General features: G+C 36.9%; 1 protein-coding gene across 7 annotated transcripts; it reads left to right on the top strand.

The window, feature by feature from the left end:
• The first annotated feature begins 250520 nt into the window (after window positions 1-250520).
• TRPS1 (transcriptional repressor GATA binding 1) lies at window positions 250521-512514 on the top strand. 7 transcript variants are annotated; one of them, XM_060115920.1, is made up of 8 exons: window positions 250521-250937; window positions 293317-293385; window positions 301333-301492; window positions 304562-305490; window positions 318770-319896; window positions 335405-336008; window positions 502434-502556; window positions 505759-512514. In XM_060115920.1, exons 3-8 carry the CDS (start codon window positions 301456-301458, stop codon window positions 506818-506820), a joined length of 3882 nt encoding a protein of 1293 aa, XP_059971903.1. In that variant the 5' UTR covers window positions 250521-250937; window positions 293317-293385; window positions 301333-301455; the 3' UTR covers window positions 506821-512514. The 7 variants fall into 7 exon arrangements, with proteins under 7 accessions (XP_059971903.1, XP_059971904.1, XP_059971907.1 ...); XM_060115921.1 differs by lacking the exon at window positions 293317-293385 and adding an exon at window positions 252380-252496; XM_060115924.1 differs by lacking the exon at window positions 293317-293385 and having other exon boundaries at window positions 301333-301478.
• The last annotated feature ends 64202 nt before the right edge of the window (window positions 512515-576716 follow it).

Here is a 576716-nt window from a genome sequence, read left to right as displayed (position 1 = left end):
GAAGTAAATAAATAAAATAAAATTGTAAAGTAACATGTGTGAGCAATTTCAGCAAACTCTCAGGAATGTCTTTCTCTCCCTGGGGGACAAATATCCTACAACAAATATGCCTGTGTATCCACCACATAACCTCATAAGGATATTTCCAAGATGACAGTACCTAGAACTACTTGACTTTCTCATGTTCTCTCTGTAAAAGGACATTCAAAAGAGTTCTAGGAAATATCTAATCCTGACAATGCCATCGTTAGTAACCTCAGGGTCTGTAAGGATCTTCCCTAATGAGAATCTTGGCAAATATTTGGTCTGATTTAAACCAGCCAAAGAGCAGTATAAAAGAGTCAGAAAACTAAGTCACAGTCAGAGAACTTAAAAGCATCAGAACATTTCTTGAAATTAATTCCTAATTTATTTTTAATCCAGCTTTCCTCAAATTAGCTCATGTCCAATAACCACAAACAGGGCAAAGAATGTTTTTAACCTAATACAAATCAACATGTTTACTTCTTTCAGAATATCATGGTTAAAAAGATGAAATTACTATTTTCTTACAGTGTGCATGATAACTGAATTTGAGCCTGAATAGAAGCATTAAACTGAGTATGCTATTCTATTCCAGAATAGAATTTGTTTAAGAAATTATGAATGCTGCAAAAACTGAAGTTTGTTCGAGGATAAAATTACTGAAATGGATTCCATCTTTAAAGTTTAGGACAGGTTTTCAGCATGTTTCAACTGTTTGAAATCCTTGTCAGTAGATGCAGAGCCATTTTTTAGGAAATCTTAGTGAGAAACGTGGCTAATTTAAAATGCAACCATATCTCTGTTATCTTTAATTTAGACTAAGGTTTCATTTTCACATAAGACAAAAGTTTATGTAACTACATTTTTTAAATCCCAAGGTATTTGTTTAACTGATAAAGTCAGAAAACATCTACATGCAAAAATCTCCTTAATATTTTGTCTTGATTATGATATAATGATGAGTTAATCTCAATTGATTCACTGTAAATCCTTTCTAAGACAATGTGATCTAGCAATAAATAAACAAATCGCCTGCTTGAAAAAAATAATCCTACATTTAGGTTCATTTTTAGCACATTAATTGTATTCTTAAACAGAACAACACATACTTTAAGGAGTGACATACATAAAGTAAAAATATGTCTTGGGCATTTAATTTTAAAGCAATCCTGAATTATTTCCAGCCCAGAGCTAGAATGAAGATTAGCTTAAGACTGCGGTATGATCTAAGGTCTTACTTAACATGGTTTTCTGTGTTTATTGTTGATTAAACATACTCTCAAGGCACAATTTTCTAATAATAATAATCACAATTACAATTAAAATTGTATATAATTAATTAGGAATTAATTTGTTTAATGACAACCTCCTAAGCAGTAAGATCTATGAGAAATGACCATAAATATGTGTTGAATGAATGATTGCTTGAATGAATATTTATTCTTGTGTTTTCAGGTTTTTCACGAGAGATAAAAATCTCTAACTTGTTGGACTTATTAGATATGTCTATTAATTTAGTAGATAGAAACTAAATCATGAAGAAAGCAATTCAAATTCTAAACATGAAGTTAAATTCAGTTTTTATTTCACTGCTACATTCATAAAATTAAAAAGCTTTTGTCAATTTATTTGATAATTTTCTTACTGATCAAAACTAAGGTATTTTTTTCAGATAATTTGGTTCATTGATTATTTTTGTTTTCTTGAATATTCCTGACCCCATACTCTTCTAAGCCTTGTAGGTTTTCAGTGAGTATCTAACATTATACATGAAACGTTCCTCAGCTATAACTACCAAATTTTTTAAATTATTCTCTTTTTCAAAAAAAGATATCTAGTGTATACATTATAAAGTACTTTTCTTACTTGTAAAACATAGAATTAATATTTAATTCCTAGATATTATCATCAATTACAAAGTCATTTTTTACACAGTATTTGTTTTGCTAAATACAGTAATGACTTTACTAATTTAATTACTATACTTTGCTATCAAATATTAAGTACTTCCATAAATGACTTATGAAGGTACCACTTATTATGCAACTGGTAAATATAATTAGTAACGTAAAAAGGAATTTGTTTTTACCTGTTTGAGTTTATATTTCAGATAAAAGGAGTTTCGAGGGACATATAATTCATGGAGTTATAAAAAACAATATTTGTAGAAATTTTATGAAAATTACTTTTGATCATATATTTTTACTAATTTTTAGAACATATTTGTAAATTCTCTAATAACCTTTTAGCTGTAGAGACAAAGTAAATTTTAATATTTATATAATCATTACAAATATAGTATGGTCTTCATAAACATCTTATTTTCTGGATTTTTTCATCATCAATACTGCTTTTGATATGCAAATTACAGAAATACTGAAACAATTTTTTATCTTATTGTATTGAACATGACACCACAAGAGCAATAAAGTAAAGGCTTTGGATGAAGAAACAGTATGGCTTTCTATCTGAGTGCAGGATGACAGACTGTGGAAAATTTTATCATTTTGTTTAGTAATCACTTTTAAATTTATAATAAGTATATGTTGCTGTGATCAGTTGTCTACTAAAGACAGTTGCAATGAAAACTCCATCCACAATACGATTTTTTTAACAATTAGAAACTTCCAGTCCCAAGAAATATAATACTTTTCAAATTAAAAATACATTTAAAATTAAAAGTGCGTTAATAAAATATTTCAAGAATTAGGTTACTTAAAATTTTCTCTAAGGAGAGTGGAATGGGAGTATGAATTCAAAGGGAAAAATAAACAATGTAAAATTTCTGACTGTTAAAAATGAACTTTAAAAAAAACCCGAACTTTTTAATGTGATATTCAAAAATGCATTATAGTGGGTATCAGATGGCCATGGTAATTAGATTCTATTGGATACCTTTTAAAGTGTGACATAGCCGTTTTATTTAAGGATGTCAATATTATAAAATGGTGGAAACTGCAACTTTCATAACTATTTAAATCTGTAGATGAACAATTTTAGATACCAATTTTAAGACTTTAAGAAGAGTTCAATTTAGTATATGTAAATATTCCCCCATCTAGTAATTAGAACTAAATCTCCCTTAGCCCCATTGAGGGTGGGCTACACTTCGAACTTGCTTCAAAAGAATAAAGTATAGAAAGGGAAAAATAATAACTTTACAGTGGAGAAATCTAGCAAACACTATCTCAACCAAGTGATGAAGTTTAACATTATCAGTGATGTTGTGTGGATATCATGTACCATGTAATTTGATAAGAAGTGTATCTCACTCTTGTTTTAGTCTTTTCAAAAACCCATAAACTCTGGCTAATCATGAGAGAAAGATCAGACAAATATGAGTTTTACACAATACTTAGCTAATATTCCTCAATACTTTCAAGGTCATGAAAAATAGGAAAGACTGAGAAGCTATCACAGACCAGAGGAGACTGGGGCAACATGAAAACTAAATGCAGTGTGGAAGCCTGGATATGATCCTGGCCCACAAAAATACACAAAAGATAGGACTAATGGAAAAATAGGTAAAATCCAAAGTCTTGAGTTTAGTTTTTTTAAATGTATAAGTGATTCAAAAAGATTAAAAGTTCTTATAGGATGAGGGGCTCAAAGTCAAAAAGCTTACAGACAACAGATCACTTGAAAAATCTTACACGTATGCAAGTAGATATGAGTTTTTTTTTTAAATTTGAGTGTGACTTTTAATAGAGATACTTTGGAAATGGCTTAAATACTTACCAATATTATAATGGACAAAAAAATAATAGTAAAATTGGGTAATCAGTACTACACATCAACTAACAAGAATTAAATAGAATTGCACCATCAACAGAATTAAATTTGAAAAAAAAAACGGTCCATAAATAAAGCAAGTTGTCAAATGATACATGCAGTGTGATGCTATTTATTTGAAGCCAAAACATACCTCAAATAGTTCTAAGAATTTTTTTGTGTGGATACACCCACATTTAAGGAAAAAAATACATGCATGGGAATATTATACATCTACTTCAAGTTAGTGGTTGATTCTCAGTAGGGAGGGAAGAGAATACAGTTAGAGAAAAATATGCAGAGGGTTCCAATTTTTAAAAAATTTATTTGTACATTTATTTATTTTTGGCTGCATTGGGTCTTTGTTGCCACACACGGGCTTTCTCTAGTTGTGGCAAACGGGGACTACTCTTTGTTGTGGTGCATGGGCTTCTCATTGCAGTGGCTTCTTTTATTGTGGAGCACGGGCTCTAGGCGCATGGGCTCAGTAGTTGTGGTGCACAGGCTTAGTTGCTCTGTGGCATGTGGTATCTTCCCAGACCAGGGCTCAAACCCATGTCCCCTGCATTGGCAGGTGGATTCTTAACCACTGTGCCACCAGAGAAGACCCGAGGGTTCCAATTTTATCTGTAACAATTTGTTTATTTTAAAATAACCTTAATCAAATAGAGCAAAATGTTAAATATCTGTTATATTGTAACTTACATTACTCTGAGTAATTGCAATTTTAATAATTAAATCTAAAGAAAGAAAGATGGGAGCTTTGGTAAACCATCAAGGTGGAAGTCTAACAGGAAGTTGCAGATGAGAAGTCTTCAAGGACAGGTAGTACTTTTAAGTGATGGGCTGGAGAGGGAAGACAGCAGAAGAAAGAAGAACTTCAGTCCTGCAACCTGTGGAAGAAAAACCACATTCACAGAAAGATAGACAGGATGCAAAAGGAGAGGGCTATGTACCAGATGAAGGAACAAGATAAAACCCCAGAAAAAAAACTAAATGAAGTGGAGATAGGCGACCTTCCAGAAAGACAATTCAGAATAATGATAGTGAAGATGATCTAGGACCTCAGAAAAAGAATAGAGGCAAAAATTGAGAAGATGCAAGAAATGTTTAACAAAGACCTAGAAGAATTAAAGAACAAACAAACAGAGATGAACAATACAATAACAGAACTGAAAAATACGGTAGAAAGAATCAGTAGCAGAATAACTGAAGCAGAAGAACAGATAAGTGACCTGGAAGACAGAATGGTGGAATTCACTGCCATGGAACAGAATAAAGAAGAAAGAATGAAAAGAAATGAAGGCAGCCTAGGAGACCTCTGGGACAACATTAAACGCAACAACATTCACAATATGGAGGTACCAGAAGGAGAAGAGAGAGAGAAAGGACCCGAGAAAATATTTGAAGAGATTATAGTTGAAAACTTCCCTAACATGGGAAAGGAAATAGCCACCCAAGCTCAGGAAGCACAGAGAGTCCCAGGCAGGATAAACCCAAGGAGAAACACGCTGAGACACATAGTACTCAAACTGAAAAAAATTAAAGACAAAGAAAAATTATTGAAAGCAACAAGGGAAAAATGAAAAATAACATACAGGGGAACTCCCATAAGGTTAACAGCTGGTTTCTCAGCAGAAACTCTACAAGCCAGAAGGGAGTGGCATGATATATTTAAAGTGATGAAAGGGAAGAACCTACAGCCAAGATTACTCTACCTGGGAAGGATCTCATTCAGATTCGACAGAGAAATCAAAAGCTTTACAGACAAGCATCCAAGATTCAACATACTTTTGGAAGTTTTAACCACAGCAATCAGAGAAGGAAAAGAAATAAAAGGAATCCAAATTGGAAAAGAAGAAGTAAAGCTGTCACTGTTTGCAGATGACATGATACTATACATAGAGAATCCTAAAGATACCACCAGAAAACTACTAGAGCTAATCAGTGACTCTAAAAATAGTATTGCCATATGACCCAGCAATCCCACTACTGGGCATATACCTAGAGAAACCCATAATTCAAAAAGACACATGCACCCCAATGTTCATTGCAGTGCTATTTACAATAGCCAGGTCATGGAAGCAACCTCAATGCCCATCAACAGATGAATGGATAAAGAAGATGTGGTACATATATATAATAGAATATTACTTAGCCATAAAAAGGAGCAAGATTGGGTCAGTTCTAGAGACATGGAAGGATCTAGAGACTGTCATACAGAGTGAAGTAAGTCAGAAAGAGCAAAACAAATATCGTATATTAACACATATGTGGAACCTAGAATGATGGTACAGATGAACCGGTTTTCAGGGCAGAAATAGAGACACAGATGTACAGAACAAACGTATGGACACCAAGGGGGGAAAGTGGGGGGGAGTGGGGGTGGTGGTGTGATGAATTGGGCAATTGGGATTGACATGTATACACTGATATGTATAAAATGGGTAATTAATAAGAACCTGCTGTATAAAAAAATAAATAAAATTCAAAAATTATAAAAAGGAAGTGATGGGCTGGAATGACCAAACCAGTCATCCATCATGTACTTGACCTTTCACTGAGTCTAGGTCAGGAGTAGAAATCCAGTTTTATTGATGGTGGCAATGGACCTAATGTGAAAGGACTTTAGCCCAGCAGAAACCAAAGTACTAGAAATTTAGACATAAGGACACAAGCCAAAATTTAGCTGTTATTGCTGAGGTTCAACATTAGGAACAAAAGACAGGCAGAAAGTAGGAACTAAAACTGAGTTCCATTAGGTTTGGCCAAGGAAGTACTCGAGAGTATTTTCCAAAGCAGATGTCATTGTTAATAGTGTCACTTTGGTCAAGATACTTACCCTTTCAGTGCCTTAGTTCTTCCACCTATAAGATGGAGATTAAAAACAATATCTACTACATAGAGTAGTTATGAGTATTGAGTGACTTATTGTGTGTAAGGCATTTAGAACAATGCCCAGTACCTAGTCAAGTGTGATGTAAGTGCTTATAAAAATAAAAAGAAATATCACCACCTCTAATAGAAGTGCTTTTCTTTAGCAGTGTTGATGTATTCCACTCAAATAAATTAATTGTCTAATTTGGCAGAAACAACATGATCGTAAGCCAAAGCTTGAGTTGACCTTTTCTCTAAATAATCCAAATTGTATCTCTTTTACATATGTTGACAAGCACTGAAAAGGGGAAAGCTTTTGTTTTCCTTGTCTCTCATGGCAACACCCATTGACCTACATGCTCTGGGTAAGACAGTGTAAATAAGGATGGCAACAGAGAATGGTGGAAATTTCAGAGGAGGCAAGTGTCAGTCATCTGCAATTTATCAAGACGTGAAGACCTCAGGTTTTACATAAAAATGAAACCACCAAATGGTATAATAGAACAATTTGGTATATATATATATATATATATATATATATATATATATATATTCACCATGGTACAGCTTGAATCAGCTTCTATCTGTAAAAATATTATGAATGCTATATGACATATGATCTGGCCAAAATACAAATGCTATTTCCTTTTGAAATTTAATACTATTCCTTCACCAGCATTATTGCCTAAAATTTCATTAAAACAATTATTTCTCTTCACTGTGTCAAACAGAAGTCTATATCAGTTCAGAAAATGTTATGGTTCTTAAGGGATCTATCATTCTATAATTGAAGATTTACACATAGTTTCATATATTAAAATGCTGCTAGCCTTTAATGTACATAGCATGTCAAAAATACATAAAACCTGTCTTCTGAGATAGTGATAGAACATTCAGGCAGTTTCAAGCACTACTGAATGATGGTAGAGGGTTTGAATTTACTAAGGTTGTTGAAGGAAACCTAATAAAATAATGCATTATTTAAAACATATTGTTTTGTCTCTTTTTTTATCCCAATATCATGCAATGTAGATGTATATGCCACTATTGTCATTTATAACATTCACATCCAGCACAAACCCATGCCTGAAAGCACTGGGGAATGAGAATATTTGTTTCTGCCAACAAGTTGCCCTAAGAAAGACCTACCTTACTTGTGAATAAAATAGATATGTTACAGGGCTTCCCTGGTGGCGCAGTGGTTGAGAGTCCGCCTGGCAATGCAGGGGACACGGGTTCGTTCCCCAGTCCTGGAAGATCCCACATGCCACGGAGTAGCTGGGCCCGTGAGCCATGGCTGCTGAGCCTGCGCATCCGGAGCCTGTGCTCCACAACGGGAGAGGCCACAACAGTGAGAGGGCTGCCTACCGCAAAAAAAAAAAAAAAAAAAAAAAGATATGTTACAGAAAACATATCAGTGTCTAAAATTTCAGGAAACCACTTGCTTTGCTTGATATAGTACATATAGTTATTTCATTTTTATTATTACAATAATAAAGTGCTAAGCAGTAGATTAAATTATTAAATGATTGCTCTTACATTGCTGTTAGGGGAGAGAAAGAGAGAAAAAAAAAAGAAGCCTTGGTGCAAGGTTCTTTGATTATTTGCAGTGATCAAATAACAATAATACTTATTCACATAGTTCTATTACTCATCACTTAATCTTCACTAATCATTGAATTAACAAGTGACTCATCATCAAACCAACAATCATTTTAATCTAATTAATGTATTCTTTTCACCAAAAAAACTGTCACACATTTAATGGTGACAACATCACAACACACATGGAACATATAAAAAATATACCTATATACCCAACAAGATGATAAATATGTATCAGGTTAGCCTGATGAAATTGCCCTATTATTAGGCCAAAAATAGTCAAATATCAGCAACTTCAGTTGGTTCAATCTAATATTTATGGGTTTTAAATGGAAAATATCAGTTTTGCCTTCCAAATGATTTAAAATATGTAGTTGTACAACTTGAAATTAGAAATCTCAATTTTCATGAATAAAATGGAATGATATACCAATAGAATTAAATAAAGACACAATCTGACATGACCTTTCTAAAGTCCCCAAATGAAAGGTAGGTTGAATGATGCATCAGAACTAGATTGTTCTCTGATTTTTGTTACATTTGACTTATCCTTGACTAAAATATCATGTCCAATATATGACTCTACAAACTAAGAGCAAAATAAGACATAAAGGATCCCCCCAAATCAAGAAAGATAACCAAGATTGCACAAAATAGGACTGATAAATTTTTTTATTCCCTTATGTTAACCTTTACCACTTATTTTGGTGACGGAAGTCGATTTTTATTGTAAAACTTTTTCTGTATACTTCAGGTGAGTCTACCACTATACTCTACCCACTCCCTGGTAGGGGAATGGCTCATGACTTTGGGTCAACCAACCAGGGTCCTCTGATCCCCTGAGCAGTGAAATTTATTTGGAGATGGGTATGTTGCAGACATTAGGTTAACTTGACATATAGCCTCTTCTAAAGAGAGCATCTCCTTTCTGCTGGGGTAGCAGGCAATAGGTACAATGTTAGTCTGAACCTGCTGGTGGTGAAATTTCTTACATGACAATCCCTTTTCCTGAGAGTGAAGCCAACAAGAAAAAGAGAGTACCCAGAAAAACATTAATGTGGGGATGAGGTTGGGAGAAAGGAGACCAAAGGTGAGTCTGTATCAAGCATCTCAAGCATTAAGCATTGGTCATTGGGTTGGGAAGAATAGAAATGGAGCTGAAATGGATCATGGACAAGGATGCTGAGAAAATGGCTGGGTGGGGATAGAATTGAAGTTGACCTACTTTATTATCTTTCTCAGGCCAACCCTACTTATGCTGCAGACAGGCATTTCCCTGAAAAATATTTATAATCTGAGATGCTGTGACTTAAGCATGTTTCACAGGGAAATAAAAAAGTAGACAGAAAAGCTGGAGGTGTAGCTATCAGGAGCAGGCTGATTATTCTTAACCAAAGGCTCTGAGCTTTATTGCCACAGTTTCTATGTCCTAGTGATTTAATTGTCCATGACACACCTATCCTACCCAGCTGAGTTGCATTTCAAATATGGAATACTGATAAGGCCAAAATGGTTGATTCAATGGCCAGGTTCTAGTCTTGGTATTTGAGATGGGAATGTGAAAAATAAACATTAGGTGCTATAAAAAAGCAAAACAAAACTGGAATTACAGAGTGAAGCTGAGCATGGACATGGGGTAGGAAAAGAGTTGATTGTGAAATAGTTTTTTAAAATTATGTTTCAAAATTAAACTCTGACATCTTTCAATATGGAGGTTCAGTGTTATAGTGAGAGTACATTTATGCTTAATGGTTAAAAATTTAAGGTTAGGACCAAGTGATCTGTGCTCAAGTTTCAGCTCCATCCTCTGATATATCGGGCAACTTATTCAACCTCTCTGAAAAGTAAGGCTAGTGATATTAACCTCCTAGGATTGTGCTGAGAATTGAATGAGATAATGAATCTAAAGTACTTGGCACCTGGAAAGGGCTCAATACTTTGTGGTTATGACTTTTACTACAGAATTAGAGAAACACCAAGAAAATGCATGATGTGGTCTCTTGCCATCTTACCTTATATATGTAATGTCCAGTGTAGAAAGTTGTTTCAGTATATCTGGAGATCAAGAGCCCATGACCATCAGTTAGAATTCAGTTTCTCTGAAGTGAAGAAATTCTTCCATATGTCAACCCACATTCTTACTAAAATATAAACATTTTCTTCAAGTTTTATCTTTTCTGGGGAAAACAGGAAAAGAAACTGGTTATCTTCAATCTGATATATTTAAGCATTATTATCATTTTCTCTCTCCAAGTTAAGCAATCTTGATTTTTTAAAATGTTCTTATAGCTGCCATTTCTTTTTGTTTTGTCATTGTTTTTACAAAGCCTGGTCCCCTGAATCAAATTGTGATAATGCTTTCTGTCCACCAAAAGCCTAGACAGTTTGTCAACCACTTACTGAAGCTGGCTAAAATTGAGGGAATATATTCTAGTGGCATCTATAATGGTTTTGTTATTTCAATACAGTAGAAGTAGTGAATATATACATTTACCCCACTTTTTTTTCTGTTCGGAAGAAGTAGCTTTCACAAAACCATAAACTGATAAATCAAGCTTCCATCAATGAGAAAGTTTTGTGTTGGAAGGAAGAATATTTGGGCATTAAAGAAAATAAACAGAGAGCACAAGACCAGAAAAAATACAGAAACTAAAATTAGTATAAAAGGGAACCCTCAAGATTTATCCAACTGAACCACAATGCCATAATCCTCAATAAAAAATTGAGCTAAGTAAACCCTTCAAACTATCAATTCCTGATTCAGCAACACTGAAAAATTTATTGATGGCTCTTCTTGGCTTTGTTTCTTTTTTCCCTGCCACAGAGATCCTATTAATGGAAATTGCACATAAGTTTTCTTGACTTTGTTTCTATAGATTTATTCCTATGTCAGCAGATAAGAATTGCAACTTCTTTCAAAAAAAAAAAAAAAAAAACAGCATTAAGAAGATACCATTCCCTGTTCCATAGAGTCTAACAGAATTAGTGTATTGCTGCTTTGAAACTTCAATGCCTAAGAAATGAGGCAGTGACTTGTGTCTGGTGCACTGGTAGGAATAGTGATCTAGCCAGTGTATCTATTGCTTTTGGCTAAACATGAGAAAGGCAAGTATGTCTGGAGATAAAATTTTATTGGAAAATATGAAGAAATGGTACATGACTCTTCTCTCTGTCCTTCTTCAGATATCACTAGGAAGCACATAGGACTGAATAATAGTTAGAAGAGGGTACTGTTTTCAAGAAACTTTGGCAAAGCATACCTTTAGCTCATCATTACCACTATTTCTCCATTCAGAACCCCATAAGTATAAGTAAGCTTCAGATGTCAACTCTAGGCTATCCTCCTTCCTCCATTCTAAGGCCTAATCTCTTCCATTCTTAAGCTCTTACTGGGCCAGACCACATTAGTTACAGTAGAATGAGAAGGCACTGAAGAGGAGGAGTCTAGACCTGACCTAAATACAGAAGTGTCAATTCTAAAAGGAAGTAAAATGTGGGAGAAAGAACATGGTTCATGAGGGAAAATAGCAACATAACAACGTCTAACATAATCAAATACTTAAATACAAACAAAATTTTAGATCCATTTATAACGTGATTTCTAAAGAGAAACAAACAATGACCATTTATTGAAAATATATTGAATAATGCATGTACTTCGACTACATTAATTTATTAATCACAACAGCTTTATGAGATGGGCACTATTATTATTACCCTCATTTTTTTTGGCTAAAGATACTGAGTCAAAGAAAGGAAACGAACTGCCCAAGTCACCTGTCAGGTAATGGGGGAGCTACAAGCCCAGAAAGTCTGAATCCAGAACCTGTGCTATTACCCACAGACACCTGTGCAGTAAGGCAAGCGATATTTAGAGAGGTAGGGAGTGGTATCCAGAACTGAGTGGGTTTACAGCTCTAGTCAGGCAGGTGGGAGATGTTGACAAATGATTAGCAGACAACAGGCCCACAGTACCTAATGGTATTTAAGAGCCTAACTCCAGTGTCAGAAAATTCAAGGGAGTTCCTAGGCTTATAGATCTTAAGGGATTGGAGAAGCTATTAAATGTGAGACTCAGGCACAGAAGATACTCAGATCTCATCACCTGAATTGGATGACAAGGTGGATGGAGATTGAGATTCAGAAACAAAGGAGAAACCTCTGTCCCAAGGTCAAGGCTGAAGTGACAGTGAGAGTGACCTGATGTTAAGTTTGACAATGTTAGAATGATGTCTGTTAATTCCAACCTGCCCAGGGTAAAAATCGGGCCAGAGATGGGTGCAATGAGAGGGTCTATTTCAGTCTGCAGATGCTGGTTTTGACCACTGTCTCACTATCCAGGGTGAGCTGGGCAGGGCTTGGCAGTGCGAGCCATATCATTTCAGGATGGGCAAGTTATCACAGACGAGGCCAGAATCTAAGCCGAGATTAGAGTAAAGCCCAAACTCGATCTCAGGCTGCTTTGAGGTTCATTATCTCATTTTCCGCATCAAGCAAAGTCTCCATGGGATGGCCCAGAACTGCTTGTGAATCACTGAGATAAGGTGACTCAGAACACTCTATTTGACACTGATGGCCAGTTCAAACAACACACCCACTTGTGGGAACTTGGATTCTTTTTTTTTTTTAATTTTTTAATTGGAGTATAGTTGCTTTACAATACTGTGTTAGTTTCTACTGTACAGAAAAGTGAATCAGCCATACATATACGTATATCCCCTCTTTTTTGCATTTCCTTCCCACTTAGGTCACCACAGAACATTGAGTAGAGTTCCCTGTGCTATACAGTAGGTGCTCATTAGTTACTAACTCTTCACTTCACCTGGAGGCTCCTGTCATGTTGGGGCTCTGCTTGATTTCCTAGATTTTGTGGGCCTTCCTGATTGACACTCTGTATCTCCATTTCTACCATTTAATCCTTTGCCTTTTTAGAGCTTAGATCACCATAGTCATTGGTGGGTTTTAGCTTTTGGTAAATGATAAACATCTTGAAACTTTTGCTATAACTCACCATATGGCTTCCATCTTCATCAAGCTACATAGAGTTGGAAAAATACTTCATAACTTTCCACATTTCTTCTTACATTTGTATTTGTGGGAGCAGAGTGTATCAGTAAGAGTGTATCAGAATGAGTGTCTGAAAACAGTTGATACCATAAAAAATGATTCTACTTATCTGGACATTGCAGATTCAGTGGTGAGGCGAATATAATTTTCTCATCCCTAACCAATGCCATAGTATAAGATCGTGAAAGCAGTTTGTGCTAAAACCAGTTCAGCACCAAGCATATTACTGAAGCAGAAGAGATAATACTGCCTTTCAGCAGTACTGTGAAAATGGTATTTGAACAGTAAAAGGATAATAAAAATCCATTATTATTGTAACTACCACTGACTGTTGGGGGAAAGTTGCTATGGTTGTTAGACGTCTAAAGAGAGAAGTGTGTATTATTTACATTAAAGTTTCAGTGTGACCTTTCTGAAGGTGAGGGTTGGTGTGTGAAAATTTCCATGAATTATCAAAAGAGGTTGTAAATTTTTTTTTTTTTTACATAGTTTCATGGTTCGATTAGTTGCTCATGGATGTGGGATTGCAGGGGTCTCCTCTGCCCTACCGGCATTATGTAATAGGTAAAGGAGAACTGGCACCAGTCAGACCAGTGCTGAAGTCTCCTCTCTGGTCTTTGGAACCTACCTCTTGTCTTCTCCAAACTTTATGTAGGAAAAAACCCCCAGTGACTGAGGAATATCCTTTCAACTGAAAAATGAATATAATGAAAACTGATAAAAGGGATACATAAGGTTAAGAAATTACACATGAAAACTCCCAGTGGAATGTCAGATTCAATGTGTATGCTCAGTAAATGGATCTGTTTATGTTTGTGTCCTTTGTGTGAAGGCAATTCAGTGCTACATTCAAGAGCATGGAATTTGGAATCAGGCGGGCATCAATTCTGTTTCTTGTTCCACCCCTTACCATGTGCCTCTGAGCAAATCACACAATTTCTTTAACCCCAAACCACCACATACTCAAAATGGAAATAACAACACCTGACTGATAGAGTTGTGAGAGGATTAAGATGAGAACATTTCGGTAAAGCACTTAGCGTACTACCTAGGATGTGGTAAACACTCATTAAACGATACCTCCTTTATTGTTATCCTCATTTAAGAAAGATTCTTTCTCTGTAGGATTATGCAGGGAATACGTTCCAAGACCCCCTAGTGGATGCCTAAAATGACAAATAGTACCAAAGCCTATACATACTATGTTTTTTTCCTATACATACTTCCTATGATAAATTTATCTTGTGAATTAGGCACAGGAAGAGATTAACAACAATAAATAATAGAATAGAACAATATACTGTGTTAAAAGTTATGTGAATGTGGTATCTTTCTCTCTCAGAATATCTTGTTGTACTGTAGTTACCCTTCTTCTTGTGATGACATGAGATGATAAAATGCCTACGTGCATGATGAGATGAAGACAGGGGAATGACGTAGGCATTGCGGCATAGCATTAGGCTATTATTGACCTTCTGACAATATAGCAGGAGGAGGATCATCTGCTTCAGGGGACCCTGAATCATCCAGCCATGACTGTGTCCCTGGATGTCGGGAGAAGACGATGTCGAAGGTTGGGGCTCCCGGGCTGGACAGAGCAGAACAGCACAAAATTTCATCATGTTACTTAGAACAGCACACAATTTAAAACTTAAGCATTGGTTACTTCTGGAATTTTCCATCTAATAGTTTCAGACCATGGTTGAGCACAGGTAACTGAAACCACAGGAAGCAAAACTGCAGATAATGTGGGGGACCACTGGAAGTCAGTTCTGATAGGTCACTGTGAGAGCACACTTTGGGGGGATATTTTTTAGGTTGGACACCACCAAAAATCCGTAGAGGTAGTTTGCAGTTTTTGCATTCTGTACTTTTCAAAGCCACTTAAACGATTATCCCCAAATAAGAAATATTTGTGAGAGCATAGCATAAGCGTTACAGGCACAAGTGATGAAGTCTCACTGTCTGGTTTCCAAACCTATTTATGTAGCATTCCAGCTGTGTGATTCTGGGCAACTTTCTCAATCTATGTGTACTTCAGATTCTTCATATGTAAAATGAGATAATACTAGTAACTCTATAGGTTAATTGAAAAGATTACATGAGCTTACCTGTAAAAAGAGTTTAGCACAGTGCCTGGCACAAGACTGTGTAAGCTGTTATAATTATTGACAGACATGACTTCATTCTTGGAAGCTGCTATCTTGAAGAAGCTTTCAAAAAATGTAATTGTTAGAGTTTAAAAAAAGATGGTTAAAAATAGAACATAGGGCTTCCCTGGTGGCGCAGTGGTTGAGAGTCCGCCTGCCGATGCAGGGGACACGGGTTCGTGCCCCGGTCCGGGAAGATCCCACATGCCACGGAGCAGCTGGGCCCGTGAGCCATGGCTGCTGAGCCTGCGCTTCCAGAGCCTGTGCTCTGCAACGGGAGAGGCCACAACAGTGAGAGGCTTGCATACCGCAAAAAAAAGAAAGAAAGAAAGAACATATTTTTCTCTCAAACTGCTACTGTCTTAAAGTATGTTACATGTTTTTTTGGATCATCACATTTTAAACTTATATTTCTAGATCCTCTCTTCTATTGGATGTCACTTTACTTTCGACTCTCAGCAACTAAAAACTGAAACTCAGTCTCAATATGAAGTTTACCTTCTAATCAAAGTGCCAATTCTCTTTAAAAATCCTTTATGTGTGAGGTTTAAAATCACAGAAGCTTGGAATCCTTTCTGCCTTTAGATAGTAAAGGAGCACGCTACGTAAGTATTTTTTTAAGACAATATTGAGATTTTCATTATCAAAAATTCAAAGATGCTCTTTTCAAAAGCCAAAACCACCAAAGCCTCAGGCCAATCTTGACGTGGGAAGATGCAACCAACCAAGCTAGCCAGTGGTATTACCGTGGATGAGTGAGAGGAGGAATCACCCCCAAGCAATGGTAGCTCTCAGAAGGGGGCCTGCCCTCCACAATTTAAGCTGTTTGAAGCTGCATTTCCTTCAAGCAATGAGAAGCCTTTGTGGTGATGGGAAACATACATTTATAATTATAGAAGAACATAGTGTACACTAGACATGGTAGAAAAGAATGCAAGGGTTTCAAGGGCAGTCTTGATACACACAACTCACTCACGCAGCATCTTTCCTGAAACGTTGGGTATTTCAACTTGTACCTAATTAAAAGAGCCAGGAAGCAGCATTCCCGTGTGGCTTCTTCCCTTACCAGCACCCCATTTGGCACTCACTCAACCATGCTAAGATGGTGAACCATCTTAGCATGGCTACATGCTCAGTGTGCTACAGTGTCTTCTTTGTAAATCCAATTGACAAAATAAGATGTATAGAAGTCATGAAATTATTTCAAAATGATGTAAATATATTCATTAATACAACATCTGAGCAAAGTGAACAATATGGAATTGAATGGTGCCTATGACATTTTAACTCCCTGAAGCAAAGTTTGAGCTGATGAGCCCGTCCTACCTGAATCATTGCTCTTTACTACACATAGAAATTAACCCCAATATTCCTATTTTACACATCCAAACATCCTACAATACAGAGTAAGAGATAATCATATTTGACTGATGGGAGAAAAAAAAAGACAAAACGAGCACAGGTATCAGAAGAAATGATACTAGTGAATTTATTAAAGCATCAAATTAGCTCTACATTTCTATATTCCTTTAGTAATTATCATAAATAATTTTATATTTTGAAGTCTCAGTGGAGAATATACAAAAAGATAAACTAAATAATAAAGTGTATTAATAAAGTTTCCACAATGGACTTTAAACATAAAATAGATGGAAAAAAGAAGCCCACGATTCGTTCCACAGTGGGAAAGCCAAAGGTGAAAAAAAAGTCCCAGAAAAAATTCTCAAAGAATTTTCCTTTGGATTCCATGTTGTAGATAAACTACTAGAGATAAAACGTAAGATATTTCTAAACCATCAGTTTCTAAGCCAATAGTCACCCCCCACCTATTTAAAAAGTACAGAAACCAAACCCTGCAATTTTATCCTAATAGTTGATCATCATTACACAAGATGGTAGAAAAAGGAAAGCATGGGCTTTGGAGTCAGTTAGACTTCAGGTATGCATTCCGAATAATTACTCACTAGCTGCATGAATTTTAGAAACTACCTAATAATCTTCCTGAGTTTTGTAAACACGTATGTACACAATGAATATGAGAGCTACCTCAGAATATCTGAGAGGTTAAAATATGATGATACATATAACAAGCCTACCTCAAGTACTGGAATAGAGTTGGCACTTCAGTGTTAGTCCTTTCTTTTTTTTTCTCTGTCTCTCAAGCCATTGTTCTTCCAAAATGTAAATACACTCTGAAGAGAAAGGGCATTCTTTTCACCAGCAGAGCCAGTTTAGGTCCTTTGAAAGACTATTTTTTTAGCCATCTGCTTGTTAATCTTTTCTCTTCTTTCATGTGCACGTATGCATTTATGCATGTGTGTACGTGTGTGTGTGTGTGTGTGTGTGTGTGTATGCAGGTGGATAGCTGCCTGTCTCTGTGTTTGTTCTTGCTGGATATGAGTAAAGTAAGTTTGGGGCGAAGCAGAGTCTATTTTATGCCTAAATTGTTCTAAAGTTCAGTAGGTGACTCATTATTTAATCCTGGTTTAATAGCCTGTGTAGGTCCTGAGAGGCAGAACTCAACAATAATGAAGCAAGTGATTCATTGAATTGACATTATTGTATTCATATATTTCAATTTCATTATGATGAAATAAATGGCATGTTTGACTAGAAATCTTGACCAGAGTCCCTCCTTGAAAACACTACTGATTTGTCATATGACTATAACTGGCGTGTGTCCATTTCTTATCTTGGAAATAGAAATCAGAATAGTTGCTCTTTTAACCACAGCAAGGTTTCATGTATAAATTCCAGTTATACTGTAAGTAAGTTGGAGATCCCTGATACCAATTCAAAATAACATTTTTGAGCATTTCAAATGTACTACAAAAACCACCCATCTCGGGCTTCCCTGGTGGCGCAGTGGTTGAGAGTCCGCCTGCTGATGCAGGGGAGGCGGGTTTGTGCCCCGTCTGGGAAGATCCCACATGCCGCGGAGCGGCTGGGCCCGTGAGCCGTGGCCACTGAGCCTGCGCGTCCGGAGCCTGTGCTCCGCAACGGGAGAGGCCACAATAGTGAGAGGCCCGCGTACCGCAAAAACGACAAAAACAACAACAACAACAACAACAACAACAAAAAACCACCCGTCTCTCTTTCTGTGTACTGCCTCCCTCTAATATGTTATTCTAGAAATATGGTGAACATGTCTTTTTTGAAAAAAGAAAAATAAGAATAAAAAGACAAAAAAATGGTGCTGATAGATAGCCAGAAGCTTGAGGGGGAAAAAGTACAAAAACAGTATTTTGGGAGATGATATTCTTTGATTTAGTCACTCCTGAGCTTGGTGCCAAACCACTGAAAATAAGTGACAGTGTCACATGGTGTTTGGAAGAGTTGACAGCAAAAGCAGACATCCAAAGCAGCATCATAAAAGCACCAGGCCATTTTCCAGGTTATTACCAAGGCTGGTGAAGAAAAATAGAGCAGAAATGGCTCACATCAGAAATGATTTCTCCATTGTAGTCAACCTGTGATGATACAAATACAGCCAGCCAGTATCCAATTACACAGTGTATTCTTTGGGGAAAAATTAATCATAAAATAGTTATAGGGTTCATGGATGGGAACCCCCTAGAAATGAGGATCAGTCCTAACAAAAGAAACAGATTTTAAAAACTGATTAAAGAAACAGACTTGACTGGAAGCTGTATGAAGGCAGAGGATCTTAATTCTTCTTTTCATCATGGTGCCCAGGACAAGGTCTGACCCATAATAAGGGATCAATGAATACTTGTTGAATAAATAAGCAACATTAAACAGGAGGTAAATTTCAGACTCTCACTATGAAGGAGCTGGTGTTCCTACTTAAAATTACAATACACATAAATTGAAAGACATTAATTTAGAAGGCTTCACTCTAACATAGTTACCCCACTCTTATAACCAGAGGAGTTGACAAATCAAAGTCTGATGAATTCATTTCAAACACCTCCCTTCCTCTCTGGCCTGTGTTCTCCCCAGAACCACCCCATTGTGGTCTCACGTTAGGTGACTTCAGTTATAGCACTCTCCCTGAAGGACTTAGTTTAACTGACAGCTACTCCTCGCTTCAGCCAGAGGGAGCCCACAGGATCTTAAACTGTATCTGTTCATCGCGTCACTGAAGAGAGTGAAACTGACCAGAGAAACTTTCCCTTGCATAGCTCTCTCAGAAACGTTCATCAATAACAATGACTACGATTTATTTAGCATCTACTATGCATCACATACTCTCCTGAGAGCTGTATATAAGTGGCGATTTTAACCCTAAAATAACTTTACAATTTGGGTTGTATTTTTGTCTCATTTTAAAAATCAAAACATAGAAATACAAAGATCAAGTAACTTGCCCAAAGTTGATCAATTTTTAAAAGACAGAATCGGAATTTGGACCAAAGTCTATCTGAACCAGATTAATTCAAGGTTTAAAAGCAACCTGTCTTTTCTTTGAGAATCTCTGACAGGCACATCTCTTGAGACAATGAAATCTTCTTCATCTCAACAAATTGCAGCTTTTCTCTTAGACATAGCACCCTCTTGAACTCTCTGTCCTTCAATTTTTATTTTATTCGGGATGCTTTCATTATAACAGCAACCCTACTGAACTAATTAAACTGAAAAAAGAATTAAATTTAAGTGCTCCAGACTCTGCTCAGTCATGACTTGGATTATTGCTGACTCTTCATGAATGTCCCATAAGTTTCCAGAGTCGAGTGTGGTAAGTTAGTGCTTCTACTCTGTCTTGGGTGCAGTTCAAAGCAAGACCACTAATAGCATCAGGACCCTCTCCTCCACTTTCATCCCCCCTTTTCTGTGGATAGTTGACTTCATTCTCAGACCTGCTCCCTCCCTATTGCAAGGAACATAGCCACTGGAAAGGGACTGCCTCTCTTCCTTTAGGTTCATTTGAAAAACATGACATAACTAGCCATCTCTGCCTGGGTCTACATCTGGACCTATCAGCTGTGGCCTACATAGCAATTTCATCAGAACCACATGGAGCATGGGGGAAAGAAACAGGCTCCTAACGGAGGAAGGGGACTAGGCAGGCAAACAGTACATCTTCAGTTACAGTCTCATCAGGAAGGATGCTTTGGTAATAAAATTTTTTAGATACTCCAATGAAAGAAAAAGGAAAGGGATACAAAATATTTCATTCTAAAGTCAAATCAGAAAGATGCAGGATGAGTCTTTGCTTTTGTCTTCTGCAGTCCCTCCATTCAATAGCTGCTGACATACTTCCTGGGATCAAAGAAGGGGTCTTATAATACTCCCCTAGCTTTTCTAGCAGAGTACTGTGCATTCAGCCCTTCCTTCATATGTAAGGAAAAAAAGAAAAAAACGAGGAGAGAGAAGTAAAGGAAAAGAAGAGAAAACAAGAAAAGGAAGTATAGAAAAAATAGGGGAAAAAAGAATAAAAAGAGGGTAAAAAGAAAATCATATTGTCTTATGAAGCCACTGAAATTTGGCAGGAAGTAGAATAACAAGAAACATATAGGTACAGATGGGGAATTTTAATCTACACTTGCCCTTGTTGATTAGATATTATGTAATCATAGTTTTATTTTTTAAGATTAAATTCTATGTCATTTGATAGTGTTTTAGGCTCTTCCAGGGAGTCAGTAATGAGTGTTAAATTGGATCACCTACATTCATCCCTTGCATTCCCTCTTCATTCTAGCTCATCAGCTGGCAAGCAATTGCAAAAGCCCAGCCAGGATCCCAAGCACTGAACAGGAGTTGTCTTATACTCTATATTTACCCTGCTTATTCTTAGGGTACAAACTAAGAAGTGTCACTTTGAGAAAATGTTTTCTAAAAGTCCAAACTTATCTGAACCTATAAGAAACTAAAAAAAAGTATTGGGCTGGGCTTATGGTTTGAGGTTTGAATTAAAGCTTAGGTTATTCTTATTTTATCTGCACTAGTTTTCCATCAGTAATTATACTGTTTCTATATCTCTGTCTTTCAAAGGAGGACATTATCATGGGTTTGGATACAGTAAGAATAAACTAACCAAATGTTCTGCCCATATGTCAAAATGAACCTGGGCTAAACATGTCTACAGGTTCAAAACCCTTTAACTACACGTACTACATGTATATTTGGTTCACTTTGGTTGGTTTCCATTTCTTAGTTTTCACAGGCCATATTTATATGCCAGTAAAATACTAGTAAGATACCAGGATCTCTCAAATCCCAATATTACATAAATAGCTAATCATAGGATAAGGTCACCAATGCATTTACTTCAAAAAAGAGTATCTTCTGGATTCTTTCTTGGTGAATGAACTCAACATATCAATTAAAATCTGTTATTGGGGCTTCCCTGGTGGCGCAGTGGTTGAGAGTCCACCTGCCGATGCAGGGGACACGGCTTCGTGCCCCGGTCCGGGAAGATCCCACATGCCGCGGAGCGGCTGGACCCGTGAGCCATGGCCGCTGAGCCTGCGCGTCCGGAGCCTGTGCTCCGCAACGGGAGAGGCCACAACAGTGAGAGGCCCGCGTATCGCAAAAAAAAAAAAAAAAAAAAAAAAAAAAAAAAAAAATTCTGTTATATTCACAGCTCTTTCCAAGTGAAGCAGTCCTGTCTGGGGCTTCTACTAAAGGGGAAAATTTATGGGACTATATTTTGCATTAGTTATTACATCCTTACCTCTACCTCCTTTCTACAGCCATTAGGATGAGACTGGGTAACTGACCTTAGCCAATTTATAGGCTAGCTAGATACCTATGAAGTGTTTTGCTATGAGAGATGATAGTGAAGAGGTTATTTTCTTGGGAACTTAAATTGGGTAATGCAGAAATAATCAAAGAGTTAGCATGGAGTAATAAAATAATGGTCAACAGTACTGACCACTTCGAATAGAGTAGTTATTTTACTAGCATTATCTCATGTCATTAAATTTAAATTAGTTACTTTTTAATTTTATCCTATAGATCCTGAAACTGAAAATTTAATGAAATAAAGTCTATTACGTATCTCTGAGCTGTTGACTATTTGCAGAGCTTGCATTCAAATCCAGATCTATATCAGTACAGAACCCAGGATCCTTATTATGCTGTATTGTGAGCTGGAATTGTAAGCAAGCAGAAACAGTGAAGAAGCTGACATTTAAAAACAATACACAGCAAAGGATGAAAAATATGCCAATAGGTATTAAGAGAAAAATGAAGCTATAGGGTAGAAAGTTATGTTAATTTAATGATGGGTCACTATCTTAACAGTCTAGATTTAAAGCTCCTGTGCCTCCTGAAACTAAAATCTGTATCTTAGTCTCATGAGAAAGGATCCTTCTATGGCTTTCCTAGGTGATGGTAAGATTCTATCCCTTAGTTGTTCCTCTGAAGTATTTCTAAGGAAAGTCCCCCTATCTTTTTTTTTAATATTTTATTGAAGTATAGTTGATTTACAATGTTGTGTTAATCTCTGCTGTATAGCAAAGTGACTCAGTTATATATATATATATATATATATATATACTTTTTCATATTCTTTTCCATTCTGGTTTATCATAGGATATTAAATATAGTTCCCTGTGCTATACCATAGGACCTTGTTCCCTGTGCTATACCAAAGTCCAGTTATTCGTGGATTTTTTTTTCTATAAATACTATTACAATACTTCAGTGATCAAGCCTGGTTGTATCTGCCCACCAATCCAGAAGCACAGATATGGAGGGCAGACTATAAAGTTGTACTCAAATTTTCAGTTGCACAGAGGGTCAGTACCCCTAACTCCCACATTGCTCAAGGGTCAGCTGTCATAGAGATTCCATTGTTGTTGTGGGAAGAAAATGAACAGTGAGTTGATGGGGGAAGACCAGGAGGGAATATCAAGCATTTTGTCCCACAAATCGTGTGCTCCATCTCCCACCAGCCCAGCTGCCCAGCAGGGTCTACGCTTCCGAGGTCCGTCAGTGGGCCCACGCGAATGAGTAGAGAGACGGCTATGTGTCACTTTCACTGGCTGAGCCTCCTCTACCCTCTCAGCTCTGCCTCTGACCTAATGCAGGTGATTCTCATGACCTTGGGACCCTCCTGAGGAAGATGCAGGAGGCAAAAGTGGGGCCGGGCTTGGAGGAGAGCCACCTGCTGATTAGAAACAGACATTTGGACTTCACATAAGCAATAAATTAACTTTAATCCTACAGGTTGCTTTGGAAGAGTACCTAGCTCTACCCTAATCCATATCTGAAGCATCTTTTACTTGAAATTAGAGTTGGCTTGATTCAGGATTGAAAGCGAACATTCAAAATAAATTGCCCCTAAAACCGGAGAACATTCTGCCACCAGAATCCCTGCGACAGTGACATTTCTTGCCCTCTGTGGTCCCCGTTCCTAATTCTCTGAAGTTAGCAACACTATACTCTGCATTCCATGCAACAAAACAGGTAGGAGTTTTGTGTGGTTGAAATGTCAAAACACTGTTTACATTTTATATTTTTACTAATAGCAGTGTGTAATGTGCAGAGAAATCTTATGCTCCTAAGGTCTTGTTAGTGCATTTTCTTTATCTTTGATACTTTAACATTTTTGTTTTCTGTAAGTTTACTGTTTCTTTTGATTCTCCTACTCTAGTAAATTTATAATGAATTGTGAAAATCAAAAAAATAAGTAACAATGAATTTACTACTATCTACTAATAACTCATGACATCACCTATGTCAAACTATCAGATTAGTAATGATATAAAATTCTAGAGTTAGGAAGACAGTTACCTAAATGGTGCTTTCTATTAACATGCTGTTTTATTTCCACAAAGACTACAATGAGGATAATGTGATTCTCAACTAGAGAAGTACTACCCTTCCATGAAATTAGTACACTCTAATAGCCTAATTTGGGAATGGAAACTTCTGGGTTAGATGATGAATATTGGCCATATTGTGCATTTGTAAGTTAAACTAATAGGTCTCACTCCTGAATGCAGTATCGAAGTTTCAAATCAATTTGAGCTGATAATATCTCATTCCCTCATCTTTCCTTCCTTCCTGGCAGCATGTCTTCGTTTTCTCAGTGCAATCACTTCCCTTATTGCTCACTTTTAATGAACCAAAACCCTCAGCACAGCAACTGTCCAAGTCTACTGTCCTCTGGTCCAAGTTTAAATCACCTCACTTTTCTTCCCCCTCTTCCCAAATGGTCCTCCTTGTAAAAACTTGTATTACCTCAAAGCCAGACGTTAGGAGTACCACTATTTGATATGGAAGAGAGTTAAAATGGTGCAGTAGTTCAGAATCTGGGATTAGACCTCGATTTCCTCTTATTAGCTAGATAACATTGGGCTCAGTCTTGAGCCTCAAGGAAGGCTAAGGAAGTGTCCCAGGCAGATTGACCAGTTAACAACTACTCACACCTCAGCGTTTAGCATAAAGAAATTTCCTTCAGCAGACTTCCAGTGACCTCCCAAAACCAGATTAGGTGCTCTTCCTATGTCCTGCCATGGCTTCCTCACCGTTTTTCAGTTCTAGCACAAATCAGACTTTATTGTAATTGTTCTCCGTCTCACACTCTGGACTGTAAGGTCCTTGAGAACATGGGTTTTGTCCAACATTATATTCTTCATGCTTAGGGCAGTTCTTAAGACATAAGAGACACTTAAAATATTGTTGAATGAGTGAATAAATTAATTAAAATCTCCTAAGTGAGAGATTGAGAAAGACAGGCTACTGGTGGGGGGAGGGAGGGATGTTTAGGAGAATAGGTTGAAAGTAAAAATAAAAGTATGTTTAAAATACGTTGGCTCAGAGATGTGAAGACTACAGGGAACACCATCTCTGTCTTTAATATTTGGAAGGCTGCATATTCCTTGCCTTATATTTAATCAATTATCAAATGGTAGCCAAATGCTTCTTATAGGTTCTGAGGATACAAACGAAGAGAAACAAGGTTCCTGACCACACAGAGCTCAAAATATAGTAGAGGCAATACAGATGTTAACAAATAATAACAATAGGGTGTGGTCAGTGCCACAGGGTGCAGAGGATGTTCATCTAACTCAAGGTAGATAGACTCTAGAGAGTGTTCTCAGACAGCGTAATGCCTGAGTTAAATCTGAAAGGTGTGCACAAAGGGAAATAAAGAAGTAAACAGAGGTGACCTCTGGTAAACATGCTCAGTTTGTATCATGGGTCTCCAAGTCCGATGTAAACTGGCTGCAAAAGGAAGAGAAATGTACTGGCTCCCAGAACTGACTAGTTGAAGAGTCTGGTGGAGACTTCAAGAATGGTTAAGTCAGGAGGCTCAAATATTATCTTCATCTCTCTCTCTCTCTCTCTCCCTCTCTCTCCCTTCCTCCCTCCCTCTCCTGCCTCTGCTGTTCACTTGGTTGACATCCTCTTTCTCGAGTTTTACTCGTGGAGACGAGACAACCCCTGGTAGCTGCAGATCCCTCCTCCTGACTACCCTCTCACACATGCTAGTAGAATGAGAAAGCTCTGCCTTCCTAAGAGCACCAATAAAGCCCTAGAATCAAGTCACATTAATCTGGCTCATAATATGCCCATTTCCTTACAAGTCAGTATGACCACAGAGATAAACTGCTCTGCTGAGATGTCTTGAGTCATTCATCCACCTCTGGAATCTAGGGTGAGGTCAAACCCGTCAGTTCACGTGGCTCAAAAATGAGAGGTTGTATCAGTGACAAAACTGGGGGAGGAGCTGCTGCTAGAACAAGGCAGGGATAAACATCAGACAGGCAAAAACCTTGTGTTCATCACACACACACACACACACACACAAACAGAAAGAGAGAGAGAAAAGCATATGCCAGTGGGCCTCACACAAAATCTCTTCTATATGTGTCTGTCTCCTATAGCAAACTTATTATTAAATATTTTAGTAGTATTTCTATATACATATCCTCCACATTATACCACACATTCACGCACATAAACGCCAATATACATGGCAAATCACAAATTTTAAAACATGATGAAAAATGAACAACAATGAAGAGAAACTTGTGTACAATTCCATAAATGTCATCATACTTTTTGGTTGAATCTGCACTAGCCAAGGTGCTTTATACTTTGATTGTTCACTAGCTATAATATTGCTGGCTCCCTCCTGCACAGGCTATAACTATCCTTTATCAGGTATGATGTGAAGGGCTCATACTCTACATGGCTATGAGCATCCATTTGCAGGGGTCACTACTTTTTTTAAACTGGAAAAGACCTTAAAGTTCATATTATTTATCTTCTTATTCTATAAATAAGAAATTAAGTCCAGAAAGGTTCAATACCATGCAAAGTTTATAGATTTGATGGTGAACCGGTTTCCCTAAGTGAAACACCAAATGGTACTTCTCAAATAGAAAAATAATTCCAAACCAGACCATCTCCCTCACCACTTTCTGCACGTGAAAACCAGAGAAAAGTAATGAAAAACCAGGCACCCCCTTTTCTGCCAATATGAAAATTCTCCATTATGAAACACCTAAGATGCTATAGAACAAAAGAAAAATAATTCATTTTGTTATTTTAAAGCAAGAGGAGACTGTATTTTCTAGTTTTATCATGAGTTAGAAAAGGCTGTGGTTATTTTAGGTGTTCCATTCAATAATGATTTATAGGGAAACTTGACCATGTTGGAAAACAAAGACCAGTACCTAATTTGTCCCTGCAAATTCTTGAAGAAATATAACAAGATTTTTTATATGATAGATTTCTATCTCTACTTTAAATATCAGATAAAATATTTTTCTGATATTTAATGGGTGAATAATTAAAATGCAAAATTTGGTTTCTGTGTTTCAAATCCTAATCAGAACATTTCACGGGACTAACTCAAATAAGGCTCTACCCAGAACTATCATTGCCCATGTGTCCTTAGCCATGCGAAAGAAGATGCAGCAGCATGGTAATTTACATTCATTTATATTTATTCCAACATAAAGTGGGAAAATAATGGGGAAAAAAGTAAAAATCATTGTCAGATCATGTAAATGGAAACAATAATAGAAAGAATATCAGCAAGAGAAATCAAAATAATACACCAAGTATATATTTTTTGCTCTGTCAATTTATATAGGTGAAAGTTTTGCTATTTAACATGGGTATTATACTACCAATAATATTTTACTATTAAAAACTTAATGGGGCTTCCCTGGTGGCGTAGTGGTTGAGAGTCCGCCTGCCGATGCAGGGGACGCGGGTTCGTGCCCTGGCCCGGGAGGATCCCACATGCCACGGAGCGGCTGGGCCTGTGAGCCATGGCTGCTGGGCCTGCGCGTCCGGAGCCTGTGCTCCGCAATGGGAGAGGCCACAACAGTGAGAGGCCCGCGTATCACAAAAAAAAACCAAAAACCTTAATGATCTCTTTTTCTTTTCTCCTGAACACATTTTTGAGCTCGAGAAACTGTCAGTGAAAATATCAGACATCCCCTCTAACCCTAAAAATAGAATGAAATCTTAGATCTGTTTTATGCCTTGTGAATGCCTCTAATTCTTAAATCTCTGGATTATAATCTATCCTACTAATATTTGTCCCTCTTTCTGGAAGTCTTTTTAATGTTCATAATTAACACAGATGATAGGTGTAATGTGATGTAGTAAATAATCTGATATTTTTATTTGGGGGGTTACTTCATCCTTGTTCAGGAATGAACCATTACGCTTTGCATTGTGGTTTGAAGAGATTCTCATTCTTCAGTCATTTGTCCTTGACTTTAGTTTACATGCGATATCAAAAGAAAAAAATCCCTGTAGGCATTCACAGTTATATTTTACTCCAATTACAGAATTCTTCAGCAGTATACTCTGAAACTGTAACTTTCTGAAATGGATGTTTTTGGGGTAGATTAAGGTGACAGTTATAACGCTGGATAGGACTTTGAAGTGTTTAAAAATTCCTCCCCACAAGATAAGCCTGAAGCTGAATTTCAGCCAAGAGTCTGTAATTGCCTGAAAGTGTGATGTTTTCCATTTGTTTCTTCAAAGTTTCTTCCATTTTACCCACAGAGGCAGTGTTTTCCTGTTCCAAGCCTCATCTTTTCCGTAATGTTTTCATACCCTAAAGAGATTTTAGAGGGTCTGTCTCAGGGAAGACTGATATGTTATGACTGGGGATCAGCTAGCCAATCAGTATCTAATTACCTGTTCGATGTCTTCATAGAGCTTTTAGAGAAATATGATTGCTACAGGTAAGCCATCTCTAGACAAGATGAACTCCCATGAACTATTAGGAAACAGTACAAGCCGAATGTGTCCTTAAAAGCCAAATTGGAAGAAGTGAAACAAAAGATAATAATTGTGTCGAGAAAGTCAGTTGAAAGTCAGCTACAGTTTATAATAAGAATTTTGTAAACTGTTTTATTGAGGTATATTGTTCATATCATAAACACCACCCATTTCAAGTGTGTAATCTTTAGTAACTTTACTGAGTGGTACCACCATCACCAAAAATCAGTTTTAGAACATTTTCATCCCCTCAAGAAGATCCCTCAAGACCATTCACAGTTGATCCCCTTTCTCACCCCCAGGCAGCCATGAACCTACTTTCTGTAACCAGAAACTTGCTTTTTTCTGGACATGCTATATAAATGGAATCATACGGTATGTGGTCTCTTGTGTCTGGCTTCTGTCACTTAGTAATGTTTTTGAGATTCAACCATGATGCAGCATCTATCATTATTATCTTTTTAATTAATGAATAGTATTCCATTGTATACAATGGTTTTTAATGGCATTGATTTTAAAACTATATTTTTCACAGTGTCTTAAAAGCTGTTAAATCTTGGTGGATGAATTAACCCATTTCCCCAACAATCACTTAACGCAAGAGGACCTATGCCTAAAGAGGGCTTGAAACCACTGGGATGCTGCACATTTCATTCATGCAATAATTCAACCTATATTTACTGAGGTCCTATTATGTACCAGATACTGTGCTGCCCACAGTAGTAGGGAATAAGGAAGATATCGTCTCTATGCTTATGCTCCTCAAGTATGGTCCTTTAGGGGAGATGGGCTTTAAACAAATATATTTTGGTTAAAATTGAGGTAAGTGGTATTATATAAAAATAGAGGTCATTGCAGGAATGAGTAATGGAGGCATCCAGCCTAATCTGAGACTCAGAAAAGATTTCCCTGTGGGAGTTATATTTAAGCTGAGATTTGAAGGACAAAATATTTGGACAGGTTTACTAAAAATAAAAAAGAGGGTTTTTTTTCCTCAAAGAACAGACTTGGGAAAGATTGATGCATTCAGGGAGCTGAAAAGATGCCAAGGTGGCAGAAGTGCAGCAATAGAAGTAATAAGGGGATGAGCAGGATGCAGGAAGGGGCTGGAGAAGTGGCAAAAGCCAGGCTATGCAGGGCTTCAGAGCTCCTGTAAGGATCTGGGATTTTATTGAAGTGTTTGAAGCAAGAGAGTGACATGATTGCACTTGTGTTTTCAAAAAAAATTACTCTGGATGTTGTATGGAAAATGGATGTTTGAACAACCACAATATTGGAACAAATTGGTAGAATGAGCTCATTATTAAGGCTTTTGCATGTCATTTGTTCCTTGATAATTAATTTATCCCCACCCTCTAGAACTGGGCCTGCCACCTAATGGAACTCTCCTAGGTATTTATCCAAAAGACCTGAAATCAGGATCTTGCAGAGATATCTGCATTCCAATGTTCACTGTAGCACTATTCACATTAGCCAGTATTTGAAAATGATCTAAATATCTGTCAATGAATGAGGGCATAAAGAAAATGTGGCATATCCATATAGCGGAATATTATTCAGACTTCGTATAGAAGGAAATCCTGCCAAAGGTGAAATAAGCCAATTACAGAACAGATATTGCATGATTCTACTTATATGAGGGATCTAAAATAGTCGAACTCATAGAAGCAGAAAATAGAATGGTCGTTACCAGGAATGGGGGGTGGGTGGAGGGGGAAATGGGGAGATGCTATTCAAAGGCTACAAATTTTCAGTTATACAAGGTGAATTTGTTCTATTCCTTGTACATCATCTTGCCTATAGTTAACAATACCGTATGTACACTTAAAAATTTGTTAGGAGGGTAGATCTCATGTTAAATTGTTCTCATAACAATAAAGAATATTTGTTGAACAAACAAATGAATGATATAGGCAACATTTCTGAATTTGGGAACGGTCACTTTTCTTATAAATTAAAAGGGATCCTTGATGGCCTCAATAATTCTCGATCATTTGCTTGCAAATATGTTTTATTGCGTCAGAGAGAAATGCGAGCTAGCATGCCAAAAATAATGAATAACCCTGAGTTTGAGCAGAGAATGCCTCCCTCTTCCATCACGTGTCCCTCTTCCATCACGTGTCATGGCAAGAAAAACAGTGAGGATTCTGAGGTAGCTCATAGTAAATCTACCTCACACAGGATAATGCTATAACTTCTGTTCAATTAGAAGTTAGAATCCATTCTAACCACAAAACAAAACAAACCATTCATTATTTGAGGAAGAGTACACAGAATCAACCAGATTTTCCTCTTGTCAAAATTGTTCTGGACAAAGCTGGAGGGATAACCCTTCCAGACTTCAGACAATACCACAAAGCTACAGTAATCAAAACACAGTGGTAGTGGCACAAAAACAGACACATAGATCAATGGAACAGAACAGAGAGCCCAGAACTAAACCCACGCACCTATGGTCAATTAATCTACAACAAAGGAGGCAAGAATATACAATGGAGAAAAGATAGTCTCTTTAGCAAGTGGTGTTGGGAAAGCTGGACAGCTACATGTAAATCAGTGAAGTTAGAACACTCCCTCATACCATACACAAAAATAAATTCAAAATGGTTTAAAGACCTAAGTATAAGACATGACACCATAAAACTCTTAGAAGAGAACATCGGCAAAACATTCTCAGACATAAACTGTAGCAATATTTTCTCAGATCAGTTTCCCAAGGCAAAGAAATAAAAGCAAAAATAAACAAATGGGACCTAATCAAACCTAAAAGCTTTTGCACAGCAGAGGAAACCATCAACAAAACCAAAAGACAACCTGTGGAATGGGAGAAAATATTTGTAAACGATGTTACTGACAAGGGGTTAATCTCCAAAACATACAAACAGCTCATATAATGCAATATCAAAAAAACAAACAACCAAATCAAAAAATGGGCAAAAGACCTAAACAGACAGTTTGGTGTAGGTCTTCTTAGACCTAAGAAGATATCCAGATGGCCAAGGGGCACATGAAAAGATGTTCAACATCGCTAATTATTAGGGAAATGCAAATCAAAACTACAGTGAGATATCACCTCATACCAGTCAGAACGGCCATCATCAAAAAGTCTACGAACAATAAATGCTGGAGAGGGTGTGGAGAAAAGGGAACCCTCCTGCACTGTTGGTGGGAATGTAAATTGGTACAGCCACTATGGAGGACAGTATGGGAGGTTCCTTAAAAAACTAAAAATAGATCTACCATATGATCCAGCAATCTCACTCCTAGGCATATGTCTGGAAAAGTGAAAACTCCAATTTTAAAAGATACAAGCACCCCAATGTTCATAGCAGCACTGTTTACAAAAGGCAAGACATGGAAACAACCCAAGTACCATCAACAGATGATTGGTTTAAGAAGATGTGGCATACATACACATGGAATATTACTCAGCCATAGAAAAGAATGAAATATTGCCATTTGCAGCAACATGGATGGACCTAGAGAATATCATACTAAGTAATTCAGACAGAGAAAAGACAAATATTATATGTTATCACTTATATGCGGAATCTAAAAAAGAATACAAATGTATCTATATATAAAACAGAAACAGACTCACAGACATAGAAAACAAATTTATGGTTACCAAAGGGAAAAAGGAGGCAGGTAGAAATAAATTAAGCGTATGGGATTAACAGATACAAACTACTATACATAAAATAGATAGGCAACAAGGATTTACTGTACAGCACAGGGAACTATGTTCAATATCTTATAATAACCTGTAATGGAAAATAACCTAAAAAAATATATAAGTGAATCACTTTGCTGCACACCTGAAAGTAACAATATTATAAATCAACTATACTTCAATAAAAAATTTAAAAAAGAAATTAAAAAACACATAACTTCAATATATATATATATAAATTTCATATGATATTGCTTATATGTGGAATCTAAAAAAAAGGGTACAAATGAACTTATCTACAAAAGAGATATAGAGTTACAGATGTAGAAAACAAACTTATGGTTACCAGGGGATTGGGGGGAAAGGGATAAATTGGAAGACTGGGATTGACATATACACACTACTATGTATATTCAATAAAACAGACAACTAATAAGGACCTACAGTATAGCACAGGGAACTCTACTCAATACTTTGTGATGGCCTATATGGGAAAAGAATCTAAAAAAGAGTGGATATATATGTATATGTATAACTGATTCACTTTGCTGTACACCTGAAACTAACACAACATTGTAAAACAACTAAACTCCAATAAAAAATTTTTTAAAATTGTTCTGGGCTTCTGACTCTTGCTACTGGTGAAACCGTATGGAGGAATGTTATTACATCATGACTGCTCCACGCCTGCTGAGCGATGTCTTCCCTCATCAACCCTGAAATTGGTTCTTTCATCTCCAAACTCTGCAAAATGTAAAAACATTTCCCTCTGCTCTGGACTGTCTGCTTTCTGGAAACAGATTCTAAAACCCACTGCTGACATATTTACCGGGAACACTAGTTACCCTGTCTTCTCAAAGCAGTGAACTAACATCTTAGGACAGCAAACCTGCGACAACCTTCATTATTCATGCCAGTTTCTTTTTTATTTTAATTTTTTAAAAGTCTCTACTTTTGACACTTCTGTAAACTATTTTAGAATTTATTGTGTGAAAAATCTTGGCTACCTACTTGCTTCCATTCATCAAAAAGTTGGAATCAGTTCATCCCAGGCATGAAATGTCCCTTTGGATTTTGACTAATGGATTAATGATGTTAATAAACATTCAGGGCAAATCAAGGGAAAATGGTGGGCTGTTTATTAGACTCGCATCTAAGAACCTGTTAAAAATAAATGGAATCATTTAATAATTTAATGAGCTTGTTTACATTTCAAAGCTGATTAACTTAAATTTAATCTTTGTTTCCTTTCATTAGATGCGGTGGAAGTTCTCTGTCATTACTTTAATTAGATGCATTAATAAGGTTTTAAGACACCTATGCACAGAATTGTATGCAAATTCAGGAGGGTGAACCCAGATCTGGCAAGGTATAAGTCCCATTTCTAATGTGCTAACAGAAAGCCGGTTACATTTTTTTTAGTCCTTTTTATATTCTTTTTAATGCATGTATGTAAGTGTTTACTAGAATCAGTAAGAAATCTTAATCCCTTTTAGTTCTCATTTGGATCTCTAGAATGTACCAAAGCTCCCAAGAGAAACTTGAGATTTTATCTGCATTTCATATAATGAACCTAAACGCTGTGGTGCTGAAAATAAAGACAAAAAATTAAGCAAGGATGGATTTGCTCCTGCAGGAGAGAAAGAAGGCTGCATACATCTCACAAAATTTCTTTTTAAATAGACATTCATTTCTTATTTATCTCAAAGGAACATAAAAGAGAACTTGACATTCATTTTGGAATCAGCTGTCTCTTTAGAACTAGATGAATACTTAGAAGCTCTTGAATTGGAAACCATGGTTATCCCATCTGAGATTCAGAGAGGTGGTAGATTCTTTGGCTTAAAGTTTAAGATAGGTGTGAAAACTTTGCACAGCTACATTTGCTGTCTGAATTACATTATATTTGACCAAGCACTAATGCAAGAATTCATGTGTTTGCACGTGGAAATGATAGAGATAAGTGAAAAGCATTTCAGTATTCGATGTCTTAAGGCTTGTCTTGAGCCTTAAAGGAGCTTCTAACTTTCCTTTTTTTGGTGACAATTGTAGATGCATTGATGTAATTTTCTTCCATTTGAGAATTACCTTTTTCTTACACACCTGCATAACAGAAACTGAGCACATGAACTAAGATTTGTAAATATGTAATTGGTGGCATACATCAGCATGAACTATAAGGTTCTTTCTTAAGAAGCATTATATAATAAATGACTCCTATTAAAATGGTCTAATTCGTTTTAAGTATTTAACCAGCATTAACAGAGAGGTTCAAAACCCAGCCTACCTAGACTGCATATTAGCTTATAATGACTTAGGAGTAATCCGCTTTCCCAGATGGCTTCACAAGAAGAGAGGAAATAAAAATAAAACAGTTTTAGAACCGGTAACTAATTTTACACAGTTTATTTGTAAACAACTTCTCTCCTTTGAACAAAAGAAATAAGCTTAGCTGAACTGAACTGAAGCTCTCACTGCCAAACCCACAACAGCACCGTTTTCTTAGAAGCCAAGTCCTATGGATGTAGTGATGAGTAAGACACCATGCTGGGCACTGATCAAAAACAAACTGATATTTGCTCTAGCTAAGGGGCAGCTGGGAGGCAGTTTGTATCTTTTTATTTTGAAGAACAGAGGCCTTTGTCTGAATTCCGAGTGTGATGCTGGATCGCAAACAACTGCGTTCTTCCCCAGGTCCTTTGTAGTAGCTATTTCAAGGAGGTCTTTGCTTCTGTCATTGTTTCCTGATTTGAAAGGTTCTCGGAATCCATAATAAATGCAGTTGGAGAAATCGTCTGAAAATTTTGTGCCGCGTTTCATGGCTTCCTTGCCAATGATCTCCGTTTCAAAGTTATTTCTGGAGTAAAATCAGACCCGAGTTTGCTTTGAAACTAATTGTATATTCTGTGAGTTAGTTTTGTTTCTCATTATAATTATATTAATTGACGTTTTGGAGTGGTCAGTGGTGGCTATTGTCTGTCAGGTATGAGTTAGTACTTGACCCTGGCTTTTACTTATTCATCACAAAACCCCTATAGATATTATTATTCACATTTTAGAGATAAGAAGACTCAGACTTGCAGAGGTTAAGAATTTCACCAAGTTAAACAGCTAATAAGTAGGAAGGCAGTAATGGATCCCTGATTTCCCAACTCCTATGTATCCTTCTCTTAATCATTATACTACAGAAGAGAAAACATTTTCATGATCCTTACTTCTTATATGAAAAAAAAAATGGCTGCATACCAAACAGTTATAGCCATTCTCCCTTCACTGTGTCCGGAATCCACCCTATAATCAACAATCATGTTTGTCTTCCTCCAAAATTTGGTTCATGGAATTGCTTTGCAGTGATTATGGATTTGCTTATCCATATCTTGTTTCATAAGTGATGTTTTATTTACCCGAAATTCCTTCCAAAGGAAAACTTTTGAAATGCAGCCTTGGGAGAGGTCATCTTCCACATACAATTGATTCTGCTGGGCACTGAGACTAGCAAAGTACACTATGATGATCTAGAACAATAGAAGCCTTTCAGGCATATATGCCCGACTTTGAATCCCAGCTCTGCTACACAGAACAATGCGCTTAACTAAGATTCAGTTTACTCAGTCTGGAAAATTCTAAGTGGAAATTAGTGTGTGTACATAATTGGGCATAGGATGTTTATTTTCTTTCACCAACCCCATTTCTCTCCTTTGTTCTTCCCCCATACCATTGTTCCCTTGTTATTTTCCTTTTCTCTCATCTCTCCATTCTCAACCTCATTTTTTTTCCTTCTCATCTTTTATTTGATATGGGGGAAGGCAGGAAAAGTGGTTTCTGAATTCTCTGGAAGAAATTCTATTTTACTACTATCTATTTAACTACTTATGATGGTCTCATAGCATAACCCAACTTGGAATTTTCATCTCCATCGTCTTGAAAGATAATAGATACCTGAAAAATAGCCCCTAAATGGCATCTGTTGAAAACAGATTCCACATTTCAGGATAAATATTGAATTTTGTCATTATTTTTTCTTAACAAAATTGCATGAGAGCAATTTTCACTTCATTTGTGACTTTTGTGGAATGATCATAATGAGAATTAGAATGTTCTGTGGCCTCATTAATTTTCCCAAGGCATTCCTTAATGTCTTGCTGTACTAGTTGTATTCTTCTGAATTATCTAGCATGTGACTATCCTTTTTCCTGTTTTCTTTCTCAACTGATAACTGGTAGGGATGGATCCAAGTTTTGTGGAACACTTTAAGAAAAAGAATACAATATTACAAAAATAAAATGGTTAAAACATGAATATTTATTTAGAATGAGAAAAGGAATCACAATCATTTATAAATTATAAAAATCTGACAGGTATCTCAAACATCATAAAATACAGAAAGACAACAAAATATTTTAATTAACTTCTTGACATATATCTATAATAATTATTTTTAGAATTTTGGCTGCATACTTTTGATTGCCTCTTTATTTGACAATGATTTTATGTCTTCTGTAGTGAATATATTCGAGTCTTTCCTCTAGCATGACAGATTGTTTTCTATTATTGATAGTTTAGAAGATTTTGTTTCAACTCCATTACTTTATATTGCTAATGTCAAATACCTTTTAGGATATATGTTAAATTTTGTAAAAACTTCTAATAACGTTTTTATATATATATATATATAAGCTGTTTTTAATGATTTTCCATAGACTAGCTTCTGGCTCCAGTCAATTGTTTTTATTTGGGACTGTTTGCCCTGTGTTATCAAATATCTTAAGAAAACTCTGAGATGCACATTTTAAGTGAAATTTCCTGACTTTTAAATGTTTACATGGATAAACAAAATGTGTCTGTTTGTTTACACATAGGAAAATGAGATCACATTTTTTTAACATCTTTATTGGAGTCTAATTGCTTTACAATGGTGCATTAGTTTCTGCTTTATAACAAAGTGAATCAGCTATACATATACATATATCCCCATATTTCCTCCCTCTTGCGTCTCCCTCCCACCCTCCCTATCCCACCCCTCTAGGTGGTCACAAAGCACCGAGCTGATGTCCCTGTGCTATGCAGCTGCTTCCCACTAGCTATCTATTTTACATTTGGTAGTGTATATAAGACGTCACATTTTTATTTAATTTTTACTTTATATGATACTTATTTTTGATTTCATTTACTTTAATTATTATTCTTGGCATCTGGAGTCCTCTTGTTTTTTTTTTTACCTTGACACTAACAATTTTTTAAAAATTATATTACTTTGTACCAGTATATAATTTACAATGCTCACATTGTCACTTTATACATTTATAATGCTCATATTTTGATGTCAAAAAACAAATGAAGAGGGGATCTAAAGGGGTGAAATATTATTAAGTTGGAAGATGACCAATATAATCAGCCACAGGAAAGGATACAGCTGGAGAAGAGCAGAGTGAAGCCTTACAAAGCATGGAGCAAGAGCTAGGGTCCTATTTGCCTGTGTCTGAGAACAGTACTAGAATACCACACCCATTTATGAAAAATATTCTTAGCACACCAAAAGAAATGTCATTAACGTGATAAAGTGTATCTACCAAAAATTGAATACCGAACAGCATACTGAATGGTAAAATATTTAAAGCTTCTCCCTGATACTAAGAAGGAGGTAAGGATATTTTCTATCACCTTTTGTGGCCAACATAGTACGATGGATTTTCAAGTGCGAGGCCCATTCAATTCCCTTTTCCTCATTCTTTTCCAGTTTCTCTTCTGTTTATTCTGAAGCTACTAAAGGGACATATTGTCTATCTCAGCATTCCATAAAAGCTTTCAATTGAAAAAAGACTTTCTCAACACAAAACACAAAATTTTTCAAAACTACTGCTCTAACTGCCATTATTATAATGCATGCCTTTTCCACTGAGACTAATTTCTCCAGTTGTTTTTATTTCTTTTGCCTGAATCCTCTCCTCTTTTTCTATATCCCTGTTAAGTTTTAGTAATCAGATGCTCCATTAATGCCCCAAATAATTACATAAACCAACACAATTCAAAAACTATATATTTCAAAATTTCCTTGAAAATAATAATATTGTCTTAATATTATATGTAGTCCATCCACTGCAGGTTCCATCTCTCTTTTTCTTGGCTGTAATAAAGATGAAGAATATATAAATGATAAGTGAAATGTCTTCATTCCCTGCATTCTCCAGTTATCCGCTGCTGCATAACAAATTACCCAAAAATGTAGTGGCTGAAAACAACAAACACTTATTAGCTCACTGTTTCTGTGGGTTAGGAATTCAGAAGTGGCTTAGTTGGGTGGTTCTCATGAGACTGTAGTCTGGGTGTTGGTCTGGGCTGCGGTCACTGAAGGACTTGACTAAACCCAAAGGGTCTGCTTAGAGGATCACTCACGTGGCTGTTGGCTGGAGGCCTCAGTTCCTTGAGGGTCTTTTCAACACAGGGCAGCTGGTTTCCCCAAAGCCACTGATGCAAGAAAGAGAGCAAAACTGGAAAGCCAGAGAAAACCACAGAGCCCCTTATGACCTAGTCTTAGAAGTGATATGACATCATTGCTGCTGTTCCCTTTCAGTCACACAGCCCAACCCTGGTATGACTTAGAAGGAAACTACACAAAAGTCTGAATACAGGGTTGCCTACAGCACCTGACAAGGGGAATTCCCTTCATATTTCGTCTTAAATGTTCATTTTGTCTTGGAAACAGTCAAAACTAAAACAGATGAACCCCAAAAGTTCGTTACAATTTATGTCATAGTCAGTGAGAAATTTTCATAAATTTTTTACAGTGATTTTCCAGTTAATAAAATAGGGCAATATTACATTTAAATGTGTGTCTGAGTGTATCTAGCCAATTTTTTAAATCCTTTTTTTAATATGGAAGGATTTGATATCAGATTCCAAATTTATTTTTACTTTGACGTTAAAAGAGAAATAGATGAAAGTTTTATATTCTTTCAGAATAAGTAAAATCTGTAGTAGATGGTATGCAAAATTTTGTCACTTTGCAATCCAAGTGAAACAAACGAAACTCCAGACTTATTTTGAATGAGTTAATTCAACCTAAACCTATGGCCCAGCTACTGACTTGGGCATAATTAAGTGCTAATCACATGGGTGTTCTGTTTTATGAGGCAGTAAACCAGTTCCTGAATGGATAAACAAGGAGGTTGAAAGCCAAGGAGCTTAACCTATCAAGGAACTGTAATTTTCTTGTAGAAAAAGAACAGACCTACCTGTTTTTGCTATTAGAATAACAGTGGGAATTCCCTAAAAGTGAAAGAATGGGTCATTTTCAAAATTGGCTAAGGAGAGGGAGCATTGCTGAACGTAGAAAAGTGTTTCATATGCCCACAGTCTCTACTTTGAGTACCTTCTGTAGAATTCAACAATAAATATATTTGTCTACTTGCCAAGTATTTTCTACCTGTAAATCATCTTTTTTTTTTAACATCTTTATTGGAGTATAATTGCTTTACAATGGTGTGTTAGTTTGTGCTATATAGCAAAGTGAATCAGCTATACAAATACATATATCCCCATATCCTCTCCCTCTTGCATCTCCCTCCCACCCTCCCCATCCCACCCCTCTAGGTGGACACAAATCACCAAGCTGATCTCCCTGTGCTATGTGGCTGCTTCCCACTAGCTATCTACTTAACATTTGGTAGTGTATATATGTCCATGCCACTCTCTCACTTCATCCCAGCTTACCCTTCCCCCCTCCATGTCCTCAAGTCCATTCTGTACGTCTGCATCTTTATTCCTGTTCTGCCCCTAGGTTCTTCAGAACCTTTTTTTTTTTTTTTTTAGATTCCATATATATGTGTTAGCATACGGTATTTGTTTTTCTCTTTCTGACTTACTTCACCCTGTATGACAGACTCTAGGTCCATACACCTCACTACAAATAACAATTTCATTTCTTTTTATGACTGAGTAATATTCCATTGTATATCTGTGCCACATCTTCTTTATCCATTCATCTGTCAATGGACACTTAGGTTGCTTCCATGTCCTGGTTACTATAAATAGAGCTGCAGTGAACATTGTGGTACAGGACTCTTTCTGAATTATGGTTTTCTCAGTGTATATGCGCAGTAGTGGGATTGCAGGGTCATATGGTAGTTCTATTTTTAGCTTTTTAAGGAACCTCCATAGCCCATTTTAAAGCAATTATACTCCAATAAAGATGTTAAGAATAAATAAATAAATAGATAGATAGATAGATAAATAAATATGGGTCAGGCAGTGGGGATACCCTGACCTCAAAGTGTTCTTATCTATAAAGGAGATAAAGGCAAGTGCTATGAGAATACAGACCCCAAATCCAATTTGTCACAGGTAGTCCCATATGATCGCTGCATAGGAATGGGAGATAGTGGTTGAGGAGAGAGGACAGCATGCAAAGGTCTAGAGGTGACACTGAGCAAGCCATGGCAAGGGATGGCAACACTGAATGAGGATGGAATATAGATGGTGAGATGGGGAGTCATAAAGACTAACAGAAAATTAATATAAAGGGTTTAGCCTGGTGTCCAGCCTGTTATAAACAATTAGTAAATGATAGTTGCTGTCACTAATTTTAATATTGTTATTACAGTATTTAACATTAAAACTACACTTGGAATTCCAAATTCCCAGTTGCACTTACCTCTGATTTCCAGAGTCGTTTTTTTTTTTTTTTTTAATATATCAGTGATTTACCAGAGATGTTTTTCCAGTGACAAAAATCTATTGCTTGCCTGCTGTTTGCCAGGCCCTGTTCTGTTCGAATCACTGGGAATTCAGCAAAGAAAAAAGCAGAACTTATGTTATAATGAAGAGAAATGGAATTTTTTTAATGGAGAAATAGATAAATAAATGAAATTTCAGTCAGAAAAGTGCCACGGAGAGAATATAAGTAGAGGGATAATGAGAATGGGGTATGAGAAAGTGAGAGGGCACTGTGCAGAGACCATGGTTCTCCAGCTAAAGGAAATCAGAAAAAGGACTCTCTGGGAATGTGGCGTATGAACTGAGACCTGAAGGACGACATGAAGTCAGCCAGACAGAAACCTAGAAGAAGAGCATTTCAGGCAGAGGCCCTGGTTGAGATCTAGCCAGACTTGAGCAAAGAAGACCTGACCTGAAAGGGTGGGGGAGATTGAAGGGAATTAGGAGTCAGAGAGATAGAGTATAGAGTTTAGAGGATATGAAGGGGTAAGTGGTAAGGTGATTGGGTTTTATTTTATGTATATTGGAGAGCTTTAACCAGAGGCATACTGTGATCTGATTTATACTTTAAAGTCTTTCAACTGTGACACTATCTGCATTTGGGGCTAGATAGATAATTCTTTGTTGTGGAGCGGGGTTGGCATGTGGAATTATAGGATCTTTACAGCATCCCTGACCTCTACCCACTGGCTATCAATAGCAGCCCCCAAGTTGTGAAAATCAAAATTATCTGCAGAGATTGCTGAATGTCCCAAGACTGGTAAAATTTCTCCCAGTTGAGAACCACTGCCTTAACATTTTACTTTATATGTGGTCTCCATGTGGAGAATTGGCTGCGGAAGTGGGGCTGGGGAAGGACAGAGGTGTATACAGAGAATACCAGGATACCAGTGCAGCTATCCAGGGAGAAAAAGGGGCATGATGGTGGATCAGTAGAGATTGTGAGAGGGGGTGGGATGTGGGATATATATATATGTAAAATATATATATATATTATATATATGTAAAAAAATATATAATATATATGTAAAATATATTATTTATATATTATATATGTAAAAGATATATATTATTTATATAAATATATTATGTATAGTATATATATGTGTGTGTGTGTGTGTATATATATATATATATATATATATATATATATATATTTTTTTTTTTTTTTTTTTTTTTTTTTTTTTTGCTGCACCATGCAGCATGCAGAACTTCCCTGACCAGGGATCAAACCTGTGCCCCCTGCAGTGGAAGTGCAGAGTCTTAACCACTGGACCACTGGGGAAGTCCTGGGATATATTTTGGATATATTGTGGATAGTTAGAAAGTATTTGGAGGTTGAACCAACACAACTTGGGTGACAAGTCAGCCCTACATTTTGATTCGTCCAAGAGAGATCCAGTTTGACCTATTTTCCTGGAGTAATTATTAATAGTTCCTCCTTTCAATTCCAAAAGTGTCCTCATTCAGACAATAAATTACATGCTTATACTAGTAATAGTTGAGTGACAGGCCTGAGATGTCTACTGTAATTTCCATGTTACCTTGTCCATTTAAAGGCCTTTCATTTTCACAGTCTTTTCTCACCTGATGAAACAAAGAGAATGTAACAAATAAATATTTATAGAGAGGAAGGAATAGGGTAATTCAGAGGAGGATAAAGGGCAATATTGTACACACTAATCTAGTCATTTTCAATGTGTTAAATATAGCTTTATAGTTTAAATTGCCATTCTTTTCTGGGCTTTTTATAGATAGCATGAGGGTAAAAGAGAATGAGGTACATATAATAGTAATGTATGTATTTGTTCAATCCATTTAATGTATTGGAGAGGGTTTTTTTGTTATTTTTGGTTCCACAAGTTATGTAAGATACACATAGAGTTAGAGATTTTAATAAAATGTGGATTTGTAAAACATCTTTTAAAAATCTATCGATTAAGGGCTTCCCTGGTGGCGCAGTGGATGAGAGTCCGCCTGCCGATGCAGGGGACACGGGTTCGTGCTCCAGTTCGGGAAGATCCCACATGCTGTGGAGGAGCTGGGCCCGTGAGCCATGGCCACTGAGCCTGTGCGTCCGGAGCCTTGCTCCACAACGGGAGAGGCCACAACAGTGAGAGGCCCGCGTACCCCACCCCCCCAAAAATAAATAAAAAATAAAAAATAAAAAATAAAATAAAAATCTATCGATTAAAACCTGTGTAATCTTCTTAATCTTTCTGTCTGTAACTAATCAGCTGTTGGGGTCTCCATGCTATTTTTAATCATGTCAGGGAGGTGTTAATCCTTGTGTGGAATAAGAAGGACACCTTACCAGCAGTACTTTTACAGCGATGCATTTGGGGAGCCACGAAAGAAGAGAAGAGAAAGGAAAGTCAAGAGAAAGAAAATGAATGTCTAGGCACAAATCCACCTCCATTAGGGGAAACAAATGAATGAACAAACAAGACAACACATACTCCCAAGGGATCGTGTGTAGGAAATATGTCATTTCCAGGACAGAATGTTCCTGCCATGTTCAGAAACACTTCTGTTGATTTTTCCCCCATTGTTGTGTGTTGAAGTATTTTATGTGAGGAAAGATTCCTAATTTAATCTATACTTTTTAGCCCTATGAATTTGCTACTATTATCATCTTCATTTTTCAGACAAAGTACCTGAGATTTAAATTCTGAAGGAATTGGTGAAAAATAACATGACTCCTGAAAAAATGTCCATCCTGGCTCCTCTAGCTTCAAAGTCCTTCTTTCTTTTATTTACCTCCTTGCATTGTGATATTAGTGAGGCAAGGTCTGTTTTGTAGTTGGGAAACTGAAGTTCAGAGTAAATGAGATGATTTGCTTAAGGTCCCAAAGCAACTGGTGAAGCAAGGGCTTAATAGAAGTCATCTGATTCTTAGTCCGGTTTATACACAGTGTTTGGATGTTGAAAATGTTCAAATCCAGTGAGTTACTCTAGCATTTTCAACAGACTAGCATAAATTTATCAAAGATTCATTTCTCTCAAATAGTCTCAGTAAATTAAGAAAAATATTTTTATACAAGCCAAAGGAAGAGGAATCATTTCAATGCTGCAGCAGAAATACTGAAGGAGTGCTCATATGCAAATAGTGTGTGTTCTGTAGCTTGAAGCACAAGTCGAAGATTTATAGAAAACTTAGCTAACTGTATGATGATTAAACATACAAACTTTGGAGTCTGAGCAGCCAGAAGTGAAATGCTGGACTGCCTTTTAGAGCTACATCTATGGCTGTATCTCAGTTTGCTTATCTTCAAAATAATTATAAAATAATATTTATAGCAAAGGATTATATTGAGGACTAAATAAGATTTTAGACAGTAAGTACTCAACAGATATTAGCCTGTGTTATTTACTATGTGTTCCCACAAAAAACTATTTGACTACCTGCTTTTTGGTGGCTTTTGATGACAAGAGGTGTTTTTTGGAGACATCTTGACAATGTATTCCCTGGATCTTCCCTTTTAGGTGTAAGGGAAACAATTACTGTAGACCCTTTTGAAATAATTTATACACAAATCTTCCTTTCTCCCTTTAGAATCATAGATATTTTGGGATCTCAGGGAAACTTAAAAAAATAATCTATTGTTATTCTTTTATTTACAAGCAGCCTATGAAGTTTAGAGTGTAAAGTCTTGCCCGGAGTCACGTAGAGCGTGGCAGAGCTGGGACAGGAAACTGGCTCTTGCCCCCTTGTTCTGTGTTCTCTCCCAACAATGCCATATTATTCCTGTATAATGTGTCCAGCTTATTTATTTCTCCAGTCTATTCATTTGGTTTCAACAAAATGCAATAGAGCAGAAACATCTCTTTTTATTGCTGTGGTAAGTGGAGTTCAAAAGTAACTCAAATTTTAGAATTGTCACTTTTTTGATTTTGGCTAGCCAGCCTTTCCCAGGTTGCCTTTAAATATGTCAGGAAGCTAAATACATATATCGATAGTAGGTTTGCCTAGGGGAGATTTAGTTCATTTTCATTGGCCAAACACTTTCAATGTATTTCTACTAAACAGACCTTTGATATGGAGAGATTTATTTTTCCTCTTTTTTCCATCTAGAAGATAAACACAGTTTGAGATCAGAAGGGGCTTCTTATAAACCCAAGAAGGTTTCCAGATTGATGGGTTTTTATTTGTCCTCTCTTGTACTGGGCTTTATCTCTGACCCATTAAGTGTGTTTCAAATATGTTTTATTTATTTTATTTTTACATCTTTCTTTGGATGACTGACCTGTGTCTCTGTTTGTTTTTTCACTAATTTGTGTGAACTGCATATTGTTTAAACCAAAGGATTAAGTGGGGAGTCTGTATTGCTTAGCAAAATTTGCCAGAAACGGGGTAGGCCAGCTTGCCTCTGTTCACGGAAAGCATAAGTGTTTTACAATTCATTCTGGGAAAACTTCTGAACCCATACCAAAGAACTACTTGCTGTCTTGGACTTTGGACACCACAAAGGACTATTCAATTAGAGCTTCCATTCAGCCATAACTGAAAACAGTGTTGGGTGAGAATATGCTCATTTGCAAATGAGTAGTTGGGTAATATTCTCTTGATAATCCCTTCTTGATCAGTTCTGTATGTGCCCCATTTTAAAATTTCTTTCTTTATTATTTTGTTCTATTCAGAAAGTCTAATTATAATTCAGTCCCACACTAACAGTGATCTTTTGAAGAATCCCTTTCTCCCCAAGAGTCTTGACTAACTGGGTTTCCAGTGTCCTCAACACCAATTTCATGTTTAATGTTGCATTTCCATAGCTGCTCTTCACATCTCTCCATCTTCCCTTGAATGGTGTGGCCTGGAAAAGACTCCAAATAATGAGTTATTACCTCTCCCTCCCAAATACTTCAGTTCTAACTAATGTGAACTCTGGTGAAGACAAGCACAGCCACAAATACCCACCTCTATCTCTCCAACTCCACTTCTACTCCATATAAATTGGCATATACCTACTTCAGACCATGAGAGCCTGACTAAAGGTGTTATTCACCCATTCAACAAACCAAGCATTTGCTTTGTACATAGCATGATGAATGTAAAGATGAACAAAACGTTGTCCATTTAAGGGAGGAGACACATAGCTTACTGAGGATGGAGATAACGCTAGAGGAATCTGGAAGTCTACAGATATTCGGACACACATCGTAAGTGTAGTTGATTTGCATGTATCACCTACTTCTTTGAGAAATGTTATTTCTAGTCAATTCTGAATCCCTGCTGGGTGAAATGTGGAGAGTTATCCCTGATGTGACCTCTGACCAAAATGCTAACCCATATTCATTGCAAAATATTTCTACATTTATTCTGGGGAAATCATGTCAATAGAAATGTTTGTAAATTTGCCAAGCATTTTGCAAATGATACTTATTACTCTTTGTATGAAATGAGCTCTGATCAATATAAAAGAGGAGAAATATTTAAAGAACTATTGAAGCAACTGTGAACACTGAGCCTTCCAATTGGTGAGACCTAAAGAATTAAGTTAATGAGAATGTAATGTGCTTTCTTTTTCTCTGTTTATTTTTTTGTTTACTTTCTTAACAAATATGAGTTTGTATGTTCCAGGGAAGGTAAAGTAAGGTAGGGTTTTTCAAAGTCTCCCTGGAGGCTGAGTAGGGCTCAAAGGTTGACTAATAAATGAGTAAATTTAACTAAGCTTTAGATGTTTTTGTGAAACTGATAGTTGTTTTTACACATTAAGTTCTACAAGAGAATTTGAGTTATTATTTCTGAATGCAATTCCTTATTCTCTTTACTTAAGGTATTATTACATCAACCAGTAAGAATGTATTTTCCCAAGTGACATCAACCACCATGCTGGGAAATAGAGTTCAAATGTCAAACTGTTAGGCATAAATTGAATTAAATCTATCTCACAAAGACCAAGGTTATTTTTAAAGAGAGACAATGTTGCAACAACCCTTCAAATTTTCATTGGATGCTCCTTTTTGCCTTAGTATTACTTTAAAAAATTACATTTACTATAATTCTTAGATCCAAAATCCAAATTATAGGATGTTTTAGCAGGTTTAGACTAATCAAAGACTAAGGTGAGATAGAGACATATTTTCAGAAAGGAGTCTTGATAACAAAATTTTTTTTCACATTTCATTTCCTCCAATTTAGTTCTTACCCAAAATAAGATGACCATGTTTTAGAAATATGAAGATTGGGAAATGAGGCAATAAGCTTCTTATAATTTTTTTTTTTTTTTGGCCGTGCCATGCAGCATGTGAGATCTTAATTCCTGGACCAGGGATCAAACCTGCGCCCCCTACATTGGAAGCACAGAGTCTTAAGCACTGGACCACCAGGGAAGTCCCAGGCTTCTTATAATTTCTTATAGTTCTTCCCTTTCATATATATATGGCCCAGCCAAAGACTTCTACTTGTCAGGGGTCCAATGACCACAGAAAGATTTGCTATTTCACATCTTATAGCAAGAATATTTAGAGCAGAGGCAAGAAGAACTACAATCCTGCAGCCTGTGTACAAAAACCACATTCACAGAAAGATAGACAAGATGAAAAGGCAGAGGGCTATGTGCCAGATGAAGGAACAAGATCAAGTTCCAGAAAAACAACTAAGTGAAGTGGAGGAAGGCAACCTTACAGAAAAAGAATTCAGAATAATGATAGTGAAGATGATCGAGGACCTCAGAAGAAGAATGTAGGCAAAGATCAAGAAGGTGCAAGAAATGTTTAACAAATACCTAGAAGAATTAAAGAACAAACAAACAGAGACGAACAATACAATAACTGAAATGAAAAGTACACTAGAAGGAATCAATAGCAGAATAACTGAGGCAGAAGAATAGATAAGTGACCTGGAAGACAGATGGTGGAATTCACTGCCATGGAACAGAATAAAGAAAAAAGAATTAAGAGAAATGAAGACAGCCTAAGAGACCTCTGGGACAACATTAAACACAACAATATTCACCATATGGGGGTCCCAGAAGGAGAAGAGAGAGAGAGAAAGAACCCAGGAAAATATTTGAAGAGATTATACTCGAAAACTTCCCTAACATGGGAAAGGAAATAGCCACCCAAGTCCAGGAAGCGCAGAGAGTCACAAGCAGGATAAACCCAAGGAGAAACATGCCGAGACACATAGTAATCAAACTGACAAAAATTAAACACAAAGAAAAATTATTGAAAGCAACAAGGGAAAAATGACAAATAACATACAAGGGAACTCCCAAAAGGTTAACAGCTGATTTCTCAGCAGAAACTCTACAAGCCAGAAGGGAGTAGCATGATATACTTAAAGTGATGAAAGGGAAGAAGCTACAACCAACATTACTCTACCCAGCAAGGATGTCATTCAGATTCAGTGGAGAAAGCAAAAACTTTACAGACAAGCAAAAGCTAAGAGAATTCAGCACCACCAAACCAGCTCTACAACAAATGCTAAAGGAACTTCTCTAAGAGGGAAACACAAGAGAAGAAAAGGAGCTACCAAAAAACCCCATAACAATTAAGAAAATGGTAAGAGGAACATACATATCAATAATTACCTAAAACATGAATGCATTAAATGCTGCAACCAAAAGACACAGTCTAGCTGAATTGATACAAAAACAAATCCCATATATATGCTGTCTACAAGAGACCCACTTCAGACCTAGGGACACATACAGACTGAAAGTCAGGGGATAGAAAGAGATATCCCATGCAAATGGATATCAAAACAAAGCTGGAGTAGCAATACTCATATCAGATAAAATAGACTTTAAAATAAAGAATGTTACAAGAGACCAGGAAGGACACTACATAATGATCAAGGGATGAATCCAAGAAGATATAACAATTATACATATGTATGCACCCAACATAGCAGCACCTCAATACATAAGGCAACTGCTAACAGCTATAAAAGAGGAAATCAACAGTAACACAATACTAGTGGGGGACTTTAACACCTCACTTACACCAATGGACAGATCATCCAAACAGAAAATTAAGAAGGAAATATAAGCTTTAAATGACACAATAGATGAGATAGATTTAATTGATATTTATAGGACATCCCATTCAAAAACAGCAGATTACACTTTCTTCTCAAGTGCACATGGAACATTCTCCAGGATAGATCACATCTTGGGTCACAAATAAAGCCTCAGTAAATTTAAGAAAATTGAAATCATATCAAGCACCTTTTCTGACCACAATACTATGAGATTAGAAATCAATTATAGGGAAAAACAATGTAAAAAACACAAACACATGGAGGCTAAACAATACATTACTAAATAGCCAAGAGATCACTGAAGAAATCAAAGAGGAAATCAAAAAATACCTAGAGTAATATAACAATGAAAACACAACGATCCAAAACCTGTGGGATGCAGCAAAAAGCAGTTCTAAGAGAGAAGTTTATAACAATACGAGCCTACCTCAAGAAACAAGAAAAATCTCAAATAAACAATCTAACCTTACACTGAAAGAAACTAGAGAAAGAAGAACAAACAAAACCAAGTGTAGTAGTAGGAAAGAAATCATGAAGATCAAAGCAGAAATAAATGAAATAGAAATAAAGAAAACAATAACAAAGATCAATAATATTAAAAGCTGGTTTTTTGAGAAGATAAACGAAATTGATAAACCATTAGCCAGACTCATCAAGAAAAAGAGGGAAATGACTCGAATCAATAAAATTAGAAATGAAAAAAGGGAAGTTACAATAGACACTGCAGAAATACAAAGCATCCTAAGAGACTCTTATAAGCAACTCTATGCCAATAAAATGGACAACCTGAAGAAATGGACAAATTCTTAGAAAGGTATAACCTTCCAAGACTGAACCAGGAAGAAATAGAAAAAATGAACAGAACATTCACAAGTAATGAAATTGAAACTGTGATAAAAAATCTTCCAACAAACAAAAGTCCAGGACCAGATGGCTTCACAGGTGAATTCTATCAAACATTTAGAGAAGAGCTAACACCCATCCTTCTCAAACTCTTCCAAAAAATTGCAGGGGAAGGAACACTCCCAAACTCGTTCTATGAGGCCACCATCACCCTGATACCAAAACTAGACAAAGATACTACAAAAAAAGAAAATTACAGACCAATATCACTGATGAATATAGATGCAAAAATCCTCAACCAAATACCAGCAAACAGAATCCAACAACACATTAAAAGGATCATACACCACGATCAAGTGGGATTTATCCCAGGGATGCAAGGATTCTTCAATATGTGCAAATCAATCAATGTGATACACCATATTAACAAATTGAAGAATAAAAACCATATGATCATCTCATTAGATGCAGAAAAAGCTTCTGACAAAATTCAACACCCATTTATTATAAACACTCTCCAGAGAAAGTGGGCATAGAGGGAATCTACCTCAACATAATAAAGGCCATATACAAAAACCCACAGTAAGCATCATTCTCAATGGTGAAAAACAAAACATTTCCTCTAAGTTCAGGAAAGACAAGGGTGTCCACTCTCACCACTATTATTCAACATAGTTTTGGAAGTCCTACCCATGGCAATCAGAGAAGAAAAAGTAATAAAAGGAATACAAATTGGAAAAGAAGAAGTAAAACTGTACCTGTTTGCAGATGACATGATACTATACATGGAGAATCCTAAAGATGCTACCAGAAAACTACTAGAGCTAATCAATGAATTTCATAAAATTGCAGGATACAAAATTAAAGCACAGAAATCTCTTGCATTCCTATACACTAATGATGAAAATTCTGAAAGAGAAATTAAGGAAACACTCCCATTTACCATTGCAACAAAAAGAATAAAATACCTAGGAAAAAACCTACCTTGGGAGACAAAAGACCTTTATGCAGAAAACTATAAGACACTGATGAAAGAAATTAAAGATGATACCAACAGATGGAGAGATACACCATGTTCTTGGATTGGAAGAATCAATATTGTGAAAATGACTCTACTACCCAAAGCAGTCTACAGATTCAATGCAATCCCTATCAAATTACCAATGGCATTTTTCACAGAACTAGAACAAAAAATCTTAAAATTTGTATGGAGACACAAAAGACCCCGAATAGCCAAAGCACTCTTGTTGGAAAAAAACGGAGCTGGAGGAATCAGACACCCTGACTTCAGACTATACTACAAAACTACAGTAACCAAGACAGTATGGTACTGGCACAAAAACAGAAATAGAGATCAATGAAACAGGATAGAAAGCCCAGAGATAAACCCATGCACCTATGGTCAACTAATCTATGACAAAGGAGGCAAGGATATACAATGGAGAAAAGACAGTCTCTTCAATAAATGGTGCTGGGAAAACTGGACAGCTACATGTAAAAGAATGAAATTAGAACACTCCCTAACACCACACGCAAAAATAAACTCAAAATGGATTAGAGACCTACATGTAAGACTGGACACTTTAAAACTCTTAGATAAAAACATAGGAAGAACACTGTCTGACATAAATCACAGCAAGATATTTTTTGATCCACTTCCTAGAGTAATGGAAATAAAAACAAAAATAAACAGATGGGACCTAATGAAACTTCAAAGCTTTTGCCAAGCAAAGGAAACTAGATGAGAAGACAACCCTCAGAATGGGAGAAGATATTTGTAAACGAATCAACGGACAAAAGGTTAATCTCCAAATTATATAAACAGCTCATGCAGCTCAATATTAAAAAAACAAACAACCCAATCCAAAAATGCGCAGAAAACCTAAATAGACATTTTTCCAAAGTAGTCATACAGGTGGTCAAGAAGCACATGCAAAGCTGCTGAATGTCACTAATTATTAGAGAAATGCAAATCAAAACTACAATGAGGTATCACCTCACACTGGTTAGAATGGACATCATCAGAAAATCTACAAACAACAAATGCTGGAGAGGGTGTGGAGAAAAGGGAACCCTTTTGCACTGTTGGTGAGAATGTAAATTGATACAGCCACTATGGAGAACAGTATGGAGGTTCCTTAAAAAACTAAAAATGGAATTACCATATGACCCGGCAATCCCACTATTGGGCATATACCCAGAGAAAACCATATTTCAAAAAGACACATGCACCTCAATGTTCATTGCAGCACTATTTACAATAGCCAGGTCATGGAAGCAACCTAAATGCCCATTGACAGACGAATGGGTAAAGAAGATGTGGTACATATATACATTGGAATATTATTCAGCCATAAAAAGGAATGAAACTGTGTTATTTGTAGAGACGTGGATGGATCTAGAGACTGTCACACAGATTGAAATAAGTCAGAAAGAGAAAATCAAATATCGTTTATTAACGCATATATGTGAAACTTAGAAAAATGGTACAGATGAACCACTTTTCAGGGTAGAGACAGAGACACAGATGTAGAGAACAAATGTATGGACACCAAGGTGGGGAAGTGGCGGGGTCTGGTGGTGGTGGGATGAATTGGGAGATTGGGATTGACCTATATACACTAATATGTATAAAATGTAGAACTAATAAGAACCTGCTGTATAAATAAATAAATAAAATAAAATTCTAAAATTCAGAAAACAAAGAATATTTAAACAATTTGTATCTTTCAACATCTTTTAGCACAGTAGGTTTTTAAAAGCTATCATAGTTTACCAGAACTGATGAAGAACAGAAAAATGGAGTGTGGATTAAATCTTCTAAGTAACTTTCTGAGTCCTTTTCATACTAAAAGAAAAATTAGCAAATGGTTTTTGAATTACTTCTAATTCATCAAATATTGATGAGTACTTGTGATTAATTTTGTTGTACATTTTACTTACCATGAATAGGAATTTGAAAATTAGGTTGAGTTTTGCTTATAAAATGACTGCAAAAAGTGTTGCAGATGCGCTAGTAATCAGGATATTTATTGATGATTCTTATTAGTAAATGATGCTAACCCAACTTGATCCAGCTTAGGTGTAAGGATTTATTGACTCATCTAATCAAAATGCAGGCTGGGCCTATGTAGGTCTTAGAGACAATTAGGTCCACTGGCAAAATTTTCCTCCCAATTTCAGACTTCTTTTTTGAAAAGTAGTGCAGGAAATATTTGATATAATATGGTGATAATGATTTTCCAGGTGAATACATATTTCAAAAAGGATCAAATTACACACTTAAAAAATGTGCAGTTTAATGTACTGTGATTATATCTCAGTACATTTGTAAAAAGAAAGGAAGGGAGGAAGAAAGGGAGGAAGGAAGGAAGAAAAGAAGGAAGGAAGGAGGGAGGGAGGAAGGGAGGGAGGGAGGAAGGAAGGGAGGGAGGGAGGGAGGAAGGAAGGGAGGAAGGAAGGAAGAGTAGGAAGAAAGGAAAGAAGGGAAGGAGGGAAGAAGGAAAAGAAAGAAAAATAGGGGTGGTCCAAAACATTCCTTCCCAATTTTGCCCCCCAAAGGGACTGCGAGCTGCACCCTTTGGCCAAAATCCCAAGAGCTCTAACTGGTCCAGCTTTGATCAAGAACCTTTGCTAGCCCATCATTGTGACCAGCCAGGTGAAGTCTTTGAGAAGACAGCCACTCCAATTCCACCCTCATGGTTAGGAAAACATATCCCCCTCCTCGTCCCTCACCCCCCAAAATGGGAAGTGCTGTTAGGCCCAGAAAAAATAATATTTGTGCCCCATGTTTGAATCTATGATTTTCATGGGCAAAATATACAAGTAAATGTCAAGTCAGCAGCATTAAAGAGAGGTTTTACTTAGAGGAAGGTTAGCAAAAGTTATACCCTGTACTTTTTTTTCTTCGATTTTTTTGGTTTTGTTTTTTTAAATATCTATGTAAAAAATAACTAGTGATTTACAGATCTCTTTCTCTAATCAGAACCTCAAGTGTGTATATGAAGGTACTGTACAATATATAAACATTTACAACCAATACATCCATATTTTGCTTAGCATTCCAAGGTCACACTGCGAAGTCAGTAATCCTATACTTTTTTTTAATATCAAATGTTAAAAAACCTATGGTCAGGATTTTTTTAATTTAGGAAGGTTTTCCTGATAAAAAGCTGTCATCCATTTTCTCAGGGCAATGCAAGTTGTAGGAAGAGAAGGGGTCTGAGAGGAGGAAAAGCTAACACTGTGAAAACACATTCTTCTCAAGATTCAGATTTAAAGATTAGTTAATCGTTACTTCTTAAGGGTCTCGATAACAAATGAATATAGCTATTTAACTAATAGAAAAGTTTCCCTGGGAAATTAAGAAATGCAAAATGGCAGAACACATGCACGTATAGTGTTTCCATCTTTTCCTGACTTGATAAATAATAGTAAAATATTGTGAACACTGTGATTTTGGGGGTGGGTTGGGATAAGCATTCAATTAGCGCAATACCTTTTGGCTTCTTTCCATTGTCTTTTCCTTGAGAGTGTTCTGAGTCATTAGCTGCTAAAGTCAAGAGGAGAAAGAGAAGAAAGGTATAAGAGGAGAACTAATTTTTTTAAATCTCTTGTGAGTCAGACCCTTTAAGAATTTCTGTATATCATCTTATTTAATGTTGATAACCCTGAGTTTTATTATTTCCATTTTACAAACAGAAACTGAGGCTTGGAGAAATTAATCCAATTACCTATATTTAATCAATATAGTAAATGCTAAATCTCTCAAACTTCAAAGCCCATGTTCTTTACCTTATAACTAGCTGTTTACCATTTACAATTGGGCTGTGTAAGTAAAAGAAAGAGCAGCATTTAGGATCTACGTTTAGTTTTACAATTGAGTATGGGAAAACCAACTCTTCTTCTAGAGTCCTAGTCTTCTTTATAAATATTGGCATCTGTCCCTTTCCTCTCCCTTTTCCGTTTTTTTTTTTTTTTTAACATCTCCAGATAGCCAGAAGCTTTAGTAGGCAAACATCATCAGACTGGTGTGAAGTGGAACTCTTCTAGATTCTCTTTCTCACTCAACTCTAAGATTCCTAATTGTAAAGATTTTTTTGAACAAGGAAAAATCCACCTACTAAAATGTCAGTGTTGTGAGGTAAAGAAAATTAATATTTAGTGAATTTCTACTCTCTACATTACTATCACTGAGCAATTTATCTATATGATCACATTTCCTACAACCTCTGAGATAACTATTATTATCCCAATTTCATGTAAGAAACACAAGGCCTAGACAATTTATATGCTCATGGATTCAAATACAGGTTTATCACCAAAGCTCAGAATTGTTCCATCTAATAAACAGAGAATAATTGCATGTGTTCCATTCCATATATGAAGGATTGTATTGTCAGAGAGTTTGACCTGTAACCTACTTTAAAAGACTCAGTTTAACGAATATATAGCAAGGTTCTGATTTATGTCAGACACTGGGCTAGGTCCTTGGATAAAAAGAGGCATAAGACATTCTTCACCCTTTAGGAGCTCATAATCTTTTGCATGGGGCAGGTTGAGACTAATTTGAATATATCAGATAATAACACACTCTTCATGTAAGAGAGGCACAAACAAGTGAACACCAAAGTGTCTAATCTTGAGAAACTCTATTTTTATTGTAAAAATACATGTGTATATATCCACTTTCCATTTCTGTTTTGATTTTAACCTCCTACTAAATAAAATGTTTCTGAATGACGAGGGCCCTAGTTTAGCAAATATCTTTGTACTATTCATTTCAAGAATAAAGGGTTTTCTTATAAAATGTATAAAACATTTTGAAAACTTTTTTTTAATTCAAATCTTTCTCTTAAATGTTTTGTCACTTCAGAGAAACTTTTGCTTCTGAAGCACTAATGTTTCTTTAGTATTATATTAACTTACATATTTTTGTATAATTTTAAACAAAAGCTGTCTTAAATGAAAACACAAAAATATATGGATTTCAAACAAACAATTTTACCAGAAATGTCTACTCTATTAGACTTGTGACAAATCTGGTTAAGACCTTCTAAGAATTGTATAATTGGTTTCAGAAGGGGAACAATTTTTTATTAATATAAACTAGCAAAAATATTTTTATGATCTCTGCTTGCCCCAATGTAAAAATCAGTTGTCGGCAAAGCTCAGCTGGCTTTAGAAGGTCCACATGTAATTTAGGAAGTTCCTTTGACACTCAGAATATCTCCTTGGCAGTTTCATTCCACAATTAGAGAATTACTTTTATGGCTTAAGATTTTTAACTCTTATTAAAATGTGAATACAACAGAGAAAGTAATATCTTAAACTCTGCCATTCCGGTATTTACTTAAGCTAAACATATGCCTATTCTTTGATACTCAATTGCTTTCGTAGATGTACAACCAACAGAAATATTTATATATGCTCACAGAACTAAGATGTTCCAACCAGCACTACTTGTAAGAGCACCAAATGAAAACTACTTAAATAGTTATCAGTAGAACTGGTTTATTCCACAATGGAAAATATAACAATGAGCATGAACTGCAACTATTACAATATTGGTGAATCTCACAAACATAATGTTGAGGGGGAGAAGCTAGACAAAAAAGAGAATATACTCTATGGTTTCATATATATGAAGTTTAAAAAGAAGTCAAAGTAATCACGGATGTTAGAGGTCAGAAAAGTGGTTACTCTTTGTGGAGATGGATTAATTACTGGAAGTGGGTAAGTGGGAGCTGCTAGTGGCTGGTAGTGTCCTATTTCTTGATCTGAATTCTCATTATATATACGTGTTCAATTTGGGAAAAAAACATTGAGCCATACCTTTTTGATTTGTGTACTTGTATATATCAATAAAAATACAAAAAGAAAAACAAAAATACAAAGCTTTGCCAGTCGTTATAATTTAATACCAATGAGTTGAGCCTTTATTTTGGTTTTTACTAAGGTGCGTGCCAGAATCAGAATGCCTGAATACAAGGTCAGAATGCAGTACAAGAGAAAAGTGATCCAGAAAGGGAAGGTTATGAGATGCTGTATGTATACAGGCATACGGTTGAAGAAAGAAAATGGGGCTAGTGACTCAACAAAAGGGTTCATTTAACTGTGACTTAGCTTTGAGCTCTTAGAGGATGGAAATTTATTTTAAAATAGGCACTCTCCTTAAAAACACTCCAATCCAAAACCAGACAAGGATGTCACAAAGAAAGAAAACTACAGGCCAATATCACTGATGAACATAGATGCAAAAATCCTCAACAAAATACTAGCAAACAGAATCCAACAGCACATTAAAAGGATCATACACCATGATCAAGTGGGGTTTATTCCAGGAATGCAAGGATTCTTCAATATACGCAAATCAATCAACGTGATACACCATATTAACAAATTGAAGGAGAAAAACCATATGATCATCTCAATAGATGCAGAGAAAGCTTTTGACAAAATTCAACACCCATTTATGATAAAAACCCTGCAGAAAGTAGGCATAGAGGGAACTTTCCTCAACATAATAAAGGCCATATATGACAAACCCACAGCCAGCATCGTCCTCAATGGTGAAAAACTGAAACCATTTGCACTAAGATCAGGAACAAGACAAGGTTGCCCACTCTCACCACTCTTATTCAACCTAGTTTTGGAAGTTTTAGCCACAGCAATCAGAGAAGAAAAGGAAATAAAAGGAATCCAAATGGGAAAAGAAGAAGTAAAGCTGTCACTGTTTGCAGATGACATGATACTATACATAGAGAATCCTAAAGATGCTACCAGAAAACTACTAGAGCTAATCAATGAATTTGGTAAAGTTGCAGGATACAAAATTAATGCACAGAAATCTCTGGCATTCCTATATACTAATGATAAAAAATCTGAAAGTGAAATCAAGGAAACACTCCCATTTACCATTGCAACAAAAAGAATAAAATATCTAGGAATAAACCTACCTAAGGAGACAAAAGACCTGTATGCAGAAAATTATAAGACACTGATGAAAGAAATTAAAGATGATACAAATAGATGGAGAGATGTACCATGTTCTTGGATTGGGAGAATCAATATTGTGAAAATGACTCTACTACCCAAGGCAATCTACAGATTCAATGCAATCCCTATCAAACTACCACTGGCATTTTTCACAGAACTAGAACAAAAAATTTCAAAATTTGTATGGAAACAAAAAAGACCCCGAATAGCCAAAGCAATCTTGAGAACGAAAAATGGAGCTGGAGGAATCAGGCTCCCTGACTTCAGACTATACTACAAAGCTACAGTAATCAAGACAGTATGGTACTGGCACAAAAACAGAAAGATAGATCAATGGAACAGGATAGAAAGCCCAGAGATAAACCCACGGACATATGGTCACCTTATCTTTGATAAAGGAGGCAGGAATGTACAGTGGAGAAAGGACAGTCTCTTCAATAAGTGGTGCGGGAAAACTGGATAGGGACATGTAAAAGTATGAGATTAGATCACTCCCTAACACCATACACAAAAATAAGCTCAAAATGGATTAAAGACCTAAATGTAAGGCCAGACACTATCAAACTCTTAGAGGAAAACATAGGCAGAACACTCTATGACATAAATCATAGCAAGATCCTTTTTGACCCACCTCCTAGAGAAATGGAAATAAAGACAAAAATAAACACATGGGACCTAATGAAACTTCAAAGCTTTTGCACAGCAAAGGAAACCATAAACAAGACCAAAAGACAACCCTCAGAATGGGAGAAAATATTTGCAAATGAAGCAACTGACAAAGGATTAATCTCCAAACTTTATAAGCAGCTCATGCAGCTCAATAACAAAAAAACATACAACCCAATCCAAAAATGGGCAGAAGACCTAAATAGACATTTCTCCAAAGAAGATATACAGACAGCCAACAAACACATGAAAGGATGCTCAACATCTTTACTCATTAGAGAACTGCAAATCAAAACTACAATGAGATATCATCTCACACCAGTCAGAATGGCCATCATCAAAAAATCTAGAAACAATAAATGCTGGAGAGGGTGTGGAAAAAAGGGAACACTCTTGCACTGCTGGTGGGAATGTGAATTGGTACAGCCACTATGGAGAACGGTATGGAGGTTCCTTAAAAAACTACAAATAGAACTACCATATGACCCAGCAATCCCACTACTGGGCATATACCCTGAGAAAACCATAATTCAAAAAGAGACATGTACCAAAATGTTCATAGCAGCCCTATTTACAATAGCCCGGAGATGGAAACAACCTAAGTGTCCATCATCGGATGAATGGGTAAAGAAGATGTGGCACATATATACAATGGAATATTACTCAGCCATAAAAAGAAATGAAATTGAGCTATTTGTAATGAGGTGGATGGACCTAGAGTCTGTCATACAGAGTGAAGTAAGTCAGAAAGAGAAAGACAAATACTGTATGCTGACACATATATATGGAATTTAAGAAAAAAATGTCATGAAGAACATAGGAGTAAGACAGGAATAAAGACACAGACCTACTATAGAATGGACTTGAGGATATGGGGAGGGGGAAGGGTAAGCTGTGACAAAGTGAAAGAGTGGCATGGACATATATACACTACCAAACGTAAGGTAGATAGCTAGTGGGAAGCAGCCGCATAGCACAGGGAGATCAGCTCGGTGCTTTGTGACCGCCTGGAGGGGTGGGATAGGGAGGATGGGAGGGAGACGCAAAAGGGAGGGGATATGGGAACATATGTATATGTATAACTGATTAAATTTGTAAAAAAAAAAAAAAAAACACTCCAATGTTCTATTTCCTGTTTGCCTGTCCCCCCATCTCTCTGTGTGTCTCTCTGTTGTTGATGGGTAATAATCAATAAAGCAATCTATAATAAGAATAGAAAAGAGTTTTATCTGAGCCAAACTGATGACTATAGCCTGGGAGACACAGATTCAAGAAGTACTTGAAGTGTGTTCCACAGGACTACAATATAGGGGAAGCTTATAAAGGCAAAACCCACAAAATTACATAAACTGTTTGGCATGAATTAGGATTAGAGCTGGCAAGAAGTAAGAGTGCTTGTTAAGTAAGGATTGTTTGGAGTCTGAAATAGTTGCATAGTTTCAGGGGATCTTGGGACTGTAGCATTGCAGCTGTCAGCTAGCAGATATTGTTTTGAGAACAGCTGGTGGTGTCCTTGAGTCTGATACAGTTCAGAAGATTCAAGTTCTCATTAATACAGGAACATGTCTGAAACCACATCCACAATGACCACCCAGCTCCATTTTGAATGCCTGAACCAGGGTTACTCCATTTTGATTTTTATTTTTAATGGTTAAAGCAGTTGTACAATGCATGTTTAATAGGACATGAACAGGCTGTTTTGGCTAGCCTAAATTCAAGTCAAATCATGTATAAGCCAGAATGACTTCTCCACACCTTAATATGTGAAAAATTCTCCCATCACTCTTTGTGTGTGTGTGTGTGCGTGTGCATATATATGTGTGTGTGTGTATGAAAGAGAGAGAGAAAACAACTCTCTGACTAGGTGAAAAGTTCTTTGCCTCTAGTTCATTACATGGCAATCCCGTATTCTGTAGGCACTGCTTTAAAGTTGCTAATTGGCTGCTTCATGGTGCAGGTCTGTCTATCCAAACACAACTCTTTCCAGTATGGTAATTAATGTCTTAGTTTTGAACAACTTTACAACCCCAGAGTACCCTTAAATAATCCTCATGTGACTAACCTCAAAAAAAAAGAAGCTCAGGCTGTTCAAGCTTCATGCTTCAGGGCAGGCAGGGCATACCTAGGCTATAGAAACAATTGGGTCTAAAGGCAAAACTTCTCTCCCTTTTTACACTATTTCTTTTGAAAATCAAGGCAGAAAATGTTTCATATCATAATTGTGGTGATAATTCTTGTTTAGTTCTAATTCTTATTTTTTTAGTTGTATATTCCCCACTGTGTGTTTATATATGCAACACATATCCTAATTGTAGCCGATTCAACTCTTCTGTGGGCAGGGGACATTTGGTAGAAGCAAGATGCTATGCTTAGCCCACAGAATGATAAATTTGGCTCTCTTACTAATCAAAGATTTCTGTTGCTTCCACCCAACAGATTATAGCTAAAGGGTAGTAGAAAGAGATCTAGCTGCTTGTTCACTTAATACAAATATTTTTCCATGTCACTAAATAGCCTTAGAACTAGAACTATTTTTAATTAGTAAATTTTATTCCACCTCCCAGATTTGCCTTACTTCATTTAATTGAACCTCTATTGTTGTATCCAATTTTAATATCTAAAAGTATCTTCAGTTTTACTTCTATAAAAATCTACACAAGTAGAATTACTGAACCAAGAGTTATGTGCATCTTAAGGCACTTGATATGTACTACTAAATTGATCAGGGATATTTTTATTATTCCTCAAGTTTTCCAAAGGGATTCATTTGGCCTTAAAAGAGCATCATCGGTCATAATTGAATTCTCAAGTGCTTTTTTATATTGAATAGAAAAAGTTAACAAAAACTTTTTTTTAAAGATATAGACTGTGACATGGAAACATACTATAAAGTAAGAATCCTCAAAGATAAAATAGATAATAGTTCACCTAGGTGGATTCGTAAGTGATTGAATCACTGCAATCGATGTGTGCAGCTTAACAAGAATCAATATCGATCTGTAAGTAGACTATAGTGGCATGCCACAGGAGACTATTCAGTTCTGTCTTGTCCAAGGTTTTATTAATGATTTGGCAAAGAATGTCAGCTTGTGTGTTTGCATGTTTGGTTTACATTGTTTGGGGAGAGAAACCTAAACATTTGGGAGATCAAATTCTAGAGAGACTCAGCAGACTAGAACAGTGGATAAAACTTAATATGAAAGTCAACTATGATAAATTTGCAAATTATGATGAATAGGAATATATTAGCATATGTGAAAATTTATAAGGATCATCATTTTACCAAAGCTGAATAAGAGGTCATTATGAGATAGATAATAAAGGTTTTATGATTTGAGATTTTATTACTAGATGTATATTCTCTAGAATGCGGGAGGTGATATAGCATATCTATTCTATGCACCTCACACCAAGGACATTAGCAGTCTAGAATTTATTCAGAGATGAGCAACTGTCTTAGCATAAGTCCCTAGAAAACATGTTAATGTTTTATTGAGTGATTCAATCTCTGGGCAACAAGAGTTATGGAAAAGGAGAAGAGAGGCAGGGAAAGAGGGAAAACTTACCAAGCCATCCAGAGCCTCACAAAAAAACCCAGCCAGTTGTTCAGTCATATGGGATGTCTTTAGAGAGATACATAGAACAATCAGTAGGGGAGAGAAAGACGAACTTACCTGTGACTCCTTCCCATCTCTTGCCTGTAATGGATTAAAAATTGTTCACAGATTCACAGACATAGAGATCAGACTTGTGGTTGCTAAGGGAGTGGGGAGGTAGAGAGGTGGACTGGGAGTCTGGGGTTGGATGCAAACCATTACATATAGAATGGATAAATGACAAGGTCCTACTGTATAGCACAGGGAACTATATTCAGTATCCTGTGATAAACCATAATGGAAAAGAATATGAAAAAAGAATGTGTATAACTGAGTCACGTTGCTGTACAGCAGAGACTGGCACAACATAGTAAATCAACTATACTTCAATTAAAAAAAATTGTTCTAGATAGAGTTGGAAGTCTTAGGAGATAAGACAATAGTGACAGTGATGGGGGCTCTCCATTGAGCAAGTACCCAAGGCCCAGGGAACAGGCTTTTCAAAGTAAAAATGTGGAGGCACTGGATCCAACATAATCCACTACTTGATATAATTTACTACTTGAGCCACTCAGATGCATTTTCACCCTTTATTATATCCATATTCCATATAAGAACTAGATGTTCTTACTTCTTCCTAAAATGAGAGGTGCAAGAACATTCTAGGAAGATAGTGACTAGTGTCAGCCTCTTAAAATCTAGAGACTGTCATACAGAGTGAAGTAAGTCAGAAAGAGAAAAACAAATATCTACCACTGTTCTGTTTATCTAATTCTGTATAACTCATCACACAAGAACTTAGTGGCTTAAGAGAACAACAATCATTTTATTATCTCTCATGGTTTCTGTGGCTCAGAGATTCTGGCAGGTCTCTCATCTGGGCAGTTCTTACTCAAAGTTTCTCATGTGGTTACAGTCAGACAATGGCTGGAACTAGAATAGCAGAGGTGGAAGGGAGCAGAATATCTGGGAATTGTCTTGGCATCTCTCTTCTTGTAAGTTCAGGCCTTTTCATGTGGTCCCTTTGCATGTGGTAGTTTGGGCTTCCTTACAGCATGGAGGTCTGAGGATAGCTGGGTTGCCTACATTGCAGTTGAAGACTTCTGTGATGACTTAGCCTTAGAAGTCACAGAGGGTGGCTTCTGCCATAATCTACTGGTCAAAATAGTCACAAAAACCCACCCAGTTTCAAGAGCAGCAGGTTGATTCTACCTCCCGATAGGAGGAGTGTCAGAGTCACATTGTAAGAAGGGACTGTGAATGTTGTTGCAGCCATCTTTGGAAAATGCAATCTACTACAACCATGTTTAAATTATGAAAACTAAAAATTACCTGCTGAAAATTATCTGCTGAATCATTGGGATAATAATATATCTATGAAAGTTGCTTTACATTGTTGCATTCTGTAGAAAAACACTAATACTCCTTTAAAAATCAAAATAGTGGGGCTTCCCTGGTGGCGCAGTGGTTGAGAGTCCACCTGCCGATGCAGGGGACACGGGTTCGTGCCCCAGTCAGGGAAGATCCCATATGCCGCGGAGCGGCTGGGCCTGTGAGCCATGGCCGCTGAGCCTGCGCATCCGGAGCCTGTGCTCCGCAACGGGAGAGGCCACAACAGTGAGAGGCACGTGTACCGCAAAAAAAAAAAAAAAAAAAATCAAAATAGTGCCTTTAAAAATGTGACAATACTACCCAATTTAACCTACATATCCATTGTGCTCGTATAATTCCAGATGTTGGGGATTAAAAAGGCAAAGAATAATTAAGACCTGACACCCTTTTACTCCCTTTATGTTCCCAAGTAGAGAATCAGAGCTCCTTTTACAGAAAATGGAACTTAATCACATATTTTGTTCATGACAAGTGAATGTGAAAAGCAGCGAAGAACTCTTGGCAACCTTTCACATTATGTAGTCAGAGTGATGACAAGTACCTCCAAAACGGGTGTCCTATGAAATAAATTGTTCATGAGCAAAGAATCTGCACAACGCTGTCTCAGAAGGCTCTATGGGTTCCTCATAGCTGCTGGGTTACAAATGCACCGAAGCAATCTCAGAGATTCCTCTGGGGGTCCTTATATCTAAAAAAAGAAAAAAGAAAAAGACTACAAAGAGTTACACAAACTGTAGGTTATTTGGGAATAAAAACACCAGTAAGCATCCTTGGGTCTAACTGTCTCTAACTGTCTAACAAATCAGATCAGTATCTTGGTTTTAATATCTCATCTTTCATTGTAACGTGCCCAGCCCTTAAGACGGGTTTTCTTTCAGTTTCCCAAATTTGACTAGTATTTCAACTTTTTAGCTATTATGGATTTTTATGGATTCAAAAGTAATAGGAAAAAAGAATTTTCACTTCATTACGTTCCATTATTTTTGTGTTCACACATAACAGATTTTTAGGAATCGAAAGAGGGTTTCCTTTTCTTTTTCATCTATGAATAAGGCTGTAGTCTCTAGTTTGAGATCTTGTCAGTTTCCCCTTAGGATCAAAACATATAAACAAACATATTGCTTCATTTAAGGGGAAAAAGATGTAAATAAAGCACACAAAGAACTGGATGACTTGATGGACTCATTCTAGACTGCTTATTTCTGGGAGAAAGATAATGTTGACCATGTGCCAATTTTTTTTTTTTTTTTTTTTTTTTTTTGTATGCGGGCCTCTCACTGTTGTGGCCTCTCCCGTTGCGGAGCACAGGCTCCGGACGCGCAGGCTCAGCGGCCATGGCTCACGGGCCCAGCCGTTCCGCGGTATGTGGGATCTTCCCGGACCGGGGTACGAACCCGTGTTCCCTGCATCGGCAGGCGGACTCTCAAACCCTGCACCACCAGGGAAGCCTGCAAATATTTTTTGAAGGATATTTTTAAAAGCCTAGGTTGTTATTTGGGGCCATTTCTACCTGGTGAGAATCTTTAGAACATAGTTATTTTGAAAATTTTATCGTTTGTTCCGTTTCAGTAAAGGGAATCTCAGCCTTGGTATGAACCAGTAAGTAAAAAATTAATTCCTAACGTAGATTCCTAAAGTAAGCCACTGGAAATCCCAAATGTCAAAGTGGGAGAATTACGACTTTGTAATATAGCCATAGCATTAAGGAATGATTCCTAAGGCATTTTTCAATCTGCAACACCTTTTTAAAAAATTAGTAAGAAAAATGACCTCTCTTCTAATTCGTTTTCCCAACACTGATGTATTTGACTTAGCAGTGTCTGGATCTAAATTAAGATTAGTCTCTAAAGTACCTTTTGGCGAAGGAAAACTATAATGATTTTATTACTCTTTTACATGAACTAAGAAGGGGAATTTTACAAGCCTGAAGAGGTTCTTAAATAGAGTGGATAATGCAGGAAAAAAAAGAAAGAATGAAAAGAAAAGCTAAAATCAAGATCCTTTTCCATTGCATTGTATAGCTTCCCACATCACAGAAAGAAGGAAGGCTGTTTGCTCACTTGGTTAATCTCATTTTTCCATTATCAATGCACAGGGTGTGTTTTCCACCAGTTTGACGCTGAAGTTGTAAAATGGACTCTAGAGTAATGTGAGTGAGAACAAACAAAAGGGGCTGTTCTCTCCCCCCTGCTTGTGTGTCACTCCCATTAATGTCAGCAGGGATTATGTACTCACATGTAGGAAAACGTCTGTTTACAACTGGAGTGGATGCATTACTCTCCCCGTTACCACCATTTCAGTTCATTGAAAATGGAATGGATTCACACGGGGTGTGTTTGTGTTTGCTTCAAAAAGGCATTCTTTTCGAATAAGCCACTGATGTTGTAAACCTAATTATGTTCTTTTTTTCCTCTGACATACTAAAGTAATACAGCTGGCTTTCACTATTCATTCTTGCTTTTCTGTGCCCTACCACCTAAACTTAAAAAAAAAAAGAACAGGGCTTCCCTGGTGGCGCAGTGGTTGGGAGTCCGCCTGCCGATGCAGGGGACGCGGGTTCGTGCCCCGGTCCCGGAGGATCCCGCATGCCGCGGAGCGGCTGGGCCCGCGAGCCGTGGCCGCGGAGCCTGTGTGTCCGGAGCCTGTGCTCCGCGACGGGAGAGGCCACAGCAGTGAGAGGCCCGCGTACAGCAAAAAAAAAAAAAAAAAAAAAAAAAAAAAAAAAAAGAACAACAACAACAAAAAAAAAAACAGGCAAAGCAACTTTTCAACTTCTAGCTCATTTACATTATTTTTTGAAGGCAAACAATATAGTTGAGTGATGTTAAGTTCAACAGATTGTAAATGGAACCCAAAGTACCTTGTTAAGACAAGATGTGTTTGCTGTCCACTTGAGCACTTCTTGTAGCTGGTAGTTTTCCCCAAATGATCTGGGTGTAAGTGATATAGCTAGTGGTACTTACGCCATGGAAATAGCTGTGACCTATATTTTCATGCTTCAGAGTAATCCTTATTCTGCTTAGGGTGCTGATCTTCTCCCCTTACTCTTGCCTCATTCTTTCAAAATAAGTCCTCTTGGCATAAAACAAAGCAAGCTCTCTGCTAACACAGAAGCTGCAGATTTGTAAGCCTGCTGCAAAGATCTCTAACTTATCTTTGAGCCAGAAAAGTTGGTGTGATTAACGTAATGCCAAATCTGTTGGACCTCTTGCATGCTTCAGTTTCTATCAGTGCCCCAGTCAATAAGGCTAAAATTATACAGTCAGGGGTTTATTTGCTTTAAAGCTGCTTGCAAAATATCAGGAGACTTTTCAAAGCATTAGCAACCAATTTAAGAGAAAATGAGTGGTAGAGGGGTCAGGGGAAAATATTTACTCTGGAAGGTCAATTGAATATTTGAAGAGAGTAACGGGTTTGGCTTCTAGGGTCATGTTAATGTACCTAGCTGTCTATTTGATCCTAAATAATTAAGCTGTAGAAGCAGGAGGTCGCAAAGTTGTTGTAGATTAGGTCCCCAGCAGGGACCATGCCTTGACATGGTTTGAACAAAAGAAGGGCTGTGTCATGCATGTAAAGTATCGTTTGTTGCTGGGGCTGATCGATCCTGCTGTCCCCGATCCTTAGTCTGGGCAACTATACAAGAGATCAGAGCAATCACATTCTATTCTGTAAAGCCATATGGGCAACGTTTGTCCTGTGATCCGTATTTTAAGTTACTGCCACAAATGATACTGATTCTGTAGATGTGGCTGCTTCAGGGAGATGTACAAGCTGGTGGCTTTTGAAAGCTGAGTATCACCAATCTTTGAGTCACACACACATTTCAATGCGGTTGGCTTTCTTGAAATTGAAGTACAACCCTTAATTATTTTAGTTAATTGCAATTACTGCACTTGAATTATATCCATGATAAATGAGCACTGGCATCTATCAAATTAACTTCTTTTTTGGTAGAAGAATTTGTGTTTTTTAAAGTGATTGTGTTATCTGCAAGAACATTTATGTTATAAAAATAAGGGGGTGGGAAAGGTGTGGGAAGTGGAGAAGTGTTATACTTTTCCAGTGGTAATCTTACTATGTTTATGACAGGTATAATCCTCACAGATAGACGGCTGAGTTTTTCCTTTTACACATCACACTCTATGAACTGAGTGGTCACAAAGTTACTAATGATGAAAATAAGCAAAATGCTGTACTTTCTATTTTGATATTAATTTAATTAAGTTTTAAAATGTGACAGAGCCAAAATCTTCTTTTCTTGCATTATCCAATTTAAAAGTCAACTGTTCAGTTGGGAGTTAAATAATTTTTCAGTCTCTATCCTTTGATTAAAGTAAACTGAAACTAAAGGTTTGTTTAGTTCACAGATTTGACTTTTAAAATTAAAATCATATTTTCCGGGAGGGATTTTCCTTGCTGTTTCTATGCTCTGTACCTTACTGGTTCTTTCAAGAAAGTGCAGGAAGAAATTTAAGAGTGTTTTCAGATAGAAATCGTTCATGAACTCACCATGAATCTTGAAGGAAAAAAAAAGTACGTTTCTTTGCAAACTGATATTTCTGCTCAAATTTTATATATTATAGAGCTTCAAGTAAGAACTGGATTGACTCACCAGATTTTGAGTACTTTTTGGTTAGTAAAATCTAACCATGCAAAGTTCAAATTTGTATTAATGGGTATAAATCACGGTTAGATTGGGGTATTTGGTTTTATGTAAAATAGAAAACAAAAGCTCTACTGACCTCAACTGAATTCAGGTGAGCAAAAGGAATTATATGGGGTTGAATGGAACAATCTTAAAATGTTTCATTTTATACCTCCTAGGATTACGCTCAAAGGTGTTTCTGAGATGTTTGTATTTTAGGTATCATCCTCACCAAAAATGTTTTAAGTTTCGTAATAACAATTATTGTCATCACATAATGCAGAAAAAGAGAATCATCAGCTAGCCTGACTCTGGTATAATCATAATATAAAATATATTTTACATTTAATAAAGGTAAATTATGTGTGGAAAAGTAAAGCAACCTATAATTAATAGGAACGTGGCTTGCAATAGCCAAAACACATCAAAGCTCTCTGTTCCTTATTGACTAATATATGTACTCTGGGCAATCCCCACCCCCGTCGGTTGAAATCTTTTAAGTTTAATAGTATAAGATGTCCATGGAAAGATTTTTTTAAAAATAAAATATCTGCTTGTGGCTAAATTTTGTAGGCGCCCGATGATTATTCTAATAGGATTTTAACATACGAGAGAAGAGAGAAGTGTGTGTGTGTGTTTGTGTGTGCGTCTGTCGTAATTTCTCACTCTTTAATTGCAAGATGAAACGGGCACAGATGCCTTTTATTATCAGTGATTAAGAAAACATGCTTCTTGAAGGAATATTTTGTGTTTGTAAATGAGAATTAGCCCCTTGCACTCTGCATTTGGCACTCCTTATGCCAGATGGAGGGGGAAGAAAAAGATATATTTAAGATATTAAAAAGAACTATGTATTTATTACTCCTGAACATTCTCTCCTGTTAAATTATCAGGATAGAGTGCTTGTATAGCCTGAATTATTCCTGTTTGTTTTTAAAGCACTTTTGAACGGTTTTCATTAAGACGAGGTATTGAAAGCTTCAAAACTGGAAGAAAATTGTGTCCCTCTTATAGGAAGCCATAAGATTCAAAAAAAAAAAAAAAAAAGAAGAAGAAAAAATAACCTTTGCCTGCTTTGAAATATGTTCTAACAGAGATTGGAGAACCAGTCCAGAAGTTATTACAACCGTCTTTTTAAAAATGGAAATTAAGCTGAAACCGTTTATTTTATTGTTATTCTGGTGGTAGTTGCTGCTGTTGTTTTGAGAAAGTGGAATCTTCCTTTAACTTAACCCAATGGAGACCTGGGTTTGCTGAGTGTCCTTGTCACCTTTCAAAAACAGGAATTTGATGAGTTATGCTGCAAGCCGGGGGCTTGGAGGAGTCTCACAGCTGGCATATATTCCCTTTTTCAGAAACTGTGTGACTAAAAGTTTGCATAATTAAAGTTGCCCTGAAAGTGCTCACAGACCCCGGCTTCTTCCTTGCTTCCCTAACAGGCTTTGCTTCAGTTCTGCTCAAGTAATCTATTACAATTATTCTTACTAGAACCCCAAAACACTTTCCCCTATCTTCACTCTTATCGATCTATTCTAGACAGACCTGCTCCATCTTTTACTGTTAATTTTTTATTTTGTGTAACGTCTTTCTTAAGCTTTGCTTTATTTTTAGTATCACTTGAAGTCGACAGAACTAATACAATGAAATATGATGTGTAATACGATGTGTATGTGAAATCATCTACATAATCTCTAACAGAGTCATCACGTTTGGTCACAGAGCTATTTGATTTTTTTTTCTCCATGCTATTTTCTTCCAGATGATAATCTCTACACATATCTGAATAATGCCTTACTGCTTACTGAAGAACTTCAAAAAGCACTGAGAGAAAGCCTTCAATTTCTGTGAATCATCACAGAGCAAGAGATTATTGTAATCCCCACTTTATAGATGAACCATTTGAGGTTTAAGTAATTTGGCCATTGCCTGGGTGTAAGACACAAAGCCAGAGTAAAACTCCCAGTGTATGATTTTGATCTCCGATGAACTTCTCTGTCTCTGAGAAGCAAGTTTGTTTTTCAGTATTCTAACATGAAAGAACGAGGTTATTTGGTATGACTTCTATCTGTACAAGGCGGAACTGACCTCATAATGTTAGATCATTTCCTAACCCAGTTTTACTTCACCTATAGCTGCTGATATAATTGAAAGCTTCTCATCCAGGATGCACTTGAGTTTTCTTATTAATCAAAAAACAGCTTAAGTTAGACTGTTGCAAAGGCCAAATTTACCACTGCCAAAAATTCTACCAGTGGAAGAAGTGCGGACAATATAGCTTTTTTTTTCCTTGTTGTTTAATTAAATGTTTGGATAATAATATCTGCATTACCACTCTCCCTGAATGGTAATATGTATAGTGTAGACTGCACTTAGGAGTTTTCTTAAGTGATGGCTTCAGGATTTCTAGACTAATAATACAAGCACATCGTCCAGACGTCAGGGTCTCTATGCTGAAATCTGACTCTACTATTCTAGAAATATTCATTTTTAAAAACTAACTTTGTTTGCTATATTGCAGTAATAGCAGAATGTATAAGCCTGTGACATAAAAGTTGATTTTCATAACAAGAAAAAAAAACATGTAATTGAAAGGGTTGAACAGTTAGTTCAAGCTTTTAATGAAAAAAACAATAGTTTTGAAATTTTATAGGAAAATAGTCTGGGATTTCTGTCAGTTACAAGTTCCAAATCATAAAATGGTTTTCTAAACAGAAGAAAAATTAATCAAAATAGTAAAATTAAGCCAGTCTGGAAAAAATCAAACACCTTCATTTTAATCCACCTTGAAAGTGAAGATTAAGAGTAATAAACTAAATAAAAGCTTTCTCTTCTATGTGGGACTTAGGATGTTACATAATTGACCTAAAGATTCTCATTTATAACTCTTAACTGCTTTCAGTGTTCTGAATAATTTTCCTTTCAGTCTAAAACCTTCCATCGTTAATCTCAGGCCAATAGTAACTTTTTGTAATTTAAAAAATATTTAAGGAAGAAATTAATAACACTATTTTGGTGATTCTTAAAGGGGAATTGACAGATCCTCTTACATTTAAAATACTATCCAAATAATTCAAAATACACCCTCACATGTCCAGCTTTCCCAAGGTCTTTAATTCAACAAAGAATTATTGCCCTTTGAAACTTTAAACATATAACAAATACATTTAGGTGCTAGAAATGTTTTTATGCATCAAGTATACAATATTTCTAAGAATCTCTAATCTGTTGATTTTAGAAACATATACTTAAACACTGTACATTCCATAATTCCATAGTACCAGAACAGAGGATGTTACAAATCTAAAAGACAGCATTGCCTAAAGGTAATGTAATTGGAGAAAATCATAATTGTATTTTGCCAACTTGATTTTCTCTGATTAAAAAGAAAAACTTTAAAGTTGAAACAGTAAACATTAAAGGCAATTTTACATTGCTAGCTTTAAGTGAATAATATGTAAATCAGAGTTGGGAAAAAATCTTTAGTAATTCAGTCACATGTAATATTCTTTTAATATTATTGCAAGACAGCTAAATGAAAGACAGAAGGTAATAGATGCTAATGTATTTGAGATTCAAATAAATAGCTTAGTTGCTATATTCATATTCACATTTTATGCAAAACTACTTTGAAACAATGCATATGTCCTGTTTAAATAAAGCTCAATCAAAGTACCTTGATCTCTACATAGAAGTAAAGCAGAGAGAATAATCAGTAATTAAAATGCAAGTTCCAAGGGGAAATAACTTTCAGAAGAAAGTCACAGAATCACCTGATTCTAAAAATGCCAGGCAGTTTTCATAACCATGAGTGCCATTTCTTAGCAGGTGGAGGTACAGTTTTTCTCACAGCATGTGTCTGTCAATAGCTTCATTATAAAGCTGGTAATATAATGAAGAATTTAAAAAAACTATTAGAATAATCTCTCACTCATTCTGGTCGCCAGCATTTTAATCACTGCAAATTATATCCTTCTTCACGGATATAACTTTTTCAGTTCTTCAGCTTTCTTCAAAAATTAGCGACTTTCGAAATATGTTTCTGTGAAATCCTGAAGCTAGTAATCAGATAGACATCCTATATACTTCTTAAAATATAAGAAGACACTTCACATGAATGTATGTGTTACAGAGGGATCTAATAGGATTCGTAACAATAGGAATAGAACAAAATAGTTCAGTTTTCATAAAAGTGGCCCTTTTAGTCTATCTAGTAAATAGGAAAACAATTTAAGATTTGCATTTGAAGGCAGTAAAATGGCAGACAATAACATTCCCTTCATTATTATTGTAGAGCAATTAAAAAGATGAAATAAAACATCTACCTCTTGATTTATTTAGCCAGCATTTTATCTAAAATATTTTCTAAGCAGGTGAGTTTAAAATGGACTCTACCTACAATTTCCTTTTATGTTTAATCTTGCTTCCCTCGACTAATGACTTTATTATTGGAAAACTGCAGTTCGTTGTTAGCTTCTCCTAACCCAAAAATAAACCTTGAGAGCTTTGCCCATTTGCGTTAACATTCCCCTGGTTTGTTCTAGGGGACTTTGCCTTGCACTTATCTCAGTCACTTCCCCAAAGCCTTAACCCTTCTGGTGTATGAACGTATTTTTATATTCTCCCTTCCTAATGCTTCTAGTTCTCCTCATTTTAGCATTTTGGGAACTTCTATAAAGGCTCTGTAAGTACCAAGTACAGTTAGTTGTTGTTACCCATTGTTCATGGGGGCCAAGTGTAAACTTCTTCCCCCAAATCCTTGTTAAACAGCTATTGTAAGGACTTAAATGTATGAACCACTTTGCAGTTTACATTTGTGCTTCTGACTGTAAACCTATTATACAGATAGAACCAAGGCCATGTATTGGATGAAGAAATAACAATGTCCATGTTGAAATTTACATAAGAATTATCAGTCCTGGATCCCGCCCTCTGTACTAAGCACTGCACTCTGTGCTTTATGTACTGGTTCTCATATGTATGTCTTGCAATAAGCAAAGTCTTTGCAGCTTTCCTTGTGCCCTCTTTTTCTTCCCCATCTCACAGCTGATCCCTCAGCAAATGCTGTCTGTTCTACTTTCAAAGTATATCCAGAATATGACTGTTTCTTACCGCCTCCATGGCTACCATCCTGATTCAAGCCACCCTAGTCTCTTACCTGGAATATCACAACAGTCTCTAAGGGGTCTCCCTGCCTGTATTTTCTCCACCACAGTCCCTTCTAAACACAGCAGCCAGAGTGATCTTGTCAAAACACAGGTCGGATTATATCATTCATTTGCTCACTGCCCTCCGTTGTCTGTTCGTTTTACTCCTGAGTAAAAACCACAATGATGACTCTGCCTTAGTAGATCCTACAACACACTCCATTCCCCTGACCTTCTCCAATACACCAAGCTCTCTCTCAGCTCAGTCTCTGCCTCTGGTCTTCTCTTTTCCTTAAAGATCTTTCCTCAGGTGTCATCTTGTCAGTGATTCCTCAATTGGGTTCCCCACCTAAAAGGCAGTCATTTCCCCCATCTTGATTCTGCTTGTTGTTCTTAATGCTTTAGTTTCTTCTCCACAGCACTTAATACTATCTAACATACCATACATTTTGCTATACATTTTACCATATATTAATCATGGCTGAGCTCTGCCTCTCCCAATAGAATGTAAACTACATAAAGCAGTGGACGACACTCAAATATTTGTTGAATGAATGAATAAACACCTGCATGAGGTAAGTGATATTATTATTACCTGTATTTTAGCAATAGATAAATTCGATGTTTAGAGTGGTCAAATAAGTTGTCTGAGGCCACAAAATCAGGTGCTCTTAACCACTACTCTATTGAGCCTGTCAAACCAGAATGGTAATGCTGGAGTCTGTTGCTTTTCCCAGTTTACCATATAGTCTCCTACATGGCCGGTCCCTGTAAGACATGAGTCCAGACAAATATAATAGTGTGAGATAGCACTCTAGCTGTGCTGAATATAATGGCTTGCAGAGATGGGGTATGTCATGCATATTTGAGGGCCTGAGCTAAAAGGAAGGATTAAGAATGATCATCTGGGTGTTTGCAACTTCTGTGAAATTTAAGGGGTAGAGTATTTATCATTAAATGACTCCATTTCTTCCTAGCTTGGTGAATGGGGGAAGGTCCTTCATTTCCCTGTGCTTCACTTTCCCATTTATGAAGTAGGGATGGTGAGAATGAGTAGATGAGGTTACGGGTAGTATTAACGCAGTGCCCAGCACATAGCAACACTCAATGAGTTACCTCTTGCTATTAGCATCATTATGGTTATTGCTGTTATTTTAGGTTACATAAAACACAGACTCCTACTGTGGGCTGTGTATGATCTCACTTCTACCCAATGCTCAACTTCATTTCTTCTCCTCCCTCCCCACGTACTTGGCTGCAGCCAAGGCTTTCTTGCTCTTTCTTGAACCACTCATATCCAGCTCAAGGTCCCTCCACCGGCTGTTCCCCCAAGATTAAAAAACACCATTGCTGCCTTTTCACTCTTGAAGTCTCAACAAAATGTCACCTAGCTGCTGAGCATGGCTTCTTTGAACGACCCAAACTAAAGAAACTCATGTCTCCCACCGATCACTCTCTCCTGATTTTTCTTTCCATATTTGGTGTTTCTTAATTTTCTTTTCTTCTTTTTTTATTGTCCATCTGACCACCAGAATAGAAAATACAAGAGGAAAATCACCTTATTTCTCTTCTTTACTACATTTCCTTTGTACCTAAAGCAGTGCCTAGAACATATAGGTGTCCAGTAAACATTAGTGGAATAAATAAATGAGTGAGTAAATAAATAAATAGCATGCCTGGTTCAGTTTAGGACATTCAGACGTAGTAGAGCATGAAAACACATCTAACATAAAATAGCCTAGGAGGTAGAAATGAGGGCTCTAAGGGTAGGACTACCCTTGAACAAAGGTGTACATTTTGTTTAACGTCAGGTACAAATATTGTATGAAGCTCTTCAGATACAGCCCTTATATTTTCTCACAGCATTAAAGCATGGCATTTAGAAATGGTACAATTGCAGAACATTTTGAGGCTTGGTTCCCATCTGTCCTGAAGGGTATGATTCTGGTCTGTGGCCCAATTTAACAGGGCTCTTTTCCCTAATATAGCCAGCATATCATTTGACCCCTAATTACTGGAGATAATCTTAATCCCAATGCTTTTTAAGTACCTACAGGTAATGTGAATCATTAGAAGCACATGTCATAAAAACTGAAGACATTTTTCAAATCGCTTAAATTATAATAATTAATTTAATATGCTTCATATGTTTAAACTATATTTAGTTTCAAGCCATATGCTTTCTTACATGAAATGGAGTTCCAGATTTTTCTATTGCTTTTAAAGTACAGTACCCAAACTGGAATTTGCCCAGCACATCAAGAGTTAACATGCCCACACTAGAGAAATGTCTAAAATCTGTAATAACTATTAAGAATTAAAAAAAAAAACTTGTCTTAAAAAAAAGACCCACTTCTAGAGATACCACATCCCAAGTCGGTTACTGCTACACTGGTGAATGCTTACTGCATTCAGCAGCCTGAGCTTTCTGTTCAGAGTCCTGGGCAACCAACTCTGCTAAGAATATTGATGTCAAAGCCTAAGATATGCTGCTGTCACAGGTTCTTAGCTCTATTCTTCAGACATCTTTTTTTTTCTCCCAAAGAATCTCTTTTACAAAATAGCTTCCAATTTGTTTTGTTTCGTTGTCCTTAGATCTTTCTAGTTCTCCCCATCCTTTCGGAGATGAGTTAGTTGTTTTAATGCCTTTGTTTTTTATTTTGCTCGGTTTACTTTTCCACTGTCACCATGCCAAGGCCATGTAACAGTTAAATCATGCCATTTGTGGCTTTCAAGATGAACCAGATAAAAGGCAAAGATTGCTGACAATTTTCACAGCGGCAAATGAAAGATTTTATGACATACATGTAACTTGAAGTGGAAATATTCATCAACCAGTACTGACTTCTCTTCTTAGACTTGAAATGCTTTCTTTCTTTTAAGAGAGTATTTAATTTGTGGCTTATCTGGCAAATGCTAAGTAGATTCATTTTAATTTGCTCTCCCTACTGCTTTCAACAATTGTTGGGTAACTGGGCTGATGATGGGATGAAATGAAGAAAGACTCCTACTTTGTGAAATGGCAAATCATGATTACAGGTGTGATTAATTATTTAAATTCTACTGTATCAGTTCTTTGACTTTCATGGACTTATATGTAGAGAAACAATGACATCATTTTGGAAAACAATTTTGATAGAGATGGAATTTGTTTTCATCCTGATTCAGGACTTCCAGGGATTCTCTATTTTATTTAAGAGAAAAAACCCCTTTGTTTCAATTTGTATACTTGGGGTTACTTCACTGATGTAATAACCTGTTCCACTGTCTACTGTCAAACAGTTGTACATAAAATCACCCTGATATTAATCTAGGGAGACACTGATAACCAGAACTTACCACCACCTACATAGCTATATTTTGAAAGGTTCTTATTCCAAATACATGTGAATACTTGTGTGGGTTTTTTTGGGGGGAGGGGTTGTTTTTTGTTTTTTTTTATACAGACAAGTAGTTTTGCCACATGTGTAAATCCCAGGGAGTCTAGCTGACAACATATGATATTCCCTATTCGATGTTTGCAAACTCAAATTAGCTGCAGAAAGAGTGATTTCCAGGCCAGTGTGTAACTCTGCTAACCAGCTGCATGGACAGGGCTGGCTATCTACTTCTGGACTTGCTTTAGCTAATGTCCACTGGAACATGAGAAGAAACATAAATAATTTTTCTTTTTGTAAAGACTACTTCATTACAGGCCAGCTGTAACTGTAATGATCAACAGCTGTAAGTACACAGCAGCCAAAAGCAGAGAATTAAAGCATAATGGAGATTTAGAAAATAGATGAATTGACAGGTGTTGGAAGGATGAATTATTGCTTAAAGTAATATATGATTTAAAGTAGAATATTCTGGTAAAGTGTTTATAGGAAGAACATTCCTGGTAGTAAAAAAATACTAGTAACCAGTACTTCAGCATTAAGAATCAGTCCTTAGTCTTTAATTATTTATTCACACTTTTAACTCTTATGCCCTATTTTTTACAAATGCTATGCCAACTAGGTTGGTGACCGACAGTGGGTGAGTGTAGATTTTTATTTTGGTCTATGTGAATTTGGGGAAAATGTGTCCTACTCTTACCTTTGAATTATTGAGTACTTTTTGAAAAAAAATGTTTCTGATCCACTTTATTTTCAAAGTTTTATTGTCTAATTAATTACACATTTTTCTGCTCAGAATAATATTAGAGCTATAGCTTTAAAAGCTCTGATTTTTCTCAGATAAAAGTCAAATTAATAATTTTATGATATCCCTCAGGATATTTCAAATATTACTAAACACTTTTATGACACATTTAAAACTTTGTCGGCATTTCTACTGTACTATTTATTGAATTAAAGGAATTGGGTCCAGGATACCAAGTAATAAAAGCATTGTTTCCAAGAATTAATTTCAGCTCTACAAATGATTCTCTTTCTGATTTTAAAAATGTGATCTACCCACAGGTTCTCCAATTCATTAGATTTTTTAAAAGATGATTGTCTCTATGAAGTTTCAACATGCAATTTCGTGCACTCTTTAAATTGTTGCTAGTCAAATATTACTGGGGAGTTATTTTATGTAGAGTCTATTCAGGTTCATGCAATAAATTCTGCTCTGTAATTTTAAAGAGCCGTTTGTAAATAATTTTTTTAGATGATCACTTTAGGTATAAAGTATTAATATTTGGGGATAGTTAAGAAGTAGGACGGAGGATGGTAGGGAAACAGTCTTTGCTAATCAACTCACTGTTCATTTTTATTTTTGGAACTGCCAGGTGATGATTTATATGTATATTTTCTTGTAAAACCACAATTCATTAGCTTCCCTGAGACCTGTAGCTATGGAAATTTAAGTTACATTAAATCTGCAGCACCTGCTTGAACTTCAGTAGGTTCGTGGCTAGACTCTCAGTCTCTTTCTGCAAACCTTCCACCAGTAGAAATGCCAGCTCTGCCTTCTGGCACCCTAGTAATGCCATGCTACCATTTTACAGCATATTGAGACCATGGTAAACACTTGAACCTCCAAAGCAGCAATGGGATCAGACTGCATGGCTACTCTCTTTATGGTGAGGGTGCCAATGATAGCATTCTACAGAGCTTCCCCCTCCAAAAAATAGCATTCTCCTCCTCCTCACTGAAACTATGTTTTTCTTCTATTGAAAACCTTTTTCTCTTCACTTATTTTTGCTATCCAAATTTTACAATAAAAGAAATGACAGGAGGCACACTATACGTAAATTAACATAAGTTAAAACATATCCTTTTATCTCCCCTAACTCTTGTCTCTATAACAATGAGGCTTATAGTGTCCTCCTTGTTCTTTCTGTTAAAAGAAAGTTTACAATTCATGCCACAAAGTATTCTGGTAAAGCCTCTGGCAAATGCATACAGTACATCAGCCCCGCCCTGGCCGAACTTTTAATTTGCATGCCTGTGTCTCTGGGAACATTCCGGAGCCTTCTAAGACAGCATTCCAGTGTCTGCCTCCATAAGAGTCCATATGGCAAATGCCTCTGAGATCACAGAACTTTTCTTATTTGAGGGCAGACATACCCCCCTTTACGTTTGGAGTTCTCAGTAGGAGCCTAACAAAGATTCTGGAAATTATGGGGAGAATAAAGGCAAAGTGGAGTCAAGATAATGAAGGAAGTATATCGGAAGACAAAAACCTATATGTGCTGATTAAGCGACCCTCACGTAATGCACATCTTGGAACAAGACATCTCTTGCTCTTGGCTTCAGGAAATGAGAATGGAGAGGGCATATATCAGATGATGGAGTTTTTTAGGTTAGTAGTTCAATTAAAATGTTTAAATGTACCCTCCGATACATACTGATTTTGCATTTATTTTACTCGGGGGGTTACCTACCGTGAATGTCCTTTAAAATGAAAGAGGTAGAGATTTTCAGAGCATGTGATTTTTTGAATGTAGCACTTTTAAATGTCCTGAGTGTGCAAACAAAACTTTCACGTGTGTGCTTCCTCAGCTCAGCCCTAAATGTAAAAGGCAGTCATGCTTCTGGAAAAAATAAATCACAACATCAATTTGGTCTCTGAAATGAAAAATTACAACTTGGAAATCACGTTTAGGACCTTGTCCTAATGATGAAGGAACTTAAAAGGAATAATAAAAGGAAAGCTACTTCTAAGTGAGTCTTTTCCCCTGAAGACATTGGTGGTATCCATTCATTGCACAAGCATTCATCCAGTGTTTGCTCTGTGCTCTGCACTCCACGACGTGCTGGGGGGGAAAGGGAAAATTACACCATAGTTCATCCCTTTAAACAGTCTAGTGGGGAGACAGACATATAATAGATGACTGTGAAACCACGAAGGGAGAGCATGACAGAGACGGCTACAGAGTTAAATTCCTATTCCCACCACCACCGCTAACCTGATGGGGTCAAGGGTCTTATGAAAAATAATCACTGACTGAGTCTTAAGGTTAGGAGTTAGCCAAATAAATTGGTCTGGGATTGGGATGGCAAAGAAGAGGGAGTGTGAGCACGGGTCAAAGAGGGGTAAGAAAGAGCCTGGAATGTTCTCTTAACCACTCAGAGTTCTGCACAGCTAAGGTGTTAAAGGTCAGGAATGGAGTGATGAAGGGTGATGTTTAAGAGGTGAGCAGGCATGAACCAGGTGATGTAGGTTCTTGAATGCTTATTAAAGAGCTTGGATTTTTTTTTTTTTATTCTAAGTCTGGGTGTCCCAGAGTTCACGGTTTGTGTCATAGCTCTTCATCTCCTGAAATATATTCTTTCCATTTATCCTTCTTTTTACATCAGTAAACTTATTTTAAAAAGAAACTTTAAGTATGTTGGTCTCAGAATCCCGATTTTAAAGGAGAGTCACTGGAAGTGTGTTGGGTGACAGCCATGAGGAGGTTTGGGGGTGCGATGGAGCTGCAGAAATAAACATGCAGGGAAGTGAACAAGTTCTCCGTTAGCGATAGGGACCCAGGACAGTGCTAACCACACAGCTGGCCCTGAGCTCTGGCAGAAAGAGGAATCTCAACTGTATAAGCCACAGAGACAATATTTTCAGGGAAAACTAGGTTCCGCTTGAGGGCAAAGGAAAAAGAGTCCGCTGCTGACATTGGGAGGCTATAATAGAAGCTGGTAAATGAAACTTGTGTTCCAGAGGCAAGAAGCAAGGGAGGATGGTCTACAGTCAGGAGTTCCAGGGGAGGACATTTGTGACAAGAACAACAGGTGGGGACTAGAGACGATGACAGTCTTTGTGGGGAGTAGAAGGTGTCAGTGAGAGCCCTGGACAGTGAGTGAACTCGAATTGTCAAGTGTTTACCCAGTTGTGTCTATTGCAGAACTAGTTGAGCCACTGGAGGTCCAGGATGGTATCAGAGTAGATTTGTGATGGTGGTTTGTTTTTTTTTTAATTTTTATTGGAATCTAGTTGATTTTAACTGTTGTCTTATTTCCTGCTGTACAGCAAAGTGAATCAGTTATACATATACACATATCCACTCTTTTTTAGATTCTTTTCCCATATAGGTCATTACAGAGTATTGAGAAGAGTTCTCTGTGTGCTACAGTAGGTTCTTATTAGTTATCTATTTTATATATAGTAGTGTGTATATGTCAACCCCAATCTCCCAATTTATCCCTCCCCCCACTTTCCCCCTGGTAACCATAAGTTTGTTTTTTATATCTGTAACTCTATTTCTGTTTTTTAAATAAGTTAATTTATATCCTATTTTTAGAAGCCACATATAAATGATATCATATGATATTTGAGATAATGGTTTTTGATTGCCCTTTATTGACCCTCTCCTGGAGTCCAAGCTACAAGGGAACTGAATTCTATTACAGTAAGTCCCCTGCATACGAATTTTCAAGTTGTGAACTTTCAAAGATGCGAACATGCTACTACCCAGACATCACTGGATCGTATGTTCAAGAGGGTAGATAGAATTGAATCCAGCAAGGAACCAGAACCTGTGCCATCAGCGTCAGGCATGAGTGAAATTGCAGCTTGCCCTCCATCTCCTATTGCTGAGGATCCTTCAGCTCTACCATCTCCCACCTCCTCTCCCTCCTCCAGTCAGTAAGTCTTCTTTCCTGTTCACTCGGTGCCAGCCCCTGTATGCCAGCTGTTGTACTGTACTACTGTACTTTTCAAGGTACTGGACTGTAAGACTTATGTTTTCTTTATTTTTTGTGTTTGTTTTCATGTATTATTTGTGTGAAAAGTATTATAAACCTATTACAGTACAGTACTATATAGCCAGTTGTGTTAGTTGGGTACCTAGGCTAACTTTGTTGGACTTAGGAACAAATTGGACTTATGAAAGGACTCTCAGAATGGAACTCGTTCATATGTAGGGAACTTACTGTATTAGGACTGCAGTGTTGACTTGGCTTTGTACTTGTGTGATCCCGTAGCTCAGTTTCCTTAGCAAAAAAAATGGATATAATCACACATACTTCATAGAATTGAGGCACTTGTTAAATGAGATAATGCATATAAAGTGCTAATCAGAGTAAGTGTCCCCAAATTTTAACTAGTGTTATATGGAACTTGAATCACTTGGAATAGAATGCTTCATTCCATTTTCACTATTGCTTAATGAAGTTTCAGTGGAGTATCTTTATAGAGAAATACTTCAGGCATATATTACTCTTGGGTCATATACAGAATACTTAAAACATTCCAGCATTCCAGGAACATTCTGTTGTTGCTTTTTTTTTTTCTATTCCAGGCACTTAAAATTGTCTTTGAAAAATCAAAATCAATGGGACAAGCTATCTTCATGACAAATAATTTAGTCTAAGACACAAGATACGGTACTTTATAGCCGATATGTACACCCATGCCTGCTTGGTGAGAGCTCCTTTTGGTATGTCAAATACCCTTTTGCTACCACTGCAATATGACTACCATTTCACCTCTGGGGAAATACTCATTTTTTTACTGTTTGCACAGCTTCCTATACAAAGTCCCTCCCAAGACATGTTCTTGTATTACTTATATATATTAAAGGAATGCTTTCCATCACTCAGAAATACAGTAAAGCCCTCAATATTTTTCCAGGAGACAGCTCCTAAAGACTTCTTAATGGGAACAAACTATTGGAAAGGGAATGGATATTACAGACAGGGAGGATAAAAATTAGTGATGGCTGAATCCAAAGGGTAATATTAGGGGTGTTATGGGACCAAAAAATAGAAGGATGGATTCTCCAGGTTTCCTTGTCCTCATACCCTACATTTCCTTGCCTCTCCCAAGTTTCTCTGCTATCCTTATTCCCATTATAAACTTATTTGGCCAAATGTGGAGGGGTGAATAAAATAGAAAGCATTTTCCCAGAAGCTCAGGAAGCAATACCATTGGCTCCTGGATGGATTGCCAGGCTCTTAGCTACCTCCCTATGGATCAAGTCCAAGGAAAGATACAGGAATTGATGGAACAATGCAGTCAACTCATGCATGTTTCAGAACATGCCACGAAACAACCTGGATTTCCAGAAATTTTATCTATGCAGATTCTTACTATTCTCTGAATTGGCTCCTAAAAAATAGTAAGATTTATTTTCTTTGCTTCCATCCTTTTCTTTTCAAACTTCTGACACCAAATACTTAAAGCCTTCCCAGGATTTTCTGCCAGGAAGAAAAGTGATTTGATCAATTAATTCACATTGAAATGACTGTGACTGCATGAGTTTATTCTCCCTGGGGTATATTTAAGGTCTGTTTAAAATGAAAGAAAAAAATCATTAATAATAAACCTTTAGAGAAATTGTATTGAAAGGGAAATTTCAGCCATCCTTAATTTTCATCTTCTCTGCCTATCCATAATATCTATTTACTTTCCAATAGTCTTTTCCTACGTGGTCCTTCACCTATCTGTAGATAATCCTAAAGGCAATATTAAGTTTAATTTTTTTTCTTTTCGTCTGCTACTTGATTTATGTGAAAATTATACTTAAAAGCATTTTTCCTCATAGTTACATCATGAGAGCAGTTATGCCAGATTGTAAGCAAAAATGTAACTATTCATTTCACCCTGATTCATCTTCACCTCTTCTTTCTCTTAAATGCATTTCCTGCAATTTCCTCCTTGAAGTCTAATCTCATCTTACCTTCCAAGGTAATGAAGGGAAAACAAAAAACAGAAAAAGGGAAAAAGAATTCTCACCCGAAGTTATTTGTGTCTGAAAAATGAAACAGCAAAATATGTTTAATTTAATCTCAATATAAAAGTGAATATTTGTCCCACATATATATAATTGTAGCTGGGAGAGGCTCTGTGTGTGCTGGTCCCTCGTTAGCTCTCTGACCAAGTTTCCTATTTCCCTCCCCGACTTTTACTCAGCTACAACCACTCTGACCTCCTCATTGCTCCCTCTGTTGCTCTCCAATTCAGAGCCTTTGTATTGGCTTTTCCTTTTGTTGGGAGCAACACTGTCCACTAGAATCTTCTACAATGATGGACCTGTCCTACGTCTGTGCTGTCCAGAATGCTATCCACATGAGCCTGCGAGCCACGGTATTTGTACAGTATGTGTTTAGAGCCATTTTTCCCTTAGCTACGTTACTCATTCTTTTCCTCTTTGGGATCATTAATGTCACCTTACCTAAAATTTTAGCACCCCCTTTCTCAGCATTTTCTATCCCCTTCTTTGCTTTATTTTTTTCTTCTTTGCATTTATCACTATCTACTATACTCTACATGTATTGGTTATCTCTTTAGTGCTTGTTTGCCTCGCTACTATGTAAGCACCACAAAAGCAGGGAATTCTTTTTCTTCTTTTGTATTGGTTTTTGTTTGTTTTCATTCACTGTTGCATTCCCAAGAACCTAGAACAGTGTCTGGCACAGAGCAGGTTGCCCCAAATATTTGCTAATTGAATGAATAAATGACTATAAATTAATACTTTATAAAACACAGACATCATGACTTTTGTGTTGGGAGTGACACTTGCTGAGGGTATTGGGGGGAAATAATAGAATAATTCAATGCCTCTAAAATTCCCTGTGCTTCTGAGTTTTGCACTACCCAAGCTCAAGGAGGAACTGCTATAATTCCAGGCACTAGATGTTCCTGATGCTGTAAGTTACTGCACAGGCCTGTGTAATACTCCTGTGTAAATTTTGCTCAAGCTGGGAATCTGGGAATACACTTTTTTTCCTTTGTCCAACTATTTATTTGTCAATAAAAAAAACCTTTCAGGTTGGGTCAAAAAAAATTCCCATTACTAAAGACAAAAAAAATTCTTTAAATTTATTTTATTGAAGTATAGTTGATTTACAACTTTGTGTTAATAATAAAAAAAGAAACATTTAAACACAAAGAAAATGACTCCATGATCACTTACTATTTTAAAAAATCAAACCTACTCCTTCAGCTGCAGCCACCTGGAAGTCTGTTATCTAACAGTATTATGTTCCCTTATGCTGGGCTACATAGGAAGATAGAAATCTAATTGACAAAAGCATACTTCCCTCACAGAAGTGCACAGAATTTTACTATATCCAATTAAAGTGCCGAATAACTTCCCAAAAACCTGAAATAATACATAAATAAAAATTTCAAAATAATTCCTTTGGCCTTAACCATCTTAGCCCTCAGATGGCAGCTTTAAGAGGAATGGAAGAACACCAGTAACACACTGTAAATTTCATCTGATGCTAGAAATTATCTTGCTAAGGAAATATTAGGGAACCGAGCTTAAGTTTGATTTTACTTAACTGAGTATTGAACACAGTACCTTTATTTTTCTGGTTGGTTTTGGGAGAAGGTGCTTTAAAACTACTGAATGTGCCCTCCTAATAGAATGGGAGGGCAGATGTCTGTCTGCACGTTTAACCACTCCCATCCCACCCTGCCCCCACCCAAGAAAAAATAAAGTCTGACACACATCATCAAGCTATTTCCCCATGATTACCTGCAGGTTAAACACTACCTTCTGAAGCAGATGGTCAATTGCCAGTCTAATAGGAGGAATTGTTATCCTTCCTCTCATCCATTTGAATATGCTTTTGATACTCTCAGTGCCAGCAAATTGCTACAGGTTCAAATAGTGCCCTGTGTATCATCGAGAAACTGAATAATTGAGACTGTCAGATAGCCTCTCTTTCCCCATCCTTTTCCTTTGTACAGGAAAATTGTTCTACTTTTATATAATTAACGTTCAAGAACACAGCACAAGGGAATACCCTGATGGGATCTTACAACTCCATCAAAATTAAAATCATAACAGTATGTAAGATAAAGGATTAGCAATAAATGCAGAGTTCCCAGAGCAAAAAAAAAAAAAAAAAGTCTGTTTTCACAAGTGGGCATACTCTAGCATGAACCCAAATCCTTTTTGTTAGCCAGAAAAACAGGAAACAAAAAGTTAACTTGGATTTTTAGTTGAAGCTGTCACAAAGGTGAACTGTCCACCACGGTTCTATCACAGCACCGCAATTTTGTGTTGAAACTTATCTTTGGGAAATTTGTACTTATTAAAAGTGGGAAATTCTTGTAGATACAATGTCATTTATTTCTCATATTGAAACTTAAATATTCTCAGATTCCACAGACAGATGTAATGATGTGGAATGAGCATAGAAAGAAAAAAGTCCGTTCAAGTTCAGTTACGCCGTTGGCTGGCCATGTCATCTTTTTTTTTTTTTTTTTTTTTGCGGTATGCGGGCCTCTCACTGTTGTGGCCTCCCCCGTTGTGGAGCACAGGCTCCGGACGCGCAGGCTCCGGACGCGCAGGCTCAGCGGCCATGGCCCACGGGCCCAGCCGCTCCGCGGCATATGGGATCCTCCCAGACCGGGGCACGAACCCGTATCCCCTGCATCGGCAGGCGGACTCTCAACCACTTGCGCCACCAGGGAGGCCCTGGCCATGTCATCTTTGGCAAGTTTGAATTTCAGTTCCTTCATCTTCCTACTTTATGTGGTTAATTTAGGGGTTAAATGTAAAGTAGAGAATGTATCTGGGACGTTATGGATGCTAATAACTTATGGATATCATCATTATTATTATCATTATTAAATTGTGCAAGTGGTATAATTACAACTAAAACATTTAAGAGAATGAATTCATAGAGAAATAAAGAAAAGGATCCACATCAGAGTGTCAACAGCAGTTGTATTTATGTGATAAGAAGCCTTTTTTCTAGTTCCCCATATATTTCTGAATTTTATTTAATAAATTTAATTTCACTGTTAATGAAAACATTCGTTTCTGTTTTTATACTAAAAATTCCTTCTATGCTTATCAATATGTTCTACCAGGAAAAGATAATCCAAATTATACGTTGGGTTTATATAAAATATGGAAGTGCTTTTTTAAACATTTTATATTTGAGAAATATCCAACTTAATCTGCCAATATAATTATCTCCCTTAACACTTTTTAAATCTCTGTGAATCTGAAAGAAAACTAGTTTCAACTTATCAACTAACATTTTATTAAGAATTATTTCATGAAGAAATGTTCCGAAATTTTTATAAATTTTCTTCTTTGAAATAGAAGTTCCTTTTCACCAAGACTGAACAAACTTCTATTCTGAAAACCACAAGATCTGAATAGAAATTCTGGGCAAACCATTCTTCCTATTCTAGTTTCTGCCTCACATCATAGCAGTTTAAACTTTCCACTAACAGCAACTTTTCATTGAAACTGTATAGATTCACACATCTGAAAAAACTTCAGCGAGGGTTTAAGATCACTTCATTTTTGTAAGTTTAAGAACCAAGAGTAATAATTTTTGAGAAAACTTTCCATAGTGTGTGTATATACATATTCTTGAATGCATACCGTCTCATAACATAATGGTCCCAGGAAAACTTTCTGCATTGATTTCTTTGGGCTCTTTTTTTGGTCATTTATCCTTACTCATTTATCCACTCCTTCTCTTTTACTTGGTTTATTTTTCTTTGTTTGTTTGTCCTTTGTATAAGATATTACAGAGTGTCTTTGAGTTTGAAAGAAAAAAAAAAGAAAGAAATGATGGAAGGAAAAAAGGCAGAAAAAGGGAAAAGAAAAAAAAGAAAAAGAAACCTAGGACAAAAACTTTTCTTACTTCTTTCTGTTCGTAATTATCTCAGCCTTCAATGGCTGGTTAGCAAAGAGTCAAGTGCACAGCACAAAGATTCAGTGAAAATTTGCCAGGAGGTGAGGGACAATGACTTCTCTCATTCACCCATACAGCCAAAAGACAAACAGGACTTCTTCAAATGTAAATCTCAACTCCGCTATGAATATGAGGTAGCTGTCTTCTTTGGAAAGATGCCTCCCCCTGGAAGCATCATTCCTCTCTCTGTGGCTTTCAGCACATGACGAAGCCTTGTTTGGCCTATTGTTCAACCTTTACATCATTCTGAGACACCACGTAAGCATTCTTACCCCTTTCCCCCAGAAGGTGGCAGGTGCTTATTAAGCACATAGAAGGGGGTGTATTTTTCCTTTGTCACTCTATTTATCTTTCCTTAGAGAGAAATCTAAATGTCTCTTGTCACCTTGAGTCTTCCACGAAATAGAAAGAGCTTTGCAAATATCCTCCACAGAACCCTCTGATTTCATTCACAACCTGACACGGGAACTCAGAGCAGTACTTTATCTGTCATTAATCCCATGGCAGCATGTAGCAGTCATTAAGGGGGTTACTTACAGCTTTCTCACCAATGAATACACAGAAAGGAGTAGAAAGGAAAGTTGGCAGAGTCCATGACAAATGATCCCTGTGACTGGGAACTGAGACCCAGCTACTCCGACTGTTGGGGAGCTATTTCCCCTGTGTCAACACACAGCCCACAGGGCAGAGGTAATCTTACCATTTTATGATCTACTGTACTTGGCGTCTGTTCTGGCACTGGAGACTGTCTATTTTGGGGATCCGTTGTATATTCCCAGATTGCCATTTTCCTCTGCCTTGTACTCTGTTAAATATTCTACAGTATATTATCACTTCATTTGACTTCAGTTCTCTCCTCTGACAGTGGTGCAGGGCAGTCTGGACTCAGAGTCACTTCCTCTCTCAAACTCAATCTGTCTAAATGTCAAAAAAAAAAAAAAAAGTAGAACTCTTTACAATCCCAGCAATCTGGCATTTCTGAGGAAATATTTGATAGGTGTTGCATTTCTGAAGCTTTATTTGCTGGAGGCAGGGGCGGGGGGGGCACTTGGGGTTGAAAATACTGTTACTTTCAGAGTTCGCTTTTTAGGAAAAGTGATATTGTGTTCTTAAAAGCCCCAGTCACAAAAACAGAGGCTGTGTTGACATAAAGGGTTTTTGTTTGTTTGTTTGTTTAGGACAGTCCTTCCAACCTTTACTCACAGATCTCAGCTATCTGGCGACAACTTTGGGCAAATGACTTGGAACACAATTTGTAACACTCACGAAGCTGAGAATTTTCTGTGATTTCTTTCCTCTCTCCCCAACTCACCTCCTGGGTTCTCTCTTTATCCCCCTCCCCTTTTCCCTCTTTGTGTTCCCATGCTGAAAGATTGTCAAATCTACTGACATAAAATGACAAATCCCAGAAAAGACCTTACAGAAGGTTTTGCTTTTGGGCAAGAGTGTCGGCATTAAATATTTTCAGGCTATTTTGGACCATCCTAATTGAAGGCTATCAGAAATACAATTAGAGATGACTTCGCTAGGTCAGCAGAATTCAGTGATCACATATTACTCTGCAGTGGAGTAGCTGGGATTAATGAAATGTTTTACCTAAAAGGACTTCTACTGAGTAACTTTCAGGAATGCTCCTGTGCTTGGAAGTAGCGATGGATCGACGAATAATGCTGAATAACTCAAGCCACACAGGGACAGGATGTGCCTGTTGCACCACAGATTTCTTAACTTTTACAAGTCAGGGTAGCTTTTCATTCCTTTAGTTTCAGTTAAAAAAAAAAGAATGAGAAGGAGGAGTCAGTATAGTCAGAAAGCAAGAAAAAGCAAGAATAGTGTGAAGGAGAGAAGAGGGCAAGGGAAATAATTTTGGTTGAGAGTCCACAGCATGAGTCAGGCTCCAAGCTAGGTATTTAATAGACAATAACTCATTTAGCTGTCAGGCCCTCTCTGGGAGATGTTTCTTTCTCCATTTTCAAAATAGAGAAACTGAGGCTCAGCCAAAAATAGCCATTTGCCTAAGATTACAACATAAATAAATAGCGGAGCCAGGATCTTTGTTTTCCTCTTTATTACTAAAGTCCATGCACTTCCCATAACTCTAAACTGAGATCTCAAGTCTGTGTTGACCAGGCTTTTTTTTCCTTCTTCTTTCTTTAGAGACTTGCCTGCTTTCTAAGACTTGAAGCAGATTGTTAACCTTCAAAATCACTGCCCACTCATCTGGCTAGAATGCATGCAAGGCAAAAGGAAAATTTATTCTGGATTAGGAAAATCATCACTAATTTCATTTTCTAACTCCCAAGGACAAAGACATGTTGGTCAGAAAAAAGGAATAGTCTGATAAATATTTTCAATTCATTTTTAGTTTGAAAAAATATTGTGAAATACTTTTAAACTTTAAGCTATTTTGCATGGATGGACTTTATCATTACTGTAGTCGCGTATCTCTAGGCATTGAAGAAGAAAGAGGCTACGTGAAAATATTGGCCAAAATTATGTATTAGGTTTCAGGAGATTACAACCCTAGCTTTGAAAATAAATAAAACTATTTTTTTCTGTATTTTAAAAAATCTATTGCCATGAAAATACTCAGGATCACCTGAGTTCAATTCCTGACAAACATGACCCTGATTTTTTAAATGTCATCCAAGTATGTTTTTAAATCAATAAAATTTCCAAGACAGAATTTCCTATTTTTCAAGTTTGGCAGCGTTTTGGTAAGGAATTCTGGGCCTCTTCCCACCCTTCCAATGTGGGGTTATTTTCCAGAAGAATGGCCAATAGTTCAGTTATCTTCTTGGAAGAAACAGAGTTGTCTGGTTCCCCTGCTGCCTTGTGAGTTATTTCTTAACTCGACGGGAATAAACCCATTCCCTTAGACTCACATGGCAGAGGCTGGATATTTGAGCCTGATTTTTGGCTCTTTTGTCAGAATTCTTCCTCTGTTGACAAGCCTGTGTTCTGGATGGTTCCTCTTTTATCAGAGGCACTTTCCATCAACAGGTTCATGGTCCGTATCTAAGCTTAGGAATGGTGGAGGGAGACAGCCATGGGGAGATCTGATCCTCATATTCCACACACTCTGTGACAGCAAAAATTTCTTTTAAAAAGAGCTCCAGGGCTTCCCTGGTGGCGCAGTGGTTGAGAGTCCGCCTGCCAATGCAGGGGACACGGGTTCTTGCCCCGGTCTGGGAAGATCCCACATGTCACGGAGCAGCTGGGCCCGTGAGCCATGGCCGCTGAGCCTGCGCGTCCAGAGCCTGTGCTCTGCAACGGGAGAGGCCACAGCAGTGAGAGGCCCGCGTACTGCAAAAAAAAAAAATAAATAAAAAATAAAAAAAAATAAAAAGAGCTCCAGTACAAGAGACATTTAGTCCAGTCTGGCTACAACATGAAGGCTAAGCCTAGAGCAATTTACCCCATGTTACTCTTTCCTTTCACTCTGATTGAATGTGGTCTCTTTGAATACTCTTGAGTGGTAACTTCTAATACCACACCTAAACTTTTTTTTTTTTAATTAAAAGAAAAATAATGCCTGAAGGTACAAAAAGCCATATGGCTTCTGACAAAGTAATTTCAGAAGGCAAATGCTAGCTACAGACCCCAATCACTATCATATAGTTAGACTGTACAAACAGAAAAAGGATGACTCTAGAATGTTGAACTCTTCCTGATGACATGATGTGATAAGTTTTGGATAATCTTGGGAACAGGCTTGGGTTACAGTCATGGAAACTCATTATATACACACACAGACACTCATACATAAATACCATATATGTGTGTGTGTATTTGATGAATATAATGTGCTCCTGTTAAGACAATTCTATTTAGGAAGAGAATAGTAAATTTATTTAGGGAATATATGTACTCTGCAGTTAAGTGGGGATTATGTTTTTCTAAAGCCACTAGTAGGAACAATAAAGTTGCTTTATCAAACTATCAGTAAACAAAGAAGCTGCCTTCTTCATCTCTATGTCACTCAGCCCAAAAGTAGTAAAAAATTCCCTGTCTCTGTTGCATCTTAGCAGTTTACAAACACATGAAAGGGGCAGGCACACCCCAACATTTCCATTTTAAACCTTCATTTTTTTCAGTGTGCATGTTGAAATAAGGGGACTGATGAATAGAAATTTATATTCCTGGTATAAGCCTGATTGATATCATTCCAGTGGTATTTTTGTTTTATTTCCACCGATCACTCAGATTTCTCTAGAAAAGCCATACTGCATTCACTAAATAGCCTCTAGCAAGGAGAATAAGAAAAGGACCATAGTTTTCTATCAGATTCATAGAAGAGGGTTCCTTTCAGGGAAGAAAGAACCTTGAAGTGTTTGCCAAGAATGTGAAATTCCTGGTTTATCTAGAGTTCAAGTGTCTTCTTGGTGATTCTTACGTGGGGAAAGAATTTGAAGTAAAGAGAAAGTTTTTTTTTTTTTTAATATTATATATGGGGAAAGAATTTGAAGTAAAGAGAAAGATTTTTTAAAAAATATTATATATTCCAAGGGAGCTAAACTGAGAAACTGAACAGACTCAATGATCTATGGAAAACTTAGATGTACCTAAGAATTGTCACTGACCTCAGCTGTTCCTGAAACCTGGATTAAGCCATTTGTAGTGGAAATCTAATTGAGTTTATTCACTTCATTTATTTGCCAGTATCTACTAGCTGCCACAAACTGTGCTGCGTGCTAGGGATACAGGAACAGAGTCCTGCTCTCACAAAGTTCATAAGCTAGTGGAAGAGAAAGCAATTAAATACAATGCGATTAGAAGAGATAAGTAGTATGAGAGAGATGCAACGAAAGCACTAAGTCTGGTGGGCTTTGCAGGGGATGATCAAAGAACACTTTCTGAATAGCATGGCACTACCATTGATTGCTCTAGGATGAATGTAGAAGGGAGAGGGTGTTCCAACACTGACCAGGAGGAAAAATCAGAAAACCTCAAGCCATTTATTAGCTACTTGCTGGGAACAATGTGAGATCCTAAGCAGTAGAAAGGAATCACATCTACTCCTTTACATATTCCAGTATTTGGGTTTATCCTCAAAGGATTTTTATTGAAGGATTTTAAATAAGAGAGTGGCATGCTTAGATCCTTTTTCTTCCTTCTATGATTGGAGACAGGTTGCTAAGAGGCTTGGGGATAAGAGTTTGTACAATGGCACTAGTTGGTCATAACCGTTGTTCAAAGCAGATTCACCAAAGCGGTGGAGACCTGCACATGGTTTCTGTGTTGGGATCTGATTATCAGACAGAAAAAAAAAAAAAACCCAGTTCTGCTCAGGAATTATTCATGGGTGGCTGTGGAGGAATCACATGTGCTCTACACTATTTCAGCTTAGATAACTCTGCAGCCTCATTGAATATTTATCTCTGATTCTTTTTTTTGGCAACAAAGACCAGTTCCGTTTCCTCTGAGTCTGTATGACTCAAGAAAGATAGTTCATCTCTCATGACACTTAGGTAAAGCCAAAAGTTAAAATGATTTTTCAGGAAAAATAAACTTTTCATGTAAGCTTCTTTTCTAGTTATATTTATCATTTTGTTAACAGAGTGAACATAATGACTCATCTTTATCTATTTCTTTTCCTGTTTGGGGAAATAAAGGTGGGACACATCTTACTTAAAAAGGCTTCAGGCACTTTTGGCAGTAAGCCTGCTATTATTATTCCTTTATTAGGACACATTCATATTTCTTTCCTTATCACTACCATTCTAAGCAAGCATGAGTTGCTAATATAAATTCATATTTAAACTTTTCTTCAAGTATACTTATTTTTTATAAATCTGCGTGGTGGGCTGTGCTGGTTCTTAGAATGGAATCCTCCACATAATCATTTGCCAAAATAAACCAATTCTCTTTTACTTCACTAGAAAACTCGTTATCATTTTACATTTGTAAATTAATCCATGAGGTTGGAATACAGTGCTGACCTTTCAAAGGGCCCCTCTATTAAGAATATCACTTCTTGGGCTACCCTGGTGGCGCAGTGGTTGAGAATCTGCCTGCCAATGCAGGGGACACAGTTTCGAGCCCTGGTCCTGGAAGATCCCACATGCCGCAGAGCAACTAGGCCCGTGAGCCATGGCTGCTGAGCCTGCGCCTCCGGAGCCTGTGCTCCCAACAAGAGAGGCTGCTGCAATAGTGATGGGCCCACGCACCGTGATGAAGAGGGGCCCCCACTTGCCGCAACTAGAGAAAGCCCTTGCACAGAAACGAAGACCCAACACAGCCAAAAATAAAAAAATAATAAATTAATTAAAAAAAAAACAATATCACTTCTTATGTTTATTTTCTGCCCCAGAAAATATGTTCTCTTTGTTTTTTAAGAAAACTCCATAGGACTTCCCTGGTGGTGCAGCAGTTAAGAATCCGCCTGCCAATGCAGGGGATGTGGGTTCGAGCCCCGGTCCAGGAAGATCCCACATGCCTCAGAGAAACTAAGCCAACGCACCACAACTACTGAGTCCACGTGCTGCAATTACTGAAGCTTGCGCACCTAGAGCTCGTGCTCTGCAACAAGAGAAGCATCTGCAATGAGAAGCCCGCGTGCTGCCACCAAGAGTAGCCCCCCACTCACCGCAGCTAGAGAGAGCCCACGTGCAGCAACGAAACCCAACATGGTCAAAAAACAGAAAAAAGAAAACCCCATAAAGACTTTGCTGATCAAGTCAGAACCCTCTAAAAGATATTTAAGAAAGTAATTGGGAAAATATGATTATGTTTAAAGGTAGAAAGGTCCGTTCTAAAAGTCAGATCCTGTTGTTGTTTTTTTCCCTTTGAGTCTCTCTTACGCATTTACACTACCCTCACCCTGTTCCAGGCTGCCTTTACTTCCCTATTGATTTCCTCTTCCCTTTTTCAACTAGCTTATAATGTCATTGTCCAGCTAGTAAAAATAGCTAGAATTTATAAGACTCCATGCTAGGAACTAGGCACGTATTATTTCATTTAATCTTCACATTAATCCTAAAAGATGGGTGTTACCTCCCCATTTCTTTACAAAGAAAATGAAGTTCAGAAGAGCTTAGCAATTTGCCCATGGTCATAAAAACAGGCAGGCTCACCTGAATCCGAAGCTGATGTGCTCCCTGCTCCCACACTCAGTCTCCCAAAGCATGATCACTTAAACCTTGACATTTCTGTGATCAGGAAGTCTTCATTAATTCATCATATTGAATCTAAACTCCTCTGTTTGATTTTGAAAAACCTTTCCTAATTTGCTTCAGTTGAACTCAATAAACAGTAATTGAGGGCAGACTGTGTACCAGGCACTACTATTCAGGGTACCAAGGATGAAAAGAAGGATGATGTGTTTACTCTTCACATACAAAGTCATTGGCCATTCACTCCCTGACCTCTTCACCTCTTCAGTCAAATCAGTATCCTTCTTGTTCTTCATGGCAGCCATGTTCTTTCTCACTCTCACACATTTTTTTTTTTGCCTCGTTGAGCATTTTATTAACATGCCGTTTTAATATATAGGATAGGATTTCTCAGACTTTCCTCTTTAAGACATCAATAGGTGCTTTTAGAAAGAAAGAAAAAGAAGAAAATAAATTTGGATACATTTGGCAAATGCTGTCAAATATGAGCTACCCATTGGTTACTAACAATGATAACTAGCCTACAGAATTCTCTGAAATACCTGGAAGGAAAGAATTCCTAAGTTTGTTTAAGCCAGTCTTTTCCATACTTTTTTGCCCACAGGACACATTTTTCTTCCAAAATTCTTAAACTTCATTGCATTTAGAGGAGAAAATTCTTAGGATGCATTCTCTCATTCTTCTTAAAATTTAGTTTACTCTTTTGAGTAAATAATCCATATGATTCAAAAATCAGAACAATACAAAAACATTATATTTAGATTTTTCTTTTCCATCCTGTTTGTATCAATACTCTCATGATTAGCCACTTTTTAAGATTCTTGTGTTTCTTTCTTCAAACACGAGGAAATTAAAACACGTGTATATGTTATTTATCATTTTTTTAAAATAGCACAATATATTACATTTTATTCTCTATATCCTGTAGTGAGTTTTTGTGTGTGTGTGTGGTTTTTTCTGTTTTTTTTTGTTTTTTTTTTTTTTTTGTGGTACACGGGCCTCTCACTGTTGTGGCCTCTCCCATTGCGGAGCACAGGCTCCGGACGTGCAGGCCCAGCGGCCATGGCTCACGGGCCCAGCCGCTCCGTGGCATGTGGGATCTTCCCGGACCGGGGCACAGACCTGTGTCCCCTGCATCGGCAGGCGGACTCTCAACCACTGCGCCACCAGGGAAGCCCTTGAGTTTTCTTTTGTATTTTCAAAGTATAGTCTTCTTGCGAGGCCAGATTTAAATCTTACTTCTTCGAGGAGGCTTGCCCAATCCTTGCTGAAGTAGCTGATGCCTCATGGTTTCAACTCTCAGTATCTTATTGTTTCCTATCTCTTCTTTTGATCTCACCAGTGAGATGATAAGCTGTGTTGCACATGGGAATCAGAGGCACTGCTTTTTTCACTTCTTACATACCACCAAGCCTGCAGTAACTGCTGAGTTAATCATCCTGTCTACACATTAGCAGTCAGGAGAGAAAGCCACAGAGACCTGTTGGAATCAGACTCATTGCCTAGAATTACGGGAACTTTCTCTCCACATTGCTGCATACAGTCTTGTCCAGTATCATGAATCATAGAATATCACCAAATTAATTCTTCCCCAATATGAGAAAATAAAACATTGAAAATATTTAAAAGTATGGTAAATCATAAGAGTAGTCATCACGAAATATGGGCCATATTCCTAGCTGTAACATTTCCAACCCTTGTATAAGCCAATAAACATTGTCTGCACCTATAGAATGAAAATAATTACTTATAGCTATTGAAGTTGATACGTGTAAGGCCAAGAATTAAACTTCTTAAGATTTAGATTACTTAAAAAACAACAACAACTCTTGGAATCCTCATTATTACAATGTTTTGAACAAGCAGCTTTTTCAGAGAAATCCACTAAGGTGATGGCTGCTGAAATAAATAAAGCATATTGTGATAAGATTCAAGTTCAGCAAGCAATGAATGACTGCCCACCTTGGCAAAGCCACATGCAAAACTTGAGGAGGTAAAGCTTGAACAAGACAGACTCCCTGTCTTCTAAGAGTGACAGTCGCAGTGCCTCCAATTGACATTAGATATTTTGTGATGAGATGTAGAGTGGTAGAAATTGTTGTTGGCACTTGGACAGATGCCTGGGGGAGAGAAGTCTTCACATTTATTCCCATAGAACAGATCTCACGTAGAGGACTTGAGAAAGGTTTAGGAATATTAAAATTTTATGAAATAAATAATTGTAAAATGATGAGATGCATAACCTGGTTATAGACATGATTGTTTTCCTTTCCCTCTCTCCCTTTCAATGTTTTGAAACTCTGGTGCTTTTAAAGTGAAAGGTACTCCTTGATGGATACCCCTGTTGGCAAAAAATCAAGTTTCCAGGTAGACCAGGGAGCATGGTTTTCAGATTTTCTGATAACGCTATCAACTGAAATCTCAGTTCTAAGTACAGAATCAAACATCATTCCAATATCCTGCCAGGGTTGTCTTTCATAGAATAAGAGAGATGGCAATCACATAACTAAGCCTCAGGTTAGAGTTGGATCATATTCACCGCCAGGAGTTTCTATGTAGGATATGGGAAGACTGGCACGATAAGCCCTTCCTCTTTTGGCTACAGGGTTTCTGATGTACCCCTGAGGTTTCTCTGTGTTAAATGGCCAATATTTTCCATTGCCTTTAAAGACACACACGATGCCCATTCCTTGTTTCTTTGCACAGTACATTAAACACAGGAGGTTTTCTTCTGGTTCTAGATTGTCAAAAGAAATGAATTTAATTGACTCTAAAAAGGGCCAGAAATACGCCTTTTTGTGACTGAGTTCTGCCATTTTTACCTGGAAAGAGGGATTATATCCTTTCCTGTGGCTGCAAAGTAGATGTTATGCTTGAGAAGAAGTTTTAGCCATTTCGAAACATAGCTTTTCTTTCCCAGTGACCCATCTGCACTCTCCTGTTAAAATTCTGAAATAAGGAAGTTAACAGGCTCAGAGATCCCACTGTTTCCTATTTCTATTTCCAGTAATAGCTCTCAGGGCTACTTTGTCACCAAGACCCACAGAATTGAATGTGATTGCAGCAAAAGGTACTATGAGTAGAAAATGAATTCCTTATGTTGAAAAGAGAAAAATGTGTGAGTGCTTTAGGAATGAGGCTGTAGACAATGGTAGAGTTTTCAACAACATATTACAAAGGGATGGCTAAACTGACAGTTGATTAGATGATTGACACAATTTTTGAAAGTAATAAAACTGAATTTTCCAATTTATTATGGCTTTCATGCATTTTCCTTTTAAACTGCTGGTTATAATGCTTACCCCCAGTTTTTATGTGCAATCTATTTTGATGTGTTTTGTCAGCAAAAATCCATAAAGCAATATGAACTCACATAAAGCCGACTTACCTTGTCATTTTCTTCCAGGAAATAAAAGTCCTTGGCTGGAATCTTGACCAATGATTCTTACAAACAAAAGGCACCCAGACACCCATAGCTACTCAGTCAAAACTGAAATGGAGATGTCATTTGAGATTTGCATGCTTAGTGACCTTATGAATTCAGAGAAAACTATTGGGAATTTGAACAATTACCTATCATACTGTGCCCTATATTTTCGTCCATAACATATGTCAAGGCTGCCTTGTTTCACCCTTCTGCCATAACCAGTCTTTTTAAAATTTGAGGAGCATATTCAGTGCCGTTGCATCGTACACAATGATTAGGTTAGAAATTCAGCTTGTAAAATCAATAATTACCCAATAAAAATTACCAGTTAAAATCTCTTAAGTTACCCATCAGTTATAATAAAATGTGTATCATTTATATAAACAACCTCATACAATATGTGTACATATGTAATGTGTAAAGTACAGTATTTATTGGCAAATGCATTTTTTATAATTTGGTAAAATATACCGAACAAAATTTACCATTTTAACCATTTTTAAGTGTATAGGTCAGTGACATTAAGTGCGTTCACATATTTGTGTAACCATCACCACAACCCATCTCCAGAATTCTTTCCATCTTCCCAAACTGAAACTATGTACTCTTTAAACACTAACTCCCATCTCCCTAATGGCTGGCAACCGCCGTTCAACTTTCTGTCTCTGTGAATTCGATTATTCTAGGTGGCTCGTGTAAGTGGAATTGCACAATATTTGTCTTTTTGTGACTGGCTTATTTTACTTAGCATAATGTCTTTAAGATTCAACCATGTTATGGCAGATGTCAGAATTTCCTTCCTTCTTAAGGCTGAATAATATTCTGTTGTATGTGTATACCACATTTTGTTTATCCCTTTATTTATTGATGGATCCTTGGTTTACTTCTATCTTTTAGCTCTTGTGAATTATGCTGTTATAAATCTGTGTGTACAAATATCTGAGTCCCTGTTTTCAAATCTTTTGGGTATATACCCAGAACTGAAATTGCTGGATCATATAGTAATCCTGTTTTTAATTTGTTAAGATACCACCAGTTTGTTTTCCATAGCTGTACCATGTTACAGACCCACCAGCACTGCACAAGAGTTTCAGTTTCTCCACATCTTCATCAGCATTTGTTATTTTCTGGTTTTGTGTTGTTCGGTTTTTGTAATAGCCATCCTAATGGCTGTGAAGTGGTATCTCATTGTGGTTTTGATTTGCATTTCCCTAGTGATTAGTGATACTGACCATCTTTTTTTATGGACGAATTGGCCATTTGTATATCTTCTTTGGAGATATGTATCTTCAAGTCTTTTGCCCATTTTTTAATCAAGAGGTTTTTTTGTTGTTGAATTGTAGGAAAATTGATGCATTTTAAATTACATTATATACATTGGAACAAGTTGAATGCATGATATGATTCCATTACAATGCATTCTGGGGAATTCTGATTCAGGGGAACTTGAGATATAATGATGTACTATTACACAGCCAATGCCTTGACAACACACTGGATGTTATTAATAGTAGAGGAAAAAGAATGAGGAAAGAAGGTATTTAAGTAAAGAGAAGACAGGCAAAACCCACTGAATTGCTGTTCAGGCAAACTTGCTGATCACTGTGTTAGTTCTGATGGGTAAGTTACAGATTTGGAAGTGAGTGACTCATTTTTCCATTATGATTGTGTTACAGAAAGTATTGCGTGCACTCACCTGCTCACCGGCAGTGAGCACCCAAACACATCAGGTCGGCTGGGCGAGTGTCTCAAAGTTGTTGAGCAGGGCTGACTTCTCCGTTGCTAGGCTGTGCAGAAGGAGCCTCAGACCGTCTTCACCGAGCAGGTCACTGTGACCTCCAGTGTTCTGGTTCCACCTCTGAAATCCCTCCTCTAGCCCTGGAAGTTCTGCCAAATCCTCTTGACAGTAAATAGCCTCCAACAGGTTAGTCTGCCGCCGCCGCCACCGCCGCCGCCGCCGCCGCTGCTACCGGTGCTGCTGTGGTTTCCTAGCTGTGTCTTCCTCACCTCTGTCTGGCCCCAACTTGTCGGTTCGCATGTCTCTTCTGCTCACTCTGCCCATGCGCTCCTCGCTTCAGCATCCTTTACAGCAGTGCTTGCGAACCCCGCCGTCCTCCATCCCGAGCACGTGTCGCAAATCATGGGAACCTGTTGCAGCAAGCACTGTTGGGACCTGGGCTGTGTTCCAGAATCTGGTTGTCAGGGCTCCTTCTTACTGTTTAAGAAATGAGGATCGGGGATGATGCTGATGAAATTGTTCAGAAGGCTGAATGTAGTGCTTCTGGAGTAGGTCTAGGTCCTTTCATCATTAGAAGGATGGTGGGGGGGACTTGCCTTTCAAGTCTGGGTGGATGCACAATTGCAGGGATGCCCCGAGGACTTTCTACTTTAAATACATGCAGGGCAAATCCCATTTTGAAAACTCCAAGAGGTTGTTTACTTTGCCAACACTATGAAGGTTCTTCACTGATGCACAGACAGATTTTTTTTTTAACCACATGGAAGGAGGTCTTACAAGTTTTTTCATACTTCTCTCTATCGTACACTTGAAACACTCTTCTTCAGGCATTCCTTTCTTTATTCAACAGACAGTTCTTGAGCACTTAGCATGAACCAGGCACTGAGCTAGGGAAAAGGAAGCAAAGCATCTTGGTGGGTGAGATTGCATGCTTAGGAGCCATACTACATGCTACGTGGCACTCCAGCTCTGCCACTCAGTAAAGGAACTCAGGGCAAGTGTCCCCACTCCATTAGTACTCATTTATCTCATTTGTAAAACTGAGAAAGTGATAGTATTCTTCATAACATAGCAAGGATGGCAAGGATTATCGGATATTGATGGCTGTAAACTGCTTAGCACAATGCCTAGCTCAGAGTAGGCATTCAATAAATGAAATGATACTATTGCTGTTATTCTTGAATTGAGAGGTGGAATATCAGGTTTTTACCCTCAAGTAATGCATCAGCTAGTATCGAGACAAGCGTGTAATCAATTACAAGATAATCTAAGTACTATAAGGAAGAGAGTGAGATAGAAGCTCTAAGGGGGAGGCTAATTAATTCTGTCTGGAGGTTGGGGGTATGGAAGTTTTGTGCATGGCATCTCAAAGGAGATTTTACTTGGGCTGGAACTTAAACAGAAAAGATTTTGACAAATCTTTTAATGTTGTAAGATTTTTTTTTTGTATTTAATGTGTTTCTCAAAATGCCCCTTCAGCCCTCAATATCCTTTCTCTCTTCCATTCCCAAGCCCACATTTTATCAGTCCTCTCATCCTTCAAAGGCTCTGCTCAAATGTCAAATCTTTCTTGATTCCTTCCCTGATGAATGAATAAATTAAATATCACTTGAAAGTATGCTTGTATGCTGGGGCCTGAAAATAATTTTTCTTATAGAGAAATTTATTGTGTCAAGAGAATTGCTGTAATGCAATATAACCTGTATTAACATGAGTCCCATCAATCAGTCTCTGAGATGAGTATGATAAACATTTCCATTTTTGATCCAATTAAAGCTAGTGGAGCTAGAAAAAACCATATGGACTCCTTTTCTTTTTTTAAGTGGGGTATAAATTTTCAAGGCATAACTACCCAACTGATTCAGAGACAATAATATGCCAGTAGAGTTTGGATACAATCTGCTGATATAACGTAAAGGTCTTAGAACAATAAACGAAACCCATAATATAAGGAACTGATGGCATCGGGATAATTAGATCCATCAGGACATTCAGTAACAACCAAATGAAAGAAAACCACAACCCAGCAAGCTAGAGGCATATTCCTTGTCCCTTTCTGCTAAATAGCTCCAACTAGATAATATTCAGTGATAATAAGAATAATCAGTAAAGTTTACTGCATAAATAACCAAGGCAAATTATACCTATAATAATTCCAGAAAAATAAAACACAGTAGGCAGTACACAACATACACCCACGTTTTTATCTCCCACAAAGTATTGCCCAAGTCCTAGTGCTGAGAATGTAAATATCAGCTGCAACAGACACAGGACCATCATTCAGACATGAACTGCTAAGCAGATACCATAAGGGTTCTAGCAGAAAGGCATGAGAAACCGCTGTATCTCATGCAGCGAAGAGGAATATGTGAAGGGAAGATGGAGAGTGGGTTGCTGGGGTTAAATTAGCCGTAAGATGCAGAACTGACATTTTTGCATAGAAAATGAATAATAAATGGATGAAGGGTTGAATTTTACAGAAAACACAAATTGGATATCTTATGTATAAATTCAGTCTATTGACGTGTTTTGTTTGTTTGGCCCATCCAATATTTAAATTAATTTTTAATGAGAAGATTTCACATGAAAGTCCAGATTTCTCTTTTCATTTTAAAACTGGAAACTTGGATACTCCATGTGCAGATATTTGTAATGCTCTCACCCTCACCTCCTTTCACTCTTAACTCAAAATTCTAACTTCACAGATCACCTTATTTGCAGTCATCTCCTAACTATTCATTCAAAAATTGCACCCCACACACTCCCTATCACCCTCCTCTGTTTTGTTTTTCTCATAGCACTTGTGACCTTTAATATGGTGCTTAATTTACTTATTTATGAAAGCTCCAGGTGGGCATGGATTTTGTTGGGTTTGTCCATTGTCCATTTTCCTCTATTTTTCACAGGGTCTAAAATGTGAATATAGTATATACTCAATAAATATTTATTAAATAAGTCAAGCTGTTCTCATTGGACAGGTTCTACAGCCCCCAACTCAGCAACCCCCAATCCTCACACCTTAGCCCTCTCTCAACACATAGTTTAAAAATATCAGCTTCATTCTAATCACACAGTACTCCTACAAGATTAAATGAACGTACAAAATAAGTTTTAAAACACAATACACAATACGCTGTGTCAAATGCTTGTACATACATCAACATCTATTTTACAAAAGAGAAATCTGAGGTTCTGGTAGGTATGGTCAGTTGCCTAAAAAAGGAGACCTGAGATTTCAACCATGATTTATCTCATCTCAAAGCTATGCTCTTAACCCCTAAGGGTCTTGGAATTTATTAAGACATAATATGAGTATTTTTATCTGTGGCAAAGAGAGATTGAAATGTCTTTATAAAACCAAGGCTTTATTCATCCTAAATCTAAGAAAAGCAAAAATACTAGCTCTAAGAAAAAAAAAAAAAGAAATGTTTCAGGAGATTACTCAAAGATCCCTCAGTAAAATCAGAAATAATGTTTGAGGTGAGGAGTGGAACAAAGACATCAGATTTGTTCTCTGGTGGACAGTTCTCTGGAGGAATGGGCAGTCAATGGAAACACCTGTAGATTCTCCTAGTAAATTGTAAATCCTCCCACCAGCCCCAGTTCAAGACAGCACAGAAGTTTAGAAAACTTCTGCTTGATATCACTCAAGTCTATGCAAAACCTGTATAATCCCAGAATCCTGATTTTAACGTAAAAAAAAAAAAAAAGAGATCTGATGGAATTGGCGATTCTTATCTCCACCATGGAAAAAGACTTTGTGGGTGATTTGACTGTCAATCATGATCTGATTGGTGCTCTCACCTGATAAATGAGAAAATGTCAACTGTTGCATCCCTGTTTACTCTTCATGAGTTATGTGACTTTGGATGTATCTCCTCATTTTTTATTTTCCTTTGACATAAGCTTGGCTGCGGGAAAATTGCAGTTTCCCTATGGGCCTCATCAGTTGTGAAAAAAGACAAGGGGACAATAACACTTCCTGTCATCTTTGACTATAAATCCACAGAGGACAGTGCCTTGCCCCAAAACCTATAACAATACTTTCTGCTTCTGTTCACACTTGCTTTCCAAAATCCAACCCCAGGTAACATAGCTCTGATCACTCACAGGAAAATGTTGAGCCATAACTCCTTTCATTAAAGAATGGCCTTGGAGATTATGGATGAAAAACAAAAGAAACAAACAAAGTTATTTTGTTGTGTTGCTGCCATCATTAAAAAGCTTGGCTCAAGTCCATGCAAATATAGTAAGTTGATATTCAGAGAAAATAGCCACCCCTCGGGGCTCCCCGGTTTTCTTCCTCTCTATTTCTGTACTCACAGGGCCGGAGGAAAGAACCGTTGCCTCCCTCTCACTTTCTTGCTTGACTGTTGGACTTCACAATCCCATCTCAATTGCTTGTTCTGCTCTTGTGTGAGGGTAAAAATACTCATATTTCTGCATCCTCCCTTATATATATGATGTTGGTATGAAACGAAATTTAAAAAATCACCTTGCTGGTAACTCCTAAAGACCTGTTTTTGTTTTTTATTTGGTTGATGGATTGGTTAGGTGGGCGGGCCTACTTTTGTTGTTTTTTTAATTCTTTTTTTATTATACTTTTTTCAGTGTTTCTTAAGTACCATGATGGGGTATATGTTTTTGGCTTAAAGTGTTACACAAGTTTGATGAGATATAGAAAAATGTGAAGGGAGCCCCTTTGTTATTAAACAGTTCAGGTCCTGGCATGAAATGCCCCAGGCCTCAGCCCTAGGAAGCCTGGCATGACAGAACCTGTGGTCCCAGACAGCACAGCTCCAAAGGAAGTGCTCAGTGTGGTGTTTGTGCAAACAAGTGGCACCCCTTAGGTGGTGCTAAGATGCTAAAACACTTTAAGATGGAGTTTTAGAAAACTTCTGCTTGCTATCACTCAAGTCTATGCAGAAGCTGTATAATCCCAGAATCCTGATTTTAATGTCAAAAAAAAAAAAAAAAAAACAAGGAAGGGGAGGTGATTTACTATGATTTCTCAATCAAAATGAATAACTACTTGGTTGAATGGCACCAAAACCTGTCAAATTGAGGTCAAACATAAAAGGCCCTGATCTTAGGGTATTGAACTCTGATCCAAACAATTCAGAGGCGACATGAGAGAGAATCAAAAGTTAGCATCCACAGTATTAATATAAAACATATTTAAAGATGTTCTTCACCCCTCATGGTATGGAACGTTCATTAGTTCATTAATTGAACTTTTTTTTTCAAAGAGATGAACTGATTTTGATATGTACCTTTTTCTCGCGATGAATAGAAAAAAAGAGGCCTTTTCCATCAGAAATATTTTTACATGCAGTCTAAGTAGGTATCCTCATGAAAACTTTCCTCAATTCTGGAATGTCTAGGCCCTCACTGTGTTTGAAGATTGCCACCGAGTGTGGAATTTGTTTTTTGCCCATCTCCCAGCTGCCCTGCATACTGAGATCATGAGGTACACTGCTCTTTGGAAAGGAAAAGTAAATATTGGGTTGCTCTAACTGAGGTCATAGTTTCTCCATGTCTAGACATCACTAGTAACTGGTGCCTTCTGGACCTGCTGTGCTTTCCATGGATTTATAAATGTATGAATTGCTTTCTATTTGGTTGCATAAGATGTACTGCACTTCCCGACAAGTTTGAAAATTGTATTTCAGATCTTTCTGATAAGTCTCTGCTTGAGCTATTTTTTCCTCCACCTAAAGCAAGCGACTGTACATAATGAATTGGTGGACAATATGATGGCCATTTTCCAAATTTTCAAACTCACCAAATCATTTTTAATTTTTGTAAGCTAGCTATATTTTTATTCCATTGGTACGGTATCTTTCCTCAACAACTCTGAGTTTAAATGAAAAAGAGAGTAGAAAAAGAAATTTCTACTAAAAGTAGTATGAAAAAACAATTGCTTGTTGTAGAAAAAAAAATGAATGGAAATTATTTTTTCATTGTATACTTTTTTTCTCCTTGTAGATGGACCATTTGCTTTGGTTCTTTAATTGCCTTACTATGTCACAATATATAAGAAAAGTGAAGTATGAAAAAAGACACAGTCATACACATATGTTTTTAAAGATAGCCCAAGGAAATAAGTCTTTATGAACAGGCCTGAACAATTTTACAAATGGTATAACTTTCGAATTCTATATAGTTACTTTCTTAAACTCACCAAATAATCACAAGTGCAGATCTATATATGTACTTATGCAAACAAAAAATAATTTATTACTTGTTATGCCAATGTCCAAATAAAATTTAGGTTCTGTGTGTGTGCCTGCTAGAAAAAAAAATGTGTTCTAAAAGATATCCTGTGAGCCTCTGAATATTTCAAGACACAAAGTATTTTTTTCAGCTTCTTTCTATTCTGTGCATAGGATGTTCCATAATCTTTATGTCTCCAACTGATCCACATTATGTTATCTAGAGAAACACATTATAATGTATTCTTTGACACTTGATTCCTAGTGATGCTTCAGTTATTTGTGTTTTTAAACTGAAAATAAGATATTAGGAGACTACAAAACCATTACAAAATCTCCTCCGTATACTTGCTATCAAAAAATTTTTAATTATATTGATTTGTCTAAAGCTAATTGTTCTCTATAGTAATCTCTTAGCAATGATTCCACTTTGTTGGTTTTGCTTTGGGGGAAGAGCAAACCTACCTTCATGCCAGCAGCAGCAGCATCATCATCATCATAGTCTTGTCAAACTGTAGTATTATTTTATTAACCAAGCATTAATACAGAAGAGTATTACCCTTGCCTAAGTTTCAGGAAGGCCAAGCCGTAGTAATGAAGATACTTCCAGTTGGCTTTCTTCTCGATGTGTGCAGGGATTTTTGCTTTCTTGAAGGAACAAGGGGGTGTATTGATAATCCATACGTTGTTTCATTCACTTGCCCCACTTCTACTTCCCCTCAGTTTGTCACCTTATAAAGGCTTCCCATTGTCCCCCCATTTCTGTTAAGCAACCTCAGTGTTTCCTATAACATTTTTTACTCTCTATTAGAGTACTGGTCATATTTTATTATATCAAGTTATTTCTATGTCTTTTTCCTTCTCTGAGTTTTCTAAAAGCAGAGACCTCCAGGGCCTTACCCAGCTCATCAATAAGTGTGAATTAATTAACCAATTAATATGTATTAAGTGAATGTTTTTAAACTAGTTAGCATTTTGAAAGACAATGAATTTCACTCCATAAGTTATATAAAGTAAATTACAGCTGGAGCAAAGGATCAAATGTTAATAATAATACTATAATGAAAATATCAATGTAAGAATCAGGAAAAAAATGTGTTTTTCTTAGCAGTTGAATTTGCCCCTAAGAAATGACCATTTTTTGTTGATAGCTGCATGGGATAAGACCGTAAGAGCAAGACTGAGCAATAATAGTTATTTGCTGAGATTTAGGAAATCAAGTTCAGTTAAATTAAGAGCTTTTATTGTCCTAACTCAGAGTAAGTATGCAAAATTGGAGCAAGCACTGAATTGTTTCAGAAAATAGAAAGGATTTCAGATACTGAAAAAAATAAAAATAAAAAGAAGGAGAAAAAAAAGAAGAGATTTTTGACATACATAAAGGGAACTGGGGGGAAGAACAGCAATATCTATAGAAATACCATGTGAAAACCGTATGTATTTTGAGGGGTGAAATGCAATCATGAATCCAGTTTCAAGATTGGTATAAGACAAGACCACACCACATCCATATTTACACTGGTCAATCTAAGAAGCATGTTTATTGATTTTGTGGAAGCATAGAAATGCTTTAGAGTCTAAAAGTATAGGAAAAATAAAGAATAATATTAGCATATTCAATAGTAAAATATTTAAAATTTTATATCGTAGAAAAAAATATATAAAATTAATACTCACCAAGAAAATATTTGTAAGACAGGGTTAATTCATCTGTAGGAGCTCATAAAAATCCATAAGAAAACATCAAGACACCAATATGGTAAAAAAAAAAAGATGAAGAGACGGTTGATAATTAGTAAACAAACATATGGGAAAATGCTCAAACTCACTGGTTATTAAAAGCATGTAGGGCTTCCCTGGTGGTGCAGTGGTTGAGAGTCTGCCTGCCGATGCAGGGGACACGGGTTCGTGCCCCGGTCCGGGAAGATCCCACATGCCGCGGAGCGGCTGGGCCCGTGAGCCATGGCCGCTGAGCCTGCACATCCGGAGCCTGTGCTCCGCAACGGGAAAGGCCACAACAGTGAGAGGCCTGCGTACTGAAAAAAAAAAAAAAAAAAAGCATGTAAATTGAAAAAAATAAGCTACCTTTTTATATTATTAAATAAGTAAAAATTTTAAGTATCATTTTAACCTTGTATGAACGTAGATGTTTGAAAAGTAATATGCACACATTCTTTGCTATTGGCAGTTTAAATTGAGCAACTTTTTCAGGAAAAGAAAATGTTACTTTATGTTTCAAACCCATAAATATGTTCATATTCTTTTACCTAGTATTTCTGGAATTTATCCCAAAAAAACAATTGAAAAGGCAGAAAATGTCATACGGATAAAGTTGTTCATGACAGAGCAAATTAAAACTGTTGATTTTAAAGAGCAGTGATATTTTAAATGCTTTAAAAGTTTTACTTTACATTATTCTTGTGCTGTAAAGTTTTTTTTAAAAAAAACTTTATAGCTTAAGCTTTTTAAAACAAGATTCTTCATTTTCTTTTTCAAGATCATTTTATTTTATTATGCAAATTTTGCTCAAAAATAGAGTGAACAAATACTATACCAATTAAAATATAGCTTAGAAAATAGTACTTTGGTTTCAGAATTGTCATGATGTTGAAAAATACATTAATTGCTCTTTCTTCCACTTAATTCATATATAGTATTGTTCTGCTTTTAAACAAAACAAGGTTGGTTTTACAGTACAATGCTGAGACAATGTTACAGATTTCTAATAATATTTAGGATGGACATGGCTTGTTTTTTAAGAATCCCTTTTATTATGATCAAAGAGTAACACATAATCACTGCAGTAAATTTGGGGGAAAAAACAGAAATGAAGAAAAAAATAAAATCTTCAGCCTCCTATCACCCCAAGATAACCATTATAAATATTTTGGCCTCTACTCATTCTATAGCTATGAACAAAAATAGAATCATAACGTGCCAAAACGTTTTGTAAGCCTTTCTTTGCCTTTACATAACATGATGTATTTGTGTACTTTATTAAATATTCTACCACATCATAATTTTTAATCCCTGGGTTGTATCTAAACCTGCCTTTTTTTTTTTTACGGATATATATATATATATATATATATATATATTTAACATCTTTATTGGAGTATAATTGCTTTACAATCGTGTGTTAGTTTCTGTTTTATAACAAAGTGAATCAGCTATACATATACATATATCCCCATATCGCCTCCCTCTTGTGTCTTCCTCCCACCCTCCCTATCCCACCCCTCTAGGTGGTCACAAAGCACTGAGCTGATTTCCCTGTGCTATGTGGCTGCTTCCCACTAGTTATCTATTTTACATTTGGTAGCGTATATATGTCCATGCCACTCTCTCACTTCGTCCCAGCTTACCTTTCCCCCTCCCCATGTCCTCAAGTCCATTCTGTACGTCTGCGTCTTTATTCCTGTCCAGTCCCTTAGGTCCTTCAGAAACTTTTTTTTTTTTTTTTTTTTTTTAGATTCCATATATATGTGTTAGCATACGGTATTTGTTTTTCTCTTTCTGACTTACTTCACTCTGTATGACAGTCTCTATAAACCTGCCTTATTTAATTCAATATCAAGTGGTGAATTAGATCTGTTCTTCTAAAAGCAGAACGGAACAAGAAAAAGTCATTCAAATGCCTCATAAAGAAAGATAAAATAATAATACCAAAAAACCATTTTAATAAACAACACTTTTGTTCACTTGACCCCCTATAAGTCTGCTTTATGGAGCAGATGTCAAATGTTTTTGCTTTATTGTGATTTTTACCATAGCTCAAAGTCAATATTCTGCTGTCAGATGTGAGCTTATATGTGAAGAATAGGAAAGGAACTTAACTAGGAAGTATGAAGCTCAGGGGATTGAATTTGCATCTAATTCACTAAGCATACATGTTTACATGACCTTTAAAAAAAGGAATTAAACCAGTTTTTCACTAGCTCTAGGCAATCCAAGTTAAAAGAGGCGATTGAATCCAGAATCTGAAATACTCCTTACAAGATAGCCAGACTAACAGAAAATTACTTTAATTCAAATATATTTCACTATTAAATTCATAGTTGCATTAATGTAGTACTTTGAGCCTAGTAAGAAACTGGGTGTAACTTTTAGTTCTAGCTGAGTTGTTCCATGAACCATAGATTATTTTACAAAGCACCAAAACAATCCTACTTCTCCCCCCAAATTCAGAAGCAAGATTTTTAAAGTCCCATTTGGAAGCAACCAGATTTTCTTTTGGCACTATTTTAAGTCAGCTCCAGAACTGTGAATAGAGATATTGTCTATTATAAAATTGATATAAAATCAGGAAGCATAGGTTAGGGGCCGCTTTCATCATTAAATGTCTATATGATATAAAGAAGTAACATAATCTTTGTAGGACTTTTATCACCTATAAAAAGAATATTGGGTTATGTAATCTTTGAGATTCCATTTAGCTCTAATACTTTGGTGTTCTAGTCTGCATTCCCCACCCTTTCTGAAAAGATAGCAAAGTGGTATGAGTATCTTGCAAGGGACCTGCTGCACTTTGCCATTGCAAAGATGGGATAAAAGAGCTAAATCTGACCTTGTTCTCAGACTTCCTCACTAATGCTGAGCAACATATGACTAAATATTTACTGAATGAAATGAATGTATGAGTAAACTGCTATAAATATGTATGTAGGGCAAAAAGAGGATTGGATTAGTATGCCAATATAGTATTATCTATTGCCAGGGTTGTATAAAGCACAGCTCTATACATATTTTTTAATTTTATTGAAGTATAATTGATTTACAATGTTGTGTTAATTTCTGCAGCATATTGACTCAGTTATACATATATTCTTTTTCATATTCTTTTCCATTATGGTTTATCACAGGATATTGAATATAGTTCCCTGTGCTATACAATAGGACCTTGTTGTTTTTCCATTCTATATATAATAGCTTGCATTTGCTAATGCCAAACTCCCAATCCAATCTTCCCCAGCCCCCCATTCCCCTTGACAACCACAAGTCTGTTCTCTATGTCAAGCATACCTATACTGAGTAGGCATAGAGTTCTCTTTCCTTTACTATATACCAGCTCTTATATACAAAAGATTCTGACCTTATAGGAAAGGCAGTAAGAAGAGGACAGATTAGGGTCCAAATAGATGAGACAGGAATAAATATTCCAGTAGTTAAAAGTTATTTTAGTATTTGTCTTTTTTTTTTTAAATCTATTTTAATTTCCTCTAAACATTTTACTTAGGAGAGCTGAAGAGATATGATCCGTGAACAGGAAAGGATCACCAATTTGGAGAGAATTCAGAAAAGAAAAATTAAAAAAAAACAAGCTCCATGGATTTCAGAAAAAAATGATTAAAAGAATTACATATAGCCTGACCGAGCAGAGACTGAGAATTTAACGATATTTTTGTTACATAGAATTAAGTTCATACACTTGAGTAAGAGGGATGGGCAGGGAGGCAAAGGTAATGAAATTAATGTGAAAGTCCTGATATTTGAATCCAGAGAACTGGATGAGATCACCTAGTAACTGATTGTAGGTAGATACAGATACAGATCTGTCACCATCAATTGTTGCCCTTGGAGTGTGTGTGTGTGTGTGTGTGTGTGTGTGTATACATCTATATATGTATATATATAATTTTTAAATGCAGATGTTTATGGATTAAAAAGTGAAAAATCATTATTTATTTCCTACAGTTCTTCCACATCTAACTCTTCTCATCACTTCACCCTGCCAAGTCCTTCCTCCTTATTATTTTATAGAAATTTTAAAAGTTCACCCTTCAAATGTATCACTCTCTCCCCATGTAGCTTTTTTTGTTACTTAATTAAGACCTTTCCCACCTTGAGATCACAAAAAATATTCTCTAATATATTTTTTCCAAACTTCCAGCTTTGTTTTGTCCTTATTGTTGTCATTGTCTTACTGTTAGATACTGAATATATTTTTGTGTGTGCTATAAGGGTATGGGCTTAACTTTATTATTTTACAAAAACAACCAATTTTCCCAAAAAAGTTATTGTCCCTTTTTTCCCCACTAACTTAACCACTGTCTTTATCATTGTGTTGGAGAGCTGCTCTTTTTGTCACATCCAGCCATCTTCTACTAACAATACTTCTACTCCCTTCTTGGGGAGGTACTGTCAATCTTTGCTTCCACACAGTTCTCCCGGAGTTGTCAATGATATAATTCCATCTGCTGAGGCAAGAGGGATGGTCAAATCACCAATCCAGGTCAGTCCAATTGTGTCTGTCAGGAATTTGAATTCTAAGAGCTGACACACTATGACAAAAGACAATAAATAGAGCCAATGACCTACATTTTGCCAAAGTCAATGACCATCCTTAGCCTTTTCTCACTTGCTCTCTCGGCAGCACATCACCTATTTGACCACTGCTTCCTGAAATCCTTTTCCCTAGTCTTCCACATCACCACATCTAGCTGGACTGCCACCTGTCTCAGTGGCAGCCCTTTCTCAGTCTCCTGTGCTCACTTCCCATCCTCCTTCGTCTTCTACATGTTACCTGGGGCTCTGAACTTAGCCCTCATCCCTGATCTATCGCCTCTTTCTGAAATGATCTTACTTATATAATTGTTGAGGAATTTATTGTTTGCTTTCACTAAAATATAGTTTCTGGGAAGGCAGAATTTTGTCTGTTTTGTTCACTGCTCTATCTGCAGTACCTAATATAAGTACCTGACACATGGTAAGTGATCAATACATGTTTGCTGAATACCTGAAAAAGAATACGGCTCATTAAGAAGCTGTATTTTAAAGTATACATCTTTCAGCATACATATTCCTTGTGTGTCTTCTGAGTATCAGATACTATATTAGACACTGGCTATAAAATGACATAGAATAACATCTCTATACTTGAAGACATTATAGTCTAGTGAGTGGTTACCATAGAAAAAGAGATACCTTGTAATTGCAATCATTGTTGCTCTTGTTGTGGTCATCCATTTACAATGCTTGGTGTCAGTTTATTTATCTCTTGTAAAAATAAAATACACTGTGTGTATGTAAAAAAAAGAAAGAAAGAAAGAAAAAAAAAGAAAAAGAGATGCTTTGAACATTATGGGAAAACCTCAGAATCAGGTGGGAAAAATATAGGTGAGAAACTTTTCAGTAAAATAGAGCCAAGATATCCTCTGAGATTAGTATAGAAAGGAAAATATAGTATAGAAAGGAAAATAAGTTAAGTCCTTTGCACCAAGATAAAAGGCAATATCTGAGAGAAAAGCTTTATCTGGAAACATAGCCATAGATGGAAGCATCTGATGCTAAGTTCCATGACTATATTCTCACCATTTTGGCAGCCATTAGCTAGAATGCTCCAGATGATCTAACTGTGAGGGGAATAATCCATTTCTAAAAACACCCAAATCACATAACACTTCATTACTCAAAGATAACATCTTCAGTCATACTAGGTAATAAATCAGCAAAATTATAGCAACAGGCTTGCAATATATTCAAGAACTAGTGTACAATTTGTCTTGACTGAATTTTCATTATGGACTTCAACATTTAATATATGATAATATTCATATATAGAAGTTTGAACTCTTAGTCCTAATAAGTCATTTTAGGGGCAATGAGAAGAGAATACAAACTATGTGGTACACCAGATACCGACAAAGGGCTTTACTAAGTCCTTCTACCATTCTGCTTTCAGTGCCTTTTTCATGTCCAGACCAGTTCCCCTTTTCATGCTTACCTTCTCTTTAATCCAAAAGTCTCCAGAGACTCAGCCAACATCTCCCTCCTTTTTAAAACAGTTCCCATTATATGCCAAGTTGTGGGGGAATATCCCATTCACAATAGCAACAAGAGATCTACAATATCAAGAACTAAATATAACAAATATGGAAGGAAACCCAACCTGAAGGAAAAAAAACAGTTTAATAGAGAATATGAAAAAATATCTGAATCTATGGGAAGGCAAACAGGCTATGTTTACATGAAAGGATTTATGTAAGTATGTCAGTTCTTCCAAAATTAATTTATAGATTATTTGAAGTTATTTGAAATTCTAATCTAACTGCCAATGATATTTTTTGGAACTTGAAATTTTAAGTTCATATGGAAGACTAGGAAAAAAGAATGAAGATAATTTTGGAAGAAAATTTTAAAAAAAAGAACAAGAGAGCATTTGCTCTCCAACAAACAAAATTTTGTAGTAATATAAATTATATACAACTGGTTTTGGAGTAGATGAATGGATCTAAGTAATAAACTGGAGAATACAAAATATGACCCACATGTATAGAAAGTAGCATATGATTATGTACATTAAAGTTCATTGGTTGCATGCAACAGCCATGTGAAGTGATTAATTCAGAGATTTTCTGAGTAGCCCATGGAATGGAGAGTGTTTTAAATAAGAAATGCAGGAATAAGGGAAGCTCTGGGATTTTCAGTATTAAAAAAAAAAACACACACAGCAACAACAACAACAAAATCTCATGGGTTATCTCTGTTTGGTGCCAGTATAGGTCTTTGGTGACTGCAATAAGGTCAGTGAAGTGGTGAGAAAGAACTCTAGGTTGTTGTTGGTTGAAGAAAAAAATGGAAGGGGAGAAAAAGGGAGAAGATAAATGTATACAACCATTTGGAGGACTCCCGTTATGATGAGTTACAGAAAAAATGGGTAGTAGCCAAAGGAGACAGTGGGTCAAGGAAAGTTTTTTGTTTGTTTTGTTTTGTTTTTTAAGATGTGTAATATTAAGACATGTTTGTATGTCAAATTGAATGAGCCAGTTCAGAAATAGGCATTAATAATGCTAGAGAGACAGTGTTCCATTATAGGAACAAATTTCTTGGGCAGGCAAGGTGGAAGTCAAGGTTTTTAACAAGAGAGAGAACATTTATTTTAATAAGAAGAATGTAAAGTATATGGATTCCAATGCAAAACGATGGTAGAATCAACAGTGGGAAGGTAGGGCTTCCCTGGTGGCGCAGTGGTTGAGAGTCCGCCTGCCGATGCAGGGGACACGGGTTCGTGCCCCGGTCCGGGAAGATCCCACATGCCGTGGAGTGGCTGGGCCCGTGAGTCATGGCCGCTGAGCCTGCACGTCCGGAGCCTGTGCTCCGCAACGGGAGAGGCCACAATAGTGAGAGGTCTGCGTACCGCAAAAAAAAAAAAAAAAAAAAAAAAAAAAAAAGAGAAGGATGAAATAGTCACCCCAGATTGAAAACATGAAAGAAAGTGAAGGGAGTTAAATGCAGTAAGATCTCCAGACAGTGCAGTAATGTGCAAAGTGAGAGCAATCAGTACAGATGCCTGTTTGGGTTTTTTTCCCTTAGTGTTTAACTTCTCTGGTACAGTAATGAGAACAGGGATAGTTAGATTTAGCACATAAATAGCTAGGCTTGGATGTTTTCCAGACTAGATGAGAGGAGAGTGTTTAAAGGAAATCAAGGTTATTTGCAAAGAGACGTTGTATGCTGAATCACAGAATTTAGGCTGGGTAAAGTGGGGAATGAGGATGTGAGGAGAATGATGCAGTGAAAACACAGTACAGTCCATGGATTAGAAGTACTAACAAGGTATCAGACTTGCTCGAGGAAGACTAGAGAAAGTGAGATAGGAAGATTAGTAAAGAAAGCCAAAGGGTAGGATATTTGACTTAGAGATTTTGGATTTGCTCCAATTTTCCACGTTGTTAGGACAAGGGAAGGGCAACTTGAGTGGGTAGCTGAGACCATTGGAATTAAAAGGTCACTAATTAAAGAGGTCAGAGAGATGGGTGGGTCAGAGACTGTGAACCTTCAAGTCACCAATTATAGTACTAGCGGCAGTAGTGCTGAGGGAATCAGTGAGCTGGATGCTAATGAAACTCATCAATGAATGAGGATGACTTAGAAGGGGTCCGTGGTAACATACTTCAAAGAAGTTTTGAAGGAAGAAGAAAGAAGGAGAGTTTGGGAGCAGTAATATGAAGGAAGGAGGACACCCATGCACACGAAGCCTTGAGGACAAAAATCAAACTCTGCTTAAGAGAAAAATAGTGAAAAGAGCATCTTCAAAGCACAACCATGTTTCAGTTAAAGCAACAGGATGAAGGGAATGTCCATAAAATAAATAGAAGATTAAAGTGGTTTATTGATGATGGACCATGACTTCCAGAAGGCCAAGTGGAAGAGTCCTGGCAGGGGAGAGAGGTGTTCTAAATAATACACTACAGGGAAGTGTGAGGATGAGTGGTCATACCATGGCAAGGCACAGAGGGTGAGCTGAATGGCATGGGCCTAAAGCACCAAGCAATGAGCATCTCAGGATGGTCTTCCACTCCAGAGATAAAGAATTGAAGCAGAATGGAGCACGTAGAGACATTTTTCTTACATTTTTCACTAGGAATTCAGTTTGGGATTTTTAGATTCATCTTTGAATGAATTCACTGTAGGCGGCACTTACTAATCTATATAGAATCATCTTTTTAAGATGAAAATATTCATGGTTATTTTTATAACCGTGAAGTTTAAAAACTTCAAATCGCATGGAGGGTTGTAGGGTGAAATGTAAATGCCCCCTTTTATTCCAACTCACCATCAGATATATGCCCTTAAAGTAACTAGTGTTAACCATTTCTTACGTGTTTTTTCAGAAATAGTAAAACCAGAACCACAGATACAATTATGCATATTATCCTATACTTTCTTTTTTCCCTTTTGTTGAATAAGATGGAATTTCTTTAATTCCTCTAACAGTATAGATCTCCATGCCTCATCCATTTACAGCATGCATAGTATTCCACTCTGAGATACACCCTATAAAAGGGTATATGTAATGTTACCATACTGGCCACTGTTATTCCTGAAGACTTGGAAGCATCAGGGCTAATTCTGATTAAGACTGTCAATCAAGTATCTTAACAAAGACCTGACTCAGAGCAAATAAATGAATGGAAATGCTGCCTTTCAGCAAGCATCTCACCTGGATCAGTGACTTGCTAGATTTCCCTGCTACTGTTACATATTAAACAAGGAGTCAAAGCCATGATCAGGCTCAGTGGTACCACCATTCAGAAGGAAGCACTTGCACTGATGTCAATGAAACAATTTTTTTTCTGAATTACTGAGAATGGGAATGATGACTAATCTGTGAACTGGGATCATGTTATCTCCTGGTTTTTCTCCTAATGCCCTAGGAAATGGTACACTATTATCCTCTCCCTATGAATAATTTCTATGTGTTTTATTTAGCTAAATTTATATACTTTATTTATGTACTCATTGTGGGGAAAAGCAATAACGAAAATAAAAACAGACACATCACAGTGAAAGGCTTAGCATCTGGCACTTTCTAAAACCAACGTTTCTACAAACTAGTTTTTGCAGAGATACTCCCCATTTTATAGAATAGATATAGTCCTGGAAAATTGATTTAAACATGAAACGTTTTTCCCACTGAATTTTATACAAAATGAAAAATAGTTTGCCTCATAAAATCCATAATCTGTTGATTTTTTAAAAATATTTTTAGAGCAGTTTTAGGCTAAAACCAAAGTGAGAGGATGGCACAGAAGTTTCCCCTAAGCCCCTGCTCCAGCACATGCAAAATGTCCCCCATTATCAACATTATCCAGCACAGCGGTACATTTGCTGTAACCAATGAACATACATTGACATAATCACACAAGTTTAATCACCTCCCGAAGTTCCCACCTCCTAACTCCATCACGTTGGGCTTAGGATTTCAACCAATAAGTTGGGGGAGGTAAGGGAGCACAAACATTCTAACATGCAGCACCCCTCCTGAAGACTATATGGGTACTTTCTGTTACATTAGAAAAATAACTTCCTTTTTAAAAATTTTTATTGGAGTATAGTTGATTTACAATGTTGTGTTAGTTTCAGGTGTACAGCAAAGTGAATCTGTTATGTACATACATATATCCCCTCTTTTTTAATATTCTTTTCCCATATAGGCCATTACAGCATATTGATTAGTGTTCCCTGTGCTATACAGTAGGTCCTTGTTAGCTATCTATTTTATATATAGTAATGTGTATGTGTCAATCTCAGTATCCCAATTTATCCCTCCCCCCCTTACCCCCTGGTAACCATAAGTTTGTTTTCTACATCTGTGACTCTACTTCCATTTTGTAAATACGTTCATTTGTACCCTTTTTATAGATTCCACGTATAAGCAGTATCATGTGGTATTTGTCTTTCTCTGTCTAACTTACTTCATTCAGTATGACAGTCTTTAGGTCCATCCACATTGCTACAACATGGATGACATTACTTTGTTTTTTTATGGCTGAGTAATATTCCATTGTATATACGTACCACATCTTCTTTATCCATTCCTCCGTTGATGGATACGTAGGTTGCTTCCATGTCCTGGCTATTGTAAATAGTGCTGCAATGAACACTGAGATTCCTTTTTTTAAAAACTCATCATCAGCATGTTTATTGTTTGTTTTCAGCCACTTTGAACAGGGCTTTCTGTCACTTGTAACTTAAGTATTCATACTGATGAAAGAAAAGGAACATGTGGGGAATTTTTATCTTCCTTAGCACAAACCCATAGTGCCCAATGGTAAAGAAGCAATGTGGAGAAGCAGATTGAAACCAGGCTCCCAGGCCATGTTGGTGTTTAAGGTGTTTATTGTTAGTACAGTAAGAATTTGTCCAAAAGTTGGCAATTGGGAAGTGATGTAATTTGGTAGGGAGAGGCAATGTGGCTACAGGGAGACGACGCTCTAAATAATCCATGTGACAGATGACGAAGGCTTAAACCAAGTGGTGGTAATGGAGATGGGGAGAATTAGATGGACATGAAATATTCTGTAGAAAGATTTATAGGCCATAAATCATAGGCTTCTCCAGCTCTAATATTTCCCATTTATTTGACCAAATGGCACAATTGCTAATCTTCATTCGATATGCTTCCTTTATGTTCTAAAGATTTTTTTTTTCCATTTCAATTTTTATGAGTCTCTGGAGATAGCACTTGAATATCGTGGATCATTCTATTTTCCCCTCCCATTAGCATCCCCTGCTGCTTCCTCACCCTTCCTTTCTCCAAAGGAATAAGATACATAAAATAATAATCAATGAAATTTGGACTCATTCTCCTAATAGCCAGCCAATATTATTCCTTAATTGTGTTTTTTTTTCTTTTTAATTCAGCAGTGTGTTTAAGGAGGTAAGTTAATCCAGCTGCCAGGATGACATGAAGGGAGACATAAAAGTTATTGCTTTGGGGGCTGCTTCAGTCAACCCTCTTTCATTTTGCTTTACTGTCTCCCTATCTGTCGGAAAGGGGAAAAATATCTTTGCTTTTCGCTGATCTCTTGCACTGTCATACACAACTAACCGAGAAATAATATTTTTCTAGGTAATGTACTTTCATGTTTGATTTGATGGAATTTCATGAAGTCTTGACATAGTTTTGAAGTTCTCTTTAAAGATCCAGTGACTTTTGCATTTACTGAACTCCGTCTTATAGAAATGCATTCTTTCAAACCTCCAAAAAAATCTGCAGTAGCATTTATTACTTTACTCCTCCTAAATCCAAATAAGCCTACAGTGTACAAGTCAGCAGCTTGGTAAATTATAAAGTGTGGGAATATATAGATTTGCCTCACTTTACAGAAAGATGTGCTCCTGAAAAGTTAATCGGTTTTAAAATAAATCAATCCTATTTTTAAAACTCTGCGAAGTGGACTATTTAAGGGAACTCAGCAGCTAATCTTTTTGTGTGTGAAGCTGTATCCTTTTGTAATGCAAATGTTCATGACTGAATTTATCTGCTTTATTATCTAAAAGCTTTGTATTTGGTTTTGGTTTTTATGAATGGCATATATATACTATTACTTTTTAATGACCAGTAATTATAATGACAAGAATCTCTTTCTCAGTCAGGTGCACAAACTTAGTACCAAGGTATAAATTCCCAAGAAAAGAACATTTCATATATACTTCTGTTCTCTCTAAAAGAACATCTCTACACTAAATTATCAATGTGGTGAAAATATCAATAACATTAACATTGGTAATAAGCATAAAGAGCTAATTAGGGTCTTATTTAAATGACTATTGTCTAATGTAGCCACTTGCTTTTCACTCTTGTGATTCTCTTCATTAAGCTATTACTACCCCTAAACAAATGAACCATTTTAAAAAATTTGTGTGTTGTTCATTTTAAATTTCATATGCTATATATTTGAAAGCAGAAATCCAGACTCTAGACAACATATCCATGTATATACACCCATAATCAAGGTACCATGTCATTATTTAGATAACAAATGTCTGGAATGGAAAGAAAACAGACGTATGGGAGAAAAAAAAGTCTTGTGCAGTTACATGTTACAGGAATCTGTTTGTCATATCAAAGGTTTTGAAGCATCCCATAGTGAGAGGTACCAAGAAAGGGCTTCTTGTGCCAGAGGAGAGCTTCTGCTCTACCCCCCTTCCGAGCAAAGGATAAAGAGTGGTTATCATAGATCAAGGAAAAGAAAGTGTGTGATCAAGGGAACATGATGTGAACCCATAATTTTGGAATCACTTAGATGAAGTATGTGTTGGATAGCATGGGTCTTAAAAGAGAATAAGTGAAGGGCTAGAGAAACATTTACATGGGCATGTTGCTACCGTAATAAACATTCTCAAGACTTCTCCTGTAGTATGGGGGTGGGGTCCCTGAAAGGCTAAAATAAAACTTTAGAACATTAAAAGCATTGATTATTTAAGATAATTCTTCTGAATATTTTCCTTCAAGAGTGAAATTTCAGGATCTTGGGCTGAAATTAGCATAATAAAGAGAAATTCAAGCGATGATAAAATCACTCCAATAATATGTATCTAATGAGTCAACTAACAATGAGTCTACTACTCAGCCCTCATAAAATCATCATGTTTTCCTAACACAAATTATATGGATTTTCTTTCTAGAGAGAAGACACTGAGGAAATCTCAAGTATCCTCATCCCGAATCCCCTCTATCTTCTAATACATAATCAATTTCTTGAGCTGCACTGCAGTTGCCCCAGGAAACATTTCTTTTCCTTCCACTGAGCATTTCCAAACCCTCCAGCTCTTAGTTGGCTTCATCTCACTAAGTCTATGCAAGGCTTGTGGAAATTTAACATTTCATAAGTTGGAATGTAAAACAAGAAGGAAGATCTGTTTTCAAAAGTCATTTTAGTCATATTTATAATGTCGTATTTCAGTTAACTTAATGGATGCCCTCCAATAGCACCAGATATCTATCTATAAAATGCTTCTGTTAATTGTCTTGAGCAATATTTTTTTTACTCTACCCAAGTCAGTGCTTTAAGTTTTCTCTTATTCTTTGACCATATTCTTTAAGAGCTTAAGTAGTCATTCAATATATATTTATTAGAAGACACTGTTAATATGGTCAATAGACACGGAAGTACAGGATTCATAGAACATAAATCTTGCTTCCAGCAGCAAGATGGTCTGGTAGGAAAAATAGGAAAGCAAAACAAGCAAAGAGCAAGAACACAGACAATAAAATGGAATAAGTGTTATGATGGCCTTAAGTGCAGGGTGCAGATGGTCTACAAAAGCAACTGTAATTTTCTGTGGAAATTACTTTTAGACTTGCTAAGACTATAATGTATAATGTTGAGTGGCAATGATGTTCAGCTGTTAATTAGACTTTTCGTTTCCATTTGAGGGGGATAAAAAGTAAAACTGAAAAGAAAGAAGATGGGTGATTTAAAAGGTGAACCTATTAGAAAAATGTCCCTTCATTATTCTTACCCTGGCCAGTCCCTTCAATACTCAATTGGGATGGTTTGCAGAGATTGTGATGACACTCAATGACTTATAAGATGTAATAAGCGATATCCAGGGTTGCTTCTAAAGGATCATATTGAGATAAGAAAATAATAAACAGTGAATGTGGATAGGGATAAAAGTCTTACTTTCATGTAATTAAGTTATAATATGGAGCAAATAGAGATCAGATATTATACTTAGTACACTCATGTTCATACTTTTATGTATTTATACTATGCTTCTCTACAAATGACTTTTGAAATTTCATTAGCAGGGGGAAGGATATTGCCTACATGATGAAACTGATGTGGTTTTGGATTGGATATGCTTAAACAGATTCAATGTTTGAACATGATAGGGAAATTATCGATTATGATATAAGAGTAGACATAGAGCCAATCACCTTATTTATGCAAATAGATTAATAAGAAAATATTGGTTTAATTGGTTTGTACATACAACAAACAGAGGAAGATGATTTTCACATTTCTCATCTCAGTGACCTAAAACTCCAGAAAGTTAAATCTGACTAAATACAGAATATGTATAAAATATTCACCCTGGGAGTGGAAAAAAGTCTCTTATTTGTTGACTAGTAATATGAACTTCAGTGAGACTGAGAACTCTAATATAGGGAAAACTCTAGGAAAAAATTTTTTTAGTCATCTTAGGAAAATAGAATGCTTGTAAACCACATTTTTATTCCTCTTCACTCTTTTTTTCACTCCATCACCGGTCTTGATATGATGTAACACACTTTTTAATTGCTTTTTTTCTTCTATCTTCATCTGCCCTACTTACATTATCTGGATATTTAATTATTTTTCACTAGTGTGAACCACCTTTTAAGACAGGAGAATGAGCTGGTGATACCAGCTTTATGTATGGTTTGACTTGTTCTAGAATAATCCACTTACTTGATTTGTTAAAGCCATGATCCTTCCAGACTTAACTTTCAGATTTACTAGCCATGTAAAAGAGATGCTGTTCTCTCAGTGGGAAAGGATACCCTACAGAATGACTGCATCTCAGCACCCCTCCCCATGGAATGCTATAATGTTAACACACTTTCCTCAGAGGGAAAGCAATTCAAAGGTAAACAATCAGCTACCTCTCCCAGACATCTGACACATTATGTACAAAGTACCCTCAGTCCTGGAGGCTATTTTGTCAGCCTCAATCTTTAAAGTATATAGCATAAAGATTTAAAAGAGCCACCCGAAAAGGGCATGGACATGCCTCAACCTTCACTTGGCTACATTTCAAAGAAACTGCACTGGCCATCTGAGCAGCTCTGCTTTATATCGTACAGAAAAGACAAATCTTCTGAACAAGGGGGAAAAAAACCCTACCAGACTAGAAAACATTATGGCCAGCATGGTTGTGGAAGACACAGCATACCTGAGCAGTAATGAGCCTCATCCACATAATGTGAAAATGAAGTGATGTTTCTGGTTTGTTTTGTTTATTTCTTTTTTTGTTTGTTTGGGGTTTTTCTTAACCTGGTTTTTGCCTCTGTAGGAGCTGCGTCTGGTTGTGATCTCTTGGGGAGCATATGGTGATGTGCCATCAAGCAATGTAATCCTTTGGATAGTTTGATAAAAATCTGTCCTTAATAGGCTATCTCATTTTCTTACATCGAAATACAGTTTTGTATTTTAAAATTATCCTTACTTATGACAGTTGCATTTCGAGTGTTTATATCAGTTTGTGCCAATTTACACAACTCCCAAGAAACCAGTTAATGGTCTAAAAGCTGGTTTCTTCAGAATTTTAAAAACTTTTATTAGTGTGTCAGTAGCGTTTTTGGCGATCTTTATTATGTAATTATGAACAAATGTTCTATTATCAATTTGAATCCATTTGTCCACATGGGCATTTATGATCACGTCTATAGATTTTTACCTATGAAGAAACATTTTGGAGTAAATTGTTCTTGAATAGGAAGAATCACATTAAACTGCACAAGAGTCTGGCATTAGTCCGTAGCTCTCCGACAAAGGGAGCCTTGACAACCTCAGCAAGTATGGCCAAGCATGTTTTGGCCCACAAGGGTCCTCCTGTGTGTGTCCTACTAAGTTCCTGTTCCATGCTGTTTGATTCTGTGTTACAATGGCTGCTTCTTGCTTTAAGGCCTTATGTGTAAGTTCTGGTTTTAGCACATGTGCTTGCTTTAAAAGAGTCTTTAAATATGAAATCTTCGTCGACTGATGTCAATGGAAAGTTTAGCATTCTGCAGAGCATTTTGAAAGCCAGCCATTTGATGAGCACTTGCTTCCCTTTCTCTCTGTGCGATCAGAGATCCCCTCCTTCAGAGCTGTACAGTAATCTGCAGTGTAGGCAATGGAATAGATGCTTTGAACTCCTTTTGCCCAAAAGATTATTTCCTACTTAATGTCTACACTGAAAAGAGCCACTCTATAGGCCTAACACCCCACTGCAAGTCCACAAAACTAGCTGAAAGATGGCATTAAAAGAAATAATAACACAATTTCTACATTGGATGCAAAGAGGTACATTAAAAAAGATGTCAGGGGCTTCCCTGGTGGTGCAGTGGTTGAGAGTCTGCCTGCCGATGCAGAGAACACGGGTTCATGTCCCGGTCCGGGAAGATCCCACATGCCGTGGAGCGGCTGGGCCTGTGAGCCATGGCCACTGAGCCTGCGCGTACAGTGCCTGTGCTCCACAACGGGAGAGGCTGCAACAGTGAGAGGCCCGCGTACCGCAAAATAAATAGATAAATAAATAAATAAATAAAATAAAAAAGATGTCAGTTTTGAAGGCTGAGACTTGGTTCAAATTGCAGCTCCTCACTTCCTATCTGTGTTATCTTCAGCAATGCATGATTTAGATTTAGGGGCTCCTATTTAACAGGGATTGTGAAATATAATGCCAAAGCAGCTGGAACATTAAACAGTTTTGAAGTACATGGCATTTGTGGTAGTGACTTGAGAATTGGAAAATTGTCAGTAAGTGAAACATAAACTCTTAACTACCCAAGAATGAAAGAGGAGATGGAAACACTGCTTGGGTTTGCCATGTAGCTAAGGTGCCTCTCATGAAAGCACGTGTCCTAGACAAGTTTTGTCCCTCAAGGGCATTGGTCCTCAAATGCCTAAGGCTGGGTTGGAAGTAGCCATAATTCCTGACATGCATGATTCCCTTCTGTCATTGTGGTTCAGATAGCACTCCTTATCTGTTCTCCTGCCATCTGTGTTCAGATGGGGTCTAGTACTGTATGTCTAGGAAAAAAATTGGAAGAGTAGGTAGAATTTGTCTTTTGTCCACCCTGACTCAACCATTTCTATGCTTTTGCCTGATTAATCCTCTTGTCATGCCTCTCTGCCCTTTCCTTATCTCCCTAATCTATCCCCTTCAAATACTGTTTGGTTTTGTGAATCTTCATTTATGGACTTTTAAAAACTATTTTAGTTCAAAAGGAGAATTATCAACGATAGCTCATTGGTTCTTCACCCCATTCTCAACCCCTCTACTATTTCCTATGTCTGTCCTTTAGTCACAGTTTTTATTCACTTTCAATTTGCATTCTTAAACTTTTGTTGAACAGGCTTATATGCCAGTTACTAAGGCATACAGACCCAAATCACACCAGTGCCCTGCCCTCAGAAAGCTCATGTTAAATGTAACAGATGTAACAGCAAATGGTTAAAATCCATTCATGACTATTATAATGTATTTATTTATTCAGAAAACATATACGGAATGACTGCAAGCTGCCAGTCTCTCATTTTACCACTGGTAAGTGAAACGATTGCTTTCTATCTTAGATTTATAATATAGTGTTTCCATGATGGATTTATAATATACTGTGGGGGGGGGAAGATAGAAACTAATTATACAAATAATTATGTGATTGCAAATTCTGATTAAGTGATGTAAAGAAGTAACAAATGTATTACAGAGACTAACAAGAGACCAGAAATGCTAATTTTGCCTATCACGTGGTCTGGTAGGAATACATACAGGCAAATGGTCATACATACATATATACGGGAATACAGACAGGCAAATGAAGTTGGGAACTTCCACCTTTTCACTGAAAGGAAGCACTTTACAACTTCTTTGCAACATTGCCAGAAGCACTACTTCTATGCTTTGGGGCCATTATTAAGTAAAATAAGGGTTACCTGAAGCCAGGCACTGTCTTTCATAGCTGATTCTATTTTTTTATCCACTTTGATCACCTCTGCCTTAAAATGTAATAATTATATTCTGTTAACATTTAATATAATTTTTGATATAGTTAGATATTGATCAACTGTTTTATTAATAGTTTTCTGTTTGTTCCTCTGTGCTTTGGTACCCTTCTTCCCTTCTCATGTCTTATTTGAGATGATTTAAATATTTTTAAAAATTCCATTCTGATTTATCAATTGCCTTTTTATCATATGTTTCTTTGTATCTTTTTAATGACTGCTCCAGGGATTAAAATATACAACCTTAACTTTTCACAGTCTAACTACAATAAATACTGTATCACCCCAAATAAAATATAGGGAATTTGTTTATTCCCTCTACTTGAAACCTTCTATTCTAAGGCTGTCAAATGTAACCAATTTAATGTACTACAATCCCCAAAAGAAAATATAAATTTGGCTTTAAGTAATTCTATGAAATTTAACTGAACTTAGAATGAACAATTTTTTAAATATTTACACAGATATTTGCCACCCTCAAGGCATTTTGTTCTTCTATGAAGATCAAATGTTCCTTCTTGTTTCATTTTCCTCAGACTAAAGATCTTTTATCATCTCTTGTACTGTCAATCTGCTATTGACAACTTGTTTAATTTTCTGTTATCTGAAAATGTGTTTATTTTGCCTTAATTACTGATGGATATTTTTGGAAACTAAACATTTCTGAGTTGATAGATTTGTTTTTTTCTTTCAACTTTTAAAAATGTTGGTCCACTGTCTTCTGACTTACATAGTTTCAAATGAGAAGTCTTCAGCCATTTGAATCATTTTTCCTCCTATATATATGTTTGTTTTTTCCCTAGGTTCTTCTAAGAATTTCTTTTTATCTTTAATTTTTATCAGGTTGAATATAATGTGTTTATGTTGGCTTCCCTTTATTCATCCTGTTTGGGGTATGCTAAGTTTCTTGATGTTGTAAACGTATATCTACCATCAAATTTTGGTAGTTTTTGGCCATTATATATTTAACTGCTTTTTTCTGCTCTTTACTTTCTCTTCTCTTTCTAGGACTCCAATTACACACATGTTGTAACTTTTGATATTGTTCCACTGGCCCTTTAGACTCTGTTTACTTTTTCAATATTTTTATCCTTTTATTTCAAATTACATAACTTGTCAGGATCTCTTGTCAAGTTTACTGACTCTTCAGCACTTTAGTTATCTCATTAAGGCCATCCTATGAATTTTTAATGTTAGCATATATTTCATTTCTAAAGTTTCCATTGGGCTAATTTTTTCATAACTTCGATTTCTTTGCACAGAGTTTGTAATATTTCAGTCATTACCAACATACTTTTTGCATCCAACTGATGATAGTTCTACCAGCTGCCTTAAAGTCCTTGTCTGATAATTCCAACATATGATTCATCTTGCCTGTGGCCTCAGTCGATTGTCTCCTCCTTTCAGGACACCTTGCATTTTCCTGGTTCTTTGTGAGGAAAATAATATTATATTGTTTCCCAGACATTGTGAATGTTGTGCTGTGGAGACTCAAAATTTGCATTTTGTTAGATTCCTCTGAAGAGGGTCAGCATTTTGTTTCCACAGACAGTTTGCTTGCTTACACCTAAACTGCAAAGTCTCACTCTCACCTCCAGTGAGGCAATTCCTATCTCGGTTACTCCTGTTGTCCTAATTTGAGGTGTTTGAAGTCTGCCTTGTACAGGTGTGAGTCAGGATATACAGTGGAATATTAGCCATAAAAAAGCGAAATACTGCCATTTGCAGCAAATGGATAGACCTAGAAAATATTATGCTTAGTGAAATAATTCAGGCAGAGAAAGGAAAATACTGTATGTTATCACGTATATGCGGTAAATAATACAAATGAAAGTATATGCAAAAGAGAAGCAGACTCACAGTAATAGAAAACAAACTTGTGGTTACCAAAGGGGAGAGGGAAAGAGGGAGGAACAAAGTAGGGGTATGAGATTAAGAGATACAAACTACTACATATAAAATAGATAAGCAACAAGATATACTGTATAGCACAGGGAATTATACCCATTATATTATAACAACTTATAATGGAGTGTAATCTGCAAAAATACTGAATCACTATGCTGTATGCCAGAAACTAATGCAATATTGTAAATTAACTATACTTCAATTAAAGAAAACATATTTAAGGGGGAGGGATAAATGTGGAGTATCAGATTAACAGATACACACTACTGTATATAAAATAGGTAAACAACAAGGATTTACTGTATAGCATAGGGAACTATATCCAATATCTTGTAATAACCTATAATGAAAAAGTATCTGAAAAAGTATGTATAACTGAATCACTTTGCTGTACACCTGGAACTAACACAATATAGTAAATCAACAGTACTTCAATAAGAAAAAAACATATTCAGTAAATATCTCATTTGAGCTATTGTAATTTTCACTCTTAGACATTCCTCTTGTGTCTTTTCATGGCCTCCATATTTCTATTTCTATGTTTTCCTTTAAATACTACAATATATGATTACAATAGCTGTTTAATGCTTTTGTCTACTAATTTTTTCTTTGCTATTACTTTTATCTGTTTCTAATGACTGATTTTTGTCACCTAGTTATAGGTCACATTTTCCTGCTTCTGGAATGCTGATAATCTTTCATTGGATGCTGAGCACTGTGAATTTTTAATGTTACCTTTCTGGATTTTGTTGTCTTTCTTTAATGGCTGTTGGCTTTGTTCTGAGAGACAGTTAAGTACTCACATTTTGATTTGATCTTTTGAGGCTAATTTTAATTCCTAAGCTTTGTTTGTGTGGGTCTCAAATAGCCTTTACTCTTGGGATATTTTAGTCTCACTACAAGAACCAGCCCTTCTACAGTTTCCACTAAATTTTCCAGTTGACCATGAAGCAATTTCCATTCTGACTGGTAGGGACTTAAATGCTTCTCAGTCCTGTGTGAGCTCTGAGAACAATTCAGCTCACAGAACACCAGTTATAATGTTGCACAGTCTTATGGATTTCTGCCATACATACATGCATGTTTGTATGCCAGAGATTATAGAAATGTTTTTCATGATTCCCTCCTCCCCAGAACTATGCCACACAACTTCCCACTAGCTCAGACTTGATGATTTCTTCTCAGTTTTCAGACTTCTCTACTCAACAAGACCTCTACCTTCTACTTAGGATTCCAGCTTCCTGTTCCATAGCCCATAATGTGTCCCCAGTCAGTACAACATGGTCTTAAGTTTTACCTCATTTTTCCCTTTCTTTCAGGAATTAACACTGCATTGCCAGTGTTTCAAAGTCTGATAAAAGTTATTTTATAGATTTTGTCCAAGTTACTGTTTTTTAAAACCGGAGGTTAAATATGGTCCCCATTCCTCCATTATCCCTTTAGAGTTTTTAACAAATATTTACTGCAGAAGATAAAAGGTGTAGCAAACATGGTCATATAAAGAGGAGAGATGGTGTTTGTTGAGATGCTACAAACCCTATATTTGGTCATTAGTATCGCATCTCATTCAAATTGCAAAGCAGAAAAATAATTGCTTAAATACATTTATTGATTGATTTCCTGGTATATTTTACTTAAAATATTATTAGCAAAGAGCACAAACTCCAAGAATCTTCAAGTTTGGCTAGGAGGTCAGTTTTATATCCATATGATGCTAGAAGAAGAAACTTCAAGATATCAGTCATCATACCTAACAAATAAGATAGATGGCATCCCATACATATACTTGATTACCTGATGACTGTGGGGTCAATAATTAATTTATTTTATTTTCTGCTTTAATAACTTATTGTAGCTCCAGATACTAGACTTAATTTAATGAAGAAAAAGATAGAATTTTTATCTAATATCCAAATACAAGACTCCAGCTCCATCACACCCCTGCACACACCAGAAAAACAAAACAAAACAAATTCTTCAGGCCTTTTTCAAGAGTCTTAACAAGTTTTGTAAGATAAATGTCAACAAATGTGAACAGTTTCAATCACCCATACCATTATAAAGGTAACACCAGCTAACATACTACTGTGCCTTTATTTATTATAAAGGATCATATTATAAATTTATTGGACAACCCTACACTCCCATCAAACATAAAATGCATGACTTTAGAGTGTAATTAAACTATTTTAAGCTGTATATTTTACATGAACTTTGGAATTATTACCAGATATTTTTATTTTTCAAGGTCAACTTAGATGTTAGCAAACCATGGCTCACAGGCCAAATACAGTCCATTCCCTCTCTTTGTAAGTAAAGTCTTATTGGAACATATTCACTCCCATTTATTTCTGTATCTTCGGATGCTTTCATGCTACAACAGCAGAGTCCAATGGTTGTAGCAGAAGCTGTAAGGCCGACAAAGCCTAAAATATTTACTGAACAGGAAAATATAAATGTATGTGGTGGTAGAAAGAAGAGGTTAGAGAACAGGAAGGGAATGGTGGGAAATGAGTTGAAAGAGATGGAAGAGGAATATGAAGAGAATTGTGTCCACATGGTTACTGTACATATTACTCTTTGATCCTCTGCCTTACTTAAAGTTAAAAATTTAAAGATAATTTTTAGCATCTGGAAGAGAATCTAGAGAGCATTTAGACTTTTAGTAAACTCCCCTAAATCCTACTGATGTCTTTCCTCACTCATGTGAAATAGGTTTGTAATCATTTTTATACCAGATTTAACATAAGGCCAAGATGAAATAAAGAGTTTATGTGAAAATGTTTTCTAAACTGTAGAGTTGACCACCAGCAGGTACTCAATATATGTTTGTTGTATGCACAAGAGTTGTCTAGATGCCCTGGTTTTACAGAAGAGGAAATCAAGGCCGGGGAATTAGATGGATTGAGCAAGATCTCCCTGGTTATTTTGTGGTGTACGTAGAAATCGATCCAAGTCTTGTATTTCCTCTTTCAACACCATTTACACTGGAGCTCTAGGTCTCCTTCTTCTGGATTCCTCTCCCCATTGCCTAACTTCAGGCTAAAAAAGGTTTACTCAACCCTATTCAACCTCCCATCCAGCTCATAAGTATATAGGTATCTTTGTAAATATTTGGCTTGAAACACTCATGGCTTAGGGTTTTGTTTTTAATTTTTCTTTTTTTACATCTTTCCATCAGATTTGGGTTTTTTGTTTTATCTAGTTTTTTTTTTCATTTCTTTTTATTCTAGGGAATGAAATGGAAAGGAAAAACATATCCTGTGGTACCCACATCTTATATAATAACATATCATAATTAAAATTGAAACTGACACATAGTTACAGTGGATCTTAGCTGAAATAGAAACATATATGTATGTATGCATACACTTCCATGTTGGGATACATATATGCACAGATGGAAAATAGATGCTTAAATACTACTTTACTTCCTTGAAGTGCCTATAGATTAGTACTGCCCAAACGTCAGTATCAGATCTAAATACGATTTTTCTTAATGTATAAAAGAAAGGCATAAGAACACTTTCTGTTAAACTATACAGTGTATCCCCAGGTATACTTTTAACCATTAGAAGCATACAGAAAAATCCTACTGAAATACAATACCACCCACACCAAGGGCACTTGAAATGTTTCTCCCAGCGAAAAAGATATTTTAGTCATTGTATCCTCAGTATCCGTAATGTCTGTGATGTCTGGGACTCGTGGTAGACACTCAATTGTTTAGCAAATGAATATTTTCCTCCCTTGAATGATTCCTTCATTTCAATCTCTTACAAGAAAAAGAAATATTATATTAGTGAACAAAAGACTTTAAAAATTACGTCTTTCAAGCAAACTCTTTAAGTTCAAAAGCATTTTAATTTGTTTTGTTCTTTCTGTACTTGATGCCAAAGGCATGATGCTGCCTGCCTTTGATTGCTTACAGGTAGAGGCAACTTGAATCTGTTTCGTGGAGGATGCCAGGGGAGGTGAGAGGAAGCGTGAGATGGAGATATTTCAGAACCAGATTGTACTTGGACTTGTCACAAGTCTCCTTTGAAGGAGCATGGCAGCTCCAATTATGGGAGCAACAATAAAAGAGAGGAATGTTCTGACAGTCTGTGGGTGGGTGGACTCTGCCAGACCTGAAGAACCCACACTGTTCTCCACTAGAGCCCAATTGTGTCTGAATCACTTTTGTTCCCAGAGCAGCTGTCTTTCTCTTGGTAAAAGGTAGTCACATATCCATACTTAGTAAACAATAGAGGCTTGCTGGTCACTCAAAAATTATTTAGATTCCTATTATTGGCATTAGATGATAAGCACTTACCTCTGTAAAATGGTCCACATTGAGGGATCTGCATGTGTAGAATACTGTTGAAAAGAAAACCTGTATGAAAGAGGAAGGGCTAGCATTTGGCAGGATTATGCATGGTTTAATTTTTTTAAGTTTTTATCTTCTGAAATTTAGGGCAAAAATAAAAGGCACAGAGAAAAGTGAAGCTTGTGGGCAAGGCTTAGGTACCTTTAAAAAGTAAACAGGGACACATGGCAATACCACACCCATAAAATGGGATGTGTAAGCAAAAGAGTTATCTTTTCTAAGGAAAAGTAAGTTGATTTACTTCTCTCACTTTGGAAGTATTTATTACAAGAAAATTCATGTAACAACTTTATTATTGAATGAATAATATATATTAAATGTTAATTTTTTAGAAGAATGACAAAAATTTGGATTTTGGAAAAATATCAGCTATCAGCCATAATCCACCAACCAGATTTTATTTTTGGATATCATTTTAGAGTCCATGTCTGCAAGTAACCATATTCTTGTCAGTAACAATTATTAAATACACATATACTATATAAATTTTCCATAATTAATTTGGTATGAATTTAAATCTGAACAATTTTGATGAAGAAAACTCTCTATATGTCACTCTTTAGGGTATTGAAATGTCGGCTGTATTTTTCAAAATTTCATTGACAATGAATCCTCCCTACCTATCTGTACAGACATCAAAATGTCTTTACACAGTCATCATTTATTTTGACTTATCAAATATCAGAGGGGAAAATAAATGAGTGTGTTTCTTAAGGCCATCTCATCGGTAGGTGTGGCTGGTATTCCCTGACATGGATTTTCTAGTAGATGGCATGCCAAAGTCTTAAGGCTAAAAGTAATTATGTCCAATGTAAGTTAGTTATTCTTTGTCACTTAAAAGTGTCTTTTCAAAGAAGGATTTGAATCTACATATGTATAAACTATTTCAAGAACAGAAGTACAAGATGTACAAGTTAAATGACTTATTCAACTTTCAAACACAAAGTGAAAGTCAGAAAATATCGAGCGAGAGTAAGTGAAAAATACGTTAGAGTTACAAAGGCGTTTCTAGGTAAGGAATTTTACCTTGTTTACATTGAAAATAGGTTGGCAGCAGACTAGAAGTTATTGAGCACTGCCTTCTTCCTGTATTATGTTACTCTTTTCCTCTATTGTATTCATTATATCCTAAGGAAAAAAGTGTCATTGTATTGCAACTGTGTATTCAACGACACCTGTTATATAATATTACTTAATTTAGCTAAGTGATAATGTTTCCTAATGTTGACTAAAACATTTCTTAAACTCTGGTAGTCAGACTGGAACATTTCCTGGTAGCACAATGATAATATGCTTTCAGTTAAATTATATGAAGTTGGGTAATATAGAAATGTATTACTCTATATAATAAGACATAGAAACCTAATTATTTTAAATTAGTGTTACTTTGATAGCACTAAATTTCTTGCTAAGGACATCATGACCTTCTGAAGGGTTTTGGTTTAATCCAACTAAGATTTAATAACTCTTTGAACTTACATTTTTATTCATCTCCTTTCCAAGTATTTTGTTTTAAATACATTGGTAATATTCTTTAAATCATAACTGTAATATAGTTTCTGACATGTGCTAAGCCAGGGATGTTTTCCTCTCTGGACCTTTACAATTTGTGTAAGTTACATGTGTTATGCCCTTAATATGACAGAATTATCACTCTAATTAGAGGCAGATGTGACTGACAATTATGGATGTAGTTTCTCTTACTTTCCGATCTAGTTTTAACACATCTCCAAATAATATGCTCCCCCTCCAAAAAAAATGCCCCCCCAAAAACAAGCTGCAAACTTCTTTGTTAGGAAGTTTCTACCTAAATGTTGTAACACTATAAGATTCTCAGTCCCAATAGGATTAAAAATAAAGAGATGAACTAGATTTGTGAATCTGTCTTCTCTTTAAAGCCACCCAACATCCCCCTCGCCCCACTTCTTTGTGTTCACACCCCTGAAATATTTCCAGGCAGTTATCATATTCCCACTTAGTCCTTGCTTAGCCAAGCTATACATACTCTTTTAATCTTTTTTTCATGTAGTAAGTCAAACTCTTCCTTCTGATGTTGTCTGAACTCTTTCCAGTACATCCATATATTTTAAAATAGCATTCTAGTGTTGATGATATGTCCATTGTTTTCTATTTTAGAAAGCTTTTCATGGGACCAGAGCAACAAACTGAATTCTTTAGATAGAGTTTATTTCGGAGAGGACGTGTAAATAATAACATACTTATTACAAATTATCACTTGCCCACGTGACAATGGAGGGATGTCCCAATTTCACTTACTTTTCTACCTTTGTGGGTTATAGGGATAGATGATTTTTAAAGTCACATTTATTTTGTAAATTCTTTTTCTCCAAATGTATGTGAGGATGGGCTCTATAATATTTAATAATACCTTCCAAATGTCCCTTGGGTAAGTTTGTTTTTTCACCCAATTTTATAGATGAAGGTCTAGTTTATAAATTATACTTTCACGTCTACTTATCTTTGCCTCCTCTCATTTTATGCGGACTTGGCAATGGTATGGTTTTACAATGAAATCGACACACTGTACCTTGATCCATCAAGAGAATTTGAAATTCTTTATCTTGCTTTGCAGAGGAATAGGGGATTTTTATTTTACTCTACTTTACATTTTATGAAACAGAACATACACATTTCTCTTCTTTCTGCCTCCTTCCTTCCCCAGAGACGTCCAAGCTTCTCCGATAATGCCTATGTAACCCACCATCTCTAATACCATTTCAAATAATGGACTAAAGAGCTGTTGGTCCAGTTTTCATGTCTGTGTGTGTTAATCATCCTCAGTAATTTGGTGCGAAGGGAGATGAGTGAGGATGATAAGGAGATGGGAGTGGACTCTCTTATGTGAATATGGTATTCGTGAGTGGGAAACTGGGACTTTCCTGTTCCTAAAAGAACTAATTTCATGGATATAAGAGACAGGGGTTCTACAAGCCCTCTGCCTGAAGATATATGATTATTATCATCATTACTACTCCATATTTCCCCAGAAAGAAGGCTGAACCAAAGAACTGAAATCACTTGACAAAATCTCTGTTGATGAAAACCATTGTCCAAATCTCTGCAAAAGGCACAAATGCGTTAGAGACCTCATCTTACTAGCTCACTATCATTCAAATGTATTGATTGTTTAATACTATCAGAATAAGATGAGGGCTGCATTGCTAATCAAATGAGTTATAACCTAAGTAGGTTAGTAGGCAAACCTACTACTTATAACCTAAGTACGTTAGTAGAAAAGATAAGTAGGCAAAGTAGGATTGAATGGTAAGAGAAGAGTAAACGGTCTGAAACAATGTAATTGGAAACATTTAAAAGGGCCACATAGCTGGTGTGTGTTTCCTTGAGTGTGATGGTTTGGCCAGGGAGAAGTTACCTAATGATGGTTTCTATCAAACTTCTATATGCAGATTTTTGATATAGGAAAATAGGATATTCAATTTACTCTCTGAAATTTTCAGTTTTATCAAAATGTTTTGGTTATGTAGACATAGTCACAATCTTATTATTTTTCCATAACTGTAAAATGTATTAGAAGACTCTAAAAACATTTTATTGAATGAAATCCCACTTCTTCAGTGAGCTGAGCCATTGAACAAAACTTACTTAGAATGTTGGGATAATTACTCAGAGATATTCTCTCACTAGTCAACCTAAAACTTTCATATAAATGCATACAAATTTAACTAGGAAATTCCTAGTTTCCTCTTTCAGGAAGCATTTCCTCTTTCAGGTGGAATTTTTTTTTTCCCATAAGCAGATTATTTGGGAAAAGAGCCCACATAGTTTTCAGGGAGGAATATTCTTCATTTAATTCATTTCTTTCTCTTTCTTTCCTTCTTCTGTCCTCCCTTCCTTCTTTCCTTCTTTCTTTCCTTCCTTCCTTTTTTCTTTCTCCCTTCCTCCCTCCTTCTTTCTTCCCTCTCTCCAATTCTTCCTTCCTCCCTTTTTAAGGAAGAAAAGCATTATGTCCTACACCATTACAAACTTTACAAGATACTGATGCACAATGTACCTAAACATGAAATGGATGCACGTGAAAGTCACAAGTGTGGTTTCAAATTGGAGGAGAGGAGTCCTGCCAGGATTGTCTCTTATCCTGCAATTTGTTGATTTTTTTTCCTTTATCAAAGCACTTTTCTTGGCCAATTATAATCCATTTTGCAAGCATAACTACACATTAAGAAGTAAATATAGTAAAAAAAAAAGTAAATCTAGTAAAGATGTAAAGAGCAATGTAGGGGTCAGTTTTCAACCTAAGCAAGTAAATATAAGGAAATATGAAAACTCAGGTAGCAGAGTGTAACTTTTTAAATACTACGTGGACTAAAGTAGAATCTATGACTTTGGCAAGGGTTGAAAGAATTAAATTGTTCTCAAAAGTGAGCATGGATCCAATGATCATGTCGTTTCCTTGTTCACGTTCTTTTTCCTGAAAACAGACATTTTGGTGTCAACTTCTCTCTAAAAGTCAATGCATTGCTATTGAACTGGAAATAAACTCCAATCGTGTGTCTGAATTACGAAAAGATGTGGACCTTGTGGGTGAGAAAATGTTCGGTGGCTTTAATTTCCTGCTTGATCTCCATTCTAGAGTGAGCTTCTCTCTCCAACTCTTGTCTTCTTCTTTTGGAGCCATGGCTGAAGGCAAGCATGGGTCCTCCTGAGCCATGGAACAGAGAAGTGTTTTCCCTCAGCCTCCTTCCAGGTTCTCCGACCTCTCACAGGCCATACCCCTAAGAACTTTCACTGCCATTTCCACTCAGCTTGAGAGGACGCTTTCCCAAGGGGAAGAATTCCAACAACATCTTGGGGAAGCTGAGTGCAGATTTCGGTTGCTCTTCTCAGCCATTCTTTCTAATGGTCACCGGCCACCAGAGAGGCTAACCTTCTCTGACCCTTTAGCGGGGCCAGGCACTTGGCAACACTTTGCTCTCCCACACTCACAGGGGCAAATTGGACTCAATAATCTTTAATATTTAAAGGTATTAGATACTAATATAATAACACTGTCAAATGCAGTAAATGTCAACTTTATCTTTATTTATTTATTTATTTATTTTGGCCACCCTGCACATCATGTGGGATGTGGGAACTTAGTTCCCCAACCAGAGATGGAACCTATGCCCCCTGCATTGGACGTGCAAGGTCTTAACTACTGGACCACCAGGGAAGTCCCTTCAATTTTATATTTAGATGTCTTCTTTACTCAGATTTGCAAGGAACCAGAGAATGTAAATCCCTTTTAAGAGAACACTCTCTCTACTGTACAAGGAATCAAGTCACATTAACATTCACTGTAACTCTGCTGCTACCTGATAATAGAAGGAAAATGGTTTTAAAAGAATATTAGTAAAAAATACTTACGATTTCTTGCTCAGCTTAATTCTACATGCAGGATCTAACCTCTAAATCTATAATGGAAATGTTACTTTTATTTTGGTTTTCCTCCTTTAGAGAAAAAAATTTTAACACTGTTTGTTCTTTCAAAGATTCCCAAATGTAAAGCATATTGATTAAATGTTAACCTTTACCCATCATAAAATAGCACATACACCAAAAAAAAAAATAAGATGAGGTTTTCTCAGTTTTTAAGGATATGTTTATTCTTAACTATAGTAATTTCTCCTGTGGATCTTGCTTCTTGGTCTTAGAACAGTAGATTTCATAGAATTATAGGCTGGCAAAAACATCCTTTAGTTCATGTAGGCTTCTTAAAAAGATACCTGTCTAGTATATCCTTCACAACTGGCAGAGGATGAGACTCCACACCCTTTCTTAGAAATACAATTCATAAGTCTCTAATCAGCAAGTTTTATTAAGAGGCTTACCTAAAAAACACACTCATAAAAAGACCAGTCTATTCTCATTTGGCTATTTTGAGGGGAAATAATAAGGTTGTTTAGCTTTGTTCCTTGCAAGTATTTGAATATTATTAAATGTCAAGTACGGCCTTCTCCAGGTTACATGACCAACATTCTTTTTGCTCACTTTGCCATTCACAATTGCTTAGAGAGTCCAGGAACTGAAGCATCCTTAGAGCATAATATTGAATTTGAAAAAAAATACGTTATGAAATGATTTGTTGTTAGAAATTAGGCTGTTGCTGAGCTTATAGGATTTACTTATTCAGTAAACATGTCCAGAGTACTTAATATATATATGCCAGGCATTTCACAAGACTCTAGGCATAAAATGTCATAAGACAGTTGTACAGCAAAAAATCACACTAGAATCTGGTAAATACTATAACGGAAATTTATATAACATGCTATGAGAACATAGGGAGAGAGCTCAGTCCAGAAGAGCTGGAAATATTTTCACACAGCAAGTGACATTTGAAATCAAGTGGTAGCTCTCCACAAGAACTGAGCCTCATAGGCAAAGGCGGAGATTTCTAAAGTATCATAGTTAATAAGAAGTAATTCAATAAGGGTGAAACATAGGCCACGCATGTAGACGTTTTGGGAGTTGGGACCAAAAGTTTATAATGAAGCCTTGAGTTGAGGATTATATACATTGTAAAGCACTTGGACTTTTATCATGTTGGTTCAACAATGTATGTATTCATTCAAAAAAGTCTTTGAACACATATGTACTGAGTACATACTATGTGGTGGTAATATAGTAAACACTGGAGGCATAGAAGTGAATAAAATAAAAACCCGTGTTGTTTAAGTGTTTATATTTTATGGGTGAGGACAGTAACTAGTCAAGTAGACAATCGATATAATTTTAAAACAATAATATGAATATATTTGTAGTACTAATGTGTTTTTTAGATATTGTAAGTGTTATAAAGAAAATTAAAATGCTGTAAGGAGAAAGGAACTGATGTGAAATAGAAAGAGTGGATAGGGAAGTTTCTTAAGAAAGGTAACACCTAAAAGTTTATCAGTTTGAGGGGAAGTAGTGAGCCTTGTAAAGGTTCTGAATAAAAAGTATTGAGGGCAGGGCTTCCCTGGTGGCACAGTGGTTGGGAGTCCACCTGCCGATGCAGGGGATGCGGGTTCGTGCCCCGGTCTGGGAAGATCCCACATGCCGCGGAGCGGCTGGGCCAGTGAGCCATGGCCACTGAGCCTGCGTGTCCGGAGCCTGTGCTCCGCCACGGGAGAGGCCACAACAGTGAGAGGCCCGCGTACCGCAAAAAAAAAAAAAAAAAAAAAAAATCCCATCTCCCAATAATACTCTGTATTTTAGCATCAAGACTTAATAACAAATGCTTAGAACGACAGTGAGAGACGCAGCATTTTTTCATAGGGAAAACAGAAGAATGGGAACGCCCAGAATGTACTGAACTCTGAGTTGCCATCATTTACCTTATCAAGATTTCTTCTGCAGTTGTTCTCATTAACAATTTCAGTGAAAGCCTAGTTTTCCCAAGTCAAAATGGGGAACATTCTCCCATACTGGCCATGACCATTTATGAACTTTAAGATATGAAAAGGTAGACCAATGTTCAATATTTAAATTAGCCTTTTCTAAAATTACCCATATCCTAAAGTCTTCATTCCAGGTGAGAGGCAATGAGTATAAAAAGGAATTTAGAGTTAACAATTTGAAAGGATTTTAATTCTGGTATGTAAAGCTTTTTTTCCTAATAAAGAAGAATATATTTTCATTCATCTTCTTGTTAACGACAGGGTTTCTGAATGTGTGTTAGTGCCGTACCCTCCAAGGCTCATTCTATTTCAAGTTCAGTGATGGCCTCTCATCCTCTAAGAAATTCATTTCGCAGGCCCTGAACTCGTTCTTTCCTTTGCCCTCAATACTTTTTTTTTTTTTTTTTTGTGGTGAGCGGGCCTCTCACTGCTGTGGCCTCTCCCGTTGCAGAGCACAGGCTCCAGATGCGCAGGCTCAGCGGCCATGGCTCATGGGCCCAGCTGCTCCGCAGCATGTGGGATCTTCCCGGACCGGGGCACGAACCCGCATCCCCTGCATCAGCAGGCGGACTCCCAACCACTGTGCCACCAGGGAAGCCCGAGATGGGATTTTTAAGGGCTGTTTCTGACAGCAGCTTAAAGTTTGCCTCTGTGTTCTGAATTGGATTTAGTTTCAATTTATGCTCTTGCTCATGTACCATTGGAGACATGACAAAGACAAATAGATTGACTAAAGGGACATCAGAGGCCAAGATGAGTTACCAAAGGAAGCATCTTTAGTTTCCCAGGCTCACAGCAGATTTTCAAGGCAAAAGAGAGTTTCACTCGCTACGTTCTCAGAGCTTTCCTTTATAACAAGGACACTTGCTTTCTCCGTCCTGATTCTTTGTTGTTTTGAAATTCAGGTGCAGGGGACAATATTTACCATGTTAAATGTCCTCAGATTTGCACTGCATTTGATTCTGTGACTAACCTTCTCTTTTGTCACCTGACATTTGCCAATGGATTTCTGTTCATAACTAAAGCCTTAGACAAAGACTTGATAGATCTTCCCCACAAGAGCATCCTATCCTGAGTAGAACAAGCGACGGTTTCCCATATGTTTTATGAAGCGACACACAAGCTGTTTAATTACAGTGTGTCTTAAAAGAAGAGTTTGAAACTTCAGATTCAGGGAAAATGCCTTCCTTTTCTAGAGTAAAGCAACTCCCCAGAATTCCCATGGCCTCCCCCTATGCTCAATGCAGGGAAAGATGTACCCCTGCTTCCTTGTACCATCACAGGTATAAATAAGGAAAAGGAATAGTAGCAGGTGTGTTAAAAACCAATTCAGGAGTGAGCAAGGAGGCGACGGCGGCATGTCAACTCTTGCGTGTTGGTGTTTCACGTCAGTTTATGTTGAGTTCAGCCAAACTTCTTCTTCCTCTCTTCTCACTCCAAGGGCAAGCTATAAATCTCAACTCAGCACCTTAATTCTGGATAATGCTGCAAGCACTTTATCAATAAATGTAGACAAATCTATATTTGTGTTTTATGAGTTGGTTGAGTTTACACTGTCGTAGGAGAGTTATAGCCACTGAGGGTTTAAAATATTTGCTTTGGAAATAGCAGAGTTGGAAGAACTCAAGTTCTCACTGACAAGGAGCAGAGGAGGACGAATGGGGGATGAGTCAAGGAGAGCCGGTTTGCTCTGTTCCAGACACTTCGCTACTCTTTGTACTTCCCGTGGTCCTTCAGCCTGAAAATGAGATAGATGCCTGCCTGTCGGGGGAATGAACTTGAGGTTTAAGATAGAAAGTGTGGCATTATTTTTCTACTAAGAAAGTATTTTGAATTTGTCTTTAAAATTTTAATTAGATAAATAGAAAAACTAAGAGAGAGCTGGATTTAACCAGTCTGTGGGACAAAAGCATCCCATAAAGAACTGTTAACCTCCTTAACAACAATAGAGAAGAGAGGAAAACTGTGAAAGCACTCTTTTTTATATATATACAAATTTATTTTATTTTATTTTATTTATTTTTGGCTGCGTTGGGTCTTCGTTGCCACACGCAGGTTTTCTCTAGTTGCGGTGTGCAGGCCTCTCATTGCGGTGGCTTCTCTTGTTGCGGAGCATGGACTCTAGGTGCACGGGCTTCAGGAGTTGTGGCTCGTGGGCTCTAGAGTGCAGGCTCAGTAGTTGTGGCCCACGGGCTTAGTTGCTCCGCGGCACATGGGATCTTCCCGGACCAGGGCTCGAACCTGTGTCCCCTGCATTAGCATGCGGATTCTTAAACACTGCACCACCAGGGAAGCCCGAAAGTACTCTAATACCTTCTGCTTCCTTGTTCAATGCTGAGGTCATTTAAGGGCTTGTGATAATGAATGTGATATTTAGCTCCCTCTTTCTTCAAAGTGCATGTATTTAAACCACACTGTATACCCATTCATTCCACAAGTATGTACTGAGTATATAATATACCATGTGCCTAGCACTGTCCTAGACATTGGAAACATAAAGGTAATCCATATAGACATTTTCCCCACTGTTCCATAGCTTATAAGCAAACGGGTAATTATTTAAAATGATCAAATACTCTCCTCTTGGGTCTGGAAGGGAGGGATTCAGGAAAAAGGGGGAAAAATTTCTAGTATAATGGTGCATTTGAAAAAGTATTAAATAGGGAATCATGACAAATAGACCTAGAAGATAATAAAAGTGATTAAAAACTATTGGCAAAACAAGCAGCCGCTCAAGAAAGACGTATAAACGTAATATCTACATGACTTGAAGTAAATGGTACTTATGTGGTCATGTGCATGTAAACACTGATTATTAATCTAATTAAAATATTGCTATAAGTATAATAAGAATGGGAAGAAAGAAGAGGGTTGGTATAAGTGATCTAAATGTCCATTTATCAAAAAGAAGTAAAAAGTACCAAAATTTATATATCAAGAAATTATATTACTTAAAAATATGGAGATAAATTCCAGAAAATAACATCTAAAGAGTTAAATGATTTTTGTGTCTCAGAGACAGAACTAATAGAGAGAAGGCAGGGGGTAATACTTCTATAATAGATCTGTGGTAACAAATTGATTTTTAAAAATATGTTCATATATTGCTTTAGTTAAAATTAAAATAATATTAAAACTGTGCAATCTTCCTTTGACCTCTTTCATATCCTTTGTGAGTCTGTAAGCTTATTAATGTTGAGCAGAGATGTAGAATACAATTGATGAACTCTTCACAGAATAGTCCAAGTGATATTACCCTCATATATCCCGTGTTACCTATCAATTCAGTCATTTATAATAAAATTAGGAACAAGGTTATGGGCCTTCAATGGCCTTCTTATCTGTCAAGTGGTTTTCAATTATAAATTAGCATTTTGGAAGGAGAGGTAACAGGCAAAAGATCATAAATATCAGAGGTGATCTAACTATGTGTATGTCCTAATACTAGAGACACTTTGAGAAGGAAAATGGGGCGGTAACTCCTCCTACATAAATTGCAAATCACCTTGTACTTCCTAGGGAAATGGTTTTGGAATATAGGCAGCAGTTCCATTGCCCCTCACTATAACTTTGGTGATAATGTATGGTAATGAATGAATACTCAAAATTCTAGAAAAAATACATATACACCTAAGCAAATTTGAAAGCTATCCTGCATTTTCCTATTTAACCAAACTCACAAAATTGCTTCCTACCTCAAAAGCTGTTAAAAAAAATGCAGAAGGAAACAAACAAACAAAAAATCCTGGATACAGAATAAAAGATATACCTCAATACAGATAGTCATCTGTATCATTTCATTTATTGAAGAAGAAACTTAAACAGCAGATGAACAGTTCAGTTTCAGAATTAAGGCTTGTTGCTCAGACTTTGAAATCCAACACATCTAAATTCAAATCCTGTTTCCACCTGGAGCAAATTACTTTAGTTCATTTAGCCTCAGTTTCCATATCTGCAAAATGGGGAATAAAAAGACAGTATTACAGTTTTGTGAGACTTACATAAAACAATGCCTATAAATCACATGGTGACCAAACACAGAAAACCATCTCTAAGTACAGGCAGACCTCAGAGATATCGCGGCTTCTGTTCCAGACCACCGTAATAAAGCAAATATCGTGATATAGCAAGTCAAACCAATTTTTTGTTTTCCCAGTGCCTATAAAAGTTATGTTTCACTATACTGTAGTCTATTAAGTATGCAATAACATAATGTCTAAAAAACAACATACATACCCTAATTTAAAAGTATTTTATTGCTAAAAAATTCTAACCAGCATCTGAGCCTTTATTGAGTCATAATCTTTTTTACTGGTGTAGGGTTTGAAATATTGTGAGGACTACCAAAATGTGACACAGAAACACAAAGTGAGCAAATGCCGTTGGAAAAATGGTGCTGATAGACTTATCCGATGCAGGATGGCCACAAACCTTCAATTTGTAAAAAACACAATATCTACGAAGCACGATACAGCAAAGAACACTAAAATGAGCTATGCCTGTATAGTATTTTTCCTTAATTATTAATGCCAAATCACACTATTGCATGCATAGTGCAGTTTTTAGTAATAATGATAACTGCCAGTCAGTGACTATCCCATTTGTACTCAGTGTTTTACATGAAGGTCACTAATCCCCAGGAAACCCTGTGGGATTATCACTCATTTGACACAGAGAGAACATAGCAAGCCCACAGAGGGAAAAAGGAACTTGCGCTGGGTCACACAGTTAATGTGTAACAAAGATGGAATTTGAATCCAGAAATGTTTGACTCCCAAAACCCAGGCATTTTATGTTATTATTGTACATCACCAAGAATGCTGCATTTCTATCAGGAGGTCAGAATTATTAAATAAAAGTGCTACATTCAAAACAGGTAGAAGTCCCACGGAAATGAGAACAAGCTTCTACCTATGTTTAATATTAGTAACATTAATACAACAATGCTTTCTTACAGGGGCAATTTTAAATCTGTGTCCATTCAAATTAACTAAAGCAGCACCTGTCTCCTTAAAAAGAAAAATTAGGGCCAATACATTGAGCTGTATATGGGGATTACTTATTTGAGCATTAAGATAAAATTTAAAATCTAATATGAGTCTTTAACAATGTAATATATTACACAGGTATGCAGGGCTTCTGACAGCAAAGTAATTTACATATATTATTTTAATATTCCTCATAATTTTTCTGCTGGGAAGGTAAGTAGCAATTATTTCTCAGATTTTTCAGATAGTGAAACAAAAGCAAAGGGGAAGAAAATCTTTTATATGTATCTCTCAATAGATCTCAAATTTTATTTTTAACTTTGGGAGCATTTGCTGTATTTGAGGATGATTGTAATAAAGTATGTCTCTATTTTAAGTGGGAAATAGTAATGACTAACCTTGAGGTATACTCTGAGTTATAACAAAAATTGAGAAGTAAATCAATTTATGTGTTCTTCCTACAACTACAAAAAACATCCAGGGGTACTCTGGCAACTGTTTCAATCAAATTAACAACAACTCTATCAAATAAGTCATTTTTTGATATCAACATTTAAATTGACTTGAAATGCAAGTGATAGAACCACCCCCTGGAAAGCAATTAGCCATCAGATTCCACATCTACCTCATACTGTAATATGCAATGTAAGAATATTTCCTTGGGATGTTTGTTTGTGATACCAGGATCACAGCCCTCAAGTAAAAACTCAAACCATAGGGGGCAAAATGTCAGCATGGAACTACCACTAGTTTTATTTGAAAACTCATCATATGGTTTTTATGAGTTTTCAAACAAACTAGAAAGATGAAACCAAAATGGAAGTAAGGAAATCTGATATCCCTCATGAGTCAGATTCTGTTTGTCTGATTGTGCCAAGTTGGGCTTTACTGCATCTGTGATGAGTAAATGGCAATTTAAGCACACTAATTCGTTGCAGAATTCTCCTATCAGCAGTTTATTTAACAATAAGACTTAAATTAGTTGTCTCCGAATAGTGAATGATGTGACAATTTGATAGAGCAGTTGTCCTTTTGTTAATTTTGCTTTGGTGAGATACAGAAAGTTTTAATTTTATGGGAGAAAAGCTATAATAACTGGTACATTCCCTGTGAAAGAAAATATAGGAAATAATAAAACTGCACAAAAGATGAATTTGGAAGTAGTCTCATTTTGTTCACCTATCCTACAAATATTTGATGAGCACCTAGTATGTGCCAGGCACTGTGTTGGATAAAATGATAGGCAAAGACAGAGTCCCTATGCTTATTACAGTTTTGAGGAGGAAATAGACATGCATCAAATAGTTATATGTAAATGTAAAATTAGAAATGAGGTAAATGTTATGAAGATGTGTTATAAGATTATATAACAGGGAATCTGACAACTTAGGGAAGTCAGAGAACACTTCCACTGGAGAAGTGATGACTGCATGTAATCTGAAGGGTGAGTAGGAATTGAGTGGACAGCAGGAGGAAAAAGCAATTTGAGCAAAGGAAAGACTATGTACAAGGGCCCTTTTGGGAGTTAGTTCAGTATATATGAAGATTGAATGAAGTTCAGTGTGCCTGAAATAGAGGCAGAGTGGAAAGGTTATACTGTACAATTATATTACATATAATTCATGTCAAGAGCTGTAGCAGAAAATTCTGTTTCCAGCCACAATGGAGTAATGGGGACTAGATACACCCTCCTACCTTAAACAATGATAAAAAGAGATGAAAATTTATGAAACAGTGATTTTTCAGACATTGCTCAACAGGCAATGCAGCACAAGAATTACCACAGGAAGGGAAGCAAACTAGATGGGTGCTATGGGCCCCACCTACTGCCTAGAGAGAGTATCCAGGCTACAAGGCAGGGAGGGAAAAACAAAACAGAGCCTGCAGGATTCTGAGTTGAAGAGACCGAGTTGAGAAATTGGGGACAGCAGAGTAGAAAAGAAAAGAAAGATACACAGAAAGGGGAGAGCCACACAGAGAAATAATTTGAAAATCTACAGAAATCTGAAGAAAGCGCCTAACACCAAGAAAGAACCACCAGAAGAGACCAGGCTGAACCATACTGAAAGATCATACTGAAAGAGCCAGGAATACCACTTAAAATAGTATAAAATATTGAATCACTCATATAAAAATCTAAAGGAATATATTCAGAATCTCTGTGCTGTAAACTACAAAAAATGAGTAAAGACATTTTTAAAAGATCTAAATAAGTGGAGAGATGTATCTGTTTTGTGGATTGGAAGGACTCAATATTATTAAGATACCAACTTGATTTATTCAACACTATCCCAATCAAAATCCCAGGAAAGTTTTTTCTAGAGATCAATAAGATGATTTTAAATTTTATATGGAAAAAAGGAACTAGAATAGCCAAAAAAAAAAAAAAAAATCCTGAATAGGAAGGAAAAGTTGGAGAACTCATGCTCCTTGATATCAAGACATTATAAATCTACAATATGACAATGTGATATGGTGAAAGGATAGGTACAAAGGTCAATGGGACAAAATAGAAAGTTCAGAAATAAACCCACAAAAGTGTAGTCTAACTGAAATTTTACAAAGTTTCAAAAGTCATTATAATACAGAAAGAATAGTCTTTTCAACAAATAGTACTAGAATCATTGGGCATCCTTTTGTAGAAAAAGTAACTTCAACACCTGCCTCGTATATTATATCAAAATTAACTCAAAATGTATCAAAAACCTAACTGTAAAATAAAACTATAAAACTTTTTAGATACAACTCCAAAAGTCCGATCTAGAAAAGGAAGCATGACCCACGGGTTAAAGAAGAAATCAAAAAGGAAATTAAAAAGTATTTTGGACTGAATGAAATGAAAATGAGAGCATGATGTATAAAATTCACAGGATGTCACACTTAAAGAGAAATTTACAGCACTAAACCTCTATAACAGAAAGAAAAAATGTTTCTAATCAATGACCTAATATTCTATACTAAGAAACCAGAAAAATAAGAGGAAATTAAACAGAAAAAGGAAAGAGAGACATAAAGGGAAATAATAAAAGGTTGGAAAGCAAAGAAATAAAAAACATAAAACCAATAGGAAAAAAAAATCAGTGAAACCAAAAGCTATTCTTTGAGATCAATAAGATTGATAAGGTTCTAGCCAGACTGATCAAAAATAAGAGAATACACCAATAACCAATATCAGAAATGAGAGGAGGGGACATTATTATAAATACTACAGACATAAAAAGGATAATAAGAGAATATAGTGAATAATTTAGGTCAATACATTTGACAACTTAAATGAAATGAACAAATTGCTCAAAGACACGATTTATATATACTAAATAAATTGAATATATTGTCCAATTCCTTCCCCCCAACCTCCCCCAAAAAACTTCAAGCCCAAATGGCTTCCTAGATGGATTCAACCAACTATTTAAGGAATAAATAATGCCAATTCTACATAAACTCTTGTAAATATTGAAAAATAAGGAATAGGGAATATTTTTCAATGTATTCTGGGAGGTCAGCATTATACTGTCAAAATTAATGATATTACAAGGAAAGAAACCTACAAACCAATATCCTTCATGAACATAGATGTAAAATTTTCTAACATTTTAACAAATTGACTCTAGTAAGAATAATATATCAATGGGGTTTATTCCCCCCAAGAATACAAAGTTGGTTTAACAAAAATTCAGATCATGCCATATTAACAGACTAAAAAGAAAAAAGAAGCATAATTATTTCAATGGATGCAGAAAAAAAAATTTGATAGAATTCAGTGTCCCTCTATAATTAACACTTTTAAGAAAGAAAACTGAGAATAAAAGGGAACTTCCTCAACCTGATAAAGGGTATCATCAAAATCCTATAGCTAACATCACACTGAGTGATGAAAGATTAAATGCTTTCCCCTGAAGATCAAGAAGACCAGAGAGTATCCAATGTTACCATCTCTGTTCAACATTGTATCAGAAGTTCTAGCCAGTGACATAAGACAAATAGAAAAGTAAAATTGTCTTTATCTCAGAAGACATGATTGTGTAGAAAATCCTAAGGAATACAGCAAAAGCAAACAAAACAACGGCTGTTAGAACTAGTGAGTTTAGCAACTTTGCATGATACAAGATCAATATCCAAAATCAATTGTCTTTCTATCGTTCTTACAGTGAAACAGTTGCTATAATAGTAATTAAATCATAGACTCTAACACCGAAATTCATCCCACCTGAAGCCATGTTTTGCATGCACTGTATTTTGTAGACTTATTAAATGTCTGAGTTAGAGTAGGTGATTTGATTTTTTTTTTTACATCTCCATGACTTATTATTTTGTAGTTGGAAGTTTGTAAATGAGGTGATTTTAATACTGCCGTTAGACCTGGGTCAGAGACTTCTGCCCTGAACCCCATCTCCAGCTGTACTGCTTCCCACACTGGGGAACAAAGAGGACATGCCCTCCTGGAGCCCTTGCTCCCACTTCTAGACCACACTCTGGGTACAACACCCTGCCCCAAATGGTCACTGAGTGGGCCTCTTCCCTGGGCCTGTCTTTCTAAGGGTGGGCTGTACCGAAGTATGAATATTCCAAGGCCATTGGGTTGGCCCTGGGCTTCCCTTTGCTGTGGGCTGTTCCGATGTTGAACGTATAGGCTCAAGTGTCTATAAGCATGGGCATAAGACCCTGTGGTGTGGAAGGAAGATAAGGGTGAGATAAGGGTGGGTAGGATGAGAATGGGTGAGCCAGGGCCATAGGCCAGCTTTTCATATTGGGCCACAGGTCTCCAAGTCTTCCAAGAATCTGACATTCAAACCTGGCCTTCTGGATGTTGAGAAGTATATTTGTCAAGGGATGTGGATAGAACATATTTTACTTTAACCATTTCTTAAAACTTTTAAATGTTCAGATCCATGGCAAGTGGGCCACCATTTATACTCTTGTTCCAGGCTCTGCAGACATCCGAAGCAGGCCTGTCTTTAAACAGTAAAGCTTTAGTTGAGTAACTACTAGGTACTTAACACTCTAGTAGAAGTTCTTGATGATGTCTACTCTTCTGACATTTCTAAACTAACCATTTTGATTTCTCACCTACACCATAATCTCAGGTTAAGCAATTCATTGCCTCATAGTCAAACAGTTCATTCCTCTTCATCTCTTTCCATCAACAACTCTTGTTTTTCTAATCCATCTTCTTTCATTGTGGTTTATGTTACCATTGTTGATCTAGCAGACATTTATTTTTTCTCCGTATGTAGTTTTCCATTTTGTTTCTGAACAGGTGCTATTCTTTGCAGGAGAATTGTGAGGTATTTTTTCTCATTTCAATCCTGCCTCTAAACCATCAGTTCTTTCTAACTGAAACAAGAATATAGATTTTGTTATAAGGAATAAAAAATAATTCAGAATTTTAAAAGTACAGGCTGGGGGCTTCCCTGGTGGTGCAGTGGTTGAGAGTCCGCCTGCCGATGCAGGGGACACGGGTTCGTGCCCCTGTCTGGGAAGATACCACATGCCGCGGAGCGGCTGGGCCTGTGAGCCATGGCCGCTGAGCCTGCGCGTCCGGAGCCTGTGCTCTGGAACGGGAGAGGCCACAACAGTGAGAGGCCCGTGTACCGCATAAAAAAAAAAGTACAGGCTGATCATATTCTCTAAAATATTTACACCGGTTGCACTGATGAATCGTCTGGCTTCTAGCAAATCAATTATAATTTATTTTGTTTATTAAAAATGGCTTAACCAGGAATAAAAATATTTTAACACATTGAATCATTCATTCAAAATGTGTTCATTCATTGAATCATTCATTTCAAATGTCACTTTTTCCTTTGCTGTTCTCTGTCTTCGAAGTGATACTTTTGCTTACCTTTGGCTTTCTTTGGCATTGACAGCTGAAGAAAACCATCCTAATTAAAAAGTTTGGCTTTTGAGGTGAAATAGCCTATCTCATGTATTTCACTGAGCCTCTTTAATTGAAAAATGTAAATATTTTGAGATGATGTGCTCCATTTCTGTCTTTTTATTATTTGCTTTAATTTGTGTCTGTATGCACCATGGTTATGATAATAAATAATCTGGCTTTATAAGTTTGTATTAATGTCTCCATAAAGCTACAAAAAGCAGCTGCTACCTTCATCTTATTTTATCTTTTTAAATTCCTCTGTCGCTTAGCATTTGTTTAAATCAGTTTAACTTTCCTTACAAGTCATGCCTTGAATGTGATTCAGGGCTTCTTAGTGATTTAAAATTTGCCATTTAGGATCAATTACTTCTTCCTTTATTTTAACCTTGAAGCTAAAGTATATGTGTTAGAAAACGAACAAACAAACAAACATACATACATTTGGGCTTCCCTAGTGGTGCAGTGGTTGAGAGTCTGTCTGCCAATGCAGGGGACACGGGTTCGTGCCCCGGTCTGGGAGGATCCCACATGCCGCGGAGCGGCTGGGCCCGTGAGCCATGGCCGCTGAGCCTGCGTGTCCGGAGCCTGTGCTCCGCAACGGGAGAGGCCACAACAGTGAGAGGCCTGCGTACCACACACACACAAAAAAAACCCAAAAATCCCCCCCCAAAACAAAACCATACGTTTAAGAAATGTTAATAATCTTCTGCAGATTTTCTCCCACCAAGCTGCAGAAAGAACAAGGTATGCCTTAGCTATCATTGTCATCATCATTAGCATAACATTAGGTTTATTAAATTATTTGTAAAAGAAAATCATTTCTTAGAGCAAGAATCAGATAAGAATCAATAATGTGGAAGGGAGTGGAGAAAAAAGAATAAATAAATCAACCTGAAAGCTGTAGAATCTATAGTTTGTAAAATAGTCAGCCTCCAGACAGTTTTTTGGAAGTGGGGAGCCATCCAGTTTTAAGTATCTGAAAGCCAGAAGATTGTGTTTTTACCCATGAAAATCTGTACTGTTCCTCCTGGTTAGGGTATAGTTTTACTTAAACAGGCCAGCATTTATTTTCAGGAGAGAAAGTGATAGATGGTGGCTTCCTGCTTCCATGTGTGCTCTTCTGTGCCCAGGCACAATCCAGTTGACTGGAAAAGGAGAATGTGACCAATCCTCCCGTCCCACTATTCACCCACTGGCAGGGCTCAAGGCCTGGTGCCAAGGCTCTGGCAGGTTTGAGACTATTTCCTGGCAGCCATTGGCTTTGAGAGGCCACATGACTCTGCTTCTGTCCGCCTGGATTTTGTTCTGAATTTCTTAAGGGCTTACTTCTGAGCAGCATCTCCGCGGCAGCAGGAGCCCTGGGATTCAGTGAAGCCCTGTTAGCCAGGAACTTTGGAGCCCTGAACTGCCCCAGGCTGCTGCCAGCCGCTTGCTTCAGGGCTTCAAAGGAGGGCTGGGCTGGAGGACCCAGGATGCTTTGCAGCGGCTGCCACAGCCCCTCTTTAGAAGCACCATGGTAGCCAACAGAGAGGATTCTGTGTTACGTACAGTATGACCCTGGAGGTGCCAGCCAGCTGCTGTGACTCAGCTAAAAACAGGGAACTCGCTGTAAGAGAGAGGGAGTTAAAGGGGAGAGATTACTGAGGGGGAGGGAAGAGAGGAAAAGCAACAGGAGTTTATGATGCCCAGAGTGTGTCAAAGAGCTCAAAACACATTTCTGAAAGAGCTTTCTGGATGGGCCAAAGGAAGCCCATCTCTGTGAGTCTCAACTCTGCTTGGGCAACATAATGTTCAATGGCCTTGGTATCTAATGAAAACAGGCAGCAGAAGGATTAGGGGAAACCAAGAAAATAAATTCTCTGTCCTGACTCTCAGGTACCCTGAGGAAATGTGTACTAATTGGCCCTTCCAGATTTCATTTGTGATCAAACACACTGATGAAAAGAAACAGAATCACTCTGAGTGCAAACTTTTTTTCTTTTTTGTTTTTTGCTTTTTGCTTTTTCCTATGATGCCCTTAGAACAGGAGAAGTTACTGTCTGAACTGATAATCTCAGAAGCAACTCTGAATCCAAATTGTCAAGAACATAACACAATATGGAGGAAAGTTACTTATGAAATATTCTATTATGCCACTCCCCTTGGCTCTGGACAGTTGTTTAAGGAGAAAATTGATGCTCAGCTAAAGGTAGGTGTTAAACAGCAATCTCAGTTTTATTTTATTTTGTGAAACATTTGCTAGTGTACATTGCTTAGTTCGAAGACAGAAACTTATAGACGTATAGAATGTAAGATGCAAAATGCACCTTGGCTGAGAAAACAAAGACAGGCTTGGGAAAAGTGCTAGAGAGGAGACATCACAGGAAGAAAGAAACAAGATTTGATTCAGTCAGCATTTTAAAGCAAAGATCAAGGTACTCTGTCCTTAACATCCCATATGAAGAAGGCATCTCTGAGATGATGCAATGATCAGTCTGGATGGACAGAGAAGAAAATCAAGTTTGTGTCTTTTATCCATCAGACTGGAGGTTGTGAGTGAGAAGAAGCTTAGGGTTAAGACACCAGAATGATCAAGTTTGTTCATGACAAGCAAGAAGGCGCGTACAGCACATCAGCTCAGGCCTGGGTGTGTCCAATCCTGGCAGAGTTTCTAAGGTGAAAAAACCTTGAGCAAGTGGTGACAGCCATCCTCTGGGAAAAAAACTTGGTCTCCAGAATTTTCCCAACGATTTTTTTTTCTGGTCGGCTCAGCTCTCATGAAACATGTCAAATTGATAGCAAAGGAAAAGAGGCTGGATCCAGGTCTAAGGTTTGGATTTGCTGTTTTATTTTTTGCTTTGCCTGTCCGTGCCAGCTGGATAGGTAAGCAGATAGGTTTGATTCAAGAAGAGTAATTTTCCTCTTGGATGCAATTCACACATAAGCTTATGAAAACTGGATCCTCAAAAGAAACTTAATGGGATTTCTGACACATTATTTTTATTGTGGAGTATATGTTCTTGATAAGGGGCATATGCTAAGAAAAGGAGAAGAGAAACATATATTTTCTTTTTCACAGGGGCTCTCTTTTGAAATTCTGTTTCCGTGTGAGAAGGAACTAGTATCTCCTCTGTAGGCCTTCTGATGAGTGCTTGAAAGCAAACTGAGATTAAAAGAGGGCAAGTTAGAGGTAAGGACGGAAGCCTCATTTCTGCTTAATCCTAAAAGATTATAAGTAGCTTCAACAGGAAAATAATAGGAAAAGAAGGATATGATCAGAATATCAGAGAATGGTGTGGGGAAGGAACATAGACTCAGTAGAATTAGGAATTCCTCTAATGCAAAGAGTAAAAGAAAACATCAGGTGACATCTTCCCAAACGCCCACCATCTTGCCATTGAAATAAGAAAGCCATGAGAGGCAACAAAAATGAGGATGAAAGCCTGGATGATCTGCCTGACAAACTGGACTGGTTGTAGCCCCAGGTGAGATGGGGAGGATCAATTGGCTGGATTTCAGTACTTATTCACATGGTTTATGTGACTCATTTATTCCAAGTCCCATTTGACCACACAGTAGTCCTTGCCTGATTCTGGGTATTTGCTGTGTGGTTTACTAAGCAACTGCCACTCCTAGTAATTTACTTGGAAATTTTAGGACACTGTACTGGACTGAATGGCAGTCCTTCAAGAGAGTCATCTATAAGCTGTGACTGTGACCGTCTATGGAAAAAGGTCTTTGCAGATATAATTGTGAAGGATATTGAGATGAGCTCATCCTGGGTTAGAATGGGCACTAAATCCAACAACACATGTCCCTGTGAGAGAAGAAAAGGGGGAGAAAATGCACAGAGGGGAAGACCATGAGAAGACTGAGGCAGAGATTGGACTTACACAACTATAGGCCAAGGAATGCCAGCAGCTCCCAGAAACTAAGAGAGAGGCAGGAACAGACTCTCCTCAGAGCCTCCAGAAGAAACCAACCCTGCCGACACCTTGATTTCAGACTTCTGGAAATGGTGAGAGAATACATTGGTTGTTTCAAGTCAGCCAGTTGGTGGTCATCTGTTACAGCAGCCCTAGGACATTAAGATGGACTCTCTTGAAAGCCGGCATTGCAGGACTGGATGTGCTGAAGATGGGATGGAGCAAAAAAAGCAAAATGGATTGATTTGAGCTGATTATAATACATGTTTATATGAATTCCTCCAGAAATTATAAATGGTGCTTGGTAAATCAACTCAAGCCATGTGTGAACTGAGCCCTTATTATGTGCTGAGCACCATGCTAGGACAATAATCAGCTCTCCCGCCCTTAGGAAGTTGATAGTCTAGCTGTACACAGAAAGTTTCTACAGATCACCAAAATCCCCTGGGAGATGGAAGCTCATGTTTGGGGGATACGAGCACGTTGGGAATTACCAGTTCTGATTTTCAACATCGATGAACCCAAGTTACATCCTGAGTACCCCACATAGTGTCTGGAGTATTCTGGGTGGGGGAATGTGTTAATTGGATAAATGAATAAATGGATGCAATTCTTCTTGCTCGAAGGTAAGGGCCCCAGGTAAGATATCAACAGCAGATGGTAAATAGTAGCTGGGATCCATCAAGGCCACAAAGTGTGGAGGCGGTTTTGGGATCAGCCCCAGAATCGCTCTTCATAGGTCTCTTGATTCCTCAACTGCTCTATCAGTGCTTTAAAACTCCCCGATTTCTTTGACCCTCACTCAGTGAATTGCGTTCTGAATGAACATCTGCTCCAGGGTGCCGTGCAATTTCCGATGCTCAGTTTGGAAAGGACCCATGAGCACGATGGGGGAGGCATCTCTGGAGGCTCCAAGTCTGAGAAGTCTGCTCTTTTCACAGCCGGCACTGCTGTTGGTTTTGCCTTCTGGCTTACAGGAATTGGCTTTTACGTTTCTTAATTTAGACACTAGCAGTATGGAGACATATATGTATATACATATACGTTTTTTCCTGTCTGAGGAGAGCAATGTTTTCTGTTGCACAAATATGGACAACTGCCAGCAGCCAGCAGGCACACAGAGCAACACACAACCCACAGATGCATCACTTCCTGTCATGAGGCTGGGCCCTGGGGACTCAAGGTCTTTCCTGTGATTGGTTTAAACTGTTCCTTTGTCTGTTTGTTTGTTTTCAAATCTGATTAGGAACCAGGGTGTTTAAATAATAATTATGCTCATTCCATGGCAGGGGAGTGAATCTCTTCTTTCTGGTGTTTCCACATGTTTGAGAAGGCATCATGTTATCAGAATCCCCAATCCATGTAGCAAGTAATATAACAAATAGTATAGCTGATAATATAAATAGCTACACTGTGTGCCAGGTGTTATGTTAAGTGCTTCAAGAACACTTCATACCTACAACAAAATGATAAGGTCAGAGTTAGTAGCCACCTCATTTTAGCAGAGGAGAGACGAGAAGCAGAGAGGCTGTCACTTCCCAAATTCACCTAATGTCACAGGTCAGTTTCCCTAGAAGCAGAGCCAAAGTAGTCACTTATTTAGGGGAAGACTGGAGCCTCAGCTGGCATCCACCATCACTCTGATCCCACACGGAGTTCTGAAGTACAAGGCACACCATAGATTTGTTCCCACCTTGAGGCAAGAAGAGGTCTTCTGTACCAGGCTGACAGCCAGCCTCTGGCTCTCAGGAGGTCTTCGCATTTTCGCCAAAGGCAATTCTCTGAAGCATGGGGTGGTTTGAACACGGCTGGCAGCCAATATTCATAGCAGATGCCGTGCGTGCAAAGGTTGGGTAAAGGGAATCTTGATGTGGCGATCACAGCGTCCACTACCACTTAACAAGCAGAGGAACTTGGCTTTAAATCCCGTATGACTCTAAAACCCAGGCTCTTAATACTGTGCTAAATTGTAAACATGAAATTTCTTAACAGGGTTAAAAAGTGCCACGTTTTTTAATCCACCTCCAGCTTCCCAGGAATATGCAATCTCTTATACTGACTCCCAGAGAAAATGTCAGTAAAATCTCATACCTTTTCTTTCACAGTTGAAAATGACATGATCTCGGACCTCTTCTAGGTGCTGCAGAATACAGGACCCACTCCTGGCCCCAAGGCTACTCACCTTCCCCCCAGCTCACCCACAGCTTGTGCCTCCCACTTCCCTGGGGTCCCCAAGTTCATGATGAAGAACAGAGCCTGGGCAACAGCTGCATTTGGACATGTGTATCCCTGCTCCTTGCAGCCAGCAATAAACAAGAGAGAGTAAGGAGAGAGAAACTTGTTAACACCAAGCTGTATCTAAACAAGCAATCCCAGATGGCATCCTTCATGCCTTCTGCCTCTGATAAGAAAAGATTGAGCAAGGAAAATAAGCAGCAGCTGACAAGCCATACCCAGCATTAAGACCAACAGGAAGAACAGACCCCAGCTCTGTGTTCTGTCCTCAGTCATGGCTCAGCACCCAACCCAGAGGCCTGCCTGCCTTCAAACACCTTCAGCTGTGTGACTCTTTCATGGAACCAACAGTCATGGAAGGTTATGGGCCAAAAGGTTTTTCTTTCTGGTTCAACACTTAGTTTGCTGATGAAGACTGAGGCATGGAAGCAGTAAGGTGATTCACTTAAGGGTATTTTGTTGTTAAAAAGACAGAGAAGAACTGAAATTCACAAGCTCCTGACTCCTGGGCACTATTTTTCCTGGAACTCAAGGTTGACTTTTCTTTAAGTGTGTGTCATTCATATACATACATACATATGTATGCATATGTATATATATGTATGTATGTATATACATATATATGTGTGTGTGTGTGTGTGTGTGTATGTATTCCTTGAACAACATTCCTTGCACTTCAGTTTTTCCATTGGCAAACTGAAGATAATAATTGTACTATGGGGGTTTGGGAAGCATTAAGTGAGACGGTCCATATGCAAAGCTTAGCAAAATACCTAACACACAGTAAACATTCAAAGAAGTTAACACTTGCTAGCATTTGTCTATTGACTCAGGTAAAAATATTGAGTACCTTCTTTGTGCCAGGGACTGGGATAACTCCATACAATATGGTGTCCTTGCACAAAAACAACTCAGTCCAGTTGTTTTAAAATGCTGTCTTGGAATTAAATGTAGCTTATGACACTTCACTATTTCAACATGGACATTGTTTATGTAAAGTGCAATAGGACATAAGTTTTAACAAGCTCCTTCCGAAACCCAAGTCAGCAATAGTGTTTATTAGTGAGAGCGTGATGTTGAGATGAATTAATAGCCATGTTATAAAATGATGTGGAAGGAATACCTCCATGTTGCCACTAGACAACCCATTATATCCTAACCAACCAAGTATCAAGGATAGTTTTTATTTTCACCACTCGATAAATGTGAAGTAGTCAGAGATGGTGCTGAAATGATGCAAAACTTTTAATGAAAACCCTAGAACCAAAGGTCAAAGGCAATAGTGTGGCTTCTCACACAGACGTGAGACCCAACTGGATTTGACATTCTCCCCTTCCTTACAACTCCAGAAGATGGCTGAATGTCCCATCCCAGCAAGAGACACTGAGATTAGACAAAGGAAGAATTTTCTGATAGTCAAATTCCAGAAAGCAAAGGTTAGGTAGTCATAGATGACATAAATGCATCCTTTGAAAATGCAAAAATGCAGCAACTCTTTAAAAAGAGCTTAGATAATGGAATGGAAATGAGTCAGAAATATGCACATTAACTTCACTTGAAATATATATGTCTTTAAAAATTAAGTGATAAATTGCTTTGTCAAATGCTTCTTGTGTGTGATTTACCACCCTCACACCCCCATATTTAAATTTGAGTTTAAGATGGTTTTCTTAACTGCGAATGCGTGTTCAGGAGTGACTGAGAAGGTCAGAGGGGAGGTGTTCTTAAAAATGTGAGAAGAAATCGCAGAGTTCTTAGTTCAGCATAAAAGGAGAAAGAAAAATGAGGGTCGTATAGTGCAAGTAGAGGTAAACCAATACAATATCACAGGAGTTTTAGTAAATTGGTCGGAGACAACTGAAGGACTTACATGCTGTAATGAGCCCAATGTGAGATGTTCCTTAAGAAGAGGACTCGCCATCCAATACACTATTCTTAGTAATTAACATAGAGCTTAGCACATTGTCCATTCATGAATTGCTTATTGAATAAATCTGTGTGTATTTTCCTGAAATCCTCATGCACACCTTCGTTGGAAGCTGTCATCACAGATGAGCCTTAACTCTTCTAGGTACTGGGAGATGACAGTGCATTTGGTTGAGATGCTGTTCCCTTAAAAAAACCTACATCTGATTGTTTCCAGGAAGAGCTACAATCAGGCCGAGAACAGCAGTGGATTAGGGAAACTAAGGTGCAGCAAAAGATGGATAGAACTCAGGCTAAGAATGAAAATGGGAAAAAAGAAGTTGAGGAAGTCAAAGTTAAAAGTTACGCTTCCCACACTGGAAAAAAAAAAAAAACAGTGGCCCAAAGCTGACAGAAAGCGGAGAATGAAAAAGCCGGCACCTAGCCAGGGACAGGTATGGCCCGGAAAGCCCTCGTCAAATTGCATTCATTGTCTATGCCGGTTTTTGTATATCAATTATACCTCAACAAACTATTTTAAAAAGTGATGGAGGCCATGCAGTGAATGAAAGCAAGGTGCCCAGCTGAGAAAGCAGGTACAGAGTCATGGCTCCAGAAACATAGCCACCTTGAATTCAGCGAAGCCCTGACTCAGACAGAAAGACGTGGATGATATTCCTGCTGCAGTAGGCATGGATGATGACAAAAGCAGAGAACAGAAGAGTACCCAGAACCTCAAAATCTGCTGAAAGATGGCAACTGCCTTTACTGGGCAGCTTCTGACCCGGGCTATATTGAAAGCTATTGTGGAACCACAGTCAGCAGTGCTTAAAGGCTCCTTGAAAATTGATACATATTTTTCCAACTATCTGTAAATCCCCAGAACATTGATAATGCCCTACCGCTCATCTGAAATAAAAGTGACTAATGCAGGGCTTCCCAGTGTGTCTCCTTCCTCCCATTGATTTCCTTCTCTGCACCATGAATGTAGGAACAAATGAAATGTGTTCTCTTCTGCATAATTTCTCTCTGTTTGCTTAAGCAGTGATCACACATCTTTGATTTTTGTCACTGAACTTTCTAAGGTCTTAGCATACTCTGAGTTCACAATGGCAGTTACAAGAACCACTGACAAATGTATTTTCTCACACTTCTTGAACCAGTTTGCCAACGTAATTTCTAAAAAAAGGGGGGGGGGGCGATGTACAACAGATACTCAGCAGATATTTCAAAGAGTGTAAGACAGGAAGAACCTCTCCAGATGGCCAAACCAATTGCTTGCCCCATCTAAGGGCTCATGTGTAATTGCAATTCATAGGGGATTCATGTACAGTTTCCCCTAGACTTCCTCAAGAAAAATGGCAATTCATTGTACCTTGTTCCACGTGCTGTTCAAGGAAATTTGACTCTCTGGAGTTCATCATGTTTGATACTAGTTCTATCCTCTGTAAGAACAACGTTTTTATAAACATAAACCTTTAAAATATTTGAAGACACTTACCCAATCAGACAAACACAAATCTCCAACCCTGAATTATTTCTTTTGTGTGTTATAATACCCAAGTTTGCATATGTCATGATTTTCATGTCTCTCAATGTTCTGTTTACTCTCTTTGAGTATAATCAGTCTCTCAGCGTCCTTCTGAAAATGTGTTACCCAGAAATAAGCTCAATTTTCCAAGTATGACCTAACCTGTGCAGAGAGTTTTATATACTTTCCTACCTGACACCATCTTTGATGCAACTGTGATTGCATTACTTCTTCTGGCTGTGCATTACACACTTGACTCACTGAGTTTCCAATCAAGCTAAGTCTTGAGGTATTTTTTATATATGCTTCTGGGTAACTACAGTTGCTCTAAGTCCATCAACTTGAACAAATGAATGAATGAATACAAACAAAAACACAAAGATCTTGAAAATGATATATGTCTTTCTTACTAATAGCAGCTTAGCTATTAGAAGACATTCGAGCAGAAAGAGAATTGGGAAAGATTATTTTTATAGTTAAAGCTGATTTTTTAAAAACATAAGTCTAGGCTAAGCTTTTTATTTTATTTTATTTTATTATTTTATACAGTAGGTTCTTATTAGTTTCTATTTTATACATATTAGTGTATACATGTGAATCCCAGTTCATCCCACCACCACCACCCCCCACCACTTTCCCCCCTTAGTGTCCATATGTTTGTTCTCTACATCTTTGTCTCTATTTCTGCCCTATAAACCGGTTCATCTGTACCATTTTTCTAGGTTCCACATATATGGAACCAGATATGTAGAACCTAGTCTAGGCTAATCTTGAGTTTCAAGGTCATTAATGAAATTATCTGGTTCACATTTACATGTTTCATCTATAGTGGTTCTGACTTTTAATTTATACCTGACCTCATTTAGATAATTCTTTTAGACAAATCACTATCTTCAACTAGTAATGTATTGTTATCCAGGCCACAAAGTGTCTTTACAAACTAGATTTCCCATTTGTTGAATGGTTTTAAGAGTTTTTAAGCACCACTGGAAATCTATAAGTCATTTGAAATTTGGTTGTTAGTGTTAAACACCATATAAAGTTTGAACCAAATTAGTATAAAGCAAGGACTTTAAAAATGATCTGGAATTTTCTGATAGGCTTTTGCTTAAAAACAGATTTGTTGCTTTGCTTCCAAAAAAATCATTTTCTTGAAGCTTGAAGCACATTTCTTGATAAATGATGATTAGGAAATCAGTACCTTACATTATTATTTTATATCATATTACTTTTCCTATTTTTGCTCAAAAGAAGGTTGAGGAATCAAGATGGTGGTCTACTTTATTGTTTGTAGGTTAAGTGAAATGAATTCTCAAATAAAATTTGACTAAAAATACCAAGTCCAAGACTTAACCCCATAATGAGTTAAGAGAGATCTATAAAGCCCTGAACATGTGGAGGACAGTTGATACTCCCCCTGCCGGCCTGTCACGGGATGCATATTTGGATCTAGAGGAGAAAAGAAAGGGACATACAGAGGAGAGAGCATGGGACAAATCCTCACAACCGAACATGATAAGCCTCTAGGTATTTTTATTAACTCCTTCACAGTAAGGGTTGGGTGCAAAACAATTTGCTTAACCTCGGTATCAGAAATTTGGAAACCCCAGATGTCTCTGTCTTCCCTGGCCGTAGAACAATGCAAGTCACCTCCATGCCCTGACGAGGAATAAATATGTACGTTTCAACTAGAAGCCATCAATCCCTTGGAGCTCTGTCTGTCAGTCATGTGCAGATGACCAAGGAGAAGGGCCCTCAGGTGAGCACCCCTACGAAGGCCGCGAGAAACATTTTAGAACGACATCATTGTAGAAGCACATGTTAATAAATACATTCGTGTCCTTATATATGCATAAGCCAGTACACTCACATCTACGCATGCAGATAATTTTACATCCCTAGGTTCAGTTTGACAAAATAGGTCTATTGTGTGAGAACAAGCCATAGGGAATCTGCCGGACAGTTACAATTATCAGGAAAGGCCTAGTGCTACATAATGAATCACTGTTGTTGAAAGAAATAGCACAAAACAGCTATTATTTCTTAGATGAAGGTGAGGCTATTCTGGCTCTTTGGGTGATTGTAAATAAATCTTTTGCAATGTCCTGGAACCTGATCAGCCAACAAGAGAAAGAACAGTTGTGAAGCTTCTAGGCTGTTTGACCACAGTCTGAGCTGAGAAGGGAAAATATTCTCCTTGAAAATCTTCTTCCTTATACCTTCCGCATTTACAGGGCTTGAAACCAAAGTGCAACACCGCCCCTACTCCCTTTTTTTCTCCTTATAAATGGAACAGAAGTGTTGTCCTCTTTACTGGGAAAAGTTCACCAAAGTGTTCAAGTTTTTCTTTCATTTGATTGCCAGTAACAGCTTAACGTGGTGCCATTCGGCAGATGCAGTGTGATCCCAGGCTCAAACAGGAAAAGGTAGTGGGCCAAGTGGTACGAAGCCTTGGGGACACAAGAGAGCCACAAAACTGTTGAAACGGCCTTCTCTGATGAATGGGCAAGATACGTGGAGAAAGCATGAAGCCCAGCCACAGAAGCACATTCGTCTTGGGTGGAGTCTTTTGTAGTAAAAGACGAGGTAGACGCTGACTGTCCCTGGCACAAGATCTGAGTGGAAAGGTTGGAATGTCTGTTATTCCCTGTAACTTGTGGATCAAAACATCTGGAAAAGGAGGGGAAGGAAAACAGGCAGGAACAAATGCCCATGTTGGGATCTGCTATTAAAAAAAAAAAAAAGACAACTTAGAGCAACACTCATTGGGAAAGTAACTCTGTACTTGAAAAAGTTTGAATTCCCATGCCTGAGTCAACTCAAAAGTCCACTTCCCAACCCGGTGGATCACTGATCACTGCAAGGTTCAGGGCTCCATGGAAACATGCTAAGCCCCCTCTGGTATGTGTCATATTCTAGACCCATACTGTCCAGTATAGTAGCCACTAGACACATGTAGCTCCTTGAATTTAAATTAATTAAAAGTAAATATATTTTGGGGGGCTTCCCTGGTGGCGCAGTGGTTGAGAGTCCGCCTGCCGATGCAGGGCACACAGGTTTGCGCCCCAGTCCGGGAAGATCCTATGTGCCACGGAGCGGCTGGGCCCGTGGGCTGTGGCTGCTGAGCCTGCGCGTCCAGAGCCTGTGCTCTGCAACGGGAGAGGCCACAGCAGTGAGAGGCCCGCGTACCACAAAAAAAAAAAAAAAAAAAAAGTAAATATATATATTTTTAAATTAGTTCCTTAGCCACACTGACAACACTCACGTGTTCAGTAGCTACGTGAGGCTGTGGTTGTCATATTGGACAACACAGAATATTTCCTCAGAGCAGAAAATTCTATCTGACTGCATTCTTCTAGAATATTGACAGATTTGTGAATTTCTCACTGATTTCCTTGGCAAGGTATAAAAGGAGCAACACTGGCATGGAGCCACCTGAAATGGGGCTCTGCAGTTAATCCTGTGTGGAAAACCTGATGCCCCATGAGAAAAACATTCCCTTTAAAAAGTATACCATCTTCTATGCCCAGCTGAGAAAATAGGAATACCCGTGGCATGTTCTGAGAAGTCGCATAGTAAAAACCTCACTTGTCATTGATTAACCCAAGTCTTTCCAAGATAACTTAAACGTATGACCTCTATTTACAGGACATCTATTAACTTTTCACAGAACTTGGGTTCCGTGAAGCACATCTTGAAGACTTTTACCCTGAAAGGAGATCAAGCCGAGCCTCTACATTCACCTGCCCACCTAGGGTCACTGCAGACAATTAGACAGTCCGAACTAGAGTAAATTGAGCAGGGTCTGACCAGGTGGGATTTAGGCCTTCTGATTTTAGTGAAATCAAATTGGCAGGTATAAATTAGAAAAGCTCAATGGTGAACATGAAATCAGGTACTTCTTAAATGTCATTCCTGGAGATACTGACCAGTTACACACCGCCCTTTCTAAAACGGATTGCTGATTATCTACCTGAAATTGAGTCTATCACATCATCTATCCTGGCTTTATCTCCCATAATCCTGTGACATGGAGTCCTCTTATTTCATAAAATTTACTGAGCCAAGCTTGTCAAGTGGAATTCCTCATTGGATTTCTCTGTATACACGAGCTCCAAAATTTTTAATCTTCTCAGCTGACAGAGGCTTAAAATTTCTTAAGAAAAATAGAAACACAGTTTGTAAGCAAGCCATATATTCTCAGTTCACTGATCCAGCACCGGTGGCAGGGGCTGTGTGTGTGTGTGGGGGGGGGCTTGCTGGTAGGGGGTGGATCGTGAAGTCCCTGCCACTGAAATGCTTTGCTTTACTCCATGGAGCAGAACCGGGATTCCTTCAGATTCCCTCAAGTTTCTTTCCTCTTCTTTCCTCCTCTCCTCTTCTTTTCTCTCTTCTCTTCCCTTCTTTTCTTGGCTCACTTTCTTTTCCTCTTCCATTGAGTTGGTCTGATGGCGTCATTGCACTCCAAAGCCTCTTATTATCCAGGACAGCCTCCTGCAAGAGTACGTCAATGAAAATAAAGAGGTGCCTAGTATCTCTCTTCTAAAAAACATCAGCAGTTCCCCCTTAGAATTTTACACCCTGTTATGTGTGCTGTGCCATCTGAACAGAGAATTATAAAATGAATTAACTCCATACGGATTTCCGGGTTTTCCTCTCTGATATCTTCTCACCTGAGGGATTTATTCTTGCTCGAGGACCCTCAGGTATAGAGTGTTAATGCTAAAAATACAAAAAGAAAGGAAAGAAAAAAATCCTCTGTTGCTCATACTAATGCCACTAACATGAGGATTCCTGTTTAGAAGCATGTTCTTCAAGCCTGGGACTAAAAGGCTTATTCAAGATGACAGCAAGATTCAGGTTAATAATATATTTGAGCACTTTAACTTTAAAATGTAACGCGGATTATGTGGTCAAAAGTCAGTGATGTATAGTAAGAGAAAGCTAAGATAGAAGGTTTAGGTTCATTGGCTAAATTTATCTAGTGTTTATAGTTGCAGTACAAGTTGTGAGATTAAAAGGGTAATCATTTAACTTTTTATAAGGAATTTTTTATAACAATACAGAGTGTTTGTACATTACCTATTGCTATAAATCAGCCACAACCCAAGAGAAGATGTTTGAAAATACCCAGTTTCCCTCAGTGGAGAGGAATCAATGTTTACAAATAAAATCCCATCAAAAAATATCATTTTGGACAATATTATAATAAGGTCATCTCCCAAGTGTATTAAAAATATATTAGACAAGTCCAAATATACACTGACAGTATAGTTCCTGCATCATCACATCAGTGCTTTATTCTGGGGCACTAATTCAATAGAGCCTCTCTTCCATGAGTTGCAGAATTTTTTACTTTGGCAATATAAATAGCGCTACAATATAACTGGTTCACAAATCTGATTCATCTGTTGAAAACATGACCTGGATAGCTCTGAAATAAAAGCAAGCATAACAAAACTGTTTTGCTGAGAAAAAACCCCACGAGCCAGCAAATATAAAAGAAAGCTGAAGAAGTAAATATGGTGTTGGTGCTAATCCAAAATTATGTGAGTAAATGTCATCTAAGTGGATGTATTTTCTCCTTTTGAGGTTCTCCTGCTTGACAGTGAGTCCAAGCATCTTTTATCCACTTAGTAACTAGAAGCAGAATGAGTTTGCTGGATTCCTTAATGAACTAATTTCAAAATAGCCTTGCATTACACCCATATTTTTGCTTCTAGAGATTGCACCTGCCTTTGTTGTTTCAGTGACTCCAGGCATCGTTTTCTACCATACAAACCCCTGGAGGAGTGTTCTTGTGAGGGCAGATTTTCTGTAATCTCAAAGCGCCTAGATTCTAGGAAATATTCTCCCACTCTTGCCCGTCCTTCCCAAGAATCCTAACTTCAGATACCTTCATCTGAGCTTTATGTTCCATGAAAGGAATGAAACTGAAAGAAAGCAGGAAATGAGAATTAGATGTTATTTTTACCTTTCTAAAGTTGAAAGTACAATTTATTGAAAAGAGGTTTTTACTATTTCAACTACATATATCTCTATTTCTATCAATACTTTTAGGATCACACATATTCATTTCAGTGATTCCTCCTGTAAAAGCTTTGTTTAGATCATAGAACATTCACTCACTCTTGCACGGTCATCAATCTGGTTCTTTTTACCTGCTCCCCATTAGAATGTTAGGAAAACACAAAAGCATAGACCTGCAGCAAATAATTAGTATAATATAAATGCATGTACCTGTAATAGTAGCCAAAAGGAATAAAAGTAAGAGAAAACACATATCTTCTAGGCTTTGCTAATTTCCTACGTGTGGGCCATTTTCACTGGACTCTTCAAACAGTGTTTTTCTGTCAGTTCTAGATGAAGATATAGGACATCTAATTACTGAAAGGTCCCTGCTTTATTGCCCCCAGAGGACTATTTATTGTTCACCTTCTATGTCTTTTTGTTGTACTATGTTTACATGACTACAGAGCTTTCTTCACATGCTATTACGTTTGCTTGTCTTTCTCCAGATTGATGGCAAATTTAAAAGGCAGGGATCTTATTCATCTTTGTCTCTAGCTTCTAGAATAGTACCTGGTACATAGTAAACACTTATGTTAAATAAACATTAGGTTGCATTTAATTTTTCCCAGTAGAGGTGTGTGTGTATGCACACGTGTGTGTACAGTGTATGTGTATGATAGCAACATTCAGATGAGTGATAACTTATTTTGAGCACATATATGCACACACACATATATTGATCATAATATTTGTTTTGTACCCTCACACACATGAACACATGGCAAAGACAATGTGATGTTTCAACACCATGCACGTATGAAAATCGAACTTTGATTTCCAGCTACCAGGAGAAGTTATGTTTTATTTTCTCTAAGAAGCAGCATACTCTGCTTCCATATAAATTCTCCTAAATCATGACACTGTCTTGTTCCTCATCTGCTTAGAAATCTTCACTGAGTTCTCACTACCCACATATTAAAATCTAGATACCTTCACATTCTTTTTGCCTTAACTTTTCCCACTTCATTCCCCATTATTTCTGTCATTCAGTAATCAATGCCCTGACCTTGTTTACTCACAACTCCAACTCTGCACGTTTGATCCTGCAGGACCACCACACAGAATATTTTTTTCCGTCTTTGCATATCCAAATGTTACCTCTCCTGCATGGCTCAGGTGAAGTGTCATCACTACCTTCTGGAAAATTTCTTCATCCACTAGTGAAAAGTTAATTTCTCACCTGTCAACATCTGTAGCATTTGCATCTCCTCTGAACTCCAAGAGTATGTGTGTTTCCGGCTTATTGATCTTATTGAACCAGCATTTATTGAATATCCACAATAAAGGGTCAAGGGAGCGCTTGTGTAATCAACTCACTCAGGGTTCTCTTTAGGAGAGAAACAGCAAATGTTGGGTGGATGTACTCTAAAAGGATGTTTTTAGTTTACCGTTTAATATGACCAAAAGAACAACTGAGAAGAAAGTAAACTACATAACGAGGCTATGCACAAGGTTACCATCAACCCAATTTATACGTAATGTATGATCTTCATTTACTATCTATTAACTATTATATCTGTAGACATATACAAAATGTTTAGTGAATTATGAATAATATGCAGGCCCTGTGTGATTATAATTTAACATGGATACTGGTAACATCTTTAGCCAGAAGTCACTGGGCTAGACTTACCTCTTCACTCCATCCATCACCCTGATTTTTTTATTGCCAACCTCAGATATCTACTTGTGCACCTCAGAGGGATCTGCATTCTCCCAGACATTTCTTTGTTTCAGTGGCAATATTAGAATTTCCAAAATGCCCACTCTAACATTCTCCATCCGTTTCTCAATTTTTAAACCTGGAGGGTTTCCATTGTGCTAGCTACTCACAGTTTCCTTAAGCAGCTGCTACAGAAGTACAAGGTGAGGAAATGGTAGGTGTTCCATCTGAGTCTCTCAGCATTTTGGCCTCTCTGACACTCCCAGTCCTGGTCTTAGTGACGTTCCCCATCCTAGGTTAATATATTGAAATAACCCAGCTCCTAGGCATCCAGGTTCCCACTGTTGGCATGGGGGTCTATCTGTAAGAAAGGGAAGCTGCATTAGCTACCCAAGGAGTACACACATCTCAAGTCTAATTCAGGATCCACGTTTCCTATGTGACGAATGCCCTTGGACTGCACTGTTTCTTAGCCCAGGCTTCACAATACAGCAAGGGTTGACCAGAAAGTGACAGTGGTTTGACATGATCATAGATGAGCCTCACTAGGGGAAAGCATGAGATAACCACACTAAAGACATTCGTGTGAAGCAGATGGAGCTGTTAATTCCACAATCTTGATTTCTATGCCAGGGGAGAGGAAGGCTGCCCGGGAAGAGCTAGAGAGGGGTAACAATCAACTTTTGGTAGTTTTTTAAATGCCTGAGCTGAGGGAGGGCAGAAAAGAATGAGATAAAAGAACACACCTACTACATCCAAGCATTTATCCCCAAAACTGCAGGAAACTTTTTTCACCCCATAAGACTAACGAGGTGAACTTTTGTTAACAGTGTTGGTCCGTTTTCCGAAAGCAAAATGGGTGCTCAATAAACACTTGACACAAATTGCTTCTTCCTCCTTATGTCTTTTTTTTTTTTTTTTTTTCTTTTTGTGGTACGCGGGCCTCTCACTGTTGTGGCCTCTCCCGTTGCGGAGCACAGGCTCCGGATGCGCAGGCTCAGCGGCCATGGCTCATGGGCCCAGACGCTCCGCGGCCTGTGGGATCTTCCCGGACCGGGGCACGAACCCGTGTCCCCTGCATCGGCAGGCGGACTCTCAACCACTGAGCCACCAGGGAAGCCCTTTATGTCTTTATTATACCTACTCAAGATGGTATTTAATGAGAGACCCTTGCCTAGTTTTCTGAATTCTGGGAGGACTGCCTTTGACTGACATCATCTATACCTTTACATATAACAGTGGCTGTAAAAGATGTGGTCCACTTTGTGACCCCTCAGAATACACATTCACACACACACACATACACACACACACACACAAATATTGGATTACCTTCTGTGACAGTTGGAAGGAAGCTGTTGGTGCCTCCACTGGGATTAGAAGGGTGAAATAATATATTCCTGGCAAAAAGCTAACAAAAATCTTTTTCATCTATCATTGTGTTGTGTCTCCCACTACAAGTGCCCCCAAACATACCCTAGTCCTATGTTCAGTCTAGTGAGCATTTTAACTGCTGTATATTAACTAGTCTCACTTTAAGGCTGACTTCATACATTATTCATCCAACTGTATTACAAGAAACTTGAAGACAGTTCTGCCATCTTCATATCCCCTCATCATTCACCCTATACAGAGTAAGAACTTAATGAATAGTTTTTTATTTACAATTATAGCCATAGTCTAATTCCTTAAAATTCTTCTTATTTGGGAGTTTCTTACACTGTACTGTTTTATTTTGAGCTGGTGCATGTGCTCTTGTGTGCCAGCAGTACAAAAGATACCATACTGACAGAGTGTTTCTTTAAACAGTTCTTTCATCCCAGCTTTTTTGTGGTCACCTCATGGCAACTCATCATATTGAATGGTTATTTACAAACCTTGAGACTGCTTTCAACTTGGTCCAACCAGTAAAACTGTATTAGCATGAAACTAGTTTGCGTGTCAGTGGATTAGATATATACCATATTCTAATTAGTGATCTTTTATCATTTATGTCTTGGAGGTGTCTCCGGAAGGAAGGAAGGAAGGAAGGAAAGGAGGGAGAGAGGTAGGAAAAGAGAAAAAAAAGGAAGAAAGTGAGGAGGAGAGAAAGAGAAGGAAAAAATAGGATCTAGTAGTCCCATTATATTTCATAACCAAATTGATTATATACAGAAAGGCATACCTGAAGAAATAAAGAGAAACTTAAAGATCCTCAAAACTTGGTCAGTTAATTCTGCAGCCTGACCTACTTCGCCTCAAAGATGTTTACACGTTAGAGTGAGGAATTTGGTCATTGGTATTCAATCTACTGGGGCATGAACAGATTATTGCAAAAGATTTCTCTGAATTTTGATGCTGGTGTCAACTTGGAAATTAATAGTTAACAAAATTATGCCACTATTGCTATGAATTAACTTGTATCTTGTAGGATCTGAATAAGGTAGGTCCCTGGAAGGCAGCAGTCACTTTCATCCTTGAGTATTTATAACTGTTTTTAGTATCGGGCATTGAAAGTGTTGTCTTTGGCATCCCCCAGCACCTCTTAGGATAACAACTCTACCAAATATTTTAAAGCACAACGCAGGTTGTAAAGAATGCTTGTAAGTCCTAATTCTCCTTGTATGGCTCACATTCTAAATAGCAACTACACAGAAGTTTCCTTAATCCCTTTCTAAGAACTTCATTTTCCTTTTTTCTTAAGATTATTTGGCTTTGTATTCTGCTGTTTCTATTTCAGTGAAGAGAAACTTACCACAGTTTTCAGATTGGTTAGGGATGAAAGTTAAACATTCCTGTCTCTTAATGTTTCAGCAAACATGGGAGGGTCAGGAATTGAATTAGTCATCAAGTATTGATCAGCCATCTGCCATGTTAATAGTTCTTAGCACATGATTTAAATGATGTCCAAATTCTCCTCTTGACTTAAGGCTCAGGTCAAGTGCCACCTCTTCCGGGAAGCCTTCCTGACTTATTGGCTGCCTTCCATGTTCTTCTTCACCATCATGAAATCCCACAGCACTTTTTGTTTCTGCCATATTTGTTGGCCTTTGATTTTCATCTGCCATATGTTGTTGCCTGATTCCTTTTTTATGTCTAAGATTTTCTCCCCTGTGAGAGTATAAAGTCCCTGGGGGATATGTATAGATAATGTTTGACTATAAAACTATAGAAATGATTTGTCTCATAAAGAAACCTGAACTTAGTCATCCAAGTGAGAGCCCTCACCTTCCAAGCAGCCTCTGTGTTTTGGAATTCTTGTATTGCAAGGAAATTGCCACCACTCAGAAATATCTGGGGGCCTGCCCTAAGAATCTATGACCAAGCAGATTCTTTGGAATGTTCCCTAAGATGACAAATCTTTGACCTTTGAAGGTGGATTTGGGTTTTGGAAACGGCCAGGAGTCATTTGGGGCCTGGAATTATGAATCGTCCAGTGATTAAGAAGGCGTCACAGTTTCTAGTGAGGAATAAAGTACGACTCTAAGACATGGACACTGATTTTTTGTGTGTTATTTATAAACCAGCTATGATGGCAATGCCAGGGCTGTAGCGATACATGTTTTAAAGAACGACACTTCATTATTCTAAGTGTATTTCTTCCAAAGGTGAATCATTTGAAGGAGATGGTTCTAACTGTGAACAAAATTCCTGGTCATTTGGTTAAAAAAAGAAGTTGGTCCTATTGCTTCATACACATACATCCTAGTTCTTCTGTTTATGTTTCTAGCCCAGTGCTGAGGAGTAGGTTGTAAATAGAAACTTCTATACATTCTGAAGCCAGATCCTGGGCTTGAGGTATGCCTTTGCTGCTTCCCAACTGAGTGACCTTGGGCAGGTAACCTAACCTCTCTGTGTCTCAGTTTCCTCACCTGTAACATGGTATGGTTCATTGGTACCAGTTTTTTAGATTCCACATATAAGTGCTATCGTATATTTGTCTTTCTCTGTCTGACTTACTTCACTCAGTATGACAATCTCTGGGTCCCTCCATTTCACTACAATGGCATTATGTCTTCCTTTTTTATGGCTGAGTAATATCCCACTGTATATATGTACCACATCTTCTTTATCCATTCCTCCACTGATGACATTTAGGTTGCCTCCATGTCCCGGCTATAGTAAATAGTGCTGCAACTAACAAGAACCTCCTGTAGAGCATAGTGAACTCTACTCAGTACTCTGTAATGATCTATATGGGAATAGAATCTAAAAAAAGAGTGGATATATGTATATGTATAACTGATTCACTTTGCTGTACACCTGAAACTAACACAACATTGTAAATCAACTCTACTCCAATACAAATTAATTTAAAAATGAAATAATAAAGTAACATAAAATGGTATGGGTTTCTGTGAAAAATTAAATGAGTTTACATATGTGAAGTGCTTAGAAACGAGCCTGGCACATTGTATTCACTAGTATATTAGTTATTCAATTAGAATTGACTAATTAATGTTAACTATTATTATTTTATTGTTCTTTTAAAATTATAATCATCATCATTTTAACTCAAAGTTGAAATCACATTTTTAAAAGTCACCTTCTACAAATGTGATCTTTTTCAACTTAAATACGGGAAGACATTCAAATAATGCTCTCTCCATGGGGTCATTACTTACTACCTGTGCCACTGGGTCTACCCTAACATTCTACAGCATGGAGACCATCAGCCTGAAGATATCACGAGTCAGAAAATCTTCACATTTCACTGGGTGTTATCCGGTCTCGGCATAAAGCAACATGCTATACAAAATAGGAGGTAGAAAGGAACTTGGAAAGAGGCAAAAGAAAATATCTGGGTTCTGGACCAAGGCACCATACATGTCAAATGGCTTTGAAATATCTGGCTGCCTTCCAACATTCTACCCTTTAAGACCACTGCTCTTAGTTACTCCGCTATATAGAAGTGCAAGACACTTCTACTACCCATCTATCCCTTGGGTTACCCCAAGAATCACAAATGAATTAGAGGCCATATATCTCAGCTCTCCAGTGCAAGGGTAAATGTTCCTTTCCTCATGGATCATGAAACACCAAGGACAAGCAAACCCTCTTTCTCTTTTTCATGGCCTCAGATATCTGACCATGTGAGCAGGAAGACCCTGTGACTCTCCAGTGATGGGGCAGCTGCCCCTGCTTCCCGCCACCTGGAAGTGGGTGGCCTTAAGCTGACGACCCATTAGTGTTGCAAACATGTATTGTGTTGAGTCCATCATCCTGTTTAACTTGGCATCACCTACAACCACTCCAACATTTGTGAATGAGATGACTGCCAAATCAGTATGTTTCAGATTCAGTTACACTTAGCCCATTATCTCTAAGTGCTTTCATGGTGCTTATACTGATGATCAACCCTGCCTTCAATCTTCTTTTTTTAATAAGACTAAGTTTTCTCTTTCTGTCGAGGAGATTGAAAGCCATGAGACTCTTTCCAAAAACTTTTCAGGATCTGCAGTGGCACTTTCAGTGGGAAATTGGCAAGGGCTTATGTGTGAATGAAGACAAAGAAAGCCAGTGAGCAGTCGAAGCTATGCAACTGAGCGTCTGCTTGTCCACATGTCAGAGAAGAAATGTGCAAATCTTCCTTCAACTCCTAACAGAGTATGTCTGCCTGAAACTCATGAGGTCTGATGCATTTTAGGAACTTAAACAGAGGAGGAAGAGAAGGGGGAAAAAAAAAAAACACCTAAAGCATTAATGCAAGCTTGCCTGGAAATGTCATTCCTTTAACAACTGTGTGTAGTCACACCCTTCCTCTACTGCCTCCAGCAGAAAATGGAAGATATGACATAGGTTGTGTCTACATGGTGCCAAGCATCTGGGTTAAATTCGATCTTGGTGTTTTGATCTCATATGGACATAGGGTTATTTTTTTAACACATCTGCAAAGCTAACATAATCTATGTTAGCTAGGATAGTACAATCACCAGACTGCAGAGAGTTTCACCAGATCATAAAATTTTCACCAGCCTTTCTTTCAGTGACTACTGTTTTATCATCATTTTAAAAATAAAATTCAATTAATCACTTCCTTGTATAGGAAGCTGCTAATCGTTCTTGTTGAGATGGCTGTTTTACAAGCAAGATATATAATCATCTTTACCAGAAGAATCAGCTTCGGACAGTGTTTGAATGGCCAAATAGTAGATTCTGGAATGATTAGCCAAGTTTTCAGTTTTCAGCTCAGTTATTAGCCAAGTTTTCAGTTTCAGTTATCCAAGAACTTGGGAGTTCTTGACAAGCCTCAAAAAATACTAAGACATTAAAAGAGGTAATGATGTAAAGCAGAAAGAATATGAACTTTAGATTAAGATAAACTGGTATATGAATGCTAGCTCTGCTTTGTGACATCCTGAAAGTTATTTAATCTTCTAGGCCATAGTTTTCCCATCTGAAAAATTGGGTTATCATAATATTACATAACAAGTTAGAGTCATTGTATGACTATCAGATTAAATGGTAGGTGCTCAAAAACATAGTAGCCATTATTCTTTTATTTTTATTCTTATTAAAAATGACAATATTATAAGCAAAAAGAAAAATGTAACTATTCTTAAATTCCTTGATATGCTATTAGAGATGGGCTCAAAGATGTGAAAGAGACATGGAAGAAAGAGCACTAAGCTGGAGTGAATTTTCAGTCAGCCAGTGTTCCAGAACTTGTTGTGGTGACCTTGGACAAGTCAGTTTCCTTGTTTGGGCTTCATATTATTTATCCTCAATGGTGAACAGGTTAGATCTGCTGTCTAAGATCCCTTTAAGCTCTATTATCAATGTTTCAAAAGTTTCAAAAAAGCTAGAGCTAAAATGGGTATGTGAATACAATTCCTCCATTTTTGGATTTGATTGTGCTTAATCAGTATTAGTTACTGAAACAGGTAGAAGTAAAGGGCAATCGTGTTGAGACTTTGATATTAGTCACCATTACTACTATATTCAGTATTGCTCAGACACTTTAGGTTGTACTGGTGACTTTATTTTAAAATTCTTCACTATGACTTCCTGTCTTCACATTGGCTTTTACAATCTGATTTTAACTCAGCAACTTCACTGATATCCTGGTTGGAAAAGTCAACACTTCCACTCTTCTCCACATCTTACTTGACCCCTTGAAAAGATTGGGGGATCAGGTAGCAGCATCTAAAGTTTATGCTGATGTGTGTGAGAGTTTCATGGAATTTCATTCTTTTTCTCCACTCATGTGTGTTTTCCTAATGTCTTGTCTTGTGTGTGTCCACAGAGGGCAGAAATGATTAGCTTTCATCATTTTTTAACAAGGGAGGACACATCCAATGGGAATCTGTTCTGTTATTGAAGGCGGAGGATTTGCTACGTCTGAGTGGCAGAACTTCACATCGATTGTGTCTATTTCCTATCAACTGCTTCCATGACTTAAGTTGCCAAGTACTTGATTCTTGTATTTTGGTCCCAGCATCACTATGCTGGGATTGCTCCTCCCTCCAGCGAATTAGGGGTGTTTTTAAGTCTATGTTTAGAAATGTCCAAACATGTTTTCTCTGACTAATATTATAATAATTACCAGAAGAAAAGCAACATTTTTGGCTTTTTAACACTTTACTTGTTTTGATCCATCATGAAGAAACCATATTTCTTCCTTAACTTCATCAGCTTTTGAACATATATAAAATACCGGATTGAGTGAAATAATGTGAAATATGCCACAGAAATCTGGCTAATATTAGAGTGATCATTTTCTTAAGGATGGGTCTTATGTATGTAAACACGACTAGAACTGAATTTTCTAGGTGCCAATCCAGCATAAGTCATTTACAGGGATTAAGTAGTGAATGTTTGTAAAACCAAAGAATAAGTAACAATAAAATATAAAAACATATAAAATTAAATTTAAAGGTGAGAGGACTATCGCTAAGAGTATGAAAAATGATTCTTGAATATGTAAAGAATACCTGTCTACAATATGAAGTCCTAAACAAGACTCTTTAAAAAGTAATTATTGAAAAGAAAAAAGGAATATAAAGGCCACAGATGGAATTTAGAAGAATTCTCTACCTTAGAAACGAAGGCAGTCTATTACTCTAGAGGCAGGAAATAATGCAAAGTAGAGTCCTTCTCAAGAGACTAGAATTGAAGATGTTCAGCAACTTGAAGACTGACAAATTCCTAGAGTTAGCAAAATGTGTTGGTCCTATATTTCCCTTCCAAATGTTTAATATCAAATTTTTTACAATCATTGAAAGTTTACAGATATGAGTATAACCATTTGACTTATGTCTACATTAGTCAGAAGAGTAGATCTAGAATACATGTTATCATTGCACTGTACATTTTAATTCAAATTCATCATCACTAGTTTTCTTTTTCTTCAAACATGGCTAAAGGATTTAAAGGCATCTAATATTTTTCTGTGCTCTATTATGAACTGTGTGTTCATATTCAACTTTCTAATATCATATTTTTATCCTATGCCTTTTATGTTGATTTTCTCTAGACTAACAACATCAACTATTTTTGTTAGAGTAGACTAAGCTCCTGAGACAATTAAACCCCCAAGAATCAGTAAGGTAACAAATAGGAGTTTACTTTTTTCTTACAAGCCCAGACAGCAGCTTTAAGTCAGCAGCATCTCTGCTCCCTGCATAGTCTATCAGGGAAATTGACTAAGACGGACACTGCCATTTTTAACACATGGCTTCCATCATAGACTTCTCCATTATAGTCTTCAGGAGTCAGAAGGAGTATGGTAGCCCATATCACTTCTGCTCACATTCCATTGGGATGACCTCAATCATATGGCCACATCTGAATTCAAAGAAGGCTGGGAAATCTGTGCCCAGGAAGAAGGGTAAGGCTTACTTTGGTTCTCCATCTACCAGTATTTACCCACCATGTCATTCTCCTCCCCATACTTCTCTTTTATAGCATGAATAGTTATTCCTCTCCATCTTTCTTCACTTTTACATTATTTCTAGCTCTGATCCCATTTAATTTTGAGGGCTAAAACTGAGAAGAAATTCAACCCAAGAAATACTAAAAAGCCAATCTTGAGGTGGTTGTCTGGCTTCAAATGAATTTTTTTTTTTGTCGGCAATAAGTGGGATTAAAATAACAAACATCTGAATCAAATTGTATAGTTTGTATCCACAAAACTTATGTGAGAATAAGTGTAATATGGTTCTAATAATAATAAAGACTAAATCTTAATAGTTACTGAATTGATCACTCAAGAGAGGTAACAAGTAGAGCTATTGAAACAACTTCCATTTATATTTAGAGAGAAATCTAGATGTTATCCAATGTTCTTTTACATTTTATTTTGAAACCTTTAAATATAGTCAAATTCAGCAATAAAATGACATAATATTTCTTATATTTGATATATTTGTTAGGTGATTGTCACAACCTCTTATATTATAAAGGACCTTGGTGATGACACATCAAAAATGAAGTACAGAGTAAAGCATGTAGAAGCTGCACAGTATGCACTAAATGCTTAATAAACCTTAGACATTCTTTTTTTTTTATAATCAGGCAATTATTTTTCCTATCCTATTACTTGTTTTCTTTATAAATGGGCCCCAAATAGCTTAACTGAAATTAATATAGCAGGAGGGAAGCAGGCTTTAAAGCAAGAGGTAAGAACTTGCCTTTTCTGGAGGCGGGGGGAGCATCTCTGAGATTTAGTTATCTCACTTTTAAAATGGAAGAGAATGCTTCTTTCCAATGCCTGGCATGGATCCTTTGAAATCAAATGAGGTTTTGCATGTGAAAGGACTGTGAAAACCCAAACCTAGTGTCTCTCTGACTTTTATAAATTTAGTTATTTGCAACTGGCCCCAGAGGTCCTTAGGATGAATATGTTTCTAATTCTGTTTAAACACAAATTTGAATCCACACATTTCCTAAGTAAAAATGATTCTGCTATTTTAAAACATACATTTAGCTACTGCCAGGATGGTGTACCTAAATCGCATAGCTAGTAGATATTTTTGAAGATAGGATGTAATAGGAGTGAGGAGGAGAGGAGAAAGGGAACTAACCCAGTGTGTCCCTCTTGCATTCCAAATGCAATCACAGATATTAATATCCTTGCATGGGGATGATGAAGAGAGACCCCCAGGGGGACTGAAATCCTATGGTCCTGAGTAAGCACTGTCCTCTGTGGTTAGAGAGGCAGGAAAGCACAGTGATGGCATGAGTCAGTCAGAAAGGCTGAAGGAAAGGGGAAGAAGCCCTGGCCAAGGCATCAGTTGGCTTATTTGTCAGAAACACCCTCAAAACCCTGAAGGCATCACTTAAAAATCATCACTTATTGCCTACTGCTCTTTACAGGGTAAATTATAAGCTATAGAGGTATCTGTGGATTTAGGGATTTGAGATCCCTCTGAAGAAATCTTTTGCAAATATAAAGGGCTCTAAGGTCATCCTGAAGCTTTAAATGGACCCACACTTCCTGTATTTAGAGCAAACTTTAAAAATAATGTGGAATAAGAAGCCATTAAAAGACAGATCTTCATGTCATTTATCACAAGTTAATTGATTTGGAGAAATATTTTCCTCCTCCATTCCAGCAGCTGCCTGTTTCTTTTTTAAACTACTTCACCTCCTATCACAGAGCATTGTCTATTGAGGTGCTCCTTAGCTATGCAGCTGGAATGATAGTTGGCTTCTTAAGAAGTGAGATTGGAAACTTGCTGATTAAATTGCAAAGACACCGAGAGGCTGATTTGGCATTGCCCAATTCATTCTTTATTAGTAGCTATATTACAATCAGAGCTAGCCTAGTCAATAGAGAGGGCTTGTGTTACTGCAACATTTGCCATACACATGCTGAAGAGAACACAATACGTAGTAGATTAATTAAAATTTTATTAAATAAACTGATGGTCCTGTTTTATAATTCTGACTTTCAGGAACCTGTCTGATTTCTACCCATTGGCACAATAATCGGGTTTATGTCACTAGCAATTTCTCATGAAAACTTGGATTTCCAATGAATCTATATAAATTTATGATGTAACTGTAGTACTTTTCCTCAAGCATAGATAAATGACTTTATTTTTGTAGATTCTACTTTGTTTCAAATAAAATAAAAATTGGAAAAAAGAAAAGAATGGAAATGGCTTGGAAGATTGTACCAAGGACAGGAAGAGAAATGCATTGGTAGTGAAAGGAAGTTGCAAGGGTTTATGACCATTATGCTAGAGTTGTTTTTTTCCAACCCAGTGAGATCTTTGAGAAAGTCATGATGTGCTATGACAAAGCCCTACCTCTTCCTGTTACTTCATACCCGTCTCCTGTATTTAGCCTAAGCCATCTCTTGCCTGGTCATCTTGTGGTCCCTCTAGCACACTAAGCTGGAGTGCCTTTGACCTTGATGTTCCCTTTCCTGAAAAAACTGACCTTGCTCTTGTGGCTTGCTGCTCACTTCATTCAGACCTCTAGTCCTCTAGTCTAATGTCTCACTTTGAAAGGTCCTGCCTCTCCACTCCGTCTAAAATAGCACCCTCCCTCTCTCTACCACTCTCTTCTTTATTCTTCTTTAAACGATTTCTCTTTATCAGACTGAAATTACCTTTTATTTATATTGGTTCATTATTTTATGGTTCATCTCCTGCACTAGAATCTGAGCTCCACAAAGGCAGTTTGTCATATTCTCCACTCTACCCTCATGGTCCTGAGAAGTTCCTAAGGTAGAAGAGATGCTCAGTAAGCGTGTGTTGAATGAATGAACAAATCAATGAATGAATGATCGTTTGAAGCCATAAAGTTCAAATCCTAGATTGCCTGAGATCTGATGTTGTTTCCTGATCCTCTAAATGAGGACAAGAATTTTTCTGCTTCCAAGATACTATGAGACTCAAGTAGAATTATGTATGTAGAAAGACTTGTAAACCATAAAGCACTATATAAAAGCTAGTGACTGTCACTGCTCAGGCCCTATGGTATGGTGCAAAATTAGCTGACCCTGAGTTCAAGGTCAGACTGTTAATGGGGGCTTTGCCATTTCATATGGCATGTGCCTTTGAACAAGTATGTAACCCTCTGTACCTCATTCTCCTTTTCTGCTGTGTGAGAATAAAGTGAGATAATGTATATGCTTGCACTTGATCTGTAAAGTGATACAGGAATATATCACTTGTCTGTATAGAGCAGAACCACTCCCCTCACTGCCTTTATCCCTGATCTCCCATGTTCATTTATATACATGAAAATGTACACAGATGAGAGGGGAAGGTAAGCAACTTATTCTGTTACCAGGCTGAGGCTTTCCCAGAGGTGGAAAGAGAACTTGGTAAATGGATGAAGGTATAATCCATAAATAAATAAGTCAAATTATCAGATAAATTTATATGCTACTGATGTCACCATGATGCCACAAGATAACCTATTCCTTGATGACACTTTGACTTTAAATTTGTTTTAGGTTAAATTCTAAGGTTAACCAATTCCCTGGAATTCTTCAGCTGCAAAGAGCCTGTGAAGATCCTTGACACTTTGGTTCAAGTTAAGCCATGCATGAATTGAACCTTCTTCAGATTATCTGCTCATGCTCAAAGTACTGCATTAATCAGAGAAGGAGGCTTCAGTCTTGGGCTTGTTCTCAGAGGCTCTGCCACATTGTGTTGCCTTTGATGAAAAGCTTAAAAGGCAGAGAACAGGAAATCCACTCTGATTTCATTGTTTGCTTTGAACAGTTCTTTCTTCTTAGGAACAATGTTGGTTGGCTTAAAATGGCTAATAATCACTACTATTTACTGAACATTAATTCTGTCCCAGGCACTGCACAAAGTAGTTTCTATACATCTTTACATTTCACTCTCACACCAGTGCTCTGAAGCAGATTTTATTATCCTCATTCTACAGAAGAAGAAACTGAGACTGGGAGACGCAGAGAAGTAAAAACAGTTCTGCTGTGGTCACCTAGTGAGAGGAGCATAGCTAGGGGGAAACCACAGCGATCTGGCTCCCAGGTTTACGCTCCTAACCACTAAACTAGAACCAATAGAAGCTGAGGCCTGGAAGGAGTTTGGGAAAGACGAAGGGAATTGTTTCACATTTCCTGGATCAGTTTTTGAGACCTCTCAAATTGTAGACTACCAACTCTATCCATTGACATTGGAAAACCAACAATTCCATTTCTCATTTGGTGTCTTTGTATATCATTACTTATTTTGTTCTCTGAAATTTGATTAACTGATTTTGTACAATGCAAATATGTCACCTTGGAATAATTGATTCAGAGAGATCATTTTGAAGTATGGACATAGTGCCTGGCATTGGCTGGATTTCAGGCAATGTATGTCGTAGCCAGTTAACTAGAGATATGTTTATTGACGTTAGCAGTGTGGTTGCAGTGTGGGCTTTGGAATCAAGCTTGACCGGCCCCAAGCCCATGACCTATGATTTTGAGCAGTTGCAGAATCTCTCTGATGCTCAGTGTCTTCATCATTTAAATGAGGGTGATGATAATTCCTCTCTCATAGGCTTATTTTGAAAGTTAAGTAAGATAATGCATCTTTGATGTGAAGATTACTCGAAATCAAGTGTGTTAAGCATATAATACAGAGGTAGCACTCTTTTGATAAATGTCAACAGCAGTAATTTTTTATAAAATAGAAAAAATTTTTGCAGAATCACGACTATCAGATATATTTTCATGTACAGTATAAATAAGTATATATAAGTTGTTTATAACCTACATATTTCCAAAAAGGATTTGAGATTGCTAAATCGATATTTTACCCAGTGGCTGGCCTCTAAGCAGATCACTGTCTTTGAATATTTGGGAAGAAAAATTAATCTCTGTAGCCTGAAATCAACCTACAATTCCTTCCAGCATTTTTTCATTACTCTCAAAAACAAAAAACAAAATCTCTGCTCGACATTAACAAATTACCCTCAGTTTTTAAAACATATTAGCATTTTTCAACACTGCTTTCCTGTTCAAATTCTCTGCCCTCATCTATTTATTCTTCAAATTAAGTTGCCACGCCAAAATCTCCTCTCTTTTCTTTTCTTCTGAACTCAGCCAATACTAATGGACTGTCTACTCAATTGCAATTTATCATATTTCACCTGATTTTATTAGTTGGATTTTCATGTGATTTTATGTGTCTTCTCTGACCAGCTAGACAGTAAGCAGACTGTCCTATAACTTCTCTGTACCATTCACATTGTGGAATTTTAGTTTTATAAATATTTATTCATTATTAAATTTTCATATAAAATCGTTGACAAGCAGTAGGTGAGGAATGAATGAATTCTCCTTTCCATGGTAGCTTGTGCCCAAATCCAGGCACTTGGATTATATTTGCACTCCAGCATCCCAACTTTTGAAAAGTCAAATTTTAGTCATACAGCTAGATTTTTTGTTGAGCAGTGCTATGTAAATAATTTTATCTTCGTTTGTTTAGTTAGTTCATTATTCATTTTTGAATATCAGCAATTGACTTAATTACAAAGCAGTCAGTTTTTTTGGCTATTACATAGACATAATGCTAACAAGATCAAATGCTGATGTGCCCCATTTAGTTGATACTGTATTTAATCTCATAGTTTACAAGAAGATGTATAATAGCTGTCGATAAGATAATAATTTGGTAAGCGAAGCAAAAAATGAATGCTTGCTCTGATCAACTAGCATACCACTTTGTCCCAGACAATGTTTTCAACAAAGAAATGAAACAAATTTTAGAATCTTGATAAACCTGTTTTCACACACCCACAGCTGATTGATGAAAATCTTTAAACCAATAGCCATTTTATCAAGCTTTGAGGATCTAAGAATTATTTCTATTATGTTGAGGTTTTCAAAAGTGACCATTCAATTTTAATATTCTTGGTTGATTTGGTAAATGCTGAGAGCATGATTTACATTTTGGTCATGATGTTTTCAGGTAAGTTAATAGAATAGATAATTAAAAAATAGATTCCATGTGTGCACATAAATCCGCCCTTATTCTCACTGCTAAAAAGAGAAATGTGGTATTTGCGGGATTTCCTGAGATCAAATATTTTGACGTGTTCCAGCCAGGCACTCAATGACATGAGAGGTATTGACAAACGCACAGTCAATCAACAGTGGCTGAGTCTAGACAAAACTTGGGGAAAGTGGGAGGAGCCAGCCCTTTTTGGTCATTACAAGAGTTGTTTACACAACTCCAACCTTCTACAAAAACACAAGAACTTTTTCAAGGATCACTACTACCTGGATACAAAACCTTGAACAGCCACCCATGGAACCAATGTGGATATTGGAAGTTTTGGAAACCAATGTGGGTATTCCTGATGTGTTCCCACACTTCCGAGGATCCCTCTTTAAGAGCATTCATTGCAATCTGTCATATTACTTATTGGCTTGTTAGTCTTTTATGCCAGGCTGTGAGCTCTGTGAAGAAATAGTTGTGTTTATTTTGCTCTCTATTCTACCCCTTGCATCTCCAAGGCAGTTGGCACACGACAAGTCCTTAGTAAATATTTGTGGAAGAAAGGACGCAGACAGGGTGAGAAGAAAATAGTGATGTGTGGGGTTAGCAGAGCCTGTTGTAGAAAAAAGTGGTGAAGTTTGGTTCCATGGTCGGCCTTCACTGCCCTTGTGTTTGTCCCATTTCAGACTTCTTTTTCCCACTTCTGAACCCTGCCCTCCCATCACCCATGGCACACCAGTGAATGGGTCCTGCTCTGTACTCACAAAATAGGTAAGCCTTATTGACTAAGGCTACTCAGTATTATACCATCACTGCAGCCTTTATTCTTAATCCTTAACCCCAAAGTGTCAATCATTAACAGTGGTATAGAACAGAGGGGGTAGAGCAGAAGTTTCCCAGCACCAGATACAATCAGCTCTGCTTACTGTAAGACCAACTATCCCATGTAGGCAAAACTCCTACATTCATTCATTCAGTTTTGTGAGTCATTCGTTTAACCACTACTTATTTAACCAGTATTTATTGAGCATCTTTTTATGCTAAGCTTAGTGCTGGTCAATGTCATCATAATCTGAAAAGAAAATAGCAAACTTATAAGGAAATGACCAAATTTCTCTTTGGGGGTCCTCTCTTGTTTTCTTGAACCAGCTTTCAAGATGTGAGAGTATGAGAGACCAATATTTATCCAGTCATTGACTGAAAAGGTACAAGCAAATCTTAAGTTGCTTTCAATCTTCAAGAAAACAAGCATCACTTAAGGAAGGAGAGCCAGTATGCCAGGCAACCTTTGGAAATCTGACTCTCCTTCACTGAGTCATCCAACAAACCTATACTGAGCACTGTCTGTGGGACACCCACAGTACAAGGCCCCGGGACATGCAGATGAAAGAGAGTTCCCTCCCTAAGAAGGTCACAGTCTAGCGACAGACAAGAACAGACAAATTAACACTTACAATAAATACAGCGAGATAAGTACAGGGCAGACGTCAGCAGAGGGTACTATGGCAACCCAAAGGAGGGGCACACAACTAAGCCTGAGGCAGCGGGTAAGGCTTCCCAGGAAAGATGACACTAGGAAAGAGGGAGCAAGCCAGGTGAGAGGGTGTGGAGGGGAAGGGCTTTTTCAACAAAGGAAGCAGCAAGCACAAAGGCTCAGAGGTGAGAGAGAGCAAAACACTTGTGGGAATCTACACATCATTCACTAAAGTAGGGACTTACTCTGGTGGGAAGGAAAACAGCTGAAATGAGGTAGCCCAGCAGGGATGGATTATGAAGGACATATCTGGGGAGCCACCAAAGGTATTAGAAATCTTATGATGTGGTGGAAGTAGCCTTTTAGAAAATTTATTCCAATAAGATGGATTAGACAGAGGGAAATGGGAGGGGAGGGTCTAAAGAGGTGAGTATTTTTATTTATTTGTATGCTTTTGTGTTTTATGCTCAACGTTCCTCTTAAAAAAGATTTTAGAGTCTTAAAAAAGCATACAGCACAGTGACATAAACTATTAAGTAATGTTAGAAATAAGGCAAAGGGAAAATAAAGGTAGGGACATGAAATGAGATAGAACAAAAAAAAGTATACTATGCACTTATAATCAACATCTAAGGGAGGCAAATTTAGCTCTCAGCTTCCTATGAGCCAATGGTTTATTATATCCATAAGATAAACATGTTGATCAGGATTGTCCTGGTGCTATGATTTGAATGAATATCTACTAAAGAGTCATATACAGGAAGTCAGGAACAATCTTACCCTTTGTTAAAACATAAGCTCCATGAGTATAGGGATTTTTTTTCATTGCTCTATCTTCAATGACTTGAAGAGTGATATATATCCAGGGAGGGATCAATAAATATTTCCTGAATACATGGATGAATGAATGGATGAGATTAAATAAGCAATTATGAATTAGAGTATTCTTTCTCCAAAAGTGAGATAAATAAAAGCTGGGTGAAAGTAGACCAGTATAGAATAGATCTGTGGCATCCCTCAACCATTTAATCTATCAGAGAGATTAATGTTTCAACCATAATCATTCCCTGAAAAGAGAATAGTAAAACCAAACTTTCTGATTATTCTATCAAACTTTGCCACCCTGAGAAGAAAAGGAAGGAATTTAGACATTTTTCAGTCTATCTTAATGAGCAGCATTTTCATGAGGATTCTGAGAGTCAACCAAGCAAGAATTTTTATGAAGGTATTTCAAATAATGCTCTAAATCTAGGATTAGGATATCATACCAAAAAGTAACTTAATAAAAATGAATTATGGGCTATCTACTCAGTTCTCTAATAGTCTGGCATAATCTAAGAATAGCTTTTAGAAGAGCTTCATGAATTTCTTCTAAAAGACATCATGAATTCCTCTAGAAATATTATTTCTCCTTGTCAAGCCATGCCAAGTATCAGGCAGTAGTGAAATTAGAATTAGACTCTCTGACCATTCTCTACTAGGCAGCCATTTGGTTTGTCCAGTTCAGGTTAAAGCCCTTAGCCAAACTGTGGATGAAGCTGATAACCTTTGAGACTACTGTAAAGCTTAACTAGGATAGTCATTGGATATAAGGAAATTCCTTTTCTATCCAGAAATAAGCAAAAGGGAAAGGAATAACATCAGGTAAAACCAACACATCACTGAAAAAATACTCACATATGTGTTCTAACACAAAATTCTACATAATATGACATGACCGGAGCTATAGTCTGAAAAATGTAAAAGGTGGTTTGACTCTCCACCTAGGTAAGGACTCTCCTAGGTCCTTAAAATATATTAGTAAAATACACACAATAATTTAACTTTCATATATACCCTTGACACTGAGGTAACTGTATGGGGTGACTTGATCAACAAATTTATTGATAACAAAAAAAGTTAAAAGTTGTCAAATACTGATTAAAATGATGGCTTTTATTTTAAAATAGTGACCCATGGCCTCTTGTTGGGACAAATGTTATCCAGCTGGGCCAGTTTTCTTTTAAGGCCAACCTAGGTCATGGTAATAAAGCTGCATCATATGCTTAAAAAAAGATATTCACCTTTTATTGACAAAGAAAATGGACGTGCATCCTGATGATAAAAATAATGAGACTACAAGATTAGAACATTAGAAGGAGCTCATGCAAGTACAAGATCCAGAGGTTTAGGTTTCATCAGCTTCGTGGAAAATTTGATTCTCCTGGAGGGTCTATTCACTAAGAGAGAAAATATAGAATGAGAAGATTTTCAGGGTCAGTGATAAAATAAATTTTAGATATGTCAAGTTCTGGTGAGTCATCAAAATGAAAATGCCAGTAACTAATTGGATATACAAATCTTGCCTTTAAAAGAGAAGTCTGAGTTGGAAATAGATAATTTAGGAGTGATCATTTAGATTTAAATCTATGGCAATGACTTAGAGGGAAATCTGAACCTAGTTATTAAATACAGAAGATAATTCTGCTCTGTGAGAGAGTCACAAGTCTTCAACTGCTTAGCTCTAAAGCGAGACCACAAACATTAGTAATTTATTAAGAGCAGTTTGAAGATCATTACATAAGTAATCTCAATTCCTGATACCATGTCAGGCAAAATTGGAGGTGACATTCTCAAACTCTGGTTTCATCATCTATAGTCATGAAGTGGAACAAATCAAAGGAGGGTAAAGCATTTCTGAGAATGAGTAATTGGTGCAGTAAACTTTATAGGTTAAAGGAAGTTTCAGTTCTGTGAAGACTGAGTTAACAAGTCTAAACAATGGAGTGATGTATCATGGCGTGCTTCTTATATTCTGCATATGGAAAGGCTGATACACTCCTCAGAAGACTTTAATTTGGGAATTTTGAGAGTCAAAGTTGACCTAGGACAAAACCATGGAGTTAGCAGAATGTGGTTTTTAGACCCCCTTCCACTAGCCCTTGCAGCTTCACCTTTCCCCACCCCCTCTCCAGGGTCTCAAGGGTCTTATTGCTGGTCTAGGTGCCTTGAGTTTCCAAACAAAATGATCTGATAACCTAATTCATTTCAGTGGATTCATTCATGCATTTATTTATTCCACAAATATTTATTGAGTATCTATCTATTCTGTCTTTGTGCTAGACATTGTCCCATGTCTTAGAATATGGTGGTCAACAGATGAAGGAATAAGTAGATATAGATGGATTGATTGATGATGAGAGAGAGAAGAGAGAGAGGGAGGGAGGGAGGAATGATGGGAAGGAAGGAAGGAAGGAAGGAGGGAACAGAATGTGAGGCAGGATACGTGATATATTAAGTAAGAATTTTAAAAAGCTGAGAGAAGAAAATGATACTATTTTAGATACAATTTTCATAGATGGGGGTATTTGTACCTATGAAACAAGTGGAATGACGTAATGGAGCCAGTTATACAAAGAATGGAAGAAAAAACCTATTTAGACAAAGCAAATAGCAGGTGTGTGGCAGATTGTATTTTCCAAAGATGGCCAAGACAATATGTCCCATCCAATATGCTCTACTTACAGTGTGCCCCTGATGCGCCTCCCTTAAACCTGAGCAGAACCCAGTGACGGACTCCTCCTCAATGGAATCTAGTGGAAGTGACGCTAAGTACTTTTGAGACTAGGTCATAAAATTGCTATGCAATTTTCTCCCATTCTCTTGGGATGCTTGCTTTTATTACTCAGTTTCCACACTGTGAGGAAGCCCAGGCCACAGAGCGAAAAAAAAGCAGGTGTTCTAGCCAAGAGCTGCAAGTGAGTCCCCAGCCAATAGCCAGCATCAATCACCAGACATGGGCATAGAGGTGTTTCCAGGTGATACCAGAGTCACCCCCAGCCTTTGAATCTTTCCAGCTGAAGATCAGATGTCATGGAGCGTAAACATGTTGCTGCTGTGTCCTGTACAAATCTGTGATCTGCAGAGACCATGAGCCTAATAAAATGCTTGTTTTTTGGGCCACCAACTTTGGAGGTGATTGTAATTCAGCAATAGGTAACTGGGACTAAGTACTAAAGCCCATAGGTGAGGATGAGCACAGGATATTCAATAAACACATGAGGGCTACCGTGACAGAGCAGAGTAGCTTTGGACTGGCTGTAGGGATACGATGGAGAGCCTGGTAGGACAGAGCACCTAGGGTCTTTCAAGCTATAGAAAGGAGTTTAAATCTTTTCTAAGTGTGATGGGGCCCTATAATCCTATTCCTATTAATCTTTTGTACTCTTAGCTTCATCAGCAAAGTAAGGAATGAAAATAACACCTACTGCTTGACAGGGTTGTCGCAAGGTGATCTCTTGTGTGTGAAATCACTCGGAAAGGAAAAAGCATTCCAGGCTTTAAAAGGTTTGGATAAATATGATATACAAAATTAGTTAAAGTTTTAGGCCGAGAAATTTAAATGCATCAAATTTCCTTTTCCATGTAACTTTCCATTAACCAATTACACCATGCTTACCCATACGGGATTATTAGCCAACTTGAAATATATACATCCCATACCTGACTTCAAGCCGATGGTCAGATAAATGTGGTGATATATCTGGTAGATAAATGGAAGATAACACTTGCAAATCTTGCTAGGAAAAGGGGTGATGATATTTATATATAGAGAGGGAAAACAAGAACTAGTGAGCTTTTTGAACTCTTTTCTTTGAAAGCCACCACTCCTCTCAGAAACCCAAGGAATATGGATGCCAGTGAACTCTTCATTACTAGCTGGATTTTTGACCCAAACTCCATGTAGAATTTCAGTGATCTAGGTTGGATTATCAGAGTTCCTTTTTATTTTGACTAGATTGACTAATGCAGACGAGGACCAAAGCCAACTCTACAGGACTCTTTCCCCAAAGCCAACACCCAGGGAAAAAAAAATAATAGCAGTGGCATGGTGATGGATGGAGAAAGACATGCACCTGTAGTTGGATTCCTCCTGCAGAGAGAGAGTGAGAGAGAGAGAGAGAGCGCGTGCGCACTGGGCTTAGACCAGCTTGACAGCTTCAGAAAACAAACACAATCGAGAGAAAGAGCAATGGCTGGAGATTGTCTCATCAGTGAGCAGCTTAGGCTCCCTCACTGATCTTCCTAGGTTAAGGAATAGCAAAGCTGTTAAGAGCAATAATAATTGTAGTAATAATAACATTTATTTAATGCCTACTGCTTTGTATGGAACACATTTAATATTCACAATAATTTACAGATATCCAAGTAATCACTGATAATATTATTATCACCATTTTTCAGGTAAAGAAAAATGAGGCTTAAAGTGGCTAAGTATTATACAAGTTAGTTCAGCTAGTAGGTATTGGAGCTGAGATTTGAACTCTGGTTTATTCTGACAACAATGCCGGTAGTCTTAACTTCTAAGATGTATTTTGTTCCTAATTTCCAAAGGGAAACCACACTCAGTACATTCCAACTTTAGGTACTGCGAAAGTCTTCTCCTCTGGCATTGTGCATCAGTCTGTATGGTCACACCTCTTCCTTGGGCTTGGAGTAAAATGTCTGAAAGTTGACCACTCCCTGTTGGGGGTAGGGGGAGTAGAGAAGTTGGACAATGGGAAGGAAGCTTTGCCAATAGCATTCAAAGACTGACACATTAAATTCATCAAACTTATCCACATGAAACTACTCCAGTTTCATCATCATTGGTATCGTTTATATATTCTTTAAAATTTTTAAAGCATAATCTACTTTTGGGAAAAATAAGTTATCTATACATTTTATATTCTAAATTCAAGCCCAAAACAGTACAGGCAGTTGCCTATGTGAGATGATTTTATAGCTTTACTTTAAAATATCCTCCCCTCCTTGGTCCCTAGTGCCTGAAATCCTACCATTAGATGCTCATTCCTTGGAGAGCATTGTCAGACATTCAGATGATGGAAATTTTTATTTTCCTTCTAGAAGTCTGACTTTGAAGACACAGCCTTCATGAATCATCTAATTCATTATTTGTGATAATAATGGACATTCTGACTAGTGCATGTTCCAACACAGAACTGGGTGCAGAGATCAGATAAAAGGCAAGCAGACAGACCATCACAAAAGAGCTTTCAAATTCCATTTAATGATCAGTTTCTAAATATTTTACAGCTTCAGGGACTGCCAAATTGGGCAAAAAAGGAGACAGTCAGAAGACATGGTAATGGAGATTTCTATTCTTTTCACTGTGCATATTCCCATGAGTGAGCTCTTTTTGACTTCAAATAGTATCAATGGATTACATTTTAGTAGGAGTTAATCACCATTTTTTTCTTCCTTCCTTTCTCCCTCCTTCCCTTCCTCCCTCCCTCCTTTTCTTCCTTCCTTCCTTCCTTCCTTCCTTCCTTCCTTCCTTCCTTCCTTCCTTCCTTCTTTTCTTTCTTTCTTTCTTTCTACTGTTGAGCAATTCCTCTGTGAAACACTCTTTTCTCTTGACATTTGTGACATGATTCTCTGCTGATGTTCCCCCTACTTCTCTGGCCACTCCTCTCACTTTCCTTTGTCAGCTCCTTCTTCTCTATCTGGTGCTCAATAGGCCTCAGCTTTCGGTGTTGTTTATCCTCACTCTCCACGTACATCTTAGGTACTTTCATCTGCTCCCATGTCTTTGAATACATCTGTAAAAGAGCAACGCTACATTCGTATTTCCAGCCTGCATTTCTCTCTGTAACTTCAGTCTGGTATAAGTGACAGCCTACTTGAAATATCTACTTGCATATTTCAAATGTAACATGTTTAAAAACCAACTCTTTGATCTTCAACATTTCTCTCCCCCAAAGGCATTTCCTCTAGTGTTAACCTTCTCCATAAGTGACACCCCCATTCCCCAAGATACTCATGCCAGGGGTCTGCCCTGAAGCCTCCCTTTCCTACACCCCTACAAACAATCATCAATTCCTTTCATTTCTACACATGAAATATACTTATAATTCATCTGCTTAAATCCATCTCCACTGCCTGCCTCCTGGTCCCCCAAAATCATCTTTTCCCTAGATTACAGATTCCTATTAAATTTAGGAATGATTCCATAACAGTCTCCCTATAGCCAATTCTCTAATACAACCCTTTCCATTGAACTTCAAGTGATATCAAAAGTCTGTAGAAGGGGATGAAAAGTCTATAAGGAACACCCCTGTCTGGCAGGGGTCTTCTCAGTGTAGCTTCTTCACTCCTAAGAACGAGACAAAGGGAGGCAACTGTTTTTTTCTTCCTTTGGGCATTTTTGAGCCTGGATGTGACACACGGACCTGTGGGCAGCCATCTTGCAAAGGTGAAGGAAACACGCATGAGAGCAAAGCTGAAACACTGAATCTGGCAGAATCAAGAGATGGGAGGAACCTGGATCCACGACAATAGCCTTGAGCCCTGATGAAGCTCATACCTGGATACTCTCTTGTGGAGCTCATTCTATCTCTAGAATTGTTTACGTGAGATGATAAATATACTTATTATTAAAACCAGTTTGAGTGAGAGGTTTTGCTACCATAGCTGAAAGCATCCTAACTGATAGAAGATAGACCAAGAAATCAGTTTAAACCTATAGTGATTATAAACTAAAGGAGAGACCACAGGAGAGAGGAAAGATGGATTATATGTTTAAGAGATTTAATCAATAGGACAGATACAGAGGAAAGAACTAACATGGGGGAAAACATGAACACAAAGTAAGAGGGAAAATGTAATAATTACAACAAAAGTGTAAACAAAAGACTATGCGAACTCAAAGGAGAGTTCATTTCTCAGAAATAGGTCTTAGGAGATGCTTTATAACAATAAGATATATGAGACAGAACTTAACAGAAAATAGAATTTTGACAGGCACCAAGGTGAAGAGATAGCTGCAAGCATAAAAAAAAATTATAAAGGGAACATTCCAGTTGGGGAGATTAAAGAAGAAATGTAATACATTTATAGGAAAAAAAGATTGAAAAGTATCCCGAAGTTTGCGTTTAGAAGTTCAATGCACTATCCATTGTGTGACAGAGCCCCAAAGTTTGAGTTTAATGTGGTGGATGATTATGTCTACTGAAGGTACATTATATTTGCTGCTAAAAATGTTTCCAATACCTTTCCAAGAAAGATTCTCTTATAAAGGTGCTACTTCTGGGTTGTATTCTGAATTCGATGGTCTGCTAAAGCAGAATTAATTAAGAATAAACTCATTTATTGCTAGTAATTTTAATAGATACTCATTATTTCCTTGGTAGATGAGATATTTAATATTTTTAATGATTTCCATGTTCAATATGACAATAAATACTATTAATTTTCCCTTACTACTGGTGTTAATTTTCTGAAAGATTGTGGTGCAGGATGTTAAGATCTTATTTTTTTAAATAGGATTAATAGGGCCAAGATCATGAAAAGACATGTGATGCCTTTTTGAATTTTTAATTAAAATTAAATAATAAAGGTAGAATATTAAAGAGATCAATGAAATGTTGCACTTACTAGGTTAATAGCAATGGATTTGAAGCACATTGAACTATATGAGATTATCAATATTTGGTCATTTGACCTACAAATTGTATGTTTCAGACAGTTTAACCTGACATTCTATTGACAAGTTCTTATTTATTAACAATGATACTATAGTTTTAAAATACATTGGTGAATTTATTCTGATTTGTAGTGAATAATTTTCATTTTAAGAGACATAAGTGCTAGTGATTAAGGGCATGGACTCTGAAATTAGAGTGTCTGGATTAAACCCTGGCTCCAACCCCCACATATGCTAGTTTTGAACAAGTTACTTGACTTTTCTCTGCCTTAGTTGCCTATTCTATAAAATGGGTATAAAGATAGTACTTACTTCATAGGATTATTCATGAGGAATAATAATTACACCTGAAGTATACAGAGCAATGCCAGGCACATGGTAAATCCTCAACAACTATTAAATAGTAGTCATACTCATCGTAGTAGTAATAGTGTTCTTTATTTAATATTCAAAATTTTAAATTTAATGAATCAGAGTTATTGGTTCCTATCAACTGAGTCCTGTTCTATATTCTTCCCAAGATAATAGGATAAAAACAACATCAGTCACTTGTATTTACTCTATTAAATATTACTAAATTGGAAGTTTCCCATCTCTTTCCTCAAAGGAGAGCTTTAAATGGCCTCATTCCACACATGGGTGACAGAATGCCAAAGGTCATACAGCCTGTCCTTCTTAAACAGTCTCAATTTTCAACCTCTTCCAACACCAGACAATGCTTGCATAGTCAGGTTAACTTCATTTTATCTTCATTTGTTTCTCTCTATGATACATTGAAAAAGAAAATTCTATTTCCCTTCTGCTTTCTGGAATCTCTTCCCTTTCAATTCATCTTTTCAAATCTGACTTTTTCTAATGAGCCTGACCAAGGAGTCACTTGCAACTCACATATAATGGAACTGTACATTTCACAATTGCAATAAAATTTTACAGAAATAAATTAGCATGTGCTAGTATTTTATATGAGGGAAACCATAGTTTGGATTTGGGAAAGGATTGTATGTTTTTTTATCAAGTATCTTTCTTATGATTTTAAGTAATAGAACCCTTAGAAACTCATAATAGTCATGTAATCTAGTGCACTCAATTAAGGCTTTAAATAGGTGGACTTTGTTCTATTCAGGACTTCAAGTGATTAGATAAGTCCCATCCACATTATGCAGGGCAATCTGCTTTACTCAAATGTCATCTATTTAAATGTAAATCTCACCTGAAACCACCCTCACAAAAAATCCAGAATAATGTTTGAACAAATAGTTGGACACTGTGCCCAGTCAAGGTGACACATAACATGCACCATCATCTTTAACCAGAAATAAAAATTTATGTGTTTAAGGACAGTGGGCCAGCTAGTCAGTTCCTCTACAAAGGGGCTTTTACCATGGTTAGTTTATTCTTTTCAGGGTTCTTAACCTACGTTGTCTGATAAGAAACCTATGTTTACAGGTATAATCAACACAGATTCAACTCTTTGGCTCAGGTTCACATTAAGCAAATCCACAGATTGTGTAAATATAGTTATGTTTGTGTACATATAATTCCAATGTGTTCCTTGACAATAAAGAAAAACTATGAAGCCAAGACAAATGAGTGAGTCCACAAATATTTATTGAAGGCTGCCATGTTCCTGATACCATGTGGATGCTGAGGAATGTAATAATGAACACCACAAGCTTGAGTCCTTCCCAAAGGCAGCTTGCAATCTAACTGGGTGTATTGGAGTGTGCCAGACTATGGTATCTGTTCTTCATATGTTGTATTAGTTTTTATTGATGTGTAACAACCTACCACAAACCTAGTGACTTGAAACAATGCCCATTTATTAGCTTACATTTTTGTGGATCAGAAATATGGCCTGCTGTAGCTGGATTCTCCACTTAGAGTATCACACAGTTGCAATCAGGTGTCAGTCAAGCTGAGTTATTTTTTGTAGACTCTGGAAAAAATCTGCTTCCAAGCTCATTCTTGTTGGCAGAATTTAGTTCCTGGAGGTTGTAGGACTGAGGTTCTTGCCTTCTTGCTGGCTTTCAGACAGGGAGCACTCTCAGCTCCTAGAGAACTCCCTCCAGGAGCAGTTGTACCTCAAAAGCATAGCATATTCTCTATCTGTCTATCTATCTATCTATCTATCTGTCTATCTGTCTATCTATCTATCTAACTGTCTATCTATCTTTCTATCTATCTATCTATTTATCTCTACCTCAATCTCTATCATTTCTATCTCTATCTCTACCTCTCTGTTGTTGCTGAGAGTCCTTTTTACAATAAAGCAGGATTTCTCAACTTCTGCACTATTGACATTTGGGGCAAGATAATTCTTTGTCATGAGGGGGCTGTCCTGGGCATTGGGACAGTAAAATCACCCTTGCTTCAGCTGTGACATCCAAAACTGTCTCCTACCACTGTCAAGTATCTCCTGAGGGATGAATGGTTCCCACTGAGAAGCACCGTCTCAGGGCAGCCAAGGATCAGATGGCTGCAGAATAAAGAGAGTTATGTGAACTTAAAAAATTCCTTTCAGTCTATCCATGTTGCTGCAAATGGCTTTATTCCATTCTTTTTTTATGGCTGAGTAATATTCCATCATATATATATATACCACATCTCCTTTAACCATTCATCTGTTGATGGACATTTACGTTGCTTCCATGTCCTGGCTATTGTAAATAGTGCTGCAATGAACATTGGGGTGCATGTATCTTTTTGAATTATGGCTTTCTCAGGGTATATGTCAAGGAGTGGGATTGCTGGATCATATGGTAGCTCTAGTTTTAGTTTTTTAAGAAACCTCCATACTGTTCTCCATAATGGCTGTACTGAGTGAAGCAAGTCATACAGAGAAAGACAAATATCATATGATAACACTTATATGTGGAATCTATAAAAGGGGGAGCATACAAATGGACTTATCTACAAAACAGAATAGAGTTCCACATGTAGAAAATAAACTTATGGTTACCAGGGGGTAAGGGGGAGGGATAAATTGGAAGATGGGGATTGACATACACACACTACTATATATAAAATAGACAACTAATAAGAACCTACTGTAGAGCACAGGGAATGCTACTCAATACTCTATAATGGCCTATATGGGAAAAGAACCTAAAAAGGAGTGGATATATGTATATGTGTACTTTGCTGTACACCTGAAACTAACACAACATTGTAAATCAACTATACTCCAATAAAAATTTTAAAAAATCCCTCAGCTAAGGCAGCTTTAAATTTTCTCACCCTATGCTATCCCTTGGTGAGGAAACTGTAATCCTCAAGTTCCCTTAACCAAGGTAGTTTTCTTCCCCAGCAGCACTTGGTAATGCTTCTTGCCCTTTCTGATCACTGTGTCTATCTCCCAATCTATTCTATTGATTATATTTCTGCTTATTAAATTAAAACTCTGTCCTCCCTCTCTGGGATTACTTCATGCTCACCCTGATGGAAGGTTTAAATGTCTCTTACCTCTCTAATTGCACCCTAAGGGACTCCCACTTGGTTTACCTTGGTTTGCTTCTAATGAACACAAGCACAATCATAATGCTTGGATTTGGTTTAATTCAAAGGACATTTTCAAATTCTTACAACATGAGGAGAGGGAAGATTTCTCATATTTTATATTTAACTTCCATTTCTTTTCTATCTTTTCTTTCTTTTTTCTATAATTTAAATTGTGTTTTTTAAATGTATTTTTCTTTTTTCCCACTAGACAAAGGGCTCTCTGGAGCCAAGGACTTTGCCTATTTTACTCCACACTAAAAAACATAGACCTACGTAGTGCCTGCCTTGTGGTAGTACTGCTCAGTGAATATTTATTGAATTAAAGAAATGTGTGTGTGTGTGAGCACTCACACATACCTATGTATTGATACATGCACATACATAAAGCATTCTGAAGAAAGTTTAACATTTCTATCATTACAGAATATCCTCGCTTCACCTTCAAACAAAGTAAGATGTCTAAAAATATACACTTAATATGTGTTGCTGTTGTTTCTGTTCGATGGGGAAAGAGGACATCTGATGGCGGCTTTGAGACAATAGCGTGGGTGAGGGATGCTGTACTGACTTCAATGTTTAAATTCATAGCAATGGAGTTATTTTGAAAACTGGGTTAAGTCAGGGAGGCAAGCCATGTCTATCATAGTAATGCTCTCCAGTACCCAGCAGGCATATGTCTTTTTTTTTTTTTTTACTTTTCTAATGAAAATAAAATAAAATTTAGAAGTACATGCTTTATTTAACCAAGTGACACAAATAGCTTGAATAGCTTCCTCAATGCAGTTTCTTAAGTATAATCACTATTATAGTTGAATTGTTATGATACATTCAGGTATGGTGATTAACAAGTACTATAAATGATACATTTTAAACCATAGCATAAATCTGAAGAAGTGAAGTAAAAGCTCTCATAATTTCTTCACTCCTCTTTCAAAGGTCAAACAATTTCCCCCCCAAAAGGTAGAGCATGTGGTGCCAGCTGTGATCTTACATCATGTTACTTAACCCCTTACACCTTGGGGAGCTCATCTATAAAATAATGATCAGATTATTTACTGAACAAGGTTGTCGTGCCTCACATAGAAAGTGATTCATAAGTCCTAACTTTTCTTCTCTGTTGGCAGTCACCTTTTTGTTAGAAATACCCCTTTTTATGTACCATAAAGAAAAAAAAGAAGGGGTTACCACTTGAATTGTGAGACAATGCTATCCTTTTATGTAGTATAGACTATAAGACATACCCTAGGGCTTCCCTGGTGGCGCAGTGGTTGGGAGTTCGCCTGCCGATGCAGGGGACACGGGTTCATGCCCCCGTCCAGGAAGATCCTACATGCCGCAGAGCAGCTGGGCCTGTGAGCCATGGCGGCTGGGCCTGCGCGTCTGGAGCCTGTGCCCTGCAATGGGAGAGGCCACAACAGTGAGAGGCCCGTGTACCGCAAAAAAAAAAAAAAAAAAAAAGACATACCCTAGTTCTTGAATGTTAAAATATAAAAAAGTGTGGTTTATAATGAAAGATATATACATATGTAAAGTTATTTAGAAAGGAATCATTCACACATTCACTCATTCATTCAAAAGACTTTTCCTGAACAGTATGGAGGTTCATTCAAAAACTAAAGATAGAACTACCATATGACCCAGCAATTCCACTACTGGGCATATACCCTGAGAAAACCATAATTCAAAAAGAGTCATGTACCACAATATTTATTGCAGCCCTATTTACAATAGCCAGGACATGGAAGCAACCTAGGTATCATTGACAGATGAATGGATAAAGAAGATGTGGCACATACATACAATGGAATATTACTCAGCCATAAAAAGAAATGAAATTGAGCTATATGTAGCAAGGTGGATGGACCTAGAGTCTGTCATACAGAGTGAAGTAGGTCAGAAAGAGAAAAACAAATATACAGTGACCGGTATTTGTTATATAACACATATATATGAAATATAAAAAAAATTTTTAAATGGTTCTGATGAACCTAGGGGCAGGACAGGAATAAAGACTCAGACGTAGAGAATGGACTTGAAGACACGGGGAGGGGGAAGGGTAAGCTGGGACGAAGTGAGAGAGTGGCATGGACATATATACACTACCAAATGTAAAATAGATAGTGGGAAGCAGCCACATAGCACAGGGAGATCAGCTCGATGTTTTGTGACCACCTAGAGGGGCGGGATAAGGAGGGTGGGAGGGAGATGCAAGAGGGAGTAGATATGGGAATATATGTTTATGTATAACTGATTCACTTTGTTATATAGCAGAAACTAACACACCATGGTAAAGGAATTAGACTCCAATAAAGACGTTAAAAAAAAAAAGGACTTTTCCTGAACACTAATTTCAAATGGTCAAGATAAAAGTTAGGTTTAGTTTCTTTTAGGTTGCACAGTTATTTACAGCATTTTAACAAAAGATTGAAATAAAAGCTAGCATTTTATTATGGTACTAGTATTAATTAACCATTTCTTTAAGAATTGACTTATTTTCACTTTCTGTGAAAAAATATCTGAACCAGGCTTTGGCTTAGATATTCAGGACAGAAAGATGATAAGGAATTGACCATGTGCCGAAGGCATTCACAGTCCAGAAAGGAGACAGACAAGTAATTATAATACAATGTAATCGACTCACTGCCAGGAGAGCACGGGGAGGGGGCAAATACCGTGCCTGCTCCAATATACAGTGACCGAAATGTAAGGTGATTTCCCCCATTTTCACAATAAGAAGGAAAAAAAAATAACTAAACAACGTTTTTGACCAACTTGAATTAATAACATTTTAGGACGATGATGAATTAGTTAAGAACAATTTCCACTATTTAATTTGTTGACCAGATTATAAAATCTATTTAAAATAAGATATCAATTTAGCAATTCTGTTTTTATACCATTCACATATTCCATGAAGCATTTTTTTCAAACTCTTCCTAGCACTTTGACATCAATGTCTTTATCATCACTAGAGCTGCTCCTTGACCCATCAAACTGTTTTTCTGGGAGCTTGCCCTCTTCATTTTGTCTAAATTATTAGAGGTATAGCATTTGTTTAATCTTGGTGTCATCATTGAAAATTTTATCCAAAGTCTCAAGTGCCTGTGTAAATAAACATTGGAATCACTTAAAAATATTTATCCTTTACAAATAATATTTTTGGGATCTCCACATTACAACCACTTCCTATACTACATTTTAAGTGACTGTTAAAAGACTTATTTTCAATAATATAATTTTCCAGGTATGATATCACACAGGAAAAACTAATTTTAAAATCTGTGTTAATGTATTTGCCAGCTTTTATTACCCAGTTTCATCAGGGGCATCTCTAAGAACCAATAGCAGTGGGACTTCCCTGGCGGTCCAGTGGTTAAGGCTTAACTGAACAATGCAAGGGGTGCGGGTTCGATCCCTGGTTGGGGAGCTAAGATCCCACATGTCTTGGGACCAAAAAACCAAAACATAAAACAGAAGCAATATTGTAACACATTCAATTAAGACTTAAAAAAAATGGTCCACATCTTTAAAAAAAATATCAGTTATTCCTGCTTAATATGACTTCCCCCAAATAAATTGTTATTCAAAATAGAAATGCAAAGAATTTCTCATAATAGAAAATACTTTTAAAAAAAATTAAGTTGCCCCTCCTTTTTTTGAAAGATGATTTTGAGAAGGAAACTCACTTTACATTCAGACATATATGGTACTCCCGAGACCAACATGGGAAAGTTGTATCTTTGGAGGATATGTGACTGAGTCAGAACTTGAAGGATTGGTTGGGTATTCCTAAGAACAGAATGAAGGAAAGAGAGGAAGAAATAAATGTATTCCATGCAGAAGGAGAAGGCAGACTCAAACATAGTATCTTCAGGAAAAGATAGCTGTGTTCAGGAAGAGCACAAAGTACAATGTAGGTGAGAAATGGGAAATAAAGCTAGAGAAGTGGTAGGTCATGTAGAGCTGATGAATTTCACTTTTATCTTAGAGGCAATAGGGAGTCTTATGGGGTTTTTAAACAGACAAATGATAATTTTAGATGTTTTTAAAGTACATAACATAGCTAAATGCCAGTGACCTTACACTAAAGGCTATTTGTAATGCAATAGGTATAATGAAAGCTAGGCCTATGCAAAATGAATTTGCTATCCACACCCATCATTTTTGTTTCTGCACCCAGTTTCCCCTCTATAGTATACTCATTTTATTCTATACAACTTGCCCAGTATCCCCATACACTCTGCTTCTTCCTCCTCTATCAAAAACTTCTCTTGGAGAAAGAGAGGAAACCTGTCATGGACATCTCATTTAACCCAAAAGACGTCATGAATAAGTTCTATTATCACTATTTTACAGACAACAAAACTGTGCCTTACAGAGTTTAGGTAAGTTTTAGAGCTAGAATTTCAGAAACAGGTCTCTGGGAACACACATACTTGCTCTTAAACTTGATATAATATACAGGTCTAAAACTGTGCTGAGTTTGATGTGCAATATCGGGGAATTTACAATCCAACCAGGAAGGAAAAACTAACAGATGGGGAAAGAGGGAAGAAGTCAAGGGTGTATATAATTTAGTAGTACATTCAATTAGAGAATTAAAGAGATCTTTGGGAGATGTAAGAGTCATGAAAAAAGAACCTTGAACATAGAACTTAGATAGCCAATGAGCAGGGGTGATGGGAAATCTGACAGTGGGAAGTGTAAGAACAGACACATGGATCTAGAATATTCAGGAACATAAAGAGTGACTAAAATAGGAAGAGGTTCCAGTTACAGGAAATGAGATTGTATATGGGTAAAGGGTTTATATATGAAAGACTCTGGTGTCAAATAGAGCTTACACCAGATGTGCTAGTCCTTATAAGTTATGATATGCTGTAGGTTTTGATATGATGAAAAAGATAAATCTCAGAAGATTCCTCTGGCAGCCATATACAGGATGGATTAAGTTTGGGAAGGGACAGAATAGAACCAATAATAATCCAGGTGTGGAATAATGACAGCCTGGACTTTCTTTATCCATTATGTAAAACTCAGTGCAACAGTCATGTCTCTGAAGCTTTTCAGAAAATAATACAAAAACATGGCCTTGCCAACTTGGGGATTACCAGTTTCACTGGACAGAGACCATGGACCAGTGAGTCACTGGAGACATTTTAAACAATGCATTCAGACAGTCTTACTTTGTATTCAGCTGCAGTATACCTGAAAGGTATGGCAAGGTTATCATCAAAAACTGTGCTGAATAATTCTGTGATGCATAAACCAGCCATTCAACCTATAGAACTACAGCCTATGACCCAACCAGCAAATGGAATTATATGTTGAGAAAAAAAAGTCATCTACTGTTGTACGTTCATGTCAATAGGTTCCACTAATTGAAAAAAGGTTGAGTTTATCAAGATTTAGAGAAAGCAACAGTTTCTGTGGTCACTCTCAAATCACAGGGAAAATCCCTCAATTTGCTGTCACAGACAATGTCTTTAATGTAAGAAAATGGAAGAAAAAGTGTTAATGATGTTAAGCACTTCCAATGTTTTTGGATTCACGTTCTTTTTCTATTTGCTTTTTCAGAATGTTTCTGCCTGTGTGCTCTGTTTACTAATGTGGACAGTGTAATAAAGGCTTCCAGGATAGAGGTACTTTTCCTATTGGTATTCTACAGGGTAGACAGAATCTACTTTAGGAGCCTATATGGATAAGCAGCTGAATTTATTTAGATGCTCCTGGCATTTCAGATAACTTAGTGCTTCTCTCTGCTTTATCCCTTTAGATCTTACAGGAGAGGCAGAACCTACGCTTGCCTAAAATAATTCACCAAGGAGCAAGAATAGTTCTAGGAGTGACACCCATGGTTTAGTGAGTGATGTCTCCTGAATTATTGTCTCATCAGATATGGAATGTACATTCTGCTGTTAGGTTGGGGTCATTCTGGGAGAAAGGAGACAAAGCCACGTGACCTCTGAGGACAGCAACAGGGGGAGCTAGAGAGGAAATGGGGGAGCTGAGAACCCTGGCCACAGTATTCGTTCAATGCACACCAGCACTGTCCAACAGAAACATCATGGGAGCCAAGATGTGATTTTAAATTGCATGTCATTTTAAATTTTCTTATACCCACATTAAAAAAGTAAAAATAAACAGGCAAAATTCATTTTAATAATATATTTCATTTACTCTAATATGTTTGAACTATCATCATTTCAACAAGTAATCAATATAGACATTATTTATGTATATTCTTTGTTCTATTTTGTACAAAATCCGGTATCTATTTTACATCTTCAGCACATCTTAGTTTGGACTAGCCATGTTTGAATTGTGTGATGACTACATGTGGTTAGTGGTTGCCCTGAGGTACCCTAAACTTTCACAAAATTTTTTAAGCCAAGAAAGGTGTTCTCATTCTGAAATAAGCATGGAATGTCACTGAGATAAGCTCATCAGAGTTGAAGAAGAACGAAGAGAAGGAGGTGAAAAAATCCCTCCATCTTACAATCATTCTAACCCAGTGTTGAAGTTTATTCTCATGAGGGAATTCTCTCCTTGTGTGAAATGCAGAGAGCTTACAAATGAGGACACGATAGTAAGGGTGAATACTGATTGATGGTGAAGGGTTTGCTGGCCTCCAACAAAATGAGCAGAATGAAGAAAATGTAGTGAGATTTCCATAAAGTAACATTTATTTAAGTTAGAATGCATCCTTTTATTTTGATTGTCTGTTTTTCCTCTTTTGTGTGTCAAAAAGTCATCTCTTCTATCAAATATTAGTAATATTGTTGGTGGATGTGTTTTTAATGTCTCCCATGACAAAATAAATTTTGGCAAATATATATTGATTCTTTAAAAACGTCTGTTTGAAATATGAAAATCATGAAAATAAGTCTAGAGACAACGTTACAGGTGATAGAGACCTATTTTGGGAATCAGAAGTTCAAGTCCTATTTCTGCAAACACCTTCAATGAGTCTATTCCTATTTTGTTACAAACATTCCTTTGTCTTATATTTTCAATTCCACATATAAGTGAAAACATACAGTATTTGTCTTCCTCTGTCGGACTTATCTACCTAAACGTAATACCCTCCAGTTCCATCCATGTTGTTGCAGATGGCAGACTCACAGATACAGAGGACAAACTAGTGTTTCAGTGGGAAGAGGTTTTGGGGAGGAACAAGATAGGGAAAAGCGGTTAAGAAGTAGAAACTACTATGTATAAAACAAATAAGATACAAGAATGTAATGTACAGCACAACGAATATAGCCAATATTTTATAATAACTTTGTATAGAGTGTAATCAATAACAGTATTGAATCACTATGTCATACTCCTGAAACTAATATAATATTGTAAGTCAACTATATTCAATCAATCAATCAATTAATTAAAACAAAAACAAAACACATTCAATGGCCTGAATCCACTCACTGAGTCTTTCTGATGCTCACCTATTTATCTGTAAAATGAGAGATTTGGACCAGGTTGCCACTAAGGTAGATTATACCTATGAAAATTTTTGCTTTTATGACTCAGGTAAGATCTTTTTAGGAGGGCAATGGCAAGATACCAAAGGCAGACAGGGGCTCCTGACACAGAACTGTTGCATATTTCCACTAGAGGCAAATTATGTGATCCCTTTTTCAGAAACTCCTCCTTCGATGCCTATGAAAGAAGATATGTTACATAAATAAATTATTATCAAAGGAAAGATTTGCTTCTAAAATATAACCTGTAAGTACATGGTGATGTAGACATGTAATACCTTCTGAGTCATACCGACAGAGCTGCCCCATTGCCTGACATGACTCATACACCTTCCCCAATCATTATGTGAAGCTACATTATGCTTTTGGCTGTTAAACTGATTGATATTTGGCTTTATCATTTTAATACTTCTATAAAATACCTGTTTAACCTGTTCTAATCTGTTGGTGAGTAGGAGTTGAAGTAGTTTCCAATAAGTAAACTGAAATACCTCTCTTGATTTACTACCTAAAGTTAAAAGGAAGAGGAATTGAGGATATAATAGTATTTGAATATATTGTATAAAAATAAAACTGAAAATTATCCACTGTACAATAGTGTTGATATTTCACTCAAGTTAATGATGTTAAATATTAAGTCCCTGTAGAACTTTGCATAGCTTTAAGTCTGAATTCTGCTACCTGGAACTTATTGGCCTTTGGTAGTACCAACAGGATCAATCTTCCGTGCCAAAGCTTTCAAACTGATCTTTTGTTTTTAATTGTCTTGGAAATGTGCTGGTGCCCAATTTTGAAAAGCAGAACTAGCTTTATAAAATGTGTGTGAGAGGTGGACTTACTTTTTGTTGCTTAAAGTTTATGTGTGGCTATTATTTATGACTCTAGTCCCTTTCCATTTATAGTCTTCATGACAATAAATAATGAATGAATGAATGTATAAATAAATGATAAAAGTAAATTTTTAAAAAGCTTGTCCCCAGTCAGTGGTCACGCCCCAAAACAAATTTTAAGTGCTTCAAACATCTATGATAAAATATAAATGGAAAATATAAAAATTAAAAGTGAAGGTTTTTGCAATAAAACTCTTTAAACCCTAACCTTCCTAGTCTGATGTTTACTTATTATAGAGCACACTTCCCAGTATAGACCTTTAGCTACCAAAGAGATAAATTTAGCTTGATTTCTATTTACCTTATATATATTTAGGCCTTAAATGAGTCAGGTTCAACAATTTTTAAATAAAAGTTTCCATGATTTCAGAAAGTGAAAAAGTTCCATATAATAGTTGAGAAGTGACATTTACTAAAAAACAGGCTGATCACATTATCATTTTCCTCTTCACATTGGAGAAATAAATAAGCTATTCTGGCCTTCCTTCTGAGTAAGAATTCAATTATTCAGAAATTACATGTATGCTTATTATCTGAGAAAAATAGTTAAATTCTAATTTTAAATAAAGATGAAGAAAATACATAGACAAATCATTCACATAATATAATTTTTCTCTGCCACATTAAGTTTTTGGTTGATAGGTGTAATAGACTATATCTATGCATACATGACTAAATACAATAGAAAATATACTATTTTCTGAAAATTTAATATTTAATGTTTCAGCAAAAGCAAGGAAGTAAACCAGATTTTTTCCCCTGAGTTACTTAAAGCAATTCCTCTTAATATATTTAGAATAGAGCTAAATGTATGTTTCTAATGTGCCTTTTTAAATCTGAACAGATGATTTCTTTCATCTGAACAGTTGAAGATAATGAAGTCATTTCTGCAATAATAAATCTCTTCTTTGCAAGTATTTGTCCACCAGTAATGAGCAAGTTAGGCTATCTTAGCGTTTGTTGAAAAATTCCACTTTATCTTAAGCATATGAATTATGTTATTGAATCTGGACTTAATAAGTAGTCACTTTCAATCCTTTGTAGAAACAAGAATAAGAATAAAATACAATTGATCATTTCCTTGGTTCTGCACTTAAAACTGAGTTGTTTAATACATAGCGGGACACCAAACTGTTCATCCAATAAACATTTCTTGAAGAGCCTTTGTTCATGCATTTGTTCCTTTGTTTGTCCTGCAGAAAGTTTTTGAGTCCCTACTATGTATCAGTCATTGTGTTGGACACACAGAACACATTAATGAAGACCCTAGATGACCTCCATCTGCAAGGAGCTTACAGTCTAACATGGGGAGTTCCACATCAAATAGGTGTGCACATGTGATGAATGTTATAAAAGATAAGAGGGCATGGAGAAGATTATGAAAGACAAAGGAAAATTGAAATGAGAGTTTATATAACAGCTCTTTCTGATCTGAGAGGCAAAGAGAAAAAATTCTCATGAGGAAGTGACATGTAAGCTAAGAAGTGGAGAATGGGTAAGAGTTAATGTTAGGTTGGAAGAAGAAAAGAGGGAACAGACAGAGCATTTTAGACAAGAAACCAATCATGGGTTGAAGGTCCTCAATCCTAAGAGATGTTAGACGTTTGAGGCATAGGACGAGCAGATGGAAGAACAGTATAAGGTAAGGTCTCCAAGAGCTAGTCAGGAGGGTCATGGTGCAGGATCTTACGGGCCATGGTATGGGCTTTGTATTTTATCCCAAGTGCAATGGGAAGCCAGAGAAAGGTGTTAAACAGGAAAAACCAGTCTCAAGATGGAGTGTGGAGAACAATTTTATGGAAGGCAAGAAAGAAACAGAGACTACATAAGGCTATTGTAGTAGTCTAAGCAATAACGTGGACTAGGAGCTTGGCTGTGGTGATTGAGAGATGGTGGTAGATTTTAGATAACTAGAATATCAACCAGTAGGACGTGGCTATTAGCTTAGCTATGTGGATAGAGATAGACTCCTAGATTTCTGGCTTGGGTAACTAGGAAGATGGTGGATTTTTGAGGAAACCAGACCAGGAAGACAAATTCAGGGAAAGTCAGATGAGCTCGCTTTGAGCATGCTGCTTTTAAGGTGCCTGTGAGATACTCAATTGTCGATGACAAGTAAGCATCTGAAAACATGATCTGGGGTTCAGAAAAGAGGTCTGAGCTGGAGATATAAATTTCAGATTTGCTTTTATGGATGGTAATTGAAACCATGTGAGCATATGAGATTGCCTAAGGAGATTTTGTATAGAATGAGCAGGAAAGAAGTTACAGGACAGAGCTCTGAGAAACCCCACTACCTAAAAGTCAGTCGGAGAGGAGCAAGAGGAAGAAACTGAGAAGCAGTAGTCTGAGTCATAGAAAGAAAACCAAGAGGGGAGCCCACAGAAAAGAGAGTTTGGAGGAAAAAATTGATCCAAAGTGTTGAATTCTGCTGAGAGGTCAATTCACGTATGTGCTGTGTAGAGAAATTGTGCTGAGGACTCCGGGGAATACAGAGATGACAAGACATGGACCTCACCCTCAAAGAGCTAACTCACCAGTGGGGGAAATGGGCATGTAATTAACTTTCAGCAGAGTAGAATATGGAAGTTCTTGCTAGGTTACATGCAGACACTTGGAGAATAAGGAAAAATTAATGTTATTGTCTAAGTGATTTGCAAATTTGGTTTTAAAAATTTTAGGCAAAATTCATATTTGAATGCTTTGTTGAGGTATTCACTTTAACAATGGCATTAAGAAAAATACCGTTCTACTTTATGTATGTGTTGTTTGGCTGGTACAAAGCAACCATGTATGGCAAAGGAGAAAGAAATACTTTCCTGTTCAGGAATCTGAGAGTTTTTGACTCTGGCTCAGTAACTCAGCTACATATTAGCTTATTCAAGGAAGATGTTCAGGATCTGTTTCTTTTGGAGTTGGCTTTGCCCCATCCCGGCCACTTCATAGAGATCCAGGAATTTGGCCTTAAAGAAGATTGGACCTTAAGGCAAAGGAAGATATTGTTTTATCCTCTTCAGGGTGACAAAATGGCCCATCTGTTAAAATGCTCAGCAGTGGCTGGGACAAATGTCATAGACACTTAGTAATTCAAAATTGGAGATAATTTGGACACACCATAATGCAATTATTACTTAAACTATCATTAATTATTTAAAAGTTGTTCCCAAATATTTACACATTTTATATGTATATTTCTCACTTTATCTTACAGTTCAAAATTTAAACTTTCAAAAGAAACAAATTCAAAAGTTCTTTTTAGTAAATTATTATATTTGCTATTCCTTTAAATAATGACCTCTCCCAGGAATTTAACATTCATTTTCATTCATTTTCACCCTTATTTTACCAAAATTTCAGGCAGTTAAGCCTGTTTTTTTGTCTATTTGCTTTTGCTGTTGTTGTTGTTTTAGGAATACCTTTGTTGTGTGAGTGAGACATTGTTGTAATATTCTTATTAATACTTTTTAATATCATACTAGAAAATGCCTCATGCTTAAAAGCAATGATTACATTTCATTAAAATGATTTAATTTAGAATATTCATTAATTAGCTAGAATTTCTCTTTATTTTTATGATAAGTTGATAAAGCTTTATAGACCGTAATTAAAATTATCAACTTAATTTAAATACCTTGAGAGACTTTGTCTTGGACATTGATTTTATCTTACCATAGGGCATAGTAGGCAAAAGGCCTTTTGATAACCCTGCTGATATTAAGATGCTCTTCTAGCCCATAGCCTCCCTCTTAGCCTTCTTAAGTATGTCACTAAGTATGAAAATATTTAAAGTCTGGAAAGAAACAAAAAAATACTGGTTGTCTTGGGCATAGTGAATTATTTCACATAAACTGTATGAATCTCAAACAAATTGGACAAGCCTTTATATTTATAGATGTATGTATTGAATCAAGTTGTAGTTCTGTATATTTTGATAAAAGTTCATATCTTAGGCGACATTTAAGGCTCTTTTGACAGGAACAAACCAGGAATTAAAATTTATTTTCTTCCTAATATATTCTAAGAGAGTATCCTTTTTGTTTCTCTGGGAAATTTTTTATTGACATTTCAGAACATCTGTCACGAGAGTTTATATTTATCAGTTTGCTTAGTGCTTTTAAATTTAATCCCTAGCAATTTTGTCATCAGAAAGTAGCCATATTCATAACAACCCACTTTGGGTTTAATTCACATGTCAGAGATTCAACACACGTGGTTTCCTTTGGGCTCTACTGGTTGTGACTCAATATATAAAGAGCTAAAGGAATACAGGTGCCAGATGTTAAGCTGCATTCTCTGAAGGATGCTGGAAGGAGCCTGGGGAAGGGGGAAGCAGCACGAAATAGTGTGAATGGAGGATCCAGTTTCTGTTTAAAAAAAAAAGAGAGAGAGAGAAAGGGATGTGTTTAAATGTGCAGGTGAATAGGACAGTGAGCTTGGAGATGATTTTTTAAAACCTTCTCTATATTTTCTATTGTGCTTGAATTGTTTTTACTAAAACATAATCAGTAAAAATATCTATATTGTTTTCATTTGGGAGGAAAATGATGTAGACAGCTATTGAGAGGAGAATCTTTTAAATATCAAATTTGAATATTTAATTATTAAGGACAATTTTGAGCAAGAAATAGCATTAATATTTTGTTCTTATGTTTTAACATTTAACAATGACCAATGTAAACCTGAGTTCTATTGCAGTTCTGAGTCTTTAAACAAGACACTCAAATAGATCCTGCATATGGATTTTATAGATTTTAGTTTCCAGATTTCAGGTTTGAGGGTACATACTTTCCTCCACAAATTTGCAAGAAATTTCTGCAGTGTTCATTGGTGTGCACAAAACATCATTTCCAAAACTGAACTCTCTCTTTCCACACACAGACATTTTAAAATATTCTTAAAGTATTCCCAGATTAATCTAATTCCTCCCCGTAACTCTGTAATACTCCTCCTGTCTTTTTCCCATTCCTTTGTACCTTTTGCTTCTCACTGTTGCTCTTGCTCATTCTTGGGAAAACTCTTGGATGGACTGGAAAGAATTTCCAGTTAGACAACTTGGACTTGAGTCACATCTCAGCCACTTACCAAGTGAATAACCTTGAGTATCAATTAACCTTTCATGTAGTTGTCTCAACTTCCTCATCTGCAAAGCAGGGATAATGACACCTGACTTAAGTGCCTCACTGCATGGATGTGGGGATCAAATTATAGGAAGTATGTACACTACAAAGTAGTGTACAAGGAAAAGGTAGTGCTGTGATGATTAATATTATTCTTAGTAGGTTCAGGAAGGCTAACAAAGATCATGTGTTATCTTTTGACTGTCTTTATCTCAGACCATAAAAGATAAAGCATTTAGAATTTTGAAAATTACAGTTTTAGGAGCATAAGTAGAAGGTCACAATTGTCTGGACAATAAAATAACAGGAAGGTTGGAAAGAAATATGAAATATGTAAATATGAATGCATGTTTGTAGGTATGAGAAAATTGAGTTGCATGCTAACTGGGTCAGTGTATATTTCCCTTTGGGTGTGGAAATGCAGAGACAAATTTTCTTGAGTTTATCTCAAAAGTTCTGTGTTCCATAATTTCTTTCTTTCTCTATGTCTTAATTTATAAAATGAACTTAATAATATCTAATAATAGGATTTTATGGGGGTACTGCCTTATGGTATTAAAGAAGGACTTAGTCTCATGACAATTTCAATAGATTCAACCCAACATACCGATTAATTAGTGACTCTGCACAAGATATTGTACTTGGCAGGTAGAGAAACCACCAAAACGTATGACGTAATCCTTGGCCAAACATACATTCTGAAAAGTAGATAATATGTACAAATAAATATGATGTAAATTAAAAAACCAAGTGCGTAATGGGGGTAAAAACAAATTGCCATGGGATTCAAAGGAGGGAAGAATCAAATTTGGTTGCATTAAAATCCAGAAGCTTTATAGGAAGGCAGAGGAGTGTGAGATAGTATAGTAGTGTAGTTTGGCTCCCAGAGAGGATTGTCATAGTGGCATCTGTCATAGACCTCAAAGGATTGCGATAAGGAGGAAGAAAGGCAGAATTCATTCATTCACTTCTTTGAAATTCAGCATGAGCATATTTTTGGCCATGCATTGTGCAAGGACCTGAGAATATGATGGTGAAGCAATTACATATGAGCCGTCACTAGGCAGTAAGACCAGAGGAGGCAAGCATGAGGCACCTCATTCAGTTTGGTGGGAGCTGCAAGGAGAGAGGATGTGGTCATAGGATGTGTCCTGGGAATAAGGACATGTTGAAGAGGACACAGAATGACCAGTTGAAGATGAAAAGGCATTTCTGAACCTAGAGATGAAATATCCAGGAACCGGTTTTGAAAGTTTAATTGGACAACAGAATTCAGAATGAATGGAGGTGATTTTAAATCCCCAGGTGCATATTGAGGACTTCATGTGAACGTAAACCATTTTATGTATATTCTTTCCTTTAATCCTCACAATGGTACCTAGAGGTGGGTGTCATGATTCCAATTTTAAAGATGAGGAAACTAACTTTCAGAAAAGAAAAATGACTTCTTCAAAGCTATAGAGTTGGTGACTGGCAATGCTGGGATTTCAATCCTGACATTGACTCCAAAGTCTGTGATCTTGAACTCTGCCCTACACTGAATCCCAGGGAGAAAGAAGTGAGCAGATAGAACCAGGCTGTCATCCTTGACCCTCAGCACTGACCCTGTGGAGTCGTTCCTTCTGGTTGACTCATTTTCACAATGGGGATTTGATGAGAAACTATTCAAGACATTCACACATTATTCATTTATTCATCCCTTCAACAAAATTCTTATTGTGCCAAGTGTGGTGCCAGGTGTTTAGATATGAGATGAATGAGAATCTTTGTCTTCAAAGAGCTTAAAATCTAAAAGAGGGGAAATTTGGGTCAACAGGCTAATTCAGGGCACTGAGGTAAATACTATGGTAGGAGTCAAGGAGAGGATCTATAGGAACAAATAAGAGAAGCCCCTGATCCAATGCAAAGAGGATCCGGGAAGGCAAGTGGAGGAACAGCCTCCAACGTGAAATGGGAAAGATGACAGGGTGCTTGCTGAGGAGAAAGCAGTGAAGCCCAGGGAGACAGACAAGGAGGCCGAGAACATGTGGGATATTGGTGGGCCTGTGAGTAGTTTAGTACAGCTGCCTAGTAGGGTTATCCTAGTGGTGGTGAGAGAGGCGAGTTCTAGAGAGAGAATCTAGGGCTGGATTGTGAAGAGCTGCTCAGCCTTTTGGAAAAAGGACACCTACACATTACTAGTGGGAGTGTAAATATAGCCAAGTCTTTAAACAACATACTACAAATGCTTTAGAATTGTCATACCCTTTGATTTCATACTTATGACACCTCTGGGAAATTCCATTAAAGGAAATAATTTGAGATGGAGACATAGACTTATCCCCAAAGTTATTCACTGAAGTTTTACTTATAATACCAAATTTTATAAAAACCTAAATGCTTAACAACAGAGGGACGACAGTTCAGCCAGTCATGGTGCTTCAATATGAATGTGAGATACAGCATCGCTATACTATTATAGAGAGTTGAACCTCACTATTTGTGGATTCCATATTTTTTAATTTTTATTTTATGTTGGAGTATAGTTGATTAACAATGATGTGTTAGTTACAGGTGTACAGCAAAGTGATTGAGTTATACCCATACAAGTATCCATTCTTTTTCAAATTCTTTTCCCATTTAAGTTATTACAGAATATTGAGCCAAGTTCCCTGTGCTATACAGTAGGTTCTTATTGGTTATCTATTTTAAATATAATAGTGTACATGTCAATCCCATGGATTCTGTAACTTTAAATTGGCCAACTCACTAAAATTTATTTGTAAGCCCCCAAATCAATACTCATGCACTTTACAGTCATCCACCGACATGCAGAGAGCAGCAAAAGTGTTGAGTCACCAAAGACATATGTTCCCAGCTGAGGTTAGCAAGGACACTTTCTGCCTTATCCTTTCAGCCCTCATACAGTAAACAAGGGTCCTTTATGCTTAAGGTCATTTAAACTTAATGCCACATTTTGTACATTTTTGTGCTTTTTTTTTCTTGGCGATTTTGCTGTTTAAAATGACCCCCAAGAGTAAAAGAAGGCTGTGGTGTGACTTACAGAGAAAATTCACGTGTTAGATAAGATTCATTCAGGCGTGAGTTACAGTGCTATTGGCTGTGAGTTCAATGTCAATGACTCAACAACATATATTAAGTAGGCTCTCTTTAAACAGAAACACACTTAACACAAGGTTATGTATTGATCGGCTGATGAAGGTGTTGTGACTAGAGCGTCCCAGGAATCTAACCCCGTATTTCCCCTAGGAGCAATGGCTCAGGATTTGCTAATTCAGTATTATCAACAACTCTAGGAACATAACTAGCTCAAATAATGACTGTATTTATACACATACATACATATGTATGTGTGTACATGCAGGTACATACATACAGACACACATTACCTAAATATTAACTAATTATATATCTTTCTGTATTATAGGAGAGTAATTTTCTAATGATTTTTTTTTTTTCCCTTTTTGCGTTATGTGGGCCTCTCACTGTTGTGGCCCCTCCCGCTGCGGAGCACAGGCCCCGGACGCACAGGCCCAGCGGCCACGGCTCACGGGCCCAGCCGCTCCGCGGCATATGGGATCCTCCCAGACCGGGGCACGAACCCGTATCCCCTGCATCGGCAGGCGGACTCCCAACCACTGCGCCACCAGGGAGGCCCTCTAATGATTTTTTTATAACATTCTCTATGCCCTATACCCCTAATTCAGAATGAAAGAAGATTGGAAACACTTAACTAGAGGATCTGCTTTGTTTTAGCAACATTAATTTATAGTGATAGAATAATGCAACTAAATAGCAGCAAACTTAGATATTTAATTCTGCTTCAGTTGAATGGCATGGGGATAGCTAGAAGGCTCGTTTGATATTGTGTTTAGAGGAAATCAAGGGCTGAAGTCAATATTCCCTTAACCTCCCCTGCAAAGAAGGCTGAGACACTGTCATATCATAAGCTCATTCTCCTTAATCCTCACCCTCCTCTGTAAATTACCTCAGCATCTGCTGATGTCATGAAGCTGAGTTGATGAATATCTCAACTACAAAGCTGTTTATATCTCTTGGACAAAGTCCACATGGGAAGGGTGATTTGCTGAAGGGATGATTTGGAATATTTTAAAGATAACCGAGAGAAAAATCATTTTTGCCTCGGTGCATGCCTAGAGAAGGTCTCTGGGACATTTGGCTAGGAAATAAAATCATTTGACTGGGATAAAGCCAAGAAAACATATATACACACAGTTTACGATGGCTGCACAGGAAACACAAGACATGCCCCACAGTAGCAGGATTCATCTAAGGATTCCATCAAGGTCCCACCAGGTGGGCAGAGGCAACAGAAGGAGATTCACTGAGTTCTAACCATCTCCTTAGGATTCTTCATTCCTGTTTAAGCAGGAAACGCCATGATGGCAGTTGTATGGTTATGACCAGGATGGCCAGATTTGGATTAACTGTGGAGAATTTTGACAACGAAACCTCACTGCTTAAGAGCCCACAGTGGATCTGTGCACAATACAGCTCAAAGGAATCAACTAAATCGACTTCCCTTGTATTCTCCCCTGTTGTGGGAGTGCACCAGTTTGGAGGCTGACTTTGGAGAAGCCAGTTCCTGGGAGCAGATATCTGAGGGGGGATCCCCCTGTCATTTCTATTCCAAGTTTTAGCATAATTCCTCAAGCACAGACTCTCTAAGATACCTTGAGTTATTTACTAATATTTAAAGAGGTTATTTGGCATGAAGCATGGAGTATAATTCTTAAAAGGAGCTGACAGCAGAATGCATTTGTTAACTAGAAAGACATGTCTAAACTTTGCCAAAAGAAATACTGTGCACTTCGAGCACTGTTGATGCGGAGGATTGTTTTTCCTACGGACGTGTTTGTGTATGTGTGTCTGTGATTTTTTTGTTTCTCCTCAATTTCCACTTAACACCCCCCGCCCCTGTGTCTTGGACCCTTTTTTGAACAAAATACTAAAGATAAAGGAAAGACAGGCTTGCAATGGCCATGAAGACTCACCGCTCCCCCCATCTGCTCCCGGGGCAGTATCTTCTTCGGGTTTAGGATTTAATAGTAGACCACCCCTACTGTCCTCCCATCTAACTTGTTTATACTTTGTTCATTTTCTTCATTTTAATGAGGTGATGAATAAATGTGCTTTACAAGGAAAAAGGGACTATCAGGGCTAAAGACTGGAGCGCACTGTTCATTCATACACTAGGTAAGGTACAAACAGGCAAAATGCAGCTCTATCAGTAATCACACATTTGGCCTGGGGGGAGACTCAGTTAAGTGAAGGTAGTTAATTTTTCCTCCTGGCTGCTTCATTCCTGGGCCTCTTCAGAAGGGGAGTTGAGTTCTGGTTACTGATTTCTTTCTTTCCCCAGACCACTGACTAACACATTTTGTTTCTCCTGCAAGCTTCATAATACCAAGATTTTCAGCATGCAGTGAAAATGTTGAAGTGTGCCAATAGCAAGTAAAGACAAATCAATATTCTATATCATTGTTTGACAATGCTCTGAGAGCTATCAGAACTACCAAAATGAAATACAGTTTAAAGTATAATGTCTAGGGATTCATGCTTGGGTGCCAAACCATAAAAGTAAAAGCAAGGAAACGATTACTATAAACATCAGGATGGTTGTTACCTTTGAAGGGAGGGAACAGCTACAGTTAGGATGAGGTACGTGGAGGGGCTTTTGAGTAGCTGGCGAAGTTCAGAATTTTGACCTGGATGGTGGGAATTAAGAAGGTGTTGACGTTATAATAAGTCACTAAGTTCTGTAAAAAAGTTAAGTAAAATTCAGGATAGTTGGTGCCATTGGTAGAGAGAAAAGGGACCAGCCTGAGAGGTACTTCTGGGATGCTGGCATTGCACTGTTTCTTTTTTTTTTTTTTTTTTTTCTTTTTGCGGTATGTGGGCCTCTCACTGTTGTGGCCTCTCCCGTTGCGGAGCACAGGCTCCGGATGCGCAGGCCCAGCGGCCATGGCTCACGGGCCCAGCCGCTCCGCGGCATATGGGATCCTCCCAGACCGGGGCACGAACCCGTATCCCCTGCATCGGCAGGCGGACTCTTAACCACTGCGCCACCAGGGAGGCCCTGCACTGTTTCTTGATCAGAGTAATGGATATATGAGTTTGTTCAGTTTGTAAAACTTCTTCCAGTTGACTACTTAGGTATGGTAGTTTATATGGAAATTATATTTCAATCAAAGTGTAAAAATTCAAAACGAGACTTCTCATAAGTCTTTAAAACAGTTATTAAGATTTCACCCCAACTCTGTTTCTACCTCCAATAAATCTCTTAGTGATTAACAAAAATTCTATGATTTTCCTGAACTTTTCAGTGAAAAAGTCAAATCAACTACCAGGAATACAAACTGTGCTCACGTCGGGGGGATAGGAGTCGAAGGAGGAATTTAGAAGGTGGATTTAGAGAAAAACAGTTTATGTAGGGAATGCCATAAGACTTCCCGAGGCTACGACTTTCTACATATACAAAACAACATTGCACAACTCAAGGCAGCAGGTCAAAATAAATATATAGTAGCTTCTCGAACTTTGACCTTGTATGTGTTAGGATAACCAAACAGCACTCAATAAGAGTGTTTTGATTTGTTTTTCAGTTTGCTGATAGAATTTTTCTTTCTCCTGGGCTGTAAGGTCCTGTTAGGACTGAAGCCAACAGAGATATTTTGGTAGCTGAATTAATTTTTTTTTCCATCTATTGAGAATGCTCCTCACTGAAAGTCAAGTCAGAGTCCATTTGGGATGTAATCTAATCTTTTTAATAGCTGATAAACGGAAATGAATAGCTTCTTGGATGCAACAGAGGTGGAGCAGGTTTGAACAGCTGGCATTCTCCTTGTTTTACATGTCCATGCAAAGATAAACAGCTCTTCTAAAATATGGTATGGCTAGAGAATCAAGCAAGCAGATTAGTAACCATGTTCTGATTTTTTTTCCCCCAGCATTTTACACGGTGTTATTTTTAAAAATAGGTTTGTAAAAACATAGGAACAGTTTTGAAAATCCTAGTTGGAAAAAAAAAAAAAAAGACTGCACTAGAATGCTCTGCTGAAGATGTAGTGGATGCAAAGACTGTAGGAATGATAACAATAAAGGGTGTGGGAAGACTTTCCCTGGCATCACGAAAATTAACGTGGGCAGATTGTCTTTAATCATCACCTAAACTGACAAAAAGAAAGGGCAAGGATTTCTGAGTGACAAGAGGAAAGTGCTCTTTTTCTAAACCAGGATTACCATACAGTTCCCCAAGAAAAGCCGGGGTGAAGGTAAAGGAAATACAGTTTAGTGTAACATCCCTTAATTATTTACAGATGTTTATGAAACTCCTAGTTGTCTCATCTGTTCAGCAGGGGAAAAAAACATAAATGGAAAAACAGGGATCTATCCCTCTGTCTGCTATCAATTAAATCATCAAAACAAAATTATCATTCAAATTACAATGTATCATTTCACTTTTAGAATGTATGGGGGAAAACCATCTATGAAACAGAAATCTGTAAACCATCAAAGCAACAAAGCAACATTAAAGTTCAATAAGCAGTTTGTTCATGCATATTTTAATCTAGTTAAAAAATGGAAACCATGTTCACGTGGTCAAAATAACACTTGCGTCAAAGGAGTCTTTGAGGTTCAATCCAGTGAGACAGGCAAACGATTTTTGTGAAACCCCAAAATATTTTCAAGAGGAGAAAGGGTTCCCTAGAGATCTGAATACGGTGGCATTAGTGGAATTTTAATGTGGGAAAGTATCTAGCATTAAGGCAAGCTTGTTAGAGGGAGAAAATATCAAATGTTCAACTTCTAAATGTGTTCTTTTCAATGATTATGTAATTGAGAGCTGTTTTTAATTTTCTATTAATACTTACATTCTATTGTTTCCTAACATGCATATGCTAAGCTTGCTTTGTATTAAGTCCTGTGTTATTGTGTCTTGCCATGTTAAAGTAATTATCTGTCTCTACCAAAGAGATTTATTACCTTCATGAATCTGACCATACACACATCTTAAATAAATTAATGAACTGACAAACAAAGAGTGCCCCATCATTCTAAGTAGCTGACAACATTTAAAAAGCAGTCACATTGCAGTGGCAAACGTTTTAAAGAGATGGGCACCTCTGGAAAAGTAAAGGAAATTATTTTCTGAATAGTCATTTCGGCAAGTATCCTAATTGGATCTAAAAGTTAATCAAAGATCAATGCTACTACTCCATTTTTCTAGAATATGGTTTTGTTAGAGATCCTTGAGTTATTTTCTACCAAAAGACCATGTCACACTGGTGTTTCTCAGGAAGCAGTTTTCTGGATTGGCTTAGTTACTTTATCCAAAACATACTGACCAGTTTGATTTAGTAATTTGAGACCAGGTATGTGGAATTTATTGAAGATGAAAAAAGATTATTTATTTATGGACATGTGTAAAGAATTAGCAAAGAAAACAAACACTAGATATGTTTAAGCAGAAATAGTTTTCTCCAATAAAAACTAAAAAAAAAAAAGATTGTATTTCTTTAGAAAGACCGCATTGTCATATTTTTAATCTGAAATTTAAATGTTGGCTAATCCTTAGGACTGCCAAATTATCTCTCACTCTCCTAAAGAATAAAAAAGAGTCCATTTCTCCTTGTTTATCCATATTGTTCTTTTGAATTTTTAAATATAATTGCAGGAGGAAAATAAAATGGAAAATTCATGACTGATAATTCAAGAATTATGTTGACCTGATTTTACCATAATTGAACTATAGGAGATAGGCACAGAATTTTCTCTGAGCCAGATTACTGCTATGCTACTTTTCTTTCATGTAGCTAGCAAAGGGTATTATTTTCTTATTAAATTTTAAGTCGATAAAATGGATACAACAAACATTTGATTCATCACAGGATCAGGGATGTCTCATTTCTGCATTTAAGAATTGTCATAGGAAGCAGGGAGGGTGTTTACTTTTGGGTCTCATGGATCACGAGTTTTGAAAAATTATTGAGACAAGTGGGCTCTGCTAGGTGCACAAGTAAGCAATTCCCAAACATTGATTTTTATGGTTTGACAATTATTTTTTTCCTCATGAACAAGGCTCTTAGGAAACATTTGGAAACTTGATTCCAAGAGAACTTCTAAAAAAAAATATCACAAAAAACAGTAATTCCTCCACCACACAAAAGTCTTCACTGTTGTGATTTCTTAAGGATGCTTAAAGTGTTTTTAACCTGCCAGATTATATTTGAGGGTTCTAAAATGTATTTTATAGAACTAGTAAACATATCAGACCCACATTTCAGAGACTAACTTTCCTAGTAAACAAAATGCTCTTGTTCCCCTCGTGAAGTATACATCCTACATTTTCCTAAGCCACTTGACACGATTTTTAAGTTTTTATTCCAATAGAATATCAAGGCATTTTTGATTTGCTCGTAGAGGATTGATGTTGGTTTTCTTTCCTTAAAATTCAAAATGAAATGCTTAACTTGAAAAAGAAAACAAAATTTCTGTAAATTTAATTTAGAAGTGTAATTTTCGTAAAGATATCAAAAATATTCATTGCTAATAATACAAATATTCATTCTAATTCATTGTTAATCATCTTTTTTATAAGCCCAGTACCCTAGATCTTAAAGTGTAAGCTTGTAATGTTTTCTATGCATTAAAACATAAGTAACTATTGCTTGCAGTTAGGATACACTACAGTAGTTACTACCTGTTCTATATATCATTGTATCTTATCATCATCGTCATATCATAATGAAAATTTTCCAAGCACTTGTTGTGTGCAATGCACTGTGCTAAGAGCATTATGTGCATCATTTCATTTCTTTATTTAGCTCTCACTTCCAGGAAAGTCTTATAAAATCAGCACTTGATCAGGGATGTCTTAATGTGAAGTTGTCTCTTGGTGGGAAGATTTCACCTAACAATATTGGTCCACATATTTAATGTCGCTATTTAAATTAATGGAAAAAAAACTCTTAATAATTTTGTTCCCTTGTTCTTTCCAGTGCCCAGTAGAAAAGGAGATATTGGTGGGAAGAGGGTGTGGGGAAGGAGGAGGGTAAAAATAATTGCATGGGGAGGAATAGGAGAGTGGCCTCTATTTAGGTTGGAGGGAATGGAATGATTTTCAAATACGATACTTATTTTCATTATAAATTTCTCCTTACGTGTAGAAGAATGCAATTTATTGTGAATGCTATTTTCAGTGAGTGTTCAAACATACACAAAACTGAGCATTCTGAGGCCTGTTTTAGAAATGCCATATATTTCCCTCCCAACTAAAAATTATTTCTTTAGAAAGGAAAAACCCCAGTGTTAGCAATATTTTCTATAAACTGTGCATTTCAATTTTGATTCTATTGTGTAACTTTAGGAGAAAGACAGCACCTGAAAAACATTCAAACTTCATTTTATCTTTCATGTCATTTGATACTATTCCACACTTCCAGGAATTCATTTTTGTTTTTTATGTTCTTTCACAGATGAAATAATTTTAAGTTGAGTTGAGCTTAATTTTAACCCTTCTGCCAAAAAATAGAGCTTTTTAATCCCCCAACTCAACTTTTTAAAAACGCTGATTTCATATTTCTTAGTCAATTTAGCAGTGGCAATTTATGGGTAAAATTTTATTACTGAGGATAGTTTTTCTGTTACTAAAATTTCCTGATATTAATCTCGGTACAAATAATTTTTATTTCATTTTTATTGACTATTTTGTCTCATAATGATACTCCATAAATATTCATGGGTAATAAAAGCTGTCCTGTAAACGCAAATATGCCTTAATTAAACTCTCCTCTACCAAAGTGAGGTGGGTGAACATTCATTATTTTGCATGTCCTGGAAGAGAATCATTTCCAGAAGTAAGTTGCCAGTGGTATGAGTTCACGCAAACACTGGCCTCTAACGCATTCCCCATTTCAGCACTTCACTAAGAATGTTTTCTAATAAGTCCAGCTTTGCTAGTCCCTTTCAATATATAACTTGATTTTAATGTCCTTTGGCTAGAATGCAGCACTGTTTTCAACTTTCAAAGAGTTCAGAGTAAATACAGAGTACATATAAAGTTGTGTGCTTCCAAAACAGTATGACCCTTTGTTAGAATTTCAAATGGGCCAATCACGCTTATTTAAATCCTACAATGCAGTAAGAATCTTTAAAAAAAAAAAAAAAAAAGCCATCTACAGAAGAAAAGGAAAGGAAAAAAAAAAAAAGAAAAGCTGTTCCTTTAAGGTAGAGAAGATCTTTTGGGGCAGTCCTCACCTATTCTAAAGAATGTAGGTGTGGAGAATTAAAGACTGTTTCACCTGGAAAATTAGAGGAACTAAATCCTTACATTGTAGGAGCAAATTAGATAATGTATTTTTTCTATCGCAAAAAAATATGCAAGTCAGAAAATAATGTAAACTATTCAATAGAAACTGATTTATGATTGTAACACATTTATTAATTCTCCTAAGAGTATCACCTATTTTTTAAAATAAACTGAACCAGCCCCAAAATGCATTAACTTAAAGGAAACATTGAACATCACAGTAATTTATTTTTTCAGTTTGTTGTCTTTTTTTTTTTAACATCTTTATTGGAGTATAATTGCTTTACAATGTTGTGTTACTTTCTGCTTTATAGCAAAGTGAATCAGCTATACGTATACATATATCCCCATGTCCCCTCCCTCTTGCATCTGCCTCCCACCCTCCCCTCTAGGTGGTCACAAAGCACGGAGTTGATCTCCCTGTGCTATGCAGCTGCTTCCCACTAGCTATCTATTTTACATTTGGTAGTGTATATATGTCCATGCCACTCTCTCACTTCATCCCAGCTTACCCTTCCCCCTCCCCGTGTTCTCAAGTTCATTGTCTACATCTGCATCTTTATTCCTGTTCTGCCCCTAGGTTCTTCAGAACCTTTTTTTTTTTTTAAGATTCCATATATATGTGTTAGCATATGGTATTTGTTTTCCTCTTTCTGACTTACTTCACTCTGTATGACAGACTCTAGGTCCATCCATCTCACGACAAATAACTCAATTTCATTTCTTTTTATGGCTGAGTAATACTCCATTGTATATATGTGCCACATCTTCTTTATCTATTCATCTGTCGATGGACACAGGTTGCTTCCATGCCCTGGCTATTGTAAATAGGGCTGCAATGAACATTGTGGTACATGTCTCTTTTTGAATTATGGTTTTCTCAGGGTATATGCCCAGTAGTGGGATTGCTGGGTCATATGGTAGTTCTATTTTTAGTTTTTTAAGAAATCTTCATACTGTTCTCCATAGTGGCTGTATCAATTTACATTCCCACCAACAGTGCAAGAGGGTTTCCTTTCCTCCACACCCTCTACAGCATTTATTGTTTGTAGATTTTTTGACATCACAGAAATTTAATAAGGTTCATTTTTCCATAAACTAAGTTTTTTAACTTTATGGTTTCTCATCGAGAGAAGCTTTTAAAATCAGCTGAATTTGCCTACATGCAAACTTTGAGGATAAAACAGTTATTTAAAAACAAGGGAAATTCAGTCTACTTGCAGAGAAGCAAGTGTAGCATGTTTTTTTCCTTCTTCTAATCTTTCCACAGGTCATCAATCATGAATTTTCCCTGGTATGTTGCCAAAGCACGCAGTGAAATGCGCAGCTGTAGGTCTACCAATAGGAGGGTTTCCCATACCTGCACATTTTAATAAGTCATCTAAACACAGCCAGAAGGAAACCCAAACTTTGTTTTTTTACCTCATCTGTGATTGTAGCTGACATCAGAGTGTTTTGGCTGAATGTATTGTTCACTTCCAATAAGACACCTGCATGTTTAAAATGAGAAGACATAGTTTAAAATTTAATAACATTAATACATTTATAAATTAACAAAGTCAGTTATGTATTTTGGACATAGCTATAATTTTTATTTTTCATCCTTTTTTTAAACATCTCAGTCCCATTAAATCTGTGGCTTTACCTAGTATTTTCTGTGTGTTTCGATGTTTTCTCCTCTTCATTTAGCATTTATAATTATAAATCAGTTCATCAAAGCAATATGGCAGATAATGTGATAGGCTTTTCCACATTTCCAGATAATAAAAAATTAGGATATTTTCTAAGGTTCATGAACAAAATGTGCTACAAAGAAAGATAAGACTTAAAAGCAACCAGTTCCTAATTAATTTCTTGAATCATTCTCTGCCACTGTTTCTAAAAGTGGTCCAAGGCTTCAAAGCTTACACTACAGTTTTCCACTAAAAATGTGATGGCATATTCATATTTGCCTTCAAGAGGCTGATGCACTTTTAAAAGTGAAAAGTGGAAAATTTAAACATGTTCAGGTTAACTCAACGAACAATCACTGAGCACCTATAATATGCAAGCATTATCCTAGGCACAGTGGAGTACAAAGGTGATCAATATATGGTCCTTCATCTTAAGGAGCTTATGATATATAAAAATAGGAAATAAACACATAGAAAGAAATATCCAGGAACATATGGGGAATATCATAATGAAAAGTGAAGATGCTATAGATCTGAGAAGACTTCCTGAAGGAAGGAGCACTTAAGATGAGTCTTGTATTATTGGTGTATTAAAATTTGTGAGATGTTGTGGGATGAGTCTTGAGAGGTTGACAGGTGGGTGCTAGGTCTTTAGAGGAAGAAGCATGGATTTTCTCCGGTGCCTGAGAAGGGTTTGAAGCAGCAGACATATATTGTTTTCCAGCTCATTCTAGAGTCAATGTAAAGGGAGGATGATGTAAGAGGACAAATATGGAGGCAATGTACCCACTGCTGTATTTAAAATAGATAACCAACAAGGACCTACTGTGCAGCACAGGGAACTCTGCCCAATATTCTGTAATAACCTGAATGGGAAGAGGATTTGAAAAAGAGTAGATACATGTATATGTATTACTGAATCACTTAGCTGTACACCTGAAACTAACACAACATTGTTAATCAACTATGCTCCAATATAAAGTAAAAGTTAAAAAAAAAAAAAAAGAGATGATTGCAAAGTGTGATCTGCAGACAGCAACATGGGCATAACCTGGGAGCGGAATCTCCTCCTGTTCCACACAAACCCTAATGGATCAGAATCTGTTTGATCACGATCTCCTGGTTATTCACATGTTCACTGAAGTTTAAGAAGCACTGATCTAGACCAGACTGAGTGGGACTAGGCAATGGGTTAGAGTTTGAGAGTAATTGAGAAGGAGAAACCTAAGCCTGATGGGGTGAGAGGCACTGCCGGGGTCTTGCACGCCTTCCACTGGAGGCTAACACACTAATGAGCCATAAGTATGAGCGTCAATGATCTGTTCAAAGGCTGGAGAAACTTACTTAAACACAGTACAAAGCAAATGCAGAGTAAAGAACAGGTGACAAAGAGGATATGGGAGAAGACATTTTTAAATTTTAGCAAAGCAAAATGTGAGATAACTGGGAAATTCAAAGGGAAATGTCCATTAGGAGTTTTGATTTACATATCTGTAGATCTGAGGAAAGGTCAGGGTAGAGCTAAAGGTATGGGAACCATCAGTCTATATTTGGTTGTTAAAATCATGATAGAGGGACATAATCACACGGGGGGAATATGTTGACTTAAAAGAGCAAGAGGATGCAGAATTCCCGAGGACAACCCCAGTTGAGAGAAAGAAATTAAGAAAGAGAAGTCAAAGATTCCTGAGAACTTCCAGGAGCCCAGGGAAAGGAGTATTTCAAGAGGCTGTGTTCAACAAATTCCAATGCAGCAGGGTTCCAGGAAGATTTATGTCTACGGGATTTGGCAATCATTTTAGTTCGAAAGCTGGAACATTCATTTCTTAAGGAGACTCAAATTCACAGACTCTGCTAGCTAGCTCATATTACTTTTATAAGTGAAATAGCAATCATTACTGAGTCAGAGTCAAAAATGCAGTCTATGTTGGTGGTTTTATCCAGTATTTACTTTTCTTCCTGACATTGAAAATTACATCAGGTTTCAGTGGGATTCCCTAAGATGACACCTGAAGATCCAGGTGCGATATAGCACAGGTAGCTCTAAAATCCCTTGGGGAGTGAGTCACACGCTAAAGGTTAATTTTCTGGCAGATTAGCTGACAATGCAATATTAGTTGTAGGTAGTGGGATCCTGAGCTTGGGATTTGAAATCAGGCATCTCTGTGGTCGAAACCCATTTATGTCAATTACTAACTTTGCTCATCTGGAAAACGGGACGAGTAATGTTTGTGGAATCACTGAATTATTTAAGGGAGAGAAAGAGGAGAAAGAAGTCCTGCAATTTGGCAGACTCAATCATCCTCTCCTCCCCACCCCTTTAGAATCACATTGATTTTGTGACTATTACCAAAAAGTAAGTATAATTTAAAAGTTCCTTATCTCACCTTGAAATTATTTAGAAAATATAGTTTAGAAAATATAGTAGTTGTAATTGTATTTAGTATTAGTAATATCAGAAATACTACAAATATTAAGAATTTTGAGACCTGGATGGAAAGTTCAGTTTCCTAAGTAATTAGGTGAGCAGTTGTCATTTATCTAACATATGTGGAGCACACTCATTGTAGATCAGTTCTTTGGTAGGAAAGACAATGTAAATTCCATGAGGGAAGAGATTTGGTTGTTTTAATTCATTTCTGTAACTTAGCATATAGTAAGAACACTCAAATATCTATATGTACCTGGGTCCTTAAGAGTTTTAAATTTTTGTTGTACATCTGAATTATTGTAGACCTCATTTTTATCATCTATAAAATGGCATCTAGGGTCTTTTTCTGCTCTAAGACTCCATAATTTTACAGTCATGGACCGACTACAAGAGATAGACAACTGTATATATAAATCAGAGCATGAACAATGAAACTGTCCATTTAGCTCATATAATTTTTTATTAGGCTGTCGAGACTGGGCTGCCATTAATAGTCCGGGTAGAGAACATTTGGCATATTTTTTGTACCTACTGTGTGCTAAGCACTGAGAACTGGTAAACAAAGTTGATACAGGCTTTGCCCTCACGGGATCTATAGTTCACTCTCTCATCTGTATCCCTGTACCCAGTGGCATTAAATGTGAGATGGCTGGCCGGGAGATAGCCTGCAGTTTATAACCACGGTAAAAAATGAATTAAACTAATCTATACTAGAGTTAGTCCCATTCCTGAATGTTACCAAAAGACAGTGGTTTGCAGAAGATGAATTAGTACTAGAATAATTCCTTCCTGACAATTAACAGTTGTTTGAGATAAACAAAACAGATTATAGTCTACCATTGTAGCAATCAGCAACCAGACCAAGTAAGGAGAAAGTATGCAGGCAAGCAGAGAAGGAAAAAGAGAAGTAAATAAAACCACACAGAGGTAGAATCACAAGGGCGGTGAAAGAGCAAGGGTGACATAAGTCACGTTGACAGCCTACTTGGACTGAGCCTGATCCAGAAGAATGTCTTTGCAAGCAATGGGTTTAAATCCCGTGGGCTGTTGCTGAATGCTTAGTTGTATTTCCTGGTGTCTGGTGATAACCCCTTACCTACAGCCCAGGAAGATATTCATCACTATGTATGTAAGCCTTTCCATAATTTATCAGTCCCGCTTTATTTTGTGGACAGTATTTCACATATGTTTAGAAATACCATCTCATAGCTATTCCCACTGGTTGTTTTACTATTTATTTATTGTGTAACAATAATTTTGTTACACAGTGATGATTTTTAAAGTGTTTTTTAAAACTTTTGTTTAATTGTGAAATGTGATTCCATTTTCTTATTTCTATATGTTTTCCATTTTTAGAGTAATAATGATTGAGTAATTATCATTTAATTTGTCAAGATTTTCCCTTAGAAGACGTTAACAGTAATTCTTTAACCTGAGAAATTAATATTAGTAATATTACTCTTGTTTTTGATATACTAACATGTTGTGTGCATTTGTAATTTATCTTTAATAGTTGAAAATTTTCAACGAGTTTGTCTGAAAATACACTGTTTTGGCAGATGTTTATATACAAAAAATAAAGTCACATTTCTCTGAAACATTAGTACTTTTATAGCAAACCTAAAATGTTTTCATATGTATGGTTTAAAACGTGATGTAGTGAAAGTGCCTATTTGTATGCGTAGCTGCTAATTAATGTTTCCTTAGACTGAGAGTAATACATAAATGTGCACATATTGACATGTATTTAGTATAGGCAAACCTGTGTAAATAAATCTATTTAGCCATATGTTAAACAATCAATACATATCATCTCCTAAATACTAAAAAGAGAAGCCCAAAATGCCCTGTAACCTGTTACAAAGTATTTTAAGGACCTCAAAACATTGGTTCCTCCAGGATCATTAAACCTGAATGCCAGATAGTTTCCCATCTTTTACAGGACCACGTATCCATGTTGTCTTCATAGAACTTCTACTAACCATTATAAAGTCTGCAAAGTTTAGAAAAACAAGTTTTCCTGTCTTGCAGAATTTTTTGAAAAGGGGACTTTAAAATCACAAAAATGAGCATATTTGCTAATAAAATCCAACAACTTGATTTTGAATCAAGTTTTATTATTTGATTTGAAAACAAACCTTTCTCCTGATTTTACAGCAACTTACTTAACTTTAGAAATAAAATAAAAGGAAACTATCTTTAGTGATCTTCACATCACTTAGAAGGAACAATGTGGAATTCAGATTTCATCTGGGATTGATTGTATATGATTTCTATATGAGGGAGCTCTCAATTGCTATGGCATAAGAAAACTTCCATACACTTATTAATATTATGAAGACTTTTAATTACTCATGATCAGAGTGCTGAAAATAAAAATAGATTTTTATTGTTCCTGTTAATGTTACCATTTTATTTCAGAACACGAACAAGGAAGGGTTATCCTCATTGCTTAAGAAAGATGTTGTAATGTTAATAGGCAACAAAAAATAAGCAGAACGACTCAACTTCTTTCTTTCCAACTTTTCTATCAAGAAGCATGATCTTCAAACTGGAAAAGTTAGAACAAACATTGTTAAGAGTGAAGTGAATTCCAACATAGATGAGCAGATAGTAGAAGGTACCTAGCACTTCAAATGAGATCAAGTCTCCTTATGAATAACATCCCATGGTGCTGAAAGAACTTGCAGATGTGATGATGAAACCAGTGTCAGTAATATTTAAGAAATCACAGACTACAGAAAGGGTGCCAAAAGACTGGAGATGTGAAAATATCCCAGTTCTCTGAAAGGGGTAAAAGCAAATTGCATCAACTACATGTTGGCAAACTCGTCAGCCCCCAGTCAAATTCAAGATTATGTTATCAAATAGATGGCTTATAAGTAAGAAAAAAATGCAGTAATACTAGAAGTCTTCTGGGTAACCTAAAAACAAATATTGCCCAACTCACCTCATTTCTGAATTTCATTACATATCACTATTAACTAAAATGATTGTCAAAAACAATTTAAACCAAAGCAGTAGGGTATTTTAGGTGATAAAATTATTTACTAGTTCAGGAGAGATAAAAATGTATCTATCAAGAGCTGTCTGAAAAGGACTTGAGGTTTTTAATTGCCAACACGCTGTGTTAGGCGGCTGGGTGACGGCGATGCTAAAATGGTGACAACATGGTAGGGTCTATTAATTTCAGGTGAAGGAAAACAGTATTACCATTGCACCTACAACTAATCAGTGCTCATCGTGACACTTCTCATTTTCAGTTTTGGAGGCACCAACATTTGGAGGATGTTGCCAAAGTGAAGCCTGTCCAAACAAGAGTGCAAAGGCTTATGAAGGGCACTTGAGAGTGGCAAACCACTGAGGGACTTCAAAAGATTGAAAGAGTTGTTTTCAATGATGTAAGTAGAAGGACACAGTCATGAATAGCTCGTTTTGAGCAGATACAGAGTCCGTAGGCAGGAACAATTGGTGGATGTTGCAGGAAACCAGGGAAGAGGTTTCTTTCAATGAGAAATACCAAAAAATGGATCTGTCTCTCTTATGAAGCAATCATTTTCCTGTCTCTCTCTGGGAGTGTTCAGGGAGAGACTGCATGGAACAAAGGAACTTCTACATTGTTTGAACAATTGGTCAAGTTTTTAGATTCCTTTCAATTCTATGATTATTTGATTCTAAGTATTTCTAACTACCACTTAGTATTCTTTGGATACCAAAAACAAACAAAAAAACAAACAAAAAAAAACAGTAAAAGAAAGAAACAGAGACAAAATAGCTTGAACAGTCTTTAAATATTTAGAAAAAGTTGATTGAATATAGTAGTTTTTCACTACCATGAAGAAATGCATTCAGATGTCATCATACAAGATATCCCAGAAAAAGCTCTATTTTAGCTTTCTTCTTTAGCATAGGCACAACGTTTATGTCATCTTAACGATGAATATATATTTTGCCATTTTATCTGATTTGTTGTTATAAAAGAAACATGTTTAAGTTGTATACTTACACAAGCTCAGCATCATCTTCTCTTTACTGATTTAGTTAAATATAGATTGCAAGACTCTGAAGTGAGCAATTGGTTGATGATTCTCAGAGCCTTTTGTGCTAAAAATTTATGACTGAGAAAGTAAAGACTCCAAACCAAAGAAGACTGACTGTAGCCACAGCTCCTGACAGGATGGAAATAATTTGATAATGTGAAAAATACAACCATGTTTACTCTGTTTCCATGAGCTACTCAAATTCAGCCAATGTAGTAAGATATGTCTTCACAAGTGACAACCTATAAAAATTTTGGACTCCTAACGAAGGAAATTTGCATGTTGGTTAAAGATAAAATCTTTGAAATGTATATTCAAATCAATGAACCATGTGCAAAAAAAAAAAAAAAACCCTCTCTAAAACAGAGCACTCCCTTGAAAAACGCTAGTACCTCAGTGCATATTTTAGAGGGAATGGGAAGTTTTAAGATATGGAAAAAATTAATTTACCAGTTAGAAACATGTGAAGGTTCTCCTTCAAAATTAGAGAAAGCAGTTCTGTTGTCTTACAGATCTTGCTCACTACACCATAAATATTTAATATACTTAACTATGGACTGATAACATCAAGGAATATTTTTGAACATATGCAAAACATAAGCAACTTAGCTAACATGACTTTACATATTCATTATATAAATTTCAATGCTTGCTCAAGTTGTGGGGAAGTAATTTAATCATCATAATGAAGTGCTTATAGGAGAATTACACTATTGGCAAAAGTTACTATGTGTAGTTGAATTTTAAAAATAATGTTGTACAGCAAACTTCATATATAATACATCACATTATAATAAGGATTCATATATGCCAAAAGGCAAATTAAGACCCACCCACCCATTCCAACCCCAAGCCTATATGAACTATATACAAAAAAAAAAAAAAAGAAAAAGTAAGAACTTGATGCACCTCTTTAGCCCTTGTTTTGAGTATTACTCCTAAATCCTATATCCAAACATTGTAAATGATTTCACGGCATTTCAAAAATGAGAAGAGTTACTGCATGTATAATTTTATGATTAAAATGATCAAACAGGTATGAATAGAAAAAGAAAAATCTTAAGGTATAAAACCTTAGAAAACAGAGTAAGAATATAAGAACAAATTAGTTTTAGGAAAAACATAGCATTGCTCAGAAGAATGCCAAATGAGATAAAACATAAGATGAAATATTTATCTTTCAGAAGAGCATTAATTTTCCTTCCCAAATAACTCTCGATGAATTTGTTAAGCAACAAAACAAAAATACATGAAAGAAAAAGGGACCAAAATACAAAAAAATGCTCTGTGAGGGTATATTTTGTTATATAAAGGTATTTAAAGGGCATTACAAGTATATTTTCCTTTAGCTTCTTAAAGATTGAAGAAGGGCATCTATATTAATGGAGTTTGCAGTTGGATGCCAACATTATATTAAATTGTCAACACTAAGAAATATGTTAAAATATGAGTCGTCCTAAAGAACTGGAAATGGTTACAGAAATAATGATATAAATTAAACAAATATAAAGCAAAATGTCTGTGGAAAATCACTGATAATGTACTATTCTGTGGTGAACCTAAAAGGTACTTAAGAATTGTCATAGATCATTGGTTCCCTTCCTTGGGTCGTGACCCAGATTAAGGTTGCTGAGGGTCTACAGAAGGGTCAGGAAGGATCCTCAGGGGGAAAATGTGTTCCCTGACCTCCTGGATAAACAGAGAATGGCACAGGAGAAGGAGGTGTATTTTGGTTTGCTCTCCGCCCCTCCCCAGAGTTCCCTCCACCCAAGGAAAAAGGAAATAATAGGGAGGAAAAATAGGATGCTGAGAAGTCTTTTTCTGGGCCACAACATCAGAGCTGGCAACCAGTATTTACAGATCAACATCACACAAATACCTTCCTTTCTAGAGCTGGCTGCCATCCACAATCCTCACTGTCTACCTGGGACTCAGGGAAGCCAATGACCCACAATGTTTTATTACAATAATCCTTGTTATGTATTAATTTCAATAGCGCAAATAGGTGGAACTCTTTTAGTAACTTTTATAGTCTGGCCAATGAAACCGTAATGATGATCAGTTTATAGCTTCCTTAAGAGAAAATTGAGAAGCAGGGTAGTAGATGATAGAAATTGAGGGGAAATAGTTGGTTCACAAAGAAATATACTGAGGTCCAAAAAGGAAGCAGTGTTTTTTTTTTTTCTTTCTGGGATTCAAATGAGGAAATTCAGAGCAATTTTGATTTTTCTGACTGAGAGCCAAGAACAACTAAAATAATGAAGAAGCTCCAAGGATATGTTGGAGGAGAAAAAGGATGCGTCAGTTAAGCCACAGAAAGAGAAGCCTGCAAACAAATGAGTGTGGCAGGCAGTTCAGGTGACTGGTAAGAATAACATTGTAACTAACACTAAAAATTTAGTTTGAATAAATGGAGAACTATTTCCCAAAGATGAACATCTAAACATCTAAGCTTGGATACAGGCTTTTAAAATGATGGATGGTACATTCATTTCTTCGTAAGATGAATCTTAGACAATAACTTAGTACTATACTTTCAGAAATGAACCGCATAATCAGTTGCTATTTCTCTAATAGCTAAGACTTCTGTTCTATTTACACTGAAGGGAGAGATAATTTCAACCTGATCATTTTCAGCTCTGAAATATCATTTCGGGTGCACCCTGCCAACCTGTAGACCATCTCGGGGGTTTGCACACTGTAATCAGGGTTGCACTGTCCAACATTCTTTTCCTAGAACAATAAAGCCCTCCATACCTTTTCAACCTGTCACGTTTTCACTGCATTATAGAATTTAAGCAAGCTTTGAAGATGAAAAGGACTGTACACAATGCTTAAGTGTTACTATTATTATGATGATGATGATACGATCTACAAGATGTACAAGGACATTTTGGGATGAATGTATTATGAGTCACAAAGTTGCAACTGAAGACAGCTGTTTGATTGCTACTTGAGAGAGTGGAGTTGAACAAGCCTGAATATGGATGATCTCATTTGGCTTTATAAAACTAAACAGAGCACAGGCAGTTAGTTGGATAATATATCTCCAAGGGAAAGAAGAGTTAGTGTAATTCATCTCTCTGCTGTAGTGTATATCTTGCTCTTGCTTATAAATGCCAGATTGGATTTCTGTTTCCAAAAGGTCAGATTATCTTTAGCATGGTGACCTCCCTCTTCGGTCACAACACATAAGCTTGCATTTTATTATTGTTTTTCAACTTTAGTTATGTTTTTCACTTCCTTGTTTTCTTTTATTTCTCGCCACTCTATTTTCATTCTTGTGTTATTGATATTTTCCTTTACCATTTTCTCCTCCTATGGGACTAAAGAAAACGTTACTTAGAACATTGTCTAGTATTTATGAGCTCCTGCTACAGTAAAGTATGGAGAAAAAATATGGTTTAGAAACCTACAACCCACTTCACGATTCAAGACACAAAGCAATGAAGAATGAAATAATTATATAAGATTAAATAACAAGAAAGGTCGAGGCTATCATGTGGTCAATTACCATATGAGTCATATAGACCCAAAGGACTAGAGATTTAGGCATGGAATTTATCACAGTATATTAACCTGGACTAGTAAATGTTGTAACAAAGAAGTCGGACTTTCCTAAAGTCATAGTGTTAGGAAGACAGGAGCAGGAATGGAATTTTAGACTGGAGGAATGCTATGAGACAAGTCATAGAGGTGGAAAGGAAGAGGTGCTTTCATGGAATGGTATGGTTGGAATAAAGAGTCCATGGAGAGTTTCTGGGAAAAAATGTTGGGAAGGTTGCTGGAGAAAGATTTAGACAGTTGTTGAATCTAGATTAAGAGATGAAACTTCATTCTGAAAGTCTAGGGCAGTAAATATCATGGTATCACATCTGATTTATCGATTGATCTATAGATAGATCGATTTGTAGAGGATGATCTGAAATTTGTGTTAACAAAGATTATGAATTGGCTCTAGGAAGGATTTATTTTCAAGACTCAGCTGGAGAGAGTGCTATGAATGTGGACTTAAATGTAATGGCCATATGATGCAGAATGCACACTAGGGTCAACCCAGCTGTGGGTAAAGCAGTATGGAGTCACTGAAGATTTCAATAAGAAGAACAACTGGACTAAAGGCTTAAAAATTTCTTTAAGAAATATGTAAATCTGGATTAGAGAAAGAAGACAATGGAGCAAACCAACAGGCATGAGATAGAGGCCTTAATAAGGGGAAATGGCTGTAAGGAAGGAAAAATGATAGAAATAAATGACGTGATAAAGGAAAAAATCAATAAGGCCTAATGACTTGTTCATATGGGATATGGTTGGTAATGAATCAAAGATGAATACACAGTTTTGAGCTTGGGGGACTGAGAGGTTTAGTCTCATAACTTAAAAATGTACTTTTGGGGACTTCCCTGGTGGTCCAGTGGCTAAGACTCTGTGCTCCCAATGTAGGGGACCCGGGTTCAATCCCTGGTCAAGGAACTAGATCCCACCTGCCACAACTAAGAGTTCACATGCCGCAACAAATATCCCATGTGCCACAACTAAGACCAGGTGCAGCCAAATAAATAAATAAATAATAATATTTTTAAAAATGTACTTTTTCTTTGCATATGCCTCTCTGACTTGTGGAATCTGGACCACTGAGCAAACGGATTGTGTATTCTGAGTGAGTAATACTCCAAAATGGAGTGGAAGGAATACGAGGAATGTTTGGTTGGTAGACTTGAAAAAAAGAAAAACATATGTAAGATAGAGGTGATTCATTATAATTATTGATAATATTTGACTGGTGATTAAAAAAAAGAATACATGATTTTCAATGGCTTATATTGCATAAGTGGATGGTGGATGTATTATACTTTCTTGACCAAAATGCATTACAAGGGTTGAGTGTGTAAGTTCCTATAAGGCAGAGATCATATATACTTTTGATAGCAAACATATAGAAGTGGAAGCTCTTTGCAGATCTCCAAATTAACATTTCCACTGAAAAGGAAAGTATTCATCTGATTTTTTTTTTTTTTGCCCAGAAGTGGTCCAATGGACTATGTGAAAATGAGGTCTTTCACCTTCAGATCACACAGCTCCTAAAAACGTAGCTTTTTAAACCATAAATTTTTCTTACTAGGTTGTGACGCTTTGGGTAGTACATAAGATAAATTAGGCACCAAATTATAACATTCGGGAAGACTATCAATGGGGAAATTGGTCAAAAAACATTCACCAAGAAGAGCAGTGAAACTAATCCATCTTCCTCAGAATTTATCATTGACTTTATCTTATATGCAGCACTATCTCAAGAGAGAACATCCAAGGTACAAAAAGTCAAAATTACTGGTCATATACTATTGTTTCACTATCGTAATATTCATCAGAGACTTAGTCACACATTCCCATAATATGCTTAAATGTATTTTATTTGTAAGAATTTGTTTTAGGCACAGTTGTGAGGAAAGTTATTTGTGTTAATTCACATTTTGGTTTTAATTTACTAATTTTTGAGAGCTGTTTCTCAAATCATGGATGTAGAGCTATGCCGTGTGATATATAGCTTAAAGTCAAATCCTGAAAGAGATAACCTACTTCTCCAAACGCTTGACATATCTAAGAATGGCTTGAACTCATATGACATAAGCTAACCTAGAAATGGATGGGGAAAATATCATAGCGCAGGAACTAAATTTGGTTCCGTTTCTTTTTTTTTTAAATAAGTAGCTGTGTGAACTCGAGAAAGTTACTAAATTTCTCTGGGTTTTCATGTCCTTAGCTGTGAAGGGAAGAGATTAGACTCTATGCTCTCTCATGGAACTAAATTTTATGAGGTTTTATCATGTGGAATCTATGTAGGTGGCCAAGCAGGCTGAACAGAAACCCATGAACTTTGATTTTGTACCTTATCAACACAAGAAAGTCTGGAGCTACTGTGACTACTTTTTACATGCTACTACATTCCTTCACTGACTAATACATAGGGAAAAAATCTGAGAGGAATACTAAATGGCAACTTGATTATAGAGCCCCAGCAGCTCTAGAGGATCAAGGTTAGCTGCCTCAGAAGGTATGAAATTATAGAGCCCTGCCCAGCGTCTTCAAAATAGTCTTGAAAATAGTCTTGGTTCCCATGGGCACTTTTATGCTGTGCTGGTAAAGTTATTATCAGCGCTTTATTTCTGGAGACGATTTGGGCAATATGTACCAGAATGTAAAATGTGTATACCCTGTGTCCCAGTGATCCCCCTTCTAAGAATTTCACCTAGTAAGATAACAATACATGGGTGAAATGTTCATGATGGTGTGGTTTATAATGTGAAAAATTGGAAACAATCTAAAATTTAGGAGATGAAAACTCTAAATAGCCATTAAAATAATGATGTAAATAAAATGGGAAAATGTGGACATTTTATCAGGTATAAAAAGGAAATTAAGGACCTAGATGCCTGATATACCATTTATGAAAAATTTTGTATGTGTATACATATATATATATATATACACACACACACGTATATATATATATATATATATATATATATATATATATATATATATATATATATATAATGAATTGGTAGGATTTCAGAATTTTTAAATTCTGTTTTGGAACTTTCCTATAGTACTTGAATTTTTTAGAATCAACATGTTCCAATATTTCAAAAACAGTAAAATGAATAAAGAATAATGTTGGCTCCTAATGAGCTGAAAAGGAATACAGAAGAACACCTGGGTAACAGCTATACCAGTGGTGAGCCTTCTCTTTGAATCATGGGTAAGTTGTGAAATATTGAAGCTGGGAATGCCTTGTTTTCAGAAAACTCTACAGTATCAGGAATTACAATGTTTGCAACTGTGCTTAAGTGCTTGTTACACTATTGTAACTAAAGGATTTCCCTTTTTTCTGGCTTAAAATCTCTGAACTTATATACTTCTAGTGTATTATACTATATGATAACTTCGCTTGAGCTTTGAAGGGCAAGATTTTGTTGCGATTAAATTAGTATGTTTTGTCTTTCCCTGATAATCCTTGTGGGATACTTCTTTTATGGTATCCCTGGAGAGAAGGCACAGCCTCCACCATCAGACACTCCTGCATCAGACTTTAAGGAGCTATAATGGCAAAAAGAGGGAAGTAAGGAGGGATACTCCTTCTTTCTTGGTGGCAGAAACAGTGGTGATGGCTGCATGGGCAAGATTCTGGGGGCAAAAGTGCCAGCTGTGTTAATGTCACATCTTGGGATCAGTAGTGGCAACAGAGATTTCTTTATCAGTCTAGTTCTGAAGACAGTTTCACGTGCTGTTTCTGAAAGCTAAGCTTTGAATTGGTTTTCAAGCTCTCCCAATGATTGAGCAACTGAGAACATTTGTAATAAATTTATTTACTTCCTGATCATCCAGTCAGCTGGCAACTGAGGACTCTGCCTGATACACTCATACTCTCTGCTTCCCATCATCAAATGTACACACTTATCTGTATCTTTACCTTTCCTCTGATACCAGGGACCATGGATGCCGTCCCCTATCAAAGGAAAAGGATATGCTACAGATGTGCCATCTGTCACAATCTTAAGGACTTGTCTTCTTGCCTTATGTCCTTTTTTATCAATCTCTCCCTTTGCACAGAATCTTTCCCTGAGAACATGCGGACATGTGGACGGATCTGCCATCTTTAAAAAAGATGTCTTGCCCCCATACCTTCAAGTAACCAAGCCTCTGGCTCCTTAATTGCCAAACACCCTAAAAGGGTTATGTGCTCACATTGCTTCCAGTTCCTCTCCTCTGACTCATTCCCAACTCTCTCCATTATGGTTTTGGTTCTCATCATTCCACTGCAACAGATTGTGACAAGGTCTCCAACACCTGAATGCCATACAGTCAAACTTAGGTAACTCAACCTCTTAGCTTTCCCTTTCTTGCAATAGTTTCAGTCCTCTTGGATTGTTTGCACCTTGCCCTTGTTTTTTATCCTTCACATGGGTTGTTTTTTTCCCAATCTCCTTTTTCTGGCTGAGAAGAAATTTTTGTCCCTGGTTGATCTCTGTAGTCTCAGTTCTAGGTGCTCATCTTTTCTATAACTTTTCCAGGAATAATGTGATCTATTTCAATGGCTTGAAATGTCACCTATATACTGATGATGATAATGATAATGATGAGATATATATCTAGACCTATCTATCTAGATCTAGATATAGATCTAGATATATACATATTCTTTCCTTCCCGGATCTCTTTACTACGAGTTCTAGATGTCACATCTCCACTTAAAAGTTACACTTGCCCCACTAAAACATATTCCTTCCCTAGCCTTCTCCTTCCTAGTAAATGACACCACCATCACCCTATTTCTTCAAGTAGATAAACTGGAAGGCATCCTTGCATCCTCCTTTCCCCTTATTTCTCATACCCAATCCATCAGAAACACCTACTGATTCTGCATGTGGATTACCTCTCAAGTCTGCTCACTTCTCTGGCCTCTTTGGGCACGCCCCTCATCTCTTACTCAAAGCACTAAGTACCCTGACAGCCCTATTACCACTCATGCTTCAACTCTTGGCTCCAATGGCTTTTCCCTATAAGATCATAAGCTCTATGACAGATGGGTTCTCGTTGGTCTTGAATTTCTTGCTCTTAGCCCAGTGCCTTATACATAGTAATATACAATTGATCAGATTCAACTGGCAGCAAGCTGAGCACTAACTTGTTCTAGAAAGCTGAGGAAAAATCAGCAGATGGTGGTATGAATTGGATTTGGATGCTTTATAAATAAAATTAAAACCCCCATTATCACAGCTGCCAACTAAAGAACTTGAATGATAAAATGGAATATTCAAAGTAGGTGGACTGAGAGGTACATTCATGTTAATGACATTGCAATTTATCTCATTTGCAATGGAAATTGCTCTTAAAATAATTGAATACATCCAACTACTATTCATTAACTGATTAATATGACAATTGCTGAGCAACTATTATATGCCAGTTACTGTTACCAATGCAGGAATCCAGCAGCAAACCAAACAGACAAAACTCCAGCACTTACAAAGCTTACAGCTTAGTTAGGGAGACAGACAAATCAGGTAAATAAGTAAAATTCATAGTGTATCATATACTGATAAACATGGAGGATAAAGAATAAAGCAAGAAAAGAGGGTGTAACATGTGGAGAGGGATTTAACATTTTGAGTAGCCAGGGAAGGCCTTGCTGAGGAGCTGACTTTTAAGTAAACACTTGGATGAAGTAAGGGAGAGAGCCATGGGGAAAGCATTCCAAGCAGAGGGAACAGCAGGTGCAAAGACCCTGAGGAGGTAATGTGTTTTCATATTAAATGAATATCAAAGAGGCCAGTGCTGGAGTGGAGGGAACAAAGGTGAGAGTAATAGGAAATTAATTGAGAGGCAAACTGGGGAGTGGTGGGGGATTCTTTCAGTGTTACAGTGAGGGCTTTGGCTTTAATGCAGAATGATTTGGGAAGCTATTAGAATACTCTGAATAGAACTGTGTTACATGATCTGGCTCAGGTTTTAACTGGACCATAAAATATGTTTCACTTTGATTAGCCTGCAAGGTTAGTTGAGTGATGCCAATATAAACCAGGTTCAAAATTATCTTAATTACAGAACTTGTACAAATATTCATTACAGTCATGTACTTTAGAGCATGTTAGTTATATGATTTTCTGATACTTTGGCCCAAGCAAAAAAATAAAGACCCATTAAAGACAATGGAAGAATGCTCAAGGGCACTTACAGTATTTATATTTCTTTATTTTAGAAAAATTAATTCTCAAAAGAATAAGTCACTTGATAAACACAGTATTTATATAACTGACTAATTTTTAGTGAATGAAAAGATTATTTTGAGCCTAGTAATTATATATCATCATTAAGTATAAAATATAATATGAAATGTCTTAATTGCTTTTTTAGGGAAACTCTGGGGCCAGACTGCTTACATTTCAATCCTAGCTCTGTCATCCATCAGCCATGTAATCTTGGGCAAGCAATTTCTCTGTGTGCCTCCATTTCCTCATCTCTAAAATGTGAATAATAATAACTCCTTCAAAGAGTTGTTTTGACAGTAAAGGACTTAACGCAGTGCCTGACACAGAGTAAATGTTCTATAATAATAATTATTATCATTATTATTATCATTACGTTTGCTTATTTTAAAGTGGTTGCATTTAAGAGGGAACAATCAGATGAAAGAAGCTTTCAAGAACCTTTCAGGTCTAATATTTTATGATTGTATTTGGACTAGAGTAAGATTATGTTGCATCTGCCCTCACACCACAGTTTTATTTTTTGTAAACAATATATCATGGGTAAATTGGAAAATATACATCAGAAGGTCAGGATAATTCCAATATTTTACTTGTTTAACAGATCTTTTAGATTTGGCATAATATCCAGAGTCTAGGTATCTTGTGTTTTTAGTGTCTCATACATTGTCACAGAATAACCATGTTTTAATATGTGCTGTGTTTATAGGTAAACACAAAATAGACACCATCAGAGCCGCATTGCATAGAGTTCAGTAAGTAATAATGAAATACAATGTAAGGGGTTGGTATTTAATCCCTATTAAAAATGATAACAGAAAGATCAGAAAGATCATTTGAGTCTGTCTCTCTAGATATCTTTAGGACAATAAACTTCTTTTAGAGCTGAAAGCTTATAGACCTGATATACGTAATCATCATTCACACACCGAGGCTAACACTAAATGTAAACCTCTTGCACTGAACAGGTTTTTTTTCTTTCCCATTATAGTTTATTACAATTTATTGAATATAGTTCCCTGTGCTATACAGTAGGACCTTGTTTATCTTTTTTATATATAGTAGCTTGTATCTGCTAATCCCAAACTCATAATTTGTCCCTCCCCCTGCCCTTTCCCCTTTGATAACCATAATTTTGTTTCCTATGCGCCAGATTTTAATCTTGTCCCTCATCATTCTGTGGCCACCAATGACTTTCTATGAAATCTCCATTCCCATATGTGGATTTGAATTCCTTGGTCATTTTCTTATGGATGCTTTCAAATATCGAAGGATTATCAACATGTTATGATAAACATTTTGCCTAGTTAGTCTCTTACTTCCTTCAGCATATTTTGAAGGGTATTGTACAAAAAACAGTCTACTATTAATTCAATAATAGTAATTTGTGAAGTCAAGGACACATGTAATTTAAGATTATTAAATACAACTGCTGATTTAAACAAACAAATATCTCAGAGCTTGAGAGAGCACAGGGTATCTCAAACATTCTGCTATTGTTCACAGCAGTTATTGGAATTTGTTTTTGGAGGTATCTACTGCATTTCCAAATCGTTTCTAACATCGTCATGTCTTTGCCACTCGAGGGTGAGGGTGGATTTGATGTTGAATACTGTCAAAAATTACACAGAGCCAAGTCTGGCAAGTAAAATGGCTTATCGATCTGTGCAATACAATTTGGGGTAAAACATGAAAATTTATTTGTTTGACTCTCTTATAATTGGCTAGAAATGCAATTATAATTTTTTAAGTTCCATAGTAGAACAGTTCTGTGATACTAATTCACATTGGTTTAAGCCATAAGTAAAAGGGAGAACTAAGGGGTTAAGGCTGACTTGGGGTGCAGTGTAATTCAGGGATCCCAGCAATGTTGCAGAACCCAAATCTGTCTCTCTGTGTCTAAAGTCTATTTTCTCTGCATTCACTCAAACCTTCTGTGGTGACAAAGCTGCAGGAGCTCCACCCTCACATCTTCGCAGGACCAAGTTGGAATGAAAGATCCAGATTTGCTCTCTGATTGTCCCCCAGGTGTCCGTGGCTCTGACTCTGTCAGGTTCCTGAATGTGAAGCTCTGATAAGCAAGGCCAGAGTCGGATGCTTGCTTTCTTGCAGTGAATCATCATTATGGATTTGAAACGGGGGCTTCTCTTCCTTCAGAGGGAAACTAGTGGACCTTGCTAGGGAAGAGAGAAAGGTTGTTGGTAGCTGAAAAATAGCAAATGCTCACCACAAGTGGGGACGCACACACACACACACACACACACACACACACACACACACACACACACTTCGTATTTGCAAGGTTAAGTGTCAAGTAAAAATCATAGGTTTTAATTTGTTTCCCAGCTCGGCCACCAGAATTAAAATATAGTATAGTGGGGCATTAGACCCTTGACCCAGCAAGTTCTACACCTGACTACATGTGACTTTGGCTATGTCATTGCATATGCCTCAGTTTCCTTATCTATAAAATGGAAACAATGGGAAAACACTCTACCGCTTAGAGTGTTTATTCAGACTAAATGAATTAATAGATGTGAAATACTTAGAGCCTGGCACATAACAAGCCCTGCACAAGTGTTAGCCATTATTATCACTTAAGCGTGTCCTTGAGCATTGCAGTCATTCACTGCCTAGGCCTCTGTTTCCTTATTTGTAAAATTAGAGGGAGGATCTACACTGTAATGGAAAGTCAATGCTCCATAACTGTGCTTTCAGAAGCATACCCTCTAAATAGCCTTTCCTAAGGAAACTTTGAAGCAGGAGGCCTAAAGCCCAGCACAAAGGGGCTAAATTTTACCATGACCTCAGTAGAAATTACATAACTTTCCTCTAATTATATTCTGAATGAGAAATGAAACCCACTGTCAAAAATATGGCTAAGGAATATGTATCTGTTAGAATAGCTTGTATGTAGTTGAGTCATAAAATATCTTCATAAAGCAAAATGATCCTCAGCGCTTCACTCTGCTCTATCAATAGAGTATCATACTGGACACATGACAAAACACTGAGCAAGATTTTAAGTTTGACTAATGACATTAAAAATCACAGTATAGGGGCTTCCCTGGTGGCGCAGTGGTTGAGAGTCCGCCTGCTGATGCAGGGGACACGGGTTCATGCCCCGGTCCGGGAAGATCCCACATGCTGCGGAGCGGCTGGGCCCGTGAGCCATGGCTGCTGAGCCTGCGCGTCCAGAGCCTGTGCTCCACAACGGGAGAGGCCACAACAGTGAGAGGCCCGCGTACCACACACACACACAAAAAAAATCACAGTATAGTATTCTGACCAGTGCATACAGTGTAGTAGTGCAGAGCATAGAGTTAACAACTGTAGCCAGTACTTGAACCATCTTTAGCACATATTCCGTATATTAATCTATACACATTGTTCAGATGTACCTCACAGAGGGGTTGTTTCTAGATGGTTACTTTACGTTCATTTTTACTTTTGTGGTCTAAAGATAGAATTGCCTTTACTCACCTAACATGAGGTCAAGATATGAAGTAACATGTCTCTTTAAATAAAATAAGATTTGGTTTGAAGTACCTCACATTTGCACTGGACTCTTAACTTATACAGCAATTAGAAACTCATAGAATAATTGAAGTAGTAGTTGAATTCTTCATATGCCTTGATGTTTGAGAGACAGAATAGGAGATGTGTTTGATGATGTTTCCTTGTTTAAAGCACCTCAATATACATGTGAATATATATATATGAACATATATGTATTGTGCTATGATATTCTGCGTGACTGGTTAAATAGTTTGACATGACTAGTTCAAAGATCTTGCCCAGGACTGCTTTTAAAATAGAAGTTAAAGAAGGTTGAGAACATATTAGGGAGTACCGTCTGAAAACTTAGTTTAAGAGTAATAGGAAAACAAATAATTAATATCATTTAATAGAAAGCTACTAACATTGATCATGTAGCTGTCATCTGTAGTCATTGGCATGCCCCTTATCTAAAGATCTCAGATATTTTTGCAAGAGGTGAATAATATAGTTAGAAGTGAATAATATCGTTAGAAGTTTCAAATATTACCAGTGTTCTCAACCTCTAAGTCGTGAATTTCTTGGGGCTCAAGAAATTCCCCTTATTACCAGGAGGCTTACCTTGTTTATCTTACTGACTTAATTAGCTTTGAACTATGAGTGTCTGTGCTTCTCTTTCCAGACAGAGCTAGCTCCAGAGTCTAGACTAGAGCAAACTGCAACAATTGTGCGGAGCTCTGCTCTGCTGGGGAAACCCAGCAGCTGGGGCTGCTGCCGCAGATTTGTGGATGCTGGCTGTGGAAGAAGGAGGAGGGCTTGGGAATTAATACAGTAGAGCACAATGATCAAAGACAATTATCACAGTTTGTAAAGCATTGTCTACCCCTAACTTGTGACCACCCCGTGATGATGCAGTAGCCCCAGTGCCTAAGCACTGCAAATAAATGACCTTGCCCCCCATATCTGAACTACCTTATTCCCAAAAGTTCATGCCTTCATGCATTCACCCAGCTAATCTTTATCAAGGTCTCTCTTTGTATCTTCGCAGTTGTAATGAATTACTTAATATATGTCATAGTCAAAGGATCACTCATTCTTTAGTGAAGACAAAAATCACATGGTGTCCTTATTTTAAATGCATTCTCAGGCCCCACCTCCATTCAATAGGTGGGGCCCATACATTTGTACTTTTTTAAAAAAAGCACCCAAGCTAGTTTAAGAAGTGCTTAATTAGACCATAAAATCCATAAGATGGGGGGCATGTCAGCTCACTTACCTCTGGGGCACCCAACACCTAACACAGTGTCTGGCACACGATATACTCAACATATATTTGTTTCACTTTATTGAACTATAGTTTATTGAATTATAAGGACTCTGTTAGACCCTAGGGTACAAAGATGATTTTATTAATCAGAGTCCAGGAAGATAAAACGAGGCACACTCAAAGAAAAATTTGAAAAGTGTTTCATTAAGGATCATTTACAAAGTAACGGCAGAGTTTAGGGACACAAAAAGAGGTGGTGAAACATCCAGGGCCTAAAAACCACCAGAAGTGGCTGCTCCTGAGCCTAAAATCACAAGGGGTCAGGGTGGGAGGGCTTATTACTGGAGCCCTATGAGAGTGTATCCATGGCAGAAGGGCTGCTGGACAGGAGAAAGTCAAGGGACTAAGTACCCTGACTGTCTCTCCTCCCATTCTTTGAGCTCATGATGTCATTGGTCAAATCCCTCCAGAATTCATATTGCAAGGGAGCCCAGGAAATGAAGTGGTTCTCCTCTCATGGCACAGAGCAGAGGAAATGTGGAGTGTTGCTTCCTTCTAGAAGCTGATAGCTTACTGTCCTCTGAGCAGTGTACAAGTACTGATGAGCAAAGTTTGGAGTCAAAGTAATAACTAATACTTCTCATTTGATCATTTGTCCATATCTACGTGGATGTCTGTACACCAGACCATTCAAATTGTCTAGATACACCAAGGATGAATCAGTTGTGTGAACAGCAAGATGGAATGTTAACTAAATGGAAGTTTTCATTTACCAGGTGGTCACACACTCATAGACGCATGCACATGTACACACACACACACTTCCATGGGATTCATGTGACCTTGTGAAACGTGATCCCTGTGAGAACCTGGAGGTTTGGGTCTATACCCTCAATTAAATGTCACATGTGTTTGATAATTTAGTACATGGAAAAATGAATAGCTATCAGTAGATTGACATATGCTAAAATGATTCAATATTTTTATGTTAAACAATAAAGAGAAAAAACACTGTGAATGTTTAAAGAGATTGTTTATCTCTACCTCACTTCTATAACTTTCCTAATGTATACTTCTGGCTCCTAAAACTACAAATAATCCCTTCCCATCTAAGAATTCTCAGCTTTCAGCCTCATTTTCTATACGCTCACATTTTAATGCCTAGGATTTAGTTAAAGATAATTTAATTCACTATTTTTAGAGCAACATGGAATTATGAACCCAAACTTAACGATAATGAGGACAATATTTCAGAGCAGGACAAACATCTTCTCTGATACAGTGCCAAAAATATGCTGCTGAGATGAAGCCCACCCTGAAGCTTCAATTGGCACATAATGCATCAGCCCATATGTATTAAGGAAAAAAAGAACAGAAAGAAAGGAAGAAAAGGCCACATGGAGCATTTGAAACTTGCACTCCATAGTGTGTTTCTAAGTAAAATGTAAAGAGCTTGTTCCAACCTCCAAATTCAATTTAAGAGATGTTACTCAGTACCTATGACTCAATGGTCTTCTGCCCTCAAGGATCTTACAGTTTAGCAGAGGAGGTGGTTAGGTCAACAAACACCATTATATAAGTCACTGTGTTGAATTGCCACCTAGAGAGAGAAGCGGGCCTATGGAAGCTTCCTGCATTGCTGATTCTGATTTGGAATTTGGGAAGACTTCATGCAAAAGGCAGAATCTGAGTTTGATCTTAGAAGAAGACAGGGTATTCAGCATGGAGAGCTGGCATGAAAGGGCCCTTCAAAACCTTCTAAGTAGAAGGTCGTGGTAAGGATAAAACAAGACGTTTGAAATGTCAGATGGACCTGGGGAAGGGCACAATCAGTGGGTTAGGACCGTGTGGAAGAACGGAGTGAAAAATGAGGCCAGAAAGGTGTTGGGGGACTAGGTTATGGGAGGCCTTGAATGCTCTCCGCCCTTTTTGGTGTAATTCTTTTGGCAGTTGGGAGTCGCGGGATTTTTGTCATGAGGAATAAAAAATGCAGAAGGGCAATGACCTGATCTGGTAGCTCTGTATGAACAGAGGGAGAGAAAGGAAGGAGGAAAAGCTCCATGGGATGTCTTGGGGGAGATGATGACTTTTTAATTTGGGAAGGGTCCATGAGGATGGAAAGAAAGGGAGGTACAAAAGTCTTTAGAAAGGGAACAATGGGAAGACTGGGCAACTGATTGGACGTGGGCCCTGTGGGGAGGGTATTGCTAAAGATGTCAAGTGTCTAAGGTTTCTGGTCTGGATGACTCATGCCTTTACAGGAGATAGGGTTTGTCTCTTTCCTTCCTCCTTCCATGTTGTCTGACTTTACAGGCTCCTCTTCCTAAATTATGATATTCAATATGTATCACATCATTCAGATTCACAAGTTTGAATTTCCAGTGGAATATTTCAGTTGGAAATTTAGGCAGAATTGGGTGTTGGGCTTGTTTATATACAACTGAGAGTTCATTGCACAAAATTGGAAGAGTGAATGGGATGAGAAAGTATCATGGCAGAAGATCCTAGAGCAGAAGTTAGAAATATGGAGAAAATTGGAAAACACCTACTTTTCAGGGTCAGATGGTGAATCTGGGTTAATTCAGATGTAAATGCTCTCTCTGATGTGAGACAAGGGAAGTGAGTCCAGCTATTTCTCGCAATGGCTTGGTTTGGATACACAGTGCTGAGCTAGCCTATATAAATCTACTTTCACTCCAATGGATAGTATATAGTTGGACATTCATAAAACCTAATGAAAAAGCAAGAATTGCTATTATTATTCTCAGGCACCCAGGCAGGGATTTTGTGTGTATGTTCATGTGTATGCTGTGTGTGTGGGTATGTGTGTGTGTGTGTGTCTACACCTCAGAAATTTGTTTCCTCTTTTAATTAAATAAAGCCCATGTTTGTTGGCTTTTAGGGTGGGCTGCAAGGCCCATCTGTTTAACTAGGCAGTTAGTTGCCTGATATTGCAGGGGGAGGATTGGCAAGTGTTAAGTGTGAATTTGAAAACAAGATACAGGCTATTTAAAGCTGAATTTATCTTTAATAAATTCACTCAGAGGTGTTCAGGAATAGGTAGTTTGCAAAATGATCATAATTTTGCAGAAGAGTGTTTTTTTCTAAAAGGTTGAGTGGTGTGTGATTGCAAGAAGAAAGGGACTCAGGGAAGTTCATCTTTGATACACACTCTGTTGCTTGTCTCCCTCTGGAGTAGGGCAGCCTGCTTCAATAATTTCTTTTGATATGCTGGAAGGCCAAATGGTCTTCCATTTCCTATGATATAGTACGGTCTTGAGAGCAGATAATACATAAATATTTTCTTGTTAGTATGTGTTGAAGCAGTTGGCATTTAGGACAAGGGCTGTCAATCTTTGAGGTTTCTGAAAGGAATTGCAATTTATGATGCGTTAGAGTAAACAGTTGGATTACATTTCTGAAACACGTGTTCCATCAGGTAAAATCATTGTGATTACAGGCACTGGAGCTGTAAGTAAGTTATGAGCTAAAAGGTTGAAATGTAAAACAAGTATGCTTGTGCTTAACTACTAATCCGTCTTTGTATCTCTGCTGAATAAACTACAAGAAAAGGGGGGAAAAGGAATGTTTACATTAATAAAACAGAAAAAAGTGTATTATGTAATTTTGAGAAATAAATAAGCATTAATACAGCACAAGGAATTGTTTCATCAGTGGTCCAGCCATGAGAGAAAATTCCAGAATTCAGAGAATTAAGGAAGATTATAAAGAAGTTATTTCAGTTGGAAGTTATTCCTTTTATTTGCTTTTTAAAATTTCTCTTAATTTTTCGTTATTTTCTGATGTATCCTACAAAAAGGCAGGTTGTCATTTTAACATCCAGGCTCCATTGTTCAGAAATGCATTGCAAATAAAAGCTAAAGAATAGAATGGTTTTAAGAGCTTTGCATATGTTTGACAGCAGAAGATAATAAATGTAAATAAATCTTTAATATTTCCCCTAATTCAGTTTGTGCCATGCAAATGTCAGGACTATAAAAACAAATCAACAAACATTTGAAGGAAAACAATATACATAGCTTATTTTATATATTAAAAACAACTGTCAAACAATTATGACCTCATGTATTAGCTGGTTGTTTTGAAATATTCCTACTAGAATTAAAAAATGCTAATGCCACGAGGGCCTTTGAGCTTAAACATATTGTGTCAATCAAGAGCATATGTAATATATCTAAACCATGAGGTAAAATTTTTCTTCATAAATTATTTCATAAATAAATACATAATTTGCTTGAAAAAGTTTACAAAAAATATCTGTGCTTCTATTAAGTTCTCCACAGATCTTTTGTGGTTAATGTAAATGGATTGATACAGACAGCATTTTGATCTGCTGTATATTCCAACTCAAAATACTAAAAGGAACATGAAGAGATTCTTCATTTCTCAGGCAAACTTCAGCAAAATTGAGTCCGTGAAACTTCATTCATTACATTTTTAACTGACCATGAATTTGTTGGCTTAGTACCTGAAGTGTAACTTTATCTTTTCAATTAAAGGACATAATTCACCCTCAGACCTTTGGCTTTAATTTTTTATATAATATATAATTTGGTGTACACTTAATGGTGAAATTTTTTATTATTACAGGTGGAAAAACACCAGCCATCTCAAGAGTTTTGTGCTCGCAAAAGCGTGTAATTTTGTTCTTTTGAACCAAGTTAATCAATGATTGTTTCATGTGAGTAAATTTACACTCTTGACAATTGCCATAGACTTGAGGGTGACAGAGAGGAAAAGATCACTTCTCTTTTTAAAATATCATTTAAATCTTGGCGAGCAGATGGAGATTAGGGGACGAATCCTTGTGATAGATTGTACTATTTAACTTTGCTGCTAAGACGCTATAGCCTCAGTTTTTATCAGTTACATACCAGCTTCAGCAGGTTTAGGCAGTATTAACCCTTTAAACACACAAATGGTTTTACTATTCAGAAACATATTTCAAAATTTATTTGATCTAATATTTTTAGTTAGTCATGGCTAAAGAATGTTTCACTCAGATCCTTTTTTTTTCCTGAATAAAAATGCTTCTTACTGTGCCGTGCATATTTCCATAAAAGTTGGTAAGCTAATTTATGGCTTAAAAAAGAAAATAAAGTTCTATATTTAATATATGAATACTTTTTACAGTGGAAATTGGTGGTGGACAGTATTAAATGACTCTGGTGTGGAAATACGCAGGTCATTAGTAGCTGACTGTGAGATTTACTGATATTTCTGCAAGCAGGACTATATATAAATCTAACTTTCTTCCCAAATCCACTTAAATTGATGATAACATATGAACAACTCCATGCATATGAGGTTCACTGTCTTCTCACTCCTCTAGGGAATATATTGTTTGCCTCTTTGTAAATCTGTATTTTGACTACTCTTTTACCTGACTAATTTCTCTACTGCAAAAGTACTATTGTCTTTCTACTACTCCTAAAGAGTGTATGGGACAGGATACTAAAATTCTGGAACAAAAGTGGTACAAAAGGAATCACATGTCTGCCTGACTAGGTGTATTAAGCAGAAATGAAGACCTTACAGAAAAAGCAGTAAAGTTCTAAAGAGCATATAGGTTTTTTTTTTAATGATTGGCTTTTTCACTTCTGATTATAGTAGGTTTCAAAAATATACTCACCTTTTCTCTGAAAAGATGCAAGAATCATTTAGTGAAAATATTTTAGAGGAAATTACTTCATCTTCAACTCACAGATTCATGATTCGTACCTCTCTAAAACTCTCATTTTAATCATTTTATAGTTTGGAGAAGGATGTTTCTCCTTTTAGCGCAAAATGAGTTTAAACTGACTTTCACTAGAGAAAAAACATGCCACTTAAAGTCACCCCACTGAAGAAAATGAAGTCCAAACGCCCAAGAAATGTTTACTTAGTTTTTAACACCTACCATACTTCAAATCCTGTCTTGGTCCTCTTTTATGTATTGTTGATCTTCAGAAGTTAAAGAAAAAAGAAAAAAAAAACACTCTCAATTCAGTAACTTCATGTTGAGAGAATTTTATTTAACAATGAGAGTATCTGAAGATGTGAATTGCTAAAAAGAATGTCATGCTTAAGTCAGAATTCCTTATCTGCTACTAAAACCCCAAAGAGCAGCAGGTATTAATCTTGCCGCATTTGAATAATGTTCCCATTTTATCTATTTTGTAGTACCCCCTTTAAGCACCCATTGAGCTTGCTAGCTTCTCTCCAGCTCAGAAAACCATAGCAACCTCAGTCCTCACTTCTCCAACTCAGGATAGAGTTCAAGTTGTTCCCCTCCAGCCCTCTTGCCATCAAACGCAAGGGAAACCCTGACCACCGACTAGGTGTCCAAAGACTTTCACGTCCTAGAAGAAGGGGGAGGGGACACACACACACACACACTCCTGCGTCGTTTAATTGGGAGCGAGAAGAGAAAGTAGCAACTGAAAAGGTAAACACTTTCAGAGTTCTTTTGATTGTTCAGGAGAGCATCTCCGAGTGTTTGGGGACCGTCGGTTGGGCCGTCGCGCACTGGCCCCCACCTCCCCCCCAACCCCGCGCCACTCCCCAAGGTAGGTCCTTGTCTTTATCACATTATTCCTAAAGCTTGCGGATTTTTCCTCCCTGTCCAGCTCGCGCGTTCCCACATGGGGGGTGGGGGAGGAGGAGGGGGGAGAGGCGGGGCGGGAAGGTAGCCGGGTCCCTGCATCGCGCAGCTCTCATTCGCCTCGCTCCGACTCGGGCGAAGTTCTCGCGCAGCCGACTGGCCGCGGCCGGGGCCGGTCCGGGCGGGCGGCGGCGGCGGGTGCTCGGAGCCGGGCGGGGCGGCGGCGTCGGCGGCGGCGGCGCGGGGACGCGCGCTGTCTCTTTAAGGGAGCTCGGTCTGGGGTGGCGCTTTCCTCCGCGAAGGCTCCTTTGATATTAATAGTGTTGGTGTCTTGAAACTGACGTAATGCGCGGAGACTGAGGTCCTGACAAGCGATAACATTTCTGATAAAGACCCGATCTCACTGCAATCTTAAGCGTCCTCTTTTTTGGTGCTGCTCCTTTCTCCAGACCCCGCGTCCTCTCGATCGCTCTCTCGCCTTCCTAATTATTATTTTTTTAAACAAAAAACAACACCCCCCCTCCCCTCTCCCACCCGGCACCGGGCACATCCTTGCTCTATTTCCTTTCCTTTCTCTTTCTCTCGCTCTTTCTCTCTTTTTTTTTATAAGGGGGGGGGAGGGAAGGGAAAGGGGGGGAGGCAGGAAAGACCTTTTTCTCCCCCCCCCCAATAATCCAAGATCAACTCTGCAAACAACAGAAGACGGTTCATGGCTCTGGCCGCCGCGCCACCATCTTTCGGGCTGCCGAGGGTGTTCTTGACGATTAATCAACAGGTAAGGAGGGGAGGCCCGGGCGGGCCGCGGGGCCGGGGGCCGCGGGGGGTTCGGGGGGCGCGGGAGCCCCTCTGCCAGGCCCGGGGAGCCGCGACGCGAGTGCTGCGCCCGCTCGTGTGTGCGCAAAATGTGGGCGATCGCAAGCGGGGAGCCCTGGGAATTAAAAGTGACTTTCTTTGAAAAAAAAAAAAAAAAAAAAAAAAAAAAAGCAGAGGGAGAGTGTGCAGAAAGCCAAGCGCAGGCTTCTCGGGTTTCACATGCATTTTCTTTCTTCCTTTTTTGCGCGTGTGATTTCTTTCTTTCTTTCTTCCTTTCTGCTCTCTTTTGCCCCCTTCCTCCCTTACTTTTGGTGGGTCGAAGGCATCTGAGTCTTAGAAACGAACGACTTCAAACTGCAGTAGCCCTTGGAGTCAGGAGGGTCAAGTTCAGCCGCCGGGGAGGAGGAAAAACAAATCCCCATTTGCCAAAAAAAGAAGTTTCAGTCCGGTGCCCCCTCCCCCTCGCAGCCCCACTCTCCCTCGCTGTCTCTTTCTGGCTGATTTTAATTCTCTCCTACCGGGCGCAGCGGAGGAGCTGGGGGTGGTAGGACCCGAGGGGCCGGGGCCGCCGCCGCCGCCACCAGTTTTCTGGGGCTCCTGACAAGCGGGGAGCAGACTAGGCACCAGCATGCAGAGTAGTAAGTTGGGCGAACTCGGGAGGGTTGGGAGGGTCTCAGAGAGGGGCCTCCGTGTGGTCCCCAAAGTGGGAAAACAGTACAGGACTGGCGTTGGCTTTGAAGAGTTTGCAAAGCCAGGCTTCAAACTTTTTTCCCTTAAAGGCCCAGCTGGGCTGTAGATGGAGGGTGTCGCATCCCCCGATGCACCCGCCTCTGCGCGGCTCAGGGCAGCTTGACCGAGGGGTCTGTGCCCTGTCCGTGCCATGTGGCAGGCCTCGCAGCCAGGGCGCTTCCGTAGGGGCTGAGGAAGGGGGCAGACTTCCTCTGCGGTGAGGATGATGCGCCGTGTGTCGCGGGTCAGCGGACACTGGCCAGTGATTAAATGCCTGACAGCGGTGGGACATCCAGGCGGACGGGCGCTTCGCCTTCTGTCTAGTTCCTGTTTGGGTTCTAGAGAAACGCATCTTTGAAAGGCCAAGGCAAACACCGCTGTCCCTTCAAATAACTCCAGGATTATAGGACCCCACGAATAATTTGAGGGTGAGGCGGACGGAGGTGGGAGCCCTTTGAAGTGCAAAGCTGTTTTTGTGGCTGGGAAAGCTTTTTTGTTAGTACCTGTGTGCGATGGTGGTGTTTCCCCTTTTCCCCAGGGAAGTCAGTAACTGTTTTATGGCCCTAAGACTCTAAAGCAATTTAAGTTAGAGGGCGAGAGGGACTGTTGGGTTTCTGAGGGAATCTTGGACGTCTTACATTTTAGGTCTTGCTTTACTTCCTCATATCATTTTAGGCCTCAGAATTGATACTATGAAAGTGAGAGCGATGGATCTTAATGATGAACCAAAATTATGGTAGCATATTCATCCTTATCCTATTTTGGAAAATCACAGCTAGAGTTTTAAGTGAGGTAAGTGAAGTGAGAAGCTTAGCGGAGAAGTTAAATCCAGCTAGGCCGATTCATTGAACTTTCATAGATTCATTGAACTTTTGTAAACGCACCAGGTGAACAGGAAAGGGTCTGAGAGCACAGCAAGTACAAAGGGAAAATACAGATAGGGCCTGAGACAAAATTACCAAGAAATGCTTACTCTAGGCCTGGTTGTTGGCTTAAAATTTTGATTGTTCAAAGCAAAAATAAAATAGGAAGCTTCCAGCCACCTCTTTTGAGTCCTTCAGCTCTTAAGTTAAAACCTATGGATCTTGCTGGCATCATGTTACTTTTCCTGCCGGTTTTAGGAAAAGTTGATCATTTAGAAAAGTCTGCCAGAGTTAAAAATGCAAGGGGCAGCAAAGGAAAGTCATGCGGGCGGCCAGTTCTTGACGTGGACAAAATGAGAATGAAAGTTTCTGAGCTCAATGTTGTAAAGTTTCTTACATGCTACTCATTTGCTTAGGCCACTTTCTCAGATATTCCACCAGTTAATGTGTAAAAGCAAACTAGCTCTAAAACGGTGTGGGCTTTTTCTCTTTCCCCAAGTATGCCAGGGTTGTGAGTAAATACAGGTTTTGTATGGGAAGATGAATCGTTTCCTGTAAGTTGTGATGCTGACAGGACAGTCTGGAAACGATACCAATATTTTGAGGATTTTTTTTTTTTTACCTTTAAGTGAAAGTTTATTAATGACGTGCTTAATCTTAACAAGTCAAACATATCGTTCTTAGAGCTTCTCTGTCCTCAGATTTCATAACTTCCTTTTTAAGCTATACCCTTGGATGGAAACATCTCTAGATTCAGTTAAATATACAGGGCCACCAACGTGCTAAAGTTTGACAATTATTTCTGGATATTAGTAACGTGAAAATAAAACTTCTAAAGGGGAAACAGAGTTTTAGTGTCAACATTATGACTTGATTTCTCTAAATGAGAGGCATTCCCAAGCTTCATTAATACTCTGTTGGCAAAGTATTATTTACAATCGGCGAGTTGACGTTTATGGCTTCCTGATATATCTGTTATATGTTAGGATATGTGTGTGTAGAATACTTTTCCACTCATAGTAACAAAGTCGGACCCTCTCCAAATAAATGGTGGAACATAGCAAGTTCCTCACAAAAAAGTTAGTCACTCTTGAATTTTAGACGCTGCCAGGGTCTTTGCTGCGTTTTAGATTTTGTCCTTTGTCTCTTAAAGGTAACATTAAAAGAAGGAGAAAAGTGTCATAAGTAGCTGGGAAGTCTGACTTGATTTTAGAGCTCAGCATTTTAAAGAGTAGGATTTTACAGGATTTTATACAATCTTCTTAATACTTGCTTAAAAATAGGTTAGAATCCGTATGTGTGCTAGTCATAAGTGAGTTACACATGGCCCTACCATATTTTCGGTATTATTTTTACTTTTCTTTTAAGTCACATACCACTCCTGAGTTTCCTCTGATTTCCACAGGGTAGGTCTCGCTAATACACACAAGGAAATCTTCATTCATAAGGAAAAGCTTCAAAGCAGGGAAATGAATTCATCTGTGGAAAAGCTGCTTTTTAAGATTCTAGCATTTCAACGATGTTTCTATTATTATTGTTGTTATTATTTTTGATGTGTGTGTGTGTCTATGTCTTGTGGGGAGGGAGAGAGAGAGAGAGAGAGAGAGAGAGAGCGCGAGAAAAAAGAAATACAGACTACAGTTTGCAATTAATGACCTGCACATTTGCACTAAATACATAGGGTGATAAGTTTTAATAAACTCTTGTCTTACCTTCTTTGTTGAAGTAAATAAACATTACTGAAAGTTTTCAAAGGGCTTGCAGCAAATTGTTTTTGAGCTAGAACTTTATTTTGAATTTGAAATGAGCACAGATATTGATAACAGGCCTTTAATTTTTTTTTATAATACATGTATGTAAAATTTTTTTCCTTCAATACCCCTTTTGATAGCAAACAATAATGTAACAACACTATACTATTGTGTATAAAACAAAACAGACTTTAAGAAAGTTGGGGGCAGGTGTTTATAATTGATTTAAAGGGAAAATTATTATTTTTGTAAAAAGTGATGCACTTAAAATAAAACGACTGGTGCACATTAAAACATATTCTTATTAAGATATTCTGTGGTGTGTAAAATGCAGCCATTCATTCAACAGGCTGACAACTTTCCACTTGGTATTTGCCTTTGCTTAATTTAGTTTCCGCAGGACAGCTAGTGTGGTAGTCTGCATCTGTTTTTGGCAGGCACAGAAAACTATAAACTCAGACAGTTTTGTCTCAAATACTGCAGCTCACAAGTTACAATCAATTTGATAAAAACAGGCAAGTTTTATGGACTTGCTTTCTGTTGTTCATCCTTGGTCAAGCTTTCAGGTAACAGAGGGTTCTTTCTCTTCCCCTCTTTTGCTGGTTATAAGTACTAATAGCCTTGATAACTAATTCTGAGTCTTGTTTACTCATTTAGCTTCCTTATTTATTGCTGATTGAAATTTGGGGAAATTAATGACAGCATGTCTAGACTTGGTTTTACTTTGATTGTCTATCTATGTGATAACATAGATAGACATATTCTATATTCATCTTTTGATACCACCATACAGAAAGAAGTGAATTCTTTGTTACTGTTCTAGTTACGATTTGTGGAATTGTAGGGCCCCTCTTAGATAAAATATGAAGCAACTCTTAAAGCTTTTGTCAAGTAGAAATTTAGTCTGATTCTCTCAAGGCACTTGTAATCATCATGGATAGAGAATACTAACGCACTTTGCAGTTCTTTATGTTGAAAAAATTGAGAACAGTTTTTTATAATTATCAAAATTATTTACCTCCGAAAAGCTTTAACCAGTAGATTAAAGTAAATATGTTAAAATATCAAGTGGTATTTTATACACTGTTCAGTAGCAAACAGTTTTGCGGAGGGAATAACCACTTTTAAAAATTTATCCTCGGGTGAAAGTGGGTCTTAAGCCGTTTGTTTATTTGTATAGGATATTCTATTAATTATATATGGCCTATCACTCAGTGGTTCTCAGATCCCTGGGAACTAAATTCGTTGGCCTTTGATTTGGTTCTCTGATGGATATAATAATGTAGAACTTGGTTTAGGTTAGAAAGAGAGCTTTGGGTTTACGGAAACCCCTTTGCTGAATTTGCAGAAGGATCTATGGATGAAAATGATCTAAATTGTTAAGAGTGAGTTAGATGAAGAAGCCTGGCTGGTCGGTGCAGCTGTAGTAGCTGTTATGGTGGCAATGTCTACTTTTTGTCGTTAAACTTTTTTCTTTTACGAAGAGCACAAATCCAGGCAGCAAAATGAAGATGAAATTATCTATGTACTTCACATTTGAAGCATCAGTGGAAATCATTTTCTGATTCAAAGTTATGATCAAAATACAAATAAACATCAAAACACCCCAAAGAAAGACATGAAGGATACGCTTTTTGTTCCTAAGTATGTTTCATTAAAAATAAGAAAGAAAACTTTTAATTTTTAAAATGTTTCTAGCTCTTTAAAAACCTGCAGTAAATACTTTACAAGTGGCTAGACACCTTCCCTGGTGGTTTAGTTTATACAAGCAGGAAACTTTCTCTCTTACTCTTTCTCTCTCTCTTTCTTGTTTTCTTTAAACCAACTGACGTAATGCCAAACTTTTCTTTAAAAGAACAGACAGAAGTAATTGGTAGCTTTTAACTTTTAATAATGTTCTGGATTGGTTTTAGTGGCCAAAATGCCATTTAAAAAAAAAAAAAAAAGTTCAAGTAAGAACGGGCTTGTGGCCTGAGGAAGAAAGGCTCTGTTGATGCAGTTATTTTTATTCTGTTTTTCAATCTGTTATTAAAAATCTTTCCTGCTGAGCCCTGCTGGATTTCTCCAATTGCTCTCTGTGATGGCTGGTGCATTTCAGGTTACTGTAACTTAAACAGTTTTTGGGTTTTGGGGAGAGTGGGTATTTGTGTTGCGTTATTTCTTTCTTATTTGGGGGAAAAAAACATTTGTTTTTGTTTCATTTGACATGAATTAATTAAGATTATCAATGGCGACAGGTCAATGAATACGTTTATATAAAGAACGCTACACCTGTTAACAAGGGTCTGAAATGTGGAAGTTTAATTGTGACATTAATCATTTTTATGTGCAGAGGAAGGAAAATAGATGAAACTTCACAAAAATATATTTTTAGATTGAAAGCGTTAATTTTAAGGGTCATTTTGTTTCAATGGGCAGCCCTTTTTGCTCACAAATTCAGATGATAGTTTTTAACCCTATTATCACACAGTGTTTTTAGTTTCCTTTTTTGTTTTTTTTTAATAGTCATTTTCTCTCTTCCTGGTCTTGTACAGGCAAACAGAACTTTCTCCAGTTAAGAGATAACTTGGTGATGTTGGTTGACATCAGGGCAACTTCAGAAGCTGGCAAGTAGGAAAATCTTTTCAGAGGGCAAAAAGATTTGTGCCAGTTTTTCCTTCCTTGGAGAAAGATGTTCCACCCAGAAATGGGGCCCTGTGCCCCATTTGGTGGGCCAGAACTGATTATCGACATTTCTGGTAGGAATTGTTCGGAAGGTTTAAATCTTATGCTTACTTGTCTTGGTTTAAATCTTACAGTTACTTGTCTTGGACTTTGCTTTTAACCCCAAATTTGTTCTGAGGGTTTTTGTTTTTGTTTTGTTTTCCTTTTACACAGAGTGTGTTTTAGAAATAATATATACTGAAAATTAGGTATCATACAGATACCTTAAAATGTCTTTTAAGGCATTAGTAATTATCATGAAAAGCATCCCGTATATTCAGGGAAGTAGAAGAGTTCCCTGCATGGAAATTTGATGGTTTTGATTTACCTTACGTTTTTCTCATTTTTTCTTGTGAGAACTACAGATTTCAGTTCAAATCAGAGGCATTTTTTCTCTGCTAACCACTCCTTTACATAAGGATGTGTCAGGAAAAACTATAGGAACTTAAGCTATAACTTGTTCGCATCAGCATAGAGAGAGTATCTTAGAGTGAGTCTTGATTTATTTTTTACAAAGTTTTCAAACAGGAATTTCAGGTGATGGGTCTCTCCGTCACTACGTTTTTATTGAATGAATATTGGTTTATTACTGCAAAACTGAGGGAACAGTAATAAAGTTTGGTGAGAAGAGAAAAAAAAGGAAGAGAGAGGTGTTCAGAGCCGCAGTCCTTTAATATCAGTAGTTTGTTTACTGTTCAGTGGTGGGGAGGGGTTGGAGAGGCTTTGTGGAAGATGATACCAAAAAAAAAAAAAAAATCCATCAATTGCGCATAGGATCCCCTCCCCTTAAGGTTTACTTAAACAATATGTTTCGGTTTTGCCTCAAGCCACTCCGCACCACTTCTGCTCCAAGAATCCACCACTATCTTGGTTCCTGAGCAATTAAGGATAACCTTTTCTGTTATATAATGAACTGAAGTATTGTTTGAACAAAGGTAATGTATTTTGATTTGTGTGATATTCTGGTAACTAGTAGTAGGATGTCTGTAGTATGCGAGGAAATCTAGCATTGTGAATGCTTGCAAATGGTTGATGTATCCACGGTATGTTTAAATTACTGCTGATATGTGTGCATGCTATTGCAGGTATGTGTTATGTATGTAGTATTTGTGGATGGACAATACGTAGATACACCTTGATGGTGGAATCCACTTTGCTAAATTCTACGCTTTAAAACATAAATCTTTTAAGGAGCTACATGACCTACTTTATAAAGTCTTGAAGTTTGGAGTTTAAACATAATGAAGCCATCATGATCATAATACTTATACCTACGCTGAATTTACTAAGAAATTTAAGAAATGACACAAAAACTGTACATCAAAATGCCACCTTACAGTGTATTCTGAGAAATGCTTCTGCAGATAATTTTTTTAAAATCCCAAATTTCTGTTGAGAGGAGCAGTTAAGTGACTGTGCTGTTTCTGAATATATCTTTTTAATGGATAGCACTTTATAGTTTACGATTCTATCATCTTAAAACGTTATGTAGAAATAATATGGAACATGTAAAGACTTTGTACTATGATCCAATGCGTTTATCCCTAGGGTGATGGATTCTGTGCGTCACCCAAATGTGATGCTATTTGCCAGGCTTGTAATACTGGTTTGAGGGTTGCTGTATGTCCTATTTCATCAAGCAACACAATACAACAACTTTGGTATCTAGGTAATTGATGGTCAAAATACGTTCTAGAAAATGTTCTAAATACTTTTAAGTAAGTCAGAAGTTAACTTATATATTCAGTTTATTTAACATGAATAAACAAGTGACTCACTGTCAGCTATTTAAGCCTTCTATTATAGACAGTGTTAGAGGGAAATATACAAGTGCCCATAGTTTATTTTCTGATTCTTTTTTCCTTTATTTAATGGGAGCATGGTTCTCTTTTTTGCATTTATAATTGCTTTATCTGTTAATTATTTGTATCCATGATAGTGAGTAGTATGGTATTATAAAGAATAATAAACATATTCATATTACCTAATGTATATGTCCCAAGCTTTAAAAAAGCATTAATATTACATTATTAAATTATTAGAGTAACCAAGAATGAACCTAGTAGAGGATGATAGATATACCACAACTGCTATTTAGACATTAAATATATTTTAGCTGTAGAAAAAGGAGAAGAAAAAAGATTTTTGCCTCAAAATTTTGGACAGAATTTATGAAACTTACAAATCAACAAACATTTTTTACTATAATGTGTTTCTTGCTTAGATTCTACAATATGGCTTTCAGTGAATCCTTGTGAATCAGTATTTCTGTTTCGCCTTATAGAAGCATGTATTATATCTGAGATCAGATACAGCTATAAATAGTGTAAATCTATACGGCAGACGTTAGTTTGTGGAATCTAATTTCTCTATTACATGATACACTTCATGTGTAAAGGGATCAAGCATTACTAATCTATTTTAGCTTTATTGTTTTCTCTGAGCTATGCACAAGTGTAGCATATGAATTAGTGACTTCATATGAACTATGTACATGTACATGCCCATGTCTGTATTCTCACTCATATAGAATGTTTTCGCATTACAGGCACCGAATGGAATTTTAACATAGTACATATTTTTTTTGAAATGACTTTAGTCTTTGTAATATCCATTTTAATTACTTAATGCATCCCAACACCTATCTGAGGATTAATTTAATTAGAATTTTGGTTCTGAAATGAGAGTGAAAGTGGCAAAACAAATTAAAACCAACTTCTACTTGTGACTTCTTTGTGATGTCAGTATCCACACATCTTTAGCTCTGAAAGATGTAGAAAGAAATACATCAGCCTGTTTTTTCTTTCAAAACTATTAAGTATCTCCAAACATATAAGAGTTCTTAAAAGAGATTTTGGCATTTGTTTCTGCTTTACTTTTTGATACCATTAAATATTTTTGAGAAGAGAATCTAGCTCGCTTTAATTTTTTAAAATACCATTCAACTGATGGAAGTTAAGACTGGTCATATATATATTTATATTTATATATATATATATATATATATATATATATATATAAAACTTTTAATCAAGGCCCATGTTATTAAATTTTCTCAATACATATTAGTCTGATTGTTAAATAATTAATAGTTCTTTACCAGTTATTTATAGATATATCTTTGAGATTGTTTAAAATCATGTATTTTTCTGTATTTGGCTGCTAAATTTTTATGTTAATAAATTGATTAAATTATAAATTAAAAAACACAAATGATTATGTTTAATACTGTCTTTAACTTATTTTTGGAAGTATTTTTTTTTAAAGATTATTGCAAATTTTACTCCTCAGGTTTGCCAACTTAGGTACGTTTTAGAAGCTAACTTTAGGTACAAGTGGCCAGTGTAAGCAATAACACATTTAAGTAATGAGTAATATGAAACCTCACTTTCTGTAATTTACAAGCAGGTAGTAAGGAGATGTTTCTCTTTTTTATTTAGAATGAATTTGCATTACATTCATTGGATGCAAGATGTAGTAAATTACTTTAAGAAGCTCGCTGTCATCTAAACCTCAATTACAATAAACTCTTTATTTTACTCTCTGTCCCATCACTGTTTATTCTACGTTTAAATGTCTCGTTCTTAAGACAATTTATGTTGTTGAAAGAGTGTCCTCCTTATTTACATTTTACTTTTCCTTTGTACTTTGATAAGCTTTAAATAAGAAAGCTGTCACTTAAGATTTCAGGCCAGTAGTAAAAATCATAAAGTACACATTTGATGTGTAAATGTTTGTGTATGGTCTTGCATGTTCACTTTGTCAAAACATTCAGCTCTTTAGCATTCCCCATATTTGTGTACATTCTGTACATACCTGTCTTGTACTTTTTACTCCCAGGATAGTTCAGTATATCATTGTTAACATTTAATTATGTGTATACATGCTTGTCTCACTCCCTGAATAATTCCATTGGCAATAATAAAAATTAAAAAGTGAGACCAGTGATGATTAGACATGGAAAATAGGGGGTTAGATATTAGTGTAAGCAGATTTCCCTCCTTTTTGTTTTTCCCATTTTCGGTTCCTATTTAAAAAGATTTATGTATGCATATCTGAACAGAAGAGGAATTTGGATACTGCACAATCCATTATAACATAAGGAACTGTTGCTGTGTATGGCTTTACTTATTTATATATTTTTGACATGGAAAACTCTGACCTCTTTGCCTGTGGTACTTGGGAATTTTAGATAAACCCCACTGGGGTCCCACTCATCAGTTCTGGCTTTGCGTGACAAAAAGCATCCTCTGGCTTCTGGTGTGCTACTGTGCTGTTTCCCTTCAGGAGTGGAAGCCCTGTAAGTTAATTTGGCATTTGAAAGCACAACTAGAATTTTTCCTTTTTGAAAATCCTCTGGATGGTTTTCGGAGGAGTAAGCAGAGATCATGGGCAGCGTGATGCTGTTCATCTCAGGATGCTAAAGAAAATTATGCTGAGAGCAAGCATGCTTCCTCTGGATTATTCTGCCATGCTTTATTACCTTTTTTTTTTTCCTCTTTGGGATCTAATATTTCAGGTTTTAGGGGAGTGAGGATTTCTCCTTTCAGTGGAAAAATATGTCAGCTCTAGGATTTTTACTTCCATTTCTTTATAATATTTATATTTTTAGGGAGAGAGGCATGAGAAGAAGAACTTATATACTGTAAAATAATAATTTGATTTTATTGTTTGCTCTTGAGCAGGCCTTTGCCATTCCATTTCTATGAGGAAATGCATCCAATGAAATTAAATAAAGTTGTGGTATAATTTTGCAACAATTCTAAGCACCAACTGTGACATATTTCTGGCAAAAAAATTAAGGCAATTTTAGATACTCAGTGCTTCCACCAAACTCTGTATTCCAAGTTTATAAATATGAATTTGATCGTTTGATCATGGATGATGCTTGAAATGAATGTATCTTGATTCAGGGAAGAGAGTACTTAAATTATGCTCACCATCAATGTGCTTTAGATTTGCAAGAAATAGAATGCCAAGCATCATGCTTTCAGCCCTTTGAGATCTCTAGGAAAGAGTTTTACTTGTTTATGGTAGCTTATATTCAATAACATCAAGCACAGACTGTTTATCATATTTGTGCCTTGAGCTGTAGTGAAGTTCAGTCAATGATTGTATTTCCATTAAGGTTTGGGGAGTAATGAACACTTAGTAGCCATCTGCTCTGGATGGTTCTGAGGTTTGGAATTTGTAACTGATTTTTAGGAGCTACGGCGTAAGTATAAAATAGGTGGAAATACTCAGTGATCTCCTTTTATAAAAGTTAGTTCTGTCTTTAACGTCTAGGAAAATATAGCAGTGAATATTTGCTTTTTGTATGTTTTGTCTCCAAGCAGAGGAAACTGACAGTTTTATGTTTTAAGTGACGAAAGTTGTTCTTGGCTATGCACCCCCTAAGTTAATCACTGATATGTTAACTTGATTTTCTGTCTTTAAAAAGTTTTCAGATTTTAAAGCACAGTACGCTTCCATTATTTCTAAATTGACGTCCTGTGTTCTGGATTGGTTTTTAGAGAAATGTTCTCCAAATTCTCTTGAATTGCTTTAAGTCCATTGATTTTGAAACACTGAGTTTTGCTTTTTTTAAGCTTTTCTGAAAGGAGAGGAAATACTTCATCTTTTGAGGCTTTTCTTATTGTAGAACTCTTTTTATCTCCCATAAAATGCAAATTAATTTTGCATTCATTTTTTTATTCTTGTGTGTGTGTGTGTTATCTTTTCAGAAACTCATTTTGAGGCATCAGAAATTGATTAGTGATTTGAACTTCCCTTCCATACCTTCCTGTGATAAGATATTTTGGTCATTCCTAAGGAGTCACTGTGGAGAAATCCTTTCTTATGTCATTTGCACAGTTTTATTTTTACTTCAAACAAGAGTGGTATTCGAAAAGCATATATTTATTCCTTGAGGTTAATTGCAAAAATTATGTACAGTATAAAATAACATGACATTTAGTGTTTCTCATTTGCATCTGAGGCAACTTGTATCTAAAAATTTGATTGAAGGAAAAAGAAAAAATATTTCAACCAGCTTTGAAATCAGTGTAAGATAGTCCTACGGGATTTTCCAAAATTAGTAAGAAAACATGAAATATTTTCAATGCACAGGGTTAAAATTAAACTGCATATATAGTGGATACTTCAACCTGACATATTTTACTGTAAAACTGTTTTAGTGTAAAGAAAAATTCCTCTGGTTTTGCCTGTATTTTATTTTTTTGCAAACTGCTTTGCTTAAAGTGATTGGCATCCTTAAATTATAGTTTTGTGTAAAACAAATAAGGCTGCTACTCTAAAGAAGCAGCGGCCCTGCACATTCATCTTAAAGACTATTTTGAAATATTTTCATTTGGAACAAGTGCATCAAGCCCTAAAGAAATAGGTACCAAATTGCAAACTAGTATCCCAAACACATCACCCAGCTATTCACTGAAAGTGGGATTGACTCTGAGAAAGCACATTATTTCCATTCGCAGTGTAGTGTTTTTAACAGCATTTTGGTGTCTCCACTGGTAGAAACGTGGACATTTCAACCAACCACCTCCTTATTTGGTTGCCGTGATGTCAGGTGAACATTTTGCCAGAACTTTTGGTCCGGTGTAATCAAACCGTGTTGTGGAATTAGGCTAATATGATGATTTCAGATCATGTTTAATGTGTTATTTTGAAAAGATACTTTAAAAAAATTCACCTATTTGGGATATAATGGAAGAGCCTGGGCAGTGTTTTTAGATTTGATTCCAAGCCTCTATCTACAGATCAAGAAGGACACAATTCCACAGATACTTCTTCTTTTCCTAATGTAGGAGAAAATGGGGCTTATTTGCATAAACACTTTTGTAGAAATAGTTGGTCAACTTTATTTCGACCAAAGATGATTGTATAAAATTGGAGCAAACTTTCTGAGCCTGACAATATTGTGTATTTTAGTTCCTTAGGTAACATGGATAAAACCATGTACAAAAGGAAACTAAGAAAAGAATAAATTTCATCTCCTGCTGGAGGTTAGATGTAGAGTAAACTGCCTAGTCTCTGAATTTTCTTAGCTCTGTGCCCCATTTTCTTGGCTGGTGGGTACATTTCATCATGTGCATGAGTGTACAATGTTCTGCTTCCTGCATACATGTGCACATGTGGATCTATTCTTAAGAGTCTTTTAACACTTTTTTGTTGAGGAAAAGTAGACCGTGGCCAAGGAAACACTTCTTTCCTCAATGGCTGAACTTTCCTTGAATGGTCAGTTTTGTATCTGCTGCTCAAGTTTAAATTTTGTTTCTTTGTTTTTCTTTAATTCAAGTATTGTTCAGAGTGACCATAGGACCCTGTTTTATTTTGAGTGATAGAAGGGGCATGACCTCTATCCATTTGAGCAGACTCATCTTATTTTACAAAGGAGAAAGCTGACAATTAACTGAATTTTCCATGATCACACAGCTAGTTAAATAAAGGACTGAACTAGAATTCTTTTCTGATCACCATCCTCATTTATATCTATAACACTAAATAATTTTGACATTTGTTGAGGAAATCTGCCTGATATTTGCTATTCATTCATCTTTATTTTTCCTTTTGTAGATGGACGGGAGAATAGAATTAGAATATCACTTAGTATGCATTGGGGACTTGATGATCATATAATAAGTCAGTTGGTATATTCCATATTATTTCTCTATCAATATCTTATGAAGATATGGGAATCAAATATTTAGTCTAGAAGTTACCCTGGAAGGTTAAAACGTTACTGCAGAAAATCTAGGCTTAATGTCTCTTTCACACAGCTGAGCAATAGATGCCTCTTTGGGTTCATATATATAAAATCCAGTTGGTCTGAAGAATTGGTTATAAAATGATCATTAATAAAAGTTTAACTTTGTATTATTATTCTCCTTTTAACTTAAAATACTGCCAACATTTATCTATTTTGAGACCAGTTAAAAAAAAAGCAATCCATTTGAATTAAGGATTTTTTTTATCTTCCAAGAAACCGAGAAACTGGACTTTTCTTTACTCATAACACCCATAAGCCCCTTGGCAGGTTGAAAACTACAGACAATATCTGTGAGATTAGGCCTGAAATGTGCAATGAGTTATTAAAATGTGGTTGAGAAACCATTTGTGGCATTTTACATAGACTCCTCAGCATTTATAAAAACAAATAAACAAAAGAATAATGAAGGAACCTTATTTATTTTAAATGCTTTTCTTATCCTGTCTTTTGAATGATAAATTTCAACCTACATGTAGTGAAAATGAACTATTTTAAAATATAAATTTAATCTATATTTTTTAGCATTTCTTTAACATTCCATTTTTATCTATGACGCCGCTGTACAATATGGATGCAATTAACATTTCTTTATTGGTTGTAGTTAAGCTAATTTTAATCATTTAATCTATTGCATTGGAAAAATGGGAAAAAAATCTGTCTTTTTAGACATCTGAGGTATTTCATGTAAATTTCTTGTTTCTTTTTAGCTTTCAGTCCTAATAGCTATATTATATAATTTAAAATGTTAATGCAACTCCCCCATCAGTGAAATTTGTGATTTATACCCCCCCCATGCCACCATTTCCATTTCTGTTTTAAAGAATTGTGGTGAATGCCATGCAGAAGGGTATTGGACCCAAGACATCCCCAAACTCTTTCAAAAGACAGCTTCAGAAGTGGCTTTGGAAAGCAGGAGGAGGTGTGTCCACCGCTGAAATGGGCTGGTTTGGTCCAGGGTCTGTATTTGAACCCGCATGTTCAGTTGCAAGGTGAAGATACCTGTTGGTCTGGCTTTTGTTTGTCTGTGTTTTCCTCTGTTTCTTAGCCAGAGGGCAGACTTTTTTTTTTTTCCTTTAAATATGGTTGTTTTGTTTCTTCAATGTTTGTTTCAGGTGAAAACACTTTATAAATGGCTGTGGATAGTTATTCCTGTAAAAGGATACAGTTTGCTTATGGAAGATTATCATATTCAGTTAGTTAGAGAGTAATGGAATGATCTTTAACATTAAAAAGCAGTTCTTCCAAAATGGATTAAGGAACCATTTTGACTACTACGCTGATCATCCTACAGAGTGAAAATCTCTTTCTTGGTGTAGTGAGCATACTATACAGAGCAAGGCTGAAAACTTCCATTATTATTATATAAATATCTTGGATTTCCCCCCTCCTCTTCCTCTGGCTATTATTTCTTTATATAGGTTTTTTTTTTTTTTTTTTTTTGCTCCGGCTGTAAATTACAGTTTAACATCCAATGTATACCTAATCGAACTATAGGAAACACTATCAGTGCCTATCTCGCCCTAGTCTTTCTTTTAATTTATTTATATATTTTATCTATTTATTTTTGGCTGCGTTGGGTTTCCGTTGCTTCACACGGGCTTTCTCTAGTTGCAGCAAGTGGGGGCTACTCTTCGTTGCGGTGCGCGGGCTTCTCATTGCAGTGGCTTCTCTTGTTGTGGATCACAGGCTCTAGGCACATGGGCTTCAGTAGTTGTAGCACGCAGGCTCAGTAGTTGTGGCACGCGGGGTCCTAGAGCACATGGGCTTCAGTAGTTGTGGCACGTGGGCTCAGGTGTTGTGGCTCGTGGGCTCTAGAGTGCAGGCTCAGTAGTTGTGGCGCACGGGCTTAGTTGCTCTGCGGCATGTGGGATCTTCCCGGACCAGGGCTTCAACCCATTTCCCCTGCATTGGCAGGTGGATTCTTAACCACTGGACCACCAGGGAAGCCCTCGCCCTAGTCTTTCTTAATGATTTTCTTAATGTTATCTTGGAATTCATTTTTCTACTTGATTCTCTCCCTTATATTCCAGCTATCTATTTTTCTCCTTGGACTTTAGGAGAGTGGAACTTTATCCTGTATTCTTGGCATTGCAGATCAAAATAAATTTAAAGTGGTTCTTACTCTGAGCTTTGTTTATCAGAAAGTACTTTTTTGTTGGCTTTTAAGACAGATCAAATCCAGATAAGGTTTAAATGAGTTTTTTGTATTTCATTTTTTCTTTCCACTTATTAAGGGATTTGCTTTCCTGATAAATCAGTATACATTTAATTTTATTTTATTCCCCCTGAATCAAAACTGTTCTCCCTGAATATATTCACTTACTTTTGGTAAACGCCTTCTCAAACAACTTTAAACCATTTTATACTTGTTCTCACAGCACGTATTTGTGAACAAAACCTATCCTGGATGTTTTATAGAAGGTAGTTAAATGGCATTTATCTTCTGCTCTTTTGGATTATAATCCAGTTGCAGTTCTCGGAATCTAGGAAAAGTTCAGTTGCAGTTGTAGAGCTAATGTATGGTTACTGAAGCTGAGAGATAGGTTATGGTTTAAGCACTGTATTGATTTTAGGTAACAGTCGGCAAATAATGAAGATAGTTCCCTTGACAGTTTAGAAAAATACAAGGTAAAATGAAACAAAAGGCTACTTTTTATTTATTTCCAGATGGATTCCATCTCGTACTTGGCAGCACAAAGTCAAAATGCTGCTCTTTGAGGTTTATTAATTAGGATGTTTCTAAGCCAGATATGGAATCCCATCTCCTTTTTCAGATAAAAAGTAAACGTACTCATATATAAAAATAACTTTAGAGGGGGAAAATATTGAAAGCCTGAATCTGGGGCTCTTTTCATGTACATCTCCATGACTCCTCCATTTGTGGACACTGCTATATTGAGGACACCAGTGGCCTCATGGCAGCCAAGCCCAATGGTCTTTCCATCCGACTGCACCACTTAAATGAATTGGATGCTGCCAACCACTCTCTTGAGTATCTCTCTTGGCTTGGCTTCTGAGGCACTGCATCCCTGCCACACTCGTTCTAGTCTGTGCTTGACTTTCCTCTTAATCTCTGCAATTTTCGTTGAGGATTATATGCTTTCACCTTTTGATCGGAATGAAATCATTCCAGTGCTTTATCTCTAGACCCAAGTTGACTCTGAGTTTGGGTTTATCATCATTAGCTTGGCATACGGGACCCTAAACTCTGCTCCCAGTTTACCAGTTCCATCTTTACAATACCATGTGTTCTATCCTTAAAGTAGTATTGAGTTCCAGAACATGGCCAAACCTACCTTCCTTCATGTTCTCCCCTCTCTGAAATGCCTTTCTTTCAACCAGGCTTAACTATAGGAATTCTGCCTATTCCTCAGATGTTGACTTTTGTATTTCTTCTTCCTGAAGCCTTTCCATTTCCACTCATTTAGATTTAAACATCCTTGCCCTATGCTTTCACTTATTTATGGCTTTAGTATAGCCCATACCAGAATCCACTTGGCATTGCAAGTGTGAGGAGAGTAAAAGCATACCCAATTTCTGTTCTTTTTACAATGCCTTGGATACAGTGGGTTCTCAAACATGTATTGCATTGGCACTTAGGAGAAGTACACTTTGGCCAGAAGAGCATAAGACTTTTAGGGGTTGAGAAAATTGTGAAATTGGATTGTCAGGTTTCAGAGAGGAAAAAGATTACCTGATGTTGCATAATTGATAGACATTTTTTGAAGTCTGCCCTAATGTATTGTTCCTAAAGTGTCATACTGCTGGTTACAACTTATGTTGTATTTTGCACTGTGGTTTCAAATTCTGCCTTTTGCTGATTAATGTCCTTGAACCAAGTGTGACGGGGTCAGTGAAACCGAGGCAAAGGGAGGCCCAAATACATTTGCGAACCGTAAAAAAATGAAAACCCACACCACCTTGTTGCACTTTATTCATATTGCAGTTGAAGTACCACAAAGTAATCAAAGATGCAAATTGATAAATGGTGTGCCCTTAAAATATGAGGGATAACAATGTTAGCCTCTAAGGTCATGAGTCGGGAATGTATAGTTTTAACTTCCGTTTGTTGAATATTTGTCAACCAGATGTTGTGTTCTGATATTTGTGGTTTATGTATTGGCTTCATGCTGAAAGTTACCTGTAAGTGGTTGATACTTGGATGCTAAGTGGGCAAGGATGATTTAGACCTTCAGAAGATCTAACGAGGATATTGATGAGTAGGGTTTGTCAGGAGCTGAGCAGAACCATAAGTAATGCTGCTTTGGGAAGTTCAGGTTTATGACAGTGAGAGGATATTGAACCCCTCTTTGCTCTTTTTAAAAAAAAATTATTTATTTATTTATTTTTGGCTGCATTGGGTCTTCGTTGCTGCTTGCGGTCTCTCTCTAGTTGCAGAGAGCGGGGGCCGCTCCTCGTTGTGGTACGCAGGCTTCTCATTGCAGTGGCCTCTCTTGTTGTGGAGCATGGGCTCTAGTTGCGTGGGCTCTAGTAGTTGTGGCCCACGGGCCCAGTTGCTCTGCGGCATGTGGGATCTTCCCGGACCAGGGATCGAACCCGTGTCCCCTGCATTGGCAGGCGGATTCCCAACCACTGCGCCACCAGGGAAGCCCCTTTGCTCTTTTTAATATACGTCTCCTTGAGAGATGGCCAATAAAATGATAACTAAATAATAGCTGCTGAGACATTTCTCATGTTGAAATAAGAGTGTCTGAGACTTCTTTGAATACTTGATTTTTACTAATCACTTTAATTTCATCTTAAAAGCCAAGGAACAAGTTTTGAAGCTTTTTTTTTTATATATAAGACCATACCCTTGGCCTTCTCTCTGTAGTTTTTTTCTTTTTTAAACTAAAAAACTTCCTTTTATGCGAGAATTGGGAAGTCCCTTTGATTTCATGTGTGAATCTTTTAAGCACTTAAATATTCTTTTAAACAGCTTTGGGAAAGTATTAAGACTTGCTATTATTGTGTATTCCCAAATCTGCATGGACCTGGAGCCATGAAGGTGAAATCAAGGAAAGGAGCTATTTGATGAATTTCTTTACTTCTAGGACAGCTCATTACTTGTAGGACTGGTATTTGGCTATTTCTTCCTTAATAACAAAACATTCCAAAGCTTCCTAGAAACCGTAGCTAATTGCATCTTTCAAACATAGTTTTCTGATGTCACCTTGTGTCTATCAGCAACTTTAAAAATCTTTTTGAAGGAGATAGTTGGAGTTTTAAAAGTAATATCTGTCTGAGATTACAAACTATTTAGGTGACAGGAGAAAGCGTTTCCTCGAAGAGTACATTCTAGTTGATGAGTAGGGGCTTTTAAATCGTCTGTACTTTTCCACAACTGAAGGGGTGCATACTTTTGGTTGAAAGTGAGTAGGCGAAATTTAGTCCTGCTGTTCTGGTAGTCTTGGTGGTTTAGAAATCTCTTTATTGCAGTTTTATAATCCCTGACATGACTGTCCAGCTCTCGTGTCTGCTAAATACAGAAATAGAGGAAGGAAATGTATGTTTTGGCTCCATTAAAATGGAGCTTATCAGACTGTATGTAGGAGGGGTGGACTTTGTTGAAGATGCCTCTGTTTGCCAGCTGGATAGCATGTGCACTGGGCGAGTTTCCTGTCTGCTAAAGCTGTGTGCTGCCCTTTAACGATGGGAGGGAGCACAGTATTAAATGGGTCGTAGTGTTTTCACTTGTGAAAATCAGGGTGCAGAGGGCATGCAAACTTTGCCCAGAGGCTGGCCACAGTTTGCATAGAAACGAGTGACTCGAAGCAACAACTGATTTGGTGGGTGCGTGGCGAGCACTGATCACTAAAAAAGAAATGAGAGCCACCACCGGCCACAGGTGAACTAGCTTTTGCAGGGGAAAGGCTGCATCCCAAGAGGTTAGTTTTCCATTAGGGGCCACCTGCAAATGATGATAATGGTTCACAGTTGTCGAGCACTGCTGGAGTGGCTTGTCTCCACTTGAGACAGGAACTGCTGTCATCCCCGTTTCTCAGGGAAGTTTAATCAATTGCTTAGGCTACAACAGGGAGCAGTCACAGCATCAGGATTTGAACCCAGGCAGTCTGGCTGGAGCACTCAGGCTTGGTCAGTTCTACTTTACTTCTCATCTGCGGTGAGCATGGATTTGAGATGCTGTATGTTCCGGGGATTTCAAACACTAGGGTGACTGTCATATCAGCAGTGTTCCATTCGGCTTTCTACTTAAGCCCTAATCTACCTTTGTTTATTGTCTGAGAGATAAAACCATCGCCTTTATGTATAAGACATTTTAAGTCTGGTTTTCGTCATAATTCATGTTCAACTTGCATTCTTTCTATAGCGATAGCTGTAATCTCCCTTTAAAAAATCTATATTAGTCTAAGTGACTGCCTCTTCTTGGCTCCATTACAGCAAAAAGGCTGTGATCAGCAAACTCTTGTAGGGGGAAGTTGTTGATTGACGTGGGGCTGTGGTGCTGTCCTGGAAATCCTCTGGGCTTTGTGTTTCTTAAATTATTTGCACTCCTGGGTAACTGCCCCTGCACCAGATGGGGTCTTGACAGCGTGGCTTTCTGGCTCGGCTTCTATTTGTTACAAACACATAAAAAGCAAAGGTTGGATTGGGTGAGACATACAAATAAACAAACAAAACCTTTCGTCGTCTAAATATCAGCCGATTTGTCTCTGTTGGATTAATAAAAAAGTAATTTATATTTTATGAATGAGCTTTAAAGCCCCAGTGCGTTTTAGTGGTTAGTACGGTCCCAGAATTAGAAGCCAAGAGTAAAACTGTCTTCTTATTTTGAAGGAGAACTAAAAAATCAGAACCGCAGATCAGTACCAAGAATAGGATTCCATTTTCTTGCAAGGGCTTCTCAAGAAGCTCGAGTCAGAGTGAATTGCTGGTGTCTGGGAAGGAGGCTGCTTTCTGGCAGGGGCCCTGCCTTTGAAGCTGCAGCGACCGACCCGAGCTTTGGGTGTGTCGGTGGTGCTCGCTGTCCCCTGCGCCCCGGGGCCGCTGCAGCCACGCGTGCTCCCCACCGGGCTGTGGGCGTGTTGTCGCAGGAAGTCCTACGGAAGCGGCCGCGCTCGCCGTCCGGCTTCCTCGCCCGCTTCCCGGTGCGCGGAGCTCCCCGCCGCGCCGCCTCCCCATCGCCCTCCCTGCGCTCTGGCTGCACGGGGACCCGCGTCCTGCCAGCCCGCCGCCCGCCCGGCCTTCCTCGCGTTCCTCCTCGTGCATCTCACGCCTCCTTGCCCTTCTCCGCGCTTCCCAACTTGGTTTCCTCTCTCCACGAACTCTTTCTCCTATCTTGGTTTCTCCTTTGCTTCCTCTTCTTCTGCTGCCTCTCTTGGATGTGACGCTCACATTTCACTTGCTTCTGCCTGCCGATCCCCAGATGGGTTTTTCAAACCCTCACTCCGCTTTAGATCTTCTGATTCACCTGTGATCAGTGTACCTGTGCAATTGACATGGAGAGACAGTCGCCAGTGGAGATAACTGAAATTCTCGTTTTTCATGAATTGAAAAAAAAAAGAAAACTATTAGGAGCCTTTCAGTCAGTTACATACTTTCTCATACAGAGTTTTCAAGGAGCTGCTTAAACCTCTGTTGCTGATATTTTGAAGTGTGTGTACTTAGACAGACCTTCTCGAGTAGACAGAGGGATTGGATCTCCTGTATTCTCAGTCAGAAAGCTATGAATAAAATGAACACAAGAAAGTCATATGCACCAAATCACGATTCAGGTTATAATTTAGTAGTCTTCATAAGCACATGAAGCCGTTTCGGAGTGCCAGAGGCTTCTGTTTTATTTTTGGTGTTCTGGGAATTGAGGCCTTTATATTTTTCTTGAATTACAAATTTGGAGACAGTTGCTCTACATGGATCCCTATCAAGTTTTATCCGTCTCTACATTATCAAGTTTATTTTTAAATTAATTCTTTTTCGGGCCATGCTTTTTATATCCTTTCTGTTTCCTTTTCTGGAAGCCCCTATTATTATGGCCATATCATGAAACATCAGTACTTTTAGTAAACTTGCTCTTAACTTCCCTACTGCAAGAGATATTTAGTGAGGATTGAACTTTATTGATTCATATAATTTATATCCATTTGCTTTATTTTTGCCTTGATGGTTCCAGTATGCCTGACATGAAGAAAATAGTTGATATATAGCTGGATCTGAGGGGTCCACTTTAACTTGTAGATGATAGGATTTCTATATTGATGCCTTGGTTAATTTTAAAATTAAAAAAACAAAGGAAACTTAGATCCTCCTTTTTAACTTGTAACAAATTAACTTCTAGTATTGAGTTCCATAGGGAGAGTATGTAAGTTGATATTGTAAATTGATTTCATAAGACAGTATGGAACTCGAGATGTTTGAAAAAAGAGTTGACCCTTAAATATGTGAAGCGATTTAATACAACACATCTTTTAAAAGTAATACGTCACAAAGAAAATGATAATCTTATGATAAAAATGTCAACACATACTAAACCCAATTATTAGTAGGCCCTGTTCTGTCCTCAAAATTCTTAACTGAATAATAACCCTCTGAAAACAAAGTACTGAAGCCACAGCACAAGGAGCTCTGGTTCTCATATACAAATAATAAAAACTGAGTCTACCATACATTTTTCTTATTGTTGGAACCACCCACTATTCCTGGAGTTTAAGAGGTATTTATTACTTTAGCGGTCATAAACATGCATCACAGTATATTTTAACCTTTTTGGTTTTGGTGTTTTGGGTTTTTTTTTTTTGGCTTTTTCTATTATCTGAGGACTTTGTCCTCTTTCCAAGCTTATTTGTTCACCAGCTATGTAGAAAACAAAATAAAGACGTTTCAGCCATCTCAGTGCCTTCAGGGCCATCTGATTGTCTGGAATAGGTTTATGTCCAGCTGTGTTCGGAAGATCCATAGATGGTAGCTGTGTTTTCTTATCTGTGGAGTGGCTTTGTTGGAATAAAATCAGAATTAGAGTAAGTCTCTAACATCTCTAGTTTACAGCCTCCCCATCTATAGGCTGTGAGTAAGATTACTTGGGCTCAGGTTGTGTGGGGAGAGGAAGAATCAATTTAAATAATACATGTAGGGCTTCCCTGGTGGCACAGTGGTTGAGAGTCTGCCTGCCGATGCAGGGGACACGGGTTCGTGCCCCGGTCCGGGAAGATCCCACATGCCGCAGAGCGGCTGGGTCCATGAGCCATGGCTGCTGAGCCTGCGCGTCTGGAGCCTGTGCTCCGCAACGGGAGAGGCCACAACAGTGAACCTCAACCGCAAAAAAAAAAAAAAAAAAAAAAAAAAACAATAATAATACACGTAGAATGGTTTCGGTGAATGCCGAAGGGCTGTGTGAATATTTATTATTATAATAATAATTATAATCATTGTTCTGTTTCTAATCTTTATAATTTTCATATATCATTAACTATGAGAGTACTCATTAGACTGTTCAAAAATGGTATTTCTAAGGCCTTATTTTAACTTTTAACTTAAAGAATTATAATTAGGACAGATACAGAGCGGAATTCTAGCTGTCAGGTATTATAGGGAAGTGTGGCATCAATTTATTCCAAAAGACTAGCTGGCATTGTTCCCTTGGAAAAATATATGCCTCAATTCATCAGTTCTTCTGTTTGGATTTCTGTTGTATAAACTTTGGTGTTTGAGGCCACTCTGAATTGTAAAAGTTCTTGAAAGAAATGTTTTGGGTTATTTTTTCACATTGTCCATCTGTGCCTTATTCTTTGGGTCATTAATGACCTATGCCATCATTTTTATTTTAAATTGCATTTGTACTGATACTTAAGTTTCATACATGACTTTTTTTTAATACATGGCTTTTTTTAAACATCTTTATTGGAGTATAATTGCTTTACAATGGTGTGTTAGTTTCTGCTTCATAACAAAGTGAATCAGTTATACATATACATATGTTCCCATATCTCTTCCCTCTTGCGTCTCCCTCCCTCCCACCCTCCCTATCCCACCCCTCTAGCTGGTCACAGAGCACTGAGCTGATCTCCCTGTGCTATGTGGCTGCTTCCCATTAGCTATCTGTTTTATGTTTGGTAGTATATATGTGTCCATGCCTCTCTCTCACTTCGTCACAGCTTACCCTTCCCCCTTCCCCATATCCTCAAGTCCATTCTCTAGTAGGTGTACATCTTTACTCCTGTCTTGCCCCTAGGTTCTTCATGACCATTTTTTTTTTTTTTAGATTCCATATATACGTGTTAGCAAACGGTATTTGTTTTTCTCTTTCTGACTTACTTCACTCTGTATAACAGGCTCTAGGTCCATCCACCTCACTACAAATAACTCAATTTCATTTCTTTTTATGGCTGAGTAATATTCCATTGTATATGTACAGTGCCACATCTTCTTTATCCATTCATCTGTCGATGGACACTTAGGTTGCTTCCATGTCCTGGCTATCGTAAATAGAGCTGCAATGAACATTGTGGTACATGACTCTTTTTGAATTATTGTTTTCTCAGGGTGTATGCCCGGTAGTGGGATTGCTGGGTCATATGGTAATTCTATTTTTAGTTTTTTTTTTTTTTTTTTTTGCTTTATAACAAATTTAATCAGTTATACATATACATATGTTCCCATATCCCCTCCCTTTTGTGTCTCCCTCCCACCCTCCCTATCCCACCCCTCCAGGCGGTCACAAAGCACCGAGCTGATCTCCCTGTGCTATGCGGCTGCTTCCCACTAGCTATCTACCTTACGTTTGGTAGTGTATATATGTCCATGCCGCTCTTTCACTTTGTCACAGCTTACCCTTCCCCCTCCCCATATCCTCAAGTCCATTCTCTAGTAGGTCTGTGTCTGTATTCCTGTCTTACCCCTATGTTCTTCATGACATTTTTTTTCTTAAATTCCATATATATGTGTCAGCATAGAGTATTTGTCTTTCTCTTTCTGACTTACTTCACTCTGTATGACAGACTCTAGGTCCATCCACCTCATTACAAATAGCTCAATTTCATTTCTTCTTATGGCTGAGTAATATTCCATTGTATATATGTGCCACATCTTCTTTACCCATTCATCCGATGATGGACACTTAGGTTGTTTCCATCTCCGGGCTATTGTAAATAGGGCTGCTATGAACATTTTGGTACATGTCTCTTTTTGAATTATGGTTTTCTCAGGGTATATGCCCAGTAGTGGGATTGCTGGGTCATATGGTAGTTCTATTTGTAGTTTTTTAAGGAACCTCCATACCATTCTCCATAGTGGCTGTACCAATTCACATTCCCACCAGCAGTGCAAGAGTGTTCCTTTTTTTCCACACCCTCTCCAGCATTTATTGTTTGTAGATTTTGTGATGATGGCCATTCTGACTGGTGTGAGATGATATCTCATTGTAGTTTTGATTTGCATTTCTCTAATGAGTAAAGATGTTGAGCATCCTTTCATGTGTTTGTTGGCAGTCTGTATATCTTCTGTGGAGAAATGTCTATTTAGGTCTTCTGCCCATTTTTGGATTGGGTTGTTTGTTTTTTTGTTATTGAGCTGCATGAGCTGCTTATAAATTTTGGAGATTAATCCTTTGTCAGTTGCTTCATTTGCAAATATTTTCTCCCATTCTGAGGGTTGTCTTTTGGTCTTGTTTATGGTTTCCTTTGCTGTGCAAAAGCTTTGAAGTTTCATTAGGTCCCATGTGTTTATTTTTGTCTCTATTTCCATTTCTCTAGGAGGTGGGTCAAAAAGGATCTTGCTGTGATTTATGTCATAGAGTGTTCTGCCTATGTTTTCCTCTAAGAGTTTGATAGTGTCTGGCCTTACATTTAGGTCTTTAATCCATTTTGAGCTTATTTTTGTGTATGGTGTTAGGGAGTGATCTAATCTCATACTTTTACATGTCCCTAACCAGTTTTCCCAGCACCATTTATTGAAGACACTGTCCTTTCTCCACTGTACATTCCTGCCTCCTTTATCAAAGATAAGGTGACCATATGTCCGTGGGTTTATCTCTGGGCTTTCTATCCTGTTACATTGATCTATCTTTCTGTTTTTGTGCCAGTACCATACTGTCTTGATTACTGTAGCTTTGTAGTATAGTCTGAAGTCAGGGAGCCTGATTCCTCCAGCTCCATTTTTCATTCTCAAGATTGCTTTGGCTATTCGGGGTCTTTTGTGTTTCCATACAAATTGTGAAATTTTTTGCTCTAGTTCTGTGAAAAATGCCAGTGGTAGTTTGATAGGGATTGCATTGAATCTGTAGATTGCTTTGGGTAGTAGAGTCATTTTCACAATGTTGATTCTTCCAATCCAAGAACATGGTACATCTCTCCATCTATTTGTATCATCTTTAATTTCTTTCATCAGTGTCTTATAATTTTCTGCATACAGGTCTTTTGTCTCCTTAGGTAGGTTTATTCCTAGATATTTTATTCTTTTTGTTGCAATGGTAAATGGGAGTGTTTCCTTGATTTCATTTTCAGATTTTTCATCATTAGTATATAGGAATGCCAGAGATTTCTGTGCATTAATTTTGTATCCTGCAACTTTACCAAATTCATTGATTAGCTCTAGTAGTTTTCTGGTAGCATCTTTAGGATTCTCTATGTATAGTATCATGTCATCTGCAAACAGTGACAGCTTTACTTCTTCTTTTCTGATTTGGATTCCTTTTATTTCCTTTTCTTCTCTGATTGATGTGACTAAAACTTCCAAAACTATGTTGAATAAGAGTGGTGAGAGTGGGCAACCTTGTCTTGTTCCTGATCTTAGTGCAAATGGTTTCAGTTTTTCACCATTGAGGACGATGCTGGCTGTGGGTTTGTCATATATGGCCTTTATTATGTTGAGGAAAGTTCCCTCTATGCCTACTTTCTGCAGGGTTTTTATCATAAATGGGTGTTGAATTTTGTCGAAAGCTTTCTCTGCATCTATTGAGATGATCATATGGTTTTTCTCCTTCAATTTGTTAATATGGTGTATCACGTTGATTGATTTGCGTATATTGAAGAATCCTTGCATTCCTGGAATAAACCCCACTTGATCATGGTGTATGATCCTTTTAATGTGCTGTTGGATTCTGTTTGCTAGTATTTTGTTGAGGATTTTTGCATCTATGTTCATCAGTGATATTGGCCTGTAGTTTTCTTTCTTTGTGACATCCTTGTCTGGTTTTGGTATCAAGGTGATGGTGGCCTCGTAGAATGAGTTTGGGAGTGTTCCTCCCTCTGCTATATTTTGGAAGAGTTTGAGAAGGATAGGTGTTAGCTCTTCTCTAAATGCTTGATAGAATTCACCTGTGAAGCCATCTGGTCCTGGGCTTTTGTTTGTTGGAAGATTTTTTATCACAGTTTCAATTTCAGTGCTTGTGATTGGTCTGTTCATATTTTCTATTTCTTCCTGATTCAGTCTTGGCAGGTTGTGCATTTCTAAGAATTTGTCCATTTCTTCCAGGTTGTCCATTTTATTGGCATAGAGTTGCTTGTAGTAATCTCTCATGATCTTTTGTATTTCTGCAGTGTCAGTTGTTACTTCTCCTTTTTCATTTCTAATTCTATTGATTTGAGTTGTCTCCCTTTTTTTCTTGATGAGTCTGGGTAATGGTTTATCAATTTTGTTTATCTTCTCAAAGAACCAGCTTTTAGTTTTATTGATCTTTGCTATCATTTCCTTCATTTCTTTTTCATTTATTTTTGATCTGATTTTTATGGTTTCTTTCCTTCTGCTAACTTTGGGATGTTTTTGTTCTTCTTTCTCTAATTGCTTTAGGTGCAAGGTTAGGTTGTTTATTCGAGATGTTTCCTGTTTCTTAAGGTGGGATTGTATTGCTATAAACTTCCCTCTTAGAACTGCTTTTGCTGCATCCCATAGGTTTTGGGTCGTCGTGTCTCCATTGTCATTTGTTTCTAGGTATTTTTTAATTTCCCCTTTGATTTCTTCAGTGATCACTTCGTTATTAAGTAGTGTATTGTTTAGCCTCCATATGTTTGTATTTTTTACAGCTGTTTTCCTGTAATTGATATCTAGTCTCATAGCATTGTGGTCGGAAAAGATACTTGATACAATTTCAATTTTCTTAAATTTACCAAGGCTTGATTTGTGACCCAAGATATGATCTATCCTGGAGAATGTTCCATGAGCACTTGAGAAAAATGTGTATTCTGTTGTTTTTGGATGGAATGTCCTATAAATATCAATTAAGTCCATCTTGTTTAATGTATCATTTAAAGCTTGTGTTTCCTTATTTATTTTCATTTTGGATGATCTGTCCATTGGTGAAAGTGGGGTGTTAAAGTCCCCTACTATGACTGTGTTACTGTTGATTTCTCCTTTTATGGCTGTTAGTATTTGCCTTATGTATTGAGGTGCTCCTATGTTGGGTGCATAAATATTTACAATTGTTATATCTTCTTCTTGGATCGATCCCTTGATCTTTATGTAGTGTCCTTCTTTGTCTCTTCTAGTAGTCTTTATTTTAAAGTCTATTTTGTCTGATATGAGAATTGCTACTCCAGCTTTCTTTTGGCTTCCATTTGCATGGAATATCTTTTTCCATCCCCTTACTTTCAGTCTGTATGTGTCTCTAGGTCTGAAGTGGGTCTCTTGTAGACACCATATATATGGGTCTTGTTTTTGTATCCATTCAGCCAATCTGTGTCTTTTGGTGGGAGCATTTAGTCCATTTACATTTAAGGTAATTATCGATATGTATGTTCCTATTCCCATTTTCTTAATTGTTTTGGGTTCGTTATTGTAGGCCTTTTCCTTCTGTTGTTTTTCTTGCCTAGAGAAGTTCCTTTAGCATTTGTTGTAAAGCTGGTTTGGTGGTGCTGAACTCTCTCAGGTTTTGCTTGTCTCTAAACGTTTTAATTTCTCCATCAAATCTGAATGAGATCCTTGCTGGGTAGAGTAATCTTGGTTGCAGGTTTTTCTCCTTCATCACTTTAATTATGTCCTGCCACTCCCTTCTGGCTTGTAGAGTTTCTGCTGAGAGATCAGCTGTTATCCTGATGGGGATTCCCTTGTGTGTTATTTGTTGTTTTTGCCTTGCTGCTTTTAATATGATTTCTTTGTGTTTAATTTTTGACAGTTTGATTAATATGTGTCTTGGCTTATTTCTCCTTGGATTTATTCTGTATGGGACTCTGTGCCTCCTGGACTTGATTAACTATTTCCTTTCCCATATTAGGGAAGTTTTCAACTATAATCTCTTCAAATATTTTCTCAGTCCCTTTCTTTTTCTCTTCTTCTTCTGGAACCCCTATAATGTTGGTGCGTTTAATGTTGTCCCAGAGGTCTCTGAGACTGTCCTCTGTTCTTTTCATTCTTTTTTCTTTATTTTGCTGTGCAGCAGTTATTTCCACTATTTTATCTTCCACCTCACTTATCCGTTCTTCTGCCTCAGTTATTCTGCTATTGATCCCATCTAGAGTATTTTTTATTTCATTTATTGTGTTTTTAATTGATGCTTGATTCATCTTTAGTTCTTCTAGGTCCTTGTTAACTGTTTCTTGCATTTTGTCTATTCTATTTCCAAGATTTTGGATCTGGGATATAGAATCTTGGATCATCTTTACCATCATTATTCTGAATTCTTTTTCAGGTAGACTGCCTATTACCTCTTCATTTGTTGGGTCTGGTGGGTTTTTATCTTGCTCCTTCTCCTGCTGTGTGTTTTTCTGTCTTCTCATTTTGCTTATGTTACTGTGTTTGGGGTCTCCTTTTTGCAGGCTGCAGGTTCGTAGTTCCTGTTGTTTTTGGTGTCTGTCCCCAGTGGCTAAGGTTGGTTTAGTGGGTTGTGTAGGCTTCCTGGTGGAGGGGACTAGTGCCTGTGTTCTGGTGGATGAGGCTGGATCTTGTCTTTCTGGTGGGCAGGTCCACGTCTGGTGGTGTGTTTTGGGGTGTCTGCGGACTTTTTATGATTTTAGGCCACCTCTCTGCTAATGGGTGGCGTTGTGTTCCTGTCTTGCTAGTTGTTTGGCATAGGGTGTCCAGCACTGTATCTTGCTGGTCGTTGAGTGAAGCTGGGTGCTGCTGTTGAGATGGAGATCTCTGGAAGATTTTCGCCGTTTGATATTATGTGGAGCTGGGAGGTCTCTTGTGGACCAGTGTCCTGAAGTTGGCTCTCCCACCTCAGAGGCACAGCACTGACTCCTGGCTCCTCAATTTGGGATGATTTGTTGTCTATTCATGTATTCCACAGATGCAGGGTACATCAAGTTGATTGTGGAGCTTTAATCCGCTGCTTCTGAGGCTGCTGGGAGAGGTTTCCCTTTCTCTTCTTTGTTCTCACAGCTCCTGGGTCTCAGCTTTGGATTTGGCCCCGCCTCTGCGTGTAGGTCGCCGGAGGGCGTCTGTTCTTCGCTCAGACAGGACAGGGTTAAAGGAGCAGCCTCTTCGGGGACTCTGGCTCACTCAGGCCGGGCGGGAGGGAGGGGGACGGAGTGCGGGGCGAGCCTGCAGTGGCAGACGTCGGCGTGACGTTGCACCAGCCCGAGGCACGCCGTGCGTTCTCCCAGTGAAGCCGCCCCTGGATCCCGGGACCCCGGCAGTGGCGGGCTGCACAGGCTCCCGGAAGGGCGGTGTGGACAGTGACCTGCGCTCACACACAGGCTTCTTGGCGGCGGCAGCAGCAGCCCCAGCGTCCCACGCCCGTCACTGGGCTCCGCGCTTTCAGTCGTGACTCGCGCCCGTCTGTGGAGCCCCTTTAAGCAGCGCTCTTAATCCCCTCTCCTCGCGCACCAGGAAACCAAGAGGGAAGAAAAAGTCTCTTGCCTCTTCGGCAGCTCCAGAGTTTTCCCGGACTCCCTGCCGGCTAGCTGTGGCACATTAGCCCCCTTCAGGCTGAGTTCTTGCCGCCAGCCCCAGTCCTCTCCCTGCGCTCTGACCGAAGCCCGAGCCTCAGCTTCCAGTGCCGCCCGCCCTGGCGGGCGAGCAGACAAGCCCCTCAGGCTGGTGAGTGCCGCTCGGCACCGATCCTCTGTGCGGGAATCTCTCCGCTTTGCCCTACCCAGGTATGTGGGGAGTTTCTTGCCTTTTGGGAGGTCTGGGGTCTTCTGCCGGCGTTCAGTAGGTGTTCTGTAGGAGTTGTTCCACGTGTAGCTGTATTTCTGGTGTATCCGTGGGGAGGAAGGTGATCTCCGCATCTTACTCTTCCGCCATCTTACCCGGAAGTTCCTATTTTTCGTTTTTAAGGAACCTCCATACTGTTCTCCATAGTGTATCAATTTACATTCCCACCACCAGTGCAAGAGGGTTCCCTTTTCTCCACACCCTCTCCAGCATTTATTGTTTGTAGATTTTTTGATGATGGCCATTCTGACTGGTGTGAGGTCATACCTCATTGTAGTTTTGATTTGCATTTCTCTGTTGATTAGTGATGTTGAGCATCCTTTCATGTGTTAATACATGACTTTTTGAAAGCCAGAGATTTTGTCTCATACCTTACTTTTTGTATCAGTTTTATGACATTTCTTCCTGTTCTCCAAAGTGAGTCTTACAGAATTCCCCTTCAGAATTAATCACAGTCTTATTTATAAGTAGGTTGTAACTTGTTCAGAATTCATCAGACCCTTTCCTGAGGAGTAGTTTCTCACAGATAATATTTTGTGATTCTCTCTGGACATTTAAGAATTTATCATTTTTTTTCCATATACGGGATATGTGCTACATGATCATATACACTTTGTGAATAAAAATGATTTTTTTACTACTGAGGTCACCCAGTTTTTCCACAGGAGAATAATAAATAGTCACATGATTTCATAGCCACTGTAGGTTGTATTCCATGGTGCATTGATTCTGAGGCATCATTTGCAACCAAATGTCCTAAGTTTTCAAGCTAAGTGTGTGTGTGTGTGTGTGTGTGTGTGTGTGTTTTCTCTTTTTTTTTTTCCAAGAAGTAGACATGCTTTTAACATCAGTGGTAAAGATATTTATTTACAAAATACGTCTATCAAAAATAACAAAATGATTAAAATTAATAAAGTTTTTTTTTTTTTTTAAGGTTAGGAGCCCAAAGCATTTTCTTAACAGTGACACATAAGATGCCACTTATATTTTCTAGGGGAAATTACAATGAACCGTTAGAATTGTTTTTTATTTGATAGAAAAGAGATCCCTACTAGAGCACTAATCCTAAATTTTTGTTGACAAGTGCTGCTGTCAAAAATTATATTTGGAATAAAAAATTCATACGTTCTGACTAGGGGCTTGTATTGATGAGGTGACTTGAATCTCTATTTTTGCTATGCAAGTTTTCAGATAATGGAGGAAGTTTTAGAAATCATTCAAGAATTTCCCAAATGGGACTCTCAGAGGGTCTGAATGATACTGAGTCTCTGCAAACTTCTTTATCATTTTGACACAGTTCCCTATTTATTTTGTGTTCTGCACTACCTGACTCAGTAGGTTCATATCTATATTTGTGTTTGTATTTTATATTGTATTTTGATTATTATGCACATTTATAGTGTTTGTTAATGTGTCTGTTTAAAAATACTCATATTCCTTAGGCTTTGGAAATTAAGGAAACTGAAAATGGGACTTTTTCCTCTCCATGTCAGTTTTTTTCCTATACAGATCCTCAGTAACTGGAAGCCATTCTGTATTCTGGTAATATGATAACCCATTTTGAAATGCTTTTGTTGAGCTCATCGTAATTCCATGTGATTCTAATGAAAGGCGTGTGAAGGTAAAGAGTGAAAGAATGAACCATAGTTGGTCCCTGTAGAGACCCTGCTGCTGCTTTTGGGCCATCTTTAACCTGGCACCCACTTGTGTTTTTACTAAAACGGAGTTTTCCAAAATTTAAATGATGTCACATTTGAAAGCGATGCCAAGCAACAGTGTGGCAGTTTCTAAATTTTGTGAAGCTAAAATCCCTGGTTACAAGAAAGCATACATGTCACAGATGAGTAGTTAGTAATGACTTCAGTTTAACAGGAAAAGAGCAATTCCCATATGCTGATTCTAGTCTCAAACAAAGAATGTTATAGAAAGATTGCACAGTATTTAACAAGCTGTGAGTTAATGTGACAGTGTCAGTGGATCTAGTTCCAGAAGGATAATCACTTTACCATATTTCTTAAAAAATATTTAAGTTCTACAGCAAAATTGCTGCAAATGAATACAGACTGTTCCCCACTGCACCCCATCCCCCAATTTAGGCAGTAATGCTGAGTTTAGTTAAGCAGATTTCTCAGGACTGCCTTATCCTAAGTACCTGGGTACGTAACTCTCATTGTCAGACTCTGAACCTCAGAGGCTTGCCTCCCATGTAAGGGAGACTGGGTATAGATGAGAGTGTTACCCCTTGAACCTTAAGTAACCAAGACTTGGTTTTCAGTACATCAGTTTATCTCTTCCTGAGAGCTACACCCCATTTGGAAATAGACTATATCCCTCCACATTGATGGACACCTTAGAAGTCAGGACAGTGAAGTAAAGTTGTATTGCTTTCAACCTTTTGGAACACGTACTGCGGACAGTCTTTGATTTGATTTGTTATCAACAGTTCATTTCCAAGGCCTTTTCCAGAGACTTGGTCTCTTTTGTATTTTCATATTGGCCCTGTGATTTCTGTAGAGCTATGAGCTCTAACAATGGGTGGGTTTAATTTTGAGTTGTAGGCTTGACTGTGTCCCTTTAGAGCTTAGAACTCACTCATTATTTTGCTGTTGCAAAGATTCTTAAAGGCAGGGAGAGAGAGGAGCTGGGGAATGGGGTAGAGGGTCTTATTTCCTTCAGTGATTTAGAAAAAAGTGCATATTTTCTGTCAAGGAAAAAGGTAACCTTTTTCAAAATCAGAGAACATTGTTTTATCATCTCAGTCATGAAACTGTTTCTCTTTTTCCAATTAACATATGTCATTGGATATTAGGAGAGGGAGGTATGTAAAATTAACAATCTATCATGAACAATTTTTACAAAATGCCTTTTATAAAGGATGTTTTTTCTTTGAACGCAATTATAAACTTGATCATTAAATGAGATGCAAATATGATTATATTTAAATAATACTTTCCAATCTTCTTATTGCTTAAGACATCCCCTGGTAATAGACTGTGTAATTAAGGTGTTCTGATTCTATAAATATACATTCTGCTACTACTGGGTATTAACTGCTTTAAGAAGTTAAGGGTTTCTAATTTGTTAAAAGAGACAATGCTTACTTACACTGATTACCTCATGAAGTGACATAGGCGACAGACATTCTGCTGCCACTCTTTGATTTACCCTGTACTTCTAGTACACAAACTGTTTAAGAGAGATGCTGACTTAAAGCAAAAAATTCAGTGACTTTTGAAAAAAGTGAAAACAAGAGAAATATAGTCAAATTTGCTTTTTTTTCTTTTTCTACCCCAAAATGTTTGGTTGACTGCTTTTTAAAAAAATCATATAATGACTGTGAATTTACCTGTTCAAGAAATACATCTTGCCTCCCAATAGATACTGGCATCTTGATGTCAGTTTTCATTCAGAGTATATATAGCGCCTACCCTGTGTGCTGTCTGCGCTGGGAGCCTGGAGTCTAGCAGGGAAGAGTAGAATGCAGACCAACAGTTATACCACATTGCCTTTTACAGTCTCTTGTCTTATGCATTTAATTTTTCTTTTCATTTCCTTTAAAAAATAACTTTGTAGAATAGACACATTACACATGTTTTACAGGAGCAAAGACAATACAGGTAAACTCAAAGAGGATAAAACCTGGCTAGAACCACTCTTGATTGTGGCTTATATGCTTCTGTAATCCTTTGAGTGTGTGTGCGTAACTGTGTGTGTTTAAGTGTGTGCAGTTCTCTATTTATCCTATTCAACCTCGAAAAAGAAGCAGTTTTGCCAGGGGTTGTTTTTGGAAGTACAAGGAGATCTCTGCCCACAACTTTTTGCAAGCTCTATTACTTCAAACCTGTAACCTGAAATTTTCTGGCTAAAAATGCAGTGTGGCTTGTGCCTAAGGGTACCTTCCTGGCCTTAATACAGATTGTCAGGTCACCTTGTTTCATGCCCTGTGCTCACTCTTCAGGTTTTCTGCTACAGTCTTAGAGGAAATATTTTGAGTGGGCACAAAGAAGGCTGATCTCTGCCTAAAAGTGACCTGATTTTGGAGCGTTCCTACTTTAAAAACAAATTCCATCTGGATGTAGAGGAATGGGACACTTGAGTGGTGACCAGGAAGTAGTGCTGTGAAACGAAATTTTAGATAGATCTTTAGTACTTAAATCTGAGGTCTGCCAACTCTTCCTCTGTGTAGATCTGGCTTGAAATCTTTATTTCAAGGTGTGTTGTGTTGGGGTTTTCCTGGCCGTTATTTTAACTACTGACTTCCATGGATCAGAATGTACTAGTTGGATCGTTACGGAGTTTCTGACCACGTTCTGAGTGAGTTCCCAGCGGGACTATGAAGATCTGGGATCATTTTGGAAGGCTTGTTTTTAAGTTACTTTGGAAAACTTCATAAAAGGCTGCAAGTCTAAGAACTGAAGAGTTAGAATCGAGTCAGGAGAAACAGGGCTAAAATAAAACACTAAATATGGGCAGGCAGTTCAGAAACAAATGGGTGTCAAGTAGCTAGGTTAGTTAGCTGATTAACTATTTTTGTCTTTTCAGTAAGCTTCAGAAGCTTATTCACTAAATTTCAGTAACTTCAGTAAGTCCACTCAACAAATATTTACTAAGTAGCACCTACTCATTTATGGGTACTGTAGTTGGTCATGAGACTATCGATATGAATGACCAAAGGAAAACATCGTCCAGGCAAGGATTTAAAGTTGGAAGCAGATACATCAAATATTAATAGTAATAACTCTCAATTTGAACTATAGAAAGATATAGTGACACATAAATGCTTAAATAATCCATATCATTAATGTCTTGCAGAGGTATGTCAGTAACCCCATCCTCTTATCTGAACTGGTAAGAAATCTCTGATGTTTTTTTAAAAATTCACCCTTCTTTTATGATCAGAGTTGAAACATAGTTGATTGTCTTTGATATACATAACATTCTTCATTTTTCACTTTTCTTCAATGAACACTTCACACAAGGTCTAGTTCAGTTTTCCTAATCTCTTCTACTTGGAAACTTCAAGTGGGTTCCTGTTTTCTACAAGTGCTCCAGCCTCATCAACTGGGATGCAAGATTCTCTTACTAACTTTGCAACCACATATTTTAGTAAATCAGACTCTTCCCTTAACATGTTTGTATTGGAGAGTAACCCTTTGTTTCTCTTACATCCTATTTTCTGCAGTGCTGTTTTCTCTTCCCCAGAGCTGTGCATTTCTTATTTCTTCTTCAGGATCATCTTTACTCTTATCTCCCTTAAATGTTTCCACTGCTCTTGACCACATTACATTCTTTTATTATGAGTGAAATAAATAGTGGAAATAATAATAATACTCATAAAAATAATAGCAGACATTTAGGACCTAACTGTTTGCCTCCAAAGGAATGTATTGTTTGCACTGCGGATTTTGGTGCATAACTATATCTCATCCTGTATTGTTACTGAGATGCTTACTGTGAACTTTCTTTCTTTGACAGAGGGAGCTCGTTTCTTAGAAAGCAATAATTTTCTCTTAAAATTTCTTCTCTTTTTGGTAATCAGCAACATTGTTTAAAATATACTATGTGCTCAATAAATTTAGACTGTATGAGTGAATTAATTGGTTAGAAATTTTAGTATGAAATGCCTTTGCCCATAAGCAGAATGTATATATGATATTCAACATTGCTGTGGTACCTTATTTTCCAGACTGATGAACCAGAATCATTTTTTAAACCATTAATATTCTGCATTCATGGCGGAGTAAACAGGAACTTTATTGAGAATTAAATGTGAATTAAATGAGAATTAAATATCAAGCTTTTGGGAAGAGATCAGTTTTCAATAGATTATACATATGCACATATCCATTAATATATTAATATATAAATGAACATAAATTCATTCAGAATATAATAGTCCTATTTCCAGGATTATACTTAATTGCTTATGATAAGAAACTATAGGACTATTGGCACTATCTTATCATATGGTAAAAAAATTGCATTGAAGTCAGAGACAGTATTTTTAACATTAAATTATTTTTATCTCAGTAATGCTTTTTCCATAACATAATTACATAGAAGATTTATCCATATTCCAGTAGTAAACACTTTGAATGAAGAGTTTATCTAAAGTTTTGTGAACATGGATGATAAATGAATTGTGTACTCTTTTCAGAAAAATAGGAATTTCCCACAAGATTTATGCTTTAATCCTTTATTTCACAGAATTGAAAATTTTAACCAAACACCACTGGAATGGCTAACCCCGCGGAACCTCCTTCAGTTCCATTAAGAAGCCACATTCTCTCGAGGGAGAACGGCCTTTTCCACTTACTCTTTCTCCTGCCTGACTCCCTTAGTTCTCTGCTCTCGCCTGGCCAGCTTCTGCTCTTTCAGTTTGCACTCATTTTTCCCCCCAGGACCCTCTCCTGTTATACCAAATCTGGATCAGGCACCTCTCTGTCCTGGTTTTCTTTTCTCTGGCTAGACTGGAAGCTCACGGAGGGCAGGCTTCCTGCTTGCCTCCTTCCCAGCTTCTTTTTAGCACCTAACTTGATGCCTGCAAAAACACAGGTTGAATGAATAAATGTGATGTTAATTTATTCTTGAGTATAAGTATCAGTAATCATAGCATTTAGTCATTTTTGTCATAGTTGCACAAAAAACTAAGATTTAGTGCTAAATGGGTACTGATGCCTGCAGATACACATGACCTGGGTTGCTGGGAAAAACATGCTAGTAGTCGCTTGTTTGGGTAATCATTTGCAATTTTTTCATGAGAGTGAGGTGAAGGATGCACAAGGGGATAAATTACGAGACATTATTCTAAGTATAAGTTACTGAATCAGACTAAAGTGGTTCTCTTTCAAGCAATATTCTGGGTCATCAAAAAATATTCTTGAGTAGTGCTATCTCGTAACTTGTTAGCACTATCCAAAGTATTTCCTGTATTTTTTCCGCCATTCATACTCTGAACTGTGGGCCTTACCTGCCAGAGTCCACCTCCTCTTTTACCTCATTTGGATCATATCGATGATACTTTGTGAAGGAGAATTCCATGTTTATTTTCATAAACCAGGGCAGGATATTTGGGGACCTACAGCCTGTTTTTTTTTTTCCCCTCCAGAATATGGTATACACTTAGTAGGCTGCAATTTTCTGAGAGATTTCTGTCATGTCTCACTTGTAATGTAATTTGTTCTATTTCAACCTTAAAACAGGGCATTCTTAATATTATAATATGATTAAAAGGACTGTATGTCACTCTCATGATATATTAACTTTTTCATGAAGTCACTTTGATAACAGCATTTTATTTTCTGAATAGAACCCTGATTTGTAGCCTAAATAACCAAGGCATCATTTGCAGGTATGAAGATAATAATAATATTATCAGATCCCAGTATTGTTTTTTCAGGTGAACTCTGCAGTAATCTTGATTTTGAAATAACTAGGTAAAACTGTCATTGTGAAATGTCAGGTCACAAAAAGTTCAAAAGAATCATGGAAGCAGTTAATTTTAAATAATACAACATAGTGCCACTGTTTTCTAGGCATTGTGTTGCTCCTTTCTCAAGCAGCTTTTCCCATCCGTACCTCAACTTGTTTCCTGGAGTCAACAGGTAAATATATAGAGCATTAATGCTTTGACGTACAAGAAGCATACAAAGCGGGGCCAGCCAACCAGTTCTTGTTCTGCTTCAACCCAAGGTTCTTAAGCTCATTTAGATGACTATATTCTCGGACTTTATGGTTCTCTTTGAGAAACTCCCTGAAATAATCTTAAATTATCATATCAAACACAAACCTGGAGCGATTTCCGTAGGATAAAATGTGATTGTATTACATGTCTGCTTGTACCTACAAAACAAATACTAAACGTCCCAGAAAATACATTTAAGAAATGCTGCGTTCGAGTTTCTCTGTTAACATTTGTATGCTGCTTGTTCATTCCTTTTTGGAAACCACGTGATAATAGAAGCCAAAGTCTTAAGAAAATATTAACTAGGTGGAAAGTTTAAAACTGATAGAATTTTACCTATTAACTTATCTTTTTTGCACAAGGTGAGAAACACCTATCATTGTTCAATGTGTGAGATGGAATACCTTATTACGTAGACTGAGAGCAACTACCTTAGATCAAGGTAGAATCTGCTACACTTCATTTAAACAGGGCATTTATTCAGCCGTATAAACATACTCAGGATTTCAATGTGTGGATTCTCTGAAAAAGCCACAGTGTTGTTTGATTGGCTGTTTTTCATTTATTCCAATCCAGTCTTCTCAGGTAAGCGGGTTACTTTAACCCCTTTTCAATTCCAGTTTTCCTGTTTGTTAAACTAGGGCGAATAGATTCCTCACAGGTTTCAGTGAGGACTAAATGAGAAAATTTTGTGAGCCTGGAAGCAAATGGCTGGTACTTAATAGATACTCAACAAATATTTGTTCTCTTCCACCTTTCCTTAGCCTGTCTCTGTGGTCTTATGCATGTAGTGTGTCCTAATGATACACTTAACAACTACAGATACGTGTCTTTGCTTTGCACCTTTCTGACACCCCTCCGCTACGACCAGAGTCCAAGACCAAGAGCGCTCTCCTGTTTCTTTCGATATTAGCTTTTCCTTTCTTAGGGTGTCTGTTGCTTTTTTGCTCCTGTTTTTACCTCTGACCTCTTTTTAAACCTTTCACCCGTTCATATCTCTTTTGCCCAGAACTCTTTATGTTCTTCTCCCTTCGTTTCTCTTTTGTTCTTTCTTCTACTACCTTGTTGCCTACTTGGCACATCTGGGCCCTTTGTGCCCTGCAACTTGGCTTGAATGGTCAATGACGACATTCCACTCCATTGGATGGCTTGATTTGCCCATAAAAAAATATCAGCTGACAGGATTCCTCTCAATATATTATGTACTCCATGGTCCCTGCAGAGCAATTGCTGTTTCACTGAAAAACCACATACACACTTTAACTTGTTATCTGAAAAATGCATAAATCATAAGTCTGTACTTCAGTGAGTTATTACAAAATAAATACACTTGTGTAACTATCTCTCATGTCAACAGACACATCACTAGTGCCCTCCAAGCCCAGGTGTTGTGCCCCCTCCTCTTCTGTTCCCTTTCCTTCCCACAGGAGTTAATCACTCTCCTGACCGCTCACGCTTTAGATCGGTTTTGCTTGTTTTGAGGCTTTGCGTGCGTTAAAGCACAGCATTCATAATGCATTAAAAGTATGCATTCTTTTATGTCTGACTTCTCAGTCAACATCCCGTTTGTGAAATTCATCCATGTTGTAGTATGTAATTTATTTTTATTGCAGTATAATATTCTATTGTATGACCACACATTCCATTGTATGTTGCAACTTTGAAACCTGTTCTGTTGATGAACACTGGAGTTGTTTTCCAGTTTTGACAGTTCAAATAATGATGTTGTGAGTATTCTTGTGAATGTGTGTGTGTGTGTGTGCACGTGCACGTGCACACAGTTGTGTGAATGCACACATTTTTAGATTGAACTTCTGGCTTTATGTCAGTCTAGATGCTTTAAGTTGCTAGGAGTCTGATCCAGATGTTTGAGACTTTTCTGTATTCTTTTATGTTCCAGTCGGTTCCTTTAAAAGACAGACATTTATTTATTTTTATATATTATGCTATTAGTACAGAATATTTTGAATTTTGGAATGTTAGAGGATGGTGAAAAATTTGTAAATAAAATTTATATATATAAATGCATGTAGTTATAGTAAATATTAATATATATTGTAAATACATTAAATACCATATGATATTCACATATAGAATAGAAATAATCATGCAGATATATGAACTTGTAAAATTCATTTTTTTGATTATAGTAACATTATTATAGAATTACTACTATATAGAGTGTGCTTAATTTTTAATGAACCTTCCTCTATGTAATTCAGTTCACAAATATTTTCAGTATGTAAATTTATATAGACATATATAGGACCCAAATCAAACCAACATAGTTGTGTGATTCACAGTTTCAAAAAACAAATTTAATAATTCTTATTTCTCACAACTTATGCATTTATTGCTCTATGACTCTGGATCTAGAACTATGATATTTGATTCTTTGTTCAGCTTAAATAATGTCAAAATTAATACTTTGAGTCTCTGTATGTCTTGATTTGATTTGTTATTAATTATGTTAACGAGACAACTGTAGCAATATTCTAGTTTTTATTTTTGTGAGACTATCTAATGTCCAGAGATTCAGGCCTCCCTTGAAAAGATAAACACTAAGCAAAGATTTCTAAGTGTGCTAACATCCATCTATCCAATAAGAACTTTTGTGAGTGTCTACTCTGGGTAGTAGACTAGTCTCAGTGGGGAGGGCCATGTTAGTATCATTGAACTTTTTAAAAACTTGTATGTCCCTAGCCTCATTATGCTACTATGTTTCCCTCTAATAATCATTATCATAGTGTGTCACTGTTAACGATGAAGTGTGTTGTAGCCTCTGAGAATCGTTGATAACATATAGATATTTAAATATATAAATTCATTTTTTATCAATTTTTATTAAGTAGTCACATACATGAATGGATATATATTAATACTTTGAATTGACATTAATAATATTAATAATGGTATTTTCTGGTCTGGAGGACTTCACAGTCTAGGGAGGTAGCCTAAAGCATAAACTCATAATTACATTGTGCGTGGCAAGCACTTAAAAAGGAGATGTGCATACATTGCCACAGATGATAGTAGAAAAGACTCAACTTTTGCTCAGGGGAATTGTAAAGACTTTGTAGAAGTGAATCCATTTAGGGACTTGGATAATTTCATAACCTTAGTGATGTGCTAGGTGTTAGGAGGAAAATGCAAACATTAGGATAACCCAGTAGTCCATGAGAATACTGGGAAGATTGTATATTTGCTTGACACAAATATAGAGCCAAGCAAGTACATCAAGTACATTTGATGGTAATCTTTGTAAAATGGTGTCTGGTAGGTTTTATTCTCTTGTAAGTTTCTTAAAGTGCTATCACTTTTATATCTATGAATGCATTGCTTAACTGTAGTTCATAAAAACGTGAGGGAGTTTGTGAGAAATGCAGTGGTAAACCAATCTTGGCCCTGGACTCCTTCAGACCTAACTCTTCCATGTGCTAGGTCTGTGACCTCGGCAAGTTGATCTAACTTTTCTCAATCTTAGTTGCTTCATCTGTAAAATGTGGATAATAATATTATCTTACTTAAAGAGTTGTTGTTAAAAATGAAAATCAAATGAGATAATACATTCTTGGCATAGTGTCTGGCTCACGGTAACAATAACATAGGAAATTTTTGATATTCACTAAAAATTTAGGTTATGATATACATTAACATTCACAGCTGTGAGCCTAAAAAAGTCTAGTTCTGAATTTTGACTTCTTTCAAAATTCAGTAGGATTTTGAAGGAATTATTTGTAAAACACCTGAATCTGGAATTATATAAATATATATTTTTTTCCTTTACTCTGTTGTGACAGGTGTCCACAAGATTGACGGAGAAAAGAAATTACTAATTGGGGTGCAGGTGGTGAAAGTCTTTTCTAAAGGTGTGTGCGGGTATGTTGTGTGTGTGTGTTTCGATAGATTCTTAAGTTTATATTGAACTTAAATGTGAAGATGGAGTAGATTAGCTATACAACATATTTAATGAGTGAGCTAATTTCTGCCCTCACTGATTCTAGAGCCCCACTTATATGCATCATACCGCCGTTCTCTCTTGCTTGGTGAATGGTAAAGGAGGTGCTGTGGCATCCATGAGTAACCTGAATGTGTGGTCATCCTCTCAGACTTGGCCCTTACCGTGACCTCACCACTATGTCTGACTTTGCATTTAAAATTAACTTCAAATAAATTCCCTGTTTCACATTTACTTTGGCATCTAGCCAGCCTATTTCTATTTTTAAATTTATTTTTAATCTTTTGTTTTCATCTTTGGGGGTAGGGGGAAAGCAATAGCAATGAAACAAAATCCAAGAGCCCGTGAAGCAAGAGCTGAGAAGGGTGAGGTAGGGAGGCCGCCCTCTCTCTATATAGCGTTGCTCTTCTGCATCACCCAGAAACACGAACTAGACTCTATTAAGCTATACCAGAAAGGATGCAGTCACAGACTCAGTCCTAAGACACATGTTTCCTGACTGTGGTCCAGACACTGGTGTTCTATTCTCTATTGTAGGTACAGATGAATCTGGAAGCAGAGGCTGAGTTTGGGGGAATGGGATTTATTAATAACCAGAGAGGAGCATGTGGGCTAGATGTATTCTCTCCAGTATCTTTTTTTGTGTGTGTGTGTGGTACGCGGGCCTCTCACTGTTGTGGCATCTCCCGTTGCGGAGCACAGGCTCTGGACGCGCAGGCTCAGTGGCCATGGCTCACGGGCCCAGCCACTCCGCGGCACGTGGGATCCTCCCGGACCGGGGCACGAACCCGTGTCCCCTGCATAGGCAGGAGGACTCTCAACCACTGCACCACCAGGGAAGCCCCTCCAGTATCTTCAAACAGTTGAGAACTACTGATGCTGTAAGTTCCCTCAGTGCAGTCCTGGGTCAGTCTCTGACTGCTTTCCACACACCATAGTTCCTTAAATCCCTGCCATATTTCTGTTCCTAAGTTTAATCAGATACATTTAAAATTATTATAAAAGACTGAGACAAATTTAGTACACAAGGTGGTAGTGCTTTAAATTGATTAACTGTAGTAGACAGCATTAGAAAGAATAACTGAAAAAATAGGACTTTTTAATGCAATGATATCTGTGTAAACTGTTTAGCTCAGAGATAACACTGGGCTTATATCCATACATGCTTATGCATATATGACTTGGACATTGGATATCATAGTGTGCATTGATGTTTAGCTCCTGCCTTTTTTTCCCCTGATGTTCTAGCATGACTCACCCTCTGCCATTAAATGTTCTTTTAAAATACTGAATCTAAATCTTTCATGATAGTAGATCCTGATCTTTTAGAGTTGATAACCATGCTGGAAAAAAACCAAAACAAAACCCTTCAAAACTGTCAACTTCATATCAAAGCATGCTAGTTTTCTTGCCAAATTAATGATAGAATACTTATTTTGTTTAAAAACATGACCTATGCTTTTATTTAATATTTTAAAATATTACATATGCATAAGGCAAGAAGATAGTTACTGTCCAGAGCTGCATCTCCAACTGTGCTCAGCAGAACAATAGTTTTGTTGGTAAGTGGTAGAATGTGACTTAAAGCCAAATGAGATTGGGAAATTCCAGTCCAAACTGAACAGACTCCCCACTGTATAACTCCCAGGACTTTTCAGAGCTGTAATCGCTAATGTACATTGTGGATCTATGAAGAAGGGGTATAAAGTATTATACAGTTTCCATTAAACTTATTTTGACCAAGGAACCTCCTTACATTTCTTTTTTTGAAGCTAATATCATGGAAAGAACGTAGAGAAAATTCTTGAATTTCTTGTCATCTGTGCTTAACTAGTTACCATAGTAAAATTCCAGATAGAGCCTAGCTAAATTTGGGGTGAGCATAGGCAGTGTCCAGAAATAATTGTTTATTCAAAAAAAGTTCCTACAGCTGAAGATTTCCAAGCCGGTTACCTACCCAGATTATGAAGGAATTCTGTGTGTACTTTATTTTTCCTTCATATATAAAACTTTTCTCATCCTAGGAGTCAGGAAAAAGTGGTTTAACCTATTCTACTATCAGAAGTTGCTTTCCAGTTTTAAAATATTTCCCATTTAAAACAGGACCAGTTTTCTTTGAAAAATTTCAGTGTACTTAACAAAAGAGAAAAATGATTCCAACCTGTGTGTGTATAATTTGTTTCTTTGCTTTTATCAGAAGGGAAAATGATACTAAGTTGCTTACATTAAGCCTTTAGCAATAACTAGGGGGGTGTCTAAACCAAATTTCATGTCATTAGTGTGTATTCATTACACAGTGTGAAAGATATCTTTGTACTGTTTGTTAACTTAAATGAACTTTAAAAAATACATACTACACACGGAGATCAGCTCGGTGCTTTGTGACCACCTAGAGGGGTGGGATAGGGAGGGTGGGAGGAGATATGGGAACATATGTATGTGTATAACTGATTCACTTTGTTAACTAACACGCCATTGTAAAGCAATTACACTCCAATAAAGATTTAAAAAAAAAGATTCTAAAAAAAAAAAAAAAACTAAACTAAACTAAATAAAGATCCCCGGCCTCTTGGAACTTATATATAGAGCAACACTCTGAACTTCTCTTAATTTCCTTTCATTGCGTGTATGCATTTGCTGATTCCTCGTGATATCTGTGCCTTACCTGGTAGGTACTCATTGGACTATTGGTCTCCGATGGGTGAGACCTTTTAAGCTGCTTCCTTTGGTACCTTAGGGATGAGCAAGTGGTACCTTAGTGGTTTGCAAGTTACTTACCAGAGTTGTAAGCAAAAACTGTTGAATATGGTGGCACAGATTTATGTTCCCCATCACTTTGGCTATTTTATATACATATATATATATATATATACATATATATATATATATATACACACACACACACACACACAGACATACACACATATACATGTATACATTATTTTATGTATTATATATGACATTTGTTAAATATCATATTATGATAGATATTATATTTAACACATAGATACACATGTGTTTAAAAAATGTGTGTGTGTGTATAAAACCAGTATAAGCTCTCAATATCCTTCATGGCGATTGTTTTAATCTTGTGTCTAGTTTGGCACTCTTAAAAACATGAGCAAAAACTTTGCCTAATACACTTAAACAATGCTGTGAAGACAGTGAGCATTCTTTTTGAATTGTCATGGAATGCATCTGTTAGATTCACCATATTGTACATGTATGTTAATTTACCAAATGGATTGGCAGTGATTGACACAGATTTCTTATGGGAGGACACAGACAGCTGTAAGCCAGTTACATAGCTGGATTGAGGTAATAATTGAGATTTTCTTTACAATTGAACAACAGATTGGAAAACAGACAAAGCAGCATCGATATATTAAAATTAAATTACCTTTAATATACAAAGATTTTTTTTGGCAAATGCTGGGAAGAAAGTCAAAGGCATTCCTATGGAGCACAGCACTCATTATTTTTGTTATCAGTAGAAATCTAATTTACATACAAATAAAATGTCAATTGCCGTCATAACCATCAAGATAAAGAGCTGCGTGTATACTTTTCCGTGAGCTATTCTTTTTGAATTTAAGTGCTGTGTTTGGCTCTTTGCCCGTGGACCAGTTGAAATATTCTCAGTTTAACAAAGAAGAAAGGATAAAGTTGAGCCTGGCCCATGCACACTTGCAAAGTCAGATTGGCCTGTTTGAATCAACAGTTGTCATTGTAGATTATTTTAATTATTATTTTTTTCTTGGAGAGGAATACAAAAGGAAAAATGACTTATGTATGGGCAGTGAATGGTAACGTTTCTTAATTTTCTTAGTGAAATTGTAATCTTATTCAAATCAGAGTCTTTAATACATTTGCCTCTCACCTGTTATGAAGGGAAAAATAATGCCCTTTCTCTTTGATTTTCCATGATGTACACTTGCTCTATTTTAGTTATCCCATTTAGTGAAGTAGGCAGATGCTTCATTTTTTCAGATATATCCTACAGTTTCATTTAGACTTCTAGTATAAAGTCTTTAAAGGTAACCCCCCCAAAATTTTTTTGGTAATATTTTTATAAGAGTAAGTACTTAATGAAATTCTTTCTCTAAGATGTATATGGATATGTGGATACTCATTTTGGCAAATATGACATTATTACTTATTTACCAGACTATCTCCTTTTACCTAGACTAGTACATTTGAAATGAGATATTTAAAATACAGAGAGCATAGCATGATGAAATAAAAGCCTAATAAAATGTGTTTGGGCCAGGATCAAAATTCTTTGAAATCGGATATCTAAATAGTGTGCATTTTATCTCAGAAAGGCTCGGGTTAGTTCTAGTGTCCAGATGACTGTTAATGGGCTTTGTGCTCTGAAGCATATGTTAATAGAAGTGATCATTATGGATTAATTTGATGTGAATTAATAAGAGATTTATTTGATGGGAATTGTTTGAAGGTGATGACATTTAAATCTCAACAGGATTTAAGATGTCCAGAAATACCTTTAAAGATTCAGGAATAATCAATTCAGAGAGAGCAAATTAAATAGACATGGATAGCAAAGAACAGCATCTGACACTGGATTTATGAAGTTTGAAGCAGTTTACAGAAAAAGCGATCTACCATTGAAGTATTGCCCTGGAATCTGAAGAAACAGAAAACATTTAAACTCCTTCAACAATTCTTGGGTTTGTGAATTGGATAAACAATGTTCTCTTGCATTTTATAGTTCACTTAAGCAATCTGATTTTGATCTGTATATATGGAGTAGACAGGATTCAAGTTTTTTTTTTCTAAACCAATGAGCAAACACATATGTTCTTTAAAAACTGAACTTTATATGTTGTTCATATGGAAGCTATCTAGTTTGCCATGAGCGCAAGATTCGACCTTCCTTTTATTTTGCTATCACTTGATTAATTCTTTAAATTCTTTGTGGGGGACTTTTGATCAAAAGAAACAACTTGCTTTTCTTTTTTCTTTCTTTTTAATTTTTTTAAATAAAAGCTACATGAAATGTGTAATTAATAACTCAGTACTCTTGGGCTGTTGATGCAAACAAGCCTGGAAGAAACATATATTAAGGAGAAGACTATGATATCTTTTCTTTTTGTGTAAAGCTTTGATTTTAAACCCTTGAAAGATTTATTATCTGGAAAAACAATAAGAAAATGTCATCTGGTATTATATATTATGATGATAAGAGCTGCTACTTATAATAAAAATCATACTCAGCAGAATTAGAGATTGAGGTCAGATTACATAGTCTTGCTTCCCTATCTTTTTAGTCTTGTTCAGGTTTTATATATATATATATATATATATATATATAAAGATGTGTGTGTTTATATATACGTGTGTGTGTGTGTGTATTGATATACACACACACACACATATATATGTATATGTACATACATAGAGAGAGAGAAAGTATCAATTGAAAGTGCACCTAGTTGAAATTATTGTTTGGAAAAGTACTCAAAAGTTTCAGCTTCTTTTAGAAAGAGGAGTTCCTTATAATTTTTTCTTTACTTTTGAAAAATATCCTTCCTCTCTTAAAATGATGACAAATAATAAAATGAAGTCCTCTTGCTGGATGTCTTCAGCACATAGCTGTTGTTGGATATACATGTGTTGAATGGATGAATGAAAGTCGGAGAAAATGGAAAACAGTGATTGGTAGGTGTCAGTGGTATTTATGCTACCCTTAGTTGTTGATGGCTTAATATTTTGTAATGTTCCAAGAAAATTGGGTAAAGCTTTTCTAAGGTAACTAAAGTGCTTAAGCTATTAACCAGAACCATCATGGAGTCTTAGAGGCAGAGTGCAGGTTAGAAATAATTTATTGTAATTCTCTCATTATACGGATAAGAGAGGCTCTGAGAAGGGAAAGGGCTTGCCCTTGATTACATCAGCTGGTGATCTGAATCAGGTTCAGAAACTGGATGTGTGATTTGTGTACCCTTCTACCTTCTTAGGTTTTGATTCTTTACTGTGTTTCGGGTCAAGATGCCACAAAGAACATAGAGTTTATATCTCTTACCTTCAAGGAGTTTCTCGTCTAATGGAAATAAATTCTTAACTTCATTTGCATTGGATGGTTGTGTGATCTCAGCTCTCTTTTTAAATTACTGTGATAGTTGATTCCTTTGGTGGAATAATTCATTTGATTATCTATGGCAAGGTTATTTGAGCAAGACTATTTCATAAATGTATGTGTGTGTATATATTTTTCTACATACATATTTATATATTCATATAGATGAAATAAAACTAAATAATGGTTTAAAATATCTGGGTAATAATAGAAAACTTAGATTCCTTTTGCTGTGAAGGTGCCATTCTGGGAACATAAGTCATAGTCGTTTATAGAAAAAATTTTTTCTTGTATATTTAAGCATTTTAATCAGTGAGATGAAGTAGTTACCAGAATTATATTTTAAGCTCTAATGCTGATTGTTTCCACTGCATAAACCTGTCTTAGTGATACTGTAACACAGAAATAGTGCAGTACGCTATTGCTTTTTTCTAATAAACTCTTCTACCAAAAATGCAAAGAAAACTTATAGATTTAAGTTTTAGTTTAGGAGGAGATAAGAATAGAAATTGAGATTTTTGCAAATGGAATGCCTCATATCTCAGTAATAAAAATTAATACAGTTAGAGCATTTTTAGGAAGCTAAATACATTTTGAACCTGCTTAACAATCTTGGCACGTAATATGCATTCATGTGTTTGTACAGGTGGAAAATGATGTAAATGTGGGAATGCTCACTGTTACCCTCTGGTCCCCTAGCCAGCCCCCAGGTCGGTTTTTATCTCATAATTAAATAGAGGACTGAAGTTGGCACTTTTGAGCCTTGTAGTGCTCATTTAGGTTCTTCAGCTCCTCCTTGCCCAATTCACTTTTTGTTCATTTATTGCCCTGTTGCCTAAATGGTTGTCTATAGTGGACCTTCTGTAACTGGCATTTTGAACTTTTGTGGTAGTCAGTGTGAGGGATATTGCTGTACAGTAGAATGAAAAAGTTTAAAACAGAGTTGGCAAAACTGATGAGTAAGGCTCATTGATGTGATTATATATATCTATACATACACACACACACACACGTGTATATATGTAGTACATCTGTTCAATTATATTATGACCATTAATGCAGTATCTGCCTCAATAATTTCATTCAGATTAAAAAAAAAGATGATATAAGGATGGTTGAATGCTGGTTCAGTCATAGCTTTACAATCTTATTTATCAAGAGTGAAAATATGACTTAAAAATAGCTAAAAAGATAATACATGTTATAATATGTAATGTTTCTATAACTCTTGGTAAGGCATACTTAGATCTGATGCAAAATTCCTGATGGCATTGAAATAGTTCTTTTCTCAGCCTCATGGTATATATACACTGGTACTGTGAGTCTGGAGGAGACTAGTTATGGGTACCATTCCATGTCTTTAGCTGTGACCGTGCAGATAGGCAAGTGCACTTTGTATCTTTTCCAGAAGCAGGCCCCCTCCATGATTACTAATTAAGATGTTTTATCCCCACCCCAGAGTAGGTAAGTATTGTGTTCCTTAAGGTTCAAGGGGAGTTCGAGGTTAACTAATTTTGCCAACAGCACAGTCTGCTGTGAAAATGACTTCTATAATCTTTTATATCATGTTCCTCCTTCTCCTGTTGCTTTATTAAAACCCAGGGGAGGGAGAAAATCTTGCTCAAGATTTACTCATGCTTTTATCAGGTATCTTTCAAGCAGCTTGCGGTGCTGGCATATTAATGTGTTTTAGGTGTGATCCATTAAAATATGTTTACATCATTTAGGAAGGAAAATATTTTTTGTTTTGTTTTGCAGATGTACAGATCAGCTCTCAAAATGTCTTCTGTGTCTTCTGAGCGTCTTCTAAGACAATTGCATTAGCCCTCCTGCTAGTTGACTAATAGAATTAATAATTGTAAAAAAGCACTCTAAAGCCACATGCCTTATGAAGTCAATGCTGGGTATGATTTTACAAGTATGTGATCTATTTTTTCAAGTGAAATTGTTAACTGGAAAAGTTTTTGGCACACAGTACAATGTCATGCAATCTGTTATTTGTCTTAGAGATAATAACTTGAGGGTGGGCCTGGTCTTACGGTATCTAACTTATGAGTTGTTAGGGGAGTTTCTTCCACTTAGAAGTATTGCGAATGTGCTTATATTTACATAATATGTCATTCTGAAAAATTATAGCGATGTAATTCCAGTAAAAAATTATTTTTTCTCTAACTACTTCAAAGTGTACTCAACTAAATTAACCATGATTTTTTTAAAAGCAGCTAAAAAGAACATGCCCCTTCCCCCCAGAACAAAAAAAATAAAACCCAAATGACCTCTCTGATACTTCTTTGAAGTTTTAGCAGTTTAGCATTCTTTGCAATGTATATTATTAAGGGCCCTATTCAGTGAGTCATATGGGTTGTAAAGGTCTGTTCTTGGGTGAAAGAATGAACTGAAATTTGAAAGGATGATAATTTAATCAAATCATATTTTCTCTCAGTCACTATAGATGCTGGTTGAGTAGTTTTTAAACTATGACCCATTACTGTTCTTCATGATGATAATAAATCAGCAAGATCCAACTTTTTTGTTCTGGAAAATACATTACTTTTTTTCAATTATTGACATATTTATATCTGTTCATTTCTAAGTTTTTTATCTTAGTTCCCTTGCTGTGTAAGATGTCGCTGTTTTCCTCATCGCCTTTACCTTAATATATGGGCATAAACCATTTTCTTTTCATTTGAATGGAAGGATAATCTTAATGAATTGGATTATTTCATCCTTTTTTCTTCATGAATCCTGCCTTTCATATAGATTTTTATCTTTTCTGTGTAGCCTTATTTATTTCATCTTGGTGCATCACTGTTAGATTTTATTTATATGATGGAGGAAATGTTAAAATCCAATGGAAAAACAAACAAACAGGAAATTCTGGAGGGAAATGCATGAAATGCTGTACCAAATCATCACATTTTTGTATGCAGGAATGACTGATACTCTATAAACTAGTATTTCCTTTTCTATAGGCCAAGTTAAAACTATATTTTTTACTCAAACTCTTATATTTTAGACTGTAACTTATTTCTTTCAAGCTTTCCTTTTATTCCTTCCCTTTTAGTTTTCCCTTTGTTGACTACCAGTAAAATTGCCCTCCAGTCTTCCATGTGTTGGTACAAGTTCCCAAGTTCTGGCTGTTCTGACAGAGGAATAGAGGTCTAAAATGTCAACAGCAACAGATAAGACATTAAAATGCAAACATTAGAAGATAAATCAGTTAGCCAGTGTTCCATTTTTTTTTTTTAACGATGGTTACCTGACTTAGTTAATTTTAGGAGCTAATGGTAATGACCCCAAGGTGAAGACCATACTGCCTCCCTTGCCCCCATGCCAGGCAGGTTTACATGCCTCGTGACTGTCACCTTCACTGGAAACTCCAAATAGTTTTTCTTTGGGTTGTTGTTCTCGTTCCAAGTGGGAGATTCTATGGATATTTTGATGACTAACATTCTTGGTGTATAAGAAGAGCAGTATACTCTCTTAAGTACAGTTACGCTATTTTTGACATTATTCAAGAAAGTGAATTATTACCTTGTAACTGATTCCTTCTCCTGTATCTAGTGCATTATCTTGGTTCAGTGATTCATATTATACAAATTTTGCTTGACCAGCTTTTCAGAAGCGAAGATTTACCCATATATCCAAAGCCAGTGTGGTTCCTCAGCACTTGTGGGAAATTATAGATGAGAATGACTAAAACATGCTATTAATTTAGATTTTCTAAGGACATTTTGGATAATCATGGTGTAACTAACTCTGTTAAATTCGCCCTTGTGGTAGCATCAGCTAGTAAAGAAGGTGGATTTTTCCAAGAGACAGTTGGGGTGACGACATACATAGCCCTGGCAGTTTTTTGGCTAGAGGATTAAGGAACACAGGCCATGAAAGTCAGTTCTCCACAAGCCTTTGTTACCGCATTCTTTTATTGACACTGTACAATTTATTTCTTATCTCCTTATACCCTTAGAGTTCCGATTCATTAGACTCCCCACAATGTTCTTATGTGGACCCTAACTTGAAAGGCACAGTTGAGCTAGCATGTGAAGGTGAACCATAGGAAACTGCTAACAGTTTGCCATGTTGAACTACGAAATGGCAATGTCACATGGTTCAATTGAATAGTTTACTTTAGTCAATTTCCAGTGTGCTCCTGATGTTGGGATTGGTACTGTTTCCACCATGCTGTGCCTAGAAACCCTGGCCTTAGGTAGGTTCTCATCATGCCAGATGGAGTCCCAGTAAAACCCAACCTGGCCACTATGATGTGTACCAGGTCCCCCTTCTTTCAGGCAAGTCCCCCAGAGGGGGCTTAAAGTAATTTATCGGTATGGCAGAGATAAAACATTTGTTATCTCCCATTTCTGAAAGTAAAGGGGCAGTTTTCACTTTGTTTATAACATGCTCTTTCTGTCTTTTGACTATGAGGATATTTTGGTTGAAACTATATCGATATCTTGGTTGCACAGTGTGTAACAATATCGAGTTTCACTTTATAGTTGTTTGTATACACATATATGTATCATAAATAAACATGTAATATATATTCTATAAACATAAACAGGTGTATCTATTCTATAAACGTAACGTGTACATATTACACATAGTATATAACAGATAAATATAGAAGCGTTTACCTATCAACTCTTAAGAAAGAAGCTGAGCAAAAAATATAATTGGCAGCCAAGATTAAGTAATAGGAATGATAGAGCTAGTAATAATAATACCTTGGTATTCACAAAACCATTTAAAAATAACAAATAAGCCACCCTCTGTGACAAAAATAATTCTAAATGTAAATCGTTGGCATCAGTCTCAATTTTTTGCTATTTTTTTAAAAAATAGCAGATTTTTTTCCCTAGAGAACATTTTTTATTATGTGCCTTAAAAAAAGCCTTGAATAGAGTAAGTAAAATGTTCTAGATTAGACTACATGCCTGCAAATTTCAACTAACCCTGTATCTTCCTTTTCCTTGTATTTTTACAGATATGGTCCGGAAAAAGAACCCCCCTCTGAGAAACATTGCTAGTGAAGGCGAGGGCCAGACCCTGGAGCCTGTCGGTACAGAAAGCAAGGGATCTGGAAAGAACAAAGAATTTTCTGTAGATCAGATGTCAGAAAATACGGATCAGAGTGATGCTGCAGAACTAAATAATAAGGAGGAACATAGCTTGCATGTCCAAGATCCGTCTTCTAGCAGTAAGAAGGACTTAAAAAGTGCAATCCTGAGTGAGAAGGCTGGCTTCAATTATGAAAGCCCCAGTAAGGGAGGAAACCTTCCCTCCTATCCACATGATGAGGTGACAGAGAGAAATATGTTGGCTTTCTCATCTCCAGCTGCTGGGGGAGTCTGTGAGCCCTTGAAGTCTCCTCAAAGAGCAGAGGCAGATGACCCTCAAGATATGGCCTGCACCCCATCAGGGGACTCCTTGGAGACAAAGGAAGATCAGAAGATGTCACCGAAGGCTATGGAGGAAACAGGGCAAGCGCAGAGTGGTCAAGCCAATTGTCAAGGCTCAAGCCCAGTTTCAGTGGCCTCAAAAAACCCACAAGTGCCTTCAGATGGGGGTGTAAGACTGAATAAATCGAAAACCGACTTACTGGTAAATGACAACCCAGACCCGGCACCTCTGTCTCCAGAGCTTCAGGACTTTAAATGCAATATCTGTGGATATGGTTACTATGGCAACGACCCCACAGATCTGATTAAGCACTTCCGAAAGTATCACTTAGGACTGCATAACCGCACCAGGCAGGATGCTGAGCTGGACAGCAAAATCTTGGCCCTTCATAACATGGTGCAGTTCAGCCATTCCAAAGACTTCCAGAAAGTCAACCGTTCCATGCTTTCTGGTGTGCTGCAGGATATCAATTCCTCAAGGCCTGTTTTACTAAATGGGACCTATGATGTACAGGTTTGTGCTTTGTATTGTGATCTCTTTGTAGAGAAAAAGTTGTTAGTAATGAAATGTGAATTTTTACATGTTTGTTAAAATCAAGCTCCCAATACCAAAGGGGTAGCCTGCTCAATGGAGCAGAAGAGACAGACGCACTCTGTAGCTGTTTCATCCAAATGTGTATTCAGAGTTATCTTTAGCCTCTCATCATGGAAAATAATCCCAACACTTATATTAGGCTGGGAAAAGTTTTTTTCATGGAATTAGCTTGGCTTCATATTTCTGGACATATTTCATGGTAATTTGATGTTTTCAGAGTCTTCCAAAAATGACACTAATCTTTATGGTTCTACATGATAGTAATTCGTGCTTTGTTCTAGTTTTAGATTATAAATCTTTTGCTATAGGCTTTGCTTCAGGGAGGGTCTTTCCTGTGTCTTGGATGAGGGTTTAATTTTATACTCTGCCAAACTGGACCAGAGTTGGGTCACACTGATGGTTGCAGAGATGTACTACTGAAAAGGCAACATAATTGCAAATGAAACTTTGGAAATAAAATTTTACATTGATTTAAAAAGAAGTCACTGTGAGTGTAAGTACTAGGGACACCAGAATGACCTTGGTGTGGACCAATAAAGCATTCCTTCCTGCGTTTAAAGAAAATCATAATTTATGAAAGCATTTAGGAGTAATTTAGATTTCTACTTTTATTAAAACTGGCATACCTTTTTGATCTACCCTTTCTGTGTTAGCTTAAGGCATATGTGAGATTAAAAAAAAAAAAAAACCCTACCATTTCAAATAGAATGAAATGCAGAACGGACTCTTAAGTAATGTATTCGTTTCATTTTAGCAATTTTAGTATAGTTGAAACTGACAATCAGCTTGAGAAAGTGTATTAGTTTCTGTTACAGTCTGTAGATTTTTATTGTATTAGTAGGCCAGGGATTTCAAAACATATTAGGTTTAATATTAACCTTCTTTAGGAATGATTAGAAGAAGTACCTGAGAACTAATGAAATCGCATCACACTTATTTGACCTCCTCAATCCCTGAAAATATCAATCATTTTTATCAACTCAGTAGCTACAGCACATTTGTTCTAGACCTCTCTTTTGACCTAGTGCCAATTAAGAAAGACAGGCAAAGGGGTTATAAATAACAGGTAGTGAATATATTTTGCAATACTTGTAAGAAGGATCAGAAGAGAAATTTCCAAGTCCTTTACAAACGTCAGAATGGCAATCTTTTCACTTTAAGGGAGATAAAGAAGAACTCTTAAAAAGCCAGTTTCATCTTTGTAAAGCTCTCAAAATTCCATCGTACTTTGTGAATTTCCACAAATAGAATGATTTCTGTGGCGCAGCAAATTAAGCCAACATAGTTATTATGCATGAAAGCTACATGCTTTGAACTGCTGTCTTATTAAAGATCATTTCACTGGCTTGTGTCAGATACACTCTGCTGTCAAACTATGATTGGAAAGCAAATACGTGTTTTAGATAAAAGGGTTAGAAGTGAATAATGTCAGTATGTGAAATGGTGTTTTATAATTAGCGAGGAATATGATGTTAATACCTGGATTTCCGGCCGGGGTTTCAGTTTGTTCACTCTGGGGACAACTTCTGAGGGAAGCTGATCTGGGCTGTCAGGAAGGCTCTAAAACGAAGATTACTAAGGGCCTATAGTTTGGAAGAATTCAGATTTTTAAACACACTTCCATTTCCCCCAAACAGTTATTTGTTAGGTTCCTAGTTATTTATAGTAAAGTTTATGTTTGGGTAGAATGAGCTGGACACTTTTCCTGGGCAGTGATTTTAGAAATAAAACAGATGTGGGAGCTATCTGAGTTTGAACTAATAGAACTAGAAATAAAACAGCTGATCCTAGACTTTGCTGTCTCCTAAATCCTCGCAGCAGTGCCCAGTAAAGAAGACAGAAATGGTAGGAAATCGCACGGAGGGAGATATCTTGTTAAAATCAATTTTTTTTTTCAAAGAGAAATAATATGGCTAAAAATAGAAAACAGCGATCTATGGAAAAAGTGACTGATTCTTTCGAAGAAACAATTGGAGAGAGAAAAGAAGCCTAAAGAGAGTTAACTTTCTTCCGTTTGGGAAAAGCACACTAAATGTACTTTAGGCCAAATGTTAATCTTGAATACTTTACACACACACCAGATGTTGATGCAGCAACATGTCTGAAGATAAATAACTTATTAATATTTTTATGCTGAAATAAATATCAGGCAGCTTTGCTATATGCGTAAATTGAATAAAAGCGCATCTGAAATCCCCCTTTTCCACCCACATATGTTTGCGTTGCTGAAATGCCGTTTGAGAGGTCCTTTCCTTGGCATGTGAGCTGTGTGGAGACTAAAAGCTGTGGGAAGTAAAATGCTGACTGCAGAATTTCTTTAATGCAGTTTTGTCAGAAATTGATAGCAAGTTAATGGCTTGTGTGTATTCTGATAAAGATGTTGGTAAATACGAGAATTAAAGACAAATAATCATTCCATTCCAGGAATTATTGATATCAATCTGTATTTTAAGCTAGTTGAAGTAATAGATGAGCGATTCATTAATCTTTTGCAATTAGACTTTTTTTTTTAACATTCAGGACAGTTGGTGGTTAATGATAGATTTATGACATTTTAGGCCAAGAAAAAAGGAACAGAAGCCAGAAGTAAAGGACTTAAGAACTCTGTGGCTTTGATCTATATTTTGGTTTGGCATGGATGGTTTTAAATAATTCAAACTGACTTGAGTGCAAACATGAGATATACGGTTGGGGAAAAAGAAATAATTTAAACAAATTTTAAGATTTCTAGTTCCAAGTTCAGATTATTTGACATATATTGAAGTTAATAATTGAAGTTTTGACATGCTTTTACGGATGGTATCCACTTCTGTGTAAGTTTTATTCCACATCATGAAGTCAAAGAATTACAAATTTGTAAAAATAGTGTCAAACAACGTTTCTTTGTACTTCATAATCGACAAAGCCCCGGCCAGATAATGGAGGTCGTTTTAAAGGGCCATCATAAAATCTGGACAGTCATTTCTGAGTCTGTTGAATTCAGATCCCTCACACACCATGAGGTAGCATACCCAGCCCTGAAATCAGAAGAGATATAGACCTTTACCAAGAAAAAAATAAGGAAAAATATAATGGCTAGCTTAGGACTCATGGACTTGACCCAGATGTTAGTTTCTCAATTTTTAAATTTCCACTGCGTATTTTATCAATGATTGTGCTTAAATTTTTAAAACTAATGGATGTGGCATGGTGGCTAAGCCCTTCATGCAATTTTTACTACCTGTATTCAGCCCTTGAGGCTCACATATAGACCGATAATAGGACAAGAGATTGAGTTCTTCAGAAAGTAATTACAGCCTCTTTCTTTCTAATCTGCTTTATTATGCTTATATTTAAACCATCGCTGAATGCAGGCCTGCATTGTTAAACGGGGACTTTGCTGTTTCATTAGGGCTTAATGTGTGGTGCATTAGGGTGTTTGCATCATCTTTATGGGGGAGCTCTTAGCCCTCAGATCAAGTTATAAAAGTCGGAGTCTTGTCAAGTTGCGCTTCCCACGGGAAAGTGTTTAAGCTAGCCCAAGTTTATAAATGCTCACAATGTATATGGTACCTTTTCATATAAGGAAACCTTTCCTGTTATTCTGCATTATTCAGGCCTCTAAGAAGGGAGCTACAGGATGCCAGCTACTAAATTCATTTTGCCCCTGAATGATATTTTAAGGTTAACAGAAGAATCTCAGTGATTGTCTTGTGTTTGAGTTAGGAGCACTGCGTTTCTGTTTTATAAATATTTTTTATCAGAGTTGCACAATATGTCATGTTAGAAGCAGGAAGAACAGATTTTTGAGCTAGGAAGTCATCTTTTGTGTTTGTATGTTCAACATGTTTAACTCCATGAGCTTTATAGATTCTTCACATGTGCCCGTACATTCATTTGAACAGGGGGTTACAGTTTGGTCTGGAAAAAAAGAAAAATCCAGAGAACATTCATCTCATTTTGGTCTATTTTGAATTTTCTTGAATTTTAACCTCCAGATATTTATTTTTTGCCTTGCCATTTCCTTTGATCCTGGAGCAGGAGGGAAGCTGTAGATCTTAGCAGGTTCTGTGGCTTTGTTCTTCTGAGTTGAGGACAATTGCACTTCAGAAACGCTGGTGAATGAGACTTGAATCACTTCAGACTCTCTCAAGAGTATGGAATGTTTGGCATATGAACCCATACTTATTTTCAGGACCGTGTCTCTTTAACAAGTAATAAAGTGTGCAAAATAAAACATATGCTCACCCTAAGGCCATAAAAGCAAAGCAATGTTCTGGCATTTACCAGGTTATTTTCATCATGAAGATAGCTGAGCTTTATAATGTAGCCACCCAGATGGAATAGTTTGACCATCTTCATTAATCCTTTTACCTGCATGATGGTTAAATCTCCATCTGGCTTTGTTACAAGAGGGTCAGTATGATAAATGTCAGTCCCTCTTTGATTTTCAGTCTATTTGCCATTGTTTAGAGAGCATGTATCACTTTCTTGAATATCCGTATTTCTCTCTAAGCAGAATGTTTAGAAGAAGGAATCATGGTTATCAGTGCATTCAATCGAATTTAGCATTATTCAACTCAATAAAAATTTTATCTCCAAATGGCATGTTCTGCTAACCATATCAAGTCAGCAGATTATTCAGTGCTTTTTGTTTCTCGGGTCATTGTAATTATAGCATATGTACAGCTGTTGGAAACACAGATACATAAGTAGTATGCTAACTCCAGGAAAAAGAGCAGTTCTCTTTCATTTTCTGATTTCCTTCCTGGAGTCTGTGTCTGAAAATCGTTAGATCATAGACCTCTTGAATTCTTCATCATATGATTCTAAAGTTTAAAGTCAATGTTATGCATGTTCAGAATATCAGAGAAGACCGTGTTTAATTTTAATTGGAAATCAAATAGAAAATTTATTTTTCTGTATTACTTTAAATATGATCTATCCTTCTTTTATTTTTTAGCTTCCATAATCAAAATTACACATATGTCCTGTTTTTTCCCCCAATTTTGGATTCAGTCCTAATAAGAGCTAGCATTTATTAAGGGTTTCTTATGTGTATATGTAGATCTAAGCTCTTTACGTGTGTTAATTAACTCATCTTCATAAAAACCTTTGAAGTTGACACTACTATTATGTCCATATTAAAAAATGAGGAAACAGACATGGAGGGATGAAAGTAACCTGCCCAAGCTCACAGAGTTGAAGTGGGGTAAATGGGGTGTAAACCAGGGTAGATAGGCTACAGAAAGTTGTCTTCACAACCACTATGATATATGGCCTTCCCAATTGTAAGACTGAGTTTACTGCAACTAGAAAAGCAATGGAAGACTGACCAGCCGCATGTAAGGGAGGTGATATAAGACTGGTACACCAGGGCTGTTTGATGCATACTCTGTGAATTGCATTGAATTTGGGGACTTCAGTGATTCCTTTGAGATGATCTCTTATCCAAACCCTGGAGTGTAATGCTGCCTTATTTGAACTTACTAGCTTATAATTGAAATCATTGAAAAGAGAATTAATTTTGCTGATTTGTCTTTTCTTAATTACTGTGATTCATTTTCACTGGTACTTTGGCTGCAGAAACTAGTTCTGATAGAGTGCATAAGGGCCAAATTTTGATTTTATCAATTAAGGATGAAATGTTTTATCCCCACATTAAGGGACACTTCATCCATGTATTTGATTTACTTCATAGTCCCCTTGTTTGAAGGACTTTGTTTTAGGATTTTATGATTCAGTAGATGGTCTGAGCATTGTATTCCCCTCTTTTGATTACTAGGCACAATTTAGGTTGGTTTTTCTATGAATATTCAGTGTTAAGGAGATGCACCCAGCTTCCATTTATGTTCTCCAAGGCTGGGTAGTTAAGGTTTTACTCTTTGCCTTTGAGTAAGTAATGGAATGGGTGTGGAGGCAGAGGAACTCAGAATACTTTTAGATTGTCTAACTTGAGTGTACTCATTCCCCAGCCGTGCTCAGAGCTGTGTGAGGTCCCCAGACGCTGAAAGTGAAGAAACTGGGGGCTACCATGAGGGGCTTGAGAATGCAAAGAGAGTCTAATTGTCCAGCAATTCTCCTTTAATATTTAGATGACCTGTTGATGTAAGATAAAGAACACCTGCGTTCTTTCATGAGTCCGGTAACTTATTGGGAATCTTAATAATAAACAATGGTTTGTTCTAAGACCTGTTTTTCCAGCTGATGGGCAGGTAGCTCCACCTCGGTATTCCAACTGGCATCTCAAAGTCGACTTGTGTAGAAGTAAAGTTGTTAGTTCCTTCCCTACAACAACTTTGTGTTCCTCTCCTTTTTTTCTAGACTCCCATTTTCAAGTCCGTCAGGCTGGAAATGTCAGTTCTCCTGTATGTCTTTCTGATTTGTATCTCTCTCCAAACAATGGAGTGATTTGTCCTGTCTTTCCTTCTTTAACCTTTCCCCGGCAGCACCCTTTTTTGTTTTTTTAATTTATTTTATTTTATTATTTATTTTTGGCTGCCTTGGGTCTTTGTTGCTGTGTGTGGGCTTTCTCTAGTCGCGGCGAGCTCGTTGCGGCGCGCGGACTTCTCATTGCGGTGGCTTCTCTCGTTGTGGAGCATGGGTTCTAGGCACATGGGCTTCAGTAGTTGTGGCACGTGGGTTCAGTTGTTGTGGCTCGTGGGCTCTAGAGCACAGGCTCAGTAGTTGTGGTGCACGGGCTTAGTTGCTCCGTGGCATGTGGGATCTTCCCGGACCAGGGCTCAAACCCATGTCCCCTACATTGGCAGGTGGATTCTTAACCACTGCGCCACCAGGGAGGTCCCCCCGGCACCACCCTTAATGTTTACTTAGTAAATTCTTAGTGGCTTCTTTGCTTATTTACTTTCTCTTTCTGTTCCCTTCTGTTCTTTCTCTTCTCATCTGCTCTTCCTTCCTTCCTCCCCCTTCTTGCCTTCCTTTGGTTTCTGTTTCTTTCTGTTCTTTTTCCTCCCTCCTTCCTCTTTATCCTTCCTTTCCTCCATCTCTTTTCTTACCCCTCCTCCTTCCCTCCCTTCCTTCCTTTCTTTAATTTTTAGAAATTCCACTTAGAGATCTGTCTTCCTGTGTTTTGTAGGAAGTATAGGTCTACTTTCTATAAAAAAAGTAGATCGTTTTAATTATACTTGTATAAGTCAATGTAGACTCTCTATGAAGACATCACTTTTCCAAATTCTCTCTCACCCCCAAACTTCCTCCACACTTCCTGAAAGCAACTTGCACTGTTTCATCCTCATTTATGCTTTACTCGTTTTGTTTTCTGCACCTGAAAAACCTTTCTGAGATCACTGCCTTTGAGGCTCATCCCAAATGCCAACTCATCTGTCCACAGCTCAGTTGTCACCTCCTTCCGGAAGTCTTTGTGGACCAGTCAGTGTAGGTTAGGTGCTTTTCCTCTATGTGGTCATGGAACTTGGTACAGCTTTCAGCAGAAGCACGTATTCCACTGTTGTCATCTCTTTACCTGGGAACTTTATGCGCTAAAATGCAGACACGTTGGGGGTTTAGGACTTTGTCATTTCCTTGTGTCTCCCAGTGCTTGGCACATACGTAGGCATGCCACAAATCACCCTTCCCTGGAGGAAGGATGTTCCACAGTGATTCAACTCTGTTTTCTCATTAAGACCCTCTTTAGAACAAACATGCAATTATTATTTATCTCCATTATGAGCCAGCGGCAATGGCAGATCAGCTGGATGAGAGGAATGCTGTGGATAATGTACTCAGTCTTATCATCCACTTGCACTGCATTTTCAGTTTTCTTTTGCATATTTTCCCCTAAAAGATTACCTTCTAAATTAGTGAGACTGATTTTAAGGTTTACCCGTTTTCTATTTGTCCAAATACCAAATAACCATAGAAAATTAGATTGATATTATGCTGAGTAAAATAAGAAAACCAGTTTGGGATAGACTGTTTATTATTGTAATACAAAACATTTATTATAAAAATGTAGATAATTAAGGATAAGCAGTATTTTACCCTTATATTTGCACCTCTACCAATTTAGGTTTTGCCCTCACCCCCCCAAAAATTAGTTGGCTCTTATAAATCCAATGACAAAGATGTATATGGGATTTATACCAGTGACACAAAGAATAGGCTATGATAGCATGTGACTGAGCTGACTGATGTTTAATTAGATTTGTTATTGAACTTTTTAAATACTTAATTTCCGTCAAAGATACATCGTTGAGGCACACTCTATATTCTGCAATGTGTTTTAAAGAACTGTACAACACGGAAACATTCCCTATGTAGATTAGCACATTGATTCTGAATTTAGTTATTTTCAGCCAAGATTGGCCCTGACAGATTTCTCCACGTTATTTGTGACTTCAGGATTTGAACAGTGATTTTTAACAACTTAGTTTTTTACAGTTGTGGTTTTACTTTTTTTGACCATCAGCCCATAACCTCAAGTCCTTTTAAATTAGTACCCTCCTAATTGTCTCTGTTGCTATCAATTACAGTCCTTGAATATGAACCACATCTGAGGAAGAGTTTGTGTTTAGTTCAAACAACTCTTTTTGTTCCATTGAAAATAAGTACATTTGCTAAAGTGTCATTTTAAGAGTTCTGAGGCTTTAAAAGATCTTTCCCTTTGACATATTCTTTTAGATACTATTCTTACTAGTTTTTGTTCCATATTATTAGGAGGAAAGAGCTAAATTGAGGTTAAAGACCTTGAAAAAAAGCCAACCTTTTATATTTTTTACTTCTATAGTGAAACATTTTTGTGAAAAGCCATATGTAGATAAATTATAAATGAAAGGCATGGAACAAACTACATGGAAGGAAGAGTTTTTAGAACTGAGGTTAAAATAGAATAAAAAGACATCATAGTCCTCAATCAGTGAAAAACAACTTAAAATTTGTTGTTTTTCATGCCTTAACAGGTATCTTGAGTGTTCCTGTATAGCTCTAATTCACAAGTGAATGACCTCATAGTCGTTTGTTTTTGGGTTGAAAGATGCAATTTGTCTTGTTTTTTGAAGAAGCCCATATGTCAGGTTGAGTCAATGATAATAGGGCCGTGAATTAGTATAGCTCCCGTAGCCCAAATAAGTGGGAGATTTCACATCTCCAATAACTAGTTCATTCATTCAACCAAAGTGTGTCGAGCTCCTGCTTACTTCCAAAGATGAATGTAATACCATTCCTTCAGTCCAAGGAGGAATGTAAATGGAAGCATTAGCTTAGTAACAACAGAATTTAACTTTTACATTTACAACTAAGAATACTAAGGGTGACAAGTATTTGAGTTTGACTTTACCACTACCCCTTCTGTTTAGTCTTTTCATTTCATTGGCGGGAGAAATTCAGAGATAGTTCATTTCATTAAATAATAGTCCCATTCATGTGAATAGTACTGTAGAGTGTGCTGTCTGATATGGTATTCACCAGCTACATGGGGCTATTTAAATTTCAATTCATTAAAACTAAATTTATGAAAAATTCATTAAAACAACAAATTAAATTTTAAAAAATCAGTTCTTCCGTTGCACTAGCTCTGTTTCAAGTGTTCAGTAGCACTTAGCTAGTGGCTGCCATATTGGACAGGGTAGAGACTACAGAACATTTCCATCAACTCAGAGTTCTGTTGGACAGCAGTGATGTAGACTTTTGCAAATCACTTTTTGGATGGATTCTCTCACTTTATCCTCACGAGAATCCTATAAAATGGCAAAGTGTACAATATTATTTATAGCCACAAAGATGATGAAACTGAGATGCCAGAGGGTTAAATAGTGTGTCTTTCTACAGGATTTAACTTGAGAACTTCCCTTGAGAGCAAACAAATGCAAGTAAAGTTACATACAAATAAATAAAGGATTTTACCTACAATTTTTTTTTTGCGGTACACGGGCCTCTCACTGTTGTGGCCTCTCCCGTTGCGGAGCACAGGCTCCGGACGCGCAGGCTCAGCGGCCATGACTCACGGGCCCAGCCGGTCCGCGGCATGTGGGATCTTCCCGGACCGGGGCACGAACCCGTGTCCCCTGCATCGGCTCTCAACCACTGCGCCACCAGGGAAGCCCACCTACAAATTTTGATCTTAAAATATAAGTAATTTAAAAGCAGAGTTGTGATCTAGCTTTTCACTGTTGTATCCTGATGTCTGTCACAGAGATTGGCACAAGCTAAATACCCAGTAGCTACTAAGTAGATGAATGAATAGGTGTAATTTTTAGTCCAAACAGAATTTGCAGTTTGATGGGAATTTTTAAATGTGGATATCTGTATCAAAGGCACTACTGGATTATGGGTTATCATTAAAGTCCTGGTTAGCAAAAGAAGAAAGACTGAAGTTTATACTCTTTGTTCTGCTGTGATCTCTTTTTAGTATAGCCATAGCTAGGGAATAAGTTTTTCTATTCCTTGCTGGGTTCAACCGTTTGGAAAGTTTGAAATAATTCTCTGAATGTGTAGGTGCTGTTTCCCGGCAAGAAGATTAAATAAACTGTTGCTGCAAAACATTGATTTTGCATTAACTGTTCTTGCTGTGTATTTGGGTTTAACCTAGAAAAGAATTGTTTTAAGTCAGCATTTGTGGGTCATGAACATGAAATGGGTATGGTTTAGTCTTAGGTATGGTGTCCTAAAATAATAAATTATATTTTATTTCAGAATTCAGTTAAATGATATATTGTACAACAGTCATATTTCACCATGACTTAAGGTACATCTCTCATAGAGATAGCGTAGAAATGGGCACAAATGTAACCTTAAAACCTTATTTTGGAAAGAGAAAAGGAATAGAACACTGAGTAATTATGTTTTCCAAAGTTGGCTTTTATAATATGTATGATGTGTAATTCTAATATTATATTAGCTTTTAATAATGTGTAATACTAATATGATTAACTGCTACTTACCAGGAAGGCAAATAGATAATCTGTACAAGTGTCAGTATTTTTGTTCTTGCTATTAAGTTAGATCCTTGTGTTATTTGGTTGCTTGGTTGGTTTTTGAAAGGGCAGTGGGTAGTCTGAAGGCACTTTTCAGCATAAAGTATATAACCATTAAAAGCATCCTAAACAATGGAGTTGGCTAAAGACACAACTTTTAGACACATAGACACTGCCAACTTTAAAGATTTAATGCAGTTTTCATAGTAGCTTAGTTAATCCCAGACCAAAATGATTTATTGGCGGGTTTTGGTATGAAATGTTCTTTTCACCTGACACTAGTCTTTCTTAGTGTGGATTTTCTGACTCTTCAAGTTGATGTCAAATACTGGAAGGGATGTTGTGATGCTTCATAATAATTTAAATTCCCTTCAAATTCATAAGTTTAGGGCTTTCTTAAGACTGTATGTGCTCTTTGCTTGGCCCTCATGGTGTGGACATGGAACCTGAGGCTTGAAGATTGCAAAATCAAAGAAATAGTGATGATGTGTCATGGTTTCTCAGGAATCCCTGTTCTACAAGCAGAAGTTAAAAACATTTTCTATTAAGGAAGAAACTCAGCAAATCTGAAGCAATGCGGTAGCTCAGAGAAGCAAATTTCCAGTTCTAGAGTTTGTACACTAGCTTTCTTTGCTCACATTAGAGAAGCTTGGGATAGTTCTGAATTTGCTCCTTTTGATTCAAGTTGAAGTTCCTGAACCAAGTACCTGAGTAGGTGGCATCCCATTGAAAGGTTCATTTTGTTTTTGAAAGCAAGGTTCTTCTCACCTCTAGCGAATTGGGAAATGGATGAATTTTGCAATATTATGCATTACATTTCAGTGCACATTTTATTTGCTTTGGTCACTAAAGTGTTAGATTAGAATGGTGTTAGACTTATCTTGTGTCCTCTGGCTTTGACATCCTTTACACCAGTGATTAATGGTCAGGTTGCTGCCTGGGAGGGTGCCCCCATTCTTGCCCTTCTGCTTTAGATAATGCTCTGCTGTCAACAGACTGCAATCTGGGTGTTTGCCATGGTGAATATAGACACTGTTTAAAGTGGAATGTCATCCTTCGATGAACAGCTGTGGGAGAACTTCATAATTTATTAATCTTAATGTACAGTAAATGAGCTGTTGATGTGTTCATGCACATTTCCTCCAACTGTAATATTGGAAGTAAGTTTAAAGGTGGCCCCCAGTGAGGAAGCTGTTGGCCAGAGAGGTTAAGTCATTTGATCCAGGTCACACCTCTCTTTAAGTGACAGAAGGGACTTCCATCTTAGTCCTGTATAGTAGAGAACAACTGTGTCTCCCGGTGCGCTAAAGGAATATTATTTGCATATTAAGTAGAATCTTTTAAATGATTTTGAGATGCTTGAGACTTTTCTCATGGAGTGATTTGGATGTGAGCAGTGATCACACATGTCATTTTTGAGCAGCTGTGGAAGAAGGAAGAACACTATTATGCCACGTGCTTAATCTATTACATCTGGTTGCTGGAAAAATTCAAAAATTCCCTGATTGTTGAAAGAGGAAATTTCTCCCCCTTTGGAGCATTTCTATCAAAAACTCTTTTAAACAGTGAATTTTGGCTGCTGGGTGGTGGCACTTAGTTATGCTGCCTGATGTGCTGCACCCAGAGAAGAGTTTTAGATAAAATGCCCTTTGAAGGCCTTGATTGCCCTAACACTATACGCAATTTTATAATTTTGGATAGAAAACAGAGCTGTGGTGATTTTTAGGGTGAAATTATTTTATTTTGGCCCTTGACTGTCCCCATGACCTGCTCATGGGAGGGGCTGAGTCTTTTCTATGAGACAGAGCCTTAATCAGATAAAGCCCTGGAAGGTTTTCTTTATTTCATTTGTCCTAGATTGGGAAACATTTTAAACTCCTTACATCGATCCTCCTTCACCAAAATTTCAAGCCCACCGATGATTTCATTTTACTTTCAGTCTAACTGTGCATGCTCGGGCTTTAACCGTAAACCATTTTGTGTGGTTGTTTTTTTTTTTAAAAAAGTATATATTATTAAATCTTTTGCATTAGTTATAGTACTTTTATAACTTACTTTCATCAGATACTTTGGCCAAAAATGTTTTGCATAATGAGCCTCTCATAGAGTTGCTATTGAGTAGTGAAGAGTGAATTTCTTTGGCTCTGATTATTCAAGTGATTTCATAATAAGCAGAAGTACTATTGTATTTTTGGATGTGGGATACTTGGCAGTGTCACCTCCTCCCTCCCACAAAAAGCACTGAATTAATGATACCTTTAAAGTAACATCCATTTCTTCCATGCCAGGTTACTTCAGGTGGAACGTTCATTGGCATTGGACGGAAAACACCAGATTGCCAAGGAAACACCAAGTACTTCCGCTGTAAATTCTGCAATTTCACTTACATGGGCAACTCATCAACGGAACTAGAACAACATTTTCTTCAGACTCACCCGAACAAAATAAAAGCTTCTCTCCCCTCCTCTGAGGGTGCAAAACCTTCGGAGAAGAACTCTAACAAATCCATCCCTGCACTTCGGTCCAGTGATTCCGGAGACTTGGGAAAGTGGCAGGACAAGATCACAGTCAAAGCAGGAGATGACACGCCTGTTGGTTACTCGGTGCCCATCAAACCCCTTGATTCAAGACAAAATGGTACAGAGGCCACCAGTTACTACTGGTGTAAATTTTGTAGTTTCAGCTGTGAGTCATCAAGCTCACTTAAGCTGCTAGAACACTATGGCAAGCAGCATGGAGGAGCACAGTCAGGTGGCCTTAACCCAGAATTGAATGACAAGCTGTCCAGGGGCTCTGTCATTAATCAGAATGATCTAGCCAAAAGTGCAGAAGGGGAGCCAATGACCAAGGCAGACAAGGGCTCTAGTGGGGCAAAGAAGAAGGACTTCTCCAGCAAGGGAGCAGAGGATAATATGGTCACGAGCTACAATTGTCAGTTCTGCGACTTCAGATATTCCAAAAGCCATGGCCCCGACGTTATTGTAGTGGGGCCACTTCTCCGTCATTATCAACAGCTCCATAACATTCATAAGTGTACCATTAAACACTGTCCATTCTGTCCCAGAGGTCTTTGCAGCCCAGAAAAGCACCTTGGAGAAATTACTTATCCATTTGCTTGTAGAAAAAGTAATTGCTCCCACTGTGCGCTCTTGCTTTTGCACTTGTCTCCGGGGGCGGCCGGAAGCTCAAGAGTCAAACACCAGTGCCACCAGTGCTCCTTCTCCACCCCTGACGTGGACGTGCTCCTCTTTCATTACGAGAGCGTGCATGAGTCCCAAGCATCGGACGTCAAACAAGAAGGCAGTCACCTGCAAGGATCAGATGGGCAGCCGGCTGTCAAGGAAAGCCAAGAACACTCATGTACCAAATGTGATTTCATTACCCAGGTGGAAGAAGAGATTTCCCGACACTACAGGTAAGCCATACGGGGGGAAAAAATAGTGAGAAAATGATAGAAAGTATCCAGAGGGCTGACCCAAGAATTGTTGGGAATGATTGTGGTGACCTTGGGCAGTTATAGAACAAGACCATGTTCTGTAAGATCATAGACTGCAGATTCTGTATTGGTAGATGTGATAACCACAGATTTTAATTTGGTCACTTGTTTCAAACTGTTTACTCTTATGTTTCATACCGGTTTTATACCATCTACTGAATATATTTTAAAATTCTCAATGATGCTGATATTGTTGATGGTTTTACTGCAATTCATTTATTTGTCCTTGCTAAGTATTACCCCATTTCCCATGATTTTTGATGGAGCGGCTTCCAAATGAAAGATGCCACTATAATATGTACTATTCTCTATTCCAACTGGGAAACAATCCACTTGAGAACATGTTGCTCGTTTTTCTTTTAAAATGAAATCGGACATTCTTCTAGTTTTAAAAAATTAAGCAATATCCTTGTTTTATGTACAGACAGTAATGTGAAGCAGAGAACTCTGTAATATGTGTGACTTTGGGTTTCTGTACACTCTGAGTGAGTAAAGCTGCTTACGTTGTTTCAGATTCGTAAATAGATGTAAGGTGTGTTAGTGCTTTCCTTCTACCTTCATCTTATCCTTGTTATAGACATTAACTTTCCCAATTAATCTTTCATACTTTCTAGAGATGAGTTTGGAATACATATCTTTATTTCATTTATGTATTCATTTCTTAACTAATTAACTCCAAAAATACACATAGTGCCAGGCATTGATTATAAAACAAGAGAAAAGAACATAAACATGATGCCCTTATGGAACTTATGATTTAGCAAAATCCTGGGAGCATAGTGCATTCAGATATTACTTCCAGAGTATTGGGTATTCTTGTTATCATGCCTCTAAGCATCAAAGTCAAGAGCTTTATTTACTATTTTTAAGGGCTCTTCCATTTGCAGACTCAATATCCTAGTTTAAAAATCTGTTTATTTAAATTTTCACATCCCGAGATTTTAAATAATTCCTCCCATTATTTTAAAAAGTTGTGTGTTAGTACCAGTGTGTGTCTGTTTTCTCAGTCACCAGTAACGAAGCAGTTTATGTCCAACAATAGGCTAACAACATGACATGTTAATTTGAAGGGCATCCTAATGTTCACAGTGGATCTAGACGTTCAGAAAACACTTCCTTGAGATTTACACTGTTTAATTTATAAGGTCAGCCCTGGGAAAGACACAGTCCTGCAATCAAATATGTGTTCACACTTGCAGTGTGTGTTTCTGGCTCTTTTGATGTTAGCTGCGTGCTTATTTATTTCTGGGACAAGCAGACATTAGCTTTCTTCCGAGCCTTGTTAGTGTGTATACTGTGCCATGTGCATTTCTTAAGCGATGTAGAAATTAGATAACCCATTCTTTTTTTGAAGGAGGAGGCTTTTTTTAATCATGAAGAAATTAGCCAACACACACACACACTGATGCATGTAGTTACCAGATCCCTTGGATGAGTGGCTTTTTTTGAGGAAGCTGAGGCTATTGGTTGAAAACTTGGCTGGAAAAATGGAGATTCCATATGTTTTGTTTAAACAAACAAAAAAAATCTAAGAAATAAATATGAATAAAAATATTACTGAATAATCTCAGAGTTTAATTAATATTCAGTAATGAAAGTAAGCTCCAGAGGGAAGAGACTAGTCCTATTTTGTTCATTGCTGTATCTGCACAATTTAGTGTAGTAGTGCCAGGATGGGTAATAGGTGCTCAATGAGTACATTTAAATAAATGAGATCCCTGTGAGATTTTGACTTCACAGTAGTCATGAATAAGTCGAAATCTCCATGGTGGGTTTTAGTTTAATCTTTGACTATTGTATGGTCTTGGAACCCTTCTGAGGACACACAAAATGAAAGTACATTTTGAACTTAAGTCAACCTTCTCAGTATTTTATTAGATTAAAAATAATTAGCAGCACTTGTCTCTAGGTCATTATAATCCTCTTGTACTTATTCTTAAAACCTGATGTAGTTTGTGTGATCCTAGGTCCTTTAAGGTGCTCTGCTTGAGTTCTTTTAGAAATATTTGAAATTTGGAGACTTACTGTTTCAGGAGCCACAGCTTGGTAAGAAGTATAAAGAAACTCTACTGAAAGTTGAACAGTGGAGGCTCCAGGGATGTGAAAACAGATAGTCACATGAATGTTGAAAACTTAATCTGCTCTCAAAGCACTTCCCCCAAATGCTACATTTTGAAGGTAGTGTAGGAGGAGAGAAGTTTACCACATCACAATACTATCTTTCTAGTTAAATTTATATTTATTCATATTATTCATGTTGGGAAACTTTTACCACAATTCTGTTATTACTGGGGAATATTCTAGGCTTTTGAGTACTTTATGTACAACTTATAGTGTACTAAAAAAGATAGCACAAACGGAGAACTGCACAATGTGTGAAATCGTGTAGCTATAAAATAACTACAGCTAAGAAGCAAGAGAGTTGATTTAAAGCTATCAGAGAAAAACCTCAGTGTGGATTTCATTCCATGGGCATTTTCCTAAAGAACCAGTTTAACCTGAGTTGAACTGCCAACATTATCCACTTAGTAAGTGAAACTTGGCCAGTTCTCCTTTCTTTATGTTTCATATTTACTTATGATACCCTGTAGTTCACGTCATGACAGAATTGTTATATTCCACTCATGTTTGTTTCTCACACTCCATTTCTTTTATTATAATTTAATTAACCAGTGTACCCATTCTCTAATTGACTACCATTCTCCTAATCAACATTTTCAGTGTTATAACTTTGTGTTTCTGGAGTTGTGGGAGGAATATCTCCTTACAAAGCAACTATACCAGATAAAACATAATTTCTTAGTGACTTGTTAGACTTCCATGAATTAAGTGAAAGTTCTGAAGCTTTTCTCTTCACCCCTTCACCAAAAGTGAGCTAAACCCAGACTGGGGAGAGCAAGCAAGGAATGCAAGTTTGCATGGATGAAAAGTGCTGACATTGATACTGCAGTTATATTGAGACTAAGCCGAGAGTCACTGGCAGAGAGAGGGCGTTGAATCCATGGGTTTCACTCTAAGCTGGCACCTTGAAGTTGGCTAATGTGATTCGACATTAGGGCCTTCCTCTGACTCCTGTCAGAAGTAAACACAGATTTATCTCCAGGAAAATACTCCAGTTTTCACCTCCATGTTACGTATGGCTTAAGATAAACCTTATATGAGCTTCCACGTTACAACAGTTTACCATATGAATGTGGATGTAAATCACTACATGTGAAATCAGTAGGAAAAGCAAATAATAGCTTTAGATACCCAGGAACTTCAGATCAGCAGTTTTCATTTAGAAAATAATAATTAATAAATGTTTAAAGAAATGAAAATTACACTTATAAATTGATCAAGCTACATGAGACTATAAATAACCAGGAATATTCTAAAAAGAAACAATAGCATTTTTGAATGGACAATCTAATTATTGAAATTTAAAACATATGGATAAGCAAATGAGTTAATCAGAAGTTAAATCTGAAGATATTAGCCAGAATACTTAAGAGAGGGGAAGGGGATGGAAAATATCAAAAGTGGATATTAAGATATGAAAATACAAGAAGCTGTTCTGACATGCATCTAATTAGAGTCCCAGAAGAAAAGAATATTGAATGGAAGATAAGCAATCAATATTTGAGAAGATAATGGCAGATGAGTTCTTAAAGCTGATGAGAGACATAAACACACAGATACAAAATAGGATAGCTTATACTGAGCAGAATATGTAGATCTTCCTCGACTTATGATGGGTTTATGTCCCAATAAACCCAGTATAAGTTGAAAATAATGTAAATCAAAAATGCATTTAATACAACTAACCTACTGAAATCATAGCTTAGCCTAGCCTAATTAAATGTGTTCAGAACACTTGTACCCTATAGTTGAGAAAAATCTTTTAACACAAAGCCTATTTTATAATAAAGTGTTGACTATCTTATGTAATTTATTGAATACTGTACTGAAAGTGAAAACCAGAATGGTTGTCTGGGTACAGAATGGTTGTAAATGTATTGGTTTTTTCCCCTCCTGATCATGTGGCTGACTGGGAGCTGTGGTTCCCTGCTTCGACCCAGCATCATGAGAGAGTATCGTACCACATATCCTGCACATTATTAGCCCAGTAAAAGATCCAAATTCAAAATTCAAAGTACGGTTTCTACTGACTGCATATGGTTTTTGCACCATCCTAAGGTTGAAAGATTGTAAGTCGAACCATCATAAGTTGGGGGCCATCTGTATACAAATAAATTCAGTCATAGACATCTTGTAGTAAAACTTGAAATGCTAAGGCAGAGAGGTTCCTTAGAGCAGCTAAAGAGAAACAACAGCTCAACTATTCAGAAAAGACTATTAGGTTAACAGTAGACTTTTTATCAGCCACAATGGAAACCAGAAGACGGAGGAATACTATTCAGTTTTGAAGGAAAAAAAAAAGTCAACCTAGTATTGCCTGCCTGACAAAACTACCTTCCAAAAATAAGAGCAAAGACATTTTCACATAAACAAAGACCAGGGAACTGTGAGTAAGTCTCAACAGCCATAGCATGCCTAATTTATGCAGTTAAAAAGGGATAGACTGAGTTATTGGGCAACACTATTATGTGAGCTTGCAGGGAGATTGATCAGAATTAAGGTATTCTAAAGTGCTTGAATTCTCTGGAGTTAGTGAGTTAGAACTTTGTTATGCATATTTTGATAACTTTACGGGTAGCTAATGAAAGAGTAGGAAATGAGTACATAACTTCCAAAGCTATAGAGGAGAAAAATGGACAACAAAATAAAGAACACCCATAAAATTCAATCTTTTTTTAAATGTATCCTTTTTTAGAGGATACATGGGAAAAAGTAGACAAATAGAATTTTTAAAGGAAGATGGTAAAAAAAAAGTCCAGATATCAAAAATCTTAATGAATCTGTGGGGGTTAAACTTTCCACTTAAAAGATATTATCAGACATATTAAAAAAGAATTTAACTATAAGCTGTTTATAGGTTACACACTCAAAGCATAAGGCTATGGAGAGTTTGAAAGAGCAAAATAGATGAAGTTATTGGTGTAAATATAAACCAGAGAAAAATTGAGGTAGTTTTATTAACCTCATACAATTTAGACCCTAAGACAAAAAGCATATGCAGGAAAAGTCATTACTAATGATAAGAGGTTCAGTTTATCAGGGAGATATAATAATTACAAATATATAAAATATAAAAATAAATAAATATATATGTAAAGCACAAATTGATCAAGAACTACAGGGAAAATATGACAAACCACAATCACAGTAATACATTTTAGGAAACCTCCCTTATTAAAGGTTGAACAGAAAAAATTTTTTCAAAATATAAAATATTTGAGCAACAAATTAAGAAACTTATTTATTTATTTATTTAATTTATTTATCTTGGCAGTGCCTTGTGGCTTGTGGGATCTCAGTTCCCTGACCAGGGATTGAACCTGGGCCACGGCAGTGAAAGCCCAGAATCCTAACCTCTAGGTCACCAGGGAACTCCCTGTTTTTTTTTTCTTAACTTGATTTAATTAAAATACATAAATTCTACACCCATCAATTAGAGAATGCACATGCTTTTCAAGCAGATATAAAATGCTTATAAAATTTGACACGTACTAAGCCAATAAGAAATCAGATTTCAAAAAAACAGTATCATATAGAACATACCCTTATACTCAGTGTAATTAAATCAGACGTCCATAGCAGAAAGATAAGGATAGATGAAATCACACAAGACAAATATTAACCAAAGAAAAAAATGAGGTCATTTTATTTATTCCAGGAAACATAGGTGTTAAGACAAAAAATATATAATGGATAAAAAAAATGGATAAAAATTGCCAGTACTTATGATTTTATAAAGTGAATTTAGCAAATTCTGGCCATATCAGATGCTCGTATTCCCAAAGACCATGTAATTTCACTTCTCAGAAGAAAACTTCTTGTGTGGGAGCACTAGGAAACGTGTGCAAAAATGTTCAAAGTAGTATTTTTTTAAAGAGCAAAACAACCGAAACAAAAATTAAAAAGCAAAACAAATAAGAAAAAACCCTCAACTATACATAAGAGGTTAGTTAAGTAACTTATTGGTTTGTCATACAGTGGAATATTATACAATAGTGAATTTGAATAAATGACAGTTGAATACAACATGGATGTCTTATAATTTTGACCGAATAAAAACAAATCAAAGACAACTATTTGTAGCTTCATACCATTTCATAGAAGTTCATAAAAGAAGTTCATAAAAACTAGCAAAACAAAACTGTATACATATATTCATATATATTTATATATGTGTACACCATGTGTATTTGTTACGTTCATATACATATATTGAACTGTACCATAAACATTATTTTCCCTCCATAAATATATCATTCTTTCTTTCTCTGTATATATATATATGTGTGTGTACATAGACTGTCACTCTGTATCTCTCTATATATAGATAAAGAATATATATACACATATCAATCATATTTTATGATCCTATGATTATGTTCATTTTCATTTTTTGCTAAATCTAGATATGAATGTGTATATATGTGTGTGTACAAGTGTGCGATTAATATTACATGATAAAATTTTAAAATAAAAATGAGGCATCAATTCTCATCAATACACATATCCAATAAATATTTGAATAAATAGTCAACTTCCCTTATTATTTAAAAACTACTTGAAAATCAATGATATAGTCATTATCTACCTAATTGACTAGAATGTGGAAAAATGTACATATTTTTTGGTAGTGTATGTGATGACAAGCATCTGTCTGTTTAGGGATTTATGAATGCGTTAAAATTTTTTAAACAGTGTTTGAATATTTTAGACATAAAATATATATCTCAGGCTAAAGGAAATAACATTGGATGCAGTAGCTGATTAAATTAATGTAGCTACTGCACAATTTCTACCTTAAAAGAGCTCTGGGAAGGAACATAAACTGTGTGCTCTGCTAGTTCTGAAGAATAGATTTTATGATAAGCACTTAATTATCAGCACCTCTGAAAAAGCTAAGTACACAGTGCATTAGTACAGAGTTTCTAAAAGGGTGAGTACCAAGATGGTTACATCTAGATCTGTGTATTTTATGTGTCATGTTCTTTTAAACAATACCTAATAAATCAGTTGCCTGTAAAACCTTGAAATGGACATCATGGTTCAAGTTGAAAATTCCCATTGTGAGACAGAAAGTTACCCAAGGTATTATAGTCCATCAAGAAAATAACCCACAATTGCACTACCTTTATTTGGATACATTATTTATTAGAAATTTCAGATTTAATGGTCCTGAAGACTTTATATAGGAACAGTTATCGAGTCTTGGAATAAGATAAATTTTAGCCATGATTTACATTTTATATTATATAATTTATTTCCCTTTTCTTGTTTACTTTCTATTTCATGGGAAGATTTATTTTTCTGTTTTGAATGTTTGGTAGGGATATCTTCTTTTTGAAAGTGAATCATAAATTGAGATTTTTCAGCTATGACATTAGTTGTGTTTTCTTCTACCACGTGAAGGTGAAATCACCCCACATCCTTCTAAAAGAACCCAGTTACCCCAAATGAGTAAACACTCATCAGATTATTTCAGTATAAAAATACAAGATGAGTGGATTGAATGGAATCTTATTCATTCAGAATTTCAATTTTCCTTAGATTATATTCTGTAGACTTCTCCTTTGCACTTGACTAAGGCTGAATATTAAATTTTCAGCTTTTAAAAGTTGATTATCAGTTACCCACCTATACATCTGTAATTCCTTTTCTGTTTTTGTCCCTCAAATACTCTCTTCAGATGCTTTTCATTCCAACATTCAACAGTGCCAGTGACCTCAAGTGCCACACCTGTAGCCTCTTATGACACAAAAAATGACTAATTAGTTGTCACTTGTACTGAACTGTATTTAAATTAAATCACTTGATTTACTCTTCCTTTGTGACAACTTATCTGTAGGTATTTGTTTCCATAATTACCAAAAAATACCTTTGAAGTCTTAATTGATTAGTATTTATAATTTATTCATTTACTTTGATGTCCATTTAGTCATTGAAGAAGAAAAACTATTGTTAAAACTATTGAAAGTGGGGCTTCCCTGGTGGCGCAGTGGTTGAGAGTCCGCCTGCCGATGCAAGGGACACCGGTTCGTGCCCCGGTCCGGGAAGATCCCACGTGCCGCAGAGCGGCTGGGCCCGTGAGCCATGGCCGCTGAGCCTGCGCGTCCGGAGCCTGTGCTCCGCAACGGGAGAGGCCACAACAGTGAGAGACCCGCGTACCGCAAAAAAAAAAAAAAAAAAAGAATATAAAACTATTGAAAGTGAAATACAGTTATTCGGTGAAGGAGAGCTTTTTAAGTCATGGCATAAATCTCTGGAAGTTAACATTAAAAGGAGAAAACCAAAGCATTGTTTAGAGCTGACTCCACAAATACTGTGAGCTGTTTGTTATGAAAATCGAAATACAGAAATATTATCACAGTAGAGCAAAAGACTAGCACCTTTTAGCTGATTTTTTTCTAGAATCTAGAAAACCTCAGTTCTTTATGAATTATGAAAATAATTTTTAATCTCTACTAATGAATAAAATGCTCCTGCTAGGATAAAAGGTATTGAAATATGAATGGATCTGAAATAAATGCTTTTTTATAGCACATGAAAATTCTGTCAAGTAGGATAAGGAATAAAACATCTTTTCTCAATGAAGTTTTAAGTCACTTGAATTAAGTACAATTTGGTTTTTTTATGCAGCTTGATGTAGTTTTTTCTGGAGGCAAAAGATGATTATCTCTTTTATCAAAGTTGATTGTGTTCATTGTCCAAAGTTTGGCACTGGAAAAATTGAGATTTTATGTAAGTATGTCCCAAACATTGTATGGGACATACTTACACTAAAATATTATTTGTTTATTATCTGAAATTCACATTTAACTGGGCATCCTGTATTTTATCTGGCACCGATAATGGTAGGGAGATCTACAGACTGACATCTTTTTTCCTCAGGTCGCATGAAGAGAATGTTTGCTATCCAGTTGGCAGCAGAGTATAGAATTTAAATTAATGCAAATATATTTGCAGTGTCTTTTAAATTAGTTGGGCTTAATGTAGCTAGAAGTTCTAGGAGTTTTTAAATAATGAAGAGTTTATTCAGAGAACCATTCAAAATATACCATCTGCAAAATATCTATGTACTTCTTAATATTTCTCTGCTGCTTTATGACTTTACATATTAAGTCTAGCATTACCAGAGCTGTGGTGGTTCATTCCTTTGGTTATTAAGTAGATATTTACTGACTGTCTGGATGTTCTGGGTGGAGCTGGAAGGGATATAGAGATGTGTGGGCTTTGATCTTGATTTTAAGGCAATTATAATATAACTGTAACGTAAGACATACATGATTATTTGGTAAATGAGAGCTTTTTAAATGATGAAATGAGTCTTTTTATGCCGTCACTTAAATCAAAGGCCAGTCATTTTAATAAAACGCAATGTGAAAAAAATCCTCTGGATGACAGCGTTTCAGAGTAGCTCAGAGGATGGTAGGTTTACCCTTGGGTTTGAGTCATTTGGGAAGTCTTTATGGATGAGAAGGTAGTTAAGGTGGGTCTTGAAAAATGAAGAGAAAACTCCCTGAACCTTTTGAGGTTTTCATATTAATGTTGATAAAATAAAATGCATTCAGTAGGTTAGAGCAGAGTCCAAACTAATGTAGTTTCTCAATGACTAAACTTTTATTCTTCAGTAATGTTTCTTATACTAGGCATTAAAATAATCTTTTTATTTTGGGGGGACATGGCATTAAGTTGAAGGGCTTTTCAGTTATTGTTGAGAGTGACACAAGTCAGAAATATACCCACATCTTTCAGGAACTAATTCCTGAACAAGCTAGTAGTATTGCATCAACTACCAAACAGCATACATGCAAGAATAACTATGGACACGAGCTAAAATACTGCATCACGTGCTCCGTATTATTTTATGAATTGACTTGTCTGTGCTTCACGTTCTTACTGTATGAAGTAGGGATGGAAATAGGTACTATGTGTGATTGTTGTAGAATAATATATATAAATGGCCTAGAACTAAAGAATACTAAAAGGTGATCCCCAAACAGTGCAATAAAGAAGATGAATGACTATTCGGGGATTATGCTTGACGATGTCATGTTTATAGTTTTAGCTTATAAAGCTGTTAGGATTGACTTTCAGAGGTGGGAGTATGTGCTTTAAGAGGGAAGACGATGTTGCTCATCATAAATAATTCATTTGGGAGTGTTCTGTCAAGTACTGAGTATATATACTGAGAGTTCATTCCAATCTAACGCTCCTCAACGTATTTCTGACAATGGCTTCATGACGTTTGCTATTTAAGGTGTGGTCTGGGAACCAACAGCATCAGTATCATCTGGGATTTTTGTAAGAAACAGAGACTATTGGGTACCACCCCAGATTTCCAGAATCAGAATCTAAATTTTAACAAGATTCCCAGATGATTCTTCTGCATGTTAGGGTTTAAGAAGCACCGCTCTAGATGTTAGCATAGGTGATTGAAAAGTTCATGTTGCTCCCAGCTTTTGAAAGTGCAGTGATGTTGTCTTTTTAATATATTTCCTATCATTTATTTGATGAGTATTATATGGAGAAAGAAGTCCTTCAGTTCTCTAGAGTATTATGCAGCAAATTGCCTTTTCTGCTTCACCTCAGGGTGTTCAATGGCCTGAAAGATGGAGCAGTTTAGCAGTTTACTGCTTAATTGTCAAGCTTTACTCTCTTTTCATTAACCGGAGTCACACTCAGAATCTTATGATTCTGAATAACAAAGATAGTAAGGGCATTACCTATGTTTTATTAGAGTCACAGGTGGTAGAGGATGTCTTGAGTGTGTTCATTCAGTTGTTTTGAACCAGGATGTATCTACTAATGTAGTTTGTGACTGGTCCCTGCATGGGTGTCCCCTGAAGACCTTACTAAAAATTCAGATCCTTAAGTTATGTCCAGGAGATTCAGATCTTCAGTAGGGCAACTGAGAGGCCCTGGAATCTGTATTGCTAAGAAACTCCTTCAGTTGCAGCACTGCTTGCAGCCCGTTTTGCAAACCATTGCTGTAATCAGTCTCACTTCTGTCAGTTAGAAGACCTTTTCCTTCCCCTCATGTTTTCAATTTTTAGCCCTCATTTTTCATTGTCAGTATTGTCAGTAATTTTATTTATTTTTGTATAAAGTTAAAAATTCAGGCAACCGAGGATAGAAAAATAGAACATCTGTCTGGAAGGTAGAAGCCCTGTATTCTTGACTTGATGTAGACTAAATGGACAAGGCACTTTCTTCATTTTACTTATCTATAAAATGGGCTTTATACCTCAGTGGAATGTGAGATCACATATGTGTGAGGGCTTTGAAGTCTTCAAAAGAAAAGGTGTGTGCATTGAGCTTGTTATTGCCACCTCGTTTTAATATCCTTCCTGTTAGTATGTGTTTTTCTTTTCAATGTAAAACCCGGTTCTCACTGAAAACTTATCTCTGCAGTTTCTGTCTCCTTTCCGCTTTACACCCAGCCTCACCATCCTCTGCATTCGGACAGTCCTCCAGCACCTGTATCACGGAAGGTTTTGCCTTGATCAGTCAGAATAAGAGCTCCTCTGTGGGCAGATCTGAACAGCTCTTGCCGAGACCTGTAAGGAGTCAGAGAGTTGTCCGTTGGGACAGGAACTTGAAACTAGAAAACCTAGAAGCCCCCAGACACCTTGTTTCAGAGTGATACATTGTGATGAATTCATTGCCTAGACAGGACACACCCAGAACTCCTTGTATATTTAGGAGGACATGTCAGTCGAATACCGGTTAAAGGTTGGATGTATTCGTCTTATTTTGGTGAAGGAATAGGTTGGCTCAGGGACATTTCTAGATTGCAGAGTAAGTAGATATTGAAGGCACATAATCTTAATTACTGAGATATATTACTAGATATATTATGGTTCTAAACCACCCTCCTGAATACACTTACAAAGCATCCCTAGCTCTGAAGACTTCAAGAAAACACAGGTAATGCCCTTTCTGTCTTTGTTATTCAGAATTTTAAGATTATGGGTCTGACTACTATTATTGAAAAAAGAGTAAGACTTGACAATTAAGTTAACTGCTAAACTCCATCTTTCAGGCCATTGAACACCACTAGGTGAAGCAGAAAAGGCAAAAAATATATTCTACCTGGTAATGTCTTAAAACAAAGGATCTTCTAGGAAATAAACATGGTTTTAAGAAAGATGTCTGTCATGTTTAAGGTACCTGGGGGAGTGGAAAAGAATGATATCAAAATGCCAGTTGGTAAGTTTTAGTTCCTTTGAATAGAGTGCAGAATGCAGATTCACACAGAAGGGGGGCTTTATTTAATTTTAGGATTTATATTGGTTAACTCATACTAGAGGCACTATTATTTTCATTTTGCAGGTGAGGAAATTGAGGCAGGTTCAGTAAATTATCCAAAGTCACATATATAGTAAAATACAGAGCCAAGCTTGAAACTTAGGCATTCTGGTTCTAAAGTCTTATTTTGCGGTACGCGGGGCTCTCACTGTTGTGGCCTCTCCCGTTGCGGAGCACAGGCTCCGGACGCTCAGGCTCAGCGGCCATGGCTCACGGGCCCAACCGCTCTGCGGTATGTGGGATCCTCCCGGACCAGGTCACGAACCCGCGCCCCCTGCATCGGCAGGCTGACTCTCAACCACTGCGCCACCAGGGAAGCACCGCACTTCTTCTCTTGTATGTTGAAACTTTTTCCTCGTTGCCCTAGAATTAATTGTCTTTATTTCTTGAAATAACGTCACTGTAATTCTTGGGAATATTTGTTCTTTGGAATTTTTTTGTACTTTGGTAGAAGTAGCAGTGGCCATTTATAGTCTTAATTTACGGGCAGGGATCCCATCACAGTTTTCAAGCAGAGACCCCACCAAGTCAGGGAAACCATAAACTCTGCCACAGTGGGTAGTGAGCTCATTAGAAGTGTCTTGGGGTGAAGGTCAATCAGAGCTTGTGAATGTGCTTCCTGAAGGTTGTTTGTTTATGTTTAACTTTCATGACTGAATAGATTATGTGGTATATCTTCAGTAGGGTATTTCCTGAGTATGTTTTGAGCTTTGACCATTCTGATAAATCCATTTTCATCTGTCTGATCGAGCTTCATTAAAAGCTAAGCTAACAATTTGGGGGTACAATTTTTGAGTTTAGGAGTTTATCTTCCATTGTTTCATATTCAAATATAGTTATGGTAGGAAGGTTCTCTGAATGAGGTTCCCAGAGGTTCTAGGTTCTATGTTTTGAGTCTTGCCTATTGTCCTCTGTGATCTTAATTCCATTTTGGGTTTTCTGGCCTTGACTTTGGTGGCAAGATTCTTACTCGTCATCCTGTATATTCTCTCCTTAAGAGTTAGGCTTCTTTCACTTGAGAAAAATTCATTTTAATATTTTTATGGTCAATTCATCATCAAATTATTTTTCACTTATTGTATTTCCTTTTATCTTTCCTACTTCATGAAGAAAAATAGGACAAAAGATTGAAAACAACCTCCTGTAAAAAGTAGAAGATAAATATCCATATTTATTCAACCAAATGTAAGCTGTTAATCACAAGAAGATAATCATGTACCAAATTAAGTACTCTCAACAAATATTGGCTGAGATTTTGTTACATGTCTTAATACCTTTGAATTTTGCTTCCATAAAATAGGAACATTCTTTTGGATTTTCAGCCATCAGGTCTCGGAATAAAGTCATCCAGTAGAGAAACTTTTACATTCCCAAAGTGATTAAAGCACACATTTAACTATGCTACTCCTCTGCCTATAACCTTGCAGTTGCTTCCCTTTCCCTTTGAAGATACCTACCTCCTTGCCGTGGTCCACAAAGCTCTAGGCGACCCTCCGGCTTGTTGATTATTATTTCCTCTTATTTATTCCTCTCAAGCATCAGTGGCCTCTTTCAGTATCTCAGGCTTGCTAGAATGTACTGCCCTTTCCCCTTCCTCCTCCTCCAACAAGGATAGCTCCTTTCCATCCTTTGCTTTGATAAATCGCCCTCAGAAAGGCCTTCCTGAGGACCTTAAGCAGCCCTCCCACCCCCTTACCATCCCATCCATTTCATTCTTAGCACATATTACTCTTTGTCCTTACATGTTTATTTAGAGACTAATGTGAAGCTTGTCATTCCTGACTAGACTCTGAATACCAGGTGGGCAAGGACTATGTGCCTTGTATTCATCAATGTGTACCCCGTGCCTGGCAAAGTAATATTGTGATGATTATCTACAGATTACATATAGGGGTACCTACTTTGCAGTAGCTTTAAGTAACAGCTCTCAAAACTTATTTTGTTATTTTAAGTTGTAACTCCTAACACATTATATTGTGGAGTAGCAAGTGTTTCGCGTGGTTATTTAATTAGAAAGCCATACAAGGTTTTTACAGTTAAAGACTGTATGCCTTATTCCCAGTTATTTGTGTACCTCTCCGGCATGCCTTTTAGGATACAGTACCTCTGCTCTTCTTTGTTAATCAAACATTTTTCTTAATTTAACAGTTACCGTTCTGTCTTTAACAGCAGGAGATGCTATGAAATCCAACAGTAAGGTCTCCTTGTTTTATGCCTTATAAAAAGAAAACACACACATAAACATACATTCACACACACTCTTTTAATGAATATATCTGTACAGCGCCTATCATGCTGCTTGGTACCCAACAGACATTCAATTTGTTGAATGTTCATAAGTCCTTACAGATAGAAAAAATTTGTCTTAAAAAACTTGAGCTTCTGGTATATTTTATTTACTAGATTATGTAGCTCAGTCAACCACATTTCATTGATTAAGTGGTTTTAAATTTTATGATAGAAAAGAACATTGTAATCAGTTTGGTAGAATTTATTTTAATATATGCAAAAGCTGTATAAAGCACTTCAGCACTAGCAATGTATATATATTTATAGTGAAAAAGATCCCAGTTTAGTTTAAATAAGTGGAAAGAGAAAAGTCCATTGATGAAATCAGGTGTAAAAATTTATGAATATCTATTAAATAATATAGAATTGATGATTATCCGGTCACAGTAAAATGAACAGAGCAGGTCCTTCAATAATAAAGCAAATCAGCCAGTTTTAAATGTGACTCGTCTGGAGTGTGTGCGCATAAGTGTGTCTGTGTGTGCAGATACCTGTTATTGCTCATATAACAAATGGGAATATTGCATTCCTTACCTAGAACTGAAGATGCCAGTTAATTACATGCCAGTTTCTGGGTATTGAGAATATTGTATTGCATTCCACCTATTACATTACAGGAGATAAAATTCAGGTGCTTGAAGACTATTTTTTAATAGTCTTTAATAGTCCTTCTGAATGCTAGATTTCGAGTAATGGTTTTCTTCTTCTGCAGGAGAGCACACAGCTGCTACAAATGCCGTCAGTGCAGTTTTACAGCTGCCGAGACTCAGTCACTACTGGAGCACTTCAACACTGTTCACTGCCAGGAACAGGAGAGCACTACAGCCAACGGCGAAGAGGACGGGCATGCCGTATCCACCATCAAGGAGGAGCCCAAGATTGACCTCAAGGTCTACAGTCTGCTCAATCCAGACTCTAAAATGGGAGAGCCGGTCACTGAGAGTGTGGTGAAGAGGGAGAAGCTAGAAGAGAAGGACGGGCTGAAAGAAAAAGCTTGGGCTGAGAGTTCAAGTGATGACCTTCGCAACGTGACTTGGAGAGGGGCGGACATCCTACGGGGCAGTCCATCCTATACCCAAGCAAGCCTGGGGCTTCTGACCCCTGTGTCCGGCCCCCAAGAGCAGACAAAGACTTTAAGGGATAGCCCCAATGTAGAGGCTGCCCACCTGGCGCGCCCTATTTATGGCTTGGCTGTGGAGACCAAGGGCTTCCTGCAGGGGGTGCCTGCAGGCGGAGAGAAGGCTGGCGCCCTCACCCAGCAGTATCCTGCATCCGGAGAAAGCAAGTCCAAGGATGAATCCCAGTCCCTGTTACGGGTAGGAAGGTTTAATTTTTTTAAATAATGCCTATATCTTGAAGGGAAAATGGGGAGAACGTACATTCTCTAGAGTTAGTGTCATGACTTACCAAGTGCAACTAAATGACGTGTATCGGTCTGGGGATGTATACTTAATAAGGCCAAAGTGGTAGAAAGCAGCTCACGTGTGTTTGTGTGTACTCTACACATACTTGATTGAGTGGGTAGACGTCACTTGTTTGTCACTACTCTCAGCTCCGATTGAATGTTTGTTAATCATTCCTGGTGATTATGCAAAACGATGAGGCCGCTTTTGGAGAAGGGAGGCTCAGAATCCCAGAAGGATGCACATTTGTTACATTAAAATAATGAAATGACTTTTAAATTTTAAGGTGGTGTGACGCAGTCTATGGTTAATAAGGAAATTAGCAGAGATTTAAATCGCTAAGAATGCAAAGCCCTCAGTGAGACGTTAATACAGAAATGTAGTGTTTTTAAAACTCACAGCATAATTATGTACAAATGACAATACTTGTTGTTTTGTTGCCAAGAGGAGGGAAAAAATGAGATAGACTTAAGTGTGAATGGTGTGAAGAGCATCCAAAGAAGAGAACCATGAATTTTACATTATCGGGCTCCTGTAGGGAGAAAGACACAGTCCTGCGTGAAAAAGAAAGGAAACAAAAGCTCTGTAAGATAAGATCCTTGCTCACTCTCTTCATGCTATGTAGACTGTGAATTGTTAAGAAATATTTTAGATTTTGAAAATTCAGGAGCTCCCAGTTGAGTGATGCTTGCTTTTTGCCTAAGGCGCTACCACTTCAACATCTCACCTTGACTTTGAGAAGTTTTGAGCTTTCCGGATGATTTCAAAGCTTTGTTCCTTCTTGGAAGGTAGGATCAGAAACCAGCTAACCTTTACAAAAGAGCTGGTTAGGAAATACAGTTCAGCCAGCCCAGTGCTTTGACCTGGAAGTTAGAGACCACCGAGTTCTCCCTGGATGTATTCTGGGGAGAAAAATGACTCTTGCCAATGTGGGCTTGGCTACTCTGCTCTCATTTCATGTAGATTCTCTGAGGCTTATCTGTGCTCCTCTGGCTTTCTCTAGTGGAGTTGAGAAACGCCCCTTGGAGGAGCACAGTTAATTATAAAAGTTGTTACCTTTCCCATCCGCAGTCATGCCCTGGAGCTAAGAGAAGGGCTGGAATGCAGAAGAGGAGATGGCTCCTTGTACACTGAGAAACAAAGAATCCTTCCTGCCCGGAAGGAGCAAGTTTATCATAAATAACTTTGGAAAGAAGAGAAATAGTTCCTGTGCTTTTCAAGTGAGTGTGCAATTTAGGGAGCTTCTTTCATATATTATGCATTTTTATCATTGTAAATGCTCATCATTTTCTTAGCATATGAGGACTCTTCTGGTCTCAAGTGGCTCTTATGGTTTCTGGTTATAAGGCAGGAATGACGTGTCCTAGGATTTTTAAATTTCATGTTGCATCTTGAGAGCGTGGTGGAATTGATTTCCTTACATCTGTATCACTAGAACTCTCCACTTTTTTTTTCCATTTAAAACTGTTTTCATCCATGACATCTTCATCTGATACCAAATTGTGTGACTCTTTTAGACTGTTTCTGGAATGTTATCTTTTCTGCCACCGTTTGTAAACACTAAGAATTTGGAACGAGCAGTAATTTACGAAGCAGTGCAATCTAAAACCTGAGCAGGATAGTTCTATTCTTTAAGCAGCCTGAGGATGGTAATACTTTTTTAAAAAAATTGTTTTTCTCAATTCCTCCACTTCCTTAATTCCCTGACTTCAACTTTCTGTTGCATCATTTCAACTGTCTTTTCAGTTCCTCTACATTAGCTGCTGAAGTAGGAAATCTTCAGCAAGAGGCTACTTAACTGTGTTCTACAGTGAATATCAGATTCCTAACTGTAGGATTTGTGATACTTAAAGGCCATCGTCTACTAAATTTTGAGAGCTGACAAAAAGTGTGTATATATATATATATATATATATGATGTATTTTAAAGTGGCCTGGGTCTGTCTTCTGTGATTTTAGTAAAATTTGATCTTTAAAATTTATATTTTCATTGCATTTGAATAGTGCTTTTGGAAATCACCCATTTTATTGGACATTTGCGATAAGGAGGTATAGCTGATTTGATTTATTGTGAAATATTGGGTCGGCCAAAATGTTCATTCAGTTAGTGAATACGCTGTTCAGTAAAGTTCTTGGTGAAATGAAAAATGTGGCTTTTATTTTTACTTAAAATCTAACGAACTTTGGGCTTCCCTGGTGGTGCAGTGGTTGAGAGTCCGCCTGCCGATGCAGGGGACACGGGTTCGTGCCCCGGTCTGGGAGGATCCCACATGCCGCAGAGCGGCTGGGCCCGTGAGCCATGGCCACTGAGCCTGCGCGTCCGGAGCCTGTGCTCCGCAGCGGGAGAGGCCACAACAGTGAGAGGCCTGCGTACTGCAAAAAAAGTAAATAAATAAAAATAAATAAATAAAAAAAAATAAAAAATCCAACGGACTTTTTGGCTGATCCAATATTTAGTATATTAACTGAATTTAAAAGTTTTAATTTACACATATCTTGCTGATCAGCTTTTTAAGGTACTTGAGAGAATTAAGAGCCCATTCTGATTGTGAATTTGACAAGAATTCTATTTTGGTGAATTCTGATTGTGAATATGACAAGAAATCTACTTTGGTGGTAGAAATTGGTACTGCTGAGTTATCATGGCAAACATATGCTTCTCATTCCTTCCTCTGCCATCAGTCAGGGGAAACCCAAAATAATATTGCCATCATATTTACTAAGGCAAAACCAAAGTACTTTAATTTTGTAATTTTAGAGGTCTAGTTAGTAACAAAGGTGTCCTGTAAAAATTTATAAGTGCACAGGTGAAATATGCACATACAATTTCCATGTTTTAAATGAAAAAACAGGGGTCTGTGTAAGTATATACCTACAGAATGTAATATTCATGTTTGAATTTAAATAGTAGAATGGACCTTGAAATTAACTTGCTGTTTGGTATGTTTGTTTTGAAATAGTAAGCAATTTAAGAAATGGAAAATAGATTTTAAAAGCGATTTTTTAATTAGAGCATCCAATAAAGTATTAATAGGACAAATGTAAATACATTTATACATGTAGTTTCTAATACTAAAAGTAAAAACTTGACTATCATCTTTGACTACTGGGCAGAGTGATATTAAGAAATAAGTGTGGAAAATGTGTCCAACAGAAAATATTAATTTAAAATAGTTTAACACTATGTTGCTAAATAATGGAAACATTTTAAAGAGTATGCTGAATGGACTTAGGGTCATGTCACAAAGCACATCATTAAAATATCACTTTCAGAATATTTGTCTTTCTGTTACATGTTTCTAAGTGGTTGTAGTTATGAAATTCTGCTGCACTCAAAGTGAGGAAGGAAATATAAGAATCACAGAGAAGAGCTCAAGTTTCAAAATATTCATTAGTTTTCTTCACTTCTTTCTTTTCTTTTTCTTTTTTTTTTCCTTAGGTCAGTGTTTGTCTTTTAGTTTTACGTTCAGTGGCAGCTCATTTATGTGTATTTTCATTTGGTGAATGCCTTAAGTCTTCCCTTGTTACTAGTATGGAATTGATCTTGTTATAAAAAGTTCTAAATTGTGTATGTGACCTGTGTTGATCATTGTGCTTTGAGTATGGCAGGGAGCACATTAACATAAGCTTCATCTTGTAAATTGCTTTATGAAAACCAGGGTTTTGTGTACACTAACAGTATTTCTATAAAATCATGTTTTTTCTTTTTATGAGTAGAAAGAAATATTAGCCCCTTTAGATGCTTTGCTAGAAATAGTCCAAGTTTAATGTAAAGTTTAATTGTTCCTCTTTTAAAACTTCTAGAATAGATCTTATAAAACATGAATAAGCTCCTGAAAATGTTTTGAAAACGCAGCATTTAAATTTGGCTCCATGAACAGGTTAACGTCTTTAATACTGTCTTGCTAAAAGCAAAAGTTAATTGGTTTTTTATATTCAAATAGATGTTCCTTTCTCATTTTAAACTAAACAGTGTAGTATAGTCAGAACTCAGTATAGTCGGGTGCTCTTTTCTGATCAGCTTCTTTAACAAAGGTCTTTATATATTTAATTATTTGGTAGCTTCTTATGCAGATGTAACTGTGTTGGTTTTATTATTTCCTGGTTGAGAAATTCTAGGTTCCATTCTTGTAATTAACATTTTAGATTGGATTTTATAACACAGAAAGCTTTGTCTTTTAACTGATAACCGCATTCAAAGGAAGCAAACACCTGTTATTAAATTTCACAAAGATTTTGACAATATCAAATGCCTTTTTTTCATTTTTCAGTGAAACGCAGAAGTATAATTGTTTAGTTGGCAAATCTATACTTATGTAATACACTTCTGCACGTCATGTCAGGACAGAATGTCACAGTCAGATAACTCATAGGCTTGAATTCTTCCACCAGTTCAGATGCCCTAGTTACCAGTTCACTTTCCATATGCACCTAGGGGAAAAATAAATCTCTTTGTGATGGATTTCAGTTTGCAGTGTCAATTTATTTACGGATTTGTCCATTTTAACATGTACATTTTGCACTGCTTGGTTTTGGCAGAGATGTCTGGCCATGGGCTGTGGAGTTGAGTTTCAGGTTCTTGGAGTTGAGATCTGAGTTGAGCCATTGGCTCAGAGAAAGGGCCTCCCAGGATCCCATTCATTTGTCTGCTGGAGAGGATCACGATGCCAGCCATCCTCCCAGGAGTGCTGCGCAGCTTAGTTAATTAATGTTTGTCAGGCCATTTGAGATCGTCAGATGCAGGGTTCTAGATAAGTGCAAAGTAGTATGATTATTTGTTCGTTTTGTAAATGTGATACCAAGACAGTACAAAGCAGATGTTATTTCCCCCTTTCTTCAGCGGCGTTAAATTTATAGTTTAAAGATTGTTGATACCGGACAGTCTATTGAGATGCAAAAATGTTCTTTTGGGGACAGTCCATTGGCAGTCAAAGAGACGTTTAAACAAGCAACAGTGTTGAATGCCTTTACAAACATTGACAGAAGACCGCAGGAACTTTTTTTTAACTAAAGATGATCTCAGGTGAAAAGTCTGATTTTTATTGTTTTGCTTCATGTTTAATGAAAATAAAAGCAGCTATCATCTAGGTACTGTTGTCTAAACATAGTGTTTACATACATAACCATTTTCCTGACCCCATTTGAATTTTTTTATATTTGCATATATTGAATACCAAAGAGAAAGGTCTATACCAGGAAAAATAGGAAGCATACACCTCCCTAATCATTAGCTATGAAATAGTAGTTTTTAGGCCTTGTTTGTAAAGTTTCTCTTTAGGTAGCCACTGATATTTATTTTGCCTAAGAATAAAATATTAAAAACCATTTACTGTATCCAGAGATTAACAATCCTTGTATATCTCTGTGCTTCTGCCCTAGATAGATGCATTTCTCTTGTCACCTATTAGAAAAGGGTATGGTTTAAATTCAAGTATATAATAGATTTATTTAAAAAATAACAATTATTCATCCTCTTAGTTATGTTTAATAGTGAACATGACCATTTTAATTTTTATTAAATAAAATCTAAGTAGCTTTATTTTCCTTTATTGGTTATTCATCTTTTATATTGGTATACCATATTTGACAATAGATCACTACTAAAATCAATTTGATACATATATGTTTGACTAATGAGATTTTCTGTTATTCTGATTTCTTTCTTTTAAGTCAACTGCCCTGGCTAAAGTATTTTTTAAAAGCACATTTTTTTTTTCTTGTTTTGTAACCTAGGCTTTTTGTGAAGTCTGGCATAGTTCTGCTGGCCCAGGTTTCTAAGGCAGGGGAAGCAGATGTATCTTTTAGTGAATTGGGCTGTAAGTTTGTAGTCCCTGTGAAATGGTATCCTTCAGCACGGTATCTGTTAATTATTTCCTGTATAACTATCTTTTGCTTGGCTTCCTTTTTTTCACGGACGGCATGAGTCAGAAGATAACAGGGCCCAAGAAGGACCCTATTGTTGAGTGTTCTTAGATGTTGGAAGTGAAGAGTATACAGAAGGTGGCCCAAGTTTCAGGAGCACAGATGCAGAATGATTCAAAAGTGTGTCAGCAATGAGCTGTGCAGCCTCGATGTGAATCTAGTATTTTTCTGGCAAAGGCCAGTCTGTTGGGTGGATTTAACAGAAGTGTTCATTACCTAAAATCCAGGAACAATTTTTACCTTGGATTTCTGTGTTTGGGTATTTGCTCCCACCAAAAAAGTGAATATTTTTCCATTGTCATATTCTTTTACTCTCCCTTCCCTTTGACTCTGTTAGTGAACTTGCATTAAGTGTTTATAGACAAGGACATTGATTACTAAGATGGTCTACCAATAAACTCAAGGAAGCTTGGCAAGTAGGATACGTCCGCGTGTGGTTGTGCTACTAGTTCAAGGAGATGCAGATAGTTTCAGTGAGGCTCCAAGAACCCTATTTCCTTCATTTTGGCGAAGTAACATTCTCATTTATAGATGTTTATAATTAACTATAATTTACAAGTAAAACAGAATCGGGGTTATGACGTCATTTTGGAAAAAACCCACAATACTTTATCTTAGGGCATATTTTTTATGTTGTTATCAGTGATTAGGGGAAGACAAAGGAATCTTACTTTCATTTTGTTTTTGTAAGTACAGGACATTTGTGATGTGATCAATTGAGTGGTATCATCTCTCATGTTATGATGATCAAATAGCTCTCGCGTAATTTTACATGTTAACTTGCCTTTTTAAAAAGAGTTTCTCAATTTCTAAGATTTAATTTGGGCATATCAATTATGAAAGCGATGAACCATTTCATGCCCTGGAAATTTACCTATCTGTAACATCATGATTAATCAGAAAAAACTAAGGATATACAGATATATTTCTAAAAGGCAGAATACACTGTATAATATTTAAATGAGAATATCCGGCTGATAATAAATGGTGTCCCATGTCTAAGTCACTGTCATCGAAGTGGGTCATTTTTAAGATACAAAATAAATTCACTCATAAATAATGCTTAGAGAATAATATCCTAGAAATACGGAATTAAGGAGAGCTGTTAAACTAAATTGACTTATTTAATGATGAATGCAGATAATCAAGGAAAAAGCAAATGATAATCTTTAAGAGCTATTTCTTATGTATATGAAATATGACAAATATCCAATAGCCAGATAATGGTATGATATGCTTCCCTTATATTATGTGTGCAGCACAGTTTATTTTCTAGAGGAATTTATTTCCAAGTACGACCTATGTTCTTATGCAGAGTTGAGTCATGTTTCTTAAGGGAAAACAGTCAACTCAGATAGGCTTACCTTTTTTAGGGGAGAACTCTCTCTTTCCTTGTTTTCCTTTTGCCTCCGTGGATGATGTTTTTACTACCCTTCACAATTTCTCAACCCAGTTTATGCCTTCATTGGATGTGTGTTGGATGTGGTGGGGTAATAGTGTGGGCTTTGAGGGAATATAAGAGAGAACTTGATTTTTCTCTTTAAAATATGGAATTTAATGATCTTTAGTTTTATTTGTTGCTGAAATATTTACATTGATTCCATTAGAAAGTATTCTTCTTTCATAGGATTTTCAGAATGTCAGATAGAATAGTCTTTATTATTTCTTAATAGCATGTTAAAAAGACAGGGGAAAGAATACTTTCTAAATTAACATTGAGTTTGTGATTGCTATAGGCTAAAAATACAGAACCTCAAGCCATTCTTTTTATTTGTTTATTTATTTTTGGCTGTGTTGGGTCTCCGTTGCTGCGCATGGGTTTTCTCTAGTTGCAGCGAGTGGGGGCTATTCTTTGTTGCTGTGGGCGGGCTTCTCATTGTGGTGGCTTCTCTTGTTGTGGAGAACGGACTCTAGGCGCACGGGCTTCAGTAGTTGCGGCACGCGGGCTCAGTGGTTGTGGCTCACGGGCTCTAGAGTGCAAGCTCAGTACTTGTGGCGCACGGGCTTAGTTGCACCACGACATGTGGGATCTTCCCGGGCCAGGGCTTGAACCCGTGTCCCCTGCATTGGCAGGTGGATTCTTAAACACTGTGCCACCAGGGAAGGCCTCTCAGGCCATTCTTAACCTGTTAATGACATTTATGAAAACAGATCCTGATGTCATTTATATGCACAAGTTAGGTCAGGATTATATATGGGAATCTAAACGTTTACAAATATTACATTTGAGAGAGCTATTTGCTTTACTTAAAAATAATCATTTACTTAAAAAAAAAAAAAACCCAGAACCTCAGCATGGGACTTTTAAAATTTCTTCCCTGATACCTTGAAATATGAAAATATTTTTATTTACTTATAACTTTTTAGAAGCTCATCTGTTTTGCAAAAAGCATGCTACAGTTGAAGCAGTGTTGGTCATATTTTAGAAGATACACGTGTTGGCTAATCTAATTCTTCTTAATCTCAAGAATTTTCAACCTAAATTTTTCTTGATAATTCAGGAAAATCCATTAATTCGCCTGAATCATATAACTGATTCAAAGAAGTTTGGAGGTTTTTAAAATGTAGACTGTCGCGACGGGCAGTCTATGGTCTACAAATGAACTATCCACTAAATATGCCTCTCAAAACTTTATGCTATGATAATATATCTCATGTAGGATTTTTTTAAAAATCAAATCAAAATTTAGAGCTTACCTCAATTTCACATATGATTTAAATATTTTTCAAGACTCCAAAATATATCTGAATTATTCTTTAGTAGTGTGCCCAGCCCTTTGAGGTTACAGCTGGGTTTAGAGGTGGGTGTGTTCCACCTTTAATGGAGTGTCTCTGGTTGTGATTCAGGCTTGACAGGATTGTATTTTCCAGTAAAATTATATTTTATGTTTTCTTTTTACTCTTCCCTTGTGATGTAGTGGAAAGAGTACTGGATTGGAGGAAAAGAGGCTTTGTGTTCTAGACTCACTTTGTGACTAACCGGCCGTGTGACCACCCTGGGTGAGTCACTCAGTCCTTATGTCCTGTTTCCTTCTTTGGAAAATTATGGAGATAGAAGCATACAATTGCTCAGATCTCTTTAAAATTGCAAACTCTGGGGCCAAGCAAATTTTCTATAAAACCTTCAACATTTAGGTCTGTGAATTCATACCCGAGGCAACTTTAAGACAAATATCTTCTATTGTAGACTTAGTGATGCTAGTGTCCAAAGAGATATCATGTATTTGATGTCCAAGTTCCTAAGTTAGATTTCCCTCTAATGGCTAAGAACCCATAAATTATAAACAACTGTCACAGTATAGTCTAAAATCTTCAACAGGGGCTTATCTTATACAAGAAAGCTCATTCTTTGAAAATAGCTTTGTTTCAGAGAATCATGCTATTAAGGGGCCACTTATGAATGCCGATAAAGGGAAGTCTACACAATGAGAAATAAAATAATTCTGGTGAGAATATGACATGTTTAAAGTCTATTTCTTCAGTTTCTTGGCATTGAGCGATGTTGCCTGTTTTTTTCACAGTCAGATGTTCAAATCAGAATTTTAGATGCAGAAACTAATTTTAGTAGGTGGGGTGCAAATTTCTTATGAGTCCATGAATAGACTCTAATCCCAGCTGTTTCATTACAATTATAAAAATAAAATTGGCTGTGAATCATTCAAACTCTATTTAATGGATGTGAATAATTCAGTTTCGCCCCACTGAAATCTTAAAACTATAAACCTATCTTAGATTCTTTGTGCTCCTTCGGAGTTAATATCTCATTATTCATATGTGAATTATTTGAAGTATTGGTGGTCATGATGAAAATGACCATATTTCCACTCAGTTCCTGTGGGTGTCAGGAGAGGAGGTGGCCTCTAGGGTGGTGCTGGTGATGAAAACAAGAAAGAAATTAGGAAGAGTCTATGAAAAGAGAAAAAGATATCGAATTACTGTTTGTTGGCATTTTCTTTCCCATGGAAGAGTCTATGAAAAGAGAAAAGGATATCGAATTAGTATTTGTTGACATTTTCTTTCCCATTAAAATATATATGTTCATTACATACATTTTAGAAAATATAAATAAGCAAAAAAGAAGAAAATGACTACTCAACACTTTAATCTGTCCCTTTCTGGAGACAAACACACACGAAGACATGCACATACAAACATAGACTTGTATGTTTATTATTAAATAGCCTTCAGTTTCACTTTATAATAAACTGTAAACATTTTCTCATATTAGTGTTTATTCTGCTATATCACATTTATTGACTTCATAATATTTCATTATGTATTGTACTAGTTGTACCAGAAAAGATGATTATTGATTCCTTGTTGTCAGACATTGAAGTTACTTCCAATTTTTGCTGTGGTAAATAGTGCTGCATTGAATATCCTTGTAGCTAAATAATTCTGTCTTGCTTGCAATTTTAAATTGTTAGAACTGTCTTCCCTATAATCAGGTTCCTCCATGGAGTGACACAGTAGTGGAGTTTATTGTCAAGTATTGGTAACTTTACCAGGCTATGTGTATATATACTCTTGGGAAATGGGAAAACATTTTATTGGTGAGAATTGCCTCACAGTGGTGGCTAAGAAATAGAACCCTCAACACTTTCTTTAAACATTATTATGGGGGAAAAGTTAGTATGAACGTTTGAATAAGGTACATTTCTGAAGCACCAACATAGATTCAGTGAAGTATCTATTTCACTTTTACAATCGAAACATTCCTTAGTCACCTTGACATTCAAAGAGTATTTAAATAGTGTAATGTACTGAAATGAGTCTTACAAGGTAAATATATATATATATAATATGTATATATATATGTATATATATATTTAATATTTATGTATATATGTATTTAATATATAAAGGGATTTCACTGTCTCCAAAAAAATTCTTAAAGTTAATATGTTTTGGTGATCACATAAAGTTGGTGCCAGCAGCTATTTAGTGAAGTACTTGGTACACACACAAACTCTGTTTTAAACTATTTGAATTTATTTTAGTTTTCTCAAGGTCATTTACATAGTTTAATGTAAGGTAAGAATGAAATTCAGATGTTAAAGGGAAGTGTAGAAGACCATTCTAAATCCCATTTTCATTTTCTTTTTCAAGCATCTCACTGCTATATGCAAAGTCCTTTCAAAGACTAGAAACTATTTGTATTTATAGTTCATGAAATTTTAACAATATAACCATTTGTTTGGGGGATTTGAATGCATAATTGGTCGTATCTAAATTTAAATACATTAATACTCATCTGGGTTCAGGATTTATTTTCAAAGAACCAATATGTGTTAAACCAAACTAACCTAGGCTCAGACTTGAAAGAAATAGAAATCCAAAGCAAAAGATAACTTTGTAGAATCATTCCCTGATGTACTGGTCTCTAACTTTTCTTGCCCTATAAATAATAATTTAGCACCTACTTTGTTTCAGGAACCATGAAAGATCCTATAAAGAGTATGGATATAAGTAAATCAGGGTTCTTGCCCTCAAGTAATATAAGTGATAAGCTAAGTATACAGACAATGATAATAAAAGTGAGACTTCCATAAAAGGGACAAGGAGAGGAGAGCAGTGGTCTTTGGGTGTTTAAAGAGGAACAGATCACATTCAGTTGAGTGACTGAAAACAGTTGTCATACGTAGAGTTTTCTGAGATGATTTTTGAAAAAAAGACTAAGCTTTCAGCAAGTGAATATGACTGCATGGAAGGCAAGCTCTGTAGAGAGAACAGTGTGAGTTTAGCTGAGGGCATTTTAAAGATATAGATGATGGAAAAGCTTGATCAAAAAGTATGTGCAGCATAGTTTGCGTAGCTAAGACATGTCATATAGGTTAGGAGAATTTCCTTAAATGCTTATTTGAAATTTTTTATTTCAGAAGCAAATAGGGAGCCATCACAGGATTTAGATCAAAGATATCTTGATCAAACCTTTAACAAGGTTAATATCTATCCCATTTTACATAGGATGCTTGGAAGGGGGTGGATAGGTGGGGAGGATTGGGATAAAGGAGATTAATTAGTAGGTTAATCCCTTATCCTATGACTGATAACAAAGGCTACACTAGGATAGTGAAAATGAGAGATTATTTTTATAGATATGCTAGATGTAGAATATTCAAGAGTTAGCCAAGTTGACATGTGTGGGTGACCAAGAGGAGGGAGGTTATGATGAATGAGGCTTTAAGTTTGGATGACTGGACAAGGAGACCAATAATAGCTCACATTTGATAATCACCAATTATGGGCCAGGCCCTCCTTTCTATTTGTAATAACTCATTTAATCTTCCAAGTAACCCCATGCCATAGAGGATATCTTTAATTCCATTTTACAGAGGAAATCGAGCCTCAGAAATATTGTCACTTGCCCAAAGTCACCCAGCTAGTAAGTGACTGGGTCATGCTAGACCATGTCCATATAGGCTGACTTCAAAGTCCACACTTTTCTAAATTGCTTTTTGATGAATGGTAGTGCCATTAGCAGAACTCTAGCATGACCTTTTTTGTGAGTGTTAAATAAGGTAGTCTTAGCACCTACGAAGTTTGCAGGGCATTCAGATGAAAATATCTAATGGATAGCAAGAAATGGCATTTCTCATAGGGAACAGAGGAGTTGGAATGACTTCTAAATGAACCGACATTGCTTTAATAGTTGAGCTTATGTTGAAAACCTAGTTTGTACAGAATATTCTAGCAGTGATATCAACATGGACAAGCTATGGACACGGATTCTTTAAACCATTTGTAAACCAGTCTGGGAGACAATGTTCAGAAACATGATTATGGTATAAGGAAAGGGGTGCCAAGTGCCATGGAGTGGAACAAATAAGCCGTAGTATTTAATTTAATTTAATATTTTAGCATTTTTTATTGAAGTATAGTTGATTTACAATGTTGTGTTAGTTTCAGGTATACAGCAAGTGATTTTATATATATATATATATATATATATATATATATATATATTCTTTTTCAGATTCTTTTCCCTTATAGGTTTTTATAAAATATTGAATAAAGTTCCCTGTGCTATACAGTAGGTCCTTGTTGGTTATCTATTTTATATATTATAGATTATATATATATATATGTATATATAGTAGTGTGCATATGTTAATCCCAAATTTAATTATTTTAAGAGGAGGAAATTATCTATTCTTAATTGAGCCATCAAGAAAGGCCTCCTGGAAGAGGTTGCTTATTGGTTGGTTCAAAAAGGGTTGGAGTTTGCATAGGTGATGATAGATGGGGTAGGGGATTACTGGGGTTTAAGAACGAAATAAACCAACAAAAAAGAACTTTGGTGTTTGGAGAACTTGAGGAACAATCAAAGTACAAAAGTCTAAAGATAATCCAAGTCAGAGGTGAGCTTTGTAACTGCAGCTTAAAAAAATAGCATAGTAGATGAGTCCTGCTCTAGAGTGACAGTTACTATTTTGACATTTATGAGATTAAGATCCTCTGTGTATGGAAAAATCTTTTGTTAATTGATAGGATTCAGAAATTTGCAAAAACACGCATACGTCAAGATCTTATTATTTGCATGATAAACCCAAAGGAAAGAATAAGCTTTAGAACAGAGTTGGGTTATTTAAATCAAAGTCTGAAGGAAGAATTTAATAAAATCTTTAGTGTAAATAAGCATCAGAAAGTTACTTTTAATATATATATATACTTTATATATGCACAGTATATATGTTAGTTACTCTTTTATTCAAATATAAATTAAAAATAATTCTACATAGGACCATACCATACATAGTTTCAAAAGAAATATAAATGAAAAAAAATTCTTGAAAACCTGTTTAAAGTGTATGCCATACATACTATACTCATTTGAGTGATTCATTATATATAAGAACTATTGTATTTTGGTTTTATATATTGGTGTTCTGATTTATTCACTAATCACTTCCCTTAGCTTTGATTCCTTGGCTCATTTTCATGTCCTATTTAATGTCTTATTTAGTCATTGAGAAGAAAGAGAAATCCTTGCCTGTGATATGTCACCTGTTGTTTAATGGCTAAAAGTGTTACATATCTTAATACTGTATTACATTAAGTCATTTTAAAAGCATTGCTTTCCCTTTTGTTTAAAATTCCTACAGTCCCTGGGATATTGGTAGGAGGTTAATGGAAGTCTTGATTAAAATCTCCCAAGCTTCAAGGCTTTCAGTTCTGTAAACAATTTGGATCTGAGAGATAGGCTTATGTCTTTTTACTAGTCTACTTACTGATTTAATGTTAAGAAAAAATCATAAGTTTATTCTTTATTTTTGGTAATATGTATAAATTAAAATGCATTTAAAAGAAAATCAATCACAGCCATTGTGTGATGATCACAGAATTTATGGCAGTTCTTTCAAAAACTCTCTGTAGACACAGCATCATCATTTAAAAGTAAACGAGCTGTCTTTGGTGTACTGATTTTCCATTATTAAAGATAAGCCTTTTAAGTTTTATATCTAGAGTGTTTCTAAGAGATTCTTTCTACACTTGCAGGACCATGAACTCTAATCATTACTTAATCAATCTCACTTGCTTCATAATAGCTAACCAAACCATAGGTGGATAAAGGCTCTGAAAAAGGTAAAAGTCATAATGCACTTGAAGTTTACACTTAGACCCACAAGCTTAGATTCATTTATTATCCATCTTTGTGACCAGCCCAAACCGCTCCTACATTTCTATGACTAGACAGTGACTGCACAATATTCAGATTCAGTCAGATGTCTTACCTGTTCTATATTTAACGAATCAGATGAGTTTTAAACATGGCTTTGAGTTGGGATTCGTGTGGAATTGAGTTTGCACCTCTGTAGTTTCCAGTCCTTATGATTTTAATGTATGAATTTCATTGCAATGTTGAGATTTTTGTGATATTCTCTGGACCTGAAATTGCGATCCACTGAAGTACGTGTGTGTGTGTGTGTGTGTGTGTGTGTGTGTGTGCGCGCACGCAGAGGTTTTTCCTCTGAAAGCAAGGGGTATTTGGACAAGTTTGGAACACAATAGAGCAAAGAGATTTCAGAAACAGCAAATATTGGATCTTATAATTTATCCCTTTGTGAGTTTTTCTCCCTCAATAGATTGTGAGCTCCTGAGAGAGAAGGGCTATGCCATTTTTATGTTTCTATTTCTCATCGGCCCTGCCATACTGCTCATCTCTTAGGAAGTCTAGAAATAGTGCATACTTAATTGAATGGAATTCTATGAATATATATCCACTTATTTAAAAATTGGAAAACTACCTTTTAATTTCTGTGTGAGCCTACCATACTGCTTGTATAATTTTTACCATTAATTAAGTTTATAATTTCAAACATTCATATTTGAATACTCTTTTTAGGACTAAAGGATTAGGTAAGTTATTACTTACATGCAATTTTTTCCAATGGCCTTTAAAGTATAATACTCCTTGGTAAGTTGTTTACTCTGGGTAAAAACATCATAAAATTATACAGTTTTGGTTTCACATTAAAAAAGTTGAGCTTTACTGGACCATTTATAAATTTGAAAATTTTTCTGAGTTATCTGGTGAAACAGTGATTTCTCAGGGTTGACAGAGGTTTTTGTTTTTTCTTTGTTTTTTTGTTTTTTTGTTTTTTTGCTGTACGCGGGCCTCTCACTGCTGTGGCCTCTCCCGTTGTGGGGCACAGGCTCCGGACATGCAGGCTCAGTGGCCATGGCTCACGGGCCCAGACACTCCGCGGCACGTGGGATCTTCCCGGACCGGGGCACAAACCCGTGTCCCCTGCATCGGCAGGTGGACTCTCAACCACTGCGCCACCAGGGAAGCCCTGACAGTTTTTTGATACAGAAATCTAGAGAAGCAATCTGCCAATGTGTTTCTAGGCTTAAAAGAGTTCCAGTAAAACCTGTTTATCTTTATTTTTAATGCACTTATCCAAAATTTATTTTCTTTGTGTAAATTCTTTTAAAAATAATAACTCTAAATCCCATTTTGGTTGAAATAATCAATCTTCTGCACAGCTAATGGTTTATAGAGCATGATGCTGAACACTGCTGAATCTAAAATGTGGGAAGAAAGTTTCACTATTCTCTACGGTTCCCTCTAAGGAAGGGGAGCATTTTAGAACATTGGGTACTGGGTTCAAAATAAGAGGGAATGGGCAGTGGGGCCATTTATTCCAATAATTTTATGATCAAGTCAGGGAATCAAAGGCTTACAAGACTAGAAAATGTGATGTGAAGAAGAGAAAGATATTCATAGATAATATTTTTCCTTGAGCCTGCAGCATCCCATTTGCTAGAGACAAACCCAGAAAGGAGAGTTCAAAAGCTTTTGTGAACTCAGGAACACATGTGTTGTTTTTACTACAAACCCAAAATCATCATCTTAATCTCCTTGCCTAGAAGAAATGAATAAAAATATGGGTTTTGTCTATGGAATAGAAATCTACAAAGTCAGGGAGCTTTGTTCTTTAAATGGAGTTCTTGTTTGTTTTTTGACCCTTTAGGAAAGTAATAGGGGGAGAGGAGGGAAAAGGGGTATAGCTGTAATGCAAAAGAAAACTGGTGAATTACCCTGTTCTTCTTGGCCCTGATGTTGTTGAATTGTACCTACACTATGGTATCCTTCTGGTACCAGATTCATTGCCTTTCAGGGTTGGAATCCATGCAGAGAGGAAGGATTCATGAAGAAATAATCAAAATCATAGTCTTTTACTGTTGTTCTATACAGTAGGTTATTTTTGTCTGGGTGGTATACAGAGATGTAACTCCTTCAGTCATCTAAATGTGATGTAGTAAAAGTCATTTGCAGGAAGTGAAACTCTACTTTGTTACTTTTTTTCACTCAAAGGCTAATGTCATTAGCTCTAAAACATTTGTTCATCTTTTTTATCGAGTATTTGAACTATGCCTATGGAAGACATATGGATTTAAATAGTACTTGGCTTACCATCTGCTGATAAGGGAAAGTGAGATTCTAAATCAGAGTGGCAGGAAAGTCTATTTCAGTAGAAGCTATTTCGATCTGAAATATTGTAGGCAATCTTACAGAGTATTTTAATTGGGATTATATTGACATGTGTTAGTAAAAGGAGTATATTTGCTGGTATGGTTCAACTTATATAATCATTAAATTTATATATCAGTTTAGAGATGTGGGGCAGTGCAAAATTTTGATCCCATTAATTGTAGATTTTTTTTCCAAAATAGTCATTTGTGGGAAAACCTATCTGATTCATTCATTTTAGAGCAATGATACATTTTATATCTCATGCCAGAAATCAAAACATCAACTTTTCAGATAAATTAATTAGAAATTAAAAAACACAATTTATTCTTTTAATACAGTGCTCATTTGTTGAATATTTTTATTGTAAACCGCATTTTGAAAATCCTTTTTAACCTTGGAGAGATTAGAAGAAGAAAAAGAGAATATCTGTTTTTATGATGATAAAATGCTGAGAAGTCTATAATTGTGCGATATGTATGTTTCAGGTTAAAATTTCAAGAATGTAAAGTCATCTAGGCATTAAGAATTCTATGAAATATAGTATAATTTGACTCATATACAAGTATGTGCATATATATGTATATGTGTATTTATATAATATACATGAGTATATAATTTTGATTAAGCCTTACACCGGGTTTATTTTTGTTAATAAGTAAAAAGTTTTCAAGTTAATCTGTCATTCTTTTATAAAACATGTGTCTGGCACATCACTTATGGTTGTGGTGATGCAGGGGTCAATATACACATAGTTTTTGCCTCCTGGGAGGAAGTACAGTAAAGGGTGCTTCACCATGTCCAGAATTATGCCAAGAGCCTTCATAGGCATCATCTCACTTAATTCTTTGAACAACACTGTGATACTGAACATTTGCAACCCCATTTAAATGAAGGCACAAAGATATAGAGAAGTTGAGTAAGTTGCCCCAAAATAACATGCAGCTAGTTGAATTAAGTTTGAAGGTTATGTGGCAGTAGCCCATTGTGCATTGGGCTCTGTGCACAGTGTTAAGTACAAGATGAATAAGACAAGTCTTTGCCCTTGAACAAAATCTACAAGATGACAGAAACATAACAGGATGATTTATGCAAAGCGGAAAATACAGCAACAGAGAAGGTGGTGCTGAGTGTAGGTAGCTATCTTGGCCTGGGAGGTCCTCAAAGACATACTGGAGAAGATGATGCCTAAGCTGAATTTTGGTTTGATGAATAAAGATGGAACAAGAGGCCAAGGAATCACAGCACGTGTCCGGTGCTGGAGTCATGAACTTGTATCCGAGCAGTTTATCTAGAGCAGTTCTGTGCAGTCCAGTAGGAACTCACCACACGTGGTTATGGAGCACCTGAAATGCCACTAGTCTGAAATGAAATATGCACACCAGATTCCTAAGACTGGGTGTGAAAAAAATCAATATTGAAGCTATCACATTAGACAATTATTTTATTTATTTATTTATTTATTTATTTATTTATTTATTTTTGCGGAACGTGGACCTCTCACTGTTGTGGCCTCTCCCGTTGCGGAGACAGGCTCCAAATGTGCAGGCTCAGCGGCCATGGCTCACGGGCCCAGCCACTCCGCGGCATGTGGGATCTTCCTGGACCGGGGCATAAACCCGTGTCCCCTGCATCGGCAGGCAGACTCTCAACCACTGCGCCACCAGGGAAGCCCCACAACTTTATATTAATTACATTTTGAAATGATAATATTTTAAATATATTAACTCCAGTAGCTATATTTAACAGGTTTGCTTTGATTCAGTGAATTTGACTCACTGATTGAACAAATCAGAGATGGTTTGGTGTCTTGGAAACCTTAGAATTTCTGCATACTGTTGCTTCTGTTGATATTGTTTTGTTGGTGCATTTGAGTTATTCAGTTGACAGATTTTGGATGCGCTGGCCTTATTAAAGAAACTTCTGGGCACCTCATCAGTTTATTTCCACAGGAAAATATAAGCGAGGTCCTTAAATCGTATACATAGTACATCATTTCTTAGAATTCTTTTTTTTTAATTTGGAAACTTTGCATTCAGTTTTTTGCAGGTAGGTCTGTGGTTTTTAAGATATTTAAGACTATTCTTTTTTTAGTCTGAAATAATTGCTGTTTTGAACTTAAGTATTTTCTAAACTTTTTTTACAAAAGTATATTATTTTCAAGACATGGAACCTCAGAAATTTCTGTTATACTTTGTTTGGTGCCAACTTTTTTCTCCCCTATTGTGAAATTTACTACATTAGTTTTCTTTACTGAGGAGCTCATGAGGGTCTAATTGAGAACAAAATCTTACAATGTGATTGGCAAAACACAGGTCAGCATTGCAGATTCTCCCGAGAAGCTCTCCTTCCTTAGATTATGTGATGCAACTTGGTACTGAATGAACCCCATTCAGTTGACATTGCTGGGATCCACAACCAGCTCTCAGACACAGAAGATTTTTCTCAAAAGCAGTTATTATTTATTTTTGTAACCATTCACTCTTAGAAAGACCACAGTTAGGTTTAGCAGAACAATATTGTCATTGATTTATTACAAACCACCCCAGAACTACTGATGAGTTAGTCATGTCCTTTTTTTTAATAGATCTTTATTGGAGTATAATTGCTTCACAATACTGTGTTAGTTTCTGTTGCACAACACAGTGAATCGGCCATATGCATACGTAAGTCCCCACATCCCCTCCTTCTTGAACCTCCCTTCCATCTTCGCTATCCCACCCCTCTAGGTCATCGCAAAGCACTGAGCTGATCTCCCTGTGCTATGCGGCTGCTTCCCACCAGCCAACTATTTTACATTAGGTAGTGTATATATGTGGATGCTACTCTCACTTTGGTATTTGCATATTAGCATACGGTATTTGTTATTCTTTTTCTGACTTACTTCACTCTGTATGAAAGACTCTAGGTCCATCCACCTCACTACAAATAACTCAATTTCATTTCTTTTTATGGCTGAGTAATATTCCATTGTATATATACAATGCCACATCTTCTTTATCCATTCATCTGTCAATGGACATTTAGGTTGGTTCCATGTCCTGGCTATTGTAAATAGTGCTGCAATGAACATTGTGGTACATGACTCTTTTTGAATTATGGTTTTCTCAGGGTATATGCCCAGTAGTGGGATTGTTGGGTCATATGGTAGTTCTATTTTTAGTTTTTTAAGGACCCTCCATACTGTTTTCCATAGTGGTTGTATCAATTTACATTCCCACCAACAGTGCAGGAGGGTTCCCTTTTCACCACACCCTTTCCAGCATTTATTGTTTCTAGATTTTTTGATAATGGCCTTTCTGACCGGCATGAGGTAATACCTCATTGTAGTTTTGATTTGCATTTCTCTAATAATTAGTGATGTTGAGCATCTTTTCATGTGCCTCTTGGCCATCTGTATGTCTTCCTTAGTAAAATGTCTATTTAGGTCTTCCACCCATTTTTTAATTGGATAGTTTGTTTTTTTGGTATTGCACTCCATGAGCTGTTTGTATATTTAGGAGATTAATCCTTTGCCCGTTGTTTCATTTGCAAATATTTTCTCCCACTCTGAGGGTTGTCTTTTCATCTTGTTTATGGTTTCCTTTGCTGTGCAAAAGCTTTTAAGTTTCATTAGGTCCCATTTGTTTGTTTTTATTTTTATTTCCATTACTCTAGGAGATGGGTCAAAAAAGATCTTGCTGTGATTTATGTCAAAGAGTGTTTTTCCTATGTTTTCCTCTAAGAGTTTTATAGTGTCAGGTCTTACATTTAGGTCTTTAATCCATTTGGAGTTTATTTTTGTGTATGATTTTAGGTAGTGTTCTAATTTCATTCTTTGACATGTAGTTGTCCAGATTTCCCAGTACCACTTATTGAAGAGGCTGTCTTTTCTCCATTGTATGTTCTTGCCTCCTTTGTCATAAATTAGGTGACCGTATGTGCATGGCTTTATCTCTGGGCATTCTATCCTGTACCATTGATCTATATTTCTGTTTTTGTGCCAGTACCATACTGTCTTGATTACTGTAGCTTTGTAGTATAGTTTGAAGTTGGGGAGCCTGATTCCTCCAGCTCTGTTTTTCTTTCTCAAGATTGCTTTGTCTATTTGGGGTCTTTTGTGTTTCTGTATGGATTGTAGAATTTTTTGTTGTAATTCTGTGAAGAATGCCATTGGTAGTTTGTTAGGGATTGCATTGAATCTGTAGATTGCTTTGGGTAGTATAGTCATTTTCACAATATTGATTCTTTCAATCCAAGAACATGGTATATTTCTCCATCTATTTATGTCATCTTTGATTTCTTTCATCAGTGTTTTTTTTTTTTTTTTTTTTTCGGTATGCGGGCCTCTCACTGTTGTGGCCTCTCCCGTTGCGGAGCACAGGCTCCGGACGCGCAGGCTCCGGACGCGCAGGCTCAGCGGCCATGGCTCACGGGCCCAGCCGCTCCGCGGCATATGGGATCCTCCCAGACCGGGGCACGAACCCGTATCCCCTGCATCGGCAGGCGGACTCTCAACCACTTGCGCCACCAGGGAGGCCCTCATCAGTGTTTTATAGTTTTCTGAGTACAAGTCTTTCACCTCCTTAGGCAGGTTTATTCCTAGGTATTTTATTCTTTTTGTTGCGATGGTAAATGGGATTGTTTCCTTAATTTCTCTTTCTGATTTTTTGATGTTGGTGTATAGGAATGCCAGAGATTTCTGTGCATTAATTTTGTATCCTGCAACCTTACCAAATTCATTAATTAGTTGTAGTAGTTTTCTGGTGGCATCTTTAGGACTTTCTTATGTATAGTATCATGTCATCTGCAAACAGTGACAGTTTTACTTCTGCTTTTCCAATTTGTATTCCTCTTATTTCTTTTTCTTCTCTGATTGCTGTGGCTAGGACTTCCAAAACTAGGATAAGAGTGGTGAGAGTGGGCATCCTTGTCTTGTTCCTGATCTTAGTGAAATTGAAACCGTAATTAAAAATCTTCCAACAAACAAAAGTCCAGGACCAGATAGCTTCACAGGCACATTCTATCAAACATTTAGAGAAGAGCTAACACCGATCCTTCTCAAACTCTTCCAAAAAATTGCAGAGGGAGAAACACTCCCAAATTCATTCTATGAAGCCACCATCACCCTGATACCAAAACCAGAAAAAGATATCACACACAAAAAATTATAGACCAATATCACTGATGAACATAGATGCAAAAAGCCTGAAGAAAATACTAGCAAACAGAATCCAACAACATATTAAAAGGATCATACACCATGATCGAGTGGGATTTATCCCAGGGATGCAAGGATTCTTCAATATATGCAAATCAATCAATGTGATACACCACATTAACAAATTAAGGAATAAAAACCATATGATCATCTCAATAGATGCAGAAAAAGCTTTTGACAAAATTCAACACCTATTTATGATAAAAAAAACTCTCCAGAAAATGGGCATAGAGGCAACCTACCTCAACATAATAAAGGCCATATATGACAAACCCACAGCAAGCATCATACTCAATGGTGAAAAACTGAAAGTACTTCCACTAAGATCCGGAACTAGACAAGGGTGTCCACTCCCGCCCCTCTTATTAAATATAGTTTTGGAAGTCCTAGCCATGGCAATCAGAGAAGAAAAAGAAACAAAAGGAATCAAGGGGTCAATCCGAGAAGAAGATATAACAATTATAAATGTTTATGCACCCAGTATAGGAGCACCTTAATGCATAAGGCAAATGCTAACAACCATGAAAGGAGAAATCAACAGTAACACAGTCATAGTCGGGGGCTTTAACACCCCACTTACACCAATGGACAGGTCATCCAACAGAAAATAAATAAGGAAACACAAGCTTTGAATGACACAATAGACCAGATAGATTTGATTGATATTTATAGTCATGTCCTTTTTATATATCAGAGAAGAGCACTCTCCTGTCTCCTTAATTGAGAAAAAAACAGGTTGCCATGTCAATAGTTTAATGTTGGTGATGGCAGATGGCCCAATTGCAGTAAATGCTTTTCCTATTCTCCCCCTTTTTCTTTCCCATCCCCATTCTTCCTTGCAGTCCCTTCCCTTTAGCTATTACATTGAGTAATTATATAACTACCCGGAAGCTCCCTTTGCAAAGGAATGATTTGACACTCAGTGTTTGAGAGGAATTAAAAGCTAGCCCCTTAGAACTAGAAGATCATTGCTCCCAATGTTCTCCTCTCTGCCCCATCATGAACACTGAAAGAGGAGTTATTTAACGGTACTCCACAGCCATCCTGAGAGAGTTGCAGGAAGTACAGGGAATCATATCCACGTTGTGGATTCTATAGTGAGAACAGAAATGGAACCAAGGATCACATGAGAAGGTCACCTTGGTAGTGAGAGGTAACCGGCACACGCTGTCCTCTTCTGCCCATATTATGTAGGTGTGACTTGGTAGGTGGTACCTTTCTTAGCCAGGCTACTTGCCTCAGGGATTTGGAAGATTTTATGTTATCAAGCCAGTTAGAGCTTAAGTCACTGTAGCAGTGTGCCAGATTCTCTTTCTTATATTTACCTTGAGTATGTTTCTGAATATATAGGAAGACTTTGTCTTGGATGGAGAGTTATAAATTTTTTTTAAATACTCTTTACTGAGCAGCTTCCGTCACTGTTAGAGTGTTGTCAAAGATATCTTGTTCACAGATTCTTCCAGGCTAGACTTCTAGAAGTGGAATTTCTGTGTCAAAGGATATGCACCCGAACATGTGGGCAGGTAATGCTGGATGACCCTCCTGTTTCTGATATCAGCAAATGATTTGAAAAATAATTGTGCCTGTTCCGAATTTTGCTAGATCAGAATGGCAATGAAGGTAGGAATGAAGAGTCAATGTGTGGAAAAAGTGTAACTAGGAATTCTCGTACTGACATCTTTTGTCATGTTAGTCCCCGGATGGCATTTATTGGCACCACTTATTTTCATCACGTGGTGAATCTTTTTATCCCTCTATCTCTCTGTCTTTGGAAGGAGTGTATCTTGGATTTGACTGATACATATGACTTGACAGTGTCAACCAGCCTTACCTTTTGATGGTGCCAGCTGTTACAGTTTTAAGAAATATTCAGGAAAAAAATGTAAATTTTTTCAGATGAGTAAGATGTGCAGGGTGATTTAAGGTAAAAAGTGGAAACATAAATGCAGCAAACATACATAAGGTACTGAAGTAATTATTATATTTATCTCAGATATCAAAACAATGGAATTGTCTTAGTTTCTCAATTTTTTCTTCCATTTTCCATCTTATGTCTTTCCTTTCATAGAACAGTTTGATGAAGTTATAGGTACCAATCCATTTTTAGCTACTCATCTTTTGGAAAAATTTTGATTTCTAACTAAACCTAGGCAAACCAAAAGTGTATGACTAGCCCAGATTTTATTATCACTTCTGTAGCTGTGTTAGGTTTTTACAGATAGTCAGAGGATCACTTTGCCGTGACTTTGTGAAGAGTCATCATCCCTATTTGGAGGAATGAGTGGCAAAAGTGATGACATTCTGTTTCTTCTCACTGTTTTCTGATTTCTGGAGCACTGCCATTCTCCACATTTCCCCTGGCCTTAAGAATGCCAGCTGGCTGTTTGAAAAAAGAAGAAGAAAAAAAGAAATGCAAAAACAACAACAAAAAACCTGAACTCATGGCTTAGGGAACCTGGATGCAGCCCCTCCCTTAGTGCCCTATAGCCTGTAGCTCATTGGCCAGGCTCTTTCTGCTCTTTTGATACTCTGCACACCTGGATCCTTGCCATTTTCACCTGGATCCTTGCCATTTTCTATTCTGCCAATTGGCCTTGGGAAGTAGATCAACAGCTCTGCTCTTTACTCCAGGCTTGGAAGAGTGGAAGTGCAGCTTCTTTCCACAATTCTGACCTCCCTGCTTTGGGGAAGTCTTGTTGAAGACTTCATTTAATGAAGCCAGCCTGTCTGTAGATTGCTTACATGCAGCTCTTCTGATCATCTGCTAAGATCTAAAACAAAGGGGCTATATGATAGGTAGACAGACACATACACACATATATATGCACACACAAACTTGTGCCAATGATTGTATGGCTAGATACGCATGCACACAATTCAGTATGTCCATTTGGCTTTAGGATATCATTTGACCACGCACCTGCCAACATATGTGTTATAGTGAAGGTATACCTTATGAGAAAATGAAATTGCAAGGTTAGGTAGACAATGTTGTTCATGCGTGAACATAGAAATACCTTCCCTTGAAAGTTTCAAGGAAATTTTTTTCTTTCCTTTAACTTGGTGTGATAAAAAAAAATGTTGCCCTTTGGAGAAATCAGAATTATGGAGCATATGATGCTTTTCATTTCTTGGTGCTGTTATTTTTACTACACCAAATATGTATTTCAGATGGGCATTGTGAATTACTTCAATTGTCAATGCAGTCCATAAACCCATGACTCAGTTACCTTGCTTTTGCTCATAGGATCATTTTCTTAGCTAGGGCACCTTGGAAAGACAACTTCTGCAGTTTCCACCAAATTACAGAAGCTGAGACAATCGGGTGGAATTTTTTCTTTTCGTTTTGATTTACTTTGCAATACTTTGCTTTGTAGTACTTTGGCGAATTCACTAACATATGAAAGCACAGGCTCATGAAATGGAAAATAAAATCAAAACAGGAAACTCCAACATGTATTGTAATAAAGAAAACAAAAATGCATTGTCATTTTTTCCAAAGCAATTAAAGAAAAAGAGACCGCTGACATTACGTTTATCTAATTAGCGTCTCTGCAATGCAAACGCTTCATCTTCATCCACTTCTTTTGACACGTATGTATGCTGTCAGACTTTCCCAGCAGAATACACAGTTGGGATTTTGAAAATAGCCTCTGAATCTTGTTGTAGGCCAGCCTGCTAAAAGATGGTGCTGGAGGAACCACTTGTGAGCACCTTCCAAACTTAAAAAGAAAAACACCTGTGCTGTCAGCACTGCTTCCAGTCCAACAAGCAGTTCGCATTGTTATACGTCATTTAACTACTTTCTCTCTGTCAGCAGGAGTCTTTGTTTCACACCTGAGGGTTGTCAGGTCAGAAGGCAGAATAAAAGCCCAAAGTCTCTAACTTGACTTTCAACAGCGAAGGAAGATGAGGATTTTTTAAATACCAAGCCAATTTAGCGGTCCGATGTGTACCCAGGGGCATCTTATACCCATGTGGCGATGTTAGTGTTAAACACCATTTTTCCCTAAGAATCTTCCTTTCATTCAGCTGTCTTCTAGAAACCCAGATGTTTACTAGAAACCTCTATTTCTATGTTAAAGAGCATGAAGAAGTGTTTGTCTTTGGTGTGACCCTTTTCTCAACGTTCCAAGGGTATGTGCCATTATTTAGAAACCTATGAAAGTTACAACCAGTGGTGTTAATGTTCAAAAGATAACCGTGGGTGTAGACAGTGGTCAGAGAGATAGCCTTCCTCAAAAGGACAGAACTATCTAATCAGTTCGTGTATTGTGGCCCCTTGCTGTAGCGAAACGTGTGCCTCTCATCCAAGCCTGCTGCATGAATGGACAGAAATCTTGGGGTCCCAACATCATGAGGGGGTTGGTTGAATTCAGCATTTTGGCACCAAAAACTGGAAAGAGATAATTGATGGCCCATACGGTATGTGTAATGGGTACTATCAGCTGTTTAAACATACACCAGTTATCTTCAAGCTTTCCTAACCCATCTGTCACCATATTGTCCAGTCACATGAAATAAATTGTCATTTCTCTCTGTATAAACTGATATAGTCCTAATTGATTTCTGCTTTAAACTTTTGTGTAAATAGACCTGTGTCATCAGGCTCTATTGTTTATTTGTTTCTGTGCTTGTTTCCCCTACCAGTAATTTATTGCACAATTTTTGCATATTTGAAAAAGGGAAAAAAAAACAGGTATAGCAGATGGCCACATCATTAAAAAGAAAGTGTTAAAGACACTTGATGTGGGATTAAAAAACACCTTGTGCAAACGACAGCATAGCTTCTTTTCCACTGTGTAGAGTTAAGAAAAGCTATTGTAAATCCGAGTAATATATCTCATGGTGTCTCACTTAATCACTGATATTTTTCTCTCTTCTTCTTCACAATGTAAAGTGTGATTTGACATAAAGTCCTGGGCCTTTTGGCCATGTTGGCAGGCTCGGTTCGTAACTGGGGGCGATAGGAGAAATGTGTTAGCACTTCTCTCTGCAAGATCTGAAGAATGTGTAGGATGCTTCCAGTTCTCTAGAGGATTCTGTGGGGCATTAGGAGGTGTGTAACCGAAGAGGAAAGTGCACATTTTTTCCCCCCAGTGGTAGTAAAAGCAGGAGATTTCTTGGTAACTGATTCACTGGTTCCTGAATATGTTTTACCTCCGGCAATGTTAAGTAGACCCAAGATTGCATTGGTTCCCGTAGGAGATATATACTCCAGAAATACCCATTATCATTGCATGAGTTATCATAACACCTAATACCTCAGCTGGAGTTTAAGCATTATGACAGTTAGGGGACTAAAGTGAGTACAGTAAAGACTTAGGAGGGCCTGTGTATACAAGTTAAAAATCACGCGGTTGAATCCCATAGAAGATTTAAATTATTACAGTAAACGCGTATGGTCAGTTGGAAGCCTTAGCTTTTCCAAGTAAATTAACAAAGAAGTATATCATTCTCCTTAAATTTCTATGAGTTTATTTTTCTCTTTCATATTTGCATAAGAGGAAATGAAACAGTACAAAGTTTTAATTGCACCCCGCCCCCTTCCAGCTAAACCACCGGTTTAGTGATTATCAGAGGAGACTTTTATATATGTTTTGAGCTCAGTTCCCTGGCTGCAATTCACTCAACCTTGACGTAAATCTGAAATAAGTACTTTGTAAGGGGTTAGCCTTTTGTGCTGGGTGTGTGAGAAATCCTGCCAGACCAGGTTGGTTACAGAAAACAGTGTCAAGTTGCCTTTCCTGAGGGGTGAATTAGAAGTGCAGACAACAGAAAAGTAGGGGGGAAAAAATCTTCCAAAGCACACCCTTACCCCCCTACTTCCGAAAGGCTTATTGTCTACCTTTGAGGGACTCCCAGTCCGGTTTCACGATAAGTATGTATTGGGTGGGTTATTTTTGCTTTTTTTTTTCTTCTTCAGAAACTATCCAGTCGTGGGTATGGTATGTTAGTACAGTAGGCAAGAGAGTTCCATTCGCAGAACCCACATTTTGTGTGGTGCTTGTTGAGGCTGGTTGCCTTTCATTGAATCCAGTTGATCGTGCTGTTTGCCTTAGGTGATCAGCAACCTTTAATGTAAATCTTAGCCAATCTAATAAAACTGATGGAAGGAGAGAAAATGCATACGCACACACACAGGAACTGTAGGCATGCCTTCAGTGTTTATGTCTGTGTTGTCCTAGAGCATAGATCAATTATATATCTTCTCCCCACCTTTGAAACAGTTACTTTTTTTCTCTTTTAATTTTTTTTAAAGCAGGTACTTTGTTGTTTAGAAAGAGAAGTATATTTTCTTATCAGTGCACTGACTTGTACTTGGAAACTTTAAAAAAAAATTCACAATTTTGTTTAGTCCTGAATACAGTCTATTTCCAGTTAGTCTGAAAGTTGTTTTAAATAAATCATGTTCCTAAAATCCAACCAAAAAATATTTTTCCCCTTATATAAACTTCAGTTCAGCATGCGGGTGAAGCATTTTTTTTGGCAGTCACACTGACCAACTGATTTGAGTTTCAGTTCTTTTTGGAGAAAGAGAAGAGGGAATAATTCTTTGATAAGTCCAATTACAGAATTCTAATAAGTGCAAACACTAAAAAGTGTTTTTTTAATAAGAAACTTTTTAAAAGTAGTGATCAAAAATATCCAAAAAAAAAAATATCCCACGACAAAAGTAAATAGCCATGTTCTTTATCCATCAGAACAGTCAGAATAAAGGGGATGTTGAGAGCTTGAAAATACAGGGAATGGTCTCTCTGTTTCACATAAATACTTTTAAAGGGTCCTGCTGAGTTAGGATTTTCACTTTTAATATCATTGAGTTACTTTAAAAAATCATTATGTTTAAGAGCATGGATTTTACCTGTCTTCAAAACAATACCTTCTCATAATTACCTTCTTTGACCCCTTTATTATTGTATCAACTTTTTTTTTTTGTCCACACTGCTAGAGTCTTGATGTATTGTCATAGCTGGTTACTCAGGGAGCACTAACACAAGCACCAGGAAAATTTAAATCCTTTTTTGTAATTAAGTTTTGAAAAATATTTTTGTATTTGTTGATCAAGATCTGCACGTGATTAAGGCACTTAGCTTCCCTTTCCTTGGTAAGCTCAGTTTACGTTGGTAACCACCAGGTCTTTTTTTTTACTAGCAATTGAAGACCTTCTTTTTAGGTGGCGTATGTATTTTTCAATACTTCAGGACATGCTTGGGAGTATCGTTAATGGTGATCAGAACAATTTAGGTACTTTTCCTTGTGTTTTTTGCTTTCTTCCTTTAGTAGCTGTGCTTGATTTGAGCCAGTAACTTAAAGATGTGTATTGGGTGTGGGTGGATCTTGAGACATTATTCATGCTATTGTTCTCACCTTTAGCAAGTTTCATTTAATCCATTCTGTTCGAAAGGTCACCAGGGGTAAAATTCTCTTTTCATTACTTAACTTGTGTTTTTGTTTCTTTATATGCCCTCAAAATTTCACCTCATTTTGCTACTGGAGTTCTGCAATAATTGAGGAAAAAGTAAAAACAAGATGAAGGAAATTGAGAGCAAAATATCACTTTTCCTCTGATACAGCTAATATAGAAGAATGTGGCTTGTCCTGTATTCAGACAGGCTTCCTAAAGTTGAACCACCTGGCCTTGTACAAGTAGCAAGTGCCATGTGTGTGCGTGTGTGTGTGTGTGTGTTTCTGTGTGTGCCAGACACCACAGATTCAATATACAAATAGCCAAGATGAGCCCTTGCCTTCTTGGTGTTTTTAGTCTATTAGGGAAGATAAGCCGTCACTCAGATGACCAGAATATAGGTTAATATTTGGTAAGTGTCAAAAGCAAGGAATAAGCATTTCAAAAATAGGTCTAACATTCACGCTTATCTCTCTTTGCACCATTTGGAACTCTGTTTATAAAATGTTTGGAAACATTCAGATAGAAAAAAGTTGTGTTAGTACAAAGTAATCGTAGCATGATAAATGTTAATGTTACTTTAGTCTTTATGAAAATAAAGCTGTGCTTTTTGTACCTTGAGTTTTAGTAGATTGTTAGAGGTAATAAGGGAAGAGAATGTTAATGTCAAAATGGTAAGGAGGGTTAGATTCCTTCTTTTTAAAAAAATTTTTACTGGAGAATAGTTGATTTACAACGTTGTGTTAGTTTCAGGTGTATAACAAAGTGAATCAGTTATATATGATTCACTTTACCTCCTTCTTTACCTCACTTTACCTTCTTCTTTACCTCCTAAAGCAAGCTTTCTGCATTTGGGCTGAAGTATTTTCCGTGTTACCAACTCAGCAGGGACTTTTTGTCTGCTAAGCTGATGGTTCTTAATACTTCTGCAGTCAAAAGGGGAGTGAAAATAGTTATTTGTTTCCTCACCACGCTGTCTGCCAGGTAGCACTGTGAAAACATAAATATGCATATCAATTCAGGGCGTTTGTCCAGTCTAGTTTCTAGAAGGCCCCTAAGTTCTGCCTAGAGTTGATAAAAGTAAACTTTATAACCTAACAGGCAGTTTACACCAGTGTACAAATTATTTTACCTACTCACGGTTGTCAGCGTTTCTTTTAACTCTTCGCACAGTGCATGTAATTTTGCGTTTGGGACATCCCTAAAATGGATGCAGCAGCAATTCCCTGGAATGTTCAAAATAGTTTGAGGCACAAAGTAACCTAAATATTTAAACGGCCCCTTTACACCTTAGCAACGTGGTTGTTGCGATTTTATGAAAAGTCTTTGTTTCTTTTCTCTGCTAACTCCTGGCTTTAGTCAGCAAAGATTCCTCTGCTTCATTAATATTGTAAGGACTCTAAATAAAATTTTTCTCCATGGATTGCTTTTGGGGCAGGCCAGATATTGATCACTTATTTTAGTGCTTGTATTTTCCTGACCCATTTTATAGTTTGGGGAAGTAGCCTTGTTACATTTTGAATGCCCACAGTAATCCTTTTTTCTATCTTTGGGAAATGACTTATATAAGTATAAACTATTACTAAAAGAATTGTATAAAGAGACTTACAAGACTGCTTATCCATCACTGGCTGTTATTAAAATTAACAATTTGATGATTCAGTATCATACTAAGCGTACACACACAGAAGAAAAGTGCATTTAAAACACAACTGTAAGATTTTTCCAGGAATTTGAATTTTTTTAAGTGTGTGGAAATTGATGTCAAATTTTATTTTATTTGTAAACACGGCATTGCCCTAAAAATAATGTCCTCATGTGGCCTCAGATAAGTTGATGCTGTATTTATTCACACATTCAATAAATACATATCAGTGCCTACTAAGAGCAGGGCCTTAGGCTGGGGACTGGCTAGTCGGGAGTAAACCAGATGGAAATATCCCTGCTTTTTTGGTAGTTACTCTGTTTTTGTATATATGAACATTCAGGGCTAATAAACATAAAATACTTGTGGTGTGTGAGGCTTAGGAATAAATCAAAATGAACTCACACCTACTGAATTCTTATTATAGCCCTAAAATGGACACTTTATGAATTTAGTGTTATCCAAAGAATAATTCAATATGAAAGTGAGTATCTAGATTTAAAATGTTAAAACCTGGTTTTACAGTAGAGGGCCAGTGAATAACACGCTCTCACTTTTGTATCAATACTCCAAGTGCTGCTTGGTAACACGTTGATATGTGGACATCAACCATGGATGATAATAAATAGGGTATTTTTATTCATATTAATAAATGGGATAAAATAAATGGCACAAACATCTTCATAGGAAAATAAATGGCTCAAGCATCTTCATAGGATTTCAAAATGGGTTTTGTCATTCATAAATATTAATGTATTTTGCAGTGCTGAAGCATTAACACGAAGGAGTAAAAGCAGGCTTTATCTTGAGATTTTATAGTGTTTAGTAGATTTTAAAACATGGGTATATTTTAAATAAAGCTCAAACTCCTGAAGACCACAGGTATTCTGGCAGGAACATTATCCTTACAAATTAAATCTTTAGGTACAGTGTCTTTGTAAAAACAGTCGTTTCTAAACTCACCTCCCTGTCCTTTTTCTAAAAAAAAAAAATTCCATATTAGCATTCCAAAGATTCTTTATCGTTTCTAGTGCCAGCAGTTATTTTTAAATTAGCATGGTGCTTTCATATATCTAGCAGGTTTGATTCTAGATAATTTGATAACCCTAAAAGCACATGCAATCTGTCATAAAAGTATGTTACAGAAATATCTTTTTACGGATTTGAAAAATCTTAATTGTACAAAACCCCACTGACTAGATAGATGGTAAGAAGAAAAGCAGTGATTAAGTACAGGCCAGTAATAGAGGAATATAAATCCAAAAGTGAATCTTTTGTATCACGAGTGTTTTCTTGTACTTTATTGCTAAAATGCTTTGAAGCAGTGAGAAATACTGAGGTACAAGTCTCCTTATGCCAGACTTTAAGTTTGGGTTCCATGTAAGTCTGGTGCCAGGGTGCCTGGGTGGCACAGTCTCTGCTCTTGGGTCTGGTTTTCTCTCAATCTGGGAGAGCTAGAATAGCTGGGTTTAAACATTGAGCTGCCGTAGCTTCCCCTCCTCACTTGTTTTCTGATTTCCATTTATAATAATCTAAAAATTCGAGAGCTTTCATTAGAAGCCAGTAGGAGGTTTTATTTTTTCAGCCTTTCCCGTGTTAACAATAAATATCTTCTGTCTTTTTCAATACTGTAATTTAAATTACTCAAATATTGTTTACCATCATGTGCCCATTTATCCCTGGTCATAGGCTATAGTGTACAGACTATCCCAGAAATTGTAAGCATATAACACTTAATCTTTCAGTTGTGTCAGGAAGAAGCGCAAAGCCATTCCTTTCTATCTGTTTTGTGAATTGAATTTAGGATTGCCCTTGTGGTTAGGAATCTGGTTACTTGACTACCCATGTAAGATTTTCTTGGTCATCCCCACTTACTTATACCATAATTACTAATGTTACATTAGGGTTTAGAAGTAGTGCTTTTGTATGTATTAGTGTCACTGACAAACATTCTTAGAAATATATTATTCTTCCCAACTCTGAGATGAAAAGCAGACAATAGCCATGATGCTTGAAATGTGCTCTGATGTTGGGATCGGGGATAATAATAGCATTTCTGTTTAAGGGTCATGTTTGCGCATCTTCCTGGGTCTGGTGCACACTTTTACATTTTGGAGGGGACAAAGGACAGTGTGGTTCTCATTTATCCTCCTGTGAATTTCAGACACATGAGAATGGGAAATAGGGTCTTAAGTAACCAATAAACTTCAGTGCTGAACCTGTCCTTTGCATGGGCTGACATATTAATTACTGGGGTCAGAGGTGCCAAGGCTGTGATTATAAGCAGCTTGGAAATATGGCATGTTGCTGTACTTAGCATCATAAAAATTTTAAAATGCCGCTAGACATGATTGAATTTCTAGAGATCCTGGACAGAAGATTTTGCAAATTAATTAGGTCACCAGATTTGCTAAACGGATGTTTGTGTGTAAAGTAGCAAAAATATTAGGAATGTATAACAATCGGATGTGCTTCCTGGCTTAAGAAGCGTGGATTGGCACAGGAATGCCAGTGGCCATCCCTTTTGACAGCTGTGGTATCAGTGCACCTAGAAATGTCAAAAGGACACAGAATAAAGGACATTGATTTTTAGCAGAAGGACATTAATTTTCAAGACCTGTACAATTGACTCTGGGATTTGGAGCAAGAGTCAGTCCTACTAACTGGCTATGGAGGCATTGTAAGTGTAATAGTAGCCAATACAAATAGGCTACTTCTGTGTCAGTAAAAAAAAGTTGGGGATTCAGAATATCAAGGTTTTTCAAAGCAACCATTCAGAAAAAAGTATACTCCACAATCAGTTTTTCCATTATACAAATATTTTGTCAACTTTTAGTTTTAAAAAAGACCTCATTATTCAAAAGACAAATTCAAAACTTTTCGGGGGAAGCCATAGTAGCCAACATGAACCTTGATATCTTCAGGTTGCCAGTATACTGGGTGTTCTGTCTTTGAATGGTTAATCTTCCCCCCCCCAATGTTGGTAAACATTTATTTTAAAAATACTGAGTGGTTAATCTTTTACTGTCTCTATGTGAGATCAGCACACAGAGTGGTTGGAATGTATTGAGATCACACTTATTCTTTAAAGTTCTGTGAGAGGTTTAAGCATCGTCTTAGCAGGAGGTGTTGTGTGCTGGCTGCTGGTTTGCATATGTGGAAATAGACTGATAAGCTCCACCTACCTGCCCATATGCTGATGCTGTGTGTCGTTATCCCGGCCCCATCAGCCTTCTGCTTCAAGTGGTCTTGTCTGAAGAGAATGTATCAGCTGGTGGGGAGAGGGAAGGGGTGTAAATACTTGCCAAACAAATCTGATTTTTAAAATCCATGGAAGAGGTCACTAGTGCTCGATAACATATTGGAAACGTTATGAATAACTGTGAGTTTCCCTTTCTCATTTTTGATAATTACAGAAGAACTCTTGGTGTTGAAGTGAGAAACACAAATGTCGAAATAATCTGTTTCATTTACTCTATGTGCTCCTACATTTGGAACATGTAAGCTGGTAATGAAAACTCTAATTGAAATTCTACTTGGTACTTTCCTGAAAGTTTTTTTTCTTTTTCTTTTCTTTTTTTTTTTTTTTTTTTTTTTTTTTGTGGTACGCGGGCCTCTCACTGTTGTGGCCTCTCCCGTTGCGGAGCACAGGCTCCGGACGCACAGGCTCAGCGACTATGGCTCATGGGCCCAGCCGCTCCACGGCATGTGGGATCTTCCTGGACCGGGGCAGGAACCCGTGTCCCCTGCATCGGCAGGCGGACTCTCAACCACTGCGCCACCAGGGAAGCCCTTCCTGAAAGTTTTAACAGCAAGGTTAGCAGAGAGGCTGGGGGAACAAAAACTGTGTCAATTTAGCTAAATTGTTAGTTTGGAATCATCCATTTGGAAGAGCTTTAGCTGTGAAAACTCAGTGCCTGTTGTACTGTGTTCGCTTTTGACAGTTAATAGCTCTAGGGTTGGGTGTTTAGGGAATGAGACTCCTGAAGATATTTTGGGAAGAGATAAGAAGGGATCTGTAACCGTGAAGTGGAAGAATAGCTCAGTGTTTGAGGTGGAACCATTTATTTTCACCCCTCTGCCCTGTTTCATTATGCTCATTATCCAGCTGGTCTCCGTCTCCCTGGTCTTTGCTTTGTCCCTCTCCTCACCTACCCCGGGCCTCCTGTTCTCCCTTGTCACATTGTCACACCTCTCAAAGGGCCTTCTCTGAACCTGTGCCATCTGGAGCAGGCACCCCTTATCTCAGAGCTCCGTTGACTTGCCTCTTTTTCTAATCTCTTTGGAAGACTTATCTCTTCTTTTGGCCTCCGCTCTTAATTTATTTCTGCTTCTATTATTACATTGATAACTCGCACATTTAACCAGACGCTGAGGGGTGTGCTATCGAACTGATGTGAATCTTTAATGCGAGACAGTGTTGCCGCCCCCATTTGCCATAATGTGAGGTGCTTTTGCAGGTTGTAATAATTGTAGATGTATCTCAGTTTAACATTTAAAAATGAAGTACAGTTCAGGTTTGTCAGCTTAAATCAATCGTTTTATTTGGCATGTTGTTTTCTCATGTTTTTGGAGTAGGATTGATTCTGAGAAAGGAGTGGTCATTGAATTCAGGGCCATAGAAATGCCCTCTTACAGGTGCCTTGGGTTCAGAGTGGGGCTCTGGATGGGGCTGGGAGGTCTGACTGTCCTGTCATTGTAAAAAGCTCCCTTTTAAGACAGGTGGGGCTTCACCCTTAAGTCTACTCTGAGGGATTGAGAGGAAGAAAAAATCCTCTCCTATTATTCATTAATGCCGAGGAATGCTGAGCCAGTTTTACAGATTTTCCTTTGTTTGTTTACTTCGCATTAACTTTAAGAATGCTTTTGAGGAACTAGTTTAGTGAATGAGAAATAACATATAAACACTCGCATGGAAGTGTTTGTTAATATTCCATACTGTTGAACGTTCCACAATATGAGCATTATTTCTTTAAAGTTAAAAATGTTTTCCTAAAAGTGCTGTTATACAAAGAAATTTTGAGGATTTTAGGAAAAAATAAGTGCCTAATAAAGTCTATAAATTTAGAAATTGAGTTTAGCAAATATTTAGTTATCAGAGTTTGGTAATAAGTTTTTTAAAGGAGTAATTGTATAGGGAAGATCATGAACCCCAAATAGTCCCCAGTTATAATCAGATCAGAAATTTAGATACTGTCTTCCAAAGGCCAGCTCTTATCTGTTAAAGGATTCAGTAATTCTAGTATGAATTTACTTACTCCTATGCTGTGAAAATGAGGAAAAGCAGTCAAAGTTTCTGAATATCAGTAATACCTATTGTCATAGTATTTTAACCCAGAAAAATAAATGAATTGAAAATTAATCCATTTAATATATGTAGTGATATTTACACTCTCCTAAATAGTTTGTTTATTTACTTATTTTTATTGCTATTTACTTATAAAGGTTACCTCCACATTAAAGAGGAAAGTAGAATATTGCAAAATAACATGTATTATCACAAACTATAAATAGCAATAATGGTTTCCTATTCTAGAAAGGTTTTTAACAGCATGTTAGCCTAAACTTCATCTTGGTGTATTTGTATGTTAAGTAAGAAAGGAAGAAATATGAACTACTTTTTGAAGAATTGACATATACCTATATTTAGAGTGAGTTAAACATTAGGAATATGGAAAAGCCTTTATTCATTCATTCCTTATTTATTTTAACAAACAGTTTTTATAGCATTTCCTGTAAATAAGCCAGACACTGATCTACACATTACAAGTTGTTATATACAACTATACAAAGTCCCTGATCCTTATAAAGGTTACATCACAATAATCTTTGTAAAAGACTATTATTTTTTGAAAGAGTATTTACTCAACTATAATAATGCAATAGAAAATATATAATTTGATATTATTTGAAAGTAATTTTTATATAAAGTTACAATGGTCCCATTACTGTTAGGACACATGCTTCGAGGTCCTTTTGCAGTAGATGCAATACGTTTGTAAAGATCCTTCTATTCTCTAGGATACTTCATTTCCCTATTAGATAGTGATGCCTTTTTATGCTTCAGCATTCTGGCACCAGGGTGGAGGGGTTGTAGTCTGTGACCATTGTACTAGGTCAGATTTAATTAGTCATTTCTTGGATGGACCTTCCCCTCTGGATATGGTCAGGATTAGTTTGAAGGTGAGAGTGCTTTGAAGAAAAAAAAAAGTGCTGACAAATAGTATGTCTTCAATCAGTTGTGTAAAAGGGAGAATGTAAGCTTTGTAAGAACTAATGGGAACACTTGTTATAACAACCACATTATTACAGAAATTAAAAGAAGAGTGTTAATGGTACAGCTCAATGACAGTGCAGTTTGTGGGTTAGTTTTAGTTAACTGTCTAAAAATGACTGTGCTGCAGTTTTGAATTAAAAATACTAATTTATTTCTATACCCTAAGAAAGGGATGTATTACTATAAACCACTGTCATCTACTGTGCAATATACTGAGAAATTTCTGTTGAAAAATTATCCTTAAAATTCTTAGTTTAAATATGCATTTTATTTTACACTCATGATAGCTAATCTTTGCATGAAAGGTAGCAGAATTATTATTTTCTTCTGATATGAACAAATAAAGTGATAGCAGCAGACAGCAGATCAGAGCGTATCTGATGTGTCTCTTTTTTTTAAAGAGAGGTGAAGTAACTCTCCCAAGAAATTCCAGCATTTTCCGATTATAAAGCGCATTATGTAACATCATACACTAGCATGGATGTCAGACAGATTCTTTAATTTTTTTGGAAAGGCCTTGTAGCACACTTAATCTGCAGATCCTTTCCGGGAGGGTGGGGGAGAAGCATATCCTGTTAGATTTGGTGACATAAAGGTCAAAAGATAAACTGTAAGTGATACCTATGTTTATTTTTTTGACAGTGTTAAATTAGCAACCCCTCAGACCTCTCCTGGAGAAGTACAACCTGAGTAATTGAACATGTCACTAGGGAGTATGCTTGGTTAAGCTGATTCCTATTATGTTGACTTGTCAGGGGCCAATAATTAAAGCTGAGGAGCGATGCTCATTAGTGTCTGCAAGATGATTCAAAGAGTAAGAGGGAGAAGTCCTTAAGGCACACCTGCAAAAGGCAGGCATTGCATGGAGGTGAGAGCAGACGGACTGGCTTGCTTTTCTGCTGTGTTAGCAGTCCAGCTCTAAAAGGGATGCACTAAATTAAGTGTTGCAAATGTATTCTCCTCAACTTAGATTTTAGAATGCATTTTACTTCTGCCTTTGAACATAATTTTGTTCCATGCAATCATATGCTGCTCAATTATGTTTTTATGCTATATACGATGTTTTAGAAAATAGATACAAGTCTATTCAAAAGCACTTTGAAAAAATTTTATATGAGTAATCATTTCATTCATTTTACTGGAAGCATCATAATAATCAAAATCTGCTTTGCTTCTTTGAACTCTCAATACCCTGCACGTAAGTAAAGCATGTGGGTTATCCAGCTTTGACGATAAAGGCTTTAGCAGCATACATTTGTCACATTTACTTTGCAAAAATGGAAAATTTTAATGTATATTTAGCGTGAACCAAAGCACACGTACGTGAGCTTTGGCTCTGGAGAAACCTAGAAGAAAAAACAACAGAGTATGTGTGGAATTTAAATTTATCACAACTTGAGCAAAGCTGTGGGTTTTTCTGGAACAACCCATACTTTTTAGCACTGGAATGGTATGGGAACTTGAATCCTAAAACCATGAAACTCTTTTGTTTGTCTTCTTTTGAAATTTGCCTTAGATAGGCTCAGATTTTGCAAACCCATCATGGAATCATGAAATACCCTAATATTTTTGGAAAAGTAGGACAAATAATTTGTTGAACATATTTTTTTCCTGTAATCTGGTTTTGGAAAAAAAAGTGTTTTGAGTGGTGAACTGACCTTTTTTTTTTTTCCAGAAATAAAATTGTTTTAATATTAAGAAATTTATAATAGAGTAATTCACATTAGTCAAATTTAAATAAAGAAATCAATTGGTGTTTTAAAAAATATTTGATATAATGTAACATCCATTCTTTTTTTTTTTTACATTTTATTTTATTTTATTTTTTAACATCTTTATTGGAGTATAATTGCTTTACAATGGTGTGTTAGTTTCTGCTTTATAACAAAGTGAATCAGCTATACATAAACATATATCCCCATATCTCCTCCCTCTTGCGTCTCCCTCCCACCCTCCCTATCCCACCCCTCTAGGTGGTCACAGAGCACCGAGCTGATCTCCCTGTGCTATTCGGCTGCTTCCCACTAGCTATCTATTTTACATCTGGTAGTGTATATATGTCCATGCCACTCTCTCACTTCGTCCCAGCTAACCCTTCCCCCTCCCCATGTCATCAAGTCCATTCTGTACCTCTGCATCTTTATTCCTGTCCTGCCCCTAGGTTCTTCAGAAACATTTTTTTTTTGATTCCATATATATGTGTATTTGTTTTTCTCTTTCTGACTTACTTCACTCTGTATAACAGACTCTAGGTCCATCCACCTCACTACAAATAACTCAATTTCATTTCTTTTTATGGCCAAGTAATATTCCATTGTATATATGTGCCACATCTTCTTTATCCATTCATCTGTCGATGGACACTTAGGTTGCTACCATGTCCTGGTTATTGTAAATACAGCTGCAATGAACATTGTGGTACATGACTCTTTTTGAATTATGGTTTTCTCAGGGTATATGCCCAGTAGTGGGATTGCTGGGTCGTATGGTAGTTCTATTTTTGGTTTTTTAAGGAACCTCCGTACTGTTCTCCACAGTGGCTGTAATCAAGTTACATTCCCACCAGCAGTGCAAGCATCAAAAAATCTACAAACAATAAAAGCTGGAGAGGGTGTGGAGAAAAGTGAACTGGCCTTTTTGTTTCCAGTGTCGCCTCTATGAAATCCATCCTTCACACTTCAGCTTGGAGGGTTGTATGTGTCTTTTACAAGATTTCAGAACTAAGGCTGGAGTCTTTAGCTTAGCACAGGGGTCCCCCCATGTTATGTGTCCTCAGGATTTAGCCTTGAGGAGGCTCTTTGTGGACCCGAAGTCTGTAGAGCTTGTATCATTGAAAAACCATGTTAGAATGAAATTGTCTGTGTTTCTCTCTCCCCCAGTTGAAGGGTAGGGACTGATTCTCGTTAATGTTTTGATGCATTAACAGTGGTTGAAGCTCAGTTCAAGTTGGTTAAACTTAACTTAGTCGAGGTGCAGAAGAGACCTTCAGGGATAGTTATAGATTTCCAAGCATACCAAGGGCTGTAGAAGTCAAGTAGAACAACCTCCTGCCCAATGCCAGGAATTCCTTACCTGATGTTCTTTAACGGATCCTTGCCAGGCGTGGTAGAAATTTCCTTGTGTTAAGGAGATTACTACTTTGCAAAGCAGCTGTTTCTAGATTGGGCAACTCCAGTTGATAACAACAGCACATAGCAGTTAAAAGAGCTGTACTGTGCATGGATTTTCATTTAAGTGACTGAGGCACAAACTATTATCACCTCCCTTTTGGAGATAAAGATGCTGAACTTTTAGAGAGGTTGAGTGACTTGCCAAAGTCCCACAGCTAATTAGTGGACCCCCTGGCATGGAGTCCACGTGTGCCTGACTCAAGAGCTGGAATGCTTGGCTGCTAAACCCATACCACAGCTGCCCCTCTCTGTGTCATTGTTACAAAGCTATTTTTGATTACATTCCTTTCCAAAAGCCCACTGTTAGAGATTTTTAAAACTCCACAAATCATGTGTTACCACTAGAAATCGTTCTTGATTTTTTTTTTAAACAAGGAGAGACTTTAGCAACATTTGTTATCTATCCAGGCTTCCGAAGTCAACGTTGCCCATCAGATTGTTATTGCGACATAAAAAGCACTGCCCAAAACAAGCGGCTTCCTTGAGTTTCTCCAGTAAAGCTGTAATTTACATTTAATACTTCATGTATCTTAACTCTTACTCTGAAAGGCTGCTTTTTTTTGGTGATATGCGGGCCTCTCACCGTTGTGGTCTCTCCCATTGTGGAGCACAGGCTCTGGACACACAGGCTCAGCGGCCATGGCTCATGGGCCCAGCCACTCTGCGGCATGTGGGATCTTCCCGGACTGGGGCATGAACCCGTGTCCCCTGCATCGGCAGGTGGACTCTCAACCACTGCGCCACCAGGGAAGCCCTGAAAGGCTACTTTTAACAAGGTGGTATAGTGGAAAGTCTACTTGACCAAGATGCCTGAATCTGTCTTAACTAGATGGAAAAACTTGTGTGAGCCACCCAATGGACATATAATCCTTTAGCTGTCAAAAGGGGCATGGGGGAATCCCTTTTCTACCAATCTTCTGGGGTTGTTATTAGAATAAAACCACCTATATATGAGAACACTTCTTGTCAGTGTGTGTATTGAAACTTTTTGCTCTTCCTTAGAAGTGCTTATGGTATTGATGCCCTCGCCTTATACAGTGTGATATTTCCCTGACCTGTCATATTGGAAACATAATAAATATTGACTCTTGTGGCAATGGTATAATGCTATATATATACTCATTTTCATGAAGAAGATTGACAGTGCTTAAATTTAAAAGGCTCTGTTCTAAGCCTTGAGCATTTTTTCTTAAAGCTTCCTAATAGTTGGGAATTGGGGGAGGTTGGAGAGGTGTTTAATTAGACATTTTCATTTTTAAATAAATTTATTGATTAAAACTAGGAACAGGGGCTTCCCTGGTGGTGCAGTGGTTGAGAGTCCTCCTGCCGATGCAGGGGACACGGGTTCGTGCCCCGGTCCGGGAAGATGCCACATGCTGCGGAGTGGCTGGGCCCGTGAGCCATGGCCGCTAAGCCTGCGCGTCCGGAGCCTGTGCTCCGCAAAGGGAGAGGCCACAACAGTGAGAGGCCCGCGTACCGCAAACAAACAAACAAACAAACAAACTAGGAACAGCTCAGCTTCCACCTTAACTCATAAATTTTAAAGATTTCTCTTTGCGATAGAATGAGATAAACCAATTATATATTCTGCCCAGTATGTCTCTCATCTGTTCCTTTAAAAAATGTTAAAGCGCCATTGAATCAATTTTTACGGTACTATTAATCAGTGTAATCAGTATTAATACACTACTTTACCAGCTCAGTGCCACTTGTCAGTAATATGACAGGGCAAATTTTACATCTTCTTCACAAAGGCTTTCATCTATTAGGGGAAAAAAAAGGAGATCAGGATTTTAATTGTTAGCAATCAGAAGCGTATGTGATTAAGACTGGCATTCTGAACAAGACACACCAGAGATTTTGCTGGGAATATTTTTTCATCCCTTACTAATTCTTTTATGAATTTGAATATAGTTTTATTTACCAATACCTTGAAACTTTAAGAAAGTAATATGCCTGTTAGAAAGATAAAAGAATTTGTTAGAGCTCAGGGCTTTTAAATGTGGTTTCTACCTGCCTCCTTCCCCCTTATGTCTTGGTTTGTAGGTTTCTGAAATATATGTTCCTCTTCCTCAATCCTCCAAAATGAATCTTACTGATTTGGTTTATAATAGTCCCACTTTAAGACTTGATTTCTTTAGGTTTCAGCTTGTTATGAGTAAGTGTTTTCTGTGAAAATAGAAGTGATCCTTTGAGGAGCCACATGTTAATTTATTTCTAGCATTTATACCCCAGCACAGTTTAGTTTATTAGGTAATTAATTAGCTGTTCGAAGCAGAGAACAGGATCCAAAAGAAAAATCCAGTTAAATGCATTAGGCAAGGAAAGTGATGGAGAGATGGCTAACATAAAGGTTACCACTTTTTGGGGGTTAAGCCTTTACTGGGATGACAGTAGATCCAGATCTCTTTACAGGGAACCTGATGGGAGAAAGCAGGGTAAGAAGTGGGGGCCAAGAAAGTTCTGATTTTCCTGAAGCTGATTATGATGATTGCTTCCCATCTGGACCACTTAACAGTGCGTTATGCTTTTAATGACCAGAGGACCACGGCACTTGCTTAAGATCCCAGAGCTAGTGACAAGAATTCACACCCAAGTCACTCTGCAGCACAGCCCATGAGCTTACACCCCATGCTTCACTGGCCCAGTGAAAGCTAGAGAGACTCATTGGAGGATTTCAGTTTAGCACAGAGAATAAAGTGAAAGGGAGAAGGGGAAATAGAGAATGCAGTCATCTTTTGTACTCTTCCTTCCTTGAATAAAAAAAAAAAATAGTGATACTTAGTCATTTTAACAAAGTATGGGTAATAAAAATATCTTTTGAGTGTTTGCTGTTTGATATGGCATTTTCATGATTTTATCAGACATGAATTATACTATTTGATATATTTCTTAATATAATTAAAAAGTAAAATTAAGTAAACTTCCCGTAATTTGGATGCTAGATCAAAACCTTAATTTCTAGGAAATTACAAAGTCAGTGATAAACTTCAAATGTAGTTGACAACTGTACTGACAGTTTTATTATGTAAGCATTTGAACTGGGCCTTTGTGGGGAGAGTTAACATGGGATTCGGAGTTTTTTCTCAGAATTATTTAATAACTGCCTCTTGTCTGTACTGGTGGGCATGTGCCCTTCTTTTCACCCCCACCCCAGATCTAGATCTAGAACGAACGAACCTCTGCTCTGTGTTTAAAAGTTAGCCAATTTCAATCAAAGTAGAAGTTGTTAATTCATTCACAGTCATGGATAGTTATGTAGATAACTGCTTTGCCCAAGTTTATGATGTCTGTTTGTATTAAATAACTGTAATTGTAGATAATTTGAAAAAATTTTTAAGTAATTTATGGAAATATTAACTAGCTAAACATTAAAAACTCTGTGTGTGTTAGCTATAATTTTACATGCCAAGATCATTACATTTATATTTCTTTCCTCCTTTATCCAATAGGCGTACATTTTTTTTCTCTTCTTGAAACACTAAGGATAAAACATGTCAAATTCAGAGTGACTTATAAAACCAATGCTATTATGTAAGAGCTATTGTATTTCTGAAATTAAAACAAATAGTATCCCAAGCGTAACTTACATACATTGGAATACTGATTTTGATTGTTAGAGGAAAGTCACTGATTGGTACAGGGTTTTTATGGGTTTTTTTTGTTTGGGTTGCATTTTTTGTAGTTAGCAGTGATTTTTGTTCAAAACATATTGCAAATGACTTTTAAATATACGTGTATTTATGCATGTATTTATACATAGATATGTATTTAATTACATGAAATGATTTAATTACATATTATATATATTTCAATTCATGACACTTTATTTCTTTTGAAAGCTGCTTTCTGCCTACTCTTGGCATTTTCTAAATAGGTTCTGGCATATATAAATAATGTCAGGTCAAGTTTACAACTTGGACAATTTGAAAAGGCTTTTTTGTTTTTCCTTAAGGGAGGGATGATAATAAATTAAAGACGTTATCATGCTATTGTTGTATATGTATATTTTCAGATTAGAAAATGTCTTATGTTGTTTTCAGGTTTTATTGTATTCTGTGACATCTGGAGATGAAAGAATCAAAATTGGTGAAGTGAGTTGTAATATGTGTTTCACTCATATAACTTTATACTCATTTTTCACTTCTTTGAATCTATTCTTGAAATGAAACAGTGAAACCCTTTGTCCTAAAACTAACTTTGAATAATGGATTTATAATGTATAATTAAAATATACTTTGAGGTTGACTGTTGAAAGATCATTCATTGTTTGGATTATTTTCATAAATCCTAACTGAATCATCTACAATATGCATAATGAAATGGCTACCCTGTGTTAATATAATCATTTTTAGTAAATATAGAATATTGTATAGATCTGTTCAGTTGTTTTTATTTTGGCTTTAGTTTCAAGTAGTTTCAAGAGTAAAATAACTGAATGTTTTGTGGTATTTTAATGACTCTCTGTTCTTTAAGATTATTAGATAGTGTCTACCAGCAATGTCCAAGGCCCTTAGGCATAGTAAAGAAGGGATATGAATTATCTAGAATTAAAGACACATTTAAGAAAACACAGTGTTAACTATTGAATCAATTTGAATTCTTTGACCATCCAGTCAAAGTACTGCTGAATAGAGGATAGAAAAGTATAATTCGTGTGGTTTAATCACACAGGTTACCACAATGACATCAGTAGAAGGAACTTTAATATTGGATCCACAGAGAGCTGCATCTTAGGTTTTTTAATTTCAGCATACTTGCTCATCAAGATGCTATTTCTTGTGTTGGACCGCATGCGATAGAAGTAGTTTCTGACAGAGTGAAAAAGTGACAAAGTGAAAGCATTGTAAGGAAATACCTTCTCAAATCATGCATAAGCATCCACTTCAGAAATTACATATAAGAACTGCAAATGACGAGATTGATAAAGAGTATTTTGTTTGGAGAATTCTCGAAAAAACAATTGTTAAAAGAAAATTTTCTCACTTATGTTAAGGGACAGTACATACGCATTCAGATATCATGTACTGTTTATCTGTATTTTAAAATGAGTGTATTTAACCGTAGGAACTTTAAACAATATATGAAAAGGTGGAAACAAAAAAGTTATTTCTTTTTCTCCTCCTTCCTCTCCACTCTCTTCCCCTTCTCCTCCTCCAATTAGGTTCATTTATTATAAGTTCTGAAGTCTTTTTGTGGTTCACAAAAAGCAAAAACCAAGAATCCCACAGAAGTTACACTTTCCTGGAGAATGAAGTGATTAAATGTAAAAAATGAGACATTTAAACTAATACAGATGTTAAAGCATTAGTGGACTTCAGTGCCTCTGTCAGACAAAAATGGTTGTGCTTAAGTTCATGTTGATATAAATAACTGGACATTACTATAAATATTGTCCATGAAGTGGATTTTCTGAGGTTGCTGGATGCCTATTAATTTTATTGAGTAAAATAGTACAGTACAAATTTTAGTTACTTTTTTCAGGTATAATTAAAAGATATTCTTCCCACACTGAGATGTTAGCTGTAGCACTAGCTGGCATCTCAACTGATGCTGGGGAGACACAAGACTTAGAATTCAGTGCCTTCCTGATACCCCTACATGTGTGCAATCCAGCATCATATAGGTCATGATTACAGAGTTCCTGAGGGCCAGGTGGGAAAATATTTTATATATTAATTCATCAAATCTTCACAGCAATCCCAGGAGTTAGATACTATTACTCCCATTTTACAGATGAAGAAAATGAGGTCTGAAGAAGGCAAGGGGCTACTAGGTGGTGGGCTGGAATTTGAATTTGAGATTTGGTACTAGCTCTTTTCCCTTAAGCACCAGTCTCTTCTGCTTCCTTCCCATTGTTACAGCCACTAAAGTGATGCTTCAGGGATTAAGAATTACTCCTCTTTTGGCCTGAAATTTCCTTTAAATCCTCTGATATCTTATTAGGATTTTATTTCATGTTTACAGTACATTTTTTGTTCATTTTGCCTTGATGAACTGTAAGTAACGATTTGAAAAAAAAATCTACTGTTGAGGCTATTTGCATTTTCATGTTTTATTGTTGAGGGCGCTGTCAGTACTGTGTTGAACAGACAGGAGCATCTAGAACATTTTATTAGAGCAGTTTCAGGGAAATCATTCCTCAAGTTATTTTTTCAGAGAAAAACCTGAGGATTTTATAAGATGAGTAAATGATCTACACACAGATGAGAGGGCCGTTTTAAAATCCAAAATAAATTAATTTAGACTCTCAGTTGTCTTGAAGTATCATTTCATTTTTGCTTCATTTTAATTTGATCTCATCGTGCACGGAAAGAGAAAAGACTTTTGGCTTTAAACAAGTTACTAAAGTGAGTCTTAATGAAGAAAAAAATAGCATCACCATTTTTCAATTTGATGAAGAGGCAGCCTCAATTTTTAAAATCTTTATTTTGGTAAAATCTTTTTTTGTTCTCACTTGCATAAACTACAATCAAAGATCTAGTATTTAACACAAAATCAACACTCAGTTCTTTCAGAAGGAAAATCATAGATGACTAAAAAATTTAAAAAGGAATTTTAAGGGGTCTTTGAAAAGCTAATGACTTGCCAATTTTTAAGTTATTCCTAATCTTCAATGAAACAAAATTTACAAAAACTTGATATTAGATGTGGATATACGTATCCCAACAACAGAAGCAACAGAACTCACATAAATTCAAACTTAATTTAATCCTTATCACCTCAATGTGGTACCCTAAGATCTTCGAAGCTATATTTTCTATAAAACCATGCCTACCTCCTTAGGAGAGTGATGATGAGCAGTATAACTTGCTCATTTTCCCCACATGCTTCAAGTGCTGTTGAAAATATCCTGAGTCTTTTGTTTTTTTCCCTCTCCCTCCTTTGGACCTCCACATCCTTAGGATGCCAACCTGCTTCAAAAACTGCTATATAGGGACTTCCCTGGTGGTGCAGTGGTTAAGAATCCGCCTGCCAATGCAGGAGACAAGGTTTCGATCCCTGATCTGGGAAGATCTCACATGCCATGGAGCAACTAAGCCCGTGTGCCACAACTAATGAGCCTGCGTGCCACAACTACTGAAGCCCGCACGCCTAGAGCCTATGCTCTGCAACAAGAGAAACCACTGCAATGAGAAGCATGTACACCACAACAAAGAGTAGCCCCTGCTCACCGCAACTAGAGAAAGCCCGCCCGCAGCAACAAAGACCTAATGCAGCCAAAAATAAATAAATAAATAAATTTATATTTTAAAAAATGTATCTAGAAAACAAAAAACTGCTATATAATGACTTCATGAAATTGTTTATGTCAAGCTTTTGGAGAGTATGGATTCTCTGCTTTTTGCAAGTAATAAATAAAAGGCATAGGTTTTGTTCCTGGTTTTTGTTCAGTAAATTGAAAAGAGAAAGCTAGAGCTGGTGCTTCTCCTTATGGAACTATGATCATTTTGGAGTAGGTCATATTGTGAGACTGAAAATTGTTTAATTATAGCGTTTGACAGTTCTCTTGTAATAATAATAGTTAGTATTTATATAGCCTGTTTCATCTTCAAAGCATTTCACAAGCACTAATTAGTTCTCACAACATGCCTATGAGGTGGGTAAGTATCATCATCCCCATTTGACAGATGTGAAAACTGATGCAAGCGAGTTAAGAGTCTTGCCATTGGCCATAGTAGGAAGTCAGAATCTAAGACCAGGATGCAAATGCAGGAGTGGCTAAATCCCCTTCCTTAGCCCTAAATTAGGCCTCCTCTCTCTTCCTCCCCATCTTCTCATCTTTTCTTTTTTTTTTTTAAGTCCTGAAGGGATTCTGTGTGGTGTTTTCCTTTTCAGTTTTCCTCTTAGAGAGTAGTTTTTTTAACACTGCCCCAGAAATAAATAAATCATCTTATATAACAGCTTTAAAGACCTAATATGTCTAATCAGGATATAAATATTTCAGAAAGTCAGGGAATGAATTAGGTTTGGGTGCAAGAAAGGATTCCAAATTACATTTTGTCTAATAAATATTGCATCTGTAAACAGTAAAAGTAATGATAGTGATTAGTTAAGAGTATCAAATAAAACATGCATTTAAAATGAACCTGACCGGACATTTTTGTGTCATCCTGACTGATGTGTACACAGCCCATTCTTTGAAAAATCAGGGCCTTCATTTGAATTGTAAATTGCCAACATTGTAAATTGCAGTAGTCTTGTTGTGCTGAGATGTGACAAATTACAAATGGAATATTGGCTGGGCTTCCATATCATGCATTTCTCCTCCACTAGCTACTACTATCACCATTAATCTCTTTTGCAGAAGCTGCATGGAGAATTGTTCTGGCCATGGAAAGAACATTAAGTTGCATTGTTGGCTTTTGCAGGGCTCTGTGTGGCTTCTCTGACCTCTAACTTTTCATATTGGTGTAATTCAGTACAGTGCTACTCATGTTGGGCCCTGCTGTGTGTGGATAGAAGAGGGTCTGACACAGTTTATGTCTGACAGCTCACTTAATAAATATTATGTTACAGTCCAGAATTTTAGCTATAATGTGTCAAATATATCTTAAAATGGAATATGGACCTTAAAAAAAGTCTGTATCAGAATCATAAAATGTATCAAGGATGAGTGGATTCTTAGTCTATCTCTCATTTTACAAATGAGGAACCTGAAATTGAATGCTGCTTAATAAAGATTGGTTTTGGGGTATGAGGCAACCTATGTATCTGTCAGAGCTAAACAGTGTAGTGTTTTCAAGCAGAATGCTTGACCACTGTACCTATGTAATTTTTCTAGTTGTTGAGTTTTCATCTTAACACACAAATAAATTGTGCATGTAACTTTGGAAGTGGGTCTACATATAGAGGTTACATTTTAGCTGGGCAGTGCGAAATGGTTCTACTGCCTTGGCATAACCTATGAAAATTGGGTACACTAGAATAAAGATTATTATAACTTTTTGTTTTTAATGGTGCCTAGTGAAAGCATTAATGTGTATTGAGTGAAGGTGAAGTTGAAACTTTTGCACTACGATGATAAAGAAAGATGGATATTAAGAAAGTACAGTAGAAACCCTCTTAACCCATCTCCATTTAACTAGTGCTCCCTGAATCCTCTTTTAAAATGCATCACCTGATGGCTGCAGCATGCTGAGGGCCTCCAGATAGTAGACTATATTCAGTAATGTAATCTGTAGACACTTCTGGAACTACTAGTTGACTTGGGTGTTTACCAAGAGTCTGTGGGGATTGTTCCAAACCCGTTATGGCATTTAAACATTATTATATTCATATAAATATATTAAAAAGTATATAAAGTTATGACATCTGAAATGAAAAGGAAGTTCTTCCATGACTGCAAAAATGAATACTTTAGAAAGGTTTAATAAAGTGTATCACTTGAAGTATCAAATTAAGTGTGGATGAGATCATTATAAAAGATTAGGGAAAAGATCATAAGCATTCAGAAATCTTAGAGGATCCATTTGTGCATGGGTTTATGTAAGAAAGACAACATGGTATCTAATGCAAAGATTGCAAAAAATATATTTTATGTGTTTTAACATATGACACATGGTTTAATTGAATAATATGATAACTGATTAAAATAAAAAATAATACTATATATGGCAGTTTTTAATGATTCCCCACTTCAACTGACTTTTTCAGTTGCACTGTTCAGTCAGCTGGTGAGGTGACTTCTACAGTGATGAAGATCAAGAAATGTTACTCACTGGTCTTCTTTACTTCATGTGTGTAAAATCACCAGTCATCAGTTCATTGTTTCGAGTGGACTTAGCTTTATAATAGTACTGATTTTTAAACATCCCTTGATATTTACTACATTTTCTTACAAATTATATACTTTCTCACTAGTATAATATTCTGCTTTGACTATAACATTTGTGTATTTTAGAATATTAGTATTGATTAGAGTGTCCATTATGCCGTTTTGCTATTTTGTACAGACACTTAAAGATGTTAGTATTTCTTCCCTGATGGAGTTTGTAATCCAAGAGACAGACGATGAATTCTAGATTCTGAGAGATGAAGGGAGATTGGCAGTCTGAAAAACAGAACAAACATACTGCAGTCAAGAGGTGGTGTGTGGAATTTGAAGGTTTCTCTTGCCAAACGACACCCAATTCTCATTCAACCGAAAAATAATTTGCACAAACTTTGAAGAGTGAGAGAAATGTGATTCTTAGGAGCAGGTTTTCAGATGCTAGATGATGGATCGTTGAGATGGGATGGATTATCCAGGAAAATGAGAAACTGGAAGAGGTTGGGATTAGACATAAGGATTTGGAAGTGGTGGCAAAAATTGGATAATCGAAGCTAAAAAATCCAGAGATATTTTTGGAGCTTTAGATTGGAAATTAGAGTGAGCTTGACCCTGATCCCCTTACCTTTCATTGTAACCCTTGTTGATACCTTTCCAGTGAACTTGTTGTGCTATGTTATGGACAGCTCTTTGCTGATGCATCTCCCTCAATGGAGTGAGGAAGGATTCTTTGATTCCTTTTCCTTCTATTTCGAGTATCTGAGACAGTATAGGCCATCAGTAAATTTCAGCTAAATGCAGCAAGAAATCAGAAACTAGAGAATTGTTTTTACATACTTACTTTTAGGTTGACGCAGTTTTAATGTGATGTGATATTTGTAGGCATCTAGAATTTTGTGTATGTGCATTTGTTTTTTGTTTTTTTTCCCTTGTGGTTTCTTTTGATGCAGATCTTCATGGTAAGTGAATGCTTTACTTTTTTGATTTTGTGTTGGCAAGATTGGTTGAAAAAACAAAAGCTTCAATTTAGAAAAACGGAGTCAGAACTATAGGTCTATCTCTTACTAGCTCAGTGGCCATAAACAGGTTACTTTGGATTAATCATCTGTAAAATAGGAGTTATTATTCCTGCCTTTCAGTATTTTTAATACTTACAGATAGAAATGATTAAATTAGAATATTACAAGGCATATGTTATCTGGCATATAGTATGTTCTCTGTAAATGTTTTCTGATTCTAAATATTGTTTGCAGAAAAGTGAATGCATCTCAGAAGAAATATTTGGAAGTTCACTGTTTTGTTTTCTGAAATTGTGGAGAATTTGACACTTGCTTCTGCTCTTAAACATTACTTCCTCATGATCATTTAGGTAATTGCGTTATCTTCCTTATGATTTCATATATATATGTATATATTGAATATATATATCCATACACACATACTTATACATATATATGGCAAAGAAAGGCCTGAAATACTGAGAAGTACAAAATGGCAATACTAATGCAATTCATGAACATTTCCCAAGTTTGCTGGCAAGACAGTCTATAAAATGTGTCATTTGCACATCTTGTTCATAGAACAAACAAAATAATACTTAACTATGTAATAATATACAGTATTAAATCCCTCTGGGAAAAGAATTGGTTTTAAATACTTTGCAAATAAACTTTCAAGTTAGTGATTTACACAGTTAATTATAAACAGCAAGTCTTGTAATTAAGTGTTGCCATTTTGGGTGGAATTGGTTTCACCCATCACTAATCCATCTATCCTTGTCTTTGGCCTTTGAGAGATTATGGGAAAATGCACAGGATGAAAAGTTTAACTTGTCAAGTATAAATTTAGATGCAAAGTCAGGAATATCAAACACTGCAAGTGATAATTATCACCACCTGGAAATAATTTGTACCAGTGAGTTAGTAAAGAATTCTCCCTTTCTGCTAATGGGGAGTTTTTAACCTCCTGATCACTGAAACACTCCCTGCAGTTTACAGTGATGTATCCTGTGGTTCATTCCCAGTAGTCAACATAGCACCAAGCAATTAGTAGAACACTGGAGAATAAGTGTTAGCTTTGTGAAATGTGAGTAAGATTAAACCAAGAGCAAATTAGAAGCAAGGATGATCGGCTGTCCGGTTTTTAAGTTACTTGAAGTCCATCCAGCTCAGTTACCTGTCACTTCAGTTTCAACAAAGCCTGGACCTTTTGTTTAAACGGTAAATAAATAAAAATTTTAAATGATTGGGTTTTCTGGATTATATCTTAATATCTTACAGACATATATTCACCTATGTTAAAAAAATCTTTTTGAAGTCATAAGGTGTGCCTGTTTCATAGAGACTTAATTTGGAGTCCCAAAGCATGGCGATCAGAGAATAATTTTTTATAATAAATAAATATGGGTTGTAAATACCCATAAGTAGTTGACCTACTTAGACTTATTTAAGAGTTTGGGAGGCAAAAGTTGTTTTTACTCCCTCATGGCTTTTTATATATGATTGAGTTTCTTAGCTTTATTGAGATTTTGTGATTGTTAACGGGATTTCTGTATAACCCTCTGTAGGCAAGACTTGATTTTGAAATTTTTGACTGCTTGTGTTTAACAAGATTTGATTCCCATTCTCAAACATTTACATGTATAATTCTGAGAACACATTTTATTTAGCACAATATAGTAAACAAAATGAATCATAACTATGAACATTTCCAAAGGCATTTCTTGGATAAGTTCTTATAAAAAGAAAAACTAAGCTACATGTAAAAGACTTATGGAGTGGAAGAACTTAGGTGTTTGAAGTTAGCTTCTGAGCTGATTTAAAATTATATATGGCCCTTTCTCTTTAAGAAAAGATTTTTTTTAAAGAGTCATCTAATAGAAAATTTAAAACAACCTTCATTTGTCTAATGAGAAGGAGGAGATGGGGGAAAATCAAATATGTGTCAGCTCCCTCTGTAGCTCTGTAATAACATTTTATTAATGATATATGATGTAGTATGGAAACTTTTTTGCTAATGTGTCAAAACAAATTGACTTTACTCCAAAGGCAAATTATAATTTTATTTTAATAGATTTTAAAGGAAAGCCCTTCACAATGTAAAATTCAGATCTTTGAATTCGTGTTAATATACTTAAAATGATGAAAACATTAAAGTACATCTAATTCTCACCAATGAAATGGAAAGAAACTTCAGCTATGTTTAGGAAGCACTCACTTAACTTCTAAACATTACAATAAAAGGCAGGGTTTAATCATGTTAAGAATCAGTTTGGATTATATTGGTGACCAGATTGGCAAACTAGCCATTTGAGTTCATACTGGCTTTTATATTAATTAAAATAAGGAAATAAAATATGAACACACACAAAAATGTATTGGTGAAAATGAGGAGTAGTTTGAAATTATGTAAATGATATTTTACAATCCTGTGAAATACTATTTTATGGTACCCTAGGTTAATTTTTTAAATATGCCTTAAAAGTTTAGGGTTCAGTGAACTGCATTATTATAAATATTAGCCTTTTCCTGTATTGTGTCCCTGTATGCATTTGAGTGATTTCAGAAACAGATACCTTAGTACTTCACCTTAGTTACCTCAGTAATTTCATATTTTGAGTAAGAATCATCTAATCTTACTCTTTTAGAATTTAATTTTAAGAAATTCTGTTATGACAGGAAATGGTAGAATTCTTGACTGTATGTATCTATTTGTGTAATAGTGGGCAATGTAATCATCACCCAAATTGAAATGTGAAATTTTGGGGTTTGAAATATTACTCAGATTATAATACTCTGCAATTTTTTTGATAACAATTAAGATTTACGGTGAGCTGAAGCACTAATTTTATCTGATATCTAAAGCAGGTGAATCAAAAGTCTTGACTCTGATGTGTAAATAACTTTTTACTCTAGATACAACTTTTTTATCTTTTTTTTTTCACCTTTTAAAACCTAAGACATTTTTGGGGCAGCAGCAGGGGAAGCTCCTAGTGAATTTTTTACGTTATAAAGAGTATTTCTGTTTTACCTAAATAATTATTAGAACTGGTAATTGAAAAAGAAAGGAATGTATAATGCAGTTTATTTCTCCATGTTTCTCCCTTCAGATTCAATCCATGTCAGTTAGTATCATATGTCTTTAACACTTTCTGCAATCATTGTTGTTGATTTACTTAAGATAACCTTGAGGGCTTCCCTGGTGGCGCAGTGGTTGAGGGTCCGCCTGCTGATGCAGGGGACACAGGTTCGTGCCCCAGTCCAGGAAGATCCCACATGCCGCAGAGCGGCTAGGCCCGTGAGCCATGGCCGCTGAGCCCGCGCATCCAGAGCCTGTGCTCCACAGCGGGAGAGGCCACAACAGTGAGAGGCCCACGTACTGCAAAAAAAAAAAAAAAAGTTAACCTTGATCTTTAGAAAAGAAAAAAGGCAAGAAAGGGATTGAGTTTTGGGGCATTGTCTTTTTTCCCTTTACATGTGTAGAAAATGTTTTTATCTTCAGAAGTCTTTTGCCATATGTTGTGGACCAAATGTTTATGTCCTGCCTAAATTCATATGTTGAAGTTCTAACCTCCCACCTCCCCAACCATGTGATGGTATTTAGGGGCTTTTGGGAAGTAATTAAGGTTAGATGTGGTCATGAGGGTGGGGCCCTGGTCTAAAGGGATTAGTGCTCTTATAGGAAGAGACACCAGAGAGCTTGCTTTTGCTCTACGTGGGTGTGTACAAAGGAGAGGTCATGTTAGCACAGATCAAGTGGGCAGCTGTCTACAAGTGAGGGAGAGAGCCCTCACCAGAAACTGAACTCTGCCGAATCTTTGATTTTTGATTTCCCAACCTCCAGAACTGTGAGAAAATAAACTTCTGTTGTTTAAACCATCCAGTTTATGGTATTTTTTATGGCAGCCTGACCTAAGATACCATATTCAGAGGGAATTTAAAATGAAAAATTTAAATTGACAAAATAATGTAACTACTTTTGCTAGCTAGGAAGAAAATACATGCATAGTTTGTAGGAAACCCTTATGCTTTTTATTCTAATTATGTAAGCATTATATCCTCGTGACAACTGAACACTTAAAATATTTTATTTTAACTTATTCACTGTCTTTTGGAAACTGTTTTCAAAGAAGACAAGTTAGATATAGGAAACGGGGCCCTTAAAATTTGGTCCTGTTCAGTGTCAAAGCTTTCATATAGATACTCCATGTGTGACATTATAGATGGATTTTAATCATTGGCAACATTTCAAATATTGGGGCTCATTTTCCACTGACGTGTTCACAATGGGGTGGGAAGGTACAGGGAAGGTATAATCTTAGAGTATACTGGACAACCTAGCAGATAACCTCACAGCTTAAGGCTATGAATCTTTAATCTCTGAACCACTAACAAGCTGCTAAAAGTTTTATCAAGCTAAAGTTTACTCTCAAATCCCAGCGTTCACCACTGTTGCTGCAATATAAAAATTTGGATCATCCAGTATAGTTAAGAGTGCAGAAAACTTAGAACTCCTCACCTTTTTTCTTTATCTTTACTCACATCTCACATCCAATCAATCACTAATGTGTCTTCTCATCCAATTCTTTGCTTTAGACCTTGTTCTCTTTTCTCAACTTTCACAACTGGTGAGCTTCTCTTCTTGCCTTTGGGTTTGCTCTCTGTAATTCATCCTCCACTCTGCCAACAAGAGTAATCTTTATGAAATCGGATCATGATCCTATTTTGCTCTTGCTGAAAGCCATTCACTGACCTTCTTATCAACATGGCATACAAACCCCTTCATGGGCTGGCCACTCTCTTCTCATGCAGCTTATCTCCTGAAATCCCCCCCTTTCATGTTTTGCAACCCAGTGAGATGAACTCATTTACTAATCAAAAATTTTAAGCCCTTTTTGTGTGGCCAAGGATACTAAGATAATTAACACACTGTGCCTGTGTTCTGAATGGTGGTGGTATGATCATATTCATGCTTCAGAACTCAGCCCAACTGTTCACCTCCAAGGGGAAGCTTTCTCTGGTCCTACTTTAGGTAATAGTTCTGCCTATGGACCTTACTGATAATTCTAAAATTGCACTATATTGTCACTAGTTGTTTACAGCTCTGTCACCCTTCTAGACCCTGAGCTTTTAAGACAGGGGCTATACTCTATCCATATGTCCCTGGTGCCAAGCTTAGTGCTTGACTAAAGTAATCTCTCAATCTATGTTTTTTTGTTTTGTTTTGTTTTGTTTTTCAATCTATGTTTGTAGAACTTATTGCACTGGAAGATACTTGAAAAGCCTGTCTTTGGGTTGTAGCTTCTTCATCTATTCTATGATTTATAGTTTTTATCAGTAAAAGTATTTGGTGTATTGTTACCATAAATTGTAAAAATTACACTCCAATTTCAATTCCACCTCCTTCCTAGGCTGTATAGGCTTGTTTTAGAAATATTGGGTCAATTGTAGCTAATTTCAAAAGAAAGTCGTGGCTCAAACATGTACTATCCAGGATCTGATTATCTAATCTGTGGATTATTTTGTATACTTTGTGACTCTTCCAATATTTTTTTCTCAGGAAAGGACAACCTCTTCAGTGTCAGTAACCTTTACACTCCTTTCTCTTCAGCTTTCTGCAGGCACGCAATACCTCAGATTTCATCATTCTGTACAAAGACATCCCCTTAAGACCAAGAACTCAGAAACCTCAGTCTTTGACCACATCGTCCCATTCTTTCTTTGACCTTATCAGCTTTCTCAGTCTTTCTGAAAGGATGCTCAGTCTATGCATCATCAGATGTTTTCACGCTCTTTATCCCTTGCTGGGCCTCCATGTGTGTTTACAGTTCTTATACTGGTCTTTATTTGATTGCCCACGATCTTCTTCACAAATGAGGGTCTTCTCTTTATTCTACCCATCTCAGCTATCCATTCTAAACTTTCTCACTTTTTTGTAAATAATTGCTTCTGTTTTATTATAAGAGCTTCTGGAGCTTCATCTCATCCTGATAGGAAGAGGCGCTCTCCCGCTTCTTTCTAACCTAGCTCTTTAATTCCACTGATCTCTTCTCTCCTGACTCTTTCATCTGTCCTTCCTTTTCAGTCTTCCTTTATACCAATGCATTTACATATGCATAAAAATATATTAAATTATCCCCTATCTTATTAACATTTTTCTCTGAAATTGTTTGGGGTTTTGGTTTTTCCCTTCAGTTTCCAGCCTCTCTCATTTTGAGAAATGTCTGGAGCTGAAAGTTTCCTGAAAGTTTAGTATCATAGCTAATGGGTTCAGCCAGGCCTATGTCATCAACACATTACTTAAACTGGCTAGTGTGTCAGGTGGCCCTACTTACAAACATCTTTGGTTACAAGAATACTTTGGTAGTAGTTTAATGTCAGTAGTAAGTTAGGAACTAGACAGTCTAATGCCCTCGAGAAACCTTCTCTAACTATTTCAATCTACATGATTGTTTTCTGCCTTTCTGCCTTCTCTGCCTTTCTTTTAGTGACTGTCTTTTGCTAATTCATAAAATCACTCAACCAGAAGTTCTTTAAGCACCTATATGTCTTCATATGAAAATTAATTACATATTCTTTAGGGCAATAGGCATGCTTAATAAAGGGCTTATGTTTCTCACGTAGTTACTGACTTTATCTTGATATTACTTCATGTTTTCACATTGATATGCACATGTATCCAAGTGTGATAAGCACGATCATTCCAGTTTTCTTCCTACTTACCAAGGACCACACAACTGGCTTATTTCCTCATACTAGTTAAATGCTCTTTCTGTACCAACTCCCTGGGTTATTCATGCCTAATTTTTCCCAAGCAGACTGCATGTTCTACCATGGCTGGATTTTATCTTTAATTCCTCTGTCTCCTCTAAAATATCCAGCATAGTACTAAAAGTGGAGTTGACACTTGCTGATATATGTCACAATCTTTAGAAAATATCTAAAAACAAAGTCAGGTAAAATAAATGTTGATATATTCATTGTGATAGAATATTATGATGGCATTAGAAGTCAGGTTTTCAGAGAATAATTAATGACAGAAAATGGTCAGATTATGAAATTTATTCAAAAAAGAAGCCTTCAAAAACTAAAACATGAGGAATTTTTTTCTTCTTTACCATTGATGTTTCCAGATTAGGAGAAAAATATAGGAACCAGGTAAGCAATCTCAGCTTTTCCTTATGTTATTCTTTTGTTACACCAGCGCTTATAGGTTTGAATGCTCATTTAAGTGTTTATGCTGATTTATTGGGTTGGCCAAAAAGTTCGGGTTTTTCCATGTCTTACGGCAAAGCTCGAACGAACTTTTTGGCCAACCCAATAATTTTTCAAAGATCTTCTATACAGAAAACACCTTTATATTACCCTGCCAGTTGCTGTTAGATGTCTGTTTCTGTGTGCTTTGTATGCTGTGCATATTGAGGACCTGTGCTTTCCACAAGCTGGTTTACCAGATGCTGAAAACTAGTGTTACCAAGTAACTACCTGGCATTGATCTCTGATTTTCTATTGTCCTGGTCAACATCATGGGTCCTGTTTGCACAAAATAAATACGCCAAAGACTTTCTGTAATGTAATACAGATTTCATGCTGTGGGAACACCTTGTGGATGGTTTCACTCCCTCACGAATGTGGTACAAAACTGGTGTGAGATCTTTCTGCAGGATAAGCTTTCTATTCTTATTCAGGAGAGTTAGTTGTAGATGTTTACTGCATGAAGGTGTCCTATAAAGGCACTTATTTTCTTCCAAATAAGTTAAATGCTTAAGACATCTCTTCCTCACCAATTTCCAGACCATGTCTTTAAATTACTATAAAAATATGGGGACAGTTTTAATGCAAATATATATATGTGTAATTTTCAACGTACATGTTGTATATGCAATTGTTATTTTAAACTTTTACTCAGAGCAGGTTATTTAAAGCCACAGTAAAACTTTGCATAGGTGTTTGAAAGTGTACTCTTACATTTCACATATTTGCTTACCGACCCCTCTCATGTACACCATTTCTGTGCTTTCCCTGCTAGAAAGTTCAGTTATCTTTTATTTCATGATCGTTCTTGCCTTAAAGCCAGTTGGCCAACACGTCTTCTTTCTGCCAGTGTTCATATCCGTTTCCTTTTATTCCCTGTGTCACTGCCCCAACCTGGCTCTTAATCATCTTCCTAGCATCGCTTCCTGAGTGATATAACCCACTGCCTCCAGTGATATTGTTCTTAGTCCCACTTCTTTGCATTTGATTGTTAACTGTCACCATTCTGTAGGTTGATTTGTTCTCATAATATTTAACTGCTCTGTTATGTGATTCCATTCTAATTTCATTCAAATCCTATTTTGAAATAGCTTCTACAAGAATTATAAATAAATAACTCATTACATCACCTTTATATACTACATGTTGTATCATCTCCACATTTGAATAGTATTAGATATAAAGCTCTAGTTGACTTTTATAAGAGTTAAAGTGATTAGTGGTTGAAGACCTACCTATTAGCTAGACCACTGTTTATCCACTGGCTTAGTTTTGGTGTTTTTTTTTTTGTTTGTTTGTTTATTTTTGGCTGCATTGGGTCTTCGTTGCTGTGCGCGGGCTTTCTCTAGTTGCGGCGAGCGGGGGCTACTCTTCGTTGTGGTGCGTGGGCTTCTCATTGCGGTGGCTTCTCTTGTTGTGGAGCATGGGCTCTAGGCGAGCAGGCTTCAGTAGTTGCGGCTCGCAGGCTCTGGAACACAGGCTCAGCAGTTGTGGTGCATGGGCTTAGTTGCTCCGCAACATGTGGGATCTTCCCGGACCAGGGCTCGAACCCGTGTCCCCTGCATTGGCAGGCGGATTCTTAACCACTGCACCACCAGGGAAGCCTCACTGGGTTAGTTTTGGATTTTTTTTTAAATCATTTATCCCCGTAGGATTTTAGCACCATTCTGAGGACAGAATCTGGATTAATAATCGTCAATTGAAGTTGAAAGTATCATGTGAATGTATCATCCAAATATTAAAGTGAGATCAAGAGTGTTTGAACCTTTATTATCATTTAAAAATGAAAGTCAGTTTTGCTTTTGTGTCATTATGGAGTCAGACTTTCTTGGTTGTAATCCTGACACCCTTCCTCCCTGGCTACGGAAGGGCTTTACTCTCTGAGTATTGTGAGGATTGAGAGAATGTGTATAAAACTCACTTTAATGCAGTGTCTGGTGAGGCTAAGTGTTCAAGCATGTTAGTTATTATTGTAATCAATTCCCTATTATAAAGAGATATGCATTAGGTGTATAGTTACTTAACAAATGATTAGTGTAACAGCATTTGTCACTTGAATTTCCCAGCTTACAAGTTATCACGCTTAGTAAAGAGTTAGTTTTGATTATTATTTATTTTTTTTTTTTTTGCTTTACGCAGGCCTCTCACTGTTGTGGCCTCTCCCATTGTGGAGCACAGGCTCCAGACGCGCAGGCTCAGTGGCCATGGCTCACGGGCCCAGCCGCTCTGCGGCATGTGGGATCTTCCCGGACCGGGACACAAACCCGTATCCCCTGCATCGGCAGGCAGACTCTCAACCACTGTGCCACCAGGGAAGCCCAAAGAGTTAGTTTTGAGTTTTACTTTCCTGTAAAAGGATGTAGTTGTCTTTTATGTTGTCTATTTGGGTTATTTATTTACTATTTTCCCCAATGATTGCTTCTTAATGCTAAAAGCAGGGGAAGATGAGTAAGAAGATCAGGATTATTTCAAGCTATGGTTTTGGGGGTCTACCAACAAGTAATTACTTACGTTTTGATTTTTCCAGCTTTACCTATCCATTGAAATTCAAGGTGGCTAGAAACAAAATTGTCCTTTTTTCCTGGTAAAGGAATAGGAAGGCTCTAACTTTGGATGCCTTAGTCAGATTCTGACACTTTGAGAATGGATAACAGTGACCATTTGATTTTTATGTAGAGGGAACAGTTTATCTCAACACTCTTAGCTCAAAGAAGGTAATGTCAGCTGAAATAGAATACCAGAATGGCTTCTTTTTATTAATGCTCAATTATCTTGAACATTTGTGGAGGTAAATATCTCCTCGTCTATTAACTGCATTTTTTTTTTAAGTTGACTTTTCTCCTCAGGACCATTTTCAAGTAAAGGTATAATTGGCTAGTGAACGGGACCTTTACCTCATATAGTTTCAGTTTTATTATAAATTGCCCATTAGTGTGTTAGAAACGAAGTGAAGGGGTACAATTATAACTTCTTTTATTCTCTTTGTTCCAAGCCTGCCACTGAATTTTTCTTTCTTTCTTTCTTCCTTTTTTTTTTTTTTTTTTTTTTTATATAGGAACTCAGCACGAAAGATGTGGGGAGATTGAATGCATTAATTGGTTAGATTGTCAGAAAAGTGTGATCCTTAAACATTCATTTTTCTGATTTCAGTGGTGAACAAAGCTTCACACATTTGGGGTTAAATTATTTCACCTTCTGCATGAAGTATAATTTTGTCTATCTGAAAAATAGATGGTGATATACTTACCTAAATGATGTCATTCTCATGAAGAGCACACATTTCCTTAGGAGACTAGAGATTAGAGAATAAAGATTTAAGTAACTGCTAAAAATTAAAAAGGAGGCTGAAGTCAGAATGAAAAAAATATGGCTGAGGGTTGAAATCTCTGTTTACATCACTTATATAATCAACACCTTCTCATCAAACTCTTGAATCCACAAGTAATGAAAATTCAAATTTATTATGAAACTTGATATCCCCTGGAATACTTGGATACAAAATGCACAGTCTTCTTATGTTCCCAAAGGGTGCTGGACCCTTGAGAGAAATACATAATATACACACTTTGGAGTGTAGGTAGATAGCTGAAAAAAATTTGTAACAGGAAGACTCACATCAATATCTCTCTGCTATGAATTAAACCATTCAGATTCTCTTTACTAAAAATTCCTTGGTAGAAGACCAAATTTGAATTATTGTTCAAAATTGGGCTACTGGGCAGTGTTTCAAGGGTCAGTTTTGCAATTAATCCTTATGTGACTGGCTAATTTATTGCTAGTAGAAACAAATAGTCTGGTTCTTTGCCACATAATTTAAGGCAGGGCAAGCTGGGGATTCCTTTTCTAATGTACTAGAACTAATGTTTTGTCTTTAGCACATAGTTTATTGCCTTCTCTTAAGTGAGGAGTGCATTTGTGATTTTTAATTGTGATTTCATTATTTTTAAATTTCTAGTACTTAGCCCGGACTGTTTCCTCTCTCTGCAGTCTCTCCAAACTAATTCTATTAACCCCCTTTTAACTTTTTTGTCTTTGTCCAAATTATAGAAGTAGTGTATTGCTGGAAAACAGAACAAAGAGAAAAGAGCTTTAGGCCGTTGAAAGATAATAACGCTGGTGCTTTATTTCTGCATTACCTACTAGTTCAAACATCTTCAGGTTATAGAAAAATAGACCCAAATAGAGTCCACTATAGCATTACCAGTATAAACTAAATGACCCAGAAATTTCTTGAGTATTATACATGTTTCCATTTTAGCCTGTGATTTAACCTGGTATTGTCAAGTCTTTGCAGTTGGTTTCCTACCCTACATGGTTTCTCACTGTTTACTCTGTCAGTCTCACCATAACTAGTTTAGGTAAAAAACTTGCTTAACAGACAATTGTCCTTGTTGTCATTTTTTAAGTTTTATCTGTTAGTCATACCAAACAAATGAAGCCCTGTTTTGATTTACACTCCTATAAACCCCTCTAACTTTCAGTACATTTACGCTATCTCTCCTCTCCAATACAATTTTCTGTGATGTTGGGAATTTTCTAGAACCTGCGCTGTCCAAATACGATAACCACTAGTCACATATGTCTATCACACCAAATGGAATCTTTAATTATATTTTGTTTTAATTATTTTAAATTTAAACAGCCACATATGGCTAGTGGCTACCATACTGGAGATCACAGCTCTAGAAAATTAATCTCTATTACCATTGTTTCTATTATGTGTCCATGCTATTCAATTCATCAAATACTTTGATCTCAAATTAAAACAATATGGTAGGTTTATAAGACCTAATCTCAAGTAGTCTCAGACTAATACACATTTCACAATCTTTTAATCATCTTTTAGAAACAAAACACTGATGATCTATGTAACACCTGTGATATTTGTATCATGTAGTTAAATGTAATTAAAATATTGAAGGTTCTTCCTTCCCGTTATAGCGTTTGATCTTTCTTTTCCTGCCTTCTCTGAGATTTTGCTGCATCAGTTATATCCCTTGATTGTATATTTGTTTTCTCCCTTCTCACCCACTTACCAGCATAAAACCTCTTCTAATAATACCTTAATAAGACCCTATTATTCAAAGGAGAGTATAAACTCCATGAGGGCAGGGACTGTGTTGGGTGTGTTATGGCCCCAGGGCTTTAAGCACAGTGCCTGGGTTATTGCAGGAGTTCAGTTCATTTTGTGAAAGAGCAAACAAACGTTATCCCCTCCCAGTACTCTCTAACCCAATGTGGTATAAAGACATGGCTTTGAAGTTAACTTCAAACTTAACTTTTCTGAAAATCATTCTTCATACCTAAAAACAAAGAAAATAATTTCTGTTCTTAAATTTGAACTATAAAGAAATAAACTGAAGAAAAATGGACTAATGTATTGTAATAAACTGAAATAGGCTAAAGAACAAATTGTAAAATATGGCAAATAGTAGTTGTCTCATATTTGTTGAATAAATGAGTGACTTTCACTGATGTTACGGTTGGTATTAATTTATGAAACACAAATGAAGTAAGTTACAATTTACGATGGTTTACTCTCACAATTTCTCTTATATAGTTATGAAAATAATAAATTATGATTGGGTTTTAAAAATTATTGCTATATTTATTTAATTGAATCATTTTAATCTTGAGCAACGTATGACTGGTATTTGGCTTAATAGGTCAAAATCCATAGCACGTGTGTTTGGCATCAGAGTTTTGAAGATAACTGTGAAGACAACGTAAAAGGGATAATTACTGCTGTTACATCATTTTTCTTCCTTCAGAAGCTTTGATTCTACCCACTCTCCTGTGTTACTGAGGTGTTAACCAAAATGAAAGCTATAGTTTTCAGGAACCTATCACATAATCAGGCTGAATGGTTATTACTGTTATACCCATAAACCGATAAATTGTGTTTCTGTTGCTGTTTTCCATCCCACAACCACCATTTCTTAGGAGGAAATACCTTCTCCGCAGTTTTAAATGGTCTGTGCTTATGAGCATAATTGTCACACCAGGATGGGGAACACTGTATGAGCCTGTTGGAATATAGACTCTGCTTTCCTGGTTTCTTAGTAATGCAGGCAAATCCTTACTGTACCTGTGTTTAGAAGTCAGTTAAAATTGTACTTGAATTCAACTGTAGGGCACTAAGTTAATAGTGTTTTCCCTCATAGGCTTTCTATGTTTTATGGGAAAATTTTGAACTGTATACAGCCCCATGTGCACATAGGAAGAACAGGTCTGATTTCATTGAATCCAGAGTACACCAAAATACCTAACCAGAAGATTTTCCTTAACCCTTAATTTCTGGTAAAATGGAAAGATTTAATGCTCGGATAAAATGCATCAGATGCTTTCAAAGAAGTTCAAATACAAATACATTTTTATCTTTAATAGATGAGCTTCTATATACGGGCAAAAACAACCTTTAAAGGGCAGAGTTGTTTGAACTTAAGACTCCTTCATGAGAAGCCATACTGAGATCTATATAAAAGTTAGAGAAATTCTAAATTTTAGAAAGGGATTATAACCAGTATAGTAAGGTTACTTACAGCTATAGTCAACTTTGATCACTGGTCTGAGCCAGTACAATTTTGTTGATGACATTAAGATAGTTATTGGGTGCTAGTTAATTTAATTGCGTTTGTACACCATTTTTTAATGTAACCAATATTTTAATGCCATCTTTATATTATCTGAGAACTTTCTACACATTGTTTATTTAGTACAGATTTGTATTTGAGAAGAAGAGTTGATACTAATGCAAATGACATGTGCCTCTTCTAATTTTATTCTTAGAAATGTGAAGAAAATGAAACCAAATGTTAGGATTATGTGAACTTTGTGATATGAAACAAGTCAGTAGTCTGTCAGCAGTGCCAGTTATTGCTGAAGAATAGACAATAAAATGCCCACTTAAAGCCAAATCCTTGCTTAATGTATATACTTAGCATCTATATGGGCAGGTAAAATAAATTTTACCCACTTACCTGATTATTTTAATAACCTAATCATAGTAATGATTCAATAAATCCAATTTTTATAGCTTAAAAAAAATTTTTTTTGTATTTTTTTATTTAACAAATTTAATCAGTTATACATATATATATGTTCCCATATCCCCTCCCTTTTGCGTCTCCCTCCCGCCCTCCCTATCCCACCCCTCCAGGCAGTCACAAAGCACCGAGCTGATCTCCCTGTGCTATGCGGTTGCTTCCCACTAGCTATCTACCTTACGTTTGGTAGTGTATATATGTCCATGCCACTCTTTCGCTTTGTCAAAGCTTACCCTTCCCCCTCCCCATATCCTCAAGTCCATTCTCTAGTAGATCTGTGTCTTTATTCCTGTCTTACCCCTATGTTCTTCATGACATTTTTTTTCTTAAATTCCATATATATGTGTCAGCATAGAGTATTTGTCTTTCTCTTTCTGACTTACTTCACTCTGTATGACAGACTCTAGGTCCATCCACCTCACTACAAATAACTCAATTTCGCTTCTTTTTATGGAGCTAGAATAAAAGGAATTCTCTTGACCTACAGTTTTTTTTTTGGTTATGAAAATATTGTTATATAAAGGGTCCTGAAAAATGCATTCTTTTTTTAAAAAATGGAGGGTAGACCATTCTTAAAATAATTTTAGAAAGAGAATGGAAGATTCTTTTATGTATCTTGAGTTTAGCAATAACCTTCTTAGCCATCTAGTGCCATTCATTACAGTTCACAGCTGATTTGAGTACCATTCCTGGTGGTTCATTGGTGAGCTAGAATGAAGCCTCCCCATTTACCAGCCGAACAATAACTGGAGACTCACCCATGCACAAGCAGATAACATTATTATGATACTGTTTCAGGTAGTGATTTTTTTTTCAGGTCAGCTTTGCCGTGTGTTAAAGCCCTAGTGTCTAGAGAGACATCCTAATATTCAGAATGGGATTTTGGGGATAGATCAGTGGTCTTTCAAACTGGAGTTTGCATTAGAGTTTGGGACAACTTTCCAAGTGGTTTGCAAAGACAGTTTTAAGGGACCTGGTTTCTAGATAGTATGTATGCTTTTATAATCACTTTAGAAAAGAAAGGCATAGCCATCACATATCCAAAATCTTAGCATGATACCTCTCTCTTGGCATGACAACCCCCTGGACACCAAACAATGGGGTAAGTCAAGCATTGGTCTTCTTGGATGCTTCTTTAGACTTAGCAGAGCACCTTAAACCTTAAAGCTTCCTGCTTTTCCCTGTCTTTTACATTTTTAATATATTTCTGCTGTGTAAAGCTTAAGTATTTGGGACTATGTTGGATGTTCTGTGTACAATCTCTTTTCTCCCTGAATATAGGATCTGATCTCTGAAAAGTAAAACAAGAAGGGTATCAGAGAAGTTTTGGGTGACTAAGGTAGGACCAAGATGCCTGAGAAACAGTAGCTTGGCTACCTGTTGACCAAAATGACAGTACAAATTTCTAAATAAACATAGAAATAACATAATTGTAAGGAACCAGAGATCTTTTAGAATCAAAGGCATGCCAAAGAAAGCTCACAGCATAGAAACTTACTCTGGTGAACAGAATCTGTGATATCTGGGTTTATTACATGGAAGGTAAAAAATAACCTTTTACTAACCTTTGCTCAGAACAGACTAAATGCTCTAAGACCAGTTTATCATTTTAGCAGAGATAAGAAATAGATCTAATCTTGCATTAATATAATATATAGTGGCAAAGGATTCACAGGCTCCTTTTTGTTTTATACTGTTTTATGAGTAAGTCTATCAACTTGCCAAAATTTAACACATTTTATTATCTTTTCAGGCTCTTTTATTTGCTGGTATTATTAAACCGACTCAAGTAACATTTCCTTCCCTTAACTCTTACACAACTTATTGCAGACACTCAAGTTTTATCTTTTATTATAGTTGATCATATTATGGAGCAAGCAGACATTTCACTTTGGACACTACTTTCTTTTTTTTTTATTATTTCCCCTTGGTAGACAAAGAACATGTTCCATAACTTGCTTACAGAGTTAGACTTTTCTGTCACTGTTGCTTATATGAAGTCTTAATCACCCATGTTAACTATAATGTTTAACCAAATTAAGTAATTTCTGTTTCACAGAGAGTGCTAAGAGGTAGATAGAAGGTATGGCTGTTATTCACAATCATTTTAGCAGATTCGCAGAGCTCACAAATGCCATCACACAATCTCCTGCATTCACATTCATTGATTTTACATTTTTGTTAAGTGCAAAAAGTGAATACCTATATTAAAATGACTCAGATATAGTGATGCTAAAATTTTGACAGGTTGGTGATTAGTTTAGTAATACCCTATCTTACTTAGATATTCACCAGTTATCTAAAGATTCCTCATTAACTCAATTACGTTTAGCCTGACAAACTACAGAATGTAATTATTATTGATATAAAAACCTTTGGTTGAACACAGCTTTACATTTTTCACAATCCTAGACATAATGTAGCGAAAATGTTAACATTTAAATTTAAGACAGCAATGAAACTAGAGTCTTTAAAAATAAATGCAATATTTTAAATCTTTAAAAAAATAAATTAAGAGTTCAGATTAACTGGTCTCTTCATGAGGACACAAAACTAAATTTTATATAAAATGAAAGGTAAGCTTGAATTATACTCACCATCAATAAGATTAGGGAAAGTTATGTAGTATTTTCAAACCAAAATGATCACAACAGCCATGGTAATCTAAGACTGTACCTCAATTATATAAACCTGGATTTATATTCTTATATAAAAATACTCTGAGCTAGCAGATTCTATGTGGATTACACTTTTTTCTTAAAATACTAGCTCATTTAAATTTTAGAAGTTCAATTTCTTTATTTTCTTAGAATCTGAGAACATTAGAATGAATGTCATTATACATCTCTCAAAAGCAATCATAACACAGCTCATTTAACTTAGACATTATCATATAATTGTTAATACACTCTGGATATAGGAAATTATTTATTGTATAAATTTACACGACTTGATGAAGTCCTTTTTCAGAGAAACACAGAGAGTTTTCAGCTTCAATTCTTCAACCTCAGCCAAGGGTCAAGAGTAAATAAACACAAAACTCACTGGCAGAGATCTGAAATTTTTGTTCTATTTTCTATGGTATGAAATGTGTTCTTGCACAAACAAATTAACATAAGAGACTGACAAAATAGAATTTCTGTTGTCTCATATCCAACAGAGAATAGAACCCCAGTACTTAGAGATCACCAAATGGTCAGTAGTAGGATTCCCTGTTATTGGTATCTCCAAAGGGGAATAACTTATTTGCTATGTGCACATCAGAACCAGAATCAAATAACTTGGCCAAGAACCAGAAACAAAACCAGAAAAAGAAACAAAGAACTACTGAAGGTAAAGTTTTATTGTTGTTTGGGATTCACTCTTGGGACCAAAAAAAGAGTGCCTTTGCTTAACTACTTCTGGAAGGTGAGTGCACTCAGGTATCTCAGTGGAATCTCCAAAACTGTCAAAGAATAATTTTAGGAAAGTTTAAAATGGCATACTTGTACAAATATAGGATAAACACATGTTAAAGATTTTTTAACTCAATAAAAGAGCCAGTAAGGGCTTCCCTGGTGGCGCAGTGGTTGAGAGTCTGCCTGCCGATGCAGGGGACACGGGTTCGAGCCCCGGTCTGGGAGGATCCCACATGCCGCAGAGCAGCTGAGCCCGTGAGCCATGGCCGCTGAGTCTGCGCATCCGGAGGCTGTGCTCTGCAGCGGAAGAGGCCACAGCAGTGAGAGGCCCGCGTACCGCAAAAAAAAAAAAAAAAAAAAAAAAGAGCCAGTAAGATGGCAAAGCTGCTTTGAAGGAAAATTAGAGGAATGTGAGTTATATAGTCCCTCAGGAATGACATTCTGAGTTAGTTAGGGACAAGACAGTTAATAGTGTTCAATAGGACAATGGAACCTTAACCTTTGGGGTTATCTTTTCTTTTGGACAGAAAATTAACATGTAATTTCACAGAATCTGAGCCTTTAATGAACAGTAAATAGCAAAGTCAAACACAGGTACATTCCCCTAGATAATTCAATAATCCTTGAGTGAGCGTTTAAATAATCCCCCTGTATGTAATTGAAAGAACATGATGCCTACTCCTTTTTTGCCTTATTCCCAAGTTTTGGATAATTTTTTATAATAGGGCTAATGGAGAAAAATTTTTAGATGCCAGCTTAAAAATGTGCATGTTAAAATTGGGTTTTCAGTTTTCTTAAGGCTTCCATAAACAATAAATTTGTCTACTGAATAGGCTGTCCTTACCGTCTACACAACATAAGTGGCTTGACGGAGAATCAAGAAACTATATAGCTAGTTATGGGAAGGAGAGTTGGAAGATACGTGATCTGAGATGAGTCAGGATAACACCCAGTCCTGTGTTCTTTCTTTTCTTTTTTTTTTTTTTTTTGCTGTACGCGGGCCTCTCACTGTTGTGGCCTCTCCCGTTGCGGAGCACAGGCTCCTCCGGACGTGCAGGCTCAGCGGCCATGGCTCACGGGCCCAGCCGCTCCGCGGCATATGGGATCCTCCCGGACCGGGGCACGAACCCATGTGCCCTGCATCGGCAGGCGGACTCTCAACCACTGCGCCACCAGGGAAGCACCTGTGTTCTTTCTTCCTGACTTTTCCTGCTCCTTAGTCTATTTCTTGTGGTCTCCTAGTGCACAAAGTATATGTCTGTGCATGTATACAGAGCATTCCTGGAATTTAAACTTAAGGATAATCGTCTTGAAACTGCTGACAGGATAAAAACCCTGTATAATTAACACTGCCAATCAGAATCAGGACATGTATTAATGCTGCTTTTTAAAAGTGTTTCCACCTTTTCTGTTGATTAATTAGCAAAACAATCATGATTACATTGACAGTAAAGAGGTATGTATATGCATCACTGTCTAGAATCTAGATCAACCCTTTGCTGAGTTGAATAGTTTACATGGAATCAAGTGGGAACTAGAAATGCCAAAGTACAGTTAGGAATTTTATAAGAGGTATTTCTTGAAAAGCGCATTCTAGGTTTTTGTGTTTAATAATTAGTATTTTTGAGTTTTGGAAAAACCTTATATTCATTATAATTGACCCTTCTTTTCTTTTGAAGTGTCTTAGAACCTTACTCCTTAATCTATGTTTTTAATAAATATATAATTCAAGTAACATCCTTTGCTTTTTTGTTTTGTTTTGTTTTTTAATTCTTTTTACATTATCATAATTGTCTGCACAATGTTAGGCAAAGCTTTTTAAATTTAAAGTTATAATATAGAAAACATTTTTACATGTACTGGATTTCATAGCCAAATAATTTAGTGTTTTTTGTTGGCTTCACATCTAGTGTGTATTTACATACATTGGAAAGAGCAAAATGCACATACTTTTAAATTGCAGCTCTTAAGGTTTTTATTTAAACCAATGATCATTTATCGAAATGGACTTAGAGTCACTAAATAAATTATGTTGAAAGAGAATCTTTTTATTAGATTTTAGTTTATTCCAAGCCCTTAACCGGAACATGATTTCTAAAGGCAGCATATTTCAAATTTACATTGTGGATTTCAAAGCTAATTAAATATTTAAGTTCAAAGGATCACTCTAATGAGCATTTATGAGAGTAAATCCTCCCTGGGAATATTGTTAAGAAGTTACATTAGTCTGAAGGATGTGTTTCTACATGGTTTGTACAGTGTGTGCCTTTATGACTGAAATTTGGCTTATTTTTCATGACACATTTGGTTTTTTGGGTTTTCTGCTGTCAAGTTCACTCTGCCCATGAAAATACTACTTTTAAGTTGACAGTAACAACAACAAGAAAAAAATAGCAAGGAAAGAAAGTTGAAATATATTGCTGTAAAAATAATACATCAAAGAAATCTTAATGGATTTTTCATCATACGATTTCGGTGGACACGAGTGCGTATGTCCATTGAAATGGTTCCTGCCTTTTAGGAAAATGCTTCATAGTGGCACATAACATACATGACCTTGGCAGTCACAAAAGGTCAATAGTATTCATGACTGGAATCTTTACACATTATATCTGTGTATGAACAGTTATTTGTGTCCGTTGATGTTATGAGAAAATAAGTTTGTGTTTCTGATTATTTACTTTGAAGTTGGCAGAAAGTACTACAGGGAAAATATCACTATCATTCTTCTAATCTATTAATTTTTAATTTTTTTCAGATGGCCATACTGTTTCTTTAACTTAATGACAAGTATATCCCCTGTCCCTAATAATTTTCTCCATTTAGATTAGCATCCACAGGGTGGATCTCGGTTTTGTGGGACCTTAATTAAAGCTAACAAAATTTAGAGGACCTCCTTTAAGAAAAATAATTCATAATAATGGCTACACAATTAGGCTAAAAAATGAATATTTGTTTAGAATGAGAGAAGAAATCACAGCACATTATAGAATTTTAAAAGTTGACAAGTCCCATAACTACCATGAAAATCTAGAAAAATAACATAATATTTGTGTTAATTATCTTCCTGACCACCTCTCTAATCCCTTTCTCTCACATTTTTGTCTATATGATCTTTGAACACTTCATCACATGACAAGAATTTTGTAACATTTTCAAGAGAGAATAATTTTTGCTTTAGCCTGGATAATCAAACTTCATTATGTATGAATGATATTATAGGAGATTTCCTTTAGCTTCTACTGGATTCAGTCTTATTATGCTCTCTTGGAGTCATACTAAATAGTCAAATAATAATCATAATTAACACAAATATGGTTCCAAAACAATCCTAGAAGTAACTGCTAAGTAGTTCAACAACCAATGAGGCCAAAGAGGTCATGATGAAGAAGACAGTCTGGAGTCAACTGACCCCGGTTTGAAACTAATGAAAGATTGTCAAGTCTTTGAGTTCCCCTTCTCTCCAAAGTGGTCTGGAAATCAGAATTTGGAGCATTAAACTTTAATATAGTTCAGATACCAGACATGTTTAAGGTTGTTTTCTTTCATGCAGAAAGATATAATATTTAGTATATCATTACATTAATTCAAACCACTTATCTGAGTTTTTTTCTCTATATATTGAGTCCTGGAAGCCTCTTCTCACACCTATTGTTATTGTTTTAATGCTGTCCTTGCTAATTAGGTCTTCAGAACCCGTGTGACATCCTTTGGCATCTTTACTCTGCCTCATTTTAATAGCAACTATTGTATCATAGTTATGTGAGAAAAAGATCCTCAAGTTGAGAGCCTTGATCTTCTTTCCTCCTATGAGCAGAAAAGAGCAAGCATCTTCCAGGGAAGGTGTGTGTTTATGCAAAGCCTTTCAGGGGCTTTTTAAAAGTGAAGTGCATGATTTGAATAAGGAAGTAATTAGAATACCTATCTAAATGATAATGAGAATCATTGAGTACAGACTGGCACCTTGAAGCTTATAGGAAGAAACAGATTTCATATTTTAAAACAATTTGTTAGAAGTATCAAAGCAGAAATCTTTCCTGTTTTTGACAAGGTGATTGTTCTAGATTTAGATGAACAATCATAGATTTTGGCTTAAAAGCGCAAAAGTCTCAGATTATCTTCTTGCATTAGGAATGTACATATCAAAGACTATGGAAAATGATTTTATTTTACCACTTCTTTTCTCCTGCAAAGATAAGAATGAAATAGAATTTCTTCCCCACCCTTTGCTTTTTTAATTGTAGGAGTCTATTAATTTTGCAGGCATTCTATAAAATATTTATAAAGTTGCTTCAATCCGTGATGTAATGTTATATAGTCAAAAGAACACTGGACTGGGATTAAGAATATCAGTGTTTTAGTCTGAGTCTCAAATGACCTTGTTCATACTCTTTCCCCTTGATGAACCTCAGTGTTCTGCACTCGAAAATGGGACTAATTATATATACCTTGCTTACTTCTAAGTTTGTTGTGAGGATCCAATGATAAAATGTGTATGAAAAGGACAAGCAAATTGCAATTACTAATGTCATCCCTGCAATGACTATTGTTACTGAGATATTAGCAAGACACCAATGATTAAACTTTTAAATCCTGTTCTACATGATTTATCATTGACCATGTTCTTTGTTTCTGTTGTTGTTTGTTTTTGGGGGGGGGTTTGTTTTGGCCACGTGGAGCGGCATGCGGGGATCTTAGTTCCCAGACCAGGGATGGAACCCGTGCCCCCTGCCATGGAAGCGCAGAGTCCTAACCACTGGACTGCCGGGGAAGTCCCCCAATCATGTTCTTTGCTATTGGAGTAAAGTTAAGTTCTCAACAGCACCATTACTGACATTTTAGGCCAGATCATTCTGTTTTTTGTTTTTGTTTTTTTTAATTTATTTATTTATTTATTTTTAGTTGCATTGGGTCTTTGTTGCTGCGCGTGGGCTTTCTCTAGTTGTGGCGAGCGGGGGCTACTCTTCATTGCGGTGCACGGGCTTCTCATTGTGGTGGTTTCTCTTGTTGCGGAGCACAGGCTCTAGGCACGAGGCTTCACTAGTTGTGGCGCATGGGCTTAGTAGTTGTGGCTCGTGGGCTCTAGAGCGCAGGCTCAGTAGTTGTGGCACACGGGCTTAGTTGCTCCACTGCATGTGAGATCTTCCTGGACCAGGGCTCAAACCCGTGTCCCCTGCATTGGCAGGTGCGTTCTTAACCACTGCGCCACCAGGGAAGCCCCAGATCATTCTCTTTTGTGAGATGGAGGCATTGTAGGATGTTAAGCAACACCCCTGGTGTCTACCCACTAGAGGCCAGTAGCACCCTCCCTCCCCAGTTGTGACACTCAAAAATGGCTCTGGACGTTGCCAAATGTCCTTTTATGGCAAAATCACCCCTGATTGAGAGTCACTGGATTACTGTAAAGTGATAGGTCTTAGGTCAGTTGGTTATTGAACAGACAACCCCCCAAAACAAAAAACAAAAACAATGGATTAAAGCAAGCAACTGTTTAAAACATGAATACCTTAAGCATGTTATTGCAACTGAAACAAACAGAACATGTGCTGAAGTAGAAGCTTTTCTCTGAGTCAGCTCTACTGATTGTAGTCTTACCTCCTGTTTTCCTAAACCAATCCTTTAATGTGTCTTTTCCAGCTTGGGATATTCAATTTTCAACAGTTGAATGAAAACAGAAAGGCAGTTAGGAAATAATTTCAGGGTAGAAGTTGTAGGAGAGGAAAAACAATTTTCCCTCTACCCTTCTAGGTTCTTGGCTAAGACCCCCCTGTAATAAAAGACAGACTAACAAGGGAAAAACAAACAGAAGTTTAATAACATGTAGACCTCTTGTATACATGGGAGATACCCAGGAAAACCGAGTAACTCCCCAGATTGGCCCAAACCACCACTTTAAATACCATCTCCAGCTAAAGACAGAAGAAGATGTTTGGGGAGTGGATTGGGTCCGGGATGGGGGAGGAGGGAGGGGGGAGTGGGAAGGGGGAGCCAATTTTGAGAGAAACCAGGAAAAGCACAGTAAACAAGGCTAAGGTTGTTATGCAGATGCAAGTCCTTGCCTTCTCCATTGGTAAGAGTTTCCAGAGACTTAGTGTTATTCTTCTCTTCCTATAGGCAGACACACCTATAAATAGAGATTTCTCTTATAAATGTAAATGTCTTTTACAAAAGGGTAACTTCTACTCAGTTTTCAACACCTATAAATAGAGATTTCTCTTATAAACATAAACTTCTTTTACAAAAGGGTAACTTCTACTCAGTTTTCAGAGCTTCTGCTCTGTTTACTGTTTTTTAAAAAATAACCAGTGCCAAGTAATCAGTATACTAAAGAGGCGTGTTTTGGGGTGGTATATTTTGCTCCCCTTTAGCCTCCAGATTTTATAACGTTTCTTTATTTTTTTTATACATATCATCTGTATCCAAACCAATGTTAATTTTGTGGCAGCTTGTCTTTTTCAAGTCTTTCAAAGATTTTAACTTACTTTTCATAAAAATATCAAATATCACTTTCTTAATGTTCTTAGGAGTACTGTCTAGAGGTCTATGTGAAATATAAAATTTACAGTTAAGTATAAAAATATATTTAAGATCCAATACTAGATATTTTAGATTCATTGGTTCATCTGAACAAAAAAGCTCAAATAATTTCAATACCTATAGCAAAATTCATTCATTCTATAATCAAGATATTTAAGAAATGCCTACTGCCATACATTTCTTCAAAATTTGTCTTAACGTGTTAACACATCTATAATAAATGGGTGTGTGTGTGTGTTTCCCTTTTCCCTCACTATGTATACCATTTGGTAATGACTTAGTGAATGTCAGCATAGATCCAGAGACCAGTGGTTGTCTGGTCATTTTGAATGATGTGCTCTAGTATGCTTGGGTTAAAGGATGCTTGTCAAGGTTATTTGTCCTACACAATATCATTGGGAAGACTTTGGAAAGTTTTCAGGGAATCAGAGAAAACTGAGTTAAAGAAGACATTGGTCTTAGAACCCAAATTGATTTTTACTCCGTTGAGTAATGAGTGCTGACAGGAAAGCTTTAATGTCTATCAGCTAATGTTGGCTTTCCATTTTACATGGTTAACTAGAGACAGCATGGGCATAGGTACGTATATTCTCTTTCATTACTTTATAAAGATATTTAAGGCATAATCAAAGGTGAAACAGCTGCTTTGTTATTTAGCTTTTTGTACCCACAGTTACTATACAACAGACATTTCCTCATATTAATGTTCATATGAAAGAATAAGCCTCTCTTGGTACACATGACTTTTGACACTTATTTATTTATTTATTTATTAGTCAAAACTAGTCCTTCATTCAAGGAAGAAGATAAAACAACATTTAGAACATCTTATAATTACAAAACGTGATTCTATACATTATGAATATGAAACACTTAAAGCTTATTAAAAGATTCATTATATCTTGATTTAGGCCAGTTACATTTAAAAACAGGGGGTTGATCTGTGTTTACTAATGCTACATGCCAAACTAGTTACATTTAAAGTCATAAGAAAAAGGTATTTGACATTTAATTCAATTTATTCTTCATGGCAAAAGGCACAGATTTGAGTAATCTGCAGATTATTAAATTATTTCCATATAAAATGGTAAGCTAATTCTAGCTTTTAAACTAAACTTGTTAATGTCACTGCATTAAGTTTCTTGATCTATTTGGATAATGACTCTCAAAGAGGAGTTTAGTCTTTTTTTTTTTTGGCTGCATTGGGGCTTTCGTTGTGGTGCACGGGCTTCTCATTGTGGTGGCTTCTTTTGTTGCGGAACATGGGCTCTAGGCATGAGGGCTTCAGTAGTTGCAGCATGCAGGCTCAGTAGTTGCAGCATGGGGGCCCTAGAGCGCAGGCTCCATAGTTGTGGTGCACAAGCTTAGTTGCTCCATGGCATGTGGGATATTCCTGGACCAGGGATCGAACCCGAGTCTCCTGCATTGGCAGGCAGATTCTTAACCACTGCGCCATCAGGGAAGTCTGAACGAGAAGTTTGGTCTTTAAGAATGTCAGATCTCCTTGATTTCTACAAGATGTCTGTCACAGGGGTGACAACAAGATCTTTGTGTCATTTAGGCAACATAGAATAGTAAAGAGTTTGGACAATGAAGATATGTCTTTGTATTCTAGCTTGACTCTCTCCAACTTACTCTATGGCCCTGGAAAAGTTACTTCATTTTTCTTGAGTCCCCAACAAATTTCCCTTATATACCAGCTTAATTATATCCAATATATACTTGTATGTACTTGTATGCCGTCTCTGGAGATTTCTCCTAGCCTTTGGCTCTACTATTCTTTGTCATACAAGAATAACATTAAAAAAAAAAACAACATCAAAATATACCCTCTTTTTCTTATATTGGAATTGACACATTACAGTGTAAAGATCTTATGATGATAGACATCATGCATTTGAACATGAGAATATTAATGGAACCATAGCCATTTCCTGTCCTTGCCTGAGAAGTAATTTTTCCTACTCAACTGTTTTTCGTGTGCTTGCTGTTTATTTGAAAGGCTAAAGTGGAATGTGTTTAGAATTATGGTGTGTAAAGTTCACTGCAGAATTAAACTATAATGTATACAAATGAGAAATAGCATCAGTATGGTGAACTCAAATCATATAAAGTGATGATAATCATAATAATTTAAGGACATTTTAAAAGTATTAATTATATAGATGAAATTATTAAAAATCTTAATAGCTTGGACCATGGGAATAGACCATGGGATAAGAAAGAAGGGAAAGGGAGATTCATTTTAAACATATGCTTTATCTAATAAAAACAAATTTTAAAGACTAATTACACCTACTGCTGTATTTTCAGTGAAGATCCTTGAAGTGGTCAAGATATTTGCACTCTAATTTTGTGTTTGATTTTTACATCAAAATACTATTTTTGTTTTTGATTTATCTTTAATACGTTCACCTCCTTTTCTTGTTTGGAGGTTCTTCAGATGTTGATCTGTCCATTCAGTTTAATTTTTGATGGTATTTATTTTCAACCGATTTCTAGTATAAGTAGGAGGTAAGTGGCAGTTGTGAACTAATTGAGCTCTCACGGTTCTACAGTGAAAGTATTAAGGCTTGAGCCTTGCATTTTTGCAGACACTCTGGGGCTTAGATAACTTAGCAAGACCAAGCCAGCTCTCCAGGACAGCGGGAGGGAGCTGAAGGCTGGCCCTGTATGGGTCAGACTGTGAAAGGGGGTTATCAGACTGCAGAGTGGCATGTGACAGAGCCATTGAAAGAGAATAAATTAGAAAAATCACATGGGAAAATGGACTTTAGGTTTTAGAGTTCTAAACTCTGATAACAAAGTCCCAAAGGCAGAAATGACACCTCTGAAAGGGAGGGAGAGTGAATTTTGGGAAGAGCAAGGGAGGGTTGGCCCCTGTGTTAGCAGGATTGACTTGTTTCAAAAAGAGGATCACCATGGGTGTGAGGGAAAGATTTGGGGTGATAAAAAGTGTTCTAAAACCAGACTGTGGGGGCTTCCCTGGTGGCGCAGTGGTTGGGAGTCCGCCTGCCAATGCAGGGGACACGGGTTCGTGCCCCGGTCTGGGAAGATCCCACATTCCGCGGAGTGGCTGGGTCCGTGAGCCATGGCTGCTGAGCCTGCACGTCTGGAGCCTGTGCTCCGCAGCGGGAGAGGCCACAACAGTGAGAGGCCCGCGTACTGCAAAAAAACAAAAAAAAAACCAGACTGTGGTGATAAGGTTGCATAACTACAGAAGTGTTTTAAACTCAGGTATGGAAGAAAGACAATAGGCCTATGGAGGACATGTTTGTTGAAAAATATTTCATAGGGAATTTGTGTAAAAGGGTATGGATACAAGTGTTTTCATTTCCTGTGTCTGGATCCACAATTAGATTATGGACATCTTAGAAATAGGAACCAGGCCTTATTCATTTTTTTGTGTGTGGCATTCTCATTCCTCATAACAGCATTTGGGATAGAGTAGTTAGACACTTTGAGAGATGAAATAATAATTAAAATTCTCGTATATATTGGAATGTGTTTAATACAATAGTAGACCAGCCTTATTAGGACATATATGTAAGATAAATCATGGATACATAGGTATACAATAACCTTACTTTTGTATGCATGTATTTATGGAATTTAACATATGCACACAAAATTCAAGGGAGCTAAATTTTGACCAAAATCTAAGGCTATGGTAATTAATGACAAATAAATAAAATTATTTATTTATTATATATATATGTACACACATGCACATACACACACACACACACACACACACACATATATATATATATATATATACATATATATACACACACACACACATAAGTTTTTGGTGGAGGCAGAGATAGAAAATATAGTATTCTCCAACCAAAAATATCATGGTGATTCATTGAACTTTTTCACCCATGAAAATAGTTTCTTTAGCTCAGGAAAAAAAAAAGAAGTGATGCATTTATCTTTCACATCCATATTGGAGGGATGGTCGGTATAGTTATTTCTGGGAACAGTCTTCTGAGAACAATGAGTTTCTTCCCTTCGTGATAGGCTCCATTTTAAATTATTTTAATTTATATAAAATTCATGAAGAAACAGGGCCAAACTCTGAATTTATAGTCTGCAGATTTCCATTTTTAAAAACAAAGTAGTTCCTGAGGAATGCAGATTTTTTTTAAAAGGCAACTAAAACCTCAAAAATTCTCTCCTTTTTGTCTTCTTATGCTTAAAAAAGTACATGAACATACTGTTTTTAAATTTAGGCTTTAAAAAAAAAGTCCTCATGCTGAGTTCTTGTTTGCCAAGTTTCAGCTTGGAGAGAATTTTTATAGCTGTTATAAACCCCTGAAAATAGAAAATTTTAAGTGGAAATCCTTACACACCCTTAGTAAGGGCTACAAATCTTGCCACCTTTTGAGAATGAAGGTAACCTTTCATTGTTTAAAGAAGGCAGCAGTGACTTGTCATCATAGTTTTTCTAAGGAGAAAACTTTTGTTTAGCTGTACATTTGATATGTCAAATTTTGCATGTGATAAAACATTTTTAAATTTTAAAATGCATTTGTCTCCAACCAAGTGTAGTTTATGTGTAGAAGCCTTTGTCTTATCCATCTTGTGAATGTCACATATAATTTAACTTGTTAATTAAATATGTCTTGTGAGTTAACTGCTAAATGTGGTTTAGATTCATTGTGGAAGTTGGATTTGTTGTGGTCAAATTGATCATGGCTGAATATCTTTGGAAGTATAAAAGATCCCCTATGAAAGTCTCTGTCCTCCCATTTTTATCATGTAAACCAAAAGGTCCCTTGTCCTTTGGGGAAACCCAGAGTATGTCAGACCTTTATTGTGTCCCAAACCTGTCGTGGGGATTTTAGGCCACTGGAACCCAAAGTCTCACTTCCAGAGTGATAGCATGTGGTACTTTACCGCAAATAGGGGTCAATTTTAGACTGGCAAACAGAAGGGGAAGAGTAATTAATTGAAAGTTTGGGCCCAAAGAACGTGCAGTGCTGGGAAGCAGATACTCAGGAGGGAGAGTTGGTCATTTTTGCATGAACCTAAACAAAATTGAAGACATACTGCCAAACAAAGACCGATCAAATACATGCATACTATTTTGGTTATCTCCCGAAAAGAAAGATTTCCAAGTAGCAATAAATATTTCTTTTGAGCCAAACCTGATAGAGCAGAATGTTAGTCATGTAGAAAATTTATAGACCTCTGATCAGTTTTGTTGTAGCAGATAATTCAGATTGAAAGAGACAAAAGTCCTTGTTTTTCCTGGTACATGTCTGTGGCTTTTTTCCTCCACTGGAAAGACAATAATTTCAGATTTGGCAGGAGGTATGCTTTTGACATGCATAGCCTTTGGCACAAGTGCCCCTAAAAGAAGACCAAACAGGGGCTTCCCTGGTGGCGCAGTGGTTGAGAATCCACCTGCTGATGCAGGGGACACGGGTTCGTGCCCCGGTCCGGGAAGATCCCACATGTCGCGGAGCAGCTTGGCCCGTGAGCCACGGCCGTTGAGCCCGCGCATCCGGAGCCTGTGCTCCGCAACGGGAGAGGCCACAACAGTGAGAGGCCCGTGTACCGCAAAAAAAAAAGAAGACCAAACAGTTTGATGAAGGACAAGTTTAAAGGGAAAAAAAAAAAAGTAAAACAGACTACTCTAATATTTAGTCCTTGAAACAGGTACATGAATTAGTGATGCACTATTGCTTGACTACATCCTTAAAATCCTTTACATTTATTTCTTCAATTGAATGAAGCTTTCTAACATCTGTATCTGGAACTAATTCTGATAACCTTGACATTCAAAATGGAGATAAAGGATAGATAGCTTTCCTCAAAATGCTTCAATATGGCAGGAGGACTTATCTAATATTGATAAATAAAGCAATGTGACATCTGTGTTGAATTCCAAATCGACTTGTTGGACTGTGTAAGAGGTGAACGAAGGACTTATTTTCAAGATGTGAAATGCATTGGGAAAAGCCAAGGTCAAAGCCGAAACAGGACTCCCTGCAAAAGATTTTCAATCTTAATGAAAATCTCTTTCAAAAAGAAATTGACAGTTGAGAAGCAGTGTCACTGTCAGAAGTTTAACATTCTTTTTAGAGCCTAAGAGACAAAGTCCCAGAGAACCGAGTTGTATTAATAGCTACTTTCAAATGTATGGCTTGGGAAGAACAGATTAATAGCTTTTGGAATAAAGCCTGAATTATAGAGGGATGACCTCGGCTCTGGCATGAGTGATCAATGAGTTCAGTGTCTGCAACTGCAGGATTTTAAGAACTCTTAAAGCTTCCTCGTTGGCCACTGAAACATGCATCATAGAAGATCAATTTGTTACAAGCCACGTTTTGTATATGTGTTTATGTGGCTGTATAGGTCCAGTGTTTCTTTAAAGAGGAGAAGCAAGGGGTAATGGCACATGGAGGGTGGTTTCCGGATCTGTATAAGGGGATGTGACTGAACTGGGCTTTGAAGGATGAGGAAGACTCAGATAAGTGGGATGTATAGTGTGGATACTGGAGAAAGATGCAGTCTAGTTTGGATCTAGGAGATCTTTCACCTTAAGGAAATAGAGTTGAAGGCACAGAGGTAGAAACCTTGCATATCAAGCTAAATTAATTGAACTTTACTTATGGGAAAAGCCATTGAAGTTTGCAGATGAGAGTAATGTTTCATTCAGGTGAACCCTGCCACAATATCAGGGGAAGTGAGTAGGACCCTGGAAACCCATTTGAATAGCAGGTATTACTGATATGAAGCACAAGCAAGGCAGTAGAATGGGGGCCATGGCATTGGAGAGAAAGGCAAGGATGCTTCATAGATGAGAGGAGAATTCCCAGGACTCCAAGAGGGGCTGTATATTGAGGAAGAGAATGCTAGGAAGAAAAGATCCTTCAAGTTTAGTTCCACTCACTAGGGTATAAACAGGTTCCTTCTCTGTTTTCTGTAATTCACTTCTTTTGGAAATGGATCAGCTTCCCAAGTGAAAATTCTATTTTGGTTATTTTCTTTCTTTCTTCTCTGTAAAAAGACAGGAACTTTAGCCTTGCAGGCACAATGTACTGCGTTGTAGATGACAGAAAATTGACAATACTAACAAAAAATAGAATTGGGATTATTAGGGTTAATATTTGGCCTAAACACCTGCTCTGTGCCACCAACATTGTAAGGTCCTGTGGTATTTATCAAGCCCTTCCTCACACCATACAGCAAATTCGTTGATGACAGAGATCTGTCTCTGAATTCTTAACCTTAACCTCATGCCTGGAACCTAACAGATGCTCCATAAATGATAATCAAAAATAAGTGGAACCATATTATGATTTCCAGCATTGATTGGTTTGTCGTAAGCCTTCTCATTGGAACGGGCCTTGTTCTGTTAGGAGCCGTTCTACTTCTTTAAAGAGATGATGAGAATTTGGCTTTGGGGGAAACATCATGTAGATTCATTCAGCATTACTTTTCTTGGATGTTATCATACTCAGAAACATTTATCACTACTCCTTAGCACACTAAGATTTTAACTCAGCATAAGGGGTCAATGAGAGGAATTTTAAGACATAAAGGAGAATATTTAATGGGACAGTGTTTTTGTTTAGTTCAAGGGAAAGAAAGGCAGGCCCGAAATGCTGCACAAATGCTAATATTCTAGAAAGGTCTAGGTTCAGATCCCATAGCAGAGTTTTAAGGAAAGGTTTTCTAGCTTCTGTTTCTTATGCCATTCAACAAGATTGAAAAGGAAATGCAGCCAAATTTAATGGTCGTTACCTGATGAAAAACAGACATCCTTTGGATTATCCTCATGCAGTACTGAGCAGGACTAAATGCAATTAGAAGACTCCACTGAGGCCAAGATGGTTGAGGAATCACAGGAAAACTATTGCATGTGAAATATGGTCTCACCGTGTTAGGTAAGCCATGCGTTCTCAAAACAGTATTATAGGAAAAGTATTAGCGAAATTGACTGTGTCGTGAAGAGCACATTAGATTCATCAGCTGAGTATAGCGTTAAGTCAGTATTTTCCAGGCGGTTTGGAGAACTTTGCTTTTAATCAGCTCCTCAAAGAATGGAGGAATCCTTTAAGCTGTGCGTATCATTCTCTCTGAATATTCCACCCCTTCAATCTTTATTATGACATCGTTTTTCTCAAAAGAAAGTTCATGCCATCTACCCTACTCCTTTATACTTGTAATACGTGATACTTTTTGTTTTTAAAATGACAAATTCCTTGTATATCTTTATAGTAAACTTGGATTTAGTCCTTGTGTTGAACCATGCAGTAATTTTTGCATTAACTGAAATATGGGACCTATCTATGTAATTTAAATAAATACGGTAAGGTGGTCATTGCTCTTCAAGGGAAGCTAATGTTTTGCTTTTTTATTTCAAGAAGGCAAGTTATTAGAATTCTTTTCCAAGGAAGAGAATACAAAAATGATTGTGATCAGAACTTGCTTTTGAGAAGCTAGACCAGCTCTTCCCTGTACACCAACAGTGGAATGGCAAGACACTTCAGTAACTTAAGCAGTCATTAGGATTCACAGCCTATGCAGAGGCTTCACCCTCGGGCCAGACCTATCGTAGTTGTAAGAAAATGATTTATGTGTTGTAATAAATGTTACTTCTCAATCTGTTTGCTTGTTCCATGGTTGAGGTCCCAAAAGAAAAGGTCTATCTCAAATTAGGACTGGCATGTATTATCTGTCAACTTTATATAGTACTGTAAAAGTCATTCAGCTGACAGTAATATTAGCAGAATGTTTTATAGGTTTTGTACTGTGTGAAGCTTTGTATGGGTGTGGAGAGGCGTTGGGTCTGTGGGGCTCTGCGGTCCGGGATAAAGTTGCGTGTAGATGAGTCGTTTCAATGCTTCTCTGTAAATGAACATCTGGCTCACATATTGATTCCATGTGTGAAAATGAGATCAGCCCATATAATGACCAGAATCAATCAGACTTCAGCTGAGGAGTAACATACACTGGCCTTGATTTGTTAGACAACCCGACTTGGCAGCACCTTGCATAATTTGGCACCAATTGACAAAGATTAGGCTGTTTGGGGGCCTGGGTGGTTATTAATTTGAAACCCCCCTTAAATATTTTGCAGAGTAAAATCAGCTGTAACTTATTTGTCCCAACCTCCTCCTTTTCATACTAGCTCTAATTGTTTTAGACAAACAAGTGAGCTTGCGGCCTGTTCACTTTACACAGGAAGACATGAATTCTTTGATCCATACAATATTCTTTAGCTCAACCTTGGAGCTATTTACTGAAGAGATTTATTTGCAGACAGACGGTAGAACAGTTCTTTGTGAGTAGAAATGCGTACAGCTTCCCTGGGTTTTCGGCCTCACGTTTCTGCTACTTACTGTAAGAGAGAAAACTAAACCATCTTTATTTTTAATCTGAACCATTCTTTTCTTCATATTTATAAAAACTGAATTAGACTCTCAACCTTCCCGTCTTCTCCTCACATTTTACAATTACTAGAGCAGAGATCGAACCCAGAGAATGAGCGGATACCATTTCATGTTTGCGCTTTGCACAATCATGAAGAAAAAAACTGTAAGATTTGAAACAGGACAGATGTTGATTGTAAACCTTTTACGGATAGGTCTCACTCTTCTTTCTGGATACAAAGGAAACTACCTGTGCTGTATTAACAGTAGATATTTGAAGAAAAGAAATCGCTATAATGGTCCAAATGTAATTTAAAAAATTGATTGTTGCTGCCAGTTTTAAAGATACAGACTCATTTACTTTGAATTTAGGTCATCTTATTTAGGTAAGTATCTGAACCAATATTTAATTCTTCCTCCAATTAAATAAGAGTTATTTGAGCAAAGTCTCTCTAAATGCTTTATATATAATGGGCCAGACAATGTAATAGTAACAGTTACAAGCCAGCTCCATAAATATGTCTTTTTATAATGCTATAAAATATGAGCTCCATTAAGACTATTTGATTTCCACCTAGAGAAATTTGATTCGTGAAATCAGTTCTAGGGATAATTCTCAATTCTTAATTATCTCTGACAATTTATTACTAAGCTATATTCTCTTTTGTTATCTCAGAACCACATTTGCTGGGCCTCTTGTTAACCAGTATATGAAAAGTCATCACCCTCCTTGAATTTTTTTTCCATACAAATTTGTAAATTATAATTTAAAATGTGTTTCTTCAGAGAAAAGTCAGGATCTTCCGATTTTAGCTCGTGGTCCCTTAGGTTATCAACATCATATATGGCATTCTTTCCTTTCCATTTTCTTTTGAATAATTTACCAATAACATTTTAGAAAGCTATGAGTGGCATCATGTAAATCTTTGTAGTTGATTAATGAGATAAACCGATCTCACTGAAAAACAAAAACTATTTTGACTCCTAAAAAATAATCACGTTAATCAAACATTTTATTTTCTAAAACACATTTTTAAGTTATGGATTAATGTTTATAGATTTTCCAATTTTCATTATAATTTTGAAATGCACTCCTTTCCACCTATGTAAAACTTTCCAAATAAAGAAATATAACTTTGAGAGGAAAGCATTTTCAGACACTTAAACATGCGTTTTGTTTTTTTTTCAATCAGGAAGCTTTTAAGTCTAAACAAGCATTCAGTAGGTAAGTCCTAGTTTTTCAAAAATCTTTCAAATTGCCTCCATAAGGGCTTAAGATTTAACTTTGGTAAACAAAAGTGCCTAAGTTTTTGCCAAATGCTTTACAAAATCACTTTTAAGAATAATGTTTAAAGACTTTGGAAACCAAATGCATACCTCTGGTCAGTAGTTAGATTATTTATTTGTCAAAAATAAAAGGATTAAGAGAAAGTTTTAAGAAATAATGCTTGTATGTATAGGTAGAAATGGGCAGGCCAAAAGGCTTTATAATTTCAGACCATTAAATAACACAATCACACATAACTCTTATTGTAGAAGATACCCTATCAAGACATCACATGCAATTGACATTTTAGAAAAAGGAGAAATGTGTGGTTGTCTCACACATTAAAACAATTTCAGCACACATGCATTTTCCTGTCTCTTATGACTAGCCTCAGGTAAGAATTCTTGCATATTCAAAATATTACCACCATGATTTCAAAGTGAGGCCAAGTCCTGTTAGGGGAATGTGTGATAATTTACCGTCCTGTCTACACTGTTAAGTGAAACCGTGTTAACAGCAGCCATGCTTAAACATGGTTTTCGTTATGTTTCAGACATGGTGTGGACAGCTTTATATTTCAAGACACTTCTTTCTTGTCTTTTTGGTACATTGGTTCACTTGGCATAATTCTTTCACTGAAATCATCCATAAATACTAATTGATAATGACAGTAACCTTCAGAGCATTCTACCAGATATCCTGAGAGGACTGTCTTTTATTTCACTTCTATTTACAGAGGCTTGTTGAATGTCTAGACATATTTTTTGCCAGGATAATAGATGACATGGCTCTCAACTTGGATCTGATGGCATGTGTCTTGTGCCTTGCAAAAATGTCAACCAAAGACCGCCACATGATTGCTATATCTTTGAAGAATACACTATCCTATGGTCATTTGACAGTGAAAGATTTTCTTACATCTGAATAAGTTCTCCTTTTTACTTTATTTGAATTTTGTTTTATTTGAGGTGTAACTTGAGTATATATGAACTAGTCGTGAATGAATTCTTGAGGTAGGTGTTCATGCATTTCAAAAGCAACTATCTTTGGGGGATTTCAGAAATAAATATGCCTAACAGATAATAATTTCATGGAAAATGACTCAGCGCTATCAGTATCACTCATAACCACATGGCCTAACCTATACTAAGAAAATTATTTCCCTTAACAAGATTACTGAAGCTGCCTATTCTACCACTTTTTTTTTTTTAAACAAACGTATTTAAAGGTGGGGAAAGAACCAGATCTCCAGTTGAGTGCTTTGGGTTTTTTGCATGAGAGCAGTGAATGACATGAATTAAAAGTTGTTTGAGTTCTAATGATGGAGGGGGGCTGAAGTCATCTGAACTTTGTTTTTTAGGCAGTACGCGTCATAGCTCCTGGCCTTGTTGTACCCGTGTATCATTCAGTAGTTTAAGAAAAAAAAAAAAAGAATTGTGGACAATGGTTGTTTTTATGGTGGTCCCCCAAAATTCCAGTTTCTCCACCCATTATGCCTGGTTCTCATTTCTTTTGTCCTAGGATATCTTGGGCCGCAACTCTTCTTCCCACAGGACAGGCTAAAAACAGACTATATATATATATATATATATATATATATATATATATATATATATACATATATATACACACACACACACACACACACACACACATACATACACATATATACATATATGTATTTTTTTTCTTTTTTTGATAGTCTAGGTAAGACCTAATAACTTTCTGAAGTAGGAGCATTGTAGTGGGATTGACCCACAGGATTTCGTGACCAATTGACAATGAGAAGGGTTTGAGGGATGATAAAAAGGATGCAAGGAGGTTATCCTGCCTGAGATAGGAAACATGGGACTATAAACAAGTTGTGACTTTACAAAGGCTGTTGGAAAAATACGTAAGTTGTTGCCTATAATAATAAGTGTGCATAATTTTCATCCACTGTCATGATAATACCAAATAAAGGAAAACATGGTTTTCATTGCAGTCATAAATTGGTGGTACAAATTATATTACCATGCTAAGAAAGGAATGTTTGTTCTTTTCTGTCAACACAGAAATAACTCCAGAATCAATCAAGATGACGAAATTCATATTGTTTGTAGGTTTGCATCCTTGCTAATAAATGAATACATTTTGCCTCTTTCAAAGTTTTTTTTTTTTTTTTTTTTTTTTGGCGGTACGCGGGCCTCTCACTGTTGTGGCCTCTCCCGTTGCGGAGCACAGGCTCCGGACGCACAGGCTCAGCGGCCACGGCTCACGGGCCCAGCCGCTCTGCGGCATGTGGGATCTTCCCGGACCGGGGCCACGTACCCGTGTCCCCTGCATCGGCAGGCGGACTCTCAAACACTGTGCCACCAGGGAAGCCCCAAAGTTATTTTTAACCTCTTCATTTTGTCAACGTGAATTATAATTTTTCTAGAGCTGAGGCAACTTCAAGAAGCCTGATCCAGCCATCTAATTTTTAAATAGAACTGAATTTTGTCATGTATTTTAGTTTGGAGACTATTATGCTCTAAGATATCATATATATATATATATGTATACATATATATATATATATATGTATGTATTTTTTTACCCTATATTTTGCTCTATTTTGGAGTATTTAAATTTATTCCTTTGTGTTTATCAGTTATTCCTAGTAATTTCAAAAGGGGCTTTTTCTTAAAATGTAGAAAATAAGAGAGCTTTATCCAAATCTATGGTTAGATTTGAACTATTTCTTTTCACTGTTGTGTATTTATTTATTTATTTATTTGACGATAGCTTTTTTGACAGCTAGCACTAAACTGTGGTTGAATTCTCTAGTAATTCACCTGCGTTTGTGTGGTATCTTAAATGTCAATCTTAGAATATTTTACACACAAAGAGAAATGCCATCTGGTAGGGTTTTAGCATTATGTTACAAATCAAGGAAGCCAGATTATTTCTGGTATTTACATTGAAGACTTAATGAAAATAAATTATCTAAAAACAATCTTCACTATTAATAATGATGAATATGCATCACACTAGTGAAATATTAAATAAATGAGATGCCATTTAAAAAATGTGTACATGTACATATATGTATATTTATTAATATTCTAAGCATGATTAATTGACTTACTGTTTTTAACTGTTTCATTGTCTAATGATTCAACACATTTTGTTGAACACCTTCTGTGGGCCAGACACAGTATATTGTTTCTAAATATTTTATTTCAGCTCTGGATTTTGGTGTGAGCCTGGGTACCATATAAGCTGGGGTATCAGAGAGCCTTTGGGTGCTTTGACACCTCAAGCCTTGTAAATGTCCACATTTCTGTTCTGTGGCCTCTCTGTTCTTGTCCCTTGTGTTTTGCCTGGATCCTGCATCAAAGAGATAAGGGGGAGGGAGTCAATGATTGGTAGTAATAAACCTTTCATTATTCTAGTTTTTGAAGTTAAGACTGATTAGTGCCCAGGCCTCCAAGATGTTCTCATCAGCTTTCAGCTGCTGGATTCTATTGTCTGTGGACTTTCTCCAGTTTTGATCACTGTGCTTTAGAAGACTAAAACCATAACTCAGAGGAATGGTTGTGACTTAAATGATCTTACCCTGATCTTCTGACTGTACTTTGCTCTATCAAGGAAAAGTGGTTTCAAATCTGCAGCATATCCTAAGGGGGTGACTTTATTCTTCTAGTTGATTCCATTCTTAACTCACTTGTAATCCACATAGGAGAATTTATTTCCCATATAGTTTAAAGTATGGGTTGGCTCTGTAATGCCAGGAAGGTAGACTTGAAAACTTTGCTTGATAGTAAATCACTGAAAATTTTAGGGAAGGACAAGATTTCTGCATTTTAGGATCCTGCTGGCAGTGAGGAAGTTGTCCAGACATGAGGAGACCAGTTAGAAATCAATTGAGGACCTGAACTAAGGCAATGGAGTAAATTTAGAGAAGGGTGGTATTTCAGAGAAATTTAAGAGATCAAGTTACCTAACGTTTCTAAAGATTAGATACATCCTACGAGAAAAAGGGAAAATGACTGCCTATTTTTCCCTGACTGATGGTGTGAAAAGTTGTACAACTAAGACGTATGGGTTCTTTTGTGTGTGTGGATGGGTTGGAATCATATTGGTGATAATGATGTTGTTTGTTTGTCTTTGAAATCCACATGATTGGGTCCACTCCTTAAAACTGTAAGCAGGTGAGAATGTGGCTCCAGTAGATATTTTTGTTTTGACTGTACAGACCTGGAAATCAGGGGTATTTAAGTATTAGTTGAAGTCATAGGCATAAATGAGATTTCTCAGGGTTCAGAGCTCCTACTGGAGTTTGTGGATACCTAGGTTACAGCAATTATACTATATTATCTTTTTTATTTGCATGTTAATCTCCCCACTAGCTGGTAAACACCTTGAGGCCAGAATCATCTTTCTTCCTTTCAAAGTCTCTAACCCCCTAATATAGGACCTGGAACACAGGCAGTATTCAATTATGTGTTTAGTGAATGAATAAATAAACAAATATATGAGTAAACCCAGGAAGCACTAAGTGAGAAGGGACTCTGGTTTGGAATTGCAGTGCTAATTCTGAAGAGTAGTCTCACAACGTTGATGACAACTAGAAGAGACTGGTGGGTATTGTTGCAGCCGAGTTAAGAATTCAGAGTTCCTGGTCATAAAGCTCCTTTAACTCCTGCACTCCTGACTCCATGAGAAAGAGCAATGGAAGAAATTACCCCATAACTGGTTCTGTACACAGAACTAGTGTACAGAGAAGGATGGGAGGATGTTTGGTTTCATATGCTTGAAATTTGGGTTTCTCTGTCACCGTCAAGAGCACATGCTGTGACTGGACTATATTGGCATTAAAACCCAGTTCATCATGTGTTTATATTCAATTTACCTGAATACTGACGACCTCTTCTATGTTTTTCCACACATCAGATGATCAACTGGCAGGAATGTTTTTAAAAAATACTGTTTCTACATCTGAAGAAATTATTTGAAGGTACACACGTTTAGCATGAAGATTCTTGCAGAATTCAGTGAGGTTGTATTAATAATAGCATGCTGAGCATCTAGTTAGTTGCTGTTGCAATAGTGGAAGTTGATCGCTGAGACAAATCTGATTAAACAAAATCCCCTGACTGTTCTGCAATGACAGAAGGATGGCAGTGAACTTGTTTAAGTAACTTAAGAAATAAATCCAGCATTTTCTCAAAGCCCCTCATGTCATACCAGTGTGACAAACAACTTCACATGATATACCAGCTTCCTATATTCTGCCCAGTTGTGTGCAGATATCTTTGTACTGTCTAATCAGTTATGTTGCTCAGGCACAGAAAACAAACTCAATAATTTATCTTAATCTGTATTCATTAAAATTTTTTAACCTACAAGAACACTGAAGCAGCATTTCTTCTGCCCCCAGGAAATGGTATGGAAACACTTCAGACAGACCGACTCCATTACTAAAGAAAACTGTGTGTTTCAAGAGACACCCCTAACTTATGGTTTTGATTAAGTATTCTTCTTACATTCTCATTACTTTTAACTTTTTTTGTTTTTGTTTAGAAGTAAAGCCTGATCTATAGAAGATCTCAACTTGAAAATCTTAGATTTTTAAAAACTAGAAAACTTTGCCTACAACAGCTAAAGTGAATGTCCTCTGAAGCAAAAAAAAAAAAAAAAAAAAAAAAAAAAAAAAAAAAAAAAGAAGGAAAAAGAAACCTGGTATTAAAACACAATAAAGCTATTGGCTGGCCCTGATCAGTCTTATTTTTATGTATCATTATGAAAACAACCAAAAATTGTTTTGTTTTCCAAAGAAGCAGGGCATATTGATTCATCAATAATACATACATATCACTAACATAGCACCTTCCACTTGCTGAAAATTTTTGCTCAATAATCTTCAAACACGTTATAAAGAAGCAAGAAGAATTTTATTGGTAGATAAATTGTAGTAAATTTGAGTCAATTGCCCTTTGCTATCTATCAACATAATTTCAGAGTTTAGGAAATAACCAAGAAGTGTATCATCTCTGAACTTACATAATCCTTGTGTCAAAGTAGCTCTTCATCCATTCCTTAATTTATTCTTCTATTAAATAAAAATGGGAATAATAATAATTATATCACGGGTTCTGCTTGAGACATAAGAATATTATCAAATGCCAAAAATATTATGTAGTTTCTGAGAACTTTATCTTTTTTGGATATAAAGGTACTTTATTTTTCATAAAAACTTTAATATAGTGATGAGTAGGCTACAAGGATGGGTAAACATTTCTAGTTTATGAAATTTATTCTGAGGTCTACCACACTTGCCAGGTGGTAACTACTTGTGATAGAAACAGTTTGCTTTATTACAACTTCAGTAAACAACCAGGACTGGCTCATTTCTGTATGGGGTTATATGTATTTTCTTTTAGTGACAAGAAGTGTATTGTGATGAATCATAGTTCCATCAACCCTGGCATTTCCTCAAAGAACTACATGGCATGAAATTCCTTTTGTGTTTTCAAGCAAGGTTTGATTTTCTTTACTTTGTGTAACATGAACCTTTTGTTTCAAATACATTAAACTCCACACTACAGGATTCAAATATATATATTCATGCCTTCTAGTACATGTTTTTCTGGCTTACCAAGTCTTACATAAGTGAATTCTCCAAATTCTGAAATTATTCTCCAAGCTTAAAAGTGGAAAAAAAAAAACCAACGCTTTTGGGATGAAGTATTCCTAAAGTATTTGGTAAACTATGTAGTTGAAGTCAGTGAATCAACTGCAATTTCTTTTGTGACTTCATTGATTCTTAGTATCATAAGGTAGCAAGAAGTGCCCATTGCTCTTCTTACTTTGCACCTGTTTTCTATGTTTTTTTGCTTTTGTTTGTCTTTTAATTCAACATATGACTAATATTTCTGCCTTGCTAATGATGTTAGATGACCTTCCCTACCCGTCACCTCTGCTTTCTCTTTTGATGTGTCCAATCTGCTGAGGACTTCAAAACCATAAGGAGAAAAGAGAATCTGATGAAGGACACGACCCAGTCCATTTTATTCTTAATAAAGCCATGATCTTCATGTTTCCTTCCATCTGTTATGACTGGGAAGCTTTTATTATCTTTTGGACATTTATCTTATTTGGAGAGAAGAATTTATTTTCATCCTTGATTTTGAACTTCAAGATTATTCCTACGGAGAATAGGGCTAGAGAACCAATATAACTTTTAATCTTGGGTTCGATTGTCTTCTCAAACAGTAAGACTTCACTTTCAAAAGGGCAAAGAAACCTCAGGTGAAGCACATTCACTTACTAATTTTCATAATAATCTGCCAACCATTGTCTGTAGTTCTTAAACACTGGTTTCAAGTATCTTAGTATAACATAGACTTGGGGTGGAAGCATGCCTAGGGTCATGAATTCTTAATTCCACTGTTAGATACTTAACAAAACTCATTTGTTACTAATCTGACACTGTTCTAGGGAGACACTGGGGATACAGTGAATAAAAAAATCCTAACTTTTATGGAGCTCTTTTATATGCGGAGACATCACCAATAATATAAGGTCTTCTTCTCTGAATCCTTTTGTTCCTGCTCAGATTAAGATCATAAAGCTAACTGAAAAAGACCAAACAATAATAAATGCTATTGTTGGTGAAGTCTTTTCTCTTCTCTTATCTGTACTTGAGGAACATTTGTATCTCTCTTAATGCCCTTGGCAAACTCTTATATTTATTGTAAATAAAATTTTATAAATCTTCCACTTCCTAGATTCTAAACTCCTTATAGGCAAGGTCCATCTCTTAAATATCCCCGTATTTCCTATAGGGTTTTTATATGGAATAAGCTCAGATATTGATTGAGTTCATCCAGGCTCATAGTTCCTTGACACCATCGAGAATGTCTTCTTTTTTTTGGTGCCTGTGGCATCTATAAACATTCAATAAACATTGATTTAATATGTATTCAGGTAATATTTTAATATCACAAGAATGTACCTTGTTGGCATATGCCCACCATCAAAGCCTAAGCTTACAATAGATGCCTTTCACAAAGGCTTATTCATGTAACATAATTTTAAACTCTGATATATATATATATATTTTTTTTCTTTTTTTTGCGGTACGTGGGCCTCTCACTGTTGTGGCCTCTCCCGCTGTGGAGCACAGGCTCTGGACGCGCAGCCTCAGCAGCCATGGCTTATGGGCCCAGCCACTCCGTGGCACGTGGGATCCTCCTGGACCAGGGCACGAACCCGTGTTCCCTGCATCGGCAGGCGGACTCTCAGCCACTGCGCCACCAGGGAAGCCCATAAACTCTGATATTTTTGTGTCATATATGTTGTCAAAAATTGAGCAAGCAGGTGGTTTGTCTTTGAACCTGAGCAACATGAAATGGGAGAATTATTGCTCAGGCCACATGATTATTCCCCAAACAGAACTGGTAGAATTATCCCTTACTCTTTAACCACTTTTTCTATCTTGCTTCTGTATAATTTCCTCTGTTTTTCAGAAGACTAAGAACTTGAGGACACTCGAGCCTATGATCTCTAGACTTGATGTAAGCTGCAAATAGCATAACTGAGGGAAGGAGGGAATGAATGTTTTCTATGGCACAAACAAACACTGAATTATATTAGTACTGTGTTCACTTAGAGAAATATTCCATGAGCAAGGTGAGGATAGTATTTGATGCCTATATTTTTTACCTTCATTTTCTAACGTTGTATGGTCAGTTTTTTTTCTCCTTGCTTTGGACCCATGAAAACACTACTTGAGATAAAAGGTATTTTTGAGATTGATATTTGGTGATTTAGCATCAGAATTTTAAGCAGCAATTGGGGTGGGAGGTGTGTGATAAGTGTAAAAATACATTTTTATACACACATAAAATATTTTTTAAAGTGTGATCTAAAATTGAGATACAGATGTTGGAAACTCTATGGAGAACAGTATGGAGGGTCCTTAAAAAACTAAAAATAGAATTACCATATGAGCCAGCAATCCCACTATTGGGCATACACACAGAGAAAACCATAATTCAAAAAGACACATGCACCCTCATGTTCCTTGCTGCGCTATTTACAATAGCCAGGTCATGGAAGCAACCTGAATGCCCATCGACAGACAAATAGATAAAGAAAATGTGGTACATATATACAATGGAATATTACTCAGCCATAAAAAGGAATGAAATTGGGTCATTTGTAGAGACGTGGATGGACCTAGAGACTGTCATACTGAGTGAAATAAGTCAGAAAGAGAAAAAGAAATATCATATATTAATGCATATATGTGGAATCTAGAAAAATGGTGCAGATAAACCAGTTTGCAGGGCAGAAATAGAGACACAGATGTAGAGAACAAATGTATGGACATGAAGCGGGGAAAGCAGGGTGGTGGTGGTGGTGGTGGTGGGATGAATTGGGAGATTGGGATTGATATGTACACACTAATATGTATAGAATAGATAACTAATAAGAACCTGCTGTATAAAAAATAGAATAAAATTTTAAAAAATGTTGGGGGCTTCCCTGGTGGTGCAGTGGTTGAGAGTCCACCTGCCGATGCAGGGGACACGGGTTCGTGCCCCAGTCCGGGAAGATCCCACATGCCGCGGAGCAGCTAGGCCTGTGAGCCACGGCCGCTGAGCCTGCGCATCCGGAGCCTGTGCTCTGCAATGGGAGAGGCCACAACAGTGAGAGGCCCGCGTACCGCAAAAAAAAAAGAAAAAAATGTTGGAAGCTGCTGTTATAATAAATATTTATTGAAACTTCATTTATGTGGTGCTGGTCAGGTTGAAAACTCATACTTCAGTGGGTTTGTTGTTCTTGTTGTTGTTGCTTTTTCTGGATATGAAGTTGGCATCATCCTTTCTTCACAATATTGAGAAATTCACCCTACCTCATGTTTTTTATAAGACTTGACTAGAAAAATTGCTGACAGCAAAGTTTAATTTACTAGATTTTCTTCTCCCCTGGTTATTTGGTGGTAAGTGATGACCGTTATATTTCAGACTGAAAAAGCCAAGTACTTGCATACTTTTTATGCAGACAAACTTATTATAGAATATTAATCACATTTAAATCACATTTATCATCTTTCAGCCTGAAATGGTTTATATTTCTGTCTTTTAATGTTGATATCAATGTAGCAAAATAGTTACCCCTTTGGAAAGGAAAGAAATCTTATCCAGACGTAGGCTGTGCTTTTTATATTTAACAATTGCTTGTTATATTTAAAGACTTTTTTACTTATTGTCATAATGCAAGAACTGGAAAATGCTCTTATTTCCAAGGTGATCCATTGCTTGGAAAGAGCTTGGGCTTTGGAGATTAAGGAGGTAGATTAAAATTGTGATCTGCTAATTGGTACCTGACTCTTGTTGAGAGTTCCTTAGACTTTCTAAGTTGCAATTTTATTTTCCACCTAGTGGAAAATTTGTGCATAATTATTGTAAGGTTTTTCAGATGCAGGTTTTGACATGTTGTAGTTGCTCAACAGATACAGCTATTAATTTATTATATGAGCCATGGGAAACAGTGGGAGGAGTTGATAAGGTGGCGGTGGTGGAAGAAGACTCTATGATGTTGCATCATTGACTTTACTATAAAGTGACCATTGGAAATAATCATCCAAGAAAGGAACTAAGGGGCTCCAAATACTCCCTTTTTGAAAATACCCCAAAATTCAAGAAACACCATGCTCAATTCAACTTAGAAGTTGGACTCTCTATAGAGTTTTGTTTGAACAGTATGATTAGCTCAGTGTAATCCATTACTTGGGGTTAACATGGTCCTCTGGTTTTCCTGTGGCCCTTTCATAGATTTTTATTTCATGTTTCACAGGTGATGGTGAAACATGTTTAGTGGCTGGGAAGGTAAACCAATACTATTTTGCGTAAGCAGTCACCCTCTGTGTAAAGAAGTTGTTTCCATTCTGCAAATGGAAAACATTCCAGTTTCAAATTCTTTAGGAATAGGAAAAAGTTTCAATAAAATCCCATTCAATAAGTGGTTAATTTAGACCTATGTTATTTTTTATCCTCCAATTTCTGCCATAATTTAGCTTTTGTTTTTCTGACATAATATCTCTTAGACTATAGTACAGATTTCATCACAGAAGTACATAACAGCATGTTTCCTTGGGAGCAATTGAACAACAGAATAAAACAGTACTTACTGTTTTTTGAAAGTTGTGTCAGATTGTCATGGTAATAGAGAGTTGCATTATGTTGTCATAGCAACCAGAATTATAAAATGGATTGAAAGAGGATGAAGAGAGACCCTTCGGTGTGGTGACTCGTTTAACTTTAAAGATTTCATTCCTTCTCTACTTCTGTTTATTTCATTTTGCTTGTTTTTTGTTAAATGTGGAAGGGGAAGCACGGCTAGAGGGAATAATGGGAACCCACCCATACTTCTCCCCAAATGAAGAGTTGCAGCACAAAGGTTTAAGTCATCACATTCTCTTTGAGCCAGGTAGAGTTCAGGAACACGGAATCAGATAAACTGCTGTGTCAAGCCATCCCAACCCTGAGCAGGCAGAAGTCTCACTCCAAGTGGAGTTGAAAAGGTATTTCTTTTTTTTTATGATTATTCATCGCTTTTCTCTCAAGTAAAAACATCCCAATCTTCCTCTGAACAAAAAGCAATATTGAGCATTGGAAGCTGATTCATCAACTGTATCAGGCTTTGGGGAAGACTGTTTCTTCTCTGTTATTAGAATGGTTTCGGTCATTAGACTTCTTCAGGAGGTTAAACTTTGACCCTTGAGGTGAAAAACTAATTTCAATGCTAAACCATTTCCATTATTACACAGTGGGGACCAAAAAAAAAGAGCTTTACAAGGCAGTTGAGATATTTGTTGCTGGAATACAAGCAAAGACAGATTCTACAAATAGTAGCGACTGGAAAAAAATTAAATGTGTTAAATGTAAAACTTTGCTAAGAATCAGCCGTTTTAAGTATGTCTTCTTTTAACTCAGCCCTTACCCTCTTGGCATAAGCAATTTGCTCTCATTCTCTTTGTTGCTGCATTGCCTCCTCTCAACTTGCTATTTAACAAACTCTGCAAGTTGCAGCAAGTTTTAGGCATTAATAGTGGCCAGGTAGCATAATAACTATTTTTAATGGATGTCTGTTTTCTATTCTTTAACGTGCTTTCTTTGGAAAGAGGCCCACGAAACAAAGTATTAAGAAAACACACTGTTGCCCTGGAATGTGTGTATTAGCTGCAGATTATTTCCTATTAGCAGATTAGCTGCAAGACTATTGGCTCAGAAAGGTCTTTGAGAGTATTTTGTTTTGTAACTGATTCAAGCCATGGGAGAGAATTGCCACCATGATTGGAAAGAAGAATTAGCTACTGTTGCCATGGACACTGGAGTTCACAGTCCCATTGTTAAATCTAGTGCTTGAGAATGAGATGCCCCAGCATGAGTTCAAGCTTTGTTAATGAAATGATCGAATATATTTTTTCGGCACTGTGACAGAATCTTGTGAAAGATATGTGAAATACATTTTGGCTACAGAAATATTTAGTTTCCTTTATAAATCAGTGTTTTCCACTAAAATAAAATAATTGTGTGCTATAGCACTCCATGTTAACTAATACCTGCATCTTAATCTTTAATTACCTTTGTAGTACATAACCATTTAGAACATGTCTTTGAAAATTATATTTTGTTTAAATATATAAAAATGACATTAATATTCAAATGCTTGACTAATTAGAAGATCCGTACCAATATGCTTTCTAACAGTATAAATAGATGAGAGTATTATATGTGAGGTCTGTCTTTTAAAAATGTCATTATAGAATCATGAAATTCAAAGCTGCCCAGTATGTTTTAAAGGTGGGCTGTAGACCATGTGGCATACAGTAGATTTTAATTTTTAAAACTGGAAAGAATTTATGAAAGTTAAAGACTAGTGGCTTATTATGGTGATGTGGGGGAAGCCTGTGAAGTTCAAAGAGAAAGTGCCAAAATGTTATCAGTCCCAAACTTCTGCTAATAGTCCAGTCAACAGATACTTAGTGTAGGCGAGAAGCCAACCATCATATTCTACACTTCAAAGAGAGCTTGTGGTCTTAATCAGATTTTTTTTTTATATATATCTTACCGGTCCTATCCATCAAAACCACTTTTGTTCCATTTTCTTCCCTTCACAATACTGTTTTGTTCATTTACTTTTCAGAGAGATATAGGTTCAAATCTCGTTTCTGCCACTTACTCATCATGTGACTTTGGACCAATTAATTGTCTAAGGCTCAGTTTCCTCACCTATAAAATAGAATGACGAGAGCACCCACCTCATAGTTTCATGGATTGAATTAAATAAAAATGATAAATTTAGTGATGCATGGTGCATGGCATTCAGTAAATACAATTATTTCCCCCAAAATTCAGTGGCTCCTGTTTCTCATAAAATGCTTAGATATTCTAGCAATGAAACTTGACCTATTGCTGCTAGCTTATCTGCCTCTCTGACTAACTTGTGGAAAATGTATCTAGTTATTGTCCAGATTACCCCTAAATATATTTTATGAACATTCTCACCTCTGAGTCTTTGCTTAAGCAAGGTCCCTTTTCAAGAGCACCCTTGCCCTTTCTTTTCTACCTAAGGTCAATATTTACTTTAAGATCCACAGTCTCTGAAATATTTCCCACTAATCCAGTCTCCTTCCCCGCAATTTTTTGATTCTTGATTTTCTTCAAATTTTTAAATATGTATATATTAGAAGCCAAGGGAGAGCTGGTTTGAAGTTAAAAGACTCTTAACCCTTTATAATCATCAGGGCCTCCTTGAGGTATTTCATTTATTAAAGAAACATTACACACAAAAATGTATATCCCATGGATATTAACTTTCTACAAATTTCATTTATTCTAAAAATTTGAATTAACTACTTTGTGTTTGGCTTTATTCTTCGCTGCTAAACCTGTAATAGGTTGGGTTAACTTGTCCTCTCATTATTGATCATTAGACAGTGACTCTAATGGCCTCGTTGCTGCCAGATTCTCGTCAGCTGGGAAGGCAGCATTGTCAACTGTTCCATGATTCCTTCTGTTGGCACTGTTAGGGGAGAGACTACAGCCAAGCCAAAGCTAAAGGACAAAAGCAAACCAACAGTACTTCACAATGAATTGAGTAACAATATAATGTGGTATGGGACTGTTCATACTCTCCTTCCAGTGGAATATCTTAGAATCTAAATTGCATGCAAATAACTCCTTTATTTGGAGATAAAATCTGGCAAATTCAGCTACCTGTGACATTATGAAAAAGACACAAAGGTCTCATTACAGAAGACAGTGAGTAACAAAGCTGCACTGGAAGTTCAGAGGCTACTTCGTTTATCTTCCATTGAGAACTTATGAAAAAAGGTGTTACTAAACAAAAAATGGCATCCTGAATAATATATTGAAAATTTTTCTGAAAAATTAAAATTGAGAATATATGTTCCAGTATTTTGTTATTTCTTTATGCCATGTTTAGATAATGGTGGAATTAGATTATGAGTACAGAGGATCCCACCAGGTTCGTACTCAAAGAGCTGTAGTCTATCCTCGATTTAATCTGGATAGAGGAGCAATTGCTTTCCAGTTTACAAAATAACAAACCAACACCCAAAATGCTGGAAGAATATTTTTTAGTCCTTGATGGCAACTTAAAGGAACGATTTGTTAGAAGATAATCACAGTTTCAAATTCCATGAGATTAATTTTGTGGTCTGGCACAATGGAATGATGTGGGCAGATCAACCTGTGACTGTTGGCAACAGCAGTAAAAGACAAACACAAGTTTTCATAGCAGAAAGGTAGTCCTTTGACTCAAGAAGGATACAAAATAAAAGACTGAAATATGTTGATTGCCGTACTAAATGTACACCTTCTAGTAGAAATATGAATTTATACTCTGGAATTCCAAATTGTTACAATCCTATTCATTAGCTCTATTAGGAAAAGAGTTATTTTTACATACATAAACGTGCATTACATGCACATGTAAAAAAAAAAGAGTCTGAAAATTAATTCTTTAGGATAAATCCAATAAAGAATAAACCTGCCTGTGTGAAGTGAAATTTGCAAATTGCACATCTCAGTTTCAGTTTTGTTTTTTTTTTTTTTTTGCGGTACGTGGGCCTCTCGCTGTTGTGGCCTCTCCTGTTGCGGAGCACAGGCTCTGGACGTGCAGGCTCAGCGGCCATGGCTCACGGGCCCAGCCACTCCGCGGCATGTGGGATCCTCCCAGACCGGGGCACGAACCCGTGTCCTCTGCATCAGCAGGCAGACTCTCAACCACTGTGCCACCAGGGAAGCCCCTCAGACTCATTTTTTAGCAACAGTCATTCATGTCAAATCTATGGCTGTACTTGGGTTATAAAGATTTCTCCATATGTGGTAGGGCAATATTTCTCAGTCTTTTTAGTCCATGCCCTTTTTTAATGAATATAGAAACCGCCACCTGCTCCATCAGTTGACTGTCCATCCATGTTCCAATCGAGAACCGGTATTTCTGATGTTTAATAAATATCAGAAAACACAATTCAGTGTGAATTTTGAAAAAAATAATCCATCTTTCTGGACTTTAGGTTTAACACTAACATCTTCCAATCTGCTACCTTTGTTTAATGCAAGATGGAGATAGTGTGTTTCCTTCATAGTGTATATTTACCAATCACTGAGAAAGTGGTATGGATAGTAGTCATTAGTGAATTTTTTAAAAAGAGCAAATAATTAAAATAGTAGCTTATTCTTACATAGTGATTACTCTCTACTGTGCTCTATCCTAAGCTCAGTACACATATTAGTTTATTTTTTCCTAAGAATCCTATTGAGGCAAACACTGTGAGGCAAACATTATTATGCCCATTTTATCAATGAAAAAAACAGGTACAGAGAGGTTTGTTTCAGGTTTATTTTCAGGCTCTCTATTTCTTTCATTGGTATTACCTTTTCTTCAGTCTTTCTTGCACAAAAACTTAGATTGTGCTTGACTCTTCACTCTCTTTTTCCTTCTTTCTCATCTCTCATCTGTCATCCTTCATGCTTATTCAACAATGCTAGGCTTTGCAACAAGTAATCCAAACTTAGTGCTTTCTGGAATTACATGATTTGTCTGCTTTTTGACTTTCTGCTTTTTCCCAGAAGGGAAGCTCCTTAAAGTCATGGCATTTGCATTGCTCTCTGCTGTATTATTTCTAGCACCTTCAATGTGCCTAGCACATAGGGGGTACCCAGTAAACACTTGGTTGCATGAATGGATTGCAAAGATTACCCTCTAAGGTGGATATAAACATCTCACAGTGTGATGAAGAAGACAGTGAGGTCTAGTCTCCTTTCAGTTATGTCACAGTGAATTCTTTCTCTTTCATTCCCATGGCTCACCATAGGCCTCTTGCCTTCTCTTTTGATGGTAGTGCCTGTGGTCTGTTACCTGGTCTTCCTGGTCTCTTTCTTCTCTCCTGTCCACCAGCAGTTTCTGCCAGGATTATCTTCCCAAATCATATCATGTTCTAGGTCAACCCCTTCTGATGATTCGTGCTGTAACCTGGGTTGTCATTGAGCTGTTTCTTATGTCTGTGCCTTGTTCCCTCATCTCCACACTAAACCCTGGCAGGGATTATGGCAGAGTTCTTTACCATTCCCCTCCAGAGTGGCTGTATATAATATTGACTATATCAGTTGACAATATATAGTAAATACATTTCTGAATATAGAAATGTATTTCTATATATAGTAAGTACGTTTCTGTATATAGAAATGTATTTCTATATACATTGTATTCCTATATCCATTCAGGAAGCATGGGATACATTAAAAAACTAAAGAAGCGGATTGCTTTCCTATTGCTGTGTAACAAATTACAAACTGAGCAGCTTAAGATATTGCAAATTTATTCCCTCACCCATTTCTGTAGCTCAGGAGACTGGATACTCAGGGCTGAAACTGAGGTGTCATCTAGGGCTGTAGCTTTCACCTGGGCTCAGAGACCTCCTCTGAGCTCACTGGCTGTTGGCAGAATTCATTTCTTTGCAGCTCTAGGACTGAGGTACCATTTTCCTTTTAGCTGTTGGCTGGAGACCACTCTCAGCTCCTATTGGCAGTTTCTTGCCCTCTTGGCCCCCATAAATGTTTGCTTTCTTCTAGGCAAGGTGGGCTACATCTCTCTTTTTCTTCTGAGACCAGAGAAATCTCTTTGTTTTTATAGGACTCGTGATATGGTTAGGCCCACCTGGGTAATCTCCCCATCATAAGGTCAACTGATTTGGGACTTTACTTACATCTGCAAAATCCCTTCACAGCAACACCAGGATCAGGGATATTGAGTGACCGGAGAAGGTGTGTGTCAGCCAGGGCCGGGAGTCTTGGAGGCTCATTTTAGGATTCTGCTTATTCCAAGGAGTTCCAGATTCCATAGTCTCAAAAGGCAATGTAGCTCTAGAGGTGATGCCTCAGGACAACTTGTTCTTCAAGATTGGTGGTACATTCTTCATTCAATTGGTATTTCTGGAAGTTCTCTTAGAATGCATCAAGCACTACTCTTAGGAGTTTTTGAAGGCTCTATCAGTGAGATAAAATTGAGAAACTAATAGAGCGTCTTTCCTCAAATACCAAATTTTGAAGACGGCATTGTAGAAACTTATTCCCAGGAGAAGTAGTACTTCTGTGATGTTATTTTAGTTGAAGCTGAATAGCTGAAGTATTCTCAAGAAGAATACTTTTATGATATGTTACAAAGCAAATAACATGGAAGCAACACTCTAAAGAACTGAAAGGAAACAGGACAATGATTTAGGAAACCTGACTTCTAGTCTCTGATTGCTTCCTGTGGCAATATTTGAGATGTCTTTAATATCTTGATACTATAGATATTTCTTCTGTTGTGGGACATTGTATTGACTTGCTTCTCCCAGGTTAGTGTTACAAGACTAAAGGTTGCAAATTTATATGAAATATTGATTATTCTCACTTTTATTGAATCTTTCAATATTGAATATTACATACTTAAAACGGATATAGAATGAATATAGACATATTGTGATACTGTGTTTACCTATGTTTTCTCTGCCAGAATCTTATTTTAGGCTTAAGCTCAAAAAATACATGACATTATTAATCGTGTTAAAGATGGAAGGAATGCTTAGATTTTCTAACTGGGAAGTAGTCTGCCTTGTTTTGAGATACACTGATGCTTTCAGTATATAAAAGATTTGACTTTTGATGACCTCATTCCATTCTATAGCAAGAATAAAATTATTATATTTTTCTCCAGAATTATAGTATTACAGTGATTAAAGAGGGAAAAACATACTTTACTAAGCAACTATGAGTCAAACACACACTTTTCCATGAGAGAACATTTGAAACCGGGAAATAGGCTCCCTTGTTCTCAACTGTTTTTTGTCTGGAGGAAATCCAGTTCTTGTCACTTATATGCCTTTCAAACCATTGTTCATTTTAGAGGCTACTGTGAGCCAATTATAGTGCTATTTCTTTGCTATGTTAAACTGCATGAATGAAATTTGCAACTTGGTGTGCATTTGTATCTATAGCTGGCTTACAATTTTAGAAAAGAGGTAGGTAGTGCCTTTTCTTATTTATTTATTTATTTATCTATTTATTTATTTATTTTAACATCTTTATTGGAGTATAATTGCTTTACAATGGTTTGTTAGTTGCTGCTTTATAACAAAGTAAATCAGTTATACATATACATATGTCCCCATATCTCTTCCCTGGTAATCAAACACATTGATTAGCTCTAGTAGTTTTCTGGTAGCATCTTTAGGATTCTCTGGGTATAGTACCATGTCATCTGCAAACAGTGACAGCTTTACTTCTTCTTTTCTCATTAGGATTTGTTTTATTTCTTTTTCTTCTCTGATTGATGTGACTAAAACTTCCAAAACTATGTTGAATAATAGTGGTGAGAGTGGGCAACCTTGTCTTGTTCCTGATCTTAGTGGAAATGGTTTCACTTTTTCACCATTAAGGACCATGTTGGCTGTGGGTTTGTCATATATGGCCTTTATTATTATGTTGAGGAAAGTTCCCTCTATGCCTACTTTCTGGAGGGTTTTTATCATAAATGTGTGTTGAATTTTGTTGAAAGCTTTCTCTGAATCTCTTGAGATGATCATATGGTTTTTCTAATTCAGTTTGTTAATATGCTGTATCACATTGATTGATTTGCATACATTGAAGAATCCTTGCATTCCTGGGATAAACCCCACTTGATCATGGTGTATGATCCTTTTAATGTGCTGTTGTATTCTGTTTGCTAGTATTTTGTTGAGGATTTTTGCATCTATGTTCATCAGTGATATTGGCCCGTAGTTTTCTTTCTTTGTGACATCTTTGTCTGGCTTTGGTATCAGGGTGATGGTGGCCTCGTAGAATGAGTTTGGGAGTGTTCCTCCATCTGCTATATTTTTTAAGAGTTTGAGAAGGATAGGTGTTAGCTCTTCTCTAAATGTTTGATAGAATTCGCCTGTGAAGCCATTTGGTCCTGGGCTTTTGTTTGATGGAAGATTTTTAATCACAGTTTCAATTTCAGTGCTTGTGATTGGTCTTGTAGTGCCTTTTCATATATACCTGCAGTATATCTACAAAGGTTTGGGAATTAGGCAGACCAGAATTTGAATATTGACTCTGCTGCTCACTAGCTGTGTGAACTTAGGCAAGTTTCTTAACCTCTCTGAGCTTATATTTCATCTGTAAAATGGGGATAGTTATTTCTTTATCATGGGATACTTAGGATGAAATAAAAAGGCATGAGTACCTAACACAATGTCGAGGACATTCTAATCACCAATACTTACCATTTTCCACCTACCTCCTCTCTTTCATAAGTCATGGTTACATGTCTGTTTTGATAGTAAGCTCTTTATTCATTAGCAAACAGTTACTGTTCATTCTGTGTTACAATGTGTATTGTAACAAAGAGGGCATGACCAGCTTCTATGGAAGAACAACGTATATGCATTTAAAATTCAAAACAGTTAAATAATACTCATGAAAATGTCAAATTGCAGCTGTTTATGCAGAAGATAGTACGTTATATTACAAGTTATATTGATCACATGGAAATAATTACATTAGTCTTCTTTCTGGGTTTTGCCATGGCTTTCCATTCATTTCGGTTGCAGTTAAGGTGGAGTTATTTTATCTGAAATGCCCACAGGATACGGAGGCTGGCTATTGAAGTTATATTCTTACTTCCTTTGCTGCTAGAACTGTGTTGATGGTCAACAGAAGCTGTTTTCATACTGTCTCTAGATTTGATGTTTGATGAGAGGAGCCAGAAAGAATTCAAAGGAGTTACCTTGCCTTAGGGACTTCCTTCTATTAAATTAAATTGATACTAAAAGACCCATGTTTATTCAGTTTTGACTTGAAAGTTAGGAGGTGGGTGTGCTCTCCTAGTAATGCGATGTTTGCAAGAGAAGATATAGCTATTATTCATGATTTAACGCATTGTTTCTTGCCTTAAATATTTTAGATGTTCTTAGTAATTGAAGCAAGGAAAACTGCTTAGTAAAGTGCAAAATTAATTCTTTATTTATTACTGTAAGATTTTGCAAAGTCAGAATTGACCTGCACATTCAATTATGATTCGGTGGAATCAGTTTTCATATATAGGCTAGGTTTCATCTTATGCATAACCAAAATGTGGCAAGCTAGGACTAAAAATGTCCAAACATTTATATGTTACCCTATTTGAAATCATGTTTTGTTTTTTGGGTTTTTTTTTTTTTTCTGTACGCGGGCTTCTCACTGTTGTGGCCTCTCCCGTTGCGGAGCACAGGCTCCGGACGCGCAGGCTCAGCGGCCATGGCTCACGGGCCCAGCCGCTCTGCGGCATGTGGAATCTTCCCAGACTGGGGCACAAACCCGTGTCCCCTGCATCGGCAGGCAGACTCTCAACCACTGTGCCACCAGGGAAGCCCACATCATGTGTTTTTTTTAATCCCCATTGAATGGTTCGTGTTCATTTAAAGCTGATATCAAACAGCAAAGCTAACGACCTGATTTGGGAATGGCCCAGTGAAATTTATCAGTTTGGGGTCCTGACTGAGCCCTTTATTTATGCTCAATCTTTACCCCAAGGATTCTCTACCTCCTCTGTCCTTCCCTTAGAATTTTATGAGACATGAAAAACACTATCCTATGCTGCCCTGTACTGTTTATTTGTATCATTATACTTTCTTCCTAATCATAGTGAAATTTCCCAAGGACCGTCTTTCATCTGTGACTTCGTCATAGTGCCTTTTGGAGCATCTCATCTGAAGTGGTACTCAGTAGAATTTTTCTTAATCGGAGCCTTAAGGGAAAAGTTCGATATTTGAGCTGAACCAAAACATTTTAGAAAAACTCAGAGGGAGAGAAAAAAATCACTTTGTCAGCAGATATACATATTCGGGTTTCCACTGTGTTCCTGAAAGCAGTTCTAAACATAGTCAATTTCTGTTCCGCAAATAGTGATCCTCTTTATTTGTGATGAGCCGACAGGAGGTTCCTTAAACAGTGAAAGTAGTTGCTCAGATTTTGGCATGAATCGAGCTCTCATAATAGTTTTTATGCCCTAGTTTTTGGAATGATCCAGTACAGTTAGAAGAGGCGCTTTAATGCTTAAGTTATGAAACAATATCGTTTCACTTCCAGCATGTTTTCCCACCCTTCTGATTGTTAAGGGCAAATAATTTCTCAGTATTGGAATTTTTGTGGGAGAATGGTGAGATTGGTTAAGATCAAAGGACTGTTTGGGGTAAAATGAGGGACTGGTGAACAGCACTAGGAGCTCCATTTGCTACACCACAAAAGTTTTGAGACAAATTGAAATTTAAACTCCATGTGTTGGATGAATAGTACTTGGCTAGGGCACACTTTGCTTCTTGATTTGTTTCATTAATTCTCAGCAGCAACCGGCCTTTTGAAGAGCTATTTGTAAACCTGAACTTTCTGATCTAAAAATGGGCAAACAAGTCAAACCTGTATATATCTTATTTACCAAATAGTTACCTTTTTCTGAATCTGTTCTATCTTTTGATACTTGGGGAAAAGGGATGATACTTAGAAAAATATCAACAGCAAATAAGAAAAAGTAAATATCAACACATTTCAAATGATAAACCTAACCTAATATTTCTCTTTATGATGGTAAAAAGGAGCATAGCATTTGATATTTATTTTAATCTAAAATACTTAAAAATATTTTGTAGTAAACCATTTTTCTAACCAATGTTAATAATTCTGTCTACTTATCTTAATGGCTGAAATGCACATAAATTTAGTGTTCTTATTGACTCAAATCATTAGCATAAAAAAATTACACAACAGCAAGTCCTGTTAACTAATGCTAAATTGGCACTTCAGAGGAGGTTCATCACATACAAGTATTATCATCTATAGAAAGGAATCTTTTCAAAGAAGGCTTCTATTTTAAAACTTATTAATGAAAGGAATTTTTTAAAAATAGATATATATGTATGTGGAGATTGTTTCTGAATATAATATATGCATCCTTTACATGCATTCATCTTACAGTGAGAGGTTATGCATTAAGATAGATTGTTTCCCAATTTGATGGAATGTTCCAGATAGATTTCTGATCTTTGAAAGAATTAAGTAGAATAAAGGGGAAAAAATGAATCAAAAGGAAGGAAATAAAATAAATCTCTCCCCAGATAGAAACTCATCATACCTAGAAGACATCAGGTCTCCCATGCTTTATAAACGTTGATCCTTCATATTGAAATTAGCCACTCTCAGAATATAATCTATGAACTGAAATTTCCCCCCCTAAACTCTATAAAAGAATAGAGGTACTCAGCCAATTTCATGTTGAGTTCTTATGTTTAAACATCCTAATAATAACAGCCACCACTTATTGAGTGCTTCCTTTATGCTGAGTGTTCTGCTAAGTGTTTTGTATAGTATTTCATTTAATCTTCCTTTTAAAAGCTATAGATTAGGTGGAGCAGCTCAGAGGGAAAAGTGAATTTCCTAAGATCACATGCTTCTAAATGGAATCAGAATTTGTGTTCCTGGTGGTCTGACTTTCATGTTCATCTTCAGTCTGAGCAAAAGAAAATCCCTGAACACGTTTAAACTACATCATCTATATAAAGCAAATTGAAGCAAATGCTATGAAATTTGAGTAGATAGATATGAATAAAACTATATCCCTATGACCCTGCTCTCTTCCACCTCTCTCAGCTGTTTTTAGCCTCTGCTTCTTTGGGGAATGAATACCATCACTGGCTCTGAGCACTGCCAAGTTATCTAGTCCTGTCTGCCCACAGCACTATTTTGAGGACTCTCTGATGCTGTGATCAGTTGCTTTGGGGGACTCTTCTAAGAAGTATATTTAGAGTTTACGTCATGTTTTCATTGCTAATTTTTCTGGCTTCAATTATTTATTAAATGCAAAATCTGTGACAAGTTTACTGCTTGTTAATATAAAAGCTTCTCTTTGCTTCTCATTTATTCCTTTAATATATATATTGATATCCTGGCTGTCAGTGGTTTGTGATGACATTAAATATAGAGAAGTGCATATAAAAGGGGTATATTAGGGATAAGATTTTAGAAAAGATCAAATTCTTCAAGAAATTTACAGAAGTCTTAGGTTTTGTGCGTTTTTTTTTTAATACTGATTATCTGCATTCTTAGGATTAGATCATAAATAAACATTTCACAGGGAAAGGAGAATTTTTTTTCTTGATTTATTTTTTTTCACCATACAGACCACTTTATATTTTTTGTGTCAAACAGATCCAGGCCAGATACTTTTTCCTCTAGAGAGCTTTTCCAACTCAAAGGAATCTTTAACTCACTTAATATTTTCTCACCTGAATTAGTGATATCTGTCCCATTGTGCCTCTTACACCAGACCACAAAGTATGTAAAATCAACATTTAATTCACCCATAATCTTGGGTAAGTGCTCAATTAGTGTTTGTTGAATCGATGGGTACTTATTATTTTAAGTAATAAGTCTCTTAATTGTGTAAAGTATCCTTAATTTTTAAAAACTGTCTTCTTACATAACTTGAAAAGATAAACTCAAGTCATAAAATTGTGCCTGATTTATTATTTTATCTCCCAAACACTAGGGCCTTGCACATAGTATATGTTCAAAAACTGTTTATTGAAAGTTAGCTGAATTACATTTTTAGAGTAGAATTTCTTAACACATCTTCTGTGCTCATGTAGAAAATCTCACTGCTCCACCTGCAAATACATAGAAAGCAAACAATGTGAAAGGACTAGTAATATTTCTAGTGTTTAAGATTCAACTTATAATGTGTTCAAAACATTTTTTGGAAAATGGATATATGGCACTGAAACTGAGCCAGTGAAATTCAAAAAATGAAGAAACACAGATGACCAATTAAACATATTAAACCAGTTTTATTCTCATTATTGGTAAAAGGAATATACTTTTTTTTTCTTTTTTGCGGTACACGGGCCTCTCGCCATTGTGGCCTCTCCCATTGCGGAGCACAGGCTCCGGACGCGCAGGCTCAGCGGCCATGGCTCACGGGCCCAGCCGCTCTGTGGCATGTGGGATCTTCCCGGACCAGGGCACGAACCCGTGTCCCCTGTATCGGCAGGCGGACTCTCAACCACTGCGCCACCAGTGAAGCCTCAGGAATATACAGTTGAATAAAGATCAAATTCTGTTTTTCTACTACATTGCATAAGTTTGAGCTAGTGAGTACTTTGATGATGTAAGTTGGTACAGTAAGTCACCCATATATGAACGAGTTCCATTCCAAGAGCGTGTTCGTAAGTCCAATTTGTTTGTAAGTCCAACAAAGTTAGCCTAGATACTCAATTAACACAATTGGCTATATAACACTGTACTGTAATAGGTTTATAATACTTTTCACACAAATAATACATAAATAACAAACACAAAAAATAAAGAAAACATTTTTAATCTTACAGTGCAGTACCTTGAAAAGTACAGTAGTACAGTACAACAGCTGGCATACAGGGGCTGGCCCCGAGTGAACAGGCAAGAAGAGTTACTGACTGGAGGAGGGAGAGGAGGTGGGAGATGGTAGAGCTGAAGGATCCTCAGCAATAGGAGACGGAGGGCAAGCTGCAGTTTCTCACACCTGATGGAACACACGTTTGCACCTTTGAAAGTTTGCAACTTGAAGGTCCCTATGTAGGGGCCTTACTGTATATCTTTTTGGATGTCTTTTTGACAGTACATAGCAGAATTTTAATCAGCATAGCTTGTTAAAAATTCTGCAGGTCCACTTCTTCTAGTAATTTAGTCAAAAGAAATATGAAACGTGAGTGCTCATCACATATTGTTTGTATTAGAGAAAGAAAAGAGAAAAGAGAGGAGGAGGGAAAGAAGGGAGAGAGGAAGATTGGGAGCAATTGAAACATGTGATAGCCTGGACTTTGCTAATTATACCATTGATACCATAGCGTGGATACCTACGCACACATGAAAAAGGTCAATGTAGACTGCTTTGTGTTTATTGACCTGAAATGATGTTAAATGAGAAAAAAAGTGTAGGTTGAAGAAACAGTCTTTATAGTAAAATCTTATTGCCTTTTGAATATTTGCTCTGTGATATAGGAACTAGAGATACAGGGATGGAAACAAGAGACCATGTTCTAATGGAACTTACTACTATGTATCTCTGAGCCTAAGAAGCTGACAGTGGATATTTTATGCTCAAAAGATATGACTTGGTTCCAAAATTGTGGGTCTAAGCTGGAGAAGCATCAATGTATCTACAACACTGAAACATATTGGAGTTCAGTGGTTAGAAATTCATCTCTGTGGCAGAGCTTCCAGATCAGTCTTTAGTTAGAATTTCTAATCAGCTGGGAAGAAGTCATGGGCTGGTAGTTGAGAGATGTCTAACAACTTCCCCTAGAAGATGGTAATACAGGAATAGTTCTAGGCACTTGAGGGCCTCTGCAAGATGTAAAAGCAACCCAAATAGTCCAGAGCTAATGATGTATAAGCCATTGGAAAAGCACAGTAGGATATTGGTACCTGTTGGCGTATCTCTATTTTATGCTGAGAAGGTACATTCCTAGTGCTCTTGTCACTTTCCTTCTAAAACATATTTGTTCATTATAAATGCATTAATCTTTCAAGTTTTATGCTTTCTTCCACATCAATATTTTTTTTCTAAATCCATATCCAGAAATGATAAATAGTGTCCTGATATTTCTGTGACATACTTCTCTCAATCTATTCAAGTGTTATTTCACTTTTTTAACCTAGGAAAAGATACAGATGCTGAAGAAACTATTCTAACTAACTTCAACATATTACTGTGTTTCTTTAACAGAGTCTATAAAATTTAAGGTTACTTTGTGATGTGATGTTTTTGATAATGGCTATAATTATTGTTCTATTTTTGAAAAATGCAGGCATATGAAGGAATTATTTTATTTACAATATATTTATTAGCTAGAGAAAAAATAAGCATGTGGTAAGCAGTCTTTGAGTCTTATTTCGAGGGTATTTTCAGAAATAGAAGGTAATATTTTTTATTCCCTGTTAAGACTTTGGATGGAAATCAAGGGCATCGTATCAGCTGCAGCTTCCAGTATTGTATGGTTCTTTGTTTTGCTTGATCGTGTTGGTTCTTTTGAAACTCAAACATTTATGAAAATTCCTAATTTTGTGCAAATATTGAGGACCTAGATTTGCAAAGTCTATATAAACCAAGAACTGCTGCTTGCTGGTTAGGCAAAAACTAAATTTCCCCCTCACTCTTCCTTGCATTTTTAATTAGAATTACTTTTTTGTTACAATACGATTTTCTTCAAAAATAGATGCTTTGAAGCAAAAGAGGAACCACAGGCTATATGTTCAATAGAAGATTGATTAATTGGCCAAACTTCAGTAGTAGGAGCCTGCCATGCTTCCTAGGGAAATAATTCCTTCTATGAAAGTTTATTGTGCTAATTACTAGTCCCAACTTGAGTTCAATATTGCCAACAATTGTTTTAGAGCTGCTTTTGAATCAGCTGCAACAGTTTATGAATATTTCCTTGTGCCTAAACAAAAATGTATTTTCTGAAGATCCCTTGGAGGTAAAGTGTATATTATCATTAAAAATCTACAACATTGTGTCTTTTTTTTTTCTTTTTTAAAACTCTCCCTGCTTCAAGTTTACTGGGCTACAAGCTAGGGCATATCATAGATTGTAAATGTGGAAAAGGTGGTATACATGAAACTCCTTCCACATAGGAGTAGGATAGGTGACTACACTGAATGGTAATTGACAGTGTGAAGCATTCTGTGGAGTATTTTTATTGTGCTTATTTATAAGGTACAGTCCTGGTATTAAGTGATAACTATTGAGATAGCACTGCTAAAGTGTATGACTGGGGCAAAATATAAACTGGGAATAACAGAATCTTGAAATAATATTTGCTTTTTTTTAAAAAAAGTACTCTATTGACCTGAATAGTCACTCTATTACCATGTCATTTATTAAGACTGAACTGCTTTCTTTTCAAATTTCCTGGATGTTATTAGGCTTTTGTTTTGTGTGCAGTACTTTACAGGGGCTTATGCAGTTATGATAGTTTCCAAGAGGAATTTCAGATTGGTATCAACTAACTGTAAAAATAAAGCGATCCAGGTTTCATAAGGAAGGAAAAGGAGAAGGAAGTAGGAAATGCGTGCATGCGTACATGTGTGTGTTTTCTTTATAATGAACAGAAACCATAAAAAACTTGTAAAATTACTTGCCATCACCCTAGAAGTTATTCAAATTCATGCTTGCTTTATAAATAGTACATGACTAAATTTGTGTTTTATGACAAGAAAAGTTCATAAGGTAATGCTTTTGTTATGGTGCTCTTTTAAATACCATTTATGCATTTTTTATGAACCTGATTTTTCACTTAATCCTCTGCTTTATGCACTTAGAGTTTAAAAAGTTCTGCAGTAAAAAGTAATTATCTTTAGTTTTCCATATTTTAGTTCAGAAAGAAAGCAAGTTCATTCTACACTTAATTTTAATTTCCTTTTGAATCTGGGGAGCCATTACTTTTTTTCTTTTTTCTTAGTGACCAGAGAGGCCTGCAACATTATGGTGTGCTATTTTTATCTCTAGTCTTTTAAGTAGAGTACTAAATCCATATGCATGGCTTTTAAAATACTCCCTTTCCCATAGTTTTTTTTTTTTTTACTTCTTTAAATTTTCTTTGTTTGAAATTGAAAATTTGCCTTGACTTTCCATATACAAATTATAGAAATACTTTGTATCCCTTCATATTTTAATAAGTGAAACTTAGATGCTGCTTAGTTGGCAATACCATTGTACCTTATATTACTCACTTCTGCTTACTGATGAATCACTTATAAATAGATACTTTTCACTGTTCTAAGAGGACAGTAAAGAACTATTCTCTCTTCTCACTGATAATGGAACAAGAGAAAGATTTAAAGTACAGTGTAAGAAAGAGAAATGCACAAGCCAGTTCTAGAATAGTATCAATTGCTAGAAGGAGCTTTGCAGAGGGCTGTGAATTCTCCCCCTCTAGGAATCCCTCCCCTCATCCTTTCCTCCCATCCATCCATCCCAGAGTATGTTGTCCTGACTCAGTGGATTTATTTATGGTCCTAAACAAAGTCAAAAAACAGACCTTTTGAGGTCCTTTCTATCATTATGATTATACAACGATGGAAATAAGCTGTATGTTTTGTGAATTACTTTTGAGAAGTTCCAGTAATTTAAAATTTTTCAACTGATATTTTCTTTTCTCTCTTTTTTTTGTGTGTGTGGGGGTTAATATTTATTTCACCATGGCTACCAGAATTGTTCTAAGTTATTCTAGTAAGATCTTGTAATAGTAAACTCTTGTCAATCCATAGTGAACAATTTTCAGTAAATATCACAGGAAATTCTGTTACTTACCAGACTCCACATGGCCAAATCATGAAAATAATTCAAAATGATTTATTTAAAAGCTAGCAGTGTAATGACTATCAATTCTCTGAATTATGGACGAGTATCACAAAAGGGAATAGCCCCTGCACACTATGGTTACACAATTTATAGAACAGAATAGTTCATCTCAACCTGGCATCTTCCTTTATTGTTGGATTTGCCACTCATAACTTGGGATTTTGAAATTCCCATAGCAGAAAGTTTTGCTTCCTTGTCTGTCTCAGAAAGGCATATTTCTAATGCTGAAAATCAAAACAACTCCTTACAGCACAAACTCAGAATATATAGCTTATTTCAGACCACTTCTCTAAATATTAATGTAACGTACATGAATCACACATAACATATACTGCCCCTTTGTGCTGGGAAATGCCACACTTTTTATAGCCATTGCTATACAGCAAGGATGATAGGAACCAAAGTCGTAAAACAGTAATTAATATACTTCAGAAGTGAGCTGTTTTATTGAGTAGATGCTAATTAAGGATGATAGATGGCAGTGACTGAAACAGGCATAAAACCATTTGGTCAACACAAGTGAAAGGTCAGGTATCATCTTGAATGCTTTCATTAAGGAGGCTTTGCTTTTTTTTTCCCCTCTTTGAAATATCTGAAGAAACATGGAAGGAAAGATCCACAGTAGCTAAAAGCAAAATGATGTGTAGTGCCTATCCTAGGGCTCTGAGGGTGGGATAGATATGTGTTAAAGCTTCTGATTGATCTGACTCCCAGTGAAATTGTATTGTTCTCTGCAAACAAATAACACTAGTGCTTTCTGACCCTGGCACAAGTGAGTCATGTCTGTATGGGACTTTTGCATCAATCACAAGAGCACAGCCTTATGTTATGGAGACTACTGCTGCCCACATATAAAGCAAAGATTCTATGCCCAGAAATAAACTCGGAAAAGTTAGAAACTGGCTCAAGATCAGCTCCATCTAATGGAATGCTTACTATCTATGAAATCATCTATAATATAAAATGAAAGGAACTTCACCAGGATGCAGACTAATAAAACCTAATGCGTTTTCACATAGTTGGCCTGGAGAATATGAGTCGTAGATATGTTCATTATTAACTTTAATTGGGCAGCTGCCTGTTACCCATTTGGTTACATTTGTTTACCTTTTGTCTTTCTTAAATGATATATACTGCTATCATTATGTTTAATAGAAAGATTCTTCCATTTCAGTAGTTAATGTTAAAATATCTTAAATGACTGGCCTTTGGTAAAATTATATTCACCAGACAAAACAAAGGCACTGTTTTTTTTTTAACCAAACTAATGCCTGACTATAATAATGCACAAGTACTTGTTATGCTGTCCATATTATGCACATAACATTCATAGATAAGCCTATAGTTAGACAACAATCTTTTGTGGAATTGTATGCCAAAATGTATAATTATATTCTTGATATGTAAAAGCATGCATTAAAATGTTTAAATAAGTGCAACATAAGAATGAGTAAACAGAATTCCGTATTTTTCAATTTGAGTAGTGATCAGATCTTGCATAGAATTATTTTAATTGTTGTGTGGTATTGTTTCTCATTTCAATGTCTTAGTGCAATACTGGAAAGGACATTGTGTTCAAAGCAAGTGTGATTTAAGATTGCTGATCCATAGAACATTCCAGTCTCTGAGTAGAAGCCCTAATAATACTGCTCAAAACAGAATAAGGAGAAAAGTTCTTGAAGTTGATATTCCTCATCACTTGAGAAGCAAAGAGTAACAAGAGACGTCATCCTTTAAAACCCTGTCCTTGTCCCCCAATTATAAAGGGAGTGAAGCTGTCAACGACCAAAGCACATACAAGGCTGGACAGGGAAATACTCAATCTGGTTTCAGTAATAACCTTTCATGAAATGAATGGAGAGGTTTATATTTCCAAAAGTTTTCAAAGGAATTGGCTGTAGCCAGGAGGTAGCACTGATGTGGTGTCATGGTTAATTTTTTTTAATCCTGAGTACATTGATATATAACCCATAGATAGTCTTTGGAAGAGAAGTGATAATATCTTTCTGACTATATTCATTTGGCCATTATGGGCAAAGGCATAGCTAGAAAAAATTGTTTTCTTCAAATAGCCAATTTACTGAAGACAACACCAGGCACTGTCTTCTTACCACCAGTTAATGACATTCTCGTTAATTTGTAGCTTGCACAATATCTGTTCTTGCTGTTGCTGCCAAGCATGTTGCAGATCAAGGAGCCTGTTATGCAACTGAATAAGAATCTTGGGCCACTTCACACTGTTTCATCTTGTCAATTGGGAGTTTTGTTTGGTTGTGCGTGCGTGTGTGCACGTGTATGTGTATATGTTAACTAAAGTCTAATGACTTTTAAGCAAACAAGTAATGGACTCTGTATATCCTGTTTTCAAAATGTATCATGAATTCTTCAATTTCCAATTGCTCCCTGTGTTCGGGGGGAAAACAACGGTATATGTGCACTTTACTTCTGCTTTTCAAAATGATGGGCTAGCAAGGTAGCCTCTCTGTTCTACTCTTCTGGTTTTTTGTGCTGTTGAGAAGTATGAAGCTTTTTACAAAGTCATTTCCACTTAGCTTTGGCAAGGGTTTTTTATTGTTCAGTGGAGTCTTTCTAATCTGAAAATTCTCCATAACTCAGACACTGTAACTACACAATTCATACGTGGCTCATGTAAGGCTGGAAACACTGCCTAATTTTTCCACCCTGCCCTTTGAAATCCATTTTATTGCTACTGCCACTTTATTCTGGGAGTCTACATTCATGCAGATGTACTATTTGCTTGTTCCTGTGTGCAAGGGAAATTATTTTTATTCTTAGAGCATTTCTCCCTCCTAAAATCCTGGATTAGATTAAGCAAATATCCCATTTATGTAAATAAATGTTTAATTAAGCAGAGTCGGTAACAATGTCAGAAACCATAAAACGGACGATTTGTCAGAAATAAACTGCAGGGCATCTGATCCTTTGAAGATAATGGAAAGTTGACTATTTAAAAACATGAATTGAAAAAATATATAGATAGATCTTGATGAGTTCCAGTTACCTACATTACTGTGGCATGAGTATTTTGGAAAGTAAAACTCGAAAACAAAAACAGAGGTCTAGGGTGTCACTTCTCATCAGTAACGTGTTCTATGGCAAGTAGTAGTAGAATCTTCATGGGCAATTTCTATAGGTGAGAAAATTCTAGAGTGTCAGCCATGGAGGAGGATGGCTGGGTTATTCATGGTACAGCAGGACCACAGTTGGATACCATTTCTGTTGCACCCAAGGTTACAAAGGTTTTCCTGCAGTCAGAGGAAGAAGTTCAGTTATGATCAGCCTGGAGAAAAATGATGACACTTCTCGCTTAGGTAGCAGAGAAGGTTTAGGTGTGCTCCAAGCACGGGGTTATTTACACAGCGAGGTAAGTGCAGTGATAAGGAATTTTATGTGTAAGGCTGGTGTCTTATCCTGTTGAACTTTGGTCTCATTTCCCGGAGTGACTTTATAAGGTGCCAGCGATCCATCCCTTTTCCTATCTGTTAACATCATTTTCAACGCTGTACATCTAACTTATCCCTCCTCGTTTTTTTTTTTTTTTTTTTTTCATGTCTCTTACTCTCTGTCTCGGCTCTGGGATACACATATATCAATTCAGATCATAAAAAAAGAGTTTAGAGGGTTTTATTTGTATATAAAGAGCAAATTAGGAATATTGATTTTTTTTTTTTTTCTTAACTAAAGGCCAAATTCCTTTTTGTCAAGAGGTTCCACCTTTCACATCTCTACTACTGATTTCCTAGCAAGGCAGCGTTTCTGGACCAGTTTTTGTGACACAGCAGGTTTTACCGTCACTGTTCTGCTTGTCACTTTGCCTTCCACATGCCAGAGCTGCTTTTTTTTATTTTTAAAGATGGGGGGAACAAAAAGGCGCTACCACTCTATATGAGGGAATCAGGTAACATCAAATGTGTTTTTTTTGTGTTGTAACTTCTCCAAATTTTCAGTAAATTCGTTGTGGCCATTTCCTTTATGTAAATGATTTTTGGGAGAAATAAGAACCTAATATGGGAATATGATTCAAAATTTCAGAAAATTCAAACCTGGCTTCAAATACAGGTCTATGGTGAGATCTTACTAACCATTACAGTATACGATTACAATGAGAAAATTATTTTTATTCAATTCTGAGGGGAGGTCTATTAAAGTGGTGCATAATTTCAGAGCAGTTCTCTAGAGATGAACTTTTTTATGGTAAAATGAAGCAGTGTAGCATAATGCAAATCATACTACCATTACAAAAAGGAAATTAAAGTGGGAATAATTTGTCTAAATATTGTGAAAGATGAGGAATCAACCTTTATTACTTTATTTTTAGAAGTTGCAAAGATGTTCCACTGCAGAAATGCCTCTGGGCATTTGTGAAATGGGAGGGAAAGAAAAAGAGCAGTCCTACTAAAATGCCTCTTCCTTCAGCCCACTGCCCCTCCTCCTAGCTTTTATTCTGCACTTTCTTTACCCTGACCATTCTATCTGAGCAACGCTGGATCCCCAGCCAGTATCTGTCCAAAAGTGTTTTGTGATTTCAGATGTTTCCTAGAGCATAAGCTCTTCGGCATACTAATTGTTTCTCATGTTGAAACTAGATTGTGTTTCATTAGAAACCCTTCATCACTTTGTTGAAGAGTTTGCATTAAGGTTTCAGAAAAATTCTCAAACTCTCAAACATTTAGGGAAAGGAAAAACAACGCTCGCATGTAATACATTTGTCGACAGTTCCCTTTTGCGAATATATTATGATGGAGTTTATGATATTACAGAGTGATGTTTCCCTTTCCCCTTTCAATCAAACTACTGACACCATTTTCTTAAAAAATAAAGTTAAATCAGCACTATCTGGTGTTTGTTTGCTTTGTCTGTGGAGTCACACATGTACTAGTATATTCATTTTTTAAAAATTTAAAAAGTCAAGCAGAAGTGCCTTTAGCTACTATTTTCTCTTTGTCTGCTTTTAATTTCTGAAGCCAGATTATAATTTATAAATTAAAACTAAAATATTGAGGAGATAATGTATAGAGAGTTTATAGGTTTAACAGTTTATGAGTTCTGGATTGAATTTGAATGTATAAGCAGAGTTTGTACTATGTGATTTACTTCATTAGAGGTAGCCTTAATGATCTAAAGTCACAAGCTCTGAATCTCCACCCTTGAGTAAAGTAAATGGCTCAATGATTTTTTTCGATTTTAAAATACATATTTAGGGCTTCCCTGGTGGCGCAGTGGTTGACAGTCTGCCTGCCGATGCAGGGGACACGGGTTCGTACCCCGGTCTGGGAAGATCCCACATGCCGCGGAGCGGCTGGGCCCGTGAGCCACGGCCGTTGAGCCTTCGCGTCCGGAGCCTGTGCTCCGCAGCGGGAGAGGCCACAACAGTGAGAGGCCCGCAAAAAAAAAAAAAAAAAAAAAAAATTCCAATTAATTTTGTCAATTGTTGCTTTTTTATAATAAGACTATAGTATATGTGAGCCCTTATAATCTTAGATAAAATGAGCCCTCATCTTTAAGTAGATTTTGTAAATGAGAGCCCAAAGCTTCTCTGTCATTCCCAGTTCTTATGTGTGCAATAACAGATCATACCTTTGCACAGAAATTAGATCTGTTCTAGAATAATATTATAACAAAATTCATTCTCACAGTTTAGGGTTAAGAATATTACTGAGGATAGTTTATGTATCTTTTCTATTTTATATATACATATATATTACATATATTATATATAAAATGTAAATATTTAAAATATATATAAATATAAAAATTTTATATATAATATATAAAGTATATATTTTATATATATGGTGAATGGATGTATATAAAATAATATGCAAAGACATTTATTTTTTGTATAAATTTAATATTTGAGAATTTCAGGGACTTAGTGCTTCAGAATTCTAACTAGCTGAACTGCTACTTTTGATGGTTTCTGTTGGCCAAGGCAGAGAAAGCCAAATGTATTATAAAAACTTATATTGAAAAATCTTAATAATGTGTTTAAGCATGCATTTTTGATGCCTGGAACTGTGTTGAATTGGTTTCCAAAAGCATTTAGAATTTTTCTTAAGCCCTGGAGAAATGCCTTTTGAAATATTACCCTGATTTACCAACAAAACATAGCAATTATAATAGGACACATTGTAAAGATTTTTAATTTTCCATTTGTGATCTTATATTCTTTGGTGGTTAGGTCTTTAAAACCCCAACTCTAAAGTGAAATTGAAAAGTTCTTAAGAAAAGAAATCTGTTGTTACAGAGTCTAGGGTGGGAGAGAATAATTACACATAGCTTTTTGATAAACAGTCTAAATTGTGCTTCAAAGGACAGATGTGGCTTTAATAATCTGAAACATTTGCATTTTCAGATTAAACTTTGCTTGATTGCATTGTACTTGATATGTATACTTAAATCTATATGTTAAACGTTATACTTTGATATAGCACATCTTGTTTGACTTTGTTCCTATGATCTGACAAGCTTCATTATATAATAAACTAGTTTAAATAAATCTTAAAGACATAAAAGTGTTCCTGACAGTAAGAAAAAATTTAAAGCACACAAATGATATATCGGTAAGATGTTCCAGAGAGAGTCAAAGTTTTTTCATTCAAATCTTTGAACATGTGTTTTGAATAAAGCTGTAAGGCATTTTCCAGTAACCAGTGTTGTATTACAAAAATGAGTAAAGTAAAACAAAAGGAAAACATGTTTCAACATTTTATTCAGTATTGTCACATATTGTTGCACATTTCCTGCTGGAAGTCAATGTGACATTTGTAATGCTAATTTTTCAAACCTAACCTTTTATATTATATAAAATATTACTGAGAATACTGTGCTCTTGCCAGACAAGCACAAATAATGAACTACTCCATCAGAGTTCAAATGGGTTCCTAATAGTTTGTGTGCAATTATATTGCAGCTCTGATGTAAATCCTTCATTATAATTTTTGAATTTTTCTACTAAATTCCATCTAGGGATAGTCAATGATATGCAGGTTACAGAATTTTTGACCCAATATCGTAGCCTTTTACACAGGGTTGAAACTGGGAAATAATATCACTATAGTTAAATTGATTGCCAGAGTGGACAAAGCATTTGGATAATATAATCTGGTGATGTGATGTAAAAAAAAAAAAAACAAGAAGTTTATATAAAAGTAGGAAATTCCATGCTCTAGTACTAGGCCTTTTACTGTTTTTTTAAATTGAAAATTAATGACTTAATTGACTGTGAAGTACAAAAATATATCAGGACATCTATCTGGTTAATTTGCTTTCCATAATAAACAGCTGTCAGGCGCTAAATACATAGCAGTAAGGAGGCAAAGTATTGAGCATGTGCAAACAATTTCAATATTTAAAATGCCAAACTTGGGAGAGAGGTACTTAAAATCAAGCTATGAACTAATTTCGAGAAAGATGGATATAATTTATTTGACCATTATATTTTGTTATATTATATTATATATTTTAGTAAGATATTAGCTTTGGAACAAAATCTGCAACGTGTACTTTGTAAGCAATCATTAACAGTACATTTCTACGAAGGGAAGCTACTTCTGAAATAAGGAAAACTGAAATTTAACATTCAAGCTGGGGAATATTCCCTTTTTACAATGTTAATTTATAAAACTGTTTTAAAACTTAAGGTTGACTTAAAATTAAATTGTTTTGAATAATTGATAGCCTGAAATCAATGAAACACTTTAGCCTGTTCCTTTAGCAAAGCTGGGAGTTCCTATAATGAGGGTTTCCAGGTTGGCCAGCCTGGGGATGGGTGTTTGGATTCATACACTGAGTGTGGTCAGCAGCTGGCCAGACTCCCTCGCACCACTCCGTGGGGTCCCCAGATCTGACCTCTAAGGTTAGGAGTATTTACGTGAATTCTGTCATTGTTGTGTCTAGGAACTTAGAATTTATGAGGAGTGTGGTAAAACACATTACTTTTCTCTTCACTCTTCCTCCAAAGATAAAATAGTTAAGTTTCTTAGAACAGAATGAACATGTCTTTTCCTTGGTGTTCAAGTTCGTTATACTAAATTTCATTTTTATATCCAGCCGTTGTTTTTAGCTTATGTTCAGTCCACCTGAGGGAAATAGCGGTTGTCAGGTAGGTTTCTCTCTAAGCTTTGTGGCATGTGGCTTCCACGATTCATGCCCTGCTTGAATAGACTTGTGAATAGTTCTAAGGGAACATATCTCAGCAGCCAAGCCAAAGTCAATGTCATGAACTCTTTGGTTTGGATGGTGTTTCAGCTTGCACAAAGTTTGGTTATAGACGTGATTTTATTTCAGCTCACAGCAAGATGAAGAAGAGAGAGCGGGTGTTACTGACCTTATTTTATGGATGAAAAGGTTGAGGTTCAAAGTGGGTGAACATTTTGGGTAGCAAATGAAGGATCCTATATTTAGTCAAATGTGTGTGCAATTGTGTGTTTAGTGCATGACTTTGGGGCGGTCTGGTTTCTGTCTGGTTCATCACGCTGTATCCCCCGTGCCTACTTTTATGCAGAATGATGTTTCATTGGTGCTCAAGAAGGGCATCAGATGAATGAACAAAGACTAGAAGCCGGAGAGCCTGACTCTGTCATCTTCCGCTGCAGGTATCGACTTCTAGGCTCCAAAAGTGTGTGTTGTTTTTTGAGGAAGTGCATGCCTGCCTCTGAGAGACTTCTGCAGATGATGAAAAGGAAATAACTCTTCCCTTTGTAAAATTTTGCTTGTGAACCTAGGATTTAACATCAGTTAACATTTTCTATGAACTCACTGTGTGCCAGATACTCTTGTAAGCATCTTACATGCAGTAATTCACTTCAGCTGAACAGCTCTATGAGGTAGACACCATTGTCATCTCCATCCTATAAAGGAGATGACTGCTGTACAGTGGAGGTTAAGTAACTTGCCCAAGGTCACAAAACAGCAGCAGTGACTCCAAGCCCCAGCTGTGACCACTGCATTATACTGCCCCTTGCTACCTTATACATTCCCAGTCTATTGGTTTCAGTCATCGTATGAAGGAGCAGTGACTGGGCACAATGATTTTTCTACTCAGGCAGCTGCTCGATTGTCTGCAGAGATCTTTTGTCCCCTGTGGGTACTGGAGTTGCTTGGGAACTGTCTTGTTCCTTGGGGGCCATTTATGATGACCCACGGCATTGTTGAAACTTTGAGAATGAGATATTTCTTCAGGGTGCCCTCATTATGAATTTTATTTACTTCTGGCTGTCAGCTTTGCTCTTTGGGGAAGAGACAGATACGCATCAAATTTAGGATTGCCGTTATCCCTTGGAAAGGAGAAAGAAGGAAAGTATTGGAAACAGGTAAACAGGAGACTTCTACTCCATTGATAGTGGGTTCACTTTGTTTGCTTGTATGCCTATTGTTTGTTTGCTTTAAGGTTAGAATCTTTAAATTATGCTTTCATTACATTATTTTTATATTTGTTCAAACTCATTACTAATTTTAAAAGAAATTAAGGAACATAAACTTGGACTTATAGACAATCAGTAAACATCTTGAACCTGGCACTGATGAGTTCAAGAATAAGGTTTGTATGCACAGCTTTTACTTATAGCCTGGATCAATAATATTCTTTTTTTTACCCATATAACTGAGGTTTATAGAAATCAGTTACTCAATATGGACTTAGAAGGAAAACTTCATAACATTTTTTACCTCAAAAGGCCCTTAGAGACCAACTAGATTGAAAAAATCTGAGGCATAGGAATATTAATTGACTTGAGAGATACCACAAAGATAGTTGGTCAGGTGTTCATTAGTTCAAGAAACTTTTATGGAATGCCTACCATGAGGAAGGAACCTTAGGTGTTTCTGGGGACACATAGATGAATAAGACAGTGTCTGTGAGGGATTCACAAAAACAACTCGTTCCTAGATCACGTGACTGGCTCCTTTTATGATTCCTCCACCACGTAATGTCCCTGCAATCTAGTAACAAAATTCTGCTCTACAATAATCTTCTTGTCCTAGTAAATATAATTTCTAGTGCATGTATTATATGAATGTAATATCAATATAAAGAGAAAAATATCTATAATGTAGAAGTTTATAAACCATAGGGTTGTACAGAAAAAAATAACCTGCTTTTTGGTTTTAACTCCAGAGAAACTTGAAGTTAAGGTTCAAATAACAATTTTAATCAGATAAGATGAGCTTCTCACTGAACTTCCAACAAGATAATTATGCTTTATATCTGCTATGGTGTGTGTGTATGTGTGTGTGTGTGTGTGTCTGTGTGGTTTTGCATACTATATAAACTAAGATAATAATATTTAGAAAAGGAACTTTTTAAAAAATCTGCACTCATCACAAATTTGAGCAGGTGTTTATATTTAGGGATTTGCGGTTCACTCACTTATCAATTGAACTTCTACTATGTGTAGGTCACTGTTTGAGGCACTGAAGATATATATTAGGCACTGATGTAAACAAAAGAGAGAGAGGTCCCTTCCTGCTCAATACCTTTCTGATATTTTTAAAAATCCAATTATTAATGGGTAGCTAATGTCTGACAAGAGCTCACTAGTGTGTTATTGAATTACATATTACATATGTATTTCATACATAATTCCATATTACATATGTAACAGTTTTTAAAATATCTCTATATGATTGGCCACATTTTTGCACAATTTTTACTTACTCTGCTGGTATACAGAAAAGGCATGGATATCCATTTATTATAACTCAATATGCTGACAAAATCCTACCTTCAGAGACACGTGGATAACTTCAGTGGTCTGAATTTGATTCTGCTCTACGTAAGGGAAATAATCGAAGTAGTGTATAGGGATTTCATAGTGTAACTCCATTAAAATCAATGAGAACTCTGCACACCTGAACACCTGTTCACAATTCAAAAATTCAGGCAGGCAGGCAGTTCTACTTAAAAGATCACTAAATCAGCAGTCCAGTAGTCTTTGGGGGTTATAGTTTTATCATCTCACTTGCTTTCTCATTTAACTTTGTCATTATACAAACCCATTATTAGGGGTAAGAAAATTACACAATTCTTTCAGCCCAGTGTGATTCTGGGGGTGTCGATCCTGTTTGAAGTAAGGCTCAAAAACTAGATAAATGGGGAGCTATCTTAGAAATATCACCAACTGGAACTTTGGGAAATATAGTGAACTGCCAGCTCTCCTCAAATATGAATTGTTTAAAAAAAGGAGAGGTAAATTTTTAAACTTCCAAGACTTGTAAACAAAATGCGTTTTTAAGCTATGAATCTTTAATGAGTAAGCACTTATTTTGCCAGTGGCATTACGATGAATTGAAATCCGTTTGGAAAACCAATAGCAACAAATTAATTAATTACTTTCATTCACAGTGACTTTCAAGTTTCTTAAATTTTAGGTTTTCATGGGCTATATCTAACTCTTAGAGTGTCTTAAGTTCTTTTCCATTTTCAGAATCAGATATGCTGGTATTTTACCTTACATTGCTCCAAAGTTTTATTTTCTACCATGAAGAAAAAATGTCAAACAAGGTAAAATGTAAACAAGGCAATAAATGGGTATTTAAGATTTTTTTAGGATCTTAGCCTATTAACTATTTGTCTGTTTCCTGTAAATTACAAGTTAATTTTATCTACTCTGGTTAACACCAATACTTGGCTTCATTTTTGAACAGTTAGCTTAAATTAATAATATGCATTGGAAAAGCACAAACATGCATTAACATGCAATTAACAATTCCATTTTTAAAAAACTGGCCTTAGCAATTAATTTAATAGTTTTATCTTTTATTATATTTTAAAAATAGAATTTAAACATAGTTTTGAAGGGATTTATTTTGTTTTTAATGGCAAATAGTTTTCAACTTCCCATAAATGATTTTAATTTAAAATAGAATTATAGATGTCTACCATAATCAAGCGATTCTCTACTCTTTCAAGAAAACTTCTCTAAGTGCTAAATTCTATGTTCTTATATGCTTCCCTGGTGCTGGATGTCATACCAGGTGCTGCCTTAGTCATTGCTCATTAAATAAGTAATTCCTCATGTTCTAAGTCTCATCTGATTGATTTTCTACAAGTGTATTGTTAAAATTTGAATTGAAGTTTGGCAACATTATTTACTAGAATCATAGACTGTGAGAATGAAGGAACGTCAGTATAATGTATCCAACCCTGTCTGTTTACAGATGAGACCCACAGAAGTGCAGTGAATGGCCAACAGCAACTGGATACTGGGTTTAGATTTTGCCCACTCAAATTGTTATTAGTGATATGATTAGATAGATTTATATATATTAAGAAGACTATACTATGGTGTGTCTTTTAAATTAACTATTCATTTAAGAGAGATCTAAGTTCAAATATGCCATACACATTTACAAAACAAAGTTTTCTGAGCAACTCAATGGTGCTTCTATTTTTGGAACCCTGTAAACAATCTAAGAGCACAGCCTCCTGTGAGCCATTCTGTGAGCCACCAGATCATATCCCTAGGGAGCCCCCACTTTGACTGCCCCCCTTCTATTTCCTCACATCCAGTCATTGAACACCAGGGTTGAAAAGAACTTAAAAGTCATGTGACTTCATGCAGTGCCAAAATTTCTCTTGGATTTAACCCCTCCTTTTGGTTGTCTCATTGTGACGGCTTAGTCATCAGAGCCTCGTGGACTTCCTAAAGCTACTGTAATTTTTACTACTCCAATTCATAGTCCATACTTCCCACAAATGTATATGCATAATGTACAAACAGGATTATATTATATTATATTACCCAGCTCAAAACCCTTTAATTGTTCAAAACCCCTTAATTGTCCTCCTTGCTTTAAGTAATCACCGCCAACTCTTTTATTGTGTTATTCCATACCCTTCTCCCCGTGGGTAGCAACCCACTGCCCTTCTAGCTGTGACAGTCACTAAACTGTTGGGCAATCTAGAACACTGGTCACCATTCCCATCCTTATAAATGTTGAATCCGAGCCAGACTCAATGGTGTTTTTGTTTTTGCTTTTTTTAACCTTTAAAGTAAAGCTACCAATATTGTAATCAATCTAAATTAACCTAAATTGTTTACCTTTTAAAGTAATGCTACCATGCTTTATCTAATCAGTCTAAATGAACCACTTCCTCTTGTTTGCATCAATACTGTTTTGGGTGCACACTGTACTTTCTCTCTTCGTGGCTTTTTTAGGACAACAGTGTTTTAGCATTACTGTTCTCTCCATAGCTTTTGAATGTGTGTTTTCTCCCCCACTAGAATGAAAGCAAGAATTTTTGTCTAATTTTGTCTCTTACTCTGTCCCCAGGTCACAGGATAGCTTGTAGACTCTCAGTAAACACTTCTTAGATGAGCAAATAAGTTTGCTCATTACTAGATGCTAGATTGCACTGATTTGAATAGAACTTCTTGAAAAAATATAGTTCCATGTACTTTATTAAGATTTTCCTAAGTCATTCTCTTAGCAAATTTCTTAACAAATTTAGATGCAAATGATCTAAAATGGTGAGAATTTCATTATATCTAAGAAAGAAGTGTGCCCGTGCATGTTTCTTTGAATTTTCTTGGGGAATAAAATAGAGGAGCCATATATTTTCTTATTATTTCTTTATGATTTGCTTAAAGATATACTAAGAAATATTCCAGACAATCTTCCCAAATTTACTGAGAAATATTCCAGACAGTCTTCCAGTGTATAAATCTTAAGATGACCATTGCCAGAGTGAGTAGTTTGGACAAGATGTTAAATTCCCTTCATTTCTAAAATATTTTGAATTTATTTCTTAATCCCCAACTATTATTAATTTGAATACTGTAAAATACAGGGTATAAAACACATCTTTAAAGTTAACAATATCTTATAGGTTAATTAAATATTCAGCATACAATTCAAGTTCCAGATCAGAGTAAGAATTTAGGAATAAAAAGCAATATCAAATCTGAATCATCAAGAAATAAAGGGCTAAAAATTCCAAAATACCAGAGGGACACCCTGAGAAGTTAAAGCATATAATTCAAGGTCAGCTAAAATAAAATAGGATGTATGCAGACGTTCATCATAGGCTGTCTAATTTTTAATCTAGAAAAATTTGCAATTACTTATAAAAATACATTGTCCATGTATTATAAATGTGGAAGAAAGTATTTTCCTCTTTCAAAAAGAAGCCATATGGCATAGAAAAAACAATTCCAGCTTTGGAGGAAAAAGAAAAGACCCAGATTTGAAGCTTATTAGATGTATTATCTAGTCTCTCAGATCTGTTTCAAAGTCTGGAAAATGAGTTTAGTGTCACCTATTTAAGTTTGTTAATAAATGCCTTAGTGTTCAGCCAGGATTCCCCAAACTATCTTAATTGTGTGAGCCCAGTGGAGCCCGAAGAATTTTATCAGACCTTCTCCCTTCACAACTTCACTTATACTTAATTATAGAGGTTGAGCATCTATGCAAGGTTTGAAAAAATGGTTTCACTGGTATAAAGCTTGAAAACCCCAGAAATAATGTATATAAGCCAGAAATTAGCACGTGCTCATAAATTATAGCTTCCATTATTTGGTAATACATGCTAAATCTATTAAACATTAAAACCGTGGACCTCCTGTTAGTAAATCATAACATCTCAGGTCACTGGACAAAATGTCTCACAGAGGAGCACATCTCATGTGGAATTAAGCCCTAATTCAAGCATTGCTACAACCTGAGGTTTTATAGTCGCTTAAATTTCTTTTGCCTTTGTTGCAATTGTTGCCATTAAATTAGGTTAGTGCAAAACTGGGCAGTGAGAACAACTATAAAAACTATTATGTGCTTTCAAGTGCAAGAAAAGTAATGTGAAAATACCAACAGACCTTTGGCATCATTCAAAGCTAGGAATGAATTCTCAAGACCTTTAAAAACACAAAAGAACTTGGAGCAAATCATGGTGTTTAATTTGATCAAGATACTATAAATGTTCTTTTAAAAAAAATTCATACACTATCTGGAAGCCAAAAGCTTAGAGACCTCACTTACAACTCTACTAACTAATCTAGTAATGGATTATTATGAAAAGTTTGGGAAAGGGGAATACGTTTTTAAGGTATACAAAGTTTAAGGTGAAATGTTTGCATTACAAAAGCTTTACATTTCATGCATATAACAATTATCAGAAAGAGGGATCTTCTAATGTTCCTATATTCTGTTATGTAGAATTCTTTTCTTTGAAAATATTCTATATTTCAAGATAATTCTGTGAATTTCATGAAAATGACACAATAAAATTGAACTCAGCAAGCTTCCACCTCACAGTTAATTAATGAGGAGTGTTACAAGATTTACAAATAATCCAATCCGTCAAAGCGCAGTTATAATAATATCACTGTTGACTACATCAGATTGAGATTAATCAAGCATCAGTGTCTTGGGCTCTGGGAAAAATATTAAGTAATAGAGTGTTCTATCACTGCAGTAGTGTGAATGCTGATGAAAGAACTGGTGGTTAGAATCCTCTTGTGGAATTAAATATGTCAAAACAGCTTATACACAGTGGAGCTTATTTTGCATAAAAGCCAAAAAACTTGAAAAACTTAAAAGACAAACAATCATAGCATGGAAGTACAGTAGTACAAGTGGAATAATTTAAAACATTACTAGAAAACTATTTAAATGTTTTTAGGTCAGCCAATTTGAATGGTTGTATCTAGGGTGATATTCAAAATATTGAATAGACAGCATGACAGTCACTGATCAGTCCAACAGACACGCTGTGTGGTGCATCTGCATCAAGAGTAAGTGCAAAATTGTAGGGGGTGGGGAGGGCTAAGAGAAAGTAAGTAGACCCCAATATCCAAAGATTCCAGGGGACCATCCTAGAACTCCTGACCTGGGATGAAGCCCAGGCATTTATTAACTTCTGAATAGTAAACAAGGTGATACTAATAAATAGGAATTTGGGAATGACACCCTATTTCAGCTTAACTCAGTTTGAATGACCAAGTAAATAAATTCCCTTGCAAGTAAAGGTTTCTCTTATTCACAGTCTTCAAGTGAATTAACTTGGGTCGGGCCAAATGTATACACCACAATAAAAGTGATCTCAGTGCAAACAGCAGTTCATAGGTATTATGTAGTCAAATTCATCCAAAGCAGTTGCCTGTTTATAGTTTGGATACTTTAGAAATTGGCAGTCTTTTATAGTTGACACTGAGTAGGTACGTGGCTCTGTGCAGGTGTTTTGAAAACCAGGTTCATTTTAATGTCTCTAGTAGTTACTGTTGATAGAGTTGATGTGGCTTTCCCAGGATGCCAAGCCCACAATGGGTTTCACATTTTGAACTGACTTTCAACTTTATCTAAGACACGTGACGAATTGTCTGAAGGCAGGTGTGGGACAGGTTCACTGAGATATCCACATGTGCACGCAAACTCATACACACACACACACACACACACACACACAGACAGACACTGACATACCTATTAGCAAAATTGAGAAACGGATCGGAAATCATGGGGGGAATCTTTATGTGGTTGATTTTGGTTTTGTATTTTGCCAGTTAACACTGAACTGATGTGATTACATACAACCTGAGGTTTAGGAATTGGGGGTGAAGGACATGTAAAATTCTATGATGGCTAATACTCTTTTCCAAATACCCACTGAGCTTTTTTGGTTTTGTTTGTTTTGTTTTCCGTTAGCCCAGGTTTGTTAAGAATCTATTTCCGTACTGATATATCTAGAGCATTATTAATGGTGATGCAACATTTTATATGTCAAGCTCTTGAAATGATTTAGGTAGAAGAGACATTAGTTTCCTCAGTTTCAACTAAAATGATAAATTCTTACTTTACATCTGTGCTCAAGGAAATGCCACTAATATCGTCTCATTTATTTAAATACTTGTCAGGTGACTGCCTAATTTTACGGGCTTCTGAGCCTTCTCCAAGCATGCCAAGGCCAAGGTCCTTGGAAGTTTCTTTGTACTTCAGTCTATGGCATCAAACACAGCTCTCCCACCCTCCCGCCCCATACAAAAAAAGCAGTTTGAATGTTATCACATCAAAGGAAAAATGCCATTGTCTGTGAACTGTCTTAGGTCTGTCAGAATAAGTCAATTATGGGACATAATTCATTTGAGGTACCATTTCTTCCAAACAAGAGAACCCTCTCCCCCCATTTCCTCTCCGAAATGTAAATATATAATATATAATATATATATTTTGTGTGTTTGGTGAAAAGATACCAGTAAAGTGATAACATCTGGCTGAAGCAAAACGCTGCCAGCTAAGGAATGGTTTCCTCTCTGCGGGTCTGACCAGAGTCTGATGTTGTACAGATGTGCACCCAGGCCTGACTGTAAAAGTTATAAACATTGTCATAACATTGTTCGACTTCTCTAGTATTTCCTGTCTTCTGCTTAGCACTTTATTACTAAGTCTGGCTCACAGCCAAGTGAAATGCAGGGAGTTAAGGCCTCTGGCTTGAAATTTAAAACAAGTCCAGAATTCATTGGGTTTAATTTGATATTGCGAACTCTGATAACTCACACTTGTTAAAATAAAGCCGCTTACCATTCAAGTTAGATTTACACAGCTTTGAGAGAACACAGGAGAAGGGGGGGGAACACATTTTTCAAAACTTTAATATTGGCTTTTAGCTCTTGGTTTTAGAGGTGAGGGTGGGGGAGGGAGGAGGGTGCTGAGCGGGGAACAGCTGATTCAGAAGCTGGACAGCTTACAGCAAACTTGTGTTCATTTCCTGTATTAGATGCAGTTCCCTGGGCACAGAATGGGCCTTTCTTTCAACACTTCTGAGCACGTTCTTTCTCTTGGCTCATTTTCAGATTAGGAAGGCCACATGAGGCTCCTTGCCTATACATCATAACAAAATGGTGAGGTGAAAACAAACGAACGCTCCACCACCCGGCTGTTTTTCTGCAAAGGGTATCTTATGCCAGGGTGGAACGGAACATCATTGAAGCACCAGCATGAAGACATGTTAACCCAATTTTTCCTGTAATGTATACATGATTGATCGGCAATTTTGGGACCACAGCCTGTGGTTAGGATTACATCAATCAGGAAGCAGTAACTCTGGAGGGACCTCCCTTAAACGATCTAGTGTTTATTGGCGAAAGTGGTTGCATTTTTTGCAGTCTGTTTCTTTCATGTGTTCATCAGTTCCATTCTTGTTTGACATGTGGTATCCATGCATGAGATAGGTCACTCTTTCTCCTTTTATCCCCATTAGTCACTTAAAATTAAAGATGACACACTTAGCACAACGTCTGGTACACAGAATGCACACATTTAAAAAAAAAGAATGAATTTTGAATGAATGAGAAATGAATAGGGAAACAAGAATACATTTGAGGGTATTTGGATTCTTTGCTCTTCAGAAGTGGTTCGGATCACTCTGTGAATTAACAGCGTGCCAAAGGTTTAAGTGGAGAGCATCACTGACCTGAAATAGAACCCTGCATGTATAAATATATCAATTCACATCAATACGCAGTTTTTAACTTCCTTCCATAATTATGTTACATCATGTAGTTCTAGTAAATAAAATTAAAAATAAATATAGGAAAAAGAATAGGCTAGAGGAGGAATTTGCTGGACGCCGGTAGTCCTCGATGTTCAAACACACCACACTTTGGGACGCAATAGGAAAAATTTCATCTGTAATGTGCCATCTGAGTTCTGATTGCTGTCTTTGTTGTTTTCCGGGTTTCCATCATGGTCTTGAACGTATATAACTCGCTATGTTCCCAAAAGGATATGTTATGGATCTCTGAAATTTTTGTAAGGCGTGAATACCAAAAAACTGTCCCAAGGCTCTGTGGTTAATTTGTTTTTATTGAAGGGAGGGCAAGAATGAGGCACATGTGAGCACGACCACTTTTCCCTGCTCTGTTTTTTCATGTGTAATGGGTGTTCAGGGATGCACGGGTGACACATGAGTTACAGTTCATAACTCTGGAGCAGAAAAAAGTTCCTGACACAGATCTTTCAGGCTGTCAGATTCTAAACTTATAAAACGGAAAGGTAGGAAAGAGCAACATCTGTACTGTGACTTCAAGTTCAAGGTTAAAAGTTATTTTTAAAAGAGTCAGAGCATTATCTAGTGATTCTGTGGACGCGGTCCTCACAAAAATCATTGGCGCTTAATTGTATTATCTAATTTTTGGAAATGGAATGTAAGGCATTTGAAAGTTAAATAGCGTGAAGAATGAAAAGCATGTTCAAAGCATTTAAGATGGTCGGCTAGGCCTGTGCCATTCACAGCAAGCTCCTGAGGACATAGAAGGATTCTGAATACCGATCATCTAATCACATCGGGTTTGGAATTCAGTTACTGGCTTTACATCACGATCAGAACAGATGTTTCCCAGGCTGCATAGGTGGGTGCAAGAAATGGATTTCAGAAATAACTCACTAAATGTATAATCAGATTTTTGTAAGAGAACTTTGGACTCATGCGTCTCAGAATTCTCCATTACACAACGACTAGTGGCTCTGAACTAGATGTGCTTGTGGATATAGTTTATCACATTCCCATAGACTCTTTTTTTCACACAAGAAATCTCCTCACTTTTTTCATTGTGTGTGTGTGTATGTCTGTGTCTGTGTGTGTGTGTATTTTTTTTAAAATCACATATTGGCATCTCTGCGTGAAGACAACATGAGTTTTAAAGCGTTATGTGTGAAGTTCAAAGTATTTCCTGTTATTTGGGACTGCTGCTTTGACCATTATTTTTCCTCCCAACAGTCTGATGGGAACCCGGCATTAATTATGTATGCCTTTATTGGAATGATCAAGTGAAGCAGCTAGTTGGTGTTTACCAATCTCCTTTGAATATTAAGTAGGCAGATAAGAGAAGCTCACCTTAAAATTATGCTCTTCATCTCTGGTAGCTTGTTACAAAGGGAGTATCTAGCAAAGAATACAGACCAGAAATCATGAAATCTTGGTGTCAGGCCAACAGACCTCGAGTTGGCTGCTGGATTGGTAAGAAAGCAGCGTTCTGCTGTCAGAATCAACATTACTCAGATAGTTGCAGAAGCTCTGAAGCCTTTGGATTTGTTTGCAATGAGAGATTTGTTGTGGATTTTTAACAAGGCTCCTGTGTGTGTGCCATACTTAGTAAATATTGTCCTTCAGGGTATTTTGCAGTCACGCTGAATGGACTGTTAGTTTCCCCAAACTGCAAAGTGAAGAAAATCCATTTCCCTGATTTTGTTGCCACTGAGATTGCATCATAAGTTTTTCAGTACAAAAGCAAAATTAAATCTAGCAAAAAATTTTTAGAGCGCTGGAAAAGCGATCAGGAAAAAAGAAAGATACCTGTGATTATATAAACAAATGGGCCTAGAAAGGATCTATAGAAGTATTTCATAGTTAAACTGTTCAAACTAAAGTAACTGAAGCATTTTGATTTCTTTAGAATGGGGGAAATGAATAATATCGCTAAGTATTTTGACTAATGTAATCAGTTACCTTTGCCAATATTATAATATTGATATGTTGAACATACTTTTCGAAGCTTACCAAAATTTATTTTATAAAATATAATCAGAAATAATCATGGTAGAATGTATGTGATGAGGCTTCCAAAACAAAAACAACTCAGCCTGTCACCAAATGTTTTCTTTTATATATAAGTTTGCAGTTTTCCTCCAGCAGTTGAGTCAATATTGGCAATTATGTTGTACTCAAGGATTACTTGATATTTTTTAAATTGATATTTAAAAATCACTTTCAAAGGGTAATCAAGTTCTTATTTCAGGAGATATCACAGTTATATCAAGGGCAAACTAACATTGGAGGTCCAAAAGTTTCGTTATAATTGTTTAACGGTGAACAGGTCCAAAAAAATGAAGTTATCTAGCAGAACTAGTGTGCTTATATACTTTATGTTCTTTTAGAAAATGATCAACATTCCTATAGAAAACACTTAAACTGTAGGACCTAAACTCTCAAAATTGTGATAAGTTGGGGATGAAGAGAAGTATTTAGAGACACCCATTTGAGCGTGGATTTTAGGAAACTTTCTCTGGCCTACATTTTCTACCAAAGGCCTTGTGCATGGAAGAATAACCGGAAAGAGGGTACTTTTCCATATGTTGTCCATTTGGCTGTCAGCGCTTGTTCTGACAAAAAAGGAACAGGGTCTTGAGTGACTGCTAGTCTGCCTTAAAGTATGGTAATGAGGCTAATTAGGAGAGATGAGAGCTGAACTAGATTTGTGAAGGCAATTATCCATCTAGCTTTTGTGCCATGCTTTATCTTTATCAGATCCCTTTTCTCTAAATTTGTCATTTCTCAAACATCACAAGAATAATGAAGGTGTCTAAAGCAATATGAGCAATGTGGTTGGTAGAAAGGGATAAAACAGACTAATGAAATTCTGTGAACCTCCTTTTTATTTGGACTCTTCCGAAATAAAGATTTGGAGCATGGCTAAGATGGCCCTTACTAGTATCATTGTTCTTTAGTTTACATAAATGAAAATTAATTGCACTTTATTATCATGAGTCTATATATCTTCTTTGGTAAATGAACAGTATTTTGCTTGGTTCTTTTATGTTAGTCATCATGGCAAGTTAGTAATTTAGTGTACTTGAAAGGAAAAGACATCAGAGGCTTGCAAAACAAGCATAAAATGTATTCTCTTTTATGTGAGTTAGAAAGTTGAGACATTTTAGTTTCTATTTTCAAAGGTTTAATACATTTTAACTTTAACAACAATTATGAAAGTAAACTAATGTACTCAGATCTCTACACAGCAATTTCATAGTAGATGACATTGAACATACGTTTCGTTCTAAGTATTTAATCACAAAAGTTAACAGTTAAAATACCTGTTTAAAAAAAAAACTGCTGAATTATTTTGAATAGTGCTATTGACATTTCTTCTGAGATATATAGAACATGGCATTCTAAGAACAACACATTATTTCTAAAGTGTAAGTGTAATTTTAACCCCTTGTTCCCCCCATAAAAAAAAGAAACCTGGAATTATTAAAGATTACACTAAATGTTTATAAGTATACAAACTCATAGAAAAAGAGATCAGACTTATGTTTACCAGAGGCGAATGGTGGAGAGAGAGAATTGAAGGAAGGTGGTCAAAAGGTGCAAACTTCTAGTTATAAGATAAATAAGTACTAGGGATGTAATGTACAACATGATGGCCATAGTTAACACTGCTATATGGTACATAGGAAAGTTGTTTAGAGAGTTAATAAGAATTTTCATCACAAGGAGAATTTTTTTTCTTTTCTTCTTTTTATTGAATCTATGAAATGATGGATGCTAGCTGAACCTTTTGTGGTAAGCATTTCACAGTATATGTAAACCAAACCATCATGCTATATGCCTTAAACTTATACAGTGATGTGTGTCAATTATTTCTCAATAAAATTGGGGAGGGGAGTTGGCTTGAGAAAAAAAAGGGTTGGCTTAATCCAATAAAACCCCAAACTGGGTTTGATTGGTAATTGCTTATGCCCACATTACATCTGGGCATATTTTTAATTACTTTTAGCATATTTTATGATAATTTTCATTACTTCTGTCTTTCATACAAAAGTTCATTAGCCTATGAGCTTCTTATGGACATAATGGAGGAATTCGGGGGGGTTGTTTTGCTTTGTAGAATTAATGGGAAAAATCTAATACAGCAAGAACAACGTATAGGCAGATAATCTAAATTGCTAAATAATTTCCTACATATGAAATTCCATTACCTTCAAGTAATTCAATAGCAAACCAGGGAAACTCCATTTTATCTCATATTTCGATGATCACAAGGCTAAGATATAGGGAGCAGGTATGGAGCAAAGGTGTAGTAAGTATACATTTGGTAAAGAACTTGTAGCAGAACTTGGACTTGGACTTGGACTAGGTCATAGTACAACTGAAGTTGAAGGACTTAGAAGTGACTCAAACTTGGATATGACCGAGAATCACTAGGGGACCTTGTTAAAAATACAGATTCCAGATTCATAGACCTTATAACTAGTGATTCTGATTCAGTGGGTCTTGAATGGGGCAAAAGACGCCACATTTTTTTTTAATTTATTTATTTATTTATTTATTTATTTATTTATGCTGTGTTGGGTCTTCGTTTCTGTGCGAGGGCTTTCTCTAGTTGTGGCGAGTGGGGGCCACTCTGCATCGCGGTGCGCGGGCCTCTCACTATCGCGGCCTCTCTTGTTGCGGAGCACAGGCTCCAGACGTGCAGGCTCAGTAGTTGTGGCGGCTCACGGGCCTAGTTGCTCCGCGGCATGTGGGATCTTCCCAGACCAGGGCTCGAACCCATGTCCCCTGCATTGGCAGGCAGATCCTCAACCACTGCGCCACCAGGGAAGCCCAGACACCACATTTTTAAACAAGTATCCCTGGGTGATTTTGATGCCAGTGCTATGGTAGACCACACTTTGGGAAACACTGTTCTAGATCAAGAGATTTACCATCCTGAATATCAGGGCAAGGCTAAATGATGAAAGCAGGGAGGGAAACTGAAGTTGAAGCACAGGAAGACATCGGAGGAAAGCAGAAAGGAGGCCTGAATCGGCAAACTCAGAAACTACATTCTACTGGGTCAAACTATATAAAAGGGCAACTGCATAAGGTTTGATCTGTAATTCTGCTTTGTCAGAATGAGATTTTGTAATCCCCATAACTGGTTCATGGTCATCATCTATAAACTAGTTCTAGTATTTGGGGATTCTAGAATAGCCGTGGATAGAGAGACAATGCAGGGTAGGACTGAAATTGGGAGGATGCTCACATCATGGACTGAAAAATACAAGTGGTTAGAAACCACGCCAGGAGCAGAGAACCAAGAATTTTAGAGGAGGAGAAACAAGGAAACTAAACTGATGCAAGATTCTTGCTCCCAACTGAAGCAGCCTTCTGCCTCAGGCCCAGGTCACTTTGCTGGTTGTTTTTGAAACAGGAACCAAACTCAATACAACTAGATGGGGTCCTGCAGGTGGAAGCAGGTAATTGGAAGCAGCTGGTGCAGGTGAAAAGTGTGAGATCAGGGGAAGCAGCCGTTTTTTTTTTTTTTTTTTTTCCTTTATTCTTTTTTTCTTTTTCTTTTGGTTTGCTAGGAAACAAAGTCAGAAAAGAAAGTCTTTTCTTATAGGGGAAACAATGAGTAATAAACATGTAATAGTAATGTATACATGGCACATTGCTTTTTATGTAAATGGTGTTTCTAAAATAGCTTGAAAACACTTACCTGAGTGTTTTAAACATTCCCGCTATACACATCCTTACTTTTTTTTTTATGAACTCTATAAAGGAATACTTGACAAAGGTGAAGCAAAGGGCAACTCACATACCCACACCCAGCATTACAACATCCACATGTGTGCTAGCCCAATGGACATTTTACAGCACTTTCATCCAAATTTCAGAATTTTAAAGTAGTCAGTGTTTGAAAGGAAAAATTTTTTGCGACAAAGAATAGTATTTACTTAACGGGAAAACCATCATGATAAATATATGCATCCTATATCTATCCACCCTGTTATAAATGAATCCACGAGTGAAACTGTGGTAAATGACCTGCTGTATTTTATATTAAAAGCCTTATGCATTGATATTTATAGGTAAATTTCTTAAATCTGTAGTGGCAATGTAGCAATAACGTATTATTTTAGTGATTTTTCTCTGGTAACTCTATCTCTCTTTACACACTTTTAGCCTTTTGAAACAGCCATATTTTGAAAGCAAGACTGTCTTTAAGTTAAATCAGTGACCTCTTTTTCTTAAGTTTAGAAATTGAGTCATTTTATTCTTCTCAATTCTTTACTGAACAAAGTTTCGCTTAGTTCAGTTAAAAGTCATAGTTTCCTGCCTCCTAGAATTCACAATCTAATACATAAAAAAACACTTGATTTTTTCATCGGCTCTTTGTTTCCTTAACTGAAGGAGGGATTTTGGTGCAATTTAATTCCAACATCTCTGGACCACTTTAAAGAGGTATATGATTTCAGGTGCATGATTAGAGTGGAGAAGGATTCGACAGGACTCACTGAAGGGAAGTTTGGGGGATGGTGGAGAAAAGGATAAGTAGAAAGAGAGAATAAAATGTTTATTTAGGGCTTCCCTGGTGGCGCAGTGGTTGAGAGTCCGCCTGCCGATGCAGGGGACACGGGTTCGTGCCCCGGTCCGGGAAGATCCCACATGCCGCGGAGCAGCTAGGCCCGTGAGCCATGGCTGCTGAGCCTGCGCGTCCAGAGCCTGTGCTCCGCAACGGGAGAGGCCACAACAGTGAGAGGCCCGCGTACCGCAAAAAAAAAAAAAAAAAAAACAAAGTTTATTTAGCTGATGAGGTCAGCTTTGACAGCATAGGAGCAATAAAGCAAGTTACCTGGAGCTTCCTTAGAAAAAGTGCTGGAAGCCACATTTTAGCAGTGAAAGCTTCTTGAAGTCTGAACTCTTGGGCTGGGCTTTGAAGGTTACAACAGGTTTCAGAGGTTGAGAGGAGGGGAATATACGAGATCTGAGTGAGGGAACTTGGAGTAAGCTAGTTTACCTGGAGGGTTCAGGGAAGGGTGGGGGAAGTAACTGAGTAATCTAGGTCGTGAAGAGCATTAAGAATGTGGAACAAAGGATTTTGGAATTTATCCACTGAGTTGTGAAACGATGAAAAGTATGAACAAGGAAGTGATAGAATTAAGATTGTCTTCAGATAATTAATCTCGAAATGGTACTCTTGGTGGATTGGAAAGCAGTGGAGCCACACAAATAATGAGAAACAGGAGGAACCAGTTGTGGATAAAAAAGATTTTCTTTAAACAGTTATTGGGTTTTGAGATGATAAAAAAGCATGATTTAATTGAATAATTGAGCACTGATGATTTTCATTTTTTAAAATGACCCCCCCAAAAGTGTGCCCTCTGCCCTTTATTAGCTCATAGTTTAGTGGAAGAAGCAGCCATGTTCACAGACAGCACTGAAGAAGTATAGTTTGAAGATGGTAGAACTACCAACAAAGTGAAATGAGAGGATACAGGAGAGAGAGCAATCTTCTTGGAAGAGGAAGCGGAAGAAGTGTTCTGAGCTAGACCTAAAAAGATGGATAGGAAGAACTTAAGTTGGATTCATTCTTCATTTGCTCATGCATTCAACAGAACTTTTGTTGAGCCCCTGCTCTATTGCAGGTACTATGTTGGACACTGAACAGGGTGGTAAGAAAGCACAGTCTCCATCAGAGAAAATAAAGTCTGGCAAGTACAGAGTCTGAGTGAATGGCACGTGATCCCAAGTGGATGGAGCTAAAGGGTGAGGTTGGAGGGAGTTTGTACAAGATAAGATGGTAAAGATCAGCTAGACCAATTGGGGATGGAAGGCGGGTATTCGGTTTTGTTGTTCACTGAATGATGGAGAATTTTAAACGTTTGGGGTGGGGGGAGATCTGGATTTTAGATCTCTATTGAAGACATTGTAGACATATATTTTAGAAAGGTAACAAAACATCCAAGTTAAAATATTTATTTACAGATAGATTAGGCATGGCCATACACTTTAGATGATCATCCAAATGGTTGGATCCCTTAGTCCCAGGAGGTACAAGCATGCTAAGTTTGAGTATGAGGAAAGAACCGAAGTCTGAAACTGGAGTTATAATAATTATCATTTATTGAGTACTTACCATTATCTAAGCACTGAATTAATGCCTTTACTCAGTGAAACAACCTGTCAGTTAGGTGCCATTATTATACCCTTTTTACAGATGAAGCAATGGATCAAAGTGAGTTTAAGCAACTCGCCCAAGGTCACACAGCTAACTAGGGTCAGAGACAGGATGTGTATCGAGGCTGGCAGGCTCCAGTACCTCCAGATTACAAAGATAGCTCAAACAGAAAAGGCCTAGGATAATTAATATCAAAGGACTTGAAAGTTATCATGGCAAAATTAAATGCTCATGGTAGCTAAGCAGGTTGTATAAATGCCAAAGCTCAGAGGTCCTATGGGGGAATGCAAGTACAATTTCTAAAAGAGGCAGTCACAGCCACCTCCACTATGTCTTGTCATGAGAGAAAATGAACCTAGCAACATAGGGCTTTACAAGTGCCAGTAAAACCTAGGGGAAAAATGGATTTATGTGAGATCACCCAATTTTTAAATATTGATAGCTAATTGAAGTTTTCCTGTTATACTACCTTGTGTGATCTACCTGCCTCCACAAAACAAACAAACAAATAAAAAACACAACCTACTGCCCAGATTGAGTCGTCCGTTCACCAGAAAGAGAACTCTGATTTACAACAAAACCCTTTGAAATTTTTACATACATAACATATGTATTCATGAAGCCCCCTATTTCTTCTCATGGACAGAGTTAAAGAGTTTTCAAATATAGAACTCACTACCATTGTCCAATTTTAGGTGAAAATTCGTACTAACTTTTCTCCCACATTTCTGCAAGCAAAAACAGAAAATCAGATGTATGTTTTTCCTTCAGAAAATCAATGGGTGAAAATGTTTGTTGCTGCCCACACTGTGTCATCTACTCAGAGAATTTGACTATTTATATAATACCAGTGAATCTAAATCTGACATTTGAAGTCAGTCCTCCAAGTTTCCAAATATCCACATGCCTTGCATCATGTAGACTCAGTAATGAACTTTGCTCCAGTTGTTTTTACTCAATTTTACCCAGAAAAGTTAAAATATTAGTGATCCTACAGGTCCATTCTTAGGCTTTGTGAACCATGGTAAGAAACTTGTGCATTTATGAAGAAGTTTACTAATAATAAAAAGCTATAAAGTTGTGTTAGTGCTTCAAAGGGAATAACATCAAAAACTTGTGGAGAAAAGCCACAGGCTACCATCAACCTCAAAACACACACACACTTGGTTGGGAGAACTATTTTGGTAGAATGAAGCCTGGTTCACCAAAACCAGCTTCACCAAAGAAGAGGGATAAATGAAGCCATTTTTCATTATTTTCCCAGTGGATTTTAAAATAGTTACCTCATAAAATAAATAGTTTAAGTTTCCACATTACTTTTGCCGTTAATCTGTGCCTCATGCAAATAAATGAGTGGAGATTTTTATACTCCCGAAGGTTTATACAGAGGCAAATACATTAAAAAACAAGCATCCAAGGTAAGTGTAATTTCTTACTTAAAACAGCAGCTTACAGGATGCTCTGGTTGATAGAGGGAAGATGCTTTATTCAAACGAATGTATAAGTAGATTTATTTTTAGATGCATCGTTCAAGTAGATGCTATACTACCCGATCGCGTCTTCACAGTGATATGTTTCTCTAACTTGGACTTGGTCTAAGTGGAAGACTTTGAAACTCAGCTGGGCTGCCCAAGCAGAGAAATATACATTTGGAATGTGGGTTCCTATGGAAAGGTTGGACCCAAACTGCTTTTGATATGAACACCAGCAAGACGAGGAAGGTGTTAAAGACCAACTCTAAGCTTTCATAAAAATTAAAAACCCATCCGCTAAAATTAGAAAGAGTTTACTGTCTTTGTTAAGAGACAGCTGAATGAACCTAGCTATCTAGCTAATAAAGAGAAAGAGTCCACCTTGGCCAAAGCTCTAATTACAGCCTCTGAACCTTTCAGTAAGTTTACAGCTTAAAACATCTGAGTGATTCTGCCTTTTGAAAGCCATGTGAAGTTAGAAAGGCGGCCTAATTAAAACAAATCTTGGATAAACCACTTCACGGAGATAGAAGTTTGATGGTTGGATATATCAAAAATTGTTACCAGATGTTGTGCTGAGGCCTTAACAGTTTAAAGATCATGAGGGTTTTTTTTTTGTTGTTTTTTTTTAACAAAGCAAAAATTTTCTAATTGAAGTTGTCAGCAGGAGTGAGACTAATATGCCTGTATTTGATTAAATAATAGTTTATTTAACATTCAGTGTGGCCCAAAATTGGCCAAGACAAAAGTCAGAAAACATTTTAACCAGAAGACATAAAACGAAAAACACAACAAACTGACAGCGCTATGTAGGTAACTCTCAGGCACTGTGGTTTGATAATGTCAATTTTGAAACTGTTCTTACCCATTATTCTCATATGCCATACCAAATGTATTCTGCAGCAGTGCCTCAGAATCAATTCTTTAATGTACTTTGTATTTTCCCAAAAAGAAAAAAAAAAAAACTAGGGGACCAATACAAACATATTATAAGACTTATGGCTAAAACCCTAGAAAGCAAACATCATGTCTTTTTCCATTATAAAATGTAAACATCTATATTTTTAGGAGTTATGTGTGTTATGCAGACTGCTGTTCTGACTCTCACTGGGCTGTGGGGATTTTCTCTGTATAAAATAAAAGAGTGTAAGACTCACGTGGTCTGTAACAACTTGCAGGCACCTTTTCCTGATTACATGATAGGAGCACGTAACTACTTCCTTCCTCTTTGGTGGACAGCTGTGCACGGCTCTCAGATGAAACCGAGCTTGTCCTCCTTTAGAAGAATATGGAGTCTTGTCTCATCCACACAGCCCTTCCTCTTGACTTGAGCCTCTTTCTCTTCCTTTTATCTTCTTCTTCCCAGGTACACACCTTGCCTTGCACCAATGAACAGTGAGGCAATACCTTGATTTTTCCAGAATCAACATTTTAGACTTCTACTTGACATAAAAATGTAAGAACTTGTCTGCAAAGAATACTGGGGAATGGATGCATCTTTTTAAAAAATGAATTTTCCACATAGCGGTCAATGCCTGATCTCACTTGCTCTCCATAATACACAGAGGTCTGGATTTTCAAAGTAAATTGCAGCTTACTCCATGGCAATTATGAAAAGACAACTACACTAGAGGGTCATTAATCATTTAAACATTCAAATAAAACTCAGTGTTTCCTTTTAGATCTAAAGTGCAGCCCATAACACAATCGAAACAACATTAATGGGAGAAGGGAACGAAAAGACAGAAAACAGCTGTTACTCCCTGGGCCAGGGTGCCGTGGGCTGTAATCAGAGGGTGAGACACTGTATACAGTCAGGGAGAGGACTCTGGTTGGTTCCCTTCATTTCCTACCGTCCTCAGTTTAAAGGAAGTTAGGGTGGATGTTCTTACATGTCATAACACTGCATTTCTGGACATTCAGCAGAAGAGACCAACGGCTGGAAGGTTTAGTTTTCCAGCTGTTGCAGAGGAATGTTTAAAAGTTGCTTGTTAGCTGCAAAGTGCTAATAATAATGTAAACAGGGTACAAAATGCCTCCCGTGGCTAATGAGCAAAAGCTCTGCTCTTTAAATATGACATTTTCGTTATGAAAATACATTTCAGTTTTACCGGCAGTTTACTTTAAAAACAAACTTGGTGAAGACCTGAAGGACAGGACATAGTTAACCAAATGTGTCCTAGATGATAGCACGGAAAATAACTTACAGGCCAGTTGAAAAACTAATGACTCCATCATGTCTCTGCACTATTTGCCATTTTAACAAGTTCAGTTTCTGTCTGTTTGATACTCTTTAAAATGCCTTGACTTTGTGGTGTGATTTTTACTTTCACGTCCATTTCCCGTGTCCTAGTTTTTCTTATCTTGTTAGTGTCCCTGAAAATGGCAGTGGCAATTGTGAGAAGACAGCTACATTATGAGATCATGATTATGAGATCATACCTTCTTTTTTTTTTTTTTACTTAAAAAAAAAAGTGAAAATTGTGAAAGAGAATAACAATTTGTTCCAGTCCGAAAATAGTCCCAGGTAGAAGCAGGCTAGAATATGGGTCTCCAGACTCCCAGGTTCCTGTGCTTGTCAGTATGCTGTACCAGGGAATGGAAATCACAGCACTTACCATCCTGAAAGGCTCACTTCTTGCTCCCCCATGCCCCGTGGGTGATGAGTTCCATTCCTAGTTTATAGAAGCGATGACTGAAGCCAGTAAGGAACTCGTCATCTGCACTCCAGCTCAGGCACTCACTCAACATGACTGTCTGAGCTTAGCAAAAGGAACACATCTGATGCTATCTCCATAGGCAGTTAAGACCCTTTGAATCCCTCCCCTCAACCAACAAAAGATGAACCTGGAAAGAGTGTTGTGTATTTTACTGAGTACTCAACAAATATCTGTTAAGAGAGCAAAGTCAACATTAGCTCATCCTATTAGTGCATATACTATGAATATGTCTTATGTTAGGTCAGATCAGTCACCAGTCATATATCTGGATCATGTGGTTTGTTGTTTTTTTTTTTTATCATGTTTTAAGTACCGCCATAAGATGATCTTGAAGTGTTTCTTTTATCGAGAAAGTTTTCCATAGAATCACCAGTGTATAATGCCTGGAACTTAGTAGTCTGAAAAATGACAAATGAACAAAACAAAGAAACAAGGAAGGAAGAGGATCAGAGAGGGATAGAGAGGGAAAAGAAGCCAGGAATGGGGGAGAGAGAGGAAATGAGTCTCAGAGCTAATGAGGTTACTCCTGATCATCTAGGAAAAGAATGAACTATTCATGGATTACTAGAGCTGGAAGGGACCTTGGAGATCATTTGTTATTTACACTCTCTGCCCTCCCTTTTATATAAATATATAAGAGGGAAGGAGGGAACTAATTTATTGAACACCTTTTATGCGACTGGCCCAGTGCAAGATGTTCTACATGCATTTTATTCGTGACCCTTCGGAATGGTTGGCCACTTGCTTTCTTCTTTTTCTGAGTCAGAACCTAGTCAGAAGCTACCTAATAGCTTTATTAAATAGAGCACTTATTGGGTCTTTGCTTATATGGCTTCCCTGATAGCTGGTGAGCAGCTTGAGACCATGGGTCATGTCTTTTACAGCTATGTGTCCACAGTATCAGCATGGCGCTGGGCACAGGGCACATTCATACTCAGTGAATGGTATTAAATATTAATTAATGAGTAAATGAATTACAGATAAATATCACCCGATTATCGCATTTAGTGTGTGTCATGGCCTTGGTGCTTATGCAGTTCTGTGCATGGAAGACTTTTTGGTGCTAGATTTACATGCTTTTAGCAGTAAGTGAGCCTTGCATTGCTTCTACTTTTTAGACTTGAGTTTCTTTTGGATGATATTGGTTTGCTTCATTTAGATACAGAAAAAAAATATGCCACATTTTGATATTTTAGCCTTAATACCCTTATGTAACACTTATAAAATTCACTTGCTAGATTAAAAGATGCTTTCAGTTCATAGAGGAAAATAGAACTCATAGCTTTTCTTTACCTTAGAAAGAATATGGAAAAGTAGTCTCATGGCCTCTTTAACTCTGAATTATAACCCAGACAAACTAGAGACATGCCCAGTGATGCAGAATTCAAACCGAAGAGTATACCAACTCCTTATGGATGTGAATAGACCAGAAGTTGAAACTGATAGTAGCTAATCTAATATTTACAGTGTAAATATGAGAGAGTACCAGAAGAGGTATATATATTTTTTCCCAGTCCATTTAGATACCTCATATCAAAGAAGGTAAGCCTTTATTCTTGTTCATGTAGTTATTCAGTCTTTCTAGAAGATAAGGATGATACTTTGTCAATTATTTATTTTTTTGACGTATGTGCCAATGGGAACAGTTATTGACCCATTAAATACTTTTTGATATTTGACACAGGATAGTAAATACATGCATTCAGAAAACAATCTGATGCTACCTTTGTCATCATTGTGACACCTGAAAAGCTCTTTTGGTCTTTCAAGTACAGATAAACCTTCAGGAGAGTTCTCAGGTGAGCTGTCCACAAGGGCTTTTATTGTGAACCTTCCACACATATCCTGTATATTCATTGTGAACTAAGGAAATGGCATGGATTGAATCTCAGATCATTGATCATGGCGTCCGTCATGGGGCTATCCTTGCTTTTTGTGCCAACAACGTTTTGCCAAGTTCTTTTAAACAGACTCTTTGGTGGTATAGTGATCGTTATGCTATTTTCTCATAGTGTGGCTTTTGTAGAAAAAAAAGAAAATGGCATGGATCGATTTTGTCAGAACAGTTACATGAGAAGTGTAGATAATGATGAACTCTTTCAAGGATTATTCACACCAAAGAAAATACTAGATGGCGTGGATGGACTACTCAGATGTGATCTGTATTGACTCTACTTAAGTATAGAGGCTCTACTTACTAAAAGAATTCTCTTCAAGAAAAATAACATGCAGATGATCGGGTATGGGTACGTGCGCATGTGCGTGCACATGTGTGTGTGTGTGTGTGTGTATTTATAGAAGAAACATGTTGTTTTATTTTTTTAATCTTATACCTCATTTTTAATGCCTTACTTCTGGTAACAGTCCTTAATTTTCTTTTGAGAATCCACACTTCCCTCACTTTTATTTTATCTAGTTCAGATGAAGCTGATTTTGCCCCAGATTCAGGGCTTAAAGTGTGTGCTAAGATCCATGTTACTTAGACAGGAAGCTTATTAGAAATGCCTAATCTCAGGTCCCATTTCAGACATACTAAATAAAACTCTGCATTTTGATAAGATCACCAGGTGATTTGTAACTCACATTAGAGAAACTGCTCTAGACCTAATAAACCAATCCAAGCATTCATCCTATCTCCCACCTGGCTGTAGTGGGACAGGGACATGACCTGAGTTTGGCCAACAAGGCCCCTATTTGAGGACACTGGGTTGAGCCATCAGGAAAGTGGACTCAGTGCTTCCCCCTCGCTTGTTCAGTTGAGAATATGGCTCTCAACGTGCAACTGTGATGTTGCCATCCAGGGACAAGATCTGTGTGAGTAAGACTGTAGTCAGCATATCCTGATAGCATTTGAATCCTAATTAAACTATGCCTAAAGTCAGGGTTTTTCCCAGTTTTCAGTTGCATGAGTCAGATTTATCTTCATATTGATCGGTTTGGGTTGTGTTTTCTTCCACAAGCAACTGAAAGAAACTAAAAGATACAGTGATTGGTAATGATTAAGAGCTTATTGAAGTCCACCACCTACTTTCACGGTCTCCTTAGCTGAGAGATAGAAAGAGAGTATTTGTGTTTCACATTTTACATTAGTTGTAGCACTTAGAAGCAAAGGAATCATAAAAGTCTTGGGATTGAGACGTGTCTCCTTTCTTGCATCGTTCTCTTAATTGCTTCATGTATATTTACCTTACCTCCCCTCAAAATTATAAACACTTCAAAGGCACTGAACTTTTCTTACATGAGGTGATAATTTGAAGTAATAAGACGTTTATAAATAAACATACCAGAACTTATACCAAGTGAGTGTAGGCTTTCAAAACCACCACCTGAGGAAGCTGCCAATTTATTCAGGTTTTGCTGACTTTGGAGAGAACATTGTTGTAAGTCTTTAGAATAATGACCAACACCAGTTTTTGAGCCATGAGATCACATCAGTGAGTTGCTAGTTACATCTGATTTGTACTAAAGTGACACAACTGGCACTGCTGTTCCACCTGGTCAGGACACTTCAATCCTGATTGACTAGCGCCAGCCCTGTGTCCCCAGAGCTGAGGGGCCTTGATACCCCTGGTATCCCAGCTACTCCCTAAGCACTCCCTGGGAACCACTGCCATCTAGTAATGAAGGGGCAGAACCTGTCCTCATGGAGGGTCCCCCTGAATTCTGCTCCTGTGCTACAGCCAGTGGGGTTCTGATTCTGATCAGCATCTAGGCCGTATGGGTCAGTTATTGCTTTAAGATCACCCTTAGGTACTACCAAGGTGGTTCTACCATCTTATTCATCAGCTTTCCTCGGGGCAAATTTTGCCTTCTTCCAGAAATGAAATTGACTCCAGAAAAGTAGATTTTTCTACAGCTGAGAGAACCAGTATAACGAATGTTATAACTCTATACCTCTGAGCAACTTAGAAAGTAGAATTATGAGTTTAGATTCAGAGGCCTTGTCATCTTTGTATAATAGAAAGTGCCTAGCAGTTGTATTCACAAATAAGGGATGAATAATCTGTAATGAACTAGTAAATAAGAGCATGTTTCTCATGCTCCTCAGGGTGTTGCAGTGACTTGACAGCTTTGATTTCGTGGGATGCAGAGAGTTTTCATTTCTTCTCCTAAAAGAGGAGAGGAGGCAGAGCTTATAGAGAAGCAAATTCCTAACGGAGAAAACCCCTCCTTTATTGATTAAATATCAGGCATTTGGATTGTGAGTTTTTCCTTTCCTGTCTGTGACTTCTGCAAGCCAAGAAGATTTCAACAGGCAATAAAAATTCAAAGAAATAAAAGGAGTGGAACAGGCTGTGCATTGGTTGTTAAGGAAAATCTAAATCAACTGAGAAGGAAGGTAAAGGAAACCAATGTTTATGGCTGGGACCAAAATGAATTTTATTTTGAGTTCTAATGGAAAATTATACCATTATCACCAAGTTAAAAAATACATATTTATCTAATAACAGAAGCATGTCCAATCGTTTAAACTACAAGCTGAAAAATATATTTTCAAAATAATGATTTTTGTGATAAAGTGATGAAGGCATTTTTTTTATGAAACATAATGTTATGTTACAATAAACTGGTGTGAATTATTTTCTTAGACTATTAAAGCAAAACCTCTCTGCTAATAGTTAGGAATTACATTACGATAGCATACTGCATAGTAAAATAAAGTAAAAGAATGGATCAGCTTCCAGAAGCCCCTCTATTGTAAGTGAATATTGCTTTCAGAATTTGTTTTGAAGTATGAATTTAAGAACTATACATAGAAGACAAAACTTTTAATAATTGTATTATACCTTAGACTTTCAATATTACATTCCCATCACAGATTTGTCTAAATATTTTTCTTAACTCAGAATGAACCATTTAGAATCACCCATGTAGAATATATATATGTGTGTATACATACACACAAAGGTAAATGTGAATGCATATATCCTGGGTTAATTACTGTGATATGTATGGACATTAATTATCATGCTCAATTATCAACAGCAATAGCAGGCTTAGTGTGATATAATAATCATTTTTAAATAATCTTAAATCTACTCAAATTGAAAAGATTCTGACAGCAGGAGCCTTGAACAACTGCCCTGAGCAAAATAGACACTGCTTTCTTCTAAACCTGAAAAGGAGAAAGGTAACAATTATCCCTGAGACACTGGAAACAGAGTTATCTGATTTTTTTTTTCTCTCAAATGCCTCCACCTCTTGTGAAAAGAACAGTGTGCTTGGGATGCAGTAGGCAATGGTGGACCTTTCAGAAGGAGTACTAAGATAAACAGATAATTAATGTATTAAAGGTGTAATTGAAATTAAGAATAGCTTTCATATGTGCTTTTAGTACTGTGCAACAATTTATTATTTGTCTCAGGTGCTTTCTTGAATTTTAAGTCAAGATGCTATATGGAGCCGAGGTGGAAAATCACACTTAAACATAATTACCTCTAAAGGTTAAACTTGATACAGAATTAAGTAGGGGTAGAAATGGAAATTAGTAAACATTTGTTTTGCCCCTCCATATTTCTTCCATAAATCCGGTGTTCCTTTTTATCATTAAGAGAATTCTGAGTCAGATCAGTATTCCAGTTAAATCGAACTATTTAGTTGCTACATTAAATGTATCTGTCCAGAGGTATCTTTAGCACAGATTAAAATTCCCAATGTGCTGCAAATTATTTGCCCTGTAAGAAATTTAGAAAAAAAATTTCCCTGAAAATGTCTACTTAATCCTGATTTCTGTTTAGTTTTAAAAAGTAAAAACCTTCAGAGAGCCTTCTTAACAACTTTAAACATATTACAATCTGCAATGAGTATAGAATGGCATACACTCAGTGGTGGGAGTTGGAAGATCTGAACGTTCAAAGGAATTGTTTCTCTCTTTTAATAATCATACCTCCTTATATTAATGAATTCAATTCACTGCTATATTTTCAAATTCTTTCTACATTATTTCTTTAACTGGCCACAGGTGTTTGTTTGTATTACTTTAGTGTTCTCTAAGTTTCAAAATGACTCACTCATACAGGAACTCACATTATTTTTCCATTTTTGATCCCTCCCTTCCCCCACCATCACCAAAGAATACTCGTGCCTTAGTATAAATCAGTCTATTTTCATGCTTTAAAAAAAAAAAAAAAAGTCAAGTTCGAGAAAGAATAGCACAGCTGTTCAAGATGTCATATCTTATAAAACAAATCTATTAGGAAGGTCGAATCCTGGAAAGGGTCAAGTTAATGATATAAGTGGAATAATTTGGTCATTTTCTGAAATTTGTAAACCTACAAACATAAAAGCCCTGCATTAGATTGACTAATTAGCTAAACCTCTGCTAATGGTGATTTTCTTCTTTAAAAGTTAGGACTTTTATGTTTAAGGCACACTTTTCTTTACCTTTTTTTTTTTCTTTTTGGTAAATGTGAATTGCTTTGAATTTTAGTCTGGTACCAATCAGTCCACTATGTTTATTTTTGAATTATTGCCTTCATTTGGGATGAATTTAAAGGAAGATGGTTATTCCCATTTTTATTTTGCCAAAGAAGTATACACATGAGCAACTATATATATATATATATATATATATATATATATATATATATATATATATATATAAAATTCTAGGTATATATGTGTGTATATATATTTGTATACATAATAACAATTAATAAAATAATAAAATCTTGGAAAACAGGTAGAAAAAGAGGGATGACCTAGGTCAGATCTAGCCACTTAACTTTTTGGAGCATGTAATATCTACAGATTCCTTTAATCATGCATAAATTATTAATTCTTCATGAAATCTACCTCCTGGTTTCTTAAGTTTCATTGATTCATTAATTCTGCCATTACACTTTTTCATGAGAGATATTTTATCTTCTAGCCTGTTATAACCCTTTAACTTGGGAAAGAAGTATAACTTTCTGATTTTTAAAAGCAGGTATTTTAAAATATAAGACCTTCAGTCCCTGAATTTTGTAAGTTATTAAACTGGAAGACCTTGAAACCACTTTTTTTTAAAGGAAATTTGTGCATGTATACACAGATATATATTTTAAGTATATGTTTGTATGCACATGAATATATTGTATATATGTGTGCATTTTATTTATATGTGTTTATATATGTGAATATATTCTATATGTATATGTATTATATATATATATATATATATATATATAGAGAGAGAGAGAGAGAGAGAGAGAGAGGATGTCAAATTCCAAATGGTTGTTTACGGACATAAATTTATCCAAAATTATTTCTTGTCCAAAGATTTCTAAGTCTTGATCATATAAATCTAAGTGAATCAACTTTGTGTGATCCATGAATTAAATATACATTGTCATATTTTATGATAACATATATAATCTATGTGATCACACCATATGAAAAGAACACTACATTCATCTAGAATGAGTAATATGCATAAGGGAACTTAATGTACAGTGCATTTCTTTATGTTCTAGAAGATTCCAACAGCCACTGATTCCTTCCCCAAATTTCCACTTAGCTTTTAGGATGAGAAATATGTATCTTTGACAGACTCATGAAACTCGTGTAAGTGACTAAGTCACCACCAAACTGCTTTATGTAATGAATCCTTAAATGTCTTTTGGAACACAGTGAAAACAGAAAGGAGAGAGAGAAGTCAAGAGAGAGAAGAGAGCTATTTCTATTTTTAAAATGCATAATTAATGTTATAAACTTTCTTTAAGACAGTCACCTATATGTGAGAGTTTTAGGATCACTATTCATACTTATTTTCATATTGTAAAATAAAATAAATATGAGGTCCTTTGTATATGTTTTGCTCATATTGTTCATAAATATGTAGCTACAGATATTGAACTTTTTATGCGTGTATATATACACGTCCAAAGCTTATTCAGTTATTCAGTATCTTCTAAAATCTGATATCTATTGATACTTAGTACCTTCTGAAATTGAGAGAGAAGGAATTTAATGCTCACTGAGTGTCTGATACATGTTAAGCATGGCATCCATTATTCTCTCATACATAATTATATTTATTAATTGTGTATGTGAATTGAGAGAACTCTAACATAGTAATAAAAATAAATCTCAGAGTATTGATATCTTATTTTCCACCTAATAAAATCAATATTTATTAGGCTGACATATAAGACACTCTCCTAGCCTAGGTACTCTTACTGCCTTTTTTTTTTTCACAGTCTTTTGTACAAGTAATTATATTTATTCTCAACTCTCCAGGGAACTCATGGAATATTTTTAATCTAACATCATTGGTATTTTAGTTTCACTTATAAAATATTATATTGCTTTAATGAAAATAAAAGTAACTAGTGACAGTTTACCATGTGTTGGTACTGTAAGTGTTTTAATGGATTCGTATGTGTATATGTGTATATACACACATATATAAGTGTATATCTGTATGTATATGTACATGTATACACACATACACACACCAACATATGCCACTTCTGCTAGTTCTGAAAATTGCTCAGAAGCTCAAGCAAACAAAGCTCATTCCTTTTCTCTCCTGTCATATAATACATCATTTAAATATGGTGCAAAATGTATTAATTTTCTTTTATGTTTCACAAAACTGAAACTGTTTTCAATTTGAGTCCTATTTTCTGTGATAATGGCTGCCATTTATATTTCATGAATACAGCAGCATTTCAAGTGATAACACTTTGATCACAGCATGTATGTATATGTACACATACACATATTTTAAGACTGTTTATTAAAATTAGCAGTATCCTCTCTTCTGACAGAGGTCAATTCAATTAAACTGTCATTAATTAAATGCCTACTGTGTGCAATGCACTGATAATATAAAAGAGTAAAGGAAAAAAAAAAAAAAGGCCCTTCCTTCAAAAGTCCCCAGTCCTTTGGGAGTGACTTGCATATGTATCAATAAATAATTGGAATCCAGCGCTCTCTCTCCTGTACCTAAGTGCTGACAAAGCAGAGCTGTTTGATGATTTAAGACAATTCAATATATGAATTGAATTCTAAGGCAGAATTGGCATTCTAATGTTCCAAAGGCTAAGCTTACACACTGACAACAGAGTACCTTTTATGAAGAAGAGTAGTTTTGATATATTTAGGGGTAAACTTGTAAGTGTGGATTAGCACAGAAAAACAACTAAACCATTTTGAGGATCTCTTTTGTTTTTTCTTTTGTGTGTTTTAAATTTCAGCTTCTCAATGAATCTTTTTTTCCAATATTTTTAAGAGCTTAGTAATTGATGGCATTTTCTTTGCCATTATTATTCATGTCACTAGGGAGAAATGTTCTTTTTTGTAGGCAAATCACTGTAAAAAAATAATAATTTGGGGTCATTTCTTGCTTTAATTTATTTGCATCTTCTGCAGAGATCGTGGACAGTTTAACAGTGTTCACCCAGGGAAAAAATAATGCCAACAGAAAAAGAATATAAACATGAGGGACGGGAAAATAAAGTTTTAAAAACGTTCGTTGCATTGTTGTAATTTCAGAGCCCCTCTCGTGACATAAAATCTCGCTCACCAAGAGGTCTGTGTCTCAGGATGTACAGCCAGGCCTCAGTACTGGTTTCCTTATATTCTGCTCCATGTACAAGATGTCAAAGTATGAAATGATTTTAACTGTTCCTTTTGATAGGAATGACTGAGGGGTCATCTCCAGAGAGAGTAGTTCTTGCTTTGGTACGTGACACTGTGTGATTAACAAACTCCAGATAACACAGAGAAGCAGGTCCCAGTTAGGTTTTTAAGTGCAGTTCCCTACCCAAGACGATGTATTGCCTGGTGCTGATATGGCAGTACTGGAGGGGGAATATATGCATCTATATAAAAGCAAAGACAATCCTTGCTTTCTTCTTGAGCAGCTGCAGCCAGTCCCACTAATGGACGTGCAAAAGCAGAAACGAGCAGCACAAGGTATGTGTTCATTTTTACAGATGGTACTGCAGACAAGTTGGTAATGGAAAAGGAAATCGTGTACGTGAGCTATTTGACCATGGGGGTGGAGGGCAGGGAGCTACAGAAGGACAGCCCGATTACAGTACTTTCCTGTGTAATTGACCGTGTGAGTTATTGAAGCAGTTTTCCCATGAAAGATTTCAGTTATTACAAAATTACATCATTATTGTTAAGGAAATGCATAATTCCAAGTTGTCTTTTTAAAATAATGTCATTAAAACTTTAAAAATCAGCTTAGATTTCCCTGTCTGCCCAGACCCTCAATAATGAAATTATCTGCTAGATCTGGGTTTTACCTATAACAGTCACAGAATCCTTATTTAAAGACACATCTTTCATTTGAACAGTGACAAAATGTACTAGGTACTTATAACTCTTGGAAAGGTGTACCTGATTTTATGGGTCCTGAGAAAATACAAAGTTGAATAAAAAATGAGATAACATTTTCAAACAATTATTTATAGAATCAAAAATTAAATGAAGTTTAGGTTTGTTTCCCTTAGGTCCCACCCCATGTATTTAAAAGTCACAGAGGATGAAATAGTACAAGAAGTATTCCCAATATAGTCTTATAAAGTATTTATTTAGTACAAATTGCATATTTGGTATCAGGGTCTCTCGTTGATACATTTGCAGATTTTTAACATGGTTCTTAACTGTTTCAAACTTCAGTATATTTAACTGTATTTCCATAAGTTTTGTTGTTGTTGTTAAGAGGAAATAAGCAGCAATTACCATCTTTCTACTGAGCAAACTATATGCTATGTTTTAATATCTGATCTCCACTCAATAGCCTGTAAAACATGTTTGTAGAGTTAATATTTTAGTCTTGCTGGTATGTAATGAAATGGAAACTATATCTTACATGAAAAGTATAAGTCGACTCCATAGGTCACTGAAGAACATGTACTTTTATATCTAATAATGGGGGAAATGTTTAAGGGAAAAGAATTGTAAATATTTTTATATTATTCAAATCTGAGGAATTTGGTAAAATGATCTCATTTTTCAGAATTGGCAGCACTTTATCTTGAATAATGAGGATACCACACATTGCAAAAGGTTTCTGCCAAGGAACATACAAATACATAAATTAAATCTAGTAAATTGTTACCTGAACATGTGTGTTTACGGAACTTCTCAAAACCCTAGCACCGTTTTTCCTGCCCCATCTCTAGCTATGGTGAATGCAAAAGAGATCCTGGTTCACGGCTGCCTTTTCATGCTCGCATTTTTAGGGACTAAGTCAGTGCACTAATTTCTGCTTTTAAACAGAGGCTTTTTTCACATGTATTTTTTATTCTTTTTTTTTTTTTTTTTTTTTTTTTTTTGTTGGTACACGGGCCTCTCACTGCCGTGGCCTCTCCCATTGCAGAGCACAGGCTCCGGACGCGCAGGCTCAGCGGCCATGGCTCACGGGCCCAGCCGCTCCGCGGCATGTGGGATCTTCCCGGACCGGGGCACGAACCCGTGTCCCCTGCATCGGCAGGCGGACTCTCAATCACTGCGCCACCAGGGAAGCCCTATTCTTATTTTTTGAGACAGCAGGATCAAAATTCATGCACTGCACCCATCCCCCTCCCCCACCACTACCTCTCCATCAGGCAGACGCTGTGCTCTTCCTCTGGCTTCGACTGTATCTACCAACTTCAAAACTGATCGTTGCCCTATCTGATCAAGGATGAGTCATTTCTTTCTGGTACCTCAAAACTTGGATAATTTGATCAGCTGTTATAGGGTGGTTTGAAGAGATAAGAGTTCTTCAAAGCCAAACTATGGTGAAATATTTTTGGTAAAAATTCCTCAATCACTTCTTTAGTAATATGGCCTGAAACATGGTTAAGAACTGTAGCTCTGAAGTGAGGGAGACCTGGGTTTGTATCTTAGCCTGACTATTTAGCAATTGAAAAAGGTTTGAAAAACTCAGTTTTCTCATCTGTAAAGTGGATAGAATAACATAATAATAATAGTAATAATAATTCCTATCTCTTAGGATTGTTTTGAAGATGTCAGATAATGAAACTAAGCCTTTAGTATATTATTCTACACAAAGTAAATACTTGATAAATATTAGATGTATGAGGGTGATTATTTTTAATAAGTACAAAAAGTAGGGACAAAAAGTAGTCAAACAAGATAATTCTACCAGATAATTGATTCAAAAGTGGTTTTTAGAAAAAGTCTTGTGCTTTTGCCTAGACTTGGAGACTAGGATGTATTTTTTGATACTAGGTAAGTCAAAGAACCATTCTCAGTCTTTTACCTCACCAATAAAGTGAGAGAATAATAATCCCTGGTAATTCATTTTGAATCTAAACTGAGGTAATATATGTCAGGAGTTCTTAACCTTGGGATCCATGGGCACTCAGACCCATGTGAAAATCTTTGGATACATTTTGTGAAGGACATTCTTTTAAACAGCCTGAAGTTTATTTGTAAAATACTTTACTTTTTTTTTTTATTATCTGGGGAGGGTGTCATAAATTTTATCAAAAGAGTTTATGACTTCGAAGAATCTTAGGAACCATTGAGATAGATGTAAATGCCTTGAGGGATGGTAACACTTAATGGACCAGCTATTATCTGTTAGCTGATACAAAAGGAATTACTGATTATTATCTGTTATTTTCTGTTTCTTTCAAAATGACCATATCACCATCACTATCATAAAACCAATCCTACTTAGGTAATACATAAAATACCTATATTTGTTTCTTAAATTAAATGCTTAGAAACCGAACCTTTTGAACTTTAGGCTTTTTCTAGAAAAGTCCCTATCACCAAGATTTTTCTTTTCTATAATGTGAAGAATTCCCATAATAAATGTTTGCTAAATATACTGTTTAAATAAAATTTGCGATATATTTATTAAAACAGAATCAATTCTTGTATTTTCATGTTGAGGTTTACTTAAGAGGTGCTAAAGTTGTTTGTGCCTCCAAAAAGCCTTTTTATTTTCCTTTTCAGTGTCAGATTTTGGCACTAGCATAGAAGAAGGTCCCTGTAGAAATTCTCTCAGACCATTGTTGTTACTAAAGGAAAGGTGAAAATGGATCTGTGGTGGCAGAAATAGAAGCAGTGAGAGACATGAGCAGTTCTTTTGACAATAATGACTTTCACATGAAATGAAAAAAGACAGTGTAGACATAAATCTTCAACCATATTTTCAGCTGTCCAAATACATATTGCTATAAAGGCAGAACATTGTTATAGAAACAACATGGGTTTAGAACTCCAAAGATCTGGATTTTTCCAGTCCTGGTCTGTTGCGTAATTTGTGTGTGACATCAGATGTTTGCTCATTTACTAAATATGGGATAAGTCAAAGTATGGAGATGGGGGTCCTTCAGACCTATGTAATGGGTTATATGTGTGATAAATTTCTAAAATCTGAAGATCTGAAGAATCCATATGAATAATTTAAAGCATGAGATTTACCTTGGGAGCTCTTATTTTCTGCAGTCCCACCCCAAGAGTCACCAGTTGCATCTCAGAAGAAATGGAGCTAATGTGTTTTAGCGTGTCCTGATATACTGGGCAACTCCCATGTGGTGACGAGTCAGTGGAAAGGTCCTAGGCACATTCGTACCTGGGTACATTGTATGATTACTAGAGTATGAATTGCCTCATGTCCTGGAACAGAAGTTGTTCCATTGCTCCTAGCCAAGGATGTCAGTTTAGTTTACACTGGTCTGCATTAGCTTTGCTGATGTGTTGAGGAAGTGAATTTAATAAGCAGGTAAACAGGGGGCTTCCCTGGTGGCGCAGTGGTTGAGAGTCCGCCTGCCGATGCAGGGGACACGGGTTCGTGCCCCGATCCCGGAAGATCCCACATGCCGCGGAGCGGCTGGGCCCGCGAGCCATGGCCGCGGAGCCTGTGTGTCCGGAGCCTGTGCTCCGCAACAGGAGAGGCCACAGCAGTGAGAGGCCCGCGTACAGCAAAAAAAAAAAAAAAAAAAAAAAAAAAAAAAATAAGCAGGTAAACAGGTTTTGTTTCCAAACTCTGAGATAGGTAATTACAAGATGGATGCTTGGCTGAACCTTGTAGAGTCTCTTCAGTTTTCTGGCAAGAAATCTGAGGGCATAGAGGGCTGTTTTCAAGCAGGCATAGTCTTGCTGTTTCAACCAATTCTTCACGATTTAATTTGAAACAAAAGCCAGCCAAGGTATTAATATCTATTGCTTTTTGTTGGCAGAGCTCTTTCCCTGCTCTTGCTAAAATATTGGCCAGCCCATGCTTCTGATAAAATTCTGGCTATTAATTTAAAAGTGTTCATTGCAAGCCACCATCTGTTGTAAGTGGTTTTAGGTACTGCATTCCATATATTCTGTAGGGTCTATCGGTGTATGGTGTGTAGTCAATAGTCAATTAATTCCTTAATGGGCAGAAGTGGGGGAGAGTGGCCTTCTATGTCTCTCTTAGTGGTAAATAATAGTGATAATGACTAAAATAATATTTATCATTTATTCAACAATTATTGAAAGTCTATTATATATGACAGTCATTAACACATTATTTAGTTTATATCAACTCTTTTGGTGGTTAATAGGGCAAAGTTATTGATAGGACATTTTTACTGATGGGACAATAAGCAAGGATCTTGCTTCTGAAATGACTGGACTATTAGCCATTTTTATTAAGGAGCACAGAGAGTAAGCCCTCTGATTATTAGATAACTTTCAGCCTTTACATGAGATTTATTCATGGGAGATGCTTTGGTTTCTTCAGGAATGTTTCCATATAATTTACATGAATTAAACTGTCAGTGTTCACGAACGATCTCAGTTTGTATCACGTTAACTCAACACGTAGTTAGTCTTTAGCAGATGGTACTGGAAACTGAGAGACTACAGATCATGTCTGCCATATACATCACTGTAACCCCAGCTTCTAGCACAGTGTCAGGCACATGGTGGACATTTAATAATTATTCCCAGAACTGAACTGAATTAAATTTACCACTGAAATTTTATTACTGCAAAGTTGTACCAGAAGGTTCTATCATAGCCATCTGTGCATTTCCCTAGAATGAAGTTTTCAAAGGATTCTTGATATAATCGAATAAACATAGAAATTATTTAAAGAGTTAAAAATACTTGAGGTACTTCCAGACTAACAGCATGTATATCAAATTTCAGATTGATTTGATTTAAAATGGCTAAGATATAAAACCATAAAAAATGTGAGTAAATGCTCTGCCTATCAAGGCTTGTTATGTAATTACATGGTTTCAGTATGGTTCTTATTCATAGAAACTATTATAAAGCATCATTTCTGCACATCCACTAGTGGAGATTTTTAATATCTTGAAGATGAATATCCATGTCTCTAAATGTTAAGCCACTTGAATTAATAATTCAATCAAATTTACTTTTTATTAATCCAATTAATAAGTTCTGTGTTAATAATGAAATTTGAAAAAAAATAATGAAATTTGAAAACCTTAAAATATTTCTTTTTGGCTGATCTTCAAATAATAAAATAAAATAAGCAATAAAAACAGATGAACCAGTTTGAAAGTTTTTTTCCCATTCTTATTCTTTTCTAAAGACCCATCTGGGTTTACCAACATATGTGTCAGGGCTCAACACAAAGGGATCTGCAACTGACTAAGGAGTTAAGCACCATAGAAGCAAAACTTCAATCAGAAGCTTTGAGAAAAATTTAATGATAGTGATGCCGTACAGTGGTTAGCTGTGAACCTAAAGACTAAAGGTTGTTTAGTTAGTCATTACACTTCTTGGTGTCCTCTACAGCAGGAAAAGGAAAAAAATGACATTGGATTTAAAGTGTACTTATATTAAAAGATGGGTGTGTCATTTTCTGTTTCAAATCCTGGCATGGATGATGGTCCAAATTCATCACCTAAATTGCTGTTGTGAAAATCAGTGTGGTGGTTATAATACATTGGAAACGTGGAAAGGAAACAAGTGATCCAAAATTCTCAGTCCTTGAAAAGCCCTTGCGAGGCCAGTGACTGGGCTGGCCTCAGAATTCCTTGTAATTAACTGTTCCTACCACTGTGCATCCTTTTTCACACAGGAAATTACCAGCCAACAGAAATAACATGAAGGCCACACAAATGCAACCTAAAAGTTAGTGGACAAACAATTTAAACTTGAAGTTAAAAGCAATCAGTTCCTTGTTGATTCCAGAATTTGCTCTGTAGAAATTTTCCATTGAGATGACTTTCAGGTAGATTTGGGTTTTCGGCCGACCTTCCTGCACTCTTGCCCTCTGTTGAAACCACATAGAAGCAGAAGGTGCACTTAGAGAAGGCCAGGGGCAGAGGATGCTATGACTGTGTGCAGCTTTGGATGTGTAAAGGACGGCTTTCCTTCAGCCCGAAAGGAGCACCTATCACGTATGCCACCCGTGTTATCCACTAATGACTTATTCCTATCATTTCCTCTCCCAGAAGTGTCCTTATCCATATCACTCAATTCTCCTCTCTCCTGCACAAAGTCATGGAGGTACAAATTATTATCATCTCTTAAAAACAGCCTGTAGGAAAAGGAGAAACAATTTATTATTTAAAACATACACACGCACATATAGAGCCATCAGCAATGCATGACTCTAATGATGCATATACAGGAGAGTTGCAGCTTTGTTCTACCTGACCTCGTATACTCAGGACATAGCAAGTATCTGGCTTCAGCTATTTCTCAAAAATAAGTGTGGGATGTAGGACTGGAAAATTAACTCTTTTGATTTTATTGTCTACAACCTCATTAGCCCTCTCTGACCAACTGAAGATAGATTTGTCAATCCAAATGAGAGACATTTTAAAGAAATATTTTTTTAAAACTTTTTTTTTCAAAAACAGGAGTGATGACTAGTGATAAAAATAATAGCAAGAGAGATTATTTTCAACTTTATTAATGTTTAGCTGCTCAAGACAGAGAGCACTGTCCTAGGTGCTTATTACTTAGACTATTTGATGACTGTTCAGAGACATGATTTCTGTCTTTAACATAGTATAAAGGAGAATGACAAAATATTTTAAAACTCTGTTATACCTGATAAACTATGAATGAAATAAGATCTTTAGTGCCTTTCTTTCTCTTTAACAAGTTCATTGTTAAAAAGTGGGGCAGGGGAATCTTCTATTCTGCTTCCTTCGCCAGCAGACTGCTTCTCAGCACTTGATTGGGCTAAGGATGTTGGTGACTTCAGAATAAATGCCATACTCCATCCAGCCAGGTTCTCACTGTGGGTCAGGGCTCTCATCTGCGTTGTGATTTAGACAGATGTGCCCCGGTCTACAATTCTGTGCTCACACAACTAAGGACATTGCCCACTTCTCCCACCTTCTCTGTTGCTTCCAGTAGTTCCAAGTGCATCAAACATAAGGTTCTACAGTGCTTACCAAAGTGATACATTTGTTTAGATGGGAGGTAACTTACTATGTGAAATATTTCTCACCTACCTCCCACTCTCCTCCCGCACACAGCAGGACCCTATTGAATTCTAGGTGTGAACACCTAGACATTTCACTCTGACTCAACTTTCCATTCTCATATTTGACAAGATTGGCACAAATAAAATACATGTGATTATACCCAACTATATGCTTTAAGCATATCTAAAATGTGCAATAAGTAGATTAAGGAGATATAAACGAAACCACAAAATATTTTTCTCTTACAAAAGAAATACAATTGAATCCCCTTGATGTATAGCTAACTTGAGCGCCTACTACATACCTGGCATTGTTTTATTACATCCATTTGTCCACATTAATACACTAGCTCACACTTTAAAGATGAGGAAATTTAAGCATTGCCAGGTTAAGTAACTTGCCCAAAATTGCACCCAGCAACTCAAGACAGAGACATGCTTTGAGTACAAGTTGTCTGACTCCTAAATCTGATTACTAACCCCCCCATGCCATACTGACTCCGAGTAAGTGAATCCAAAGGACTCCAGATGTATTTAAAATAAGATATGGTTGACCTAAAATATATCAGCCTTTATTGGAGCCTAAGTGCTGCTTAAAGCAAGATACGCCTGTGGAAACCAGTCCTGTAATTTCAGGATTTTCCCTCGAACTAATGAAGGGCATTTTCTTTGCAAGAGAATCAAGCACAAAGTTGTGCAAGGATTGAAACGTTCTCTGAAATCAGGATTACACCCACTTTGGCATGCTGTGTCAAGCAGCCAGGGCATAAGGAAAGAAAAGCAGGCTGCAGTGAATGGTTATACATTCAGATCTGAACCTCAGCCATATATGTGGGTCAGTTTTCAAATGGACATTTACGTTGCCTTTATATGGATCAAACTGGTGTTTATTTGCAAAACGTGTTATTTACATCTCGGGGAAAAAGACAGCATGGCCCCAGGGAAGTTTCACAATTATAACCTAACTAGGCTCCCCGACGTACCTCGATAAAGGGGGCCCCCAGAGTGTTTGATAAACACAACCTCTAATAGTTCATTGATTTGGGGGAAACGGCAGTCTGTACTTTTGCAGTAGGTCCCAATTTGGACTTTGAGGGCTAACACCCAACTTTTGTGCTGCTCTTATTGAGACTGAGAAATTTATGATACATTCCTGGCCCTGATTTGGGGGGGGAGTAAAGAAAAAAGGGGAGCCAGAGATTATCTTTGTGAAAAACTCTAGCTTATATTACATCACCTAAAGTAGCCCAACCTGCTACACTAATGAAATTGTGTTCTTGGTTGAAAAGGACAATTGTTAGCCTGACTTTGTGCTCACTAAAAATATTCCCCCAATCTTGTTAAATTATTGCTCTCATTTCAGATTTTTATGGCTCTGCAGCTTACCAGTCCTCATTTCTTTACGTTTCATTCATTTTCTTTGTATTGATGATTAATGGAGGATGTTGAATGTTAGAGTGAGCAGGCATCAGCAATTGCAAGATCATAATTAGTTTAGCTGACGAGGGCCTCTGATAGCACTTGCATCTGGATGGAAAAATTACCCTATAGGGAACTGGCTGCTCACCAGGTCTTTTTAGTGATACATTGTGAAACACCCGATGAATCAAATGCCCTTTCAATGCCAAGAAAGTGTTCCAGTCTTGAAGCCAAAATTATGTCTGCAGAAAGCTTTCCATTTGAAATGTATCAGAGTACAATTATAACCATTGTATTTTCTTGGCAGGGATACCACTCGTCTACAGTATGGACTCAAGTTAAATAAATTGCCTAAATTTTATGAATCCCTGAAATTTTGACTTATGGTGTTTGTAATTTTAAATTTATAACAAAATTGGGCTCCAGCAAGACTTTTTCCACTCCTTATCTAACATGCATATTTTATCATTAAAGACTTTACTTCCTAGAGAAAGGAGAGCAGAGTTGCAATTCAGCCTCTTTTTTTTTTTTTTTAGCAAGAGAGTTCCATTTCCTGCCTGTTAGTATTTGCGCCTACGAACACAGCCTGACTTTTGTTTCAATGAGAAGTTTAATGGAATCATTACTTGATAGCGAGAATGGAACAAGCAATACTAATGATCTACTTTCAGATAGTCTTGGATTATTTTTGAATCTGGTGATTAGAGAATTCAGCCCACTAAAATCAATTTGTGTTCAGAAATGCTTGTGATTTCCAAGTCTGAGTCAAATAAAATAAATAAATAGCCATTGATGGGACTATGTTGTCTGGCTTAAGTAGGCCCCTCATAAGGATTCTCATTAGTAATACTGTACTTCTAGTTGGCAGAAGTTTCTACTATTCCTCTCAGCTTTGGAAGAGAGAGGGTGTGTTCTCTTTCAGATTTTACAATTGCAAACCAAAAATTAGAACTGACTGTCTTACAGTCTCTTAATACTTATGTTACATGAATGACATCCAAAAAGACACACATCAGGTTTAATTGTAAGTGGTTTACATGCTGCATTTATTCCAAGCTTGACTATATTTTAAAGCTCAGGTAGCCTGTGTTCCTCCCTTTCCAGAGTATATTAAACATATTGCCAGGCTCTGTCTTTTGACTTTTGTTTTGACACTTTTAAAAGGTATATTTTAGGGTTCAGCATTTAGGAACCATCATGAAAGGCACAAAACCCAAAGTTCAAAAAGTTAAAGCTGTTTCTGTGAAAGGCCTTTGGTGTTGCACACACCTCATCCATCACTGTACGGTTAATTATAATGAAAATCAGTGGTGCCTATTAAACACAATTGAACCTGACCTCATTATGGGCAGTGTGGTTTTATACTGTCATTGTTGCTAGTCTAAAGACAAAACTCCTGGGTTGATTTGGTCTAACTCCACTGATCATGTGACTCACCTCTGACCTTGTGTTTTTTTTTTTCCCCCATTTCAGAGGCGTAGAGGCTCGGGTGTTTTTTGTGCCAATTGCTTGACCACAAAGACCTCTCTCTGGCGAAAGAATGCAAATGGCGGATATGTATGCAATGCGTGTGGCCTCTACCAGAAGCTTCACTCGGTAAGAACTTGTTAGACTGTTTCAGGAAAAGCTTTATAAAGCCACCTTGGTCTGTGGCGTGATAAGTTCCATTCCCTGGCTTGCAGTGCCTGCCCCTGCAGAGTTTAATGCAGTCGCTTTGAGTGCACATGTGATTTATGGTGGACCGGCCTTAGATGTTATGGGGAGATACATTTGCGATCATTAGTAATGCATTATGCTTCTTTTGACATAAAAGAGGAAAATGATTGATTTCTGGGAATGTCACATAACAGATAGTTGAACAAGTGGTTATCAGAATTCAGTGAAATTAATTTAGGTAGAAAGGAGAAACTTCAAAAATTCAGAAGTACATAAAAAGTTTAAAACAAAAAGCGGTTCTCTTCCATGTTCATTATAAAATCTAGGGCAGGGGGAAAATGCTTATTTTCCAGTTTACCATTGGAATTTGCAAGTGTCATTCGGGCTGCTTTCGGGGCTGGAAGTTGGACACGTTCAGAAGAGTGGTTCTTAACCGGGACGCAGCATGCCAGTGTTCTACATTGCTTCCAGTGGTATCTGGGGTATCTGAGGGCTCGCAGAGCACACAGCAGAACAAGATGCAAAAGTGCTTTGTGTTTTAAGATCTCTGGCTGACTAATTTCTAGGGCTCTCTGAGGTACCTCAGTTATTTCTAACCAAATTTTAGGTGGAATCCTCTAATAAAATTTAAACTCACAAATCTCCCATCTTTATATGCATTTGACTTCTTGAGGATATTTTTTTAGTTTAGATAGTTTATCTGCTGACCAGAGCTGCCTTTAAAGATAGGCATGCCCCAATGTAGTAAACAGAAATCTATTTCCCTCTGCCTTTTTCATTTGGTTTGGCATTTTACCACAGCTCTTAGCACCAGCCAATGAATAGATTACAGCTATGGAGAATATAATTTTAGACAAACTCTCCTCCTAAATGGACCGTCGGAAGCACTCTTTTAAAAAACGCATGCTGGGCTTCCCTAGTGGCACAGTGGTTGAGAGTCCGCCTGCCAATGCAGGGGACACGGGTTCGTGCCCCAGTCCGGGAAGATCCCACATGCCGCGGAACGGCTGGGCCCTTGAGCCATGGCCACTGAGCCTGCACGTCCGGAGCCTGTGCTCTGCAACGGGAGAGGCCACAACAGTGAGAGGCCCGCATACCGCAAAAAAAAAAAAAAAAAAAAAAAAAACATGCTACCAACAATGCTAATTGGTAGTAAACTGTAAAAACCTTAGTTATTAGCATGGAGCTAATAGAAGGATTCCCCACCCCCCGACACACACACACACACCACCATCACCTTACTTTTTCTTAAACTTCACCACTTAAGCACAACAATAAGCTTCCATTCAATGGGTACTGATAGTAATAATTTTAATTGAACTCAGGCCAAAGGCCAAAAATTAATTAAACTGCTGCTCTTCCAGGTTATGGTAATTTAACAACTGTGATATAAACATTTTTTTACAATTATTTTAATATTCATCTCTCCAGAGATGAGATGTTTTCAATTCTGAGTTTTTTGAAAATCACAGATTTAAACACATAAAGGTTATACTCACATTTCATGTCAAAGACTGCCACAAAAATTTTGAAAGTTTAAAAAAGGTATTAATGCATATTTCAGATTTCTTTAGAAGACAGAGATTAACTACTGCATATTTTTATAATATGAATATGAGCTCTTTATAAACCTGAAATTCTGAACAAAGTAAATGAACATGGAATATCCAAGGGGATGTGGCATTTTCATTCTGAAATGAATAATTTGATTGTCAGTAACAAGTGTGTTATCCTTTTTCCTTCAAAATATCTTTGTGACGATAAAAACATTGCAAAAGGTTTTGTATTTTGTTTAGCATTTAAAAAGTACGCTCTTGCATTGAGGTGCATCCTTTCTAGGTATAACTCACAAGTTATGTATTGTTTATATTCATATTTTAGGTAGAGATTACTTCCTGATTTCAGTAATCTTTTAGAAAAATCAGATTTTAGCCCATTTAAAGATTCTCCTAAATTTTTAATCTGTAAATATGCACTGATCTATTAAACATATTCTCTTGATTTTATAAATCAAAATTAGAGCTCTTACTGCAAGTAAAGTTTTTATTATAGTGTTATCTATGGATTTTAGTCATGTAATATAAACACCTATTGACCATGTACATAAATACGAATCATATAATACTTAAGCTGAGTGAAAGTCAGCATTCTATTTAAGTACAGAGTAGACTGACAGATAGGATATTTGAACCGAGCCTACAAATAAATTTAGATTGTCAACAGAAAACAAATGCTTCACCTGTTAACAAGTAAAATCTTCCATAGTGAGTACTTACATAAGTAAAGGGAAAAAAACGTGAGAGATTTAAAAAAAAAACTCTCACTGATAATGGCTTTGATTACCTGATATCTTTCCTTACAATTCTGTCAGTTTGTCTTTGATTATTTATGTTCTGATGTTTAATATTCTATATTTAGGCAGCTGGGGCTGGCATAACAAAATACCATAGACTGGGTGGCTTAAACAGCAGACATTTATTTTCACACAGTTCTGGAGGCTGGAAGTCTGAGATTAGGGTGCCAGCCTGGCTGGGTTCTGGAGAGAGCTCTCTTCCTGGCTTGTAAAAGGCTGCCTTCTCACTGTGTCCTCATTTACCCATATTTACCTCCTAAAGGCCTTATCTTCACATACAGTCACATTGGGGTTAGAGCTTCAACCTATGAATTGTAGGGGGGGTGGGGAGAGGGGGACACAATTCAGACTGAAGCCATGTATCATTTTTCCACAGTTGTCATCAAAACCTATCTCCCATGTTACTATGTTGACATCTTGGTGCATGACTCAAAAGTTGAGAGTATTTCAGAAAAATCACATTTCTTCAAGTAACTTTAAACACGGTTTTATCACGAAATAATGCAATTCCAAAATCTGTTGAGTTTGGAAAAGCTGTTTCCAAGTAGATTAAAGTTTTTCAGTCCTCCCTGTAAAGATGGGCATGATTTAATTAGGGTAAAATAATGTGCTTGGGTTACTTCCTCTGATCCTGCTTAGGGCAAAAGGAGGAGATTTAGTAAATCTATAACGTAAAGCCTATCTTTGCTTTGAACTTAAGCATGGTTTATATTTGTGAGGAATTGTTAATGCATTTTAATGTGTTTTTTAATGTTTTCCTTTTATGTATTGTGTGTGTGTTCCCCGCAGACTCCCAGGCCTTTAAACATCATTAAACAAAACAACGGTGAGCAAATTATTAGGAGAAGAACAAGAAAGCGCCTTAACCCAGAGGCACTTCAGGCCGAGCAGCTCAACAAACAGCAGAGGACCGGCAGTGAAGAGCAAGTCAATGGCAGCCCCTTAGAGAGGCGGTCAGAAGATCACTTAACTGAAGGTCACCAGAGAGAAATTCCACTCCCCAGCCTGAGTAAATACGAAGCCCAGGGTTCATTGACTAAAAGCCATTCTGCTCAGCAGCCAGTCATGGTCAGCCAAACTCTGGATATTCACAAAAGGATGCAACCTTTGCACATTCAGATAAAAAGTCCTCAGGAAAGTACTGGAGACCCAGGAAATAGTTCATCCGTATCTGAAGGGAAAGGAAGTTCTGAGAGAGGCAGTCCCATAGAAAAGTACATGAGACCCGCGAAGCACCCAAATTATTCACCACCAGGCAGCCCTATTGAAAAGTACCAGTACCCCCTTTTTGGACTTCCCTTTGTACATAATGACTTCCAGAGTGAAGCTGATTGGCTGCGGTTCTGGAGTAAATATAAGCTCTCCGTTCCTGGGAATCCGCACTACTTGAGTCACGTGCCTGGCCTACCAAATCCTTGCCAAAACTATGTGCCTTACCCCACCTTCAATCTGCCTCCTCACTTTTCAGCTGTTGGATCAGACAATGACATTCCTCTAGATTTGGCGATCAAGCATTCCAGACCTGGGCCAACTGCAAATGGTGCCTCCAAGGAGAAAACGAAGGCACCATCAAATGTAAAAAATGAAGGTCCCTTGAATGGAGTAAAAACAGAGAAAGTTGATAGAAGTACTCAAGATGAACTTTCAACAAAATGTGTGCACTGTGGCATTGTCTTTCTGGATGAAGTGATGTATGCTTTGCATATGAGTTGCCATGGTGACAGTGGACCTTTCCAGTGCAGCATATGCCAGCATCTTTGCACGGACAAATATGACTTCACAACTCATATCCAGAGGGGCCTGCATAGGAACAATGCACAAGTGGAAAAAAATGGAAAACCTAAAGAGTAAAACCTTAGCACTTAGCACAATTAAATAGAAATAGGTTTTCTTGATGGGAATTCAATAGCTTGTAATGTCTTATGAAGACCTATTTTAAAAAAAAATACTTCATAGAGCCTGCCTTATCCAACATGAAATTCCCTTCTTTTATTATTCTTTCTTTTGATGAGTAGGTTACCAAGATTAAAAAGTGAGACAAATGGTCAGTGAGAAAAAAAATGGAAGATGGTATATAGTCCTGTTTAGAACCTAGTAGGTCAAAACCATCTTGGTGAATGTGTACTATGGAAACCATCCATGAGAAGTATCACCAGACTATAATTATTATGTTTGTAAAGAAAGAGATCAAAGCTGTCTAGAATTTGGAAGGGTTTACATATTATGATCCTAAAGCAGTGTTGGGCTGGCCATTGGCCCATTTGTTCAAAAACCATAAATTGTTGCCTCAATTTCGAAGTGTCTTGAAATCCTAGGCAGATGAGGAGAAATCTAATCTCCAGGGCAGTGAAAGGAAAATGGCGCCCTCCTGGATGAGAATCCTCTCATTGATCATGTTTCGAATTTAGACCTAGAAATGCGAGCTGTGGTTAGGCTTGGGGAGAGAGCAGCGGGAAAAGTGACAATGATTTTGGCCAGCCCTGCCTGTACATACACATGCACACCCTCTCTGATATTTTTGTCCTTTAGATGTTCAAATACTCCTTTCAAAAATAGTCCTCTTGTTTGCAATTTAGGTTCATTTTGTCCAAATATATATGCATTTTTAAAAACAATGTCCTCAGTGCTTACGTAGTAATTTTATTTTAGCCAGATCTTTTCTTTCTTGTATGTGATGATCCAGTTTGGGTTTGTTTTTTAAGCTTCCTCTTGGTCACTGATCTCACTGGGCACGTTCTAACTAAAGGGATCCCCTCAGTTCAAAAGACTAGATGGTTACAAAAGTTCAGACCATGGGCTTCATTGGTTTAGAACACATGGTATTTCTCCACAAGGTAACCTGCTGTATTTATTTATTTTCTTTTGGTTTAAGTATATTCCCAAACTATGTGGTCAGGCAGCGTCTAAAGTTACGTTACCACAGACTGACAGTTGGTATATTTACCAATCAATCCCTTCATTAGATTTATACAGGTTTAGTTAAGTAGCATTAAATAGGATTCTTAGAAGTTTGCTCTTCATAGTACTTTTAATACATAAGGCTTTGTAAAACTATCCATGAAGGGAAAGCCTCAGCATAACTGCTCAGGGAAATAGGGCTAAATAACTGAACATTAAATAATTGGTTAAAGGTGCTGTTAGTCGAGCCTCAATGCTTGCTACACAGATGTATGTACAAGGACTGACTTTAATAATTTGCATTATATTGTCCCAACCAGTAGTTTATTTTTTGCCACGGAGATGTAGAAGATATTACAAGCTACTGGATGCACTGTCAGATTAACTTATTTCATTAAAGAAGTTGGGAGAACAAATAGGAAAAAAAAAACCTTATTTTTCTAGTAAATATTAATGTATTACATTTCAAATAATGGTGCCTGACATATTGAATAATTATTTTCTACAGTGTACGTATGCAACAAAGATATTCCATCATGCATTAGAGTCAGTTCTGGCTCTGCCTAGCTGTTTACATTTGCAAATGTAGCAAACAAGGTAATGAAGCAACTATTTCTATTGCGGTAGATATCTTTTGTGTGTGTGTGTGTGTGTGTGTGCATTAAAGTTGTAAACGGTAACATGAAACAAATGAAAGTTCTTGATATAATGGTATGGAAAACAAGAAGGAAATGAAAATATTTTTATGCCTACTTAGGAAAAAAAGGGTAGCACTATTCATTCCAAGTACTTTTTTTTTTTTAATTTTTAAGCTCTTAACTCACATTGTTATGCTTAAAGTGATAAACATATATCCTCTTTTTATTGCTTTGTCTGTTTCAGATGAAACATTTCAGAAATTATTTTGATAAGTGCTGCTGGAATCTGCAGCACTGATGTTTTTATTGCATTCTGTAGTCGCATTTGCACTCCATTTTTACATTAATTCGCAGTTGCTTTGTATTGTTTTGTTTTGTTTGGGTTTTGTTTCTTTTTCACAGTGCCAGGTCTTCGTTTCTTTAAATGGATGGCAGGTAGAGTTCAACCAGTTTGTGACTGTTGTAGTGAATGAAGTTAAAAATGTCTGTCTGATGTTGTGTTGTCATTTCCATTCTTGCATTTTCATTTTCATGTTAAAAAAAAAAGAGAGAGAGAGAGAGAGAAAGAAAGAAATCAGGACTAAGCCTTCTGCTTCAGTTTTATTTTTAAAGAGTCCTATTCCGATCTTACCTGTCAAGTAGCTCTAATTTAATTCACATGAACTGAGATAGAGGTGGAATGAGGGGCTTGGACATTCAAATTATGTAATGTCATTTATCTTTCTTAGGAATTTTGATGAATGCATCTCAAAATGTACAGGCAGATTGGAGAGGTGGCGATTAAATATCTAAACAAGAGGAGATTTCCCAAACAACAAAACTATATTTAATTTTTTTAGTGAAAGGACTAGAAACAAAGTGCTCTGTGGCAATCTGCAAGTAACATGATATGTGGACTGCTCATATCAGAAAATACCCGAAGTTTGGTTAACTTGGGCAATAGTACAGGTATGACTTTTTTGGCAAAACTACTCCTTAAGCAGTTTCTCCAGTGTGTCAGACACAAATAGGTTGTTCTTTTTTGGTATATATGTCTTTTTTTTAATCTGTTTTTTTTTTGTTTTTGTTTTTATTTTTCTCAGACAGACAAGTAGTAATGGTTAGCAGTGGAAATACATATCACTGTTCCTGGAATATTTATGGTCAGTCTACTTTTGGTAGAATATTCTTAGATAGCATTGACACAATAGATCTTATTCCGTATTCCTTTATTATTGATTATTTTATTGTATTTTTTTCCCCATATTTTGATGGGGAAGAGGTTGGGCTATTAAAAAAGACGAACATTTATCACAACACTAAAATACCTCTTATTTTTTTGACTTAATGAAAGCCTTTGATCCAGCTCTCAAAATATATTACAAAACTGATTGGTTAGTGTCTTTATTTTTATTGGAGTTTAAGATTTCTGAATCATTTTGTCTTAAATTATGATTTTAAATGAGCTATTTAGGTACTTAACATTTTTTTTTTGAGGACTTTCAAAATGACTTAGGAATTTCCCCTCTTGGAAAAGGCTTTCCCTATGATAAAAACTATATGCCAGCTAAAATTGTATGTCATTTAAAAACTGTAAGTCTTTTCAAAGTACATGTCCATATTCTGAATTGGGCTTTGGATCAAACTTTAGGCCAAAACCAGCTCATGCATTCTCATTCTCCTTTTTCTAACTCTTTCTCTCTTCATCTCCCTCCAGTATATTCATATTGTTGTTTGGGATAGAAAAATCATAAAGAGCCAGCCCACCTCAGAAGATTGTGGATTGAGAGACACTACTCAGTACTCTTAAGTATATGAGAAAAGGATGGAGCTCTCACGGTTAACACGTTAACTCTGTAGTTCAAAAGGAAAAGAGTGTGCCCATTCTTTCTATATGACATATTGAGATGTTCTTTTAAAAAATCAACTTTTAAGATAGTGATGTTTTCTTCTAAACTGTTCTCTTTTAGTGAAGGTAGTTTTTAGAAAGCAAGCATGGGGATTTTTTCTAAGGTAACATTAATGAGAAGAAGAAAAAAAGTGATTCTCTTTAACAGCTCTTTGTTGAAGCCTGTGGTAGCACATTATGTTTATGATTGCACATGTGCACATAATCTATGATGATCCAATGCAAATACAGCTCCAAAAATATTAAATGTATATGTTTTTTTAAATGCCTGAGGATATATGTTTTTCTTAATTAATTGAAGAGTATCAGTACTGCTACTAAAATAATGATTAGCCTCCTCCTGTGTGGCTACAGAACATCACCAGGTGACCTGTCTTAAGACCTCTGAATTGCCTGCCTGTTTAGTAAGTGAACATGAACACAGTTCTAGAGAGAGAAGATCTGACAACCCACGGTGGAAGCATGAAGAAGCTGGTGGCCAGCTTCTGTGCCATATGCCAGCTTGTTGCCTAAAGTTTACTTTGAGCTCACAGCTTCCTGTCTTTGGGTTGAGAGCCATGACAAAAAAAAATGCAAGGCATCTTTGGTGAGTGAGTAGGTGAGAGCTTGCTGACTGTCCTAGATCACAGGAGAAAATGGAGGAGTTGAAATCCAACCTGAATATGAGACTAAAGATGCTAACCAAAGGTAGGTACTACTAAGTGGAATTCTATTAGCAGGCAACTGTAACTGAGAAGAGGATAGAAAGACATGCACCGGGGCTTGGAAGGGCTGTGTTATTTTCCCAAAGAAAGACTTGGCCAAGGGCAGAAGGCATGGCTTCTTTGCAGTGCACTTCCTTTTGGTTTTCAGTTAGCGTTTCATAGACAGTGGACCCACGTGTTCCTGCTAGCCATCAATGGTTTAGAAAGCATCAACAGTTATCTGCAGTAATTAGGACCTATGGAAGATGCTAGGTTGAAGTGTGTCAAGTCAGGGATGAAGAAAATGTGAAATTCAACATTGGTCCACACATGGAAACTGGATAATGTATGCTCACATGTTGTTCTCTTGAAAAGTAGAGCTAGAAGCTTCACTCCGTCCTACACCAGAGAAAAGCAGGAGTAACTTTACAAGGAAATAACGTTTAGCCTTTCTTCATCAGAGAAAATGGTCCCTCAAGACCCATGAGTCCCAAAACTGTATACTGATTTTTACCCCTGTTTTTTTTTTTAATTGTATGACCTGCAACAAATCACTTTTTTCTTTTTGTGCCTCAGGTTCCTCACCTGTAAAATGGAAAAAAAATATATTAATAATAATAATATTAATAATAATAATAATAATGGTAATGTAGTACTTGTTTGTAAAGCACTTTGAGATCCTTGGTTGAAAGGCACCATGGGAGTGCCAAGTATTATTATATGGCCAAGGGGCTTATTTAAACTCTCAGTTCCCAAGGGCCAGGAAAGGTTGGGGTCATTTTTATTAAATATGAGCTGTAAATATCATAATTAGGCAGCCTATAGCGTTGACTATGAAGAGGCAAAACTATTACAAGGCTGATAAAACCATAGTTTCTTAATGGCTACCAAGAGGGCAAGTATCACAATAAGAAATGCCAAATTCCTTTGGGTGACAACATGAATAATTTGGGGGGGTGGGATGGGATGGGAAACATCTCAAAATACCAATGTAAAATTCACCTACAGCAATATTCACCAGCAGAAAATGTCTTTCATATGGAATGATTTCATGTTGCTAAGAAAAAATTCAATTTGTAGTCCTGATTTGAATACTAGAATGTTGGCTATAATAGTTCTGTTCTTACAACACATGGATTTTTTTTTGTTTTATTTAATTTTGTTTTTATAGTGCATGTTCATTTCTACTCACAAACATGTTCTTGGTGTATTTCTTATGCAAACAATCTTCAGGCAGCAAAGATGTCTGTTACATCTAAACTTGAATAATAAAGTTTTACCACCAGTTATACATAATGGTGTTGGTATGTTTTATATGGATTCACTTTCATCCATGTAGCAATAGGAAGTTCAGACCATTGTAACATACAGACAGGTTCTGATGAGACAGTGAAATCAAATCACCATTTTCAAAACAATATGACTAAGATTGAAAAAGCCTGGATTCTTTCAACTTGTTTTGTTTTGCTTTGCTTTTTTTTTTCCTTTAACCAATCAATCTCTTATTGATAGATTTTGTGTAAAAAAAATTATACAAGTTTTCTTTAGGAAGATTAACAATAAAATTGTGTTTATTTCAAAAACATTTATTGAGTATCACGTATTGAGTGTCGAGTATTGGGAAATGATTGTTACAATATGTAAAAAGTCCTGCTTTTGAAGTCTAACTTTGAATTCAATTTAGTATACCCACATGAATATGATGTGACGATCTTGATAAATCATCTCAAGAAGTTTATGTTAATATATTACATGCCTTGTGTGTTGCCTTAAGATGAAATTAATCAGAGAGGTTTCCGGAAGGTTGATTTTGAAAGAGGGAAGAAGCAGAAGAAAATTAGGTAAGCAAAGAAGACTCACCCAAATATTTATGACCAGAAGGAAAAACACAAAAAGCACAGGACGTAAAGTACATAAATAACTCCTTGCTTCAGAAGATTTATTTTGAAAATTTTGAATTAATTAGTGTTTGCCCTCCTAGCCCAATCTTCACTTCTCATTCTTGTGAACCCAAATTATTTCTAGTTCTTTCTCTTTTCCCCTGTTTTGAAAACAGCAGAGTAAAGGCTTTGAGGGGCTGATCATAATGGTAATAAGCTTGGTTCACAGCTGGAGGCAATATTCTCTAGATAAGAGTGTAATAAGAATGCTTAATGTGATTTGTTTTCCTTATATAGAATGTGATTCTTCTCTCAGGGAAAACTTTTCAGGTAAAGTTAAATACATTTTGTTCTCACCCAGGACTGTCAGAATCCCATTCAAGGAGAAATATGTGCCCATCAGCTCTTTACCATAGTTTGAGGGGAGGGAAGAAGAGTGAATCAGCGTGGACATCCCTCCCTCACCTTTTGGTATCCCATCTCCGGGCCGGGGTCAGAAACTCAGTGCACAAAAGGAGCAGGCAAGTGGCCCGTATGGGTGAAGCCAGCTGGGGAAGACTTTGGGAACTCTATAAAGGTAGCCTTTCCTCAGCTCTAAGAATATTGCCAAGCTGAACTGTGTTCCCAGATTTGCAGTTTTCAAGAAAATCTGGACAAAGGAATTTTCTATGAAATCTAATTTTGAATGTCAGTGAGTGACTTTTATTTTTTTTAATACTGCAAGCCAAACAAAACACTTCTTCAGAATACATTCCACCCCTAGACAGGCAGAGTGTGAGCCCTGGAGCATGAACAATAGTGAACTCTGGTAACTGGCAGGGAGGAAATTGGGCAAAAGGCTGAGGTTAGCTGTGGCTCCTCTGGGTTTTGTCTCAAGTCCCAGTGCATCACCAGCTCTGCCAGGAAACCCGAAAGCACTGTGGCAGCACCTGCCTGACTCTTTTCGCAGCCAAATTTGCTTAAGACGAAAAACATTTGCACAGAAGAGAAAAAAGCCTATTTTTTTTAGCATAATGCTAATTACTTTGTACTTTTGTTCTCCATCTTTGTAACCCCAAATACAAGTTTTCTTTCTTTCTTTTTTTTTAACACACTGGTAGGAATAAAGAAATCTCAAAAACTATTCAAAGTTGCTAAAATTGGGCTTCCCTGGTGGTGCAGTGGTTGAGAGTCTGCCTGCCGATGCAGGGGACGCGGGTTCGTGCCCCGGTCCGGGAGGATCCCACATGCCGCGGAGCAGCTGGGCCCGTGAGCCATGGCCGCTGATCCTGCGCGTCTGGAGCCTATGCTCCGCAACGGGAGAGGCCACAACAGTGAGAGGCCCGCGTACCGCAAAAACAAAAACAAAAACAAAAAAAAAAAAAAAAAAAAAAAAAAAAAACAAAGTTGCTAAAATTAATGTCCAGTAATGTCCAAGATGTCCTTATTTTCCTCTCCAGGTCATATTTTAGAGTAAAAATAACAGGGCTAGAAAAGTAAAGAATAACAGTAGATAGGAAGGGAGGGGCTTTTTCATGTTATGTAGAATTTCTTTAAATAAAAATAGGTAATTTGTATATGAAATCTCATTGTTAGATTTATAATGCTGTGCTCCAATATACTCAGGATGTCAGTTCTGAAAGCCATTTTTCATAAATGTAGTACAGTTGACCTCTGAACAACATGGATTTGAACTGCATGGGTCCACTTATATGTGGATTTTTTTAATAGTAAATAACCATAGTACTACATGATTCATGGTTGGTTGAATCTGCAGAGGAAGAACCTAAGATATGAAGGGATCGTGGATGTGTTGGGCCAACTATAAATTATGGGTGGATTTTCAACTGCACAGAGGGTCAGTGCCATAAAACCCCAGTAGTTCAAGGGTCAATTGTATTTATATAAAATACTTTACGTGAGGTAACAACCCATTCACCCAACTTCCTGCTCAATAATTAACAAATATTAAACTTTTTTCTTCAGGTAAGCAATAGAGAACAGGAGAGCAAGGATTATTAGAAGGTGTAATAGAAACTCTTTAAATTATTTCTATAAATGGAAGGTACATTTCCAAGTTAAAATTGCATAAGCACTAAACTGTAAGCAATTTCCCAGGGATATTTTTGAACTCAAAATCCACCAATACATAACAGGCATTTTCCCAGAACTTGTACCATCTCTTACATGAAAGCAATTTACACATCAGTTTTTATTTTGGTGGGGTTTTTTTTCTTTTTTTTTTCTTTTTTCTTTTTTTGGCCACACCACATGGCCTGCAGGATCTTAGTTCCCTGACCAGGGATGGAACCCACGCTCCCTGCAGTGGAAGCTTGGAGTCTTAACCACTGGACCTCCAGGGAAGTCCCCATCAGTCAGTTTTCAGAGTTGGTGTAATATGCAAGCAATAGTATTTTCTTCAGAGCTTCAGTATCCTTAGATATTTTCTTTCTATATAGCATACATTACCTAATGAATCGATGTATCCTAAAAAGCATACAGTGAGTTTACAAAGCTCAATTTGGTATCATGATGGTTTGTTTTCTATAATTTTCTCTTTTATAATTGCCTTGACGATTCTTTTTTTCTCTAATGAAATGATCACTGTCGTCATTTTGCTGGTTGTTGGTGATGACATGCAGTACAAACCCAGGCTTCATGCATTCATTCAACAAATATTAATGGAGTTTTCCCTATGTACCAGCGATTATTCCAGACATTTGGACTATTTCAAAAAAAAAAAAAAAGAAAAGAAAAGAAAAGACAGACCAAAACTCCTGTTTCTGTGGGAGGGAGAGAGACAAAAAACATACATATACAATAAACAAATTATAATATAAATAAAATTTTATGTTAGAAGGTAATAAATGCTCTAGAGAAAAAAGTAAAGCAGAATTAAAGGGAGATGAGTGGATAGTTGTCATATTCAATAAACTACACAACAGTTCAGCCCTCATTTGAGCCAAGACTTAAAGGAAGGACTAGTAGAATGAACAGCTGGTGCAGCAGCCCTCGTGTGAGAGAGTAAACCTGGTAAGTCTGAGGAAGAGCAAGGAGGCCATTGTGGTCCAGGCAGAGTAAGCTACGGGGAGAGTATTTAGAAATTCACTCAGAGACAAAAACACTGAGGTGGGAGGAAACCAGATCATTTAGGACACTGTAAGCCACCTCGAGGATAGTGGCTTTCCTTCTGTATGAAGCAGGGACGTATTTTCATGTTTTGCGCAGAGGAGTGTTACTTGATTTGTGTTTTAATGGGACTCTCCTGTGCTTGGCATAAATCATGGGACGTATTTTTGGAATAAATCATAAAAGGAGAGAAACCAGGAGACAGGTTGGAAACTAGTTCAGTAATTTCTGCAAGAGATGTGAGGAGAAGAAGAGCAGTTAAAATTCCAGAGATCATTTGAGGAAGTAGAACCAACTAGATTGCCTGGATGTAGCATGTGAGAGAAAGAGAAGAGTCAAGAAATAGGTTAAGATTTTTGGTGGAAGGAAAGAAGTTAAATTTAGGACAAACTAAAGTCTAAGATCCAAATAGAAAGGTCCAACAGACTATTAGCTCTATGAGTCTAGTTTGGAGTTGGAGAGGCATTAGCATATAGAGGCTATTTAAAAGCATGACACTCGGGCTTCCCTGGTGGCGCAGTGGTTGAGAGTCCGCCTGCCCATGCAGGGGACACGGGTTCGTGCCCCGGTCCAGGAAGATCCCACATGCCGCGGAGCAGCTGGGTCCGTGAGCCATGGCCGCTGAGCCTGCGCGTCGGGAGCCTGTGCTCCGCAACGGGAGAGGCCACAACAGTGAGAGGCCCACGTACCGAAAAAAAAAAAAAAAAAAAAAAAATCATGAGACTCACTGAGATAATCTAGGGAGTAAACAATTAGAGAAGAAAATATACCCAATACTTGTAATCAGGTAAAGGAGACACAGAAACTGAGGGAGGAGCCCCTGAGGTAAAAGGAAAATCAAGGTACCTTGGAAACCAAGGAAAACAAAAATGTATCATGAAGGAGGGAGGGACTGACCTTGGAAGATACTGCTGATAGGTCAAGTAGGATAAATACAGAGGATTGGCCATTAGCTTTAGCAACATGAAGGCCACCAGCAGGCTGGGCTATATAATGTGCAGGGCCCAGAGCAAATCGTTCAAAAGTTAACAATTTCAGGATGGTGACATCAGAGCATTAAACGAAGCTCAGGGCCCTGGGCAGCTGCACTGGTTACATGCCCATGAAGCTGGCCCTGGTCGATGGTGACATTGACTAGAGCAATTTATTTGGAGAGGTGGGTGTGACAGCCTGAGAGAATAAATGTAAGAGAATAGGAAGAGGTTTGGAGAACTGAGTTGGGGAGCTTTGCTGTAAAGAGGATCAGACAAAAACAGGTGATAACTGGCAGATGTTGAAATCAGTAGAAAGGTTTTTTTTCTGTTTTAAGATGGGCAAATTAAGAGCATGTTCCTTTGCTAAGTGGAGGCTTATTTATCTTCAGCAGAGACAGGAAAAAATAGTTCTTTAATAGGTGAGTAGGTGAAAGGAGATAGAATCTTATGCCCAAGTGGAGAGGATAGCTTTAGAAAAGAAAGGAATAATTCACCTTCATAGTCACAGTTGGCAAAGCAGACTATGTAGACCCAGATGTCGGTACATGTGTGGATGTGATCGTGGAGTCCCCGAAAGCTCGATTTTCTTGATGAAATGTTTTTCTTGTGGCACTGCTGTTCTTCTTATTACTCTAGTCAGAACTCCAAAGCACTCCATTCAGAAACAAGGCAATTTATGCATTAAATAAGCAAAGATAGTTTCCTTACATCTCAGTGGTGATTTTGGATATTTGGGTAAAGTCAGAAAACTGTCACTTTACTGAAGATGGTATTTGAATCTCACTTCAAAAACTGTTCCTATAGGGCTTCCCTGGTGGCGCAGTGGTTGAGAGTCCGCCTGCCGATGCAGGGGACGCAGGTTCGTGCCCCGGTCCGGGAAGATCCCACATGCCGCGGAGCGGCTGGTCCTATGAGCCATGGCCGCTGAGCCGGCACATCCGGAGCCTGTGCTCCGCAACGGGAGAGGCCACAACAGTGAGAGGCCCACATACTGCAAAAAGAAAAAAAACACACACACAGAAAAAACTGTTCCTATAAAAATTTCCCCCAACATATTGATTTTGTTTAGTTAGTTCAAAATATTATTTCTCATTTTCTTAATTCTACTTTTAAAAAGACAGCATGCACTTAGTTATGCTAATAAGGATCACCACAGGAAGTATAGTATTCTTAGTTTCTCTTAATACCATCTTATAAATTCCTGAAGATACCCCCCAAAAAATGCAGGTTTTTACTAAGTTTTCCTTGTGACTGTGATTGATTTTTTGAGTGAATTAATTCATGTTTGTTGAGTACTGATTCTGGACCCAGAACTGTGCAAGACCAGTAAAAGATATAAAAGAGGTTTAAAATTGGTGCATACTTCTGAGTTTTTCCACAAATGTACAGGCATACCTCAGAGATACTGCGGATTTGGTTCCAGACCACCTCGATAAAGTGAATATTGCATAAATTGAGTCAGATGAGTTTTTTGTTCCCTGGTGCATGTAAAAGTTATGTGTATACTATTCTGTAGTCTAAGTGTACAATAAATTATGTCTAAAGAAACAGGTACATACCTTAATTAATACTTTATTGCTAAAAAATGCTAACCATCATCTGAACTTTCAGTGAGTCATAATCTTTTTGCAATACGACATCAAAGATCACAGGTCACCTTAACAAATATAATCATAATGAAAAAGTTTAAAATACTGCAAGAATTACCAAAGTGTGACACAGAGACACGAAGTGACCAAATGCTGTTGGGAAAATGGTGCCAATAGAGTTGCTTGCAGCAGGGTTGCCACAAAACTTCAGTTTGCAAAAGACACAATATCTGCCAAGCACAATAAAGCAAAGGGCGGTAAAACGAGGTATGCCTGTACAGCGATTAAGTTTTAAGGTTGCTTCATTATAAATCTTTTCTCATTTGGGAGTATTTTCTGAACTTTAGTTGTTGCATTTCATTTCATTGTTGATTTTAGTACCCTTGACAAAAAGTCTCCCCATTATCTTAATAAAATTTTATTGAAATTTTAGGAGAAACTCATTTATTTTTATTCCTCTATAACTTTTTAAAATGAGATAATATATTTGGTGGAAAGGCTTTGGTATTTGATAACAGTACAACTTTTATGTACTTCTTTTTTTAACTTTTTTTTTTTTTTTTTTGGCGTTACACGGGCCTCTCACTGCTGTGGCCTCTCCCATTGCGGAGCACAGGCTCCGGACGCACAGGCTCAGTGGCCATGGCTCACAGGCCCAGCCGCTCCGCGGCATGTGGGATCCTCCCAGACCAGGGCACAAACCCGTGTCCCCTGCATCGGCAGACAGACTCTCAACCACTGTGCCAGCAGGGAAGCCCCTATGTAACTTCTTAGTTAATGGTGTAACTTCTAAGAAAGCACTTCAGGATTGATATCTTACCTTAGATACCTAATAGGGTAAAAATCAAATCTTGAAAACTGAAATCAAATGATGACCCACAGATGTTTTAAACAATGAAATTGGTTCCTTTTTTCCTACAATGTACAGCTCTTTAACTTGTAATCCTGCAATCAGGCAGTGCAATTTTATCGATGAGTTTTCTTTGCCAAACAGCAGCTGTCTGGGCTCTGTAATCCAGCAATCACACTTCCTGCATGCAAGCAAACTTTAAGCTAAAGCAAGCCGCTCCATAGGCAATGGTAAGTCTTTACCATCATTGGAGAGCATGATTACAGTAGGTTGCCTGATCTCCTTACATGACTGACCAATGATGGCAATTTCAATATTCTCAAAGGCAGTGGAAAATCTTTTTTTCTGAATGGATGCCAGCTGGCCCTGATTTCCCAGACAGTCTTACATTTAAAGACCACAGTTACGCTTTCCTTGATATGATTGGTTGAAGCTGTCCACAGCAAAAGCATGGGAAGCCTTTCTCACTTGATGCTTTTGTGTCCTTGGTCATCTATTCTCCTGTCAAATACTACCTATCACCTTACTAGCATCTTAACATCGAAAAGGAAATGAATTGTCATTTGCTTTTTTTTTTTTTTCTTTGCGGTACGCGGGCCTCTCACTGTTGTGGCCTCTCCAGTTGTGGAGCACAGGCTCTGGACGCGCAGGCTCAGCGGCCATGGCTCATGGGCCCAGCCACTCCGCGGCATGTGGGATCTTTCTGGACCGGGGCACGAACCCGTGTCCCCTGCATCGGCAAGCAGACTCTCAACCACTGCACCACCAGGGAAGCCCTGTCATTTGCTTTTGAAGACATTGGATTCTTAGTGATGCATAGTTTCTTTGCCATTGTAAACCTTATGTCATGAAACTAGTGTGGTATAATAGAAACACAACCTCCAGGAGCATTTTCTTTGATTGAAATCAGTGGCCTTAACAACTTAGACTCTGAGTAGACATATTTTCATTTCAATTAATTAATTTCAAAATAAATGCATCATTTTAACAAGGCCCACTCCTGAATGTCTCTTTGCCAGACTATACTCACATGCACTCAAGTACTGAACCCGCTAAAACTTCCTCTTTTTACCCTTCCTGCCCCCAACCACTTTAACCTCAAAAACAACCTCTAAAATGTTTTTAAATTAACAAGAACTGTTCTTTTCAAGACAAACACCAATATGCAGTTCTGTTGCTAGTTAAATTCAGTTATAGAATGGTCTTTTACAGAGAAATAGATTTTCAATATTTCTTAAAGGTATACACACCAGAGTAAAGAGTACTGCCTATTGACACACACCATTGTCCATGATGATTTTTGATAATTGATCATTTTAAGATGGACCAAGGCAAAATAAATCAACATTTTATAAGCATTAAGACATTGAGTCATGTTTTAAGTTTCTTTGGTCTGAAAGGAAGACACGAAAGATAATGAAAACAACAAAAAGCTATAACCATAAAAGTTGTTTTAACTTGCTGACTTCTAATTTGGGCACAATTTTCATGGAATTCTTGGAAAATTTTTATAAACAGTTCCCATGATATCAAAAACTTGAGGTACTAATAATGAATGCTTAGGATCCAATCAGCCATCAAAGAGATTCTTATTTTCCTTTTTTAAACTGTGTTTTTTCCCCTAAAAGCATGTTTGTTTATTGACTATGTTTTTTTTTTTTGTTTTTTTTTTGTTTTCTTTTTGCGATACGTGGGCCTCTCACTGTTGTGGCCTCTCCCGTTGCAGAGCACAGGCTCCGGACGCGCAGGCTCAGCAGCCATGGCTCACAGCCCTAGCCGCTCCGCAGCATGTGGGATCTTCCCGGACCGGGGCACGAACCCGTGTCCCCTGCATCGGCAGGCGGACTCTCAACCACTGCGCCACCAGGGAAGCCCTGACTACGTTTATTAATAGAAATAAATACATGGTGATACTTTGCATTTTGGCAAGTCAGTTTACATATAATCAGCCATTTACCACTTACCAAACATGCAAAGTTTACAGAAGCAGACAACCAGGGCAATCTACTCTGTCTCACTATAAGTATAAAGAGCAAAGCCTGGCTGGTTCTCCAGGGCTTCTATATAGATTTTTTCATACAAAGAATTGAGCTCTGCAGCTTCTAGACACCTGTTAATTTTCTATTTCCCAGATGACTAAATCAACCTGACCTTATCCACAAACATTTCTAGAAATTCTGTTGGTTATGGGCACTATCTTTACAGATGGGATCCTCATGTATGGAGTTCCATCATGATGGGTTTGATGTTAAATAAAATAACTAGATCATTATTTAATTTTCAGATTGTCAAAACATAACTTCAAATGTAACAAACAACAAAAACATCATTCTCACAGGCAGGGTGAACACAAGCAAAAGTTTTAATTAACTCATTAAAGAGGGAACCAGCAATACGACAAAGCTGGTTCAAAAAAGGATATGAAAGACTGAAAAAAAAAAGAATGATGAAATAAGATTGCTAAATTAGATGCATATGTTTCATGTTCTATTTGACAATAATGATCATAACCTTTTGGGTTATCTTCATTACTGGGTAAGAATCATTGGCATCTCTTCTGGACAAAAAAATAATTATGACTTATCATCATTTTTCTATAAGGTAACTTTATAAAGATGTAAAATAGTAATAATATTTTTATAGTAGTAATCATTCTTGGAGAGTAGAATGATAATAAACCTTAAGATAATAAACCTTTTATTTAGATCAGGCTTAGTATGGCCTTGAGAGTTCAAACAGTTCCAAAGTTAATTATTTTTCTGAATAAAATATAGAAAAATCTTTTAAAAATTAAAACATTTTTATCTTTCCACATTACATACTTTCTAAAAATAAAAGTTACTTCTCCCTGCGAGCGATGAATTACAGTTATATCAAACAACATAAATGGGGTCTTTTCCACAATTATAATCGAAATTAAATTCACCACAGTTTAAGTCTGAGATTACTCAAGATTATAAAAAAATCCCATACAGAAAAATATTATAAGGATAAAAGCTAGGGTATTCTAAGTATATTTATGGGGAATGTAAATAGGTATTTTTTATGTTTTGAGGTGAGTGATGTCTCATTGAAATGTCACAGAAGACTAAAATTCAGGAGAACTTACCTGCTCTCACTATATATTTTGTAAATCACTGCAGCTTCCTTCTTTTCCAAAGCACAAGGAATGTACCAAAAATTCTCCTTTGGACAGAGAATATTTTCAATATTTCTCTTAGGATATCACAACAAAATAATTCTCACGCCCACTATTATTTATTCCTATCTCTGCTACTCTAACCATTATTTTTTAAGTAATGGACTGATGCTACAGATGCTAATTACAGACAATTTCTCCTCCAACTACTTGCCTTTGGTCTATTTTAGAAAACTTTTTTACATCTACCAGAAGAGGGCAGGGAAGAGAAGAGGAGGTAAAACTGTATTAGGATACCTTTGCCACTTAATCAGAAAAGACAGAGTTCATTACTTCTTTGTTCTTAGTTTTTAGCATTGTATCTAATAATAGTGAGCATTCAATAAGCATTTTTTTTTTAGATAAAATGGAATCACTTGTTAATGGCTCTAAAAATGTCTCCTAGGGGAAGAGGTTTTAACAAAAAAGAAAGTAAAATTTGGGAAATATTTGAGGATTAAAAGTCTTTGGAATTGCTTTCCTCTTTTCAGTTTAATACCTAATGAAACTATTTTAAACGTAATAGTCACTGAATAAATACTTATTGATTAAATCATGAAGGGTCAAGGATTGGGTGTATTTAAGCAAGGACTTAGAATGCAGGGGAACAGTATCACTAAACTGTACACGTGAGAAACTGCCAAATCCAAGTTTGTTCTCGACTTTTTCTTTTTTTTCTAATTGAAGTGTATTTGATGTACAGTATTATATGTTACAGGTGTACAATATAGCGATTCACAAGTTTAAAGGGTACACTCCTTTTATACTCCACACAACTGCCAAGTAAACTCCGTAAAATGCAAAGCTGACCTTGGTATCCACCTACTTAAAACCTTCGTGCTTCCTGCTTATTTTACAGAATAAAACGCAAGTGTATTTGCATTGTAAAGCCGTCAATGCCTGACCCCCATCGATCGCGACAGCGCTGCACATACTACTCCCTAGGAGAACTACACTGCTTCTCCTTTCACAAACACAGCGAGGACCCTTGGAGTCTACATCCTGACTTATGATGTTGCCTCTGATAGGAGTGCCCTTCCCACATTTACTTGCCTGTCTTCCTCATTACTGGAGTGTCAAGACTCAGATCAGGAATGATCTCTAGCACGACTTCTCTGAAGAGTAGTGAAAATTCCCCTCCTCTGGACTTCCTGGCACATGCCTTTCTCCTCACTCACATCATACAGCTGGTCGTCCCTACCCGCGAGCCACACTTGAAATGTGGCCAGTATAACTGAGCAGCTGATTATTTTATTTTATTTTATTAAAATTAAATTACCACATGTGGCTGGTTGCTGTTGTACAGGGCAGTGTAACCCTAGACTCTTCCCAAAAGGGATTTCATGCTATACTGTTCTACTGTAGGCAAAATATGCTTTCTTAATATCCTTTCTTGCCCTTTGTTTCTATGTAAAAAGCTCAGTAATTAATTATAAGCACTTCATATTTATGTGTATTAATATTTAAGCATCAAAAAGGGTCATTTTTTAAAAAAAGACATCATTTTTACTACTTTTTTGAATAATTTGCTTCAGCAAATATATTAAAGTCATTTTATATTATCATAATAAGCCCCTGCCTCTGTAGTCAGCTGAAATATGCTTTATTCCATGGGCCTTTTTAACCACTGTGAAAAATTGATTACACTTCATTTGATCTGGGGTTTACGGTATCAGAGTATACATGTCTTTCTGGACATTATTGGTGGTTTTATAAAACAAGGAGAAAGCAAAAGCTGTGAATAATTTTCAAACTTCAACTTTAATTTCAATATTTTAAAATTTAACTGACAAGGTAATTATCCCAGAAATTATCCTAACTAAATGATTTGTGAAACTATGATTGTCCCATTAAAATGACAGAGTACTCAATCAGAAGACAAAAATGGTTCGCTGAGGTTTGACCCTATTAAACAGGTTCTTTATATTATTATCCACTTCTCCTTTTGAATATAGACAGCTGTGTGTTTCTGGGTTCATGAGGAAAAGTGTCACAACTAGAAGATGGCTAATGTGAATGCAGGGCAGTGAAGCAGGGGATGAAGAATACAGAGTCTGTGGGGAGATTGCCTGATTGGAACCCCACAAGGCTACATCACGGAGTGGTGTGATAGAAACCATTCAGTTGTCCTTTCTCTACATGAGTTTCTTCATCTGTAAATGGGGATGATACTTTGACCTGTAATGCTGATCTGGATTGTGCTACAGTAAAAACCCTCACCTCTGAATTTTATAAATCAATAGGTGATACTTCTTGCTAACACTACCTTCTCATCTCAGATCAGCTGGGGGCTCTGTTCCTCATCATGCTTACTCAAAGACCCTGGTAGAAACAGCAGTCACTATGTGGAACATTGCCGTCATATAGCAGAGGGGAAAGAGCGCAGGAAGGGTGTCTGCAGCAAGTGCGCTCACCTAGAAGTGACCCATATCACTTCCCCTCATAAATCACTGGCTAGATGCGGCTCCAAGGCCAATAGTGCAATTCTACCATATACACAAGAGGGACACTGAAATATTCAGTGAAAAGGCTCTAATGATTACCACAATAATTATACATATCTCATGTACTAAAGAGTTCTTTCACACAGATTACTTAGAGCAGGGACCTGAAGTAAGTTATTTTTATAATCTAACGGAAGAGTAAATGCATGAAGTGTGAAATTAGACAATTTCAATTTCATGTCAAACTAAATGATTTTAGGACTCCAAGTCTGCTAAAACCAACTAATCTGAGGGGGAAAAGTTGATAAGTTATCCAGAAGGTTAATACTATACTTCTATCAAGTATGATTTATTTTAAAAGGGTACGTTGATTATAACTCCTTCATGTAAAAGAATGGTCATTTATTCATTCATTTGTACATTCAACAAATATATACAGGCACTGTGTTAAGTGGTGGAGACACAATGGTGAACAAAACAGAAATGGGTGTCTGCCTTCAGGGGAGATTTGATGTTAAGTATATCACATGTAAACAGTTACTTAGGATTGTGATAAATGCTACAGAGAATTTCTATATAGACAATAGAATCAATGATAAGTATCTGAGAATTTTACAACCCTTTAAATTATACTATATAAAAATGCCTTCATCATATGTACATTTAGATATTGAACATCAACAAATCTTATGGTCTGGGGAATTCCTGGTGGCCCAGTGGTTAGGACTCTGCGTTTTCACTGCTGAGGGCACAGGTTCAATCCCTGGTCAGGGAACTAAGATCCCATAAGCCCCAGTGCAGCCAAAGAAAAAAAAATTTTTTTAATATCTTATGGTATGGACCTCTACTAGGCACCAGAAATAAAGACATTATTAAGGCATGATCCCTTCCTTCTTCAAGGAGTTCATTGTCTCACCCAGAAACTGCCACTTAAATAAATAATCTTGATATGACACAATAAATACCATGATTGAGATCAACCGAGCGAGTACCTAGGACAGGGAAGCATCCCCTACTGGGAGAGTGAACATGAGAAATGGCTTCTGGGAGGAGCATACACCTGAAATTAGGTTTGATATATCATCAGCAGCTAACTAGACAAAATGATGAAAACCATTCCAGGTGAAGCATGTACAGAGACATGAACTAGGAGATAAAAATTATATATATGAGGAATTACAAGCAGTTCATGGTTCTTGGAAAGAGGAAGTGGTATGCAGTCAGCCTGGAGATACTGCTAGGCCTGGAGATAATCAAGGATTATCTAATGCCATGCTGAGTTTGGGTTTTACACCAAAAGCAGTAAAGAAAAAGGAGTCTAATATAAAAAAGTGTTACTAAATCAGATTTGTATTTTATAAAGAAGCCCCTATTAGTAGGATGATTTGATGGAGGTTGAGGTGGGGGAAGACAGACCAGTTAAGAGTCTTTTGCAGCCATGACTCAGTGGGATTTATTTCAAGAATGCAAAGGTGATTCAACATACAAATATAAGTTAATATGACTTATTACATCAATACAATAAAGGGCAAACACCATATAATCATCATAGTTAAAACTAATAAATAAGCTCAGCAAAATTATGACACAGATATACAAAATCAATTGTATTTCTATAGAGTAACAATAAGCTAGCTCCAAAAAAATAAGAAATAAATTTATTTACAACAGCATGAAAAACAAATAAAATACTTAGGAATAAATTAAACAAACGAGGAGCAAAACTTATGCTCAGAAAACTACAACTCAAATTTCTGAAACAAATTAAAGATCTAAATCAATTGAAAGATAGCCCATATTCCTGAATAGAAAGACTTTTAACTATTGTTAAGATGGCAATACTCCCCAATTGTTAAGATGGCAACTTGTTCTACAGATCTAATGTAATTCCTGTCAAAATCCAAGTTGACTTCTGTGCAGAAATTGACAAGCTGATTCTAAAATGTATATGGAAATTCAAAGGACCCAGAATAGCCAAAACAGTCATGAAAAAGAACAAAGAATTTAAACTTTCCAATTTCAAAACTCACTATAAAACTGCAGAAATCAAGACAGTGAGGTATGGCCATCAGGATAGACATATGGATCAATACAATAGAATTGAGAGTAAAGAAATAAACCCTCACATTTATGGTTAATTGATTTTCAACAAAAGTGCCAATACAATTAAATGGGGGAAATAACAGTCATTTCAACAAATAGTTTGGGGATAATTGCATGCAAAATAATAAAGCTTAACTGTGACCTCACACTCTATACAAAAATTATCAATAACTCAAAGTCTATCAGACATAAATGTAAAAGCAAAAACTATAAAATTCTCAGAAGAACACTTAAGTGTAAATCTTTATGATCTTGGATTAGGCAATGGTCTTAGATAGGCTATCAAAAGCACAAGCAACCAAAAAAAAAGATAAAATGAACAGAGTTATCAGTGAGTTGTGAGACAACTTCAAGAAGCCTAATATATGTAAAATTGGAGATGAAAATGAGACATGAAAAAATATTAATTAGATAATATGTGAAATATTTTCAAATTTGATGAAAACTATACACCTACAAATTCAAGAAGCTCAATCAATTCTAAACACACACAAAAATGAAGAAAACCACAAAGACACATAATAAAATTACTTTAAAACATTAATTTAAAAAAACATTAAAAATAGCCATAGATAAAAGACAAACTTTGTACAATTGCAAAGATAAGAATGACCGCATATTTCTTGGAAACAATACAAGCAGAAGACAGAGGAGCAGCAACTTTAAAACAATGAAAGAAAAATTGTCACCTAGAATTTTACCCTTGGTGAAAATATCTTTCAAAAACAAAAGTGAAATGAAGACTTTTTTAGACACAAAATAGATAAAAAGAATTACTAGCAGACTGCTCTACAAGAAATGTTACAAGAAATCCAGCAGATGGAAGGATATGATAACAGATGGAAATCTGGATCTACAGAAAAGCCATGAACAAAATTGAGAAGAGTAAACGTGCAAGAGAAAGCAGATCAGTAGTTGCTGTGGTTGGGATAGGTCTCAGTGAGGAAATGGAAAGAGGTAGTACAATGAAATTTGAGGAAATTTGGAGGATGTTGGATATGTTCATTATCTTTATTATGGGGGATGGTTTCATGAGAGTATAACTTGCCAACACTTAACAAATGATACGCTTTTACTATGTGCAGTTTATTGTATGTCAATGATGGCTCAGTAAGTCAGTTAAGTAAACAGAAAAAATTTTGAGTTGCCAATTCAAGTAGATCAGATTTAGATTAGAGCAGTACAACAGTTAGCTTGTTAGGTATAAGGGTCTGTAACTTCAGGGAAAGGACTAGATTTACAGAATTGTTTGTGTTCTTATAGCCTTTGAATTGAATGAGAGCATCATGTTTAGAAGCCGGAGTTCTGGATTCAGTCAGCTTGACCTTGAACACTGGCTTTGCTGCTTACTATGCATGTGACTTAAAATTCTTCTAAAAAATTCCCCATGCCTCATCTGTAAATAGAATAATAAACAGAATAATAATACGGATATTACAGATTCATTACTTGAAGTCCTCAATAAATGCTATAGAAACAACATCAACAAAAATGTCTTGGGAGTGGATTAGAGTTTACCTAGGAAGCAACATATTAGAGCAGTATTTCATAGCCTTTTTCATTATTAATGTCATAAGGAGACTTTTTGAAGACTTTTTTCTAAGCTCAGCAACCTCATGAAATTTTAATACCACAGTTACACTATGTATCTGTTTTTCTACTGTGGCCTTTGGAGTGTCACAAACCATTGTAATAACTACAATATTTTTCCTCCCCAAGAATCAATTTTCACTCCCTTGGGGAAAATATTCTCAGTCCCCACTCCAAGTTGAGAATGAATGGATCATTAGAAGATAGAGATGGGCTCATTACATTTAAAATAAAGGGTGGAGGGGAAATAGCTTAGGGGTATGACTGACTTTTTCTTAATAGGCCAAAAACTGCAGAATAACTAAAATAACTCAGAACTGTAAAATAAATGGTACCATTATTTGCCTACATATACATATATAGCTATAGATAGATCTCACTGATCAACTGTAAGTGTCTTTTTAGGTGTTACATGTGAAACAATCAAGACAGTGCCTGAAGACAGTCTCAAAATTGATAAGGTGACTTTGGTTGACAAAACCACGTAGACCACAAGAAACCCTTCTCCTAGCAGAACATTAGTTCATCTTCTCTCAATTTCAGTCCCTTCCCAACACAACACTATACCATAATTCATTTTATCAACAAATAGTTATGGTTGTTTATGTGTGAAAATTAAGACATTTCAGTTTTTCACTTCTATAAATAATAATGCAATGAACATCTGTATTTATAAAATTTCACTACATCGATTTCAATGTTAGCCAAGCCTTCAGCAAAATCTCTGTTTAAATTACCACATGAAAATTGTAACTATTCTATTTAAAAGAATTAATTGGTACATGGGCAGTCTATGTGATAGCTCAAATTTTTCAGCAAGTATAATAGACTGATATAATAGGTAATGGTGGTCAAAAAGTACAGATTTCCAGTTATAAGACAAATAAGTCTGGGGATGTAACATACAGCATGGTGACTATAGTTAACAACACTGGATTGTGTATTTGTAAGTTGCTAAGTGAGTAGGTCTTAAAAGTTCTCATCACAAGAAAAAAATTTTGTAACTAGATGTGGTGATGGATCTTAACTAAACTTACTCTGGTACTCATTTTGCAATATGTGCATATGTCAAACCTTTATGTTGTACACCTAAAACTAATACAGTGTTATATGTCAATTATAGCTCAATTTAAAACAAAGAAAAAATACAGGCTTTTCTTTTTTTCATTTTAATTTGTTAAATTACCATCCTTACTTTTTTAGCACAGTAGAAAAAAATGATTATTATGCGTGAACACCAGGAAATTGGTCAAAAATTTCTCATATTAAATTCTGTGATAAATGTGCATTCTGGTGTCAGGGTTTAGTGGTAGTGAAGTGTAAATGATATAAGGATATGAGAATATTTCTTCATGTGTAAAAAGGCTCCATAAAGCTCTTTCTACAGGAAGACAGACATTGAAATATCTTACTTTGATACAAGGACCTTCTACTAGAAAAAGCTTGAATTCTTAGCAAATTACAGATGCAGAAATCTCACAATATGTGCCCACCTCTGAGTAGCTGGGCAGGAGAATATCTCTGTTGCTTAAGGATGGAAGAGGAAAATGTGAGACGAGGAGAAGATCTACAGAACTATCAAATCACTTACTCCACCTCCCTTATGAGTTTTGACCAATTGCAAAAAAGACACAATAAGCCAAATGTTGGTTAGGCAACAGTTTTATCATCCAAAGTACAGAGTTCACTGTTCATCCTATGTGGGAGGATAATGGCTTAGGCTTAAAAGGAAATGAACCTATTAGCCTCTCTTTGAATTAAAAAATCACCTGCACAGGTAAGAGACTTACTTGAATTACCTGCCCAGGCAGAGAAGGAGATGTTAGAACAGAGATGGTGGAAATCTGGATAATTGGTGAAAACAGCCATTCCTGTTTTGTCTAGCAGAGTGGTTTTCAAAGTGTGGTCCTAGGACCACCGTATCAATATCACTCGTGAACCTGTTAGAAATGCAAGCCCTTGGACCCTAACCCCAAACTACTGAATCAGAAATTCTTGGAATGGGGCCCACAATCTGTTTTATCAAGTCTTCCAAAAGATTCTGGTGCTCATCAAAGTTTGAGAGACACTGGTCTACAGATGGAGAATGGAAATGCAAGACTCATGTGGTCCCTGGGCAGAAAGCCAGTCCTGCCTCCTGTGTCTGAGGAGAAGTCACCCACACCTGGGACTTGACCAGTGGCTCTCACCAATCAGGTGAATTCTCTCTGCTTGATGGAAGAGAAGAAGTGGAAAAAAGCTGACTTCTCCAAAGGCCAAAGTACGAAGCTGAGAAGAGAAAAATTATTCGAACTTGGAAGAAGTTGACTGTTTCTCTGAACCTAAGGTAAACACAAGCACCTGTCCATCAATAAAATGTGAATGACTTAAAAGGCTCCACTACTGTGTGAATTTGCCTTTCCTTTCTGGCCACTTTGACCAGGATTCTGAAAGATGCATGATCTTTTTTTGGTTGATGACACAATACTACTTTTAAAACATAACAAAGCAGGGCTATTTCTTATAATTTCTTCTGAAGCTTGCTCAAATATCTAAAAAATATTTGAATGTTGCAAAGTCTTCAAAGGTTAATATAAAGGTACTTCTTATGCCAGTGAGTGTCAATTAAAAAAGAAGAAAAAGAGTTTCCCTGGTGGAGCAATGGTTGAGAGTCCGCCTGCCGATGCAGGGGACACGGGTTCATGCCCCAGTCCAGGAAGATCCCACATGCCATGGAGCAGCTAGGCCCGTGAGCCATGGCCGTTGAGCCTGCACGTCCAGAGCCTGTGCTCCGCAATGGGAGAGGCCACAACAGTGAAAGGCCCGCATACAGCAAAAAAAACAAAAAAAAAAAAAGAAAAAAAGTGTATTAATTCTACGTAGTTAGAGAGAAACCAGGAGACAGGAAAAGACAATAGCCTGGATAAACAAACAGATACATAAATTTTTAAAACAAGCATTTTAAACCAATATTTGCACATCACTCCTCCATCAAATATTCAGCTACCAGTTTCTTAATAGAATGAATGAGGGTTCATCCTATGGTAGAAGATAAGTTACTAAAGAACAGGTTAGAAAAGAAATGGAAGTCAAGTAATAAACTATGAACTTAAATTTGAATAATTCCAAAAGTTGTTTTTTTTAACAGGATGTTTTGTTCCATTAGATAATAGGAATACTAGTGTGTACATGTGTGTGTGTGTGTGTGTGTGTGTGTGTGTGGAGAGAGCATATATTCAAATAAGTTTGAAAATACTAATTTAAGCAAAGTGAAACAGCTTCCTTTTTTGCACAACTCCTCAGAGGCTTTAGATGTACTAATGTGCATAAAGTTTCCCAGGTGTGATATACAGCATTTCTCAAACTTGTTTCACTATGGAATCCTTATTTATCTACACACCTACCATCTCTGATCAGAGCCAATTTAGGAAATGGTGACCCATCTTTGCTAAGTCTTAGTAGATGTTTACATCTCTGCAGACCAGTTTATATGAATACAGAAACTTTACCATTTCCCCGATCATTTGAATTCCCAGTTGACTAATATAGTTATTCACTAAATAATTGAGAATGAAGAATAAATTTTACATGGCTTCTCCATCTGTTATCACATCTGGAGTTTTCAACCTTACTTATATCCTCTCTTTTTTGCTTTTTGGGTTTAGAGTATATGAAATTGATTTTACACTCCAGTCCAACAAATATTTATTGACTCCTTGCAACAGGTTCAAATGGGGGTAAATACAGGTAGATGAAATACAATAATAAAACATGTTTGTTAGGAGTTACAGCATGGGTGAACTATATCTAGATGCAGAACCAGTGCTGCGAAGCACTTCACAATCAAAATCATATAGAAAGAAATTTTTATTTGAAACATTACCATCTACTCTTAAAGTAGGATCATTTTTTTTTTAATATGAAGGTTTTTTTCTCCTCTACTTCTCCTTCTCACTTCAGCCCTTCAAGCAGATAGTGAACTCATTACCTTAGGGAAAGAAAGCCACATGTCAGAAAGTATTCAATAGAAAAAAGTGGTATCTTCAGGACTTTTGGTTTCTAAACATGTCAGTCCTTTAAGGAGATTTTGCTTAGTGCCTTTGAAACAAGCAAAGGAATGAATTTTGCTGCTCTGGATGGAAGAGAGATGGGGCAGAGATACTAGGAGGCAAAACATCAGAAGAACCTGTAGTGAGGAATCCTGTACTTGGGAGACTGGTGAAGTCCAGGGTAGTGCTAAGACCTCAGAAAGGTGTGGTGTGTCTGGGAAAAGAGCTGTTTGGACAGCTTCACAGATATTCTCATGCTCTAGCAGGCTGGAAGGCAGCAGGATTATTTCATGGCCATCAAGCCATATCTTCAAGGACTGATGATCTGCCGATCCTAGGAGCTTGAGCCTTCTCCCAATCAAATGCCTTGACACCATGCAAATGCTCCAAACTTAGAAGCCTAAGGAAAGCAGAAACCCCAATATAACTAAGTTCCTACAATGCCAACAAGATGGGAGTTTATATTAATTGTCACCAGTTTAGTTATCCAAGGGAATAGAGGTTGAATACCGGTGTCTCTATGTGGTGGCCATTCTTGAAGTCAAGGTGATCCAGGGAGGCTCATTTAGGTTGCAGCTTAGTGCTGGAGAAAGTGAAAGAGATCAGAGCCCCAGACAAAGGGGCTGAGATCTGATCAGGATTTTATGATGGCAGCTACCTTTAATCCTGTCTAAGAATCCAATTCGCTCTCAAGGGTAAGTGTGTGGATTTAAAAAGTGTGCCAAGCAGGGGACACATAGAACAGTTACCTATACCCTTCCCACCTGAGTTGTACTGAAGGTGTTTGTTTAACTCACATTTCTTAAATCTTATAGGTACTGAGCTAGGCACAAGAATACAATGCGAGACATGCTTTATGGGAAAGACAGACAAATGAATTAGCAGTTACAATCTTTTGTGATGCATGCAGGAACAGTGAGAAGCCCTAGGTTTTGAGGGTACATCTATAACAGCATGAGAATATCCCAGATAGAAATGGTGAGAGTCTTGAGCTGATTCTTATAGGAGAAGTAAGAGTTCCTGAGGAGGGCACCAGAGCTTCAAGCAGAGGATGAAACACTTGCAGAACAAAGATAGCTTAGAACACTGCACAACACTAGGGAGTTTGCTATTACCCTAGTGTGAAGTCTTTATTCAAGAACGACCAGAGAGAAGGAAGTCAGGCAGGATGAGTCAAATCAGAAACAGCTTTAACACCTTCACGAGTTAAGGATGTCTCCTCAGGTGAAAGTCTGACTCGGAAGAATTTTAAGTAGAAAACTGATGATCGGATTAACTTTCCAGAAAGATAACTCCAGAGGCAAGGTAGAACATTTAGTAGGTAGAGAGAGAAGTGTGGCGGCACTCAAGTGGGAGACACTCGCATGGTTTAGGGAAGTGATGATGCTTTCTTAAATGAGGGGAGTGCCCTGAGGGTGGAGTGAACATGGGAAATCAGAGAGAGAGTTTTGAGGTTGAATTGTCCCAGCTGAGGTGAACAGGGGAATTCAGTAGAGAAAGGTATATTCAAATTATCTTTTACGTTTCTGGCACTAACTGGAGAACAGAAAGTGAGAGCAAGAGAGAGAAGGAGGAGGAGAGAATGTGGGCGCCACCATGTGACATGTGACCTACCTTGGTCAGTCTGGGTCCCAGAGTAAAGACCAGGTGAAGCAGTGCTTCCTCAGGGCTGTGGAAGACATGATACATACATCCCGTGGGATTTGGGTGTTGAGTAATATCACTGTCTATCCTCAGCAGATCCTGTTGAAGTTTTCAGTAACGTTTATTTTATTTATTTGTTTTTGGCTGTGTTGGGTCTTCGTTGCTGCGCGCGGGCTTTCTCTAGTTATGACGAGCGGAGGCTACTCCTCATTGCGGTGTGCAGGCCTCTCATTGCAGTAGCTTCTCTCATTGTGGAGCACGGGCTCTAGGCACGCGGGCTTCAGTAGTTGCGGCACGTGGGCTCAGTAGTTACAGCTCACGGGCTCTAGAGCGCAGGCTCAGTAGTTGTGGTGCACGGGCTCAGTTGCTCTGAGGCCTGTGGGATCTTCCCGGACCAGGGATCAAACCTGTGTCCCCTGCATTGGCAGGTGGATTCTCAACCACTGTGCCACCAGGGAAGCCCCTCAGTAACATTTAATTTTTTTAAATATTTCCGTTTTTAATCTTTAAAAATATTTAAATAATATAGGCATTTATAAAATAAAAAGATTAATAAAAACTTCCCTTTACCATGTTTCTCTCCAGAGATGACCACTGATAACACTCCTTTTTTTTTTTTTTTTTTTTGCTTAAAAGAGGAGGCAAAGATGGGGAGATGAGACCAAGGGGAGGTAGTCAGGAAGGTTTGGAGGAGAGGAACAGATTTTTTTTTGGCCTCGCGTCATGAGGGATCTTATATAGTTCCCAGACCAAGGGTCGAAACCCTGTCCCCTGCAGTGGAACCGCTGAGCCCTAACCACTGGTCCACCAGGGAATTCACACTGATAACACTCCTTCACACATTTTTGTTCAATGTATTTACATATAAGTAACAAACATGTCAATGTAAACACATAGATTTTAATCATACTATGATACATATCTGTCATCTGTCTATCTCTGCCTTTTCCTTTTCTATTCCTGTTCTAATTAATAATATGCCTTGGAGAGGGTCATATATTAAAACATACACTTCTTCCTTATTCACTTAAATCTTTGCACAGTATTCTGTTACGAGAATTTTTTTTTTTTTTTTTTTTTGCAGTACGCGGGCCTCTCACTGTTGTGGCCTCTCCTGTTGCGGAGCACAGGCTCCAGATGTGCAGGCTCAGCGGCCATGGCTTACGGGCCCATAGCCACTCCGCGGCATGTGGGATCTTCCCGGACCGGGGCATGAACCCGCGTCCCCCTGCATCGGCAGGTGGACTCTCATCCACTGAGCCACTAGGGAAGCCCTGTTATGAGAATTTATTATACTTTAACTACTGATCTATTGATAGTTATTTAGTTTGATTCCAGTTTTCTGCTTAGTAAACAATATATAATGAACATTTTCCATGCCTTTATGCACACCTGCAAACATATTTCTCTAGATTAGGAGTCTAGAAGTAGAATTACTGGGTCAAGGAGTAAGCACATTTTAAATTTTCATAAATACTGCCAAATTGCCCTCCACAAAGTCCATTCCAATTTATATTCTCATCAGTAGTGTGTAAGAGTCAGATCTTTATCTTACTTTAACATTTTCTCTCTATTCCCCTTGCCCAACAGCTCAGATTTTTGCTTTACAGTTATGCATCATGGTTTCAGGTGGAATGTGTGTGTGTGTGTGTGTGTGTGTGTGTGTGTGTGTGTGTGGTGATTGAATGGGGCAGGGCGGGAAGATTTTAAACAATCCTCATTTTCTTGCCTTTCATTATTTATAAGGAATTGTTTCTCATCATCTTTCTTAAAAATTACTATATTATCCAGAGTACTTCGTTACAAAATCTTTTGCTATGGTGGGGATCATTATGTCCTTAATTCAATACATACTCATATTTTGTATCTCTTCAAGAGCATTATGGAGATTTTCACATGGAGTGTGTGGCTGACATACTGTTGAATAGCATATATTCCTCTTCCACATCAGAAGGTCAAATCTTTGAGGCATACATTCACAGAGTGCCAGTCAAGCTGAACCTATTCTGATGTCTAATAGATGGGAGACAGATTCAGCTCAGTCGTTGGGAATCTCTACTGATATGCAGAAAGCATGTGATAAAGGTTCTCTCTGGTTCCAAACATGAGAGTTGAATTGGAATTTTACTAAACTGACTTTTAATTGCCAAATGCTCTTCTAAGCTTACTAGCCATAGGCTTCCAGGCTTCTAAACTGGCTTCTCTCCTTCCTCAAAAGAGTCCCTCACAACCAGTGTTTTCCCAACCATCTTACTCCTCCTGGCTGCATGGCTTAAGGACCATCTCTCAAGATTCCATCTAATGAAGAGCCACAGTGGGTTAACCTGAGTTCAAGTTCTGCACGGTTCCCTTCATCACGGGTAACTGAGATTTAACTTGGGCTAAAATATAGATATCCTGCTCTTTAAATTCTATTTATTTGGTCATAGTTTTATACTGGAATGAAAAACCAAGAACAATCATACCATCCCAGTGTACAAAACTGAGCCCAGGTATGGCTAACGGCTCCTCTGCAGTGCCATGCATGTCCTTTCTTACGTTTTGCTTTGCCGTGCCTTGTGGATTTTTTCAGAGACTGACACTACAGATGGTTTAGAGATTATGTCTAACCACCAACTGATCTATCCAGGCTGTTCCTACTTTTTAAATGGTTAACTGAGACCAGTATAAGCATCTCATTTATCAGTCTTTTCTTGGTGAAGGGTAATTTTTCCTCTATTTTCAAAATAGTCTCTATTCATTTGGTTGTCAAGTAGTCCTCCCTGACTATGGGCAAACAGGTTATTTATTGCCAAGCTAAATTTCTCTCTGCACAGGAAATCACTGGGAAGGTAGGTTGGAAGCTGAGTCCCATCATCTTCAGGATCACTAGCGGCAGTGTAATGTTTTGTGGCTGTCAGCCCCAGACTCCTAGCATGGTAGAGGGGTCATCCTTCGGGGACAGCATAATGATCCTAGAATGTAGGCTGACAGGGTCTTGATCTGTGCTTTTATTATGTTCAATTTATCAGTCTCTTTGGAAAGAATTGACCATGGGACTCTTTTAAAACATTTGAAATCTTTGGATAAAAGCTCAGAGACAGGCTATTCCTACTTCCATTAATTTCATAATCAATGATGTCAATTTGTCACTATTAATAATGTTTCTACAACCACTTTCCCCAGGCTTTTCTGAACTTAAAAGCTTCTAGATAAATTCCTCCTCCTCCTCATCCCCCCCTTTCTTTTTTTTTTCTGATCTTTGTTTTCCTAATTCTGCTGACTATACTCAAATTTACTTCACTTTTTCCCGCCATCAAAACTTCTTTTATGTTCTTGCAAGACATCACAGTATAGTTTAAAATACCCAGTTTAAGATGAAATTTTTGAAAGCTGACAACATGAATTATGAATGTCTGTTTTTAACTTTTTACATTTTACCCATGTGGTTAAGTTTAGCTTTTTGGATTTTCTCACAAAAGCGATATGTATGCTTGTTTTTCAATTTATTGAGAAATTCTTTTTATGATATCCCAAGTCTCTCCAGTCCTGCTTGTATGATCTCTCTTGTACGTTATTAAAGCAAAACAAAACATAAGCACTTTTTTATATCTGAATAAAAATATGATTTATTAAAACTTTTTGAGTCTTAAAAATGGCTAAATGTGAATTACTAGGTGATACTGGTTAATTGTAGCTTGCCATCAACATTCCTGGGTTGGAATACGGCATCTGCTTTGTAACTTTGGGCAAATTACTTCACCGCTCTGGACTTTGGTTTCCTTATGCATACATAGTACTATTAATACTAATTTCCTAGAGTTCTTTAAGGGCCCGACACATGTTATCTATAATAATACTAGATAATAGCATCATAATAATGATATATAAAATATAATCATAATGGTGCTGCTAACTGTAAAAATATGCTCTCCAGTAGTATAGTTCTAAGTTCCTTTGGCTAGATCTCTTTCTAGGATGCAAACAGGCGTAGGCTTGCAGATCACAAAAAGCCAGGAAGCCATACTGTCTTTGCAAGCAGCCTCATTAGGACAAAGTACAGGTGAGAGCTGTGTAGGTATTTTAGGAGGAAGAAATAAGAATATTAAGTAGTTAGATGAGGAAAGGAGAGGAGACTGGATATCTGGGAGTCTGCGAAGGACAAGAGAGAAACTGAAGCAGCTGTGTACCTAGAATTAAGAATTCAGGAAAAGAAAAAAGGTAAAAGGAACTCAATTTCTAAGCAGAGAGACTGGGACGCAGGAAAAGGTTTTCTGCATCCAGTAAAGAGATGGACTCCGATGCGGGCTGGAAGGCTTTGGGCTGTTCTTGCCCACGCAAGACTTTCTTGGAGCAGGAATCCACTCTTTATTCCCTCCAAAAAAATTTTTTTTGATTCCAAAGGGCAGTTAGAGTTCAATATTTTACCAAAGAATTTATGGAAAAGCCCAAAGGCTTTTCATTGCCTAGTATATAACATTTCGTTCCAAAATTCTCCTTCTCAGTCTGTTTTTCTCCTAAAGCCACACTTAAGCTTTGGCTTCTCCTGACCCTTCTGTTCATACCCACAGCCTCTAAGAGTCTCCCACCTCCAAAGGCATTTCTTTCCTCCCTCCCTTTTCCTTACACAGAATAATTTCATTTCATTGGTTCTGCCAATCTCCCAGCCTCACGCCCATCACTTAATACTGGAAGCAACCAGCCAAGAAAAGATTCTCCAGGATCTAAGACCTGCATTTCTTATTGAGTAGAAGGAGACATAGCAAATGGTTTCCTTTGATGACAAATTTTTTTTCCTGCCAAAATTACATTACTCTGTGCTAGCTTTTTGCTTTTACTAGGTGTCTTTTTCATATCACCCCCATTAGAGGAGATGACAATTGCCAAGCTTCATACTTGGGTCCCAGGCCTACAGACCAGTAGCAGCAGTAGCAGCAAGTGACAAGAGAAGAGGAGCAGTTTAGCATGGTTTGTTTAACACCCAGGTTAAATAATTATATTCTGACCATGGTCCCAGATTTTATCCAGAATATCAACAGTTACCTCTCCCAACATGCCCATTCATTTAGCCATGAAACTGTAGGTGAATTAATATAAATTAATATAAATCTGTTACTACCACTGGATATATAAGAAGCATTTTTTAAAAAATGCATCTTCATTCTTTATATATATATATATATATATATTGATTGATTTATTGATTTATTTTTGGCTGCGTTGAGTCTTCGTTGTTGTGCTCGGGCTTCCTCTAGTTGCGGCGAGCGGGGGCTACTCTTTGTTGTGGTGCATGGGCTTCTCATTGCGGTGATCTCTCTTGTTGCGGAGCATGGGCTCTAGGCGAGCGGACTTCAGTAGTTGTGGCCCATGGGCTTAGTTGCTCCGCATGTTGGATCTTCCTGGACCAGGGCTCAAACCCATGTCCCCTGCATTGGCAGGCGATTCTTAACCACGGTGCCACTGGGGAAGTCAAGAAGCATGTGCTTCATTGAAAATAGATCAGTAGGATCAGGGTTATATATGGACAAGACATATAACATGCAATGCAGCCTTAAAACACAGGTCAATTTGCCTTTTCTTTCCCCAATGGGAATAGAGTTATATTTGTCAGAATAGTGTTGTCATGTAATGTTATTTTATCCACTATTGAGTGTGTTTATTTTATAAGATTCTAAAACTTTATGGGTTCTCTTTATTTAGTAGTTATTTACAAAATATTAAAGGAGGCTATATGTTGAACTGTCTTCTATGCGAAATCTAATTCATGGTTTCCCACCAACCCCAAGCTGAACTTCTTCCAAAGTGTCCTGCTTCACTAAATGGCATCAATATCTACTCATTGTGTGAGTCACAAATGATCTAACAGTAACTCTAAGATGGACTTGGAGGTTACTTAGATTCCCAGTAAAGTCTGTCATTCCTCCTCCAAACCACACATCCACATATATACACCACCTGAGTAAAAATGGTCTTCTGGCTAGGGAAAAACATTTTCAACAAAAGTTGGTGTTTTTTTTTTTTCAGATCTTTAATTTTTCTTTTTAAAAATTTTTAAAATTTTCTTCTTTTTTAGAAATATTGCCACCATGGCCTACATCTATATCTCCATTCCTATTTTTTTTAAAACCTTTGAATTATCTTTTCATTACCTCTAATCACCTCACCTCTACTGTCAAAACCTGGAAATAACATCAGCTTCACCGGGCCTCCTAACTAGTCTTCCCACACCTTCTCTAGCTCTTCTTCTGTCTATTTTCCATAGACAACCAGTTTTTTTTTTTCCACAAAGTTAATCTCATCATGTTTTGTCCCGGCCCTCCACACCTATACTTCTTTGTCAAAATGCTTTCTTTGCCTTCCTATGGCTCTTAGAGTAGAGTATATATAATCCTTAACATGGTCTCCAATGCCTGAGGTGGTCTGGGCCCTAATTTCCTCCCTAGCTTCATTTTGCCCCATCCTCATAGACTTCCTTCCCATTCTCTGGCACCACTGGACTTCTTTCTACCACAAACATTCCACACTCCCATCTATTACAAGACTTTGTATACGCTATTCTCTCCTCCTCAAATTCTCTTCCTTGTGCCCCTCACACTTTTTTTTCACTGATCCATCTCCTAATCTTTCTTCAGATCTCAGCCCAGGCATCACTTCCTTAGGGACAACAATTTCTTGATGTCTTTCACGATGTCTCTTCATTGTTTTATTCACTTTGGTGGTACCATGCCTCTAGCCTTTGAAACAGTAATCACACTTATAATTTCACATTTATTTTTTGATTATTTACTTAGTCTCTCTCTGACCTTAGGTTGTAAACTTCATGAGAGCAGAGCTAATAAATGTTTTGTTTGTTTGTTTAATCACTGTTTCCTCTGCAACTAGTAGAGTGCCTGGAAATTAAATGTGTAATAAAGAAAAGATTTGTTAAATGAACATATGGAAAAGATACGCTTTAAATCAAAGTTTATTCCCACCAAATACCTTATTAATAGCTACTCCAGCAGCATAGAATTACTTTGTTTCTTTTCACACACACCATAATATTTTTTCTTCTTTGCCGTTATCCATGCTGTTCTTTTGCCACTAGTTCTCTTTTCTCTTAGCTTGGCTAGCTACTATTTATCCATTAATTTCAGAATTATCTCTTCCTGAGGACCTTTCCAACTCTCCTAGATTGAGTAGTTAGCCTATATCTATATTTTATTAGCAATCAATAAATATTTCTATTGTACCAAATGTATTTCTAGTTGCTCAGGTTAAAAATCTTGGTTCATCATTGACTCCTTTTTTTTCTTTTTTTAATAACTCACATAAAAGTCATCAACAAATCTTATAAGATCTGTCTTCAAAACATCTCCAAATTCTAAATATAACCATATCTTACTAATTCTGACCCTCTAATCCCTATCACCAACTAATCTGCCATCTTGTTGGCATTATTGCAAAAGCCTCCTAACTCCTGGGTTCCACTGTTTTCCCACTACTGTCCATTCTCAACCTAAGAACTACAGTAGTCATTTTAAAATGTAAGTTATATGAATACTAAGCTAAAAAATTTCTGATAACTTCCTATGTCATTTAGAGTAAATCCAAATTCCTTACTGAGGTGTTAGCTTACAATATGGCCACCAATGATTTTTGACTCCTGGTATGTATGCCCTTAAGTCGTTTCCTCCCACATTGAATAATGCTGATCTATGTAACCATTAGGATGTTGTAGAAATGATGGTGTGTGATTCCTGAGAGCAGGTCATAAAGACACAGTGCCTTCTGCCTTGCATTCTCTTAGATCACTTTCTCTCTGGGAAAGCCACCCACCATGTTGTGAGGACATTCAAACATCCCTATGGAGAGGTCTATGCGGCGAGAAAATAAAACCTCCTGATAACAGCCAGCACTGCTACCAGGCAGTGAGTAAGCCAACCTGGAAATGGATCCTCCAGTCCCAGTTAAGCCTTCAAATGACTGCAGTGCTTATAGACATCTGACTGCAATTTTCTGAGAGAACTGGAGACAGAGTACCCAGCTAAATGACTTCTGGATTTCTGATCCACAAAATCTTTGTGAGCTAATACATATTAATTGTGTTAAGGTGTTAAGTTTTAAGATAATTTTTTATGCAGCAATAGCCAACTGATACACTTTCTATCACCAAAGGACACCCATTCTATGACCTACCATTACTTCACTAGCTTCAACCCACTCTAGCTACGTCAGGCTTTTCTTGAAACCAGGAGTGCTTCTGTCTCAGGGTCATTGCCCTTGAGCTCCCTGCCCATTTCGGGTCTTTGTTTGACCCTCCTTGACCATCCTTTGACTCCTTTTTTTGTTTGGTTTTCCTCCACAGCATTGATCAACACTTGACATGTGGTAGGTGTATTTTACTTTGGTGTTTTTTCTCTCTCTACATAATAATGTAAGCTCTGTTAGAGCAGAGATTCTGTTGTTGTTGTTTGCTGCAATCACTTTAACACTTAGAGCAGAGTCCGGCAAATATTGAGTGGTCAATAAATACTTATTAAGTGAATTAATGTTATAGTGTTCTGAGTTTTTGTTTGTTTGCATATTTTCCCCACTTGACTCACCACTCCTTAAAGTCAGGCACTATATCTTATTCATCTTCATATTTCTGTCATCTATTTGGTGACGTATGGAATAACAGATTCATTTTCTAAAGTAGAAAAAGGGTCTGAGTTATTTTTGGAGTTTATACCACAGAGAATATTTTAAGAAGTTAAATATAAGTTTAACAATGTATGGATTGAAAAATAATATGAATGAGTCAGTGATCTTGTGAAATTAGCGACAATTACTTAAAAACAATTAAATTGCACAAAAAGTGAATTTAAAAGCAACAAGACCAATTTATTATGAAGTTTTAAAACGATTGCATTTGAACTCAATAATACATTATAAATAAAAATTAATTTCACTGTATTTTTACCCCCTTTGAGATTTTTTTCCTTTGCTTAAGCAGGCTGTATCTACCAGTTTGAATGAAACTCCTTTTATAAATTGACAAACTAGAACTCACTGAAAAATATGAATTTTTTGATAAACATTTTTAACTTGGGGAAAATTTGCAATTATATAATCATTTTGCCCATAATTACATTTTTGTATTTAAACGGTTTCAACTTGAAGACAAGTTGAATTATATATGTTCGATATTTCTTGTATGATTTTTTAGCCATTGTTAATTATAAATATCACAAGTGGAAAATCAATCATTGTGGAATTGGATCTCCTAAACCATGTGTCACCTTCTAAAGACAAATTTTAAAAGATAAGAACTGTATTGTTTCATATAGAGAAGCTATATCAGGGTTGAACACATCCTGGTAAATTAGAGAGTTCAGATGACTTTTCCAAAGTCAAATATGTAGTTAGAGGCAGAAACACAGTCACAACTCAGCTGTCTAAACTCATTATCAATTGTTTTGCTCACTATCGGTATTCTGTTTTCTAAAGTGTTAGGGGATGTTGTATAACAAGTGTATCTCTCCTCTGGGAGTTCAGGATGCCATTATGTGAAACAAACTCATTACTAAGAGAGTCATAGGAAGAGGGAGAGAGAGATATGGGAGGATGGAAATTAGGCATGTACATAATTGAGCTAAACTCTGCAACATTAAAATGCAAAACTTAGAATTTGCTGTCATTAATATTCAAAGACCATTTGGGGCTAGAAGCAGAGGATGGAAGTGGTTCAGTAGGGGAGTCATCCCTTCTGGCTCAAGAGATGTGGGATGCCCATGAGATTATGAGGAAGATGGGGGGAAGTGTATAGCCCTAGCTAAAATTTTGTATTATTATATCAGAAAATAAAAGATACATTCCTTATGAGAATTCACAGAGAATTATACAGGAGGTAGTGGAAATCAATATGTTATTGTTAAGGAAGCATAATAGTTTGGTATTTACTAAATTTACTCACTTGGATTTTTGGAGTCAGACAGTTCTAATGCTTCTACCATTGAGTATGATGTTAGCTGTGGGTTTGTCATTTATAGCCTTTATTATGTTGAGATATACTCCTTTTATACCCAATTTTGTTGAGTTTTTATCATAAGAGATGCTGGATTTGGTCAAATGATTTTTCTGCATCTATTAAAATACTTATGATTTTTGTCTTTCATTCTATTGATGTGGTGTATTGCATTTATTGGTTTGCATATGTTGAACTATCCTTGCAATTCAGAGATAAATCCCGTTTGATCATGGGTTAGAGCCAGTGGTGTGTACATACTCAGCTGTGGGCCACCTGCAGGTGCCTGTGCAGTCACACACATAGTGGTAGAGGCCAGGGTCAGCAGCAAGGGCCAGGGCCTCCTGTGGGTGCACTAGCAGCTGTGGAAGCCCTGGCTGTTGGCGTGCTCTCCTGTGGTCATAGGGTCTCACCATGGGCATGGCGTGCAGGCTGGTGAATGATTCAGAGTGGTGGGGTACAGGCGCAAAGCTGAAGGATGCAGGCGAGTGGTGCAGGCCAGTGACAGGAGACAGGGCAGAAGCTGAACCCACAAGCACTGTGGGAGCCCTGGCTGCCAGAGTGCACTCTCACGGGATCCATGTCAAAAGCTGGCGAAGGGCATGTCAGTGCACAACTGGAGGGCACAGTGGTGAGGGTCAGCCACAGGGGTCAAGGCTGCTTTCTTGCCCTTTTGCAGCTGCAGAAGCTGGGGATGGGTGCATGGTATTAATCCTCCCAGGCTGGTGGTGGAGGTGAGGGAAGGAGCTGCGAGAGACTCAGGCTGGCATCTGAGAACATGAAGACCTGTGGGGCAAAAAGGAGTGAAATCTGCAGAGTGTCCTTGGCAGATGTACTGACCATTAGTTTCTTCAGTGGTGAAGCTACTGGGGTTCTTGGCAGAGCAGGTAACTGGGAACCTCAGTCACTCCCACTGTGTAGCTGATAGGCATCTCAGCTTTGCTGGTCTCTGAGTGGGGGGGGTGAAACAAAACAGGGTACTTGTGTAGTGCCTGAAAGGCTTCGGAAGCTGGATATTGACCCACTCTCCCTTCCTAGGGAGAGAAACGCTTTCTAGCTGGGAAGTTCCCACTTGGTGCTGAGCAGTCCCAAGGGATTGTGCAGGCAAAATGAAGCTGTTCTTCCTTCCTTTTCTGTATGGTTATTCTCAGGTTTTTATTCTGCTGTCTTGCTGAAGTTTCTTAAGTGGATTCCTGAGCTCTCTTAGAGCTGTTTTTGTTCATGGATAGCTGTCTAATTGTTGATCTCTGCTAGTGGCATGGAGTCTGGAGTCTTTTATACTGTCACCTTGGTGTCATCTTCCTGAGTTCAAGTTTATTAAATCAATTTGCTCATTGTCTTATAAATGGGGAAAACACCCAACTAAAATGTTCTTTATTGTACTAAGTTCACTATTCATACATTTATTTTAGAATCATAATTGGAAAAGTCTTTAGATGATCATCTAGTTATGAATCTAACTCATATTACTAGACAAGAATCACCTCAGTTTGAAATATAGGTAAATATGTGTCTTAAAGCCTAAGACTTGATTTTAAAACCAACTTGTGTGCATGGCTGAGCAACTCATATATGTAGTGGAATTGATGCCTATATGATCACCCTTGACCATGGGGGCATGAGAGCTGTTGGGTGAATGCTTTTCCCCTTCCATTCCCTAAGGGGACAGTGCTGAGATGAATTTTATAAGGCTCTAGTTAGGGTACCTGGGATTAAGCATCAGCGACCCACTTGGTAACGCACACTTGAATTGGTTATCAAGAAAGCACACTTTTTCGGGCATAAATTTTATGTTTGACAGGCTTTGTATTTTGACTTTTTTGTCTGTTGAATTATTTTGATAACTACTCTTGGATGTGTTTAATGTAAAGCATTTTTTTTCCTAATTTATAAAGCTATTTCTTAAGAAAAGATGTTTAAAACATGGATCCAAGTATCTCAACATAAGATATTTTAAAAAATAATAATGGATATTCCAAATTCCAGTATATGGAGGGAAAGTTAAAAATTCTATGTGTAAATATGTATTGTATGATAAAATCTTTTCTGTAAATAAACAAATGCAACTAACCTTATTTTCAATAATCATCTGTCCCTTAGAGCTGGCATAAACTTTTACATTTTATTTGATCAATACTACCACATTACAATTCTTGCCCTCTTTTCCTTCAAAAATTTTAAGTTTTTATGCCTTTCAGAAGATGAATAGATTTCATTTTTTTGTGAAAAAATAGTCTTAAAATTATCCTTAAAGCCGTATTTTAAAAGGCTTAACTGTTTACAATAAATATAGTTTCAAGGGCTTTCCTGATGGTGCAGTGGTTAAGAATCCGCCTGCCAATGCAGGGGACACAGGTTTGAGTCCTAGTCCGGGAAGATCCCACATGCTGCGGAACAACTAAGCCCGTGTGCCACAGCTACTGAAGCCCGTGCGCCTAGAGCCCGTGCTCCACAAGAGAAGCCACCACAATGAGAAGCCCGTGCACCACAACAAAGAGTAGCCTCCGTTCTCAGCAACTAGAGAAACCCCACGTGCAGCAGCAAAGACCCAATGCAGCCAAAAATTAAATAAATGAATAAATAAATTTTTTAAAAAAGCTCCTGGATGCCATTAAAAAAAAAGAAATATAGTTTCATCTTTGATTTTAAAGTTGAATTTAAAAAAACTATTCACTACACTTGTTCAGAAGTTCAGTCACTTAATCATCCTACACTCCACTTTGATCACAAATCTAAAAGTGACAAGGAAGCGAGTTGAGTTTTGCTCAATTTAAGAAAGTACAATTCTGGGATGAATAGTTTCAGCCCCAAATCTCACATTCTCTACAGCTATAAGAAGTATTGGTTATTGTGATGGCTTTGAGCTGGGTAGCCAGATAAAATACAGTACACATACTTAAATTTGAATTTCCAAAAAAAATGAATAATATTTTTAGTATAAATATGTCCCAAATACTGCATGGGACATTCAAATTTAACTAGGCACTATGAAGTTTTATTTGTTAAAGCTTGCAATCCTACCTTTGTATGATTTTTAAAAAATGGTTATTTTTATTGAGTACACTTGTGTAATATGCCAGCATAGATTTAATGAATCATGAAATAGGAAGTCTTTCACCTTAGACAGGTAAAAAAAAGCTTGCTAGCTACAGCATTTGTAGTAAGTAAGTATTGTGACTTCAGCTATATTTAGCTTCAGTAGTGTAGTTCTAAGCCAACTAATTAATATCAAAAATAAACTTTTTACAATTTACAAATAAGACTTTTTTCTCAAATTTGATGGGTTGGCATCCATTTGGCACTTCCCTACCCACCACAGTAGGGTGTTGGGGGTGAGAGAGGTGTTGGATTCTTTAAGGTAGTTACATCTGTTAGAACTCAGATGTGAATTTGCCTTGTAATCAATTTCTTGGAAGTAGGTGTTTTCATCATCATTATGAAGGTTACAAATCAAGGATTAAATTAACCCGTGCTGCAAGGCCACACACTGTGTTGGTTCTCCTTACCATTCATTTCATTTAATTGGAAGAGGAATTTCAACATGTGGCTAGATCTGTTACTGACTTTCAGTGTAGTAAAGAAGTCTTCTGGGAAGTCTCTATTTTAGTCATTTTGTTTTATTTTTTTGATAGAAAACCGTTCTGCCTCTAAAGAGTGGAATTTAGCACTCTTTTTTGAACTGAAACTAATGAAGTCTCCACTTCTCTACTTGTAATTCAGATCTCTGGGAGTAAGGAAAGTATTTGCAAATATTTAGCACCTACACCTCAATCTTTCATCTTCAAAAATCTTATTTTTATTTAAGAGTAGAGTGTATGACCAAGAACAACAGTTTACAGTGTTCCTTGATTAAACAAAAACATTCATGGAATTCGAGTGGTTGCATCTGAAATAGACAGTTTAGACTGATGCAGTGTGGAAAGGATGTGGAATCACAGAAGAATTAATGTGAAGTATATGATTTGGCACCAGGAAGCCCTTATGAATACCATCAATTTGAGATTTTTTTAAAGTATCTAAATGTGTTTACACAGCTGGATATTCCGTTTAGGCTTGATCTCTTTTCTTCATGTTTCCAGGTTATTTACAAATGTGTTTCCCTCTGCTTTTTTCCTTTATGCATTTTATTTTCCAAGTTTGAATTTTAAAAGCTCAGATAGCAACATAATATTGTGAAATACTTTCTGGGAGTTTTGTTTGTTGCTGTATTATCAGTATTAGGAGAAAAAGAGGCATCTGGAACATAAACTTTTTTTAATATAATCTTACAGCTTTTTCTAATTAAGGAAAATAAGAATTCATTAAAAAATGCATTTCCATATGGAATTTTTGTATCTTGGATTAGTGTTGACAATATCCAAATTTTAACAATATTCTGAAATAGCAACTCTCTTTAAATTTATATTTTCCTCTTTGTATATCCTTGATTATTGCCAGAATTCTTTAAACTTAATCTAAAGTCAGTGCAATGTAAGGGATGGAAAATGTGATGTGAATTTTAAAGATCTCTGTCCTTGTCCCAGGCCCAATTGCTAGCTGTTTGATTTAGAGAAGTTATTTAACCTCTCCATGCCCCAGATTTATCTCTTGTGAAATGGAGTGTTATTTTTCAACTGCCTTCTTCATTTAGTATCAGGAGGCCTAATGAGATAATGTGCCAGAATCATTATCCTGAATCATCTTTTTTGGGAGAACATAAGCTCACAGGCACAAAGGCCAGTCCATGCGAGCTGGACAGAGGCGTTCCTCCTCCCTCAGTTACATGGAGATTGAGAACCTGCTGAAACTATTCTTGGCCACAAAATCCACAAAGGCATGCATATACGCAGAACAGGGAAGGGCAGAGCTCTGGGAAATCCAAGAAGGGACGGTGGTGTAGTCTAGGGGCAGAAAAATTATTAGAAATCCACAAAGACCTACATTAAAATATATTACCAGCTATAGTCATTTATGTTTTGTTCACTGATGAATTTGTTAGCACATTGTCTAACACATAGCAGGAGCTCAATAAATATTTCTGGGGGGGTGATGTGAATGAATTACTATGAGTTTATTTTTCCAGATGTGCTAGAATTCTTCCTCTAATTGACCTTTAACGGCCTTTTTTTTCTCTTTGTGCTTGAGAGGAATCTTAGCTTGCAACAGTATTCAAATGCAGTATTTGCTTTACAACAGATTTTTTTGGTGTAATTGTCCTCCTATTATTACGTGGTGTTTGTCTTTTCCAATACATTTCATATATACCTAGGCTTGAGATGTTTTCTACGTACTGTTGCTCTACCCATCCCTTAGAAGATTTTTCCAGTCATATAGAGCAAGTAATTCTGCTTTAATAAACAAATCTGTGAGCAGCAGGCAAATAGAATACCTTGCAGCTGGAGCTGGATCTTTCCCTTTGGCTGAGAATAAATCTGCCTGAAAAGGTGACTGTGGACAGAGCTGGAGGGAACATCTCTCTTTTGGCCCCCGAGGGAACATGTATTCCCTGGCACAAAGGGGAAAGTCAAATTTTCTCATTCTTCCAAACGGAGATGAGTGCATTTTTCCCCTATACTAGTGCTTCCCAATCTGTTTTGGCTTGAGGCCCACCACAGTCCCCGCTTCCTGTAATGTACTTTTACTAGAATTCCCATGGCAGCTGCTGCTCTTTTTTTTTTTTTTTTAAATCCTCTCTCTGTCTAAAGAAAACCTTAGTTAATAAATGTGTAAACTTTCCTTTTGCTGAAACCCATGTGTCTGGCTGATGATCACATCATCTTTTCCAGATGATAGCAATTTCAGTGACTTCACAGCCTCCCATGCATCCATGCACCCCCCTGGGGTCCATTTCCACGCACTATCATGAAACGTAACTCCACTTTTCTATGCCAATTTTGCAAGTTCCTTTTTCCTTGAGATTTGTATATGGCATGTCTGGCAGCCAATAAAGGACAACATAACAAATTATGGGTCAAAGACTTCTGCTTCTGGCATTAGGGAGGACCAGCTAGTCTGAGGACGCCCTCTCATTATCAAACACCTAAAAAAGAAAGGCTGGATTAAATATTAAATCTTATTAAAAGCCTGGCTGAACAAGCAGTAAAATAAAGGAAATAATCGGTGCCCAGAAATGTTTAAGTCCAGATGTGTACACAAGTGCTAGGTTTGGCATTTGCCTGGGAGCAGCTCGGATCGCTGGTCTAGAGTGAGTTGTAATAGGCACACATTAGCAGAGGACAGCAGACAAAGTTGAGGACCCAGGTCAGAGCGCCAGAGAGGAAGGCGAACCTCGACTAAAATTCAGACACCGAAGGATGACCTATCTTTAAGGACAAAATCTCTTGTCTAGAAGGCCCAGGCATGCTTGTCTGTGCCAATGTGGACTATTGGTGGAAGCAGGGAAAAAGAAATCTTTGAAGATTCCCAACCACAACATGGCATTCCCGAAGATTTGCAGCTGAAATCTACCCTGCTTTTGTGACCGCTCCCCACTCCCTGAACCAAACCCCTCCCCCCAGAAAAGCTGAAAATTTAGCTTGATGTAGCCCTATGTTGATACTGCACATTTAACAGCAGGAACATGCTGGGGGTTGACAATCAGAGCTGTTGACCATAACATAGTATACCCATTCTGTACTGCCAGGCACTATGGAAGGAATGGAAGGTCCTAGGAGGGGCCAGGGCTGTAGGTAGAGTGGCACTCAGGGGTCTCAAGGCAGCCGCTGTTTACCAGTTGACATTGCTCTATTTGGTTGTTGAATGATTGATGTTGGGATATCAGCCTTAGCCTTGCTAGGTCACTCAACTCTTCGGAGTCTTGGTTTCCTTCTCTTTTCTGGCCTGCTTACCTTACACGGTTCTAAAATAATGTCTGTGAAAACTTTGCACAAAACAACAAGTAACAGTCAATGAAGGTCCGGTTTTACAGTTTCCCTTCAGTGCACCAGGTAATGTTTTATGGTCTGAAATAATTTAGTTAGTTCCTCAATGTGCTCAAAGTGGAGGTTTCATATGATTTTCTCATCTGAATTTCTGTTGGGTGAATAGTGCTCGCTGTTAAAGAAACGTGGTGAAAGACGGTCAGTAAAGTACGCTTTGGGGAGAAATTTCACAAAAGCCTAACTCTCTTCTTGGAACAAACCTCTCCCAAGTACTTGGAAATGGGGATGAATGGTGGAGGTGTTATTCAGCAAGGTGACAATTCTGATGGTGGTGGTCTTGGGGGAGGGCCTTGCTGAAGAGGTTCCAATACCTTAGGAGCTGCTGTGAAGACCAAAGGAAAAGCTGCTAAAAAGGGTGGTGAGTGGTGTGGGTGAGCAGAAGTTGGCTTCTCTCCTCTACAAAGGAAGAAAAGAGATCAAAGGGAAAGGTTAAAACCCATTAAAGGAAGAGATATCAAGGAAAGGTCAAACATTAAACCAAGGAACAAAAGACCCCAAACTTCCCCGCTGCATGTGGACTGAACACCACCTCTAGTGTTAAGCAGGTCAAAGCAAACTTCTTCTTTAAACTGGTAACTATTTTTTTCCTTTTGTTGCCGGGAAGTAGAGTCTGGGTCATAAATGGGGTCATCCAGGGTAAAGAAGTAAGCAGTCAGTGACTTCCTGGTTCAATCAAAAGAAGGCTGCACTGGTGCAAAATACAAGGTAAATCATGACATCATCATCTGGGGAACTAGTTTGCATTGCTGGTGCAGGCTTGAGTGTTCCAAAATTTCTAAATAGCGGTATCCTGAAAAAGCAATGGAATTGGAATTGTGCAGTGAAGGAAGGGAATTGTGCCAGAGAACTGTCTTGAAAAATGCTTTTGAGTAACAAAGACTAAGTTTCTATTTAGATTTTCTGTTATAGCTAAAAAAAAGAAAAGAGGTAAATCATTCTACATATATTTTTACTCACACTTGACATAAGGCTAAGAAACTCAATTGTCCTTATTAAAGGATACTTAAGAGGCTGGTAGAAATTATGAGAGAGCTTAAGCTCTGCTAATCCCCCTCCTTGTCACCCCCTCACCCCTGTGCCACCACTGCTCAGAGAACTAGGAAAGGAAAGAGGGACACCTTTGTGTTCCTGCCTGAATTAGCGTTATTTATCTCCGCCAGTCTATTTTTATACACTGGGCTTCTTTCCTTTTTTTTTTTCTTTTCAGAGTCCCTTTTCTTGGAACTTCTATATCCTCACCTCCATTCCCCAAATTCTGAAAACCTATGACCATGATGGCTCCCCTACCAAAATAAATTTTTAAAGATTATGGTGAGAGATAAACCAAGAGAGTATTAGAAGATTAACTGGCCTTTCCTCTCAGTTTCTATGTACAGGGAGCACTCTTTCAGGGGCCTCAACACTTGGATTGGAGTTTTAGGTCTGCTGTTTATAAGCCATGTAATCCTGGCCCATCATATGACCACATAGGGCCTTAATTCTTTTCGGCTATTAAATAAGGGTTTGAGGCTTTAATAGTTGACCCAATTGCCCCCATTTCTCCTAAATATCCTGTGACTAAATTATCCATGAGGATGAGAGGTTTATTTTGTTTTGTTTTGTTTTGTTTTACCCTTCAAACTCTAGGACAGCAAAATAACATATATTTAGCATAGCTTCCTCTAAACTTATCTCGGGTGGGTCAGCTGAGTTTCCCAATGGTATTCCAGCCTATTCTATTCCTCAAAAATTTAAATTAAATGTTAGGTTAGATCACACTACCTCAACTGCCCAAGCCATCTGTACTACTTCAGAATTTTTCTTCACGTTTTTAATTACTTGCTCCATGTTGTCTTTCCTGATATATTATAAGCTTGTTGAGGGTAGAAAGCAAGCATATGTTTGTGGTTCATCATTATATTCCCAGCACTCAGTGCTTGGTGCATAGTAGTTACTCAATACACGTTAGATAAATAAATACCTGAATGAATGATTTTATAAATGAAAGGGATAAACATCTAAAATCCAGTAAGAGTTAATAGTCTTAATCTAAAATTCAAAAAAATTGCCTGCTTTTGTTATTTAAAGCCCATTAGAAATAATTATCACATTCATCTAGAAGGACTGGGACTCTGGCTGCTTGGTGAAAATCTTAAAGAGATAAGGGATGATTTATCTCAGTAGTTTTGACTTTCAGCCTATTTACTAATCTCAGTGGATCTCCAGTGTCACTTAAAGTTCAGAACACAACCTCCATCTGATTATCCCTTTGCTACCTAAAGGCCAACGTGGTGACATCCTTAGCATCTTACTGCCCCAGGTACCATTTTACAGACAGTCCCAGCTCAGTCACTAACAACCACACTACTTTAAATTTAGTTTGCCTTCATGACCTATTTATGTCAACTGAGGTCATTAACTCTCCTGTGTGACACGGCTTGGGTGGGTAATGCGATATTCTTCTGACATATGAACTATCCGAGGAAGTCTGTTAGCTAAATTTCCAAGCTCTATTAATGTTTGCAAGTTACTATATTGTCATCAAGGAATTATTGATCCTTCACTCTTCTAGTATATATATTCATGAACTGTTACCTGTCTCGGGGAGGTTCTTTTGTTCATTCATTCACAGCTTTTAAGCACCTGCTATGTGCCAGGCACTACAGGAACAGTAGGAATTATTATGAAGTTTCTACCCTCAAAGAGTCCCTGTTCAAATGTCTAGTGGGAAGTGTGGTTGCCTGGTCAACCGATCATTACAATACAGTTGCTGAGTGTTATGCTAAAGGTTGATCTAGAGTACTCGGGGGCACGTGAGAGGAATACATGACAAAACTGGGGGAGGGGACACTAAAGGCTTCTCAAAGGAAGTAGAATCTGAGAAGCAAGTAAGATTTTGTCTCTTGCTTTCAATTCATGCTCTAAGAATTTAACCTTCCACTGCCAAACAGCTCACTGAGGTATTTTCTTTAAGTAGATAATTCTTTTCCTAAAAGAAATTATCATATTAGTTATCAAAACCATGTTTTAAGAGGCTACTCATTAGTAACTGAATAATAAAGAAGTTGAGAAGGAGGGATTTAAGTTGAATTTAAAGGAGAAACTGTGTGTATGCGTGTATGTGTGTGTGTGTGTGTGTGTGTGTGTGTTAAGGGTATCAAAAAAGTGACAGCCAAAAGCAAAGAGAAAGAAGTATGCGTGGTATATTTTGTGAAAGGATGAGTAGACTAATATGTTTGGAAAGGAATATTTACAGGAGTACTTGAGGATAAAGTTTTAAAGGTCAGTCTGGGCCTGTTTCTTCAAAGACTTGACCATCAGACTTAGGAGTCTGGATTTTACATGGAGGCATTTGGACTTATTTTTTGAATGAGGTATTACTCTCTCCATCCCATCCAGCTGCAACTCAAGGACTTCATATGCATATGTGGTCCTTCATGATTTTTCCAGTTTTATCTTATTGAACTACTTATAGTGTCACCAACACATCTCTTGGTTTCACAATCACAGACCTTTGCATACACACATCCATTAATGGATTCTTATTCAAAGTCTTGTCTTGCAGTACCCGTGTGAATACTTCACCGCTCCTGCCCTTCCTCTTCATCTGCCATAAAACTAGCCATTTGTGTATTCTTTATCATCTCTATACAATATAATATATGATTAGATTCATTTTTTGCATATATTTTGCCCCTAATAGACTATAAGATATAGGAGGCCAAGCATCCTCCTTTCTTTCTCCTCCTCCTCTTCTTCCCCCTCTTCTTTCCCCTCCTCTTGTCCTTCCCCTCCCCTCCTTCTTTTTCTTTTTCTTCTCCTCCTTCTGTTTTGACACCTCAGATCTAACTCAGTGCCAGAATTACAGTAAATTCACCTTAATGCAGTATTTCACCTGCATTAATCCAAAGTGCTATGTGACTATGGAAAATTCACTGAATGTCATTTTCCTGATTTTTAAAATGGAGATAGAAAAAAGAAATTACTTTATCCAACTATCTTGGCTATTAAATGTGATTGAACATGTACACAGCTTAGGACAGTACCTTGTGCATAAGATACGTTTAAATCTGTTTTTCTGTTCGTTGTTTTTAGGATGTTAGCTGAATGTAATCTCCTAGATATTTGGTATAATCTTGGAGTAGTGCTGCAATTCAAAAAAAAACCCTAATTCTAGAGCCAAAAATAACTTAAATCTTTTACATATATTTCTGAGAGAAACTCAAAGGAGACCAGTTATAATCCACCACATGTTGTAACAACGCCTTTCTTTTCCTTCCTGACATTTTCGAAGCTCATAGATACTTCATAGATGCTCTCTCCTCAAACCACTGAAGTGGGAGAAAAATTAAAAAGGGTATTAGACCATCTTTAGCACCTGTGTCAATTTGTGTCTGTGTGTTTATGCATCCACATGTATTTGTACCTTCACCAGTGTTTGATCTTTATCTTTATCTGATTATATGAGAAGGTCCTAGAAGAGGTAAAATCATTGTTAAAAGAACGGATGGGGTAGAGTTTGACTAGGCATACAGGCAAGTGGAAGATATTACAAGAGTCCAGAAACAGAATGGACAATGTTAAGGTAAAGAACAAAGAATGATCAAATATGTAAGGGACAACTTGTAAAGTGGCTGGGTGCTTTGGAAAATTAGATAAATTAATTTGACACTTCTATTTAAACTGAATTGTCTCCAGTGCCACTCAGAGGGAATGTGGTAATGAATAATCGTAATAGAGAGTGAAGACAATGAGATTAGACATAACAGGTTTTCCTAGTTAGTCAATGTGTTGTATTCAGTACAGATACAGAAGCCCATGGTATCCTGGTTGCTCAAATTCTGTGACCTTGACAACAGTCAGATCTCTAGGTCCAAACTTTAAAAATTAATCACAAACACATTATGCCAGGACGTGAATGGGATGGACCCACAATTTATAAGTGATTCAGCAAACATCAAAGCAACATAAGGTTTGCATCTTGTCCAATTATTTTTCTTTAAAGTCTCAATACGTTTTATTCATGTACTTAGAGTTGCCAGAAATAATACAGGCTGTAGCAAATATTTTTAAAATAAGTATGTAACAAATGTTTCAGGGTGTATGCTTACACTAAAGGTTTGTCTGCTGTTTATCTGAAATTAAAATTTAACTGGGAATCCTGTAGTATTATTTGCTAAATCAGGCAACCTTACGTATACTATGTGCATATTTCACACACAAGGATAAGAGTTTATAGTATTTAATAAAGCAATTCACATGCCCAGTCAGTTTTTTCTTTTAATTTAAAATGAATTTTAAATAACTTCTTTTAAAATATTCCATCCCCCACCTCATACATGCACCTACTGATTGAGGGGAAAAAAGTCCTCAATGAATTTTAAGGTGTTTTAGTGAAAATGTGTAATTCTCTTTGCTAATGCCTTTCTTTGATGGATGTGATTACTCTGTAAAATAACTTCATTTATATAACATTTTAACAAAAACAACAACAATGAAAATCTGACATAAAATTCTAGTTTTAAATAATCTCTTTTCCTGAAACCTATTGCCTATAACTCAAAGCAGGTTTCTTCAGAGTTGGATCACATGTAAAAAAATAGACGAGTATTCTGTGTCTGAAGGGAGTTTTAAAAAAGCATGCTTTGTCTTAAGGATAGTTTTGATGTATTATTCAAATATTTGACTTAGATAAATAAAAGATATGAAGATGGAATTCTTCAGATTAATATATTTCTTAGGAAAACATTCCCAGCTGGAACTTTAGATTCGAGTAGGGAGTAATTCAATGTCCTCCTGTAATTTCTTATTGTTGGAGGGCTAAACAATTTCGCCAGGAAACAGTTCAGAGTAAATGTAATTTCTCTCCATGTCCTACACTGAGGATCACTAAATTAGTTTCAAAAATGACAGTGCAACATTTTGAAAACAGCGAATGAGGAGAATTTCAACCATCTATCCTTGGTTGAGATGAAATCTTTACAACTAGGTAGATGTTTTTGCTTTGCTATGGTTATTAATTTATTATACTTTAAGAATGTGAAATAATTATAAGGATTATGAAAATAGAGCCTGCTGGGCTTCCCTGGTGGCGCAGTGGTTGAGAGTCCGCCTGCCGATGCAGAGGACGCGGGTTCGTGCCCCGGTCCGGGGGGATCTCACATGCCGCGGAGTGGTTGGGCCCGTGGGCCATGGCCGCTGAGCCTGTGCCCCGCAACGGGAGAGGCCACAACAGTGAGAGTCCCGCGTACCGCAAAAAAAAAAAAGAAAGAAAAAAAAGAGCCTGCTGATTTGGGGGGGGGATAAATTCCCTGTATGTAGTAGGAATTACATTATTTTTTTTAATTGATGGCAAGCTTGTATAATGGGGAAATTTGTTATCTGTATGACAGAAGGACAAAGATAACCATTTAATTTCTCTATCTCTAGTGGAAGTTTCAACATTTTCATTAAAAGAATATATACAAGGGCCAAGACTATTCTTTGAAAAGTCTTTTTCAGAAGCTCTCAGCAGTGTTTCTATAATTGAAAAAATAAAGTTAATACATAAAAAGGTATTTTTATGATTGTCTTTTCACTGTTATAAGAACATTCTTATGACTTGGAGAGATAGCAATGGCAAGATGTACAACTAGATAGTAGCTATGAATTAAGTTAAGCTGGCGTATGGTAGGCACTTGAGAAATGTCGATACAATGAATGAATGAATGATTATGCTGATGTTTCTAATATATATAAAAATACAGAAAAAAATTTATTCATTTAGAAACTCTCCTTTTAAAAAGGATTGAATAATTTAATAAACTACTTGGAATAGAGGGATGAGACTAACAGGGGAAGTTATTGAAAAAAAAAGATAATAGCTGCAGGACTTTTGTTATCCTGAATGGGGTACATGTGTTGAGGGTAAAAATTAAATTGCTCAGGATGACTGAGGAATTTTTTTTTTTAGAAATTGGACAAAGGAAAGAGGAAGAATGACAAAATGGCAGTAGAGGGGACTAGAAATATTTAACTGTGAACTTTTTATTATTACTATTGTATGGAACAAGCTTCCCTATGAAATTTTCTGCAAAATATTTGCATCTCTGTTTAATGTGTTGTGGAGTTGGATCTATCCTGGGAATTGGTCAAAGTGCTAAATATAGTTACAAGGTAAGAATTATAGTTACTAAATATAGTTACAAGGTAGGAATTGGGTAAGAGGTGATACCCAATGGCCATGGAGGACCTATACATCTGGATAGGAGGCAAGTCTCCTTATTCATTTCTTTGCTCAGAATTAATCAATGTCTGTCCATAATCCACAGCAGTGATTTTTCAAATTAGGTGGAAAGGAGGGGATGCTGTATCAATCATCTGAGCTATTTTTCAGAACACATATGGTAATGATGTGTATTTAGAAAATTGTTCCCATGTGATTCTCCTATTTTCTCCCCAGAGCCTTTGTCCATTTGTGAGTGACTGACAGACAGGATAAAATTCAAATTAGCATAGTATAGAAGGCTGTTAAGATGTGGTCCACACGTTTCTGTTCAACATTACCTGGCCATTCCTGCTTCAAGTTTTATACTCCAGAAATAGGAAACAACCTACACATTTGGTGTCCAGCCCTTTCCTTTTCTTTGCATTTGCAAATGCTGTTCTCTCCTCTTGGAATATCCCTTTCTCTACTACCTCTCCTGGTCAATGCCTATGCATCCTGCAAATATCAGATCCCTGTTCCTGTAATACTTTGTACCTTACTAGTTATACATGCTATTTGCATATCTATTTGTCTAAGCTTTGAGACTTTCAGGGCTGAGACCATGTCTTTCTATTACTGTACTCTCAAGAGACATTAAAAGATCAAATACACAATAGATTCTTAATAAGTATTAGTTAATATTGAATGAAAAAAGCAAAGGATAGAGCTTGGGGTTGATGGGATGGTGGCAAAGGCAGATACACTGCGTCTCTGCAGTCTATTTTATTTCCAAAACTGCATCAAAGATAAACCCCATAAAATATTTGTGAACTCCAACCACTTACTTTTTTATTTATTTATTTATTTATTTATTTATTTATTTATTTATTTTGTGGTATGCGGGCCTCTCACTGTTGTTGGCCTCTCCCATTGCGGAGCATAGGCTCTGGACGTGCAGGCTCAGCGGCCATGGCTCACGGGCCCAGCCGCTCCACGGCACGTGGGATCTTCCCAGACCAGGGCACAAACCCGTGTCCCCTGCATCGGCAGGCGGACTCTCAACCACTGCGCCACCAGGGAAGCCCACCTTTCTAAACATTTCATAGATCCATATGAGAGAAATGATCTGATACAATATTTTTGTTTGTTTTCATAACTCAGGACCTAATAGATTGACTTATACTTTTTCTCTTTTTAAAAGGAGAGCAAAGCTGCTATTAAAAATGACAACCATTTAAAAATCTCAAGTGATATAGACATTATGCCACCTCAGAGAAGACTTTTCTTGGAGACATTGAGAATCCGTAATTCTTTTTGCCATAAAAGAGAACCAACAAATTGATATGTGAATGGAGGGGGAAATAGGGTCAAGAGAAAAAAAATTAATTGGAATATTATACTTGCATAATGTTGGAAATGATTCAGTAGGAGAGAAAAGAAAATGATATGAGGAGGAGATGGGAGAAGCATGGGAATGAAAAAGTAATGAGTAAGTACAGGGGTTGGCTTTTAGGGAGGACAGGACTGAGCCACCAGGATTGATGGTCCATGTTTAACCCCAGAACCTAATTGACTGTGAGGAAATGCTACTTCAGGCATATCCTGAACTTGAAATTAAGACTCTGCCTATTCCAACCACACAGACCTTGTAGACAGGACTTGGGTAAATTGAAAGACAGGTCTTGGGTAAGCTACCCGACTATTAGCAGTTCAGGCCTATAAATTGGTGGGACAAGAGGCTCTGCTGCCAACAGCCTGAAAACTGGACACAGGGAAACTACTGTCACAGAGTGTCATGGTGTTTTCCTCAACACCAATTGTTGTTTTCCCAGTAGAAAGAAATTTGACTAGACTTTGGTTTTGGTTATGAATTATGCTCAGCTGACATGAAACCTTTCAGTAGAGGACAGATAATTTACTAACTTGCTTCAGTGATATATTTCTGTGTAGTGTGCCTGGATGTTGCCAGCAGTAGGCAAGAAAATTTGGGCTACAGAAGCTCCTGTTTTCAACAGTGATGCCATGTGTAGTCGCATTAATGACCGTAGCAACCTATGGGACCCCCTGGTGGGTAGATTACATTTTTTGTTTTTTTTCTCTACTTACTGACAGTAACCAGGACTTAGTAAGCACTCCCAGGGAACTGTTAAATGCATCACAGAAAACAACAGGAAGAACCAAAATTTATCTAGTATGGTATCTAAGCTCTTTTAATGCACTATTATGTAAAATGAGACTTCATTTTATACCCAAGTTGATGAAACAGGACATATAGGTTACAGTCATAAATATGTCGCACTCTTCCCCATGAAGTTCATCATCTACACACATATAACAACAGATTGTAAAGTTAAAATCTCACCTATTTATTCTATTGATAGAATATATAGCATATTCTTTTTTCATCTGAATACCTTATGAGTATAGTGCAACTGATGAAATATACATAATACTCTCTACTGTTCAAGCCCAAACAAGTGAAAAGTTATCATAAGTTTATAAAGAAGAAATAGTTGAAAACCATTTAAACAATTTCATTTTTGCTTCCTACTCTGTTGATTTATAATCTCAGTAGACATGGTGCCTTGAATTGTCTTGGGACTAAGTGATGGTTAGATGTAAATTTGAATTATAAGTTTATAAACTTATACTCTTTATGTATGTTATCTATAACATCTTCAGAATGAGAAAATAACAAGTATATCTGTAGTGCTAATTCTCATGTCCAAGTTTAGCTCTCCAATGTGTTGAAGAGGCTACAAAACTATCCATGAGATTATTTGGAGCTAATATGTTGCAAAAATGGTATTCTTCCTGCTATATCGTCAGCTGGAGGAAAGATTATTGGATGTGGAATCTGAGAATTGAGCTCTGGTCCTGGTCCAGTTTGTAAGTACTTATGCAAACTTTGGCAGATTGTTTCTCCTAGATTTCAATTTCCTGTACATAAAATGAAGGTGTTGAACCTGAGAATCTCTAAGATTCTTTTCAACTCTGATGGTCTGGGGATATGCTATATCCATTCTCTCCTGTTGCATGCATTACTGCTAACTGGCTAATGTCTAGTGAGGGTCAGAGTTTTGCTAGACAATAACCAGGACATGGAAGCAACCTAAGTGTCCAACGACAGATGAATGGATAAAGAAGATGTGGCACATATATACAATGGAATATTATTCAGCCATAAAAAGAAGCGAAATTGAGTTATTTGTAGTGAGGTGGATGGACCTAGAGACTGTCATACAGAGTGAAGTAAGTCAGAAAGAGAAAAACAAATACCATATGCTAACACATATATGGAATCTAAAAAAAAATAAATGGTTCTGAAGAATCTAGGGGCAGGACAGGAGTAAATGTGCAGATGTAGAGAATGGACTTGAGGACACAGGGAAGGGGAAGGACAAGCTGGGACAAAGTGAGAGTGGCATGGACATATATACACTACCAAATGTAAAATAGATAGCTAGTGGGAAGCAGCTGCATAGCACAAGGAGATCAGTTTGGTGCTTTGTGACCACTTAGAGAGGTGGTATAGGGAGGGTGGGAGGGAGACACAAGAGGGAGGGGATATGGGGATATATGTATACACATAGCTGATTCACTTTGTTATACAGCAGAAACTAACACACCATTGTAAAGCAATTATACTCCAATAAAGATATTAAAAAATAAATAGAAAACAAAACAAAACAAATATTGTTTTGATATATTACATTTCCTAGGCAGAACAATAGGCTTCCATTAAATAAACAAATCATTAAGTGGAGACCAGTTCACTGAACAGAAGCATAATCTATTTGCTGAACACTGTGAGATATTAACAGGTTATAGATAAACTAACTGGTCCAGCAAATATTTTTATTTGTATCCAAGATTTCAATCATTTGCTTTATGTATTGCTACCTTGGCAAACTCCAGGGTTATAGAAATCAATTCAGGAATTAATGGACAAAGACATTCTATTGATAGAAGACAAAACAGTGTATGGTTGAGTTCTCTAGGTTGCTTTCCAGACATTTACTTGAGAAGGAAGAATCTGATAGACAAAGATAAGAAATAAATTTGTCCTATGACATATTTAGAAATGACTCTTGTTTTCTTATCATCCCATCCAAGCTCTTCTTCTCAACCAAGTTAACTTCTTTAATTTAGAATGGATCTTAGATATTTTTAAATAGTCAGTTTATGAAACCATTAGGCAGTTTGATGTATTTTCATTATCTGTTCATAAAAAGAATAATAAGACCTCTAGTTGGTATTTCTTGCATCTTATATTACCTTTGAAGGAACTTAATCACTTCTTCAAAAAATACTATTAACTTTATTCAAGAAGCTCATGGACATTTAGGAACAAAACAAAAATAATCTTGGACCTTAGTCAAATTGTACAAGGAAGTCAAACTTGGGGATAAATGTCTTTATTGTGTTTGTTTATTTTTGTTCTTTTTTAAAACAGTGAATTGTGCCTTTCATTATAAAGGAATGTGTACTATTGTGGTTTCATATATAATGTTAGTTATCCGTATACGTGTTGTATATACCTATGTTGAATGTTATTTGATGTACAGAATCAGAGCTGGTTGGAACTTCTAGATGAAAACCTTAAGGCCACCTAACTTGGACTAGTGATTACTTCAGCAAATAGCTATCTGCTTTCATTTAGGAAATGTGCATTTGAGAATATGTATTTCAGTAAATTTAAAAAACAATTCGTTAATGCCTACTCCTTACAAACACAAACTTTAGTGTGAAATTGTGAATTTGGCTCTCACACAAACAATTCATGTAGTACAATGGATGCCCTGTACTTTACAAAGATGGTTCAAGTTATATTATATCCCCAATCTCATGCTTTATAGAAAATCTAGGCTTCTGCTTAATTAAGAAAGTCGAGGATGAATTAATCGACAACTTTAGCTATATCCATGTCTTCAAAGATGGTAGTGTGTTCATCTCTCTACTTTTAAAAATCATTTATTTATGTTTCCTATCATTCAGCTCAGAGTTTTATATGTAGCTGTTTCTATAACTCTTTCCATTATAAAAAATACTTGTTTTTTTTTTCTCACATCTCCTGGTAAAACCCTTCAGATTGTCAGTGCAGGTACCACTGAGAACATCTGAGCATTACTGGAGATGGTCACCCTGGAGAGCACATATTTTCTATTATTAATTTGGAATCACTGTGTTCAAATGGGTTTTGACCACTGCTTGACCATTCCCTACATTTTTCCGGTGACAGATCCAATCTGTTCTTTTCTCTGGCCAGTTTGTACACTTCCATCCTCCTTAAACATCCTAAGCACCGCCTCTTCCTTGTCCCTCTCAGCAGATAACATAACCTCCTACAGAAAATCCTTCCATTCACCACTGCTAAACTAGAGATTTGCCCACATTTGCTTTGATCATTTCCTCCTCCGCTCCAAGAAAACTAAGAGCTTTTACTTCTGTCTAATGATAATCCCTTCTCCTGGGTGGAAGCTTTCGATCGAATTCCTTCCTACCTTTTCAGGAACCGCACATTTCACTCTTACTTTCTCATTGGTATGTGTTCACCCTCCCTTTCCCTTCAAGGGAATCCTTCTCACTTTTAAACACGCTTGAGTATCTTCAGTTTTAATAAATCAACCACACAGGACTTCATACCTACTTTCCCATTATACCTGTCTACCGCTTTTCAGCCAATCTTTTCAAAATAATTACTTTTACTTGTCTTCATGGTTTTCTCAGTTTTCATTCTCACTCCTGCTGACTGTGATTTTGGGTCCTACTCCAATTATTTCACCTGAACAACTTTTGCTAAACTCATCAATGAATTCCATAACAATGGTAATAGTAGTAATACAGTAAGAGAAGAAATAATACTAGTAGTAACAGGATGCGTCACAAAGTGCTGACAGGGAAGTCTTGGGCAGTGACGAGATGAAGATTTGAAGGGTTGTCTCACTGATGTTGTCCCAGTAGTGGGTGTTAGGGCAGTGGCTAGGACTAATTTTAGCTGAGGATAAAAAAATGGCAGTGTGTTGGGGGGTGGTGATGACTGTGGGGAGAGTTAATTATTTAACTACTTTGGTGTTAAATATTGAGGCATGAAATGAGATGTGGAGTATCCAAAGCAACTTTCCCGTAGTAATATATTCATATTTATAAACATTTATAAATATGAATACATTACCTTATATTCATATTAATAGTAAAATATGCGTCATATTTTACTAGGTTTCTATACTGCTCTCATTATTTTTTCCTATCTATACAAAGACTGACAAACTTTATAGGACTATAGTACAATAAAAATATACTTGCTTAATATAAACATAACAATGAACCATTAAGAAACATGGCTTTATGTCAAAATATGATTAAATATAATATAATTTAAATATGGCTTTATGACATAATATGATTTAAAATGATTGTATTACTTTATCTATTGGAAAATTGTTGTTCAAACAACTCTGACCTGTTTACACCAGTTATTTGTTGAAAAATTGCCCATAGAAACCTGGTACCATTTCTTTTCTCTCTGCCTATTGTGTGAAAAACTACCGAAATGAGTGTTCATACAGGAAAGGAATTGGGAGCTAGAAATGGAGAGAAGGAGCGCGAGACTCCGAGCAGTGAGCATACGTCTTATCAAAAGAGTTCATGAACATAGTAATTGTGAAATACTCTTTTAAGATTCGAAGGGAAATTAAAAATACCAAAAATATACTTTACTCAGTTTTCTAAAAGTATTTCTAGTTTATTCATTTACTCAAATAATGGTTCCAACCTTTCTCTTATGCATAATTTCATCATAATTTTGGGATAAATATTGCTTTGAATGTTTGTTTAGTCTGTTTTGGGTGTGAGGCTTATGCTGGGAATGAGGGAAGGGGATGGGGCAAGGAAAACGTGTGTGAACCAACATGGTCCACTACGTATTATAGTACATGTAAAATTTCAGTACAGAATTGCAGGAAAGAGTTACAAATGATGGAGAAAAAATTATCTTTTATACTCACTAAAAATCTTTTAAAAGACAAACAGACAAAAATGGTAAAAACTGAGAAAATTATACCTTCAGTCATACAGGGAGGTGGCTCTAAATCCAAAACAAAAACTGTATAATACTATACTATTACATTTGAGTATTGGTGAAGGAAAGTACTGAACGTTGGAACATTCTTTCTCGAAACTAGAGCGGAAAAATATTTTCCTAAAATTGTCTGCAAAAAAAATCTACATAAGGGTCTATTCATGAGAAAATGAAATCCGAAAATGTGGGTGGCCTATAAGATAAGTGAAAACTATTCCTGTAGAGCCTAGCTGGAACCCATAGACTGGGAAAATGATGGGACTGGAGGAGCAAGTATGTGACGTGGACCCATGATGTGACTTCTGTTGTCTCTGACGAGTCAGGGCAATTAATATTGGAAAACCCACAACTATCAATGACTTAATTTTTTGCTTGTGTAAAGTTTGTTACAGGTTGGACAACTCTTTTTCACTTTTATCTTTGCCATCTGGAATGGGTCCTTTGAGGAGGTGACATATATTACTTCTGCTCACAACACAGTCATTGTAAAGAGCTACATGTCTTCCATTTATCAGCAAGGAGACTGGGGATGTGGGGAGGATGTAGAAATTTGGTGAGCACTAGTTTTCTCTGCCACAATGACAGTCTTTAAGCAGAAGGACAGGAGAGAAGGGAGAGAGGAGCAATTATCACCACATTTCAACAAAAAGTGCTTGTAACTTAAGTGGTGCTAATTGAAATGCACTAACCTCTTTGGCAGGAAAAAAAATCAGAAGGGAGACATAAGAGAAAAAGAAAGAGTAGTTTGGGTGAGAAAATATTCAAAAGGAAAAATTCTGAAATTCTGGATCAGAGCTACAATGTACACCTGTTCGTACTTTCTTGCTTCACCCCACATTGTGCTTCTTCAAACATACACAACAATTCAAAGGGGAAAGCACCAGAATTATGCTTGGATACCACATATGTCGGTTTTGTCTTTTGGACCTCAGCCACACTTTGTCTTTCTATACTTTTTCCTGTATTTCTGAGGGCTGGAAACCTATAATCTCTACTTCACAGGCTCCCTTGCTGGTGGATTCTAGTGAGGATCATCCAGTAAGAGACACTGACAGGAGACAAAAAGGCAAGAGGGAAGGAGAAGTCACTTTTTGTTCTGGTAAGTGGTATATTTTGCAGGTGACTGGGGCCTCCTGCAATGAAGGTGTTTGCAAGCATATTGCAGTGGGGAAATGCAGTGGCTGCATTGGCCTCAGCAGTGGGACCTCTAATCACAGCAGTGACAGAACTGTCACTCCAGTAACCTCAGTGGCAGCACACTTATGGGCTCTGGGTAACACTATTTTCTTCCATTTGTTTCTCCAGCCCTAGAGATGGGAGTGGTTTCCTCTAGTTAGGCACATCTGTGTAGCACTGGCATCACCCATTTGCTTTTCCTGCCTTCTCAATACATTTGTATTGGAATACACTCTGTTTGAAATACCTACAGTAGTCCTCACTGGATTCTACCCAAGGTGTTGCAAAGCAACACAAATTCAATGGAAGAAAAAAACATAAGGAAAAAGCAGAAGTCACATAAAGAATAAACATACATTGTAAAAAGATTTACTCAAGGACACAGAAGAAACATTCTGACAAACTTATTCCAAGTTCTTAATTAAATTGTAGGTGATGTGATTTCCCTTAAATTAACTGCTCAAGAAAGAGATACAAGGGTTCAAAGATGAAGGCAACACAAGAATACAACAAAAGACAAGAAAAAAATGGCAAAATTTATGAAAGAATTGGAAGAGAAACAAAATGATACAGGAAGAAAATCATATTCAGTGCAGTAAAACAAGTTGAACAGTGAGAGAAATCACAAAAAAACAAAACTCCAAAGAAGAAAAGTATAGAAATAATAAAAGAGAGATTTAGATATGGAAGATAACTTGGAAACTATAATTGGTACAGAAGACAGCAGAACAAACAGAACAGATAACAATGAAAATTTTCCTTAAGGAAATATTCCTGCAATGAAGGGATACTTGAATCTTCAGATCAAAAGGAAGCCAGGAAATATTGTGGTAGAGTTATTCCACATCAGTAATGAAGAAAAATTATATTGCATTCAAGCAGGGGGAAAAAAAAGTAAAAACAGGTCAATAGGAAACACTTAGACTTACCAAAAGTACACAGAAGGACTCAGTACCAGAAGGTAGCAGAGGGGCTTCCCTGGTGGCGCAGTGGTTGAGAGTCTGCCTGCCGATGCAGGGGACACGGGTTCGTGCCCCGGTCTGGGAAGATCCCACATGCCGCGGAGCAACTGGGCCCGTGAGCCAAAATTACTGAGCCTGCGCGTCTGGAGCCTGTGCTCCGCAACAAGAGAGGCCGCGATAGTGAGAGGCTCGCGCACCGCGATGAAGAGTGGCCCCCGCTCTCCACAACTAGAGAAAGCCCTCGCACAGAAACGAAGACCCAACACAGCCAAAAATAAATAAATAAATAAAGCAAACTGTCAACAAGTAAAAATAAACACTAAAAAAAAAAAAAAAAAAAAAAGAAGGTAGCAGAGCAACATATTCAAATTTTTCAGGGGAGAATAAAAATTTTATTTACAAATTTTTTGTTGTTGCACCTCAGGCATAAAGGGTAAGAAGCAAATGGTGTCAAGTGTGGAAGGATTAGAAGCACCGTGCATCCTTCTTGAAAAAAAACAACTTGACAACAAAATCCTTCAACCAAGAGATGAATCAAACAAAGAATCTAGGAAAGGAGAAGCCATAGAAACTGAACTAGTGGAGATTATTGAATCTATTTAAGTAGATTAATATCATTATAATATAGCTAATAAAACCCAGGAAATTTTTAGGAGGAAAAATAAGAGGAAGTATAGAGAGACTAATTTCTTTATTTTTACAATAGATAGTCAATAGATACTGTATGAATTTAAACAGCAGGAGAAGAAAAATAATTTTCCCTTTACCCTTCTAGGCTCTTGGTTGAGACCTCTCCTGTAATAAAAGACATAAATAGGAGAAAAATAAACAGATGTTTAATAACATGTACACTTCATGTTTACACGGGAGATACCCAGGAATGCTGAGTAACTCCCTGAAGTGGCCCAAGTCATCAACTTAAACACAATTTCCAATTAGTGACAAAAGAAAGATGTTTGTGTGTGTGTGTGTGTGTGTGTATGTGTGTGTGTGTGTAGTGGGGGGAGGGTGCGTGAGTGAAGCCAGTTATGGGAGGTTACTAGGAAAAACAGAGTAAACAGGGGTATGGTTGTTATGCAGATCTAAATTACTTCCTTCTCCATTGATAAGCATTTCTAGAGATTTAGTCATACTTCTCTTCCTGGTACAGAACGGGGAGACATCCATGCAAATAGAGATTTCCCTTATAAATGTAAATAGCTCTTACAAAAGGGTAACATATCAATACTTGGTTTTCAGAATTTCTCTTCTGTCTACTGTTTTTTAAAAAAGAATCAGTTCAAAATAATGCTTATGCCAAAGAGACATATTTTGGGGTGACAAATTCTGTTCCCCCTTTAGAACATGTGGTTTAAAAATTAATAACATATCTCATAGTTTTCTTTATAACATTATCTTTTCCATCTAGAAGACTATGTTTTAAAGAAAGTAATAGGTCTTATAAAGGAGACATATTTGTAAGAAAATAGGGTAGAGGGGCCCCAGAGAAAGAGAACCAGGCATGGCTTTCTTGACATAAGAGAAACCATTTTTGGCCTAAGCCATTTTGTGAGCTAAGCCTGAGCACAATGCTTATCCTTAAACTGATTTCAGTAACTAATGATCTTAAAGTGTTAGGGAACCATTGATTGAAACTGCCCACCTTGGCCAGGCACAATGATAACCACTTGCATGAGTTGTCTCACAACAGGAGGTCCTGACTGATAAGGAACATGGTGCTGCCAAAAACTAACTGGGAGAATTCAGGAGAGGCCAAAAGGAGGGAGGAGACGCCAGCCCATAATATTGTCCTACCAACCTCCCAGAATCCTTTATGGTTTTTTTTTTTTTTTGGCTGCACCTTGCCTTGCAGGATCTTATTTCCCCAACCAGGGATCGAACCAGTGCCCCCTGCAGTGGAAGTGTGGAGTCCTAACCACTGGACAGCCAGGGAAGTCCCCCAACCTCCCAGAATCCTTTGTGCTGAAATCTATCTTGGCTGAGACATGCATTTGCCACCAGGAAGGACCCTGAGTCAGACCAAATATGGGCCAAGCGAGATGAGTGGCCGGAGACAACTCAGAAACTAACCCCGTTACCATAAAACCTGAGACTATGAGTCATGTGGCAAAGCAGCTCTCCTGGGTTCACTTATCCCTCTGCTCTCTGCCCAAGCACCCTTTCCCAATAAAGTCTTTTGCTCTGTCAGTACGTGTGTCTCCTCAGACAACTCATTCTCAAGTGTTAGACAAGAGCCACTCTTGGGCCCTGGAAGGGGTCCCCCTACCTGCAACAAAGGGAACAAAAGGACAAACTTATCAGGCAAGAGAAGTAACAATACCAAGAGTAACAAATCAGTTGTAAAGACTCCCAGCTCTATTTCAATGGTAAAGATTAGCCTAAAGCACTGTCTCAAGCTGTTTTGCAGAATTTAAGTCCCCCCTCTGGTGCTCAACCACCAGATCAACTGGAATCTAAGGGATGATAACATTGACCTTTTCTGACCCTCATGACTTCAATCAACTGATGCTTGGGCTCTGTCTACTGCCCAAGCCCTTCATGAATATGCATGTACCCTTAGCTTAAAACATCCCCAATCTTGCTGTTTGGGGAGACACTGCTTTAGGAAAAATCCATGGTGTTCTCCTTACTTGCTACCACTAATAAATCTTCTCTTCTGCTCTTTGCCTTGGTTGTGTCTTTTGGCTCAACACCCACCAAGAGGAGGAACCCAGTTTTGGGGTAACATATTTACCTAAACCCAAGTAATAAGAATTTTTCAACCCTTCAGAAGCAAAGGGATTTTTCTAAAATATAAAAACGAATGGAGGAAATTTTAAGACCTCCACATAAGTAACTTTATTTTAATTATAAATCAAGCCCGAAGGGGAAAAGTATCAAAAGAAAACAAAGCAAGGCATCCACACACATTGCTTGTTTGTGAGGTCTTTTTACCCTGCTATGGAGAAAAATCATAAGATTAAGCCAGAGAACTGGGCACATAAAAGTAACTGCTACAGCTTATTGAGAGTACCCAAATGAGCTCTAACAAAAATTCCAGTGATAGAAATCCATTTCATGTTCCAGGGTTCCTGCTGGGATGACATTCTTTGCATTTTGTTAATTTGGGCTATGTTATACGATGTTCCACCAATGAGTGGAATAAATGTATCTACATAGGTAAAACCAAACCAGGAATTTTAAAATATTTAATTATTTAGAGTAGTACATGAAAGACTGGGCAACGTTTCCATTAAAACCCACAATGTTGACTGGTTTAATACCAGACTCTAAATATTTCTTTTAGGATAAATCTAGAAAATCAGAGCAAATGCATATTTTACATGCTTAGATAGTTTATATTTATACACACACACACACACACACACACACACACAAGCACACACACACAAAGAAGAAAGTTCAATGTTTTAGTTCCTTTTGTTAACCTTTGCTCACAACTACCAGAATGAAAATTAAAGACTTTGGGAAGCATTTAGTCTATAATTTGACCTAATTTTTTTTATCATTTATGAATAGAAAAAATTTTAAGTGAGTATTCTTGTAGGTCAGCCAATTCATCAACACTTTTAGAAGCATAAAAATCTACCATACTAATAATCCCAAGGCTGAAAGGCTTTTACATGGAAAAAAAGAAAAGTAATGGATCCAAAGGAATTATTACAGGAATTATTACAGTTTGCCTTGTCAAAAATCCATTCATTGAGTTGTGTGGAATGAAACATAATGACTTCTTTACAAGTCTAATAGCCAAAAAGTAGTATGTTCACTGAAATATGCTGTTACTTGTTACACTAATGCTTAAATACTTCACATATATTTTAACATTTTCACTTCATTTATTTTAAATGTTGATGAAGAGGTTACTCTGAAAGAAAAGAATGAAGAATATGAGTACATTTTATTAAAATAAAAATCAATGTAAGTCACAAGGAATAAGAGGAATCTAGATTTCATTTATTAATTGAATTCAGAGTATATAGTTTTTCTTGGAGAGGAATGATGCTTTCTCAAATATTTTCCTTTTTAACTGTTTTCCCTATAGATAACTGTGTGTGAGTAATATGTGTAAGTGGAAATATGTATTTTTTAAAGTCTTTTGTTGAATTTGTTACAATATTGCTTCTGTTTTATGTTTTGGTTTTTTGGCCGCAAGGCATATGGGATCTTAGCTACTTGATCAGGGATCAAACCCGCACCCCCCACATTGGAAGGCAGTCTTAACCACTGGACTGCCAGGGAAGTCCCGGGAGTATGTATTTTTTAATATATACCTAGGCATTTTTAGCCATATTCCCACCAGTATAGTACCATTAAGTTTTAGGGAAAAGACTTCCTGTTGGATTGATAAACTTTTTTTTTTTTTTTTTTTTTTTTTTTTTGCTAATTCCATTCAGGCAAATTTGTATTTGTATCTCTATCCAGGTATAAAGTCTGACATATTGGAATGGTTCACTTTCCTATAATTGAATAATTGAAATGTAAAACAATGTTTCCCAAACTTTGCCAAGATATTTATGTGTAGCCCAAGAAAAAGGAAAGTTATTTGAATATTTCAATTCAAGGGTGTATAAACATGTTTATTTTTTATTTAACTTAAACACAGTCCTAATACTATTTAGAAAATACATGGAAAATGAAAACCACAAAGAATCTGAAAATTCTTTGGAAGTATTACTTTAAATTCCAAGATATTAAAAATAAATCAGGGTAGTCAATCAAAATTCATGACTTCAAGTTAACCTCTATGTATTTTTTATTACTCCATTATAAGACTACAGTCATCCCTTGCTGTCTGCAGGGGATTGGTTACAGGACCTCTGAGAATACCAAAATCCATAGATGCTCAAATCCCTTATAATAAAATGGCTTGGTTATCTGTATATAACCTAGCACAACCATATCCTTTAAATCATCTCCAGATGACTTATAATACCTCATACAAAGTAAATACTGTGTAAATAATTGCTGGTGTGAGGCAAATTCAAGTGTTGCTTTTTGGAAATTTCTGTATTTTAAAAAGAATATTTTTGATCTGTGGTTGGTTGAATCCATGAATGCAGAACACATACAGAAGGCCAACTGTCTATCCGTCAGGGTAGGATAGACCAGGGATTGGCAAATTAGGGCTCCACAGACCTAACTTGGCTCACCAACACCATGTTTTTATAAATAAAGTTTTATTGGAACACAGTCACACCTATCCCTGTATCTTCTTTCCCCTACAACTGCTTTTTCAATAGCAAAGTTGAACAGTTGCAATGGAGATGTTATGGCCTGCAAAGCCTAGAGTATTTATTATCTGGCCCTTTACAGAAAAACTTTGCCACTTCCTGGTGTAGGCTGTGCTGTAGGAATAAATAAACAATTCCCAAGTCGTTTGGTCTGAGGATAGGAACATTTATTTCTCACTCACTTTACATGACTAACGGGGGTGGGCATGCATGTTAAGGCAGGGTCCCAGGTTGACAAAAGTTGCATCCCGATACATGCTTCTAAGAGCAGAGGAATTGCACTGGGGCTCTTAAAATTTCCATCTGGAAGTGACATAGCAATTCCACTTGTACTTCTTTAGCCAAAGCAAGTCAGATGACCATGTTTATCATCCAAGGGAATGGATAAGGGAATGTCACATATCCAGAAGGAAAACTCGAATGTTTGTGAATAGTCCTAATAAATACCACATAGGGATTATCTGTACAACCCAAAGGGTAGTTATCAGGATGGTTAAGAGGTAACAATAATTGGGCTGAAAAACTAATCATGAAACAGAAGTTTAAAACAAAATTAAAATGTGTGTAGCAGTTGTAAAAGAAACTCTGTTATTCACCTTGCAAGCAAAGGATTTAAATGCATCCATGACATATATTTATAAGAAGATAATATTACATATTAATTATTAACACACACCTGTAATGATTTTACAATCTATATTGTAAATTATAAAGAGGTGATTAAAGATGTTGCATAAAATATTTAAACCATTGGTGGATATTGCTATTTCATAACTGTTTAAAACTTTAATGAAGGCTGCAATAGTTTTCTAGATCTATGTAGTATGCCATAAACTAGACAAAAGTTAGATAGTCAAGTTATTAATTCTGCTTACAAGCAACATTTTAATGCCCTGCAAATTTTCAGTGTCATTAATGCAGTAAATATAGCAGTCTATTATATTTTATAACACAAGAAAAATAATCAATATAATTTTTATACATAATTTTAAGGCACAAAAGAAAAGCTGATTGCCACTTAAAATCCTATGTTGTACTTCCATTCAACAATAAATTATTAAAATGAACATTGACAATAGGGCTATTTATGTTCATTTTTTTCATTCATTCAAAAGTAACCATTATGTTGAAAGAATATATCGCTATAGAGTGTAACTTCATAGAAACTTCTTCGAAAATAACTTCCTCCACCCCCATTACAACTGTCTGATCAAACCCACTCTGTTAGGCTTATTCCTTCTCACATCTTGAAATTTTGAGACAGATCTCTACTTTTCTAGTAATTTTCACATAATATAAATCCTTTTGGCATTGTCAGTGTCCCCCCAAAAGCCTCATTTTGTAACTATTGTTTTCATTCCAGTGTGAAATTAGAATTCTGAACTTAATAGGGAATTATTTTTTCCTCAGCTAGGATCTGTTTCAGGCTGGAAACTGCAGGGGGAAGGGGAGTTTTGCTACATCATCTTTTCCTCTTTCCTCTTCCAGCCTCTCACCACTAGGCTGTCTCTGTCTCTTACAGGATTAGAGATCGGGCAAGTGTAGGAAGTTGACATGAGACATAGGAAAAATCCTCCTGGAATTATTCTCTCATGAAACGCTTTCATTTCTGCAGACTCACTAGGAATGTTATTTCACCCTAATCTCTTGTGATATGGATTATTCATCTCCTCTGGTTAGACTCTTACCCTGTGCATGAAGGATCTACCCCTTCTGTTAAGGTCAGGTAATCATTTCAGGAAGTCCCCTTGCAAAGAATGTAAAACGATTCCAGCCTGGCAAGAGATAGCCATTCATCCTCACTGTCAACCTAGCCCAGGCTGAGAGCCATAGCCCCTTACAATTCAATTTCTCTGGTGTGTTTCAAACAACAGTCTTGTGTGCTGCAAACTCCAAGGACCACGTATTAATCATTCCAGTGGTGTTCTTGGAGCTCTTCCTACAGGTTAAAGGTGAAAGAGAGCTCTTTCCTGTATCTGATTCTTTTCCAGTATCCCTTTGGGGTTTTTCATATGGCTATAGGGCAAGTGTCCCAAATTGGTCTTTGGCCACTACCTTTGCGAGTCCTGCTTTGGTGGTCTAGTAAGTCACTAGAAAGATGGGTTCACTTGTAACCTGTTCTTTTGTTCTAGGCATTAAGAAGCCTCAACTAAAATGGAGACAGAAAGAGTGTGTCTACACAGTGCACCTGTGTACGTACCTATTATATGTCAGATATTATATTGGACAGAGGGATGCACTGCACAATGTCTCTCCCCCCCCCCATATACATGATGGAGAACAGGGTGATGATCAGAAAAACATGACAAAATCGTTTTTAAATTGCAAGAAATGTTATAAAAAATGACATGGAAAAATGAGAGTCTGTAATGGTGGATCTGGATTAAGGTGTCAGAAATGTTTCCTTGAGGAAGTCACAAACATGTTTATTTAAAAATGAACATGAGTCAACCTAGAACTAATGAGGATGAGGGTTGTTAGAAGGTACAGAATATTAGTCTTGCATTAACAGAAGTTTCTCTGAACTATCTTTTCTTTGTGTGGGGGGGGTGCACATAGTCCAAAAGTAACCTCCTTGCTGGGTGCCATTCTTTTCCTCAAAAGAGCCTTTTACAAAAAAAATTGGATTTTTAATGGACATTATCCAGCCTTATCATGTGGCTTTCATCTTAATGCTCATCACTTTGTGGTGACAGGGGGCTATTGTGTCTCCAGTACCATACCCTCCAGCGAGCATGATTCAAGGCTGGAAGAATGATAAGGTCAAAGGGAGAAAGGGACACATCAACTGAGTTTCTTCCTTTGCCTTGTCTCCTTCTTAGAAGTTCCTCCCTGCTTAAACCATCCTCTCCCACTGATCCACCTCGTTGAGCAGGACTTGGCTTTCCTAGCTAAAAGAAGGACTGTGAGATTTAGCTGTTTTCCAGGAGGGACACAAAGAATATTATTGACATACACAGAATCAGTAAAGTAGAGTAGAATAGATATGAGCATGGCAATAAATAATGTCTGCCACTGTATCAAATCATCCATTCTAGCTTGTCAAAAACAAGTTCCAGTTCTTTTCACAACTGTCTTTAAGATTTCTCTATCAATTTCCTTTCTACTCTTTGTACTTTCCTTAAAAGAAAAAAGAAATCTAATTTAGTTTTCCTGGGGCTATTTTCTCCATCATAAAATCAACATAATAAAAATTTGTATTTACATACCTGATTATTTATTGTCTCTAGTGTACTCAGACGGATAAAAAAAGATAAGGTACATAGGGTAGAGAAGAGAGGACATGAGGAAGTGGATTATTACAAATAATTATATTAATTATTGAAGTCTGTCTCTATGACACATCAGTCTATTAACTGTCCTATCTATCATCTATCTATCTATCTATCTATCTATCTATCTATCTATCTATCTATCACCTACCTAATATCTATGCCATGTATTCAATTTACATAATTTTATAGTATAATACTGCTTGGTGCAATTGAATATTCCAAGAGATTCTGAGAGATGATTCACATGGGTTTAACTCTACCAGTTACATCTGGTCAGTTCAAAACCAAACCAAAACAAAACAAAACACAAAACTATATATCATGATTTTATGTAAGCTATGAGATGATATGTATTATTTAATATTGCCCCATTTTGTTAAAATTAGAGACCTAACTAATTTTAATTGTGTGGAGTAGAAATGAAAAGTAAAAAAATATTTCAGCAAACATATATTGATTGCCTCCTCTGAAT

The sequence above is a fragment of the Mesoplodon densirostris genome, chromosome 13, assembly GCF_025265405.1.
Source record: "Mesoplodon densirostris isolate mMesDen1 chromosome 13, mMesDen1 primary haplotype, whole genome shotgun sequence".
Lineage (NCBI taxonomy): Eukaryota > Metazoa > Chordata > Mammalia > Artiodactyla > Ziphiidae > Mesoplodon > Mesoplodon densirostris.
Note: the sequence above shows the minus strand (reverse complement) of the source record. Positions and strands in the feature narration are given on the sequence as shown.

Coding starts and splice junctions, on each gene's coding strand:
- TRPS1 (XM_060115919.1), top strand. CDS start 301,456: ATGCCTTATGAAGTCAATGCTGGGTATGATTTTACAA. Junction 305,491..318,769: donor ATGGGACCTATGATGTACAG/GTTTGTGCTTTG, acceptor CTTCCATGCCAG/GTTACTTCAGGTGGAACGTT. Junction 336,009..502,433: donor AATCCCAGTCCCTGTTACGG/GTAGGAAGGTTT, acceptor CCCCCATTTCAG/AGGCGTAGAGGCTCGGGTGT.